General features: G+C 38.4%; 2 protein-coding genes and 2 pseudogenes across 3 annotated transcripts; all 4 read right to left on the bottom strand.

Moving 5' to 3' along the window:
• Positions 1–24,872: 24,872 nt before the first annotated feature.
• On the bottom strand, positions 24,873–26,762 carry TMEM200C (transmembrane protein 200C). The gene has a single exon (XM_054587439.1). It carries the CDS (start codon positions 26,760–26,762, stop codon positions 24,873–24,875), a length of 1,890 nt encoding a protein of 629 aa, XP_054443414.1.
• An 82,572-nt stretch (positions 26,763–109,334) lies between these two features.
• L3MBTL4 (L3MBTL histone methyl-lysine binding protein 4) lies at positions 109,335–448,332 on the bottom strand. 2 transcript variants are annotated; one of them, XM_054587391.1, is made up of 19 exons: positions 448,261–448,332; positions 435,437–435,488; positions 407,541–407,632; positions 385,444–385,548; positions 384,321–384,456; positions 382,400–382,491; positions 380,769–380,923; positions 379,573–379,649; positions 347,629–347,714; positions 345,472–345,582; positions 299,759–299,873; positions 268,174–268,276; positions 214,772–214,945; positions 201,371–201,441; positions 194,862–194,878; positions 176,524–176,533; positions 120,816–120,985; positions 112,336–112,398; positions 109,335–109,487 (listed from the first exon to the last, which is right to left on the bottom strand). In XM_054587391.1, the coding sequence occupies exons 1-19, from the start codon at positions 448,330–448,332 to the stop codon at positions 109,335–109,337; spliced, it is 1,854 nt and encodes a 617-aa protein (XP_054443366.1). The 2 variants fall into 2 exon arrangements, with proteins under 2 accessions (XP_054443366.1, XP_054443365.1); XM_054587390.1 differs by lacking the exons at positions 176,524–176,533; positions 194,862–194,878.
• On the bottom strand, positions 311,422–312,295 carry LOC129081702 (small nuclear ribonucleoprotein-associated protein N-like; annotated as a pseudogene).
• Positions 448,333–528,515: 80,183 nt separating the features above from the next.
• LOC129081735 (calponin-3-like) lies at positions 528,516–529,326 on the bottom strand (annotated as a pseudogene).
• Positions 529,327–576,716: the final 47,390 nt, after the last annotated feature.

Below are 576,716 nucleotides of genomic sequence, written 5' to 3'. Positions count from 1 at the left end.
GCTATAAAAAGTATGAAATCTTACCATTTACAACAGCATGAATAATTCTAGAGGGTATTATGATCAGTGAAATAAGTCAGTCAGAGAAAAAACAAATACTATATTATTTAACTTACATGTGGATCTAAAGACCAAAATTAACAAACAAAATTAAAACAGACTCATAGGCACAGAGAGTGACCTAGTGGTTACCAGAAAGGAGAGAGAGGTTGGGAGACTGGATCAAAGAGTTGAAGGAATTAAGTACAAATTGGTAGTTACAAAATAGTCATGATGTAAATATACTTACAAAAATAGTAATGGTGCATATATTATGCATATGAAGTAAAAGGGGTATAAAGTATAGGGAATATAATCAATAAAATTTCAATAACTGTGTATGGTGGCCAGGTGGGTACTGGAAATATCAGGGGGACACTTTGTAAAGTATATGATTGTCTAACCACCACGCTGTACACCTGAAACTAATACAAAATAGTATTGAAAAAATAAAGTTAACATCTTTCCATTTAACTTGATTTTTAAAAAGGAAAGAACAATATGGTAACACTAAGGAATGGATTTAATATCTTATACCCGCCAAGATAGAATAAAATGTTTATGTTTGATTTTGTTTGCAGCACTTAGAGAAATTATCAAACCTCTGTAACATCAATATCCTTATCTATAAAATGGGAATATTTATAAGACTTTAATACAGGTGTTATGAATGAATATAAAATGAGATTATCAATGTCAAGTACTTCTGCGAAATAAAAGGTTAACAAGACAGCTTACTTCTATTTTGTAGAAAACAAAATTTATCAACAAGCTCTGTAAATACATGAACAAATTGTAGAGTGCAGGTTGTGTGTGTGTGTGTGTGTGTGTGTGTGTGTATTATATGTGTGTGTGCGTGTCTGTGTACTTTCTTTCTTCTGTATAGTTGTCTTCTCATTTTACTTCAATGGCTTTGACCCGCCGAATGAAAATGTTTCCATAAGAACTGTGCAGTGCCCTGGCTGACACCAGAGGGCGCTGACGCCTGTGAGTTTCTTCTGTTGTTAACGCTGAAGGTAATACCCACAGTGAGCTGTCCAGGGGCTGAAGGCAAAAGCCTCAGCACACAGAGAGGAAGAAGAGTAGTTTCCTACCCGCCTTCCCCAAAACAAACAAATACTTGCTCATTAAGAGCTACTGGTGCCAGGATCCCATCCCGCATAATTTTTATCAGACTCCCTGGCGGTGGATCCAGACATTTGCTGTATATATATTTTCCCAGACCATTCTAATGTGCAGCCAGGGACGTGAATTACGGATGCATAAGGTGCTATGAGGACTGGAAGGAGGTGTGCTCGTTGCTCTCATTCCCTCAAATATGTGGCCCAGCTGCCGCTGTAGGCTCACGTCTGTCCCCCATTCACATCAGGAGCCTCATTCCGTCCTTTCCTGGCCCCTCCTCAGTCTTCTTTGGGGGAAGACCTACATTGCCTGGTCTCCTCCATCACATAGTGGAGGGTGGGGAGGCCGTACTCCCCACAGACCACAGTCAATCCTGCTTCCTTCAGATGTTTCACGAAATGAGTTCATTATGAGATGTTCCACGTAATGAGCCTTCCTTATTCCATACTGCACTTCCGTGCCCTGGAAGATAGTCCTGTTAATGATGAAGCAAGCATCTTACCCACAGATTGCTGGGTAGTCAGCCATCACCAACTCCTGTCTCTTCCTGGTGGAGAGCAGTGCCTGGACCTTGGGGTGAGGGGGAACCCTAAAATGTGATTTATTGTGCTCCACAATTTGGGGCAGGCAGGCTGGCTTAGAGAGAGTGACTGCTCAGGAGGCAAGAAGGGGAGAGTAATAAGGTTGAAGATGGAGAGTGAGTGTCACCAGCTCCCGTGGGTTGTTACCCTCTGCCCATCAGGGTAGAAAAGACTGGCTGAGCTTTGCACCTCTTCATTCCCAAAGACCTTCACACTGTATTCTAACTGCCTCGATCTTGGCCTCTAGCTGAGGTTACTCCTGTGTGGGAGTGATTACAGGTGTAATCAATCCCTTCGCTCTCCAAAGACTTGTGAGGAGAATCACAGTCTCTCCTGGATCTTCTAGAGAATGGCGTGTGGAGTACAAAATAAAATAAAATAAAATAAAATAAAATAAAATAAAATAAAATAAAATAAGCCACATAGTTGTTTAACAGGGGTTCTCACATCTACACCGGGGTTTTTCTCCCCTAACCTCTGCTCTTCCCCTCAACATACCTCAATTGCTACTGGCTCAAAGAGTAAGAAGGGAAAGCAGAGCCCAGTGGTAGCTGGAATAGTCTCACTAGTAAAGGTTAACTTCCCCAGAAATCTCTACAGAGTTTCACTGGGTTGTTTTTTTCATTGGAGGAAAAGGATCAATGGGCTTAGATGCTGCACTTTCTAGGACCGCCCCCAGCAGGCCTATTATGGGGACTTGTCATACCATCCGGTGGGGAACACTGAGGAAGGCAAGCGTTATCCACACCAAAATTATCTCTTACCGAGTTGTTTCAGGTGCCTGTGGCTGCATAGCATACCAGCCTGAACCTTAGTCACCTAGAGCAGCAGTCCATTATTTCTCACCATGTTGTCAGGTGGCATGCTGCTGGGACAGCAGAATCAGCAGGGTCTTTCTAACAAATTGATTTTTCATAACAGGCCTCTTCTTGGCAGGAGGGTCTGAGGGCCGCATCCTGAGATGACCTGGTAGATGGTCTCAGGGAGTATGGGCAAAACCCGAAAGGCCTCTTGAGACCCCAGGTCTGGAACCTGAATATTCTTCCTCTGACACAAGTGGGAAAATAGACTCTATCTCTTGATGGAAGATGTGGCAAAACATTTGTGACCATGTTTAATACATCACAGCATTTCTCACCCTGGGAACTAATTGATATTGAGATAATTAATTCTTTGTTTAGTGGGGCAGAGGTTGGGGAGAGGGCGTCCTGTGCATTGCAGGATTTTTAGTAGCATGCCTGGGCTCTACCTACTAGATGCCAGTAGCATACTCACACTCCAGTTGTGGACAACAAAAAAATTCCTACACATTGCCAAATGTCCCTCAAGGGTGACAAAATCATCACCAATAGAGAACCCCTGATCTGCTGCAAGTATCAATTTTATTTTAGGATAGATTTTTTGTTACTTGGTAGCAGCACCTACTTTTTCAGAACAACACTGACTCAGATTTGCTTGCATAAATGAATACCCCATCCTCATTTGGAATAACTTCTCTCGCTGGAACAACAAGTTCACATGCCAATTTGTGAATGCATTTAGTGACCCCACTGCTGAGCAATATGAAGTACATTGTAGCATGTGACACTTGTAAGCATTTGGAAGCAATCAGCTTTGCTGCTTCTCATTTCCTGTGGTTACATGCACTGACCTTTGTCAGGATCTATGGAGCCAGCACTAGCTCATGATGGCCACTTCAAAAGATAAAGGAAAAGAGGTTCCGTGTGTAAATGGGAATGGAAGAGGCACCCTACAATTCACTGGGATCTAAGTTACTTCAATTTCGTTCATACACATAAAAGAAAACTCTACCACCTAAAACATTCCTAAGTCACACAGTTTGGGGACAATATTTGCAGAGCAACATTCCTTGTGGCTGCCCTTTATTATCACAACAGTCATTTCTTCCCAAGCAATTATTAATTTTCAGGTTTTTCTTATACTTCATTGTTCCTTGCCCTCAAATATCAGAGCTGCAGTAATCATTACAAAATAACAGAAAATATTAATATCTCCAAATGCTAGATGCATTTCTAGCTTGAAAATAGCACATATGCCCATGCTACAACAACCCAGGGTTTTTTTCCAGCTCATCAGGGCTGCTTGTGATGATGATAATCTCAGCTGAGAGGTGTCGTTGACACCATTATTTCTTGAAAGAGACAGAAGACCCAGCATCTTGATGTTTAGAAAGCATCCCATTTTGTCATTTTAGTTCTTTGATGTTGCCAGGAATCACTGAACTGTGAGAAGCTGACAGGAAATTTATATTTCACAGAAAATATATTTTTTCTCAATAAAGAAAGAACATAATATTGGGGTAGAACTTTCTGCTTATGGGGCTGGATGCATGCAAAGGCCAATAATGAAAACTGCCATGGAGACTCTGCTAAACTATTTTGTCCCATAACTAAGCCCTTTCACTGCTTACCTTTTAAGATGAAGGACCCCCCCCAAGTTATTTTTATTTGAAAACAGAACTGATTTTTGGGAAGTGGGGCCAGATTGCATGCCAACAGAGTTACAGCATTGCTTTCACAGGTTTGATGACATGCTACCAGATTTTAATTGGAACCTACACATGAAAAAGAGAGACTCTTCTGACTGTCTATAAATAATCACAACACAGTGGAAACGTAGCAACTATAGAAATAGTTACAGCAAATAAGAATTCCTTTGGAAAGCTACAAAGTCATTTTCTTTTCTCTCTTTTCTCTTTACCCCTCATCAGCTCTTCTTGATGGTTCATATCCCTCATTCCTTGTATCCAGAATTATCTCCTAAACTCGGCTTGTAATCCTACCTATGCAGCATTTGTTCCCTTCTGCTTTTCTTCAATACAGGGCTACAGCATAATTGGCCTTGGTTTTCTAAAGTTCTGCTCTACATGATTTAGAACTTCATTTTCAGGAATATATTGGTTTAAGTCCTTACATTCTATGAGAAAAGAGCATCCTCGAGTATTGACATCACCAAACAGATGTTCTTTACCTTCTCTGTCATTGTGTACACTATGCGCATATGTTGTTTACCCCAACTGTAAGCCCTTGAGATCAGGAGCCACATTAGATCTGGCAGTTAAGCCTGGCTCCTTAAAAGCTACACGTGTCTTAAACTATTTGGAGAACCCAGTGACCCCACACCAATGAGAATATACGGAATGAAAATAATTTAATATTTAGATAACCAGGCAGAGCTGGGACACCAGTACCAAGCAAATCCTGGACTTCAGTTTTCAGTTCCTTGCTTTTAGAATGGTTAAAGAGTCTAATGTTTGGCCAGGTGAGGTCATTTCACCAAAACCTGCCCAGTACAGTGCTCAGACCACCAGCCCCCAACACTCAGCCAGGACAGCAGCTGTGTCAGAAAGTAATGAAATATCTGCATGTGAATCTGTTTTCAATGGGTTACTAATTCCAAAACTTCCTGACTGTATAACCCTCCCACTCCTACGGCATAACAAAAATAGAGAATACGTTTAGATGGACACCCAGACAGAGAGAGGCACACTTCCTGGGTAACAAACAACTGACAGCAGCCATTCTGCTTTCTGTTTGCTGGAATAAGCAGTTTCTTGATAAAACAAAACTTCCTAGCAGTGAGCTGGTATGGGGATATTGATTCTGTGCTTGAAGTAATGATATGCCCAAAAGGCTTTTCCAGTTTGTAGTGGAGACCCTAACAAAAGGCACCAAAAAGACAATGAGAGCTGGAAGCTACATCTGCATGATGATAAAAAGAACCCAGAGAGAATCCATTTACTCAGCCATAAGCATTTCAGGATTCATCTATTTTTATTAGGTTGTTTATACTAGAACTTTAACACATAACACTTTTACATGTTTATATGTAAGTATGAATATATGTAACCATACCTATGTAAACTGGAAATCCTATTTAATTTGCCACACATGTTTCAAGATTCATCTATTTTTATTACGTTGTATTTACACTGGAACTTTATCACACAACACTTTCACAGGTGTTTATGTAACTATACTAATGTAAACCAGAAAGTCTATTTAATTCTTATTGAACTGAAGGAGCACAATCATTTTCTAACTTTTAATTGTCTTGATGAAGCCCTGAGTTAGAGAGTCCCTGAAGGTGTTATTGTAAATGTATAACACAGACAGGGAAGACGCTGGTGCCGCGAGTAACAAAGCTGGCTAAGAACAGACTTGACTGAAGGCTCCCAACCAGAACTTCTTTCTGACCTTAAGGCTTATTTGTGCTTTCTCAAAATTCATAATTTAAGCCCTAACCTCCAGGACCTCAGAATGTGGCTGTATTTGGAGATTGGGGCTTTTAAACAATGGTTAAGTTAAAATGAAGCCATTTGGGTGGGCCCTAAACCAATCTGACTAGTATCCTCATGAGCAGAGGGAATTTGGATAGAGGGACACAGGGGGCATGGAGGACATAGGGACAAGATAGTCATCTATAAGCCAAAGAGATGCCTCAGAGGAAACCAAACCTGCCAACACTTTGACCTGGGACCTCCAGCCTCCAGAACTGTGAGGAAAACAAATTCTGTTGTATAAGCCACTGAATTTGCGATATTTTGTTATGGAAGCCCTAGCAAATTAATATACTAGGTATGGTCTAATGTATGTTTGCACACTCAGGCTGATGAATATCAGAAAGAAGAAGGCTATCCACAGGGGTAGTGATGTAGCCATGGTTCTTAACCTTGAATCGAAAAGTCAGATATGACCTAAAGAACCCTGAAATCCCTTTAGCCTCTTGGCCATTCAGGTAAGTCTGGGTTTCCTATAAGTCCCTGATGGGGACAATAAGGAGCGTTGGAATTCAAGCAATTCTGATGACAGTTTCTCTCCCCCTGACTTTTCCCTCCTCTCACCCTCCCTGCCCCCAAGAATGTGTGCCTGTTTAGTTTTGTTTTTGCCCACTCAGAGTGACCTATTTCCTCATCCATGCACATGTTCTTACATGAACCTCCTTGGAACCAAAGGGAAATTCATTTGAAAGGTGACTGACCACACTTAATAGTAGAGTCTGCATAGTGGTTCTCAAACTTGAGCAGGTGCCAAACACATTGATTGCTGGGCCCCACCTCCAGAGTTTCTGATTCAGTACATCTAGGATGGGGTCTAAGAGTTTGCATGTCCAACAAATTCACAGGTTATGTTGTGCCACTGGTCGGGGACCTGTATTTTGAGAGCCATTAATCTAGGGTACTGTAACAAAAGGAAACTGATCATTAGTTCTTATTCTCTGGCTCCAGCCTCAGCTACCTTTGCTCACCACAACAAAAAGAATAGACTATTTTTTAAATGTTTATGTATTTTAAATTAAGATTCTGTTGAGGTAGACCATATCCTAAAATATATCAGGAAAGGGTGCTTTGTTGTGATTAAATTTTCCTCAAGTGAAGTTATGGAGAAGGCTGGCCCTATCCAATATGAAAACATCTAAAATTTCATTTAGTGAGCACTTCCCTTTGAGATAAAAGCTCAAAAGGAAGCTCAAATATACTGTTTGAGTTTTCTTCTTTTCTTTATATATAGGCATAAACTTAAGGGAAATAAAGTGTGTACCTATAAACTAATGATGATAATTACATTTATATAGAGTACCTACTCCACAAAATAGAAGTATTTAACTTATATTGAATTACTGAGACAAAGACAGGGCCAGTAAGGGTCAAATCTTATTATAGTAAAATTGAAGGGACTATTCAAACTATTGCTCTGTAAAAGTTATATAACAGTTGCTAACTCAATGACCATTGACTCTGACTTGGAAGGAATTTTTGTGAAAAACTTAATATATTAGTAAAAAAACTTCATTATAAGAATGAATGGTATTCATTTGTCAAAAATTCCTAACTAAGATCCGTGTCTACATATTGTCTTCACCACTTCTTTGCCCTCCTGACATTGAAATGCCAAAGGCAGTGTAGGTCCAACGGGGAGGGCCACTGACCTCTGCAGTCAGGAACCTCTGAATCTACTTGTGTTAGCAGAAGGTCTTTTCCACAATTGCCAGCTCTAGCTAACAAGCAAAATAAAAAACAAAACAAAATGAGGGGAATGGAAACTGGAGTACTCTTGTTTTGGCTAACCAAAACAAAGAAGCAAAAAAACAAAACAGGCTTAGCATAGCAAGAGTCAGAGCAGCCCCAGGAACTTCAGTGATAAGATTTCAGGCAACTTCTGTTTGCAGCACTGCTGATAACTTCAAGTGACCCAACCTCAAGGGCTCCCCATCTCTGATTCTCCTCCTTCCATATTTTAAATTCATGGCAGAGTATCTGACTGGCCAACCTCAGGGCCAGCATCTACCCCTGGCACAGTTATCTATGGCCAGGGAATGAATGTCATGTGCAGTAAGTGTGGACACCGGGGATCCCCTATTATTAGGGGTGATCCTATGGCGGGAGGAATTGTAAGTCGGGCAGCTATCCCAAGTGGTATTTACTACACTTCTTTTTAATTTTACTCCCCAAGACTCTTGATATAATCTTTGATGAATTACCCATTCCCTTCCACTTTATCGCCCCTCATAAGATTCACTTCTAGAGTCAGCGTCCCATGTTCCAGGGTTAAAACCTTTGTTTTCCCTTATTTAGTCCTAATTGCCAGTCCTAATGCTCAGTACTTATAAGATGGCATCTGAATTAATTTATACTGAGAAGTGAATAAGTCATAGTCTTTTGCTTAATATATTTGTATTTTTTAATTGTGGTAAAATATACATAAAATAAATTCATTTTAACCATTTTTAAGAATCCAGTTCTGTGGCATTCACAATGTTGTGCAACCATCACCGCTATGCATCTTCAGAACTTTTTTATATTCCTCAATTGAAATTCTGTTACCTATTAAACCATAACTTCCTATTACCCCCTCTTCCCAGCCCCTGGTAACCTCTAATCTACTTTCTGTCTGTGTACATTTGACTACTCTATAAGTATAATTCCTCATATAAGTGGAATTACATAGTATTTGTCCTTTTTGTGATTGGCTTATTTTACTTAGCACAATGTCCTCAAGGTCCATCCATGTTTATAACATGGGTCAGAGTTTCCTTTCTTTTTAAAGCCAAATAATATTCCACTCTATGTGTAAACTACATTTTGTTTTTCCATTCATATGTTGATGGAAACTTGGGTTGCTTCCACCTTTTGGTTATTGTGAATAATTCTGCTATAAATGAGGCATATGCTTAGTATATTTTTAAGTGTGTTATGTTCCTAAGTCAAAGAATATAATCTCTAGTCATTTAATTTCAGGACAAATTGAGAAGGTAGGGAAATGAGAGAATGAAACATTACTTTGCTGCCAAATATTACCACCCACCATCTATTCCATCTCTTTGGATTGCGTGTTTTACATAAACTTGTTTCTGTGCTTTTCAACTGGCAAAATGCAAGGTAATACAGCTTACTGTAGTTGAATTTATATTGTAGCACTGCAATTATGGCACAAAGGGAGAAAAGATTCCAATAGATCAAGAGACACAGAAATAATTTCATCTAATAATTTGTAATCTTCATCTGAGAATATATTACACCTTTCTTACTCTGTAATTATTACTCACCTAACTTCTCCTTTCTTACATGTTAACCAAATGCTTTGTATATATTCTTAAAAATTAAAAGGAATTTTTTAAGAAAAAAGTTCAGACTGTACATTGATTCTATTATGTGTTATAATTGATGGCAAAAGGAGATGGTTCTGGCCAATGCTCTAATTGCTGTTGAAAACTTTGAACTATTTCTTCTAATAGAAAAGGTAACAAAACTACCTATGTTCTAAGACAAAAGAGGTCAACTTGGTACAACTCTTAAAATTCAGTTTTTAGTTGGTCTGAAGTAAGGAATATCTTCATGGTCACAAATTAATACTATGTCACCTTTGTAAAACTGGAATTATATTTCTAGAATTCTCTTCTGTGTATGGCTACAAGTTAGTATAGTTTAAAGACCAATGTGTAGAAGGTGGAAGTGAAGCATCTACCATCACTCCTTAAAGATCATTAAAGATATGACCACAGTAGCATTGCAAGAAGTTTCCAGTTCGTTGCATATTTCCTCTACTTCATGTCCAGCTCTTGTTTCCAATTGTTGGCCCCACTGTCCAACAGTGGCTCCAGGCGGCTGGTGACAGACCTACAGATGTAACTAAAGAGAGGCACAACTTCCTTCTCAGCCCCATTTTGGCACCTGGACATGCCTGGTTGCTCACATTGACTGGTTGGCGCCTTCTCTGATCTTCTAACTTACTTCTCACCTGCAGTTTCCTCAACTACTCCCATATTGTGTAAGATCTAAATTCTATATAAATACCTTATTTTATAACTTATACTAGCTCTGCTTCTCTGATGGAACACTGAATGATGATTATTAGCACTGGAAATGGCTCTAGGAGAAATTAACCTAAAGGATGGGAATCTGGAATAGGTTCTCTGACTTGATTAAATTTAATGGAATTAATGACATGTTTCTAGAAGTAAAGGGGGCACTGGTAGTCCACAGCATTCAGTGTCAAAACAGTTACTTAAATTATCGCTTGTAATCACCTGTCATCAATGGACACTAACAGACAAGGCTTTGGGTGATAAAATAACAACTGCCATAAAATATTTTAGTAAAAATGAAGAATGCAGTGATGTTTGTTGGTTGCTTCTAAGTGTGCTAGAGAGTATAAAGAAAGAAAATTGAGCTCAGGACTTTAAGTTTTCAGCTCTTTGAAGAGCTATGATGTGTATGTTCCGAAAGAAACACTTACCGCCTTTAATTGCAGAATTGGGATTTTTAGAAACCAAACTCAAAGTCTAATCTTGCAGGAGGCTAAATTACAATGCAGATTTAGTATAAAATTTTGCAGAGTCTCATAAACATAAACACAAAAACTACCACGACTAAATCATGAAGAAATAGAAGATCTGAATGGACTAATAACTAGTAAAAATATTGAATCAATAATAATAAAAAAACTCCCAAGAAATAAAAGTCCTGGTCCTGATGGCTTCACCAGTGAATTTTAACAAACATTTAAAAGAGAAACAATACCAATTCTTTTAAAACTTTTCCAAATAAAATGAAGAAGAGAGTTCACTTCCTAACTCTTTCTGCGAGACCAGCATCACTCTGATACCAAAGCCAGACAGAGATACTATAAGAAGAGAAAACTACAGACCAACATTCCTTATGAACATTGATGTAAAAAAACCTCAATAAAATATTAGCGAAAGAAATTCAGTAGCATATTAAAAGGATTATAAACAGGGACTAAATGAGATTTATTCAGGTATGTAAGGATGGCTCAACATCAGAAAATCAATTAATGTAATATACCACATCAACAGAATGAAGGAGAAAGCCATATGATAATCTCAATTAAGGCAAAAAAAGCATTTGACAAAATCTAGCATCCTTTCATGATAAAAACACTTAACAAACTATGAACAGAAAGAAACATAATGAAAGCCGTATACGAAAAACCCAGGGTGAACCTCATACTCAATGGTGAAAAACTGTAAAGTGTTTCCCTGTGGCCAGAAACAAGGCGAGGATGCCCACTTTCACCACTTCTAACCAACATAGCACTGGAAGTTCTAGCCAGAGCCATTAGGCAAGAAAACAAAACAAAAGTAATTCAAATCAGAAGACATAAAATAATTTGTTTGCAGATTGTATGATCTTATATATAGAAACCTCTAAAACCTCCATAAAAATTATTAGAATAAATGAATTTAGCAAAGATGCAAAATACAAATTAAACATACAAATATCAGTTGCATTTCAGTACACACAAAAAATGGACAACCTAAAAGGAAATTACAGATACAATTCCATTTATAATAGCATCGAAAAATAGAATAAAATACTTAGGAATTAACAAAAGAAGTGAGAACTTAGAAAATGAGAGCTACAAAACTTTGCTGAAAGGCAGCAATATAGCCCCACTTGAGAGTGCCCTGGAAGAATACTGCTGAAAGGAAATCCTCTTTGGGCAGAGTTTCAAGCAGTACCCGTGGATGTTTATTTTGCCTTGGAGGATGAATGCCCAGCAGTATCGCTCTGCATTTATTAGAGCATATTTGTCAGGACTTAGAAAGAACACACAATTGGAGAATTGGTGACAGGGAGGTCTTGGGAAGGAAGTATTATGGATTGCCCTATTTGAATGAGCAGGGGAGGTAAAGATATCTGTGCCCCATATTAATGCTCACCAAAGAAACACCTTAGGAGAGGAAGATTTTAATAATCAGATAAAGAAGATGGCCCATTTTAAAATTTTAGGCATCCTCTTTCCCTTGCCACCCCATTGTTGTTCAGTTGGCTCATGAACAAAGTGACCATGTCAGCAGAGACAACAGTGAGCCCCCCAAATGGTGGGAGGCTGGTTAAATCGAGCTACTTCACCATGGGAGGGACTGTGCTTCACTTTCACTGGAATAAACACTTACCTTGGATATGGATTTGCCTTTTCTGCTGGAACCACTTTTGCCAAACAGTCTGTGAGCCTTCAGAATGCCTTTTTTTTTTTAACCATTATGGTATTCTATAGTTTTTATTCTGTCAATATAACTAAGTTTACGGCAAATGTAATGTAGCAATGCGCTCATATACCCAAAATTCACCAATTTTAGTCATCTTAACAGATGTCCTGGTAGAAGAACAAAATGGTCTTTTGAAGACTAAGCCACAGCACTGCTGTGTAACAACGCTTTGCAGGGCCAGAGCAATAGTCTCTAGAATGTCGTATGTTCTGAGTCAGCAAACAATGTGTGCTAATGTTTCTCAGATCACCATGATTCACGTGCTCAATAATCAAGGGATGGAAAGGGGAGTACTTCCTCTCATTATTATCCCTGATGACTTACTAGGCTGCAACTTTGGGCTCTGCAGGTGTAAAGATATTATTCTCCCAAGACAAGAATGCTTCCACCAAGGGGCACAGTGTTCTATCCAGCTGGAAGTTGAGCTTGCCATGTGGCCTCTGTAGGCTATTTGTGCCAGTGGACAGACCCACAGGTAAAGAGCTACTGTACACATTGATGTGATTAATCCTGACCGTCATGGGGAAATAGGTTTGCTACTACACAGTGGGGGAAAGAGGTTGTCTGGAATACAGGTGCCTGCTGTCTGATGGTGCTGGTTGGGATTCCCATATCCTCTAATGAAAAATTACAACAACCTGACAGGCAGGCATGCTCTTGGCATAGACCTTACAGAAATGAAGGTTTGGGTCACCACCAGGAAGGAAATCATGGCCAGCCAACGTGTTGGCTGAAGACAAAGGGAATATAAAATATGAAAATTTTTTCTTTCTTTATTCCCCACTCTAGCTTGTCTTTTATCTAAATTAAGATATGTTAATAGTGCTTTATTAACATAACATAACTTAACTTTATTACACCTCAACGTTTAAGCTCCAAGATGACAGAAATGTTGAGTGTGACTTAGCTACAGGAAAAAATGACCATCATTAGAAGGTGAATACACTGAATTTACATTTTCTTTTGGAGAGAGAGTGTTAGTGTGTTTTCCGTTGTGTGAGAGATAGTCATATCACGTTAGGTAGAAGCATGATTTTCCTGTGTCTTTTCTTGGAAGTTGAATATGGTTAAAGGAGTGGATATGGATGCCAAGCTGACAACAGATGGACTCTAGTTTTTTTTTTTTTTAACTGTGTCAACTTAGGGTGGATCTATTTTCTCAGAATATAGTGCCCTATATGATTCTGAGTTAAAGTTGGCCAAAAGTCCAATTTGAAAAAAGAGGAAGCAAAGCAGCAGTGATTACTCTTCAAAGGACAGGTGATGTTGCAGCAGGCAGAGGGAGTACAGCTTGCCCTTGTTCTCCTCCGCCCCACGTCCGGCTCCCTTTTCTGACTGATGACTGTTTGGAAAAGCAGCAGCCCCAGGCCCCCCCCACAGCACCGGTGGGAGGCCTCCCAAGGCGGTAGCACACAGAAGCGGAAGTCTTCAGCTTGTAGTCCCGCTTTCCTGGCTGGACATGCTTGGCTTCTCGGGTTGGTGAGTCCTTCTCTGATACTCCAGATTTCTTCCTGGGCCTTCCCTTTCCCCAGCTCCTCCTACAACTGTGCAAGGTCCCATTGCTGTACTAAATCCCATGTCACATAACTCATAGTGCTTCTCCTTTCTGATTGGACCTAATTTAGATGCTGTAGCAAACCAAATGAAGGAATTTTGTAGAGTGAGTAAATGAGGGAAGTGTGTCTTCTCCAGGAAACCTAGATAATTGCTGATGATTACAGTGTCAGCATTGACTAGTAATAATAATAGCTGGCATTTATTGAGTACCTACTACGTGGCTTTATTCACCTTATATAATTTCACTCCTCACAAAAACCTTCTGAAGTAGAGACAAATACCCTATTTTGCAAGTGAGAATATGTTTAGAGATAGCTCAGAGCTGAAAATGCATGTTCTTAACCACTATGGTATATATGTAAAATGCCTCCACATGTCACAAATTAAATTATTTATTTACTTATTAGCATCCACCACTACAGTGTATTTCAAGGTCTAGGAGTACATCCTTTTAATAGCTTCCTTGTTAATCACTAGGTCTGGAATTAGATTTATGAAAAATGTTTGCTGAATAAATAGACAAATGAAAGGAACAGTGGTAGGAGATGTGGCCGGCATTAGCACTTCTGGTTCAGAGATATTGGCAGTGACTCTTGGAATGGACATTTGTTCACATTTGCAGGATGTGGGCCTAGCTGCATAAGAGTTCAGAAACAATACAGAGTATGCTTATGCTACTGATGGGAATAGTGAAGATAGAAAGTAAGGTTTATTATCTAGGTTATTTCACATTCTGACTGGGGGTGTAGAGAGGGGCTCCGTGAGAGGGCATTCATCTTATAGAAAAAGCATGTAATAGTACCTGGAAACATGGCATTTGTTTTTTACTTTAAGGAGTACATACATCTATTTAACAGCAGGGGGAGCAAGATGCAGGGAAATCTAAAATTTAGGACCAGTAAAAAAAGTGATGCTATCTGAATCATCTAGGGATGAAAGCATGAGAAAGTGTTTTTACACAAAGCAGTCCAAAAATGGGGTGTTGATATATTTTAAATACTGACTCTTCTATTTGAAATGATCTTGAAATTGTTCACTAGAATTGTAGCATTCTAGTGCAAAGTGCAGGAAAGATTTGGCAATGATCAATGCAGGCAGGCATTCAATAAGCATAAAACACGATAGATTTTTTTAACCTAAATTAACTGATTTGTTCTTTGGCAGTGGTAAAATTCCCACCATGTTTATGCTAATTTGATCCAAGCTTGAACCTTTTATTGTGATCTAAGGAAAACTAAAATTGAAGTGAAAAATTAATGATACTATTTAAATAAACTTTTTATGGGCATAATATAGCATAATAAGATAAAATTTGAAATATTTATTGCTATATATTTACCTGTTTTATGAATTTCAAGACAGAATATAGGAAAAATAGGTTAGTTCTATGAAGACTAGAGAAAATCAAGTTCACTTGAAGTGAATGGCAGAGAGTTCTACAAATGATTGTTGATGGTGTTACAAATTGAGAAGAGTCTTTGAATAATCTCCATAGCAAATATTTCCTTAAAATAACCCCAACTGGCATCTGAACAAACATAAGCTCTTTCAAAATTATTCTGACCATCTCTGAATTTTTAAATTAGAATTGAGGGGAAAAACTAGTCTGTATAGTCAAACAGAGCAACTTCCTTGCATAATGAATTATTCCTATTTTATGTTAATTTAATTATGCAAATTTGATCTGGAATCAATTTCAGTGCCTCTAAAGCTGACTTTTGTTTGTTTCATTTCATTTTCAAGGTTGTTTTTTTCCTAGTGTCACTGATCCCACTTGGCAGGGCCTGAAGCTCTGCCACATTCAGGTCCTCACTTACGCTCATAATATTGACTACAGTAGGCATAATGAGGATATAAACTACTGGATATAAAAACAAAAATACAATATAAAAACTGACCATGAATATCTTCACTTGCTTTGTCAGTATAAACATAAGCAAGTTTATTCCTAAGTCTTGGCTATGATAAAATTTTATGATACTGAAATTAAGTTGGTATTTGTTGCTTTTCTTAAGGTTGCAGTCTGTTCCATAAGAACTAAGATCTACTTTGAAGCAAGAGTTTCCTGACTATGCCAAACTTTCTTACTATGCTATTTTTTTTCACAAGCCTCAGACTAAATCAGTAACTGTAAAGATGGCCTTGATTTATGTTTCAGTGGGTTCATTGATGCACGTGTGCACATGCACACTAATCATACCCCTGAGATCTCCAGTCAGTAACTTTTCAACTCAAGATCCCCGGTGTCCTTTCACTTAACACTTCTATCAGCAGTCCTAATTTTCATTTCAACAGCCTGATTCCCAAATTTATCATTCCAGGCTATGATATGGAAATCAACCCCAGTCACTTATATCAGCTTTACTACATCATGGTAAAAATGTTCCAGATTTTAAGAGGCCCTCTGCTCATCTCGACAATCTCCCCCTCTGCCCTTAAGATTGTGTGGAGTGCTTATAAATCAAAAGAGACAATGGCTTGATTATTCATTCTGAGACCCAACTGAGTATCTTATCATTGTCCTAATTTCATGAAGTAAGTATGCTAAAAAGAAATCAGCACAGATCTTCATTGCTGTTGAAGTTGGTCTTCCTAACACGCATGAATGAAATCAGAGAAGACCGAGGCAGGGCTATGGCACTCCTGGGGACTTGTAATTTTCAGTGGATAGAAAAGGCTCTGTGTTCAACCACCAGCTCCAGAGGTTATCTTTCAAAACAGCCTATTAAAATTGGAACTTACAATTTTCTTCCATGTGAGAGCATGGCTAAATAATTATACATTTCAACCATTGTGTAAACCAGTTTAATTAACATTTTTCAGGCATGTCACATTTACAATCACTAAATAATTTTCTAAAATTATCTTGCATTAGAAATTGCCACACATCAACTTGGATTATTTTTACTCATGGTCCTAATCATGCCTGAAATAAGCTTTTTCTTTTCATATCACTTTACTTATTTATTTTACTATAATTTCATACTTCCATTGAAGATGATTCATACTTACTGGCTGGCCAGATGCTCTGTTCAATTTATTTGTAAGTGTTATGTTTAATTGCCATTGACTAAATCAAAGCTGGCATTTTTTAAAGCAGTTCTAGCATTATTAAATTTCCTTTTCATCCACTTTATAACAAAATAAATCTTGGAAAGCATTCATTCCCATATCTCAATTTAGAATATACTGTAAAAGTAAAAGCAAGTTTTTAAGTGGGATTTAAGGAACGAGGAGGTTGCAAACATGCACTTTAATTGTGTTTTGGCTTTTTGGAAGCACATGTTTCAAGAAGATATCATTTAATTTACTCTCTATTTGAGAAGATATTTAAAATTGGGTGTAAACAATTACTATATTATTAGTAAAGTACTAAATTACTTTTGCTCTCCTTTAACGTTTTATCATTGTTATAAATGCATTCATTTTTTTCTAAAGTAGTAATCCTGAGCAAGACCAATAAATCAAGAAATGTTCTCAAGCATGAAGCTAAAATGAAATTAGGAATACAAATGGAAGAAATTATACAATCAAATGCACAAGCACTAAAGTAATATTTTGTGTTCCAAACACCCTGAGATGTGTAGTTAAATATGCAGAAGCATTAGCATTTAGGTCACTAAATTAGTCTTGAATTTTCTTGCTCTATTAAGAATTCCATTTGCTCTCTGACATCATTTACCATGTCATATTACTCATAGCACTTTACCTACTTATATTTTCCAAATTTTAAGCTGCTTATCAACAGATATATCTCTATGAAAGATTTAGCGACTGTGATTTAAAAAAAACTGCAATTGATCATCTGTTGAACTTTATCTGTAACAAAAAGTGCTTTTGCGAAATTATCACTTTTGTGAACTAGAAAAAATAAACACATTTTATATTTTTGCCTTGACTGTCTTTATGCACTAAAACAATTTGAAAGAAATCAAAATGTGAGGAATTCCAAGAAACACTACTACTATTTTTGTACTTTAATAGAGTATTTATATTGAAAAGTAGGTTTTTGGGCCCTTTTAGTTTGCACCGTTGTGTGCAAAGGAAGTGTACCCTGCATGTATACAGTGCCAAACAAGTGTATTAGCTGAATCTGGTTTCAGTGAATATCCTTGAATGACTGGCTATTCAGAAATTAAAAGGCATACTCTTTTGCTGCCAGTCCAAAAAGTATACTTGTACATTTCTCATACATATTTGCAACTAAATAAACTTTCCTATGCTACGAACATGGATGTGAGAAAACAATAGGAACAGGATGCTTTATTAACAAAGGTAAATTATTTTTGCTCAGATATAAATGATGTTACAGATTGATACAGAAATACATTTTGTGTCTTGTAAAAATGCCCTGCATGCTGTAAAAATAGTCCCCAAGTTAATACTGTTTCCAATCCTCATAGCATAGGGATCAACCCATTATCCACCATGCTGGAAACATACAAACAGCATTGTCTGTGGCCGATTTCCTACCTATTTTTATCCCTCATACCACATATAGAGATGAAATGCTTATTTTAAAGCAATATATAATTCAGCAAAAATCATTCTTGCTTGTGAAGTTAGCTCTGTTCCATGTACTGACACTAATCAGTTAAGAGCTGAGGGAGGGAAGGAGGGAGGGGGCAAGGGAAAGTGGTGGGGGGGAGGCAGAGACAAATGTATTTGAAAAAATAAATTAAAATAAAATTTAAAAAAAAAGAAATCCTACTAGTTGAAGTCAGTTATAAAAGGGATAAAATTAAATATTTAATAGTAGGTTATATTGAGTTTTTTAATGCCCAAATCACTATAATCTTAATTTCAAATATGCTTCTATTACTTATAGAAGATATTTTTCTATTGATAGATAGATGATAGCAATTTTTTTTAATTTTTTTGAAATAAATGCTTCACTTTCTCTGAAATCGTATGGGTATTGGGGAAAAGACAAACAGAAGTTATATTATGACAATCTAGCTTATTAAATTGTGTTTCGCCTCTCTGCAGTTGTTTATGCTGGTTTTACTGTTTGACACAGTTTTCCCACCTTTTTTGTGACTAGCTGACATTTTCTTCATTTTTCAAGATTCAGCTGCAGGCTCCATATCATAACTCTCTCATAATCCTTACCCTGCTGAAATTATTGGGTATGTGGAATTATTGGGTATGTGTCAGCAACAATAGTACTGCAAGATCCTGGGGTCTGGAATTGTGTCTTGCCCACACTTTAATCCCTTCCACCTAGCATAGTGCCTACCTGATTCATAACAGGCAGTAAAACTATATTTTGAACTGATCCACATGTGAATTATGTATTTTATCAAAAGGGCAGCAGCTTCACCTAAAAATGTTTACTCATACAAATGAAATCATTTTCTTTTATGTCTGTTTATTAAAAAAATGGAGTAATAAGGTAATTATTCTCTCTCTCTCTCTCTCTCTCTCTCTCTCTCACACACACACACACACACACACACACACACACACTCAGAGCAATGGCCAAAGACCTACACTGAGACAAAGTAATTTTTTGGCCTGTCTTGCTTCAAATGACTTTATATACCAGTTATGACTAATAACTAGTGTATTTTATTCCTTTCAAAGTATAGATATATTTTAAAGATACTTGAGTTTCTCAACATAAAAGCAATTCTTTATAAATTTCCCCATACGATTCTTTTACATTATTTAAACATCATTGGCATTTAGCAATTCCTAGTGAAAGTGGATTTGTGTCAATAATACGTTATGTTGACTTTCTTAAATATGGAAAAATATACAAATTAATGTCCTACCATGAATTTGCTGAAGGGTATTTTCTAAGGAATAAAATTTACTATAATATTTCATTTTATGACACTTGTCTACATACAAATCATCTAGAAAAATGAGTAACCTTATGCTTATTTGTGAAACAAAAAGTTTTCCTAGCACTTCTAGCCTATCTTTTGTCTGTTTTTGAGGAATTTTCTGTTTCTTCCAGCTCTGCATCTGCACCCTGTTTTTCTCCTTTGTGACTGGCCATCCACCCTCTTGCCTTAAGTTGGACTGGGTGATAGGGTGAGGTCAGAAGCAGAGGTAAAGCAGTCCAGGTTACTGAGACAGACATGACAGACACATGCTTTGTGATGTTCCTGGTGAATCTGTGTCAGCTTTTTGAGTCTTCTTATCACAACACCATGACCAGAAAAAGCTTGTTATCTTAGTGATGGATCAACCAAACACTGTTTGCCACCCAGGGCCATACCATGGGCTATCGTTGTTGATGGAGTAAGGGTTGGAAGCCACTTTAAACTTGAATAAATATACTTTCAGATGGTAGAAACCCTATAGTGTTCTGGCTCAAGTGAAGGTTAAATTCTCAGGATGTCAGCCATTTATACTCCTATAGTGGTTCATGCCCATAAAGACCTAGCACCAGACCAGTGCTTTGCTGACATCAGAGAGAAATAGATGAGAAAAAAAAAATCTCAGAATGCTTTTCAGAGTTAGTCATTCAAAAACAGCCTAAATATTCATCCAATGATTTTTAGCCAAAAAAATTTTTTTAATAAATAATAGTCTGGATCTATAGAATATAAGCTCCACAAATATCAATTCTATTCTTTATTTGACTGTGAAATTATTTTTATATTTTGACAAAAATACTTTTCTGATCAAAATATAAATGCATATACTTACTTTGTTCTGATTCTATGTTGTTGGAGGGCTTTTTCTAAGTTCTCTAGCTCAAAAACATTTTCAAAGCTTCACCTTTAAAAAGAATCCAGAATGACTAAACAGAAAACTATTATTTTAAAAACTTGTCTAGACCATTTAAATAAATCAACACATACTTGCTCCTCGCTTAGAATCTTCACGAAGCCTTTCTCCCTGCCCGGCTCCTCTGACAGAAAGAGGCTTTCTGGTGTGACCAGTCTCAGTAAATGGAAACGGAATAATCATGGCCAAATGCAGCCAAGTAAGCCAGCTCGGGCGATCATTCCTTGTTTTACAACATGTGAACGTGGGTCCATAAGGAGCAGGTACCTGGCTCTCATTATTCCATGTCCTATTGGAGGCATTGTAGCAGCCTGAGTTCTCATTTTTTAAGGTCTCTTTTTTCTTTCTAATATACTTAAATTATAAAGACTTTTTAGCATAGTACTTTTATCATTGTTCCTAATAACTGACTAGAAAATTTAGCCTACTAATTACTTTTCTCTATTTTTGCCTTAATAATCAGGGTTAGCATTTACTGAAGGCTTATTTGCACCAGGAATTGTTCTAAGTTAGTTTATTGATTCAGTGAGACAGAAGCTATTACTTATCTGCATTTAACAAATGTGGAAACCAAGTACAATGCTATCTAAGTCATATTTTGAGCCAAAATACTATGTTGCCTTACACATTAGATTTTTAAATGTTAACATTATTCTGTAATAAACAGGAAGGCCATATGTAATGATTTGGTTTAGCAATTGATTCTATTTTAAGTAGAACTAAAAAAATTTTATAACACTCTTTAGGTGCCAAGCCTGCTGCAAACACTCTCTTCAGGTATTAATTCATTTAATCTTTGCTCCAGTCCTGTGAAGTAGGTACTGTTATTATCCCCTTTGTATGGGAAAGGAAATTGAGGCACAGAGAGGTTGAGTAGCTTGCCCACGGTCACCCAGAGAGTATGATAGAACATTGGGGGGGCAGTGAATATGCCAATTATTGCAATTATTTTAACATTGTAGACCTGCCATTGCTGTTTGCCTTTAAAAAAAGTCTTCCATCTTCCTTATGTTTAGCAACCTCAGTTACACGTAACGGGTGACAGTGGGGGATGCCATCACCTCTAAAATCCCTACCAATGATTTGGTACAACAAACCCTGCTAAGTCACACAGGAAAAAAACCTTGTTTATGCCAATCTAAAGACTTAAACTCAAACTCCAGCATTTAAACTGGCTGTACATTCTAACACTTCCTATGCATCTCCAAGAGACTGGTTTCCGGAAAAGTATCTAGCAGTAGAAAAGTATTAGCTAGAAAAATATCTAGCTAAAATGTAGAAAATATTTTGTTTATCTCCGAAAGTGCCAATTTCAGCTCGGCATCTGCCAATAGGTTCAGATTATCTCAATGCTGGAATTCCTGCCTCCCCCATACACCAGCTGTGCAACCCAGGCAAATACTCCATCATTCTGATCTGAGCACCTTTCTCTGTAAAATGGGGATGATAATAATTGAACCTCAGTAGAGTTGCTGTGAGAAGTAACTGAAATAATGTCTGTAAAGCATGTACAACAGGCCTGCAACACAGTAACTAGTGAATAAAAATTTAGCATTATTATTTGAGAATACCTTTTCTCTTAAGAAGGGGAAAGATTATGAACTCCAACTATTCTAATAGTTGTGGAGGATCCCCCCTGGGTTCTGATGAAAGCCAATGTTTGGAAAATTGGGCCTATTGTTTTTATCTTCAGGAGCAAAAAAAAAAATCGACTTAAACTGCTCAATGGTTGACAGATGTGATTCGATACTGAACTATATTAGTTTGCTTACTAATACCAGATGCTTAATATCAGAAGGCCTGTGTTCACTAGATCAATATGAGTTAGAAGTATATATTTAACCTTATTAAATTAACTAGGCAATCAGTATCATTTAGTCAATTGGTTAGACTGGATTTCCTAAAGTCTGTAAGGGATAGGTATTAATCTGCATCCCCCTCTTTGGTTAAAAAGTAGTGGCTTTATTATTTGCTAAATGTCTTACAGTACATTTCCTGAGGACCGGAAACAGCATTTTAGGTCACTAGAACTTGTTTGTCCTTTTAAACAACTCATTGATACAGTATATTAATTACCCAGTAATTTAAACAACTTACCAATATGCCAGGTAATAGAGAAGAAAGCCTAAGGAAATCTGAAGTTTAACTGAGACTTGAAATTTAACACTACCTGGAGGTCTGATTACACTTGCTTGTCACCCTTACCAGTGGAAACTCACTTTTGCTATATAGAAGAGCCAAATAAATCAATCCATAGCTTTAAAGTGAGTTATATTAGCTTAATGCAGATTCAATCTAGGAATAAAGTAGGTCCTTTTACAACTGATTACTGCCTGTTACAATAAACGGTAGTTTATTAAGTATATTCACTTTGCAAAGTTGTATGTGTAAATATGATATATCTGGGACAAAACAAATACCCTGAATTTAGGTAAAGCTTTGAGAAGTGAAGGCAATGATAGAGATTCTATCATCCACCAGAGACCCAGAGGGATTAAGTGATTTGCTTTAGGTTCTGAAGGATAAGTCCAGATTTTGGCAGCGGCTTTCTTGAGCTCAAGTTGAGAGAAGTCCCACTCTTTTACAACATGCATTCAACAACATTTTATGATGATAATTACAATAACCATAATTTATTGGGTACCTACTCTGAGCCAAGTACTCTGTTTGGCTCTGTACTTAAAACTCTTTGTCCTCACCTCATAGCTCTTTGAGGTACGTCTAGTTGTTTCCACTTTACAGATCAAATGACTGAGACTCTGCATTGTGACTTGTTCAAGGCAACCCGCTAGCAAACGCCGAAAGCTAGAGTCTCACTCTTGCATCTGCACTCTTCCCACTGGACCCACTGCTTCATTCATGGGGACCAACATGACTACATCTTTAACTGGATTTTCTTTTGAAATTAGTATTTTAGCCTATTGCAATGATAGCCCTGGCTGCATGCAACTGCAGAACTTGTAACCAAACGGCTGGGAAAAAAATACCATTACCAATATTAGCTCACATTCAAAGAAAAGGGCATCAGAATGGTACATTATTTGTCAACTCTTCTTGAAAATTAACTCACTGACTTTTAATAAAATCAAATGTAAAAAATATTCCAAATTATTAAAATATTATCTCTTAGCTTACCTAGGCCATGGATTCAAGACTATGAACTTGAAATCAAAAAGCAAATATCCAACTCCTAGAAGATGAAAAGGGAATATTAAGCATGGTACTCTGCAAATTAATGCTTTGAGGTAAACTAGAAGTAGTATTGAAAATTACTATTTATTTAATGCTTCATTCTGTTTGAAAGAGAAACTCCCACATGATCAATACTACCTATATTTAAAAATTTAAAAATATACTGGAACATGACTGAGTGAGGATGGCACTGAGCACTTTGGGGACAATAACTACAATCATAGTAGTAGCTTCTTAGCAAAATATTTTAGATTTATTAGCCAAACTATTAAATGTTTAATGTGTGTTAGAAGCATTAGTTCCAAGGAAAAATGAGGCAATATTATGTGTAACTGTTTGGAAACTTTTTTATTAAAAAAGATTTTTAATATTAATGCTATTTTCAATACAGGTGTGATAATACTCAATAAAGTATCTTGTACTTATATAGTGAATTTAGAAATGTAACAGTCCACATAGATGCTGGCCCCTCCCTCTTTATTAGCTACCCTAGTAGCGAAAAGTACATATCCCTTTAAAAAATAAAGAGGTCTTTGGGCAGTTGGATGAGCAGAGTGGGGGCAAGGAAAGAGCTCTTTCCAGACATACTCATGTGTTTGGCTTTGACTTCATTTAATCATGTCAGTTCTGAGAGAACTGAATCGAACGCTTCTATGCTCTGCAAAAGCATAGGAGAAAAAAGCTTGTCATTCACAAGCAGCTATGGACAAAACCAGAGGCAGAGTAGAGGGATTAGGGAAATTAGGGATTCAAAAAAAAAAAAAGTTAAAGTGCACAGTTACTGTCAAAAATATATTATTTTTATCCTAAGAAAATTAAAAGCATTTCATCTAATGAACTAGATTGCTGACCTTTTAATACTTTTGGTTTTCTGGAACATACAATCACCATTGGACATAAAAGACTAGTTTGCTTTGTTTAAAAAAAATTGCTTGGAGTTATCTACAGGAATCTTGCGAACACAACTCAAGGATAACATTCTGAAGCTCTTTGGGTATTGGATGATTTCCTCAGATAAGTCCACAAGGAAAGAGGGAACTGTTCAGTTCACTGATTCAAGTGGGCATATTTTCTCACTCCTTTTCGCCCTATCTCCTTCTTCCCCTAAGTGCCAGTACTTTCCAGCTCTCTGTCCTCTACCCCTAAGGCGTGAGACCGGGAAATCATGAAGAGTTTCTCCTTATTTGTAAACTGCCTCTGCACTGGCTGAGGTGACTGGGCCTTGGGAGGCCCTCGGCTGGGATCTTCCAGGGGGCTCTCTGGACGACTCTGCTCCTCCGCACCCTGGGCGATAGTAGACTCAAAGTCTTGACTTTTACTGTCTACTTCGTCCACAACCGACTCCAAGGAGGTGCCGGCCTCCCGCAGCGGGGTGTAGCCCTTATTACTGCAAGATGGGTCACCGGAGTGGGAGCTCGGCGAACCCAGCCTGGCGGGGGGCGAGCCCTCCAGTCGCAGCGGGGGCGAAGGGGAGGCAGCTTTGGCTGGCAGGTTCGAGTCCAGGTCCACGCTGCGCGAGGAGGGCGGGGGCTCCGGGGACAGCGACGCCCGGTAGTCCGGGAGCCCGCTGGTGCTACGGCGCCTCAGAGCGCTGTACTTGCCGGTCCTGGGCAGCGGGCCGCCCTGCCCCCTGGCGGTGTGCGTTGCCGCCGCGTCCCTGGGCTCCTCTAGCTCTCCGGGCGCCCAGCGCGCGCCACTGAGGTTACCGCGGAGGTCGGTCAAACTCAGGTCGAGCTCAGCCCTCGGGATCTCCTGGGAGCCGCGTTCCCCAGGCAGTCTCCGCCAGCTGCAGCTTGCGCCCTTCGTTTCCACATCCCCGTCGCGGTCCCCTTGCAAGGGTAACAGTGCAAAGGCGCTCAACGAAGAGTCCACGAGGGAGCTGGCGGTGCTCTGGCGCCCCCAGCTCTCAGGTGGGCTGCAGGGTGCCGGGCTGCTGCTGCTGCTGGCGGCCGCGGTGGCGGTGGCAGCAGCGGCCACAGTGGCGGTGGCAGCAGGCCGGCGACGGCCAGGCACGCACGAACGTTCGCGGTAGATGCTGTACACGGCCTCCGCCAGGCTCGGGGGCTCCCGCGGGCTGCGGGGGGATGAGGCCAGGTCTGGCGGAGACACGGAGCCCCTGGCGACGCCGCCGCCCCCGCCCAGCGCTGTGGGGTGGGGCCATGAGCCCCTGGCTAGCATCGCCGCTGCCCCGAAGGCGTCCCCAGTGCCGCTGCAGCTCCCAGGCTTCAGTTCCAGGCCCCGCGACTGCACATAGCTGAGGAATCCGTTAAGTGGTGCTGCCCCGGAGGGCGCCGAGGTGGGCACCGAGGACGAGGAGGCCGCGGCGGCTGCGGCCGCGGCAGCGGCCAGGTCTTTAGCCCGGAGGCTGTGCACGTCGATGACCGTGGAGTAGAGGTCCCGCAGGTTGATGATCTTGGTCTTCTTGTCTCGGTTCTCGTGGAGCACCGCGTTGGCGCAGATGAAGAGGAAGATGCCAATACCCATAATGAGGGGCCCGAAGACCTTGAGCTTGTCAGAGTGCAGGTAGCCGGAGAAGATTCGGAAGAAGAAGCCCACAGACGCAGAGGACGGCGAAGGGGCAGTGGAACGTGCTGGAGGTGTGCTCCTGGGCGCGCCCACGGAACTGGAGTTGACACCCCCCACAGAACCCAGGTGGCCCTGCTTTTTGGGGCCGCTGCTGCTGTTATTACCCGTGGTTGAGACTTGGTGGCCTCTGCTCGCAGGCGGCAGCTGCTTACCCCCCTCCTTATTGGCCCCATTGGCCTTGGGCCAATAGCCGACCACTGCCAAGGCTATGCCCACCAGCAGCACCAGGATCCCGCAAAGGGCGATGAGCCCAGAAATGGAGCATAGCTTCAGCTTGCCTTTCACCACCACCACGTCGTTCTTGCGCCTCTTCTTGGCTTTCCGCTTGCGCTTGGGAACCTGGTTCGGGGGGCGGAGGGGATCCTGTTTTCTGGCGGAAATCCTCAGTAGGCCCCCGGTGGCGATCATGGCGAGTGGGTGGAGTGAGGGACTAATCCCTGGGGCGGAGGCTTGTGCAAAGGGGGCGCCACTTGCTCACTAGCTGCTCCGCCACCTCTTCCGGCTGCAAAGCAGAGGAAGACAATCAGAGGGTATACACTTGACTGTAACGACGTGCTGCGCGCTGCAATTGTCCCGCTCCCCCATCCCTCCACATGTAGTGCCCCCTACCCAAGGTCTTTACCCAACAACGAGAGTGCGGCTTATAGAGACTAGTGGGCGGGGCGGATGGACTAGGGAAGGGAAGCATTGTTGCAAAAATTGATGAGGTGATAAAACACGTTGAGTGAAACTTTCTCGCCCCCGCGCCTCCATTTCACACACACCCTTTAGGTAATATTCCAGCTTGTTTATTTCAAGCCCTCCTGGCTGGCAGCCAACACTGTTCTGGCCATTAGCAGAAACTAAACGTGGGGACTCCAAGTAGTAGTTGAGGACTTCCCAGGCAAAAATTATCCCCTTTGTACTACTGAAAGCAGAAGATTCCCAAGGGAGCTGCCACAGGAGTCTCAATTCTCTACCTTAGCCAAGATTTTGTCAAGGTTCGGCCCAAAGTCACTAAAACAGCCACAAAAGTTATGTTATGAAGACAAAAGGAATTCATTTCATACATATGCTGGCAAGCAGACAGCTTATTTACCTCAGGTAATTAATAGAGATCCCATTGTTGGGAGAACGCCGAAGAACTATGTCAATATTCTCACAATAAGTATCTGCACAAAGTTGTCTTCCACCTATAACTGTTTCTACAGCTAAAGGCAAGCAGAGCCCTCTCCCAGCCTTTCCCTCATCTCTTTTCTGCAACATCTGGACAGCTTCTTGGGGTGGAATATTTAGTTTTAGGTAACTGGTTATGTAACTGAGCTCTTCCTTCTGGCTTCCTCTCCTCCCTCAGAGGAACTCCCTTATAGGTATCATATGCTAGATCTCTTCAGGGAATTTGAGAGCTCCCTAGAATCTCCAAGAGAAAGATTTCTTTCTCCTATGGAAAAATTACGACCTTAAAACAGAAAATTCACCAGTGTGCCATAATAGCTTTTTGACCCCTTTATTAATGGGCCAACACTTTTGAGAATCTCAAAATTCAAATGAGTAGGCAATTAACTAGGTACAGCATAATAATGATGATTTGTAAGATGACATTTCCCCAAGTGAGAACTATTTTCTTTATCTTGAGGTCATTTTTAGGAAGGGAGGGTGACAACAAACAATGAATTATCTTATAGGAAGTTTTGTTGTTTATAATAAAGCCGAGGTTAGATATATGCAGAAGTGTCTTTGTGGATCTCTTTTAGCTTCTGAAAGTCTCAATCCTCTGGATCCCCAGGGTAAAACATTTTTTTCTTCCACTGGTTGTGTTCCCTCCTATAATAGAGATGATAATGTTAGGGGCCTTGTTTAAATTTGAAAAGCTTAGATATCACTCACGAGCCTTTTGGCATTTTATCCTTTATAAAATAATTCATGTTTTAGAATAAATTACCCTTTGAAAATGTGGGATGACTTAGGTAGAATTTTGCTTTTAATTGGTGCCTGGATGAAGAGCTTTGGCCCTGAATTCCCTCCATTATATCAAAATAGGCAAGATAGGCAAGATCTTTTCTCTACCGGAGGAAAAGCAAATGGTAATCAGCTCTTTACAATGTTTGCAAATCAATATCTCCTTGGAATTTGGTTGGTTTTCAGTAAGGAGAAAGACTAGGTAGGTTAGAGAGGTCAGTAGAGAGAATACATCTATGACCCTTTCTAATTTTATTTTAAGGAGCTGCACCAGTAAGAACAGATTGTTAAAAAAAAAAAAAAGAGTAGTTTACTTCATCTTACACCTTCCAAAATAAGCATGTTTATTATATAGTTATAACATAGAGACTGCTGTTTTAAGTGATCCCTAGACTCCAGCATCTTATCTGAAGATCTGTGGTTATTTTAAGAAGGATTTAGGAGCCAGACATTTTAGAAACAAAGCCGGACTCAGTTGGCTGGGTTGCTCTCCCAGACGAGAGAAGGGCTAACATTTTGTTTGGTAACATTGTTAAGGTGCACCAGGATGCGGGGTGTCTTGAGGAGGAAGGCCCCCCGCGATGTATTTCTCCTCAGAAATCAGCGTTGGCTCTGGGTAGAATGTAAGAAAGATTGGAATGAATTTCAACCATCGTTTACAGAAGATCTTTAAAATTAGTTTAATAGCTGGTAATTAACTCCCTAGTTTATTATTTCTTCCGCTCTGTTGAAGGCTGAGCTCCTTTCTCATATACCAAGATCTGACATGAAATACTGACAACAGTCAGATGTCATGGAATACCCACCTTTGAGGCTTTTTTCTCCCCATTCATAATGCAGGAAAACAAACTTAGCAGTCGAGGTTGGCTACCCTAGCAATTTACTGCCTGGTGCTGGTCTTTCCGTGGTTAAGGAATGGAGGAGGGGGGAATGTCTAAAAATACAACTGCTTCCAAGAGAGACATTCAAGTTCTCGGTTCATGATGGATTAAGCCCCACTCTTTGTGAGAAGCTCAGAGCCCACAGGCTGGGAGCAGCCTGCCCTGCCGGGGACTCAGCCCAGGTACTTGACCCCCGTTCCCTCATTGGCAGGACAGCGAGCCCCCGACCTTCTTTTTCTTCTGCTTATTTATGTTGGAGTCACATGAGTGCAGCAGCTGGGAGTCCGCCTCTGGAAAGAAGACAGGCAGGACAGAAGTGAGGGCAATCCTGAACTTGTATTTTCTGGGCAGCGCATCCCATATAGCCAGTCCTCCCAGGAAAATGACTCCCCCGGACGGGTGTTCGGGAGACCCAGGCTCGGGGCATGAGTGATGGGGAAGGGGCAGTTCGGGGGTTGAGAAGAGACAGAATTGCTCAAAATGGCAGCACTAGAAGCAAACAATATCGCTCACTTACCCGAGAAGACTTGGGCAGTTCAGGGCCGGCGATCGGGCGCACAGGCGACACAAAGGAACCATGGAGAAACTTTTTCAGTCCGAGCCAGCCGCGGCGCGCAGGGACAGCGCCTGGGGCCCTGCATCCGCGCACGGCTCAGCAGCCCCGCGGGGGCGAGCGCCCGCCCCAGGTTCGCAGCCCCCTCCGACGCTGTGGCGGGAGCCATTTCCAAGAGTTTCCAAGAAGTGTCAGGTCCTCCGCATTCTGCATCCTGCCTGTAAGCCGCTTTCCCCGCCGCCGCCCCTCTACCCCTGGCGCGTGCCCTCCCGCCTCACTCGCCGGCCGCCCCAGCGCCTCTTTTGTGTGGCTGCGGCGCGCCGGGCTCCGCCGGGTGGAGTTGAGCCCGCGGCTGCTCGAGCGGCTCCGGGCGGCCGGACTGGCGGCTGTTGCTAAGAGACCGGAGCCATGACACAGGGAAATTGCTGCAGGCTGGCAGTCGGTACCCTGCCCGACTCTGTTCATCAGGGGCGCACCCGCCCCCCGCCCCGCCTCCCTGGCGCTCCCCCTTCGCCGGCCTCCCTCCACTCCCTCCCCCCCGTAACATACTTCCTCTGCAGCCCTCCGCACGTCCCTTCGGAAGAACCGCTTGAGGACCTGGAGGCTCGAGGGCAGACCGAGGAGGGGCCCGGGGTCTGGGGATGCGCCTGGGGAGGACAGGACTCAGGGCGCCTCGACCTCGGCCTTCCCCGCCCCTGGGGCGCGCGGAGACTGCTGTCCGTTTTCACTGGGAGCTTTGTTCTTTTTCTTCCAACTACCTGTCTGAGCATCGGACCGGAGAGGGCCCGAAGAAAGGGCCCCCTCTCCTGAGGGTCTCCCCGTCAGCATCCGAGGGGCGCTCTTGGGTGAGAGAGGGGTTAGTGCCCCCCCTTCCTCCCTCCCTTCTTCTCTCTTTTGTTGCTTCTACTCTTGGATACGCCACAGCCTTTGCTGTTGCCCCCCCTCCGCCCCCTATTTGTGTGTTTGCAGTGTGAACGCGCAGCGAACACAGTAAGTTGTCCCCAAGCAAACTCGGGTGCGGAGCGGAGCGGTCCCTGCCCGATTTGGGCGTAGCACGGGACTCGTAGCTCCCTGTCTCCTGTGCTCGCGCTTCAGTGAAGCCGGGCAGTGTGACCGGCCTCCTTGGGACCTCGGCTTTTCCTCTCCGGGTTCGGGCAGCTGGGGCTCGTCGGAGATTAGAATCGGTCTGGCTCTTCCCTGGGTAGCCCCTCCTGCTCCTAACTCTTGCGGTAATCAACAAGCATTAAATGGAAAACTGTAATTCCGCTGGGATCAGGGTGAGAATCAAAGAGGGGAGGCGGGGGTAGGGAGGATGTCCAAACTCCCTACGTCATTTTTAAAAAGCAAGAGGGAGAGAGAGATCCAGTTTCCCGGCTCATCCCTGGCCTCTCAACTGTGAAGTAAAAATGACAAGGAAAAGAGAATTTCAAAGTGGAATTTCCCCATGGAGTTATTGAGAAAGTAGGAAAGATTTCAATTATTTATTGAAGTGAGGCAGCCAGGATTCAGGAAGAAAGCAACAGAAGAGCAGATGAAGGAAGTACCTCTTAACTTTGGGGTCCAGACAGAAATGTTTTGGAGGATGCCTCTCCTATATTCTGAGTGTTGCTGTTTGAGGGGCCACAGAACCCACACAGGAGGGCTTGGTGCCTGTAGTTCCGGTAATAAGGTAGTTCCTCCATGTACATAACAGTCACTTGAGTTTAAAGCCAGAACATACACTTTTCAAAAAGAACAGTAAAAACAAACATTTACAGGTTCAAAAAGATAAACGTGGACAATGATATAGGAGGTGAGGATGGAGAAGGTAGGAAGACAGGAAGGGATGGAGGAGAAATGTTTCCCCAAAGGAACCCCTACACCTGCATGTTGGAAAGGTGGCCTCTGACACCCTTTCCAAGCCAATAATGAATCTGGATGATCAGGGTGTTCAGGACCCCACTCTTCCACTGGTCTATTCCTACTCAAGTGCAGAAGGCAAGAAAACAAGCCATAATGAAGAGAAAGTTTTAAATCCCACATTGGATCCTTTGCTTTCAGAGAAATCACTGCAAAGGAGAAACAACTGGGTCTTGCTGTCATTTTTAAATGTTTGTTTTGGCTCAGAGATTCCAGACCTATTGAATCTCAATAATAATCTGGTGTTTTGTACAAAGACAGGATCTGAGAGCTCATCTCATCGTAGAGCTGGCAGTCAGGGGTTATAGATGGCAACACCTATCTATCCTTTGCGGGCCTCTGCTGAGCTGTAGAAACAGGAACAATATTGCAGAACTTCATTAGGCTTTTAGGTGGATTAAACCATTAATGGCTTCAAATTTCTGCATAAATTACAGCCACCATTTGCACATCTAAAACTCACTGGAAGAATTTGGAGAATTCTTTTCTAGACAAACAGGCTTTGGGACAGAGCTAGTGTTTTCTTATGTTGATGACTACAGTAAGATTTATGGTTTATTAATCAAAGGCTTCGTCCAAACTGAGCTCTTTGGAACTTTGCACTGTTTTATTTAATCGGAGTGTTACTGCCTTGGGTCATTTTCTTTGTTTTTGGCTCAGGATGTCAGAGGATATCAGACAGATCACATCTCTTTCCAGTGGAGTCCTTTATGCCCTCTGTATTAACATAGTATCAACATACATTCCCAGGGCTTTCCAAGTTATACACAGTTAACTTGGATGCTCCTGGCCCTCCTGGAGTTGTTTTCCTTCTAGTTTCACTAGCTGTTCAGTTTAGATGGTTTCTGAGATTATGGGACACCCATTTTCATCCTCCTGAGGCCAATGGGCTAAGGCTACCTAATCATAATGATTCACTAGTATTGGGAGCTCAGCACAGCATTCCAGACATGTTGCAGGAAAGTAATGAAGGCCTTGGGAAAAAAAGGAAGAGGAAAAAGATTAGCTAGGTTAGTTGGATTAAGCTCTGACCGGAAACCTTTCATTTGCTCTTTCTTAAAAACAATCCTTATGTGATTTATCAGTTTCATAATTTATTCACAACCCATTTACTTCCCCTGATCATTTTATCACCTTGTCTGGCTCTCCTGCCTGTGCTCTCAGGGCTGCTCAGGGGGAGACCTGGCCTGCCCTGGGCCCACTCCAGCCCCTCCCCCTCTCCTGGACTTCTGTCAACAGCTCAGCAACTCCACCGCCAGCTCCCCCTCCCCGCCACCACATGCTCTGCTCTCACAGATTATCCAGGCTGCAGAAACAGAGGTGAGTTTGTATAGTAGGTTCTAAAACCAGTTTGTATCCTACACTAAATACTTAATTTAAATAAGTAAATGACTTAAGCTAACCTTCCTTAGTTTCCTGGCTATAATGGGATAATAATACTAATACCTATCTCATAGCATTGGTGAGGAGCAGAGTTTAGCTCATGTAAATTGATGCTTAGCACATGGTATACAGTCATGAATTTAGCTGTTATCCTTGTTAGTTCTAAGATCTTCTCCCAGCCTGCTACTCACACTCTCCTGTTCTTTTCATATTCACCAGGATCTACTCTGGACCGTGTCTGCACTTAATCTCTCTGAAATGAGGTGACAGAGAGGATCAGCTGTTGTGACTGAACTATGCCTGTCCACATGGCATAGGCCCAGTGCCACTCAGGAAAACCCACTCTCTAGGAGATTGAAGGCACTTTTTCCGTTGCTACTTTGCTCATTGTGCAATTAGCCAAGGCCCTTTCATTTCAGTTTGCTGGAAAACTCAGATTTCAAACTCATGTCATTCTCTGGTCAAATTAAAAATTTGCAAAAACACAACCAAAAGGACATTTTTTCAGACTGGAAGTTTGAGGATTCCATAGAAAGGACTATCATGTCTTTTTATAGCATCATTACAGCAGAAAGAGGAAACCATTATCCCAAGGTTGAAAACAGGACACAAAATATCTCACTCCTCCTCTTTATTCCTTCTTTGTATCCTCACCAATAAAAAAAAAACAACAACATGGCAAACAAAAGCAGGACAAAAGAAAACAAAAAACTAAGCACTAGAAGTAACAAATAAAATACTGGAACTTACACTAAAAAATGATTTGTTGTTTATCTGAAATTCAGATTTAACTGGGCATCCTGTCTTTTATTTGAATCCCTAGCACAATGTACCTTGGTAGTCCCACAGTTTTTCATGGCCCCTGTAAAGGGTAAAATAGCCTGATACACAGAAAATAGGAAATGCAGCAGTGGATTGAAGCCTCATTAGAATTCTTTTGGAGCAGAATAGGCCAGAAAAGAACACACTGAGCAGAGCCTGCACAGAGCAATAAACTCAGAAGCCCAAAGATGGCACTTCCATAGCTGAGCCACACTTGGCCTTGGGGTTTTTCATATTAGAGGTTACATAGTATGTGTTTCTGGCCCTTCCCCATGGAACACTGCCATGCCAGGGGGGCAGGTGCTTGCTGCCCCTCCACTCCTTGGGGTGCCACAAATGAACCTTTTAGAGGTAACACTGAGCATCATTTTCAAGATCTTCAGTTTGGAAACTGATGGTAAACTCATACTAGTGTTATGGTCATGATCAAGCCCGTTTCTTGTGTTTCTTGAAAATGCCAAAGAGTTTAAGCCCAAATGCTCCTACCACAGAGGACAGGAAATGATAAAAAGTCTAAAGAGCCTTCCTTAGAACACATCAGAGAGGGCCTTCTACCTCCCGTCCAGGTGATGGCAAGTGACACTGACAGCCTTCACCTCTACCTCCAGTTCCATTTCTTCTTAGTATTACGAATCACCAAGCTCTCAGTTAGGAACCTACCAGGGGTTGTTTTCTCTAATAAGCAGGTTTGTTTTTCTACATTCAGTTTCCCCCTATAGCCTTCATTTTTCTACCATTTTCCGTGTACATGATCAAAGCTAGATTGTGTGCCTTATAATATAAGTGAGGTCTGAGATGAGAAATTAAGGTCTGTTGGAAGGGCTGAAAGCAGATCAAAGGTGAGCTTGGAAAGGGCTTTGCAGAGAAGACTCCATCAAGGGAAGAGCCAAGAAGAGACCCACAGCTAAATTTGCCTTATGTTGCCAACGTATTCTAAATGTCCACACTTCACTCCCTCCTATTATTTCTTTCATTCTACAAGCAGTATAGATGAGTTGTCCTACTGAGAACTAATGGAAACTCACATGTCTGATCTCCTTTCAAAATTAATTGTGATGTGAGCTGCTGTGAGTATACCCAGAAAGGAAGAAAGATCTAGTTTTCAAAAATAAAGAAAAAAAAATTCCAAGATTAGAGTGTGGGTGACAGGTCTCTGATTTATCTAATAGCATTTTCTTAAGCACCTCTTATATGCCTAGTTATTTGATTCCTGCATTTATTCACTCAACAAATACTTATTGAGTATCTTCTATATTATAGTTACCATTCTAGGCACTGGAGATAGAGTGGTGAACAGTATAAACAAAGCCCCTCTCTCCTGGCGGAGGCAGATAATAAGTAAATGAATAAACAAGAAAACTTCAAAACTTAATAAGTGATACCAAGAAATCAAAAGAGGGTGCTGTGGCTGGTCAGAGCAGGCAGCAAAAGAGAATGATTTAGAGCAGGTATTCAAGAAAGGGCTCACCAAGGAGTGGCATGTGCACTGAGAACTAAAACCGGAAAAGGAGCTGACCATTGGAACGTACTCCTGAGGACAGAAAAGAATTAAGGGACATGACCTTATGAGCCTATAATTTAGCTAGATTGATCAAAAAATTATTAGTGACCGATTCAAGGCAGGAGGGTAAATCTCTAAATGCAAGAGGACTTCAGAATGAAATGACCAGTGGGAAGAAAAAAAACTATAGTTGACCGTTGAACAAATAGGGTTAGGGCTGCTGACCAGCCCTAGAGTCAAAATTCTCCTATAACTTAAGCCAGTCCTCCACATACACAGATTCCCAACTGCCAGTTGGTTTACCCTTGAACAACCCAGCTTTGAACTGCAAGGGTCAAGTGAACTAAGCAGGTCAATTGAAAAAAATTTGAGTATAAGTGGAGCTGTATAATTCAAATCTACATTGTTCAAGGGTCAAGTGTTATGGAACACCTCGTGGATGTGGAATAAATTTGGGTAAGTGGAGTAAAGGCATAGAATTGGGCATGTGAGCAGTAATGATGTAGACATAACCTCTCTGATGGGTGTAAGGGGCCCAGGGAGTGGGGGGCCAAGAATGCCCTTGACAGAGATGTCCAGATGCTGAGAATGGAAGGGGGCCTTCAATGTATGGTCTGAGGACCAGCAGCAACTGCATCACCTGGGAGCCTGTTAGTAATGGAGAATCTTAGACTCCATCCCAAAGTTGCTGGACTAGAATCTGTTATTTTAACAAGATGCCCAGATGATTTGTGTGCACATTAAATTTTGAGAACCACACTTCAGTCCAATTCTCTCATTTTAAGGATTAGAGAACAGAATTTACCTGATCCCCATCTTTTGTGCATGCATGCACTAGAGAAAGAGAGAGAAATTTGCTTTTAACTGTTTGTTCTAAACAGTGTACCCAGAGATACATAATATCTGTGGCCAAAATGTGTATCTTACCTAGGGGAGCAGCATAGGTTTTAATTCAAATAGAAGAGGGAAGTTAAAAAACTTGGTTGCTTTTTGCAGGCTTTTGAATATGTCCAGGAAATGAATTTTGGTAGATTAGAGTCTGAATGCAGTTTTCTAAAAGGTCAAATTTCCTTTACCCTTGAAATACTCTTTAGATTCAGACCATTTATAGAGTAACTTGGTCCTTTCTAGCCATGGATACTGAGCAAGTGATTTAAGTGTCTGCATGTAGTTGTACTGTTTAGAAAGCATGATCTATAACTCCTCTCTTTCAAGGTAGTTGTGAGGGAGAAGTGAGGTCATCATCAGTGGCTGCTGGTAGAGTACTTATGTGGAGGAGCTGTTCTCATTGCCCAGCATTTCCACCACCCCAAAAAGTACCCCTAACTGGACATGTAGAAGTAAAGACTGAGCACATGCTGTGTTCCTCAACCCACCATATCACTGTCCCTAAGCCAATTATAATCAGAAATTTTGGAGGCACCACGGCAGCTGTTGCTTGGGGTATAGGCACTGAGGCCTGTCAGCATTATTCAGATGTTGGCAATTGTAATGATGACGGTGAATATTTATAGAGTGCTCATGACGTGCACTGGGCTGCATACTGGTGATGCAAGGTAAGGCAGAGGCTACCTATGAAGTTTGGGTCAACTCCAAAAGACACGGGAGTTTCCCCAAATTGCTTTATAGTTCTGAATGAGTCCCAGCCAGGTGGCAGTAGCTTCCTGATCTCCAGTCCCTCACCTCCTTACCTTCTGACTTTTGACACTTCCCTAGAGCAGTGTTCCGAAGTAGGCTTGGGTTTCCTCAATCTCATTCCATTGTGACCATCAAGTCAGTCTCACAGGGTCCTCCATCCACTATTTGGGAGTTCAGAGGGTTAGGAGCTCAGTGTTTTGGAATCCCCACTGCTGACCTATTTATTATGTAACTATAGAATCTTAATGTTTGGGGCTCAAGATTGCTAGGAGCCAAAGGACTACAAAGAGGAATTAAAGTTCACATTTGAAGGGGACACCACCCACTTATTCTTTAATTACACAGACTTTTAGATGACCCCATAGTAACAACTGTAATACATTTATATTCTTTGATGGTGTAAATAGTCATAGCAAAAGGAAAAACTGCCTCCTCCAAATTACCATCACAAAGCATAGATATGTCTAATACATAAAACCAGAAAATCAGCCCCAGTAGCATATTTTTATCCAACAAAACTCTTTTGATCTTATCAGAACCACAAAAGATAAGTTAAATGATTAAAATATGCTCAATGCAATATTAATATAATTTTTTCCAAAGGGAAAAAACAACATTTTCACATTAAATTTAATTTTGAATTTCTATAAAATCTTACTGAAAAGCAATCTCAGCTGGCTTCTTTATACAGGAGCAGATTGAAATATCATTACATCAGAAAAGCATTACAGATTTTTTTTTCCCATCAAAAAGGACGCCATCATTACTTTTTGACAGGTAAAGTGATTACACAGCTTATTTATAGAGGTGAAATACGGGTATGGCATATTAGAAATTGATAGACATAAAAAGTAGAGATAATGTTTCAAAATATTTCTGGTTTTTATTATTCTTTGAAGCCACTTCTCCAAGGATCAGGGTTTGGCCACGGAAAAAAATCTGTAGGGCTCCGAGTATTTACAGCAAATAGTGTAAGAACTTAATATATTCACCTCACAAAAGTGAAGCTGTGTCACAGTGCCTTCGAATTCCTCCCAATCACTTAGAATGTCTGGCTTCTGATGACATTAATATTAATGAAATGATAGAAAAATTATACTTTCTGGAAATTGGATATCAATCAATGTTACAGCTTCATGTTTTTTTCTTTGCCAAGGAAATGATGTTTTTCCCATTTACAGAAATAAATATATTATGATCAAAACTGAATCCACACCCAAGGGAGAAGAATTAGAAAAAATGGTAATTTGTAGCAGTAACTTGAAGAGTTTCCACATCAGGGTGTATACTTAATGGTTTACTTTAGAAGTGCTAGAAATCAGAGAATATTCTCAGTTTTCCTTTATAAGCAATAAAGGAATTTCCCCAGGCACTGCTAAAGCTGAGGGTACAGGTGAGGGGCACCGGTCTGGTGGGGCAAGCGGTCATACTTCTCAACCGGGAGGAAGTTACAAGGCTCCAGGACTCCATCAATGGAACCAGCTCCCTCATGCTCTGTGCCCATTTCTACTGCCATGTAGAGACATCAAAAAGTCAGCTAGTCATCCTGTCTCTGAGCAAGATGGGTACTAAACCATGTCAAATGATAGTTTTTGTAATCTTTTCCTGGGTGAGGAGGAGACTGAAAATGTCCTATTTATTTAGAGCATATAGAAAGTCAAACTAAATAATTTGATTCCCTTTTTGTTTTTGCAGTCATAAAAATCTCAAGGGCACATTGCATAACTTCTTGGACACAATACATTTTAATGTACCATTGAAATGATTCATAATGTTGAATAGTTGTTATTGAATGATATGATTTGAAGATGACTTTTAAAGATTCCTTCCTGTCTTTTGAACCCTACTATTGTCACTTAAGACTGTGGAAACTGGGGGTAGGTTATTTATGTAATGTTTATTAGAACTCTTTGTTTTGTATTTCTCTTATATAATGAGAAACATTGGTCTACAGAAAATGATAATGTCCGAAAGCATAGAGAAGCTATTGGGCTTGGTTTTATAATCGTTCTAAACTTTGCCCTCACTTGAATTAGTGATTCTTAAACTTCTTCAGGAGATGGGAAGTTTGAAAATCTCAGAGCTCTTCTGGGAACATTTTGAGATACTGAACTTAAAATAAATTCATTTATGGTTTTGGAATGATTCACACACCCATCTAACATTAGATTCTTACAAAGAAATACAGTACGTGTCATATTTAAGGACTACTTATGGAAGAAAACTTTAAAATTATGAACCTTTGTCTAAGGTTTTTCCTATAAATTGGAAAAGAACAATAATTTATTTGAGCCATGAGACATCCTGACCTAGTTATGGAACATCGGTATTCTTCAAGCATATACTTTTTAAAACATGGTCTTAGTTATCATCATAGTTAGGTAGCTAAGAATCTCTGTCTTCGGCCTTTTCCTTCAGAAGCGCACTGCAAACACCTACCTGTTTTCCTGTTCTCTCTCTGCTCTGGCTCCTTTCCCCAATGCTGCTTTTCAGGTTTCTCTAGCTCATTAACAACCTTGTTTCTCTGGACAATCCTCCAGCAGGTATCAGTTGGCACTTTTACCCAGTTGAATCACATTTTTTTCCTAGTGCAGTTTCTTTATCTAAGCAAATCCTTGGCAATCATTTCTCTATTCTTATGGGAGTCTATTTTGACTCACCGTTAGTTAGGTTACTGTTTACTCCCTTCTCCTGATCATTAATGAGCTCACAGATGGTTCAGAGTCGCAGGGGAATTTCTCTCCGGTTATTTGTATCCAAGCCCTCGCTCCCCTCAAAGGGACAGAAACTAAGGGGCCTATTTTGTTTTAGGACAGAAAAGGGGTTCAACCCAATTTGAGTTCATTTTTGAAGAAACATTTCATGAACTGTTTTTCTACATAAATCAGGTAATAAGCTCATGTGAAATTCAAAAATCTCTCTATCATCATTATATGAAAAGTGTTCATGTAATAGATGATCCAACAGTTTTTTGTCATAGTATCTCTGCATGAAGTTGATAATGATGGACTAGTTGTTTGCAAAATTCTGTAGGAGGCTTTCCAGATGGATCCTCCCTTCGCCCCTCCTCCCATTCCGTGTGGGAGGATCAGACTGAGGGTGAGCAGCCCTGTGCTTCTGGAGGGAAGCTCTTCTTTTGCCAGAGTCCCTTCCTCACTGCATGGCCTCTCTGGGCTTTGCTTTCCTTCATCTCAGGGGCCACAGGGATGTCATTTGCTTTTTCCTCTTAGGAGCCACCACCACCATCTCTTCCTTGAGGTTTTTCTCTCCCTAAACTTACTCTCAGAGTGAGATGTCTCTTCTGCCTACCACCTTTGCCACATTCTTCAAACAAATGCACCAACATTTTTCAGATTTTTATGTCAATCATATGGGCCAACAGACTGTAAAATATGTATACTATACCCGAGGAATTTGTAGGGATTACAGGATCTTACAACCAGAAAATATCGTAAATGAGAGTCTCTTTAGATTTATTGAAGGTTATTTATTTCTGAGAGTGTGGCTCACCCATCTTCCCCTCCTGTGCTACAATTAACAATGACTGCACAGATCCATTCTTTGTCATAACCCTTCTTCTCAGCACTGTGGGTATGAAAAGTCAAAGCAGAATCTGAGTGCGTGCTAGTCTCAAAAAGGTGGGTCATTTGCATCTCAGAGACATTGCAGGTTGGAAAGGTGACTCTGGCCTCCACCTGGAGCATCAATTAGTCCATTTCTCATTTTCACTCACTAAATACTGTCACAATTCTACCACTCCATCAGCTATTTTAACATATCAGGCAAATTTTCTTCTCATTCAACTAGAAAGTGAGCTCAATGAGAGTAGCTACGTGGTCTTGTCCACTGCTGCATCCTGAGCCTCTAAGACAGTGACTGGCAAGCATCTATCACGAACCTTCTGTTCTATACAGTGAATAGATTATTGGGCGAAGAGAACTATACAAAAATGAATTAGAAATATTAGACAGAAACCTATTAATCAGAGTCTATACAAGTGGAAGAATATGAAGGAGGTTATAACTCTTGAATAAATGCAAGAACATGCCATTTTTCTGGGTGTAAAGACTCAATCTTGCAAAGATCCCAATTATTCTCTTAGCATAATACAATTCCAACAAAAGTTAGACTTGGGTTTTTCTTTTAATGTATCAACATTATTTTAGGTATCTACTCAAGAAACATCAAAACATGGTTCCAAGTTAAACTTGTACATGGATATTCATAGCAACATTATTCATGATAACTAAAACGTAGAGGCAACTCAAGTACCCATCAATTTGTGAATGGATAACTAAATGCGGTTTATGCATCTAAGGAAATACTACCTAGCAATAAAAAGGAGAGAAATACTGACATGCTAAAAATGGATAATCTCAAAGACACTATTCTCAGTGAAAGAAACAGGATGCAAAAGCTCACATATTAGAATCTATCACTCCATTTAAATGAAAAGTCTAAAAAAACCCAAATATATAGATAGAAATATATTTGTGGTTGTGTAGGGCTGCAAGTGGGATTTAGAAGTGATTGGAAATTGGCAAAGACTTCTTTTTGGAATGGTAGAAATGTTCTAAAATGAGAGTGTGGTGATGGTTGCACAACCCTGTAAATATACTTTAAAAACCACATTGAACTGTACACTTAAAATGGATGAACTTTATACTATGTAAGTTATATATCAATAAAGCAAAATTGATAAGATTTATAAGTAGGAATAGGGAGGTATGAGGAGACTTTTTTTAATTTTGATATTTTGATAATAATATATTTATATTTTTAATCCTCACCCGCAAATATGTCTGTTGATTCAAGAAAGAGAAGAAGGGCTTGGGGAGAGAGAGAGAGAGAGAAACATCGATGTGAAAGAGAAACATTGACTGGTTGCCTCATGCACACACTTTGCCTGGGGATCAACCCACAACCCAGGCAGGTGCCATGACCGGGAATCAAACCCACAACCTTTTGGTATATGGGACAATGCTCCAACAAGCAGCTCCCTGGCCAGTGCTAGCCAAGGCATTTTTGAAACAAACAAAAAAAAGTAGTGATGGAACACTACTTCCTTTGGGAAAAGTTCTAAAAGGAGGGTTTCTGGATTAAAGGGTATACACAAGTAGATAATAACAATAACTTAGTAAATAAGAGCCCATGAGAACTTATTCATAATAAACAAGCAAACAAGCCTGGGTCAAAACTTTTCTCCTTAAACAGGAAGTAACCAAAGTATGTATTTGCTTTTAAAATAAAATGTAAAATGATAAAATGTTGAGAAGGAAACAGAAAAATATCTGTGTGAAAATTTGTTCTTGGTAGTGTTCTTAAATATGCACAATCCACACAAGAAAAAAATCAGTACATTGGAGCTCATCAAAATTAAAAACTTTCTTCTGTGAAAGACTGACCTTGTTAAGAGGATGAAAAGATAAGCCACAGGCTGGGAAAAATACTTGTAAACTACATATCTGACAGAGGACTCATGTCTACAGTATATAAAGAACACTGAAAACTCAATAGTTAAAAAATAAACAAACATTTCAATTAAAAAATGGGCAATAATCAAGACCAGATATTTTACCAAAGAAGATGTATGGATGAAAAATAAGCCCACGAAGAGATGTTAAACATCACTAGCTATTAGAAAAATGTAAATTAAGACTATGATGAGCTATCATTACATTTCTATGAAAACAGCTGAAATTTAAAAAATAAGTGACAATACCAAATGCTTGTGATGAGTAGTTTTATATGTAATAGCCAAAAATAGGAAACAATCAAAATATGCCTGATGAGGTGAATGAAGTAAATGATTGAATTGTGGTACATTTTTACTATGCAATACTTACAGGCATACATTAGAGATACTGCAGGTTTGGTGGCAGACACCATAACAAAACACGTATCACAGTAAAGGGGCTTGTAATCTTTGCTGGTGGAGGGTCTTGCCTTCAGTTTGTAAAAAACACAACACCTATGAAACACAGTAAAGCTAAGCACAATAAAATGAGGCATGCCTGTCCACAATAATAAAAAGAAACAAATTATTCATAGACACAACATTTTGGATGTGTCTCAAGGGCATTAGGCTGAATGGAAAAAAAAAACAACCAATCCTAAAAGGTTCATATTGTAAATTCCATTCATATAACACTCAAAGCCAAAATTATAGATATAGAGAACAGATAAGTGGTTATTATGGGTTACAGATGGTAGTCAGGGTGCAGGATGGTGGGGAGGAAAGAAACTAGGTATAACTATAAAGAAATAAAACATGAGAGATCTTTATGGTCATAGAATAGTTTTTGCAACTTGATTACAATGGTGGTTACAGAAATCTACACATGTGATAAAATGGCACCAAACTCTGCATGCATTGTACCCGTGCCATTTTCCTGATTTTGGTATTGTACTAAAGTTGTATATGATGTAACCACTGAGAAATATTGGGTGAAAGCCTGTACTATGTTTGCAATTTCCTGTGAATCTAAAATTATTTAAAAATTAAAAGTTAAAAAATTGGTAAAGAAGTGTACTGATACAAATATCACATAATAGAGAAAATTATTAAAGTTCTGATTTTAAAAGATAAGTAATTTAAACATGTATAGATGGGTAAATCAATGAAAGAGATTTTAACATATGTCTAAGGTGTCCATGGGGATAATTTTAGTCAGCAGGTTAAGATTTTTTAATAAATCCTGCTAGGTTAGCTATTCAGTTAAAAAAGAAAAAGTTAGGTCCTTGCTTTTCACTATACTCCAGAATGAATTCCAGGTAGATGAAACATTTAAAAGTTAAAAAATAAGACAATAAAAAATTCAAGAAAATGCTAGTGAATATATATTGGATCATGAGATAGTGAAACTCCTTCCAACCAGGAATCAAAGACCAGAGTCTTCGTAAAAAGGTAAAAATTGATAGTTTGTGCTATGTAATTTTTAAAAACATTTTAGTTAATGACTATCAAAATAATTTTAAAAACAAAGCAAAAAAATGAAGAAAAAATTTTAACATGATAAAGAGTTAAAATCTTTAGTACATAAAAATGTTTCCAATACAACACCTAAAAAAGTCTTAATTAGAAATAATGTATAGAGGGAAAAAATAGAAAATTCATAAAATAAGAAATTCAAATATCCGATAGACTAGAAAATGATTAATTCCATGAATAATGAAAGAATAGCAAATGTAAAAACAAAAATTGTATTTTAATACAATTATTCACCTATCAAAATGGCAAAAGAAATAAATTTTTGCAAAAGATAATATTCACTGTTACCCAGAAGTTAGGAAAACATGTTTGCATGTTTTGAAATCTGTGTAATCTTTGATTGAGCAATTCCACTTTTATGACTTTAGCTTACTAGTAATGATAATAATGCAAAAAAAATGCAATAAAAACAATAACAACAGCTCATACATATAGTACTGACTATGTGCCAGGCATTTTTCTAAGCAATATGCATGTATTAACTCATATCATCCTCTCACAACAGTTCAGAGGTGGGTTTGGCAGATAAGAAAGCTGAGGTTCATAGAGGCTCAGTCATTTACTCAGGGTCACACAACAATTATCGGTAAAGCTAGGATTTGAACACAGCAGTCAAACTCCCTAGAACGTGCTGTTAACTACTCAACTACACCCCCTTTCTTCCTATGAAAATTTCATTTCCTCTGAAAATAGAGACATATGCAAAAAAATATGTACATGGGTGTTCATCAATGTTTTCTTTAAAATGGTGAAAACTAAAACAACTTCAATATTAGAAAGTAGAGAATTAGTTAGATAATACAGGAGCTATCCATCATTGTGTGGGAAATCAGCATCCATGAAAATGCAGCTGTCCAGTTAGGGCTGGCAAACTTTTCTGCCAAGGGCAGATAGTAACTATTTCAGACCTTGCTGGCCATGGTCTCCATCAGAGCGCTCGAGTCCTCCGAGAGCGCAGCAGCAGCCACAGACAGGAGGTGAGCAAGGAGTGTGGCTGTGCTTCAGTGACCCTGATTGTGAAAACAGGCTATGGGATGGCTTTCTGCTGCAGGTGATAGTCTGCTGACCTCTGCTGTAGAGTAACTACATTACAATTGTGATATGAACTGTTAATGATACAGTAAGTGAAAAAAGCAGGGTAGAATTTTAAAAATACATGTAAATGTGTATTTAAAGTTCAAATACAAATGACCTTGGAACTTGATAGGGGTGCGCAACAGGTACTGCTGTTTGGCCACTTCAAAGCTGTTGTTAAACTCCTTCTTCCTTGCTGTCTTGACTTTAGAAGTTGGGAAAGCAGGTATCTATCATCCCATTTTTGTAGCATGGAGTGGCTATGTGACCCAGGCTGGCCTGCATGAGTTCAGCAGAAGTCTATGAAAGTGGTTTCTGAGAAAGCTTTCACGTTATTGGTGAGAGGATACTTACAAGTCTGGGGATCATATCCAACTTGCTCAGGACAATCGACACCAAAAAGAGCCTGAGTCCCTGGTGCATCCCCGAGCCAATGCCCCAATGCTGCCCTGCCAATTTCCTGGATGTGAGCAAAAAACAAACTCCTGATGTAATTAAGCCATTATTAGTTGGGTGCATCCAAAAGCATTTCTTAACTCATATAAAATGGAAAGGAAATACTACATTCACATTTGTGCCTTTGATAAGTACTGACTTCTCAGAACTTCAGTTTTCTAAATGGCAGACTAGAATGGAAATTACATCTTTGTTGATGGGACTTTATAGGTAATATTTTTCACTTATTTTCTTTGCATATCTTCTTTTTTGTCCAACATTTCCAAAGTTGCCAGGGATGGTTTTTTGCAATCATAGATATACATATACAGGGTGGGGCAAAAATAGTTGTTCAAATGGAAACTAATACAATAATTAATAAATAATAATATAAGAATAAACTGTTTCACGTTCTCACAATGGTAAACCTACTTTTGCCCCACCCTCTGTGTGTGTGCATCATGAAAGAATTCTTGAACTCACTATAAGAGATGAAATGCTATGCTCTGACTGGTGTGGCTCAGTGGGTTGAGCACCGGCCTGCGAACTGAAAGGTCTCAGGTTCCATTTCTGGTCAAGGCACATGCCTGGGTTGTGGGCCAGGTTCCCAGCTGGGGGCAAGAGAGAGGTGACCAAATGATGTTTCTCTCTTACACATTGATATTTCTCTCCCTCTCTTCCTCCTTCCCTTCCCTCTCTCTAAAAAATAAATAAGTAAATAAAATCATTTAAAAATGTTTTTTAAAAGAAATGAAATGTCAAACCCATTTAGAAATCATAAAATAGTCATAATTATAGAAATGCAGCATCCTAAACCCCAAAGAAAGTTCCTGGAAAACCTATCACACACATTCTGTGTTCAGTATAATGAATAAACTAGTGGGCAAAAGGGAATTATACAAAAATGAATTAGAAATATTAGACAGCATCCCATTAACCAAAGAGCCTATATAAGTAGAAGAATTGGAAGGAGGTTTTAACACTTGAATAAAGGCAGGAATATGCCATTTTTCTGGATGGAAAGATTCAATATTGTAAAGATGCCAATTATTCCCTTTGCATAATTCAATTCCAATAAAAATATGACAGTGTTTTTTCTTATTAACATATCAAACTGGTGGTTTCTGGGGGTTAGAGATAGTGGGGAGTGGGCACAGCTGTGGCAATAAAGGAGCAGCATGAAGGAACCTCTGGCATGGTGGAGTTAAGTGTCTTGATTGTGATAGTAGTTGCATGAGATTACACATGTGATAAAAGTGCATACGGATACACACACAAATAAGTAACATATATAACTAGTGAACTTTCAATAAGCTCTTTAATTGCACTGCTGTTAGTGTAATGTCATAATATACTGAGGCAGGATGTTAACATTGGGGGAAGCAGTGTGAAGGGTTTACAGGATCTCTCTATACATTTCTTTGCAACAAGCAAAAAGGAAAAAGGACTCATGGACATGGACAAAATAGTGGTGACTGTGGATGGGAGAGGGGTATAAGGGTGATAAATGGTAATAGAAAGAATATAATAAAAAATAAACATAACAACGCTTTTTAAAACCTAAAAAAAAGAGAGAGAAATGGTGGCACATGGAACTTTTCATACAGTCAAAGTCCTTTTAGAATTCTGAAGTTAGGAAAGTAGCAAAGCTTACTTATCATGTGTATAGAACTTATTTTTTAAAAAGAAGAAAGTTCTGGCAAAAGCATTTTTCTAGAAGTGTCTCTATCATGACTTGAAAGCAAGTCAGGAAACAAGTTAGGACAAAAACGTCACTTTTTGGTCAATGGTAAATGCTTCGCTTACCTGAAGCTCAGGGTTAGGAAAGTCTTAGATCTATTTACCGCCTCATAGAATTGGCCCCAATAAGTTAACGTCCAAAAGCCTCCTGCATTATTTTCTGGACTAGATTGGGGATTTTGTTGTTGTTGTTTTTTAATTATTGGCTTCATAGTGAAAGAAGATAAAAAAAATAGCATTATATAAGCAATCCAAGTATCAAGCACAACATGAAGTGGAGATTAGAAATAATCAACAGTCTTATCTATTAAGGTAAAAGTCTTTGGGACAATTTTAGATTCACCCCCATATACATTTTATCTTTATTTTTTTAGAAGTATTCTATGGTCCGCTTGATTCTGTGGAGTTTATTACAAGCTTTGCTTTCTTTTCATCATCAATGCCTTTTCCTGTTTCTTTCTGTGCTCCAATGTGAGTTAAAACAAGTTGTCCTTTTTTGACTATGATTTTTAAAGTAGATGTAGAGTGAACATTTGCCTCAGGATATGTTTCCTAAATTCTTCACCTCCTCTGCTCAATCTTGTTTAAAATCACCTTCAATTGATCTACCAACATTGTGTGAGTACTTGGGTGTATATATTTTTCCTTTGCATCTATTGCACTGAAGCTAAGACTTGAATAAGATTCAGGGGGCGGAATACATTGAGTTCCTTGCTTGTCTTAGGCAAAAATTTAAAAGCAGAAGAACAGAGGGCTCTCCTTTAACATCTACAACCTTCTTGGTTTTATTCCATAATTCTAAAACAGAATAGTCAAAATCTCACCTCTTATCCACTTGGGTCTGGCTCTTCATGACTTCCTAGGTATTGTCCAGCTAGTTTAATTAATTAACTGGCATTAATAGGAAACATCTGGAACCACTGCTTCTAGAAGATTTTCCATGGCCTTCCTGGAGACAACATCTCTCCTCCTTCTTTTGACTTCTAATCCCCAAAGTGATTCAGCTGATTTGAATTTCACATGCTGGGTACAGATGTGGTTGGGCTGCTGGGGAACCTATTTGAAAAGTTTGCAGAGGCATACTGGGTCTAAAGACCTATCTGAATTTTTAGCAAAAAATTTATTTAGTATGCCCAAAAGGTGCCAGATGACAATGAAGCAATCTGTTTAGCCACAGGAGAGATATTGCATGAATAATGGGTTCTCTGTACTCTTTTGTGTCAGCATAAACATCATCTTGTCTGTTTGTTAGGACAATAATATCTAATAATAATTCTCAGCATTTGTCAACCACCAAGACCTTCACAAAACTAAGTTTATTGTCAAGAAAACCCTCTCAGTGGGGTTTGATTTGTTATTTCTATTGCACACACAGAGAAATTGAGGCAGCATTTTATAGAGAAAAAGATAAATCAGAATGAGGTAACCAAGAGGAGAGTCTCTATAGTTCTTCCCTCTCAGTTTGTTACAAAAATATTATTTATACATTGTGTGAAATGATTATAGCATCAAGACTACCAATTCAATCAAGAAACAGCAACTATATTATCGCTCTGTTTAGTTTTCTTAGGCCAGAGGTAGCTCTGAGGTAGTGGTTGAAGAAGTGAAAAGGCAGAACATTCATTTCCAATCTCTAGAGCTACCAACTGAGAACTCTCGTTTATCCTTCTGGCCTTGGGTGTGAGTGCTTTCTCCTCACAGATTAGGGCCTTTCCTCAAGAGGTCCTGATTTTCTGCTTTGAAATCTGGGATCTGACATGGGTGCACCATGTTTCTTAAGTGACTTGCCTAAGACCTAAAAGCTTATTGTTAAATAAAAATATATATGCAATAGTCAAGATCAGAACAGAATTAAATTACATAGAGTCTAAAAAACAACTCAAAGGATCAATAAATCCAGGAGCTGGTTTTTTGAAAACAAAATTGAAAAGGCTTTAACTAGACTTAACAAGAAAAAAAAGAGAGAGAGGACCTAAATAAATAATATCAGAAACAAAATAGATGTTAACAAACAATACCACAGAAATACAAAGCATTATAAGACATTACTACGAAAAATTCTATGCCAAGAAATTGGACAATCTGGGTGAAATGGACAAATTTCTAGAAACATACAATATTACAAAACTGGATCAAGAAAAAGCAGAAAGTCTGAATAGACTGATAACAACTAGTGGAATTCACACAGTAATCAAAAAACTCCCAGCACACAAAAGCCCTGGACCAGACAGCTTCACAGGAGAATTTTAGCAAACTTTAAAGAACTAACCCCTATCCTTCTCAAACTATTTCAAAAAATTCAAGAAGAGAGATGACTCCCGAACTCTTTTTATGAGGTTGGTATTATCTTAATTCCAAAACCAGGCAAAGACACAAGAAAGAAAGAAAATTACAGGCCAATATCTCTGATGAATATAGATGTTAAAATCCTCAACAAAATATTGGCAATCCAGATCCAACAGTACATTAAAAAGATCATACACCATGATCAAGTGGGATTCATCCTAGGGAGGCAGGGTTGGTACAATATTCACAAATCAATAAAAGTAATACACCACATAAACAAAAGGAAAGACAAAAATCACATGATCATATCAATAGATGCTGAAAAAGCATTTGATAAAATACAGCACCTATTTATAATAAAAACACACAGCAAAGTCAGAATAGGCGAAACATACCTCAACATAATAAAGGCCATATATGAAAAACCTACAGCCAACATCATACTCAATGGGGAAAAAACTAAAAGCTTTCCCATTAAGACCAGGAAAAGACAAGGCTGTCTGCTTTTAGTACTTTTATTCAACATAGTATTGGAAGTTGTAGCCACAGCAATCAAACAAGAAAAAGAAATAAAAGGCATCCAAATTGAAAAGGAGGAAGTAAAACTGTCATTGTTTGTAGATGACATAACAGAGTACATAAAAAACCCTATAGTCTCCACCGAAAAACTATTCAACCTAATAAGTGAATTTGGCAAAAGAACAGGATACAAAGTAAATATTTAGAAATTAAAGGCATTTTTGTACACCAACAATGAAATATCAGTATCATAAATCAGGAAAAATATCCCTTTTGCTATAGTAACAAGAAAAATAAAGTACCTAGGAATAAACTTAACCAAGGAAGTAAAAGACCTATACTCCTTGGAAGTATAGAACACTGAAGAAAGAAATTAAGGAAGACACAAATAAATGGAAATATATACCATGTTCATGGATTGGAAGAATTAGAATCATTAAAATGTTTATGTTACCCAAAGCCATCTGTTGAATAAACGCAATCCATATTAAAATACCAATACCATGTATTGCAGATTTAGCACAAATATTTCAAAAATGTATATGGAAACAAAAAGACCCCAAATAGTCTCAGCAATTTTGAGAGAGAAGAACAAAGTAGAAGGGCTCACAATACTTGATATCAAACTGTACTACAAGACCACTGTAATCAAACAGTCTAGTATTGGCAAAAGAACAGACACATAGATCAATGGAACAGAATAGAGAGCCCAGAAATAAACCTGAGTCTCTATGATCAATTAATATTTGACAAAGAGGGCAGGAACATAAAATGGAGTGAAAATAGCCTCTTCAATAAATGGTGTTGTGAGATCTGGGCGGGTGCAAAAAAATGAACCTAGACCACCAACTTATACCATACACCAAAATAAACTCAAGATAGATAAAAGACTTAAATATGAGTCCTGACACTGTAAAAGTCCTAGAAGAAAACATAGGCAGTAAAATTTCTCATATCCCATGTAACAATATTTTTGCCAATATATTCCTTAGAGCAAGGGAAATATAGGAAAAAATAAACAAATGGGACTACAGCAAACTAAAAAGTTTCTGCAGGGCCAAAGAAACCATCATCAAAATTAAAAGAGATCCATCTGTATGGGAAAACATATTTGCCAATGATACCTCAGAAAAGGGTTTTTTTTCCCCTCCAAAATATATTAAAAAAAATTCATAGGTCTCAACACCAGGAAGACAATTTAAAAATGGATTGTTCCAGGCAAAGGACATGAACAGACACTTTTCCAAGGAGGATATACAGAAGGCCCAGAGACATATGAAAGGATGCTCAGCATCACTAACCATCAGAGAGCTGCAAATTAAAACCACATTGAGACAGTACTTCACATCTCACACCTGTCAGAATGGCCATCATTAACAAATCAACAAACATGAAGTTCTGGTGAGGTTGTGGAAAAGAGAACCCTAGTACATTGTTGGTCAGAATGCAGACTGGTGCAGCCACTGTGCAAAACAGTATGGAGTTTCCTCAAAAAACTAAAAATGGAACTGCCATTTGATTCAGCAATTCCACTGCAGGGTTCATAACCTAAGAATCCCAAAACACCAATTCAAAAGAACCTATGCACCCCTATGTTCACCGCAGGGTTATTTACAATAGCCAAGTGCTGGAAACAGCCTAAGTGCCCATCAGTAAATGAGTGGATCAAAAATCTGTGGTACATTTACACAATGGAATACTCCACAGCAGGAAGAACTCCTACCTTTCACGACAGGATGGATGGAACTGGAGAATATTATGCTAAGTGAAATAAGCCAGATGATGAAAGAAAAATACCATATTATATCACCTATTAGAAGTACCTAATTAAAAAAACCCTAATTAATGAACACAATAGAATGGAGGCATGGAAACATGGAACAGTCTGACAGTGACCAGAGGGATGGTAGGGGAGTGGAGGGTGATAATGATGGAGAGAATGGGAAGGGACTAGTCAAAGAACATGTATGAATGACCCATGGATACGGCCAGCAGAGTGGGGACTGACTGTGCGAGCAGGGGGTAGACTGGGAGGAAGAGGACAAAGGGGAAAAATTGGGACAACCATAATAGAACAATAAAATATTTGTAAAAACTATAAAGTATAAAACTATAAAGAAAACAAATTCATTAAAATGATGGCAATGGGAAGGTAGGGGTGAAGCTAGGTTTGAGAGACGACTGTTACCATGGTACTAACAGTATGGGAGGAGATAACGCTGGCCCTCAGCATTTACTTAGACCTGTAGTTCTCAAATGTTAGGTGTATCAGACTTACCTAGAGGACTTGCTAACACACAGGATATTGGCCACACCTCCAGACTTTCTAATTGAGTAGGTCCAGAATGGAACCTTATAATTTGCATTTCTAACAATATCCCAGGTCTAGCTGGAGGGCCACATGTGTGTTGCCACCTGTTTTTGTAAGGCCTGAAGCTAATAATAGTTTGTACAGAAGAACCTTTGCAATTGATTCCATGACAGGAAACACTAACTTTGAGTCCCCGTTAAGTGAAATGCTGCCCTAGCAAAAAGAATTATATTCTTCTCATTAGCAGGTCTATATTAAAGAAAATTATACTTCTATAGTTTGAATTTCATCAATATGACTGTAGAATTTTGGTTTCTACCCTTGTTATATACATTTCCACAAAATATCTTCAATCTTGCCTCTTGGCCCAGAAAGCTTAAAATATTTACTCTCTTGCTCTTTACAGAAAACATGTGCAGTCCCCTGGGCTAGTGTATGCTGCTGATCTGGGAATGACTTTGAGAACCAATGCTTTAAACTGTTTTTATGGCACAGCTGGTCCTGGCTTATTATGCATTGTTGAGGGACACACTCCTCAATGTTTATCATTCCACTTTAGGAGAGTAATCTGTGGAGTTGAACAGAATGTGGGAAATGCTTTAGCGTGTGTTTAGAAGTGTAGAGAAAAGAGATTAAAAAATATGGTGGTTAATCCTGAGCAAAAGTTTAAGAGGTGAAATTCATTTTGAATGTTGCTCCATCTCTCTTTATAAGCTTTCGTCCTCATGCCACCTGAAATGCTCAGCACTCTGGGGGTCCTCTGACTGCTCAGTGTCCCCAAGTTCTGCTCTCCACACAGACCCCCCCAACACACCCAAGCCCTACAAGCACCTCCCAAGGTAAGTAGTGGATAAGTAATCTGAGGAGTAAGTCCTCAGAATTTAAAGTCTGTGATTAATTTAAATTTTTATGGTTTGCATACTTGCTTCCTTTGTCATTAAATATTGAATTGTATGTTGCAACTTTTGGAAATTAGTGCACTAAGAAATGATACTTTGTTAAAAATCTTGACTTTTTTTGCCCCCACTCTTGATATTAAAAATTGATGGTGGCAAAGTTTTCCACTGTAGCATGTCTTGAAGGAGTATCAAGTGAATTTGGCCTACTCGTGAAAATTGGCATTTTCTCCAAGGAAAACTTTGTTATCTTGACTCTTTCAACCAATGGATGAGTCAGCTCAGGTCTTTTTCCTGCTTCATCCTTAGGCTCAGACTATAGGAAAACCATGAGGAAAGTAGAGCAATCTAACAACAGGATAAAGATTGATCTTGCCATCACATTTAGTGTGTTCCATGGCAAAAAAATTACTCACCATTTTACCTTTTTCCTTTTTATATTTGCACCACAATTTGGAAACTCCTGACTATTTTGAAAGTTGGAACAGAGAGAAGTCTAGTACCATGGTTGAAAGTTCTAGAGTCAGCAGCCCTAATCTGAGTCTTCACTTTGCTACCAATACAGTAGCAGTTTGGGCACAATGCATGACCTCTCCTCACAACACCTCTTCATATGTGCAATGCTATGAAATTTAACAGCTACTCGGAGGTGATGGTAAGGATTAAAATAATGTAAAGTTAATGTACAGAGTTCATAGGACAGTACCTGGCACATGGCTTGGTGAGGACTCTATAAATTATAGCTTTGGTATAATTTAATATAAAATACTCCATTAACCAGAAGATAATCATTTATTTTTCTGTGCTTCCACTAAACCCATCCTTCCAACCATCCATTTACTTAATAAATATTTTTGAAGACTTATTATAAGCCAAGCAAGCACTCACTTGGATTGGAGGATACAGTGTGAACAAGCCAAATGAAGGCCAGCCCTCTCAAAGCTACATTTTTGTGAATTATGAGCTCACGAAGACAGAGATCCCATCCCTGTATCTTTATCTAGAGCCAAGTGCAGCACTTAACCAAAAACAGGTGTTTTAAAAGTGTTTATTAAAGAAAGAGTAGCTGTGCAATTGATACTCCTGAAAAATTAGAAGTCATCTGTGGTTAGATGTCCTCTCAGCTGTTGTGGGGACAGAGCCACCACTGAGAGCAGTATCTATGAGACACTGCGGGACAGAGATTAGAGCTGCCATCTTCAAAGTTGTTGAGTGGCCTTGCTCTGGCTTCTGTGCCTGGAACTCTCTTCCCAGTGAGCACAGGGGGAAAGCGATGGACTGCTAGCGATGGTGGTCATTCAGACAATGGTCTTCTTATTAATTACAGTATGTAATCCAGTACTTAAGTCCAAGTGGCAACCAAATGTAGCTTGTTTTCCTACACAACTAAATGTTCCTTTCACTGCCATACTATACTGCACAAGCTGATCAGCTATTAGTGAGTTCTGGAGAAGGAAATATAACATTATGCTACTATGCACATTGAGAGGCAGAGGCGCTTTCAGATTATGGAGCAATTAATTAAAGAACCATCATGAAAATGCTCCTGATAATTCACTTCAAGCAGCTACTCACTGTTACTTTATTATTTTGGATAATATTCATGATTATTGTTTAATTTGTTTTTAATATGCATGTACAATTTTATGTAATCCTTTTGTAATTGAGAAGCAGTTAGAGGTCCAGGTGCTCTGAAATACTTCTTTATTGAATTACCCAACTTTTAAAACAATCCTGTTATACAATTAACCCAGATTTTTAACACAGACATATACATTCTGTATTGCATGGAGTATAACTATAAATCTATCTGATTTCAACTTTAAGCTTCACATCAAAAACCATATTGCCATCTCTATATAAGTCTAACTAATACAAATAGGTTCATAGTTCCTACTAAGAAAATTCATTCATCAGCTCATGGAAGTTGAGTGTTGGGACAATTATATAAAAAATAATACAGCTTTGTCCTTGATCTCTAGGCACTTTTAATTTTGTTTGGAAACTAAGATATATAGCATAAAAGGATAACTAGCAGTATAAGGCAATAAACAGTGAGTGTCATCTGATAAAATTAAAAAAATTGCTGTAGAAATCAAGTCACCACAACCAAACAAACAAACTATAGAAAACCATAGGAGACAGTGGCCTCCATGGTCATACTTGGCTGTGAAATCCCTGCCCACTCAATCTTGTCTATTTCATCAAAGTTTTCCTGATTAGATTTACAAACACACCTGTCCACACCACACTACATGTTCAGCAGTTTTTGACCAAAAAAAAAAGTCATGACCCCTGTGTCCCATCCTCCCTATTCACCAGATCTCACACAGAGTGACTTTTTTTTTCCAGGATTAAAAAATGTCCTCAAAGGAAAATGTTTTGCTGATGTGGAAGAGGTGAAACAAAAACAGCAGAAACACTAAAAGGCATCAAATCGACAAGTTCAAAAACTGTTTCGAGCAGTGGAAAAAAGTCTCAATAGGTATATTGCATTAAATAAAGAGTACTTAGAAGGTGACTGAAATTCAAACAGGGAAGAATACATAATTTTTTATAAATAATTCCAGGTTTTTTGGGTCCCCCCCATCTAATCCATGAACGTCCCCTGTCAATTCCACCTTTAGAACATATTCTTGATTGTGTCCCCTTCAGTTCATTTCTATAGGCACCAGTAGTCGTTTTGCAGAAGTGGGGAGATCTAGGCTGGTTATCTAAGTGGTCTTCCTGCTTCCACTCTTGCTCTTGTCTGTCTAATCTCCATACAGCAGCCAGTGTGAGCTTAGAAAAATGTCAGTTGTTCGTATCATTCATCTTCCTGAAACTTTAATGATTTGCTGTTTATCTTCAGATAAAACTAAAACCAACAAGCCATGTTGGACCTGGGTCCTGTTTCCCCTTATCCTTACCCAATCACCCCCTATCCTCCAGCCAAACTGATCTTTCAATCATCATTTCAATGTGCTTGTCTCCTCTCTACCTCAGGATCTTTGCATTTGTTTCCTCTACCTAGAACAGACTGTCTAACTCTTCACATGGCTACCTGCTGATCTTCAGAGCTGAGTAGCTGTCCTGCCTTATAGAGACTCCCTGAAGTCCAACTACTCAGCAGTCCCAGGCCTGTTTATTTATTTCACGGTCCTAATGGCAATCTCCAATTGTATATTTTATTTTTTTTTGCTCACTTGAGTCTGCATCTCCAAACGACACTAAAAGCCTGCTAAAGGCAGAAATCTCGTCTCTCTGGTTCATCTCTATTTCCCCAGCACCCAAATGTGTGAATGAATGAAAGTGTAGTTCTAGATTTGTGTGATTGAATTTTTGTCCTCTTTCAGAGTACATCTGAAGCATCTCTTTATTTAATGACCCAGCTTTCAGAAGAATCTCATTATGCAATTAACACAGATTATGAACACAGGTATACGCATTCTATCTCTGTACCAAATGTGGATATATCAAGGTGCGAGATATATTTGAATGTAGGATGCAGGTACCTCGAGCCAGCTGATTACCTAAAGGAAGAAACACATGCCCAGCAAACAGTTGTCTGCAATGCAGTCAAGGGTGTGCTTCTGGGATCCACTCCAAACAGCACTGTGGCCACTTGTGTGTAGACAAGACTCTCTGAGTGGGTCTCTAAGGGTGTAATAAAGGTAAGAAAGCCCTCCAAATCCCTACATCCTGATTAAAAGTATAGGTGAATTGTAGTCCTGACAGAAAGAGTAAGTGAATCCCTCTATCCTGACTTAAACACAAAAGAATTAAACCTTCTAGTTTCTTTAAGTGGTTTAGATGGTTAGGTTCTTTTGAGCTCTAAGAAAATTGGCATATATATACAGCTACCTGTTTCCATGTCTAACACAATACTAAAAAGACTGATTCACATTTGGCAAGTGTGGTAGGCAGAATAATGCCCTGCCCCAGGATGTTTATATCCTAATCCCTTCCAGAAGCTGTGATTGTTACCTTACAAAGCAGATGTGGTTCAATTAAGGACACTGAGATGGGAGATTAACCTGAATTATTGGAATGGGCTCAATGTTGGCATAAGAGTCCTTAAAAGGGCCAGAGAAGGAGATGTGATAACAAAAGCAGAGTGCACAAGTCAGAGCGAGATTTGGAAATGCTTTGATGCTGATTTTAAAGATGGAAGGAAGTGCCCTAACAGGTGTGTCTCAGTGGGTTGGGCATTGTCCTACAAAGCAAAAGGTCTCAGGTTCGATTCCTGGTCAGGGCACACACCTAGGCTGTGGTTTCAGTGCCTGGTTGGGGTGAATACAAGAGGTAACCGATCGATGTTCCTCTCTCACAATGATGTTTCTTTTCTTCTCTTTCTCCCTCTCTCCCCTTATCTCTAAAAATAAGTGAATATACAGTCTTTAAAAAAAAAGATGGAAGGAAGCTTTTAACCAAGGATACTGGCGTCTTTGAGAAGCCAGGAAAGGCAAGGCAACAGATTATTGTCTAGAGCCTTCAAAAGGAACCACCCTTGCTGCTTTAGGATTTCTGGTCTCCAGAACTATAGGGTAAAAAATTGTGTTTTTCTAAACCACTAAATTTATGGTAATTTGTTTCAGCAACAAGAGGAAACTAATACAGTGAGAGTGGGTGGTTAAAATATATCTCTTCTTAGTTTTCTTTTTCACTTATAAAGGAATGCTAGTGTTCTAAAATCATCTGCATGGTCCTAATAGAGATCATAAAAGTCATAGCACTTTAACTCAAAATAGCTGCCTCATGCCCTCACTTAGACTCTCTCACTCTTTATTCCACACATAATTTTCACATCCTTGTTAACTAGTTATCTTGCTTGCAGTAGATTAAACATAACACATAATGAATTATTGGGGCAAAAATTATGACAGTTACAATATGTGATAATGAATGCCTTGAGTGTGAAAGGAAAGACAGAAAATCCACAAAAAGGTCACATGAGGTCTGCCTCATGCAGACCAATGTGATGGCTCCTGGAGGTATCACTCAGTTACATCACAACATGGGACTGCTTATTTCAGTCAGGACCCTGAAATGTGGAGACAGATTGTCATACCTAGTGGAGAGAAGTGTGCTCTATTTAAGAGAGAGATCCATCAAAATTAGTTGAAATAAAAACAATTTGATGCTTCAAGGTAGGCAGTTATCTGGAAAGATTTATTCTCTAATGATATTGAATAGTGTCATATTTGTGTGAGCATTTACTCCTTTTATAAAGATCACCCTCTGACATGCTTTCTAGAAGATAATAAAGGACTTCTCTGTGGGATTTGATTCCTATATCTTTTCTGGAAAAATGGTGTGAAGTGATAGATGGCCTTTTGATTGAAGTTAGAAAAGGCTTCTTCTGCCTTCTTACCATCCCTCGAGAATAACTGTCTGGTGAAAGAGGAATTCTCAGCAAGCTTCAAAAACTAAATGCTTACAATACAATTAGAGTCAGAGCTGACATTTAAACATTTTTCATTTTTCATTTTTAACCACCCTGTAAGCATTAACTAATTAAGCCTCATCAGGCACTGATGGAAAAACATTACCTCCAATATTCTGCAGATGAAAATAGTTCATGTGATACTTCAGAAAGTTTGCCTAATGATGTAAAGGAGGAAATGTGTCTCCCACTGTGGCTACTGCAATATTTTATTTTAAAAAACGTTTATTCTTCATTTACAGTTGATATCCCATATTATATCAGTTTTACATATACAGCTTAGTGGTTAGACATTTATGTAACTTATGAAGTGATCCCCACCTAATATTGCAATATTTTAAAGCAGTGGTTCTCAAGAGACACTTGGTATCATTGAAAAAGAGCCTATATTTCCATACATATAATCAAAAACATCAAATGGATACTAGTGGTTGCTATGCATGTGGTATCATTCTGGTACACATTTGGAGCCAAGTTTGTGTGGTACACTTATGTGTTGTATATGTCCCCATTCTGCCCTCCTCTCTCCTCAGTTGCACCTGCTATAGGCCATGCCCCATCATTTCTCACCGGGCTTAGGGTAGTGGCTTCCTGGTAGATCTGCTTTCTTCCTACCCCCTACAATCTTTCTCTTCATAGCAGCTGAACAGATCTGGTAAAAACTGAAATCACATCAATGCCAATTCCCTGCTTACACCTCTCCATGACTTCTCCTTGTATTTACATCAAGGCCACAATCTTCACACCTTGGCTTCAAAGCCCTGTGGTGTCTTATGCCTGAGAGCCTCTTGAATACTGACCCTTCCTCATTACACTGAGCCACACTGGCCTCTTTCTTTCCTTTGAACATCCCAGGCCCAGTTTCACCCTGAGACCTTTACACTTGCTATTCCTCTGATCTTCCCATGACAGTTTCTTCATGTCTCAGCTCCGCTGTGAACCCCTCAGAGTGGCCTTTCTTAACAATCCAATCCACAGAGACAGGGTAGCTGATATAACTAACATTGTGAATAACAAAATGCGTATCAATTTGAAAATGTTGCTAAGGGCATAACAGGTTTTGGTCGATTGGAATTTTTTGCCCAATTAATAGTGTCCATAAAAGTGTTTGACCTTAACATTAGATTCTGACATTTGAAGTTGTAAAAAGGATGAATTCTAGTATAAAAGAAAAAATAACCATTAAATTGGAGGCACTTTTTTTTGAAAAAGCTACTTGATACTAAAAGTAATGCCACTTGTATATTCTAAAATAGTTATTAAACCTACATAATTAGAACATTTCTCAAAACTAACTATATATTAACTTTATTTGGGTTTTTTTTAGCTTAATAAGCGTGAGGTTGTTTTTTTTTTAATTCTCTCTCTTTTTTTTTTATTGTTCAAATACATTTGTCTCCATTTTCCTACCAACACTTTCTCCTGCCCCACTCACCCCCACCTCCCACCCTCATTCATTCCCCACTTTAGCTTTGTCCATGGGTCCTTTATACATGTTCCTTGACTTGACCTTTCACTTTCTTTTCCCCTTTACCCCAGTCTCTCTTTCACTCTGGATACTGTTAGCTTTTTTTTTTCTTTCAATGTTGCTGGTTATATTTTTCTTGCTTGTTTGTTTTGTTGACTAGGTTCCACTTGTAGGTGAGATCATATGGTATTTGTCCTTCATCCCCTCGCTTATTTTGCTTAGCATAATGCTCTCAAGTTCCATCCATGTTGTTGCGAAGGGTAATAGCTCTTTCTTTCTTTCTGCTGCATAATATGCCATTGTACATATGTACCATAGTTTTTTGATCCACTTATTTATTGACGGACACTTACATTGCTTCCAGCACTTAGTTATTGTAAATTGTGCCACTGTGAACATTGGGGTGTATAGGTTCTTCAGAATTGGTGTTTTGGGATTCTTAGGGTATAATCCCAGCAGTGGAATTGCTGGGACAAAAAGTAGTTCCAGCCCTACCTGATATGGCTCAGTGGATTGAGCGCCGGCATGTGAACCAAAGGGTCACTGGTTCAATTCCCAGTGTAGGGCACATGCTTGGGTTGCAGGCCAGGTCCCCAGCAGGGGGCAGGCAAAACGCAGCCAACATTGATATTTCTCTTCCTCTCTTCCCCTCTCTAAAATTAAATAAATAAAATCTTTTTTTTTTTTAAAGGCAGTTCCATTTTTAGCTTTTTGAGGAAATTTCAAACTGTTTTCCACAATGGCTGCACCAGACTGCATTCGCCCCAACAATGTACTAGGGTTCCCTTTTCTCCACAACCTTGCTAGCACATGTTTGTTGATTTGTTTATGACGACCATTCTGACCAGTTTGAAGTGCTATATCATTGTGGTTTTAATTTGCATTTCTCTGATAACTAGTGATGATAAGCATCCTTTCATATGTCTCTGGGCCCTGTGTATGTCCTTCCTGGAGGATTGTCTGTTCAGGTCCTTTGTCCATTTTTTAATTGGATGTTTGTCTTCCTGGAGTTGAGTGGTGTGAGTTATTTATATATTTTGGAGATCAAACCCCTGTCCGAGGTATCATTGGCAAATATATTTTCCCATATGGTTAGTTTCCTTTTCATTTTGCAGATGTATTCTTTAGCTGTGCAGAAGCTTCTTATTTAGATGAAGTCTCATTTGTTTTTTCTTTCCTTTATGTCGCTTGCTCTAGGGGACATATTGATGAAAATATTGCTGCATGGAATATCTGACAGTTTCTGGCTCATGTTCTCCTCTAAGACTTGTATGGTATCTCGACTTATATTTAAGTCTTTTATTCATCTTGAGTTTATTTTGAGTATGGTGTAAGTTGGTGGTCAATTTTTTTTTTTTTTTTTGCATGTAGCTGTCCAGCTCTCCCAATACCATTGGGAAGGGGCTATTTTTATTCTATTTTATGCTTCTGCCTTCTTTGTCAAATATTAATTGACCATAGAGACATGGGTATATTTCTGGGCTCTCTAACTTTCCCATTGAGCTATGTGTCTGTTCTTTTGCCAGTACCAGACTGTTTGATTACAGTGGCCTTTTAGTATAGTTTGATAGCAATATTGTGATCCCTTCTAGTTTGTTCTTCTCTCTCAAAATGGCTGAGACTATTTGGGGTCTTTTTGGTGCCATATACATTTTTTAAATATTTGTGCTAGATCTGTGATACATGCCATTGGAATTTAATAGGGATTGCATTGAATATATAAATTGCTTTGTGTAGTATGGATGTTTTGATGATGTTAATTCTTTCAATCCATGAACATGATATAGGCTCCCATTGATTTGTGTTTTCCTTAATTTCTTTCTTCATTGTTGTATACTTAGCTGAGTCTTTTACCTCCTTGGTTAAGTTTATTCCTAGGAAGTTTATTTTTCTTGTAGGTATACCAAATGGGATTTTTTTCCCCTTGTTTTTTGATTCTGATATTTCATTTTTGGTGTACAAAAATGCCTTTGGTTTCTGAATATTGACTTTGTATCCTGCTGTTTTGCCAAATTCACTTATTAGGTTGAGTAGTTTTTCTGTGGTGTCTATAGGGTTTTCTATGTGCACTCTCATGTCATCTCCAAAAAATGACAATTTTACTTACTCTGTTCCCATTTGGATGCCTTTTATTTCTTTTTCTTGTTTGATTGCTGTGGCTAGGACTTCCAATACTATGTTGAATAGAAGTGGTGAAAGCAGACAGCCTTGTCTTTTTCCTGATCCTAGTGGGAAAGCTTTTAGTTTTTGCTCATTGAGTATGATGTTGGCTGTAAATTTTTCATATATAGCCTTTATTATGTTGAGGTAAGCCCCCTTTACTTCTACTTTGCTGAGTGTTTTTATCATAAATAAACTTTGTAAATTTATTTTATCATAAATTCTGCACTTTATCAAATGCTTTTTCAGCACTTGTTGATATGATCATGTGGTTTTTGTCTTTCCTTTTGTTTATATAATATATTATGTTTATTGACTTGCGAATATTGAACCATCCTTGTATCTCTGGGATGAATCCCACTTAATCATGATGGATGATCTTTCTAATGTATTGCTGGAGGCAGTTTGCCAATATTCTGTTGAGGATTTTAGCGTCTATGTTCATCAGCGATATTGGTCTGCAGTTTTCTTTCTTTGTTGTGTCTTTACCTGGTTTTTGGATTAGGATGATGCTGGCCTCAGAAAGAGTTTAGGAGTCTTCCCTCTTCTTAGATTTTTTTTTTTTAATAGTCTGTGAAGGACAGGGGTTAGCTCTTCCTTAAATGTTTTGTAAAATTCTCCTGTGAAACCCTCTGGTCCAGGGTTTTTGTGCTTGGAGTTTTTTGATTGCTGCTTCAATTTCCCCAGCTGTTATCAGTCTGTTCAGGCTTTCTCCTTCTTCATTCAGTGTTGGAAGGTTATATTTTTCTAGAAATTTGTCCATTTCACCCAGGTGTTCAAATTTCTTGGCATATAATTGTTCAAAGTAATTTCTTACAGTCCTTTGTTTTTCTGTGGTATCAGTTAATTAATCCTCTTTCATTTCTAACATTATTTATTTGGGTCCTCTCTTGTTTTTTCTTGATGAGTCTGCATAAAGGCTTGCAGATTTTGTTTATCTCTTCAAAGAACCAGTTTCTGGATTGGTTGATGTTTTGAATTGTTCTTTTAGTTTCTATGCCATTCAATTCTGCTCCAATCTTGATTATTTCCTTCCTGCTACTCTCTCTGGACTTTGTTTGTTGTTGATACTCCAGTTCTTGAAGATGCAGGGTTAGATGGTTTATTTGAAATGTTTCTGTCTTTTTTAGGTAAGCCTGTATTGCTCTGAACTTCCCTCTCAGGACTGCCTTCGCTGTGTCCCATAGGTTTTGGACTGTTGTGTGTTCGTTTTCATTTGTTTCCAGAAACTTCTTTATTTCTTCTTTGATCTCATTATTGACCCATTATTGTTTCATAGCATGTTATTCAAGCTCCATGAGTTTGAATGTTTTTGAGTTTTTTCCTTGATATGGTTTCTAGTTTCAATCCCTTGTGGTCTGAGAAAATGCTTGTTATGATTTCAATTTTCTTGAATTCGTTGAGGTTTGTTTTGTGTCTTATCATGTGGCCCTTGAAAATATTACATGTGTATTCGGAAAGAATGTGCATTTTGTTCCTTTAGGATGAAAGGTTCTTTGCATGTCAGTTAAGTCCATTTGACCTAACGTGTCTTTCAGTTCCACAATATCCTTGTTGATGTTTTGTTTGGAAGATCTATCCAGTGTGACAGTGGGGTGTTAAAATCCCCTACTATCGGTGTGTTGCTGTCTATACCTTTCCTGAAGTCCTCCAAGATTTTCTTTATATATTTGGGTGCTCCTATGTTGAGTACATATAGGTTTACAATGTTTATATCTTCTTGATGAATTCTTCCTTTGAGTATTATGAATTATCCTTCTGGGTCTCTTTTTATGGCCTTTGTTTTGAAATCTACTTTTTCTGATATAAGTATTACTACCCCTGCTTTTTTTCACTGTCTATTTGCTTGGAATATTTTTTTCTATCCCTTTACTTTCGGTCCTTGTAGGTCCTCTGTTCTGAGGTGGGTCTCTTGTAGGCAGTGTATGTGTGAGTCATGTTTTCTTATCTATTCAGCTACCCTATGTCTCTTGATTGGAGCATTTAATTCATTTACATTTAAAGTTATTGATAGGTACTTATTCATTTTTCTCCTTTGTACCTGTGTTCCTCTCTTCCTCTCTCTTTGTTCATCTTCTTAAAGCAGTCCCCTTAGCATATCTTGCAGTGGTGGGTTAATGGAGGTATATTCTTTTAGCCTTCTTTTGTCAGGGAAACTCCTTATTTTGCTTTCCTTTTTAATAGAGAGCCTTGCTGGGTAGAGCAGATGTTTGCTTTTCATTACTTGGAATATTTCTTGCTATTCCCTTATGGACTTGTAGTGTTTCTGTTGAGAAGTCAGCTGGTAGCCATATTGGGGCTCCTTTGAATTTTACCACCTGTTTCTCATTTGCTGCATTTAAGATTCTCTCTTTGTCTTTGATATTTATCCTTTTAATTATGATGTGTCTTGGAGTGGGCCTCATTGGGTTCTTCTTGAATGGGACCCTCTGTACTTTCTGGACTTGTATGACTTTTCTTTCCTCCAATCAGGGAAGTTTTCTGTCATTACTTTCAAACAGGGTTTCTATCCCTTTTACCTCCTCTTCTCCTTCTGACATCTGTATTATAAGGATATTATTACATTTCAGGTTTTCCTGCATTTCCCTGAATGACTCTTCATTCTTTTCTAGTCTTTTTTTCATTTTCTTGCTCTTTCTACGTTGTCCTCCAATTCACTGATTCGATCCTCTGCTTCAGCTAGCCTGCTTTTGAGTCCTTCTACTGTGTTCTTCAATTCAGTCTTTGCATCATTCATTTCCTCTTGCCTCTTGTTGATAGCTTCTATGTACTTTTTCATGCTGATATAGTTTGCAGTATGTCATCATTCTGTGTGAGCTCACTGGGCTCAATGAGCTCATTGAGCTTCCTTATAATCATTGTTTTGAATTCAATATCTGATAGTTTACTTGTCTGTATTTCATTTAGTTCTCTTTCTTGGGATTCTTCCTTTCCCTGCTTCTTAATTGATCTGTCTTGACTTCTTGACTTTGTGGTGTAAACTTCTATGGTGGGAGACCTGTGAGATTCAGTGGTACAATCTCCTTGATCTCTTGAGCTTGCTGCTCTTTTAATGCCTTTTATGCTGTTTATGTTTGCTCTCTGGAAGTAATTGGGTTTTGATTGTTGTTTGGTTGTCCTTTGGTAAGTCCTGCCCTCCAGCTGGCTGACTGACAGTCACTGTGCCCACCATGTCTTGTGTGTTTTGCAGGTGCTCCAGAACAAAATCACAAAGCCCAGGAAACAAACCCACATCTGCAAAAATAACTACCTCCTCGAAATCCAATATCAACAGCATATGAACCAGTATTAATAAGGCTGTCAAGAGATTAGTACTATTAAAAGAAAGGAGAGAAATAAACTATTAGTATAATATCTAATGGTTTAATATGCACAGACTTGATGGACCTGATGAGGACATTAAAAAGCTATGCAGTAAAGAAAATATCAGCAATCACGGAGAAGACCACCATGCATTTTGTCTTGGTAGCCTCTGGTATTTCCTGCTGTTTTTTCTTTCTGGATCTGCCTCCTCTGATGTCCAGTGTTGACCCCATGTGACCTTAGGCAGTCTGTTTGAGACTTCCAGGAATCTACTGTTTGTGGCTGTCTTGTTCAGTTGTTAATCCAGCCACGCTGCACTCAGTAGTCTGCCATAGGCACCACACAGCGGGGCAGAGTCCCTCTTGGGGACGGGGCTATTGTTTCCTCCCACACTGCTGCTGCTGAGGAGAGTGGTCTGCCTGAGCCACATGGTTGCTGCCATATGGGGGATGATGCAGCACAGGGATCCCACTGGCTATTCCCTCAGTTCTCTCCCCAAAGCCTCCTTCCCCAGTCCCTCTTCAGGTGTCTCTAGCCCACTCTGCCCCTGCCTTTGCTGGATCTCAGGGTAAGTGGCTGCAAATAAATATTTATGCGTTGGCCCTTTAAACAGCTTTTTGCATCTCCAGCCACCTGTCTCTGGCAGAGAGCAACCCTGCCATTTTTCGCAGCTGCCTGTTATCTGTGTACTTTTTGGGCTCTGGTGCTATAGGCTGGAGTCCTGTTTATGGTTTAGACCTCAGTCTTCTCAGGGGGATCCAAGTGGCTCCTTAAATATCCCTCTGGCGCTGCTGCCTGCAGGCACCCAACCCACCTTTTCAAGTCTCTACCACCCTCCTTACCAGTCAGGTTGTGTTAAAGCTGATTCTTCTGTCTGTCTGAGGTTATAGAGCTACTCTGTTGCTATTGTTCAGTTGTTTTCCAGGTGATTTCTCCACAATTTAGTTGTAATTCCAGATTGGTCCTGGGAGGAAGTGAGTGTGACTTCTATTCACTCCACCATCTTGTCCCCCTCCATATTAACTTTAATGATGTAAATACATAGTACAGAGTAAGACGTTGATTTAATGGTAGTGCTTTTCTCTTGAAATATGGGAGAACCTGTTTTTTTTGAAGTGCTCAAAGCCACAGGAGACTGCATTTATTCATCCAGACTTAAGAAAGCTTCATGGAAACACAATCAGGACCTATAAAGAAGAGAAAATTATCAGTCTTACTGTAGGCAAATTAACTATTACTGAAATTGTGAAAGAGAATGTAACCTTCTCTAAAACTTCCATTGGGAGAGCAAATAAGTGCATTTGATACATCAATAAAATGTGGGACTGAAGACTTATGCACTGCATAAGTATTTGGTGATCTCTGACAAAAAGTTAAAAAGATGTGGAATGTCAAAAAAAGATTTGAAAAAAACCCAGATGTAGAAATGTACTGTGTAATGGGAAATGACATGTGTTATGTTACTGCATTGTATTTCTAAGGGACTGGGTTCCTGTGACCCAGTAGTGCTATTGTCTGTCCATCACATCAGTACATTTGGGAGCAGGACCTAGAGAGGGCGAACTGCTCTGCAAAGGAAAAGTAGGGAGAAGAATTCAGAGGGTGGTCCAGGAAGCACCCTCTTCCTGGGTGCTTCCTGGACCCAGGGTGTGCGAAAGAGGAGAGGAGGCTGGGTGCTACCTGGGCAGAGGCTCTCTGATAAAACTCCTTGATAGGAGCAGGTAAACAAAGGATGGGCAAAAGGATATTTAAGGTCAGAAATATGTCCTCCGAGATGCAATGTCATTTTAAATACACTGAATATGTGACCTTTCCTCATGATCCTTCCATCTTCAATAAAGCCAGCTTTGTATATAGTGTGTGTGTATGTGTGTGTCTGTTGAGGAAGAAGCTGAATTTCATATCTGTTTAGCAAGGAGGTGAAAAATTGGCCATGATAACAGAAACCTTCCAGGACTCACAGGCTTCTTGGCTGATGCTTCCACAGGGAGTTCGGCCTAATCTGACATAGTTCCCAAGAGTCTAGAAAGCCACTATGACATCGGGTTAGGACCATCCATGGGTTTGTGTGTTGGGAAAAGTAGTGAAGGACTTATTTTAGTGTACTCTAATAATAAAAGTTGTTAATAGTTGGTTTGTAGCTGAGAGTAATATTTAACTGGAAAGTCATAGTTTTTCTCTTATTGTTATATACATCTTTATTTGGAGAATAGGTTTTCAATGCTGCCCACCAATACTGAAAAAGTTCTTGTTATAGTTTACAGAATTCCTACTTGTGCACATGTTCTGGATAATAGAAACATAAATTTAGTTTCACTGAAGAAAATTCCCTAAGGTGTAATAAGATAAGTGTTTAACAAACATTTGAGAAATAACAGTGAGTGCTGAGCAGAGAGGTATTAGTCTTTCAAGACGTTACTGGAATTTTCAGCACTATTCCATCATCAAAGTGATATAAAAGGAATCTATAACAGAAATAAAGTCATATTTTAAATTTGATGCTATTTATTTCACACAGCACACTTTTATAGTTTTTAAAATATAAAACAGTTTTGAAGTAATCTGGTTGAAGATTCTACCTTGGGGCAGCCCCAGAAAATACTGGAATTCAGGTATATGAGAAGTGGGAGAGGGATTCCATCCTGGGTTTTAGTCTGAATTTCTATCCTGAAAGCCATTGTTATTCTTTATGAAATCAGCCTGTTGGCTTCAGGCTTGTACTATCACCAGTTCTCAGTGACTTTATTTCATATACATTTCATGTATTTTAAATGTGTCCTTTGAGCACATTATTATTCTTTTTTTTTACTGGTGTCGAAGGGTCTCTTTTTTTAATTAATTAATTGTTTTTTTCAAATATATTTGTCTCTGCCTACCCCCTACCACTTTCCCTTGCCCCTTCCCTCCCTCCCTTCTTCCCTCCCTCCTTCCCTCCCATTATGAAATGTTATATTAGAATGTCAATCTCCTGATAAAGGAAGTTTTCAGTTTTGTGTCTGAGAAGATATGACTCAGTGACTTGGAAAGAAATTTACTGTACAAACAAACACAGTTATGAAAGAACAGGCTACAATCGTATCTTTTTTCCCCCATGAAGAAACATTCTATTTCCTATCATAAACAATGACAGTAATACGAATATGTATAGCTTTCTGAAAAATAGCAGAAATATGCAGTTAGCAAGTTAGTTTTAAAAGAAGCTTACATGTTTGTTGGAGTTTGAAATGAGTCATCATTACCTGTCAACACTGAAAGTTAGAGAATGCTGTTGTTTTGTTGAAACTGACAATGTAGCTTCTTGGAAAGATAGAGTTTGCAAGGTAGTACATATGTGGTGATGGGTACACTTCTTTAAGAAGGGAGTAAATGGAGACAGTAATCAGACTCCCTGCTGCTCCCCTCTACACTCCCCTCCCTCCTTCATGTCTTTCTCTTCTCCCTAGTTATCTCCATTACTCTAATTACTTGGACACACACACACACACACACACACACACACACACACACACTCCACCCACCCACCCACCCTCTGCATTTACTCAGCTTAGGACATCTCAAGCCAGAGATTCCTTAGAAGTTCTATTTATGTTGAAACTTTGTATAGTACCTATTGAGCCACAGGCTATAAAACATAATAGCATAGGGATGTGAAATGCATTCCCAATGACTTGCCACTCGAGTGGAGCAGGTCAGTGATTTCTCATGGATAGAATTGAATTTGGCTGGGCAACATGTTGCAATGAGTCACACAAACAGCTTGTTCGTGGTTTATAAAGGGTGGCTCTGATGGCTCAAGCCTGGACTTAACACTTCTGCAGGCTTCATCACAGTCACCATCATTACTCAAGATCCTACACTTCTTTCCTTGAAAAGACTTCAGAGTGGATTTAAAAGGGACCACAGCTTATGTGGAAAATGAAGCCTACATGCTTGTTGGAGTTTGAAATGAGTCATTATTATCTATCAACATTGAACATCACGGTATGTTGCTGCTTTTATTAAACCTGGCAGTGCAATAAAAATGAAAAAACAAGTTATTTGCATCACTGGAGTATGGTCACTCTAATTTACATATGTTTTTTAACAAGTTTTCTGCAAATAAATGCTTTTGAACTTCCAATATTGATTAAGCTAATTTGTATTTATGGAAATCTTATTATGTGTCAGATACTGTACTTGATATTTGGTGTACATGGTATTATAAAATGATTGCATTTTTTCTTTAGGACTGATGGGCTACCTTCACTTTAAAGAGGAGAAAACTGCAGCTCAAGGATGCCAAGTAACTAGCCCCAGTCAGACTACTTGTAGATGTCCACACAGGTGGGTTTGCTTTATAATCCAGTCTTTTCCTTATAATTTCCCCCTTGATAAAAGAAGGAATGCTGATGAATAACAGTGGAACAGACAAGATTAATTCACCAGTCAGGGAGTGAAGTAAGGATAATATTTGTTTTAGTGTAGCTAAAGAATTGGTTTAGTATGAAGTAGAAGGTAAGAGAAAATAGTTGCTTCTCCAAATGGAAACATTTTATGAATTTATTTAGTAGTTTTATAAGTGAACTGGGTTGGAGAGTACACAGTGAGGTCTACAAAATTAAAAGTGGAAGTGAAATGCCAACCTGACAGGGATAAACCATGGTAAGATCTCATGAGGTTTCATGTGTAGGTAGAGAAATAAGAAATGAGCTCTAGCGTGGGCATGTGTAAGGCAATCTACTCAGGGAAAGTAATATAAACTTTGCTGGTGACACCTCTTGGTTTCAATACAGAAAAGGGTGTTAGAAATCAATATAAAATATCATAAAATACATAATATTTCATGTTTTAAAAGGATGTTTTTGATCCATTATTTTTTTTTTACCTTCATGAGAAAATAGGGCAAAAAACCAACTGTTAATAACCTCATTTATGGAGAAAATAAAGACCAAGGTTGCTTCAATGACTCCTCAAGAACACTCTGGTAGTAAAATAACCCTAATCAGAAACAGTACCACAGAACCTCAGCCCATACCCTTCCTCCTCCTATGGGTCCTTCTCTAGGGTCATAAAGCCAGTAATATCAGGTTATATCAGGGAGCATTTTCTTATCCTTACCATATTTTAAGGTCAAGAGCTCTGGTTTTGTGTTCTGACATACCTGGATTCTAGTCCATTTTGCTACTCACCAAAATACATGTCACAGAACAGATTACTTAAACTCTTGAGTGTTGATTGCTTCTTGTATAAAATGGAGATACAGACTAGTATCTGCCTGAAGTATTTTAAGAATTAAATACAGTAAGTTATGAAAATGTTTTTTCACAATGCCTGGCACTTAAGTATTTAATGAATGTTCATTGTTATTGTTGCAAATGGACAGGAAGGTACAGTAAATTCATACTCAAAGTCCTAATGTGGTCCAAGAATATAGCAGTGATTGATGGAAAAAAATGAACAGCCACAGCAGGCTTAACATTCAACATAAACCTCCCCCTTGACTAGAAAGGGAACAACAATGCCAAACAATAATTAGACTAGAGACGTGGACCTGCTGATTTCTGGGATTGGAAGACAGCAGGGTCAGAGGCAGTTTGGTACCTGCAGGAGCAGGAAAACTAAAGCTTTCTGCTGGAGGTTGGGCCTGGACCAGGTTTGGCCCTTCAAGCCCGAGGATGAGGCAGTACTAAGCCATCCCTTACAAGAAACTATGAAAAACTTCTACCAACAAAGAGAATTGTAGACCAAGGGAGGGCACGGACACAGTGGGAACACAAAGAGCCTCATGAAACTCCCTGTTGACTGAGAGATTGAGGCTGAGATCACCTCACTGAACAAGAGGGCAGACTAATAATATGAGATCTGACCCTGAGGGTGGGCGCAGGCAGGCGGAGGAGGGCAGCCTCCAAACTTGTGGATGGGGAGTCTGGAACACAGAATGGAACAAACAAACATTTTGAAATGATCCTGCAAATCTATTGGCTTCAAAAGGTTTGTTTTTGTTGTTTTTGTTTTTGTTTTGTTTGTTTTTGGTTTGTAAAACCCACAAAGACATTTGATTTAAAAAAAAAAGAAAAGAAAAAGAAACCCCAAATCAATAATTAACATGAATTAAGTTCGGGAGTTAAAGCAGACTATCAGTCTGAGAAACACATTAACATTAGTCATGTTTAGGATGCACAAAGAGATAAATATGGGAATAGTATTTATTAATAAGAATTTTAAAAATATGAAACAAAATCAGACAGAAATTCAACAAAGTCATGTATCTATAGGATTAAAAATCAATAAAACTTGGCAATAAAAGATGTTTTTAAAATTAAAAACTTAATAAGTTATTTAAACTCAAGCCTGGACACAAAGATAGAATAATGGAGTGGAGGGTAGCTGAGGACAGTAGCCTAGAATGCCAGGAGTTCAGACACATGGTGGATAAACTGAAAGATCTAATGGCTAAAAGCTTTCCAGAATTAAAGACGTGTATCCTCAGACTGAAAGTACTTACCAAATGCTAATAAAGGAAAACAAAAAAAAATATAGAATTTGACATCAGAGCAAAAAATATAGAATATCAGGAACATAAAAAATCATGGACAGGAAGAAAAGACAGTTTATTGGCAAAGACATGGTAATAAGAGAGGCTTCTCTCAATAAATGAACAAACAACAAGTGCTGGTGAGGATGTAGAGAAAAGGGAACCCTCATGCACTGTTGATGAGAATGTAGACTGGTGCAGCCACTGTGGAAAACAGAATGGAGTTACTTCAAAAAATTAAAAATGGAACTGCCCTTTGACACAGTGATTCCACTTCTGGGAATGTATCCAAAGAAACCGAAAACAATGGTTTGAAAGAATATATGCACCCCTATGTTCATTGCAGTGTTATTTACAACAGCCAGGATTTGTAAACAGCGCAAGTGTCCATCAACAGCTGAGTCGATAAAAAAGTTGTGATACATTTACTCAATGGAATGCTGCTCAGCCATTAAAAAAAAAAAAAGAAAGAAAGAAAGAAAATCTTACCTTTTCCCACAGAACAGATGGATCTGGAGATTATTATGCTAAGTGAAATAAGCCAGTCAGAGAAAGAGAACTACCATATGATCTCACTTAAATGTGGAATCTAATGAACAAAATAAATTGATGAACAAATAAACAGAGTCATAGATACATGGAACAGACTGACAGCTGTCAAAGAGGAAGTGGGTTTCATGGGACTGGATAAAAGAAGGTGTAAGGATTAAGCAAAAAATAATAACATATATGTTTTTATACACATATATGTCCTCCCCGAACAAGAATTATCTTCTGGAGGGCAGGCCTCTTTGTAGTACAGGCTTCTGCTTCTAGGTGAGTGTTCTAGGAACCCATCTGTATCAGTGTACCAGCTGGCATTGTTGTGAGAGGCTGTGTTGGGCTTCAGTGAAATTTTTTTGAAGACTTCTTTCAAAGCATTTGTCCATTTCATGTTGGGTGATTTACCAGTGCACTTGCCCACACCATTCTTGGTGTTCAGAAGTTTTTGATGAAAAACAGCATGACCCTCGTGCTTCACCCTCCTTATTCACCCAATTTCTCCCCAAGTGACATTTTTTGTTTCCCCAGATGAAAAAGTCTTCAAAGGGAAATTTTTTGCCATTGTGGAAGACATGAAACAGAAAATGGCAGAAGCACTAAAAGGCATCACCATTGACAAGTTCAAAAATTCTTTTGAGCAGTAGAAAAAGTCTCAGTTGGGGTATTGCATCAAACGTAGAGTTTATTGAAGTTTAAATATGTAAGAATAAATACACAATTTTTTATAAATAAATTCCATGTTGGGGGACCCTCACATGCGCGTTTGTGTATAGATATAGACATTCATACATGTAACACAGAGACACAGACAACAATGTGATGATGGCCAGAGAGAAAGGGGTGTGGGGATAGGTGGAGATGAGCAAAGGGAGGATAAATGGGGATGGAAAGAGGCTTTGCTTTGATCTGTGGGTGCATGATGAATTATGCAGATGGTGTTTCATTGAACTGTACACTTGAAACCTGTATGGTTTTATTAACCAATGTAATCTCAATTTTTAAAAAAATAAAAAAGAAATCACACTCACACACAAAATAAAATAAAAGGAGAGACTTCTAATCGGCAATAGATGCCAGAAAACAGTGGCCTTCGAAGACAGATGGAAGTAATTTTTCAGCCTTATATTTTACACACATCTAGACTATTATTCAAGGTCAAATACAAAATAGAAATATTTAAAAACATAAAGACATAGATCTTCACCAATCATAGACCTTCGCTATTAAAGTTTATATCTTATCAAGAAAAAAGGAAAACTGAAAGAAAATACATGAGATACGAAAAAACAACAATAAATACAGGTATTAATAAAATATGTTAGTAAATAAAATTAACAATAGTTTATACAGATAACTAAATCATAGGGCATATGATTTTAGTCCAGCAAAAAAAAAAGTCCTTCTTAATTATCAAACACACTAAATTTGTAGTTTGGTGTATATGTTATATATTTAAATGTAATTATAAAAATAATATAAATGTAAACGTATCAACTCAGTAGAAGACAGGAGGAAGAAAACAAAAAAGGATGATAAAAGAAAACACAATGTGAGATGTAGATGCTAGTTCAAATATGAGTAATTATAATTATGATAACATCTACCCATTAGTTTAAGACAGAGGCTATTGGAATGAATAAAAATCAAAGTTCAACCATATTCTGCTTTCAAGAGACATATAAAAAACAAAATGATACAGGTAGGTAGAGATTAAAGAAGAAAAAATATACACCAGGCAAATATTTATTAATGAAATTTTAAAAAGATAGTATACTACAGCAGGTATACTACAGCTAGTATAATAGTATACTAAAATTAATACTAGGCTAAATAGAATTTAAGGGAAAATTACTAACAAAAATATAATAGTAAAATATGTAATCAGAAAAAAGGTGTTAAGAATTATGAACTTTTAAATATAAAGATTAGGATTGAAAGAAAGGCATGATTAACATTTATAAAACTATGTCAATGTGCTTTATTTTTATTCAATTCAATAATTTTTATTAAATCTTAGCCAAGCACTTCCTTGAAGTTTTAAAGGTCAAACTTACAAAGAAGTTCTGTTTTGTTGTTGTTTCTCCAGTTCTTGAGGCTGTAGGGTTAGGTCGTGTATTTGAAATGTTTCTATTTTTTTTAGGTAGGCCTCTATTGCTATGAACTTCCCTCTCAGGACTGCCTTCGCTGTGTCCCATAGCTTTTGGACTGTTGTGTGTTCGTTTTCATTTGTTTTCAGAAACTTTTTTATTTCTTCTTTGATCTCATTATTGACCCATTCATTGTTTAATAGCATGTTATTCAGGCTCCATGAGTTTGAATGTTTTTGAGTTTTTTTCCTTGAGGTGGTTTCTAGTTTCAAGTCTTTGTGGTCTGAGAAAATGCTTGTTATGATTTCAATTTTCTTGAATTTGTTGAGGCTTGTTTTTTGTCTTATCATGTGGTCTATATTTGAAACTGTTCCATGTGTATTCAGAAAGAATGTGCATTTTGTTCCTTTAGGATGAAAGGTTCTTTGCATGTCAGTTAAGTCCATTTGACCTAACGTGTCTTTCATTTCCACAATATCCTTGTTGATGTTTTGTTTGGAAGATCTATCCATTGTTGACAGTGAGGTGTTAAAATCCCCTACTATCAGTGTGTTGCTGTCTATATCTTTCTTGAAGTCCTCCAAGATTTTCTCTATATATTTGGGTGCTCCTATGTTGAGTGCATATAGGTTTACAATGTTTATGTCTTCTTGATGGATTCTTCTTTTGAGTATTATGAATTGTCCTTCTGGGTCTCTTTTTATGGCCTTTGTTTTGAAATCCATTTTGTCTGATATAAGTATTACTACTACTGCTTTTTTTCACTGTCCATTTGCTTGGAATATGTTTTTCCATTTCTTTACTTCCAGCCTGTGTAGGTCCTCTGTTCTGAGGTGGATCTCTTGTAGGCAGCGTATGTGTGAGTCATGTTTTCTTATCCATTCAGTTACCCTATGTCTCTTGATTGGAGCATTTAATCCATTTACATTTAAAGTTCTTATTGATAGGTACTTATTCATTTTTCTCCTTTGTATCTGTGTTCCTCTCTTTCTCACTCTTTTTCTTCATCTTTTTAAAGCAGTTCCTTTAGCATACCTCGCAGTTCTGGTTTGGTGGTGGTGTATTCTTTTAGCCTTCTTTTGCCAGGGAAACTCTTTATTTTGCTTTCCTTTTTAATAGAGAGCCTTGCTGGGTAGAGCAGTCTTGGTTGCAGACCTTTGCTTTTCATTACTTGGAATATTTCTTGCCATTACCTTCTGGACTTGCAATGTTTCTGTTGAGAAGTTGGGTGCTAGTTGTATTTGAGCCCAGAGCAAGTAGAAAGAGGGAAATAATCAAGATCAGAGCAGAAATGAATGACATAGAGACTAAAAGAACAATTCAAGGGATCAACCAATCCAGGAGCTGGTTCTTTGAAAAGATAAACAAAACCTGCAAGCCTTTATGCAGACTCATCAAGAAAAAACAGGAGAGGACCCAAAATAAATAATGTCAGAAATAAAAGAGGAGAAATTACAACTGACACTACAGAAATACGAAGGGTTGTAAGAAATTACTATGAACAATTATATGCCAAGAAATATGAAAGCCTGGGTGAAATGGACAAATTTCTAGAAAAATATAACCTTCCAACACTGAATGAAGAAGGAGAAAGCCTGAACAGACTGATCACAGCTGGGGAAATTGAAGCAGTCATCAAAAAACTCCCGGCACATAAAAGCCCTGGACCAGACAGTTTCACAGGAGAATTTTACAGAACATTTAAGGAAGAGCTAACCCCTGTCCTTCACAGACTATTCCAAAAAAATCCAAGAAGAGGGAAGACTCCTAAATTCTTTTTATGAGGCCAGCGTCATCCTAATCCAAAAACCAGGTGAAGACACAACAAAGAAAGAAAACTACAGGCCAATATCACTGATGACCATAGACGTTAAAATCCTCAACAGAATATTGTCAATCTACCATCGAGCAATACATTAAAAAGATCATCCACCATGATCAAGTGGGATTCATCCCAGGGATGCAAAGATACTTCAATATTCACCAATCAATAAACATAATACCTCATACAAACAAAAGGAAAGACAAAAAACACATGATCATATCAATACTGAAAAAGCATTTGATAAACTACAGTACCCATTTATGATAAAAAAAAAAAACTCAGCAAAATGGGAGTAAAGGGGGCTTACCTCAACATAATAAAGACCGTATATGAAAATCCTACAGCCAACAACATACTCAACATGCAAAAACTAAAAGCTTTCCCACTAAGATGGGGAACAAGACAAGATTGTCTGTTTTCACCACTTCTATTCAATATAGTATTGGAAGTCCTAGCCATAGTGATCAAAGAAGAAAATGTAATAAAAGGCACCCAAATCAGAACAGAAGAAGTAAAATTATCATTGTTTGCAGATGACATGATGGTGTGCATAGAAAACCCCTTTTTATTGATTAAACGTTTGTAGAACTTTTTTCCAAAAAACCCCCCAAGAAACCTATTAACCATGTTTTAGATGTGTTACAAATACTTTTCTATTCTATTCCTTGTCCTTTAACATTTTTATATGTATATTACTACATAGGTAAATGTTTAATATAGTCATATTGTCAATATTTACTTTATAGCTTCTGGGGTTGAATATTTTACTTCAGGTTATGAAAAATATTAGTTCTATTTTCTTTTAAAACTCCTTAGATTCTACATATTGAATTTTAACTCACCTGAATATTTCTTGTATAATGTGTGAAATAGGGCTCTATATTTGTTTTATTTCAAGTGATAGTGGTCCATGCACCTTATTTGTTGAATAAACCTTATTTTACCCATTGGTTTGAAATATCAACTTAATCATGTGTTATATTGTTAGACAGATATATGTTTGTCTCTAGAATGCTCATTATATTTCATTGATCTACCTGATTATTTCTGTGCTGGTGTCATGTTGGTTTAATTGCTGAGACTTTATAATGGTTTTAAATTTTTTAAATATTTTATAATTAACTTTGACATTTAAAAAAATAAATAAAATCAATCTGCATTTAAGAAAGAAAGAAAGGGAGAGAGATGGAACTCCTACCATTTGGGATAACATGGATGGAACTGGAGAATATTAAGCTAAGTGAAATAAGCCAGTTGATGAAAGACAAATAGTATATGATCTCACCTATAAGTGGACTCTATTCAACAAAATAAACTAATGAACAAAATGAAGCACAAGCATGGAAACATGGAGCAGACTGAAAGTGACAAGAAGGGAGGAAGAAAGAGGACAATGGTGGGAAGAAGGGGAAGAGACTAGATAAAGAACATGTATGAATGACCCACGGACAAGGACAACAGAGTGGGAATTGACTGTGGGAGTGGGGGGTGGGGATGGGATGGGTGGAGGAGGGTAAAGGGATAAAAATTGAGACAACCGTAATAGAATAAACATGATTTATAAATTAAAAAAAATAAAAAAGAAAACATGCTAAGTGAAAGAAGGCAAACATAAAAGAATAACATATTTAAAAAAACCACAAAAATTCTTAGACTCCACCAAAAAACTATTCAACCATTATTATTCAAATAATAAGTGAATTTGGCAAAACAGCAGGATACAAAGTCAATATTCAGAAATCAAACGCATTTTTGTACACTGACAATGAAATATCAGAATCAGAAATCAGGAAAAAATCCCATTTGCTATAGGAACAAGAAAAATAAAGTACCTTCGAGTGAACTTAACTAAAGAAATAAAAGATCTATACTCAGAAAACTATACAACACTGAAGAAAGAAATTAAGGATAACACAAATAAATGGTTGCATATGTCATGTTCATGGATTGGAAGAATTAACATCATTAAAATATCCATACTACACAAAGCAATTTACAGGTTCAACGCAATCCCTATTAAATTCCAATGGCATGTATCACAGATCTAGCACAAATATTTCAAAAATGTTTATGGAACCGAAAAGACCCCAAATAGTTTCAGCAATTATGAGAAAAAAAAACAAAGTAGAAGGGATCACAATACTTGATATCAAACTATAATCAAAGGCCACTGCAATCAAACAGTCTGGTTCGGGCATAAGAACAAACACATAGATCAATGGGACAAAATAGAGAGCCCAGAAAAAAACCCATGTTTCTATAGTCAATTAATATTTGACAAAGAGGACAGAAGCATAAATTGGAGTAAAAATTGCCTCTTCAACAAATGATGTTGGCAGAGCTGGACAGCAACTTGTAAAACAATGAAAATTGACCACCAACTTACACCATACTCACAATACACTCAAGATGAATAAAAGAGTTAAATATAAGTCAAAACACCATAAAAGTCCTAGAGGACATAAGCAGGAAACTGTCAGATATTCCATGCAGCAATATTTTCACCAACATACCCCCTAGAGCAAACCACATAAAGGAAAGAATAAGCAAATGAGACTTCATCAAAATAAGAATCTTCTGCACAGCTAAAGAAAGCATCAGCAAAATGAAAAAGGAACCAAGTGTATAGGACAACATATTTGCCAATGATACCTCGGACAAGGGTTTGATCTCCAAAATCTATAAAGAACACACCACTCCACTCCAGGAAGACAAATATCCAATTTAAAAAATGGACAAAGGACTTGAACAGACACTTCTCCAAGGAGGACATGCACAGGGCCCAGAGATATATGAAAGGATGCTCATCATCACTAGCTATCAGAGAAATGCAAATGAAAACGACAATGAGATATCATTTCACAGTGGTCAGAATGACCATCATATACAAATCAACAAACAAGTGCTGGTGAGGTTGTGGAGAAAAGTGAACCCTAGTACACTTTTGGTGGGAATGCAGACTGATGCAGCCACTGCGGAAAACAGTTTGGAATTTCCTCAAAAAGCTGAAAATGGAACTGCCTTTTGACCCAGCGATTCCACTGGTGGGATTATACCTTAAGAATCCCAAAACACCAGTTCAGAAGAACCTATACACCCCAATGTTCATAGCAGCATGATTTACAGTAGCCAAGTGCTGGAAGCAATGTAAGTGCCCATCAATTAATAAGTGGATCAAAAAGCTATGGTACATTTACACAATGGAATACTATGCAGCCAAAAGAAAGAAAAGAGCTACTACCCTTCACGACTGCATGGATGGAACTGGAGAGCGTTATGCTAAGCAAAATAAGCGAGGGGAGGAAAGGTAAATACCATATGATCTCACCTATAAGTGGAACCTAGTCAACAAAACAAACAAGTAAGAAAAATATAACCAACAACATTGAAAAAAAAACTGACAGTAACCAGAGGGGAGGAGGGACAGGGGTAACGGGGAAAAGAAAGTGAAGGGTCAAGTCAAGGAATATGTATGAAGGACCCATGGACAAAGCCAAAGTGGGGAAGGATTGAGGGTGGGAGGTGGTGTTGGTGGGGCAGAGGAAAATGGTGGTGGGAAAAAGGAAACAAAGATAGATAGATAGATAGATAGATAGATAATAGATAGGAAGATAGATAAAAAGGAGGAAGTTCTGGTTGGTTTGTTTGTTAGTTTGTTTTTACAGAGAATGTTAAAATTTGGCTGATATCGGCTATTTTGTCCAGAAGAAAAAGTCTGGTTAAAAAAAATGTAGTAGATAAATAAAATATTTTGAACATCCTTGATCCGAAATGTTAGAATTAGAGGGCAGCCAAGCTCCTCTGTAAAGTATCTGTTTCCCTATCAGAGGCAGAAGGGTCATTCTGGATAGTTGTTCTGATAAGAAATTGACATTCCTTATGTTATTCAACCAGCTGTGCATGAAAGTATCTAAGCTGCAGAAGTTCATGATGTGTGACACCGTGGTATTGTTTTTAATGCTCATTAATAATTAATTCAGGGCTCTAAGATTGCGATCTCTCTTCTGAAAAGCTCACCTCTGAAAATCCATGTTCTCAGTCAACTACAGATATTCTGGGATAAGAGTAACAGAGATCATTGGAAATATGAATTAGAATGAGCCTGGAAAACACAGTACTTTCCCTTCGCTCAGCTCAGTTCATGACCTCTTTTGCCTGAAAGAGTAAGAACGTTACTGGGTACTTCACCAGGTTTACACACACAAACCTGGAAGCTTTTTTCTAGCTTTATAGGAATTATTATTGTGTATATCATTAACAAATCAACAAACAACAAGTATCGGTAAGGTTGTGAAGAAAAGGGAACCCTAATGCACTGTTGGTGGGAATGCAGACGGGTGCAGCCACTGTGGAAACAGTATGGAGTTTCCTCAAAAAACTAAAAATGGAACTGCCTTTTGCTCAGCAATTTCATTGCTGGGATTATACCCTAAGAATTCTGAGACACCAATTCAAAAGAACCTATGCATCCCAATGTTCATAGCAGCAAGTGCTGGAAGCAATCTAATTGTTTGTCAGTAAATAAGTGGGTCAAAACACTGTGGTACATTTACACAATGGAATGCTATGCAACAGAAAGAAAGAAGGAGCTCCTACCTTTCACGACAGCATGGATGGACCTGGAGAATGTTATGCTAAGTGAAATAAGCCAGGGGGTGAAAGACAAATGCCATATGATATCACCTGTAAGTGGAACCTAACCAACAAAACAAACAAAGAAGCAAAAACAGAAACAGAGACATGGAAATAAAGAAAAAACTGACATAACCAAAGGGAAGGGGCGATAGGGGTAACGGGGGAAAGAATGGGAAGGGCCAAGGAAGGACCCAGGGGCAAGGACAATGGGGTGCGTATTGTCTTTGGGAGCAGGGTGTTGGACAGGACAGGGTAGAGTGATGGGGGTGGGGGAAACTTGGGACAACTGTGACTGAACAACAATAAAAAAATTTAATTTAATTTAAAGAAAAGAATTATTATTGTGCATAATTCATAGCTCTCAGGTGCTTATAACATTTTGGAGTAGGTATTTTCATTAATTAATTAGAAAAGCATGTGTTGATCAGAATGGATAAGCGCTTTTAGCCAGCCCCATCCACATCTCTTCTCCCTGTGGTAGGTACAGGGACTAGGCTGGGATTAAGGAGGGAATAGCCAGGTGTTGATGATGGAGACCAGGTGTGAGCTAGTGCCTGCTCACACACTTACACCACTTGCAATACACATACCAGGAAAAGATTGCTTTAAACAAACTAAATTGACTTGCTACAAGCTTTTGGTTGTTTTAAGCTTGTTCCTGGTTTTGTGAGTTACTAGAGTCCTGAATGTTGTCACATCTTATTTAGACCCCAGGGGAAACAAGGCACCTAGAGATTCTAATGGAGTGTGAGATGCAAAAGGATTTGGGCCAAGCAGAGGAGAAATCTTCAGGTGATTCATCTAAGTTCAGATGCTAGGGCTTTCTTGTTCTGTGTTTATCCAAATACAATCTCTGCCTTGAAGAATCTACTTGAATAACCCCTAAGGTTTTAACAGTCTGTAATTCTGATGTTCTGGCTCTCCTGGTACACTCACATTAGCCTGGTGGGGTGATGAAATTTGAGAAGTCTTTGCAAATACAACCCCGAAAGAGGGTGTATTTTATTAGCTGTTGATTGCCTTATATCTGTATTCCATATATTTTTTCTCTTTCTGTCATGCTCATGTAACTTTTCTGAGTCTCAGCCTGTTTTTGGAAAAAAAATAACACACAAACCATCACCTTCCTCTGCAGTTTGCAGACTTGCTTTAGAGATGCTTTTGCACATCTCTTTCCAATTCCACATTCAGTTCTATCGTGTTTGTAGACTGAAACCTGCCATGATGAGAGCATTTATGCCATGGAAATTGGCACATGGTAAAGACCAGGGCTTTTTTATCCTGAAGCCAGCTGTTAAAGATTTACCAGCATTCCACTGATCAGAATCCTCTTAGCACACAGTTCATTTCCTGTAAGACAACCTTCCAAAGCCTGAGACAGGGTCCTCTGAGAAAGTGCTCTGCTTGGAAATTTGATGTAAAGTAATGACAATTACTGGAAATGATTTGACTGGAAAGTGATGATACCAATTGCACATAGTGGCTTATAGGCATGTGTGTTTCTTTCAGCACAAGACTGAGTACTAGGCTTTTTCTTTCAAGGTTAATATGAACACAGTTATGCATCTTTTAAAAATAATCTTAACAAAAGTATGTCCTTTTGCTGAAGTTCTTGATTCTCTCATATATAAAATACTGGTTCCTCACCATACCAAATTATAATAATTTTTGTCAGTCAAAGAATAAAGTATTTAATGAGTGTTTATCATATGTAAGACACAGTGATAAACGATATGCTAGATACAGAGAGTCATTGTAGAGCTTGAAATTATTATCTTTAAGAAGTCTATAATTTAGAGAGAGAGGCAAGACATGTACAGAAGCTATATAAGAGAATTTCTGTAACACTATATAATTTGAATGTATCCAGTGTTTTCATCTTAAGGTCAATCTCAGGACATTGTTACAACACACACACACACACACACACACACACACAGACACACACACAGACACACACACAGGACCCTGTTGAAGACTCTTACTAAAGGTTTCTGAGGGTGCCAGAAAACAAAGGCAGGAATTGTATCTTAGATCATAAAGTAAAATTTTCTAAAAATCCCCTTATTTTTGTCTCTCCCCAAATTATTTCTCCCACACAATTCATCTATGTCTTTCCTCCTCCTTTTCCTTCTCTGCCTTTCTTTATCTTCCTCTCTTAGGCCCTGTGGGAATGGTACACTCCCTTTTCTTCAGATTCTTGAGAGTTTGGCAAAACAAAGGTCTTCTGGGAGACCCAACCTCCTTAAAAGGGAAAGGAGAAACAGGTTGTAAACTCATGATTTCGTGTGTTTCTATCACAAATAAAACTATACAGTAAGTATAAGGAATATTTGAAATCGGTGGTAGAGTTGGGAGTTTTAAATTCAGAAGGAATTGGAAAGATGAAAAGATAATTTTAGTGGTGGGAAAACTTTAGGGAAAGAGTAGCAGCCTGTAGGAGACGGGATGTGGACGGACCAGTGGAGTGCTACTCTCACGTGTGCTGTTACCTGGCAAGTCACTGAAATGGCTCCTGGTCACCCAGAGAAGAGAGCAGAGTCCGTGTTCCAGGTGTATGCAGATAGGCATCTCTTCTTTATAGCTTATCATTATGAAAATGACCCTGAGTCCATAACCATTGTTTCTAAGAACCGGTAGATGTTAAGGACATCTCCAAGTTTCTATAGAAGTAGGGTCCTACCTCAGATATTTGGATCCTTAGCAGGGATGTATTTAGTGGAAGAGTTTTTCCAAGTAATTCTAAGATGACAGTGTATTTGGAGAAGGGATAAGCGTCGATTTCCCTTCCTGTGCACAGTGTTACCTGTGAACCTTAATAACCGACAGGAGAGGGGCACCACTTCCAGACTCTTCAGGTCACAAATGTCAGCTGCCATGTTCACTGATAGTTTTTGCATTTTTGTAACAATCAACTAGGGAAATTTTTAGAACAGCTTTTCCTCTTCTTGACAGTGCAGACTCAGATGACAGGTGTAGAAAGGTAATCTGGCAGTAAAGTCTATTGTAGGCAACTTCACATATTCCTGACTTGAGGATCTTTAGCCTCCTCCTCCTCCAGCCTGGCCGATAAGTTCAGAGCTCCACTATTGTGAGTCATTACCAAGACCCATAGCTACTTCTGTGTGCCTCACGCTTTCCTGTCTCTGTGATTACAGAGCTGTCAGCTCAGGACACGGGGAGTCAGGAGTATTAGGGAATTGCAGCATGAGGTTGTTAAATTAACAGAAACCTGATATTCTTCATTTTCAGGCCTGAACATCTATAATAATCTAAATAGCTTCTTTTCTTCTAACAGTCAACTAATAAGTGCTCCCATTCTCTGACAGTATCAAAAAGCACTTGAATCATTCAATGAAATCTCATCAGGGATTCAAGGATGTTCGGCTCATCTGGACTCTCGACAGCTTTTTCCATCATCAGCTGCAGCTCTTTCTGGCCACATGACCCTAACCAAGTTACTTATACCTCCTGGACCTCAGTTTTATTATGTCTTAATTTGTTTAAGGTCACATTCCGTGTCTTCCCAAGCTGTACTGAACATCTAGATTAGTATGTAAGAAATCACTTGGAAACTGGAAATCTTTATACAATATATTAATGAATTTAGATCCTCTTGGCTGATGAAAAAAGAAGATCACAATGAATCACATCCTGGTCCTGAGAGCTGGCTTTGAAGTTCAATTCTCAGATATGTTGTCTAGAAATTATAGGATGGTTAACATGCAAAAAGGTTAAGAGTTTTTTTAAAGAACGTTATTCATTTTACTCTAGTGTCTTATATGTTGCCCCAATTCCAGGTAATTTTGTAGACATGGCAGCATATTTTTATGCTTTCTTTGACATAGATAAATTTTGGGTAACAAACAGTGATAAACCATTCCTGTATTCATAGGTATTTTTTAAAAATGTCTTATTGAAACCATGATCCACAGAGTATACGCATGACCCAGTATAAGAAAGATGACCCCTAAAAAGAAACACATCACGAAATAAAACAAATTTCAAAATAACTTATGCCTGTGGCAACTTTTCTTGTTTCTCTTTCTCAACCATCAATAAGTATTTTGCAATTCCAGCCTGGATGCCTCTTTTTTTCCTGCCCCTTTTCTCCTCATTCTGCACCACACAAGGTTAAGGACAGAGTTGGCAAAGGCAGAGCCCTCCTTAGAGGGTAGGCAGAGAGGGTGAGCCTGGGTGGGAGTGCCAGACTCTTATTAGAAGGTAGAGAGATGCTGAGGACCCTCATACACTCAGACTTTTGACTCATCACAGGTCTAATGATGCAGTGAGGATTCTTACTTGAATCACTTCAGGATTTAGACATGTCTGAGGCTGGAGTCCTGCTGTGGGGAGAACTGCTAAGGGTCTCTGCATGAGGAAAAAAAGAGAACCCTAAAAAAGTAGGCAGGCAGCAAAAGGGAAGAGTTGAACAAGACACATTGATGGAAGTCACCAGGAAGGCTTCAAAGGGGCAGGGTCATTCTGAGTGGCACAGGTTATTTGCCTCTGCACTGCCCTGTGGCCCCGGCCCTTGGACTCATGTGGGAATTCCAAGGACAGCAGGCTACAGTAAAAGAACAGATGAAAATGAAACAGCCGGGAAGTTGGAAGGAGAAGGAAGGATCGGAGCTGGGGCCAGCAGCTCCTGCCAAGACAGGAGATGCCATTTCAACTCAGTAGGAGACACACTATCCACTTCAGACATCAGGGCTTGTGGGGCAGACCTTGCAAGGTACCAGCTGTGGTCAACTGCCTGCACATTTAGCAGGCACTGGAAGCATAACTGATGGTTTTAGGGTCAGTGATGATGGAACCTGGAGTTGGGAAGGAGGAGAGGGCCGATGCCCCAAAATGGCCACAAGAACTCACAAGGGAATGCCCCAGGACAGCTCTTGAGGGCATAGGAGGGGTTGTTGGCCTTCCTATACAGGTAGACTGTAACATCAGTGTGAGTACCTGAAGTGCTCCATTTTTCTCTCAGGCCCACTCTGGGTTAATGACACATAGTTTACCAACATGTTAAAATTTCATTTCTTAAAATAATTAGATAATTTTCCAAGGAAACATAGGTTAGAGGCCGTGGAAAACCATTATGTAATATGTCAGCAGAAATAACCAAGACACGTGACTCTGGTTTAAAGCTTTACTCTTTCTTATTTGTGGCTTTCATGCCCTTATTTGCAAGGTGGGGGATGGATATAGGTGATCCAAGAGATACCTTTCAGCTCTCAGAGCCTTCCTTCCCAAGTCAGCCACACAGATTAGCTGCTTATTAGGTTCAGGGCAGAAGGGTACCTGCAAAGGGCATAATCAAAATGTGAAAATCTGATAAGATGGCATGTGTCGTTGAGGAGCAGGCCAAGAATTTGGAGGGAGGGCATTGGCTTGGAACACTGGGTGAGGCTGACTAGGAAGGGGGAGACAGGTTTTGTGATAAGGGACAGGGGCCCCCAGTGTTCATGTACAGAGTGGTGGATCAGGTGTTGATGGAGGCCTTGAACTTAATGAGGAAGCCAGAGGACATGCTTGGCAGAATTTTGATGTGAGGGGCATGTCCTGTTGCGGCACCACAGCTCGTCTCAGGCACAGTTAATTTTGAAGTGGGACCCAAGGTCCTACACACTGCGTTGGATCTTGAGATGCTGGAGAGCCTGAGGGTACATGCCTGAGTATGCCCATGAGCATAAGAAAATTTATAAAGTATAGAAAATTAGACAGGAAAAAATGTAAATGACCCCACAATCCCATTACTTATGGTTAACACTCATTAACATTTTGCCAAATTCCTTTGTCTTTCCTTATATGAATCTCAACTTATATGAATCTCAGTTGCAGTGTACAATTTTACACTACTTTTTTCTTCCCTTAATATATATGAAAGGAAATATGATTATTTAGCATTTTTAACATAGATTCCTCACAATTCAACATTCGTTGTCTGTTGTACATTTATATTGTTTCTCATATTTTTCTATTATAAATAATTTTTAAACAAACACATTTGTGCAGAAATCAGAAATCCTGTTTCTGATTTATTGGGATAGATTCTTTGAAGGGCGGGCATATTTTAGTAGTTTGTTATGTATTTCTTTTATCCTTTCACTGAATACTGGTGGATGGCAATGCATTCCAGGCTCTGTGGAAATTGAGGAAGAAGGAAGGACTGGCCAAAAGCCTTGGGGAGCTGATATACTCACAGAGCACAGAGAAAGATAAGGACTTATAATATGGCACCCCATGTGCCAAGATGTGGGAAGGTCCTGGTGCTGCCAAGACAAAATAGCCAGCCCTGCTAACACTGCCGCTGGGGGCCAGGAGGATTGCTGAAGGAGAGATGTCCAAGCTGAAGCCCAAGGACAGTAACGATAATCCAGGAACACTGGGCAGTGGGAGGAGGCAGAGCGTTTTGCAGTGGAAATGGGATATACAAAGATTTTTGGAGAGAGTGCAGGTGCATGCAAATTACTGAAAATTACTTAAAGAAGCATGATAAGGCTGAATTATAAGGCGTCAGAGACAGAAGTCAGTCGAAACCAGCAACACCATCTTATGAGACCCTTCTAAGTCATTTGAAGAGCTGGGTCATATTATATTGGGGACAATAAAGAACCATTGAAATGTCTTCAGTGGGAGAGGGAAGTGATCAAATCTGTATTGTGCAAAGGATACTTGGGCTGCCAAGTGGAGAACATATGAAAGATGGGAGGGGTCCGGAAGGAGGGAGGTGAGCTGGGAGACTGTAGGAGTAATCAAGGGAGGAAAAAAAATGTCATTTAAATGAGACAGTGGCAGCAAGAGTGGAAGGGAAAATTCCTAGGTTAAGAGTGGGTGAATTCAACAGGATTCAGTCCCTGATTGGACACAGGGAAGGTGGATGAGTACAGAGCAGATGCGAGCTCCTGACTTTGTCTGACATTCCTGCTGGGTGGGTGGGTGGTGGTGCAGCCAGGCAGAAAGGGGGCCCAGGCTGAGCACTGGGCTGGAGGTGTGCAGAGCACAGGGACTGAGTGTCTTTAGTTTTGCGCATCCTGAATTTGAAGAGGCAATACAAGTAGAAGCAAAGTGAACTCTCATATCTATATGTCTGGAGGAAATATTGGTTGAAGACAACAGATTCAGGAATCATTGATCTACACTGAGAAGGAGTGAGGAGCAGGGCAGTAGTTAGTGATCCAGGACCCCAAACTCTAAAGAAGGCTGAACATAGACAACAAAATAGAGAAAAATTAAATTTACACAAACTCTCGTCAGGGAGGGATATTCTAATAATCAGTTGGGGTGAAGGGGTAAAATCCTCAAGGAACAACAGATAATTAATTATCTTCTTTCTGAAGTGGATATCTGATCAGCTGTAGGGTTTTTGGCTTTTCTGTGTGGGCCATGCAAGCTTTGCCTTTAAATAAATGTTGAGGAATTATTTAGAGAATATTTTGTTTGAAGAGACAACAATTGGTTAGCCTTCCTGCTACAAATGCCTCGAACCCAGCCTACCTTGTAGGTTGATGAGATGGTCCAGAGATATTCTATAGGGTCAAAGTGGTGAGGAGGCTGGATGACACAGGTAGGGGAAGTAGGTGCAAGGGGCCAGCCAGAGAGGTGGAGAGCATGAAGGTATAAAAGTAACCGTCTCCTTATCAGTGCACAATGCAGTTGGTATATCAGCCAAAATGACGACGGACCAGTTTTCGTTGAGTCTCCTCACAAGGAGCTGGCCTGTCGTCTCTGGTAGCACAGATTCTGTGAAATATGGGGGAGGATGCCATACTGCATTATGGGGGTCAGAAAAGAAAGCCAGGCAGTTCAACGTATCTCTCAACAGATTTCCCCCAACGAGGGAGAGAGCCAGGTGTGAACATGCCCAGTTCACTATCGCTGATCTCATGGCCTGTGTATCATTTTGCAAATGTTTCTGAATCAAAATATGGAGTTGCCTTAGTTGACCTTTTGATATTTATCTGATTACTAGAAATATGGAACATTTTCTTCATTGGTTATATGTAATTTTATGGATGCCCTTTGCTCAATATTTTATATCTTATTCATGTGCTGTTATTTATTTTCAAGACATGGTTACATATCATAACCTCTTTGCAGTTATATTTGGAGTAAGTATGTTTTCCAGGGTTAATTTGATTACTGCTTTTAACATACAATACTTTTTTTATTTTTAGGTTATAAAATTCCCAGTAGATTGTTGTGTTTTAACAGAAAAGTAAGCAGCAGAAGTTTGAGCTACATGGCAAGGTGGGGTTACCTAGGGGCCAGCGTGAACACTGCTGGATACTAGGTTTATGAGAACACTACTGAAGATGTCTAGCTGGCTTGGGAAACCAGCTTTCCCCCGGCAGGAAGGAAACCTTGCTGAGATCCCACAGCTGAAAACCATCACAACATTGGCTCCCATACTGCCCCGTACCAAGGGACACAGGCTGGAAGAGGATGAGTGTGCCCTGTTGAAAAGGAAGGGCAGCTCACAGATGGAGTGCAGATAGCACTAGGCTTAGGGGTTCAGATGCCACATAATCTTCAAAGCCACAAGGTCATGCGCCTGCTGCTTGGGCCCACGACTGACAGTCCTTCAAAGATGCTTTTGTGTGTCCTCACCTTTCTGTCTTTAATGTGGTACAGGGGAAACAGCCTGCAGACAAGATGCTCTGCAGTGCAGTTCTCGAAGCCAGGAGTCAAAGGTTCAGTCACAGCTTATTGTGGTGGGAGGGAAACGGATGGTGATGGACATCAGTGCATTTACTACTGAAACATCCTGGGGCACTATCTTTCATGATGGAGGCATCTGAGACATTTCTGCTCACTTAGTCATTCATTTATTTTGAAATGTTCATTGAGCACCAACCCTGTGCAATTTACTGTCGCTGCTCTAGAGCTTGACATGGTTTCATCTGGTAAAGTAGTTGCAGAGACTGTGCTGGGAAGCACCATCAGAGGAGAGGCCCATGGATTGAATTCACACAGGTGTGCAGGACTCCGAAACAAGGCTCGCTGCCAGCACCTGGTCACCTGAAAATGGATGTCATTACTCATAAAGCCAAGCACCATACCTAGTACATACTGAGCACTCAACCAATAGTTGGGTAGCACAGGAATAGACCTGAATATCTTTCCTGAAACAAACCAAATACTGTGCTATTAATCAGTGTGCACTTTGTGATCCCCTCATAGAATGAGGGTTTGGATCATGCCTTCCATACTCTGTCCACCTCGGGGAGACCTTACTTGGGGAGGCTGGGAGTGCAGTGTGATGGGCATATCTTTACGTGGTCATCCTGTGCAAGGCTGACTCACCCGGTGCGGTGCGGTTCCTTAGCAACTACCTGGGTGAGATTATCAGAAAAGAAATTGAAATGCAGAACAAGGGGGAGTGGCAAATTCGGTGATTTTTTTCTGTGTGTGTGTGTGTGTGTGTGTGTGTGTTAGCATCATTTTGTTGCACATGCTGTGTTGCTAGCATAACTGTTAACTAGTGTGGCCTGTGTGCCCAGAGTACTTGGCTTCAAAGCAAATATTTGGGTCCAAATCAAATACTTGCTCTCTGTGAGACCTTGAGCAGGTGAAATAACCTTCCTGGACCAGTTTTCCCATCTGTGAAATGAGGATAGTGAAACTACCTAGTGTGCAGGGTTGCTGTGAGGATTAGGGAATTTGATGAATGAAAAGGGCCACATTTATTATTATTATTATTATTATTATTATTATTATTAAAGTGGCAGTGGTGGCAGCTACCAAATATACTGCTCCTTCCTGAGGTATCTACATGAGAAAGCAGGGGACTCTGTAAAGCTCCAGGAGATCACATCTCTGCTTTCTGGTCTATGCATCAACCCAGCCAGACCTTGCCGGAGAACTCTTTCCCTCCTAGGCAGATGGTGGCTCTCTTCCATGTGTAGACAGGGACTTTGCTATTTTTGTTTTCCTGAAGGGACAGAGGTTGCCCTCACTGCAGTGCAGGTCTAGCTCCAGCTCCAAGAAGAACTGGGGGCCTAGCCAGGGAGCTCTGTGTGCTGGAGTGAAGCAGCTCTGCTGGCTCTCAATTTGCATGAGAAGGGACTTGAGAGGAGAGGAAAGAGGGGAAAGGAAGGGACTCGCAGCTTTCTTCTCCCACCTTTGAGGAGCTGGTCTCACTGACCCATGCAGGTCTGCCTTTTGGCACAATGGTTTGTGTAATTTTGAACGAGTATTTCATAAAGAACAAAGTGACTTTCTCATTTTTTTCACCTGTTATTTCCCTTCCATCCTGCAAGCTGGGAGGTGAGCAGGATGCAGAGAGAAGAGCATTGTTTTCAACCGTCTCAAAAATCCAAAACTGAGAAGGAAAAATAAAAAGGAAAACACAAATTATTGTCCCCTTTGTTTTCTCTTTAAAAATATAAAAGCAACACTGAAACCATGATCCAGATGACACCCCCTGATTTCTTTCTTTACACACAAAACTATTTGAAAAAAAAACCCCTGTTTTCTGGGTTGACATCTTCATGTTTTTCTAATCTCTAGTAGCAGTGAACTTTTGTCATTGCTATATATAGGAAGAGCAGGACCCAGGGGGTTAATCTGCCCAATTCTGCTTTCCCAAGATTGACTGTAAAGTTCTTGGCTCTTTGTCCAGAGTGATAGCTCAGGGTATTGCTGCCCAATAGAATTTTCCGCAACAATGAAAGTGATAATGTGCTGAATACATGGCAGCCACTAGCCATGTGTGGCTACTGAGCACTGAAAGTGTGGCTACTGTGACTGAGGAGCTGAGTTATTTTAATTCAAAGTTAAGTAATTAAGTTTAAACTAATATAAACATGTTTATATTTAGCTAATTAAATTTAAATAGCCACTGCTGGATGTGCTGGAGAGCAATATCATAATAGACTATAAGTGGCATCTACCAATGTTGACTAAATGCATATCATTCACATAAGAGGGAAAAATGAAGAGGCAAAACGTCTAAAAGTCCCAACGAGAAATTTTCTTCTTGAAAAAATATCCAAAATTTATTCTTTCTCAACATTTTAGATGACCATTTGGCTTCATTTTTCTGCTGTGAGAATAGTGGTGCACTTTCCTAAAGAGGAAAGAGGTGAAGAACTCATTAGAACACAAATGTATGTTGTCTCCTAGCATAGGCAATATTCTCACATAGAAGCGCTACCTTCAGGTCCCAAACCTCAGAGTGGGATAAATAATTTATTCTAGGATTCTGAAGTGGTGGCAACAGGGCTTCTTCAGACCTCAGGTGGGTGAGGGTGCCTGGGAGCCCTGAGAGACAGAGCACTGGAGAGCTCATAATGCTGTTGTTCATGGCCAATGAGCCACAGGAAAATGTGTGGATGGCCTAGAGCAGGGTAGCAATGGGAGCAAAGACATCTTTAAAGTCAAGGATAGCAGGTACGTGTAGCACATTGCTGGAGCATTAAGTTCATATAGAGTGTAGTCAGAGAATCCCTGAAACCAACAGGGTCAGGCCCAAGAAAAGTGGGGACAAGGACAAAGGACTCAGACTTGGACTTGGGTCCCAGAAGATCACATGTCTACTGTGGAGGAACTGGCTGTTAATAATCATACTTGAACACCTACTATATGTTGGGGATGTTGCATGCATTATTAATACTACAACACAGATAATATTATTCTCATTTTATGAATGAATAAGCTGAGACTTAGAGTAATTGAAATTTAATATTCTCCTGACTCAGCTGCCTACTCCTCCTCAGGCTTCCTTTTGAAATCTCTCTTTTCTGCCAGGTCTGTAAAGGTTGGAATTCTGGGGTTGCCTTCTCTCATCCTTTACTCACTCAGCACTGTCAGGAAAGTTCAGTTTCCTCTCTAGCCTGAATCTCTCCTAGTCGAGGAATGGAGAATTAACCAGAAGAATGGACAAAGAAGGAACCCACAAACAGTAACATAAACATTTCTCATTTATTAATTAGAAAAGCAGAACAGATAATGATTTGTAGAACTGCTTTTAATTTTACCAAGAAAATAGATGAACCATTAACTGGTCCAATAAAGTAAATGAAATAAAGCATAAAATTAAAATAAGGAAATATTTCTAGGAACTGCTTTACTTAAAACTATGTTTACTCTTCTGAAAACCTAAATAAAAAATAAAAATTTTAGGAAAATATTTATTATGAAATTTCATATCATAAGAGATTAATAACTGAACTGGGGTTACCAGATTTAGCAAATAAAAATATAGGACCCAAGTTAAATTTGAATTTCAGGAACATAAGAATTATCTTAATATGTCCTATGCAATATTTGGAATACTTATACTAAACAAATTACTGGTTGTTTTTCTGGGATTAAAATTTAACTGGATGTTCTGCACTTTATCTGGCAGCTGCACTAAAACAGGTAAATCACCATGGAGAAACATGAAAAACTTGTCAAAGGCAAAACACAGCCCTGTTATGTTGATATTTTCAGGTGAATGATATGAATCTAATTCAAAGCATACTTTAAACTCCACTTCAACTGTTTCAAAGCATAAAAGATTAACAGCTCCTAAATTACTTTTATGAAGTTGCAACGCACTGGAACTAAATCTGATGGTAGTGAAAAACAAACAAACAAACAAATGTGGACATATCTTTTTAGTAATATCCATGACTAAGTCTTAACAGTGAGTGATATTAACGGATATAGAGGAATGGCATTTTTTCTAAAAATTGACAGACTTAATGAAAAAAGTAACTGAAAAAAATTATTAACTGTGACTACCAAGTTTTCTGCATTTTTCCTGTTTTAACATGCTTATTTATATTATGTACATAATTCTTAGCTATAAGTCTTTTAGATAATAGATGTTACTTTCTGGAATCATCTCAAATTAAAAGTCGTTATTTTGAAAGTACTTGTCAATGCAATTAGATAACAGAAAAATGTGAGGCATTAATATGTCAACTAAGGAGTAAAATAGTCATAATAATGTCATTATTATGTATGTATTTTGTAAACAAAAACAATGTATTTGTTTACATAGGAAATGAAAAAAAATCAATGTGGGGGAATTACATTAGCAACAGATGACAATTCAATTAGGTGGACTGATTTCAAAATTAATATGCACATTAAGAAGTATTTCAGTAAACAAAAAGTATTTAGCTGTTAAGTGTAATAGGGAAAACTATCTCACTTATAATAGATGAAAAATAGAACACCTAGGTATATACAAGACCTAAATTTTTTTTAAACTAATACTTTCTTGAAGGACATAAAAATAAAGTGGAATAAATGGAAGGACATCATATTCTTCTTAGAAAGATTCAATCCTGTAAACACATCAGTTTATCATAAATTTATCCATATATCCAATGTCATCCTCATCAAAATAACAAGAGTAATTTTATAACTTGGCAACATATCATTAATGCTATCTGGAAACATAAACATGAGAAAACTATATAGATTCTTGTATATGTCCAACAATTTGGGGGAAGATACACAAGAAACTGTTTACCCTCTTTACCTCTAGATAATGCAAGTGAGGGATAAGGAGTTGAGCCAGTAACTTAGTTTTTATTTCATAAATATTTAAAATTTTTTAGTAGGTGCACATATTGCTTATGTGATTAAAATAGTAGCTGTTTATTTTAAAGGAACATTTCCCATTATGTTAAGCAGTGATTGCTAACCCTCGCTGCTCATTAGAATCACTCAGAAAGCTTTAACAAAACACCAATGCTCAGACTTCACCACCAGGTTCTGATTCAATTGGTCTGGGGTGGGACCTAGGCATCAATTTTTTAAGAAGCTCCCAGTGACCCTTATGTGTAGCCAGGGCTGAGAGCCACTGCTGTAAAGAATTTCATGGTGGTGCTTTTCAAACTTGTGGTCACAATCAAATGGTCATGAAATCCATTGGATGAGTTGGGACCAGTATGCAAAGACATGTATAATTGAACAGAGATGTGTGTATGTGTGTGTGTGTGTGTGTGTGTTTATATGTACTAAGTTGTGATCTAAGGCATATCTTTTTCTGTGGGATGCAATAAAAAAATCAGAAAAACAGAATCTTATATGATTCAAACATTTTAGAACTTCACCGTACTCGTTTCCACAGTGGCTGCACCAATCTGCATTTCCATCAGCAGTGCAAAAGGGCTCTCCTTTCTCCACCTCCTCGCCAGTATTTGTTTGTTGATTTATTGATAATAGCCATTCTGACCAGCGTGAGGCAATATCTCATTGTGGCTTTAATTTGCATTTCTCTGACGATTAGTGACATTGATCATCTTTTCATATGTCTATTGGCCATCTGTACGTCCTCTTCGGAGAAGTGTCTATTAAGGTCCTTTACCCGTTTTTTTAATTGGGTTGTTTGTTTTTTTGATGTTGAGTTCGTATAAGTTCTTTATAAATTTTGGATACTAGCCCCTTTTCAGATGTATCTGCAAATACATTCTCCCATTCCATGAGTTGTCTTTTATTTTTTTGTTGATTTCCTTTGATGTGCGAAAAGTTTTGAGTTTGATGTAGTCCATCTATTCATTTGTTCTTTCATTTCCCTTGCCTGAGGAGATCTATCAGATGAAATATTGCTTTAAGTAATGTCTGAGTTTTTATTGTCTATGTTTTCTTCTAGGATTTTTATAGTTTTGGGGTTAACATGTAAGACTTCAATCTTTTTTTGAATTTATTCTTGTGTGTGGTGTACAATGTGGTCTAGTTTCATTTTTCTACACATACCTGTCCAATTTTCCCAACACCATTTATTGAATAAACTGTCTTTAGCTCATTGTGTACTTGCTTCCTCTGTTAAATATTAATTGACAATAAAGGTGTGGGTTTATTTCTAAGCTGTTTTGTTACATTTATCTATGTGTCTGCTTTTATGCCTGTACCATGCTGTTTTGATTACTACGGCCTTATATTACAGTTTGATATTAGGTAGCATGATTCTTCCAAATTTGTTCTTCTTTCTCATTATTTTTGATTCTATGTGGGGCCTTTTGTGTTACCATTTAAATTTTTGAAATATTTGTCCTCATTTTGTGAAATATGTCATTAGAATCTTGATAGGAATTGTGTTGAATCTACAGGTTGCTATGGGTAGCGTGAACATTTTAATGATGCTAGTACTTCCTATCCATGAACATGGTATGTGATTTCACATATTTGTATCTTGTTCAATTTCTTTCTTCAGTTATTTTTGTAAATTAATTTTTTTCTTCTTCCTTCCCACCCCAACTCCTAATTAAATAATAACTCTGGCTAAAATAAGTCAAGAATACTAGGATGGACATCCAAAAGTCAACATGATAATCAAGGTAGGACCTTCCTCTTTGTTGGCATACTCATCCAAGTGAGGATTGTGGTCAGTTTGGATTAGGCCATACTGTTTATGGGCACATCCATGTTATCACAGATCACATTGTCCTGGGTCCCATGCCAGGACCTAAGATACTCATGAAAGACAGAACTAGGAAGAATTTAGTTTATATGGTTTAGCATTCTTCAAAGCAAGTATACACAATACCCAGATTGAACAGAAGGTCTTCAGAAAAAAAACTTATCAACTCCTTGTACAACCAGTTTTACATAACTGAGCAATATTTTTGATTTAGTCTTATCCCTGGGCAAGGTGCTGTAAGAAATATAAGTAAGTATCTGGGTTGCTTAAACCAAGTAATTCTTACTGGAAGTGAGGGAGGAATTCAGATGGGCAGAAACAAAATGAAATGGGCCAAATAAAAGTCTTCAAACCAAATAGCTAGACACATGGAGCATCAAATATAAGAAATACAATAGAACTAGTCAGGTAACATCCTGTAGCCTGAAACTGGATTCTAGTTTGCCTAACGTCTCTTCATTAGGTGCTTGTTTTGTGCAACAGTTTACAAACTATTAACAAAATAACAGTTACTGGGAATTCTCTTCAGGATACCAGTTTAGTGTGGTCATTCACCCCAGTCATCTCACCTCTGCATGACTCAGTGTCTTTCTGGTTTATTTCCACCTTGTGTCCCACAGATCACATTTTTCCAAAAGTTGACAGGGATGGAGAATGAATATATCCGGCATCATTAACTTTTAGCAGAACTAAGCCACAGGACAGAGTGACAGTAGCTGGCTTCTAAAGTACTCAGAGAAAAGGAGAAGGCTTTCTAGTGAAGCAAACTCTTATGAAGGCACATGGGGGTGAGGATTAGAAAAAAATTAATAGTAGAGACAAAACTTAAAAATTTCAGAGTTGAAAGCCTATGAAAACATCTAAAAGAAGGGAGATTCAGTCCAGAGTAGAGGAGGCTAAGGATTACTTCAGTAGGGGCTTCAAAAATACCGGAAAGATGATTTTATAGGAACAAGAGGCACCAGACCTTTTACATCTTACACTGAAGTTTCAATGATTGTGCTAGATCTGAAAAAGTACATCTCCATTTCTTCTCTATTTATTCAGTAAATATTTATTGAGTGCATCTTCTACACCATCCAGTTGTTAAATATTAAATTCTATTTACCCAGTGTGGGTAAGGCACTGTGCAAGCACTGAGCCTCTGAAGGGGATTGCATAATTGCTTTAACTAGGGATTTTGGAAATGGGATAAAAAAGTGAGTATAATCCTATAACCCAACAATTCAAGTCATGTTCTATTTATCTATTATTTTACTTCCAGATCTTCTTCAAGGTTGAGAAAGCTATGAAGTTGCTTTTGATGATGAGTTTGTGTAATGATTTATTGTCTACAGAAGATGGCAAATGAAAGCAAAATGAATTTGAGGGAACAAATATTTTTTATCAGCTTAATTCTTTTAAAAAATGAAGTACATAACTTTGAGTTTCAGGTCTTTAAATCAGTAAGTTCTTTATTTCCTTATTTTCTTCTGAAGGAGTAGATAATCATCTGCATGGAATATAGATTGAATTGTGAAATAATTTCTGTCAGTCCAAGTCTGCTAAGAGTGAGCACAAGCTTCAAATGACTCTTCAGGTTTCAAACAGCTACCCAGACATGCAAAGTTCATGAACAGCAGCCTGTTCCAAATTCAGATCTTGAAAAACTGTTGTAGACTTTTCAGTGTAAGAGAATTTACCCAGAGCTGAATAAATAAATTAATGAATGAATAAATATCATTTTCACTAAAATTATGCATCCTTTAAGGTTAATCAATTTTCAAATTAATATGCACCAAGTAAAAATTGCCCTTTTCAGACATCTAAAACAGTTGTAACACAGGACCTACTGTAGGTAATTAGTGTTGACTTGCACAAAAGGTCAAGTCTTTCCACCTTTTTATCAGACGTTTCATCAAAATGTTATGTCTTTTAGTTCAGCATGGCACTTGCAAATCACATTATTAACCTTTTGCTGCAAGAATTACTAGATGGATAATTTGGGGGCTTGCAGGATTACTAAGCATAGCAATGTGAAATATATTCATATTTAAAATTCTTATGTATGTATAATAAATATTAAAACAGGACTGAGCTAAAATTAATACGCCTGTATTTAAAGCTTGACAGTTTTGAAAATTATCTGCCTGATGACAATTCTACTGAATCACATCAGACTTACCTCTGATTACTTTGGGTTAATTGCTATTTAAAATCTGGAAGTAAAAAAAAATCCTGAAATTTCTAGGTAACAGATTTTTAAATTGGTAACATCATACTGGTTCTCAGAATAATATCCCCACCTTTGAGCCAGGCAGTGTGCAATGTGTACCAAGAGGCACCTCTGTGGAGAGGATTGTTCTAGATCCCGTGGAGAGATAGGAGACCATATCTGCAGTTTACAATGACAGAGCAATAATGAAGATCTAGAAAGAATCGCAGCAACACCTGCACAGGTATGTGTCATGTTAATCACACTTAAATGCTAGAAGATGACCCCCAATGGTACCACCTGACTGTATTACCTATGAGATCTATAAAAAAGCAAGGTCACATTTCCATTACCTGATAGCCTAGACTTTTGTCCCCTTATCCTTTCCTATTCATCTTCATATTTTTATGCTCATGGTCCATTCTGTCTCCATCCACTTGAGTTTAAGCTCCACAAAAGATATTTTTATTTATTTATCCATGGACACATTCTAAATGTGCATATTACCTGGCACATACAGGGCTCTCAATAAATATTTTTTGAATGAATAGACTTAATGATTTCCACAATGGACAAAGACCAGAAAATTTGCCCTGATGAATTTGCTGATGCATTTGAAGAAAATTTCCAAATCAATATGGATGTGTATCTGTCATATATTTCCTTCTACTCATAGACCCAACTGTCCCAGCCTAAAAGGCATGGAGATAAATATCTCTGAAGTCCCAGGAAAGACAACCTTAGGTTTCAAACTGATAATTACAAGGGCTTGTGAAAAACAAACCTATTCTTTAAAAAAGAAAAAAAAAGACAAAAAAGTAACCTATTTGTTCTGGAGGATAACTTTACAAATTGGTTGAATAGTGAAAGAAAAAAAATCCATCACCAACACCAAGAAACCTGTCTGACTGTGTTTTCCTTTAATAAAGTAGTTTTTGACTAGCTAAACTTTTTTGTTGTTGTTGAAGAGGTCAGGCTAAATGAAATTCGAATTGCTTCTTCTTGGACAGAACAAAACTAAACAAAAATCTTCATTGCCCTCTGAAACAAACTGTCAGAGCAGAACCCAACCTCAGATCATGGAACAATTTATGGAGAAATAACTGGCTCCTCCAAAGCACAGGTCACACATACCTACCTACCCATCCTCAAAACTAGCCGATGAGGCTGCTTGTGCATCTGGGAAAGTAGATCCTATAAGCACACTTTTTACGTCTTTATTTTCAAAACATGAAATAGACATAACAGTAAACAGTAGTTCTTGATATTATTTCCCTACTAAAAGACCTTTGAGACCCCAGCATTTCACAGTAAAATACAGGCAGGCTCTTGTATTTCCAAACAGTCCCCATAGGTATTAATACAATTGCTATCAGCTCCAGTTCAATGATTGTGAAAATCCATTGTGGGAACATCTGGGTTTAACCTGGGATTTCTCAGCATTTTGTGTTCTTCTTGCATCAATTTGCCTTGACATCTAGATTTCTCAAACAAAAGGAACACAATCTAATTTCAAATTGAAGTGAATGGGAAATTGATGGATGTTGCCTTGGAGGCAAAAACCTCACACAACTAGTCTGATCCCATGAAATAGAACTATTTGGAGGAAAAACTCTCAATATTTGAAACAAAATCTCATTTCTGCACCTTTGCTTTCCATTCTTTACTTAATGGTGTTTTTTTTTTTTAAACCCCTCAACGCTTTTGCCTCACTTTTCTTCAACTCTCTGTCATTCCTATGGCCACAGTCAGCAAACAGGGATTAGGGTAGCAAAGATCTGTGCCTCAAAGTTGTGCAGTTCCCAAGGGAGGGACGATGCCTGCTGTCAACGTGCCTCTGCTCTCATCACTCAGGAGCTGAGTCTCCGTGGCTGCTGTGAGGCCCTCTGGACTTCCCTGTGCATCCCAGGAGGGGCATTCCAGTGCCCGGCCATTTGGCACTAGTGGCCAGGCTGTGTTTTACTGATCGCTGGATTCAAAATACATCATCTGCCTGAAAGGAGTTAGGGTTCAAAGACTTGGGAGCAGGCAATTTCACTGAGAAATCAAGTTGTGATTTCCAGTTCACCAGATGGCTCAGTAAGCAAGTTTACTTATTTAATTTGAGTTTTAGTTGACCAGTTTTCCTTGTCTTTGCAGCAGCACATTATGGAGCTCAGCCATCCCAGCTCCCTGCTGCAGCTAGAAACTAAAGGGCAGAGAAAGTCCAAGAAAAATATATTTTTAAAGAAATATTTGTTTCTTTTTAGAAACATTTTAGTATTTATGCTATTACAGTTGTCCCATTTTTTCCCTTTGCTTCCCTCCACCCAGCTTGCCCCCCACTTCCATAGACAATCCCTACCCTGTTGTGCATGTCCATGGGTCCTTCATATATGTATGTTCTTTGACTAATCCCTTCACCTTCTTTCAATCAGCCCCCGCCTCTCCCCTCTTACAGCTGTCAGTCTGTTCCGTGATTCCATGCCTCTGGTTCTGTTTTGCTTATTAGCTTATTTTGTTCATTAGATTCTTTTTATAAATGAGATCATAAGGTATTTGTCTTATATAAACTGGCTTATTTCACTTAACATAATAGTTTCTAGTTCTATCCAAGTGATCATAAAAGGTAGGAATTCCTTCTTTCTTTTTGCTGCGTAGCATTCCACTGTGTAGATGTACCTCACAGTTTTTTTATCCACTCATCTACTGATGGGCAGTTAGACTGTTTCCACATCTTGGCTATTGTAAATAATGCTGCTATGAACATAGGAGTGTATAACTTCTTTTGAATCAGTGTTTCGGGATTCTTCAGGCATATTCCCAAAAGTGGAATCACTGGGTCAAAAGGCAGTTCCATTTTTAGTTTTTTGAGGAAATTCCATACTGTTTTCCACAGTGCCTGCACCAGTCTGCATTCCAACCAACAGTGCACTAGGGTTCCCTTTTCTCTACAACCTTGCCAGCACTTGTTGTTTGTTGGTTTGTTTATGATAGCCACTTTGGCAGGTGTGAAGTGATATCTCATTGTGGTTTTAATTTGCATCTCTCTGTTGGCTAGTGATGTTGAGAATTTTTTCATATGTCTATGGTTCCTCTGTGTGTCCTCCTTGGAAAAGTGTCTGTTCAGGTACTTTGCCCATTTTTTTATTGGATTGTTTGTCTTCCTGGTGTTGAGTCATATAAACTCTTTATATATTTTGGAGGTTAAACCCTTGTCCAATGTGTTGTTGGCAAAAATGTTCTCCCATGCAGTCAGTTCCCCTTTCATTTTGATGATTGTTTCTTTAGCTGTGTAGAAGCTTTTTAATCCTCAAAATATATTAGCAAATCAGATCCAGCAATACATTAAAAAGATCATACATCATGATCAAGTGGTATTTATTCCAAGGATGAAAAGGTGGTACAATATTTGCAAATCAATAAACGTGAAACATGAGTTAAACAAAATGAAGTACAAAAATCACATGATCATATCAATAGATGCAGAAAAAGCATTTGATAAAATCCAGCACCTACTTTTGATAAAAACACTTAGCAAAGTGGGAATAGAGGGGACATACCTCAACATAATAAAGTCCATTTATTAAAAACCTACTGCTAATGTCATATTCAATGGGCAAAAACTAAAAACATTTTCCTTAAGATCAGGAACAAGACAAATGTGTCTGCTTTCACCACTCTTATTCAACATAGTACTACCCACAGCTATCAGACAAGAAGAAGAAATAAAGGGCATCCCAACTGGAAAGGAGGAAGTAAAACTGCCATTATTTACAGGCAACATGATAGTGTACACAGAATACGTATAGGCTCCATAAAAAAACTCAACCTAATAAGAGAATTTGGCAAAGTAACAGGACACAAAGTCAATATTCAGAAATCAATGGCATTTCTGTACACTGACAATGAACTATCAGAAAGAAAAACTAAGAAAAAAAATCCCATTTACTATTGCAACAACAACAAAAAATAAAGTACCTAGGAATAAATTTAACCAAGGAGTTAAAAGACCTGTATTCAGAAAACTATAGGACACTGAAGAAACTGAGTAAGATAAAAATAAATGGAAGGAAGCATATATTGTGTTCATAGATTGGAAGAATTAACATCATTAAAATGTCCATACTACCCAAAGCATTCTATAGATTCAATGTAATTCCTATTAAAATACCAATAGCATATTTCACAGATCTAGAAAAAAATATTTCAAAAATTATATGGAACCAAAAAAGACCCGAATAACCACAGCAATCTTGAGAAAGAAGAACAAAGTTGTAGGTATCACAATACCTGATATTGAACTATACTACAAGGCCACTGTAATCAAAACAGTCTAGTACTGGCATAACAACAGGCACATAGATCAAAGGAACAAAATAGTGAGCCTGGAAATAAAGCCACATCTTTACGGTCAATTGATATTTGACAAAGGAGGCAAGAGCATATAATGGAATAAAGACAGTCTTTTCAATAAATAGTGTTGGGAGAACTAGAGTGTTGTGTGCAAAAAAATGAAACTAGACCACCATCTTACACCATACACCAGAATAAACTCAAAATGGATGAGAGACTTAAATATGTCATGATACCATAAATCCTAGAGGAAAACATATGCAGTACAATTTCAGTTATCTCACATAGCAATATTTTTGCTGATATAGCCTTTAGGGCAAGGGAAATAAAGGAAAAAAATAAACAAATGGGGTTACATTAAATTAAAGCAGTATTTCTTGTGAATACATTATTAATATATTTATTCATAGAAAGAATACATAAGTATTCTGAATATTTAAGGATCTATTAACAGATTTCTTATAAATATTTATAAGGAGATTAAGTATTTAGAAGAATTTATAAGAAGAAATGTTCATGAAGAATATATTCTTGAATATTAAGAATATATTCAGCCCTGGCTGGTGTGGCTCAGTGGATTGAGTGCTGGACTGCAAAGCAAAGGGTCACTGGTTCAATTCCCAGTCAGGGCACATGCTGTAGAGGGGCGCACGAGAGGCAACCACACATTGATGTTTCTCTCCTTCTATTTCTCTCTTCCCCTTTCTCTAAAAATAAATAAATAAAATCTTTTTAAGAAAAAAGAATATATTTAGACTTCTGGTCAAGATGGAGGCAGAGGTAAACATGCTTAGCCTCCATGCACAACTACAACAAAAATTACAACTAGACTGCAAAACAAATATCACCCAGTTTCATCAGAAAATTGAGCTGTATGGAAGTCTGACAACCAAGGATTTAAAGAAGCCACCTTCAGCCAGATGGGTAGGCAGGGCAGAGGGATGCACAGAGGTGTGGAGACGCAGAGTGGCATGGAGAGGAAAAATGGGCAGCCCCACACTCATGAATGTTAGATAAAAATTGGGAGGGATATCTCTGGAGTGAGCGATCCCAGCCCCAGTCCAGACTACTCATCCCAGGATTCCAGCACCAGGAATATTAATCCCCATAACTTCTGGATATAAAAACCACTGGGGGTTGGAGTGGCAGAAGAAACTGTGGGATTCTCAAGAGACTCTTCTTAAAGGGTTCACAAGAGACTAAGGACTCACACAAATCCACCTTCTCTGGGATTCAGTACCAAGCTGGAGGGCACAAGTGGAATACAAGGAGAAGCGGAGAAAGTGAAGTGACTGGAAACAGGGCCAGTGCCAGGAGACAGCTTCCTCCTGGGCAAATTCTAGAGGCCAGGCAGCGGCATTGTCCCCTCTCTGGGCCCTCCTCTGCACAGAGCCACAGAGCGGTGAAAAGGGTTGCAGTGACCAGGCGATTACCTAAGGCTCCATACCACCCAATTTACAGGTGCTTTTCCTATAACAGACCATGTTACTAAGACAGGGAGTCAAAGTATCTCTACCTAATATACAGAAACAAACACGAGGAGGCTGCCAAATTGAGGAGACAAATAAATGTAGCCCAAATGAACTAACAGAACAAAACTCCAGGAAAAGAATGGAATGAAACAGATATAAGCAACTTATCAGATGCAGAGTTCAAAACACTGGTTATCAAGATGCTCAAAGAAATCATTGGACACTGTAATAGCATAAAAAAGACCCAGGTAGAAATGAAGGTTACACTAAGTGAAATAAAGAAAAATATACAGGGAACCAACTATCGAAAGGATGAAGTTGAGAACCAAATCAACAATTTGGAACATAAGGAAGAAAAAAATATTCAATCAGAACTGTAAGAAGAAAAAAGAATTAAAAAAAAATCAAGGATAGAATAAGGAGCCTCTAGGACATCTCCAAACATACCAACATCTGAATCATAGGGGTTCCAGAAGGAGAAGAGGAAAAGCAAGAAACTAAAAACTTATTTGAGAAAATAATGAAAGAAAACTTCCTTAATTTGGTGAAGGAAGTAAACATCTAAGTCCAGGAAGCACAGAGTCCCAAACAAGTTGGAGCCAAAGAGGACCATACCAAGACACATCATAGTTAAAACACCAAAGGTTAAAGATAAAGAGAGAATCTTAAAAGCAGCAAGAGAAAAGCAGATAGTTATCTGCAGAGGAGTTCCCATAAGACTGTCAGCTGATTTCTCAAAAGATACTTTGCAGGCTAGAAGGGACTGGTAAGAAGTACTCAAAGTGATGAAAAGCAAACACCTACAATCTAAACTACTCTATCTGGCAAAGCTATCATTAAGAGTTGAAGGGCAGATAAAGTGATTCCCATACAAGATAAAACTAAAGGAGTTCATCATCACCAAGCCATTATTATATGAAATGTTAAAAAGAACTATATAAGAAAAAGAAGATCAACACTATGAACATTAAAATGGTAATGAATTCACAACTATCAACAACACAACTAAATCTAAAAAAAATTAAACAAACAAGCAGAAAAGAAACAGAATCTTAGATATGGAGATCATTTGGAGAGTTATCAGTGGGAAGGGGGAAGGACGAGAATAGGGGAAAAGGTGCAGGGATTAAGAAGTACAAATCGGTAGGTGCAAAATAGGTGGGGGTCATTAAGAACAGTATAGAAAGTGGAGCAGCCAAATAACATATGCATAACCCATGGACATGATCTAAGGGCAGAGGACGGCAAAGGGGGAAAAGTTGGGACAATTGTAGTAGCATAATAAATAAAATATATTTTTAAAAAGTGTGAGCAAAGACCCTGCAGTGTGAAGAAAGGGATGCATTCCAAAGACGTACTTTTCAGCCATGGGAATTGCAGAGGCAAATTAAATATTCTTTAAAATGATAGGAAGCAAAACATAATGCAATCAAAACTCAATAGTTCAAAAGAAATGAGTAAATGTGGCAAGTTGGTCATTTGCTGTGTGGGTTAGAAATACCTTCTAGGTTAGGCATCCAGGTAGGCCCAGACCTCAGGATTCAAGCCTGGGCCTTGCTGCAAAGCCCAAGTACTCCCCCTAAATTTCCCAGCTTCCAATTCTCGCTTAGCAGATGGAGATTGCATAGACAAAGGTAACCTGACCAAGAAATCGCAGGGATGTTTAAGTGGCAGCACTCAGCAAGGGAAAGATGTCACAGACTGTGGCTCCGAGTTAACAAGGAGTCAGTCTCCTGTGCTGTTGTTCCTGGAATCCGTTCAGGATGTGGGTTATACAAGGTCAACACCTAATCAGAGCGAGAAAATAGATGTGCAGAGCTGATTGAGGGTAGATTTTTCTCAGAATGTCTGTTTGTTGCTGGAAATGAGAGAAATTTATTTTTGCAAAAATCATCTGAAATTAAAGGCATTCAAAGGCTATGGTCTCAGAAGTCCTAAGCTCCCTTAGGATTCTTGCTAATGATCTAGTTTCCACATCATGATGTGTACTTACGATGTGTTGTGCAAATGGTCCTTTGGGGGAACTCTTTCTAATAACCCAGAAGTTTGTATTTCTTGCAGCCCTATTGGCAATTTCCCCTGACTCACTCATATTCCATGGGTGGGAACAGGAAAAGAAGAGGTGAGTGAAAGGCTCAGGCTGGTACCTAAGGGCAGCCGGGGTCTTCACATCACCTGGGGCACTTCTGGATGCTGCCTGACTCCTGGGGGTGGTAGGAGCCCCCCGGAGAGCGAAAGATTTCAACTCATAATATTTCAGCCTTTCTGGAGGGCACAGGGAGAGGGAAGGAAACTGGTTGGAGTGGAAGCTGGGTGTGGGACAGCAGAAGCAGAGAAGTCAAGGCCCCCCAGAGTCTGCCCTGCATGCTCTTGGGCCCCCAACACATAGTCACACAAAGAAAAGGGCCCCTCAGGGTCAGGTTTGATGCAAACTTATATGGTTTGTATGTGGGCGATTCCTGGAAGAATGTTCAAGAAATGGATCTGCTGCTGTTGTTATTTTTCTGCATCTATTTAATGGCTACTATTAGGCGTCAGGCACCTTACATGTGTATGGCAGTTATGATTACATACATGCACGCACTCACAAATAAAATTTAATAATCTCCTTTGGGTAGGAATTTTTTTTTTTTTTACAGAGAAGTTACACTTATTTAGGAAATTGCAGAGCTGAGATTTGGATTTGACTTTGATTCTTTTTCCATTCATTGATGCAACAAGTAACTTATTGTGCCAATTAAGTGCCAAATACTATGCTGAATGCTTGAGTAAGGGATAACAAGACAGCCATAGTTTTTGTCCTCAGACTCTAGAGAGTCTGTCTAGAGTAGTAGGAGAGACAAACAAGTAATAACAATGAAGAGTGAGGGGCAATATGGACCAGGTTCCAGTGAGGTGGCAGCTCAGGTCACACTTTCCTGGATCAAGCTCTTTCTATCTGATCACACTGTCTCCTTGGAACACAATAGTTTAACCCTTATTTAGCTTGGTATTATCTCTCCTGTATTAGATCCTTCTGTTGAAATGACATGTACAATATTAAATATATGAACCCAAATCCCATGTCTTCCAGGGAGCCTCTACAATGAGTTTTGAGTTTGTTTTTTTTTAATTCAATCTCCTGAGTTATTAACAGCTAAATTTACTTCCCTAAGGGAGTATATCCTAAGTACTCAAAAACAGTGACGTCTTCGCTGGCTAAAGCATGCAGCACTACCTTTATTCATCCAAGGCTGAAAAAACCAGCATCCAGGTCATGGCATGGGAACAGGTTATAACAACATATTCATGAGGGCAGAGAGGTGAAGGTTTTATCTGTTTATTATCATTTAAAATATATTAACATTTTAACATAGAGAAGCAATAATTTTAATTGTACACGGTGGTCTACAAAACAGAAACAAAGAAAGCTCCACAGAAACAAAAATTTACATCAACCAATAATATATTAAAATTCCATTTGAGTAAGGATCTAAAGAAATGTAATGTTTGCGACACCTCTTAGAGAAGATTCATTTTTTCAGTGACTTAAAGTCTGAGAAACTCTCCAAGCAGAATCAATTTTCTTAAACTGTTAGATTCTTACTGAAACAAAATGTGTATGGTCAGGTCCGAGTCCCTTTTACCCATTTCCTTCCTCTCCCCATTAAAGAGAAGGCTAGAGCTCCACTTCCATGGGGGCATTTGCAGCTCTCACTATAGGGGTGTGTCAGCAAAGAGGTGCTTGTCTACAGAACTGTGGGACTGGCCCCATGTCACTTAAGTCTCAGATACAGTCACTTACACAAAACAAGTAAGGTCTGATATCAAATCAGAATTGTTAAAAAAAAGAATAGATGGCAAGCTCCTTACATTAGAGACTTTCCATTTTAATGCTGTGTCCCCATAAAGATGCACCTAAGGCCCAGATATACCCTAGCTCCTTGTCACACTTACTCAGATGATTGCAGGACAAACCTGTCCTCCTGAGGCTCCCTCAGGCTGGCAGCTGGGACGGCTCCCGTGCAGGTGGGCATCTGGCCCACTTGCCAGCACCAGTGTCAGGACGAGGGCTCCCTGAGGTCAGTCCCACACACAGCCTGCCCGGCACGGCTGCAGGGGAAGGCCGCGGGAGGGTCTCGCCAGCTCCCGCTACCTGCCCAGGCTGTTCTCAGGCTGCTCCTGGGCACACACCAGGAGACCTCGGGAGCACAACCAAGAAATGGTTAATGGAACAAAAAGAACGAATGAATCATGAAAACATGTGCTTATTAATATTTTTTAAAGAGTCACACTTTCCTGAGTAAAGTACATAAAAATCTCATGAATCTTTTTAAAGCACCAGGCTGCTGTCTCTTAGACTCACTGTACCCAGATGGCAGATCTGAGCCAAGCTCAGTTGTTCGGGTGAAAAAATTTCCAGTGTATTTATGAATTCTATTTTTCTACTATTTTACCACTTGAGAGTTTTATGTTTTCAAAATGGAAAATGGCTTTTTTAATGGTGAGGGAGAATATGGTGTATGTGTTGGCTTCTTTGGTCTGTTTGTGGCAACACAGAGCTGAAAGGACCCCATTGAAGGTAAAGATATTCACAAACCCTACATGTGCCCAGGCTTTGGTGTTGTTGGCCCTGGATCAGCCACCAAAACCCTCTAAACATATGAGCCACCGCCATTTAAAAGGTCCAGATTAAATATGGATATGACCATGGGGACATTAAAATCAAATCAATGTGGGCCAATTTTATTACTGAAAGAACCAGGTTCCAGAGAGGAGGCAGCTCAGGTGGTGCGTTTAGCCCCTGACTTCTTAGCCTGAGAAAGTATCTTCTTCAGTGAAGTCCTGAGAATTCCTGAACATGAGGATAGAATTATAAATCTTCAGTGCTGGGCCCAGTTTGATCTTCATCACCTTGACGATGTCCGCCTGTGTCAGAAGCAGGAAGGCTTTGCCATCAATCTGCTGCATGTAAATATATGAACAGGAATAAAAATAAAAGCCATTTACCCTCTGGTAACTGCTGGGTGTTTAGCTGTGTGACTCAGCCTGAGGCCCCGGCCCCCTGCAGAGCTTGGAGGCAGTGCAGAGCTGTGGCTTTCTTCACAAGCCTGAGTGCGAGCCATCGCTCAACCCTTTCCCCCAGGACTCTGACGCCAAGTTAAAGCAAAAGGTGTTCCCTCTGTTAAATATGAATTCAATGTATACTAACTGCTTCCAGGCTAAACTTCTGTTGTTACATTTTAAATACATTAGCCTGAATTTGTACGCAGAGCTTTAAAAATAGCCCACTTTCATCCACCTAGTAAATCTTCAGTAATTTTTCCCAAGAGAACAATGTGCAATGTGTGCAGTCTAGTGTTATTTATAATAGTGAATTATTGAAAACAACCTAGCATCTCAAAAATAGCAAAAGTAAATAAATTATGGTCTCACCTAGGACGGGATACTAGGCAGTTACTAAAATTCATCTCAATGAATCACTTCCTGATTTGGGGAATTTTTCATGAATTGTTAAGCAGCAAAACATAATATGGTGATATAGAAAGATCTCAGTTTTAATTTGTAAAATTAAATGTGCATGACCACAAGTATACATATACATAGTTAAACTACTTGAAATCTTTGCACCGAATGTTAAGAGAAGTTATCTTTGGTGGAATAGTGGCTGGGATTTTAGTTTCTCCTCTTAACTTTCCTGTATTTTAATTTTTTCTACAATAAGCAGAAATACATAAACCATAAGAGTTTTATTTATTAGCCTTTATACCACACTGCGGTCTGAGACGCAATAGCTCTCCTGAGATGCGCGCCTGGCCAGGGGCCCCTCTGGAGGCTGCTTCTCCACAGCGTCTCGAGGCCCCAGGAGGCCTCAGAGGCGGAGCTCTGGAGGCTGGAGCAGGTCTGACACCCAGGCAACTGTTTACACAGACTGGCTCACAATAAGTCCTGGGTCCAGGACCAAAAAGACAGAATGAAAGGGTTTTCTACAGTACCACCCTTCTATGAGCCTAACTCTGTGGTTCTAACCCTTTTTAATTAACGATACAAACCCTCAGTATTAATGTCTCACTGAAGAAGGAGGGAACAACTGGGGATCCCGGGTGAGGTGTTAAAGTTTTAAGAGTTTTAAAAAGCTTCCTGTGCATGTATGATATATCGCCTGATGAAGGCTCATCCATTTAGAGAATGGAATGTCTTTCCCATGGAGTACAAAGTGTGCTTCCGGCAGCGAAGGAGAGAAGCTCCCTCCTGCCGCAGCCTGGCCTTGGGTCGGCTCCAGCACTGTCAGGCTTTCAGGCAATGTGTATTGGCCAAACTGTCACTGTCCTAAGAATAAGGCAATGATGGCAGTGATGGTGATGGTGCTAACAGTTAACATTTATGGAGCTACACTCTACTCTCTCCTATGTGCTTGATCTTCCTAACAATCCATAAGGTGGGTGAGAAAACACAGTTTCTAAGCCTCGTGACTTGTTTGAGGTCATACAGCTTCTCAGAGATGATACTGAGATTACAGGCAGAGCTTGGTGACCTCTAGAGGAGACCCTCTGGTCTGTATTACTGCTGTTTATTAAGTCCCAGCTCTGAAACAAGAGCTGGGCCAGGTACTATAAACATACTACTCCTAACCCTTAAAGTTTTTCTTACAGAATTCTGTGTTTAAAGAGGGGGGATAAGAGAGATTAAGTGATGTGCCCGTGATGACACTGGTGGTCTTAAGTGACAAACTTGAGTAGTTTGCAAAGACACTTGCAAACATGGCAGGACTGGGGTGTTACTCAATGCAGAGAATGGCCTGTGTGTGTGAGGTTGGGCCACATGTGCCTAAGCTCTGCTGGGCCCAGGCAGAGCCTGGAAAAGCCCCGGTTTCCCTTGGCAGCTATACACGTTGACACCATAGTGACCCTGATGCTCAGTTCCCTGGAAATAGATGGCTTGTGGGCCTCTGAGGGGCCCAAGACCCCAAACTCAGAGTATTTCCCCTGAGCCATGTGTGCCCGGCCTTCAGACAGGGAGAGTGTGTGTTGCTTCCTGAAGTCTCTAGGAATCCAGTTTTCTTGGACCATTCTAGAGCAATGATAGAGGCTCTGGAATCAGATGGCTGTGGGATGGAACCTGACTGCCCTTTCTTTCCAACCTTAGGTTCCTCACTGGTGACCTGCTCTGTAGAGCTGTCAGGACCCAAGGACGATTGTGCAAGGACTGCACAGAGCCTGACACATGGCAAGCTCATGGTGAACAATAATTCTCATTGTTCTCTGCATTATTGTTGGGTAGCTGGTCCAATCTTTTCTGGGGCCCCTAGTGCTATGGCTATTAATTCCAGGACAAATGTTAAGCAGTTTGGTATATTCGCAACTGAGAGGAAGCAGGAAGCAGAAACTTCACAGGAGGATTTTGTGGCTTCTCTGCATTCCCCCGGAAGCAGCCGAAGAGCAGGGACACACAGGATGGCCCCACTTTCACTGCCCACTCCTCTCCGGGGCAGTCACATGGTAGGACTCGTCCCTGCCCCCAGTGTAGCCTAGAGTCACACTGCAGGGGCTTCATGACACCTATGAGTATTAATCAATTAACCTGCTCCAGTAGTCTATTTCCTTAGCGTACTGTGTAAGCCCAGCACAGCAAATACAAGTGAGCCGGAGACAGGGGTTGGCCCTGCTGTGCCCCGTCTACTGCTGGGCTCTTTCCTGCAGGGGCCCTTTTCTCTTGCCTCCCAAACGGCTCTTGTTTATACTTAAGTAAATGGAAACAAAGCCCTTCTGGGCCTGGAAATATAGAAATGAATATATAATTTTACAGTTCTTACCTCTTTCTTGAAGCTCTTGGCCTGCTCGTCACAGCCCAACAGAGACTGTACAAACTCAGCCACCTACAGCGCAAATGAAAACCTGATTTTAAAAAATGCACCAGAAATAATTTCTTTGGTTGTAGTAATTCAACACTGGACTAAAATATACTCCAAATACCTTCAAACACTTGGGATTTAAATTGTAACTATCAAGTCACATTAGCATGCGCCAGCTCAGAAATTAGATCAGCCCCCAGTATCTTTTCTGGCCTCTTATTCCCAGGCCGACCTACATGATGACAATGACAGTCTCCATCTGTGTGGAGTTCTGGCATTCTGGAACCTTCTCTCATCTGATCCTCCCATCCACACTGTGGGTCAGAGCAGAGGGCAGGGGTTGGAGCCTGTGCATGGCACTTGTCACAACTGTCAGGGACAATGAGGATGTGTCCACTCGGTGCCTAGTCAATAACAGGGACTCAAGGAATCTATGCAAAGTGAATTCCCATGTAAATAATCATGGGGCTGAAGCCCAAGAGTTTTAAGAACTTACTCAAGGTTGTGCATGGCCATTAAGTGCCAAAGGTAGTTTTGGAACTCAGGTTTTCTGACGCCTAACCCAGAGTTCTGAAAAATCAGTTTCTTTGGCTCGTTTTCCCAGCCTTGCCTCTTTCTTCCCTCTCTATCCACATGCCCTGAGATCCTTTTAATAAGAGAGGTCAGGCAAAGATCTGGCTACAAGCAAGGAAAGCCACTGAGTGCTCCTGAGTGATGCTGTTGGGGAGCGGATGGAACAAACGGGATGAAATGCAAATGCCCAATAACCAGAATGACGACTGGGTCCTGGCCACTTCTGGCAAAGTCTGGCACTGCTGCCGCAAGGCATGAAGGGCAAGCTAGAAAGCGATGGCAAAGGGATCCTGGGAGGAGGTATTTCTAGGAGGAACTGTCTTGCTGGTTTCTGTTTTTTCTTTGTTTCTGGCTCTTTGCCTCTGGTGTGGACTAAATTGTGTGCACTAGGCCTTCTCTCCTGTGTCTCCCAGGGAAGACCAGGGAGCCCAGGCTGTGCTGCAGCCCAAGAGCCCTGGGAGTACCTGCTCACGGCAGTTGCTCCTGAAGATGTGAATCGCTTTGGGCTCCTTCCTGCACTTTGCAGAAAAGAACAGCACAGGGCTGGCTTGTTTCCACCTTACAGAGTGGCCTGGGCCAATACTCACAGGGTGAACCAAAGGCTTGACACTGGTGTGTGTGCACCCTAGAGCCCTGTCCCCTGTCCCCTCACAGCTATGTTTAGTTTGTCTCACATGAAGATTTCAGAACATCTGTTTAGGGGCAATCAGCACGTTGGTGTCTGCTTCACTCACTTCTGATGTTGCAAGTACATTTTATTATGAGGCTTTTACAATCACCCTAAGATGTGGAATGATGAGAATTAAAAAAAAAAAACAACTAAAAAATCCTTTCAAACCAGTCATTGTGCTGACATACAATGGCATCTTCAAGCCTTAGGGGACTCTAGGAGGTGTGGGCATGCTTCAGTCTGGCCTCCTCTCCCTTACAATTCCCATCCGTTGCACCTGAGACCAGAGCTCTGGCTGTCTATGCACCCGGGAAGCTGGGTCCATTGGTTGAATTAGTGTGGTTTTCTGTTTCCTAGGTGGACTGGAAGCATGGGGCATGTGTTTGGTATTTTCAGGGCACTGAGGGAAGCCCTGGAATACTGAAGGTCAAACTGGAGAGACATGGTCACTGGAGCCGGTGATGGCAGGGTTTATAGTGTTCCTGGGGCTCAGGACACTGAGAGGTGAGTGTAGTCCCCTCATTCCTGAGGCTGCTCTTCTGGCCAAGTGTGATTCTGACCACAGCTACATGTGAGGCTTCTGCTGGGTGCTGGGAAAACTGGGCTAGTGATCAGGTGGAGCATGAACTTCCAATAAGTTTTAGGTTTGATTAGTGGTGGGAGAATAGAGAGAAAATGGCTAGTAAAAGACTTACTAGTCACCATGTGCATGGTCCAATATGCTAAAATGTAGGAGAGAGGCTTAGGCTAGGGGCTTCTAGAAAGGACAGATGGTATCTCAGGTGGGTTCTCAGCAGACACTCCAAAGGGAAGTGGTGGCTGAGGTGGGCACTGCTGGCTGCGTAGTATTTCCACAGGGGGAGATTTAGGGTGGCGGTGCAGAGGAGACCTCAGCACAAAGCCTCATGGGACCAGGGCCCCAAGCAGGATGCCCTGCTTGAGTGTCATCCAAAGTAGACTCTAGTTTGGCTGCAGCTGCTAAGCAGAAGGGCAGAGGCAGGAAAGGCAGGAGAGGAGCGCTGTGGTCTCCAGGAGTGCCAGCAGGACCCAGGGAGCCCTGGAGCCACCCGTGGGTCTCCACCCTGACCATACCTTGGCCACGGCACAGTGAAGTGTGTGGAGAGATGGCCCCTTTAAATCATGCTCCAGAACTTCTGCTCACAGCAAAAAGGTTGTGTGTTGTTTTGATGGTTTGCATCAGTTAAAATGTCCTTTTCTGAGCAAACAAGTGAAAAGAAAGGATCACATTTCATCTTCTTAGTATTAGCCAAGAAATCATTGTCCATGGCAAAGGTAGATTGGATTTTTAATTGGGAATAAATAACGTGTTAAACCCAAGAGTAAACAGACTAGTGCTGCTGAGCAAGGGGGCTCTGAGCCTGGTGTCTGCGGAGCTGCTCACTGTCCCGCCTCCTGCTGTCATTTAGTCTGTCTTCCTCAGACAGCGCGGGCAGTGACATCCAGCTTGCTTTACTGTGTGTCTGAAATTCTGTCCTTTTGGAAAGAGATCCTGATTCTATTCAGTCTGTTTTTCTTTTTCCAAAGTGAAGAACAAGTTCCACGATATCTATTGGGGCAGACTTTTCTGGCAAGAATTTAAAAATATCCAAAGGCCTTGATCGTTATTCAGAGTCATTATTTAGTATTGTTAGACAGTATTTAGTCCCCTAAAAAGAAATTATGCTTTAAGAGAAAGCCCATTTTGCTACAAACTTTCTAAATGTACAGTGATGAGCTTTAACATACCATAGAGTGGTATCAGAGTTTCGCTCTCATTCTTTCAAGCTTGTGGTAAACATGGAGAACTGTTCCAACAGATGCAAGCAACCTCTGTGAAAGAGGAAACTACCATCCATTTGTTCCCATCCAAGGTGGCTGTGAGGACCTGTCTGCTTTTCTGAAGTAACGTAGCGCTGTTGGAGTCTGGGGGCAGGCGACCTTGGCCTTGGCTTCAGGAAGCATGCCTGGTGTGGCGGCAGGTGTGCAGTGGTTCCCTGAGGTCCTGAGAGCACAGTGTCCCACAGTTAAAGCCCGAGCTTTGTTTTGGAAGGGCTCTGAGTAAGTTAATTCTAGGAATGACACAGCAGTTTGGGAAAGACTAAGAAAGATGACACTGTGCGGGCTCTTAGATGAGCCCATCACTTTACCCAACTTACTTCCCCCAGCGACCTACTTTTCCTGGCATCCTTTTGGAGCTCAGCAGGTCTTGTTTTCTTCAGTGGGGATGTTGCTCCCCTAAATCTTTCCAAAAAGCTGGTGTTTTCTATTTTGCAGAGCCTGTAGCTGTGTGCCTGATCATACTGGCTCAAAGTCCACCAGGGACCACGTTTCCAGCCTGGGTCTCATTTTTTAACAGCAGAGTTTGTTATTTGCTTTTTTTTTTTTTTGAGGGCTCAATGGTATAAGGCTGCTATGCTTAGTTAGCAATACTCTGAATTTTTCAAAACACTTCCTCCTGTGTAAGGATTGCTTTTAATGTGGCCGCCATCTTTTAAAGTTAATGGATATTTAGGGAACACTTATTTGAGCCTGGTGTGATTTATATGTGCTGCTTTAAACAGTATTTATGAAAATAAGAAATACAAGTTCTCATATGTGAACCCAACATACCTGAGTCACACTCATGGCTGTAATGTGCACATAACACTTCACATCCGGCCCTCCTGTTCCCCTGGACACCTGGCAGGAGGGTACTGCATAAAATTAACTCCCCACTCACTCACTCACTCACTCACTCACAGATTTGTCACCTATTCTGGGCAAGATACTTGGCTACAAAAATGTAAAAAGATACAAAGATATTTTAGTCCCTACTCTTAAAAACCTATACTGTTCTATAGAATATTCCCATGACTCAGTAAGAAATACACTTCATACTGACCATGATTTGGATATGTGCACACACACACCCACTTCTAATAAAGGTTTCACAAAGCAATAACCTTTCCTACAATTGTGCGCTTTCATGTAGGCCTATCTTTCACTTTAGAACCGCTAAATTGACTTTAAACTCCACCTGTGCTTTGACAAACACTGCTCTAGTAGAAACAGGCACAGTGACAGAGGAGTTCAAAGCCAACTCCCATGCTCTGGAAAATGTCAGAAGACCCCGCCTAGGCTGGGTTCTCTTCACAGGTGACAGAGAGCAGAGCGGAGGTCTTCCTCCCGGGCCAGGAAGGCTTACAAAAGGGAAAGTTCTTGCGCTGCTCCCTCTTCTATCATGGACAGCCACTCACCTCAGGTCCCTCTGACTGGGCCTCCACACAAAGACACGCATGTCCACTTTCAACAGGCCCTGTTCCAGTCTGCTGTGGTTTCTCTCCAATAGCAATGGAGCACAAAAAATCTCCTCCAAATGCGCCCACTGGCCCTGAACTGACTTTTCAAATCCTCACTACCTGCATGCCATTTTTAATGTGGTGTATGTAGCAGTTGTACACTCAGTTGCTGGTACTCTCTGGAATGCCCCCTAAGTGAACTCCACTTGAGGACTGCTTTGTTTTCAAAGATACACATAGGACCATCACAAAGCTCACACTATAAACCCATCAAAGATTCTTCTGGAGAACCTAGTTTGTTGCCAGGAAATGTGCTACAGAGTGTGAGGATAGTGAAAGAAATTTAGGATGCAGTCCATGCCCTCAAGAGCCTTTGGTTAGAGAGATACTGAGACTAAGTTACATAAGTTAGAAAGCTGCCCAGACAGTTTTCTCTGGAATGCATCCCCGAGGGAGGCCATGGTGGAGGAAGCATCAGGAGCAGGGGCACTTTATGAAGACAGACTCTGTGATGGTTGCTTTATTTTTAATCTAGAAAATCTCTAAGGGCTCTTCCAGAGATAAGGCTGGGATTCCATGTGTACCCATTACAGAGAGTGCAGGAAAGGCCATCTCAGCGCCCTCATAATCCCTGATGGCATCTCTGGTCTTCCCCACGGTGAGTCTCTTCCATTTGAGACCTCTTTTTTTAACCTAGTGAGACTTGCCCTTGGACCATCTACTTCCCTTTAATCACCCTTTAATCTCTCACTTCTGTTCAGTGCTAGACTTGAAACGTCAGATTAGAGGCCCCCTGCAAATTCCCTATTTACTGCTTCATGTTCCTGAAACAGTTGTTCTGATTCTTTTTGGATGAGGCCTGCACCACGCCCCACAACCTCAAAAGTGGGTAATAATTTTATTATTTTTGGCCCTCTTCTTAATGGAAAAAAATTACACATGTTTTACACATTTTTTCCAAGTCCTCTGAAGCCCAATGCCACAGCCCCAGCCAGGAGCCCCTGACTCCAGTCTGGCATCCATCCTGTTGCACTGAGCACGCACAACTGCCTCCCCTTGACACCTGTCTTTCATGACTCCCCCCATTTCTCCTCAAAGTGCCCCTTTTCAAGATGCTTCCCCTGTGCATCCACCTTGGTCCCGCTGACCTCCATCCTTGCAGCTCTCCCTGGACAATCACCTCCTTGGCGAGCACTCACTGTCATCTTGTATTTCTGCCCCTGGAAGAGTTGCTCCATACCCACTGGTGTAATCTCTGTGCGTTGTTGATTTTGACTTTAAAATGTCTGCTTGATTTGGGTGGTTCTTCTCATGGCTGCGTCCAGTCCAGGTCCCGATTATTCCACACCAGGAACGTGGTGGTGACTTCTGGCTGTCTCTCTTTTCTTGGTCTCTTCTCATTCTTACTCTTTTTGCAGATCTTTGCCATTCTCATCTTCCTGAAGCACCATCTTCACAAAGTGACTCTCTGCATAAGAACCTGCGATAGCTCAGAATTGCCCACCGACTAACACACCCCAGAGCCTGGCCTCAAGTGCTGCCCATCTTCCCCAGCCCAGGTCACTGTTCTCTGGACCGAGGTCTGCAGTGTGCACACATTGTGGGTAACACATGAGCTCTGGACCTCGTTCTCACTACATTATCTTAAGAAGTTACTTAGTCTCTGGTGCCTCAATTTCCCAATCTGTAAAATGGGCAAAATGACCATTTGCCTTGTTATCATTATATTAATACTGTTTGCTATTATCATCAATGTTAGTAAAGGGTGTGTTGTGTGTTGGCCATCCTTGCATATGTCATACCTCTCCCACGCAACCTCCTGTTGTTCACTTCTTTTTGGAATGGGGACTGAAATGGATTCCCTTCATTCTCCTGCTTAGATATATCCCACTTTTGGTTTCAAAATCCAGCTCACGACCCTTGTCATTCAACATCATTCAATACACATTCACTGTGTTATTTACTAAGTGCCAGGTACAGCAAGAGGTTCTCAAGATACATGCCCAGTGAGTGAAATAAGGTTTCTCCCTCATCTGGTCAGGGGTCAGTCAAGTGTGTGCAGAGGCAGTGGCAGAAGACTCAGATGAAATGGGAGCACCGAGAGGACGTGTGACCCAGCCCAGAGGCTTCTGCAGAAGTGAGCAGAGCTGATGGCTGCCAGTTGACAGGGTGGGAGGGGTGTTTGAGGCCATGGTAGCAATTGTGCAAGGAAGAGAACAACACGTGGGGCTGAGGAGGAGCAAGGTTCTGTAGTCCAGAGTGGGAGGTCCAGGTGAGGCGGGGTAGAAGGTCAGACTGAAAATGCAGGTGAGGAAAGCTCATACCAGGCTCAGTGATATGCTCAGGATGTTGTTGGGGAGCCTAGGACTGTTACAAGTTGGGTGGAGACACAGTTGGAATTCTCCCTTCTCTAGTACATTCACTGATTCTCAGGACGTAGCTGCTCTGTACATACATGTAGGGATGGATCCAGGTGGCTTCCCTCCCACAACATCTTTCTGAGCAGGACAGAGATGGGCCAGGAGCACAGCCACTTTCAGTCTTTAAAAAGGTAAAACTCAGATGAATGGCTTGAAAGGCAGGAACAAGTAACTTGCCATTGTGTTCTGTCAAACTCCCCATTATGTTCAGTGTTGTCTCAAGGGCAAAACCATACATGATTTGATTATAGACACAATAGGTTTTAATTCAATCAGCTTGGTCATGAAGCTGATGCATGCTTTGTAAACTGGTAAAAATTCATTAATGGGGGTAGAGGGCCAGACTCTGTGTACTCTTGAAGGAGCAGGATCACAGGTAGTCATTTCCCCAAACACGAGCCAGCTCTGGGTGTATTCAGGTCTACTCTCTGATACCAGGACCATCGCAGCCCTCGAGCAGGAGGGTGGGCAGGCAGGGTGTGCAGGGAGAAAGGTGTCAGTTCCTCTGCTCCATGTGGAAAAACGCTGGGCAGGGATGCTGGGGCAGGGGCACCCACCAGGCAGATTCTGTGAGGTGCCTGGGAGAAAGAGGAGGGAGCAGGGCCCACTCCAAACCTTGATCTCCGGGTGGCCTTCACCCCCTGCTGCTTGTCCAAGGCTGGAGAGGAAGCCTTAATTAAACCAAGATTAAGTTAGGTTGACTGCAGTAAGTGCTCAATGAACATTTTGTGATTAACTTAACTCCATCTCTAATCTTGTTCTTAGAGTACCCCAGGGTTTTCCTTCATTTAAAAAAATTCACTAAGACCTGACTAGGGACAATACCTTTATCAAAAGGAATGTCAGTCAAAGACCTCTTCCTTTAAGGATAATTGCTTTTAAATATGAAGCATTTCTATAGCACTACAGTAAGCAATGGGACTTACCTGATCTTTATTAAAAACCAATATTGGAGGACATGTTTATAGTAAAATTGAATTCATTTTTCTGTCTGGTACAGTATCTTGGGCAATGTTGTGATCTACTTTCCTTTAGAATCTGTGACTTCAGATGGACTAATGGGTGGCACAGAGCTGCTCAGTGTGAAACCACAGGATTCTCAGGGCTCTGTGGGCGCCAGCAAAGGGAGTCCCTCAGGGCACAGAGCATCCTGGGGGTGGGCGCTCTCCCAGGGAAGATGCCTCTTACGACAGGAGATATCAGGACACAGGCTGAGATGCTTGTACATTTGGGCCTCCTCAAATCCCATCTGCAGCAAGAGGCTGGAGGCTTGGCCCCTCTGCCTGAATGAGACCAAGGCTGTGTCCATGGGGCACAGAGAGGGTACAGGTTGGGAAGAGGAGGGCAAACATGCATCAGGCCTTCCAAATTTCCCCCAAATCATCCCTGTCTTCTCCCTTAAATGTGGCTCTTAAATTTGATACACTGAATTCAGTGCTTAAGAGAAATTCTCAGCATCTGGGCACGTCCATCCCATGGCCCCAGAGCAGGCATACTCACCTCATCCACTGTCCATCGGGTCACCTCGTCTGCCTGGATGTCAGCCACTCCTGGCAGCAGCTTGCGGTGCTGCTCCCTGCTGAGCGGGAGGTCCCGGGGAGGATGGGTAGCCATGGATGCCATAAAGATCGACTCTTGTAGCGCCTGTTGTGTCTGCTCGGCTGCGCATTCTAGGAGGGGAAGGGGTTGGGAAGCACAGACGTATGAATTAGTGAGCAGCATCTAGGTCAGCCTCTCATTACAGAAGTCCAGAGCCAGGTTAGGTAAATGCAGACACAGTGGAACTCCTAGTCTTCTAGTCACACAGCATCATTGCCAGGGGTCCCCAGCGTAGCCAACACCACCGTTGTGTTTCAAAACAATGGTCATGAAAAACAGTTGTTAGATAAGGCTCTGAAAACTATGGCTAACAGGCAGGTTCGCATAATCTCTATGACACACTATTTGGTGCCAACGAAGGGCTAGCCTGTCCCAGCCACTGGGTCCTCTCTACATAAATCAGGAGTCAGAGGAAGCATCAGGCTTTGCTGAGGTAACCATTAAGCGAGTGGGCACAGAGACATGTGCACACATGCATAGAACGTTTTCTTCCTGGAAGGCACTTTGCATATCTCTAAAGAAGGAATGAGCCCATGTCCACATCTGGCTTCCTAGGTCCCCCAGGGGACACTGAACATGGAATGAAACATAGGGTACCCTTGAGAACCTGGGTAGCAGCTGCTGCTGTAGCTCCCAGCCAGCCAGGATGACCTCACCGGGACTTATGGAAAGAAGCCACAGCTTTGCAACTATCCTTGCACCAGGCACTCTTAAAAGGGTGCTCTTTTTGGAGCAAAAGCTCTGAAAGCCACGGTTCAGTCTATGGCATGAAGAACAACAAATGGCTGCTGGCTTCTGCTTGCCCAGGATTGGCTGCTATCTATCATCAAGGAGTAAGACTTCCTTTTGCCTCCTACCCTTCTCCCCAGCCTTTCTGAACTAGTTTTCCAACTTCAGGGTTGTTTCTACTCTTATGTTATACCCAATATTTTAGGTGGAGCCATGAATCTCAATAACCTTAAATTTTGCACAAATGGGTAAGGAGCAAAAAACATTATAGCAATTTCATAGAAAACTCATGCCTTTACAATATTTTTAAAGATATTTTCAATATACATTAGCAAAATAAAGTTGTTGGTATTTTAAAAGACTTTGAAAAGAAAGGCTACAAAATGAAATGTTTTAAGCCCTCTGAAAGCCTACCTTTCCTAATGCAAATGGCAGGTTAAGCAAGCAGTTGCCACATGGTTTAAAGTCTATTATGATAATTTGTGTTTTACTAACCTGAGTCAGAAGAGCTATTATGCAAATATTTCCATCTCAAATTAACAGTTTTTAGCAGGTGAGGCTAACCTGCACTTTGCACGGTACCTGATAGTAACCAGAGAGGGTCTAAACTGTGAAGGAGCCTGTCCACCCCCGCCCCAGCTGCTAGGCACAGATGTCCTGCATATTTACCAACGCTTGCTGTCTACATAAATAAAAAAGACAGCACAATTGCGGCCTCCTCTCAAACTCTTATGCTCCAGTTGCAAGCAGCAGCAAATGTGTTTCTAAATGCTGACTGTCCAACACTGACCTTTTTAGTATGTAAATAGGTTATCGCCCTCCGTGTAGTTCAGCCAACAGAATAAGGCTGCAGGTTCTGAAGGGAACTTCACATCTTCTTCAAAGCCAGCATGTTTACAAATGTGAATGTTCTTTAATGAAGTTGTCAGGTGGGACAAGGAGCATGTACAAAACAAGCCCTGAAAACCCAGGGTGGGAGGGTCACAGAGCAAGTCGGCAATCACAGGCACACAGAATCACTGAGGGCTTTGCTGGGAAACTGAGGGTTAAAGCTATGTACTCTTAGGGATTAAGACCTGAGCTAAAGCCAGGCTTTATTCTGGAAAAGAATCACTGCATCAATCAATCAGTAGTTTTTGCTGAAATAACATAGACTTAAAAGAAAAAAAATCACATATGTATCTCTAACCCATTCCCTTTGTAAATCAATTATGTATAGTGTCCAAAATATATAGGACTCCGAAAAGACACAGTTAATGGATCTGTGTTTTGGGGATAGAGAATATCAAGTGATGATAATCAGATTCCTATAATTCACAAATAAGTGCTGAAGGTGTGTGAAAAAGCCATTGTGCTCCCAAGCAATGAAATTTTCCACACCATAATTTTGGAAGCAAATTGCCTTGGCTGCTGAGGCATCCACTTGGAAATAAGCCTGAGGTGTGGTTGCCAGCACTTAACAGCACTGAGGTGCCTGAGCCCACTGCTGCTCCCAGTTCTGTGCTCTGGAAGCCTGGGGAATTCAGTCAGTACAAGTTGCAAGATGACCTTAGGGGGTTAGAACCCCCTAAAGTTGGGGGTTCTAGCTTTATACTACCTAGCTAGATCTGTCTTCTAAAGCTTTTGAATTCTGTCAATTGTGTCCTTATTAAATCAAACAATCTTTTAAAATGGAGGTGAAACCTAGGGTTCTCAAAGGATAAAGAGAACTTAGTGGGGAACAGGCCCTTTATGCCATGGGCAGCGGGGAAATATCTCAACCACCGGCCAGGCTGCAGACACCCAACCTGGTGTCAAGTTCTCTGTATCCGTTTACCTGCCACCTCAGGCTTTGGGGAATGCTTGCCAGTACTACTTACACGCTAAACATGAAAATCATTTTTATTACCATCAATTTTACTGTATCAAACCTTATACCATGAGATGGGAAGGGAAGCCTGAAATTTGAGGTTTCCTGCTCAGAAAGACCTGCTCCTGGCACCGCACTCCAGGGCCTCCTTGACTCCTGGAATCCTGAGTTAGGTTAGCGAGAGAGCCCCTGAGAGGGGAGTTTGGATAAGCAGTCTGCCATCTCTAAGGCAGGCCCGGAGGTGGCAATGCCCGCCAGCAGAACTGGCGGGAGGGGGAAAGAGACTGTGCAGCAGGGCTTACTGAGTGTGGTCCCAGCACACCGTGACCACTCAAATGGTAGATGCTACTCTAAATTCAACTGTAAGCTCCTAGAGGTCAGGATTGGTATTCTATGAAGGGAATTTGCATAATTAGAAATGAGTACAATGCAAGTCTAATTTTCCAATAGTAACAAAAGAGAATGCACCTTGGACAATGTTTCACAGTGCCTTCTTTGTATACTCTACTAGGTCTAATTTCTCCCAAAGCTGATGGTTTAGGGGTGAAATCTTCAGGTCTAGCTGAAAGAATGCTAGGACAGGCTTGCCTCAGAGGACTGTGCCACCAGAGGAAGGGGGAGGTCCACACCAGCTTGCTTGGTTGTGAATCCTGGTCCCTACACAGTTGCTGAGTGACCTCGGGTGAGATACTTAACTTGTATGTATCAAGGTTTTTCATCTTTAAAATGGGGTAATAATAATACTATACCTCAGTGAGTTGGGATTAGAACAGCTCCTCATCCATTATAAGTGTTCAGTCCATGTGAGATATTACATTACTGTTAAAAGCTATTGCAAATTATGACAATAGTGAATATGAGGACATATAACAGTTCCAAAGCTAGTGTGCCTAGAGTGGCCTCACATCTATGAAAGCTGAAATTCAGACAGAAACTCAGATTCTTCAGGGAAGTGTTCAGATATCACACTCAAGTGGTCCAGGAATGGCCGTGCTGTGGTCCACAAGATCATTTGCAGAAGCCCCAGTGGAAGGAAACGAGAGTGAGAACCCACAGTGTGCTGCCAACGCAAGGTGGCCCACTGCTTTCCCAGGCAAACGGGCGCTAGCGTGAGGCACCCACGAAACGCGGTTAAAACTCACTTAGCCTACCAGCTTTGAAATTCTGCAGCTCTTGACAGACTTTTAAAATATGGGATAATTTGCATTATTTTAAAATATGTGCATAAAAATTAGACTTTTGAAATTATCCACTTAAAATTTTACATATATTTTGATCAAATGTGAATACACTGATTTTAATTTTTATGAAGCCAGCACAGCTCATGTCCTATTAGATCTCACTAAATAGTTGGTAATACATTAAAGAACATAAGACTTTGATGAAGGGGTATACTGTCCCCAGAAACCACTCTCATGAAATCAGAAGGGTATTATTCTACTTTGGGGCACTTTAAGTAAGTAAGAGTCTTCTAGGCTAGAAAATGATGTCTACCCTGAACAGAGCACAGAAAGGTTTTTTTTTGGTTTTGTTTTGTTTTTTTTTTAACTGGGTGGCTTCTGTATTTTCTCCACTGGGCCCAGAATCCTAGCCTAGTATCCACCCAACACAGTTGGGGGATATGGGATACTTCTCTGATATGCTGCCTCATTGTAGCAATGATTCCTACCTAGTTCTCCTAAAAGTCAGACAAGGAAACTCAGCCTGCAGAAACAGTCCTCCCATTGGAGGTTTTAACATTTTAATTAATCAAAATGCCTTTTGCCCCAGAAAATGAAATGCATGTATAGTCCTGGCTTTGTCTCTAACACCAGTGGAGAGTGACAATACATGACTCTACCCGGACACTTCAAATGACTTTACCCATCCAGATAACAGATACGTGTAATACCTGTCACCTAAGTGATTTGCCATTTGTAGAATAGTTTGTTGGAAGAATTCTTTAGCTACATTTTTTTCTCTTATTGGGTATTTCTTTAGGCTCTTATGTCTTTTAAAAAAATATAATGAAGTGTTTAATGATTCCAGTCAAGGTGCTTGGAGATTTGGAGCCCTCTCAAGTTTCTGAGGCCAGGATCTTCAGCTCTGTGTCTAGTTCCAGGATTCAAGGAGGCCCCAGACTGTGGTGCCAGGAGACTTGGCCACAGGTCTGAGCCCATTCAGCGGCACTCAGAGAGGAGCAAATACATAGTTCCAGCTCCAAATATGTTGTCATTCCCTTTCTTGCAGAGGCAGTAACTTGCTGGAGTCCAGTTGACTCCCTGATATCAGTCTCAATGGTAAGACTGACCATTGCTTCTCTGCTTCTGCTCTTGAACATGGAACAGCCCAGCCAGGTGCAGACCACCTTCTCCAGATCCATGGGGACAGCCAGTCTGGGCCAACTGTGGGTGGCATGTGACTCAAGGTCTGCCTTTCAGGTGAAATGACTAAACAGATGGTGTACGGACCTGTCTGCTTCCTGATTCTACAGACTTAAAAAAAAATATCCAGCAACTAGAGGTCTGTAATTCACCTGGAAATAAATGAAAGTAGGTCTCTGATTTCCTCTCCGCCCCTTTCACTTGTCCTTTCTACTCCTGTACCACAAATCCTTTAAGGACATGTTTTTTTAAAGTATGGCTGTTGCTTAACAAAAATTCGCACAGCAAAACTAAAGCAAGCGAGTCATAAATGGGAACTAGAGATTTCATGACTGGTATTGAAGTTATTTTTAATCCCACTAAAAATGGAGACCCATTTCACAAGTAACATTCCTTTCAATGAAAGGGGTAACAAGTCTACCTGTTCTCAGCTCCAAAAATAAAGAAGGAAAAAAAAATTGCAGTAAGTCCTGATATCCAGTTATGTGATTTTTCTCACTGTACAGTCCCTGAGACAGTCACTGACTGACTTTCATCACTTTACCCATCACTTGCTGGGAAGTTACTCTGTTGTAGGTGCTGTGATCCAGTAGTGACTTCTGCTGGAGAAGCAAGGAAACGTTCAGACCAGGCTCTGCACTTGGCAAGGTTTTTTCTTCCCATGATCATCTGTTTTCAGGGTTGCCGTACTTAGTATTGTTGGAGTGTCATTTCTGTACTGCAACATCTTCTCTGGATTTTGATGGGTTTGAACTTGGTCTATTCTTATTTTCAATTTTTTTACCCCCTTAGTTGCTCAAAACAGAAGTAAAAGACAGTGAGTAGTGCAAACATGATCAGAAGACACCTTTCTATGACTCCATGGGAATGTCCTGCACATTCATTTAATTTAGGGCCAGCTCTCAGCACACTGCTAGTTCTTACATGCTAAGTCACACTATACCAAAACACATGGGGTGATTAGTTTGCTGTACTATGTCCTGTGTTCTCATAGCCTATTGCTTACTTTTTTTATATCCTCAGGTGAGGATATTTTTCTTTTTCATTGCTTTTAGAGAGAGAGGAAGGGAGAGAGAGGGGAAGAGAGAAACATCGATTGGCTGCCCTCTAGTATGTTTCATGGCCGGAAATTGAACTCATGATCTTTTGGTGCACAGGGGAAATGCTCCAACCAATGGAGCCATGCTGGCCAGGGCTCATAGATGTATTGTTTGGGATTCATATTTTATCTTTAGAGTGCTTTATGATTGTAGCTATTAATCATCCCTCATCACAAGACTGTTTCTGATTTTATACAAATGTGGATGATGAAGCAGAAAAAAGGCAGATTTTCTAGGAACTTCCCAGGGGGCTCGCAAGAGGATCACAAGTAGAATGAAGAACACTGAATATTCTAGATCTGTATACTGTCCAACACAGTAGCCATCAGCAACACATAGCTATGGAGCACTTGCAATGTGAATAGTGCAAATTAAGATGTGCTATAAATGTAAAATATGCCCTGGATTTTGATGGCTTGGTTAAAAAATGTAAAATGTTTCAATATTTTTTAAATTTGAATTATATGTTGAAATGATATGTTGGATATATTTGATTACATGAAATATCATTACAATTAATTTTACCTGTTTGTTTTTTATCATTTTAAATATTTCATACTCCATATGTGGTTGGTGACCTATTTCTATTGGGCAGTGTGGTCTGGAAGAGTGCTGGGCGCATGCCCTCTCTCAAGATCTGCCCTTGGTGTAGGGACGGGTGGGGTGGTTGGGTGGGGCTAACATGACTCTCGTTGAAGTAATGATGTGGCTCCGGTGGCACAGCCCCGCAACTTTAAGAGTGGGAGAAGACAGGAAGACCTTAGACCATGGACGGTCCATCGTGGTGGGCAAGTCCAGCTGGGGACAGGCTACTTGAGCTCTTGTTTCAGCTCCACAGTTCATTGGCCGAGAGGGCCAAGCAGTCTATTTGGCATACAGTTAATGTTCCATAAATGTCTGTGGAGTGAATGAACTGACTGACTGACTGACCGAATGTAACAGGAGAGTAGAAACTGTCTTTGATTTCTACAAACACAAAGAATGACTTTGAAAATTAGTTTGGGAACCATTCAGATTTAGAGCCACTTTCTCTGAAAGTGTCACTTCACACCCTCAAATCACTAAATCCTAGAGGGGTTTGTGACAACTCAGCTGTTTTCTTTCTTCACCAGGACTAGAGGACCAGGGAACGGAGTTAGGGAACAAGAAATTTGAAGTTTCTAGACTCCCTGTTGCCATTTTTCAAGCAGTCCTCTTTAATCATCAAGGAAAAGCCCAGCCTCCCTTGAGGTCCCGCCTTCCAGTCTTCACAGTGCATTTCCCCTTCTCAGGTACGGCCCTTCCTCCCCAGCCATGCACGCTCCCTCATTCAGCAAAGAAGGAATGACCCAGCTCATGGCTCCTGTGAACTCCAGGCTTTCCTTCCCTCCGGGTGATGTGTCTGCCACAGCTGTGGGTGCCTTTCCCTTTGGTTCTCCTCCTGCCTGCTGCTCACGGCTTTGTGTTTGAAGATCGAGAAGCCTCGCTCCTCATGGGCAGCATCTGGTCCCACAGTCTGCTGCTGGTCTTCTTGCCAGAGGAGCCTCTACTCACAGTTCCTACCCCCCTGCTAGAAACCAGACCGTTCCATTCCTACCCCTTCACGCCACTGTCCCCGCCCCCAGGAACACAGGCCTGCTCCTCTCTCTTTCAGGCTGCTTCCATCTCCCCTGCTCTCAGGGTGCTTCTCCACCTGCTCTGTGCCTGCTGGCTCATGGGACACAGCTTTCCTGGCTTTCCTCGCCTTGCTGCCTCCACTGAGTCCTTGATTTGACACTCAAGAGGCAGATATCCCCTGGTTTCATTTTAACAAAAATGCAGAATAATCTATATTAACTTTTGACATATTACTCATTCAATAAGACCGAATGTAGAATGTATTTTAATGTCTAAAGGGTAAACTTTTACTTTAATATCTGCTTACACAGCTTGAGACATCATTAATTAACTTTTGATTGAATACTAGAAACAACCACTCAGCATGTAATTTTTATCCTCCTCACAACAGTTTCTTCACTTGTAAAAGTGAAACCATAATTGAAGGCTAGACTCAACTTGACCAAGAACTGGAGTAGCTCTTCTCAAAGTGGGCGCTCCCTCCCTGGTTACTTCCTATCCTGACTCTTCATATGCATTAGAGGAAGACAAGCCAGGTTTGGATTGAAGTTCACAAAGAGAAAGGCCCTGCCATCCTTATCTATGTACCAATGATACAAATAAAAACACTACTGTGCATGAAGAAATAGTTTAATCATATGTTAATTCCAGCATTTGGGTGGTGGTACGGGATTGAAAGGAGCAATACATCTTTGAGCAAATGGATTTGGAAGCAAAGCCCTTGGAGTTGAGGGCAGTGTGTGGGCACCCAGTGCAGCCGGTGTAGAAGCCTGGGCAGTTCTACATGCTGGCTCTTAACTAGCTCAGCCATTAATGTAGAAGTTGGGAGGGGCAAGTGAACAAGTTATAAACCTTAAAATCTTACACAGCCTACCTCTGGGGAGCAGACACCATATTCTGTTTATCTTTGAACCCCTCACTCCCCACATAGCACCTGGTACACAAGAGGTGCTCAACAGCTGCTGGCTTACAAGTAACAGGGCAGGTATAAATCATGGAAGGGGGCAGAGGAATGTATCCCTTCTGACTGATGGAAGGCCTGAGGCTCCCCGCTATGCACGTGCCATAAGTGAACACCTCTCTGTACTTCACCTCCTTGTTCTCTACACTGCCCTGTTACCAACCACTGGGCACGCTCTTTGAGCCAGGAGTCTGTGGGTGCTCAATCTGATCAGAGAACCCCAAGACTCCACGGTTTCCTAGGCCCAGTGCGAGGCACAACCAGCCCAGGAGCACTCAATTACAGTGACAAGAGCTGCATCACACGGACACACGCAGCTGCCAGTACCCCAGGGGGCTTCAGAGAGCTCCACAGTGGTGGGCTGGGAACCAAGGGGACAATCATTTGCTAGGCGTCTCTTACTGTTTATAGTACCTACTCCACATGACCTCAGGAGAGGTGGTGCTATCAGCCCTCTTTTCCACATAATGCAGTGGTTTCAGAGACACTAAGTGACTTGGCAAAAGTCACTCAGGCAAGGGGAAGGGCTGGAGGCCGACCCCACAGGCCACCACACGGAGGGCATTCCTTTCCTCTGGTCCTTCGGGGGTGGCGGTGGGGCGGTCTTTTCCATCTCTGCTTTTGCACTTCTGTCTAAAGGGTTAGTGGCAGAATGACACATGGAGGTCGATGTTGTGTGACTCTTAATCACTCCAGCAAAGTCAGAGCTGCCTCTTCCTTAATAAGGAAAGCCTCCGCATTGCAATCTATGACCGCTCTATCGCCGGACAGGTCTTCGGAAGTATTGTCAGATATACCTCAAAATAAACCTGCTTCCAGGGATTCTACCTGGGGCCCATGTAGACCTGATCAAAGAAGCACTTCAAGCTCTGAAAAGAAAAGGGACCCTGCGCACAGCCCAAGTGGGCCAGCAGGGCCTGGGGACAGAGTGCTGCTGCTCATCCCTTCTTGTCTCTGGCACTGAAAGCTGCCTCCTTCCTGGCATGGAGCTCGGCAAAGATGCTGGCTCTGAGGCACTGCCTAGGGCTCTCCTCTAATGGAGGTGCTGATGTGTTCACAGAGTTAGAGAGATCAGCCTGCACCGTGGGGCACCCTGAGGTACAAGAGACTGATCTACGTGTCCTGGGAGCCAACTCGTTTTCACAGACTTGTGCGCCCCATCTGATCCAGAGGAGCTGTTCCCATTTGAATGTGGTCCCGGGGGGACTGTTCTGGCACAGGACAGCCCTGAAGGTCCCGTGAGTCCTACTCTGGGAGAGGCAGGACCTGGTGGGAGCTAGGCTGCCCCTCATGAATTAAAACTGAGCGCCCCGTTAGGTGCTTATCACATTGTTTACTGTGGTCCCTTCTTTTGTTAAAAATACTAAATTACACCAACACTCAAGAAAACTGACTCGATCTGGAGCTAAATAAAACATGCAATGATGCCTCTTTGTTACATCAATTCAAGTCTTGTCAGAAACTGGGTTCTAAGCCCACAAAACTTACTCTGTTCAGTCATCTGTTTTCTCCCCCAGCACAAACACCGCTAGGTGCCAATATGCACAAATAATGTGTATGGCCTTTTCCAGCTTATAGCATTAAAGAAAATAGAAAGCTTTTACTATTCTGAGGGTATATGTGTGTATGTGTTTAAAAAAGTAGAAAGGAAAAAAAATACTCCATACTTTTAAATGGCAGGGACAAGTACCTGGAGCAAATTAAAAACAAATTACTAAGCAGAGAGATAACGAAAGAATCAGCTCAGCCATTACACTATGGTTTCAACCTTCTTTTGGAAATCGGGAGTCTGGCTGATAGAAATAACTCTCACCTTAGCAAGACCTGTGTAGCCCTCTTCCTACGCAGGCCTACTCACTCCCTCTGCACCTTGGTCCTCTCTGCCACCCAGCCCTTTTCACACTTTTTGACACACTCCTTGATAGCCTGCCCTGAGCAATCTATTCTCTTCATTTAGCATGTGGGTTCTCTGCATAGTACAGAGCTGACTTCCCAGATCCTCTAAGCTTCGGATGCAGTCAGAGGTTGTTTCTTGAAGATACATATTAGCAAGGAGCCAAAAACATTGAATTAGTCTGAAGCAGGATCTCTGTTGCCTGAAATTCAATTAGAATTCTGAGTGGAGGCATGGAACTAGAGGGACCACAGACAGAGCCGCCCAGGAACCCGGCTGCATAAGCATGGAAAACGTCCAGCAGACAGCTCATGAGGATGCTTTTTGGAAATACAGACTGAAAAATAGGTGTGTGCAATTTTCAAAACTAACCAGAATAAATTAAAGCTCAGAAAAATTAAGTTTATGAATGTATCATATTTACAGTGTACATTTGATTCAAATGCTAATTTCACACATTCATGATACCTTGCAAAAATGACAGTTCAATTTCCATTTTTAATGAGCGCAAGAGATTGGATCAAGCTGTCAGACTTATCACACACATGCATAGAGGGGTAGGAATGGGGTGGTATATGAGATAGTATGATTTATCCTAGAATTAATTGACTATTGTTTCCCATTTATGTGAATATATCAAAAGATGCAGAATTTGGAAATTATATTTTTTATGAGTATTAGTATATGTAACTACTAAATAATTATTTCCAGGTAACTTGTAAGTAACCACTTCAAACCTACCATACCAGAAATGCAAGTAACAATCAAGGGGCACCCGAGGAAACAAGCTGAAGGCTGCATCGCCTTAGCAGAGACAATTTCCTGGGGTCTTTTACTTCTGCACAGAGATAATAATATGGAAAATTGATGGTATTTTGTTATGGGGGCCTCAATGTTCTCACATCAGAAGGAAACACACTCTGTTGTAAATTGAGGCCTTTATTTCCAACAGGAAGGGGACACCTTACTTATAATGGTATTGTAAGCCTCTTTCTCAAGTAAATGGTATTTGTATATAAACCTTGTTTTACACCTCTGTTGAAAATAACCACACTTGGAATCAGTACTCTTCTCTAAAAGCCTACTTTCCACCTGAAGATATTCTGGAAGTAGTGTCACTGAAGTGAGGTTGTGTTTTAAGGATTGAATGTTTAAAGACTTTGCAGTCATGAGATAACTGGATCACTGTTTATCAATGAGAGAAGTAAGGAGGTAATATTGCTACTTCGAACAACAACAAAACCCTGTTAATGATTAAGCCCTGATTATCAGCTATAAAAGGCAACCTGCTAATGTTTGTGCGTTTCTGTGAGTGGGTGGGGATTTAAAAATAACAGTGTTAGAGAAGAAGAGAATTGAAATGAAGCAGTGTTTGGAGAAGACGGCCTCAGGTAAGCTGTCACCACATTCTCAAAATCCTGTTTGTTTTAAGAGGTAATATTTAGAAACATTCTGCAGAGTTTCTAATAAACCATGTGAAGGAGAAAACATGGAGAACAAGATTGAACGGTGACAGAATACAATGGCAGTAATGGAAAGTGTGCCTGAAATAAATGAGAAACAGCTAGTGTCCGAGGCCAGATGACCCGCCTATTTTCCCAGTAATCTGTGCAGTTTCAGGGAATGAGACTGCCCTCATTTTCCAGTCTTCCTTAGGGCTGATAACCTCATACTGAATATTTCCAATTACACAGTGAGGCTGCATTGTGCCAACTTTTCTTCTAACCTGAAAATAAATAAGCTGAAATATTTTTAAGGCCATGTAAATTTATTAGAACATACTAGTGTAATTCTTTGGGGGAATGCAAAGAGAACTGATTATAGCTACATTCCCGAAGTACAATGGCTTTGCTGGATCCATTATTTAGCTACACCTGATTATAGAACACTCCCCACCAGACCTATTGTTATAACTTTTATATACCACTTAAAAATGGTTTCTCTTCAGTCATTTTCACAGCTTCCTCTTTTTAGTGGTTTCCACTGTTATGTAAAATAGAAGATGATGAGAGATGAATACAACTCCAAAGAAAATGTTACACATAATTATGCAACTGCAACAATACAAGAAATTCTTGATATTACTGAATATTTGGAAAAAAAAATGCTTTCCACAATATTTCAGAGGAAATTTCACTTCAGATTTTGAGCAGAAAAGAGAGACTTCTGAGTAGCCCTTTTACCTCTCATCTTAATTTATTATTCTATCAAAGGTAGCTATTGCTGCTTATGTTCCTATTTCTTTTTTTTGTTAAAAAACAAATTGACATACTAAAATAATTTGCTTTCAGAGTGAGTCTGAACTTTGTTTTTGAATTATTTTTGGACTTTGGCTTTCCTGAATCATGGCTAACAATCTAGGTATCTTGAGAAGAATTTTTCTCAGAGGACAAAATTGTAGGTATACATTACTGGTCAAAATCACATTGGTCAATTCCAGGTAGTGAAAAAGAAAACTGGTGGTTGAGCCTCAAAAACTGATTCCTTAATGACTAGGAAAACATTCTCAATTTTTCTTTTCTGGGAGCTTCAGATAACAGTACTTTGGGAGGGAGGAACAATTTAATGAAAGCTTTTACCTGCTGGCTGAAACTAAGCAGTCTATTTATAAACTGCTCTGAAATTTAAGTAAAAAACTCTTACCTACTAAAAGTTCAAATGAGACAGCAAGACAAACGAGTGCAGACACAAAGGGCTGGAACAGAAGTTCATAATGGAGTGAACCAAAGGCATTAATGTAAAAGACGATACTAGGGGAATCAGTGGGAATCCAGAAGATGGATCTTAGTTAAGGCTTACCTGAAACAGCCCTGGAGGAAGACAACACTGTAGGTGAAGAATGCATTACTAACTACTGGGTAAACTCTGCTCCTTCCATTCCGTTTAGTACTAAAGTTCAGCCCTCCTTCCTTTTGCCTTCCAAGCTGAGCCCATCCAACGAGTTTCAGCACTTACAATGTGCCAGGCACCATTTGAGCATTTTAGGTGAAGGAAATGAAAGAGAAAGTGAGAGAGGGAGACAAGGAGAGAGGGAGAAAAGGGGGAAAAGGGAAGGGGGGAGGGGGAGAGAGAGAGAGAGGAAAAAAAAGAGAGAGAGAATGAATTGAATTTGCCTAAGAAAGCTCATAGAAAGTGGCCAGGACTTACATTAGGCTTTCTGGTCTGTGCTCTTGACCACTACATTATGCTGCCTTCATTAAGGAACTTACAGGTATTTAAGTTATAAAGAATATTGTCAACACATAGGCAAAACATAGTCTGGATATGAAAGTTTAGGAAGATAACATGCTGACAGAGGTATTTCCCTACCTAGGAGGTAGGAGTCAGGCCTTGAGGTATGGTATCCATGGGGTGGAATTCAGAGGACATGAGACTAGGACGCAGAACAGGGAGAGCAAGTTATGGAGTAAAGGTTTGGGGCAAGAGGACGCTACAGGTGCACGCCAGGAGACAGGCTAATTCAGTGGACAGATGTGTAGTAGGGTCTGAGGGATGGATGGGGAGGGTCACAGAGGGACATAGTGTATGAGTGACTCTGAGGGTGCATCGCTGGGCCCAACCAGAACCAAGGGGTGCAATAATGTAGTCTTGGTTTAGGTATGCAATTAAGAGTGACCCGATCAATCCACAAAGACTGTACAGGTGAGGCAGCTAGGTCACCTGGGAATAAAAGAAGGTGCTGAGAGAGGCTGAAAGAGAGGCATGCCATTACTGGCCCATAGTCTTCTCCACTCAGACTACGGACCAGTAAATATATACCAATTAGGATACCTTTTACCTGTAAAGGCTTTTCTAGGTTGAGAAGTGCAGTTCACATCCTATGGTACTTGAGCTGCACAACAATCTTGTGAGATACTATTGTTCCCAATACGCCAGTTGCCTAGAAATTGTCAGATTTGTCAAGTCAAAGAGTACCTGACATCCGTCTCACTGCCTGTTCCATTAACTTAACACTGTTTTCTCACCTCTATGAGGTGTCCATGTCAGTGTTCACATGCAATGTCATCACATGAGGTAACATTGACTAAACCTAAAGGGAGGTTTCATCTCCCTGCCTTGCCTCTGGTAGCTAAGTTTTTTTCCCTTGCTTAAACTTAAATGTGTGCCCTTAAGAAAGATTTCAAAATAGGCATTGTTAAATTCTGCTAAAAGCAGAACAAAAAGCTCTATGCCAGAGAGCCTATCCTATACTGGGAAATGCCTGAGTGCGCTTTTGGCTGTTGTGACTCGCAATGGAGCATGGAGAGTACCTTGGACTTGGGCAACAGGCCTGGATCCAGATTCGGACTCCACTGCGCATTCACTATGTAAACTTCATCTAGATGTCAAACTTTTCAGAACCTCAGTTTATCAACTGGAAAATGGAGTTAGTAAACACAAGTTTGTTAAGGGAATTAATCACTTGTATGGGATAGCACTGTATAAATATTAGGAATTATCCGCCTCCCCCCTTTTTTTCCTACCTTCCCTCCCAAGCCAGAAAGTAGGGAGCTCCCAAATGAATGACCGAGAAGGTGTTTCCTCCTGTAAGTGGGCAGGTTGGACTGTCTGTTTATGACGCCTCTGAGATCTTGTGCTTTGCTGAGGCCTACAAGTCGGCTGTCAGGCTCCTGGTCATCACCCCTCGAGTCAGCCCTTACAGGGGAGCTGCCTCAGTGCTTCTAAAAGGCTCAGGATGGGGAAGGGTCTCAGTGGCCCTCATGTTGCTCCCTTCCTTCAGTCTTTCTTGACTTCCCTGGGGGAGAGAAAGGCTGCTATGAAGTGAGAAGCGGAATGAAGGGGGTCGGGAGAGCACTCTAAAATGGGTTTATTTCTCAAAAAGTAGAGTGAAAGTTAGGCCTTAACAAACTCACATTAATTTTAACACTTCACTGCCCTCCTTCATTTAAGCCCTGACTGTAGGTAAACCCCAGGAGTGTGGATATGTAATCAGAAATACTGTGTTACGGATTAGCAGTAAGTGAACATACTAACTAGAGGCAAGCTATATTTTAGGTCTTGCTATTTATGTCCATCTTTAGCATCGAACCAGAAGTGAAATCCCAAACCTCATCCTGGACATTGCTTCCAAATCCATCTTCCTGTCTACCTTTAATGGTGATTATAATAAATAACATTATTTCATGTATGTTTCTCAACATCTCCCTCACTCAGATTGCCTTTTGGTAAAATTTCACCCAACACAACAGAAATTACTAAAAGTAGATTAGTAGACAGGTGAGAAATAGCCAAGTAAACTGATAAACTAGGTCATTTAAATGTAATTATGCCAATATTTTCTCTGGCAAGAGATTGCCTGTTGGATTTGCATTCAGTTTCACTTTAGGACTTAATTCCTTGTTTAAAAAAAAAAACAAAACAAAACAGAAAATTTTCCATTAGCTGTATTTTACTTAGACCCAGATCCAAAGCCTAGCCAAGGCCTATTACAATATATAATTAACCATAATTACAGTAAAATATTAAACCACTGTAAGCTATTAGAAATAATGAAATTTCCTGCATAAAGTCATTACATGAATTATTCTGGTGATTGTCAGACCCCTAATCATCTGAATCTGCCCGAAACAGCAGAGATTTCACTTGCCAGAACACTGTAGTGCAGCGATTTTTCAATCAGTGCACCAAAGAATTTTTAAAACATGCAATACCTGACTAGTCAGGGACACTGACCTTTTTTCCCTTAGACTGTCAAATAAAAAAATGACAACAGCCAACAAAATAATAGCTGTCCAGTGTGAATGAATTAAAAGTACACCTATTTTTTTGGTCAGATAGGCAAAAATACAATTTTTGATGTGCCAGAGAGTTTTAGTAATTAATTTATGTGAGCCATGAGATGAAAGCGGTTGAAGATCACTGCTATAGCACATCAGCAAATCTGTGCGCCTGGGATGGGGAGTGGGTCCCATCGAAGCTGTGGCATTGGAGGAAGTTACCTTCTCATGATGTGCTTGCAGTAACAATTCTGTGTATAAACAGCTGAATTCCAACAGTAATAAACATTATTCTAAAGTAATTAAAGTATAAATAGAATTTTAGTATGTGTGATAATAAACAAGGCAATGAAAGCAATTCTACAATTGTTAGAAGAACTTTGTATAATGTATTCACAGTGCTTGCTGGTGTCTTCCAAATTTTTGTTTCTGTAATTGGGAATGTAAATTATATTTAGCTCAAAACAGTGTTTGAATTTAAATCTTTACAAAAACAATCTAGTTTCTATAAAACATTTTAAAGCACTCTTGTTTATAGTACTCCTTTTTCTATAGATGGGAAAGGTAAATTTAGCCCACTGCACAAAACTATCATACATCTTGAATCACCAAAGTCCAGAGTAATGAGGCTTCAATATAAATCCTGTCAATTTATGTATGTATGCAATATGCATAAATACATGTATAGGGGTAGGCAAAAGTAGGTTTACAGATGTGAATATGGGAAACAGAGCTTGTTATTGTATTATTAATCATTATTGTATTATTTTCCATAGGCACAACTGTAAACCTACTTTTACCATATATACATATACATATACATATTCACACAAATATATACCCCCTTTGGCATGTTTTCCTTTTTTTTCTTTTCAAGTAATGTAGACGGTCTAGATCAGTGGTTGTTAAGTCAGCTTAGCATCATCTGTGGAGATTTTAGAATCTGGTGATACTCATGCCAATTAAGTCAGCATTTCTGGGAGCTGCAGATGAGAAGTGGGCACTGGTACTTTTACAAGCTCCTGTCAGCAGGATTGAAATTGCTAGCCTGGGGTCTTCTCTCTGTTCTCATGACAGGCATGTTCCCTTCTCTCCTCCCAATGGTGCTGCTTCTCTACAAAGACCGTGCCAGTAACTATAAAGGGGCAAACTCCATGAGGCAGCTCCTAGCATGTCGAACCCCACTGTCTTTAGGGGCCAGGCAGGGCCAGAAAAGGGCCAGCAAGATGGGTAGGGCTGTGATAAACTGGAAATGAAAATTAGAAAAAAATTAATAGTAGAGATAAAACTTGAAAATTTCAGAGTTAAAAACCTATGGAAACAGACTAAAAGAAGGGAGATTTAATCCAGCGTAGAGACTAGGGGATGACTTAAGTAAGTGCTTCAAAAATATAGCAAAGATGATTTTACAGAAACAGGAGGCACCAGACATTTTACATCTTACACTGAAGTTTCAATGATTGTGCTAGGTCTGAAAAAATACATTTTCATTTCTTCTCTATGTATTCAATGAATATTTATCGAGTGTTTCTTCTACACCATGCAGGTGTTAAATATTAAATTCTGTTTACCCAGTGTGGGTAAGGCACTGTGTAAGCACTGAACAGGATAGGACATTTTATAAGACATAATCTTCCTCTACAAGGGACTACGTTGAATGAGTCCCTGGAGCAGATTGTATAGTTGCTTTTACTAGGGATTTTTGGAAATGCGATAATAAAGATGAGTGTAACTACATGACCCAACAATTCAAGTCACTTACAAGAGAGGCTGTCCAATTTGTTGGCGTATAATTGTTTGTAGTATTCCTTTATGATCCTTTGTATTTCTGTGGTGTTGGTTGTAACTTCTCATTCATTTATGATTTTATTTGCCCCTCCCCCTTTTTTTCCTTGATGACTCTGGCTAATGGTTTATAATTTATCTTTTCACAGAACCACCTCTTAGTTTCATGAATCTTTTCTATTTTTTAATCTCTATTTCATTTATTTCTCCTCTGATATTTATTATTTTCTTCCTTTTGCTAACTTTGGACTTTGCTTCTTTTTCTAGTTCCTTTAGGTCCAAATTTAGATAGTTTATTTAAGTTTTTTTTTTTCCTTGAGGTAGGCCTGACTTGTTACAAACTTTCTCTTAGACCTGCCTTTGCTGTGTTTCATTTGGAAAGTTGTGTTTCCATCATCATTTGTCACATGATATTTTTTGATTTCCTGTTTGATTTCTTCATTGTCCCATTGTTTTCCAGTAGCATGTTGTTTATCCTCTGCATGTTTGTGTGTTTTTTGTTTGTTTTCTTCTTGCAATTGATTTCTAGCTTTATATTGTATGGTTGGAAAAGATTATTGATATAATTTCAGTCTTCTTCAATTTATTGAGACTTGTGTTGTGACCTAAAATGTGATATATCCTGAAGAATATTCCATGTGCACTGGAAAAGAATGTGTATTATGCTGTTTTTGTATGACATGTTCTGTTTAGTTCTATTAAGTTCATCTGATTTAATGTGACATTTAACACTAATGTTTCCTTGTTAATTATCTGTCTGTGTAATCTATCCTTTAATGTAAGGGAGGTGTAAAAATTTCCTACTGTTATTGTATTACTGCCAATCTCTCCCTTTATGTCTTAATATTTATGTATTTAAGTGCTCTCATGTTGGGTGCATAGATGTTTACAAGTGCTATATCCTCTTGTTGGATTGATCGTTGTATCATTATGCAATATCTTTCTTTGTCTTTTTTAACAGTTAATGCTTTAAAGTCTATGTTGTCTGACATAATTATTGCTACTCCAGCTTTCTTTTCATTTCCATTTGTGTATCTTTTTGTCCCTTCACTTTCAGTCTATATATGTCTTTAAATCTGAAGTGACTGTCTTATAGACAACATACGTCTTTTTTTAATCCATTCAGCCGCCCTCTCTTTTTTTAAGTATATTTTATTGATTATGCTATTACAGTTGTCCCATTTTTTCTCCCCTTTATTCCCCTCCACCCTCCACCCCCTCTACCACCAACATTCCCCCCACTTTTAGTTCATGTCCATAGGTCGCACATGTAACTTCTTTGGCTTCTCCATTTCCTATACTATTTTTAACCTCTCCCTATCTATTTTGTACCAACCAATTACACTTCTTATTCCCTCTACCTTTTCCCCCATCCTCCCCCCTCTACCTCCCCTCCGATCTCCATTTCTGTAATTCTGTTCTTGTTCTAGTTGTTTGCTTAGGTTTTTTTTTTTTTTTTTAGGTTCAGCTCTTAATAGTTGTGAATTTGTTGTCATTTTACTGTTAATAGTTTTGATCTTTTTCTTAGATAAGTCCTTTTAACATTTCATATAATAAGGGCTTGGTGATGATGAACTCCTTTAACTTGACCTTATCTGGGAAGCACTTTATCTGCCCTTCCATTCTAAATGAGAGCTCTGCTGCATAAAGTGATCTTGGATGTGGGTCCTTGTCTGTCATGACTTTGAATACTTCTTTCCAGCTCCTCTTGTCTGTCAGGTTTATTTTGAGAAATCAGCTAATAGTTTCATGGGAACCCCTTTGTAGGTAACTGTCTCCTCTTGCTGCTTTTAAGATTCTCTCTTTATCTTTAATCTTGGGTAATGTCATTATGATGTGACTTAGTGTGTGTTTCCTTGGGTCCAACTTCTTTGGGACTCTCTGGCACCCTGGATCTCTTGGAAGTCTATTTCCTTCACCTGATTGGGGAAGTTCTCCTTCATTATTTTCTCAAATATATTTTCAATTTCTTGCTCTTCCTCTTCTACTTCTGGCACTCCTCTGATTAGGAGGTTGGAATATTTAAAGTTGTCCCAGAAGTTCCTAAGTCTCTCCTCATTTTTTTTTTGAATTCTTGTTTCTTCATTCTGTCCTGGTTGAATGTTTATTTCTTCCTTCTGCTCCAAATTGTTGATTTGAGTCCCAGTTTCCTTCCCTTCACTGTTGGTTCCCTGTGTATTTTTCTTTTCTTCACTTTGCATAGCCTTCATTTTTTCCTCTGTTTTGCGACCATACTCAGTCATTTTTCGTGAGCATTCTGATTACCAGTGTTTTGAACTCTGCATCTGATGGGTTGTCTATCTCTTCATCACTTAGTTGTACTTTTTTCCTGGAGCTTTGATCTGTTCTTTCATTTGGGCCATATTTCTTTGTCCCAGTGCTCCTGTTACATTGTAAGGGGCAGAACCTTAGGTATTCAACAGGGGGAGGCAACCTATGTCACTGTGTTGTGGTGCTGTACATTGGGGAGGGGGCAGAGAGGGAACAATGCCACTTGCTTGGCTCCCAGCTGGCTTTCAATCACTTCCCCTGCTGCCCACAAGCAAAATTGGGCCTTGCCGGTGCTTACTCCAGGGTGGGTGGTTTGTGTATGTTCTACAACCCTGTGGGTCTCTCTAATGAACTCTTCTGTGAGGCTGGGAGTTTCTCCTGCTGCTGCAACCCCCTCAGATTTTTATATGCGGAGGTTTTAAGGCTCTTTTTTTTCCCTCATGCTAGGCTGCATGGTCTGTCTCGCTCCCAAGTGGTTCCTCCCCGTTTATCCACATGCAAATGTGTGACTGCTCAGTCTGCCATCTGCTGCCTTGCCTCGCATCTTCTCTTCCCCGGTTGCCCCTTTCTGTCCCTCCTACCAGTCTGGATGAATGTTTCTTCTTTAGCTCCTTAGTTTCCAGACTTCCATACAGTTCCACTTTCTAGCAGTTATGGTTGTTTTTTGCTTTTAAATTTGTTGTTGTCCTTCTTTTGGTTGTGCGAGGAGGCAATGTATCTACTTATGCCTCCATCTTGGCCAGAAGTCTATTAGTTTTTCTTCTCTTTCTCTTTTGATAGCAACATTGAGTCCATTTACATTTAAAATAATTATTGATAGGTATGTACTTATTGCTATTTTGTTCATTGTTTTCTAATTATTTTCATAGTTTTCTGTTCCTTTTTTTTCTCTTGCTCTTTTCCTTGTAATTTGCTGACTTTCTTTAGTGTTATGTTTGGGTTCCTTTCTCTTTATATTTTGTGTATTTTGGCTTGTAGTTACCATGAAATTCACATATAACAACCTTTATACAAAGCAGTCCATTTTAAATTGATGGTAACTTAAGTCAAATGCATTCTAAAAGAAATTCATTTTTTAAAATTGTTGTTCAATTTCAGTTGTCCCCATCCCCCCCATTACTCTCCTCTACCCTACCCACGCTCACCTCCCACATTCAATCCTCACCCTCAAAAGCAATTCATTTTTATACCTTCACTGATATTTTGTTTTTGACATCATATTTTACATCTTTTGTGTATGTTTGTGCATATGCCTTCGCTGCTTATTGTGGACTTACAAGGGGGCCCCCAAACACCTGGAATTTATTTATAAAAAATCGTGTATTTAATTCTTACATGTTTAAACTTCAGTCACCTTCAAAGTACTCTCCATTTGATGCAATACACCTATTGAAACATATTTTTCACTGCCCCAAAAACAGTTTTTGAACTCATCAATTTTGGTGTCTTTTAGTGCTTCTGCCATTTTTTGTTTCATGTCTTCCACATCAGCAAAATGTTTCCCTTTGAGGACTTTTTTCATCCAGGGAAACAAAAAAGTCATTTGGGGCAAGATTGGGTAAATAGGAGGGTGGGGCATAGGGGTCATGATGTTTTTAGTCAAAAACTGCTGCACACTCTGTGTGGTGTGGCCAGGAGTTCTTGTAAATCACCCATCATGAAATGGATAAATGCATTGAAAGAGTCTTCAAAAAAATTAACAGAAGCTGAACACAGTCTCTTACAACAATGCCAGCTGGTACAGATGGATTCCTAGAACACTCACCTAATGAGAGTAACCTGTACTACAGGGGGCCCACCATCCAGAAGATAATTCTGGTTTTTTTGGGGGGGGTCCCACCATAGATGATTTTACTACTTTTGTCTTTTAACTTTTCTACTAGCTTTATAAATAATTGATTTGAGTTTTTTCTTTCATGTATTTTGTTTTTTTATAGTTGTAGCATTTTTTTCCTTTTAGAGAAGTCCCTTTAATATTTCTTATAATGCCAATTTAGTGGTGATGATCTCCTTTAGCTTTTGCTTGCCTCAGGATCTCTGTCTCTCCTTCAATTCTGAATGATAGCCTTGCCTGATAGATTATTATTTGTTGTAGATTTAACCTGTTCATCACTTTGAGTATATTACACCACTCCCTACTCTTCTATAAAGTTTCTGCTGAATAGCTGTTCTTCTATCGCTTATTTTAAGATTCTCTGTTTACTGTAACTTTTGACATTTGAATTATGATGTTTCATGGTGTGGGGTCTCTTTGGGTTCACAGTGTTTGGGACTCTCTGTACTACCCTGACTTGAATGTGTTTCCTTCATCTACTTAGGAAAGTTTTAGCCATTATTTCTTCAAATACACTTTCTGTCCCTTTTTCTCTTTCTCTTTCTGGGACTCCTATAATACAAATGCTAACATGTTATTGTCCCCAAAGCCCTTTAAATTATTCTCATTTTTAAAATTCTTTTTTTTTTTTGATGCTCCAATCGAATGCTTTCCACTACCATGTCTTCCAGATTGCTGATCTGTTCTGTATTGTCTGATCTGATATTGATTCCTTCTACTGTATTTTTTTTTTTTACATTTTCTCTCTGTTGTTCTCACTGTTTTCATCCATTCTTCTCCCAAATTTGGTGAGCATCTTTATGACCATTATTTTTAACTATTTCATAGAATGCTTATCTCCATTTTTAGTTATTTTTCTAGGATTTTGTGTTATTCTTTCTTTTGAAACATATTCCATTGTATCATCATTTTGCCTAACTCCCTGTGTTTGTTTCTATGTATTAGGTAAATCAGCTATGCTTCCCAGTTTTGAAAGTGTGGTCTTATGTAGATAGTGTCTGTGGGGCCCAGTGACTCAGTCCCCCTGGTGTTCTGACCCAGGTGCTCCAGAGGCTTCTCTTGTTTGGACTGAGTGTTCCCTGCTGTTGTGGATGAGTTTTAATTGCTGTGGGAGTGCTGGTGAGTGGGGTTGGTTCCCAGGCTGACTGTCTTGGAGACGCAGCTGTAACTGTGGATGTGCTCAGGGTTAGGGCCGGTGAGATCCACTTTGGAGAGGCACCACTCCTGGCCAAGGCAGCCCACTGGGTATGGTGAGGTGAGGGCCACTTTAGAAGGATGCTGGGAAGGGTGGGACCTCTGGGGAACACAGGGGCAAGGCAAACGGTGTTAGCAAGGTCAATGGAAAGTGTCAGCTATGGCACCTGCTAGCATCAGGCCAACTAGGTAGAAGAAGAATAAAAAAAAAAAAGTGGTTCCTCATAGCAGTTCCATGCCTGGAAAAAGTTCCAGCACACCTCCAGCACTCACCCTAAAATTAATGAATGTACTTCCTTCACATATGACCCAGGAGCTTTGTACACTGCTGTTTCTTTGCTGCGGCTCAGAGCAAGTTAGCTTGTGTGTGAGCCCTTTATGAGTAGAGTCTAGGTTTCCTACAGTTTTTCAGCTCTTCTGGATGCAAGCCTTGCTGGCTTTCAAAGCCAAATGTTATGGTGGCTCCTCTACCTGGTGCATGTCACTTGGGCAGAGGAACCCACTATAAGTCTTGGACACCCTCTTTGATCCTCAGGGAGAACCTCTGGGGTTTTGATATCCTTCCTGCCTATAAGATACCACACTTAGAGTGTATGTCCTGACTGGACCACATCTCTGCCACTCCTGGTCATTTCAATGTGACTTTTTCTTTAAATCCTTAGTTGTAGAAAATCTGTTTTGCTAGTCTTTGAGTCATTCTCAGTAATAGTTCTATATGTAGTTTTAGTTTTGTGTGCCCATGGGAGGAGATGAGATGAGGATCTTCATCCTTTACCATTTTGACTCCCTCTCCTTTCTCTGTGAGTCTTCGACCAGAGCTTCTCATGCTCTTCTGTGCAGTGCAGGTCATGGGGACATCTTGTAGATGCAGAATGGATGGTGGGCGGGGGGTGGGTGTTGAGATTCTATAGCTATGACAAGCTCTCAGATGATGCTCATACAATTGATCTAAGAACTATACTTTGAGAAGCAAAGGCTTAAATCACATAAGCTAGCCATAATCACATGACTTATAAAACAATAAGATTAGTTGTTTCCTGAGGGCAGAACTCTGATTTTTTTTCACTATGCCTAATGCATATCAGGAGCTCAATAAATACTTGCTGAATGACTCAGTGATCAATTTGATAGTTCCTAATACAGGGCAAGCAAAGTGCTGGGCTGATGCTGCTGGAGGTTTCAGGTGCAGGGGTGAGGAGGGGTAGGATGAGGAGACAGGGCAAGTAAAGATCTTATAGTCCAGTTGGGGGAAAAATACAACCATCCAGACAGGTGGACTTGAAGCCAGTTTCTAACATGGGCGCCATCAGAGACAGCACCCGAAAGACAAATGGAAGCCCAGGGGTGGAGCTTCTGGATGTGAACCAGAGGGGTTTGGGTTTTATCCTTTTGGCTATGGGAAAGCAGGAAAAGCTTTTAAAATGGGAAGTAAGAGGATCAAATAAGGATTTTAAGAAGAATATTTTGATAGTGATTCTTGATGGAGGGTTGCTAGGAAGAGACCCTTAGGTTAGAAATTAATTTCACTATGGTAAAAAGATTAGTAGTCCTGCTGGCTGCTGTGCCATCAATTTTCCATTCCAGCTACAGAAAACAAATCTAAAATGGCAGCTGCTTTGTAACTCTGCTCTTGGTTAAGTACCTGTTTACAGATTCCAGAGAATCTTTTGCTCAAAGAAAACTATGTCTCTACAAGAAATAAAACTGAAGAAAACAATAGTACAAAGAGAAGGCAATGCTTGGCTGCTATTAATTCACATGAGAGACTTCAGGATACACAGCAACCATCTCATAGAAAGAATGTATCTTACCTTCAGTAAAACTGAGCAAACTTCACCTGCAAGCAAATGAAATTTGGTCACAAAACCAGAATTAACTGTTTACCTATGAGGAAGGACTGCTATTAAGAAAATAAACATGTCCTACTTCCTACATCCTGTCAGTATTAATTTTGTTTATGTGCCTAGACAGTAATTTATTGCATTTATTAAATAAAAATGAGCTCAGGTAGAGCTATAAACAATATAAGCCAGGGACCTTGCCTTTAGGAGGACAGAGACTGTTCACAGAACCATGGGGCTTTGGAGGTAGAAGGAGCTAATAGACCATTTGCTCTGCCCCAGCTCATTTCACTTTAATGAAGGACTGTAACACTGCAATTTTTTTTTGTTTGCATTAAGTACCCCCTCCTGTTTTTCCACAACAATGAATACTTCTAACATAACAATTATTTTATTTTGCTTCCAGCATATTGTTGTGGAAAGAGCAGGCACAGTTTTCATGAGTGAGAGAGACCTGGGTTCTAGTTCCAGCTATTCCACAGCCGAGCTGTGTGACCTTGGGCATGTTAATAACTTTTATGAACCCCACATTTCTTTCACTACAAAATGTCTTTCTCTGGTAGCAAAGACAGTATTCAGCTCCACCTAGAGAGCTGAGTCCTGAAAATCCAGTGGATACTTTAAAAATTCCTATTAGTCTCTAGTATGCTTCACTTTTTTTTTGTTTTTTTGTGCAATGAATGAAGACAGACTACCTTTCTCTTCCAGTGTCTACTGATGATACCTTTTAGATGATAGCAGCAATAAAGGGTGATTATGAAGTTTAAAATGAAATACATGTATAAAATACATAGTACCTAGGATTGAATAATATATTATCTCTCCATAATTTACTCATATATGTCCCTGCTTCTCTGACTTCGTGTCACACCTCTGTACACCTCATCTCATGTTCTAGCCACAGAAGTCCTTCTTTCGATCCCTTAAATATGTCTTGCTGTCTTTCCTCTTGGACTTTCCGCACCCTTCTCTTTCCTTGGCTGACTCTTAGGAGATCAGATGCAAAGGAACTTCCACAGACAGGTCCTATCTGATTCCCAAATATAATTTAGATTCTTCTCCACCCTGGACATTACTTTCATTCTCTCTGATAGCACATTTTCCTTTTTATTCTCATACTCTATACTTAAATATATATATGTTTGTCTGTTTTTCCCTACTACTTGCTGTACACCAAGTGCTTGGCCCAGTGCCCTGCACACAGTAGGAGCTTAATAAATTCATGTTAAATGAGTGGATGGATATTAATTTTTTTTAGGGCAGAGTCTCTTATTTAGTCCCCAAGATGTATAGAACTTTTTGGTTAACAGACACTTAAAAGTTCTGTTGGCCAGCTTTAAATTACTTTCCACAAACCACACTATTTGTCATTTCATATTCATATCTTTTGTGTACACTAGAGCTGCACATTCTTTTTACCTGTTTACTTATAGTCTCATACTTATAGTACTATAACTAGAGTGGGGAGAGAGGAAGATCACAGAGGTAAAACAAAGAAACATTCACAGCCAGCAGTGTCAAGGATTGTTTTAACAAATTTAAAATAGCAAAGAATTATAAAAATGCCCTTTTCTTAGCTAGCCCACCTTTAAAATTTGTCATAAAATTTTAATATATCAGCTTTAGTCACATTAGAATTTTTGGGAACTACTTCTGTACTGGAGTCCTACTTATCTGTAAAATATTGTCATCTGAAAAATTCACCACTGGCTCTCGCAGTCTGGGGTGGAACCGGCCACCCTGAAAGAGGGGAAGGTGGGCATCCTTAGCTAGCTTTTCTCCATAGAACTGGAGGGGCACTTTCTCACACTTCTATTTCTTTTCTTCCTCTTATCCAGTGACCCCTGGGATCTAGACTCTTATCAACAAGGCATTCATTCATCCAAAACTATGCCAGGTACTCGGAAGACAAAAACAAACAAGACTAATTTTTCACCCTCGAAATTAATGGTCCAACAGGCAAATCAGAGTGAAAAGAATTAGTTGTGACAAAAGAAGAAATGCAATGACTTTGTCAAGGATGGGACAAAGAAGGAATGATGGTGAGCCATGGGAAGAGATGCTCAAGTTGGGTCTTAAGGCCAACGCAAGTTATCCAGGTGGAAGGGGCTTGGGGCCTTCCAGGCAGAAGAACAACAGGTGCTCCATTAAGGAGATATGGAACTGCATGGTGTATTTAAGGAGCCACTGTAAGTTGGTATGATGAAAGCAAACTCTGCTGTGAGGGAAGACATGAGACATGAGGCTGGAGAGCAAGGTTTGTGCAGACCACAAGCCCCACTAAGGAACATTAAGCATTGTGAACATTTCCCCAAAGCTCTTGGGAAGCTGTGGTAGAATTTTATGCATGGAGAACTCTTTCTGATTTAGGTTCTGGAAGGATCACTGGGAGGGGGGCAGTGTATGGGTTGATGGACTGTGAAGCAGAGCAGATGAGCATTTTTAGGTAGTCCGCTCTGTCTCAAAGTTCTGAGAAGGGGCTCCGGGGGCCTCGGGGCCTTGTCCTCTTTACTGCACTTCACATCAAAGTTGTCTTAGGGCATTTGTGATGTGTAAGGAAGACCGTATGACACCCATCTGTTTCACATACTGCATCATCTCCATATAATCCTTTCACTAGAGACTTCTAGATCTCCAAGCAATGCTTTCTAAAGAAATACCCTTGCCTTTTCAAATGGAATGAACATTCTAGGTAAATCCAGGGACAGCTTCAGCACAGGAGAAAGAGGCCGGGAGCACCACATGTTCAGATATCACAGAGCCCATGGCAAGTTTCTGTGAATTGAACTAACAAGAGTTTAGGACATTCCACTGCATTTGAAAGGGAATATATGCACTGTCACAGGTAGGGAGTCAGCTTCTGATATTTCACTCTTTATTTCCAGACTTTTATTTTCATACTTTCCCCCCATAGTTTAATGATATACTATCCTGGATAAGTTATTTTACAGCATGTTGATGTTTGTGTTTTTTCGACTTTCAGTTTTCTAAAGATTAGGCATAATCAGAGCTGTGAATTTACACCAAATGAGCGTCATCATTTGTAGTTCACCGAAGAAAATGATTCCACCAAGAGACCCTTTGAACAAAAATTTTATAAAATTATGCATTATAATAATAGTTATATAATTCTTTTGGTTATTTTAAACTCTGCAGTAAAAATAATTAAAAAGTGGAATTGTGATTATAGCCATTATTTTCTACAAGGACACTATATGAATATACTGCTTTCCCCAATAGTATTATTCACATAGCACAAAATCAGAATTTGCAACAACTCAGAACACTTATATATGTTTCTAACTAAATAAAATTTTTACTGAATATTTCAAAATACCTTTTTGCAGTAAGTTATAGATTTTACCTCTTAGTAAAGTTAAGTGAATGACTGACTGACTGAATGAATGAATGAATGAATGAGTCAACAGCTGTAAAACCCATGGACCTGAATTAGCAGAGCTTTTCAGCGCCTGTAGCACTGAGAATGCTGGGAATCATCAGGCCCCAGCTCTCTGGGGTCATGTCTCTTCCTCTTCCAGGAACATTTCCCACCATCTTCCTCCCTCCCTGGTCCACAGCAAATCTTCCCCCGAGTTTGAGGTACCAATGGGAATCCCCTGCCCCAGCTTCCTTTGTCATGGAAGTCCTCTCCAGGCTGGGGCCTGGCCACCTGTCTTTTTCTCCAGCACTAGCTGTGATCTGCATGGAATTTGAGCCTGTGTCCATCTGGTTTAGCACAAAGGAGACACTCAAAAAAGATCTCTAGAGTCTCTCAGACACCTTAGAGAACATTTTTCTTATTTACATTTAACAAACAGTTACAGGGCACTTACCATGTACCTGTCACTTATTGTTCTGAGCTTAAAATTCTTCTAAATATCAATTCCTCAAAATGATCAGCCCCATTATAGGGGAGAAAACAGGCTGAGAAGGGTTAAGTAATTTGCCCAAGGTTACAAAGTTAGTGAGTGGGAGGAGCAAGATCTGGAGCCAGTGGTGTGGACACAGACTTGGTGTGGGCACCAACTCGGCTGTGATGGCCTCTTGGACCATGGGTTTCTCTTGACGCAGGAGCGGATCTCCAGTGGGCCGCCTCTAGCAATAGCATCACCCCCACGAGGTAAATTGCTCTGCCAATTTACGTTGCAAGCTGGGCCTTCTTTCGGCTGAAGTAAAATGTGTCCTTACACTTCTGTCCATTAGCCCCAGTTCTGCTCTTGGGAATTGCCTTGAAATAGTCCATTTTCTTTTCCACGTATAAAATCATGATCTTATTGTACATTTAGATGTCACATCTTTCTATGCCTTTACAAACAGTCTACAACTCAGGTTTTTTTCCGCTAAGCTGAGATAAGCCTCCCTTCCATCATCCTGATTTAGTGAAACCGTTGTTATTAGAAGAGGCTGCATTGAAATATGTGGTTTTTCAAAAATATATTTAAGGCTAATTTTCAAAATGGTAGGGAAATAGGTACATGGGGAACACCAGCCAGAACAATGGTTGCATCCAGGAGGCTACGGGTTTGAGGCACGGCTCTGGCAGTCAGCATCTGTGCTTCCCACAGGGTAACCACGTCATGCAGGGACGTGCAAGGTGAAGATGCAACCTAGGACCTCTCAAACAAAACAGTAGCAGGCCTCCTGCATTTGATTAAATCCAACATCTCACTATTGTGTGTTCCACCAGGCTCCAGCTTTACTGCCATGTGGAGTAAATGCTGAAGGCCAAATCTGAGATTTGATTTTTAAAATATTCAGTATATTACAGAGAGGCTATTTTTGAAAAGTTATTTACAGGATGGCTTTTCTTATTTATGAAAATAAGAAAAATAGAAACTCAGTATTCAGCCAATGTGAAGATAAAGGAAATAATATTCTTATATAACCTAGATGTATATCTATCTTTGCTTTTTTAACTTTTACTGAAGTTTGAATAATCATCTCACCTCTGGCATTTCAGGCACACCCTCACACACCCATAGACAGAGCTGGGCAGAGGGGCTGAAGGAAAATGCAAAAGACAGATTTTGATGCTTTAAGAACAAGTGCAGCAAAATGAAAGCAGAGGCTGAGGCTGTGGTTGTGCAGAGGACAGGAAGGGATAGGGCGTCCACTGATCCTGTTTATTCTAAGCAATGCTGTTTCAGTTATTTCGAATTCCTATTAAAGGAGAGATTCTTGTGTTTCAAACAGGTCTGGGCTAAAACACCATGGGAAACACAGATGGGACGTGGAAGAGGAACCCAGAAAGGACGTTGGACGAACTTGCCGCTGCAGCTTTCTCAGGCACAAGCTGGGGTCTGGGCTGCATGCACGTGCTCTCTGTTTCATCATCCTGAAAAAGGAGGCCAGGGAAGAGTATTCTGCAGGAAAGGGCTGACCCTGACTGTGTCCATTAGCTGTGGATTAACACAGGCGGAGCTTACGAAGCACACTGAAGATGCTAATAGCCAAGCATTTCAAAGCTAATGATTAACAGTCTGGAAGGCTTCAGAAAGCACACTGGGAACTTCAGAGTGTTGAGGAGTGAAGACCATGGGTAACAGGACTACCTTATAAGGAGTTGGACTCAGGCATTATTTTAGATATTAAATTCATGAATCTTAGATGTATAAAAGGAAGTAAAGCTAAAATCACCAACTGCATAAACAGCTCATAATATTTTATTTTCCCTCTTGACCAAAACTCATTTCAATGTTGGGTATTAGGGGATTTAGAAGATAGGGAGGAAAACTAACTTAGGTGGGATATATTTTAGAAATACAAGAATCACAAAGACTTTTTTCCCTAGTTATGTATTCCTTTCATAAATTAAAATAGAGAAATGTATCCCTCCCCACAAAATAAAGATAAAGGAAACTAAAACCAAAGAAACAAAACAGCAAAAGAAAGACAAAGGTGTGTTTCTTGCTCAGTTGGCTACCCTGGCCCCAAATCTCTGCTCTGGTTAACTCCTCTGCTCTAAACTCCTCTTACCCAATCAGTGGCCATGTTGGGTTGCATCCCAAACGATCTGTACTGTCAAATAAAAACCAAAAAGAGATTTTATTCAAAAGGATTATTTATTAAGGGGGAAGATGGGTATGGTGATAGGGTGAAGCTCTGATCACAATATCAGCAAGCTCTTGAAGGCTAGGAGAAAAGGGCTTTTCCTTTATAGAGAAGAGTACAGAAGGCTAGAAAAAATGGAGTGTGGAGAGGTAGGATGAAGGGCCACAAGGTCTATTTGCAGCTCAGTTCACTTCCTCGGAGGGCCCTTCTGCAGGGGCTGACTGCAGGCTCAGGCTGAGGGCGAACCACAGTCAAGAGGCCTGGGGGATGAAGAGAAACTTCACCAAAGGTTGGTTCACAAGCCTCTTGTTTCCAGTTCATCTAATCAATTATGAGACAATCATGGGGATTTGGAGGGTCTGGGTCTGGCCTTGAAATAGGCGAGCAAGGAGGAACCACAAGTGTTCTCTAAGTCATACGGCAAAGGGTGGTGCTTCGCAGGAAGTGGTTTCCCAGGACATGAACTATGGGAGAGTTCTTAGCCTTCACTGTTTTCCAGGAGCACAGGGCTTAGGTGAAAGCCCTATTGCCAGTCTCTGTCCTCCTCTCTGTCCTCACTGTCAGCACCCTGCCTGGCCTTGTGTGGCCTGCAATGGCCTCTGCCTTTCAGGCCCTTCTATTTCTAAATTTCCTCCAACCTCCTTTCAGCGTTTTACTATGGCATGAATCTAACAATGTCACTCTCCCCCAAATCAAAGCAACAATAAACAAACAATGAGCTGAATTAGAATTATTCCCAAGCTCTCTCCCATTGAGTTCCAAACCCTTGACTCTCGCAGCCCCATCAACTACCTCACCGTGACTTTCTCTCTCTCCAGGAGACTCTCTTCTCTTATTTATATTTGTTGACATATTATCCACTATCTAGAACCCAGCTCAAGTGCTATTTGCTCCTGCAAATTTCTTTGATTCTCACAGAGAGTGCATCCTTTTCCCTCTTCCAGAATTCTTAGTCTAAACCTGTGAAAGCAGCACCCAACCCATGTTACCCTGTGTCTGTAATAACTTTGCACCTCAAAGACCTCATTAAAAGACAAGTTCTCTTTCTGTATGTGCCCTATGATCTTAATAGAAGGTATGGCATTTAATGAAATGTGATGAATAAAATGAAAGAAAATAAAGAAAGGTTTTATTATAGTCTGATTAGCATATTTAAAACATGCTAATCAGTAAGGAATATGGCCATGAGCATTTCCCTTATCCTCCTAGAATCATACAAAAACAACAAAGAAAAACAAATAAAACACCACAAATTCCATTTTCAATGAACCTAGGAGGTAGATATATTCCCTAGATTCTAATACACCTGTAAGAAGGACAGAAGCAACTGTGACTGGGCAGAAGTCGGAGGGAGGAAGTGAGGAAAAGAAGGACCCAGTGGTGGCGGAGCTCTGTAAGAATGCAACTTCAGAATGCAAACATGTTTCTTGCTTCCAAAAATGGGTTCAGAAACTTGGGTGAGCAGGGCTAGTGGAAGAGCGCTCCTGGACTCAGTTTGTTTCAGAGCGAGAGGAGTCAGAGTTACTGAAAGGATAATTCAGTTGAGCCATATCTGCAGGAAGCATTTTGTCTAAGTGTCAGGCAAGAGGGAGAAAACCTTTAGTGTGCTCTGGTGAAATTCCCATCTTTCTGGAGGCGTGTGCAAAAATCCAAACCATCAATAATGAATGATCTAAGAAACAAACACCAACAAAGAAAAAAGAAAAAGAATTCATATGCAGTTGTGCAAAAATGCCATGAGAAAAACGTGGAAGAGATGAGCAGAATCTATTATAAAAAGGCATCCAGAAAATATGTTGTCACTGAGGGCATAACAAGCATGATCAGATGTATTGACATGCAGTTAGAAACACAAAACAAAGCCTAGCGAAGGAACTAGTTCTATGAATGAAGAACACAATGTAGAAATTGAGTAATTCAAGGAAGACATAGCAAGACAACAAGAGGAGAGGGAGAACTCAAGAAAAAAGTGAAAGAAAAAAAATAAAACCATAAAACCATCACAGGAATGAAGATGACACTGGAAGGAGCAGAAAGGGAAAACAAGCTTTGTAAAATACAGAGCAAGGAATATAAAAGATAAAAAATGAGAAATGGAGGCAAAATGAAGTTGAAATTAAAAAATATTTTTAAAAAAGACTAGAGACGCAGATCCAGCAAATGTATAACTAGCATTTCTGAGGAAAAAATCAAAACAATGAAATGAAACAAATATTTAAATAATGATAAATACAATCCTTTCCTGAACATTTTTAATTTATATGATTGAATATACTTGAATCTATATATTGAAAGGTTATACCATGTACCACATGAGGTAAATTAAAATTCAATAATGAGATATATCTTAGTAAATTTATTAGAGTTTAAAGAGAAATACTCATTTGGGCAGCCAGGCATGCCTCAGATATCTCCTCAAATCCTTCCAAAAGAGATTACAGTAGTTATGTCAAGGAAGATGGTGGACAGGAAGTGCCAGGAATCCACTTCCTCATCTATACAGCAATTGCACTGATAGATTCTGTCTGATGTAACTATTTTGGATATCTGTACTCTATTTTAATCCTTGCATCTTCCAGGAGAAGGCTTCGTGGTAAATCAGTTGAGTTTGGTCATTTTTTTGGCTCTTACCATGACAATAGCTACCCATTCTCCACCCACTAGCCCTATGGTAGGCAGCTCTGCTTACATTCTTAGAGTGGCTTGGGTGTAATTTAGAGAAGGTAGGTACCTTAGAAGGTAGGTAATAAGGACCTTGTCCTTCAAGTGTCAGGAAGCTGCGATCTCATCACTATTTGCTGCTTCTGAATGTGGAGGTGCAGGAACAGAGGCCACTTCTGCTATTGCAAGCCCCCACTGGCTGAAGTGGCTTCCAAGTATTAAAGGGAGTACCTTAAATTTTTTCTCCTTCAATTTTCCCCTTTTCCATTTGGGAGCCAGGAATTTAAGGATTAGGGCATGCTAGAACAACTGCATATAAGGGAGAATTTAGAAAGTTGCGGCACAGAGAAACATGCAGGCTCAGAAGAGGCTTGAGAAGACCTTAAGTTTATACCTAAGGCTGATCCCCAGTACAGAAACACCACCTCGCAACAACTAAAACCAACAATAAAAACCAAACAGCAAATCTGTTGAAAGGGGAAAATCTGATTAATAGAGATACCATATTATAGGATTCAAATGTCCAAGTTTCAATAGCAAAAAAATTGCAAGGTATACAAAAAAATAGGAACGTATGATTCATTAAACACACAATAAAAATAAATAGAAACTGCCCTTACAAAAGACCAGATGGCAGACTTACTAGCAAAGACTTTAAAATGACTCTTAAAAATGCTCAAAGAGATAAAGAAAAATGTACACAAAGCCAAGAAAAGGATGTATGAACAAACTGAAATATCAATAAAGAGATAGAAATACAAAGAAGGAAGTAAAAATTCTTTAGCTGAAAAGTATAATAATTGAAATGAAAAATTCACTAGAATAATTAAAAAACATCTTGAGTAGGCAAAAGAGTTAGTAAACTTGAAGATAAGACAATTGAAATTATTAAGTGTGAGAAACAGGAAGACAAAGGATTGAAGTGAGCAAAGTCTAAGGGACCTGTATGATGCATCAAGTAGACCAACATATGCATTGTGGGGGAATTAAGACAGTAGGAAAGTGAAAGAGAGGAAGAAAAGGGCAGAGATATTATTGAGAGAAACAATGGCTGAAAGATTCCCAAATTTTAGGAAAGACATGGATCTACAAATCCAAGAAGCCCAATGAACTGCAAGTAGAGACCCACAATGAGATACATTACAATAAAACTACTGAAAGCCAAAAACAAAGAGAGAATCTTAAAAGAACCAGGACAAAAGTAACTCATTATGTACAAAGGCTCTTCAAGGAGATTATTGGAAGATATCTTAGCAGAAGCCTTGCAGGCCAGAAGGCAGAGGTATGATGTATTTAAAGAGCTGAAAGAAAAAACTCAACTGATTCTATATCCAGCATAATAGTATTTCAGAAATTAGGGAGAAATTAAGATAATGTCAGATAAATAAGAGCTGAAGGGATACACACTAGACCAGTCCTACAAAAATTGCTAAAAAGAGTCTATAAAGTTGAAATGAAAACAAATGCTAGACAGTAACTCAAAGGCATACAAAAATATAAAGTTCTCTGGTAAAAATAAACACAAATATGAAAACAAATATAACAGTAATTTTGGTTTATAACTCTACCTTTTATATTCTATATGATTTTAAAAACCAATGTATAAAAGAACAATTATTAGCCCATGTTTTTGGACAGAGAATACAGGAAGATATAACGTGATATCGATAACTAAAAGATTGTGAAGATGAAGCTGTGTAGGAGCAGAGTTTTATATGCTGTGGAAGTTAGGATATTATAAATACAAATTAGAGTGTTATAACTTTAGGATGTTAAACACAGTACCCATGGTAACTAAAAAAGCTATAGCATGTACACATAAGGAAATGAAAAGCAAATTAAAACATTTTAAAACAAAAAGTCAACTGAACACAAAAGAAGACAATAATGCAGGAAGCAAGGGTCCAAGGCCCTATAAGGTATAAAACAAATAGCAAATGGCAGAAGTCCCTCATTATCAGTAATTACTTTAAATGTAAATGGACAAAGTTCTCTAATCAAAAGACAAATGATGAGAACGAATAAAAACATGATTCAACTATATACTGTCTACAAGAGACTCATTTTTGATCCAAAGACACAAATAGGTTGAAAGTGAAAAGGTGGGAAAAGATATTCTATGCAAATAGTAACCAAAGAAAGCGTGTAGTAGCTATACTACTACCAGACAAAAGAGACTTTATATCAAAGAAGTTTACACGAGAAAAATAAGAATGCCACATTAATAAAAAGTTAAATACAGCAAGAAGATATAACAAAATAAACATTTATACACCTAAAAAAGGACCCTCAAAATATACAAAACAAAAATTGACAGAATTAAGGGGATCAATAGACAGTTCTAAAACATTAGTAACAGTTGAAGACCTCAATGCCAATCTTTCAATAATGGATAGAATAACCAGATAAAAAGATCAGTAAGGAAAGAACTTGAATAACATGATAGACCAACTAGATAAAACAGAGATATACAGAACACTGTACCCAACAACAGAATATACATTTTCTCAAGTGCACATGGCGTATTTTCCAAGATAGACCATATATTAGGCCATAAATAGTCTCAACAGACTTTAAAAGACAGCCATCATACAAAGTATATCTGCTGACTATAACAGTATGAAATTCTAAATCAATAACAGCAGGAAAACTGGAAAATTAACAAGTCTGTGGAAATTGAATAATCATGCTCAAAAGCAATCAAGGAGTCCAAGAGAAAATCACGAAGGAAGTTTTAAAATATCTGGAAACAAGTTTAAATGAAAACAGAATATACCAAAACTTATGGGATACGGTGAAAGCAGTGTTAAAAAGGTTTTATAGCTGTAAATGTCTGCATTAAAAAACGAAGAAAAAACTGAAATCAACAATGACTTTACAACTTAAGGAACTAGAAAAAGAACAGCAAACTAAACTCAAAGCAAGGAGAAGAAAGGGAAATAATGAAGATTAGAATGGAGATAAAATAGAGAAGAGAAAAACAACAGAGAAAGTCAATGAAACAAACAGGTGTTTTTTCACAAGATTAACTAAAATCAAAAGTGAAAGTGGAAAAACTACTATCAACTCTATAAGATTAAAAAGAATTATAAGCAAGCACTATGAATAACTGTATGCCCACAAATAGGAAAACAAAGAAAAGTACAAAAGTTCTTAGAAACACAAGAACTGATTCATGACTGAATCATGAAGAAATAGAAAATCTGAATAGGCCTATAACTGATAAGGAGATTAAATCAGTAATCAAAAGCCCTCGACAAAGAAAAATCCTGGACCAGATGGCTTCACTGGTAAATTCCATCAAACACTAAAGGAACTCGCATGAATTCTTCTCAAACCTTGTCCAAAAATTTAAAAGGAGGTAATACTTCCCAATTCATAGGAAGGCATCTAAATTGGAAGGAAAGTAGTAAAATTACCTCTGTCCACAGAGGACATGAATTTATGTGTGGAAAAACCAAAAGAAATCCTAAATTGCCCACCAATAGGTAAATGGATAAACAAAAGGCAGTCTATACATACAATATAATATTATTTAGCCTTAAAATGAAATTCTGATACATCCTACAACATGAATGAATCTTGAAGACATTATGCTAAGTAAAATAAGCCAGACACAAAAGTTAAATATTGTATGATTCCATTTACTTGAGATACTTAATCAAATACAGAGAGACAGAAAGTAAAACCATTTACCTGAGGGCTGGCAGAGAGTGAAGGGGTGTTATTATTTAATGAGTACAGGGTTTCAGACTGGGATAATGAAGAAGTTCTGAAGATGGTCATACAACAATGTGAATATATTTAATCCCACTGAACTGCATACTTAAAAATGGCTAAATAGTAAATGCTATAACATGTATATAATACCACAATAAATTTTTTAAACGCTAGAAGACAGCAGACCCAAATCTGTAACACACTCAAGGAAAGTATGTTATGTCTGACTCAATTGTCCTTCAAACATATAGGCTATCGAGAGTTTTGAGCATGCAAAAACTCAGGGAACATGTTCCCTACTAGTCCTTCTTAAAAATGTCACTAGAACAGGAAAAGTACAAAAAAAGGACTGGTGTTGAGCTGTGAATATGTTTAACTTCAGATCTAAAAGAGAATAAGGGGGATGGAATGGTTTTACAATTCATGCTGGACAATGGAGAGTATTGGAAAAGGAAGGGGAAATAAGGTAAGAGGTGGAATAAGTTCTTTGATTGCTAGATATATTGAAAACTGTACATCAATGGATATCACTTAAAGACCACAAATTAAGTAATGAAGTACACACATGTTTAACACTATAAAGATAAATATCAGTTAAGATAATATTATTGACTAAAATCTTGTGTGAAGGGGAGAAGGAATAAACATTAATGTTTTCTTGTTTAGAGTTGGAAACAAGTAGTTGCTGTCCTTTCAAGTGTAAGCTAAAAATTTTATATAAATTTAAAATTACAAGTGACCATTTACAAAATAAATCCTGTTAAATTTTGAAAGAATCACATATGAAAATGTCAGAGCAGCCAGATAATTTATAAAAGACTTTTAAAAGATAATAGAAAATAAGCAATGCTGGAGGGAGGGAAATAATCACAGAAACAGAATTTATTTATAAAAAACTACTTATGTTTGATTCTTTAAATACATTTAAAAAGCAAATTAAATGGATAATTAACTGGGAAAATATAATTTCCCCAAACTGCTCCCAGACAAAACAGGAAATTTAAACAGATGTGATTTCTTCATAGAAAAAAGAGACAACGGTGTTGAAATCTGCCCTCACTCCACAGTTCCACAAGTCCTTCAGGTCGCTGAACTGTGAACTTAAAAAGGTCCTTCCAGGTAGTTTCACAGAGGACTCCTACCAAATGATTAAGGAGAGAAAAAAAAAAATCCAGAGCTATTTAAAACTACTTCAGAGCACAGGAAAAGAGGAAAACTTCCAAATTCATTTTATGAAGTAGTTATAATAATGATACCCAAATCTGATAAGGACTGTATGCACATACACATCAAAGAAAACTAGACTATTCTTTCTTATTGATATCAAAGTCAAAATCCTAAATGAATTATTAGCATGCAAAATTATATATGATGGTAATATGAGGTTTATTCCAAGAATACAATAACAATTTAGAAACAGAAAATTTATCCATATCAAAAAGTCTAAAAAGAAAAACACATAACCATCTCTATGAGTTTTAAAAGGAATCTATTGAAATTCAATAATTATTATTGATAAAAACAGTAAAGAAACTGATGGTGTAGTTTAACTTGATAAAATATCTCTATTTTAGTCTAAAAATTATATTCATACTTATCAAGAAAGCACTAAGAGTAATTTTGAACAAATCTGTGGACAAGAAGGATGCCCACAATCATCAATATTATTCATTATGGGCATCCATGTCCTGCTGGGGCTCACTCCGGTACATTTAGACAAGATAATGAGAGATGTAAGCTTGAAAAGGAGAAGTTAAAACCATCATTACTATAGATGGTGTAATTGTTAACCTAGAAAACCATGAGAATCAAGTGACAAATTCCAACAAACAATAAGAAAATTTAGTAAATTTTAATTTACAAAATTAAAATACTTATGTCAAAAGCCCTCATATACACAGATTATCACCAGTTAGAAGATATAAAGGAAAAGCCCATTTACAAACATGTGTAAGACTTATATGAAGAAAAATATCAAACCCTACTGAGGAGCACGAAAGAAGATTCCAGCAAATTTAAAAAATTCAACACATTCCTGGAGATGCAGAATCAACATCATAAAGGTCTCACTTCTAAGTTACTCTTACGCATTTTAGATCTCAGTAAAACTACCAACAAATTGACTCTGAGGTTTATATGGAAAACAAAACAAACAAGAACAGTGATGAAGTATGACTAACATACCATATAGTAAAACATATCATAAAAGTTCAATAGTTAAAATGATGTGGCACAGGTACACTAAACAGGCAGACTGATGGAACAGAATAGGAAGTATATAAACAGAGAAAATATTTACAAAAATTTAGTGCATGCTAAGGTGGCATCTCAGATTAGTAAAATGATGCCAACAGTGTTGAATCAACTGGGTAGCCCTCTGAATCAAAACCAAGTAAAATAAAATAAAGTTAATTCAGGAGCTGACAGGAGACATTGGGATAAGGAATAAATTGCAAAGGAAAACAAGATTTAATGTAAAAAAAATAAAAACCCATTAAAATACTAGAAGAAAACATAGCAGGGTCTGCTCATGGAATGGGAAAAACCTTCTTAACTATGTTATAAAATTCAAAATAGAGCAAAACAATTGATAAAGAAGAGCCAGGCAAACCAAAACCAACCAACCAAATAACCACAACATCCATAAGCAAAGTCAAAAGCCAAAATACAAAACGGGAACAAATATTTGCAACTTATATCATGGATAAAAGGCTAATTCCTTAATACATAAAGATAGATAGCTCTCTGAGACAGGCAAGAAAAAGACTAATGTTATCAACAGCAAAATTGACAAAGTTCACAGAAAGGAAAACACAAAACCCTTAAACTATGAAAAGCTGCTCAAACTAGATCATAATAAAAATGCAAATTAAATTTATAATAAGGTAGAATTTTTCATTTATTATGCTGGCAAACAAATCTAAATATTTGATAACAAACTTTACTGGTATTGGCAAAAGGCATTCCCCAAAAGGCATATTTTTATGTTGGGCAATTTGTTATTAAAGTGACAAATGTATATTCCCTTTCATTCAGGCATACCAGTTTTGTGAATTTATCCCATAGACATACTAGTGCATGGGCAAAATGACATATGTGCATGGTTATGCATGACAACATTGTTTGCATAACCACACGAGACTGGAGATGTTCTAAATGTCCACAATAGAGCGCTGGTTATGTAACGGTGCATGATTCAAAGGAACTCTACTACACAGCGGTAAAACGGCTCTCTAAGTACCTACAAGAGGCTCCCTCTATACAAATCGGAAACACTCCCAGAGTTTATTATTATATGAAAAAAAAATCCCAGTGAGAACCATAGTATGGCATACTACTTATTGCATTAAAACAGGAAGTGGGAATAAGAAAATATATATTTTCTTGCATATGTATAAAAATACTCTAGAGGGATACAGATGAGAGTAGTAATAGTGGGTATCTGGGTGAGGAACAGTAGTGTGTAGATGCAGTGGGTGGGAGACTTTTCACTGTGTACCCTTGTATGCATATACATGCTACCTATTCAAAAATAAAATTAAAAAGGCAGAAAAGCTACCATAATAAAGTCTTGTGTCTTGCTTTACTATAAGATCTGTAAAATATAGTTCTTTTCTTGTCTTATTTTTTTAATTTAGGAAGAAAAGAACCCATAAAGGAACACTATCCTTTTCTGGCAGCAGGTAAAGTAACATGAGGATCGGTCTTTGCAGCATGAGAATGGGAATACTTTCCTATCAGGTGTCCTGGGGACACTGCTCCTCTATGTAATCATGTGTCCCCTCTTCCTCCCAGGAAGGCTGTGGTTTCTGGTGTATTGGGGCAGGGGACATCTCTGGACCAGAAGGGTCCATTTCTGTCTGTCTAGACATGTCAGATAATGAAAGGATACAAAGTAGGGCAAATTTCCATCCAAGGATTTGGATTTTGTATAAATTCCAAAACTAGGTACTTTTTGTTACAATTTGGCCTTTCTCTTTTGTCAATGTGTTTATAAAACCTGAAGTTTACTAACTCTCAGGACCAGGCACCAGAAAGTCCGTGTATTCTCTGACTGACAGAAACCATTCAGACAAATGAGAGCCTCTCCTATTTCTGCAGACCTCCCTTACGAATCTATTTCAGGGTTTAACATCTCTCAGGGGGCTGGAAATTGCTTCTTGTACAGCGATAAACATTAATGATTGTTGTCAGCACAAGTCCTAGGGCAGGGATGACACACTGGGATGACATACAGGTATGGCAGGAACGGGAACCTGAGACAGGCTGGGAGAGATTCTCTGGTTACATCACCAGGCAGCCAGGGCTTGGAGGTCGAGGGCAACTGAGAAGTGGGGGTGGCAGAGCAAGTTCAGGGGTTGAAGCCTTCGGCTGTCAGCAGCAGAGCGTGCTTTAGAGGAGCAACAAGCCCAGGACGAGGCCAGACTCCAATTCCCGTGAGGAAGAAGATGGACTGCGTGAAGAACTGGTGGAGTCAGGGCCAAAGGGAGCTCCCCAGGAGCCTCCGATTTTTCCTGTATCCATCAGACCTCTCTAATTCACCACATTATAACTCTTGTGTTTCCAAAGTACACAGACAAGCCAAGGTTCTAGAAGCCAATTAAGTACAAGTATGCAAGGATTCTTAGCACATCCTCCATCTTCAATGTTTAAATTTATTTAATTTACTTCTATTGTTAACTAAAAATAAGAATAAAGTTGCCTACCATCTCTTATATGACTCAGCCATGGGCCTAAGAATCGTATTTTAGTTAGTTTCTTATTCAGAATTTTAAAAATGCACTTCAGCTCTCCATTTCAGTCCTTGTTTTTGGCTCTTCAGAATCTGTGCTTGCCTTCTCTGTCCTCATGTTCTCTGTGTCTCTTTTCAATTCTAGTTATGACTAGCTATTCAACAAGTTTTTAAAGATATTAAATAGAAATTAATACATTTCTGATTAAGAAGCCTCTACTCTCTCTTTTTTTAGAAGACAAGCATTGAAACTTAAAAGCCAGAACATGGAATAAGATGTGCTAATGAAAATGTCACCAAGTGAGAGTTTAGATTTTAAAATGTTGCTAATCTAATAAGAAATACAGGATGAATGTAGAGCATCGAGCAGCTTCAATATAATCTCCTTTATGCCTTTCAAATGTCCTCCAAATTTCACATTAAATAATCCTTTGTGATTCATTTTGATTAGTGATGACTCAAATCATTAAAAAAAAAAATCAAACCCAAATGAGTCTAATTGGAGAGCAACCTCTCTGAAGCCAGCGAAAATGGTGCCTCCAGTCAACATGGAGTCAACGCTGTGCTGTTTCTCTAGTAAGACTGATCTGATTTCAATCTTTGTTTCTTCAATTTTTATCAGTGTTGGCCTAGATTTCCAAAGCTGAGCTAAATATTCTTTTACCCCTTTAACCCATCAGTCTCCTTTTATTAATATAATATAATACAATATATAACATAACATAATGTAGTATTTTTTCCCTGAATAATTGTTTTTTTTAAGTCAAATGGAAGTAAATGGAAAATTTTTCATCACAAAAGGAAACAGGATCTTCTCTTTAGATTTATATCAAATAGGACCTCATGACCAGTCCAAATTCAATAAAAATTAGTCTGGGGTGAGGTGCTAAAGCAGGAAGACCATTTCTCTAATGCTCCATCACTTTAGAATCTCATTTGTCAAGTGACTAGTGACTCCTCCCAGAAGGCAGAATGAAGGAATATTTCTGAAAACTTGCTAATGTTTTAAGTGAGGAAATCAGGCTGGTTAATTACTTTGCTAAGTACCAGCATGGGAAGGGCTTACAATTATGCAGACTCTGCTGTTGTTACTGTTGCTGACAGAATAATTTATCAAGTTATGCTGTCTCATTGAGGGATCTAAAAAGCACATTGCCAGTAAGAAATGATTTCTAAAGAAGATTTAATTACTACTACATGTGTTTTTAATGTTGGCTGAAAATATTCAGGAAGACAAGCTAAAGTGGCATGTGACAAGTCCTCATTTAGTCCGTCAACCATAAATGCATATTTGGAAAGATATAAAAAATAGAAAAGATTAAGATGCACAAGTAGATTCTCTTGTCATTTCAAAATAATTGCCATATTTTCTGGTGAGGTCAAAGTTTCTGCAGAATGATCAGAATAATACCTGACAAAGATAGTTCTTACAGATTTCAAATGAAGATTAAGAGGGGACAGGTGACAAGTCAGTGTGTAAAAATGTTGATCTGGTTGTATTCTGACTGATCCACATCTGAATTGTTCTTTAATCCATTCCTATATTTCCTGGTCACCAAGACTTTTTAACTTCCTGCTTAATTTATTCAAAATGAACAACTCTCTACCCCTTCTCCTATGGCCAATATTTCTTTACCCTTGTGAAGGCGGCAGTGTATCAACCCCCTGCCACACTCCATGATCTTCAGTGAGCAAGTGCCCATCAGTTAGTGGTGCACTGGCTCAATTTAAATACAGGAGCTTTTGGAAATGCAATTGATCTCTTGGGAACAAAGAGGCCAAACTATTTCCCTATGTTCATAATTCCTTACAATACCACAAATACATAGTAAAAAATAAAAGAACTTTTGACTGAAGAAAAGTTGTTAAAGAGATTTTTTTTTTTTAAAGTAAAGGGAAGACCATTGCTCCCTGTGTAAACAATGGTCTGGGCTGCCTTTCCAATTCTCATTATTGGTAAACTTTGTTTCTGGATAAAAACTTCCTTTTTCATCCTTTGGCCTGAAGAACATTAAAATCAAGTTTTCCTTTAAAAACAGAAATTTGAAAGCTGGACATTGTAAGTGCTGGCTAGTTCAGGTACCTGCACCGCAGTGCGGTATAACTGACATCTGTAAACTGGATACAGATTAGAGGGAAGGCAGAAACATGATGTTAGGATCATAAAATAATAAAAATGAAGAGTTGAGGAATAGCTATCCTGAAGAGCTGTCTGTAAGGGACACAGCAAGGGCACTGGGAAATTTAAAGTTATATTTATTTCCCTGTCAATGAAATGAAGACCAGGGAGGAGAAAGGAAAACAAGGCAAATTGTCAGAAAGGCAATATAAAATAATTGCAGGTTTCAAGCCCCTGGCATAGGAGATACGTTTTGAAAAGATACACAAGCATCTGATTATGAAGCCAGTTTTTGCCAGAAATCAGCAGGAGTAATGATTTTTCTCTTGATTAGTGGCAATAACATGAAAATATTTTGCAAATGAGCAAACACTAAAAGCCCTTGCATTTTGTCACCTTAAACTCTGTGAAAGTCCATGAGAATATGTGCACCTTGTTAACCATGCTGCATTCCATTCTCCAGATAGGCTCATTACTCCTGTCCCATCTCTAATCCATTCTCCCAGCACTGGATTCCCTCCCCTCCCCTCCCCTCTCATCTTCTGTTCCATGGGCAACCAGAGATCTTCATTGCTGCATAGTCCACCAGGGCCTGATGGACTGGAGTGATCAAGTGGATCGCTCATACACATATTCATTCTTCTAAGGGGAACCAAATTGGCAAACCTTGAGCAGCCACTACCCATAGGGCCCCTGCAGGTTCAATCCAGATGCTAGGAGCAATGTCCTAGTTTGGACTGACTTTCAATGAGTACCTGGAGGCAGGCACTGGCAGGCAAACACCTGCTCACTGGCAATAGGAGGCAGCTTTTTAAAGTCAAGCGGAAATTCATTTGCTCCTTTTCTGTGCCAGCTTTTTCTCTTTTTAAAAGCTTCTTACACTGTCTTGTTCATCTACTTTTTCAGCTGTAATTGGCTGAAATACAAGTCTTGTGCTAACTCAGAATAAAATGTTTAAAACCTTCAAGTTACATACTTCGTATCCTTCCTTATTCCATGATGATGAGGACCTTTGTTCTTCTTTTGATCTTTAACTTTCGAAGAAACTGGTGGATTCCTGCTCAGGGTCTGGCGCCGTCTTTTCACTCTGCTGTGCCTCTCCCAGCTTAAGCCCCGCCCTTGCCAGTAAACACCTACTGGTCCTCTCTGTGTCCTAACCCCTTCCTGACCTGGTCAAATGGGGAGTCCTTGCCATGTGCTGCAGAAGTACCACATGAGCCCTCCCTTCATACCTCTTCCCACAATTGTAATTTTATACTATTTTCCATGTGTTTGATTAGTCTTCCTCTCCCACTTTAAGTCCATGAGGCAAACACAGTTTCCTTTTTTTGTCTACTGCTCAATTCCTAGTATCTAGCACATAGGAGACACATAAACTGAATGAATAAAAGATTAATTTTATATTATATATATAATTTTTATGATATACTTTCTTAACCATATTCTCCCTTTCCAAGACTTTCCTGGTAGAGAAGTACTTCCTCTCTCTGTTTTCTAACAGCTGGCCTGAGGGCAGGCAGCCTGGCGATGTGGTCTGTGCACCAGGGTGAAGAGACTTTCTTTTAGTCGCAGGTGGCAAATCCCATGTGTCCTAAAGCCACAGACTTCTTTATTCTGGGCCTCCACTTTCTCTTTAGTAAATGAAGCTTAGTATTTTCTGCTCCTTTTGCCTCATATGGGACTATTGACTCACATGAGACTGCTAGTGTGACAAAATTGATTTTTAAAAGTGCTGTATAAAAATATGGTTACATAAGTGTAATGCATTTTTTAAAACAAAACACTTTGTGGCACTTACATCACCTTTTATAATTTCACGTACTTTTACTGGATTCCCCTGAATGTGTTTCTTCCTCTTTTTTGTGTGTTTCTTCCTCTTTAAAGGAGACATATTTACACAGAAGATACCTTCTCAATAAACAAATTATCCATCCAACCATCCATCCTCCAGGAAGACTGTCAGTGAACACAAAGTGACACAAGCAACTATAATACAAGAGAAGTAGAGGCTGCCATGGTAGCTGAAAAGGGTGCCGTGGTCAGACCATGAAGTCAGAGAAGGCCACCAGGCAAGTAAAGTCAAAGCTGAGATCTAAATCTAGATTAGTTAGGAATGAGCAGGTGAGGGGTGTGCATGCATGTGACAGCAGAGAGGGTGGTGGGCAGGCGGTGGACAGCAGTAAAGGTAGAGGATGAGGAGGGGAGGGGAGGGGAGAGACATCTAACAACAGCGGGCCTGTTGTGACCAGAGTACAGAGCAGGGGAAGGAGAGCAAAGGGCGCGGCAAGAAGGGAGAGGGAGAGGCTAGTAGCAAAAAGATGATGAAGGATTTTGTTAAGACAACTTAACTTTATCCTAAAAGCAGTGAGGAAACTTTGAAGAACTGCAAGTAGAAACATGACATGATTACATTTGACTTTCAAAAATACGACTTTCGTTTGCAGTGTAAAGAATGGATTGGGGAGGGAGGTAATGGTGGAAACAGGATGAACAATAGGTGGCCCTTGCAGTAATCAGGCTTGGATTCAGGGAGTCACGGTGGGAATGCAGCGAAGCGGACGGATGTAAGAATCAACAGGACTCAGAAACAATAGGATGATATTGATAAAAGAGAAAAACCTCTGCTATTCTTCTGGCTTCAATTTGGAGAAGGGGATCCCATCCACTGACAGAGAGCCTGTAAGAAGAGGGCTCTGTGGGGAGAAGTGATGATGTGGAGGCAGGTGGAGACATACAAACGGAGCATCCAGCAAGCAGCTGAATTTCCGGGTCTGGAGAGAGATGTGGGTTGGAGATACCTACATCTCCAATCAGGTAGATTTCAAAAGTGTTCAACACATAGATTGCTAACTGAAGCCATGGAGTATATGATATTCTCCAGAGGGGATGTGTAAAAAAAGAAGTGAGGTCCCATGAAAGGAGAAGGCCCTGAGCAAACTCAAATGCTAATGGGAGGCAGAGGAAGATGAATCTGTAAGGAGGTTCAAGAAGGGGGTGGTGGTGGTGATATAGGAGGGGAGCCAGGAAAACATGGTGCTGGTGAAGCTTTCAAAGAAGGAGGGGGGTTATCAATAATGTCAAGTGCTGCCCAGAGTTAAGATCTAAAGAAAGATGCTTTTCTGAACACTGTGCCACAAAACATGGAACTTGGATTTCCCTATCTCCAAAGAGATGGGGCAGGGTCACCCTCATGCCCTCCTTTATGTGGTAACCTCTCAGAGTCTTCCTGGACTTCTCCAGCCAGAAGTGACCACCACCTCCAAGTACAGGGTGGGGCAAAAGTAGTTTTAGAGTTGTTCATATAGAAAATAATACAATATTAACAAATAATAATAATACAAGAATAAGTTCTGTTTCATGTACTCACAACTGTAAACCTACTTTTGCTGCACCCTATATTTATTGAGACACTACTGTGTACATTGAAAATTGGGAATTAGAAAACACATAAAGTGCAGTCCTTGAGAAGGGAGAGTATTCACATACAAATAAGTCATAACTATACCGAGCGCAGTCCACACCGGGTGCCCAATGACTGTTACAGGGGTGCTCCTCCGGGGCAGTCAGGGGAGGCCTCACTGAGAGGAGGGTTTGCCAGGTCTTGAGGGGCATGGCTTAGATGAATAGAGTGAATATTCTGGTTGTGTTAACACTGGATGCAATGGTGTGGAAATGGGATTAAGCATAGCTAATCCAGAGAGCAAGGAACAGAGTTAGAGAAGAGGACTCTTGTAGGGGAGCAACAGGGGAGGGGACATGGCTGGAGCATTTGAAGGTCCAGGTAGAGGTGGTTCTTTGAAAGAGAAAGAGCTGGAATTTTAGACTTCACGACACAGATAATGGAGGCCAACTATAATGGTTACTCCCTGGCCACCATTCAACTCTTACCTGTGTGTTTATGATCTTAATTTCTTTTAAAGAAATTAACAGGTAGGGGACTTGTTTTTTTAACCTTTGATTGTTCCACAGGGACTTGTTCAGTGCCACTAACTTAAGTGTTTTTTGTATGGATGGAATTTTGAAGATAATTTTATGGCCAATGAAGGCACATAGCTCAGCCTAGAACCAGTGCGCTAACGCCCACTGTCCTCTGGGCACAGAGCCATAGCACTTGGGTTTGTCATTGGGCAGTGGGCTGTGGCTGAGGGCTCTCCCCGTCTCAGGAGCAGCTACCTTTGTGTATGTCACTAGAGGTGGGCTTCTTGTACTTTCAACATTCAACAACTATTTGTTGAATATTTACTAGGGACAGGAACAGTATGAGATGATAGGGAAAATGGTGGCTATGAATGAGAGTTTCTGCCTGCAAGCTACTTTAGGGTGTAGTGGGAGTCATCAACAAGTAAATGAGTAATTTTACTATGATGTGCTAAGGCATGCCCTTGCTCAAAGAGTTAAGGTTTAGAAAAAAAAATTGAGAGCAAAGATTCTGATTAGCAATGCTAAAGAGAGACCCCTGCAAAGATCCCAGCCAAGTTGCCTAAAGCTATGCAAGTTAATTAATAATTTAACCTTACGTCAAGGACCCCAAATTAACTACATTCAACTTGTTGCCATTCTTAAAGTGATATGAAAGTGGATGATAGATTTCACAATTTCATCATGTTATCTCTTAGAATTAAAGTACTCAGATAATTAGATCACCAACAACATAGGACACAGCTTTTTCCCCAAGAAAATGTAATACCTGAATACTACCTAAAGCTTTTGCTCAGAATTGTATTTCATAGCACATGTCTTCAAATGCATTCCTACTGTTGCACAGCCAGCCACAGATTTTATGCTTTTAAAATATCCCTAAATATATGAGGCTGGAGAGGTTAAAGTCCAGGAAAGAGGAACTTATTATATACAATTATGCAGCACTGAAATTGTGGATGAATAAAGGTGGACCCAGTGCTAGTGAATTACTTTATGCATGAAGGCACAAGTGCAAATAATTCCCTGGGATTGTATTAAAAGGAGTTTTCTAGAATAAAGACTGCTCCTTTGGTTCTTAATAGTTTATTATAGTTTAATGGAGGCAAATGATAAATTATATATTAGGCCATTCAGCAAGTTTTCTCATGTAGATCCTGGCTGAAGTTATAATTTTAGTCACATTCAAGAAATAGATTTTTTTCCCAATTTATTTTCAGGTATATCCACTCAAGAAACATTGAATAAACACATTTAAATTAATTTAAATTCTAAAACAGCCACTTATCTACTGAGCCCTTACTAGTTGCCACATTGTGTATGTCATTTAAATCCACCATTTAATCTTCCCTACAGTTTTGTGAAGTTAGTTATTATTATTTTCACTTTTCTAGAGAAAGAAACTTAAGTTCAGAGAAGATAGGTAATTTACCCAAGATGAAAAGGCTAATTAGTGGCAGAGTTGAGTCCAAAGGTGAAACATCTTATACTGGCTCCTTTCAGGTTTTAAAGACCAATTCAAGTCTTCCAGACAAAGTTATAGTCTTTTCCTTTTTTGTGCTAATTTGGATGGTGTATAGTTTCTATTACTGTAGCTATCATATGGTATTTATTTATAAGCTTTTCCTTTTGATAAGATGATGAATTCCTTGAAGGCAAAACGTAAATCTTTGTCCACTTATACAATCCCAGGGAGCAGCATTCATTCACTCATTCTTGAATGCCTACTGTATGCTACACACTAAATTAGAACATAGATTTAGGAATGAAGGGGCCATTTTAGGGGAGATATGGATAGTTAAACAAGCAATTACAATGAGAGCACAGAGCTGTCTGGAAAAAGTCCAGCCATTGTTAATATAACAAGAATTGCTTGTGGAACATTGATGTAACCTGGTAGCCAAGGAGAATGGACTGGAATGTGCATGCATGAACAATGATGACTTCACTGTACTAGGGTGGTAGATGCCATTGAGTAAGTATGTGTACCATGTGGCCACAGCATTCAAAATGACTGAGTAGAACAATGAATCTGTATCAAATTTTGCATTAAGCTTGAATGTTCCTCCACAGAAACTATTTGGATGACTCAGAAGGCCGTAGCTATGGGCAACTGGTTATTGGCAACTTCATCACGACAATGACCCACTGTGTATCATGTTTTATGAAGAATTTTTTGGTAAAACATCAAATCACCCAGGTGATTCAGCCCTGCTACAGTCTAGATTTGGCACCTTATGACCTCTGGGTTTTCCCAAAACTATAATTACCTTTGAGAGGGAAGAAAGTTTGCACCATCGATGAGATTCAGGAAAATACAATGGAGCATCTTATAGTGACTGAGAGAACCATGTGAGGTCCCAAGGTGCCTACTTTGAAGGGGACAGAGGCATCACTGTCTTATGTACAATGTTTCGTGTATCTTGTATCTTCTTCCATAAATGTCTCTATTTTGCATATTGTATGTCTGGATACATTCTGGACAGACCTAATATAATAATAATGCTATGAAAAAAGAGGTACAGGAATTATAGGGGTTATGAGATTAAAATGTTGGCTCCCTACTTTACTGGGGTGAAGGATGGAGAGAAGGTAGACCAGATAAGACACAGTCTTGAAGTCAAGGCGAGAAACTCCGGTGGCTGGACTAGGGTAGTGGCAGCATAGATGGAGAGAAGACTTTGGATGCAGAACTAATAGGTTTGGTTTCTAATTAGATATAGGTAGTTAATGAAAGAGAGGAGCCAAAGATGATCCTAGGTTTCTGGCCTGGGTTAGTTGGGTAGACAGTGGAGTCATTTTCTGATTTAAGCTTGAAAAACAAGATAATGAATTTAGTCATGGACTAGCTTCATTCTGGAGTGGATTTGGTCATTAAGCAGAGAGAGGTCAAGATTGGGATATGAGCTGGAAATAAAACTTTGGAAGTCATTACCTATAAGACTGCATGACATTTCTCAGAGACTGGAGAAAAGAGCAGAGAACCTGGGAAAGCAGGCAAGGCCAGAGAGAAGAAAATCAGGAGAGGGACATGTTGAGGGAACCAGAGCAGAAATTTCCAAGAATGTGGGAATGGTCTCACAGAGCCAAGTACATTTCCAGAGTCAAGTGAGTGAAGCCCTGAAAATGTTCAAAGACTTTAGAATGAGAAGATCAGTGTTCACCTGGAGGTCAGTGTCAAGGCCATGGCCACAGTGAAAGCCAGCCTGCTGTGGGCTGAGGACCAGTGGGAGGAGCTCATTTGTGGCAAAGATACAACCTGAACCCAAGTCTCCTACTGAAACCTAGAGTATGATGAAACTTCAGTTTTATCTTTCTCAATTTCCACATAGCTCAGGGAGATGCTGCCTACAGGTATAATTGCAGGGTAGAACGATGCTTGATGAACAAATTTAGAAAGGGATAATGGAAAAATGGACTAAGGGAGACAAAAACTAGGATCACGAGTCACTTATTTTCAAAGGCGCAATATGTTGGAAAGCACAATACCTTACGTGCAGTTCTCTTTTGTTACCTGTAACAGGAGCTGCTCTCCAGTGGAGAGATGCTGCCTTTCATGGCACTCCCTGCACTGAAGTGACTAAAAAGCAGTATTCAAACTATTTCTGAGGTGCGAACAAAGGGGAAACATTGTTCTTTGGGGTATCTGTAAAGCTTTGTTCAATACAGACAAATGGGGGTAATTTGAGAAGCAAAGCTATACCATGGAGCTCAGGTTTTGTGGCCTTCTGTGAGTGTTCTTTTCACACACCTTTGCTGACTCTCACTCGCAGCCCCTCCTCTCGCGGTTCTCTTGGCACTTTCTATCTGACACTGCACTCTTTTTCTGTCCAATCCTTTCCTATCTCCTGTCCCTCCTTTCACAAAGATTTACTGAGCACCTAGTAAGAGCCCTATTGTGGGATGGTGGTTTTACTACTGAATCAAGACCAGTTGGTGGTCATTTACTGCCAGGTGTCCTTCTGTCACCCTCTCCATAAATCCCAAATATCGGTCCATGTCTTAGATGTAGCTTCTGAACTCCTGAGCCAATTTCTGATAGATGTTTTCTCTCCGATTTTTGGTAGGAAATCTAAAATCCAGCATGTCCCAAGCTAGCCTTTTTATTTCCACCATGAAATCTATTTCTCATTTAATACTTCCTACCTTTGGTGAATAATATCACCATATACCTGGCTGCAAGAGTCCTCAACGTCACATGTAACTATTTCCTTGCCCCCATATTAAACTGGCAACTCAATCCCTTCAAGTCATCCCCTATATTATTTAGGGGTCTGCTCTCTAATTTCTTCTACCTGTCCTGCTTCAAAGTTGCACTTCCTCTTGAATGGACCATAGAAAAGCCTCCAATCATGTGCCGTTGTTTCTGGTCTTGCCCCCACCCATAAACCCTCCACAATGCTTTCAATCTCCTTGTTCAAAAACACAAATCTGATTATGCCTCTCCTGGACAAGTTATAAACTCCCAGTGATTCCTGACTGTCAACAGGTTATAGTTGATGCTCTTTAGCATTGCTTTTAAAAGGTTTTTAAAAAACTACCATTACAACCTCATCATCCACCATGTGCCTGGTACTCTGGTACTTGTATGGATTATCACATCTAATCCCAGCAATGTCTCTATAAGATAGGTACTATAATTTTGTGTTGTTTTGTAAAAGTTAACAAACAAGGAGATTGAGTGATTTGGTTTAGGGTCAACAGACTACAGTGAGCCAGTAGTCAAGCCCAGAGTTTGTATATTTAACAACTGAAGGCAGCTGCTCATAGCAGTGGCTTCTGAGACATCTGCTTGGTTTGACTCTTCCCACCCTCACTTCTGGCCTGGTGACTGTGTCTAACTATCTGAATCCCCTTAGGCCTCCAGTTACTCTCTGACCAAACCAGATCATGTGGGATATTGTAGGTATTCAGAGAGATTACAGATGTGAAGGCCTTAGGATGGCATGTCTGGTAGGCGATCAAGGCTCGATGCAGGTAGGGTCACTCCCTGGACTCCGGTCCTGCTGCTTCCCGGACTGCCAGTGAAGGTGTGGCTATACTAAGAGTTTAAAAGCAATCATTTATGTGGCTAGCCATACTGACTTCTGTGGGAGAGAATACACTGGAACAATTGCTGTTTTTAGCTTTGGGATGATAATAATAACTGGGAAAGATGATTAAAGTGGAAAATGGTCTTTGCATCTGAGTGCAGTGATTCAAGATGTGCAGAAAGATAAAAGAAAGCTCTATTTTTTAGAGTCTTGAAGCCTCAAATGGAAAAGATAGTAAAAATCTACAGAAAGTGAGTCAACTCCTCTTTCCCTTTGATGAAATGGAGAAAATTCCAGTGAAAAATGTAGATATAAATGGCTGATATCCTAAGAAATAATTTAGCTTTCTAAAAAATGAGGAAGTAAATTAATGGGGATTATATAATTCAATATGCTACAAGCATTTATTAAGTACCACTTTTTGCCAACCACTATGAAGGACATTGTGGGAAACACTTAAAAATGGGGGGGTGGAGATGCTGCCATCTACTACAATTGCTTGGATGAAATATTTAAAGTAATTTTAACTGAAAACCATTTTCATATAAGATGATAATAACAATAAATTGTTTGCTGAGTGCTCAACCTTCACAGATCATCTCACCTGGTCGTAAATCCCACTCGGGAGTAAGATCATCCCTTGTGAACTGGTAGAAACTGAGACTCAGACAATTTAAGAAACTTGCCCAACTGGCAGATATAAGATTTGAACCCAAAGTGCGTTCCATTCTTACACAACACCAATGCAAATACACAACTACTAAACTTTTTAGAAGTCTGCTATTCTCATGTTAAAAATTTACCAGGGTGGTTTATTTGCATCCTATTTCCTACATTGGAAAAAGCCATATTAAGCTTAAAAAGAAATTTACTTCCACTTTTCGCAATAAATATATCCCTAAAATGTTGTCCATAAATTAACATTTTCTTAATAGAGTGCTATTTTTCTGTTTCTATATACCATAGATTTTTCAGAGATTAACTCTCAACTTATTGTTTATATAAAATTGATAATTATTATTACTTGGCAATAAATTCCTAATTTTTTATTTGACAGTGCTCTTCCAAATCCCCTGATTAATTTATTTTGAAGTCTGGATAGTCATCAATTGGAACACCTTAAAATGGGGCACATCATGCATTATTAACATAAAATTAATCACAGCGCAGTCAGGGGATGCCTAAGTTTCCCTTTCCTATCATCTCACAACCAAGGACTGAGGAGCTTGCAATTTCCAAGTATTTTTATATCACAAATACAGCATTTACATTTACATAAATGGATTTTCAGGGCACAAAATACAAAATGAATGTGGCATTGTTATTTCCAAATATATTCCAGGATCCTGCCTTGCTAAATTATAGTCACTAAAGTCCACAGAGACAAAATAACCCAAACCGCCGACCTTTTCCCCTGTAAGGTCCATTGGCTGAAAGATGCCATTACATAAATAGCACTTCTGCTAATTAATTAGTGCTGGCCATAGTGGTTTTTACTAAACTAAGAAATGAAACCAAATAGTGCAATTTGCATTTTTTGTTCTTACTCTAGTTAAAATTAAAAAGGCCAGGATAAACTCAGCTGAAGAATGCTGCTTGCAATTTGTTTTTTTCTGATTATTTAAATTACTTGGTATTTTGAAAACAACCCTCATATTCAGTTTGGTTGTTGGTTTTACATGATAGGGTAGCTAATTAAAACTACTGCACATTGTGGCACATTCCAGTATACAGTTTATGATCGTGAAAAGGTCACATACTTGAAAATAAAGTTCAGTATGCCTCCCCCATTTAGCCAAATAATCAGAGAGAGTGTTTAAAAATAATTCCTATTCCTCTTCTCCAAGCAGCTTCTTTCCTTGTCTCTGCTTACTCATGATTACCCATCAATAGCACCTCTCTCTCTCAGGGGGATCATATGGACGGGATCTCTCCAAACGCCTCAGCAATGTTACAATTTTGTGGAGGTCATCAGAAAACAAAACTTCTGGTTTGACTCGGACAAAAACACAAAATAAAATACTGGAAAAACAACATTCCAGAACTAAATTACCTAGTTTAGCATCACTGGATATATGCAGCATTGATTTTCCAGGTAAATGTGAAAAAACTAATCCACTTAAAGCACTGCTCCTTAGTTAAGAAAAGAATAGTGTAGCTTTGCATCTCCTTGGAGGGGTCTCTAAATTCAGACCCGGCATTCACTGGGCCTCACGCCCCCTCCCCACAGCCCTCACCCACCTAACCCAAGCTGCATCTGGTCTTTTCAAAATAAATCATAACTTCAAGATGAACCTAAATCTTTTCATGCTTTCAATGCCTGATTAACCGATTTGAGTGTACGTATATTCTAGCTTTTCCCATTTTTAAAAACATCCACTCCATTTTACTCTTCAACACCTTTACTAAATGTAGTTTTATACTGCTCATATGAACTTTCAAGGACTTCTCCATATTTTGAAGTGTTGGTGGATATTTTGCCTCTCATCTATCTGGTGTCTGGTAGGATAACTGTTGGTTACCCAGTATCACTTCAATTACGTCAGCTGCAGATAAGCACAAACTCAGCAAATTCGCAGACTCATCATGTGTTACTGACTTCTTTTACAAGCTTTCCCTTCTATTGACTTTTCTACAACAGACTTCTTTCTACTCTTAGAAAGGCATGTTTCGAAAATAGGACATCATTTAAAAAGTACAGCCAGAACAAGGGACAAATACTAGTGTGCTAGATTAAAGACTTGCTATGAATAACTTAAAGGAAATCTTGGTCAGTGCACCCTTGGACAATTATTTCAATTAAGGTTTATTTTCCTTAATTAAAATATTTTGTAAGCCCTCACAATGCTTTTCAATGCCAGTGTCTTATCCCTAGAAACTTTATTTGTATTGATATTCTTTAGCATTCCCAATTTGCAATGAGTTTAGCAAGAGGCAAGAGTTAATCTTTATCAACTTTCTATGAAAGTAGTAGGCAAATTGCAGGGAGTCAGTCTGATGGACTTATAATAAACTAAAGGCAGCAGCTAATTAAAAACACGTGGCTACGGGTTCCTATCCCAGCTGCTCGTTCAGTCTGCTGAAGGACCATGATGGGAGAGGTCATGAAAACCTACCCAGTTTCCTCATCTAAAATACCATATTGGGATCGAAATAACCACAGTGAGTAGTGAGTAGCAACACAAAGAACTGTTTAGTGAGGCCTCATAATAATGTCTATGGAGTATGATTACAAATATAAGGGGTTGAATATCTAATATTAACATTTAATATTACCTGAATATTTATTAATGTTCACATCCAAACTTTGAGATTACCAAAGCAGAGACGCTAAATGATTTGCAAAAGGTTGCACAACAAACTGATTTCTGAGCTAAGATTAAACCCATAACTTCTTGCATTAATTTTCCTCACCCTATGTTAAATTTAATTACAATAAAAGTAAAATCATCAACACTTTCTCAACCAGAATCCTGACTGCCTTGCATGTGCCCCAGTGAGTCATGTCCATGCTGGTAAGATGAAGGAACATCACATTATTGGAAGCTGCTCTGGATGAAGTTATAGGAGAAAGGAAATGATTTGGTTCTTTACGAGATGACCAATTTTCAGATAATGAAAGCACAGTGAAACATGCTCAGTATTACAGTAATGCTCCATATATTTTAAACTGGGGAATTTTAACATTCTGCAATTTAAGCATTTTTTTCTAAGTGTTAAACAGAATTTAGAGGAAATCCAACAAAAGTTTAAATCACTAAAGCTGTGACTACCTTCTATCCCAATATTCTTTAGTGTTATACAAATGTGAGAAATAAACTATTATAATTTCTGCAAGTAAGAGACTAATGAAACAAAATGAAAATAAAAGGTCAAATTAAGTGAAAGCAGTAACGGGGTTCCTGATGGTCATATAGGCAAAACAGTTCTGCAGTCTCAAGAAATCCCTGTGACCACTATGAAAAACCTCATGCGACCCAAGTTCCAAGCCCAGCTGTTTTCTACTTCATGATCCCCCCACCCTCATGGGAGTAGAATGATCATTAAGCATTATTTTAATTTCTGTGTCAAAGAGGCTTTTGCGAACTGATCCACCTGCTGTCAAGAAGCACAATGGAATGATGAATAGTGTTTTTGTGTTTTTGAGACGATAAATCCCTTCTGTCAGCACATTTCAGATAGGCAGAGAATATACAGGAAATTTTACTTTTCTAGGCCTCTCTAACTTTTAAGCCACTTACAAGTTGCTTGGGGGATCATCCTTTGTCTCTAGAGAGATTCACAGAGACCAGAGCATCTCATTTGTACAGTGGATAAATTAACTGGGATAGAGTTACCACACTCCACACGGAAATCTGTGCAGGGTGCTTTCCTTGGAGGTGTAATGCAAGATCAGAAACTTGATTTCTACAAATCCCAGGTTAAACTGGTTTGATATATAGTAAGTTCCTATTTTGCTTGCAATATGCCAATGGATAATTGGTAGAACATAGACCTGTAACTCCAGCCCTTGCAACTGTAGAGCCAACTGCAGCCTCTGCGAAGATAGGCTTGAAGGATTCTGGTTTAGAAAACTTTGTTCTGTGTCTCTGCATAATGAAATTTGAGATCATGTAGGGGAAGCTTAATCATAAATGTTGGGGAATGCATGGTTCTCTAGAGATCCAAGGGTGACACTCACTCCTTCCCCACCTCTCTCCCAGTATCTCAGATGAGGACAGCACAAAAGTTTAATTAGTGCACCAAAGTGCTAGTTTTATACAGAACAGGGAGATAAAAGTATGAGTAGACTCCTAAAGAGTGGTTGGCTCTGAGAAAAAAGAAGTTGATAGGAGAACTTGGAAAAAGCCTAAGGGACTGAAGTAACTCATGCATCCACAGGTGGGAGAAATAGTATTTTGGAAGAAGTTAGGACAAGTAGGTAAGGAAGGAGTTGCAGCCTGGATTGACTAATATAGTAGGGTATCTAAGGTCACCTGTGATGAAAACACTGAAGGAAAAAGAAAAACATTCTTTTGCTTTTAAAAATACTCTACTCCACTCACATTTTATCTTCACACATATTGTCTATTGACTTTTTTCTCCCCCTTCTGAGTATTTGTGCTAAAACAAAGCCTTCACTTTTGGGTCCCCCCCTCATTTAAACCTGTTCAAACTAAGAACAGGTAAGAAGAAGGTGTCCTAGATCCTTTCATCTGGATTTTCTTTTTCGATTTGCAGTGTTGCAGAATCTCTTACTTGACTGATGTTTTTAAGTTTGCCTTCAAGTTTATTAATACATTCCACACACACACACACACATGCACGCATGCACATACAGTCCTCTCCAGTCCTGTATTCTGGGCTCTGGGACTCTAATAAGTGGCATTTGACAAGTGTGGTTGGCCCAAAGTCAATTGATGCTGGATAAGCTTCTGCCTTTATAGTAAATGGTCAAGTATTTCTGAGACTGAAATTCAGTGCTTGGCTGACGAATGGATTTGTGTCAACAGATAGAACCGGAATTAATAGGAGATTATGTCACTGCTGATTGAAATACTCAACAATGAAAATTACCTAATAAATTACATAGTTAAGTAATAATAATAATAATAATAATGACAATAATAATGTAGTGTTCATTGGCTTATTCCAATATGATTGTTAGATATGTTGGGATATCAAGGAGAAATTAATTAGATACTTTTAACAGAATCATAATCATATATTAAACTTTTCATTCTTTCTCTTTTAAATTGTATGAGAAACACATGTATAGTGGAAAAACACAAGAAATTTGAGAAACGCCAGAAGGATACAGAAAAAAAATTACAAATACTTAGAATCTCTCTTCTCAGAAATAAAACCTGCAAGATACTTTGGGTTATAGTTCAGACTTTTTCCTCTGTAAATAATACAATAAACATTTAAAAAATTCAACACAATAGATCACATTAAAGATTTCCTCTAACCCAGTGGTTCTCAACCAGGGCAATTTTGTCCTCCTCCTCCCAGGGACATTGGGAAATGTCCAGAGCCATTTTTGGTTGTTACAAATTAGGGGCTGGAGAGGAGAAGGTGAGCTACCGGCACCTCTTAAGTAGAAGCCAGGGATCCTGCTAAATGTCCTGCAATGTACACAACAGCCCCCAACAAAGAGAATTATCTGGCCCAAAACGTCAATAGTGCTGTATTGAGGAGAAACTGCGCTCTAATCCAATACAGAACTAAAAATCTTACTAATTAGAATCTACTCCATGCTGTAATTACTGAACAGCTGCCGGGAGTGTGTATATTCAAAGATAACTAGGACACTGGCTCTGGCATAATGAGGACAACACTCCAACCAACTGAACGACCCTGCCAGGGCTGGGACCCTGGCCCTTATCTGTGGGTTACAGATAAGCAAATAAACCTAAATGAAGGGACGTTTTACTTACATCTTTTTTGAGGCAAGGAGTCCTTTGAATGGCCTGAGTCACTCAGTGCCTGAAACTTGCATTTTATAGTTTATGAAAGGAACTAAATGAGTACTAGTCTGAAAGAGAGAGCCACCCAGGACAGCACCCAAGACATCCTGTTGTAGGACCAGCTCAACCTTTATTCTGGCTCTCCCACAGCTCACCTGCTGGCTCTCAACTCGCAGGTATAGAGTTGCAGGTGAAAAGATTGAGTCAACATAATAATGCTGTTAAACATCACAACATTTCTATAAAATTCAAAATGTCTTTGTGCCTTGACTCCTAGAATTAAAAAATATAATAACAACAACAAAACTTGTGTTCTGCCTAGAAAAATGTGTCAAAAAAACCTGTAGCTTCTGACACTTTTTAGGGATTCCCAGTCAGGAGTCAGGTATTGTGCTATTTTACACCCATAGCTTTATTCAGTTCTCACAACCACAGAATGACCTCATGGCCAATCCCAATTTTCAGCTGAGCAAACTGAGGTTTGCGGTGGGGGTGAAATAGCTTGACCCACACATGTGGTCATAAACGGCAGAAAGTGGAGGCCACTGCCATCAAGGCAGGTCAGCCTGCACTGTGGGGCCATCCGTCCTGCTGGTGCAGTATGCGGGACCTGTGTCTTCTGACCCCAGGGGAGAAGGACAGCTCTCCAGCCACGAGCTAACAAGCTTCTATGACTTTTGGGACCATACCCATCACACCTGTCATACCATTTTTTATAAATTACTCTCAACGAGTGAGCTCCTGGGCTGCATGGGAATCTTCAAATGATTCATTTCCCTAATTGCTCTCTTCTTTCTTCATTTCCCTTCTCTTTCTGCTTAGATTTTGTAGACATTTTTTTTATGTCTTGCAAATACTTCACATTTCTTTTTTTCTCCTTGGTACCTGCTTTTTCTGTGCCTGCAAAGACATCATACAGGGTAGACTGGTTTCTCTGAAAATTCATAACCACCAAGCTTAAGGAGGCCTTTGGCACTGCCCAACAGCCCACAAAACTCATTGGTTCACTTGCTATTCCACTTTCTGTGCACAATGTTTCAAACCTCCAGTGCCTTAATTCCTCCCATTTAGGTTTCCCCAACCATCACCTGTCCCTGAACTTTCCCATCAGATGACCTGACCGCCCACTTTACAGAAAAAATAGAAGCCACAAACTGGAATGTCTCAGCCTTCCCAAAACAGCCTGTTTACAGAAGCTGTCTCTCCTCCCACCCGAGGCTAACCCCTTCTTCTTGAGCCTTCTTGGATACTGTGACTTCAATGATCCCTGGTTTCCTGCAAACTCAATTTGCTTCACCAGGATTCTTCTACTGGCTCTGGAACACTCTCAAGTTCTTCTCATTTAAAAAAGACAAACACACATACAACAACTTCAAAGATGTCTCGTCTGCCACCAGCCCATCTCCCTCCTGAGCTTCTCAGCTAACCTGCCTGAATAAGTAGCCTCACTCGCTGTCTTCATGTCCATCCCTCCCGCTCACTCCTCACTCCCTTGAATCTCACTTTGACTCTACCAGTTTTCACTCGTGCCCTCAAGGAATCAACACCATTCGATCCAAGATAATTGATTTTAATTCCCACATATATTTTTCAGGCTTTATCTTTCTTAACACCTCAGCATATTCAGTGCTGGGACCCTTCCTTCCTTCTTAACATAATTTTTTCTCTAGGCGCTTATGATACACTGTCCCTGCCTCTCCTCACACCTTCCTGAGCAGACTTTTCTTCCTCTACCTCTTTAAGACTCATCCCCTCTGAACCAGCTGTTGAGTGCTGGAGTTCCTCAAGACTTGGTTCCAGGCCTTCCTGGAACGCCCTTTGTTCTCTGCATCCCCTCCCTAAGTGACTACATCCAGATCCAGGAGTTCAATTACCACCTCTTATGCACACTACTCACAAAGGTGAACCTTCAGCCCAAACTTCACCTCTGAGCCCTTAGACCCATATACCTGCTACTTGACATTTCCTCTTCGCTTTCTCAAAGGCCTCTCAAAACTCCACATTTTAAAACATAATATTTTCACTTCTGCCTCTTCTGTCCTCAAATCCCAAATTTGATCCTTATTAAGTTTCCTAATTTTAGTGAAAGGCACTACTAGCTCTTCAGTTGCCCAAGTCCCCAAGCTGTCACTTTCTTTAAAGATTTTATTTACTTATTTTTAGAGAGAAGGGATGGGAGGGAGTAAAGGAGAGAAACATCAATGTGAGAGAGAAGCATCGATGGGCTGCCTCTCACACGCCCCCAGCTGGGGCCCTGGCCCACAACCCAGGCGTGCTCCCAGACTGGGAATTGAACCAGCAAACTTTTCATTTCACAGGACTGTGCTCAATCCACTGAGTCACACCAGCCAGGGCCCAAGCTGTCCTTAATACCCAGCCTCTCATTCCCAGTATCCAAGGCCTGTGGATGTTTACCTCTTGAACACATCTCAAATACATTCTCTTCTTCTCTTCCATACCACTATGCAACTCTGAGCCATTATCATCTCCACCTGGAAATTTCAATAGTTTTCCAACTGATCAACTTGTATCTACTCTGCCCAGTTCTCCATAACCCACTCTCCTTGCTTTAAACTCATCAATGGCTTGGCACTGTGTTCAGAACAAAGACCAGACTCCTCTAGGCTCAACTCAAACCACACTGTCCTCACAAACATCTACTCTCTCCGCTCAAGCTATACTGACTCTCTGTTAGTTGCTGATACTATTGTTCTACCCGCCCAAGGGTTTTGTGCATCTGCCCTCTGCTGCATCGCTTTCTACTCACCTCTTAAGTCTTAGCTCAAATATCCCTTCTTCAGTAACTTCATTTACTCAATTACTTCAAATATTCTTATAATAAATAAAAACTTCATGTAATTCTTCTTGACAGCACTTGTCACAGGTACAAGCTGATGTTTTTTAAATATGATCATTTGATTAATCTGTCTTCCCAGCTAGCATGTAGTATAATATTCAATGAAGGTAGGAACTGTTTCTTGTTTGGGTAAATAAGGTACTCCAATGTTTAACACAGTGTTAAGCAGTAGACTATCTAAACAATTTTTATTTTATTTTTATGTTCACCTGAGGACATTTTCTTTTCATTGGTTTTACAGAGAGAGGAGGGGGAAGAGAGAGAGAAGGGGAGAAACATCGATCAGCTGCCTCCTGTATATGCCCCAACAGGGGAGGAGTTTGAACCTACAACCCAGGCATGCGCCCTGACCAGGAACTGCATCCACACCTTTTGGTTTATGGGACGATGCTCCAGCCAACTAAGCCACACTGGCCAAGGCTAATGCTTGTGCTCTTAACAATAACACAAATAGAGATCTAAATTTTTTAGTTAAATCAAAGAACAGTGACTGCTTTTATCTCATTTCCAATAACCAGGATTTTCCAGAGCTTGTTAACTAACAACTTGCTTCTGTATTTCTTTCCTTTGATGTAGTCACAGGTTGGTTGACTATTTCAAACTCACAGTGGTGGACACACAGTAATTACTCCATGAAATGATTGTTGAACGCCCGATCTTAGAGTAAAATGATCCTTTATTAGATTAATTATTTTTTTTTCAATGACAGTAATTTACTGCTCTCAAATAAAAGTTGGATGTTTTCTCAAGAGCACTAGTAAGGGATAACTGCTTTTCTTTTCAGGCGATGCTTGGAATAGGGAAGGTTTTGAATGTGTTTGGAAAATAAGTGCTCTGATGACTGCTTTAGGAAAAATTTCTGTAAGAATGTAGTAAAAGAACATTAATATTGACATATGACACAAGTTCTCTAAAGCAGAGTGAGAACACTTTGCTAGTTCAATACATTTGATGCAAATACACACATCTTTCACTTGAGTCTATGTTCATGCCCTGACCACAAATAAATGTGGCGGGGAGCTGGCCAATCCATCTCTCATTTTGCCCCTAATTGGCAGTCAGGAAGGTGTTTCTCATGAAGGTTTAACACAGGTTGGAGTCCACAGTCTCTGCTGCCAAACTGCTTATCAGGACATTACTCCACCGTGTGCCTTCATGGGGAATGGCCAAGCATTAGTACTGGGGTTAGTTAGCCATTTACTAGCTGTGTGGCCCTGGGGAGGTTATTTATACTCTGTGTACTGAATTTTCTTCACAATTGTAAAAAATAATAAAACTTAGAGTGTTTTAAGGAATAAGTGAGAGAAGTACCTGCTGGAGCCTGGCACAAAGTGATCATTCCTCTCTTTCACCCAATCTTCTTTCCATTTTTAAGTGGCTCATCAGAAGAGAAACTGCCCCCAAAAATCACAGAGTTGGCTTTACTTCCAATTGCCTAAATGTTTTGTTTTCTTTTTTTGCACTTTGCCTTGACAACATCTCTCCCTGAGTTGAACTTACATCTCCCAAAAGACTTAATAAGGGCCTTAAAAAGCCCCTGGAACACCTGCTGGCCCAGAACAGATCTAGCTGACAGCCACACTGCTGCTTGGTAAGCTGTGCATCTTTCCTTTATCCATTATTCTGACTATTCCTTGAAAAAGGTGAGAGGAAAATCAACAATAGAAACTTTTCAACTTGTATCAGAAAGTATCAGAAAAGGAATTTTGCACAATAACCCTAACTGGTAATTGCACAGAACACCCATGCAATTCTATGTTCTGTATTTGTTAATAGAATATTTTTAATCAGTCAAGACATTAGCTAGCAAAACACTGGCAAAAAAACATAGGTAAGAGTTCAGGAACATAGTAAATACAGTATTTTGAATACTAAAAATAATTATCCCCAGCACTCATGCCATTTAATTTGGTAAAATAAATTATTAAGAGACCACACTTTAAATGTTCATTACAGCCCTGGCCAGGTGGCTTGGCTGGTTGGAGCATCATCCTGTACAGCAAAAAGGTGTGTGTTCCATGCCCAGTCAGGGTGCATACCTAGGTTGCAGGTTCAATCCCTGGTTGGGGTGCACACAGGGGGCCACCAATGGATGTTTTTTCTTTCACATCAATGTTTCTCTCTCATATCAATGTCTCTCTCTCTCTTTTAAAAATTAATAAACATATCCTTGGGTGAGGGTTAAAAAAAGATCATTACAAAATGCCTACGCAGGACATTATTTAATAAACACTATAGAAAGTGACATGATATTTGGAGATCAAAACAAGCACTCAAAGTTAATTATCTGCATTGTTTTCCTCATGATAAAGAGCTTTGCATAATCTAACTTCTCACTAAATCTTATTTCCCCCACATGGTTCCCCACAGTATGTCAGAGAAATTCTTTAAAAACATACAAAATCCTAGTTAATCTAGTCTTAGGCTTTTCCTCTAGGTAGAAACTGTAAACACTAGTTAGTCTCTCCACTCTGAAAAGCAATTAACCTTGTCATCTTCAAAATGATAAAAATATTAATATCACTGTGCAATTTTCACAATTTAAAAGTTCCTCAATTACTTTTAAATGGTGATATTCTCTATTATTAACATTTATGAACATTACTTTCTAAAGTACCTGATTTTAAGCAACTCAACAAAATGAATGCCTAATATTTTCCAAAATGCAAATACAGTCTGACTCCAGTGTGCACAATAGCTCTCAGACATGTTATTTGAATAAGAGCCACGTTGTCCCCCAGTAGTTCCATGGGCTGCTGCTGGGAAGTGTACAACTTCTGGTTTTTAATGGATTTTTTATTTCTCTTTGTGCAATGGGTTTGAAATGAGCTCTGGAGAGAGGGAGAGAAAGTAAAGGGAAGACTTTTTTTTCTCCCCGTAGGTGATCTGCTCATAAAAGGGGAAAATTTAAAAGCAAATTTTGTTGTGGAACATGTATTGATTTGCTTGTAAATTCTCAATATGCTACATATTAACGAATCATGGTCATGTGATTTCAACACAGCTGGTAACCTATTTGGTCTCCGTCTACCCTGTGATACTTATTTTCCTCCTGTCTCAGATCTCAGGGGGAAGCAGATGGGAAAGGTGGTGATGGCAGCTGCTTCGGGCTCAGGGTCTGTCTGTGAGACCCCCGATTTTGATTTGGCCACTCTCTCTCGCCTACCACATTAACAAAAATGTCCTTTGTGGAACTCCTGTGCTCTTATTCTTGCTGCATCTTCAATATATACCAGTCAACGGAATGCACAGTACCAACCTAGTTTGGTTGTCAGTACAGAATTCTGATTAAAATCTTACTGGCCCTTGAGCAATGAGATGCCATTGAGGCCGTCACAGTCCGCATTATATCTGTAGGAACCGTGTAGAAATTATGGTGTATTTTCTTGGTAGGGAGGATTTAGTGGATGAATGTAGCCATTTCTTGAAAATTTCAGTCATGGGCTGAATTTATTCTTCAACTTTAATGGAGACACTGCCACTTGTCTTGGGAGCAGTGCACCGTCCTGTACAGTGTCCCCCACTTATCCAGGTTTCAATTTCTGCAGTTTCAGTTACTCCAGGTCCACGTCAGTCCAAAAACATTACATGAACTGCTTAATATTTTATCCAGTTTGGCATGCAATATTATTGGCATTCAATAATAACTGCAGGAATAAACAACTTGTAAGTTTTAAACTGCATGCCATTCTGAGTAGTATAGTGAAATCTCACACCATCCCGCTCTGCTCTTCCCAGGGTGGGACTCATCCCATTGTGCAGCATCTCCATGCTGGGTACACTCCCCAGCCATTAGTCACTTAGTAGCCATCTCAGTTATCAGATCAACTGTCTTGGTATCACAGTGCTTGTGTTCAGGTAACCCTTATTTTACTTAATAATGACCCTAAAGGGAAAGAGTAGTGATGATGGCAATTTGGATGTGCTAAAGAGAGGCTATAAAGTGCTTTCTTTGCATGAAAAGGAGAATATAGTATAATAAGATAATTTTGAAAGGGAGACCACATTCCTATAACTTTGTTGCAGTATACTGTTATAATTCTATTTTAATATTAGTTAAGTATATTAATTAGTTAATATTAGATTAGTTTATCTCTTACTGTGCCTAATTTATAAATTAAACTTCATCATAGGTTGGTATAGATAGGAAAAAGCAGTGTAATTAGGGTTTGGTACTACCTGCAGTTTCAGGTATCAACTAGAGGTCTTGGAAAGTATCCCCTGCAGGTAAGAGGGGACTGCTGTATTTTGCTGGGAGTCTGAAGGACTCAGTACCTGTGCTAGCGAAAAGTGTCCAGAGTGGTGCCACACAATGACTTTCAATATATTACATTAAAAATTCCTGGCTTTGCAGGATAAGTGTTGATAGTGTGGACAATTAAAAGTGAGAGTTGTGGCTGTGGCAGCAGATATCGCAGAAATACCAGAGGGTCTTGCAATATTTCCAATCAGTTAGCTACTCTGTCTCATTAGACACTGATGGTATGTATTTGGCCACTGAGCTCGGTGCTTAATTGCGAATGGGCTTCCCTCCTGGCTTCTCAAATGCCATACTGTTCAATTATAAAATGTCTATTTTGGAGTTCTTTGGAAAGAAATTGGAGATAGTTCCAAGGCTTACTAAGAACTTAGAGACTAACACTTAGCAATGACTAAAAGATCTCTTTAAGTCAATTGCATAAACATTTTCCGTTGATGTTTTGTTTTAAAAATTATGAATATAAATAGATATTGAAAGTATGTTCTAGGTTGGAAATTCCTAGTAAGTGGCACTATCACATCAATCAATAGAATTTAAAATGATGTTAAACAATGGCTCAGAAGTTTAGGAAGTCTGTGGAGTGCTTTCTGAATCACAAAGCAATAAAATATGTTCAGCATATTTTCAGGGTCAAATTAATTGCAATATATAGAATATGGCAGTTGACATATAGCTAACTTTCAATTAATCAACATATCAGGTGACAATATGAATTATGCCTGCACCTTGCCAGATGATGGTCACAGTGAGTTCTCCATTTCTGATGGAGAACAATAGGGCTTACTGCCTGTTATATGCCTCTTGTGGAACAATAAACATCCATTTCCACACATTTAAGCAAATAGCAAAAAAAAAAAAAAAAAAAAGGAAAGTAAAATATCCTTGTTTGACCTTTGTAGCTGAAAGGCCAGTGAGTTACAAAAGTCATATGTATTTTTTCACATCTAACCTTCTGAGGTAAAAGAGAATCTCAATTTAAGTTTTCCAAATAGCTGGTTCTTTTCTTACTTTGCTAATAGTGGACAATTTTCTGTTTCAAGATTCATTGAGTAAGTAGGCTAATGGACATAAAGAATTCTGACATTGTTAGTTTTTAGAGAAAGAACAACTCGACAAGCTGGAGAATGTACTGCAATGGCCAGAAACTGGGCTGTGCGGATTCAGTGTCACGGCAGATGGCACACTCGATGGCTGGGCACACGTTAAAATTCACAGAATTCCAATAAAAAGTCTGTCCATTTATTCTCACCACAACAAATTTAATGTTTGGAAGAACAAGTACAGTGTTTGAGCATGTGATTATTATCCTGTGCTTGTTAATTATGTCTCCCTATTTTTAAACGGTATAAGGGGATTTCTTACATGTTTCCAGTTAGTATTAGCTCTTTAAAATACACCATGCTGAGATAGTTAAGATGATCTACAATGTATTTATGTATATTAGTAAAAAAACTGCTTGTGTAGCTGAAATATAAATTTGATAAGGCAATAAACACTCCATAGAGAAAGGCAAGGAACATGGTTCTGGAAATCCTACAAAATTCATTCAGTACTGAATGTCTGCTGCAGAATTGGCACAAGGCCAGGCCCAGAGGGTTCAAATATAAGCAAAGATTCCCAGTGTATGAGAAGTTCAAAGTCTAGCGGGCACATAAATGACATGTGCAATAAGGGCAGATAAGAGCTCAGTATTATGCAAGAAGTGACTGAGGGAGGAATCATAGCATGCAAATGCCAATGCAAAGTCAGACCGACTGGGCCCACCTCATTCTGTCCTTCACACACTTCTTGCCTGTCTGAAGGGGAGGGGAAATGGCAAAGGCACTGCCTCATTTCTGATGCTCCTCTTAAAGTCCCTGCTCTCTGCTGACCTTGGAGACAAAGGCTCTCAGTGCCGTCCTATGTTTGCCCATTCTTAGTGACATCTTTTCCACTAAAGATTCTCAAAACTCCATCTTTACAGCATCATGTATCTTAAAGTGAGAAGTAATGGGCTGAGACACTTGACTCAGACAGCATCTTCAGGATTTTTTTGGCAAACAGACTGTCTCACACATCACTGTTGCTCCAGCTCCCCCCCAGTAGGAAACAACTAGGTGGCCCAGGGTGCGGGCTCTCACTCATCTGTGAAATGGGGTACCCACAACACCAGATTAGGATTATTATATCTGATAATCCCAGCAAATGATTTAGCATACCCAGTGCTCATATTGTTAGCTAGTGGAACACTTAGCAAACACTCATCTTTTTTCCCCTTCCCCTCTCCCCCTGCCCCTCCCCTCACCCTTCAGATTTGGGCCCCTGCGTCACTTCCTTAGGGGAGCCCTTGCCAGCCTTCTGGCCTCCAATGCTGTCCTTCCCTGGCACTTATCTCAGCTGCAGCCTTCCCTGGGTTTACGTCAAGTCACTCTCACTAGACTGTGGGCTCCAGGACAACTGCACTTGTTCACTGGCGCCTCCCGGAGGCCTGCAATAAAGCTGGGTGTGTACAAGCAATGTGCTCAATGACCAAATGAACAAACAATGATTCTGGCACCACAGAAATGGTCCTGTGGAAATGCCTCAAGCCCCTGCATGGTTAGCAGGGCAGCCCCAAGTGGGAGGGCTTCAGCATCTCTCCCTCCCAGTACCTCAGTTTTTATCTGGTTACTTCTGTGTTGCCTCTCCCATCATCGCTCCACTGGAAGACATTAAAATGTAGTTTAAGAACTACTTGTTTTCAAAATTCTTTCCAAGGACTTATGTATTTTACCTCAGAAATCTGTGAGACAGTAGGATTAGATACTCCCAGGTTATATGTCTGTTATTGAAGGAGCAACTCAAATTGCACATCTCTCTTATTTTCTGTGAACAGTTACATGTACCATTTTAAATACTGCAACTTCTCTAAGGAATTTGCTAGAGGTAAAGACGCTTTGACCTTTGGCGGCATGAAGCCCCCCAAAAAAATTTCTAATATTTTGGCATTCATTCAAAGATTAATTTCCATTGATTGGTGACATCCGGTAATATCTTGTTTGTTTCACCCATACCTTTCAAATTATTAAACTTCAGTGTTTCTAGGTACTGCATAAAGATGTAGGATTCTAAGCAGCTCCAACCATGTTGCCATGAGCAGTAAGACCACTACTTGAGCAGGGATACTTCGAAGTAAGGTTTCTCTGATAGTGTGTTCAAGATGCAGAATTTGGTGGGGGGAGTGCTTTAGAAAGGTTTTTCAGGAAATGTGCTTAATTTTAAAGATAAACAGTGAACAACACTCAAGGATTATTTTGAAAACTTATTCCTCAATCTCTATGTTCACAGAGGCAAAAACAAACAAACTAAACAAAACAAAGTTGATATAAACCTAATGAAGAAATAGTGCCACTTCAATCTACCCAAATGCAGCCTATCATCTGGCAGATGCTGCAGGGAAGTGTTGCCCAATGCCACAGAGGAGTGACTGTACCCAGACTCTCAGACACTCGGGGAAGGACCTTCCCACTATAGTTTATACTGTATGTGTGAAATACAGATGACTAAACTTTTATTCTCAGCCTCTTCTCTACATACAGCAACTCTGGTTTTTTTAAACATCCCAACACAAACTGTGAAAGTAATTGCTTTTGCAAGTGGCCACAAGGAGATTATCTGAAAGTGCGCTTACTGACGAGGCTGAAAACACCTCCGTATTACAGGATAGCAGTAATTTCTTCTATTCTTGTAGTAAAGCATGGTTCTGGGTAGATATGTTCACATTTCTTTAAAATAAAAAGGATCTGGGCTGTAAAATTCATTAACGGTAAGACAGAAATTCTGTCATCTCCAAGGAGAAATTTCTGGCCCAGTAGAGAGGCATTCTTCTAAAGAAAAGAAAGACTGTCATCAAACAGAAAAAGAATGTCAGAGACTCTGAAACAGCTTTTGGTTTCGGGTGTCAATGCCAATCTATTCAACACAAAGCAAAATTACCAAAGAATTACCAAATTTCTGCAGAAGTTTGCATTTATGTTTAAATGAGAACTCAGCAATGGTCAGAGGAAAAGAAGACACACAGATCCTAGAGCACACCCACCAGCCTGGGGGCCCAGCTGGGCTGAGGTGCCCCACACAGTCAGGAGGTTACAACAAGGTGTTATTAATCCACCTCAGAATTTACAGAAAAATGTTTGAGTATTGATCCTACCCTCACATATGTGCTTTATTTTTAATGTCCTTTCATATTAATTCTTTCTCTGGAGCCACTCAGCTACCCCTTTGAGAGGTACAGACACGGTCTCCCTCTCACAGTCCGAATGGCTGAGCCCTGTAAGGCAGCAAGTTTGTGGCTGGGCTTAAAGTCAGGTCTCCCAGGTCTCCTTGCAATGGTATCTTTAACTAAACCACCCTGGGGGTGAGGTCTGTGAGCGTGTCATAACAAAATGGTGTTATAAAGGAAAAGAGCTTTGAATTTGCAAGGGAAATCTAAGCTGTATGTCTAAGCTATGACAGCTGTGTGACCTTGGAAAAGTCATCTATTCTGCAGCTAAACTCAGAAAAATAGTAACCACAACCCTTTGAAGAGAAGCTGGGCCAATAAACATGACGTGACTTTATAGTATGGGAAGTGCTAGATGAATACGTTATCATCATCATAGGGAGCATATTCATAAAACAGGTATTTGATATTATTGCTAAAAAAATTTTTTTTAAAGTGTCCTTTTCAAAATTACCAAATCAAAACTAGGCAAAGTATATGAATGAAAATCCATTACCACCAGGGAAAAATATTTTAAAGCCTCATCTTTACTAATGGCAAATAAAAAGTTGCCATGAGAGTAGCTACATATAAAATAATGCAGAAGTCTCATCTTTTTGGTTGTTTAGTTTCTAGTTTCCTTAAATACTTGTTATTTTATTATTTACTTCCACATACTTATTTTGATTTTCTGCATATCAAGACCACCTGGCAGTCAAAATCTGAAGGAAAATGGCATCATCTAAAATTATTTTAAAAAGGAAAATAAATCATTGAAGAAACGCGCAAGAAACCAGTGAATGAGGGAGAACCACATAAATAATAGAAGAAACTGTTGTCTTTGCTAATAAATAGAATCTACAACATAAATGATACTCAGTGTATCCCCACAAGACAATGGTAACTATGACAACAAGAACAGATAGAATGCACTTGGAGTCACTCTACCAAACACCTAATTAATATACTAAATATATCTCATATATATTTTCATATGATACTAAATTATTTTATGCTCCTTATTTATGTAAAATTACTCACTTTAATAGCTACTCAAAATTTTAATTTATAAAGAGATGAAAATTCCTTGTGTCTCCCAACTTATGTAATAAATCAACATAACTTGAAAAAAAAACAGCCCATGTACCAGGATAAGCAACAACTCTTTATTTTCTACTTCTCAGTAATGATTTTCATGTCCAAAGAATTTTAGTTCAGAAATCTAACAGGGATGACTGTCCAATGATATAACTAAGAATTATTTACATATATTTAAGACATCAAATCCTGATTCTTTATTTAGACATATGATGTTTGATATTGCTATTTAAAATTCTTATCTCTCTGCAATAATGGAATGTCAAAATAGCATTGCTGTCTAGGAAGAGAAACCCAGGACAATCTTTGGCTAAAGGCCTTTTAAGAGAACAAATTCCACTGCCTCATTCCCTCAGTTACTCCAGCACTTGGAGCCTTCTCTTCTACCTACCTGATTCCTGTATCCTTTAGAACAACCTCTGAGCTCTTCTGTATTGACTTTATCCTTTTGGAGTATAAATCCTCAGTTTAGAAAACTTTTTTCTCATAAAACAGGCATGTTCTCTCCAGGGAGACTGTACATTAGGGCTGTTTTTTTCCCAAGTCTTTGGTACCTATCATTAAGGCAAAAATGTGTCTCACACCATTGAACTGTTGGAGAAGAACAGGGGCTTTCTCTCTTTGACCATGGATGCATTTTAGAGGTAAAGGCTCTCTGCTGAAGTCTGAGGTATTTCCCCTTAGCATTGAAATTGGAGCACATAGAAGAGAGGCCTCACAATACCCTGGGGGAAATGAGTAAAGGAGAGAAATGCTTTATTTTCGGGGTGTCCACTCCACCTGCATACACCCACACAATTCTTACCTGTTCATAGACTCTAAGAAGGGAAGTGTTCACATCCCTCAGCTCTGACCCTGGGAAGAAGGTGAAGTGATTAGAATTCCCTGTAACATTCCCTGGGATGATGAACCTAGAATCTAAGACTCTAGGAATCCCCTTTTGGTCCCCGAGAAAGAATACTGTGCAGCATGGGAACCCAAAGCTGTAATTCTATTCCAGCAAAAAGATCTGTTCCTCTGCTTGTCACTAGGTTGTCCACTCTTCTGCAACTCTGAACAGTAAACAAGTAGAGGACTCTCAGCTTGGCACCTGGTGCCTGAACACTATCCCATGATAATATTTAAGGGACCAACTATGCACAGGGGCTGGAGTGATATAACCAGAGACGGTGTCAGTGTAGAGAAGACAATGTGTCAGAGGCAGCTTCCAGTTCAAGAGTTATTTTTGGAACACTCTGAGGAAGCGAATGGCATGGCTGCCCACATTGCACCACGCTTGGTGCTGCGGAGCTTAGTTTTCAGAGGTGTCAGTCCCTCAAGCCTTAACTAAAAAATAAGGATCTACTCATTAAAGCAGATTTATTTTTATTCCAGCTTTTTTATTCTTGCATTATTACTTTTCTCCACAATTGAATTTTTAAAATATTTTTCCAATAATGCTTATAATTCTCCAAAACCTATAAACCATGCCTTGATTCCAGCAAAACAACTGGCATTCTCATTTTCATGTTCTTCTGGAACTTGACAGAAAAAAAAGTTTACATGAAAAGAAGGGTGAAGGCAATTTTTGGAAAGATAATATGGAATAAATTAAAAACCAAGTGAAAGAAGCTCAAGATATCCTAGAAAGGAAGTGGGAGGCATCCAGACCCCTCCACTCACTCCCAAGAATCTTCCTCTTGCTCAGAGCCTTACGGGGTGCACGATGACAGCTCCCATGGGCCTGAGAGTAGGTGTTTCAGAGAATCTCAGCACCCCCAAAGTCTATAACTCAACATCCCTAATCTCAGCTGGCCTCTCATTTGGGATACAGTTCTCTGTTACTTATTTTTTAAGCAAAATAAAGCTAACTCTCCTTTTTGATGAGAAATGTTCATTACATTCTACTCTGTCTCGAAAACTCTTACTATTAATATTTTATTTGATACCTAAAGAAAATAGCAGAGTGCCTGCATGAGGGTATTACAAGAATAGATGCAGTCGCATAAGAACCAGCACATCATTTACTTTGTCTTATAGCACTACAGATGTTATTGTAAGTGTTGAAATTTTTCTGGACTGTAATTGAGAAAATTCATTATATACTCTCATTATGCCATCAGTCTCCTTTTGCTTAATTGTTAGGATATTCCCCTTCAGTTAATTGTGGGTGCGAAGCTCCTGCCCTTAGAATCATCTTTTAGCCCAGTACAAATAATTTCCTTCCTCTTCCCAAGAACTCCAGCTTCTCCCCGTCCCTCTATCAGGCCCACATTACCACATCACTACATCAAATACTGCTAAGTCATTACAAAGATTCTGTTTTTTAATAAAACATTAATGTTTTAATTTTTAGGGAAGTTTTAGGTTTAAAGAAAAATTGAGCACATAGTATGAATGGATTCATTCTTTGTGTTACACAGTTCTAGGGGTTCTGACAAGTGCACAATGTTTGTAGGTTGTCAGAGGCTTCAGTTTCCTCTAGTGTGATTTAAAAAAAAAATATTTTAAATTGATTTTGAGAGAGAGAGGGAGAGAGACATCGATTTGTTGTTCCACTTATTTATGCACTCTTTGGTTGATTCTTGTATGTGCCCTGACTGGGTCAAACCTGCAAGCTTAGGGTATTGGAATGACACTAACCAACCGAGCTACACAACAAGGGCTCCTCTAGTGTACTTTCCCTTTCCCTGGTTGTCTTTGGGCTTCCTAATGAAAGTTTTTTGAAACTCCTTCTTAAATAGAATCTGTGGCTCTGTGTCCAGGTATTGGTGGGAGGAAGTGTTCAAGAGTCTTATGATTAAAACAAGTTTGTTTTTTACTGGACTTGAGTCCCTGGGCTGTGGCCTTCAGAAGAGTGTCTTGGCCTTCTTCTTCCTTCCCTAATGCGACAACTATGATTAGAGAGAACTAAAGTTGTCTAACTGCCTTTCCGCTGGGACACCCGCCACTGGTAAAGTGGTTTCCCGTGAGGGCAGGACCTCAGGGCTCTGATGTATCTAAGAAGAGTGGTTCGGTTCAACTTTTTTCCTGTTGTGAGGATGGGAGTGATGACTTACAGACTCTTTACATGTCAGAATCAAAACCAACAATCTGCTTTTTAACTGTGATGATTCCTATGCATAAATAATGTCATTTCTTGCTTCGGTTCCCTGTAAGAGCAAGTCCTTTGGGAATGAACCCCGACAAGGCCCTTAAAATTCATTATACATATAGGTCATAACATAAGTAAGTAATTTTTCTAAATAATAAACTATATAGTGTGACCACTGATAATTTTCTGTTTCTCTCTATCCTTCACCATGTAAACTAAAAATGGTAAAATGTATTTTCATTAAATTTAAAGACCATGTTAGTGATAATCTCTACCCTAATGAAGAAATCGTGTAGCAGGCATGAGATTCACTGCTGGGGACCAACAGGTGCTTCCAAAGGCTGGGCTGCCATGGCCTGTGGGGCTGCAACTGGGGCCATGGCCTGTGTGAAGAGGCATTGCCACAGAGTAAGCCAGATGCCTTGGACGGACAAAGCACGAATTTCAAACATGGGTCTCTCCCTCACCCCTCAACCCCCTCCCTAACGCCAAAAAAAAGGTATCAATTTTCTACTAAGCTCCTCTCATAGGCAGCTCTGTGTAGCATGTTTCAGGGTGAGCAGTAACAATTTACTAATTCAGCCGTGATTAAAGATCTTTAAGCACCCATAGAAACAATTTTTGTGATATACTATAAAACCGAAAGCACGAACTCCCAACACAGACTTGCATCATACTTCTATTAATTAAAAATTCCTGGTAATTATGTACAGAGGCTTCCCAGGGGTCTTTTAATATATGTATAAAACTAGTGAGTTTTGTAACTCTCCTTCCACAGAGAACTAAGTGAAATAAAAAGATGTCTAAGACTGGTGTCTTTTAAACTTACAAAGAAGGCACGTAAGTTTTGGCTTTTTGATATATTGCTCAAACCACCTTGTCTTCATTCTTTGGTTTCCCAGTTGTGGTTTTTCTTCTTCCTATGAGTTTGACGATATTTATCTGCTTGCTCTTATTTTCCTCAGTCTCTCCTGACTCTAACTTTCTGATGGTATCTCAGCACTTACTTTCCTCCACTGGATTCAGGCACCCACAGCTCTAGATATGATGAAATATAGAGAACTCCTTCCTATCAATAAGAAAACGATAGCCTAAAAGACAGGTGGTAAAGATACTTCACAAGAGAAGATATTCAAATAGCAATGAACATGAAAATGTGTTCAAGCTCATTAGGCCTCAGGAAAATGCAAAATTAAAACCATGAGTAAATACTGTAAACCCAAAAGAATGGCTAAAACTAAAGAGATAGAGAAAAACTAACTACTGGCAAGGATGTAGAATACTTGCAATTTCCAAACCATGTGGGAGAAATGTACTGTTACTACTGCTTTGTAAAAATGGTCAACACTAGATCCTGAAGTTGAACTTACGCAAACCCACTTCCTTAGTAATTCCACTCTTAGGTATATACCCTACAGAAATTCATACACACATCTGCCAAATCACATACTAGAATGTTCCTAGTAGCACCACTGATAAGAAGACAAAAGTGCAAGCAACGTACTTTCAAATGGATAAACTGTGATACCGTCTTAAAATTCAGTAATATGCAATAATGAAAATAAGAAAACCATGATTTGGATGGATCTCACAAAAGATGTTAGCAAAATAAGTCAGCCATAAAAGGGTACATACTGTACGATGCCATTTAAAAAACACTTAGAGCAGGGGCAGAGTAACTGACAGCAACCAAAGTCAGGAGAACGGCTATCCTGGCAGGAGCTGGGTATTGTACGGCAGAAGCTGGGCTCCCGCTCAGCCTCCATTTCAGGACCCAAGTGGTGATTAAGTGGGCGTGGCTACAATTTTTACTTAAAAAGAAAAAGACAAGAAGTTAGCAATGTATGTGCACGGATATACTATATCAGCAAAATAAGGAAATAGAAAGAATAGAACAGAAAGAAAGAAGAAGAATATAGAAAAATAAAGTGAGTTGTAGATCATCAAATAAAACATGATTCTGTACTGGTAGCAAAAACAAAAAGGTGGATTATTATATCCAAAATCAATCTATATGAAGCATTTATTAATAAGGTTTATCTCTTGCATTTTTTGCTTTATAAAATTTTTGTATTTTTAAGGAAGGGAGCATTAGTTACATATTTGAGTCCAAAAATAACCAATAGTAAAAAAGAAACAGTTTTCTAGTTTAACATTCCACAATTCCAAAGGTGTCCCCTGGGGCGACCTGATGTGTGGCCCTCACAGCAGTATTGTCTGGGGTACCAAGTAGCTCGGGTTCAAGGATTCTCTCAGGGGGCAGAAGGACAGATCGCTTAGGTGAACAGGTCCTTTTTACATAATGTAAATGCACTTTCATTAGCCTCACTCATCTTATGTTCAAAGGGAATTCTGTGCAGGTCTCTACGGAACACTCAGGTAAAAACCTGAAAAGCCACTGTGCAGACGCCCAGCTCAAGCCCAGAGAAGGGATGTGTGGTACCACCGAAAATGTCAACTATATGTTCATACATTATTTACTTAACAAAAAGTACAAAGGATAATTATCATCTGCCATGTCTTAGGTGTGGCACTCAATAAGCTTGCTAGAAAACCTTTAGTAAGACAAATTCCAACTTACCGTACATCTGCCAATTTCACTACTAAACAGCCTTTTAGATAATCATGTTTTTCTCAACCAATTTATACTTTAAAACTTTTTATTATATCTGAATAAAATGACTTAGACAATAAAGATATTCCCAAGTAAAAACAGAAAACACACCCAAGATATGAAAACCATAAGCTGCCTGTGTTTCAAAGCCAAAGAACACCCCTGCAGATATGCATAGCCTAGGGACAAAGATAACAGCGTGGTGAAGGCCAGGGGGTGGGCCTGAGTGGAGGAGGGGATGGGGATAAATGGGGGATATCTGTAAAATTGTCAACAATTTTAAGAAAAAGAAGTACAAACTGGTAGTCACAGAATAGTCATGGGTATATAAAGTACAGCATAAGGAATATAGTCAATATTACTGTAATAACTATGTATATTGTCAGATGGGTACTAGATTTATTGGGGTGATCTCTTAGTAAGTGTTATAAATGTCTAATCACTGAACTGAAAAAAAAAATTATAAAAAGAAGTTGAAGGTATACTATTTTCCCTCATAGGGAAAACAAAGAACAGATTTTAGCCTATTTTTCTTAAACAAACAAACAAAAAAAACTAACGAATTAAGGTGTTTATTCAAATCTACAGACAGACCAAAAATCAGACAAATAGCAAAGGTGAAAAATTTAGAAATTATGCTCAGATTTATAGACTTGCAAAAAATAAAAGGAAAATATTAAATAATCACCCAATATCACAGCAGTAACATATTTATTCTCCTTATTTTGTCTCATCCAGGTTAGAACTACAGAAAATGAGCTTAATTATAGCAATGATGATCATTAATCCAATAGAAGGAAGAACCTGTTTGGGTGACAAAAGGCTAGCATAGAAAGCAGGTACTAATCCTATCAATTTTCATGGACTAGAATGGATCCCTGAAGGCATTTTCTCAACAAGAGAGTGCTGGACCCACAGATATGGGCCCCGGCCACAAGCCGCTCTCTGCTCAGGCAGGGTGCTTCAACGCGTGCCCCTGTGTCTTGACCGCCCCGTCTGTGAACAAAGACCTTCACTGTGAGGAACTCAAAATGTTTACGCGACAGCGCACAGTATATGCATGAATAAATACACGCATATGGTTATAATCTTTTTACAAATCATGCAGAAAGGAAGAAGTGCATACTAAATAAGTTAGCGATTTCATCTCTCGCATGTTGCAAATGCATTTTGCTAGTGATATTTTCTATTTATACAAAGGTGATCCTCATTACTACTTTTACTACATGAATGATAAAATTGTATATCTGTTTTAACAGGAACATATAAATAATTACTCTGTGGAGATATTTTCAAAAGTGTTAAAATATGAGTTAATATACTGCCTCTTCTTTAGGACTCTACATATCATTCCAAAACATGCTGTTCATGGAATGAAGGTTTGGTAAAATGGATTAGAACATTTGTATGAAGCAGTTTCTGAGATGTCAGTTATTTATTTTATTTAAAGCGCTGTTCAGACCAGTTACATCACACAGAAATTCTTCCAGTTAGGGAGAAATGTGTAGATGCACAAGGAAACCAAAGTAACTTAACTGCCCTCCATTTTCTGAGGAAGGCTCCTCCTCCTTTTGTGGCTGAGTTCTTCCAACTGCAAGCTGAGCTTGGGTACTGTCTAAAATGGACAGATTAGCTTTGCTCAGAGAAGCCACTGCCCTTTTGTTCAATGACTGCCAAGCACACTCCTTTTCTCTTAAGAAATGTAGAGTAGGTAATTGCATTGGAGATGAAGTGCAGTGCTACCAAATTGGGCTAATTTGTTGCACTTTTGGCCAAGTCAGCAGAAAACTCACTAATTTTCTTTTTAGAAGATAAACAGATCTCCTATGGTGTTTTGGGAGATAAAAACATACAGAAATACATAATGATACTAATTACTAATTACCTATGTTGTAATCTGACCAAATAAAAATTATTTCACCGAATTGACACAACCCAGGGAAAATTTATTCCTTAGCTTGCTACAATATAACCTCAAATTACAGATGAAATTTTGTCTATATGGAGCCTTAATTGGAAAGAATAATAATTAAATGAAAATATGTAGTTCTTTTTCCTGTACTCTAATAATCTCTCAGCTTTTAATAATTAAACCTTTTTCCAGTAACTTTCTTGTGTGCCTTTCTAATGAGGTACATTTCCCAGTCCCCCAACTTATAAAAGCACAAGACACTCTGGTTTCCCTCTGTCCTCTGAAGATGGCAGAAAAAGATTCTACCACTGAGACTTTTACTTCCATAGGTTTACTTCCATAGGTTTAGATTTGTCCTGTCACGAGTGAGTGCCACAGATATTAGAGTCCAGTTCTTTCACTTTAAACAAGAGAAAATTAAGGTTTAGTGCATTAAGGGACAGAATTTATTTGTAGCGTTGGGACTAGAACACACGTCTCTTGACTTCTAAGTAGATCCTTCCAACTTTCTCTACTGGAACGGTAAAACCAACCAAACAAACAAGTAAGACGTCTTTTCAACAAAAAGTATAGCCTGTGTTTTTGCTAGTGTTTTTTGTTTTTACCTCTGAAGAGTTTATCCCAGTCAAAATCTTCTTTTTCTTTGATTTTCAAACACTTTGCCTGCTGTACAAGTCTGGACAAAGAACAGAAATAAAATCTAGATTCATTATCCTGTGAAGGAGGAATAAATCATGACAGCAGCACACATTTAAATAGAAACCACAGGGAAAACAACAGTGAATTAGCAGGTATTTTGCTGCACAGAACCTTCTTAAAATTTTTCAATTTAATATTTAAAAAATACACTTCTGTTCAGAAATTCTAACTTTGAAATCCAAACCTTAAAAGCAACTCCACCATCTCTTATTGCCAAATGTTTCTAAAACTCTCTGGGGAATAATCTCTTCAGATTCTGTGGAGGAGCAATTAGGGACAGTAGATGGGTAAATAATTGCTACTGATGATTTTAGTGCTTATTTTAATCAGAATATTATATACATTGTGCCCAAACAACCGTATAAAGTAGCTTAGTTACATTACTGAATGTCAGAGAATTAATTAACTTTTAAATGTTTCAGTATGCATTAAGTGCTAAGTTTGTATGCCTCATGAAACTTTATAAAAACTTGAGGCTCGTAGTTTGTAGTGAATGTGGTAGTTTCTGAGATGAAACTTTTCCAGTGTTGCCAATTACCTAATAATTAATTTTGGGCAGACAGAACTTGAGACAGTTGATTAATTTATCTGTAATATTTATGATTTAATGAAAATTATAATACCTTGCTTTGCAAATGTATTTTGTGATGGTACTTGCACAGCAACTCATTTTATCTTCATGGATAAGTCTTTTGAGTTTGTCATCCAAGTACTTTTTCAATTTCTGATCTAGGTGAGGAATCTGATTCAGTTACTAAAACCTTACATAGAAAGGGAAGTGGCTTATGCAAGACTTGAATTAATTTTACTTATATGTTCTATACACATGTTATGTCATGGTAGAAACACATTCAATTTATCACATTTTCTTTAACAATGAAGACTTTTTTCATGGAAAAAAAAAACCCCCAAGAAACAGAGGAAAAAATTTCTACTGAAATCCCATTTTTGGACCTTAAAAGTAGGGCCTACATAGCTACTGTGGAGAATACTAATGCCGGATTGTTAATCACCTGCGGTGCAAGGCAGACACCAGTACACCTCGTGCAGGACAACTGGGCTCCATGTCTTAGCACCTGTGTCCTAAGTGTGTGACCCAGGGTGCATATTTAAATTCAAAAGGTGTCAGATTCCCACTTTGCAAAATGGAGACAGTACTTACCTTACAGGGTTTGCTCTGAACAATTAATGAAACAGTGCATTATAAAATAGTCTACCAACTCTTATGCATCATGGGCATGTGTAAAATGTGTGTGGAATATTTTCATTAATTCAGTATATATCATGTATAATTTTCATTATATTCTCTATATATCATCAGGAATATATATCCTCTTCAGGCTGGATTTACATTCTTGTAGAAAAGAATATAAACTAGATAAAGAGGGCTTAAACTTCAGCAGTGAGCATCTGGCAGCGAGAGCTGGTCAATATGGAATGCTGGAAGTACGACATATGTACAGAGTATTAATTTTGCAAAATTAAGCTGGAAAAATATATTAACTGTGTGTACACTTTTTTGAAAAACCTTGGGAATTTCCCCCCAAGTTTAAAAAATTTATAACACTGAGTTGATCTTCAAATAACCTTAAAGTACCCCTCTGCAATATATGCTGATGAAGATCTTGGTTCTAACTTACAAGATTAAAAAAACAGAAGCTAGCATGCCTCACATAATTTTGATGGGTATTTTAAAAAGCAATGTAAAAATAAATCAAATAAACTTATTGAGCAGCTTTTTATGAACATGCCAGGTACTGCAATTAATCACAAATATGTTTGGGTATAGTTCTTGCTTTCAAAATTATTACATCACTAGGGAGATACACCAAGCCAAACCCTGTAAACAGTTCAGATTCAGTTCCATTTCCTGAGTGAGGTAGGTACCTTTCAAGGACTTCCAGACTCTTGATTTCATTTAACCTCATTTCATTTAAAAACTCTACAAGGTAGATATAAGACCTTTGTTACTAATAAAGAAATTGAGACTCAGAGATATGAAACCATTTCCCATCTTGGACACACAGTGAGTTGATGGTGGAGTTGGAACATAAACTCAAACCTTCAAACTTCAAATCTAGGTTTCCTTCTAGTATACACATCATCTTCCATCAACATAGGGTTTACTAAGCATTTACAGAAAGCTCTGAGGAGATGCCACAAGCAGAGCACAAGAAAAGGAGAGATAATAATAATAATAATGCTCCTGGCAGCTGGAAGGACATTGGTGTTGCTTCGCACTGGGTTTTGTCGGGTTATCTGCAGAGGGCTCAGAATGTCTGGTCCTGAAAGAATGGGGATGTGGATGACTGATGGGTTTGTAAAGATCTAGAGAATTAGGTTGGAATAGAACAAGCATAAACAAAATGGGAGGGAGAAGAGTTCTGGGGACAGGAATAAGCTAATCAGCTTACTTGGATGAAGCATCTGTGCTGTATAAGGAAAGAAAAGATCAAAAGTGAGGCTGAAAGAATAAGCTGGAACCAAGTTGTGGAGAGCCTTGCATGCTGTTCTCAAGGGTTTGGGCTTTATCTTTTTTGAGGGGGAAGAGAAGGGGGTGCTTTATCTTCATGGCAATGAAAAAAGGCACTGAGGTATTGCATCTTGAAAGAGCCAATTGCATATAGTCAGGTGAAATATTTGGAAATAATTGGGTTAGTAAGGTGCCAAAGATTCATATTTGTTTGCATTTTAGCTAAGGAGGTAATACCACTGAAATTTGCAGGCATAACTATTTTACCAATAATCTTGAAGCCTGGCTCATATCTTTTACATAGTTATCAGAGTTCCAGGCACTCCAAACAATCTTCAAAATCTGTTATTAATAGTATTGCTGTTGCTGCAGCAAGTGTCAAGCTACTCATCTGTCTGTCTCTCCTGGGTCACTCTATAGAGGAGTGTATATGACTTATACATGACTTATACATGATGGCTGCTCCTGTTGGTGAGACCTTCCACTGCCATCCAATAATCTCGGCAATTCATTATTTTTCCTCTTCCTTCTCCTTAGGGTTTTGCTACTTTCTGTTGAAAAAAATAAAAAAGGGACTGCATGTTCTCTGAGCCTCTTTCTATGCTTCCACTTCTTTTAGCATGACAAATTAGTGGCTACCATTTCTGTATTCAGTAAATGCTAGCTTCTAAATATGTAGGAGGTAATATGAATCTTATGTTTATTTGTTGAAAACGACAGAAAGAGTAAGTAGCCTGCCCACAGTCACATACTAAACAGAAAAATCAAAGTAGAAGAGCCAGAATTTAAATTTAACTCAGATCAGTCTAAATGTAACTAAATACCATCTAGATCAGGAGTTGGGAAACTACAGCCCACAAATCAAATCCTGTCCATTGCCTGTTTTTCTAAGTGAAGTTTTACTAGAACACAGCCATGTTTATTTGTTTACTTACTGTCTATGACAGCTTTCACACTACAGTTAAGCTGAGTAACTCTAGCAGAGATCTTATTGCTGACAGAGTCTAACATACTTACTATCTGGCCCTTTACAGAAAAAGTTTGCTGACCCCTGTTTTAGAAGTGAAGGACAAGGTCCCTAGGGCCAAAATACCCATACCACATATGACTATTTCACATTGCTATCTTTTCCCAAAAATGCCTTCCTAACTGTATTTAGTTACAATAGGGCTTGAAAGGCAAATATTGGGCTCTGACTACCTATTTTTATTAGATAAATTGTCCAAGTCCAAAGAACATTTCTTTGAACCTTTCCTACATGCAGCCAAGATGGTGCCTGCTACCCAGGGACTGATAATGCAGCAGGGGGCACAGCTGTGAGCGCTGCCAACTTTCACACAAAGTAGACTGCGGAAAGGGCTACAAAACAGAAATGGAGAAATTGCTATGGGATCACAAAGTAGGAAGGGATTTTCTGCTTAAAGGTTGGAGAGGTTAGAAAAAGCTTTGGGGAGGAGGTGGCTTTGAACTAAATCTCAAAACAAATTTTACTAAGGGAAGTATAGAGAGGGACATGGCAAAGGCACAGGCATGTGGGGGGTAGGGGGTGAGAAGAATTAGTAATGTGCCGTGGTGAATGCTGGATGTGCAGGCTGGGGGTAAATTATGAGGACTGCAAAGGTTTCCTATGGACACACATACAGGGTGGGACAAAAGTAGGTCTACAGTTGTCCGTATGGAAAATAATACAAAAATTAATAAATAATAATACAAGAATAAACTATGTTTCACATACTCACAACTATAAATCAACTTTGCCCCACCCTATATGCATGCTTGTGGGTAAATATATTTGTATATGTGAATTTATTTCTAGTAAAACAAAATAGACCAAGGACCTATAAGACTCTATCAATCAATCTAAAGAAGGAGTCATCCAATATGTTTAGTTTATAAATTAAAAGTAATTAAACTTCTAAAAATATTTCATTATAAAGTATCAGTGAATAATACACATATGAAAATGTTTACTGCAGCATTATTTATAAGAGGAAAAATACCAGAAGCAACCTGAATACCTGTCAATAGGGAAATGAGTGAAATAATGTATGTCCACACCATGGAATACGATAAACTTATTAAAAATAATGCACTAAATCCACTTGTGTTGTATGGAAAATTATACATGACATATTGTTAAAAAAATAAAACATATTTTTAGCTAATGTCTTTTATTGTCAGACATTCTCTGAGCCAGCAAACAACAATTTCACATGGCTGTTCATCAGCGATAAGGCAAATTTCTTTTTTCTTTATGGATACTTAGTTGTCCATGTCTTTACAACATCTCTATATAAAAATAAAAGTCCAAGACCAGATTATTTTCCTTCTGGTCAAAAATGTTGATTTATTTACAGGTGCCTTCTTCAGTCTACCATTAAAAATTTGGGATAAGATTCGTGTGTATTTTATTGAAGCCTCAGAATTTAAGGTCAGGATCCTTTAAATATTTGTTGCTGTGTTAACCTTTCAGGAATGCAGCATCTTTTCCAATATTTAACATGGTTATACCACAATCTACCCAGAGTGATACAAGTTAACTTTCAAAGAAACATTAACAAAAATTAATGTAATTTTTTAAAAGAGTGAATACAAAATTACTCTACCCAGCAGAGCTATCATTTAGAATGGACAGCAGATAAAGTGCTTCCCAGGCAAGGTAAAGTTAAAGGAGTTCATCATCACCAAGCCCTTATTATATGAAATGTTAAAGGGACTTATCTAAGAAAAAGAAGATCAAAACATTGAACAGTAAAATGACAACAAACTCACAACTATCAACAACTGAACCTAAAAAAAAAAGACAGAAACAAATTAAGCAAATAACTAGAACAGAAACAGAAACACAGAAATGGAGATCATATGAAGGGTTATCAGTGGGGAGGGGGTAAGGGGAGAAGGGGAAAAGAGGCACAGGGAATAAGAAGCATAATTTGTAGATACAAATTAGACAGGGGAAGGTTAAGAATAGTATAGGGCAAAGGGGAAGAGCTGAGGGAGGGAAGGAGGGAGGGGGCAAGGGAAAGTGGTGGGGGGTTGGCAGAGACAAATGTATTTGAAAAAAATAAATTAAAATTAAATTAAAAAAATAAAATAAAATGAAAGAAAGAAAGAAGGAAAGAACCCCTGCATTTTGAGACAACATGGATGGAACTGGAGAATATTATGCTAAGTGAAATAAGCCAGTCGGTGAAAGACAGACACCATATGATCTCACCTAGAAGTGGAAACTATTCAACAAAATAAACTAACAAACAAAATAAACCATAGGCAAGAATACATGGAGCAGACTGAAAGTGACCAGAGGGGATGGGGAAGGAGGACAGTGGTGGAAAGAAGGAGAAGGAACTAAACAAAGAACATGTAGCAATGACCCATGGACAACAGAGTGGCAACTGACTGTGGGAGAGCGGGGTGGGGTGAGATGGTTGGAGGAGGACAAATGGGAAAAAATTGAGACAACTGTAATAGAATAAACATGATTTAAAAATAAAATTTTTAAAAATAAGGAAAAAAAAGAATAGTATAGGAAATGGAGAAGCCAAAGAACCTATATGTATGACACATGGATATGAACTAAGGGTATGGAATGCTGATGGGAGGGGGGATGCAGGGTGGAGGGGAGAAAAGGGGGGGGAAAAGGGGAGAAAAAAATGGGACAATAGTAAAAAGCATAATCAATAAAATATACTTTTAAAAAAGCTAAGGAAATCTGAAAAAAAACTGAATGTGTATCTGCATGTCTGTATATATAAATATACACAGAAAAAGCGTAGAAGACAACATGACAATCCATTCATACCTGTAACCTTAGGATGCAGCATCAGAGTTAAGAAGTAGGGAGTGAGAATTTATTATTTTTTTAAAAAACTTCTCTATTACCTGAATTACTGAAGTGGGAATTTTGTTATGTTCTTATAAGTTTCAAGCTGTGTTGTTTGATAGGAAAAGGTCTGGGTATTATTCTTTTAATTTTTAATTTTTCTACTTATATTAATCTATATTTTCTAATTTTTCTGTAATACACAAGCATTGCTTTACTTATGGAAAAAAAATGTTAAATGTCCTAAGTGTACTATTTACAATGAATGGGAAATACTTATTTTAAAGCTAGGTTAAGTATGTAGATGAGAAAAAAATACCTGCTAGTGCCTGGGCTACAAATTTTTGTTTTGCTGGGGTGCAAGAACACCAGTATTTCCCTTATGCAAAGAACCATGAACATTTTTAGCACACACTGTTCTACAGCATAGATGGGATTTAATTACTAAGAGCCTGGGCCAAGGCAGGATTCCAGAAATCCAGAGATTCACAATAAATTATAAAATGCCTTAAGAGAATCAGTTCAGAAAAATGTTTTTAAAGGCCCTTTAAAGTCATACACTGGTTATTTGATAACACTTCAGCATTCGTTTAGGAAACACAGACTATAAAGGAAGCGCCAGAGGAAGCAAGGCAAGCGGACGCCAGGGAGGGCCAAGTCCTTTCATCTCATCAGTTTCTGTCTGTGCTCCTCAGCTGATTTTGACACAGCTCATTTCATCTTCAATTTGTAAAATATACAACAGAACACAAACCCCCTTTTCTTTCCTCATGGCTTGGATCTGCTTGTGGTCCCTAGGATTTTAAGACAGGTAATGGCTGAAAGCGCTCTGAGCTTTACCCTGGTACTTCTTTCATGGCACCGCTCCAAATCTGTGATTTTCTCTTCATTTACTGTTTACTTCTGTTTCACTCCTCCATCTTGTCTACCTGAAAATATACTCCCTGCAAGGATGGGGCTGTTTTGGTCACCTTCATATCCCCAGCACTTAACAGAGCATTTGGCCACTGTAGAAGCACCATACATATTTGCTGAGTGAATAAATGTTAATGCAATGAGTAAATCAAAATGCCCACTGCCAAGTCTGCAGTGACTAGAGTCATCTTGCTTGAGTAGAAATCCTTGTCCTGCCACTCCCTAGCTTGTGTTGATTTTCTTACCACTATGTGAAAGCTTAATAAGGACAAGGATTTTAGTCTGTTTTTTTCATTGCCTGCATCACTGGTGCTTGGAATAGTACCTTTATAAATGTTTGTTCAATGGATGAATGTTGAATGAATTAATATGTCCAGTTTTAGGACCTGGCTATGGCCAGGATCCTGAGTTCAGCAAGGTAAGTGTCATTCAGGTACTCACATGCCATAAACCAACCTGTTCTGGCTGAATCTTAGTCTTGGGTTAGAGGAGGTATGAAATAATGAGCAGAACAAGGACCTGCAAATCAGAGGGCTTGACATGTTGCAATTAATAACAGTGTCAATAGAGAAATAAACTCTTTGGCTTTGATGTCCTTATTTCTATGCTGAAAAAGTTGGGTTAGATAATCTTTTAAGTCCTTCCCCATTGTTAAGCTCCAGGATTATCATACCTGGTGAAGAGTTCCTCAAGGCCACCTGGAAGTGTGGCATGGGAGGCAACTTGTCTGGGTGGCCCACAGGTTTCCTGTCCAGCCACAATCCCCTACAGGTCCAGAAGGAGCCTGAGTGTCTTGGTGGTTTGATGACTGCTCAACTGATTAAGGGTCTAATATAGTTCCAGATGCTGAGTAATATTCAGATAAATAAATGTTTAAAATTCTATCTTTGGTGCAAAGATGTGTGGTATACATACACAACTAGAACTGGTCCAATTATAAGACTTTAAAATCAATGATTTTTATAAAAATGAAAAAAATATGGGACTACCATTTCCATCATCTCTACTATGTGTCAGGACCAATTATATAGCTATAACTCTCTCTATCTTGTCTCTATATACCTAGTCAAAATCTAAGCCTCATATTTTATCTTCACTTTACAGGTGAAGAATTGAGATGCAAAGAGGAAAACTAATGTATATATCTGAATAAGTCAACTTAGATTTACTAAGACCTAAAATAGAAAAACTAATAAAAAAACAAAAACATAATGAAAACTTGTTCTTACCCTTGAGCAGCCTCCAATCTTTTTGAGAAAACAAGGCAAACGCAAAACAAGTATTAAAAAGGCACATACTGACACACGAACATAAGCTACTATTGTGTGTATTAGACCAAGGGCAAAACAGAATACTAAGAACAAGGAATTGGATTATCTTTTATTTGATCCACATCCCAGGGTCTAACATAGTCCCTGGTGCATAGTGATTGCTCAAAATCTACTTAATTTTCTGAGTGCCTACTAAGTGTGTGGCATTATACCAAGCATTGTAAATAGAGATATGTAAAACAACCTCTAATGTCAAGAAGCTCCTGTGTGTTGGAACTGCTATAGAAAACCTCAAGGCAGAGATGAGCTTGGGAGAAGGGACAACACACAGGCAGGAATATATGAGGTAAGAAGAATGGAAACAGAGGCACGGGCACAGGAATAAACAATATTATGGATGACGACAGGGGGTGAGTGAGACACTGGGTAGACTTTGTCTCCCAAAGCAGAGAATTTATGTGGCAAGGAGTGAGAGAGAAGGCTGATGGATTAAAGAACATCTACTTAATAACTTGGAAAGTTAATATGTGAAACAACCAACTAGCACTATTTTAATCTGAGAATGGACCTCATAGAAGATATTTATGTTGCAGTTAATTTGAGTACTGGAAATAAACTAGTTGGCTCATGGCAGTGCAATTTATTATGAAGATCATTAAGGAACTATTCCACTACAAGCCATTCTCTCTGATTACCATAACTTTCCCCAGCTGTCTTCATCATCAATATGGGCCCTAGGGAAGTGCATACAATTTATATTATGGCAGGCATTAGGAAAAACAAAGTGAGCTTTATTAGGCATTTTCTTAGATTTTCTTAATAGTAATATTGAATATGACAGTTATTTAACTAATGGTGGTTCTACCAATTGTGTGAATTAGAATATATTAAACACTGCTTTAGGGAGGTAAAAGATGTTATTAAAGAATATTTAGGTGGGTTGGAAATGCCAGAAAAAAAGGTCCTACTCTGGCCTGGAGAAGGCAGCTAGAATAACAGATATTCAGTGATACAGGGAGATGGGAGGAGTCATATTCAAAGTAATTTCCTTTATGATAAAACTGTGAAATGAATATAATTTTATTCCCTCATTGCAGATAGAAGTCTTTATTATATTACAATGAAATGTGTTCAAGGTGAAAGATTTTGTGTTTTATATAAATAATATAAATAAGAATAAACGGTTCAGGGAAAACATAGTAAAGATTCTTCCCCTTCAGTAGCTCTCTTTTCAAAAAATAAGGAATAAATGCATTATGGGATGACTCTGAGAATCCTAGACAGATGTAGAAAGCAGTCTACATACAAATCCAGCCAGGCAATTGCAAAGTCTTAAACTGTCATTCTTTTTCTAGCCTAATGTAGTTGCAAGATTTGGAGTAAGGCAGTTCTGGATTCTAATCCCAGCTTTTCTGCCGTTTATCTGTGTGATCTTGGACACTTTGCCTAACATCTCTAATGATAAGATGCTGAATTTATAAAATAAGACTTAGAATAATTAACCATATATATGGTCGTTGTGATGATAAAATAAACAGGATGATGTATGTAAATTGTTTAGCACAATGCTTTGTAGCCCAAAGTGTGTGATATTAATAATATTTAATTATTATTGTTGACATTTTTGGTGTTACTATTATTAGTTTATTGAACTGGTAATACTCTGAATTTAATCAAAAGACTTATGTTTAGGTCCCAGATCAGCTGCTAGTAAAGATCTCTACTTTCTTACCTATAAATGGCAATACTATAATGATGATAACTTCTGTTTTGCCTAAATTACAGATTATGGGAGCACTAAAGATAATGTATGTGCAAACTATAAACTGTTAAACGAATTAAAAGCTTTTTCCCCTTCTAGAGTACATACCCAGATGAAAGACACCCATGTACAAGGTCACATGCCTCTATTTAATTCACTATGAATATAGTAATACTCTTAGTACAAGGGAAAAGGAATATCTATATAGTTTTTCAGTAATGATGACCTACTGTGAATCTGCTTCTTCAAGACTGTATTAATATGTAATCTTACTGCTATGAAGGTTAATTTTGTAAACATCTAGTAGTATATAATTCACTCAAGTTTAAAACTTGACCCTCGGCTAATAAATTGTGAACATTAAAAGGCTATTTCTACTACAAAATAATGGAGACTAAATATTTACTTATAACTCCTGCTCCAAAGATTAACATGAGAACAAATTTGCTTTTTAAAAATAAACACAAAGCCAGGATACAGTTAAGGAAAAGAAAAAATTCCTTAAACTCTTGGGCAGCATCTAATTGATTTTGGAAGAATGTCAGTAGTTAATTTTATATTTTGCACATGTATTGCAAGAAGTCTGGAGATTGTAAGATGACAGGTTTTGCTTGTATAAGAAATTACAGATGGCCTGTCCAGAGCTTAGTGATGAACGGATAGATTAGAGGCCAGTGGAAATTATAACTCAAATTTTCACTAATTTAGCCACAATGCTTATGATTGGACATGAACCAAGTAAAAATTATTTCTTCTTCTCGTGTAGAACAGATGGAATTTAAATATTCTTCTCCACCTGTATCTGACATCTTGTGATTTTAAGAGTAAAGATTTGGGTTAGATGAAAGGCAGCCTCAGGAAATTACTGTAAGTAAACTATGAGGAGGGTAAAAATATACTTGATCAACTCATACTTAGACTACATATTATTCCTTGTTGATGTCCTTGTTCTCTTTGTACCTCCCACTGGCATCTAGACCACAGATAGGATGTCATGGAGATGAAGGTAGAGTCAAAGTGGGCACTACTGCCAAGACTAATTATCCAAACATTGTTATGATGATTGATTAAAAATATAAGTGGACAGAGATTGGTGTGCAGTGATGGCTTTGGTCTTGAGATTTGAGAGCAAAACAGGCTTAAGAATTCAAGATGTATACCGTGACTCCCCACCCCCGCCCAGCTGCTTGCACAGTTCTGGGCATACAAGAAATAGGATTTGACTGAATAGGATCAAGTGTGGCTTTTTGCTCAATTATCAACTAACCTTCTCTACATTTTCTTTCTATCTTTAGTAATTATACTTATCTGATATATTTCAGTGCAAAGCTCCTTTAAAATGATAAAGCCTATAATGATATATTGAAAAGAGCAAATTCCTAAAAGGAATTCAAGACACGGGAAGTAATATATCTGTGCTGAAAAGAAAGGTTTAGCTGACCTCTAAGAGAATACAACAGTGTAATCATTGTTTAGAGCAGTTCAAAGATCTGCTTAGTCTCTACGACTTTTGACACTGAGCATAAATATCTAAAATATTTATAAGAGAAACTGAGTTTTTATTTTTTTTTAAAAATAACAGAATAAAACAGCAAGGATAAGGGTACGTGGATGTATGAAAATAAACATTGTTCCTTGGAAAACAGTTTTAAAAAGAAAAAACATCTCCCGCAACTAGGAAATGGAAAGGATGTTCAAGCTGTTCAACTATTTAGAGTTGTACACAGTGTGGGTGTAAAGCGCAGCAAAGAACAACTAGACCCTGTGAAGTTTCAACAAGAGTAGTGGGTGTATAAATAAACAATTAAATTGCGAGATACAACTACAGAAATAGAGGCATGCATATCCATAGGAAATAGGTCATACAATGGAGGAGAGCTAATCTGTACAGTTGTGTGCACAACATATCAAAATAAAAAATAAGCTATTTAACAAAAATGAAATGCCACCCAAAAGCTGTATGTCACCCAAAAAACAACATTTGCATGAAAAAAAGAACAAAATCCATAGTCCAGGATGTAAAATCCATGTGAAAATGTACCCTCCCAATGAACAGATCTCCCTTGGGAATTAAGGAGCACCTTTACTGGGACTGAAGGTGTAAAAGGGCAGAAAGTCGTTCCAATGCAAACTCTGCTCCCACAGAGAGGCATACAGGTCTTCCCTTTCATACCTGCCAAATGAAAAAAGGGCAAGGCTTTGGAGTTTTAGGAGAAACAGCAGCCCTCAAGCAGCAGCTGTTAACACTGGCAGACAAAGGGTCTAATGTCCTTCGAGGGCTAGAACAGGACTGCCTTTTGCCTGCAGACAGGTAAAAAACACCCGCTTCTTGCTTCTCTGTCTAGACTCTCTTGGCTCCATCTCTGTACAGTCTCCAATTATTTACTCTAACATTTTTCTGTGTTTATTATTCACAGCATAGAGAATTGAGCTCTTTTAGAGAAAAGATGTTATTTAGAGTATTTACTCATTTAGGTTAAAAATACCAAATAAGTTTGCATTGGCAGCTCTTTAGAAAATGATTATATGTAAATAAAAATTAGATTCTGATACTTAAAATGTAAATTTACATTTAGGAACAAAAGGATGACATGTTATCAAAAAATCAAAATGAAACTACTCAGAGTCAGAAGAAATTGTATCTGAGGTACATTTGGATTAAAGGTGACAAAGACAAGTTATCAGATAAGAGGAAATCCTGATATGTCTGGATACAAATACTTGTCCATGTTCCACAAGAATTATTTCTATGAAATAATTCCAAAGAATAAAGAAGTTGTCAAGTTAAAAGGGAATCTTACATAATTTTCTAAGTGAGATATGCTTTCTATTGCTTATGTGTAATATACACATTTACATAAAGAAAAATTCAAATTTTTGATGAATAAAAATATTTTTAAATGATGATCAAGGTTTAAATGAATTCTATGAGCTAGTGAACATAATACCTAGAAATAAAAAAAAGTTTCAAAAACTATAGCAAATTATTAGTATTAACAAATTTGTTCTTTTACTATTCTGCATGGTTTATTTTCTGGTTCATATTTTCAAAAAGTTTCTTACCTGGGCTGACTGTTTGCCTGGTCATGTTTTCCACTGAAGTTCAAAGTACAGAGATTTTTCAATTTTAAATGTGAAGAGTCTGATTCCAAATTTTCCTGTGTTTGTTCTCTCAAACGATCATGGAGCATTGCCTCCTTTTTCAAGTTCATGTCAGAATACGGGCAGCCAAAAGCACTGGTTTGTAATAAAATGAGAACGCAGTCGTCAGTTTATAGTGATAAATCAGTGATCCACTGTCATTGGAACAGATCTACATCCAGTATTTTAAAACTAAGTCGACATTCTTCTTTCACTGAACACACTCAAGTAAGTTTCTTTTCACATTGTCCTGTGAGAAAAATTTCAGGTTCTAGATACTGGTCAGAAGAGTCATCAGAATATATGGTTTTTACAATTTTGGAAACTTAAAAATCTAAGAATAACATAAAGATGTGCTTTCAATGGAGCAATGTAAATATTATATAAATATGACTCAATGTTTCCTCCAATATTTATGTCCTGAGTTGACTATTTATATCACAAATATTATGGGTAACTAAAATATTTACCAGTATCAGAGAATATTACGCTTTTGTTTCTTAACATTCCATATCCAGAAATACGGTATCTGGATGCAGCTTAATCCTCCTGAAACTCGTTAGGAAATCTGGGGTCTGAGTGGGAAGGGAGAGCTGCAGTGAAAGGGGACAGGCTAGTCAGGGCTGAGCCCTGAATCTTGGATGAGGCTGGAGCCTAACTGCAGGCTTGGGCAGAAGGATCGGCCTGGACAAATGATCTGGTTCTTTCTACAGGCTGATCGATTGTCCCTGTTAGCTTTCTGTGCATACGTCCCTGTCTCCAAAGAGGACCCAAACCTCTGCTGCTGTCAGGAATGGGGCAGCCTCTGCGAGTAAAAGCACAGATGTAACAGGTCACCTGCACACAACCCTGGATAAAATATTTCCTGCTAGAGCTTCAGTTTCTCCCCAGTAAAATGAAATTGAATCCAACTCATAAAGGTAGTTGTGACCATAAATATCTCCCTCCTCCCGCCCCCCCCCCCACACATCATTACCTGGTAGCTGCTGTCATTATCATAGTGTTATCATCTACATCTAGGAAAGCCCACAGGCAAATGCTTTAATATTTAGGCAGTTGGTTCTTCTTTAGGAATTTATTTTCTACTTACTGTAAATTTGCTGATACATGATGTATAATAAACTCTTTCTGAATATGTGAAAGTTTTCTTCTGTTACTTTAAGGTTATGATAAAATTAGGGACCAATGCAGTTTTTCAGCTATTTTAAAGTACACTGAATTTTTCAGGGAGGGCCTCTAATCAATCTAGTCTCAGAGGAAAGGTAATACTAACCTATATCTGGAATTTGAGACGGGCTGGTAGGATAACACCAGCCTGGCCCAACATGTCCAATGGTGACATCATGGTTCATCTGCTAGCACTGGACAAAGGTGCCCCTTTACATGCATTTTCTATAATTTGTAATAATCAGCATTGATTAGTGTATTCATTTATTTATTCATTAACTGAGCATCTGCTATATGCAAGGCACTTTAGAGAATACATAGTTAGTGAAGTTAAGACCTATATACCAATAAATATAATAACAAAAAAGCTACCCCTATTGAGTGTATACCATAGGTCTATTACAATTCAAGGTGATTTATATATATTATTTCTAATATTTTTTACTAAATACCCAAATATGGTATTCATGTTATTTATTTTACAGGTGCAAAAACAGGCTCACACAGGATAAGCAACTTTCCTAAAGATGCCTAGCACTTTCTTGGGAAGCCCCAAAATTGATCACTTAATTATTAGCACCAATCAGGTAGGTAGAAGTGGGACAAGGTTTTTTAACACCACCAAAAAAAAAAAAAAAAAAAAAGAACACAAAGGAAACTGTGGCATATTTCTTGTAGAAAGAGAAGCCAAGACAGGTATTTACAGGGTAAAACAAGTACTGGGTTTGCCGTGGTTCATGGCCAGGGGGACATGTGTCTGCATGTGCTGGTCCTTTGTGAGGAATGGAGATGTGAAGAGTACTATTTCCAATAACAACAAGTAGAAGTGATCTGTTTAAGATGTAGGATATGAGACTTTAGGGAGATTTTAGAAAGAACTTTCTGCAGACAAAACTTGAAATGGTAACCTAAGGGAGACTGGGAGACGTTTATTTCAAGCACAGCTGAGCAATCATTAAGATATTATTACTCAGAAGTTTTGCTCCCTGTGTAACATATACTCTCAACCTGAGATTCTTTTTAATGATCATTACTGTGAATTTTCTTAATTTCACATCATCACCCCGACATGATTTGTGCTGCATGGCATTCATGCTACCTCTTCCTAACGCTAGTTTGTTCAGCATTGTGGACAGCTACCATAGACCCCTTTGCTCAGTACTTGCTTCAGTTGAAAGAAATTTTATTTCCCTTGATCTTTATTAATAAATCAGCCCCTTCAGTCATTTAATCATTTGCCTATTTCCTAATTTCATGCTAGCCCCTCTTTGTTACTTGGGTACTAAGGTACAAAAACTAGACGGAACTCCCTGAGCATCACTAGAATGGAATATTTCCTGACTCTGTGAGGCAAGTTGTGTGAGAACATATCTCCAGATTATATAATCAGAATAAGATGTAAAGTTCAAAAGAATATATTAAATAACAAGAACATACTTTTCAGAAGAAATGCTGGAGAAGAACTTGAAAGAAGATAGTGATGGGAGATAAAAGAATATGGAAAAGAAGTTGTGATGAAGAAGCTTTCAAATATAATTGCATACTTTCAGCCTGGGTCTGCTGTGGACAAGCATCTGTATGGCAACACTGTGCTGACTTGCATTCTTTGCAGAGAAGCAGTTGTGATAAAGAGAGCATGGCAAACTCTGGCCTGACTTCATGAAAATGCAGACCTTTATTCTTGTGTATGTGCACGTGCCCACACATGGAAGAGCATGCGTGGTTCTGCATAGATCTATACACCTAGAGAAAAAAACCCAACTGAAGAGATATTCCAAGGTGTGATAAAATCATTTGAAACTTATTTTCATTTATTTAGTCAAATATTGGGTAAAACGGTTCTGAAGAAATAGTCTCTTTAGAAAGTTGTTGACATAAACTGAAATTTCTATGACATAAAGCTCTGTTGATAAAGGTAAAATGTCAGTTTCCCTCAATTCCCAATAGAGAAGGAAATTGTGTATTCAAATTTTACTCATTATAGATGGAGATAAGTAAGTGTAAATACTTCAGGTTAAAGTCTTGAGTAGCAATGTTTTGGGGGAGACATGGTTCTTTTGACTGAGCAGACCATTTCTTTCTCTCTCTCTCTCTCTCTCTCTCTCTCCCTAATTCAGTTTGTCTGTAGTTTTCAGGGAAAGAAGAAAGAGACAGCAGGAACTATTAGGTTGACCCGTATGAAACTGCAGTTTTAAAAAGTCAGACAGTCAAATATTGGGAAATTCATATGGTTAAAATGAATGATTTATTTAAAAATGTCAGGCCTCAAGATCATCAATAGCAAAGCAGATTAATAGAGGGCAAATGCTAAATAAGCAAAAAGCTGCTAAACAGTTGCAAACTTTTAAATGAGATTCTTTGACAGATTTAAAACTGAGATCCTAATAGTTCTCTTCATAAATAGGAGGAAACATAAAATGACTACAGTTAAAAATATTGGTTTTGCTTTTCAGAATATTTAAGTATAACTTTTAACATTTGAGGACAAACAAAAAAAGTAAAAGCAAATTGTATTTTTCCCCGAAAAAGCTGCACTCCTGTACTCTTCTGAAAAGCAGCGTTCCCAACTGATGCTCCACATTTGAGTTGTAATAAGGTTGGGATTGGAGAGAGCTGTATGAACAGGTGATGCTGAATCCTCGCTTTTTATGTCGGGCCAAGCCTCTGATTCTCCTTTCTTCCTTTCAGGGCAGGTGTACCTGATTGCACAGGTTGGTGCAGTTTCCCCATATTCCCAGGGCTGATCCTGACCTGAGGCTAGAGGTAAGTTGCTAAGTCCACTTGTTCATTCTAAAGTCCTAAGGTTCAATCCTGAAGCAGCAGCCAGTTCTGGTACCTATGGTCATGCCTTGCTCATGAGACCTACTCAGCCTCATTGTCTCTGGGTCTTCCAGCTTGGCATCTGCCTTGATTCTTGTTCCTAAATGCCTTGTTTGCTGCCATGACTAGAATTTAGGGCCCACTCTGTTAGGATGGAAGCCCTGTGTTCCTACTATGTTTTTGCCAGCCCCTTCCCATAACAAGACTGCTGGCTCCTAATCCCAACCTAGGAAGCAAGGGTCTACTTCCCACATATAATCCGGCCAGTCTGCCATGCGCTTACACCCTGGATTATTCGCTAATATGCTTTGCCCACTAATTGGGATGCCCTCCTTCTTCTTGGATCCTTCTAATCTAGCCAAACCCCTTGGACACCAGATTCTGCACATGCAACTATATTATCATCTTGTATCAGTTACGTGTTCATTTTCTCATACCCAAGCAGCAAATCTGGTTCCTGCTTCTCTCTAACTACCCTGCTCTACTGGAAATAGCGGGCCATGTCTGTCAAATTGTAGGAGATGAACAGTGTGGACTGAGACGTTATAACTAAGCCGTCACAACATACCTTAATGGTAGCTTCCCAATCAGTTTGCAGCTACACCCCCAGGGTGGCCAGGAGGGGCCTGGGGCACCAGAGTCCCAGGCTCGTCCTTCTGGTCTGAGCAGGCCCCTCAGGCTCTAAATCCCTTCTTGTTCCCAAGTTCTAATTATCATTTTCTCTCTGTGACATGACTTTAAAAGGTTAGGAAGCATTACAAATTTAAGCAAAAGGGCAAAGATGAAATAGCCCCTAGAGTGCTGTACATCAAAGCATAAATAAAAAATAAAACAGAGGTCAGCAGTATTTCAGGGAGAGTGCAAGTTGTTGACAACCTTTCTCCTCATCCTGAAAAGTGAAGTCACCCACAATAGGCAAGTGACTTCCAGGAGGGGACTTTACCCAGGAATATGTCCTCATGTAGCCCAGGAATTAGGAATATAGTTAGACTCCGAGTTCTTCTCTGATGTAACTAACTCACCTCTTGATGCAAGCTATTGTATTGTATATTTTAGTCTCAATTATTTTTTACTAGCAAATTGTATTCTTTTCCTTTTAAATGACATAGAAGACTCATATCTTAGCTGTGAGGTTAGATTCTAAAAATCTCTTCATCTTTCTTCAAAGCACTAAGAAGAAAGGATTTCCTTCTTTTTAAAGGCTAAGTACTATCCTATTGTATATATATGCCACATTTTCTATCGATTCATTCATTCATGGACATTTAGGTTGTTTCCATATTGTGAATATGATATTGTGAATATGATATTGATATTGTAAATAATGTTGTAATGAGCATTGAAGTGCAGGTATCTCTTTGAGATCTTGATTTCATTTCCTTTGGTTATATACCTACAGTGGACTGCTGGGTCATATGGTAATTCTTTTTTAATATTTGAGGCCCCAACACTCTTTTCCATAGTGGCTGTACCATTTTGCATTCCCACCGACAGTGCACAAAGGTTCACTTTTCTCCATACCTTCACCAAACCTTATCTTTTTTTTTTTTAATGATAGCCATCCTAGTATGTGTGAGGTAGCATCTCATGGTTTTAATTTGTACTTCCCTGATGATTAGTGATGTTGAGCACCTTTTCACATACCTGTTGGTATTCTTTTGCCCATTTTAAAATTGGGTTATTTGTTTCTTGCTATTGAGTTGTATGAGTTCTTTAATATTTTTGATATGAATCCTTTATCAGATACATGGTTTGCATATATTTTCTCCCATTTAGTAGGCTGTCTTTTCATTTTGTTTCCTTTGTTGTGCAGAAGCTTTTTAGTTTGATGTAGTTCCACTTACTTTTTTTTGCTTTTGTTCTCTTTGTTTTTAGTGTCACATCAAAAAAAAAAAAATCATTGCCAAGACAAATGTCAAGGAGCTTTTCTCTTTAATTTATTTTGAGTTGACTTTTGTGTATGTTGTAAGATAAGAGTCCAGTTTCATTATGCATACAGATATCCTCTTTTCACAGTGTCATTTATTGAAGAGACTGTCTTTTCCCCATTGTGTATTCTTGGCACCCTTGCCAAAGATCTATTAAGTGTATGTTTAAGGGTTTATTTCTGGGCTCTATTCTGAACATTGGTCTATGGGTTTTTTGTGCTGATGGCATATTGTTTTGATAATTCCACCTTTGTAGTATAATTTGAAATCAGGAGGTATGATACTTACAATTTTGTTACCCATGCCCAAGATTGTTTATCCATAACAAGTTATTGTAGCTATAGTAATTTTTAAACATTTTTCTTTTAAAGTGATTGATGCACCACCATTACAATATTAAAGTATTCAGAATTTGAATATATACTTTCCTTTACCAGTGAATTTTATACTTTCATATGTTGTCATGTTGCTAATAATGCCAACACCAAGAAGACACAGGTGCTCCAGTTTTTATCTCACAAATACTGCAAAGCAGCCATAATAAAAATGCTTCAATAAGCAATTTGTTAACATTGTGAAACAAATGAAAAATGGAAACAACAATCATCCTAAGGTGTACAAGGAGAAAGAAAACTTGGGAAATGCACCACTGTGTTGTTACTCAGGCCTTGAGGTCACTAGCTGGTCTGCCTCCTCTTCTCCAACTTTCAGAGCCTTCATATATTTATTAGTGGGAGTAATAGAGAAAAATGTTTTTACTCCATTGTTCTGGAAGTAGAAGTCTCTAACTATCCTTTTAATGTTATAAAACTTTACAGAAGCCTCCTCCTGGGCAAGAAACCTTTGTTTACTTCTTTTTTTAAAGGAAGAATTTTTTTTTAAAGCACCTAGGGAATCCTGAAGCAGCAAGAGAAGCTTTTGACAGGTCAAACTGAGTTTTGGTTCTCCTTCTACCACCAACCCTCACCCTCTGCAGATCATGACTTCCCCATGTGTAACATGATGAATAGCATTCTGCTCACTGTGTCAAGGTAAGGGTTTCATGGAATGAAGAACGCTAGTTTAATACCTGGCCTATGTGCAATCAATAAAGGTTATTTCTTTCCAACCCTAATTTATCCCTCTATAATTCATATTGCTGTTAGTTACAGGAATTCAATTTTCACATTGCAGATGCATTTTAGAAAAAGGAGTCACTAATTCTTACCTTCCCTCTATTTGTTATAAATGTATGCTCTTAGACACAAGCTGAAATTCCTTCGCATGGCATTCAAAGACCCCCTTACTCTGACCAAGGCCACCTCCATAGTCACTACTAACAACATCTAAGCTCTGGTCACATCAGAATAATCAACACTCCTTAGATTTAAAATACACTTTCCGAATTCTATGAATATGTATCATACTGTTATTTGTATATATCCATCTTCTATACTATAGATTTCTCAAAATTAGAGACCATATTGTTCATTTCAGTGTGAACTGAGTAAAATGGGGCTACCTTGTATCTCAGCCCCTCAGTGGCATATCAGTTTCTAAAGAAATAAGTCATGTATCATAAGTGTACTTTATCCATTTATGTATGTCACTCGGATTGAGGCCAAGCAGGATTTCAGGCATAAAACCCAGAAAAAAAGATTTGAATATCTCACTATTTTAATCAATGTCCCCAAACTTAGCCCGGTGAGTTCCTCTCTTTTCAGTCCCCCTAGTTAGCTATTCCAGATCAAATCCTTCCCCCTAGAAGCTGCCTCTATCCTTACAGACAAGTTAGTTTAGGCTTTCTATGCTTTCTGCCATCTTTACACATTGTCCATATGAAATAGCAAAGGCCCAACTGCAGAGGAGGAGAACCAGCCCCTTCCTGGAGAAGATTTAGCCCCTTCACTTATAGGTGAGGTCATATGGTATTTAGCCCACAATTTGTCCTACTAGGTTCCTGATGTGGTTTTCAAAATATTCTTAAGTTTGAAACTGATAAAGACTATAATACATGCCAAGAATATGGACCCTGTTGGTGTACAAAGAAATAGAAAATAATTAAATGCAACTTCCATTTATTTCTGTTTCATTGGAGATATGAATTTAGTCATTTCATTAATATCTGTTCTAATACCAAAAGTCAAGTCAGCATACGACTTTACTTGGTATGCATTACGAGGTATCTCTTAATTGAGTGTGTACCAAATGTTATCTAAATTGTTTTGTTATAGATAATATTTTCAGTAAACTAGTCAGGGAAGAAAAAAAATGCATCAAGAGTAAAAGTTAAAGTTTGTGTGGTATGCGTCTATGTGTGTACTGTTTCCTCTAAGGTATTTTAGTCATGATTACTAGAAACTTCCAAGGTATAAATTATTTTGAAAAAATGTGATAGTACATTAAGTAGCACACTAGTGGCCTTTACAATTTTATGCTGAAACCAGATTGGTATACTAAGTAAGTAATTTGTGTAATCCATACATGGAGAAGATCTGATTAATAGAATTTGCAGCTTATAAATTTCTAATAGAATTATTATCTACATAGTTAACACTAAGCAGTATTTTAAACAAAGAAATTAGTATGCTATATTACTTCTATTTATTTATTGTTGTTTGGTTACATTTGTTTTGCCTTCTTCCTCATTGCTCAGCCCCTGCCCCATCCCCCCACTCCCACGGTCAATCCATCCTCATTGTCTGTGCCCATGAGTCCTCTATTCCTCTTCCTTTGCTTGCCCCTTCCCCTTCTTTCCCTTGTTATCCCCATCCCCCTTCCCTCTGGTCACTGTCAGTCTGTAATTTCCAAGTCTCTGGTTCTATTTAGCTCATTTGTTTATTTTGTAAGTTAGGTTTCACTTATAGGTGAGGTCATATGGTATTTGTCTTTCACCCCCTGGCTTATTTCACTTAGCATAATGCTCTCCAGTTCCATCCATGCTGTCAAGAAGGTTAGGAGCTCCTTCTTTCTTTCTGCTGTGGAGTATTTCATTGTGTAAATGTACCACAATTTTTTGATGCACTCATTTACTGCCGGGCACTTAGGCTGCACTAGGGTTCTTTTTTCTCCACAATCTTATGTGTCTTAGAGTAGGTCTCTTTGAATTCATCTTGATTGGGACCCTCTTGAATGGGTTTTCCCCTCTCCAAGTTAGGGAAGTTTTCTGTCATTAATTTTTCAGACAGGCTTTCTATGCCATGCTCCTTTTCTTCTCCTTCACGTATTCCTGTGGTGTGAATGTTGTTACATTTCACGTTGTCCTGAAGTTTCCTTAAGCTATCCTTATATTTTTTTAGTCTTTTTTCATTTTGTGGCTCTACCTGGATATTTCTTTCTACCTTGTCTTCCAGGTCACTGATTTGGTCCTCTGCTTCATCCAGCCTGCTTGTAATTCCTTCTAGTGTATTTTTTATTTCAGATATTGTATTCTTCATTTCTTCCTGGTTCTTGTTTATAGTTTCTACTTCCTTTTCAACAGTGTTGTAGTTCCCACTCAGTTCCTTGTAGTTGTCACTGAGTTCCTTAAGCATCTTTATAACAATTTTTTTGAATTCTATATCTGATAGATTGCTTGCCTCAATTTCATTTAGCTTTTTCTGGAGATCCTTCCATTCCTTTTGATTGGGGGTTCTTTCCTTGTCTCCCCATTTTAGGTGACTCTTTTGTTTGTTTCTGCATCTCTGAGTGCTCTGCTTTGCCTGCCTGTCTTCGTGCGGTAGACTTCTATGGTGGCGGTTCTGTGGGACTGCGTGGTACAGTCTCTTTGATCTCCCTGTCTGGATGTTCTAGGGTTGCCCTTCCATTTGTGTGGCCTCTCTTGTTGTACTTGGGCTTTACTTGTTAGTGGGTTTAGTTGTTTGTTGATGGGTTCTCCCCTCCAGCAGGTTTATGGGTAGTCACAACTCCTACATTGTCTTGCATCCTGAGCTTTTTGCTTCCTTCGATTTCTGGAGGTTGTGGGTATGTCACTCTCAGATCCTGGCTTCAATTATGAACCTTTAACTTTGAGAATTTTCTTTTCAGAGGGTTTTCAGAAACCACCTGGAGTTGCACTGGGTCTGGCTTGGATACTGGACTGTGTCTAGGGAAGGACTGGCTCCGACTTGGAAACTGAACTGATCTGGGGGAAAATCTGGGTCCAACTTGGGTTCTGGACTTAATATGCCACATTATTAATTCAATCAAAACACAATTACAGTAATATGTCATAGACAACTTTATAGCTTAAATTGGCAAGTGCATTTTCATTTGGAATATTCTACTTTAAAATACATTTAATTCTGCAAAGGTCTTTAAAATATAATTCTCCCTTTTTATAAATATGCATTGTTTTAAAACAAAATTTCACTCAGAAGTGAAAGCATTATTCAGGGCAGTTGTCCAAAGGCACCTGGAGAATAATCCAGGTCAAAAGCTCCAGGTATGCTCTGGTCAAATGGCTGGGTTGGTTGGAGTATTATGGGTTCGATCCTCAGTCAGTGCACATACCCAGATTGTGGGTTCAATCTCCAGATAGGGCACACAACCAGGTTTCAGATTCAATCATCCATCAGAGTGCATATGGGAAACAACCAATCAATGTTTCTCTTTCATATTAATGTCTCTCTCTCCCCCCTCTCCTTTCCATTCCTTTCTCTCTAAAATCAATTAAAAAAATATCCTCAAGTAGGATAAAAATTTTTTTTAAAAAGTGCTTCAAACACAGTTTTTAAAAATTATCAAAAATATTTAAGGTATGTGAGGTCTGTCCAGAAATATATATTTTTCATATATAGCCATGTAATATGAAAAATAAATACATTTATGGAAGAAGATACAATATACAAGAAACATTGTACATAGGGAAATGCCTTGGTCCCCTTCAAAGTAGGCACCTTGGGGACCTCACACTGTTCTCTCAGTTGCCATCAGCTGCCCCATCGTATTTTCCAATATCTCATTGACAGTCTGAAATCTCTTCCCTTTCAACAGTGATTTTAGTTTTGGGGAAAGCCAGAAGTCTCGGGGTGCCAAATCTGGGCTGGGGGTGGGTTGTTGAGTCATCTGGGTGATTTGATGTTTCACCAAAAAATCTGCATGAGACATGGTGCATGAGTAGGCATGTTGTTGTGCTGAAGCTGCCAATCACCAGTTGCCCACAGCTGGCCTTCAGAATCATCCAAATAGTTTCTGTGGAGGAGTGTTCAAGCTTAATGCAAAATTTGATGCAGATTCATTGTTATACTCTCTCAGTTATTTTGAATGTGATGGTCACACATTACGCATACTAACTCAATGGTGTCTACTGCCCCTACTGACTAGCACAGTGAAGTCACCGTTGTTCATGCATGTGCATTCCGGTCCACTCTTCTTGGCTTCCAGACTACATCGATGTCTCACAAACCATTCTCGTTATATTAACAATGGCTGGACTTTTCCCAGAAAGGCCTTGTTATTTGGCTACAGATCATAATGAAATAAATCCATCTTTTGGATGGCTTTAAGTTCAATATATTTAATTTAAATAAAATTGCAAAAAACATTTTAAAGATTTTATTTCATTTTTTTATTATTTACTTTTAGGGAAGAGAGGGAAAAAAAGGGAGAGAAACATCAATGTAGGGTTGCACTTTGTGTGGCCCCTGCTGGGGACCTGGCCTGCAACCCAGGCATGTGCCCTACACTGGGAATCAAACCATTGACCCTTTGGTTCGCAGGCCAGTGCTCAACCCACTGAGCCACAACAGCTAGGGCTAAAATTGCAAAAATTTATCTGGATATGCATGAAGTTTAGATATGGATATATTAATATATTCCCATAAACATCTAACCCTTGTGTTAAATGCTAATGTTGACCCAATGTCAACACAGCATTTAAAAAATCTTGTTTCTTAAAGTGATAAATTCACAGTCAACCTAACAAACCTATGAGCTAAGATTAGGGATACAGATTCTGTGATACAAAAAGGAAAACCAAAGCAGCACAGGTCAGAGAGTAAAGCATCCCTCAGCTGCCTGAGCTAAGTAGTCCCAAACACTAAAAGGTAAAAGATGATTTATGGAAGTTCTACTGTCCCTTCCTCCTCACCAAATGATGTGCTAGGGAGTCTTTTGGAATACTACAAAAGCATACATTTTGATCTGCATTTAAGAGGAGGTCTTTTATCATTTTACAGTCTGCAAATAAAAACTCATCTGCAGGCACAAATATGTACAGGCAGACTTCCTATTAAAGAAGTTGATTGCTACTTCTCTTCTTTCTAAATTACTTAACACATCAAAGGCTGTCTCCTGTAATTTAGTGTGTATAAAGCAAGATTGTTCTAATTAGAAACAAGAACCACTGAAAGGAATCCTTCATTATATCTTGAAGGAAGCTGATTAAAAACAGTTATTTTTTTATTTTTTAAATTTTTTTTAAATAAAAACCCTGAGATATTAAATATTGGGGGCATCAGGGTAAAACTGTGGATAAAAGGAATGTTTATTTCTTTTCAGAAAATATGATCAGATCTATTTTTTTCTTTATCATAAGCTATTCTAATATATTATTCAAATCATTAGTTTTGACTAATTGTTATTGAGAATCAACACATAATATATTTTATAAAAGATGTCTAGGCTCATCTAAAATATACACATGAATGTCTTTATTCTGCTGGAAATTACTTTATTTTAAAAATTAAAGAGATCTTTAGTTAGGACTTCTGGTCAAGATGGCAGCATAGGCAGACATGGTTCGCCTCTTCGTACAACCACATCAAAATTACATCTAAAATATAGAACTATCACTCTGGAACATCAGAAATTGAGCTGAATGGAAGTCTGACAACTACAAAATTGAGCTGAATGGAAGTCTGACAACTACAAAATTAAAGAAGCCACATCCACCCAGACTGGTAGGAAGGGTGCAGATGCAGAATGGGCTGTTCCCATGCCCATGTGGATAAAAATTTTGGAGGGATATCTTGGGAGTGAAGAGTCGCAGACCCACACCAGGCTCCCCAACCCAGGATTCCAGTGCCAGGAAGATAAGTCTCCATATCTCCTGGCTGTAAAAACCAGCAGGGACTGAATCAGTAGAAGAAATGCTGGAGCCCCAAGCAGTTCCTCTTAAAGAACACAAAGAGGGACTCACCTACTCAGACTCACTCCCTCTGAGTTGCAGCGCCAGGGTAGCAGCTTGAAAGGCTCCAGTGGCACTCTGGGAGATACTAAGGAGTTGGAATCAAGATGAGGTGAGGCCCCTGTCCCTTTGCTAAATCCTCCCCCGACAGAGCTGGTAAACTGGTGACATATCTGAGGCTCCATCAACCTGGCTAACACTGTTTGACCAGCCTTGGAGATCCCTAGAGGTTCTGCCCCACCCAACTTACAAGCCCACCCAAACTGCTTTTCGATAAGAATGCCTGGTCTTGGCTCGCAAATCCTATCAAACAAACAAGAGCTAGCTTCAGTGAGTCCTAGTGGCAGCCAGATTACGTTCACAGCATGGCTTCACCTGGGAATCTCCAAGCCCAGCACAAGAAACAGCCATCTCAAGATTGCTTTAGGGCTCAGGCAGGGTACCCTGGGCAAAACACAGGTTTGGGCTGCACCACCCCAGAAACCCCAGGGCCAGTGCACCCAGTGGAGAGCTACAGACCATGTCAGAGCACCACCACCCTGCCCCTGCAAAGCTATTCCTCCACAGAGAGTAGAGGATGGTAGTCAGTGGTCACAGGTTTGCAGCTGACTGGCCTGAGTAAATCCCACCCATTGCCCTGCCAACAGCAATCAAAGCTCAACTACAAGAGAAGGATGTACTCAGCCCACATGAAGGGCACACCTCAAGTACCCAGCTTGGGTGATAGGGGAGGCTGTGCCACTGGAACCTACAGGACACCTACTGCATTAGGCCTCACTGCCAAGACACAGAGTCAAAGCAGTTCTACCTAACACATAGAAACAAACACAGGGAGGCTGCCAAAATGAGGAGACAAAGAAATATGGCCCATATGAAAGAACAGGTCAAAACTCCAGAAAAATAGTTAATGAAATGGAGATAAGCAATCTATCAGATGTAGAGTTCAAAACACTGGTTTTAAGGACACTTCAGGAACTTAGTAGGGCCTCAACAGCATAAGAAATAAGAAACAAAGGATACACTAATTGAAATAAAGAACAATTTACGGGGAAACAAGAGTAGAGTGGTTGAAGCCAAGAATCAAGTACATGATTTGGAACATAAGGAAGCAAAAAACAACCAGTCAGAACAAGAAGAAAAAAGAATCCAAAAAAATGAGAATAGTGTAAACAGCCTCTGGGACAACTTCAAGAGGTCTAACATTCACATCATAGGGGTTCCAGAAGGAGAAGAGAAAGAGCAAGAAATTCAAATCCATTTGAAAAAATAGTGAAAGAAAACTTCCCTAATTTGATGAAGGAAGTAGACATGCAAGTCCAGGAAATACAGAGAGTCCCAATTATGATGGATGCAAAGAGGCCCACACCAATATACATCATAATTAAAAGGCCAAAGGTTAAAGATAAAGAGCCTCTAAAAAGCAGCTAGAGAAAAGTAGTTACGAGATGGTTGCCAGATGGGAGCATGGAGGGGAAGAATGGGTGAAGAAGTAAGGCGATTAAGAAGTATAAATAGGTAGTTACAGAATAGCCATGGGGGTGTGAAGTACAATATGGGAAATGGAACAATGGGTCACTGTTCATGACCCATGGATTTGAACAATGGTGGGGGATTTCCTGAGGGAGTTGGGGGTGCTGGGTGGGTAAAGGGAGAAAAATCAGGACAACTATATTAGCATAATCAATAAAATATAATAAAAAAAACACAAAAATTAAAGAGAGATGCCATCACAACACAATTTGATTAGTCTAATATTCATAACAACATCATTATCAGGTTATACTTCAATAGTTTTTACTCTGCTGTATACCCTGATTTAAGCCCTCTTTATGTTAAATCACTGAGTTCTCACAATGTCCTTATGAAATAGGTACTATTACAATTTGCATTTTACAGATGAAGGGACTGAGGAGCAGAGAGGCTAAGTAAGTCAATCAGGGTCACACAGCTAAGTTGTAGAGATGGAATTGAAACCCAGATAGCCTGATGTCGGGATCTAGGCTTTTAAGTACTATGCTAAACTGCCTCTGGGATTAGATTTTTCTTTGAATACATTAGAGAAAATAAAAATGATGAAACACCTGGAATAGTACCTCACATATGCTAGGTGCTATGCTAAATGCAAACTGATGATACTGGTATATTTATTTAATCTCTTTGGCATTGTTGATTACATTGAGAGAGGAACAAGCAGTGAAATTAGAATACTTTGAGAGAATTTAAGCTGTTTAATGTTTTTCAATTTCATCCTGAAATTTACTGAGTTGCTACAAGCTAGAACACGTGGTAAAGAAGGAATTCTCTGGAAACAAAGGCACATTCTCTGCATGGAATAAAATGTAATGTGAAGAACTGGCCATCTGGATATTTTTTTTTTTTATTGGGACAAGCTGTAATTTATAAAAAATTGTGAGAAAAAACAAGAAAATAGAGAAGAGACAGTCTTGATTTTCTGCCAGAAAAAAGATTTCAAAGCTCCATCCTAGCATGTTTTTAAATGAGAATTTAAATATTTCATACCCACATATCTACACACTAAGGTTACATGAACACGGACAAATGTACCATTTCACCTAATGCAGCTACACAAGCATCCAAGTAGCATCCTGTTTTAGGGGAAGCCAGGAGTAGGAGATAAACCCTACTGCCTTTTAATTCCATCCACAAATATTTATAGAATGTGACTATGCATACACTATCCTAGGCGCCATGGAACTCAAAGTATATCAAAGATCCTATACCTCAATGGTCTTTAAAGTCAAAGGTTAAAAAACCAAACAACTTAAAGATGTAAAAGGCAAAATCAGTGTATGTTGTGGTTAGTTGTTATTATATATGTTTAATAATGATACAATCATAACAATTGGAATGCTTATTAAACATTTAACATGTAACCAGGCATTATGATAAGTGCATGACACATTATATGCATTATTTCTTCAAATAAATAAAATCTGGGAAGGGAAAATTTTCAGAAAACTTTTTTTTTGCTGTTGCTATTATTGTTTCTTAAATTAGGACCATAGAGGGCACAGGGGCAGGTTCTTGAAATAAGATTGGCCTCAATCAGTCCCAGGGTGGGCGCAGAGATACAAGATTACAGGAGGAGGCCACACATTTGGGAGTAGGACTGTGGGCAACACATGTTCATGATTGGGGGAGGGAGGATCCAAATGCCTGGCTAAGAATTTAGACTAATCAGAGATGCAGTATGTAAAAAGGTCTGGAAGGTCATTCCAGGAGCTCTGGCCAAGACGACTGCCCTGAGGAACGGCACGGGCATGATCTGGACAGTAGGCCTGAGGGTCTGGGTATGAGCAGCAGGAAAAGAAGAGAAAGTTCCCACACACATATCATAGAAGAGTCGTCAGTGGGACTTGGGAACTTATTATATTTGGGAATCGTTCAGGAAAATGCTGAAATGTAAGTCTGTAAGTTTGGCAAGAAACATGGGTAAGGCAGAGATGCTGATATAAGGGGTAAGATACTGTACTTTGTTTCTACCGTTGTCATCTGCAGGACTGACAGTACGATTCTGGACTCATTCTGCAGGTGAGCAGAGGGAGACACCTCTCAGAGTGAGAAGTTGAACAGGAAGATGCCTTTAAGGGTGCTGCCAGCAGACCCCTGCGGCTGAAGCTGAGGTTGGATGCATTCTACAAGCCTCAGCCTGCACACAGACCGCCTGCTGTTTACATTTCGTGCATCTGTTAATGTTTGGAATTCTCAATGTTGTGTGGAAATCTCCAAAGGTTTTGCCTGTACTGCTCACTTCACCTTGTTTACTTTGTCCAGGTGACAAATTCTTTTGAGTCACTGGATTAACCACTGAGCCCCTCTCCCAATACTCTCATGACATGATAAAGGGAAGGATATGATGTGACAGGCTTCCCACTCTCTACATCACTCCTTGGACACTGGCAGACACTCAGCCCACCTGCAGTGCCACTGCTATGCCAGGTACAACAGGAATACCATGTGTGGCAGTCTCTGGCCTCTAGTTGTAACAGGAGGGGGAAATATTTCATAAGAGGTTAAAAAGGTACAAGGTTGTATGCTTTCGTGCTCAAGAGCACTCTTCACACAAGAAAGACATCACTGGTACGGCATGGGGGACACTCCAGAGAGGAGGTAGAACTTGGGCGTGGCACTGAGGGTAACCAATATTCAAAAAGGTAGAAAAGTTTCTTTGTCTTTAATTTTATCAATTACCATTTTTAAAAACTTGTTTGTCCAAAGATGGTTTCAACAGAAATGTTCCAGTTATACGTTTTTTTTTTTGTTTTTATTTATTTATTTATTTATTTTTTTTATTAATTTATTTACTTTTTAAATACATTTGTCTCTGCCTTCCCCCACCTCTTTCCCTTGCCCCCTCCCACCTTCCCTCCCTCAGCTCTTCCCCTTTGGTTTTGTCCATGAGTCCTTGCTATATGTTCCTTGACTTTCCCCTTCCCTTCCCTTTCCCTGCCCCCCCTTCCCTCTTGTCTCTGTTGATTTCTTTTCCTTTCAGTGTTGCTGGCCATATTTGCCTTGCTTCTTTGCATTGTTGGTTAGGTTCCGCTTATAGGTGAGATCATATGGTATTTGTCTTTCGCCCCCTGGCTTATTTCGCTTAGCATGATGCTCTCCAGTTCCATCCATGCTGTTGCGAAGTTTAGTACTTCTTTTTTCTTTCTGCTACGTAGTATTCCATTGTGTATATGTACCATAATTTTTTGATCCAATCATCTACTGATGGGCATTTAGGTTGCTTCCAACACTTGGCTATTGTAAATTGTGCTGCTATGAACATTGGGGTGCATAGGTTCTTTTGTATTGGCGTTTTGGTGTTCTCAGGGTATAGTCCCAGCAGGGGAATCGCTGGATCAAAAGGCAGTTCCATTTTCAGCTTTCTGAGGAAATTCCACACTGCTTTCCGTAGTGGCTGCACCAGTCTGCATTCCCACCAACAGTGGACTAGAGTTCCCTTTTCTCCACAGCCTCGCCAGCACCTGTTGTTTGTGGATCTGTTTATGATGGCCATTCTGACCGGTGTGAGGTGGTACCTCATGGTGGTTTTGATCTGCATTTCTCTAATGGCTAGTGATGCAGAGCATCCTTTCAAATGCCTCTGGGCCCTCTGTATCTCCTCCTTAGAAAAGCATCTGCCCAGGTCCTTTGCCCATTTTTGGATTGGATCGTTTGTCTTCTTGGAGTAAAGTCGAGTGAGTTCTTTGTATATCTTGGAGATCAAACCTCTATCTGATGTATCATTAGCAAATATATTTTCCCAAATGGTTGGCTCCCTTTTCATTTTGCTGATGTTTTCTTTAGCCGTGCAGAAGCTTCTTATTTTGATGAGGTCCCACTTGTTTATTCTTTCCTTTATGTCCCTTGCTTTAGGAGACATATCAGTGAAAAAATTGCTGCGTGGGATATCTGAGAGTTTCCTGCCAATGTTCTCCTCTAGGACTTTGATGGTGTTGCGACTTATATTTAAGTCTTTTATCCATCTTGAGTTTATTTTTGTGTATGGTGTCAGCTGATGATCCAATTTCAATTTTTTGCATGTAGCCATCCAGCTCTCCCAACACCATTTGTTGAAGAGGCTGTTATTGCTCCATTTTATGCTTCTGCCCCCTTTGTCAAATATTAGATGTCCATAGAGACCTGGGCTTATTTCTGGGCTTTCTATTCTGTTCCACTGGTCTATGGGTTTGTTCTTGTGCCAGTACCAGATTGTTTTGAGTATAGTGGCTTTGTAGTAGAGTTTGATGTCCGGTATTGTGATCCCTCCTACTTTGTGTTTCTTTCTCAAAATTGCTGCAGCTATTCGAGGTCGTTTATGGTTCCATATAAATTTTTGAAATGTCTGTTCTATTTCTGTGAAATACGTCATTGGTATCTTAATAGGGATTGCGTTGAATCTATAAATTGCTTTTGGTAGTATGGACATTTTAAGGATATTAATTCTTCCAATCCATGAGCACGGTATATGCTTCCATTTATTTGTGTCTTCCTTAATTTCTTTTTTCAATGTTGTATAGTTTTCTGCATACAGGTCTTTTGTGTCTTTGGTTAAATTTATCCCTAGGTACTTTATCTTTTTTCGTGCTATATCGAATGGTATATTTTTTCTGATTTCTTCTTCTTCTATTGCATTGCTGGTGTACAAAAACGCCTTTGATTTCTGAATGTTGACTTTGTATCCTGCTGTTTTGCCAAATTCACTTATTAGGTGGAGGAGTTTTTTGGTAGAGTCTACAGGGTTCTCTATGTACACTATCATGTCATCTGCAAACAATGATAGTTTTACTTCCTCCTTTCCTATTTGGATGCCTTTTATCTCTTTCTCTTGTCTGACCGCTGTGGCTAGGACTTCCAATACGATGTTGAAAAGAAGCGGTGAGAGCGGACATCCTTGGCGTGTTCCCGATCTTAGTGGGAAAGCTTTCAGTTTTTGCCCGTTGAGTATGATATTGGCTGTAGGTTTTTCATATATGGCCTTTATTACGTTGAGGAATGCCCCATTGATTCCCATTTTGCTGAGTGTTTTGATCATAAATGGGTGCTGTACCTTGTCAAATGCTTTTTCTGCATCTATCGAGATGATCATGTGGTTTTTGTCTTTTCTTTGATTTATGTGGTGTATCACGTTTACTGATTTGCGTATATTGAACCATCCCTGCATCCCTGGGATGAATCCCACTTGATCGTGATGGATAATCTTTTGAATGTATTGCTGGATGCGGTTTGCCAATATTTTGTTGAGGATTTTAGCATCTATGTTCATCAGCGAAATTGGCCTGTAGTTTTCTTTCTTTGTAGGGTCTTTATCTAGTTTTGGGATCAGGGTGATGCTGGCCTCATAGAAGGAGTCTGGCAGTCTTCCCTCCTCTTGGATTTTTTGGAATAGTCTGAGAAGGACAGGGGTTAGCTCTTCCTTAAATGTTCTATAAAATTCTCCTGGGAAACCGTCTGGCCCTGGACTTTTGTGTGCTGGGAGTTTCTTGATTACTGCTTCAATTTCCCCAACTGTTATCGGTCTGTTCAAGCTTTCTGTTTCTTCCTCCTTCAGTGTTGGAAGATTTTACTTTTCTAAAAATTTGTCCATTTCATCCAGATTTTCAAATTTCTTGGCATATAATTGTTCATAATAGTTTCTGATGATCATTTGTATTTCTGTGGTATCAGTTGTTATTTCTCCTCTTTCATTTCTGATATTATTAATTTGGGTCCTCTCCCTTTTATTCTTGATGAGTCTGCTTAAAGGTTTGTCCACTTTATGAATCTTTTCAAAGAACCAGCTTCTGGATTGGTTGATCCTCTGAATTGTTCTTTTTGTCTCTATGTCATTCAGTTCTGCTCTAATCTTGACTATTTCCTTCCTTCTACTTGCTCTAGGATTTATTTGTTGTTGTTTCTCCAGTTCTTCAAGTTGTAGTGTTAGGTCTTTTATTTGAAATGTTTCTATCTTTTTAAGGTAAGCCTGTATTGCTATGAACTTCCCTCTCAGGACCGCCTTTGCTGTGTCCCATAGGTTTTGGACAGTTGTCTGTTCATTTTCATTTGTTTCCAGAAATTTTTTGATTTCTTCTCTTATCTCATTATTGACCCATTCATTGTTTAAAAGTGTACTGTTCAGTCTCCATGAGTTTCCAAGTTTTTGAAGTTTCTCTTTGAGTTTGATTTCGAGTTTCAAGGCCTTGTGGTCTGAGAAAAAGTTTGGTATTATTTCAATTTTCCTGAATTTACTGAGGCTTGCTTTGTGTCCTATCATGTGGTCTATCTTTGAAAAACTGCCATGAGCATTTGAAAAGAATGTGTATTTTTCTTCTTTGGGATGTAAGATTCTATATATGTCAGTTAAGTCTCTTTGATTCAGTGTTTCATTCAGCTCCACGATATGTTTATTAATGTTTTGTTTGGAAGATCTGTCCATTTTGGACAGTGGGGTGTTGAAATCCCCTACTATCAGTGTGTTGCTATCTATATCTTTTTTTGAAGTCATCCAACAATTTCCTTATAAACTTGGGGGCTCCTATATTGGGAGCATATAAGTTTACAATATTGATGTCTTCTTGATAGATTCTTCCTTTAAGTATGATAAAGTGCCCCTCTGGGTCTCTCTTTATGGCCTTTGCTTTGAAATCGACTTTGTCTGATACAAGTATGGCAACGCCAGCCTTTTTCTCATGCCCATTTGCTTGGAATATTATTTTCCATCCCTTTACTTTCAATCTGTGTAGGTCTTTTGCTCTGAGGTGGGTCTCTTGTAGGCAGCATATGTGTGGGTCATGTTTTCTTATCCACTCAGCTACCCTGTGTCTTTTGATTGGGGCATTTAGTCCATTCACATTGAGAGATATTACTGATAGAAACTTACTCATCTTTTCTCTTTGTACTTGTGTTCCTCTCCGTCTCATTCTTTTCCTTCATCTGCTTAAACCAGTCCCCTTAGCATATCTTGGAGTGCTGGTTTGGTAGAGATGTATTCTTTTAGCTTACTTTTGTCTGGGAAACTCCGTATTTCTCCTTCTATTTTAATGGAGAGCCTAGCTGGGTAGAGCAGCCTTGGCTGTAGGCCCTTGCTTTTCATGGCTTGGAATATTTGTTGCCATTCCCTTCTGGCTTGGAGTGTTTCTGTTGAGAAGTCAGCTCCTAGGCGTATCGGGGCCCCCTTGTATGTTACTTTCTCCTTCTCCCTTGCTGCCTTGAGGATTCTCTCTTTGTCTTTGACATTTGCCATTTTAATGATGATGTGTCTTGGAGTGGACCTCCTTGGGTCCTTCTTGAGTGGGGTCCTCTGTGCCTCCTGGATCCATGAGAGCCTTTCTCTCCTCAAATTAGGGAAATTTTCCATCATTACTTTTTCGAGGAGGTTCTCTATCCCTTGCTCCTCTTCTTCTCCTTCTGGTATCCCTATTATACGGATATTATTGCGTTTCAGGTTGTCCTGCATTTCCCTAAATGCTTCTTCATTCTTTTTGAGCCGTTTTTCCATTTCTTGCTCTTTCTGGGAGCTTTTTTCTACCTTATCCTCCATCTCACTGATTCGATCCTCAGCTTCATCCAGCCTGCTTTGGATTCCTTCTACTGTGTTCTTCAATTCAGAAATGGTATTCTTCATATCCTCTTGTGTCTTCTTGATAGTTTCTATGTCCTTTTCCAGGCTGATATAGTTTGCTGTAAGATCCTGATAGTTTCTCTGCAGTTTCTCATAGTTCTCTTTGAGCTGGCTGAGCTCATTGAGCTTCCTTAGAACCATTGTTTTAAATTCCATATCTGATAGTTCCCTTGCCTCTATTTCATTGAGCTCTCTCTGTGGGGAGTCCCCTTTTCCACTCATTTGGGGAGAACTTCTTTTTCTTCCCATTTTTGTGAGAGTCTGTTAAGTATTTTTGTCCTTTACTTTTCTTTCTGGGCTTGCCTCTGATGATGTCAGTTGTTGACCCTATAGGGCCTTGGGTTGTTTGTTTGAGCCTTTCAGGAGTCTAATGCCTGTGTCTGACTCCTGCTTGGAACAGCTCTGTGACCCCTTCGGTCAGGGCTGGGCTATTTTTTGGGATCTCTCTGCGCTCTCACGAGAGCTCCTTGAGCGCGTTCCCAGCGCGGCAGGGTCCCCCACCTGCCTGGGCTCGCATGTGTTTGCCCCAGACCAGAGGGCTTATTCGCGACCTCCCATGCTCATCTGACCTCCCTGGCACGCGAGCTTCGCGGCACTGGTCAGTTTAGAGTCTTCTATTGTGTGTTTTCCCCGCTTTTGGCTCTTTGGGTGCGTTGCTTGCCCTCGCCAAATGGGGACTATGGAATTGGGAGGAAATCAGCTCTCCGGTTAATCCTGTTTCTGGTCTCTCCTCCAGGGACTCTGGGCAGCTCTACTTATTTTGTGGGCCGCTCTGCAATCGCGGCGGGCGGGTCAATTTACGCCTGCCCTTGCCCCTCTGTGCAATCCCTCGCAGGCCGTATGGGTGCCAGTCTGTGTGAGGCCTTGCCGGCAGGTGCAAGCGTTTGCCAGCCCGGGTGGGTCACACACACGCTCGCCAACCCTCGCCAGTCACTCGGCGCAAGTGTGCGCGCCTGCTCTGGGTGTTTTGGGGGTGTCTATGTTTGCTTTTCGGCTTTTGGCTCTTTGGGGGTGTGGCCTCTTCCCGCGCAATGGAGACTTCGGCAAGGAGAAGGAGTCAGGACTCCCCGGTTCCTCCTCCCGTTCTTTCCCCAATGCCTCCGTTTCTAGTCTCCCCTCAGGGGCCTCTGGGCAGTTCTGTGACCCCTTCGGCTGAGGATCCAACCCCTGTGCGGACTGCGTTTCAATCGCAGGCAATCTGGTTCATGCGCGCCCCGCTTCTGCCTCTTTGGGGTCGCGCCTTTCCAGCCCACAATGGAGACTACCGAACGGGGAGGGAGTCGGGACTCCCCGGTTCCTCCTCCCGTTCTTTCCCCAACGCCACTGTCTCCAGTCTCTCCTCAAGGCTCTCCCAGACAGTCTGCACTCAGCCCCGCAGGTCACAGGCGCACAAGCTGTGTGCGGAGCGCACAAAAGGCAGGTTAATTGATTCCCTTATGCCTGAGCGAGATGGTAGCTGCAGAGTGGGAAGTGCGTTATCACCCGGGCTCCACCGGCCGCAGAGTCAGTTCTCTTCACAAAGTTTTCCTCACCAGTCTTTTCCCAGGCACCAGCCCACCCTGCTGCCGCCTGTACCCAGCGATCAAGGAGGGTGGCTGCCGCTGCAACTTTTGCGTTTGCCCTTTAAATGTCTTTTTGCATCCCCAGCCACTTGTCTCTGGCAGAGAGTGCCCCTAAGCTTTTTGGGGTTGCGTTTTGTCTGTATTTTCTCGGCTTTAGCGGCTGTAGTTTAGGGGTTCCTGTTTATGATTCAGACCCCGTTCTTCCCGGGGGGACGCTAACTGGCTGTTTCAATGTCCCTCTGGTGCCAGTGCCCGTGCGCACCCAGCCCACCCTCTCGAGCCTCCACCGCAATTCTCACCCGTTGGGATGTGTGAGAGTCGAATCCGCTGTCCGCGGCACCAAGGCTCCTCTCCCACTATCGCTCCACTGCTTTCCAGGTGATTACTCCATTATTTAGTTGCAATTCCAGTTTGGTTTTGAGAGGAGGTCAGTGTGACTCCCTTTCACTCCTCCGCCATCTTTTTTTTTTTTCCAGTTATACGTTTTTTGTTGACAAGTCTACCTAGATAACCTGGTGTTTTGAGCTCTCTAGATGTGTTAGTTTTGCAATCTAAGAAAGACGAAGTTGAAGCTAGGTCTAATTTGCAGGAGCATAGATTATTCAGGTCCATAAATTGCTCTCGGTGTGATTTATAGAACTGCATTTCACAGCTAGAGTTACTAACCAGGAGTCCATCCTTGAAAATTAATTGAAGCTGAGTCAGTCTCAGGGCAGATGGGCTTTTCCAGACCGTGGGAGCATGGCCATGCTGGCTGCTTCCCTTCCCTACCTCTGAGCCTTCTGAGGAGCACATCCCCTCCTTTTTTGTGGCATATTGAGGTTTTCAAGGGACTCAGTCTGTGCCCATGTGTATTCTGGAGATACCTGAAGGAAAGATACTTAATGGAGGTAAGTCAGGATTTCTTTGCAGTCTACAACATGACATCTTCTTCTCAATAGTATTATACATTGGCTTCTCTCTGATAAATGGTCAATTTCTTTGTAGATTAGTGATAGGCCACTTTTTAAAGTGACACTTGATAGAATAGGAAATTAACCTATTACTCATACCCTGGAAGTGATTGTTCTTTGTAACAGTTTCTTTGGGACTTCAAAGTACTCTACTAACTCACTTTGTTAGATTTAAAAATTTGTTTAAATCTCTATTGACTCATTAAATTTTATTGGTTTGACAGTGAAATCCTTGTAGGAGAGTTCTGATTTTTTACAGCCTTCATCACCGTGCTTTCTACTTACACTTCTGCAAGGTTTACTTGTTTAGACCATGAAAATTTTCAGGAATTTCACTAGTTTAGGAAATAAACAAAGTTTTGCTTGTCCTCATTTTAGCTTTGAAACTATATACTAGAGTTTGTATTTTGAAGAAAAATTATAAAAGTTATGTATAGTTTGTAAAGCATAAAATTTGTAGCATAGAATGCTAGTGAAAGGAAAAAGGCCCCTATATTCCCAACTGCAAACCATCAATATTTTCCTGTATTTCCTTATGGTTTTGTTTTTTATACCACCAGTGCAGGCCTTATGTAAGTGTGTCCATGTATGTAGATGGGTTTAGTCATTGTCATCATACCTGAACTTCTTGCTTTTAAGATAATTACAAAATTTCAGCACCAACAGCAGCCCCGTGGGCAACGTGGCTGCTGCCAGGCCGACCCCCCCTGCCTGGCCCCATGCTCAGATGCACTCTTGCCTCTCTCCGTCTTTTCTCAATGATTCATAAATATTATTTCACAGCCTGTTTTGGGTCAAAATTCTTCTGGGAATCTGTTAAGTATCATGGATTCCCTCACTGACACAAAATGTGGCATATACTATCCCTGATGTCACAGCCCCCTGGAAGCCCAGGAAATGCCTGGGCCAGGGAGTCTCAATACACAGAAGGCTTCCAACAAGTACAGTTTTCCTTACCTTTCCATTTTCTTTTAAAATGAGAAAGATTCTCATTACTTTTTATACTTACTTGGGGTCTCTTTCTAATATATTCTTTTTCCATTAAAAGAGAGAGAGAGAAGAAAAGCAGTGGGCTAGTGTGCTTTGTTGGTACTGAGTCACATGTCACCCCATAGCACCATCACTAACAAAATCTGTATTTGGTACAAGTCCGTGGTGGACATGGACCATGTGGGTATTCACTAAGAGTGAATGCAGGGTGACCTGTTAGGCACTGGGATGCAGGGCCAAGAACATACTGCCATGAGTATTTACTACCAGACAGAAGAGATGATTTGAAATTAATGTGGTGAAGGATAATTGTTCAGTATTCACTGCGTCCTTTGTGGCCTGGGAAGAGCATCTCTGCTTTCAATGAAAAAACCAACCCCATTTATGTCCAAGACCTCTACCGAGTTTCAAAATTTAATCTGGTGATAAAACAAATAAATGCTGCAGTTAAAGAGATGACTGAAATGTTGTATCAGCACACTCATATGAGGCAGTTCTTCCATACATACCTTTGTCTGCTTTTGTACCTTTTTCTCTCTCCTGTGTGTGTGTGTGCGCGCGCGCATGCATTTGGTGTGTGTGTGTACATGCATGTATGTAAGAGAGAGGGGACGAGAGTGAGAGAGGGAGAGAAAAAAAGGAGAAGGAGGAGACGGGGTTGACGATAGCAATGTAGATGCTTCACTATTCCATCTGTGGTTACTAGTTTGAAGAATAATAAAAGGACAGAAGTGAGATAAATGCAGTGTTGTTGCAGTAAGTCTTTAGTAAAGAACTACAGAGGCATAGAATAATGTGTCAATAGAATGAGAAGAGGAAATGCTGGAAAGATGTATTCTTATTTTCTAATTTTCTGTGTTTGTTCATGTTAATCTTCAGGTGATCTCAGACTTCCAGGTTAATGTCCTCTTTCTCCCTTCAGCCCTCACCTCCTCTCTCTTCCTTCCTCCTCGCCCTTCCCTGGCATTGAACAACAGCCAGACCCAAGAGTTGTGCTTGCCACTTGCAAGGGAAAGAAAGAAACTAAGAAGAGAATACTCACCTGGCAGGGGAGATACCATGATTGTGAAGAAACTAAGAAGAGAAGCAGGCAGAAGAGGAAAAGCAGAAAAAAGTAAGAATGGATGGAGATGGAGAAGTAGAAAAGGAAAAAAGAGAGAGCCTTGCAAAAAGGAGGGAAAGGATGTGAAAATTCAAATGGTAACGGTTTCTTTCAGGGTTGAAGAAAATGTTCTAAAATTGATTGTAGTGATATTTGCACAACTCTGCTTTTACTGAAAACCATGGATGAATTGCACGGTATGTGATTTCCAGTTCAATGAAGCTGCTATTGTTTAAAAAAGTGAATTCAGATTTTAAAAAGTAATACATTAATGTTTTAAAGCACACTAGCCTCCAGGTCAGCTTTATGCATAGCAGTGCAGCTCTGCTAAGAGCCCCCTTTAGGCCACAGAAGTTCTTGCACATTGAGGTCTGGGCAGATGGCCTTTTACTGTCACTAGAAATGAAGAATGTGTAAGATGAGACGGAAAATGCAAAGGAGATAGAGGATACAAGAAACAGCCGGCTGTGAGGGTCAACTGATTCCATTTCTCTAGTGTTTGAACTAATAATGAGCATCAGTCCTTTTCTTCTGAGTTCCTAAACACATTTTTAATTAGGGGAAAATTGACGGTCACCTAATAAAAGATGCCCACTTGTTTAACAACGTTTAAACTCCAATTTCCTAACTAGTGCATGCACACACACATATATACACATACATAATCATCAGTATGGAGACTCATGTCACTGTAATAACAATCACGTTTTGTCTCAAAAATAATAAAATAAAATTAAACCTTTTTTTAAAAAAAAACTGATTCTAATATTAAAATCCTTGAAAACTGAGGATCTCCTCTTTCCACTGTAGCTGATATACCTGCAACTAAAAGTCTCTCTCCCTTTTTCTGTTTTGGGAACTTCACATTTACTAAACTCAGGAGAATGAATGACCATGTCTTCAGAAGGTACTTAGATTGGGTCCATCACACTCGAGAGCCTGGAAGTAAAGTACACAGATGGTGTGTGCATTCTGTGGTTGCACAGAAGCCTCTCCCTGCTACGTCCTCTGTCTCAGCTTTGTTTCACGTAGAGGGAGCTGGTGAATAACTCATCTCCCTATATGTAAAAAACATCCTTTTGAAGTCTCTATGGCATATAGATTTATTTTATTTTGACATAATAAATGTTTATTGTTGTTTTAAGCCAGCAAACTTTGGGGTAATTTGTTAGACAGTAATGAATAACTGATATAACCTCCTAAACTGATGTTCTAATTTTCTTTCCTTTTAAAAATTTACTTACTTATTTATTATTAAATTTATTGGTGTGACATTGGTAATAAAACTATGTAGGTTTCAGGTATACAATTCTATAATACATCATTTGTATATTGTATTGTGCATTTACCAAAAACATACAATGGGGTAAAGATATTCTATTCAATAAATGGTGTTGGGAAAATAAAACAGATAACATGCAAAAAAATGAAACTAAACCACCTTCTCACACCATACACAAGGATAAATTCAACATGGATTAAAGACCAAAATGTTAGACTCAAAACCATAAAAATCCTAGAAGAAAACAAATGCAGTAAAATCTCAGACATTTCTCATGGCAATATTTTTTTCTGATATGTCACCTCAGGCAAGGGAAACAAAAAATAAACAAATGGGACATCAAACTAAAAAGCCTTTGCAGAGCAAAGGAAACCAACAAAATGAAAAGACAACCCATTCATATTCACAGATGCATCTGACAAGGGGTTATTTTCCAAAATATATAAAAAACTTATACAACTCAACACCAAAAATACAAATAATCCAATTAAAAAATGGGCAGAGGCCCTGAAAAGACACTTCTCCAAAGAGGACACACAGATGGCCCATAGACATGAAAGGATGTCAATATCACTAATCATCAGAGAGATGCAAATTAATACCACAATGAGATATAGCCTCACACCTGTCAGAATGGCTACATCAATAAGTCAATCAACAAGTGTTAGCAGGATGTGGAGAAAAGGGAACTCTCCTGCATTGCTGGTGGGAAAGCAGACTGGTGCAGCCACTGTGGAAAGTCAAAAAAATTTAAAATGGAACTGCCTAATAACCCAGTGTTTCTACTCCTGGGAATAGATCTGAAGAAACCCGAAACACTAATTTGAGAGAATATATTCACCTATATGTTCATAGCAGCTGTTTACAATAGCCAAACTGGGGAAGCAGCCAAAGTGCCCCCCAGTAAATGAGTGGATAAAAGAGGAGTGGTACCGTTACACAACGGACTACTACTCAGCTGTAAAAAAAAAAAAAAAAGAAAATCTTATTTTTTGCGACAGCAAGGATGACCTGACGAGCATTATGCTAATTGAAATAAGCCAGTCAGAGAAGGATAAGTATCATGTGATTTCAATTATGTGTAAAATCTAGCGAACAACAGAAACGAACAAAGTACAGATTCATTGATACAGAGAACAAACTGACAGCTGTAAGAGGGGAGGAGGTTGGGAGCTGGGTGAGAAAGGTGAAGGGACTAAACAAAGGACAAAAAGAAAGATTCACTGACACAAATAACAGTACGGTGATTGCCAGAGGGAAGGAGGGATGGGGGAAGGGAGAAGAGGGAAAAGGGGGGGATAAATTGTAGTGGAAGAAGCCATATAGATTTCCAAATTAAATTGAGAAATTTTTTTCCCTGAATCTTGAGCAGTACTTAAAATACAATAAAATGTAAGTTATATTAAAAATATGGCAGGTATGTACTTTCTTTATTTGGAAACTTAAAGAAAAATATAATGTCTAGGATGTGATAGACATATTTACAGAAAAACGATAGTTTGAGGAAAGAACGTCTGTTCTCAATCAAATTCAAATTTAAATTAATGAGAAGTAATCTTTAAGATGCATGACTAACAAAATAGCTCCTTTTTAAATTTTAGTTCATTTAGAAGTAATCAATTTATGTAGCAAATTAGGAGGAGAAATTGTCTACGATGTCTGAGAATGCACATGGTAAGTGATGAGCTTTTCCATAAATGTTAATGACCTGTACTTGGTTAACTCCCTAGTACATCAGAAGAACAGAGCCCAAATCATCTGTCTTTCATATTTAATTCAATTTGTTTGCATACTCCATGTTTCACTCCCAAAAAGCAAATTCAAGAAAAATAAAATTATGAGAAAACTTAGAATTGGATATACTGATAATGAAACAAAGGATATGGATGGGAGTTTGGGATAAATGAAAATTACTCTCTTCTGTTTTGTTCATGTCTAAGAATTATCTGATTAGTATTGAAGGCTAACATTCATACACGGAAATGGAAATTGCTTCTTCTGTTTTCAGAAACAGTGAGAGAAGACAACAAAGACAAAAAAAAAAGAAAGCATATTCAAAAGAGTTCAAAAAGCTATATTGTATAACCACAAGAAATAATAAAGCTGTGTTGCATTTAAAATAAAACTATGTGATTGGAGGGATGTGTGGGAAAGAGCAAATGAGAAACAAGGAGTTTTAATTTGTATTAACATAACACTTCACTTTCAAATAAGTATTTAATACTGGTTCTGGTAGGTTCCTTGGCATCCTCTAATTGTAACTTTTTTAATTTGGTAATTTTAATTTAATTTTAATATTGCCTCTTTGGTAGACAATAGGAATGTAAAAGGATCTCTCAAATACATTCATTGATTCATTTGTTTCGAAGGCACTAAACCATTGCCTTTCTCTGCTCTACTCCTAGGCAATTTTCTCTCATGTCCTACTAATGGTGGAAAACTCAAAGACTGCTTGAGTTCACTGTCATACTTATTTTTTCAATAACTGGATATTTATAGCCTGGATAAGGATAAATATGAAACAAGGTGTTTAAATTGCTGCAATGTACACTTAAGCCAAGTATGGAGGGTTCTGCCATCTAGAATACCTTTACATCAACTCTGCAATATCCATAGTGTACCTGCTTAGAGAGTAGACCCAAATTCACATGAAAATGCCTCCTTTTCTTTCTCCCCGCCTTCCTTCCAAAAATATTCACTGAACACTTACCATGTGCCAGAAACTGTTTTAGGCATTGGAGATAACCGCAGGGAACAATAATACCACACACACACACATAAATATGTATTTCCAGTGATGGTAAATAAAGCAGGGGAAGAAAGACGATGTTCACGATGCTCATGTGCTGGGATGTGTCCTCACTAAGGAAACTTCAAAGGAGGGGACAGAACAAGCCAGGCCTTCCCTCTGCCAGAAACACCCTTTCCCTCCCTTCTTCTCCACACAGTGCATTTGGCTGAGTCCACTCCCTTTACAACGTGGACATCACTTTCTCTGGGAAGCTCTCTGCAACTGCTCCACTGCAAATTAATCTCTGTCTCCACGGGAACCCTAGGTACTTAACTGCATTGAATCTAAGATACTCATTATTTTCTATTTTGTATTAAATCATCTGTACTTATATATTTCATGTATTTTCAACCTTATTAGACAATAAGCTCCTTGAGAATCTATACATCCTCTTACCACTTTTTGTGGCTTCCGTTATAGTCCTTGGACACAGTGATATTTCAACCAATGTTTCTGGAATAAATAATTAGTCAATGCTATAGACTGAATGTTTGCGTCCCCCCCCCCCCGATATGTTGAAATCCTAATGTCCCTCATGATGGTATTGGGAGGTGCTTTGGTCATAAGAGTAGAGTCCGCATGAATGAGATTAATCCTCTCATAAAAGACACCTCACAGAGCTTCCCTGTCCCTCCCACTGTGCGAGGACACAATGAGAAGGCACTGGCTAGGAAACAGGGAGAGGGCCTTCACCAGAACACGACCATGCTGGCTCCTTGGTCACAGGCCTTCCAGCCTCCAGAGCTGTGAGAAATAAATTTCTATTATTTATAAACTACCCAGTCTATAGTATTTTGTTATAACAGCCTGAACAGACTAAGACAGTCAGGAATATCATTGAAACAAAATTGCATTTTGAAAATTTCATCTCTCTTTGCTCAATAAGTGTTTGCTGCTTGATTTACTCAGAAAAATTTCTTCTGGTATTAACTTCTTTATAGTGTAATTCCTAATTTAAAAAACTCTGAAAGCTATCTTATTACTTTCCATCACGTGTGTGCCAAGCACCTGGCTGGAATACAGGGTCTGGTGAAGACCAACACAAATGTCCACCTTCAGGAATGCTGCCCATTGCTAGAGAAAGACAGGTCAATGGACTTGCAAGGGTGTCACGGGCACACTGGGCGGAGGGCGGGGCAGAGGGGAGTATACAATGCTTTGGAAGCAAATGTAAGGTCACACACATCAGAGAGGGGAGACCACAGAAATCTTCTAAGAGTGACATCAAAGTTGTTACAATGAGTGGGGCTCACCCAGCTGTAGCGTATTTGGGGATAGGGATTGCAAAAGGATTTCCAGCAGTAGAAGGAGTGTGTTCAGACACTGTAAGGCCAGAATCGGTACATGGCTGGAGTGCAGATGAGCCTTATAAGCCATGTTAATGTATTTGCGAGGAATGGGAGCCAATGAGTGGTGCTTTGGAGAGGTGAGATGGTTAGCTTCACATTTGGGAAAGATCAGTCTGACTGCATAGAGGGAAACTGGGGTGCTCCAACCAGGAAGGCGCTGAATGATTCAGTGAGAAAGGACTGCATCAACTACAGTAGCAGTGAAAATGGAAACACACGGACACACTGAGACCAAACAGGAAGCGAAATCTATTGATGAGATTGGATGATTGACTAAGTATCAGGAGAGAGGGGAATGAGTTAAAAATTATTTCTCACATTGTAAGTTGGGTAACTGGATAAATGATCATGCCACTCACTAAAATTTTGATGGTGATAGTGAGTTCAGCTTTGAATATGACAAGACTGAGGAGCCAAGCAACCAGAAGTTGACACTCATTGGGCAGTTGGACATTTGGGCCTCAGGTCAGGAGTGACTTAGGCTGGAAGTATCTCCTGGAAGCCAGGAGCACTGAGGTGTTGTTGAAGTCGTGGTAACACACAAATCCACGAAATGACCAGGAGAGTTCACCGAGTAAGCAGGACAAACGTGGTTTTCACCCTCTGTGCACTTAGAACCACTTGGAGAACTTTAAAGCAACCCAGATATCTGGGTCTACCTTGTTCAGTAAAGTCAGAATCTCTGGGAGATGGGGCCCAGGCATCAGTGTTTGTACAAAGTTTCCCTGATGATTCTGTCCACAGCCAGAGATAAGAGTGTCCGTGAAGTGGAGTGAGGAAAGAGGAAGCCCTGGGAAGGACCCTGAGGAAGGACATTTTAGGGAGGCAACTAAGAAGCAGAAAAAAAGGAAGACTAGGAGGAAGAGAAAGAAAAGAGGAAGGAATGTCATGGAAACTAGGCAAAGAGAGGTTGGCAATAATTTAAAGCAGTGAAATGGGAGAGAAATAGACAGCAAATGTGATGCAGGAAAGCAGAGCCTGTGAGAATTTAGAAATGACCACAGGGTTCAGCAACAAGGAGGTAGCAGGTGACGGAGGCACTGTTGGCCAGAAGCCACATGATGGCACCAAGGAGTGCTGAAGGGGCGGGCAAAGGGGCACAGCATGCCCTGGAAGGTTTGGGATGAAGGCCAGGGGAAACACATCATGCTACAGGATGTCTCAAGTGAGGGGCAGAGGGGGGATAGGAAAAAAGTTATAGGGGGGCTTCAGTTCAAAAAAGATTTTTTTAAAAATATAAGACCTTAAGGCATGTTTAAAATTTTATTATGCTTTGTTGAATATAGCCTATATATAAAGTCAAAAATACATACATGTATTCTGTTTAAAACACAATTATAAAGCAAATGTCTGCAGATCTAACCTCATGGCCAAGAAAGAAAATACTGCCAACATCACAAAAGTCTCCAGTGTGCCCTGTCCCATCCCACCTTCCCACTATCATGTCTTTGTTTTTATTATAGTTCTACTAGTTGTGCATGTGTCCCTTATAGAGTAGTGCTTGGTTTTGCCAGTTGCAGAACCTGATATAATTTGTATCATGCTCTATGTGTTTTGGTGTTGCTTCTTCACTTAACATGATGTTTGTGAGATTCTTGTATGTTATTGTGTCTGACTGTAGTTTTTTCATTTTCTCTGCTGTATTTTTCCTTCATACAGATATTCTAAAAGGATTCTTAGGTCTTGATGGGAAGTTGCATTTAGAAAGGAAAAGACTGATTTATAGAAGATGGGTAAACAAGGGTCAGGGTGGGGTTCAGAGATTGGCAGTGAGCAGGAGAAGGACTCTTTTGTTCTGTGGGAGGGAAAGAATTATGACCAGATGGTTATTATTTTTTCAGTGAAGTAGGAGCTTTCTTCTTGGATAAGAGAGCAGAAAAAGTGGAGTAGAGAAGGGACGGAACATAAAAATTGTATAAAATATCATTTCGGCACTTCTCAAAGAGTGCTGAGCCTGGGCAGGAGCTTGCAGGACCTGAATTGGGGTAAAGGGCAAGGAGGACACACCACCTGGGTACAGAATTTCTTCTGCAGCCACAGGCGTCCTCAGTTTAACATCAGTGGAGGGAGATGGTACTTAGTGTAATGATGAGGTCAAAGAATCTATATTCAAACTCTGGCTCTGCCACTGACTGGTAAAATGGCTAATCCTCCCAAATCAACCACAGCTTCTTCATCTATCAAATGGAGATACTATCTATTACATAACATTTGTTGTGATAATTACATACAGCATCATATGTCAAAATCTTGGAACACAGCAGAAACCCAAGGTTGAAGCATCATTAAAAAAGTTTCTCAATGGATTATTAACAATGAGACTACAATGGCATCTTAGAAAAGGTGTATTTTCTGGACTAGCGAGAGCATGCTAAGTATAGTCATAGAAAGAATGTCTAATACTCTGTATTAGTAACATGAGAAAAAAAAGCTAGTCTTTACATTTACTGTATCAGATGTGCTTGTAAAGAATATCAATCAGCCACCAACATCGGCATCTAAGAAAAAGATAGGGGTGCATGGACTCGGGCCTGAATTCAAGGTGAAACATAGGTGCTCTCAACCTCCTCTCTCGGAGGCTACGAAGGCCCATGCTAGGAAAGGTGTAGGGATACAGTGGGAGAGGCTGTGGTCACTTCATCAGCCTCATTGGTCACCCTTCATCGCCCTTTATTACCAAGCAACTCCAAGCTCCGGGTATTTAAAATTTAGTGCAATCACACAGACGACTGCACGCACACACGCACGCACACCTGTCCCGTATTCTAGCTACTCTCTCTCACTGGAATGTCCCTCTTTTCTCCCTTTGCTGGGTTAAACCTTCCTCATCCCACTGCATTTGGGGATGATGCCACCTTTTCTAGGAAACTTCTTAAAACTCTTAGACTGGCTCAAGAGCTCTCAGATGACCGCTCATGCACAGCTTGCCCCACATAACATTCTCACACCATTTAATTAGTATTATAAGCATTTTCATCTCTTCCCCTAGACTGTCAGCTTCTAGAAACAGGAATAGATCTTATACCTAGCAAAATGCTGGGCATATAAAATGAATTCAGTGAATGCTTGTTCATGAATGTCTGAAAACTGTTTGAGAAAAGAAAGGCAATATAAGCCACCCCAGGTGAAGTCAACATACTTTTGTTAAAGACAAATGGTTCTTTTAACCGAAGATGTAAATGCAAAATTTTAACTATTTTTAAGCCGTAAATTTCTAGTGTTTTTCTTTGAAGCTCCTAGCTATTCCATTCAGAAGAAACCCTAAGACACACAAAAATTTCATTGGCCACTTATGTGACCTTGTTTTTAAATAGTGTTAAATAGCACCAGAAATAGTTGATTAAACGAACACCTAATGATTCATTCTTTTAGTGGCTTTCCATTTATTTTCATGTATTATAGAAGAGAAGAAACTTCATTTGGGGCAAATGTTCACATCAAGGTACAGTTTCAAACTTAAAGTTATGTCTAGTATCTCCTAATGAACCCAGTACCGCTGGCTTTGTTACCCGTACAGCACTCTTCTCTTCAAAGCACCCCCTTTCCGAGGCTGATCTGTACCTGTAATGGACTGGTACACAGCCAGCCTACCCCGGAATGTCCACCAGTCATTAACAATATTAATTACATAAAGTCACAGGTTTCCTTTACCACCAGCTGCTTGCTTGCTTTTTATAAATATGACAGAGAGTGACACTGTGCTGACAGTCTTAGCACTTATATCTGTGAACAAATATTAGGACCTGTTTGGAGCTCCTGTCAAAAGGAACCATGGCTGCTGAAACTGCAGGGCCATGGACGCGCTGCCCCTATGCTGGTGGCACAGAAGCAGTGCGTGCAGCTGCAGTCTCCTCATGCTCAGGATGTAACACCAGTTTGCTGATCAACAAAACATAGTTCTTCATTCTTTTGAAAAGCATTTTTTCATGTTTGTGAATTATCAGCAAGGAATTCTTAGATAAACATACGGGTGGCAGAGATGAGAGGAGGAGACCGGGCGTCAAGCTCCTGTGCCCGCAGTGTACTGCTCAGGAAATACTCAAAGTTGTGGTATAAGTTATTTTATTCTTTTTAAGATTTTATTATCTATTTTTCAGCCTAAACAGCACAAAGCCTTGCCAAACACCACTTGACAGAAGACTGCATACCTCCTTCATGTGTGGGGGAGATGTATATGTCTCAGGCTTAATTCTAGGATAAAAGAATAGTTTTCCATGAAATACAGATTTTACCTGAAGGAATTTGAGGTCAGCTTTAATCATTCTGATACGCCGCTCTATAAGCCTACTGTCTCATAGAAGGAAAAGTTATTTCATTATCCACACAAAATTAAGTATATAAAGGAAGCAAAAACAGACCAACAGCTGGAAAATGTACTCCAGAACACAAGGCTGAAAAGCAAAGTTCCTAATTCCTAATGCAGGGAAATTTCATCATTTTACTGTTCTGTTTGCTCATTTTTAATCCGTGATAGAGATGTGCAAAGCAGATTAAAAACTAAGATGAGTACCACGGGCTGTGAAACGCCATCAGGCGTAAAATAGCACAGGTCCAAGCCCTGGCCCAGTGGCTCAGTTGGTTAGAGCTTTGTCCTGTACACCAGAAAGCTGCGGGTTCAATTCCTGGTCCCAGTGCATACAGGAGGCAACCGATTGGTATTTCTCTCTCTCTCTCTCTCTCTCTCTCTCTCTCTCTCGCTCTCATCAACAGAAACATATCTTCAGGTGAGGAGTAAAAAAATAGCACAGGTGCACATGTGACTCTCAGGCCTTAGTAAGGTTAAGCCTCGGAAACTAGTCAACTGCCCCCTGAGCTGGTCAAAATACCCAAGGTCACAGGTGTGGTCATTCGTAGCCTTTGCACTAGATAGTTTGTGGGCTTCCTCCTGGCTTATAGTGTCATGTCAGACTGCTGCTGGGTCTACACACAGAAAGGGTCAAATTGTGAGCGATGTTACCTAGGAAGGCTACTTCAACATCCTTGTAATTTTTGGCAAATATTTTTTTATTGAAGTAGACCTTACACACAGAATGCAGATTATAAATTGCTGTCCCAAAATGAACACACTCTTGTCACAAGCACCACATCAAGAAACAAGAGTATTACCCCAGAAACATCTCTAATCCTTCTCTTCTAGTCCCTCCCACACGGGTTACCACATAACCCTTTTTTACATAATAGTAAATTTTGCCTGTTTTTGCACCTTACATTAATATACCTTACACTGATGAAATCATTCAGTATTTACTATTTGTGTTTGGCTCAAACGTTTTGGTCAGTGCTACATTTGTGAGCTTCATCCGCTGTTGTATGTAACATCTTTCTCCTTGCTGTATAGCATCCATTCTATGAATATGACACAACTTTTCCCTTCACTGTTGATGGGTATTTGGGTAGATTCAGGTTTGGGCTATTATAAATGATGCCGCTATGAAAAATTCTGGTACATGTCTTTTGGTGAACATACATATACATGTATGTTGGACATTTAACTTGGAATGAAAATGCTATACCTTTCTAAATTAATTTAGGTATGTACTACAACATTGCTGCTTATGACATTGTATAGAAGACTTCTAAGACCAAAATACATTTATTACATTCAGAAGTACTGGTTCTCCATTCATGCTGGAAACTTCTACAGCATGTATTATTATAACTAAGTCAATGCCATTCTGTCTAGTTTAGTAATCAGAATAATCATTTAAAATACAAGGCACCACTTTATTTACTTAGCATTATTTCTCTGGAAGTTCTAATGCAATTCTAGTTCACCCTCAACTGTACCCACTGTTACCACTGAGGAATTTGGAAAATTTAGTAATAACAGCTAGTTCTTATAAATAGACAACACACTTCTTCCATCTGGCTCCACATTAAGACAGGCAAATAAACATTAAATATGACATATGTGGGTACTGATTACAATGGCAAAAGTTGGAATCTGATGCTTCATTGTATCTTCACAATGAGAATAATTGAGACCAAGAGATAATTAAAATCATACCTAAATTAATATTTTCATAACTAAAGCTTTTATTTCAGATTTCTGATTTGTAAGTTTTTTTATTTTTATTTTTTTGTTTCACCCATTCCTCTACCTCCCCCCGCTGCTAGCCACCATCAGCTTGTTCTCTGTATTTATGGATCTGTTTCTGTTTTGTTTTTTTTAGATTCCAAATATAAGTAAAATCATATAGTTTTGTCTTTCTCTGACTTATTTCACTTGGCATGGTTTCTTAGTTTCTTATTGACAGTTCATGTTTTATAAGAAGTACTTTAACAGCTCTCAGGTCTAACAGGTTTGTATGTAGTTTAATACCAATTTCCTTTTCTGACACATGTATCTGCAGTAGGAGAAAGAGTACCAGACAAGTCATTAGAAGACATTTAGTTTAAAATCAGTCACTTATTAACTGTGCCACGATGACAAGTCATAACTTATCCAAGACTTACTTTTTTGATTCATAAAGATTTTAAAATTGACAATGTAGGATAGCTTTGTGTATTAAGATAATGCATATGAAACATTATGTAAGTCGTTAAATAACACAAAGATACAGCATATTGTGATTGTTATTATTATCTTGTACCACAAACTCTTTTCAAATAAAAAACATCATTAAAATTTTGCATCAAATTTAGTCTACCCTATTGTTTGCCTGCAAGTAATTTCTGAAAATAATCATGCATCACTTAATGATGGGGATATATTCTGAGAAATGTGTCATTAGGCTATTTCTTTGTTGTGCAAATATCATAAAGTGTACTACACAAACCTAGATGATATAGCCTAATACGTGGTACAGGCTATACCTGATATGTGGTATAGCCTATGGCTCCTAGGCTACAAGCCCGCACAGCATGTCACTGTAGAGAACAATATGAGATATAATCAAGCATAAGAGGGAATGATGCAATTAAAAAACAGGGTACACATGAGATGAACGCAGCTGCTGCCAGCATAGCGTGACACACTGCTTTAAAGCAACCTTACAGTTTTATAGGTAGAAAGAATACACTCTAATATAATGATAAAAAGTTTAGTATAGTAAATACATAAATCAGTAACATAATTGTTTATCATTATCAAGTACTATATACTATACATAATTGTATATGCCATGCTTTTATACATCTGGGGGCACAGTAGGTTTGTTTATACAAGCATGGAGTAATGCATTGTGCTATGATGTTACAACTGCTATGATGTCACTTGGCACTAGGAGTTTTTCAGCTCCATTATAACCCACTGTGACTACCATCATATATGTGGTCCCTTGCTGACCAAAACATTGTTAAGTGACATATGACTGTAAGTTGTCTATCAACATTATCCTTATTCACAGAAGGCAGACTGACCCTGGCTACATTATCTGCTTGGATTTTAGCCATCACCTTTTAATAATGATGTTTATTTAAAAATATTAAAAACAGAGTCTCCAAAATGATGATGTATTTAGCTTAATTTGTAAATAAGGCAAAAACTAAAAAGAGTGACAAACTTTCTAGGTTTAGGAATGTTAACCTCTTGGAAAAAAAATAATCCATTTTAATTCACATTACTGAGTTTCCTGTGCATCCAGATTCGTTAAGACAAATTCTTCAGCAGTATGAGTAACTCCAGAAAAATCACAGCAAGTTAATTATGGAATTATATTTTTTCCCTGCCTCTAGCAGGAGGAATTGTTCCTCTGAATTCTTGAGGTATTTTTAGGAAAGGGGTTATTCCAACACAGTTCCTTTTTCCAGCAACAGTTTTTCAGTTATAGGCCTTACCTTTGAAATACAGATCTTGAACTTAAGGCATTTACACTTTAATACAGTGAAATTTGCCAGGCAGTATATTGTAGAGCTTAAGAAAATTATGTATCCCTTAGAGTAAATAATATCATAGATATTGTTTCTAAAAAGGAAATGATAAATCACCTAGACTAATTATTTGTTTACTAGATGAAAAATGAGGCCTAGAGATGATGTAAACTAACTCTTGTCCAATTGCCTGAAATTATAAAGATTATTTTTAAGTTCCTTTTAATTAAGGGCTAAGCCCATTTGAAACTTTTTATTTTGGACAAAAATAAGTAAAGAAATGATAGTTTCCATTGTAGGAATGTTTATGTGTTGGGATCAGCTAAGACTTTTATATCTAGAATGTCTCTTATGGTACCTGCTTAGCAGTAAATGGTGATGGTAAGAAACAAGAAAGGTCAGGAAAGCTTGCAAGGAAGTGAGATTCTGGGGAAGAATCTCAGGGGAGGCACAGGAGATCCAACCAACCATTTAGAACACACATTCAAGCAATTCCCTGGTACCTAGAGGGAAAGGATGTGAAACTGAAAATGATGAGAGAAAAGATGAGAGGCATTAGGGATAGATGCCCAGGACCCAAAGTCATCAATAAAAACTTTGAAGAAAAGAGTTAAAAGACTTAGAACAAAACTTTAAAAAGTAGTTAAAGAAAAAAAATGATCTGAAGTGGAGAACTCTGGCTTAAAAAACTGAGGAATGGCATTACAGGTAAAGTAATGAAAAGAAAACTGTATCTAGACACATGCAGGGAAATTTTAAATTTCATATGCATATATAAAGATTTAAGGGTATCCTATAAAAACCTTGATAAAAGGAGGGCAGGCTACCTCTGAAGGACCATCATTTGGGTTGACATTGGACTTTGCCAACATCACAATAAAAACTACTGAGACAGGATAGTAAGAAGCTAGAAAAATTTCTTTGCAAGTGGAATAAGGAAACAGACAGATAGCTGAACAAAATGGCCGAGCAATTTACAGCCAGATACAGAAGGTCACCTTCGTAGTGACAACATCTAGGCTTCAGTTGTACTTCAGCTCCAGGCCCAGGAAAGCAGCAAGACCTGGTGGGCGACACCAGAACCAACTGCTGTGACTAAAGACCTCCTACCCCGTCAACGCCCAGTCAGCGGAGACCAGGTTCCTGAAAGGGCACACCTGGGAAACTGATGAATATTCTACTGAAACTCTCCTCTGCGACCTCCCCTAAGATTCCTGACTGCAAGGGAGATAAAAGCCTCAAAACAAAGGACCCAAAACACCTCTCCCCATGGGGAGCAACCTGAGTCATTGCCTTTCTCTTCTTTCACCACAGGCAGGAGTCTCCTAAACTCTAAGGCAATGGGCACCTGGCAGCTCATCCCAGGTTAATCCCCTGAACTTGTCCTCAAGGCCCCCTTTTCTCTAAGATTCCAGTGAGCTAAGGCAGCCTCGCCTGGGCTTTTCTGTTGCTTCTTCTATGCTAAGTCCTTCCTTATTTCACTGTTCCCAGCTTTAACAAACGTAACCTCATAGTCACCTGGACTCATGTTGTGAAATCTTTCCTACACGAAGTTAAGAGCCCACGCGCTACGACCTGGCCCTGCGCAGGCCTCTCAGGGGTGGGCCCCTGTCCAGTAAGGCTAGGAGAGAATATGAAGTAACATGGATGAAACTCTAAGGAAAAAAAAAGGTCTCAGCTTAAAACATCTATCTCCTGTCAAATTCCTCAAAGGTGAGATACAGTCTCTGATATACAAAAGATTTTAAATATAATATGCAGGCATAGACAAATTAAACCAAATCTGGAAACAGCTGTTCCAGAATGAGGAATAAAAGATACTAAATTAAGAAATGAGAAAACTGGGGCTGGAAAGGACTGAGGTTACCACTAGAACCAGTAAAATATATACAAATAAATGTTAATTGTTTTAAATAAGATTGCAAAATTGTTTGCCCACTTTTTTTCTTTCCAAGAGTAGTTGATCTCTATTGCTTAAAAATTGGAAAGAAAAAAATACTAAAGTATATAACCTCAAATTCAATTAACACAAGTAGTATATAACTTCAAATTCAATTAACACAAGTATGTTGGATGGGGTGGGGGTGGGAGGGATCCTTTAGCATTTCAAGTTTCACAAAAGAAAGCCAAAGATTAATGTTCTTCTAATGGCTCTGATAATTAATTAAACGTAGGTTTAGAAATGCATTTAGAAAAACTTTAGAATAACCATTAGAATAATTAAAAGCCTTCCTTTTTACCTAGAAGTTACCAACTAACAAAAAATTCTGAAAAGAAGAAAGGTAGAGAAAAAGGAAGGTCTCCTTCCTTGCCTACCACCCTCATAAAAGAAAAAAAGTTTAAGGCACAAAACAAGTTGGTATATGTACAATTTACATAATAATTACAATAATAACAATTGTAAATAGAAACAATAATTACAATTAATAATTACAATGATTAATAATTGCAAATAGGACAAACTCTGTTATTAACAGGAAAGACTATTAGATGAGAATTTATTTTAAAGACATCTACCAGCATGATTTTCTCAAAAAGCATACCTAAATAAAGTAGCATGAAAGGCCAAAAAAATGGAATAGGCAAATATTTTAGGAACACTACAAAAGAAAATCTGTGAGACAATGCAATATCAAGGAAAAATTAGAACAGTCATTTTTAACTAACAGAGAATCCATAACACACAAGTACAATGGGCATGAAACTTATCAACCAAATAATATTTCATTAATGTATCTGAAAAATTACAACACAAGGAACTATTTGTTATTTTATTGAAAACAAATAACAAAAAATTGTATGTCCTGTCTGAGTCTAGTCATGGAAAAATAATAAATATGAAAAAAGCCTGAAAAATGAAAAAGATTTAAAGCATGTTACTTTGTAGTTGGAGTACAAGTGGTTTTTATTTATTTTTGAACATTTCAAATATTATCCAAAATTTTATTATTGACCATGGACTAATTTTGGAATAAAGTAGTATTTTTAAAATAATGTATGTGGTGATATTTTTACGTTTTAACGGAATGGGTTTTTCTTCATTTGTGGTGGTGGGAACTCACTTTAGATGTAGTATGGCTCCAGCAGCAAAGGCTTCTGGAAAATGTTGGACTCTTAGCTCTCTTGGCTTGGCTGACTACCCCGGAAACCAAACCACCAAACCAGGAATGCTGTCCAAACAAAAACGCCACACCTCCAGGAAGGAGGTTAACAATGTATAGTGTGACAACTGCTTGATGTTCTCTGTTAACTCCGGAATGCACTGGTCTTTCTGGTGATCTAAAGTGACTACTTACTGTATAGTTTACTACTGACCCCCTTTAAAAAGGACCTCTGTCCTGGGAGCAGGAGGATTTATTCCCAGCCACCACCGCGGGGAGGAGCTGCTTTGCCCATGTATGTATGTTTCTCCTATTAAAGCTCTTATGAATTTAAATAAGGTATTATGTGTCAGTTCCTCAGAACTGATTCTGAATTTAGACTTTTGGGGCTTTCTCCCATCATTTTACTTTGATTTGGTTTTTAAGGTGATTTAAAATTATGATATATCATTTTGACCTTCCGTTAATTGCTAAAAACTGTTCTCATACAAAAATAAACCAAAGCCACATCTCCTTTCATTACCATAAGTTACAGCTTCTACAGTCTTGGCAATTCTTGTAATTTGGAATTTTGTACTTAGAAAAATCCTTAGAAAGTGTCAGAGAACATAGTATCTTTGGAAATGAACATTTTAGTCACTATAAAACTAAGCATTCCATATGCAATCTTCTTTAAAGGTAGGGGAACAAAACCCCCAGAGAATTCTCACATAATTATTTCCCAGTTCAGTAGGAGCAGACATATACATTGACATTCAAGAATTTTATAATAATGAGTAGAAGTGATTTGAAGACTCACGACTGATCTTTTTTACTTCATCAAAGCTTTTACTAAATTGGGTAATTAATCATGACACTTTGAGAATTAAAAGTGTTATCTAAAGTCAGATACTTTTTCCTTTTAAATATTAAAGTAAAAATAAGCCTGCAAAGTTTATTTTTAAATTTCCACCCAGTTCAATTTCACTATGTGGTAACATAATGTCAAAGAAAATGACAGGCCAAGTGACAAAGGAATCAGGTAAATGTGAACACATGTCATTATGGAACTCTCTTGGCATGATAAAAATTTTAACTGAAGATGACAATAAATTAAGAAATACTGTGAATATAAAATGAAAACCATGTCTTTGAGAATTCTTTGAAAATAGTATTCCAATCAACCATTATAAAATTTACAAAGCCAAATTAAATAAAAAGTCATTATACAAAATCTTTTATATGTATATCAAGAAGAAGGTGTTATTATGATGAAGTAGAAGAACTACAGAGAGTTAGACATAAAATCATATACTGTTAGCTGAATTATTGTTTGGAGAGGTAAACAAAGTTTTAAAAATAGAAAGTGTAGCAGGCGGGGAATGTGAATTTATCCTTTTTCCTTGATAATAGCTCCTTTCTCTTAATGCTAAAAAAAAATAGATGAATGAATGAAAGGGTATAAATGCATAAAGGCAAAGCACAAGAGAAGAAATGAAATAATTCAACACAGTTTTGAAACTGGAAACTGAACAAACTGAGAGCAGAATCTGAGAGAAAGGATGCCATAAAGACATACCAGGAAAAATCTGGAAGATAGTCTCTGCTGAAAGGAGCTCACCTAGGAGAAGAGGCCTGACTGGGGGCTCCTTGGCGCTGGCCAGGCTCCTGCCTGAACACAGTCCGTGAAGCTCATCAGTGGGTGGGCCCCACCATGCCAGGTTCCTGGTAGCTCACTCTCAAGAGTAACCATGGAGAAAGGCTGCCAGGATTGGAGAAATGCCTGTTATATGATAAAAACAAGTTGACCAACCTAACCAAAACAAAAACAAATAAACAACCAAAAAAACTAACAAAAACACAAGTGCCTGGAAAAAAAGTCAATACAGGCAATACAGGAAAACAATAGCCTCAAACATTGTCAGAGTTAAGAAAAGACACAGAATCCATCAAATAAGAATAAGGATGCAATAAAAAACAAATCAGAGAATAAAGATTCATTCTCAGAAACTGAAAAAATGTCATAGAACAATTAAAATCTTCCATCAAAGGACTGGAAGACAAAGCTGAGGAAATATTCCATAGAAGAGAACAAAAGATAAGGAGGTTAAGGCTGGGAGAGAAAATCCAAGCATCAATACAAAAAAGCAAATGGAGCAAATAGAAAAGAGGGCATATAGAATAAATACTATAGAAACATTTCCCAGAAATAAAAGTCGTGCATTTTCACATTAAACCAATGAATGAATAAGGCTCATTTCAGAACACAAGGGATAGAGAGAAAGTCCTAAAAATATCGGGGGTGGGGGGGCGGGTGTGATATTCTTGAAGTGAGGAGGAGGAAGAACAACCTTTTTTGCAAGCTGAAATTTGAAATGCCTTATATATTCTGATGAAAAAGGTTTCCAACTGGAATTATATACACAGCTAAACAACAGTGGTTGAGGAGAGATAAAAATGTCTTTTAGCTATACATACATACATACATACATACATACATACATACTTCCCACAAATCCTATCCCAAAAAGGTAGGAGAAAATGAACCAGTGAAAAGAAGACTCAGAATCTAAGAAACAAAGGATCTAACAGAAGGGAGATAAAGGGAATTTCAGGAGGCAGGTAAGTCCCAAGAAGACAGCTGTTTATCAGTCCTGCAAAGAACCCAATTCATATTATGGAAGTGGGGGACGAAGATGGAAGGCCCCAGAATGGTCGCCTGCTTGGGTAGGTGTTGATTAATTAACTGCAAGATATGTCCGACTGCAGCTGAGAAGGGCCTTAGAGGTGAGAGGTAAGTAAGCAGGAGTCTGAGCCTGCCCCAGAGCAGGGCTGAGATGGGTGAGAGGTCAGATGGAGGAGTTTGGGTTCCAAGGTCACACTGTGATGCAACCAGGGAGTGTTTTTCTCAAAACCTGTCCAAGAAGCAGGAGGTGGAAATGTTATCCTTGAAAAGGAAAGGCTGCTTCTAAGAATGACAGGAGATAGGTCTGTGAGGTCAAGAGCCCAAAGGAGTTTCACAGGCCTCCATTAAAAGGAAAGTCAATGACTTAAAACAAACCATTACATGTAAAGTCAAAGCAATAGAACAAGAAACCCAAGAGGCTTCACCTCTAATTCCTTCAATAAGGAGAGCCCCAATTCTCAGGATGCTGCATGGTCTTGCCAAGATTATTTCTCAACTGATTGGTACATATTCTTCATTATTGTATATTGTTTTGTTCAAAAAACAATTCTTGAAAACTCTCACTCATTTACTGTTTTTCTGTGCTCCAATTCATTCAACTTTTAGTTTGATTCTTCTTTACTTTTTTTACTCATTTAAATAATTTTTATAACTTTTCCAGTGGAATATTTCTTTCTTTCTTTCTTGTTGTGTGGGATATAAATTTACCTCTGAACACACAAACAGTGATATAACAATTATATTTTTATTGTTTTCATTGTACTTAATTTAGATTTCCTGAGATTGAGGTTTGGGTTCTCCTTTTATCTTATGATTGCTTAAGTGATATTTCTAAGTCTTTTTGCATGTCTTCTAGGTAATTGAGGTTTTTTTCCCCTCAACATTTCTTGTTTTATTGCATTTGGTCACAGAAGGATCTGAACTGGTTTGGTTTTCAGAGTTTATTAAGCTGTCTATGGCTTAATAGTTGATTTTTGGAAAGTGCTTTTAAGGAAGTTTATTCTGTTTTCAGCTTGATATATATCTTTCAATGAACCTTCCTTTTTTTAATATCATATTATTCAGATACTGTATTTCCATATTTCTTTTTGCCTATTTAATCTATCATAGTCTGAATAGACAAGTTAAAACCTCTAAATACTATTCTGTTTCTCCTATATTCCCTGCACTTATGCATTCAGTAATATATTATAGTATATAGTGAATAAAGACTTATGCCTGTTTTAATCTCATTGTGAAATTTAACCTTTTTTATATTGTAAAGCCTGTCCATTCACAGATGAGAAAACTGATGCTAAGAATAGTGTGGTAATTTGCCCTGTATTTCATAGTAAGTGCTAGGTCTGCAGGTCCAATTCTGAAACCTTGAACATTAAAAGACCAACACACGCTATATATGACACATACAAGCACATAAGCACACACACACATGTTGGAGAGCAGATGTGAAACCTGAAATAATTTCCATTGTTATTTTTAACCTGGCAAAATGACTCCAGATAAATCATGAGTTGTGCTGGAAGCTTCCACAAAGGGCACCCAAAGCATCTTAGATTTATCTGACACCCTCACTGCTCAGCAGCAGATGCTCCTTTCCTGTTTGTGTTTTTTTTTAATTTTATTTTTAGAGAAAGAGAGGGGAAAAGAAAGGGAAAGAAACATCAATGTGTGGTTGCCTCTCACATGCCCTCAACTGGGGACCTGCCCACAACCCAGACATCTGCCTGACTGGGAATTTAACAAATGACCCTTTGGTTCACACAGGGCGCTCAATCCACTGAGCCACACCAGCCAGGCCTGTTTGTGTTCTTTAGGGTGTGGTACTAGCAATGCCTGTCCTGCAACCCGCACAGGATCCCCCGGCCAGAGATCCTTACATTGTAACAAGACGTGGCACTCTGTGTAAAGAGTTATTAGTTCCCAAATAAATCACCTTTGTATGTTTTATGACACATACATAAAACATAGAGGTCAGTCAAGTCTTCCAGTGTCTATGTGTCACTCAGGAAGAAACAGTATGTCTAATGCGGGAACCTGACTTAAAAGTAGATTTACATCCTGTAGTCTCAATATTGTCATTTTTAAATATTTCTGTGTTAACACATATAGCTACTTCATTTTATTCTATGTAAATTCATTCAAATAAAATGTAAATTGTGTTGTAATTGCATGTCAAAAGCTCTGTTTCCATAGATAGCAACTGATGAAATTTCTTTCCAATAATGGTTTGTACAGATTCTACACAAAATCCAAACAGCTTTAAATATTATAGTTAACCCCTTAACTATTTCAATGAAAACTAAAAAAACAAAAACAAAAACTTGTCTGAAATCCATTTAGAGAAGGACACCAAAGAATCTACCCGATTTCTTAAAGTGATATATTATGTTCAAACACCTTCAGAGGCATCTTGATGTCACTCTTCTCATCAGCTGTACAAAACAAGATGCTGGCAATTTATTTTAAGAAGATTGTTTGCTTCACTTTAAAACACCAAAACTTCAATATCAAACATAGAAGTTTTGACATAAATGTTAAGACAAGATTCACTACTTGCAAACATTCCATTGCCTGGAAGTATTTTATAGAAAAGCCACTGAAATATCCACCTTTCTTAAAGTATAGCTATACTTCCAAGTGTTCCCCGAGGCTTTGGAAGCAGAAGTCAATTTAGTTGTTCTATATAAGCCTTAGTGAAACTGGAGGGGGAGTTCCTAGTTTCATTGTTTTCTTCTTTTTTTAAATCTAACAATATCTGCCTAAGAATCTTCTAGGCTAGAGACTGTAAAAAGCATCTTGCAGAATGACCACTCTTTGGTAAAGATACAAATTTAGGACAAGAGAGAAAAAATAGACTTTCATTTTGGAATATGCAAGTTTTATTAATTTAAATGCTCCAGGAAACTCAAGGTAGAGATGATGTAGGATTCTAGGAGAATACAGTAATATTTTAAAATTCTCTCTGACATATAAGAAGTGAAATATATGAAAACCTTGGGTGTGTTATAGCAGCTATAGTTAGGTAGGGGTGTGTGTGTATATGTCTGTTTGTGTAACATTCTCAACTGATACTGCCAAAGAACAGTATTTTTCGCTTTTTAGAGATATGTAGTGGCACTGATACTGGCACAAGAACAGACCCATAGACCAGTGGAACAGAATAGAAAGCCCATAAATAAGCCTAGGTCTATATGGGCAACTAATATTTGACAAAGGGGGCAGGAGCACAAAGTGGAGTAATAATAGCCTCTTCAACAAATGCTGTTGGGAGAGCTGGACAGCTACATGCAAAAAATTGAAATTGATCATCAGCTGACACCATACACAAAAATAAACTCAAGATGGATAAAAGACTTAAATATAAGTTGCAACACCATAAAAGTCCTAGAGGAGAACATTGGCAGGAAACTCTCAGATATCCCACGCAGCAATTTTTTCACCGATATGTCTCCTAAAGCAAGGGACATAAAGGAAAGAATAAATAAGTGGGACCTCATAAAAATAAGAAGCTTCTGCACGGCGAAAGAAAACATCAGCAAAATGAAAAGGGATCCAACCATATGGGAAAATATATTTGCTAATGATACATCAGGTAGAGGTTTGATCTCCAAAATACATGAAGAACTCACACAATTCCACTCCAAGAAGACAAATGACCCAATCAAAAAATGGGCAAAGGACCTGGGCAGACGCTTTTCCAAGGAGGAGATACAGAGGGCCCAGAGACATTCAAAAGGATGCTCGGCATCACTAGCCATCAGAGAAATGCAGATCAAAACCACCATGAGATACCACCTCACACTGGTCAGAATGGCCATCATAAACAGAGCAACAAACAACAGGTGCTGGCAAGGCTGTGGAGAAAAGGGAACACTAGTACACTGTTGGTGGGAATGCAGACTGGTGCAGCCATTATAGAAAACAGTGTGGAATTTCCTCAAAAACCTGAAAATGGAACTGCCTCTTGATCCAGTGATTCCCCTGCTGGGACTATACCCTAAGAATCCCAAAACGCCAATTCAAAAGAACCTATGCACCCCAATGTTCATAGTAGCACAATTTACAATAGCCAAGTGCTGGAAGCAGCCTAAATGCCCATCAGTAGATGATTGGATCAAAAAATTATGGTACATTTACACAATAGAATACTATGCAGCAGAAAGAAAAAAAGAACTACTACACTTTACGACAGCATGGAGAGAGCATTATGCTAAGCGAAATAAGCCAGGGGGCGAAAGACAAATACCATATGATCTCACCTGTAAGCAGAACCTATCCAACAAAACAAAGATGCAAGGAAAATAAGACCAGCAACACTAAAAGAAAAAAGAAAACAACAGAGACAATAGGAAAGGAGGGAGGCATGGGCAGGGTAAAAGGAAGGGAAGGGGCAAGTCAAGGAACATACAGCAAGGACTCATGGACAAAACCAAAGCGGGGAAGGATTGAGGGAGGGAGAAGGGGGCAGGGGAAAGTGGTGAGGGGAAGGCGGAGACAAATGTATTTGAAAAAATTAATTAATTAATTAATTAAAATGTTTGTTAACCTATTTTTAAAAAAAAGACTTGTTTTATGTCCTAACATGCAGTATACCCTAGAGAATGTTCCATGTGCACTAAAAAATATGTATATTATTGTGCTTTGGGTAAAATATCAATTAAATCCATCTAATCTAAAAAATAAAATAAAATAGAAATAACATAAAAAAACCACAGAGTTTGTGATATCAAAACCATTTTGCCCATTTAATTATAAGAGGATTTAAATAAATTCTTAAATTATATACATAATTACATAAGTAAATGAACTAACTTGTAAGTGGTATTCAGCATCTGATGACCTAGAGTGAATTAAGAACAGAATGGTGGCTTTAAAAAGAAATTAAAGTATTCACTTAAAATGGGTATAGTCAGCCAATGAGTAACTCTAGCACCAAAAAGCTAGACTTAATCAAGAGACCTGTCACTGAAAATGATGAAAGCAAGAGAGAGGGATGCACAGCACCTCCTACACACAGCTAACCCTGGACTGCCTGACTTCCACCTTCCTGCAATTTCCATACAGTCAACATCAACTCCACCAAGAAGTCTGTCCTCATTTCTTCAACACAAAATAGTGTTCAATAAAAGTTATCTATCTGCTTTTCTTTGCATAGGTAAGTTGAATTTATTTACCTGATGATTTAAATGCCTTAAAAGTTCTATATGAAAATGCAAGTTTAAGGAACATCTATTTGTCTAATTTTGGGTTTTTGTTTTTTTTTTCATTCTAGAGAAATGGTAACTGCAGGCACTCTTTGCTTTTTGTTTTGCTTTTCTGAGATCATGGAATTGTTAAGCTTTTGAAGATGTTTCTCTTACTTATAGGAGCCCTGCTCTATCATAACAAAAGCTAGGCCAGGAGAAGAGCCATGATCCAATTACAGAGTTCTCACCTTGGGCAGCCCTGTGAATTGCAAGGTCTGGAAATAGAAAGCCTTGTGCCTTCTTGTTCCCTTAAAATGTCCCATTCTTCTATCACATGGGTTTAGTATTTCATTTTTTTCTAAGCGTCATAGAATGCCTTTCTTTACACTATCCTGTTTTTACATTCTAATTTCTTCAGAACTTTTGAGGTCAACCATTAAAGGTCACTTGGTTGAAAAAAATTGTGTCAGATATTCTCAATGTTATTCATAATTAGATACTACAGGTACGAACAGTTAAACTTCATACAGGATGAGAAAAGCTCAGGGAAGCTGCTGGAACAAAGTGGAACATGCCCATTGTGACTTTGTTCACAATATTTTCAGAATCCAAGTAGGGAAAGGAGAATGAACAACACACATAAGAGCAGTGTGGAAGGCAAGCCAGCTCTGATGAAGTGGGAGAAGAGGCCTCGCGTGAGCTACGTGGGTACTTGTTACTTCAGCCCAATGCTACGGGACGGTAGACTCCAGAGTGTGCTAATGAACATGACAACTGCAAGATTATGGTCCGACTAACTCTGAGTATAAGGATTCCTGTTCTGAAGGGGCAGCAGAATGGTCAGTTATTTTATCTGGAAAAAATGTGCACTCAGAAATGTACTGTAAGAAGGCAGAACATGGTAAGCTACCTTTTAGGTCTGCCTTTAAGGAAGTTTTCTGCTGTCCAGTATGGCAACCACTAGCCACAGGAGGTTATTGAGCAGCTGAAATATGGTAAGTGAGGAACTAAAGTTTTAATTTTATTTAATTTTAGTTACTGTTTAATTTAAATGGACACATGTGACTAGTAACTGCCATACTGGACTCTGCAGTTCTGGATTTTAAAACAAAATAAAACAAAGATACACACACAATACAAGTCTGAGGAGTACTATTTGTAGCCACATACCCCTAGGGGTCTGGAAAGTGGTTCCATTAAGTCCAATAAGGTGATCCCTAATATAGATGGCCCTCCCAATGATGCAATTGCTCCCGCTTTCTCTCTTTCTCGTCCTCCACATGCCCTTTACTCTCTTTTCCCCCTTCCCTCATAAACACTGCAATACCTCCACCAGGTCCAGCCCTACTCTCATCCACAACTCCTACACATTTGCACAAGTAACCAAGGTATCTGTATGTCTTCGGTTTCTTTTTGTGAATACAGTATTATATTCTTCTCCTTTAAGTGTTAATATTTATACTATATTTACACAGGTAACATTCATGTGTGCTATTTGGAAGTGCTTACCACTATTTCATACAATAATATATGTTTTGATTTGTTTAGCATTGTTTCAAGCATAGGTTTCCAGAACTGCAACCACCTGAAAAAACTAGAATTTCTGTTTGTATCTCTTTTATTGAAACAAGTATTTTCTTGCTTCACATAGTATATGATTTATTCTTTTTTATTTATACTTTCCTATGATTTTTTTCTAAAAAATTGGTTTGTTGCACAAGTTGGATGTCAATTCTGTTCAGTTTTAATTGATATGTTCTGCAGCTAGACCATCAATATAAATAATTCATCTAACCATTATTTTACCAATTGACCAGGACAGAAAAAGTTTATATACTGGGACAGTAAGAGCTTATATACATTTATTTGTACTTATTTTTCATTACAAGTACTATCCTTCCCATACTGTTATCAAATATTTAAAGCACAGGTATATTTTGCAACATAACTTCACATTTACTATTTTCTATTCTATCCAACAATTATCTCATCTCCAAATAAATAAGAAAGAGAGGAAAAGAAATAGGGACAAGGTGAAAACAAGAGGGGAAAAGGCAAGAGGTTCTGGAATTTCTCTAAAGAAAGCAAGACTCAGCAGCTGTGTGGAGAAAATTCAGGTCTGGGGTGGGACCTAGAGTGGCAAGCGTATCCTAAGGAGGGTGCGCGTAAGAAACGGTTGGAGAGCAGAGGTGCTGGGAAGTGACGTGGGTCTGGGCAAGGCCTGAGTCCAAAAAGGCTCCAGGAAGGCAGAGGCGGGCAGGCAGTGGGAAATGTCAGGGAAAAACTTCAGGAACAGAGAAGGCAGTATGATAAGGAGATTCCTGGCTCCAGGTGAGTCATTTATGATGCTCCCTACAGCTGCTAATCTGAATAATGTTTTCACTTGTCTCTGAAATAATTTAAAGAAGAAAAAATTTTACCTGTGATGTCCTGAATACCTTGGACCACGGATATGGCCTATTCCTCGGCACCCTGGAGTAGGACAAACAGCTTGACCTGGAATGGTTTTCACTTCATTTGCTCCTTTAGGAAGTAAAAGAACATAACCTTGAAAACACCCTTAGTAAAGAACTGGAAAGACTAAAATATGTAAATGATATTCATTGAGACTTTACAAATTAAAAACAAATTATTACCAAAAATACTTACTGTATACTTGTGATGTTTTACAATATGATTTAGCAGGAAATATCATTGCTATAATAGATAACACTTACAGCAACTAATGTAAGAAGCAAATTAAATTGGCACTGAAGAAATTTTTTAAAAAATAGGTATGAGAAGATTCACTTAATCTCTTTCAGAGAATAATATTGGCAAAAGCAAGACAGCCATGAGTTAAGAATGTGAGGGGGTGAAGTCTGGTTTGCTGTTCTCTGTACACTCCCACTCAGCCACCACAAGGCTGCCCCGAATGCTGAACAGGAAGTGGGCTAGTGGAGGGGCATGCCAAAGACAGAAAACACGGCGCTACCTGAGCTTCCTCAATCAGCTTGCTGAAGATAAAACTGCCTGACCCACACCACATCGCACACACACCACACCACTCTATACTGTAATACTGTACTACATATAACCGCTTCAGGCCAGAAATGCATTCTGTGAAGCACAGGAGGCAATCCATGTCTAAAGGATTTCAGGATTTAATCCCCCTTGCTCTGTTATGTGATTTTTCTCAGTCTGCTCTCCCTCACTTTTCCCTCTCCCCAACATATATATGAGCTCCTAGAATGTTCTATCCCATACTGTCATACCATCTGGGCCTTATTTCCCTGACAACCCCACACTTTCCTTCTCTCCTCAGCTCTCATGCTCCCATTTCCTGTGCAAGCTCCCTATTTCCTCATCCTCATTTCAATATTTTCTCCATTATCTAGCTTTAACTTTCTTTATCTAGCTGTTAGTCGAAGACAGTGCATTCTGCAGCTTTCTTCAGGAAAAAATGTTCATTTTCTCACACTCCATGTGTCTCAGAATTGGCAGGAAAGTCAGTGCCCTCTTTTCTTCTCAGCACCTCTTATATACATTTCTTTCATATCTTTTAAAACTCCTGTCCTTCTGAGGCTGACGCCGGTGGCTCCCTCACTGGCCCTCTCATTGCTAGCACCCGTCTGCCTCTGTCAGGTCACTCTGAACAGACCGCAGCCCCCACTCCCTGTGTTCCACTCTGTTGCCGCTCCAGCAATCACCCAAAGCACCCTCAGTACCCACGCAGTCATACTGTCCAGTGTGCCGCCCTCACAGATCGTTAACCAACTCACTTCCGTGGTTCCTTCCCTGAATCCATCTGGACACACACACAAAGAAAACCCTCTGGTCTTGTCATTGCCAACATGACACTGCTTCTAAAATCACTAAGCAACTAGCCATCTGACTACAAAATCTTGTCCTTCTGGATTTCTTGCTCAGGTATCTCACCCAACTCCTGAAGATGTTTTCAACATCACTGGAATTCTCAGTCCCCTAATATCCCTTCTTCTCTCACCATCAGTCATCAGTCTCCCCTTCCCTCACTTAAAGCCTATCGACCAGTCTTAGGGTCTATCAACCAGTACTTGACCCTCTATTTCAAATAAATTCTCTTTCCTCTCTGACCTTTTATCAAAAGTGGCTGTGGCAAAAACAAATCCAACCATGGAACAAACATGCTATGCTCCTGCTCTGTGTTTTGTGTAGCTAAATTTTTCTAGGAAAAAATTACACAACAGTGCAGATTGTTACCCAAACTACTTACTGTCTTCAATATCACCTGAGCTTCTCTACACTTTCCCAAACGTTCCACCAACTTCCACCACTTGGCTCTGAGTAGCTGAGCTTTGCCTGCTACTTCATTAAGAAAACAGGAGCTTGCTCACCCGTGCACTGCCATTTCCCTCCTTCCTTCCATCACTATGCAAGGGCGAGTTCTCCCCTCTCAAAGCGAACCCCTCACCATTGATGTTTGGGTCTTAGCCACCTCATTCTCCAGCATCTTCAGACAATCAAATATTCTGATTACTCCTGGACTTTTGAATCCTTTCTACCAACAGTAAAACATATTTCAGTTTTCCCCATTATAAAAACAAAAAAAGGCAAAACAGAAAACAAAAGCTTAACACTCCACTTGGAACCTACATTTCCCTTTACTGCTGTTCACTCTTTTCCCTTTCATAGCCAAACTTCTCAAAGAAGTTATCTGTATTTCCTCGCATCTCACTTCTCAAACCACATCAATCTACCTTCTGAGATCAGTAAAGACCTTATGCATTAAGCCCAACATGTACTGCTCAGTATGCATCACACTCAATGTCTTGGTGCTACTTAACACTATCTCCTTTTTGAATTGTTATTGTCCACCAGCTTTGGTGACATCACACTCTGATAATTTTCCTCTGTCAGCTCTTCCTCCTCTACTTAACATTAAAATGTCAGAGAGTCCACATTTTGTTCTTGGGCTGTCCATTTCAATATTCCATCTACCAGCTGGGTGTAGCAGATGCACACAGGCTATAGCCCAGACATTATTTATGTTCCAGACCCAGTACTTCCAACTCCATACAGTCAACTCCAATACATGTCCCCTGGATCTCTTCAAGGCTTTTCAGACTCAACATGAAGTCATCATCTTGTCTCCCAACCTTCTTTTCCTCTAGTGTTGCTCATCCTAATAAATCACATCATACTTCATTCCAGAAACCAGAAAGTAATCCTTTACCTCTCCTCCCTTTCTTTTCACTCTGCATCAACTTCCAATCAATTCTCAATCTCTTAAATATTTCTCTAACCTGCTAATTTATCTTTATCGCTACTCATTCTCCCTCTTCCAACCAGAATGATATTTTCCAAACACAAATCTAACCATATCACTTCCCTCTTTGCACTTTGCAATAACTTCTCATTGTTGTTTAAACTAAGCCAAAATCCTCAGCCTAGACGACCTGATCTGACTCTTACACACCTCTTCAGATATATCTCACTTGATTTCCCTCCATTTTAAATAGTCTGCATCCAAACTGGTCTTTTCTTGTTCCTTGAACCTACCAGGTTCCTCCACAACATAGGGCATTTGCATATTGGGATGAGCTTCCTATTTCTAGGCCTAGATAACTACTATTTCTCTTTCAGGTCACGGCTTATACTTCACTTCCTCAGGCTACCTTTGAAGAGTACGTTCCTGTTTTATATAACATTTACCCAACTGCAAATTAAATGATTATTTATTTAATGTTTATCTCTCTTATTAGATTACAAGCTGCAAGCCAGTTAGTTTTTTATTATTGTGTCACTGGTATCTTGTCTGACACGTAGTTGGTGTTCAAGAAATTCTTACGGAGTAAACAGATGGGTATTCTACAGTTCTTACCTCAAAATGGTCTTGGTTAAGAAAAGAGTCTTACATAAAAACCAGAAATTTGAATTGCAGTGTATTTACATTGCACAAAAATACTGACTGAAGCTGGGTCTCATTGTGTGGTGACATTAGAATAAATATTTATACTTCAAATACATTTTTATTCAATTTACAGGAAAATAAGAAAGTGTGTCTTACATACTGATGCTCTAACAACCTCACAAAACACCTTGAGGGATCAACAGAAAGAAATAAGAACGGCCCAATTCAAAGGTATCTTTTGGAAACAGCTTTAAAAAGAAAACAATTTTTAAATAAATACAGGGGACTGATGTTTAAAAATTATAAACAAGCCTCTAATTAAGAAGTATTCTTAGGTTAGTCAGTAAATAAAAAGATCTATGAGGAAAAAAAAGGATATAAAGATACTTTTTTCAAACTGTACCTCACAATACACTACCAAGACCATCATCACAAAATCCTGGGATATTAAACCCTAAACAAACTGACAAACAAATACTTTCCATTAGCCAGCCCAGATGTCTATGTGGACAATATTCTGGTAAACACTCAATGAATGCTACTTAGATTTTTTTTTTCAGGATTACTTTAATGTGCTTGATTAAATTAAAGTCTAAAGTGGCCTTTTAAATATTTATCCAGAGCCCTGCTGGGTATCATAATTCTCTCCTTGTTATATCTGTAAGGAGAGGTATGACCTCAACTATTGAGAGAATGATTACATTAAGAATTTTAGCATGGTACAAAATGAAAGAGCCAAAAAGAACATGCAATAAAAATGCAGAGACTCTAACAATTTCCTTGGTAAATTCTGTATGATGTTTGCTGCATTAACTCAATGGTGAATAAGACAGAGAGCCATCCATCTGTGGGGAAAAGTCACTTGTAAAGTCTACGGTCCTTCATATTAGTGCCTCTAGAATATAGGGAATCTAAGATAAAACTAATTTCTGCCATAGGTCCCCAGAAAATAACTGCATTTTCACTAAGAATATCATACTTGTAACTTGGATATTGATGGAATTAGGTCTCTAGAAAAACGGTTCTCAGCTTGAAATCACCTCTTCAGAGAGAACGTCCCTGACCATATTACCCTTTCCTACCTTCTTTTAACCATTTTATTGGAAATTATTTTTCTAGTTTATCTGTGTGTCACCTATTTCCCTTCACCAATTTGTTTACATTGTATCCCTAGCACCTACTGCAGCAGCAACTGGCACCTAAGAGATATGAAATAATTATGTTTTAAGAATAAATAAAGAATCATAAAGATAACAACAACTAACACCTTTAGGCGTTATTTTGATATATCCTGATCAGAATGCTGTAAGATAAACACTATTTTATTTTCATTTCAGAGCTTAGCGTGTCTAAAATCAGTCTGGTTTTCTATTTCTAAATATTACGAACTACTTGCTATGTCAAGCAGCGTGAATAACTTCTAATTTATCCCAAGTCTTCTATAACAATTTTACTTAAGCAAGAGTTAAACTAATTGCAGAGTTCTTAGTGCAAGACAACAAGGAAATGGAAAATATCCTTGTAAACAGAAATTATCCGAGTAATGAGCAATGCTTCATACTGACATGACACTGTAGTAAAATGTCCTCGTGGATCCCTCTCCACACAGAACTACGTAGTGGCCAAAAGCAGCCAGGGCAGACACTGCAGTTGCCCACCCAATGTCCCTCCCTTCTTGTTGACTGCACCCTGGTTTGGTTTAGGGCAGCCGCGTGCCTTACCAGAAATGTTGGCGTTCACAGCCTCTCTCACATCCAGACATGGTCATTTAACATTGTCCTGGACAGTAAGACCTTGGGGAAAGGCAATGGTTTTCTTTCCTAATGAAAGGACAAAGATGATACTGGTGCTGCTTTGCCCATTTCTTCCTTCTCTGACCTTTGCAGAACGCAGATGTAAGAGTTCATGAGGTGAAAGGCACAGGTACAAAAGCAGAAGTGTTGAAGAAGGCAGAAAGTGAAGGAAGACTGAGCCTGGATCCAAGACATGCCAGGGGGACCTACCACATCAGTGTCTGTCATGGAGGAAAAGTAACCCTCTTTCTGATTAAGCCATTGTAAACAGACTTTGCGTAACTTGGAGAAAAAAAAATCCCTAGGATAATTCAACAGTATTATTTCCTTTCTTTTTTTTTGTGAAATCAAGTAACTGTTCTTGATTTCAAACTAAAATTGCATGTAGGTAGCAGACCTATTGTAATGTAAAGATGATGTGAGATATCAAGGCAAATCAAGAAATAAAAGAGACTGCATCCCTTTCTAGGAAATTAGAAAGAGAACGGTCCTTTATTTCAAAGTAACCAAAACTGGCAACCATAAGTGATGTGAATAGAAAGCTTTATTATCCTACCCAGAATGTGTTGGAAGTTGAGATCAACTCCTTCCTTCTGAGTAGAGAGCAGTTTCCTCTTAGAATTGTTATTTTATTTGGTATAGAGCCGACCTAGAGCAGAATGAGAATACTGAAACTGATTGAGGCAAATTAAGATATATGTATGTGAGCTCCAGATGGACGTTGTCCATCATCAGAAAATAAGGATCAGGCAGCAGCATACTCATCCTTATTTCAACACTATTTACCCACTGCTGAAAAAGCATTCAGTTCAACCTGATTCTTTTATAAAGAAATGACATTAGCATTGGGTGATAATATCCACTAGAGGATATAACAGATAAATGGAACAGATTTAAATGTCACTGATAACAGACAAGTTAAAATACTTCATTTATTATTATTATTGACATAAAAATAATCACTGAGAGCTATTCACTCATTTAAAGAGATATTAAGTGCCTGTTACATGTCAGACAGTATTCTAGGTGCTAGGGTGAGCAAGGAGGCCAAGAGGGAGCAGCTGGGGAGTAAGAGGAAAGCTAGGAGAATGCATCCTTCAGAGCAGAGGCAAGTGGAGACAGGGAGTCAGTACCATGGGTGTGGCCATGTGCAGGGCCGGGGTGGCCAGAACAGGAACATTTTCGTTGAATAGACATGAACAGACCCAACTGAAATTCAAGGGAGAATGGCAGAGGAAAGAGGGAAAACTGAGAGTACACACAATTTTAAGGAGTTTTTATATAAAAAAAGATGGTAAAAAAAGAGTCAGTTTGTGGTCAAACAAATATTTTTATTATTGTTTTTGTTTGAGTGATGATGGGAATGTTTTAGTAGAAGAAAACTTTGATGATGTAGAGAGAGAGGGGAGCCACAAAGGGATAGGCTGGTGGCCAGTGAAGACTGACTGCTGACAGAGAGGGGGCTCTCACCAGACTCAGTGGCAGGGGAGGCAAGGCGTACGTGTACAGAGGAGGGTGTGCTGGGAGATCAGTGTGAGGGGGACCAACTTCCCCCCTGAGAGTTTTTATTTTCTCAGAAAAATAGTAAGATCATCAGCTGAAACTAAGAATGGAGCAAGGGGGTGCAAAAATATTAAATCTAGAAATTAAAAATTAATAAACTATTCATATATGCACATGTTCTCATTTCAAATAATAAAGCTTTCACTATCTTTTTTTAGATTGGAAACTTTTAGATTAGTATCCTGTTTTCTTTTCTATCCCTTACCCAAGAAATTTACACTATAGTTTGCTAAGAAGATTTAATGAAATAATTACTGTTGAATATTGGAGAACGCAAATAATAAGCCTATCTTTCAAATTAAAATTATAGGTTACTCATACTAGTTCTCCCTCTCCTAATAAAATTAGGGACAATAAATACCCATTGTGATATAACAATGAGTTTCTAAAAAATAAGAAGAAAATAGTGTAACTAAACACCATGTTACTTGTTCGAGGTTTCAGGCTGTCAGATTTCATGATATATAAATAAAAGAGAACAGTAATTTTCTGAAATGGAAATGCAGAAGAATTTTTAAAAGGTTACTAAAAATGTGAATGTTATACTTAGTTGATGACACAGAAAAACCATTAAAATAAAACAGTGGCAATATTACAGAGGAAGATGAATTAGCCATCTATATACCTTACACAGGAAAACATTTAGAAATGTGCTAGAACTCTGCCACACAGAAACAATGTCATGGTAAGAAGAGAGTGCAAAAGCAATGGACAGTTTTCTAAAAGTCCTTTCCACAGATCTGACAGAGCTTCTGAGCAGTGATGATAACAAGTGAAACATGGTATATTGGGCTTTGCTCAGTATTTAAAAAAAGACAGCAGAGCAGCTGGCAAAGATTTTCTTAGCAAATATGATAAAATGTATTTATCATATGTTGAACTTTAAATAGAGAAAGAATAATATGATGGGTAATTGGATAATTACACAAGGATCCCAGAAAAAAAGGATCCTGTGCGTAACATGGGTACACTGTCAGGGAGACCACAGGTTTGCTTCAAAATGGAATGATTTGACCTGAGGTATCTGGATGGTCATCTTAGATCTGGTTGCATAAGCCTCTGTAAGGATTAGGGACAAGACAGTGAGGAATGTGTGGATGGTGTTAACTGATATATGGCTGTAATGACATTAAAGCAGAATGGAAGAAATACAGATTTAGAGATACCTCTCATTTAAACGTGTCACACTAGCATTTTAAAGTAAGGAATTTATACCATCAATTATACCAAAACTATTTAAATACACAAAACTAGACTCTTTTTATATTACTAAATAGCATAGGCTTTCATATACTGCCAAACCTGTTTGGTAACCCAGTTTTTAAACTTTGAAACAAATCAGGAAAACGACACTCTTGAGTTATGGCAGGAAAAAACTGGGAGAGGTCCACATAGATAATGTAGAAGCACAGAATTTTAAGAGTTAAAAAAAAACTTTAGGGATTATTAGCTCACAAAAAAATATTTTTTTTATTTACATGTAACTAAACTAAATAGAACTGAACCTACATCTTACTGTTGACTTTATTGTGAGTGGACCTATTTCATTCTTTTCATCATTTTAAAGAAAGAAAGAAAAAAAGAACTACTAAACTTCACGACAGCATGGATGGAACTGGAAAGCATTATGCTAAGCGAAATAAGCCAGGGGGCGAAAGACAAATACCCTATGATCTCACCTATAAGCAGAACCTAACCAACAATACAAAGATGCAAGGAAAATAAGACCAGCAACACTGAAAGGAAAAGAAACCAACAGAGACAAGAGGGAAGGAGGGAGCGGAGGCAGGGAAAAGGAAGGGAAGGGGAAAGTCAAGGAACATATAGCAAGGACTCATGGACAAAACCAAAGGGGAAGAGTTGAGGGAGGACGGGAGGGAGGGAGGGGGCAAGGGAAAGTGGTGGGGGGGAGGCAGAGACAAACGTATTTGAAAAAATAAATTAATTAATTAAAAAAAAAGAAAACTAAGAAAAAAAATAAAATGAAAAAAAAACAAAAACAAAAAACCCACATGATACTAAATAGAAGTGAAAACAATGGCAACTAAGGCCTTTCTTATTCCTAGGATTTTTCTTATTCATATTAAGGAAGATAAGGGACAGGCCTAATACTGAAAGTATATTACGGTCACTCATGAATTGCTTTTGAGGTTCCCCAATCCTTGAACTGATTTTTTGTTATAATTTCCATTTTCATTGACAGTGTCATTTAATTTGCTGACTAAAAAAATCAAATTGGTTGTTGACAGAAATGTCATCTGTTCTCATTACAAAATAGATATAAATATAAAAATTATTTAAAAGAATTAAACACACTCTATAATCAAGATTCCAAAGTGGAATGGATGACTATAACATCTTTCCAATAACCTGCAAATTACATGTAAAGCAGAAATTATGACGTTCATAATCCCTCTTCAAATTAGTCTTGATCTAATATAGCCACATTAAGAATTTTCATTACCAATAAGCTTTCAGCCATTCTTAATAGAAAATGTTGAGAGTTGCTTGAGAAGCTCATGTATATATGTATGTATATGCATGTACATACATATGGGTGTGTACAGTGTGGGGCAAATGTAGGTTTATAGTTGTAAGTACATGGAACACAGAGTTTATTCTTGTATAATTATTTATTAATTATTGTATTATTTTCCATATAAACTGTAAACCTACTTTTGCCTTACCCTATACATAAAATTAATAATTACATTTCTCCCCGTCACTTGTACTGTAAACCTAACTCTACAATTAATGGCATTCCATATTCATTGGCGTGTGAACAGTTTTGTCAGAATTGCAATGTTTCTATTAGGAAGAAAATCATCCTCCACCCTGATGTCTATAACAAGCGCTCGGATGATATGAAAGGAGCAGCTCACCTTCTCTCCCCAACCTGACCACTAGTTTCTTCACTGATGGCTTTGAATTAGTCTGGATTATAGATTTTACAGAGAAGAACAAACCCTTACTGAGTGTGTCAGTGCTGCCCTAGAGGGAGCTCCATACAAGGAGATACCACAGACTAGACCTAAATGCTGTCTAATCAAAACAGCAAATAACAATGTTTACGTTCATTACAAATATAAAGGTACTTCATTCAGAGGAAGCTGCCATCACAGAGTCTGACCATCCAAATTCTAACTTTTCTATGGCTGTGCGACAGCAAGGGTAGCATGGACCCCAGAGGCTGCCATTTCAGTCCAATCTAAAGCTTCAGGACAACAACAGACCAGGCTCCACAGGCCAGAGGCCAGGCACACAGCAGGATCAGGAGGGCCTGTGAGCCTACTAGAGGAAGGAGAGAGATCCCGTGACTGGCATGCAAGGCAGGAAGGATTCAAAGGTCTTTAAGTATATAAATTTTCAGGTCCCACACAATCAGAATTCTGGAGGTGACCTTGTGAATCTTATTTCTTAATTGTTCCCCTTCCAGGTTGGGAACCAGTGATCTAGTCCATCACTTACTTTTGCAAATTAGGAAATAAAGTTTTGGGAGGGTAAATAATCTGTCAGATCATGTACCATATTTCAGTGGTTAGGACAAGAGCTCAAGGTTCCTAACTTGCAGATCTGTGTCTGCTATGCTGCCCATTAAGCAATTGCTGTAACAGGAAATGTTTATATACACAAACTTTCTTAATCAACTAATATTCCTACCTCTAAAAGATAACAAGGGTAGCCATGAGTGTCAATGTAGTCAAATATACACAATGAACAGAATAGCTGGATGCTCCACCACACTACTGAGCAATGGACATGGTAAGGGATATGCACAGGTAGTCAAAGAACACCACTTCGCTCCTCAGCCCTCGTGTGCACCTCTCAATGGGAGCAGATCCCTGAGCTTGAAATGGTCCTAGTATTTAAAACGTGACATGGTTTTCATATAGCATGACCCTCACCCTGCTAATAACTTCACCCAATGCTGAACATGTGTCGAAACTTTAGTTCAATGATGTTGGATAACCTCCTGTGCTGGGCTTACTGAGATACAGTTTTCAGAGACTGTGACTAAACATATTTTTTTCCTTACTTGCTGAATTTAGAAGCTAACCCTAGAACAAAATATTACTCTACTGTTGCTCAGTTCCCTGGCTGCCCTGCATTGTATAAAATTTGATTAGAGATATTACGTAAAAAGATTCCTCTCCTATTTTAATGACTTCCATTACAAAATAAGTCCATTGATATGAAAAAAGAATGATGACTGCAAAGGAAATGATGGAGGATGTTTTTGCAACCTAAAATATATAAGCTGCACATTACAAAATAAAAACTCACTTTTCTTCCAATGCCATATTGTTTATTTACTTATTTTTATAATTTTTAAAAAAATTTTTGATTAGAGAGAGAAACATCAACATGTGACTCCACCCATTTATGCAAAGACTGGTTGCTTCTTGCACATGCTCTGACTGGACATCAAACCACAACCTTGGCATATTGTGACAATGCGCTAACCAAATGAGCTACCTAGCTAGTGCAGTATCATGCTGTTTTCATTATTATTGCTTTGTAGCCTAATTTGAAGTCAGGAAAGATGGATGGATCTTGAGAATATCATGCTAAGTAAAATAAGTCAGATGTAAAAAGAACCAAATGACTTTTCACTCACATGCACGATATAAAACAGAAAGCATTAATAAACAAACAAGACAAACAAACAATACCTCATAAGCACAGGTAACAGTATGGTGGTTACCAGAGGGAAAAGGTGGTAAGGGGGGTTGTAAAGAGTAAAGGTCATAAAATATATGGTAACAGAGGGAGACTTGACTTTGAATATTAAATACACAGTGCAATATACAGATGATGTGTTACAGAATTGTATATTTTAAACTTACATAATTTTATTTACCAACATCACCAAAAAGAGTAAAACTTACAAAAATTGTATTCCTTTTACTCTGTTTTACAATTCCTTAGGCCATAAAATCTTCCAATGGTCAAGGAAATAGTCAAGCAAAGAAGCACTCTTCTGGTTAAAATGGCAGCATAGGTAAACACAGCTCACTTCCTTGCACAACCACATCAAAATTATGATTAAACTACAGAACCACCATTACTCAGAACCATCAGAAATCAAGTTGAATGGAAGTCTGATGATTATGGAATTAAAGAAACCCTGTACATCCAGACTGGTAGGAGGGGCAGAGATATGGAACAGGCTGGTCCCACATCCACATGTGGTGGATAAAAACTTGGGAGGGATGTCTCAGGAGCAAGGAATCCCAGACCACACCAGGCCCTCCTAACCCAGGGTTCCAGTGCCAGGAAGATAAGTCCCCATAACTTCTGGCTGCAAAAACAGCAGGGATTGAATTGGTGGAAGAAACGCTAGAGTTCAAAGCCATTCCTCTTAAAGAACCCACACAGAGCCTTACTAAAACTCACTCACTCTGAGATCCAGGACCAGGATAGCATCTTGAAAGGCCCCAGTGGCATACCATGAGGAACTGAAGTGTCTGGAATCAAGGTGAGAGTTGGGGGAGCTTTCTCACAGACAAAAAGGCAGGAAGAGGCCATTGTTCCTTTCCTGAACCCTCCCATCATAGAACCACAGCCGGTGGGCACCATCTCTGAGACTCCATCAACCTGGCTAACACTGTTAGGCCTGCCCTGGAGATCCCCTAAGCCTCCGGCACACCCAAGCTGTTCACAGTGACTTTTCCATATGAATGGCTGGTCTTGGCTCATGCTTCACAACTTCTGAAGTTCTCTTAAACAAGTAACAGCCTGCTTCAGTGAGTCCCCAGCCCCCATACCTCTTGCTAAGAGGCCCCAGGCCTGGCCCTAGTAGCAACCAGCCTACATGCACAGCTTGGCTTTGCCTGGGAATCTCCAAGTCCAGCACAAGTAGCAGCCATCTCAGATTACTTTTATAGCTCAGGCAGGGTGGCCCAAGGCAGAACACAGGTCGGGGCTGACCTTGGTCAGCACCACCTAGGAAATCCCAGCTACAGACTATGTCAGAGAACCATCACCCTGCCCCTGAATAGCTGATCCTCCACAGAGAGCAGAGGTTGGTGGTCAGCCACTCCTTGAAGCTGACCGGCCTCCTATTGACCTGCCAACAGCAATCAAGGCTCAACTACAACAAGAGGGTATACTTGGCCCATATGAAGGGCACACCTTGTGTACCGGACACTGCTTGGGTGACAGGGAAGGCTGTGCCACTGGACCCTACAGGGCACCTACTACATTAGGCCACACTACCAAGACAGGGAATCATAGCAGCTCTACCTAATATATAGAAACAAACATGGGGGGCTGCCAAAATGAGGAGACAAAGAAACATGGCCCAAATGAAAGAATAGATCAAAACTCCAAATAAACAACTAAACAAAAATAAAGATAAGCAATCTATCAGATTCAGAGTTCAAAACACTAATTATAAGGAAGCTCAAGCACCTTAGTAGGGCCTCAACAGCATTTAAAAAACCCAGTCAGAAACGAAGGATACACTAACTGAAATAAAGAACAATTTACAGGGAAACAACAGTAGAGTGGATTAACCAAGAATCAAATCAATGATCTGGAACATAAGGAAGCAAATAACAACCAATCAGAACAAAAAGAAAAAGAATCCAAAAAAAAAAATGCGGACAGTGTAAGCAGCCTCTGGAACAACTTCAAGAGGCACAATATTTGCATCATAGGGGTGGCAGAAACAAAAGAGAAAGGACAAGAAATTGGAAATCTATTTGAAAAAGTAATGAAAGAAAATTTCTCTTATTTGGTGAAGGAAATAGACATGCAAGTCCAGGAAGCACAGAGAGTTCCAAACAAGATGGATGCAAATAGGCCCACTTCAAAACATCATAATTAAAATGCCAAAGGTTAAAGATAAAGAGGGACTCAAAAGCAGAAAGAGAAAAACAGTTAGCTACCTACAGAGGAGTTCTCATGAGACTGTCAGCTGATTTCTAAAAAGAAACTTTGCAGGTGAGAAGGAATTTGCAAGAAATATTCAAAGTCATGAAAAGTGGGGACCTATAGCCAAGATTGCTCTACCCAGCAAAGATATCACTTAGTATCAAAGGGCAGATAAAGAGCTTTGCAGACAAGAAAAAACTAAAGTTCATCATCACCAAACCATTATTATATGAAATGTTAAAGGGACTTATTTTAAAAAAGGAGATCAAAACTAGGAACAGTAAAATGGTAATAAATATATATCAATAGTTGAATCTAAAAAACAAACTAAGCAAACAAGAGGAACAGAGACCGAATCATGGATGTGGAGGGTGTTTTGATGGTTGCTAGATGGGAGTGGGGATGGGAAGAATGGGTGAAGAGGTGAAGGGATTAAGAATACAAATAGGTAGTTACAGAATAGCCATGGGGATGGAAAGTATAGTATAGGAAGTAGAGTAGCCAAAGAACTTACAGGCATGACACATGGACATGAACAATGGTGTAAAGGATTGCCTGAGGGAATGGGGGGCCCGGGTGGAGGCTGGGCAAAGGGAAATATTGGGACAACCATAATAGCATAATCAATAAAATGTAGTTAAAAAAGGAGCACTAAGCAAAATGTAGAATTATTCAAGGGAAATAATATCTTGAAGGAGAGGCTCAGTAATGCAGAAGGTATGCATTACTGGGATGTAGTGTCAGTGTGGTATGCTATCAGTACCATGTTCTCATTCTTAATGGCTTTCAACTATTTGATTATAGAAATAACATTATACAAAGACAGTATTAGTGCAGGGACAATACAAATAGTTAGGAGTATTCCAAAGAATGCTCCACGGTGGGTGAGATTCAGCACAAGACAGTCCAGCATCCATTCAGACATAGTAGGGAGAGGCTACTGGCTGGCCAAAGTAGCTCTAACTTTGTGTCTGCGGTCCCTTGGGTGAGGAGCTCTTAAATGAATCAATCAGGTAAGCAAGTCATGAAGGAAAGATCTATGGTCACCAGGGCTGGATGTACAGGTGCAGGGAGCTGTGAGCCCGGTTTGATGATGATGAACTCCTTTAGTTTTTTCTTGTCCACAAAGCTCTTTATCTGCCCTTTGATACTAAATGACATCTTTGCTGGGTAGAGCAATCTTGGCTATAGGTCCCCACTTTTCATTATAATCACTGTAATGTTATATACTTAAAGGGAAACTTACTGCTTTGCTAAAGGAAAAAATTCTAAGTTTTACTTTTTGGTTTGAAATAACCAAAGCATGTATAAAAAGTAACATATAAGCAAAAAAGTCTTAGTTCCCAAATACACTATAAAATTTTCAGTTCTGTAAATTTCTCATTCACAGTGTTCACTGAATTTTGGGTTTGTGTATATTTTCAACTTGTTGATTTTTGGTTGCTTAAATGTAGAATAAAATGGAAAAAAACCCAGTAATCTAGAGACAGCTTCTTTTATAATGCAAATATATGTTTATTCTGTTGATTCTATCTTCATTCTGGGGAGTCACCTAAGGATATAGCTACTTGTAAAATAAAATAGGCAATTATTTTCTAATCTTTCTAAAATCATGGAAAACAGATGAACAAAATATCTCTAAGATACTAATATAACTAAGCTAGTCTTTAAAGTACAACCAGAGTGTCCTTCTCAAAATTTCATCCCCACTCTGATCCCCAACTTTGAAATGACATGTTAGTGTGAGTAGGAGAGAGAATCTTGGGATGGGAATTTCGATCTCTTCACACCAAATCCTGGTGCCATGGCAGCTGGACTATCTTGTGGAGCCTGCATGACCTCCACCAAGGTCCTCCATGGACCCTGTTCACAGGGCCTCTCATCCTCCAAGTTTAATCACCATGGTCACCAACTGCAGAAAGTCCCACAGGGACTTTCCAAGTCCTAGCATAGTGCTCAGTATACTCCAGATACTAAGTAATTCTTTTTTCAATGACAACAGCAACACTACCCTCTGAGATAGTAAGACCCTTCCTTTCAGGCCCTCAGTGGATCACTCAAGGTTTCTATGAATCAGGCCCTGCACACAACTGTAGGGGCAGGAGTGTGGTAATTGTAGCTCATCCTGTTCCTCTTCCCTTGAAGGTGTTACAGTCTTCTGAATAAGGTGAAAACTCAAGAGAAATTCCAAAAGGTCTCCTACCCAACCCAGGATTTCTGCTGGATGTCCCTATGGCCACATGACTCATTAACTGGGACAGAATAAGAACCTGTTTCAGCTTGTTGTCCCACTCGTGCCTCAGTCCATGGCTTTTAGAAGTTAGTATGTATTTGTTTTAAATGTCTGTAACTTTGCACAGAGCTGTGTCTTGTTTAGATACAAACTACCAGTGTCTGCACTTGGAAGGATAAGACCTACACTACCTCTCCACTGAACAACAGCAAACAAAGTCATCTAGTTATGATGGAAAAATAATACGTAAAATTGTTCTGAGCTGCCACTATGATCTCAAAACTAAGTTTTAGAACAAAGTAAATAAATTCTGTTTTCTCACCTCCAAAAAGAAGAGCATACAGGATAAGCACTTCAACAAGAACCATTTAAAATAGATTAATATCATTAAGACTCTAAGTACATTTTGAAATGTATTATTTTTCCTTGATAAGTATATCATGTAAATCTGTAATTAGGGACTTCTAAAATAGCTAACTTTCTTTTTAAACACAATGTGCTGTAATTGTCTATTAAGTCAATGAGTACTTAGGGACTCTTAAAACTGCTGATTGCTTGCTTGCTGTATTCTGGAAGAACAAGTCCTAAAGATTCTTTATGAAATTGTTTTTAAAATAAAGTAAAATTGAAAATGTGCTGTTACCTGGCTAAGTTAACAATCTTCATTTTTTTTCCTCAGGATGACATCTATCCAACATCATATTTATTATTCCACACCTAGGCTGTAATTGCTTCAAGTCTTATTTTATAATATAACTCTGATGGAATAAAACTTTTCTAATTCCACGTACCCCAAATGTTCTTTAAAGAGGGCTTTATTAATTAATAATCTCTTAATGTAGACAAATTTTATCTCGCTTAACTAGATAAACAATGTATCAGGCCATATGGTATATTTACAAGTCATTTTCTTTGTGTAATGAAACAAATGGGTTAAAAATTCACTGTATCTTTTATCAAGTTATGTTCTATTTTGCTTGTTTGTATTTAACAGTGAAATAAATTAGCCATGTTCTCAAGGTCTTTAATTATAAAGGCTATGCAAATTATTATACTTTGTATTACTCTTCTACTAATATATAGTTTAACTTCACAGTAATGCTTCATTTAATTTACTTTGTAATCAAGCATCACAATTACTTCCGAATCCAAATAAAAAAGAAGTTAAAGAAAGAACGATGACAAAATTATTTAGACATGAAATCCAGGTAAAAACTTTCCTTTATCTGCCTTTTGACTTTTTATTTATGAAAGTTTCCTTTGTTGGTAATGAGGAGTGTCTGGCCTATGTCTTAACTACTAGTCTTGACTAAGCTAATTCTGTAGCTATAACTCAAGAATTCCCTCCATAAAGATTGCAGGTGAGAGCCCAGTGCAAAGAGATGCATGTTTTGGCATAAGCGATTAACCAACTCTTAGATAGAGAAAGGAACATACAAAGAATATTGGAAGCCAAATACTGGAGAAATGATGACAGATACAACTCTCATTGATGCTCAGTCATGGAGCTTATAATCTCATGAGGACTATGGACAAAAAGCAAGGAAAAAGACAATTAAAATAATTACATATTGTGATATCCACTATGGAGAAAAGGAATTTGTGAAATGGAAATAATAGTGGTGGCTGCTTTTTAAATAATGTGACCAGAGAAGGCCTTTCTCAGAAGAAACCACTTGAGATGGTGAGAAAGAATCCTCTATTACACAACCATGTAGACTATTCTGGACAGAGAAGATAACATATGCAAAGACCCCGGGTAGAAAGAATTTGCATTCAAGAAATTGAAAGGAGAGAGTGAAGCAGGTGTGAGGTGAAATAAAGGCATGCAGTCCAGAGGTGTGCGTACTCGCATTCTTCCTCTCTTTTTGCATTACCCTCCTTCAGGATGACATAAAAGTCAGAGGAGTATTTATTTTTGAATAGGGAGTCTCCAAATCAGGCTGGGGCAAGGAGCAGCTATTTGCTTCCTTTGGTATACTAAGGTGTGGCTATACATCTCTAAGAAAAGATCCCGCAGGGCAGGAGGTGATGATATAGCAATGGCCAATGGCCAAGTTAATGAGCCTAAGGCACAACTTGCATGGGACCCAGAAAGGACCAGAAGTTCTTCTGTGCCTCACTAAGAGGCACAGGGCCTCTGAAAGGCCTAGTAAGTAAGCAGAAGCCTGAGGTCAAGATACAAAAGCCTCTTAAAGAGAGATTTGGGGACTAGAGCAAACAGCCAGGACCAGCCAACTTGGGAACTATCTTCAGTATGAATCAAGAGGACTCCTCCCAGGCTCAGTAAGGATTCCTCTGTATGGAAAGATGAGGTTCAGTCAGTCTTTTCCATAAAATAGCTGTGCACCTTGTTAGTTGCTGATTATCACAAATGATGTGCAGTTACTTCAGACTCCAGGCACACAGCTGTGCTGCAATGTTACCTATTTTTATTTTTTGCCACCCTCTTCTCATGATGCCTCATACAACTCTGCTGTTGCTGCAGAAAAGACAGTGCCACCTCTTTTTGGAAGCCATGACATAGCACTTCCACAGACTTCTCCAAGGCTCGAACCTCACATCAGCTGGGTCACCCACTTTCCCATCTAAAGAGGGGTGACAGAGAGGGGACCCTTACATGGTTATAGAAGTATGTACACACTGTAGGGTTCATGCAAATCAGGAAGTACATCCTGACTAGGGCCTGAGATCCACCTTTGTGGGTCTAGCAAGCTGGGCAAACACTGTCTCCGTGCCTCGGAATAAGAGGTTGGACCCGATGAGCTCAGAGGATTCTGTTGGTTTTAAGTTCAACAACCACATCTTTGGTGACTCCCAAGGATAAAGCATTTTTTCTAGTTTGGCTCGGACTTTTCGAGAATATGAATGAAATGTTCTCTCCTACATCTACCTATTTTTATTCCTAAGCCGAGAGAGCAGTTTACTTCTCAAGTTGGTGATGCCCAGAATCCATGGCACAAATGGTGAGGCCAGCCTCCTCAGATGGAAGGGCCACCTTCCTGGGGACACTATCCCTTGGGGGCTGAGCAGCCCACTGTGTCACTCCACACCCCCACCAGCTCTAGTCATTTCATATTGGTTCCTTGTCCTTTCAGAAAAAACACTTGACACATACTTGGAGAGAAAAGTCTATTAGTTATCAAGTGTCACATTCAAATCTGCATTCAATTGAAAAACAGTTTTCTGGCTTTGTTTCGCTTTGTCTCCAGCTAAAGCTCCCTTATTAGAGGCATTGGGACCTGTCATATTTTTATTTTATTATTTCTATTCCCAACTGAAAACATTAACAAAACATTTCCATGTTGTCAAATATTTTATCATTTTTAACTATAATTTCTAAAAGTGTGCTTAAAATGGGGGTTGAAGGAGCACATAGGGTGAAATAAATATAGACAAATTACATTTAAAAATGTAGGAAGTTAGGAAAACAACACAAATTGGACAAATATTCACTGAGAGTCTATTCTGTGTGGAGGACCCAACCTGTGCCATCAGCTGAAGGAAGGAAGGAGTGGGCCAGCAGCAAGGTGAGGCCCCTGTCAGCATGGGACAGGTACTGTAGCAAGGAGAAGGGATGAGAAGGGAAATAAATAAGCTTATCATATCATGTGAGCCTCTGAGAACTGCCATTAAGAAGCACAAAGGCAGATAAAGAGCTAAAGAAGGACTGGGCTGTTGTCTGTAAACGCCTTCCACAGAGACTTCAACTCCGGGAGGGACCCTGTGAACAAGCCTCAGGAGCGCCTGGTGGCCCCAAGCTCCAAGTCCAGGGAATAGCAGAAGCAGGCGTGGAAGCCTGCTGGTGTGCTGGAGCTAGCGCCAGGCCAGTGCTGCCAGCCCTGAGTGAGCAAGGACAAAAGTGCAGGGCCCTGCTGGGGATTTCCAGGGGCCAGACTGCAGAGGGCCTCCGGGTGAGAAGGAGGACTGTGGAACAAACTCTGTTAGGAAGCCACTGGACAGTTCTGGGCACAAGACTGGCAAAAAAAAAAAAAAAAGTAACTCTAACAAAACAAAGAAAAGAGGACAAAGTACTATAGGATGATGAGGATAAAGAGAAAATTTATCTCCCCAAGGACAACAAAGTTTTGAAGACATGACTCTTGACTGCAAATGACTTCATCTTCTAGGTCCAAATGCTAAAAGGATTAGGTACAGGAAGACATACCCTACCAGGAGGTAGAGGGATCCTCAGTCTAGACTAGAAAGGCAAAAGGAGACCTGAGGAAAGTAGCACAGCCTAAAATAGGAACAAAGTAATGGTAAATTGTGCTTAAGAGAGAAGGTTTCTATTAGAACCAGTTACATCTGTTTTATTTGACAACTAGGAAGCTATTGAACAATTCTGTGAGAATAATTTTATTTCACTGGTGCTATATTTACAATTATGATATTGTTATTAATAATAAGTACTATATCCCCATCCTGGCACAGAATTCCTAAATTCTTTCAATTTCCTGTGATGAGGAAATTGAAAGTAAGTGTCTTTTGTTATGTTACTGAGATGATGACTTTTGGAAAGCTCCTAAGGATGAGGGTTAGTTGTCTGTGGAGCCAACCATTTAATTACAGGGTTGGAGCCTTAAGTCTGACCTCTAGACCTCCAGGGAGGGAGGAGGAGCTGGAGACTGAGTTCAATATCCAGTGGGCAATGATTTAATCAACCACACTATGTAATAAAGCCTCCATAAAAACCCAAAAGGACAGGGTTTGTAGAGCTACTAGATTAGTGAATCAGAACATATCCATCCATGTGCCACTATGCAGGGTTCCAAAATTCATGAAGACAAAACCTGCTTTGTTCAGGTCCTCACCCTATATATCTCTTCATAACTAGGTTCCTGAGTTCTGTGAGCCGCTCAAGCAAATTAATTTAACCCAAGGAGGGGGTCATGGAAACCAATGATTTATAGTCAGTTTTTCACAAGCAAAGGTAACAACTTGGACTTGTGTTTGACATCTGAAGTGGGAGAGTCCTGTGGGACTGAGTGCTTAACCTGTGGAATTTGATGCTATCTTCAGGTAGATAGTGTCAGAATGGAGCTGAGTTGTGGGACATCCAGGTCATATTAGAGAACTGCTTGGTGTGAGAAAAAAACCCACACATCAAAATTGGGTACAGAATAGCCACAATATACACAGGTTTTTGTTTTTTTTTAAGAACAGCATAGTTCTTTAGTACTTAGTTTAACAGGATTTATAGGGCCTGCTTATGTTAAGCCTAAGTCATTAATTCTAAATGTTTTGACCTGTCCTAAATGTTATTCAATATTTGCTCAGAGATCAGCAACCCTTTAATGGATAGTTCGATTATAACAAGTGCCTATGAAAAAGCCATACTGGTTGTGTAAGTCTTAGGAAATAAAGTCAACTCCCAATTTTCTGAACCAATGAAGAGAAACAGTGGCATGGGAAGCAAATGTTCCTGCGCTCTTCACCCCTGCCCTACTATTTACTGAAGGGCCACTGTGCCCCACATAACCAAAATCAGACATTAAAGTATTTAATCTCACAAGCTTCCAAGTCCCAGGGGTAAAGTAACTTGCCCAAAGGCACAGAGTCGGAGCAGAATAGAAATTTAAATCCAAGGTTTTCTAACTCCGAAGTTGATCATATTCTCAAGCTTGGTTAATTTCCAGAGTAAGAGATATTGGACATCCTACTGCCCAATGGAGTAGGTAATATGTGGGCAGATAATTAACAGTAAAAAAAAAATGAGCTCCACTTAAAGAAATTTAACATCAAATGTGACTGGGATTATAGTTTTCAAATGATATGACTAAAAAGATTGCTGAAAAGGAATCAAGTAGATGACCATGGTAGGCATGGTTTTTTTGGTTCTGATTTTTCATATCTTTTTAAGGACATTCATGGACTACAAAACATGAGAGAAAGATCTTGACAATTTAATAGTGCTGCATCTTAGGTATTTAATTTTGATTCTAACTGTACAAAAAGTCCACTGTGAAGTACTATACACTACAAAAAACAGACAAACTGTGTCCTCATGGCATGAGAAAAGGAAAGTTTCATCTGGCTGTTGGGATACAGGGCAATCTGCAGGTGAGCATCCATGGCTGGGAGTGGCAGCTACAAGGAAACTGGCATCACCTGGCAATACAAACCGGTGCTCGATGCAGCTGAATGCGAACATTCAAGTTTCATGTTCCAGAGGCCCTCACAATCACCAGTTACTGTTTCAAGAACTTCTATATTAGGCCTTAGTGATTGAGTATTATAAATTATTGCATATTATGATTACAGAGTAAATGAGGTAAGATTTGGGTTTTACACAGACTATTATAAGGAACAAACGAGAAAAACAGTCACGAATGAACCTGTTACAACAGTCAGTTCTAGACTTTCAACCGTTATTTTGTTGCAGTACCTAGACCAACCATTGGTGTTTACTTTGCAGTGGGAAAAGAATTCAGTGACAAATCAGTGAGTTTTGGAGCAGAATTGTGTGTGTTATGTGTGTGATTTGGCGTATTTTTGCTTTAACAAAGGGGCACAAATGATATATATTGAGCCATAAAATAGCATGTCTTAAAGTCTAGGTATTTAAACATATAAATAATTATAAACCATAGAGTTAACTGAATAATCTATAATAAACCATATTAATAATGACTAATCCAAAAAAGTTTATAACAAAAAACAAGCACAGCAGTAACAGAATATCATAACCAAGTGAAGACAGCCAATTACAAGTGATCTTCCTCCCAAACTACAGGGATTCCAATCACCTGAGTGTGAGTACACAAAACAGGAATGAGGTAATATTGCCAACACATGGAAGTCAAATTTCAGAACGTATTGAATATTTTGAAAACTCAGATTTTAATTTTAGCACAATTTCAAATTTTGGAATCCTTAATAATTTACACAGCTTTATATAAAAATGAAAAATTATAGAATGTTATGCAATTTCCTGATAGCAGCTAACACTAATTGAGCACATACTATGGGTCAGGTGGTTTTTAAAGTGTTATACATATATTTACCCCATTTCATTATTATAAATATATGAGCTAGACATGTTAATATTACCTGTTTTATAGATGAGGAAATAGACACAGCTCAGCAAGCAGAAAAACTAACATGCAAATCTAAGCATTTTGACTCCACATTACACACTTTTAATGATTAGGCTATATTGCCTCCTAGAACTTGAATTTTTAGATACATTCCGGGCTCTTTGGAAAGATCCGTACAATCATTTCTAAATATGATGAGAGTGCAAATAGTGTGATGGTGTTAGGAGGAGCGGAGGTCAAAGGCAGATTGTGGAGAAACTGAGAGACTCAGCTGACATAATAACTGGTTATAGTAGAGAGAAAAAGATGGCGGAGGAGTGAAAGGGAGTCACGCTGACCTCCTCCCAAAACCAAACTGGAATTGCAACTAAATAATGGAGTAATCACCTGGAAAGCAGTGGAGCGATAGTGGGAGAGGAGCCTTGGTGCCGCGGACAGCGGATTCGACTCTCACACATCCCAACGGGTGAGAATTGCGGTGGAGGCTCGAGAGGGTGGGCTGGGTGCGCACGGGCACTGGCACCAGAGGGACATTGAAACGGCCAGTTAGCGTCCCCCCCGGGAAGAATGGGGTCTGAATCATAAACAGGAACCCCTAAACTACAGCCGCTAAAGCCGAGAAAATACAGACAAAACGCAACCCCAAAAAGCTTAGGGGCGCTCTCTGCCAGAGACAAGTGGCTGGGGATGCAAAAAGACATTTAAAGGGCAAACGCAAAAGTTGCAGCGGCAGCCACCCTCCTTGATCGCTGGGTACAGGCGGCAGCAGGGTGGGCTGGTGCCTGGGAAAAGACTGGTGAGGAAAACTTTGTGAAGAGAACTGACTCTGCGGCCGGTGGAGCCCGGGTGATGACGCACTTCCCACTCTGCAGCTACCATCTCGCTCAGGCATAAGGGAATCAATTAACCTGCCTTTTGTGCGCTCCGCACACAGCTTGTGCCCGTGTGACCTGCGGGGCTGAGTGCGGACTGTCTGGGAGAGCCTTGAGGAGAGACTGGAGACAGTGGCGTTGGGGAAAGAACGGGAGGAGGAACCGGGGAGTCCCGACTCCCTCCCCGTTCGGTAGTCTCCATTGTGGGCTGGAAAGGCGTGACCCCAAAGAGGCAGAAGCGGGGCGCGCATGAACCAGACTGCCTGCGATTGAAACGCAGTCCGCACAGGGGTTGGATCCTCAGCCGAAGGGGTCACAGAACAGCCCAGAGGCCCCTGAGGGGAGACTAGAAACGGAGGCATTGGGGAAAGAACGGGAGGAGGAACCGGGGAGTCCTGACTCCTTCTCCTTGCCGAAGTCTCCATTGCGCGGGAAGAGGCCACACCCCCAAAGAGCCAAAAGCCGAAAAGCAAACATAGACACCCCCAAAACACCCAGAGCAAGCGCGCACACTTGCGCCGAGTGACTGGCGAGGGTTGGCGAGCGTGTGTGTGACCCACGCGGGCTGGCAAATGCTTGCACCTGCCGGCAAGGCCTCACACAGACTGGCACCGATACGGCCTGCGAGGGAGTGTACAGAGGGGCAAGGGCAGGCGTAAATTGACCTACCCGCCGCGATTGCGGAGCGGTCCACAAAATAAGTAGAGCTGCCCAGAGTCCCTGGAGGAGAGACCAGAAACAGGATTAACCGGAGAGCTGATTTCCTCCCATTTCCGTAGTCCCCATTTGGCGAGGGCAAGCAACGCACCCAAAGAGCCAAAAGCGGGGAAAACACACAATAGAAGACTCTAACTGACCAGTGCCGCGAAGCTCGCGTGCCAGGGAGGTCAGATGAGCACCGGAGGTCGCGAATAAGCCCCCTGGTCTGGGGCAAACACATGCGAGCCCAGGCAGGTGGGGGACCCTGCCGCGCTGGGAACGCGCTCAAGGAGCTCTCGTGAGAGCGCAGAGAGATCCCAAAAAATAGCCCAGCCCTGACCGAAGGGGTCACAGAGCTGTTCCAAGCAGGAGTCAGACACAGGCATTAGACTCCTGAAAGGCTCAAACAAACAACCCAAGGCCCTATAGGGTCAACAACTGACATCATCAGAGGCAAGCCCAGAAAGAAAAGTACAGGACAAAAATACTTAACAGACTCTCACAAAAATGGGAAGAAAAAGAAGTTCCCCCCAAATGAGTGGAAAAGGGGACTCCCCACAGAGAGAGCTCAATGAAATAGAGGCAAGGGAACTATCAGATATGGAATTTAAAACAATGGTTCTAAGGAAGCTCAATGAGCTCAGCCAGCTCAAAGAGAACTAGGAGAAACTGCAGAGAAACTATCAGGATCTTACAGCAAACTATATCAGCCTGGAAAAGGACATAGAAACTATCAAGAGGACACAAGAGGATATGAAGAATACCATTTCTGAATTGAAGAACACAGTAGAAGGAATCCAAAGCAGGCTGGATGAAGCTGAGGATCGAATCAGTGAGATGGAGGATAAGGTAGAAAAAAGCTCCCAGAAAGAGCAAGAAATGGAAAAACGGCTCAAAAAGAATGAAGAAGCATTTAGGGAAATGCAGGACAACCTGAAACGCAATAATATCTGTATAATAGGGATACCAGAAGGAGAAGAAGAGGAGCAAGGGATAGAGAACCTCCTCGAAAAAGTAATGATGGAAAATTTCCCTAATTTGAGGAGAGAAAGGCTCTCATGGATCCAGGAGGCACAGAGGACCCCACTCAAGAAGGACCCAAGGAGGTCCACTCCAAGACACATCATCATTAAAATGGCAAATGTCAAAGACAAAGAGAGAATCCTCAAGGCAGCAAGGGAGAAGGAGAAAGTAACATACAAGGGGGCCCCGATACGCCTAGGAGCTGACTTCTCAACAGAAACACTCCAAGCCAGAAGGGAATGGCAACAAATATTCCAAGCCATGAAAAGCAAGGGCCTACAGCCAAGGCTGCTCTACCCAGCTAGGCTCTCCATTAAAATAGAAGGAGAAATACGGAGTTTCCCAGACAAAAAAAAACTAAAAGAATACATCTCTACCAAACGAGCACTCCAAGATATGCTAAGGGGACTGGTTTAAGCAGATGAAGGAAAAGAATGAGAGAGAGAGGAACACAAGTACAAAGAGAAAAGATGAGTAAGTTTCTATCAGTAATATCTCTCAATGTGAATGGACTAAATGCACCAATCAAAAGACACAGGGTAGCTGAATGGATAAGAAAACATGACCCACACATATGCTGCCTACAAGAGACCAACCTCAGAGCAAAAGACCTACACAGATTGAAAGTAAAGGGATGGAAAATAATATTCCAAGCAAATGGACATGAAAAAAAGGCTGGCGTTGCCATACTTGTATCAGACAAAGTCGATTTCAAAGCAAAGGCCATAAAGAGAGACCCAGAGGGGCACCTTATCATACTTAAAGGAAGAATCTATCAAGAAGACATCAACATTGTAAACTTATATGCTCCCAATATAGGAGCCCCCAAGTTTATAAGGAAATTGTTGGATGACTTCAAAAAAGATATAGATAGCAACACACTGATAGTAGGGGATTTCAACACCCCACTGTCCAAAATGGACAGATCTTCCAAACAAAACATTAATAAACATATTGTGGCGCTGAATGAAACACTGAATCAAAGAGACTTAACTGACATATATAGAATCTTACATCCCAAAGAAGAAAAATACACATTCTTTTCAAATGCTCACGGCAGTTTTTCAAAGATAGACCACATGATAGGACACAAAGCAAGCCTCAGTAAATTCAGGAAAATTGAAATAATACCAAACTTTTTCTCAGACCACAAGGCCTTGAAACTCGAAATCAAACTCAAAGAGAAACTTCAAAAACTTGGAAACTCATGGAGACTGAACAGTACACTTTTAAACAATGAATGGGTCAATAATGAGATAAGAGAAGAAATAAAAAAATTTCTGGAAACAAATGAAAATGAACAGACAACTGTCCAAAACCTATGGGACACAGCAAAGGCGGTCCTGAGAGGGAAGTTCATAGCAATACAGGCTTACCTTAAAAAGATAGAAACATTTCAAATAGAAGACCTAACACTACAACTTGAAGAACTGGAGAAACAACAACAAATAAATCCCAGAGCAAGTAGAAGGAAGGAAATAGTCAAGATTAGAGCAGAACTGAATGACATAGAGACAAAAAGAACAATTCAGAGGATCAACCAATCCGGTTCTTTGAAAAGATTCATAAAGTGGACAAACCTTTGAGCAGACTCATCAAGAAAAAAAGGGAGAGGACCCAAATTAATAATATCAGAAATGAAAGAGGAGAAATAACAACTGATACCACAGAAATACAAATGATCATCAGAAACTATTATGAACAATTATATGCCAAGAAATTTGAAAATCTGGATGAAATGGACAAATTTTTAGAAAAGTAAAATCTTCCAACACTGAAGGAGGAAGAAACAGAAAGCTTGAACAGACCGATAACAGTTGGGGAAATTGAAGCAGTAATCAAGAAACTCCCAGCACACAAAAGTCCAGGGCCAGACGGTTTCCCAGAAGAATTTTACAAAACATTTAAGGAAGAGCTAACCCCTGTCCTTCTCAGACTATTCCAAAAAATCCAAGAGGAGGGAAGACTGCCAGACTCCTTCTATGAGGCCAGCATCACCCTGATCCCAAAACCAGATAAAGACCCTACAAAGAAAGAAAACTACAGGCCAATTTCGCTGATGAACATAGATGCTAAAATCCTCAACAAAATATTGGCAAACCGCATCCAGCAATACATTCAAAAGATTATCCATCACGATCAAGTGGGATTCATCCCAGGGATGCAGGGATGGTTCAATATACGCAAATCAGTAAACGTGATACACCACATAAATCAAAGAAAAGACAAAAACCACATGATCATCTCGATAGATGCAGAAAAAGCATTTGACAAGGTACAGCACCCATTTATGATCAAAACACTCAGCAAAATGGGAATCAATGGGGCATTCCTCAACATAATAAAGGCCATATATGAAAAACCTACAGCCAATATCATACTCAACGGGCAAAAACTGAAAGCTTTCCCACTAAGATCGGGAACACGACAAGGATGTCCGCTCTCACCGCTTCTTTTCAACATCGTATTGGAAGTCCTAGCCACAGCGGTCAGACAAGAGAAAGAGATAAAAGGCATCCAAATAGGAAAGGAGGAAGTAAAACTATCATTGTTTGCAGATGACATGATAGTGTACATAGAGAACCCTGTAGACTCTACCAAAAAACTCCTCAACCTAATAAGTGAATTTGGCAAAACAGCAGGATACAAAGTCAACATTCAGAAATCAAAGGCGTTTTTGTACACCAGCAATGCAATAGAAGAAGAAGAAATCAGGAAAAATATACCATTCGATATAGCACGAAAAAAGATAAAGTACCTAGGGATAAATTTAACCAAAGACACAAAAGACCTGTATGCAGAAAACTATACAACATTGAAAAAAGAAATTAAGGAAGACACAAATAAATGGAAGCATACACCGTGTACATGGATTGGAAGAATTAATATCCTTAAAATGTCCATACTACCCAAAGCAATTTATAGATTCAATGCAATCCCTATTAAGATACCAATGACGTATTTCACAGAAATAGAACAGACATTTCAAAAATTTATATGGAACCATAAACGACCTCGAATAGCCGCAGCAATTTTAAGAAAGAAACACAAAGTAGGAGGGATCACAATACCGGACATCAAACTCTACTACAAAGCCACTATACTCAAAACAATCTGGTACTGGCACAAGAACAGACCCATAGACCAGTGGAACAGAATAGAAAGCCCAGAAATAAGCCCAGGTCTCTATGGACATCTAATATTTGACAAAGGGGGCAGAAGCATAAAATGGGGCCATAACAGCCTCTTCAACAAATGGTGTTGGGAGAGCTGGATGGCTACATGCAAAAAATTGAAATTGGATCATCAGCTTACACCATACACAAAAATAAAGTCAAGATGGATAAAAGACTTAAATATAAGTCGCAACACCATCAAAGTCCTAGAGGAGCACATTGGCAGGAAACTCTCAGATATCCCACGCAGCAATTTTTTCACTGATATGTCTCCTAAAGCAAGGGACATAAAGGAAAGAAGAAACAAGTGGGACCTCATCAAAATAAGAAGCTTCTGCACGGCTAAAGAAAACATCAGCAAAATGAAAAGGGAGCCAACCCTATGGGAAAATATATTTGCTAATGATACATCAGATAGAGGTTTGATCTCCAAGATATACAAAGAACTCACTCGACTCCACTCCAAGAAGACAAACGATCCAATCCAAAAATGGGCAAAGGACCTGGGCAGATGCTTTTCTAAGGAGGAGATACAGAGGGCCCAGAGGCATTTGAAAGGATGCTCTGCATCACTAGCCATTAGAGAAATGCAGATCAAAACCACCATGAGGTACCACCTCACACCGGTCAGAATGGCCATCATAAACAGATCCACAAACAACAGGTGCTGGCGAGGCTGTGGAGAAAAGGGAACTCTAGTCCACTGTTGGTGGGAATGCAGACTGGTGCAGCCACTGCGGAAAGCAGTGTGGAATTTCCTCAGAAAGCTGAAAATGGAACTGCCTTTTGATCCAGCGATTCCCCTGCTGGGACTATACCCTGAGAACACCAAAACGCCAATACAAAAGAACCTATGCACCCCAATGTTCATAGCAGCACAATTTACAATAGCCAAGTGTTGGAAGCAACCTAAATGCCCATCAGTAGATGATTGGATCAAAAAATTATGGTACATATACACAATGGAATACTACGCAGCAGAAAGAAAAAAAGAAGTACTAAACTTCGCAACAGCATGGATGGAACTGGAGAGCATCATGCTAAGCAAAATAAGCCAGGGGGCGAAAGACAAATACCATATGATCTCACCTATAAGCGGAACCTAACCAACAATGCAAAGAAGCAAGGCAAATATGAACAGCAACACTGAAAGGAAAAGAAATCAACAGAGACAAGAGGGAAGGGGGGCAGGGAAAGGGAAGGGAAGGGGAAAGTCAAGGAACATATAGCAAGGACTCATGGACAAAACCAAAGGGGAAGAGCTGAGGGAGGGAAGGTGGGAGGGGGCAAGGGAAAGAGGGGGGGGAAGGCAGAGACAAATGTATTTAAAAAGTAAATAAATTAATTAAAAAAAAGAAGAAGAAAAAAAAATAAATAAAAGCTATAATGTAAAAAAAGTAAAAAAAAAATAAATAAATAACTGGTTATATGTGTGAGGTGAGGAAGGGGTAAGGAGGGAGCAGAGTCCAGAATAACTCTGAATACATAGGAGCTTTGGAAGCAAGGAGGAACAACAATAGAAAAGAAAGTTTTGGGGTTGGGATGATGTTCAGGTTTGGGATAAACATCCCATAGGCTTCAGGATGCTTATGAAACATTCAGATCAAGGAATCAGTTAAGCAGCTTGACAAAGGAGCAGGTAAGGGGTGGGGCAGAGTGATGAGAACAGTCCCTATACCTGAAATGATTCATCCCTACCTCTGTTTAAATCATTCCTACTTGAGAAAGTTACTGGGATGAGAGACTGAGGTGTGTATGTGGTATTGGGGATGGTTAACAAAGTAAGAACCATTTCCCTAGCATGCTGGGGTGTGAGATCTGGGAAAATAAAAAGTAGAATCAAAAAAACCACAAAGCAAAAATGCTTATACTTTTCTCCCAAAACAATACAGGGCATGGTGTCCCCATGCGCTACACTCTCGGTGTACAGACCTCAGGCTTGATAATGCACTGCAGGTTACATAAGACCTGTACCTTACTGTCTTTGTAGTTTTTAAAGAATCTAGAGAAGTCTAAAAATGCTTGTCATTTTTTCAGGCATCCTTCCCATTTATACAAGAAGTTAAGGAATTCTTTCAAAGAGGCCCTTTTAGATTTAGATTGGGGCTAGCTCAATGTAAGATATCTTCATTAACAGAGTAACTTGCTAGTTTTATCCAGAGAAGCCAAAGGGAGGGCAACAGAAGTAGTGAAGGAACAAAACAAACAAGAATGGACAGTGACTGCACATGTGTCTAAAACTAGTTAGTAGTCACGAGCCTATTCTGATCAGAAGAATCCTTCAGATGAAAGAATAAAATATTTTGGTTTGAGGTTCATTATAATTTAGAGTGGTTAATTTCCTCCTTAACTTTCAGTAGCTTGAAAGACAGAAATAATAAAGACAGAAATAATAAACATACCAATATAATAAAGGGTTTTATAAAATTTTTACAACTATTTTTTAATTGCTGAAATTTAAAGTATTTGTTTTTTCTAAAAAATTTTAAAATCTATTCTATAGAAAATTAAAATGGAATGTTTAAAAAACTAAAACATACCTTAGCTAAAAATGGCCATATTAGATGGATTTAGGCCTGGCTTTGTTTTCCAAACTAAAATGTAGAAAATGAAGATTCTTCTACACAACACTATCAAAATAATTTCTTAATGATTATAACTTTTCACTTATATGAAACATGCCCTTTGGGGCTTAATTGAGAGTAATAGGCTTTCAGTGTAGCTGTAGTGATGATTAATCAACTTACCTATCTGATATTTAGCTTTCAGATACTTATAATGACATGAAGAAACAGCAATAAGGTAGGAATTCAGGCTAAGTATTTGAAAATCAACAGCAAAGGCAAAATACTCACGATATGGCACTTCCAGAGGATGCCCTGTTACATCACACCATCCAATTGGGTGAATGTCAGGGCTGTCTGCGTCCATCCAATAGTCATATTTGTGGTCCCAGCCATCAAAATGAACCTGTTGAATAATTAGTACTTAATAATTAGTTTCAGTATCCCTGTATCAAAGTATTGGAAAACAGATCTCCAAAACTTTGAATGAAATTTTATTAGTCACATATTATAGCTGAAACAATATTTAAAATGCGCTATCCTTCTACTTTAGTTGCCAACGTCTGTTGTACCTTTTTTTCTAAGAATTTAAAGAAGTTGGTAAACAAACAAAATTGTTCAGAATTGATTAGAATTTGAAGAGATAAGACCAATCAATTCTCCCAACTGAGAAATGCTGTAAAGATATTCCCTGTCCTGGTAGCCACCACAAGAACCATGTCAGCATCATCAATGAAAGTCACCATTTGACATAAGTACAAGCCTTATACAGATAGGGAATGAATAAATTAGAATAAAAGGAAGCAATACAATTCAAAATCTTAAAAAATAACGGGAGAGTCATTGGAACAACAGAGATAAAGAGAGCAGACAAAATGTACTACTAAGGTAGATGAATAATAGTTATCTTAACAGCTATTAAGTATAAGCTTTCAGAAAACCTGAGGAAGAGGTACGACCCAGGACCAGCATCCTACTGGTTATCACTGTTTTGCATCTTACCTACAAAATACATACAACACACATGCAACACACATGGCACATATATACAAACAGGTCTGAGAATAATTAAAATAAAGTCCAATTTCTGAAATAAAAACCAAATACTTAGTTTTGAAACTTATTAAATTCCATGTTTGAGAAGCTTTATATTGAATAAGAATATTTATATGTGCAAAGAATAAAAATTATAATGTGTCATTATTTTATAACTATTCTCATAGTTTCTATCAATTAAATGGAGAATGTATCCTGTTCAATGCAAAAAATCTCAAAGCTTTTGGAAAACCATATTTTAAATAAAAAGAGAAAGATGCCTAGCATTATAATAAACCAACTAAAATATAAATTTATTTTTCAGGGCACAAGACTAGGAAAAAAAAAAAAGAAAGAAAAATTGTGTGTATTAAGTCCCAAATGAGTCCCACTATTTTTCTCAAGATCCCTCTTTCTAAGCAAGTTGTTCTCAATGTCATTCCCAGACCAACATCAGCATCACATGGGAATGTGGCAGAAATTCAGATTCTTGGGCTGCAACTCAATCCTGCTGAACCAGAATTCTAAAGGGTGGGGCCTAACAATCTGTGCGTTAACAAGTCTTACAGATGAACACGATCTATGCAAAAGTTTGAGGATGAATGATCTTAGAAATAACTTTCAAAAGAATATTTCTACCAGATTTAGGATTCTAGACATGACAGAGTGCCCTGTCATAGTAATAACTATAAAACTGGATGAAATACATGAAGTGACCGTTTTTAAACTTTATGCAATAAGCAGCACAGAATTGTCATCCCGAAGTACACCCAGCTGAGTCAGGACATCAGTGTGGAAACAATTTCCTGATGACAGCACAAGGAGGAGAAACACTAACAAAGCAGTTATATTGTGCTGAGGAGACAGAGATTGCTGGTCAGAGCTGATAAAGCAGCTGGAAAATGGAGGACAAAGTTATAGAGAAGATAGAGAAGAGTAGATAGACTTCTACTACCTAGAAGTCTATGGGGGTTATTCATAAGACCTAGGTCAAAGGCTGGACAATGCATGTGCAAGGTAAACCTTGGTGAAGCCAAGGAGATAGCAGTTGACACAGAGCCGCGAGTAAAACAAAGATAGTAGAGGTCACACTTCACTGGGAGAACAGAGAGACCAGAGTGTAAAGATTTCAATAATATCCTGAAAATTTGACTGGGAAACCAAAAAGGTGGTGCTTTTGGAGTAAGAACGATGCCACTATAAAAGCTACTTTAGACCAGCCCTAAAGGCTTTAAAAAGGCTAAAATTAAGCTTCAAGAAGATTTAGAAGAATCTCCAATAACTCACTGTCTGATAAAACAAACTCTCCCCTTTTTAATGGAAGACAAATACTCTCAACTGTGTATACTATGTCATTCATAATGTCCAATACAGAATAATTTATTAGGTATGCAAGTAAGCAGGTGAATGTGAGCCATGGTTAACTTTTAAAAATGCAGTCAAACCCATCAACTGTTGTACAGCTTGTAGGAGTTCAGCATGTGAACTTTACAAGCAGAACTTCAATTATCCATGTGTGAAAGTACAGACTCTGTCACTTTTAGATAGATCCTTGAGATATGACTTGAAATGACTGAGTGTAGTATCCTCGTGCAGCATCTAATTTGTTGGCTCTTCCCCACCTTTGAGCAGGGAAATATACAGAGACAGGTAGCATGAAAACAGAGAGAGACATGTACAAGTTGAACTGCATGCTGAGAGGCATCCACTGTCAAAATGTGATACATATTTAAAATTTTATAGTTTTTAAAGTTTTTAAAAAAATAAAATTTTATTTATGCAAAATAAAAGTTTAAAAGTTCTAATATTCTAAATACCATTCTTTATCTTATATTGTGATATATCCATTCAATGAAAGGTTTTCTTGGCCATGAAAATCATAAATCTTTATGAAAAACATATAAGGAGAAGGGTCAGCAACTCAACACAATTTTATCCAGTGAAAAGATTTAAAGAGGATATTGGATTTTGGCTTATTATTATACTATATTAAACAATATAATTACAAAAAATTTAAAGTGCAGTCAATAGAAAGAGACCCTGAGATGACCCAGATGTCATAATCAGCAGGCAATGACTTTAAAGTAGCTATTAAAATATGTTCAAGGACTTAAAAAGAAAAATGGTCTTAATGAGTGAACACATAGCGAATCTCAGCAGGAACATGGAAACTATGAAAGACAAACAAAGTGCTACAACTTAAAAGTAAAATGTCTGAAATAAAAAAAAAAAATTCTGGGTAGGCTCAACAACAGATTGAAGATGGCAGGGAAATGGGTCAGTGAACTTAAAAACAGATTCATAGAAATTATTAAGTGAAAGTGTACACAATAAAAATTTTTAAAATAAGCACAACCTCAGGAAGTTGTAAGCTAGTATCAACTGGTCTAATATACATGTATTTGGAGTCCAAAAGGAGGGGATAAAGGGAGAATGAAACAGGAATAGTGGTTAAAGAAATTCAATTTTTGTTATAATCAAAAACTTGTATTCTTCAAATTATCATTAATTAAAAAGGAAAAAAGCAAGCTACAGACATCTGTAAAGAATTTATCTAACACAATCTTGACCAAAAAACTCAATAAATTATGGGGAAAAGATTCATAGAGTCTTTGAAAACAGAAGATACATGAATGGTCAATAAGCAAATTATCAATAAGCAAATTCAATATCCTTTTGAGTTTGCAGCTCAATTATTTATATTTCAAAAGCAAGCAAGCACCCTCTAAGCACAAACAAGTCAGATCGCATGCTCTGTGTCAAGGAGTAAGACCTTTCTATTTCAGGTACCGAGCCTGCACTCCTACTGAGAATCCTACTGTAAAACTGAGTCTAAACTAAAAAGTGAAAAGACAACATCTTTAAAAAATATTTTTGAAAGCTGATAAAATGTTTTTATGTACTCTATTCAAAATTTTACCTTATTTTCATTAAGAAATGTTAAATTATCCTTTCCAAGGCTGAATGTAATCACTGACAATGAAAGCATGGAAATTAAAAATACTCTCTCTTAATCAACAATGAGATAGATGCTCCCCTCCCCGACAAAGGCAGTCTAAACTTGGAATATATAATGAAAATCTGTATCCAGATAATCTTTATGAAAGATATTTTCCTATCTTTGAATTTTCATATCTCTGGAGTGAAAATCTAATTTTAAGAATTCTAACCAGATGGTCAAATTAATGGAGGAGATTGGCATTTTAAGAATATCTACAGTCTTTTTTTAAAAGCAAAGAATCATTTTGAAAACCAAATCATCTCCAGCACTGTATTTCATAATATTTATATTTTTTTCACATATTTTGGTTTGAATAAAGCTGCATAAGCATATAGGTCCTTCTTACTCAGATTTTGATAAACTAGAAGACAAAGGTCAGACAGCTGAATCAACTACTCTCGCAAGTTCATACCCTCAAGAGGACAGTGATGCTTTGTGATAGTACTAACATCATATGCATGAGTGTTTAATGACTGGGAAAATAACTTGGACATTTAAGAACTAGATCAGCAAATAAAAGCCAAGGACACACTCCTTCCTTAGCATAAACCCAAAGCTGTCAATCCTTTAGACTGACTCCTTGCTTTGTTTGTCTTTTCATTTACTGCTCATTGCCCACACAGGAACTTTCCCTTGAGCTTTGCTACTTTGCCTCTTTGCCTCAGTCATTGTTGCTGCCTCCATGATTCTCAGCACTGTGGCTTACATAGTCAACCCTGAAAAACCACAGGGTGAATGAGATGCATGATGGTAATCATTGATCCTTGCTGTTCCTGTGGGCAGTTGGAAAATAAGCAGTTATCTATCTAGGAACACTGGAGCTAAATTTAATGCTCAATACCAACAATTTTATTAGCTTAAGTTATTATTAGATTTGTTTGCTCCTCTTATATAGTTTTTAAAATTTTAATTTCCATTTTAACAGGCTTATTGTATATATGTATTATACTGTCACAGGTCTCTAATCTATTTTAAAGGCTCATGGTAAAAGCATTATGAGCATATAAATGATGTTAACTTAGTTAGAGAGTTGACTGTACCTGAGCTCTTCTAGCTTTAAATGAATACATTTTCAGTTAACTAAACTTAGCCTTAAATTTTATTCTAAAAAGATGAACCAAGCCTTTATGTATTATCCCAATACCACTTACTCATAAACACTGGTGCTAATAAGACTACAGTAAATCTTACATTCTACGATGCAGGCTCTACTGTGGGATGGTGTGGTGGAGATGCAGGAATAGTGCCGGAGCCAGACATCTGTTCCACTGCAGGTCATGCCTTCACAAAACACCACCACAGTTCAAGTGCAAGTACCGGGTATAGCAGGGGGTTCATTTTTATTGTGTTTTTAACATTCCAGGCATAGATGTAAAATATATGTATTCTCGTTTAATGCCACAATATGTTGTTTTCATAGATGATAAAAGTAACTTTTTAAGAGGTTTGCCGAGATCATACAACCAGTAAATGTCAAAACCAGACTTAAGCTGAAAACAGTTTCCTGAGAAAGCCATACAAAAATATAGATTGTAAGGTTATCTGGGACTACTATACCTACAAATCTAATGTAACAGAGGTAAATCACATTTTTAAATATAAAGAGACATTTTCATAATGACAATAAAATAACATAATACAGGGCTGCAGTCCAGAACTACCTATACTTTTTCATATTAAAAATTAATTCCACACTGAGCCAATCTGTTTACATGTCTATCCAGGCAAGAATAGAGGAGGAAAGAACATAAAATAAAGAATTTATGTCAGAAGAGTTTATATACTTTTAAATTTTACTTTAATATGCTATCTCCATTTTACATATGAAAGTACAGAAATACATAAGGATTAAGAATGTGCAGCCATTTCCAAATCATCATGATTTGAAGACTGACACTTTCTTCCAGGTCATTAGTCGCTGGCCCCTTTTAGTGGTTTTGGAACTGACCTGGAGGCCCTCACGTTCTGTCCCATTGCTTCCACACCCGATCTTGGCAAATCATCTCCATTCCCTTTGCCCTGCTAACCTCCCCACAAACCCATCTGCTCTTTCAATGAATACAATTGTGTCTACCTTCCTTCTAGTCCACTCTTGTGGTAAGTATTTTAGGAAAAAATCTTTTAACCTCTAAATTGGAAAATTCGTAACATTCTCTATAGCGATTTTAAAATTCTTTTCACTTTTCAAGGTCACTGTCCAAATTAATCGTATTTTTTGAGCAATTTTTTCAAGACTTAGTAACTAAAATACCAGCCATAAACCAGCCATCCCCTGCTGCCAGAAGAACTCTAATTCATTGGCAGCGGTGGTGGGGGCAGGGTCAGAAATAATGCCTGGAAAGTGCATTTTTAAACACACATCCTAAGATTATTCTTTTGAAGGTGGTTTTTTGGGTAAAACTTTTGAAATGTTTCTTTAGAATACTGCCATGGCAATAAGGTCGTTTACTGAACTTGCCAACAAACTCGCAGTTTTATCTAAAGCAATCAAGAATAACCTAATTTTTTAAAAGTCATAGCTCTTTTTTAATTTTGAATGACAATGAGCCCAGGAGAAACCTGGTTGAAGGCTTAATGCAGAGGACATTTGACTCCAAATGTTTCCATTTGTGATAAATATGTCTGTCTGCATAAGTTTCCAATTCTCTGTTTCTGTAGTTATTGGTACAACAAATACAATTAGTTTTTCCCGTAAGATTCCCACAAGAAATATAAATTTCACATTTCTAACAGAATGCCCAGGGCTTTACTTCTTGTTAAGAAATCCTTAAATATTTCATCAGAATTAGACATAATCCAAGCAGTATCTGGGGCTCCACAGCCAAATGTCTGTGGGTAATATCTTAGGAAGAAAAACCTTCTTCATAAGCAGTGTGAGGACAAAAATCTCAAAATCAGTTTATAGTTATAACTAACATAAATATCTTCATAATCTCTGCTGTAAGATTTAGAGAATGTTAGACATAGAAGCGGCACATACTACACATTCATTATTAATATGAATGGTTATCTACCTGGCCGCTGCTCTTCCTCTCCCATTCAGAACACCAGCCCTTGCGGTGGACATTGTTTCAACATGTGCTCTCTATTTATCCTCACATTCTGAATTTCCACTTTGGATTCTTCATCAAGCCATCAAGGTTCTTCTACTAAATCATACATGATTTACACTCATTATTGACAAACCACCAGCTCTGAAGAACTTGAGCTTCTTACAGTAATCAAAGACAGGATTTCACATGAGACATGTGAAAAAGAAAAAAAAGGCTGATTGTATCTTGAGAGACCACATAGTGTATTGTCCAAATGGGACACTATTGAGAATAAGAGAGCACTATTAATGATTACACAATTCCAACAGGCATAATCCAGGACTATCCCAGGTAATCCAGGAGATATGATTACTAGTAGTAGTTTATGGGTGATTTCTGTGAATAAATAATTTCCAGAAAACTAATGGCAAAGGGAAAATATTACACAAATTCCATTATAATATGAAAAAAACCACACCAGTTAGCCCAAAGTTCCAAATTTTGACTTATAGAAGTATATTGTGCAGACATTATATAGAAACATTGAAAAACACAATAACAATATGATGTAGTGCATGAATAATGATTTATATAACTATGTAACATGTAACTACATGGGTGGTATCAGCAAAACAGAAATGTATATATAAACACATATATAGGTACACTTACAAACTGAATGCATCATTACCACTATTTCTAAAATTTATGAAGCTATGATTAGGTTATATATTTCTCCTATCCATTCTTATAATTAACCTTATTAGTACATCAATTTTATAAATAAAAAGTCCTAAATTAATCATATAATTGACTGAGAGCTTTTATCATGAATAAGTGTTGAATTCTGTCAATTTTTTTTTTCTGCATCTGTTGAACAATCATGTGTTTTTTCTTTTTTTTAGCCTGTTAATGTGATGAGTTACATTAATTGATTTTCAATTGTTAAACTAGAGTTGTATACCTTGGATAAGTCCTATTGGTCGTGGTGTGTAGTATTTTTATACATTGTTGGATTTGATGTGCTTATATTTTGTTGAGGATTTCTGCATGTATGTTCATGGCAGATATTGGTCTGTAATTTTCTTGTAATGTCTGTGTGATTTTGGTATTAGAGTTAATGATGGACTCATAGAATGAGCCAGAGTATTCCCTTTCCTTATGTCCTCTGAAAAAGACTGTAGAGAATTGGTATAATTTCTTTCTTAAATGTTTGGTAGAACTAATCAGTAAACTCATCTGGGCCTGGTACTTTCTGGTTTTGGAAGTAATTAACTGTTGACTCAATTATTTAATAGATATATAGGCCTATTCAAATTGTCTCTCTCTTCCTGCGTGAGTTTTGGCGGATTATGTGTCTCCCTACACCTCACTATCACATTAGTAAAGAGCTATTTACAGCAGTTCCTTTTACCCAGTAAATCATAGTGGATTTATCCAATTTGAAGGCACAGAGTTGTTTATATTATTCCTTTATTATCCTTTTAATGTCCATGGGTTCTATAATGATATCCCCTCTTCCATTTCTGATATTAGTAATTTTTCTCCTCTTTCTTTCTTAGACTGGTGAGAGGGTTATCAATTTTATTGATCTTTTCAAAGAAACAGGTTTTGGTGTCCTCGATTTCTACTGATATCCTGTTTTCAATTTCACTAACTTCTATTCTAATTTTTATTATTTTTTTCTTATGCTTACTATTTTGGATTTAATTTGCTTTTTTTTTTCTAGTCTCCTAAGGTATAAGCTTTGATTAACTGACTTTAGATCTTTTTTCCTAATACATGCATCCAAAGCTATAAATTTCCCTTTAAGTACTGCTTTTGCTGCATCCCACAATTTTGATAAGCTGTATTTTTATTTGCATTAGGTCCAAATATTTAAAAAATTTCTCTTTTGATTTCTTTTTTGAACCATGTGTTATTTATGTTATTTAGTATTCATGGATTTGGGGGTTTTCCAGTTATCTTTGTTTTTAATTTCTAGTTCAAGTGCATTGTGATCTGAGAGCACACACTGTATGATTTCTAGTCTTTTCAACTTTTTAAATGTGTTTAATGGCCCAGATTATGATCTCATAATGGTGAATGTTCCATGTAAGTTTGAGAAGACTGTGTATTCTGCTGTTGTTGGATGAAATCCAGCTGATTGATGGTTTAGTTGAGTTCAACCATACCCTTGCTGATTTTCTGTCAGATCTATCCATTTTTAGAGGGAGGTGTTGAGATCTCCAATTATCACAGTGATTAATCTATTTATTCTTGCAGTTCTATCACTTTTTGTCTCACGTATTTTGATGCTTTGTTGATAGATGCATACAAATTAGAAATTATCAGCTCTGTTTGTAATTAATATAGGTAAGCTATTCTGATTTCTTTTGATTAGTGTTAGCATAGTCCATATACTTATTTTTGATCCTTAAATGCATTTATATTTAAAATAGGTTTCTTGTAGGCAACATATAGTTGGGTAATGTTTTATGATACAGGTTTAGTCTCTGTCTTTTAATTGTGCATTTAGACCACTGACATCCAAAGTGATTATTGAAATAATTGGATTGATAGCTACCATATTCATTATTATTTTCTATTTTCTGTCCTTTTTTTTCTCTGTGCCTCTTTTAGTCTCCCGCTTTTTTTATACTTTTGTGGTTTTAAATGAGTACTTTATATGATTCCATTTTCTTTTCTTTCTTAGCATATGAATTATACTTTTGTTTTTTACTTTATTTTACTGATTTAACTAGAATTTACAACATACACTTAAAACTAATCCAAGTCCACTTTCAAATAATACTATACCACTTCATGGGTAATATGAGTACCTTATAATAAGAAAATAATATTGATCTCTTCCTCTTGTCTCTGGTATCATTGCTGCCACTCATTTAATTTTTATATAAGCATATCTAAATATACAAAATATATTACATTATTGCTGTTATTCTGAACAAACTATAATTTGTTAGAGCAATTAAAAATAAGAAAAAATACAAGTTTTTATTTCATTTTCACTTATTCCATCTTCAATGTTCTTCCTTTATGTAAAGTTCTAATTATAGCATTTACTTTCTCTCTGAAAAATTTAATATTTCTTGCTAAGTCTACTGGCAACAAATTCTTTCAATTTCTGTTTGTCTGAGTAAGTCTTCATTTCTCTTTTATTTATAAGGACAGTTTTGCATGCTACAGAATTCCAGGTCGGTGGTCTTATTCTCTTAACTCTGTAATTACTTCACTCCACTCTTCTTGTTTGTATAATATCTGAAGAGAAGTTGTATATAATTCTTATCTTGGCTCCTCTACTATAAGGTGGTTCCCCACCCCATGGCCCGGGTTTCTTTCCAGACTTTTCCTTATCTTTGATTGTCTGCAGTTTGAAAATGACATGCCTAGTTGTATTTTTTTCTCATTTGTTTGTTTTTTAATTTATCCTGCTTGATGTTCTCTGTGCTTCCTGGATCTATGAAATGGTAATCAACATTAATTTAGGGAAATACTCAGTCCTTACTGTTTCAAATAGAGCTTCTGTTCCTTGCCCTCTTCTCCTTCTGGTATTTACATTATGCACATGTTATACCTTTTATAGTCATTCCGCTGTCCATGGGTATTCTATTTTTTTCCCTGTCTTTGCTCTCTTCATTTTTTTGTTTTTGGAGGTTTCTATTGCAATATCCTCTACCTCAGAGATTCTGTCCTCAGCAATATCAAGTCTACTAATAAGCTCATCAAAACCATTCTTCATTGCTGTTACCTTGTTTGTTTAATCTTTAGCATTTCTTTTTGGTTCTTTCTTAGGATTTCCTCTCTCTGCTTTTCTTTGCCATTTTTTCTTGCATGCTATATCCATTAGGATCCTTAGCATATTAGCCATAACTATTCTAAATTTCTAATCTGATACTTCTAACATTTCTGCCATGTCTGGTTCTTATGCTTGTTTTGTCTCTTCAAAAGTGTTTTCTGCCCTTTCGTATGCATTATAACTTTTCTTCTTGATAGCCAGCTATGATGTACTGGGTAAAAGGTTACAAGGAGCTGCTATAAAAGCCCTTTACTAATGTGGTAGTGAGGTGTAGGGGAGGGGACACAGTCTGTAGTCTAGTGATTGTGTCTCTGTCTTTAGTGAGCCTGGGCCTCTGAACTGAATTTCACAAACGTTATCTCCTCCCTTGAGATGGCTAGAGGTGGCTAGAGTTAGGTATTTCCCTTTCCTCAAGTCAGTCAGGCTCTGATAAAACCCCCAGACTGGTGTGCTGTTTCCTCCTGACAGTGAATTTGTTAAGAAGAAGGCAGTGCTCTAGTATGTTTCAAAATAGTTTCTTTTCCCTTCTTCTTGCCAGATATATGAGAGGATTTTCCCTGATATTTGCTGTTGTTGAGCTCACTTTGGGATCTAAGAAGAGATGTCAATTTTTCAGTCTGTTCAGCTTTTTACTTGTTAGGAAAAGAATGTCAACTTCCAAGCTCCTTCCATGTTGAACTGGAAACTAAAAGTCTCTTCTAATTTTTTGTTACCAGAACTGGATAATATCTGGAGCACAGAATGCTATTTGTTGGACAAATGAATAAGCAAATTAATGAACTCAAATATGCCCATTCAAATTAAGTGAACATTATCAAACAAATATATCTACCCATTTAAGTTTAACCAAAACCTACCGATTTACCCACTTATTGTACAAATTTATCTTATGAACTACCAACTTTTTTTCCTTCCAAGTATTATGATATGGAAACATGTGAAAATCCCTGTAATTCTTTTTTTAAATCTATGCATTTTTTTGTGTGTGAATATTAATGCTGCAAAGAGGGGACAGAAGCTCACAAACACTCTACATAGTTTCACAAAGTGCACTGAAGGAAAAGAGTGACTAAGGACCAATAGCGTCCTAGGGTTTGGGTGGATGCATTCCTGGGGGAGAGGCTTTTGATTCCTGCTCGAGGGGGGTCTCATTCCTGGATGAGGCATGCCTATTGGTGTCCCTCACGCAGCGGGAAGCCCAATGGATGGTCTCATACCAGTGGAAGAGCCTAATGCCTGGAGGAGGGGTTGCTGGGCCCCCAGGTGTGAGCAGAGTCCCCTGACTTGGTGGGTTCTAAGTTGGGGCTCCAGCAGTGCTGACAGTGGCCACTACAGTGGCAGCTCTGACAGTACCTCATCCCTGTGGAGTCATGACCTGCTGGGAAGATCCCCCTAACCCTTGGACTAAGTCTGCTAATCCCGCAGGAGCCCGTAGAACTGGAACATCAGCTGGTACTCTTCTGCCCAAGGCCTGCCAACCTCAGGGCCTCCTGCAGCTCTCACAAATGCGACACAAGCAATGCCAGTATTTTTGGGGGGATGACCCTCCTCAGTCATGAAAACTAAGTTCTCACCATACAGCAACACTAGACCCAAACCCTAGTCTCTTCATGCTCTGGCTGCTTCACATTCTTTGGCTTGATCTTCCTGAACTCATCACAATCACAGAGGATCAAGTTATTATGCCTGTCAAAAGCCTTGAAAGTGCCAATGAAGATCTGACCAGGGAGGATCTAGGGCAGGTTCAAATCTTACAGTTGAGCATCTCAAGATGCTCAGGGAGGCTGTACTCCTACCTTTGACCTGGACTTCTACCTTAGTACATGCTGTTACATAGTCCTTCTCAAATGTAAATGGTCCATTTCTTGGCCTCTAGGCTTCGCCTCTCCCTTCTAGGTGCCATTCCAGGCAGGCACCAAATGTATGAGTCCAGCTGCCCCTGCACAAACCCCTGGCCTCATCGCGTTCCGCGCTCCAATGCAGCACTGCAGGAAGGGAGCGCCACAAGGTGGAGGCTCAGCAAAAACCTGAACTTCTCTTAAACCATTCTTTTTCTTTTAGAATGTAAAAGTCGACATATGTTCCTCTTGATTATAATAACTAATGTGTTGTGAGTAAATAAAAATATTGATATAACTAAAATTGAGATCTATCTGTACTGAGAAGATGAATGAGGTGTAGAATGTGTATATGGGGAAGGGGCTGTGGGAGCAAAAAGAGCTCAATACACGTAGTGAGAATCCCACAGAGAAGTCAAGAAGTTGAACAAGTCCATGTTTATATTCACAGGGATAAATGCAATAGCAATTAACTAAAATAAATGAAAGCAGTTGCCTCTACAGAAGAGAAATCTGGTAGAGGAGGTCTTAGGATAAGTGTCCTAAAACAAAACTTTTTCACTTTGTATTCAATAAAAGTATAACTTTGATAAAAATAAGGAACACTGGAAAAAGAGCAGGGTTTTGATTCCATTTTATTTTTCTTCAAAGGCGAATATAATGGATTCTATACTGATCATATTAAGTTTGAAGTGACTCAAGTGAAAATATCTCACAGACAAATGAAAATAAGTTCCTGGATCTTGGCTGAGAAAGATAAGGCACAGACTTAGGAGTCATAAACACAGAGGTAGCAAGTGAAGCTGTGGGAATACATGTACTGATAAAGAAACAAAGTGAGAAATGGATAGAAAAATAAGTAGTGTTAGGTAGAATATTCTCCTCTACTTTCCTCTAGATCCACATTGTGCCAAGGTAACTGACCTCCATGGGTGGCATCAACGGCCTTTGCCCTCAGGTTTATGGATGAGTATTGGCCAATGAGAAGCATCAGCAGAGTTAGAGAAGACAGGTGGAAAGTGAGGTGGGGTGCTCATTTCCAGGTCTCTTTCCTGCCAGAGAGCAGGTTGGCAGTGGCTATTTGGCAGTTCCCTACCTAAGGCCATGCCCCTGCCCTGGAGCCTCTCCTGTAGCTCGCATTCTCTCCAGGTGCCCAGTCCCACTCCTCACTGGTTTCTCCCAACCCTGCCCAAGATGCCATAAATAGTCCTCTCCTAAGGTGTGTACAAAGTGCCACCTTTTTCCAGCAGGACCCAGACTGATATATGTTTACCAATTAAGCCTGAAGAACTTTAATACAAAGTTGGCAGAGGAATAAGAAGCAATAGAGAACCCTTAAGACAACAAAATAGAGAATCAAGACAGAATGGTAAAGAAGCCAAGGGAGGGTTCTTTCAATGTGGGAGATGCGGACCCAGAAAAGACACAAGGGGAGCTTAAAAGGTCCATAATTAACCACAGCAACTGTGGCAAGGTGAAAGAATCTTGACTGGCTCATTATGAAGAGTAAATAGGTGGCAAGAAGGGAAACAAATGTATAACACACTTTTAATAATTCTGGTAGCAATGGGAAGAATAGTAGTGGAGCTTCCTCAGGAAGGACATGGTTAAGAGTGCAGAAACTTCATAACAGATTAATGGGAAGATTGCAGAGAACGACTGAGGATGGGAGTAAAGAAATATGGTAGAAATGGGATAACAAGTAAAACCATCTCAGAAATGAGAAGCTGCAACTTTCTCTGAGGCATGGAAGACAAATTCAGTGTGGCAAAGTGGGAGGAATGAGAAGTTGAGGGATTAACACAAGGTGGGTTCTAATTTCTCAGGCAAATGAGAGGCAAGGCTATCCGCTGAAATAGAGGGTGATATAAGATCAGAAAGGCTACCTGGGAGAGCAAGTTATAAATTGGCAGAAGCATTATTGTTTCAGCTGATTTTTTTATCTTATAGTGGCTAAAGATCTGAAGAATGGAAAAGATCATATAGACACTGCACTTAGGAAGTTACAAGTCCTCACAGGCGTGTTACCTAAGGGATGCACTTTCAGTGTACTCTGGACAGAGCGCCCCAAGGGAGACCTGGAGAGTTGGTAAGGGTAGGGTGGGGGGCACTGAGGTCTAGGTGAAGCTGCAGTGCAAGAAGTAATAGGGAAAGCTAAATAGATAGAAAGCTCTGTTGAGAAACTGTGCATAATTCAAGAGGAAATCTTAAATAGAGAACTGTTATTTGTGATGCCATGGGCCAAAATGAAGTGATGGGGTCATGGGGGCAGGAAATGGATGATGCTCAAGATCTTGGCATCAATAGTCTTTGGCTTCTCTGCTCCAACCTGGGTTACCAATGACATGGGTGAAAACAGAGTCCATTTAGAAAATTTACACTACCATCTATTCATACTCAGAGTAAATGCTTATCAGATGTAGATGCTTATTTTTAGCAAACGATACTTAGCATTGTTTATAAGGGTTTTTTTAGTGTCTTTGAAAAAACATCTCATATTTCACTCCAACATTACTCAATTCAAATGCTTTTATCTAAAAAGTCAAATTATGAGGGGAAGATGACAGCCAAGTAGGTGGAAGCTGAGCCCACTTGCTTGTACCCCCAGCACAGATTTTTGGCTGATCTTCCGACAAGTGACCTGAACAACCAATGGAATCTCAGATGAAATGAATTTTTTGAAGTCAAGAAATACAGAGAATGCTTTGCACCATCCAGTAAGAGATTTTGTAAGTTAAGAGGGAAATGCCCTGTGTGAGCTGCCTGCAGCAGAGGAGAGATCAGACAGAAAATGCAGCTTAGTGGCTCCCTCCTCTCTGGGGGCGGGGTCAGGGGCTGGTCCCACTTAGTGAAACCAACAACCCTAATCAAGAGAGACTTGGAAGGATACACAACGTCTGGGAGACTTAGGCTACTCACATACACACACAGCAAGCAGCACGTCCATAGCTGCAGCACCAACCAGGAGAGTTCCAGAAAGAAACTCTATCTCCTAAAACTGCTGGAGGCACTGGGAGGCTGTGGACACCCCTGACAGAGAGATTTTGTGCTTTTTGGGGAGGTGGAGTGCGTGGAGAACCAGCCCAGGGCTCAGTGCGGCAGCGTGGGTGCCACATAGAGAATCTTTTAAAAGTGAACTGAAGCCAAGACTGCGCAGGGACCCTGTGCTCACAAGTGCGTGCTCAACGGCTCTGCTAACAAAGAAACCAGAGTGAAAGTGCCCTTTGTTCCCACTGAGTCCAGCTGTGCAGCAAGAACAGTGAGTGGCACGATGAAGGTATTGTGGAGCCTGACCCAGCATGGCTGGCGAACAAGGGGCTGTGTGCAGAGTGGAGACTTCAGGTCTGAGTCTCCTGTGAGAGCAGCTGGCTGGGGACTAGAAGGCCAGGAGCTGAATGCCTGGGATTTCTTGTAGCCAGGCAGGTCCCCTCATGGGCAGGCATGCCCAAACCCTATCTGTAGGACTGCAGGCTCTGCAGGTCAATGAGGCCAGGTTGAGTAGCCCCCTGCTGAGTGCATAAATGCAGGGCAAAAAAAGACAAGTTCTGAAAGGGCCCTTTCGGAACTTCTGTCATACACAACAAACTATGCTGGTTCCTCGGGCCCTGATCCACTGAAAACAGTGCAGAGATTAAAAGTAGGTGCAACAAGAGGTGTTCAGGGTCCTGCCCAGCTTCAACTCTTATACAGAGCTGCCATCAGCACCAAGGAGGAAAGAGCTGAACCGTTTACACAGATTGGCCCCTCACAGGAAAGGGATAGTTAATTCATCAGAAAGTATACATTAGCCCTGACTGGTGTGGCTCAGTGGACTGAGTGCCAGCCTGCAAACCAAAGGGTTGCCGGTTCAACTCCTGGTCAGGGCACATACCTGGGTTGTGGACCAGTTCCCTAGTGGGGGGCATGCAAGAGGCAACCACACATTGATGTTTTTCTCCCTCTCTTTCTCCCTCCCTTCTCTCCCTAAAAGTAAATAAAATCTTTTTTAAAAAAGTATACATTATTGTAAATAATCTGGAACAAGCCAAGACATGTGGTAGGGTACAGGAGGGTGGGGAAACACTCCCACCATCCTGAAGACTGAACAGCGTCCCCTGGAGGTGACCCAGGGATTCCACCTTCCCAACTGCATCAGAGGCCCCCTCAGGAGGCAGATGGAGGTGATGCTGGAACTAGATGGAAGTGCTCTCAGAACTAGATGAACCACTCCTGGGCCTCATGTAGAAGGAGAGCCAGCAGGGCAGAACAGTAAGAACCAGCCAAGCCTGAAGAAGACAGCCACAGACTGTGGATCACTTGTAGCTCCGAACAGGCTGCCTACGGCTAGACTGGGACACCATCTGACATCACCAAGGGCTGATCCAGAAAGAAAATACAGTGGCAAACCCTGGACTCTGCTGAAATGAATTCCATCACAGTCTTCTTTACGGTTTGCATTATTTCTTCTCCAGCATAGTTTTTAACATTTTTTCTTTGTCTTCAATTTTGTTCATATTATTTCACTATTCTTTATTTTAGTTTATTTCAGATCTCATATTTTACTCCTCCTTCCTCTTACATCATTTTGCCTTCCTCCTTCCTCCTCTTATTTTTGTTTTAAATTTTATTTTTTCCCTTTCTACGCCTTTTTTCTATTCTGCATTTTTACTACTTCTCCTGCCTCCAGCCTCTCAAAACCATTTTTCTTGTCATTAGTCATCTCACATTCTTTTCCCCTTTTTTATAATATCCTTATTCTCGCTCCACCTTTATTATTCTTTGCTCATTGGTGGTTGATATGATGGTTGTTGTTGCATTTCAATTTTATTCCTAGATGTTCACTATTATTGTATTTCAAATCTCAAATTTTACTGTTCCTTTCTCCTACTCCATTTTGTCTTCCTCCTGTTATTTTTTTTCTCATTTTAAATTTTATTTTTTCCCTTCCTTAGCCTGGTTTTCATGCCTAACTTTTATTATTTCTTCTCCCTCTATCCTCTCAAAATCACTTTTCTTTCTTTTTGACATCTCACAATCTTTTCTTTCTTTTTTCCTTCTTATTCCCTCTCCACCTTTATTAATCATTGCTCATTTGTCATTGACATTGTTGTGGTGGATGTTTTTCTTCAAATTTGTTCCTACTTTTTCACTTTAAAAAATATTTTTAGACCTCATATTACACTCTTCCCTTTTTTATTCCATTTTGCCTTCTTCCCTCCCGTTTTTATTTATGTTTTAAATTTCCTTTCTGTCTTTGCCTTATTTCTATTCCCTGCTGTTATTATTTATCCTCCCTCAAGTTTCTCAAAATCATTTTTCTTTCCATTAATTTTCATATTGATTTTTCCTTTCCTATATTGATTTTTCATATTGATTTTTCCTTTCCTATAGTAGTCTTAATCTCTTTCCACCTTTATTAATACTTGTCATTTGTTGTTCATAGTGTGGTTGTGGTTGGGGGTTATTTTGGTGGGTGTGGGTTTTGTTTCCTGGGTTTTTTTTTGTTTTTGCTTTTGTTTTTGTACTGGTAGCACCTGAATAACAGCATATATGACATGGTGGGCAGTGTAACTCTCAGTCAGCCAGCTGGAGGGAAGAACCCACCAAAGGATGACCCAACAACAACCCAAACCCAATTATAACAAGAGGGCCCACATAAATGGCATAAAGGGCATCCCAAGAGCATCCCCCTTAGGAGATCAAGGACACTGAGCCCCTAGGCTCGACAAGTCTCCAACCACAGAAGGCCACCCCACAAAAACAGGGAGTCAAAGCAGTTCAATCTAATTCACAGAAACAAACAAAAAAGTCACCTAAAATGGGGAGACAAAGAAACAACCCCCAATCGAAAGGAAAGGAGGAATCCCCAGAAAAAGTTTCAAATGGAATTGAGGAAAGCAAGCTATCAAACATAGAGTTCAAAATAATGGTTATAAGGATGCTCAAGGAGCTCAATGAGAACTATAAGGAATTCCTGGGAGCTATAAGAAACACAGCAGGAATCACAACAGCAGGAAAAAGGACATAAGAACTATGAATAAGAGCCAGGGGGAAATGAAACATAGATTTTCTGAAATGAGAATACACTGAAAGGAATTAAAAGCAAACTAGATGAGACAGAGGATCAAATCAGCAAGTTGGAAGGCAAGGTAGAAAAAAAACCCAGAGAGAGAAACAAAACAAAACAAAACAAAAAAGACTCAAAAAGAACACAGTTTAAGGGAACTTCAGGACAATATGAAACATAATAATATTTGCACCACAGGGATATCAGAAGGAGAAGAAAAGTAGCAAGGCGTATAAAACCTGATTCAAAGGTAATGACAGAATATTTCCCTAACTTGGTGACAGAAAAAAAATCACACAAGTCCAGGAAGCACAGAGGGTCCCAATCAAGATGAACCCAGAGGCACACTCCAAGACACATCATAATTAAAATGGAAATTTTAAAGACAAAGAGAAAATCTTAAAGACAGCAAGGAAGAAACAGCTAGTAACATACAGGAGAGCTCCAATAAGGCTAGCAGCTGATTTCTCAATAGAAACACCAAAATCCAGAAGGGAATAGCAAGAAATATTCCAAGTAATGAAAAGTGAAAGCCTGCAACCAAGACTAGTCTACTCAACAAGGCTCTCATTGAAAATGAAAGGTGAAATAAGGAGCATCCCAGACCAAAAAAAAAAAAGAAGGCTAAAAGATACATCTCCACCAAGCTAACATTGCAAGAGATGCTAAAGGGACTGCTTTAAGAAGATGAAGAAAAAGAGAGAGAGAGAAGAACACAGGTACAAAAGGAAAAATGACAATGAATAAGTGTCTATCAATAATAACTTTAAACGTAAATCAATTAAATGCTCCAATGTAAATACATAGGGTAGCTGAATGGATAAGAAAACATAATCTTCATATGTGCTGTCTATAGGAGACCTACCACAAAACAAAAGATCTACACAGGCTGAAAGTGAAGGGATGGAAAAAAATATTCCAAGCAAATGGATGTGAAAAAGAAAAGGTGGAGTAGCAATACTTGTATCAGACAATACAAGTAAAATAGACTTCAAAACAAAGGCCATAACAAGAGTCAAAGAACGTTACTACAAAATACTGAAGGGACTGGTCCAAAAAGAAGGATATAGCCATTATAAATATAAATATGACCCAACATAAGAGCGCCTAAATATTTAAGGAAAATCCGGAAGGACTTCAAGAAAGGGATCAAGAGCAACACAGCCATTGTAAGGGATTTTAACATTGCACTGTCAACAATGGATAGATTTTCCAAACAATCATCAAGGATATTGTGGCATTGAGCGACATTCTATATCAAATGGATAATTGATATATACAGAACATTTCGCCCCAAAGAAGCAAAATATACATTCTTTTAAATGCACATGAAACATTTTTAAAGATAGGTCACATGGTAGGACACAAAATAGGCCTCAACAAATTCAAGAAAACTGAAATCATATCAAGCATCTTCTTCAATCACAAGGGCTTGAAACTAGATACCAACCTCAAGGAAAAAGCTCAAGAACATTCAAATACATGGAAATCGAATAACGTGTTATTAAATAATTAATGGGTTAACAGTGAGATCAAGGAAGAAATCAAAAAGTGTCTGGAAACAAATGAAAATCAACACACAACCCAAAACCCAGGGGACACAACGAAGGCAGTCCTGAGAGGGAAGTTCATAGCAATGAAGGCCTACCTATAGAAGACAGAAAAAATCTCAAATAAATAACTTAACCCTACATTTACAAGAACTAGAGGAACAACAACAAACAAAGCCCAGAACAAGTAGAAGAAAGGAAATAATCAAGATCAGAGCAGAATTAAATGACATAGAGACTAAAATAAAAATACAAAGGATCAATGACTCTAGGAGCTGGTTCTTTGAAAAGATAAACAAAATTGACAAACCTTTAAACAGACTCATCAAGAAAAGAGAGAGAGGACCCAAATAAATAAAATCAGAAGCAAAAGAGATATTACAACCAATAGCACAGAAATACAAAGCAATATAAGAAAATACTACGAACAACTACATGCCAAGAGATTGGGCACCCTGAGTGAAATGAATAAATTTCTACAAACATAATTTCCCAAAACTGAATTAAGAAGAAGCAGAAAGCCTGAACAGACCAATAACAACTAGTGAAATTAAAGCAGTAATCAAAAAATTCCAGACATACAAAAGCCTTGAACAGGATGGCTTCACATGTAAATTTTATCAAACATTTAAAGAAGAACTAACTCCTATCTTTCTCAAACTATTCCAAAAAGTCAAGAAGAGGAAAAACTCCAATTTTTTTTTTATGAGGCCAATATTATCCTAATTCCAAAAAGGTAAAGACACAACAAAGGAAAAAAAAAGTACAGGCCAATATCTCTGATGAACACAGAGGCTAAGATCCTCAACAAAATGTTGGTAATTCAGATCCAGCAATACATTAAAAAGATTATACACTATCATCAAGTAGGATTCATCCTGGGGATGCAAGGATGGTACAATATTTGCAAATCAATAAATGTAATAAACCACATAAACAAAATGAAGGAAAAAAGTAACATGATCACATCAATAAATGCTGATAAAACATTTGATAAAATCCAGAACCCATTTATGATAAAAACACTCAACAAAGTGGGAATAGAGGGAGCATACCACAACATAATAAAGTCTATGTACAAGAAACCTACTGCCAACTTAAAGGACAAAAACTGAAAGCTTTCTCCTTAAGATCAGGAACAAGCCAAGGGTGTCCATTTTCAACACTTCTATTCAACACAGTACTGAAAGGTATAGCCACAGTGGTCAGACAAGAAAAAGAAGTAAGAGGTATCCAAATTAGAGAGGAAAAAGTAAAACTGTTATTGTTCACAGAAAACATGACAGTGTACATAGAAAACCCTACAGTCTCCACCAAAAAACTACTCAGCCAACTAAGTGAATTTGGCAAGATAGTGGGATACCAAGTCAATATTCAAAAATAGATGGCAATTTTGTACACTAACAATGAAACATCAGAAACAGAAACTACAAGAAAAATCCCATGTACTATAGCAACAAGAAAAATAAAGTCTCTAGGAATAAACTTACTCAGGAGGTAAAAGACCTTTACTTGGAAAACTACAGAACACTGAAGAAAGATACTGAGGAAGATACAAACAAATGGAAACATATACTGGGTTCATGGATTAGAAAATTAACATCATTAAAATGTCCATACTACCCAAAATAATCTATAGGTTCAACACAATTCCTATTAAAATACCAATGGCATATTTCACACATCTAGAACAAATATTTCAAAAATGTATATGGTACCAAATATGATCCCAAATAGCCTCAGCAATCTTAAGAAAGGAGAACAAAGTAGGAGGGATCACAATACCTGATATCAAACTATACTGTAAGGCAACTATAATCAAAAGTCTAGTACTGGCATAAGAACAAACACATAGATCAATGGAAGAGTATAGAGAGGCCAGAAATAAACCCATGTCTTTATGGTCAATTAATATTTGACAAAGGGGGAATGAGCATACAATAGAGTAAAAATAGCCTCTTCAATAAATAGTGTTGGGATAACTTGACCAGTACATGCAAAAAAATGAAACTAGACCATGAACATACCCCATACACGAGAATGAGAAAGACTTAAATATAAGTCATGACACTATAAAAGTCCTAGAGGAAAACATAGGCAGTAAAATTTTGGATATTCCATGTAGCAATATTTTTGCCAATATATCTCATTGGGCAAGGGAAATAATGGAAAAAATAAACAAATGGGACTACATCAAATTAAAAAGCTTCTGCATGAGTAAAGAAACCATCATTAAAATGAAAAAGGAACTGACCATATGGGAGAACACATTTGCCAATGATACACTGGATAAGGGTTTAATCTCAAAAATATATAAAGAATTCATCCAACTCAACAACAGGAAGGCAAACAATCCAATTACAAAATGGGCAAAGGACCTAAATAGACACTGCTCCAAGGAGGACATATAGATGACCCATAGACATATGAAAAAATGCTCAACATCACTAGCCTTTAGAAAGATGCAAATTAAAACTACAATGAGTTATTACCTCACACCAATTAAAAGGACCATCATTAATAAATTAACAAACAACAAGTGCCAGTGAGGATGTGAAGAAAAGGGAATCCTAGTGCATGGTTGGTGGGAATGCAGACTGGTGTAGCCACTGTAGAAAAGAGTATAGAATTTCTTCAAAAAACTAAAAATGGAACTGCCTTTTGCCCAAGTGATTCTGCTTCTGGGAATGTACCCTAAGAATCCAGAATAACCAATTCAAAAGAACTTACGCACTTCTATGTTCATAGCAGTGCTATTTACAATAGCCAAGTGCTAGAAACAGCCTAAATGCCCATTAGCATGTAGATCAGTAGATAAGTGGATCAAATAACTGTGTTACATTTACACAATGGAATGCTACCCAGCAGAAAGAAAGAAAGAACACCTACCTTTTGCAACAGCATGGATGAATTGGAGAGCATTATGCTAAGTTAAATATGCCAGTCAGTGAAAGGCAAATACCGTATGATCTCACCTATAAGAGGAATCTAACGAACAAAATAAACTAACGAGCAAAATAGAACCAGTGGCATAGAAATAAAGAACAAACTGACAGTGACCAGAGAGGAGGGGGAAAGAAAGGAAGGGGCTAGTCAAAGAACATGTAGGAATGACCCATGGACTTGGGCAAAGGTGTAGGGGTTGCCTGTGGGAGTCAGGGTTAGGCTGGGGAAGGAGGGCAAAGGGGGAAAAACTGGGACAACTGTAATAGAATAACAATAAAAATTTAAAAAAATAAAAAGTCAAATTATAAAAGATGAAGATCTTGGCTCTATTTCAATAATACCGAATGTTTAGTAGATTTCATTTACATATATTTTCAAGTCCTATAAGGTCATTAAAATAAAATAAAATATATTACTTCTAAAGAACAAGGAGCTGGAGCTCAAAACTGTGTTATGAATTTAAAATTCTGTACAAATTGCTCATGTTTACATGTACCCTTTGAAACAGGAAATCATCCAGTTGCCTGTAGGAGCCTTCTCTGTTCATGTCTAACTGAGTATTTATCTCGACCAGAACAACGCGTTCTTAAAATGAATGAATTTCTCAAGAAAATAAATAATGTCCAAGCCAATGAATAATTTTCAGGCAACAGAGGAGAATGAATATTTGTAATTAACATGGTTTCCCATGCTTTCCTACATTTTTGTCCATAATTCAGTATCAGAAGCCTAAATTATTTCTGGTGAAATAATTGGTATAGAAAAAAAAATTATTCACAACCTCTTTCCCTCTAAACCCTGGCATGCCATGTCAGTTACACATAATGTAAATTAAAAGCATAATACAAACATCTAATCATCTATAGCTAGTCCTCTACTTTATTTTAGATAAAAGCTAAAACATATTATTAAATTATTGTTCAGTCACAAACTATTTCCAATATTTCAGCACAGATGTTCCTAACTATTTATACCTATCCATTTATTCCTTTCGTTTCTCCCATTTTTCCACCTTGAAAGCCCAGGGCTTAGCATTTGCAATCAGCAGCTACTGGCCCTCACACAGATCATACACCAGTCACACTAACCTCCACACAGTTCATACTCAAAGGTATTAACAACTAATTATATTTTAAATTACATGAATAATTATGTACCAATATATTATAATTATATATACTTTTATATGTACCATACAATGTTTATATAATGTATATGATAATAATATCAAAAGTTTAGTTATTTATTAATTAATAATTTAAAACTGCAGTAGGTATGTTAGGGAGTTCTGCTCCCGGCAAGGATGTTGAACAGTAGGAGAGGTCAATTAGAAGTATTACAACTAGAAAGTATCAAGAAACTAACTTCTACAAAACTATAAAAACGTAAGTTTTTTAATCAATTGTGGATGCAAAGAAGTGTAAATGATCTAAATACCAGATAAGGCAGAGCCCCTTCCTAAGTGAACAGAGTTCATCAAAAGCCTCATGGAGAAACAGAGGATCAAACCTGACATAGGTGACAGTTTTGGCTGGAGGAGAAGGCAGCCAGTGGAGCTGTCAGAAGCGCACGGGCTGGCTGGACGGACCGGAATCTGGAGGAACCCCAGACCTGGAGCTGATTCCCTTGGGCTTGAGTGTTGCTGAATGCCCAGGGGCCCAGGGGCCCAGGAGGCTCGCGGAGGCCTGGAAACCAGAGAGATCTCCTGCAATCTACTGATCCTAGATCACTAGAAAGAAGGCCATTTTTTGAGTGTCCTGTTTATCAATACATTTGAAACCAGAGACGAACTAAAACTAAACCTGCAGCCTGTTCCAAACCCAGTTCAATTCCTAACCAAATCGAAGTCATCAGTCCCTGTGTTGGCTTCCTAGGTCTACCATAACAAATAACCACAACATTGGTGGCTTAAAACAACAGGGGTTTCTTCTCTCATAGTTCTGGAGGCTGGAAATCTGGAATCAAAGTTTTGGCAAGGTTTTGGCAAAACTTTTGGCAAAGTTTTGTACTCCCTCTGAGAGCTCTAGGAGAAAATCATCTCTTGCCTCTTCCAGTGTCCTGTGGCTGCAAGTGTTCCTCGGCTGGGGGCTGCATCATTCCACTGTCTTCTTATAAAGACACTTCTCTCTCTTATAAGGACACTTGTAATCAGATTTAAGGCCCATGCAGACAATCTTCAATGACCTCATCTCAAGTTCTTTAACATAATTATATCTGCAAATACCCTTTTCCTAAATAACATCACAATCACAGGTTCTTGAGGCTGGGGGGTGGATATATCATTTTGAGGGCTACCATTCAACCCACTAAAGTCCTTCAGACTAGTTGCCTAACAGAACAAGAGGCATGGACTCTCTGGAGAAAAATAATATCTATATTAGGCTCTACAGTACTTTATACACAACATCCAGCACATATAAAAACTTATAAGATATGTAAAGAAACAGGATAATGTGACTTGTAATCTAAAAAAAATACAGCCAATAGAAGCAAACTAACAGATGACACAGGTGCTGAAATTAGCATTCAAGGACATTAATTATTTTAATTATGTTAAATGAAATAGAAAAAAGGTAAGCAAATGGAGGGCAAGATGAAATTCAACAGAAAAGTATACTATTTCAAAAGAAAATGAATATCCAAGAATTTAAAATTTCATATCTAAAATTAAGAATTCACTGGTGCAATTTAGAAGCAGAATGAAAAGAGCAGTAGAAAAAAACGAGATATGAAAGACAGATCAATAGCAATTATTTGAATTTGAGCACAAAAAGAATAAAAATGAAACAGATTTTGAGAGATTTGGGAATCTGCCTGTATAACATATGAGTAACTATTATCCCAGAAAATGAGCAAAATCAATATTTGAAGAGGTAATAGTTGAGATTTTTCCAAAATTTATGATGAACATTAACCCACATATTCAAGAAACTGAATCAATTCCAAACATGAAAAATACTAAGAAAGTACTTGTATCTTAAGCATAGAGCAAAAAATACACATCAAGTCAAACTGAAAATGAAAGTGAAAGATCTATAGATTATCAGATTCAATGGGCAAGTGTCAACTCTATCTGTTTTTATATCAAAGAAGTCTGACACAAGAGAGTACAGAGTGTATGAGTTCATTTATGAGAAGCAAAAGAACAGGAGAAATTAACCTTGGTAAAATAGATGTCAAAATAATGGTTACCTCTGGAGAGGTATGGAAGAGGGTAGTGTTATTGATGGAGAGGCGCTTAATAGAAAAATTTTGAGTGATCTAAATACTCTCTATTTTGACCTGGACAGAGTCCTTAAGAGAGAGAAGGGATTGCTAGATATATAAAAATTTAGTGAGCTGTACACTTAAGATGTGTACATTTTATTCTTAATAAATTATCCTTTAGTTATAAAAAAGAAAACTGGAATGGGTCCACAAATATTTACTCCATTGTTGCATGCTTACTAGTCTGATACTAAGATTCAGAATTGATAGAGCTCTAAAAAAATCATTCATTTATTTATGCAACACATCAATACTAACAGAGTGCTTGCTACATTCCTAGGACTATTTTAGGTACTAGGAATATATCAGCAAACAAAAGAGAGAGAGAAATCCCTTTCCTTTGAAGTTTACATTCTACTAGGGATAATCAGGTACCATCAAATACATGAATTTTTTAGCAGGTTAAAAGGCAGTAACAGCTGGAAAAATAGAGGAAAGTTAAGGGGATCAGGAGTGTGTCAGGTCGAGAGTTATTACAATTTTAAATAAAGTGATGCAGGAAGACTTAAAAGAGTTAAAAGCATTAGAGATTGGGATATATCAGGAAGAATATTACAGAGAGAACAGCCAGTGCAAAGATCTTTAGGCAGCAACCTGTCAGAAGTCTGGTTTGCTGGAGCAGGGTGAGCAAGACAGAAATTAGAAGGGTTTCAGTCAGAGAGGTAACATCACTGCCACATCGGACATGGTATTATGAACTTTAGCTTTTACTCTTGGGAGAAACAGAGAGGCACTAGAGGGTTTTGTGCAGAGTAGTAACATACCTGACCCGTGTTTTACAAGAATCAGACTGACTGCTGGATTGAGACCACTGGGGCAGGTGGGAGGTGGGTAGCCTGAAAGCTGGAAAACCACTTAAGAGGCTAGTGCAATAATCTTGGTGAGAGATGGCAGAGATGATAGTGGCCTGGTCTAGAATATTAGTCAAAATGTTAAAAAAATAAAGCCTAATTCCATGTACATTTCAAAGATAAAGCCAGACTGTTTGCTGTCAGACTTGAATATTAATTATTATAGGAAGAGAGGAGTCCATGGTAATGCCATGTTTTTGACTTGAGCAATGGGAAGAACAGAATGATCATTGCCTGAGATGGAGAAGACAGTGAGTAGAGAGTTAGAGAAGATTGGGTATTCAACTTTGGGACATGTCAAGTCTGAACTATCTACTAGATATCAAGCAGAGGTGTCAGGTAGTTTGATATAGAAGTCTGGAGTTCATCAGTATGCAGATGACCTGTAAAGTGAAGACATTTGATGAAATTATGAAAGAAGTAAATATAATTGAAGAAGAGGTCAAATGACAAGCCCTTATGTGCACCCATGTTAAGAGTTTGGTAAGATAAGAAGGAATAAAATAAAAGGAGTCTGAGAAAGAACTGACAATGAGTAAGTAGAAAAACTAAGAGAATGCAGTGCCCTAGAAGCCAGGTAAAAACAATGTTAACAGAAGTATACACAACTCTTTCAAAGAGGCTTCCTTTCAATGGAATTGAATGAAGAATAGAAGGAAATGATGTTTTAAAAATGAAAGAAATACTACCACATTTGTTTGTTGATGGAAATTCTCTTGTGGAAAGAGAAAAATGGACAATAAAAGAAAGACAGTTAAGTTGCTGACATGTGGTTAAGGAAGCAGGAGGAGGTGAGAAAAGAAACAAGGAAGAGAGTTGCCTTTGATGGGAACATGGAAAATTCATCTATAACTACAGGGAGACAAGTGGGATATATGGGGAAAGAAGCAGATGGTTGGGTATATATGGTGTTGCACATGTATGGAAGACGATTCTGATTGCTTCCATTTTCTAGGTGGAATAGAAAGTAATAAACATCATCAGCTGAAAATAAGGATGTGGCAAAAGGAGTGGGAAACTTTAGGATAGGGAAAGAGATATGAAGTAGTTATCTGGGAGAATGAGAGAGTCAACAGGTTGGGGAAACAATGATGTCTAGTCAGCATTAGGGTTCAGGTAACATGTGAGTTTGTACAGGAAGTCTAGGTGGCAGATCATAATTCTCCAGCCATGTTTAGGCTTCATGAGGCAAGTATAGAGTAACAGAGAGTTAGATTTTCCCAAGGCTGTGATTTTGACAAGAAAGTAAGATGAATAGGAGAACAAGGAAGTGTAAAGCACATGCAATGACCTGATATCCATCATCTATAGAATTAATGCTGTGGAAAAAGGGGGAAAAATAAGAAGATGAGAGAGAGCGAAAAAGTGGTAGGATCAATAAATTACAGGTCCCGAGGGAGATGAAAAAGTGATAGGGTATTCGGTGGTAAGTAGTAACATTTAAGGGAATTACCTACAAAGAAAGCAAGACAGATCAGAGAGCTGGATGCAAAAAAAAACAAAAAACAAAAAACCTGCAATTATGAAAGGGTTACATTATTGTCATTAACAATATTTATTATAATTACTTAAAATATATTACAATAATTATACTAATTATTGTCATTAACAATATCATGCTAAAGCATGGACTAAAGCATGACAATGGGGCCCAGTGACTGAGGTAGGGTGGAGGACAAGATAATCCAAAGGAAGACGTTGAGGAGCTGAGAAGACAGTATTAGAAGGATCATCTATGGGTGTATTGAAACCACCAAGAATAAAGACTGAAGTAGTGTTGGTGAGAGTGGCCATAAACCTGCAGCGAAATAACCAAGGAGTGAGGTGGCATTGGTAGGTGACTGTAACTATGAAAAATAGTAATGAACAGTTTGATGGCATGAGATTCAAAGCTGGAGGTAAAGGGAGAAGGTCTGGAAATGACAATGAGCAAAGAGCACAATCAGATCCCGCAGGGCCCCCAGATGAAGAGAGCTGCAGAAGGAGCCAGATTTTGTCGAAAGCAGAAAAGTGAACTGAATGTTTAGAAAAAGAGATTCCAGAGGGCACAGGGCAATGACTGGGGACTAGGAGTGGGGAAGAGTTGAGAAGTAACCAGGGAGTCTGGGTCTGTTAATCAAGGTGCCATAAACAGGCATGAAGAGAGCAGTTGCACCCTGGCCAGGTAGCTCAATTGGTTGGAGCACTGGCCCACACACCAGAAGGTTATGGGTTTGATCCCCAGATGTCTGGTCAGGGCACACACTTAGGTCACAGGTATGATCTCCAGTCAGAGTATGCACAGAAAGTAACCCAACAATGGTTTTCTCTCTCACATCAACATCTCTCCCTCCCCTCCCCTCCCCTTCCCTTCCTTTCCCTCTCTCCAATAAACATATCCTCACATATGTACTTAAAAAAAAGAAAGTGTAGCAATGGCATGGCTTGAGGGGTTGGTGAGGAATGAGTACCAGGACTCCTTTTTGACTTCCTGGATAAAGCTGAGGTTTAGAGGGGAGACTGCTCATACTCAGCATAGAGACCACTCTTGAATGTACCTAAATACTCTACTCTTTCATAGTAGAAAATCATTGTACAACCCCTAACTCCTGCCATGTGGCCAAAAGTGCACCAGGAAATAACAAGGACAAATGGGTCCTCCAACCCTAGCAGACATGCCGTAAAGCCCTGCTGGAGTTTGTGGTGTTCACTCAAGTGTTTTGTGGGATGAAGGAAGGAAGAGGTGTACATATTAAATACCCCTCAGTCAAGCTTTCCAAAATTAAGTTTAGGAAAGGAAAAGAAATCTGAGCCTATTTAAACCCTTTATACTGGAAGAATTCAAAGAAATTCTGCAGTTTAAGAATTTTAGATACTGGTCAGTAAGTGTTAAATTCCCAATATAAAGTGATAAGCTTCATGCTTTAGTAAAATTCAGTAGTGCACTTATGTGCTTTGCCATAGAAATAAGTAAATATTCCATAATTCACCTAAGGAGACTGACTCAATGAGGGAACCTGAATGAGTCTGCTCTCCTGAAGGGGTGAGTGATCATCACAACAGCCCACCTGCCTCTGAAACTGGCTAAAAGTCAGACATATTTGGAACAAATGTCACATATAGGCTGCTAAATGCTATCATCATAGTCATCTTTGTCATCTCTTTTAAACATATTTTTTCAGTAAAGTGAAAACTATGGCACCATACTTATTACCAATTTAAAAGCAAAGACAGAAACAGAAGGGGATGGTGGTGGAGTAGGTGGAAGCTACACTCACTTCCTCTCAGGACCAAACTGGAATTACAACTAAATTATAGAACAATCATCCTGAATAACCAACTGAGGACTAGTTGGAGAGAAGCCTTATAACCAAAGATGTATAGGAAAAGTCACACTGGGACTGTGTCACCCCAATAAACTTAATTTAAAAAATCAAACAAAAATCGAGAGAGAGGGAGAGAGGAAAAAAAAGAAAGAAGAGAAGAGAAGAAAGGAGAGGAGGGGAGGGGTGGGGAGGGGAGGGGAAGAAGACAGACACAGAGGAGAAGACCATGTGAAGATGGAGTCAGAGACTGGAGTGATGCAACCTCAGTAAATTCCTGGAGCTACCAGAAGCTGGATGAGGCAAGGAAGGATTCTCCCCTGGAGACCTGGAAAGGAGTATAGACCTGATAACACATTGTCTTTGAACTTCTGACCTCCAAGGCAGTAGGAGAATAAATTTCTATTGTTTTAGGCTAATAAATACATGCACAGTGAGAAGTGGCCCATTTAACAAATTATAGCCCATGTGCCATGCAGCCTATACTTCACAACTATTGCAGCAAAACTGAAACTTCTAGCAGAGAGGTCTCTATTTCCCAACTCTATGTGCTGTGGTCCTTAGCTTGGAACTGCAAGTCACTGACAGTGCCTAAGAACCACTAAGGACAGAGATCCCCAGCATCTCCTCCTTCCTGGGGTAAGGACATGAAATGTACAGTGAAGACACAGTGGACACTGGTGATTGAGACACTGACAGAGAAGCCCCAATCTCCATTCCGCACTGAAGAGCCCTGCCTGTGTAAACGGGGTAGAGCAGAGTCCTCACTGCGTAGACGCTGCTCCCCACAGTGCAGGGCAGTAGAAACACCTGGGTCCTTGCAAAACACATGGAAGCCAAGTTCTGCCTCTTGCTAGACAAGTGACCTTGAGTGTGGCACTTACACAGCCTGAACTTCAATGTCCTCACCTACAGAACAGAAATAATGATACCAAACTTGCCTAAGTGCAAGGTTTCCTAACAATTACTTGTAATATACGAAAGTGCCTAATGCAGAGTAGACATCAATAAGTAGGGTCATGGATGATGATATTGTTATGTAACAATGAAAAAAAAAGAGAAATATTTGGAATTGACAGTGAGAGTAGGGTGAGAACAATACAATTCATCAGGAGACCATGGTCTGTGGTTCTAGTTGATCAGCAATCACTGTCTGTTGTGGCGCTGACGGCAAACCCACCTGAGCTGCACTAGGAGATCCCGGCTATCAGTGGTGTGTGGCCCAAGGAAGGGAGGAAGGTTCTCACCTGGCCTCTGAATTCCCCTTCACCTGGGTGTGTGGAAGCCCTCAGTACCTGTACATTCTGGATATGGAGCAATATCTCACCTCCTGCAGGCGGCTGTGTAATTGCTTGGTAAAGCTAAGAGCTAATTAATGTGTCGAGGTTTTCTATGAAGTGTGGGAGCTACCTGTGGCTAGGAGTAGCTACGCTCTATCAGGTGACTCCATTTTGAGTGCATACACACTGGGATAAATCAGTCTCTTACAAGTCTCAGACTATCTGAGGAACATAAACATAAATGTATGCAAACAGCAAACTCAGAAAAGACTCTCCAAAATGTTTGCAGTTAAAAGTGGCAGACACTTTTATTATGAAAACATTATTTTAGGGATAAAATATTTTGTTGCTGGGGGGAACATTCTTAAAATTCCACACAATCTCTGCTCCTGCTCAGTTTAATTTCTGCAGATGCCTATTGCTTATCTGATTGGCCTTATTAGCTAGTAGATAAAGCCTAGTTTTTCAGTGCTAGAAAAATAAAACGGGATTTTAAATCTCGTTGCAAACCAACCCTGACAATGTAATAATATATTTTGGTGGACATGAATGGTCAGCAGATGAGAAGCAGAGTTGGCAGGCTTCCACTCCCCAGGGGCCTGCTCCTTGGTCTTCCGTATCACACGCCCCACTCACCCCACACACGCGGTCCCTCATTCCCTCTCCCTGGCTTGCACACGGTCCTCCTATCTCCATCCCACACTCACACAGGAACTAGCTACGGTACCTAGTGCACAGGCGATGTCCATATCACTGCTGACTTCACTGATGCCTATGTCTCCCACAAGTGCAAGAAATGCCCTAATTAGTCTCTAACCTAGAGTGCCTCTTAAATAAAACATTGGAATTTTAACTTGACTTTGAATACACATAATCCTGAAAGAAGGCGAAGGGATTAGCCAAAGAACATACATCTACACCCACAGACACAGACAACTGTGGGGTGGTGGCCAGAGGGAAGAGCAGGGGGGGCCTGGGTGGAGGTGGGCAAAGGAGAAAAAATGGGGCATCTGTAATAATGTCAATAAAAAATGAAGTTAAAAAATTGAGTCTTAGGTTCAAATCCTAAATAGATTAATCATTAGAAAAGTCAAATCATTTAAAAAAAAAATTTGCTCCTACTGAGCAATCTATATCCAAAAGAAAATGGTCAAAGCCTTTTAAGTATAATCTTTTCCAGGTGAAAAATGCTTAAAGAGAAGGTAAGAGACTAGACTTAAACGCAAAGTCTGAGTTTTTTGAGCATCTGTCAGTCTCAATAGTCTCGACAATAAGCCCAAGTTAGGGTTAGGCTACGGGTTAGAGTTGGGGTTAAGATTAAAACACACAAAAATAATAATAATAAGCCCAAGTTTGTCCCAATGGGATGAAGAAATGGCTCTCATTTCAGAACTTTATCTCCGAGATTTAGAGACTGACAGAGATGATGCCTAATAATAGGGTAAGTGGTACTATAGTGATTGTACAGTATTTTATCTGACCAGTGAGCTGCTCTCCTTTGGGGTTCCAGATTTCTACACCTACAGTCAGTAAGACTCGGCCCAATTCCAAATCTCCCCCAGAGGGAAGAGTGGGCCACTCAGAGGACTATAAATCCTGGCCAATATGATGGGTCTAGAGGCTGGCCCTTGACCCCATCAGAACCCTCCCACGACTTTTTTTGACCTTGCTGATTAAACCGTAGGGAAGACTATTGCCATGGGGGTTACTGTGCTAAGATGATGTGAGAACAGAACTGCTGGTGGGTTTGCCACATCTCACTGGAGATGGTCCATTTTCAGGAGGAAAGGTTAATACCCACACTGCAAAGGAGAGGTGGGAGACAAAGACAGAGAAATTTCTGGAGAAAGATACAGAGAAATAAGATCTGAAGGAAAAGGGAGTGAGGAAGCAGGAGGAAGACTGACAATGTGGTTCGAGACCCTGGATTCAGTGATGCTGTCACCAGTTCTACATCAGTCCTCCCACGTAAGTGAGCCAATAATCCTGCCCGCCTGCCCTGCTTTTTTACCTGTGCTAGGTTAGCCCTGGATTTCTCTCACTTGCAACAGAGGAACCTTCATATATACTCTAAAGAGTATATATGAAGGCTTAAAAGCAATCCCTTCAAAATTAAAAGTTCCTCCCAAAGGCAAGGCCACACAGGGCCCTGACTAACTTACAGAAAATGCTAGAAAATTAGGCCTCCAAACATCTGTTAAGAGTGAACTTTGGTACAGAAAGTCCTAGTACTTAAACCACTCTTATATCACTTAAAAGGGATATTAATAAGGCATGTCTCTCAGTCTCAAGTGGCTGACACTGGTCTTTCTCAGGTGTCTCTGCTTATGCAGCTACAGCCTGCAAGGGCCTCCGCTGTCCTCTTGTGTCAGTGATCTAGGCCTCCACTTAAAGTTATTCCCAGATCCAAATTTCTGCAGGTATGACTTCATCCGCTGTCACTGCCACCCTCCAAAGCACTGGAAGGAAGGGAGACAACACTTCTGTGCTGATGAGCATGCATCTGGATTATCTATTACCAAGCGCAGGTCAGGCAAGCTCAAGGCTAGGGTGAAATCACCCTATTTCCCCTTCTCTACTCACCTCTTTCCAGTGCCTCTTAATTCAGCCTTTTCTTTAATCACCTCTTTTTCTTGATGCAACTATGACCTCTCAAGCTAATATAAATACCGCCTTCATCTTTCTTCAGTCTGTCTTTGCTGGTATTTTATTACTGATTAAAAATCATACTATTCATTGTAGACACATCTTCACAATGAAAATGTGAGGCACACAACTTGGGCATAACATAATCCCTACACCAAAACTCACCTCGGGGCTGCAGCCGCTCACATTTAACACTAATAAAGCAGCTATCTTAACTACATTGGTCTATTTCATTTCCCCGCCTGGCAATTTAAGTTATTCTCTGTTTATAGACTTCTGATATTTATAAGGGAAAGATAATATACTATTTCAAAACCCAGAAATTCTGCACTACTCCCAATACGAGAGAGGCCCCCAAAATGGAATTATCTTCTGGAGGGCAGGCCCCTTGTGGTATAGGCTTCCCCCACCAGGGGAGAGGTCTAGGAACCCATCTGCATCAGTGCACCAGTTGGCAGTGTTGTGAGAGGCGCTGTTGGGCTTCAATGAATTTTCTTTTTGAAGACTACTTCAACGCGTTTGCCCATTTCATGATGGGTGATTTATGAGCACACCTCCCCACACTGCATTGCGTGTTCAGCAGTTTTTGACCAAAAAACTGCATGACCCCCATGCTCCACCTTTCCTACCCATGTGATCTTGCCCCTAGCAACTTTTTTTTGTTTCCCCAAATGACAAAAAGTCCTCAAAGTGGGATGTTTTGCTGATGTGGAAGAGGTGAAACAAAAAAACAGCAGAAGCACTAAAAGGCATCGAAATCAACAAGTTCAAAAACTGCTTTGAGCAGGGGAAAAAATTCTCGATAGGTATATGGCATGAAATGAAGAATACTCTGCAGGTGACTGAAGTCTGAACATGTAAGAATACACAGTTTTATATAAATAAATTCCATTTTTAGGGTCCTCCCTCATATACTTCATTTATTCTAATCTTTATTGAAATTTCAAGTCTAACAGTCTTTTGCCTAATTTCTGCTTCTTGTTTCATAGTCTGACCACTGGTTGTATAATATTTTTAAAGAAATGAATAACCATGGGTCTAAGAATATTAGTTTCTGTTGTATTCTTTTCTTATGTTTTCCTTGGTCTTTTTCTCTCTTGGGTCCCACCTGCTTTGAACTTCAGCAAACTCAATGACGCTCCAAAAAAAACTCATGTTGGACACCAAATTAGGGAGAATACATTTCAAGAAGTTAATTAGTAGGCTTAATTTTCTTACAACAGTATCATAAGTAGGAGGGCTCCCCAGAGAACCACCTAGATCTTGCTAATCCTGATGTCTGCTGAATTCAGAGGTAAAAGAAGCCATTTGTGCCTGACTCAGTGTCGAGGGCAGCAAACCTAATGCCCTTCTCTACTCATGTGAAGAAGGATATTAAAAAGTGGGGCATACACAGGACAAGCAGGCCACTTCTCCCTAGTCGTAAACAAGCATTCACTGTTCATGTTTGAGAACAAAATTAGGGGCGGGGGGGCTTTTGTTAGAAAGCAGATTCTGATTCAGCAGGTCTGGGGTGAGTCCTGAAATTCTGCACGTCTCCCAGGTGACAATGAATCTGCATTCTCCTGCTCTACAAACCCCTCACCTGTACTAAATGCCATGCCCAGTCTGCCCTGAGCCAGGATGTGGAATCTTCTCCAAATACTCTGAGCTGTGACTGTTTCCAGCTGTGCCTGGATGCCTCTCAGGTCATCAACCTGTTCACTGGGGCCATCGTACTGCCTAGCCTACACCTCTGGACCCCATCCTCAGTTCAACCTTGATTTTTCTCCCACTTGATCCTAAAACTCTGAAACACAAATCCATCCTGTACAGGATCTACACAACTACACAACCCTTCTTTTTTCTTATCACTAGGCCCCTTTGGGGATGATGGAAGGCAATCCCTATGAATCTGGCCTATTCCTGTTGTTTCCACAGCCCAGAGCTGGTTCTTTCAAGGAAGCAAGGACACACATAGTCCACGTGGAGTCCTGGAGCAGGAGGTGCAGCAAATAAGCCTGTAAGAAGTAGTATTAGAAAAAGAAGATCTGTAGCAACTGCTTAAGCTGCAGACCCCAAACTGCTGTTCCTTGTTTCCCACAGCTAAGCCCTGCTATCTCCTACAAAAAGGCAACTTCCCAAGAGTCCTCTGCATACAGGTCCAAATACAGACCATGTATAGATCACCTGTCCAAGGGGCTTTCAATTTAAATCAAAGATAAGTAGATAGATAAATAGATAAATACATACACAGATCCAAACATACATGATGTATATACACATAATAAAACATTAAATTTGAAGTCTCTTTTGTCTCTACATAGTAGTAAATAAAGGCATTTGGTGTTTGGAAATGAAAAAAAAACAAGGCATGTTGTATACTTTTTCTAACAGAAGAAAAACTGTTCTTCTTCAGAAGCCATCTGCCCCTTAGCATCCTTGCTCACAAAGCTCATTGTACTTGAAATGAATGTTTACAGCATTTGATGGTTTGTGTCATACATTATATGTTGAACTGTAATTCAACCTATCTCCCCAATTAGATTGTGAGTTCCAAGTCTTAACTCATCCTAGAGTTTGCAGCTGTCGGAATGGTCTCTTCTACCTTAGCCATGCTCAGTAAATAGAAGCTGTTCATTACATAGTAGGTCTCCCCTCTTCTGCCTCTTTTTAATAAGTATTTTAACTTTATCTAATATTACTGTAATAGGCAGAATAATGGTTCCCAAAGATGCCCACATCTTAATCCTTGAAACCTGGGAAAATTTTACCTTATATGGTAAGAGGCATTTTGCAGCTGTGATTAAGTCAATGAACTTGAGACTGGCGAGAATATCCTGGATTACCTGGTGGGTCCAAGGAAATTACAATGGTCATTATTAGTGGGAGGCAGCAATGTCAGAGGGAGGTTTGAAGGTGCTACACTGAAGGGTTTGAATATAGTGAGAGGGGCCATGCCTCAAGGAATAAAGGCAGCCTCTAGAAGGTGGAAAAGGCTAGGAAATGAATTCTCCAGAGCTTCCAAAAGGAACACAGCCCTGCTAATACCTTAATTTTAGCCCAGTTGACACTTCTGACCCAAAGAACTGTAACATAAGAAATCTGTGTTCTTTTAAGCCACTAAATTTGCAGTAATTTGTTATAACAGCAAAAAGAAACTACTACAACTACATTTTGGAAATAAATTAATCTGGTGTAAAAATCTACTCATTCCCTTCTCGTAGAAGAATCTCCATTCCCTGAGCTTATCACCCTTTCTTATATCCAGGAAATTACATAGATTTTTGGAACAAAGAGGGTAAATGTATTCATAGTCTTGCCTAGACAGTTTATTCTTGGGTGTTTTCATTCATTTATTTTTGATAGATATTCTTCCACTGGTAAAAATAGAGTGCCTATAAAGCAGGATGTGAGAAAAAGAGATGGTGTTCAGCATAATTAGCTAAGTATCAGTATTAGTAAGAGCATTTGGAATGTCAAAACTGCAGCTGGTCAGAAATAGTACACTTCTGTTCAGGGAAACAGCAGAGAATATGCATGTCTCTCCAAAGCTAAGAAAAATCCAACAGACTGTCTTGTTAGCTTTGAAGTAAGACAGTGAGTGCATACTGCACTATCTGCTTGATGGTCTGGGAAACCAGAGGCTTCCTTATCACAGCAAGCAAGGGCCTCATACTTTTTGAGTAAACATAAAGCTTTGAATGAAGTGACAAGAGTAAAGAGATCAGATCCTTAATCAAAAGTCCATTAACCATTGAAACACAGATATATTCTAGTATTTGTATACACATGTATGTGCATTTTATAGCACAGTACTCTGTAGCATTGCTCAGACACTCAAAGAAATACACAACCTTAAAATTAGTTAAGAACAACTAATGCTGCAACAGTGTCATCTTTTATTTAAGAAGTTTCTACACAGATAGTGTTCACATGGAAAACTGTGAAATGTTCTATTTCTAGTCTATCTAGCCCATGACTAAGCCGATGCCTCTAGCCAAATAATCACATGTCAGAATCTCATTAGATCACACAAGTCAGACTGGTAAGAGGAGGGCTGGGCGAGGATCACCTAGGGAGTGCCAGCAGTGGCTCCAGACTAGGGTATCTGATTCATTGCCAAGGCAGCTCTTCACTGCTGTAATGATGGACATGTGATTCTGTTCTGGATATGCTGACTTTAAAAAAAATAGAAAAGGTAACTCTCCACTTAAAGTTCTTGGAGAATGCAACCCAAAGTCAGAGAAGCCTACTCTGTGAAAGATTATCACCTCAGGGCTTGACTACAGTCACACTGAAAATCAAGCAAATGGATACTAATCAATTAATACTGGGAAAAATATATTTATTTTAATTCTAGAAGCTGTTGATTACATGGTAGCTCTCATCTCTTCTATCCCTTTTTACTAAATATATAAAACAAAACTGAAAATTAAATATAAATGTGGCTTGGTTCAAAAATAAAATATTTTTTTAAAAAAGGCAAGGACAAAAACTACTTCCACTAAAAGGTGACAATTTAATAAGTTCATCTCATAGTCTAATTAGTATAATGTATCTATGAAGATAGGAGTTGGCAAATTATAGCCTACAGGCCAAATAGGACCCTGCGACCTGCTTTGGGCCATCACACAAACTAAAAATGGTTTCTATTTTTAAATGGTTGGAAAAAAATAAAAATAAGAGTATTTCATGACACATGGAAATTATATCAAATTCACATTTCAGTGCCCACAAATAAAGTTTTATAGGAACACAGACACAGTTATCTCTTTAGATATTGTTTATGACTGCTTTTGGGTTTAACCACGGAGCTGACCAGTTGTGGCAGAGACCACATGGCTCACCAAGAGTGAAATATTTACTCTCTGCCCCTTTACAGAAAAAGATGTTGCCCTGTGGGTTGAGAGCTCAGGCTGAAGAACCAGGCCACCTGGTTCAACCAGTTGTGAGCTGTATGGACAAGGTGTTTAAACTGTTTGCACCTGTCTCCTCGCCTATATCTGCTGTATAGAGTTGCTGTGTGGATTAAGAGAGTAAGAAAATGCAAAGCACATAAGACAGCAGCATGGGGCAACATATTCAAATTAGACATCATTAATATTATTATTATTGTTGTTTGTTGTTACTGTAATTAGACTAATCTATCCTTACCAGGAAGAGTATTCTACCATTTTTTTAATAAAAATCATGACTGACACTAATTCATACTTCCACCTACTCTAAAAACTATCTTTCCATTAATTGGTCATAATATTTTTTTAAATTGTTTCAGTCTCCTTCCCACATGAACATAGTCATCAATCACTGTGGCACTGTAACATCCATTATTTAGAGGTTTAGCTCAAAAGACAGTCATTTTTAATATTAGTATCTTGTCCTTACCTCATATTTCAAAACCATTTTCAAAAATGCATCCTGAACTTATGTAGGTAAACACAGTACTCAAATCCTCCAACAACCATACCAAAGTTACAACTATAGAACAACCATCATTCAGAACCACTTGAAATCTAGTTGAATGCTAGACCTACAACTAGGGATTTAAAGAAGCCACATCAACACTGGTAAGAGGGGTGGGGACATAGAATGGACTGGTCTCACAGCCACATGTGGCAGATAAAAATCAAGAGGGATATCTCGACTGTAGAGAACCCCCCTGAGGAACGGGTTTCAGCTCCATACCAGGCCCACCCTGGTTCTGGGTTCTAGGGAAGAGAAGTCCCTAAAATTGCTGGCTGTAAAAACCAGCAGAGATTGAGGCTGAGTGGGAAGGAGGGCTTCTGAAGATCCAGGTAGTTCTTCTTCAAGGGCCTGTGCATGGACTTACATAGACTCTCTCCCTGTGAGATCCATCACCAGCGCAGCAGCTTGATAGGAACCAGGAACATATGGGGAGGAACTGAACTGTCTGACACCAGAGTAAGAGCTGGAGGGGAGAACCTCCTGCAAAACAAATGTGATGAAGGAGACAACTATTCCTTTTCTGAGACCCGCCCTTCACAGAGCTGCCAGGCAGGTGCCATATCTGAGGCTCCGTCAACCTGTATCAAACTGTTCATCACACCCTGGTGATTTTCTGAGACCCTACCCTACCCAAAGTATGTGCTCACCCAAGCCCTTTCCAGTGGCTTTTCTATACGAATGGCCTATCTTGCCTCATGCTTCAGACTTTTCTAACATCTCTGAAACAAGAAGCTCCTGTCCTCTGCATACCCCATACCTCTTGCTAAATTGCCCTAGGCCCAGCACTAGGGGCAGCAGGCCTTGGTTCACCTTTGGCCTCTCCTGGGCACCTCCAAGTCCACCATAAGCTTCTTCTGGATGGCTCCAGGAAGAGCACAGAGCCAGTGCACCCACTGGACAGCTTCAGATCATGCCAGATTACAACCCTACCACCTCCAGAAGTGACACATTCAAGGGGAATACTTGGTGAGCACCAAAGCCCCAGTGAAGCAAGTCCTGCAATAGGGTTGACTGCTGCAGAGCCAATCCACTATTTTAGTCACAGGTGGCCCTCACAGCCGACCAGTCTGAGTATCAATCCCTTCCAGTGATGCCAACAGAAATCAAGGCTCAACTGCAACAGGAGGGTGTACACAGCTCACACAGGGACACAGCTGGAGCACCCAGCTCAGGTAACTAGGGAAGCTGCACCACTGGGCCCTATAGGCCACGTACTACACAAGGCCAATCAACCAAATCTGGGAGATGCAACATCTCTACCTAATACATAGAAACATAGGGAAGCAGCCAAAATAAGGAGACAAAGAAACAGGTCCCAAATGAATGAAAAGGAGAAATCTCCAGAAAAAGAACTAAATGAAACAGAGGCAAGCAAAATACCAGATACAGAATTCAAAACAATGGTTATGAGGATGTTCAAGAAATTTAATGAGAACTTCAAGGAACTTAGTGAGAACTTCAACAGCATAAAAAAGCACATAGAAAACATAAATAAGAAATGAAAGATACGCTAATAAATGAAGAATGATTTACAGGGAGTCAACAGTGAAGTAGATAAAGCCAAGAATTAAATCAGTGATTTGTAACATAAAGAAGAAAAAAATAACCAATTAGAATAGCCACAAAAAAAGGGCCCCCCAAATGAAGATAGTGTAGGGAGTCTCTGGGACAATTTCAAGGCTACCAACATTTGCATCATGGGGGTGGTGGAAGGAGAAGAGAGAAAAGCAAGAAATTGAAAACCTATTTGAAAAGATAATGAAAGAAAAATTCCCTAACCCAGTGAAGGAAATAGGCATAAAAGTCCAGGAAGTACAGAGTCCCTAACAAGCTTAACCCAAAGAGGCCCACACCAAGACATATCATAATTAAAATTCAAAGGTGTACACAGCCCACAAAGGGTTTAGCAAAGGGTTAAAAATACACAGAGAATCTTAAAAGCAGCAAGAGAAAAGCAGTTACCTACAAGGGAGCTCCCATATGAATGTCAGCTGATTTCTCCACAGAAACTTTATTGTCCAGAAGGTAGTTGTAAGAAATATTCAAAGTGATGAAAAGCAACTATCTACAAACAAGATTATGCTATCCAACAAAGCTATCATTTAGAATCAAAGGACATATAAAGAGCTTTCCAGACAAGAAAAATCTAGAGGAGTTCATCACCACCAAACAGTATTACATGAAATGTTACAGTCTCTTCTTTAAGAAGAAGAAAAAGAAAAAATCAAAAATATGAACAATAAAGTGGCAATAAATACATATCTATTAACAACTGAACCTAAAAAACAAAATAAGTAAACAAGCAGAACAGAAATAGACTCATAGATAAAGAGAACATTTTGATGGTTGCCAGTTGGGAGGGAGGTTGGGGGGATGGGTGAAAAAGGTGAAGAGATTAAGAAGTACAAATTGACAGCTACAGAATAATCATGGTGGTATGAAGTACAGCATAAGGAATATAGTCAATAATATTTCAATAACTATGTATGGCATTAGATGGGTACTAGATATATTGGGGTGGTCACTTAGTAAGTTATATAATGTCTAATCACTGGGGCATAATATAATACTGTATGTCACCTGTAATTGAAAAATAAAAAATAATTTAAAAAATGCATCCTGGGTTAGAGACAGTGACCAGTAAGATGATATATTCCAGATTCTCCTCCCTTTTTGACAGATAATTAAACTAGGACTAAACAGGTCAAGTGATTTGCTCTAAGCACAACACCCTGTGCTTCCACCAACTCGTATTTGGACGTGCTTTGCTCTACTTCACCAGCTGGTTATTCAAACAGAAGCTTTAAATTTCTTAGTCTGACCTAAAATTCCAAATAGTATTTAGTCATACAATTAGACAACTTATCATGACAATTTCTCTTGGCCATGATGCTCTTATTTCATTTAGAAATGCCAAAATACATCTAGTTAATGCATTAAATATAAAAAGACTTGTTAAAGAGACTCAATTTATTAATGATATAGTAGAACTTCCTAATGCATCTATTTGGACTTCATTTATAATTTATTTCACAGCTTAGCTGCAGTTCCCACAAGGCAAATATTTATCAAATATTACTGTTTTAAGTCCTCCTCTATATTTATTTGTAGAGGAATACGTTTTTTTCCAAATAAAAGCTAAACTTTCTAAAAGCATTCATCCACCTATTGTAATTTAATGTACATTTGCTGATAAGGTGACAGTAATGGGTTTCCAGATATAACAAAGTACACTGTGCAACCAAACAAAAGAATAAGTAGATTGACTCTGCTCTCATCAAACACTGCCATGCCGCTCAATCACATATGCTCACATTAGCATTGTCCAGGAGAATTCCAATCAAACTCTTGGCTTTGTTCACCAAGGAGTGTGGGCTTGTTCCTTCTCCATCTACTGAAGGTGTGTGGTTTCATGAGGCCCTTTCAGTAACACAGAAAACAAAGGTACCCAAGGAGAGCAGAACAGGACATCTGCACTAACTAATAACAGCAGTTACTACTGAGGAGCCTAGAAAGAGTCAGGCACAGTTTCAGGTATTTAACATGCATCACTTCACTAAGTATTGACAAGTTTATGAGGTAGGTATTATTAATCTTATCACTTTACAGATAAGGAAAGTTCAAATAAGTTAAGTAACCACCAAGTTAACATCATAGTTAAATAAGAGCCAGAGCTGGAATTCAAAGCCATATCATTTTATCCTATGGCACTTTCCAGTACATTATGTTGAATTAGATTTCCAATGGAAGAGTAATTGGGAAAGGAAATTAAAAATGAGGGAAGGTACTTTTTGACCAACACAATTATTTCACACATTCAAATAACAGAGGGTGCCAAAATGCATTCAATGCCATTCACACCTTCATTCACTCTTTCACATGTATATTAAGCATCTATTATGTGCCAGTGACAAAAATTATCTTTGAAAGATGCTAATTTTTTAAAAGAGAAAATTAAGGAATATGACCAACATATTAAAAGAGGGAGAGGAATGTACTGGACAAAGAGGAGATCAGAAAAGCATCAGTTGCTTTCTCAATAGCCTCATCCACTACCTTCATGCTCCTTAAATAAGACTTCAGAGGAAAAACCTGACACTCATTTTCATTGCCCTTTTTCTGTTGGGAAAACTGATGTATGGACTTTTAAGCCATACTGCTAAATCTTCTCTATAGTTTCTTCTATTCAGAGAATTGCTTGCCCCACAGACAATCTTTTCTCCTCTTCTTCATGGGGCAGAACAAGCGCTTGCCCAACTGCAGGCCTGACTAGGGAAGGGTGGAGAGTGGAGAGTCCAAGGCAGGATCTCCCAGGAATGAGCTGCGAGAGGTCAGGAACTGCTTGTGAGACCTCGAGTGTTCCATAAGCCCTAAGGCATTTATGTTCATTCAAGACTGATAATTCTGAAAGACTGAATGGTATGTGGAAGCAATTCATTTCACATTTTATGAAGCACTGTTTCACAGGGTAGAGAGTGTCATTTGCATAAATACATCTTAATTATGCCCTGAAATCCTAGAGGGATTTCCATTATGCCCAAACCACAGAGGTAAATCCTGTCAGAGGTACAAGATACTTTTCAACTCTTTTTTCTTCTAATAAAGAACAAAACTATTTTTTAAAAAAGAAAAAGAATAAGGAGAATATACATGGACTGTATCTTTGGAAGGATCAGCTATATTCTTAGAGATGTAAAAAGATCAATGCTGAGATGGTATGTAAGAAATATAATAAATTCACTTTAAGAGCTGAAGTTTTTTTAATGATATTTTAAGGTGGTATGCTAATCCAATATAATCACACAACAAGCTAGCAACAAACATTGCACACTATAGTATGCATCTTACGAATTCACAAGAAAACAGTTTGTCAATTAAAATTCTAAATAAGATTTGATGTACTATTAAGATTGAGCTATTCCAATAAATGCAATAATTTCAGAATAAAAGTTAAACAAGAGTTCAGAGAAAAAAACCTGATGCTAATTTTAATGACGAAATATTAATGGCTTTATAATGTAATTTCGATATCCAAAAGTTATTCCCACAATAGTTGCTATCAGAGTAAACATTAAAAGCCACAAATAAATAAAATTTAAGCAATATTTTTAAAATTAAATTTAAAATAAAGCATTAGTAACAACTATGTGAAATAAAATACCTATAATATATTATTCCTGACGAGTGTTTTAGCAATTACTGTTTTCATTTGTCGGAAGAATAAAGGACATGGCCAATTTCCACTCCTGATAATCTATGGTCAAGCCAAATACTCATATCTAAATTTTACTAAAATATATGTACTGATTACTCTCTATGACATTACTTAAAAATTGTTTTCCAAGTAGGCATATAGCAAGTATGATTCCTTTTAAAGTTATTTATTTATAGTGCCTATTCAAATTAATTGACTTCAATCTTTTTATTTTTATGAAATAAAATTGTGCTAGGGTAGGAAATAATTTTTGAGTTGGGATATGCTGTAGAAGATCTACTGAATTCCACAGTGCTTTCTAGCTCTCTGTATAAAAAGCTTTCATTTTAGGAAAATTTTATTTTGAAGATGTATGTATTTTTATAAAAATAGATGTTACAAAAGGAGAGTATAGAAATCTAACTGTTAATCATACCTTCAAAATCTAACCTTTTGTTTTAGCTACAGTGACTAAAAGTTATTTATTTATTTTTGCTCTGACAAAGAATAATAGAAAACAAAGACTTAATAGTTCTTGATAAACTGTTAAATGTTCTTACAGAATCTAAACATCAAAACTAAACAGGAGTGTATTAGAATCCCTCTTAAAGTCAGTGTGTCTAATCTATAGACACCTCAGCTGGAAATCTCTCTCCTCAAAGACACTTAACTAGAAATGAAGTCAGTTGAAGTTTTATTGTTCAACTATGCCAAGAAACCGAGGCCTCTGTAGCCAGCAAGTAATAACGCAATAATCTAAAATGCGTACCTTTATTCTTTGGTCATCCACTTCTATAATCGTAGCAACACGAATTAACCTGGGGTTTCGTTTATCCACAACTTCAAGTTTCATATTCGGCAGAAAACCATGAGGCAACCGCTGCAACATTACAAGTGCAGCAAGTCATACACATGTCAACAATTCTAATTAATTTTTTTCTAAAATATTATTGTGTTCTAGTTTTATGTTCAGAACTTTAGTATAAGTGGAATTTATTCTTCAGAGCACATAGGACTTTATGCCTATTATTTTATCCAGTTTCATAAAAGCCTGTGAGAAGAGAAAGAATTTTTTGTCATTTTCAAGACATTTAAAAGACAAAGATAGGTTAAATCATAAATTCATTAATGATCACATCAAGGTTCTAAAAGGATCTTATTACAGTTTATCTATTGGATTAGATTTTTTTCTGAAATTAACCTTATAAATTAAGAAATTGTTGATTATTTTCATGGCCCAGTTTTGGAGTGTATGACCCAGGAGGCAAAATTATTTAATATAGAAAGGATAAACATTATCCTTTATAAATCAAATTTTGAAATTAGATTTAAAAAACTTCATAATTTCAACTGTAAAACTATTATAAAATTATACCAAAATGTAATTTAAAGCCATAACCTATACTTTTGTTACTTTATATGTAACATAAGCATGTTAAATTGTATTAACTTAAAGTTTCTTCCAAGACTTAAAATGCCAGGAATCAGAAGTCTATAATCAGGCAATAACAAAGAAAATGAAGTCAGAAAATTATACCAGGATTTATACCAAAACTAAGGAAATTTAACAAAATCAAAGTCAAAAGACATTTCTGACAATATTTATGGGTTGGCAAAAAGTTTCACTTGAATGCTACTACACAGAAGAATGTTAAATTGACATTATTGAAAATGAAAGTGTATTGAACTCCTGAAGTCTAGAAATGGCAATAGGAAAATAAAACCCTCATAATACATAAGTAATAAACAGTTAAATCTTTCTCCAATATCTGGTTTGTTTCTCTCCAGCTTTTGTGGAAGCCTACTTTCTTTCTAAAATGCATCATTAAATCTACTAAATGGAGTATATGAACTATAAACTAGGCCTCTGATCCCAGAAAATCTTTCTGTTCTCCTGAAGGTCACTGTCCTGACAACAAAGGTGTTGTTTCATACTGCAGACGCCAAAGCTTGAAGTGAATCCATAATAACCCTAGAGTCAGAAAGTTGCCTTTTTAGCTAAATTTTTTCATTATTTTACTTTCTCATAAGTTTCCCTTTGGAAAAGTAAGAGAGGGAGAGGCTACAAGCAATTGGTATTTTTGCTAACTGAATTTTTTGAATTCTTAAAACCCTTTTTAACACTTCAGAACTTCTAGCCTTCTTAATTTAATTATATCTCTTCCCCCCCAAATGCAACCTATTACAATTGATTTTTTGAAAAATGAAATAGCATTTTGTTTTAAATCCCCTTTTATCACTAGAAAACTTTCAGCAAGTAAAATCATATGTAGAAGTTCACTATATAAAATTCTGCTTAAAGACGAGTTGCAGAGCCTGTAGCACACCATTCATTGGATCTGAAAGGGAAAAAAGTTTGAAAACCACTGTTGTAGAAAAGAAATACTTCTAACCACACTATCAACACCCTTTTTTTTTTTTTACAAAGTAATTTATACTTGGGTCAATCCTGAAATAAACAAACACAAATTTGAACTTAAAAAATTAGTATTCTGACAAATGCTAAAAGAAATGTTACCCACTAAATGGATAAAACTGTAACACACAGCTACTAACAAGTCCCCTATTTTATTATAGCATCATTGACATTCAAACAATCCCCAAGACTATGAAAGTTGTGGACTCAGAGAACCAGAAATGAACGACTCATTCATCAGAGACTGATTAGGCGCTTTCAATAGGATTAAGTATGGGACTCCTCTGTTTTTCAAGGAAGTAAATCATCACCTACATTTATGTCTAGGAACAATAAATAGTAAATGAGTCACCTCCTTTCTATTCTTAAATAAAAGCAAGGCAAATTGGTTATGAAAATAACACATGAATTTAAAAAGAAAAAACTAGAATAATTTAAAACTGCCAAATAAAGGCGTGATTCAACATGGACATTATTTAAAGTTGAGCATGTATATAGATGCAAACTTACCATTTTAAATACTTTGGCAGGAACTGCACTAGTTTGAGTAGCATCCAGATACTCTGTCCAGGAAAAATTTTCTGGATCAGGATAACCTGAGAAATACATATAAATATCAAAAGATTATTTATTGATATTTTGATTCCCATATACTATAAGACATCTGGTAACAAAATCACCTACTCTTAATTGGATGCTCACTATTTAATAGCCCCCATGCTAAGAACTTCACATGTATTACTTAGCTGAAGACTATGATAACCTCAGAGAGGGCTGTTTTGCCCCACTATGGCACAAGAGCACTCATTCACTGGTTCTTTCATTCACTCAGCAAGGCTAAGCAGGTTGGCCAAGGTCAAATGGAGATGTGAGTACCTGGCAGAGCCAGCTCATGCCCAAAATCACAGTCTGATGTCGAACAATGAACTGAAAAGCTAATCCTTTCAATAATTCTGCATCTACTAGGGTTTTATTCTCATATTTAAATCTTTGTAATTCTAATATCACAGGTTTGCTATTATTACTGCAATTTAAAACATATAATATATATTGGTATAACAAACCATGAAGCACTCTCTTTCAAAAAAATTTCCATCTAATTGGGTTTCCTAATTCTCTGTGATCGTGTTATTTTATTCCTAATTACATTTGCCAGAGGACTGTGTACATTGTTGTGCTTTTTGTTTTTCCTTTCAAAGAATAAGTAGTTAGATTTATTCATCAGCTCTATTGTTTTCTTTTGTCTTTTCTAATTATCTCATTTGCTACTTTTACCCTTACTCCTTTCTTCCTCATATTTCCCTTAAATTTGTTTTATATTTACTTTGTCAAATTGAATGGTAAAAATGTTTTTTTTTAAAATAATAGAAGCATTAAAGCCTATGAACTTATCATCATTGTCCCTGAATGTAGACTTAGACCTCTAGACAAACTTTTACAAAATATTTTTCTTTTACTTTCTAAAATCAATTATAATCTTTGTCATCTTGATTTACTTATTGACCAAGTATTTATTTAGGAGATATCCCAGATGGTTAATTTTTGTGGTTGTTTAAAATATTAAAAATATTATCTAGTTTATCCCATCATAGTTTCAAAATGTCACACTGGTTGTACAATCCCTGTTTGGGAGACTTTAGAATTTCTTTTTGGTGTAATATAAGATCAATAATTTTCAAAAAATTTTTAAGTATATACATACACATACATCTGTATTTTAAGGTATAAATATGCATAATTCAATCTAAGTAGCTACATTATTTAAAAGTCTCTATTTTTTTTAAAGATTTTATTTATTTATTTTTAATGAGAGGGAAAGGGAAGGAGAAAGAGAGGGAGAGAAACATCAATGTGTGTTTGCGTCTTGTGCACCCCTTACTTGGAACCTGGCCCACAACCCAGGCATGTGCCTGACTGGGAATCAAACCGGTGGCCCTTTGGTTTGCAGGCCAGCACTCAATCCACTGAGCCACAGCAGCCAGGGCAAAAATCTGTTTATTTTGTTTTGAAGGAAAAGCCTGAAACAGTATATTAAAATCTCTAAAATAATTTTTCTATACTGTTCTTCAGTACTTTTGATAATTATTTCTTCATATTTGAACTTTTGCTAAAATAAAACGTTATGAAAAATATACAGACCAAGTAGATAGCTTGAAAATATCTCACAAAATTAGCATACCTGTGTAACCAGAACCCAGGACACATGCTCCCCACAGTGCTATCACAGCCCCACTTTCCTCAAAGAGAAAATCCAATGATGGCTTCTAACCTCCCATGTTAGTTCTGTTTGTTCTATTTTTTTATCCTTTGTAAAAATGGAATCATACAACACGTGCTCATGGGTTTTGTTCTGGCTGTGAGGTTTGTATAGACCACTGAGTACAGAATATTTGCTTTTCACAATTTATTTCTCTATTCTATTGGTGATGGTCATTTGAGTAGTTTCAATTTGGGCGCTATTATGGAAAGTGTTGCTATCAACATTCCAGTACATTCTTTTTGGTGAACAGAAGTATACATTTTTGTTGCCATGCATCCAGGAGTAAAACTGCTGGATCATGGGGTATTTTGCTTCATGTTTTGATGTTATATTATTTAGCATATAAAAGTATATGTAATGTTCACTATTAATTGCACTTCATATTTAATATAGACAAAATTTCCCTTTGGAGATATAAATTACTTTTTGCCTCAAATTCTTATTAAAAATTAAATTGTATGCCATCTTATTATTTTCTGCTTATGTGTACCTGATAAATTTTGCCCTTTTTTTCACTTATATCTTATTTTGTTCTAGGTGTATTTATGTTAACACCACTTAAATGGATTTTAAAAATCATTTGCATTTACTTTCCCAACTGATTTCTTTTATCTAACTTCTGTAAACATTTTTTTAAGCTGGGTTTTTTAGAAAGCTCTTTTAGAGTTTCTTTTGCTCTTTGTCTTTTTTTATATGAGTCATGTTATATACCTTATGTCTCAATATTTATTTCTGTACTTGCATTTACTTTTATAGCTCATATTTTTTTTTTTAAATGCCCAATCTCATTCATTGTATTTTGGATTTTCACATTTCTGAACAGGTTCTAAATGTGCTCATACCTTGCCCCGTCAGTGTTGAGGTCCCCTCCTTCCTGCCCCAAGTTTCTCGCTCAGGAGTCTGACCAGCAAATTCAGTGGAATGGGGCGGGGGGAAAGAAACAGTGTGGTGCACTAATGAATGGATACAAAGTGAATAAAAGAAGAAGCAATTAGTCCTGATCTGGCCCCTTGAAGACAACTGGCATGCTGCTGAGAGGAATTTTCCTTTTCCCTATTTTTGTAATTAGTAAATGAAAATACAAGCTTGTGGCTGTTTTATTTATTTATTTTTTAAGATTTTATTTATTTAAAGAGAGCATGAAGGAGGGAGAAAGAGAAGGAGAAAAACATCGATGTGAGAAAGAAGTATCAATCAGTTGCCTGTAGTATAAACTCCAACCTGGGACCAAACTCGCAACCCAGGCATGTGCCCTGATTGGAAATCCAACTGGTGACTATTCACTTTGCGCAACAACGCCCAACCATAGGGTCAGGAGCAATAATTGCCTCTATTTGATCTCCAGAAATTAGTTTTGTATGCATGAATAAGGGAAGGTATGTATTATGTATATATTCCTTGTTCAATGAACCCAAAGAAAAGGAAAATGTTTTATAGCCTTGGGAAGCTTGCAAAGCCACCTACTCCCACTGTCTCTCTCCTAACCCTAGCCCTGAGTTCCACTAGGCTCAGGGTGTCCAAAGTAGGGTAACAGAGGAAAGGCAGGGAACAGACCCATTCACAGAGCTGTGTGGCAATACCATGACAGATACTTAAATTCCAAGAGTTTACATTCCTATTTAAAACAAAAAGGAAATCCCTGGCCAGTGTGGTTCACTGGTTGGAATGTCATCCAACAATCAAAGGGTTACGGGTTCAATTCCCAGGGCACATGCCGAGATTTCAGGTTCATCCCTGATCCGTGGGTGGGTGGTGTCTATGAGGACAACTGATCGATTCATGGATGTTTTTCTCTCTCCCTTCTTGCTCTCTAAAAAAGCAAATGAAAATGTCCTCAGGTGAGGATTAAGAAAAAGGAAATATATGAGACGAACCCATAAAACAACAATAGCCTTTACCCTCTTCACTTGTCTCAAAGAAAGGCAACCTCCAATGGCTTCCATTTATTGGTAAGCAATATCTCGAGTACTCCATTTACACTGTCATTTATTCTTCACATCTGCCTGTGAGGTACACCTTTTTATCCTCATTTTATAAGTGATGTTCAGAGACCTTCAGCAGCTTGCAAAGTGTTACACAGTTGGGAAATGGGAAAAAACAGCATTTGAATAATTATATCTGACTCCATCATCTACATTCTTAATAACTGCCTCCCCCTAGAACTATAACCTACAGCATCATGATCCAAAGTGATCTATCCTTTTGGTCACAAGACTGAGTTTGTGCGCCCCCTGGAGGGAAGGGTGTAGTATTGCGAGGTAACAGGGTGGGAACAAAGACTGCTCCACTAGAGACCATACTACATAGGGTGGGGCAAAAGTAGGTTTATTGTTGTTCATATGGAAAATAATATAACAATTAATAAATAATACAAGAACAAACTCTTGTTTTGTGTACTCACAACTGTAACTTACTTTTGTCCCGCTCTGTAGGTGTAAGCTTATTTATTCATGTCCTACCTTATTCCACACTACTTAAGAGTTTAAAAGTTCAGAGATGGACAGTATCTGAAGAAAAATGAAGTTCAAGCTGTGGCTGTGGGCATAGGTGGCTGAACCAAACAAGGGAAAAGGATCAATGAACCACAAAGCAGGGCATCATACAGGCAGCCCCACACTTCCCCATGGTGCCAGCAGTTCTCTGGGATAAGAGGAAGATCTGGGTGACAGCATCTTCAATTCATGTTAGAGATTAACTAGAAGGCAAAAAGATTACAGCAAGAGAAGGGACGAGGTGTGGTGGAATAGAAGAGTGTGTGCCCTCAGGGAGGTGAAACCTAACCAAATGAGAATGGTTTTAAGAAAAGCAGTGGGACTACTTGGGGATATGGCAAAAGGTGCTATGTCCTCTATGGGCTGAGGTAAGTAGCAGCCTCAAGAGGTGCAACAGAAGATGCCCTGTGTGAAAAAACTGGGATAGGTGAAAGCCAATTCCAGGGCTTGGAGTTGAAGGGACTTATTTTTTTTTTAAAGTCCTTAAACAGAATATAAATATGGGACAGTGCAAAAAAGAGAGAAACTTAAGGTCAAACCAAGTTAAATACAAGTGAAAAAAATACCTAAATCATGTCATTCCAATGGATTCCTGTATTACTCAGGAAAAAAGCAAGTCCTTATAATGACCTGTAGACCTCTACATAACATGGCTCATTACTGCCCTGATTTCATCTCCCTTTCACTCTACTCCTCTAAGGAGAAAACAGCAGACTTGTTCACTCCTCAAGTTCTTACATATGCTGTTCCTTTACCATGAAAGATCTGTCCATGGATTGCCCAGACTCCCCACTTCACCCCCTTTAAATTGTTGCGCAAATGTCACATTCTCGGTAAGTTCTTCGTTGAACTCCCTGGACCATATAGGACCTTCTGCCTCCCCCCTTCCCAAATATATATACGTGCACTTTCTAAATTCATTATCTGCCTTATTTTTCTCCATAGCACTTACCACCTAATGTATTATATATTTTACATATTTGCTATCTTCTTCTACTAGACTATAAGCTGCCTTATAATAGAAATGTGTCTGTTCACTTCATTGCTATTTCCTCTGAGACTAGTACCTAACATATTGCCACTCAATAAATATTTGGTAAATATTTGTTGAAAGAAGAAAATGTATTTTCTAAGAGGTATGCTTTTAGCATTGCAACGGCCAAGAGTGAAGGAGGTATGAGCCAAACTGACATTGGTCTAGTCTCAAGATATTGAATGGAACTCTGACACAAAGTTGTTCACCTGCTGGTACTGGTGGTCTCAGAGGTATCATTAGAACAAGATTATGTTCCTCTAACAATATTTGCTAAGGTTCCAAACAGCACTGAAGACTGGATTGTGACGAGAGAAGGCAATCTGATTTGTGGCATCTGTGCAAGGAAACTATGATACTCAACTGCTTGTTCCATATAAGAAAGGACAACTTAAGTGTTAGATTGGTTACAGACTCTTCTCATGAAAGCATCCTCCATTATTTCTCCTGCAGAAACAATAATGTAAGCAGGAACATAATTTTGCCACTGTAACGTTCTTTCTAAAGATTTCGGATCATGAATAAATAGCTCAAGTCCTTAAGTTCCTGACATCCTGGTCTGTGTAATCCACCCATGGAATGTAGAAAAGCATGACCATAACTATACCAATGGCCAATCCAAGAACCAAAAACCATAGGTATCCTAGGACAAGCAATTTTTAAGTACTGGAGTACAGTCCCGTTTAATAACCAGCAATAAAAGGAGTCTGATGAGAGTCCTACTGAAAAAAAAGTTCAATCAGAATAGACAGAATATTGATCATAAACACACATGCTATATGGACTTAAAAAGATACTTCATCTAACTCATTTTATTGATGAGGAAAGTTAAGACATGGCATTTTAAGTGACTTGCCCAAGGCAAGATAACTAATAATTAAGTCAAAACTAAAGCCCAGGTCTTGTAACTTGCTAATTGACAGAAATTCAAGACCTCTAAAGAGCAGCTACAATGTTCAGTGAGTGCTCTGTAGGCTGCCAGCCCCTATGACCAAAAGAAAGCATCAGGAGAGAAATGAGGGCCATAGGACTACTACTGGTGAAGATCTGATTAGTTTTTGCCATTATTTTAGATGAGCCTGGATTTTCTAATTGCTGTTTTGGGAGCTCTGTCAAGACAGAGCAGTCACTCATCTAAAACTGCAGGTTTTCAGATGCTGGAAACTGAGGAAAATTACCATGCACAGTGTGTTGCACCTAATTCCGTAGATCTTGCCCACAGAGGTGCTCTTTATGAAAATGATCTTAGCATCAAGTTATCACTAATTATCCTATGTTAGATGGTGGTATACTATGGAGTACAAGACAGAAGAAATACAAGACATGAGGACAACCAGTTATTTCAATCACTGTTAAGCCTAATTCATTTCCATCCAATTTTATTCTCAGGAAAACATGCTGGAGCTGACCTCATATTTATGGTATCTTAGATGCCATTTAAGTTCTGGACTCAAATTCAGCTCATCACAGTTTAAGTTAAAATATCTTTTTTTGGCAAAGTAATACAAGCCAGACTCCTTAATATTCATAACAGGATGTCATATTCGTTACTTGATCATCAATCAGGTCAGGAAGCACATGGAGAACTCTTTGATCTAAAGTATGGACTATCAGTACCTTAGGAACTTGTCAAAGAGCTCATTTTGTAATTGATTTTTTTGCTCAAAATATGGCTGAAATAAAGAATATTCAGAATAGACTAAAGAAATAGTCTCTTCTTTGTTTGGTGAAATCACCAAAAAACAACCAATCTGTGCTATATTGGCTGAGCTCTGGGCAGAATTGTCTTAGAAAAGGCCATGGCACCTCCCCTTCCTGATATACTCAATGCTTGGTAACCAGTAGACATTCGCATTCTTTATCTTTCTATGAATACTTAATGTAGGAAAAAAACCAGATTTTTTTGCTTCTTATTTTCTCTCAATGTCACTAACTGCATAACATTCCACTGAGTAATTTTTATGACTAACTTAATGATCCTCATATGTTATGTCTTTTTTTGTTCTTTGTTATATCCTCAGCTCCTAGCTGTGCCTTACACTTAGCAGACTCTTAATTAATATCTGTCCAATTAATTAATAATTTATAATTTTTTTGAACTCCTACCTTGCCTACGTGAACAAAATTTCTCTATAGGAAATAACACAATGACATTTAAAATATAGTAATTTTTTGTGTGTCTAAAAAAACTTAATAGTTAATGCTATAATTAAATAAAATATTTATTTATACTATAAATTTTGCTAATTTAATTTTAGCTTTGCAAGGAAATTATTAAGTGAAGTTAAATTATTAAAACATTAATTTGCTAAACTATTTCTGTATGCTCATCAAACATCAAAAATATTTGATAACTATGTCCAGCCAATTGATAATTCTAGAGTATCTATAGAAACCAATTATTGTTATTCCTACAAAATACATTTCATTAACTCCCAAAATATCAATTATTATAGCTTTATCCTGTGAAAATAAATTTGTGTTTGGTACTCATTCACAAATCTAATGCTAGCTTTCCAATTTAAAAATGTAGAAATGAGCACATATATTTAGCTCTGTTTCCTTCTAAATGCCTCCAAAATATCAATACAGGCATTTTAAAGTAATTGTTTATTAACAGAGAAAATGCTGAATTAATTTTGATACAAAACATTATGGAGTGTTACTTAGCCTTTATAAAGAAAGAACTATACCAAATGAATTAAAAGAGATTTGCTGGGACATAATTGAGCAAGACAAAAGATGGAAAAATATGTACATAATATAATCCCATTTTTATAGCACATAGATTTAAAAAGGACATGAACATATAGGTATATGAGTATGTATGTGTGCATGTATATGCAATTGTATGGGAATTAGCAAAATATGTATAGCATATAATGTTTAATGGCTCAAAACATTTTCCTTTCTTTCTTGGGCAAATAGCTGAGCTGCATTTCCTAGACTCCTATGCCATGAAATGCAGTTATGTAACTGAGTTCTGGCTAATGCTTGGGGGCAGAAATGATGTAATACAATCATTTGTTATTACAAATAACAAATGAGCTTGAGTTTGGTCCCTAAAGCTTTCTCATGTGCAATCAGCAGCTCTTTTCCCAGTCTCAGACTTAATTGAAAGATTCCTAAGGACCTGGAAGAGAGCTAGTCCCAGAATAACTGCATCAAACAGAACTAACCCCTATCAACTATGACTGTCCTATGACAGGAGTAAAAAATTGATTCCTACTATGTTAAGGCACTAAATTTTTGGAGTGGTTTGATATACTAGTTAGTGCATGGTAATTAATATTTGATAGAATTCACGAGTGACGTCATCAGGTCCAAAGATTTTCTGTTGTAAGATTTTTAATTACTAATTCACTCTTTATATATGAATTATTTTATTTGAAATTTTTAAAAAGAAATTGACTTATTGCATCTTTTTATGTACTAGAACTTGTGGATAAAATGCAAGGAAAATAAACACAGTCCATGCTAACACCATATTCACATACAATTTTGCCTATATTTTAAGAAATCTGGTCTTATTTCATTTTAATTTTTATTTTTTACCTCTGAACTTTGTAATATTGTTGTTGGAAGAAAAAGTTATGGAAGTTAATATGGAAATATTTATCAAATGCTTAAAATTTTTTCTATACTCTCTAATCCAATAATTTCACTTACAACTGATACAGAAAGATCTGATCAGCTCACTGGGGAGGAGGAGGGAGGGACCATAGGAGAAGGTCGCCTGAGGCAATGACAAACTTCCTAGATTGGGATTGGCTGAGAAGCTGAACACCTCTGAAGCACATGGAATTATGGGCCAGAAGATTTAAAATAAAAGCAAGGCAGAGACTGGCTCTTCGGCTCTCTTCATCGAGGAGGTCTGGATGATTGTGCTGCAGCTGCTTGCATTTCCCAAAGGACAGTATTTTGGATGGGAGAAGAAACTCCAGGTGCAGCCTAGAGTAGAAGGTGGCAGGGTTATTCTTCTTTGGGTGTTCTAGAGGGGGACAGGCTCTGAGACAGAAGCCTGCCAGTCTTCCAAAAATGTGTAGCTTCTGTATCTTACGTTGTTTTAGTTTATAAACTAATCCTACAGAAGATAATGTCTATGTCAAGTCTATACTTAAAAAGAAAAGAAGATAATTAAAAAATAACAGGGGGAATGATAGAAGAACTCAGGAGTTAAAGAGTTTAGCCTTAATTAGTAGGCTTAAATGATTAAAGCTGTAACTAAATAGTTAGAGAATTCAACCTTAATTGATAGGCTTAAGTGACTAATGCATGTGGAAAGCTATTATTCGAAAAATATAGCTTTTGAATAGACTCCTTTCCTTTTTCACCAAACCTCTGCCTCCAGAATTTTGCCTAGAGGGTGGCACTGGGCAGCAGGCCCCCCACTTGCTGGCCAGTAACACCACAAAGAAACAACAAACATACGTAACTATTTCTTTAAAAGAACATATTTCATTATTATTTAAAAACTGGAAAAAGTTTCCAATACAAAGGGAAAATTTAAATAAATGGTGTTGTATTCATAATATAAATAAGTATGTTGTCATTGACAGGTTCTCAAAGAATATTTAAAGAAAATTATATTTTCAAGTAAAAGTGAGGGAAAGGCCAAAAAAGCTGAATGAACAATAAAATCACAATTCCCATTTTTTAAAATATATGTTTAATCCTCACCCAAGAATATGTTCATTGATTTTAGAGAGAGAGGAAAGAGAGAGGGAGATAGAGAAACATATATCGGTTGCCTCCCATATGCATCCCAACCAAGGATTGAACCTGCAACCTAGGTATGTTCCCAGACAGGGAAATTGAACCCACAACCTTTGGGTGTACGAGACAACACTCCAACTAACTTAGCTTCCTGGCAAGGGCAAAGATCACAATTCTAATTTTTAAATATATATATATGGTCAAGTAAAAAGACAATTGGAAAAATAACTAAGAGAATAATAATAGTAAGTTCTATCTAATGATGGGATTAATATTTTAATTTATTCAGTATAAAATTTCATATTTTACACATTTCCTAGTTTTGTAATAAAAATATATAATTAATTTTTATTTTAAAGAAGTTTAATTATAAGAAGTCTACTGTTTCACTTTGTTGGTGATTATGTATAAGTATTCAAAGGTAAAACGAACTTTGATTCATAAAGAGTAGAATTAAGTTGACTGAGCACTCCACAGCAAAAGGGAACACTGTCCTTTCACAGTGCGACTATGAAATGTGTTGGGAATTCACTCTGTGGGAGATGCCTTAGGGAAATGGTGCTGTAATTTGCAATCAAGTTAAAGAACAAGAGAAAGGATAATGATATCTTGTGCTGCAGAGACAGGATCACTTTCTGATGGAATCACAGTAATATCCTGTAGGGACTATGTTAGTAGAATATCTGTCTGAGCCACAGACACATAACATAAAACAATATTGCACACTGTATCAAACGGCCACAGAAAATTGTCCCACACTTAGCAAAATGCAACTTTAATTTGTTTTCTCACTTTGAGTGGCTTTTTGCTATCACATTAAAATGAATTTACTGTAGAACATGGTATTTACAAGAAAAGAGAGGCTTACAAGGTCAAGAACCAAATTATTTCCCTCAATTCATAGAGTCTGCCAGACGACAACAAACTCTGAATAAAGAGCTTGTACATGTCTTCTTATTCAGTAATTAGCCAAATCAAGGAAGGAGCAATCCCAAAGTATCTTGCCTCTTCCTAGCCCCATTCCTACAGTCCTGGTGAAGGCCTGTAATCCTATTTTCACATATCAGGAATCTCCCTGCCTAAAGGTCTTTCACCCTACCTTTCTAAGCCAGCCTACTACTGCCAAAAACATGCTTCCTAAACATGGTGACAGCAGAGATTTCATTATACATTCTTCATTCTCATTTTTAAATATCTTTCATAAAATGACCTCAATCTACCCACCCTACTAATTCCTTATTAATAGTCCAAAACATAAGTGAAGCCCATTGTAGACTCCTGACCTCCAGAACTATAAAATAATACATTCATGTAGTTTTAAGCCACTAAATTTATGGTAATTTGTTACAGAGCAGTATACCACGATATAATTTTCTCCACGAAACACTTCTTGCCTTCTCTGGCCAGGTATTACCTCTTTACTTAATCTCCTTGGTATCATCTCTAACAGTTATTTATAAACTCACCAAATAGTCCCTTGCATATTTTCAGCTCCCTGAGCTCAAGAAAGGCTTCCCATCAACCTTTCTATGTCATCCTCCCCTACCAAGGTTCTACATAATGATAGAAGCAGATTATAAGACAATGAAAAAAATGAAAAAGCAAAGAATTCACAACTCTATACCACTATAAGTTAAAAAACTGAGTAAATAAATCACAGAGGAGTATAAATCAACTAATAGAAGGAAAAATGAAATTAGGAAATCACCATTTGGCAAACACCATATTAATAACTAATTCATCTAATGAGTATCAATACATGCTAAAAACTAGTGGGTGAAACTTTAATGAAGAATAAAATATTTACACGATTTCAAATTAACTCTCCAGGAAACAGGTATTAATTACAAAAGGGAAAGAGCAATTTTACAGTGGAGAAACTTGGCAACACCACTTTAATCAAGGGACCAAAGTTAACATTAGCAGGAAAAAAACAGCCTAAAATCATGCACAACCAAGAGGCATGCAATGAGAACACAGCATTGCTCCCAGGACACTCCTCTTCAGGTGCATAGTCCACATCTACTCCTGAGGAAACATCAGAAAAAACAAAAAACAAGCCTATACTCTTCAAAAGTGTCAAGTTCATAAAAATCAAAGGAAGACTGAAGAACTATTGCAGATTGAAGGAGATACTAAAGGAATGTGATGGGTAAACACTGTATGTGATCTTGGATTAAATCTGTCTATTTTTCTGTGTGCTTACATGTCTTTTCATAGAGAATACTACTAGGTGACTGGCAAAACTTTCATTTTGATAACTTAATCTCAAATGGTTTGCTAGGGAGGAGTTTTTGTTTTATTTTTGCTATTATGACTTCCGAATCTTTAAAATTATTTCAAATTTTAAGTAAAGTAAAAACATTTACCCTGTCACAGCCTGAGCCTAATGTCCTAAGTCACTTCTCGCCTCCTAGCCTTTTCTCCCCATCCCTACCCTGCAGCCCAGCAAATCAGTCAAAACACCCATAATTCTTATGTCTGCCAGGAGCTTCCTGCCATCTTGCTTTTCTGTATACTGTCCATTCTACCTAATATTCTCTATCACCCACATCAGTTAAAATATTGCATATCCTTCAAAGACTACTGCAAACACTGCTTCCAACATCAAGATGTCCATATGTGAAGTTGGAGTTTATCTCTCTCTCTCCTGTTCCCAGTACTCTATTGAAAGTTTCCTTCCATCACAATCAGAAAACAGGACTTCAAGCAGCATGGCGAGGAGGAAAGGGCAAAGGATTTCTTGAAGTCAACTAGCAGGGCCTGCCACCAAACCCCCAACACACCACACAGTTCTTCAACTATGAAATTGAAATAACTGACAAAAACTTCACAAAGTTGCCATTAAAGCAGGTAAATTTGTCAAGTCATACAGGTCATTCAAGAAAAATGAGGTACAAAAATAAAATTCCACTTTACACTCCGTATGATAGCTATAAACAAAAACACAAACAAGAAGTATTAGCAAAGATATAGAGAAATTGGAAACCTCCCACATTATTGCTGGTGGGGATGTCAAACGGTGCACCTCCTGTGGAAAAGAGTCTGACAACTGCTCAGTAAGTTAAATGTAGAATTATTATATGATCCAGCAATTCCATTTCTAAGTTTATATCCTAGAGAAGTGAAAACTCAGTCACTCAAGTAACACTTGTACACAAAGGTTCATAGCAACACTACTCAAAACAGCCAAAAAATGTAAACAATCCAAATGCCCATTAACTGACAAAAAAAGAAAATTGTGGCTTACCTATATAAATATTATTTGAAATTAAAAAGAATGTGTTGATACATGCTACAACATGGACGAACTTTAAAATCATTATGCTAAGCAAAAGCCAGACACAAAAAACCACATATTATAGGATTCTATATACATGAAATATTCAAAACAGGCAAATCTATAAAGACAGAAAGTAGATTAATGGTTGTCAAAGGCTGGAGGAATGGAGAGTTGGGGGATAATAACTAAATGGTTCAGGGTTTCTTCTGAGGGGTGAGGGAGACATTCTAAAATTGATAGTGTTGATGGTTACACAACTCTGTAAATGCATTTAAAAAACACCTGAATTGTACACTATAAATGGATGAATTGTATAGTATGTGAATTATATCTCAAAAAAAATTTACAAAAAAATAACTATTGTAGATTCCTTCCTTCAGGAAAAGCATCACGTTTTATTCTGTTTGGTTCTCCCCTTCTATAAACATGGAAGTCACTACAGAGATGTTTACTAAGTTGAATGCGAGGTTTGTGCAGGCTGTGCTTCAACCGTGAATAGCAATCTGCATTTGGAGAGGCACTCTCTACAGGACTGTCATCCTTCCTAGGGCATGTGGCCCTGCTACGAGTCAGATGAACCCTGACAGAGATCATGGCTCTTCCGGGCCTCCTGTCTACCTGCTCAGGTTGAGGGGGAGGCTTGTGGGGACAACGGTCTTATCATCAATTACAGAATATGTTTTCACACATAAAGGACTGTTGATAAAACAATTTTTAAAACATTGTGTTAACTGATAAACAAGTCACTCATTCCAAGCAATACTGTAATATTAAGTAATAGAAATTTCATATACATACAAATCAATATGAATTACTTTTAAAATAGCAATACCATTCATAAAAACTGAAACAGCAAAATATGTAACCTTCAGCTAATGAATATTTAATATTTTAACATACAGACCTAATTTTTAACTTTAAAGAGCTTTGCAATATACCTCCTAAAACCATGCTCCTGGAGATTTTAGGCAAAGGGATCAGATTTACTTATATGTGTACGGGATCATTATTAACTAGACATTGCCTACCGATCAGAAATGAAAACCAAGATCTCACTATAAGGACCGATGCTTCTGGAGAAAAGTGTCTCTTCTTCAAATTCTAAGATTTATGTGATAAGGATTTTCTTTATGTCTGCCTAATACGTTTTTGTCATTTTGCAACTTCAGCTAAAATTCCAGTAGATTGATTCTGAAAGAGTAGAAACCCCTGCCATGTTTTTTAGTCCTCTCTAAAAAGATACTGAATAGAATATGTAACACCTTGGATTAAATTTACATCAGTGAAAAGCACCTTTGCATTTTATAATTTACATGTTTTAAGAACTGGACTTTTTTGCTGTTTATCTCTGAAGAGGCTCTCTTATGTGGAATCTATGAGAATCCACAGCTGTCACACCAGAGACAGCTATACAGATTAACACATGCTGTTCTACTTTCAAGAGCCTTAAGTGTTCTCAGAACTATAACGACACATCTACACACTTACACACAGCATGATGAATAGAGCAAATATATTTTTTCTGATAACAATGCAATTACAACCATAAAATAAAATGCAATGTAAAAATCCATAGGCATAAATGTTGTTTTATATATATTAAAGTATATATACATATATAAAAGTGTGTGTGTGTATATATATATAATATCCAGCCATGTACTATGAAAAATAGAGATTTTTTTTGTTTTTTTAAATTTTTTAATTTATTTACTTTTTAAATACATTTGTCTCTGCCTCCCCCCCACCACTTTCCCTTGCCCCCTCCCTCCTTCCCTCCCTCAGCTCTTCCCCTTTGGTTTTGTCCATGAGTCCTTGCTATATGTTCCTTGACTTTCCCCTTCCCTTCCTTTCCCTGCCCCCCCCTTCCCTCTTGTCTCTGTTGATTTCTTTTCCTTTCAGTGTTGCTGGTCATATTTTCCTTGCATCTTTGCATTGTTGGTTAGGTTCTGCTTATAGGTGAGATCATATGGTATTTGTCTTTCGCCCCCTGACTTATTTCGCTTAGCATATTGCTCTCCAGTTCCATCCATGCTGTCGCGAAGTTTAGTAGTTCTTTTTTTCTTTCTGCTGCGTAGTATTCCATTGTGTATATGTACCATAATTTTTTGATCCAATCATCTGCTGATGCTTTTCTAAGGAGGAGATACAGAGGGCCCAGAGGCATTTGAAAGGATGCTCAGCATCACTAGCCATCAGAGAAATGCAGATCAAAAGCACCATGAGGTATCACCTCACACCGGTCAGAATGGCCATCATAAACAGATCCACAAACAACAGGTGCTGGCGAGGCTGTGGAGAAAAGGGAACCCTAGTACACTGTTGGTGGGAATGCAGACTGGTGCAGCCACTGTGGAAAGCAGTATGGAATTTCCTCAGAAAGCTGAAAATGGAACTGCCTTTTGATCCAGGGATTCCCCTGCTGGGACTATACCCTGAGAACACCAAAACGCCAATACAAAAGAACCTATGCACCCCAATGTTCATAGCAGCACAATTTACAATAGCCAAGTGTTGAAAAATAGAGATATTTATTGAAGAAGATACAAGATACAAGAAACACTGTACACAGGACAATGATTAACCTATCCTCTTCAAAGCGGGCACCTTGGGACCTCACACAGTTCTCCCAAACACCATCAGATGCCCCATCATATTTTCCTGAATCTCATCAACAGTCTAAAGTATCTTCCCTTTCAAAGGTTATTTTAGTTTTGGGAAAAGCCAGAAGTCACAGGGCACCAAATCTGGGCTGTAATGGGGTTGAGTCACTTGGGTGATTTGATGTTTCACCAAAAAACTCTGCACGAGATGTGATGCATGAGTAGGAGCATTGTCATGATGAAGCTGCCAATAAGCTGTTGCCCATAACTGTGGCCTTCTGAATCATCCAAATAGTTTCTGCACAGGAATGTTCAGCCTTAACACAAAATTTGATGCAGATCCGATTATCTATTCACTCAGTCATTTTGAATACGACAGCCACGCAGTACACATGCTCATTCAACAGTGTCTACTGCCCCCACTGACTAGTACAGTGAAGTCTTCATTGTTCATGCATGTACATTCCAGTCCACTCTCCTTGGCTACCCAGTTACATCGATGTCGTGCAAACCATTTTCAATATATTAACAATGGCTGGACTCTTTCTAGACAGACCTTATATATATCATAAAGCAGTCCTGGCTACAGACTTGTAATAGGGGAGAGAGCTGGCTCGTTTCCCTTGAAAATATCGTGTTTAGATTCTCATTTGTAAACTACCTGTGTAAAAAGCATTGTATTATCCTGCCTCAGAGACCCTTCTATATCTATGACTTCACATCTTTTCCTTCTTTTGCAGTTAGGAGGAACCTACTGTCTTTGGTGCACTCATATTTTTATACAAACATATAGAACAAAATGATCATAACTTGTCACAAGCTTTAAGCAATTTTGTTTATTGCTAAGATTTGCTTTCACCCAATTTTTTCTCACAATTCCTTTGCTTAAATTTTCATTACATTCCCCTCTCTCTTTCACACCCTGATTAAGTGGCTGATCTACTTGTATTTTCATTTTACATATTACCATGTCAAATGGAAGTATCATGGGGTTCAATGAAGGCCATCAGGAAGGGTCAACCCCCACCAATGCCATAATAGGAAACTCCTTCATGACACAGTTGAGGCCCTCATAAAGACAAGAAATCATACTGTAGATGTATATTTTAAATAACTAAAATTTTGACATGGTGTTCCTACTTTTTCTCCTTAGCACTCAAAGCAGCCTTAGATACTCTACAAAAATAAAAAAAAATTTAAAAGAGTAAATGAGATTATGGATACAGACACAAAATTTCTCAACAACACATTAATAAACCAAGTCTAGCAACATGTTAGAAATACGTGTGTGTGTGCATGCACACACACACAGACTTATGAGATTTCTCCCAGAAACACAAGATCATTTCAGCATGCTACAGCAATCAACATCATAACACAATATTAACAGAATAAAGAACAATAACTTGATAATAAAGCAAACTGGGAATAAAAGGGAACTTCCTCAGTATCAAAAAAGCATCTTAAAAACCCCACAGCAAACACTGTACTTAATGTGGTAAGACAGCATTCCTCTAAAGGATCAGGAACAAGAAAAAAAATGTTGTTTGTTGTCACTACTATTCAACAGTGCACTGAAAAGTCTAGCCAGAGGAGTTAGGGGAAAAGGAAAAAGCAACTAGAATGAAAAGGAAGAAGTAAAAGAATCTCTACTTGCCAATGACAAATTTTGCATATAGAAAATACGAAGGAATACACACACACACAAACACACACACACACACAATTAGAGCTAATAAATGAATTCAGCAAAATTCAAAATATAAGGTCAATGCATAAAAATAAACTATATCTACTAACAAAAAACAACCCAAAGATAAAATTAAGTAAATTTCATTTATAATTGCATAAGAATAATACACCAGAAAAAGACACAAGAAAATTACAGACTAATATACCTTATGAACAGACACAAAACTCAACAAAATAGTAGCAAACTAAACCCAACAGCACATTAAAAGGATTATGCACCATGAAAGAAAGGGAAAAAAAACTCCCACATGATATGTCAATAGATGTAAAAGAAAAACACACAGAACAAAAGTCAACAACTTTTCATGATGAACATCTTTTCACTCAGAAAAACAGCCATAGAAGGAAACATTCTTAACATGATACAGGGGGTTTATTTAAAACACACACACACACACACACACACACACACACACACACACACACACAAAAACCAAACCCCATAGCTAACATCCATACTCAATGTTGAGAGACTCTAGTGTTTCCACTCTAAGACGGGAAAAGAGACAAGGATACCAGCTTTCACTAGGGCTTTTCAACATTCCTAGACAGAAAAAGATGGCTTAAAACAAAATTAAAGGCCTTCAGATTGAAAATTTGAATCTATTCTCTTTTGACAGACTGCCCAATTTTGTATAAGAAAATCCCATAAAATCCACACACAAAAAATTTATTAGAGTTAATAAATGATTTCAGTAAAGTTTCAGGGTACAAAATAAGTTGTGTTTCTCTATGCCAGAAATAAATATTTCCAGAAAGAAAGAAATCAAACAATTCCATTCACAATAGTATCCAAAAGAATAAAATACCTAGGAGTTTTTTAACAAATTTTAACAAAGGAGTTTAAAAACTTGTACACTGAAAACTAAAAAACATTGATAACAGAAGTTAAAGAAGACATTAAAAAGTATAAAAACATCCAGTGTTCATGAACTGGGAAACATAATATTGTTATGCTGGCAATACTCCCTAAAGCAATCTACGGATTCAGTGCAACCCTTATCAAAATCTCAATAGTCATTTCTCCGGAAATGGAAAAGCCAATCCTCAAATTCATATGAAACTGCAAGAAGCCACAACTAGCCAAAATAGTCTTGAGAAAGAAAAAACAAAGTAGAAAAATTCAACTCCCTGATTTCAAAACTAACTACAAAGCTATAGTAATCAAAACTGACTGCTTTGTGCAATAACATAAGAAAAGAAAGGATAGGTATACTGATTGGGAAGGAAGAAATGAAACTTTGTAACTTTGTTCACAGATGACATGATTGTGTAGAATATCCAACAGAACTGACAAAAAAAGAAAAATCCTAGAGCTAATAAGCAATTATAACAAAGTTGCAGGTTACAAGGTTAATATGTAAAAGTCAATCACTTTCCTATATGCCAGCAATGAACAGTGAAATTTGAAATTAAAAACACAAAATCATTTGTCAAAGAATATAAATATAATATGTAACAAAATATGTATAAGAGAAAGTATGTATGAGAAATTATGAAAACTCTGCTAAAATAAATCAGACAACTGAATAAATGGAGAGATAGTCTATGTTCACAGAAAGGAAAACTAAACATTGTCAAGATGACAGTTATTCCCAACTTGACCTACAGATTCAATGCAAGCCCAACCAAAATCCCAGCAAGTTATTTGGTAGATATTGACAAAATGATTCCCAAGTTTATGTGGAGAGGCAAAAGACTCAGAACAGCCAACACAATATTGAAGAACAACAAAGTTGGAAGACTGACATCACCCAAGTTTAAAAATCACTATACAGCTACAGTAAACAAGGTATGCAGTATTAGTGAAAGAATAGACAAATAGATTGATGCAACAAAATAGAGAGCCTAGAAATATACCCATATAAATTCAGTCAACTGATTTAACAGTGCAGCAAAGAATTAGACAGTGGAGAAAAGGTAATCTCCACAAAATAGTTCTGGAACAACCAGATCTACACATGCAAAATAATAAATCTATACACAGACTATATACCTCTCACAAAAATTAGCTCAAAATGGATTAGAGATCTAAAATGTAAGATGCAAAAACCTTCTTGAAGATATAAGATAAAAACTAGATAATGTTGGGTTTGGTGGTAACTTTTTAATATGACAAGAAAAACATGATTCATGAAAGATGGACTTCATTAAAATTTAAAATTTCTGCTCTGTTGAAGACATTGTCAAGAGAATGAAAAGACAAGGCACAGACTGGGAAAAATATTTGCAAAAGAAATATAATAAAGGTTTTATTCAAAATACACAAAAACACTCTTAAAATTCAACAATAATATTAACAACCTAATTAAAAAATAGGCCAAAGATCTTAACAGACACCTCACCAAAGAAGAGTGACAGGTGTCAAATAAACATGTGGAAAGACGCTTCACATTATATGTCATCAGAGAAATGCAAATTAAAGCAACAATGAGATACCACTGCACACTTGTTACAATGTCAAAAATCCAAACCACTGACAATACCAAATGATGGTAAGATATGGAGCAAAAAAAAGTCTCATTCACTGCTGGTAAGAATATAAAGTGGTACAGCATTTTAAAAGACAGTTTGGCAGTTTCTAACAAAACTAAACAAACTCTTACCATATAGTCCAGCATTCATGTTTCTTGGTATTTATCCAAAGGAGTTGAAAATTTATGTCCATACAAAAATTTGCATATGGATGTTTATAGCAGCTTTATTCATAATTACTAAAACTTGGAAACAACCAAAATGCCTTTCAGTATGGGAATGGATACATAATGTGTGGTTCATGCAAACAATGAAATATTATTCAGCACTAAAAATAAATGAGGTATCAAGGCATGAGAAAACATGGAGAGAAACCTTAAGTACATTATTACTAAATAAAAGAAGCCAATTTTAAAAAGCTACATAAGTATGATTCCAACTATATGACATTTTGGAAAAAGCAAAACTGTGAAGACAGCAAAAAGATTAGTGGTTGCCAGGGTTTGGGGGTAGAAGAGATGACTAGGCAGAGCATAAAGAGTTTTTGAGGAGTGAAAATACTCTGTATGATGCCATAATGATGGATACACAATATTACACACTTGTCCAAAATGTTGGGAATCATCCTGCCTGGTTTCAGGGACTGTAGCCTCACCAACAGGCGAGAGGGCCCCAAGGCTGGAGCTGAGCAAGGAGACCTCGGGGAAATAGGCCACTGCGGAGACAAAATCTGTCCCCCTGGCAAGGGCACAGCCCCTGCCTTCCTCACATCACTCTGTTTGGCCCCGGATGATGTATAGTTAGTCAGTGACGGGTAAGAACCCTCGATGGCAGGGGCAACCTAAGACAGGCACAGTCACATAGCGGGCCATCGGGGAAGGACTTGGGGGACACAGAGAAGGGGAAAAAGACCCTCACCTCTCAGCTTGATGTGGCCGGAGTCCTCATTCTATCTGAAAGAAGCCTCCTTATCTCTTGGCGGCTCTGCCTTGCCTGCCTCAGGCTTGAAACAATACAAAGGCAGGTACAGCCCTAAACTGCATCAGGTGGTCCCCAGGGACAATTAGGCCTGGAAAAGGAATTCATTAAATCCTTTGAAATGTACTTTGCTAAGAATGCCCTCGGGTTAATGAGAACTGATGTTTGGGGTTGAGCATAAGATGTAATCAGTTTCACAGGTTTTAGGGCTGAGTGGGCACCACCCTGTCTACCATACCCTGACCTGAAGCAAATATGTGTGTTCCTTCAGTTGTTATCTATGATCTCTATTTGTTTTCTGTAAACATAGCCTTTTAACATTGGTTGATGAACTTTACACCCCTACTGTATACCCCTGCGCATATGGTTCTCAATAAAAGCCATTGCAAGAGAAGGGCTCAGGGGCCTTCTCCACTAAAGGAAAGTGCCACCCCTTCTCCTGGCAGACCGAGAAAAGTATCTGGGACGACTTATTTTATTTCCCCATCCATGAAAACCCGGAGTGTACTCTGTAGGACAGAGTCCACCCTCCACCTCACCAAAACCATTGAATGACAACACCAAGAGTGAACCCTAAGTAAACTATCTACTTTTGGATGATAATGATGTATTAATGTAGGTTCATTAATTGTAACAAATGTACCACCACAGTGGGAGATGTTGATAATAAAGGAGGCTATGCATGTCTGGTGACAGACAAGGGGTATATGAGATATCTCTTTACTTTCCTCTCCATTTTGCTGTGAACTTTAAATTTTTCCAAAAAAAAATAAAGTTTTTTTAAAAAAGTGTGGTATTGGCATAATGACAGGCATAAAATACAATCAAGAATCTAGAAATAAAACTAAACATCTATGACCAATTGATTTTCAACAAGAACATTTGATGGGGAAAGAATATTCTCTTTAAAAAATGGTTCTGGGAAAATTGGATAAAGTTGAATCTCTCACTCACTTCATATACAAAATTTAAATAAAAATGGACCAACCTCAAATATAAGAGGGCAGAACTACAAAAACCACAGGAAAAAAAAAGAACACAAAGAAATAAATCATCACCGCCTCAAATTTGGTAGTAGATTCTTAGATTCAACACCAAAGTACAACCAACAAGAGAAAAAATACATAAAATGGACTTCATCAAAGTTACAGCTATTATACAGTAAAGACATTGTCAAAAATGTCCAAGTATAATCTATAGGAGGATTTCCAGTCAAGATGGTAGAATAAACACTGTGCTGGCCTCCTCCCACAAGCACATCAAAATTGCAACTAAAGAACAATAGTCATTGAGAACCACCTGAAGTCTATGTGAATAGATGTCCTATAACTAAGGAACCTTGGTTTTCAAACTTAGTTCATTCCAGAAGGCTGTTCAAGAAGTGATTTGTTCAAAAATTGAATCACGCCTGAGAGACAGATGACTGATCATATGTGTATCAGCATGAAAGGGTTGTTGGGTTGAGAACCAAAGTTTTGTTCAACAACCAAGATGGTTTTTCCATGAACAACTTGGCCGAGAACCAGCTTGTTTGAGACAGGAGATATGTGTACACAAGAAGCCATGTTGAGACTGGTAGTGGGGTCAGAGATACAGAATGGCTGGTCTCACCCCCATGGTAATGGATAAAAAGAGGGAGAGATACCTTGGCTGCAGAGGTCCCTGTTGAGGCTCCCCAGCCTAAGGTTCACATGCCAGGAAGAAAAGTCACCATTATTTCTGGCTGTGAAAACTAGAGGGAATTGTGACTGAGTGAAAAAAAGGGGCTGCTGGAGTGGCAGGTGTTTAAACAAGGACTTACTTGCTAAGAAACTCACTCACTCCCTCTGAACTCCAGCACTGGAGCAGCAGCAAGAAAAGCACCAGGGACATATGAAGAGACACTGAATTGTTTGGCTTCAAGGAGAGGGCTAGAAGGGTAGCTTTCTCCCCGAAAAAAGTTCTGGCAGAAGCCATAGTTACTTTGTTTAGCCCTCTTCCTTGTTGTAGAACAGGCAGGCACCAAGTCTGAATCTATTAACCTGGCTAACACTGTTCATCCCACCTTGAAGATTTCCTGAGACCCTTCCTCACCCAATTTGCAGGCCCACCCAAACACATTCCAGTGGCTCTTCCATACAGCCTGTCTTGGCTGGTGCTATGAACTTTCCTAATATCTCTCAAAGGTTCACAAACCTCAAACAAGTAGACTTGGTATATGTACCCCTTACCTCTTGCTAAGCAGCCCCAAGCCTAACACTAGGGACGGCCAGCCTCAGTTCACACATTAGCCTCTACCAGGTATCTACAAGCCCAGCAAAAGTGGCAAGCATCTGCAGATCAGTTTTACATTTTTATATATTTATAAATAAAATCTATAAAAAAGAAAGACACAGACTGAAAGTAGAGGGAGAGACAAAGATATTTCATGCAAATAGAAAAGAAAAAAAATTGGGGTAGCAATACTTATATCAGACAAAATAGACTTTAAAATGAAGACTATAACAACAGACAAAGAAGGACCCATGAATTCCATCTCTGTGTATTTATCCAAAGAAACCCAAAACACTAATTTGAAAAGACATGTGTGCATCCCTAAGTTCACTGCAGCATTGTTTACAACAGTCAAGATATGGAAGCAACTTAAGTGTCCATTGATAAATGAATGGATAAAGAGATGATACATATATACTACGGAGTATTATCAGCCATAAAAAGAATGAAATCTTGCCATCTGCAACAACATGGGTAGACCTAGAGGATATTATGCTAAGTGAAATGGGTCAGAGAAAGACAGCTACCATGTGATTTTGCCTATATGTGGAATATAAAAAAATAAGTAAGTAAACATTACTTAAAAAACAGAAACAAATTCATTGACATAGAAAACAATTTTGATTGCTGCCAGATGGAAAGGGGTTTGGGAAGATGGGTGAAAAAGTGGAAGGGATTAAGATGTGCAAATTGTCAGGTATAAAAACAGTCACAGGAACACAAGGAAATATAGTCAATAATATTTTAATAACTCTGTATAGTGTCAGATGGGTAGTAGACTTATCAGGGTGATCACTTGTTATATAAATGTCTAATCACTATGTTAGACAACTGAAACTAATAAAATATTTCATGTCAACTGTAATAGAAAAATAAACAATTAAAAACAAACAAATACATAAAAACAAAAAAAATACAACCTAAAGAATGGGAGAAAACATTTGCAAATCATTTAAACAATGTAGGTTTAATAGAATGTATTTTTAAAATCTTATAATAATAATAAAGAATAGTAAATGAATATAATACTTACATAATAATGTTTAAATAATAAATGAACAATAAAAATACTACCCAATTTAAAAAATGGGCAAAGGATTTCAATAGATAATTCTTGAAAGAAGATGTACAAATGGCCAATAATCACATGAAAAGATGTTTAACATTATTGGTCTTTAGAGAAAAGCAAATCAAAAACAGAGATATTGCTTCACACCCAGTACGATGATTTTAATCAAGAAAAGAGAAAATCACAAGTGTTGACAAGGATATTAAGAAATAGGACTCATCATACCTTGCTAGTGGAAATGTAAAATGGCATAGGTACTTCAAAAAATAGTTTTTTAGTTCCTCAAAATATTAAACATAGAATATCATATGACCCAGCAATTTTACTCTTGGGTTTGTGCCCAAGAGAAATAAAGACATATGTCCACAAAGAAAATTGTACTTGAATGTTTATAGTGACATTAGTCATAGTACCAAAAACACAAACAAATTAAATTCTCATCAACAGATGAATGGATAAACAAACTGTAGAATATATACATAGAATGGAATATTATTCAGCCATAAAAAGGAATAAACTACTGGTATATGCTACAATTTGGATAAGCATTGAAAATATTAAAGTAAATGAAAGTAGACATTAAAGTTCATGCATTATATGATTCTTTTTATGTAATATATTCACAATAGGCAAATCCATTAAAAGTAGATTAGAGGATACCAGAAAATGAGGATAGGCAGGGAGTGAAGAGTGTTTGCTTAATAAGTACAGAATGCTTTTATGGGGTGATGAAAAAATATTTGAAACCACAGAGATAGCTGGCAGGTGTATAATATTTGAATGCATTTCCACTGAATTGACACTCTAAAATGGTTGATCGTATGTTATATAAATTTCACCTCAATTTGAAAATAGAATAGACTACTTAGGATTAAATTTAATGAAATGCAAGACTTGAAGACTGAAAACTAGAAGATATCGCTGAAAGAAAATTAAATACCTAAATAAATGGGAACACATCCTGTATTCATAGACTAGATTTATAATTTTTCAGATGGTAGTACTCTCCAAACTGATCTTTGATTCAGTGCAATCTCTATCAAAGTCCCACTTGGCTTTGGGGGCAGAAATTGACAAGTTAATTCTAAAATGTATATGGAAATGAGAGGGACTCCAGATAGTCAAAACAATCAAGAAAAGAAAAAACAGAGTTGGGGGACTCACACTTTCCATTTTCAGTATTTCCTACAAGGCTATAGCAGTCAAGATTGTACAGTAATGGTATAAGAACAGATATACAGACCTATGGAATACAATTGAGAATTTAGAAAAATGTTCATGCACTTACAGTCAACTGACTTGTGATAAATTGTACAAAACCAGTCAATGAGGAAGAAAGGTTTTGTGCATTATGTCCTTGTGACCTTCAATTAGATACCAAAAGTACAAAAGAAAAAAAAAAGATAAGTTGAGCTTTATGAAAATTAAAAAATTTTGTGCTTTGAAACAAACTTTCAAGAAAGTGAAATGACAGCAGGGTCTAATATCCATACAAAGAACTTCTACAACTCAATAATAAAGACAAATAATACAGCCAAAAAATGGGCAAATGATTCGATAGATATTTCTTGAAAGAAGATACACAAATGGGCAATAATCCCACATGGAAATTGCTCAACATCATTAATCATTAGAAACATATAAATCAAAACCATAATGAGATATCAGTTCACACTCTGTGGGATGGGTGTAATTAAAAGGACAGACAATAACATGTGAGTAAGGATGCAGAGAAATTTGAATTCTCATACACTGCTAGTGGGAATGTAAAATTTGTAGCTACTTTCGAATATAGTTTGCCAATTCCTCAAACATAGCTACTTTATGACTGGCTATTCTAGCATTATATCCACGAGAAATAAAAACTTATGTTCACTCAAAAAACTGTACATAAAAGTTCATAGCAGCATTATTCATAAGAGTCAAAAGACGAAAACAAACCAAATGCCCTTTAACTAATAAATGCATAAACAAAATATAATACAACGCATACAATGGAATATTATATGTAAATAAAAAGGAATGAAGTACTGATACATGAACCCTGAAAAACATTATGCTAAGAGAAAGAAGCCAGACTGTGATTCCATTCACATGAAGTGTCCAGAATAGTCAAATCCAATCTACATAAAGTAAATTAGTGATTGCCTAGGTCTGAGAGAGGGAAGAGAATTAGTGACTGCTACTGAGTATTGAGGAGTTATTCTTTTGGGGGTGATGAAAATCTCTGGCAATAGACAGAGGTGATGGTTGTACAACCCTGTGAATATACTAATAACCACTGAATTTACACTAAACAATTTATATTAAATGTACACTAAAATGGTGAAAATTATAGTAGATGAATTATATCTCAATAGAAAAAAAATAGATGAGGAATTTACTACAGAGGAACAAAGAACTTACATGAAGTAGGGCTGGGGAGGCCATATCTTAGTGTATAAAAACACTCTAGTAAATGGAATATTAACAAGTATGTGAGGTTTAGAGGAAGGTTAATTATAAGATTCTAATTTAAACATTGTATGTCAGGGCAAAATCTCCTCAGAATTTTAAGAACTCTTAGAGAAGATAATTTGATCCTGCAGTGAAGACTTTCCATCACTAAATTAGTCTCTGGTTAAAGCCATCACTCAGATTTCAGCATGGTAACAATACTTAAATAAGCAATTCATTCTACAGTAAAGACCATAAACCTGGATTGAATTCTGTTGTTACTTTGTTGACCTTACAAACTATATAGTCTCCTATTCACACCCAATCAGGTCCTTACTCTTCAGACTCACCTGAGGCGTAGGAGGTTTGTTCTCCTCAGCCCTTGGTGTATATTAACAATGGAAGGATTCTGGACCTTTAATTCTTAATGTGCTGCACAGATCATTCCTAGACTCACACAGCACCAGGGCACATGGACTTAAACACTGAAGTCTAGTAAGAACAAGCTGCAAGCATCATAGAAGTTATTTCTGCAGAGGACAATGGAAGGCTGGGTGCTGTATCTCCAGACAACCCAATTAAAACCACATATCCTGAAATTTAACAAACATTTCATCTCATCTTTAAAAATATTGTTTAACCTTTTGCCAGTTTTATAGAAAAACAAAACAAACAGCTCTAAAGCTATCTGTTCATCGAAATCAGAGTTTGAGAAGACACTATCTGTTTTATAAAACCTTTCAAGACTAATTAAATATTTTTGAATAGGTTGTAGGTTCTGTTTGTTTTGTTTTGTGTGACATCACTGTCTTTAATTCTTCAACTTTTTTCACTAAATTCAAGAAATTGATGATAAATCCTAATATTTACTTGTATATAAGGGGAAGAAAGATTTAAAAACAGAAAAATTCCAGAATCATTAAAATTAAAAGGTAAGCATCTGTTCCATTCTAGAATGGCATATTCCTTACTCTACACTTCCTTCTGTACCTTGTTTTATTAAAAGAAAAGAAGTTTCTCCAACACTTGCTTTAAAAATGCTAAGATTATATAGGCACTATAACTATTTCATTTTAAAACTAAAAACAAAGATGCCTCTTGGGAATATCATGCTGAGCAAAGAGGGTCAGACAGAGGGGGTCAGGGGCCATATGATTTCACTCATATATGGGATATAAAACTGGAAGCAACAGATGAACAAGCAAGACAGACAAATGGAAAATCATGGACACAGAGAGCAGTGTAGTGGTTACCAGAGGGAAGGGGGTGGGTACCAAAAGGTAAAGGAGGTCAAGTATATGGTAATGGAAAAAGATTTGACTTAGGGTGGTGAACACACACTGCAATATAAAGATAATATACTTTGGAATTGCACATGTGAAACCTATATAATTTAATTAACCAGTGGCATCCCTAAAAATTTAATATAAGAATGATGGATTCGATACAACAAATCTCTGGAGAATATTTCTTATATTTCTGTAATGAGAAAAAAATTTAAGTAGAAAGAGTCCCTACTGTAGCATTAGCTGAGTCATTTAGCTGGCTCGGTGGAGGTGTCTGGAAAGCCTGGAGACTCAGCATTAACTCTCACTTCTTAGATTTCTAGATTTCTTATATTCAACTCTAAAGCTAAATACAGAGAGAATTAAGATGGTGGAGGAGTGAATGGAAGTCACACTGACCTTCTCCGAGGACCAACCTGGAATTACAATTATTGTGGAGAAGTCAACTGGAACAAACAACTGAACAATAGCGAGACAGATGTATAACCTCAGACAGACAGAAGAATCAGCTTTAGCACAACCTAACTGGTAAAGAGTGTGGTAGAGACTCGAGAAGTTGGGTGGGGCACCCACAGGCGGCAGCACCAGAAGGATATTGAAATGGCCAATTGGATCCCCCTCAGAAGAGCGAGGTCTAAACCATGAATGGGGATCTCTAGCCTACAGCACCAGAGCCCAAAAAGTACACAGATAACAACCAACTGAGAAAAGCGGCAGGGTTGCTCTCTTCCAGAGACAGGTGGCTGGAGACACAAAGAGCCTTTTAAAAGGCCAACACATAAATTTTTACTAGAAGCCACTTACCCTGGTCTCCCACAAAGGCTGGGGCAGAATGGGCTAGAGAGTCCTGAGGAGAGAACGGGGAAGGAGGCTTTGGAGAGAGAACTGAGAGAGTAGCCGGCAGGATCCTGGTGCTGACTCCTCCCCCACATGGAAGCAGCCATCTGGCTCAGGCAGATCACTCTCTTGAGTGGCAGCAGTGTGAAAGGACCCAATAATCCTGCCCCCAGGAGGAAATCTGCCCTGCTTTGTGGTGTCTAAGCTGGCCTGCTGAGTGCAGAGTGACTAGATTAACAACTGAAGGAGACAGCCACAGAGAGTAGACTCCTGGAAGTCTCGAACAGACTGCCTAAGGTGAGACAGTGTCAACATCTGACATCATCAGAGGCAGATCCAGAAAGAAAAAACAGCAGTCTCCTACCATAGAAGTTCACACCACAAAGTCAGGAAATCAAGACAGATCAATTTAAGAAGCAGAAGCAAAAAAGAAGAGTCTCACAAATAATGGAAAGACAAAGAAACAACCCTCAGTTGAAGGGAAAGGAGGAATTCTCAGAAAGAGAACTAAATGAAATAGATGCAAGTAAACTATGAGATACTGAGTTCCAAACAATGGTTCTAAGGAAGCTCTATGAGCTCAGTGATCTCAGAGAGAATTACAAAAAACTACAGCGAAACTAAGAGGAACTTACTGCAAACTATATCAGCATGAAGAAGGACATAGAAAATATCGATAAGAGGCAAGAGGAAATGAAGAATACCATTTCTGAATTGAAGAACACAGTGGAAGGAATCAAAAGCAGGCTAGATGAAGCCAAGGATCGAATCAGCAAGCTGGAGGACAAGGTATAAAAAAGCTCCCAGAAAGAGCAAGAAAATGAAAAAACACTCAAAAAGAATGAACAGGCTTTGAGGAAAATGCACGACGACCTGAAATGTAATAATATCCGTATAATAGGGATACCAGAAGGAGAAGAGGAGCAAGGGACAGAGAACCTCTTTCAAAAAGTAATGATGGAAAACTTTCCTAACTAGAAGAGAGAAAAAGTCACACAGTCCAGGAAGCACAGAGGGTCCCATTCAAGGGGAATCCAATGAGACCCCCTCCAAGACACATCATCATTAAAATGGCAAATATCAAAGACCAACAGAGAATCCTAAAGCAAGCAAGGGAGAAAGAGGAAGTAACATATGAGAAGAGAGCACCGGTAAGGCTTGCAGCTGACTCCTCAAAAAAAACACTGCAAACCAGAAGGGAGTGGCAAGAAACATTCCAAGTCGTGAAAAGCAAAGGCCTGCAACCAAGACTGCTCCGCCCAGCAACACTCTCAATTAAAATGGAAGGAGAAATATGGAGTTTCCCAGACAAAAGAAGGTGAAAAGAATACACCTCCACCAAACCAGCATCACAAGATATGCTGAAGGGACTGCTTTAAGAAGATGATGAATACCCAATTCCTTTCACAGTCACCAATTGACTTGATACTACCAATATCTGTAATACCTATTAATCTGATTGGGACTATGATGTGGTATTTTAATTGTTACTTCATTTTTTGTTGAAATTAAACCTGTTTTTGTATATTTCTGGCCTACTATTATTTTTAAAAAGCTTTAAATGACTTTTTGGTATTCTTTATCCATTTTTTTGATTAAATGTTTGTAGAATTTCCCCCACCTAAACAAAAAGAAACCCTATTAACCCTTTTTTAGATGTGTTGGAAATACTTTCCTATTCTATTACTTCTTCTTGAACTTTTTTTATATGTAGATTACTGTATAGTCTTAAATGTTTAATATGGTCATATTGTCAATATTTTACTTTATAGCTTCTGATTTGAATATTTTACTTCAGGATATGAAAAATATTAGTTTGTATTTTCTCCTAAAACTCCTTAGATTTTACATATTGATTTTTAACTCAACTGAATATTTTTTGTATAATGTGTGAAATAGGGCTCTATATTTGTTTTATTTCAAGTAATCGTGGTCCATGTACCTTATTTGTTGAATAAGCCTTATTTTCCTCATTGATTTGAAATATCAATTTAATAACATATTACACTGCTAGACAAATATGTACATTTGTTTCTAGAATATTCATTTTATTTCACTGATCTACTTGATTATTTCTGTGCTGGTGTCATGTTGCTTTAATTGCTGAGACTTTATAATGGATTTAAATTTTTTAATATTTTATAATGGAGTTTGGCATTTAAAAAATAAATAAATAAAATCAATCTGCATTTTAATAAAAAGAAAAAAAGGAGGAACTCCTACCTTTTGCGACAACATGGGTTGAACTGGAGAATACTATGCTAAGTGAAACAAGCCAGTTGGTGAAAGACAAGTACCGTATGATCTCACCTATAAGTGGGATCTATTCAATAAAATAAACTAAGGAACAAAATGAACCACAGGCATGGAAATGTGGAGCAGACTGAAAGTGCCCAGAGGGAATGGGGAAAGAGGACAATGATGGAAAGAAGGGGAAGGGACTAGACAAAGAGCATGTATGAATGACTCATGGACATGGACAACAGAGTGGGAATTGACTGTGGAAGCAGGGAGCAGGGTGGGATGGGTAGAGGAGGGCAAAGGGACAAAAATTGAGACAACTGTGATAGAAGAAACATGATTTAAAAATAAAGTGAAAAAAGGGAAATCTGAAAAACAAAATAAAGCTAAGTACATTTACTAATCTATGATTCAAGTAATAAATTAACGTAAGTTAAAAGATAAATTATGTAACTAGAGATAGCTTGTTTTAAATGTGGTTCCATAGCAATGGTACTCCTTTCATCAGATAAAAAAAATTTAGCAACTTTGTTTTCATGACTGCCTAATTTGTCTTTATAAACAGTCTATTTTCATTATGGGGAGGGATGTGCAGATTTTAGACATGTGGATTACTTGGTGGTCAACAGAACTTTGCACACTTTGTAATGAAATGTGGTTTATATAAATGAAAACATGCATGGCCATTGCCACTCACACAGAATGACTTCAAAGAACACCCAGCCAGCCAGTCTGCTCACCTTGGGGAGTTATCAGAGTTTTTCCATTCTCCTGACACCATCCAACTGGCTGGATATAAGGACTATTTACATCACACCTGCAAGAACAGCATTCCATTTAGATCCCATATTAGTCAAGGCCAGAGAAACAGTCAGAGTAATGAGCATTCTGAATATTAAGAGATACCATGGAAAATATTATTTCATAGCCAAAATGTTATTTTATAGATAAGAGAATTAGAAGTAATTTTTAGTACTATATTTTGTAAGCTGAGTGAACAAACTTCTCTTTTACATAACCTTCTTGAAATTTAAAAGTATAAAATAAAAAGTTTTTGTCTAAGACCTGAACTGCCAGTAATATTCCCAAAGAGTGAACATTTTCATCATCCTCTTCTACCACGTCTTGCTAGCAGCAAGGAAAAATATTAATAGGGCAGTCCAAATTTTAATAGGACAGACCAATCAGACCCTATATGACTACACATTTCCTCCATCTCCTTTTCAAAGAATTCAAATGATTCTACTTAAGACACATACAACAATTGATCTTTTCTCTGCTTCTCAGTTCAAAGAAGAAAACAGGGCACCCTTCATGCACATGAAGAACCACAGCGTCAGGCAGGGACTTGTTGGTTATTCAGGACATGCTATGAAGAAATGCTACCAAAATTATTTGTGCCATCCCCTTACGTATTTCAGGTTTTTGCTGAGAAAACCCTTTTAGCTCACAGAATGTTAATTCAATGGCATTGTAGCATGCATTTTCTCTCCCCTCTCCCCCTGCCATGCCCCGCTTCAGGGTTTCAAATAATTCACTCCATTCTTCCTGAATCTTCCCTTTTAAAAACATGACAGGGTGAGTTCAACATTTTTTCAGGGGGAAAAAATACTGCAAGTTCTTAAGTCCTCATCACACAAAAAACAAAAACAAAAACAAAACAAAAAAAACGCTTCCCTTACAAACTAGACAAAACACAGTGAAGTGCCCTGAACTGGTCATATTATTTCAGATGAGTTTTCATTAGGTAACCACTCATAGAATAAAGAAAATGTTTCCTGGACTCTTTAATGAGAGAAGGTTGTGAAAAGTCAGCCACTAAATTCTTGTTGTTCATACCTTTAAGAACAGAAGAACAGCAATAGTACTAAAATGAAAACAAATTCTTAACACCGAACATGAACATACAAAAATAAAACGCACAATGGTGTCTCACCAGTAATCGTAACTATCATCCCAATTGTCAAAGTGCACTAGTAAGCGATCTTCAACAATATCTGCTATGGTTGCCACACACACCAATGAAGGGTTCTTCCTGTCGACGGCCTCCAGCTTCATTCCAACCTGAAATTCTTTAGGCACTGGCTCATTCTAACACAGCACCAGAAAGAAGAGGCACAAAAAGAAACAGGACACCAAACAAGACTGAGCCACTGTCCAAACTTCTATGATGTTTAGCATCAGAAAAGTCTGTCGCGACTTATAATCCCCAATGAAGCCAGCAAATGCCAGTAAAACTATTCCCACACACTGTTGGGAAGTTTACATTCAGGACAAAGATGGAGAAATGAGCTTTTACATCGTGCTTTTCTCTTTTTGTGCAGGTAGGCTTTGTCTTCCTTATCATCGTCACTTTCTCTCTTCTTCAGTTCTTAGAGTAATTAGTATTAATTTTAAATTATGATGTTTACTGAATACAGTAGTATCAAATAATTTCCTCTGCTCCCCATAGGTTTTTGAAGAGTTTCCAAATGCCACTACTTTGGAAAAGTAATAAAGATATGCTTTTTAGCACCAAAATTACTTTCATCAGATCTAAAAATAGTGCCTTTTTCAATATTTAAAAAACACATGCACTAATCCACAAATAAAATTAAAGCTGAAAAAAATTCAAATTTCTTTATTATATGCACATGATTTTCATATTAAAAAATACTGAGGGCTATGATTTACAGTAATATTACTATGACAAAACCCCACTTTAAAAAAGCTGTAATTAGCCACTCCTGGGATTTACAAAGTATACATAAAATATCTGGGAACTAGGAGAGATTTTCTTTTCTCTACTTCTTTACTATCTATATTGAACCCAGATTTTTTGTTTTTCTTTAAGACACTACATTTTTCAAAGCAATTTTACACTTATTTCCTTAATACAATTCTATGAACCACATTGAGAAACTGTATAACACTGATTTCAAGATCAGGACACTGAAGCCTAGAAGAGTTGGCTGAGTGTCCTACACAGGGACACAGCCCACAAGTGACAAGGCTGATGTTTGACTGTCTGACCCTAGGCTTCCCCAACCCTTTCCATGATGTGTGGCCTCACTGCTGGGCCCATGGACACAAAGGAGGCCAACACTGTGATTTAGCTTCATTCTCTCCTTAAGACTTGTTAGGTTTCTGGGGACATAGATGGTATAAATGTGTTCTACCCAAATTCTCATATACCCCTTGAATCTGTATGAACTATCACCCTCATTACCATTACACATAAATCCAACTAGGCTGGGTACATTAAAGTCTACCTGGGGTATTTACTCATCTCAAACTAAGTTTATATCACTAGCTCTGAAAGTACAAAGGAAAAAAAACATTCCTAAAAGGCATTCTAAATTTTAGCAGGCTTTAAATACAGATTTTTCAACTCTACCTAATAAAAGCATTTAATTATATGTTTAAAGGGGAAAAATATGCCTATAAAATACTAGCATATTTAGTGAGAAAAGACAACCAGAAGCTAATAATTTTTAAAAGATTAAAATACAACAGAATATATAGTATATTTTTAAAAATTTAAGCTCAAGGAAAAATCTAATTTATATTGATGCAGAAAATACTTACAGAATTTCTGTTCCTGAATAATTTCTTGGGAGCATTTTGCAATTTGTAGGCCTTCAAATAATTCATCCAAACAAATTTATCTTTTCTATAACCTAAAAAAGTATGGGTTATTCAAGATAACCACAAAATGTAACCATGTGCATATTAAATATATAATTCTTATTCAGTCTTCTTCCGTAAATTAAATGTCCTTTAGCAGGCCACAAAAGATTTGAATTAAAATCTCTAGTTTCTTTCAATGTTTTCTAATGTATGAACTTCAAGGCTGTTGAGTGTGATTTCCCATCATGCATATCATTCCCTAAAAAGTTTTAAAGTTCATTAAGCTATGGAATTTGTACCCTGGTGACTTAATGGGTGTCTCATATCCCATTGGGACCTTCCAAAATGAGCAAAGGAAGGAGACTAAAGCTCCTGAGTTTGTCATCACTCCTAAAGAAGCCATATCACAAATACCATCAGAGGTCCTGATGGTGCAACAATCCAGGTACCAGATGTTCGGCGAAAATTAAAGAAATACCTTCACTATCCAAAGACCATTTGGCAGCTCCAGTTTTCTGATCCATAGCTTTAAGGTTTCCCATCAAAAAATGCATTATCATGCTATCTATGTGCCCTAAAAGTGGCTCACACGGTGCTGGCTCAATTAGAACTGGTTCAATAAATATTTTCTATGTCAGTGTTATCTTAGTATTTAGAGTAAAAGTCCAACTCCTTGCACGGCCTTCAAGCCATGGTTGCATCTCTAATTTCATCTCCTATCTTCTCACCTTCGCTTCTTTTGTAGCCACATTCATTCCTTGTGATTACTCAACTACACCAAGCACACCCTGGCTCCAGCACATTTACTCTTGCTTTTCTGACAAGTACTTTTACCCAGGAAGCCACACTGCTTTCTCTCTCGTTTCACCCATGAATCTGTCAGACATCACCTTCTCAGGCTTTCTTCTCCATGCTAAGTCAAAGAGTATCCCTGTGATTCTCTCAGTACTCTTACCTTGTCACTGCCTGACACTGACTCTTTATCTTTGTTCATTATTCTTCTCTCCTCTAGGATAAAAGCCCAATGAAGATAGAGATGCTTTATTTTGTTCAGTACTATATCCTGAGTGCCTGCACAAAGTAAGGGCTCCATCAATACCTACCAGATGAATGAACCTGTGGCTTGTTACCAGCTTCCATGAAATCCAGCAATCTTAAAGGACTCTACCATTAGTCTCAGGGACAGATTCCAAAGCTGACTACTACGAAAAAATGACTCTATACTAACTCGAGAGGTCTGTATAACTCCAGGCCATCAAATGGTTTAACATCCAAGCAGGAGATCTTATACAGAACTTCACTCTGCAAAGAAATGGTCCCATTGACATTTCAACTGGTCAAATCCTCCCATCGCTAGCACACAGAAAATAAAAAGAGTTTCAGTCACATCTGCCAGTCCCACATTCCTCTAGCACATAACAGAGGACAAGGATGAGATTTTTACTTCCCATTTAAACAGTGAAATTTTTTTTTCCTATTTCCCTGTTCTCCGCAAGTTCTGTCAGAAACAAATGACAGTGAATCAAGCTTCCTCACTGCATGGTATCAATGATTGAGATATTTCATTTCAATCATGATTTAAACATTAGTTTCTTCATTTCTTATAAGGTTTAATAAACTTTATGTAAAATGAAATACTCTCATAAGATTTTACTTCTGCCTTAGTGCCTTATCAGAATATCCAACTCAAACAATCATTGATGATTTTCTTTTAAAAACATTTATTTCTAAGAATGGTATCCTTACAGACTTATTCTTTTTTTGAAGATCAAACTTTCATTTTGGAAATTAAATCACACCAGGCCCTCAATATTATGTCATAAAAATGCTGTGAAAATAAAACAAAATAACAACTCACTCTCTTTTCATCCCGGCTTACCCTTAGGGATGTGTAGTTCATGTTTGGTCTTTTCACACCACCCTATTGGATGAATGTCAGGGGAACCAGCGTTGGTCCAAAAATCATAGCAGCTTAAATAACCATCAAAATGAAGCCTTAGACGGTAACCACACACCTGCAAAACAGAATGTTTCCAATTGTTCATTGCATCATATATTAGAAGTATACAAAAAAATTAACAAAATGTTCATATATTCTGTCAGTGCCATCAATGTACATGAAGCAATCCTTCCATCTACTTATAGATGACATCTAAATAAGACAAAATGCTGACAAAATACACTGGATTTTTTTTCTGCAAAAATAATTACCCTTTTCCTCAGCCTAGGAAACTGAGGCCAATTTACATATTTGTTAGTCAGTGAGTTTATTAATTAACTCAAATCTGTCAAATATGCCTTTCAGAAATCCCACCTAGCTAAAGTACAAAGCAAAACCCAAATAGGCATGGCCTTATTTCAACTCTTATATATAAAGCCAGCATACTCAATAAAGGAAATAAAACAGTATGATAAATATGTCCTCTAGACATGCTATATAAGTTCAATAACCATAACCAATCAGAGAATTAAGTGAACAGTGTTTTCTATGTTTGGTGTTATTAAAAATATACAGGTTTCTTATCAATTTAATAATATAAGGTGTTTAGTAAATATCACGTTTTATACGCCATTTACTTTCATCAATGAGTCTTCACACTATATAATTTTCACAAAGTGCATGTATTTGTGTAAATATATAATTCATATGCATGGATTTTTCATATGCATTTCTCATTAGTTCAGCTCAAACTTCAATAATTATATCTCCTTTAACAGACAAAAACAACATTGTGGGAGTCCCCGATTGTAATCAACCTCAGGTGAAAATTATTTACCAATTAAATCAAGAGTACCTGCTAGCGATGAAGAATTTATTAAAAAGATAATTTCAGAAGAAAAAAATCATTAAGAAACATATTTCACTCATCATTGACTAAAATAAACCTATAATGTACTAGAACTCGTTTAGAACAGAAAGCATTCAATTCATTATTCTCTAGAAAATTCTCTTCTGTCACTTGACTCTGCAATTAGTTCAAGACGATAACATCAACTCTTACCTCAGCTACAGAAAGCACACAAAATACAGCTGGATGTCGGGGGTCAATGCCTTCTAATCTCATTCCAACCTGAAAACCATTTTCATACTCTGGAAAGGATTGGTCCTACAAAATTTCATGATATAACATTAGCCACTGAAATACATTCACAATTTAATACTAAAATACTTGGTGTGGCTATACATAAAATCAAGAACTAACTGCACTAGTTTGAAAGTTCAGTAATATAGGTAAAGATATTGGATTGGATGAAAAGTTCATTTAGTATTTTTTTTAATAAAATAAAAGGCACATTTTTTATTTTCACAGATAAGTTCATTGATATGGATATTTTGAGTAAGTCAGCTATCTCCCACACGGTAGAACATTGTTCTCAATGTCTCGATTCGATTGCTCTCAACTTCAACAGGTCCACCCAACCATGGAGCATTGTCCAGCAAGAGATCTCCAGAAGGAAACTTTGTAAACCACTTTGGACAAATTCAATCAGTCACAGCACCTTCTCCACCCACTGCACAAATCTTTTTGAGCATTTCAACTGTATTTTTACCTTTCTTGAAATAATAAAGCATAATATGCAGAAAATGTTGCATATTTTCTTCCATCAATATTAAAAAGGCTACACAAAAATTCACCAATTTTGATTTTTTTTAAATTCATGCTGATTGACAGCTGTCACAATAAAACCTAACAAAATTGTTTTGAATGAAGTTAAAGACAATTAAATGCTACTACAGCCATCTTACGGGGGAAAAAACAAACTTTTTGGCCAACCCAACAGAAGGATGTTCTTATATATTTGACCCTGAAAAATTTTCATGTGCTTTGTTTGAAGTAGTTCATCTACAAAATTCTATGTCCTGTGAACTCCACATTTATTTCTTTTGCTCGTCTTTTATTAATAATTTGAAGGAGCTCTTTCTGTATTCTTGAAACAATCCTCTGTTGATTATAATGATTACCTATTCCCAGTCTGCGTCTTGGCTCTTCACTTTGTCTATGATGACCTTGTTGTAGAGAATTATTCTAAATTTTAATGTAGTAAAATATATCAATTATTTCCTATACAGTTTGTACATCTAGCCTATGAAATCCCCTGCAAACCTGAAGTTACAGGTATTTTCCTAGTGCTCTTTTAAACTTTTATTCTTCATATTTAAATCTAAAATGCAACCAGAACTGACTTTTTCTATGATGTGAGGTAGGAATGTATTTTTTCATATGGAAAAACAAGTACTGAACAAAATTTTTTTAAATAATCCACTATTCACAAAGTTACCCATTATACATATCTGTGGACCTATTTTTGGCCCTTTTATTCTGTTCACTGGCTAATTTGCTTACACTCTATCCGGATAGCAATCTTCACCATATTGAGTTTTATAATTCAGCAACATTTTCCCTCTCCATTTAATCAAATCATTTTTATCTGTCGAAAGTGTTTTTTTTAATTTTCACATAGACAACAAAAATGCTTTGTCATGCTTATTTCTGTGTACCTTTTAATCCTTATTGCTATTTTAAATGAAATCTAATTAATAGCAGACTTTCTAACTTGTTCTCATTTCATTATTATTTAGTTTAATACTGGTCTTATTTCCCACAGCCCTGCTGAACTACTATTAGTTTTGAGCAGTTTCAAGCAGATTCAGCAGTACTAGTCAATTTATTCTTAATTGCAAATAAACTTATAAGTATACTAATGGAAAATGATGACTAAAATCTAGTTCAAGAGCTGCTTTTTATTCACTAATGGTATTATTATTTATTAATGCTTAACATATTAATGCCTATTTTTAAAGTGAAATTTATTCTTTTGAGAAACTTTTCATCTGAAAATGTCAAACGTAAAGTTGCAAGAACAAAACAGTAAAGAGAATACTTATAGCCTTTGCCTGTATTAACATTCCACCTCATTTGCTGTATCATTTCCATTTGCTCCCTTGCTCTCATGTCTGTGTTTACACAAAAACAGATATATACATATGCATGTGCATATAAATCTACATATGATTTTTTCTGAATCATTCGAGAGCTCTTTGCCCCTAAATACTAAATATTTTACCGTAATAGCAGTGTATTCTTTCTAAGAATAAAAATATTCTCTTACATAAAAGTAGTTATTTATCAGCCTCTGTAAATTTAACATTTACACAACACTTTTAACTAATTTTCCATTCATATTCCAATTTTTCTGCTCTACCCAACAATGAACCGTACAACACTTTCCCATCCAGAATAAGATTCAGTCTAGGGTCAAATATTAAATTTTGTTGACATGTCTCTTTAGTCTTCCTTAATCTGGACCATTTTCCATAGCATTTCTTTAACTTTCATAATATTGAAATTTTTAAAGAACATACTCTTGCCCCTACTCTATTTTATTAAAATAGACAGTTCCCCATTTTGGATTTGTCTGATGTTTTCCCATAATAAGATTCAGGTTATGCATTCTTTTGCTAATATACTACATGGGTGATGATGTGTCTTTCTCATGATTTGATATCTGCAGCCACATGATGTTCATGTGTCCCCTCATTGGTGATCTTAATTTTGATCGCACAACTAGAGTGTTGTCCAGTGTTGTTCAATTCCTTCACCATACAGTTGCATACAGATCAAACTTATACAATCATATATAAATATGTACACATGTACATATATCTATGGATATATATTTTTATAAATCACAAATTCAAACATTCAACTAATTCCAATCCATCCCAAAGGGCTTATTCTGCCTTTTTCCATTCATATATGTATTTTCCCTCTAACAAGGTCAACACATTTACTCATGTGCTAACTCCTATAGTATGTCTATTTTAGGTTCAGAATTGTTTTACCCACACTACTACAATAAATAAATATACCTAAAAAAAGAGTTTAGGATTTGTTTGGAATTTTCCCTCCCTGCTCTTCTGCCATCCACAAATTAGGTATATAGGTATATAGTGTATATGTCTGTATATGTGCATGTGTGTGTGTGTGTGTGTGTGTGTGTGTGTGTGTGTGTGTATATATATATATATATATATGTCTGTCCAGCAGGTACCCAGACATGTAATATGAAAAACACAGGCATTTTTTGAAGAAGATACAAGAAATATTGTACATAGGACAAATCACCTCAGTCCCCTTCAAAGTAAGCACCTTAGGACCTCACCCAGTTCTCCCAATCACCATCAACTGCCCCATCATATATTCTTGAACCTCATCAACAGTCTAAAATCTTTTCCCTTTCAAAGGAGATTTTAGTCTTGGGAAAAGCCAGAAGTCACAGAGTGCCAAATCTGGGCCGTAGGGATGCTGGGTCACCTTGGAGATTTGATGTTTTGCTAAAAAAACTATGCAAGAGATGTGATTTATGAGCATGTCCATTGTCATGATAAAGCTGCCAATCACCAGTCACCCATAGCTGTGGCCTTCTGAATCATCTGAATAGTTTCTGCAGAGGAATGTTCAAGCTTTATGCAAAATCTGATGCAGATTCATTGCTTTACTTACTCAGTCATTTTGAATGCTATGGCCATACAGTACACATGCTCACTCAAAGATGCCTACCACCTGCACTGACTAGTACAGTAAAGTCGTCATTGTTCACACATATGCATTCCAGTCCACTCTCCTTAGCTGCCAGGTTACATCAATATCACCATTCCAGCCCATTCTTATTAACAATGGCTGGAATTTCTATGGACAGGCCTTGGTATATTTGGATTCATTCTTGTTTTTGTTTCTTCAGTGCAGTTATGGTATTCATTTCAAATACTATTGAGTTAATTTGCTTCAACTTCTTTCAGTTCCTAGTGATTTATTTTTATATTTTAATATGCAGAATGTTAACATGTTTCCAAAAGTTAAAGCTATATGAAAAGATACTCAAAGAACTTTTTCTCCTTCCCACGTCCTCCCCATTCCACCTCTTGTGCATAACCAACCTTGCTGTTTTCTGGTTTATCCTTCTTGGGTTTCTATATGTAAAAATAAGTAGCTATTTTTTTCCTTCACTTTCCCTTCCTTCTTAGAAAAAGTAGCATAGTATACACACTGTTGTCTTCCTAATGTCTTCCTAATGTCAGGTCATAACGATTGTCTACAGTCTTTTTTATAACAGCATTGTACTTCACTTTGGGTGGGTTCCATAGTTTATTCACCCTTCTTCTACAATACTTGGGTACATGCCTTTTTTGTAAGAATACAAAATTGTTTTAAAATATTTATGAATTGTCTTGTAAAATGTCATTAAAATTTTTCTTATATTCACAGATCATCTTAGAAGCTTCCAAGGGAAAAACTTAAAAGATAACAAAACCCAAAAATGAAATCTCAAGAATGAATGATTATTCAGGAATATTTTATTTCTACCAAAATAAATGTCATGTGTGTGTTTAATTCTCCCAGCCTTCTTCTCACATCTAATCTCTTTTCTAGCAGATTGTATTTAACAAGTATTGTGTGACTACTTCATGTTCATTGTTTGGAAATTTCTGTTAACTTTAAAAGCACCTCACACATATACATATACTTACACACAACAATGATAAGAAGGCAAAAGGAAAGAAGAGGCCTCAGGGGGAGTATATTAATAATGCTGAAAGAAAGTTTAAGAAGCTGTAGAAACTGAAAGAACATTTTTAATGTTTCAACAAAACTGATGCAAAATCAGAACCATAATGGGCAGACAATACCTTCTTATCACATATGAATGATAAATTCAAAACACTGGCAACAATTCATAGTTGGGAATCAGAATGATCAACATTACCTTGTCAACATTTCAAAATGGTTTCTCAATTGAACATTTGGGAGCCTTAAATAATGTCTCAAGGAACACTATGTGGCTAAAATGGCCACACCATTCTTTGAGAGTTTCTTTTTTTTTTCTTTTTTCTTTTTATTGTTGTTCAAGTACAGTTGTCTCCATTTTCCTGACACCATTTTCCCCCACCCCACCCACCCCCACCTCCCACCTGCAATCCTTCCCCCCTTTGGCTTTGACCATGGGTCCTTTATACATGTTCCTTGATGACCCTTCCCTTACTTTCCTCTATTATCCTCCTCCCCCCTCCCTTCTGGTTACTGTCAGTTTGTTCTTTATTTCAATGTCTCCAGTTATATTTTGCTTGCTTGTTTGTTCTGTTGACTAGGTACCTCACTTAAAGGTGAGATCATAGAGTATTTTTCTGTCACCCCTTGGCTTATTTCACCTAGCATAATGCTCTCTAGTTCCATCCATGCTGTCACGAAGAGTAGTAGCTCTTTCTTTCTTTCTGCTGCATAGTATTCCATTGTGTAAATATACCATAGTTTTTTGATCCAAAGCAGCAGCCTGAGGGGAAACAGTAGCCCCAACCCCAGGAGGAATTCTGCCCTGCTCTTTGAGAGTCTCATATAAAAAAAATGTATTTTTAATATGAAAGGCAACATTGAATGAGAATTATCACTGCCTTTCATCCCTTTTCTGTTGAACGTTTTATTCAGAGGAGATTTAATGATTTTACCTTTCTAAAAATTTTATAGTTTATGAATATAATTGATAGTTCTGCTAATGAAATTAAATTATATGATGAAAAAAAGGGAACTGAAATCACACACTTAAAGCAAACAATAAGCCCATTAAATTTAGTCATTAAAAAATCATAAGGTTTAGAGATCTGAATAAAACTTTTCAGATAAAGTTGAGCCCAGAGAGGTGGAGAGACTTTCTAGAGGTTACACAACCAGTTTGGCAGCAGAGCATAACCAAGAATCCAAGTTCTGAAAGTCTGACAACCATTTGTTCCATATAAGGAGACAGATAGATGAGGCAACAAAACAAGCAAAACGAAACATGGCTCAAGGACATGGAAGGCCTCAAGGACATGTCCAAGAAAGTGCCATGTGTTCTCAAGTACAGAAGCTAAGGTGTTCTGTTTTGTCATTTTTTTCCCAAAAAAAGTTGCAAAATAGTGCTTTATAGTACAAAATTGATAAATATGTCACTAACAATGGAGAAGATTATTCAAAATTGCATATCTCAGAGAAAAAGCAGGTACAAGTCACATATTATTGTCTAAAAATGAGTCAGAGCATAAGGAAAAAAATATAAAAACAAAGCACCATGCCAGGAGAAAACAGATAGGCTATTGGCAAAATTCCTTTATGAAACCCAGTGCATAAGGGCACTCGTTATCAGGAAGTGTGTGCCAGGAGACCTTTGCGCCATGGGTGCATGAAGTCACAAATGTACAGCATGAACATCTCTTGGACATTTGACAGACAGATATGAAAAATTCTGGACAATATTTTACTCCATTCTTCACTGAGAACCCATTCTAAGAGCAGAAAAATTATGCTTGTAATAATTATTTCTGAGCCACTGTAAAGACCTTAGAAGGCTGGCAGCCATCAGCACCAGCAGAGCATCAGCTAGATATGTGTGTTACAGAAGAATGCCAATATACTACATGGAAGATTCTACCTGAATGCCCATAGACATTCTATTTTATTCATAGGCAAGAGTTAGTAGTCAACAATAGCTTCCTCATCTTGATTAATATTGAAATAAGTAGAAGAATTTGGGCATGCAATGGAATCACAACCACCGAGGCACGTATTTTTAGCATGCTATGAATGCAAAAGGCTGGGCAAGGACCATGGGCCTCTGGTTTCCAAACGTCAATGTGAAGGCAGTCAAAGGGAAAGATGCTCATAAGAATTGGATATGCAGATGTTAAAAACAAAATTTGTTTTAACACCAAAAACCACTGCCATGAGTTCAGTGGCCTTCTTAGTGGTTTATCTCAGCGACATCTTTCAAATCTCAAATAGTCTCGATGTGTGTCTCCAGGGCTGAAATGTCACAATTTCTATCAGGTCAATTTATGTAGGTCAATTGTGCTTGACCACAGAGAATTTAACTCTTTGTCAACATGTGATTTTCTTTACTCATTAAAAAAAAAAAAAAAAAAAAAAAAACCATCATGTTATTGGTAGCCTAAAACTAATTCAATTACTGCGCAAAGGAACATGAAGAAACATTTTCCTGAGACAAATACAATCAAAGAGAAAGTTACAAATGCATTTGCAGCTCTCTCTAAAGTATACAGAATTAGCCTGCCCAGTTTTGAGCATTATGATATTTTTCTTGACTTAGCAATCGATGAAACAAAAAAAGACTCAGTTTATCTTTGATCTGAATATCCAGGATGATCCAGATCTATCTACAGGACCACCAAACATTTACTATCATAGCTAACAACATATAATAATTAGATGTAATTTTCTTAGTAAACAGAAATGAAGAATAAGGAATGAGAAGAACGGGTTATTGTGTCTAAGTTATCCTTTATAAAGATGTCTTTTATCAAACAAACATTTATGAAGCACTTAACTCTGAGCCAGATCCTGTTCTAAGCACTAAGTTGATACTGTTCTAAGTGTCACCTCATTAAAGCATCATAAAAACTCCAAGAAATAGGTGTCATTACGCACATAATACAGATTATGAAACTGGGGCACAAGTGGTTATGCAATGTGCCTGAGCTCACAGTGAGTCTGGCTTTAGCATATGGGTTATTACTCTGGTACATTATTATGAAAAGTTAGGAGTAACACTATGCCACTCACTAACTAAAAACTTTGTGATTTTTAATCTTTTATTGTATAATGTTTAGAGTGAATTTTTTAAATATCTCAAATCGCTGCTCTGAGTATTGGTGGTTCATAAATGATCCACAGTTGCCACAGTTATGTGGTGACCATAAAAGATCCACAGTTGCCAAAAGTTTGAAAACAGTGGCACAGAGAATGCCATATCCCCGTATGTGGGAATTTAATATAAAATAAAGGTGGTATTTTAAGTCAGAAAAGTAAAGATAAATAGCATTAGGACATATGACTATCCACTTGGAGAGGAAATTTGAATTGTATTTCCATCACAGCAGCATTCATAAAAGCAACTTTAGGTAGAGAGAAGACAGACAATACAATGTAGCTATTAAAAAGCAAGAAACAGACCTGGATCTGCTTAGGTGACATTATAGCCATGACATACCAATAAATATAAAATGAGTGTTAGATCAGTGAAACACAACTATTTATATGACCATTACTCATATATCTACATAAACATTTATACAGATCTGGAACTACACATGTCAAATTATTTTGAGTGGTTCACCTAGCAAGAGGAATCTGCAGAGACAAAGCTTTTAATTTTTAAATCCTTCTGTCTTGCTTAAATTTTTAAATGGCATTATATTTTCAAAAAATAGACCACAGAGAATTTAACTCTTTGTCAACATGTGATTTTCTTTACTCAATATATTAAAAAAACAACAACAACAACAAAAAACCATCATGTTATTGATGGTTATTGATGTGACCTCAGAAGAGGTCACAAATGTTTCCACTACATAGCTTGTCAGTAAAAACCTAGAATTTAAATCCAAACTCTGGTCTGTGTGCTTCACTGCAAATGTGTATTACACAATGTTCAGTAGCCTGGACCAGTGATAATGAGGACCTCAATCAATGCAGAGCAAGAAGAGCTGGGATGGAGGGGAGAGACTGGACTCAATAGCTACTTAGGAGGTAAAAGGGACAGTAACTGCTGACTGGCTGGATACCAAAGATGAAGAAAGCGCAGAGTTTAAAATGACACCTCGGTTTCAGGCTTGGAAAAAATCTCCAAATTTTACATAATGTCATCATTTTAGTTTTATAATGTTATCAATATCTAGGGATAATTTCAAGGACTTTATGGAGAGCTCATTAACAAGTATAATTTTGATCTACTTTTAAATTCCAACTTTCTGATGCATTACTATAGCTTCAGTGCTCTCCCAGGTCTCTTGCCATGGATCTGTCATCATAAACGTCTATTCACTGCAAGATCCTGGCAATCTAAACTATGAGAGGTTATGAAACTCCTTCCTCGCTTTTCCCTCAAGAAGCTTTACGATTTTCACCTGAGCTAACAGTGGACTATATCAAGAACGTATTAGAACCTCTCCTGGCTTTCTCACCTTGTAATCACAAAGACAATGGAGAACTTGAATAATACACATACACACACACACACATATGTATGTACATATATATGTATATTCACACACAGCACATATCACTCAAATATATACACATTTTTCTCTATTTCTGTTTAAACTACACCTTACTGTACATGTTTTTAATGGTGATAAAGGGGTGGGATCCCTGATTTCTTCAAGTGTTATGGAAACCTCCTGAATTTTATACAAAATTTGCATGCAAACACTTCTCTGAAGAGATTAACAATACTTTCCATTAGATATTCAAAGGGGCCTAAGACCTAAAAAACATTAAGAGCCACAAGGCCATTCTTTCAAGGATCTGTTATCAGTCAATCCACTGACTAAATAACATAGGTAGGAGACTTCCATAAGCAGAACACAACAGTTTACTGCAGCTGTTCACCATGGATATACAGGCCAGGCAGCAAGACATGTCTAAATTCTGCTTTTTCCAAGTGACAACTATTTTTGCCATTTACTTGTTAAGCTAATGGGGAGAAATCATCATCTCATAATTATACATAACGTCCTGCAAAGCTTCAGTTAAGATGGCAGTGAAAGATGGCTGATTTTTAAACTCTTATTTTAGAGAGTACTTCCTTGTTATTTTGAACACTTTTCACATATTAATTCTGAATCCCAAACTGCTATCAAGATTACACAAAGGAGCATTCTACAAAGAGAGAACAGAGAATTCATGGCATAACAAAATTATACTTTAGCAAGTTAGTGAACGTAATTCCTACTGTTGTTTTAAAATCTAATCTACTACAATCTTAGATTTAAAAATTCTCACTTCCCCAGAACCTATTGACCTACTGATACTAAGAATTTGGCTCAGATATAGATTGATAATAGATAGATATATAGATAGATATAAACAGACTGATATAGATATGTATACAGATAGAGATATAGATGATATAGATATAGATATAGATATAGATATAGATATAGATATAGATATAGATATAGATATCTCCAGTCACCCTAACCACTAACTGCATTATAGTCTCAGAAACAAAATGCAGCGCATACCAGAGTGGGTGAAACACTGTTCAATTTAGGCAGCTTTACACCAACAAAGATCTTCATGAACAAAGAGAAAGAACTCACACGGTATTAAGTAAAGAACTGCATAGACAGAACTTTTAAAAATAACTTCAAAAGTTGTCTGATGAATCACTGGCCATCACTGAGTGGATTCCACAAATCCTCTGAGTCTAGCATCTAGAACAATAAACCCATAACGTTTTTCCCCTGAAGGACTAAACTCTCTCAGGGAAAAAAGACAAGGATGCTCCTAATACAAATTTATTTTAACTAAAGAAGAAAATCTATAGAAACTGTCTCTCCTTGATTCTGAACTCCACTCTTTTCATCCTCTAATATCTCTTCCTCTGAGCAGCTGGCAGTGCAGATAAGCAGCCCTGCTCTGGCTGCCCAGCTCCACCACTTCAATCTGCTGAACCATTTCACAGCTCCCCTGGCTCTCTGAGTCACACCATTTCAGAGAAGTGGATTCTAAGAATAGGGAAAATATCTATGCCACGAAATCAGGATGTATCTTCAGTTTTGTCCCAGAACGTAGAGCTTTAGGGAATGTGAGAAATAAACATGAATGGGAATTCGCTCTGTTCTTCAGGGTCCCAGCAATTAATCAGCTTATGACTTCATGTTGTAAGGCTACATTCTAGTTTTAAAACACACGTTCTTCTCTGCCCTCGATATGACTTGTGATTTAAACCTCAGACAAACATCTACGTCTAATACACATGGTACTCTTTTTTATATTTTTTCTGGAAAAACTGTTAAAACAATGAAGTCATCTTAAAACTGGAGGCAACAACATACATACAGAAGACAAAAACAAACAAGTAAACAAACAAGCAAACACTCCAGGCAAATAAAGAGAGAATACAGGCCCTGGCCAGGTGGCTCAGCTCATTGGAGTGTCGTTGCATACCCCAAAATGTTGTGGGTTCCATCCCCGCATGGAAGGTAACTGATCAATGTTCTCTCACACTTTCCTCTCTCTTCCTTCTCTCTTCCTCTCTCTTCAAAATCAGTAAGCATATCCTCAGGTTAGGACTTAAAAAAGAGAGAGAGAGAATATAGACTGAGGCTATATTTGATTCTAAGCATATCAGATTTATTATATAATGAGGGATTTCATTAAAGTTTATACAACCACTAAAAAAGCTATGCGTGATGATCATGTGGCTCACAATTAATATTTAAAGTATTGTCTAAGGACCTATGTTAAAACTAAGAGAGTGTTCTCAGTGATTATGAAGTAATTTGGAAGCATGTTCAAAACACAAATAACTTGACATCTGACTGAACTGTTTTGGCTGGAAAGGCTCTAGGTACCTCACACAGTTTTACAGGAGTTTATAATAAACATGAATTTTCATAGCAGCATTTTTGTGCACCTGCAGTGATTAGTAAAAATCCAGACTTTATCAAAAACTAAAAACACATACACAGGTTTTCCAAATTCTATTTAAAGTACTAGTATATAGAGAAAAATTAGATTTTTAAAATTAAAATTCAGGTCTGGATGCAAAAGTTACATTTAGGAAGAAAATGAGCTATTCCTTTTGTTTTGATTTCAAATAAGGAAGATTGAGAGAGTAAGAGTGTGTTCAAATAGGGCTCTCTTCCATCTTGGTCAATTAGGAGGTTAAGTCAAAAAGGTGTCTGTTCCCAGGTACTCCCAGCCACTTGCAGAAATAATACTCCTCCATCACCCTATAAATGGCTGGAATTTCCTTATCTGGACACAAAGTAACTCTTTCCAAAATCATAATAGATTATAATAGATTTAAATGGGGAAAGAGAGAGTAAGATACAAGAACATGGAGTAAAGAATGTCCAAGATTAAGATGTCACTGAAAGGAGTAGGGGAGGAAAAGTGGAAACACCAAAGTCTATATAATATTTTTACCAAAATGAGGAAATATTTCTGTTTTCATCATGAAGAAAGTCAGTACGTTATCAACTGTGAAGGCAGGTGGAATAAGAATATAATGAGAGAATATAAAGGTTTGAAACACCAAAATCTGCCAACATTAAGATATCAGATGAAACTCAAATATGATGGGTGGTTTACATACAGGGCACTCAACATGAAGTACAGAAGAACACAAAAGCGAGGTCAAAATGCCCCCAGCTGGTAGGCCATGCTCGATGTAGGCCAGGCAGGAGTGCTTCTGTGGTCAAACCAAGTAAGTCCGGACAAAAGGAAAGTTTAGGAGATCAGGCCCCAGCTAGTTTTCTGAATGAATCCTACCAAGAAGGGCAGAGAGAAGGTTCTGGGGAGGACAAAAAAATTAGGATCTGAAAAAAGAGTAACTTTTACGATTGCGTCCATTTAATAAAGTGAACTGTGTCAGACATTATAGTATGCCAAACACTTTATATACATTACATGCCGTCCACAGTCCCTGAGAAGTGAGTGATATCATCTGCCATTTTCAGTTAAATTAAGGGTCAGAAAAGTGCATCATAGAGTCCTTCTCCTCTAAAATGAGGGGAAAGGTGCTGGAAGGATTTAGTGAGGCAGCACATGTAAAAGCCCCAAGCAAATACTAGGTGCTGAAAAATGCACCTCTCCCAGAGAACCATAAGGCAGTAAGAAATTGCACCTACAGGTAATCACACAGAATGGCATGAAAATTAACTGTCAACAATGTTAAATACAAAAAATGATAAACAGAACGATAATTTTAAAAGATCATTATGGCAACAGCATCCAGGAAAGGTTAAAGGTAGGGCCAGCCTGGACAGAGAGAGACCGTTTAAGAAAATTTTGCTACAATTTATATGAAAAAAAAAAAAGGCCAGGGCTTATTCCTAAATTAAGGCAGCAATGGTAAGGACAGACAGTAGGAACTGAGGAATTAAGAGGTAAAACTTGAGCAAAGTAGACTGTCAAATATATACACGGGACAAAGAGAGAGGAAATACAAAAACTGGCCACCAGGGGACTTCTATAGAGAGCCATTCCCAGGGACAAGGAGCCCAAGAAGCCAAACCATGGAAGGAGGCTGAGCAGATGAGTCCTGTTTGGATTCACTCAGCATTAAGAACTATGTGACATCCAGGTGAGGAGAAGACCAAGCGAAAAACCCAGGTTAGCAACACCATGGTGTCTGATTGGAATGGAAGTTAAGGAGGCAGATGAGATAGCCAGGGAGCCATGCAGAAAAGGGCCTAAGATTAAATCATGGAAGATGAAAAGGACTTTCAGAAGAGCCTGGCACGGAGTGGCTATGTATAAGCAAAATCAGCGGCTAACAGTGGACAGAGCTCTGGGGCAGAGGAAGTATAAGATAAGGCCTAACATGTGTCTGGCTTTGAAATCCTAGAGATCACTTTCATTGGTGCCGTTTAAGGTAATGGTGGGAGTAAAGACCAGGTAACAGGAGGAAAAGGTTAGAAAATACAAGAAAAGAGAAAATGTAGTGTAAAATTTCAGTAAGCTGGACTGAACTCAGGAGACGAATTAGATAGGAAAATGCAGAATAAAGGAGCAGTATTTTTTTTCTCAAGGATGGAATAGACAAGTATATTTGCACTGTAAAGGGAACGGCTCAGAAGAGAAGCACAATTAACTTACAAGCAGGACCTGAGGAAACTGATGGACTGAGATCTATGGAAAAGCAGAAATGGGAACAATTCAGAACACTACTTCCAGTATAACAGGGAAGGAGGTGAGAGTGAGTGAGGTCTGCAGGAGGAAGTGGAAGAGGGTCTGGCTTTATCGATCAAAGGAGTGACAAAAGTGAATGACTACCTTCTGCTAGGAGTGAAAGGAATGGGCTAAGAGAACTGCCCTCCTAGGAAACAGTGAACATGCATCTTGGCAATCCAGGACAGTCAGGCACTGCCCAGCTTAGCAGAAACTATGGGTTTGCAGGGTCACGAATTGCAAGGCCTTGTGGTCTTCTCTAGCAGTGCTTGGCAGTTTCAGGACAGAAGGTTAAAGGTAAACATGATTCATCCAGAGCCAAGACTGAGGCTGGCATATATTAGAAAAAGATGACAGGAGAATAGGGGAGTTGAAGATCCTGGCAAGAGAATGGCTGAAAGGAGGGAAACGGGGGTCCTAGACAGACTAGGGACAGATGTGAAATCAGAAGGGAGGAAAAAATTTCAACAACTACAAGTCTTAATTAAAAGAAAAATTGATACTATGAAATGACAGTAGACAAGATGATGAAATTTTAAGTTCAACATTGCAAGCGGGGCTATAGAACAGAAGGATTGAATTGAAAAGGAAGTTCAGGTCCCTGGGTGGAGGCACTCAAGGCACTGGAGTCAGGCGGACTGTTATGTGGGCCACAGAACACCTGACTCACTAGTGCCTAGTGCCTAATGCCTAGTGCCTGGTGCCTAGCAACTAAAGGACAGTCCAAGGATGAGAACATGACTGGAGACATGAGACGGTTGGCAGGGAAGAAGGGAAGCACAAAAAGGGTAGTGGTGTGAGAAGACACACACACACACACACACACACACACACACACACACACGAAGTAACAAAAATGAAACAGTAGGGATGAGATGGCGTAAACCTCAAAGGAGAATACTGGGAGGAAGACATCCCATGAGAAGTCACTTGAGCCAGGGGCAGGGCCAGACCAGGACCACCAATGGAAAAGGGACAGTACTTGTGGGTGAGCAGAACAGGGGCTCCCAAAGATGTACAGGTCCTGATCCTGGAGCCCATGAATATTGCATCTCGTGGGTGAGAAGTCCACATCCTTATCCCTGAAACTGAGCATTGTATCTCACATGGCAAAAAGCCCATGTCCTGATCCCTGGGCCTGTGAATATTGTATCTCAAATTGCAAAGACAGTTTTGCAGATGTGATTAAGAGAAAAATCTTGAGATGGGAGATTATCCTGGAACATCCAGGTGTATCCAGTGTCACCATAAGGTCCTTACAAAAGGGAGGCAAAAGGATCAAAAACTGAGATATGACAATAAAAACTGAGGTTGAAGTGATGTGGGCCCACAGGCCAAAGAATGCAGATGGCCCCTAGAAACTAGACAAGGTGAAGAAAGAGACTCTGCCCTAGAACTGGCAGAAGGAATGTAGCCTTGCCGACCCATTTGGAATTTCTGACTTTCTGAACTTTAATAATAAATTTGTGTGGCTTTCAGGCACTAAGTTTGTGGCAATTGCTTAGAGCAGCAAAAGGAAATTAATGCAACACCTCAACTACATGGAATCCAAATTAAAACTATATTACTAAACAATAAAAGATCTATGAAGAAATCCAAGAAAGTTTCAACTTCTCTGATAGCTTTTCTCCTGAAACACCAAATTATTTTAAAAATGTAGAAGTGTCCCAGCTTTGCAGGGGCCAAAGCACATGTTTAGCTAATTAATCTACTCTGTAATCCAACACTGGCTGGGTACAGAGGAACATCTGCCAGGGCTAAAAAGCAGAGCCTTCTGGACTAGTAACTAAGGACAACAGGGATGTGCAGATGGGGGGAACTCACTACCACCAGAACAGACAGTTCAGAGCTAGGGCAAGCTGTGCTCCCTCTGCCAGGGGCCTGACAATGCTGCAGGTGTGATTCATCCCAGAGTGCTGGGGCAGGTACACAAGGAGATCTGGGTCTGCAGAAGTCCCGGGAACACTAGGGGTGAATGTCCAGTCTTCATGAAACTCCTCTACTGTTCCCTATTTTCCTGCCAATGTGAGTTAGGCAGATGGTGGCTGCTTGGCAAGTCCATGTTGCTGTGTCAGAAAGGGCAGGCTGGGACAGGTCCATCAGGTACATGAAAGGGGTGGATATTAAGGGGCACATGGAACCTGGAACCATGAGACTTAGAGAGCAAGAAGAGACACAGGGACCTTTGAAAATGGATAAAAATTGAAATATCAAGTGGAGGCAACAACAAGCAAGAGTCAAGGCATGGATGGTCCCGACAAACAGAAGAAGCTCTGTGTTGATGCCCATCTACAGAGGGGCTAGACTCAGGCCATTGATTTCAGGCTGACATATTTGGACGATGTCATAGGCAATAGGGTGAAAAGAATGCCTTAGGAAATTACGTGTATGGTCAGATGATGGGCAGGGAGAGATAAGAAGAAAAACATTTTAATACCAATTTCAAATAGAAAGAAAATAATTTCAAAGATTAAACAAATCCACATAAGCACATTTCACTTGTATGAAAAGAAAATGTTTTTAAATTTTCTGTCAACAGAAGGTATATATATCCTTCTATATTCATTATCCCAAGTGGTAATAAATAGTAGTATAAATAAAAGGGCTCTCCTTAAAAAAAATACAGAAGAGAATCAAGATGACAGAGGAGGGAATGGAAATCACACTGACCTCCTCCCAGGACCAACCTGGAATTACAATTAAATTGTGGAGTAATCAACTGGAACAAACAACTGAACAATAGTGAGAGAGGAGATGTATAACCTCAGACAGACAGAAGAATCAGCTTTAGCACAACTGAACTGGTAAGGAGTGCGGTAGAGATTTGAGAAGGCAGGCAGGGCACCCACAGGCAGGGGCACCAGAAGGTTATTGAAACAGCCAGTTGGATCCCCCTGAGAAGAGCGGGGTCTAAACCATGAGTGGGATCTCCAGCCTACAGCACCAGAGCCCAAAAAGTGCACAGATAACAGCCAGCTCTGAAAAGCAGCAGGGTTGCTCTCTGCCAGGACAGGCAGTTGGAGACACAAAGAGTCTTTTAAAGAGCCAACACATAAATTTTTATTTGCAGTCACATATGCTGGTCTCCAGCAAAGGTAGGGGCAGAGTGGGCTAGAGACTCCAGAGGAGAGACTTGGGAAGAAGGCTTTAGGGAGAGAAGAGAGAATAGCTGATGGGATCCCCATGCTAACTCCTCCCCCATATAAAAGCAGCCATTTGGCTCAGGCAGACCACTCCCCTGAGTGGCAGCAGTGTGAGAGAAACCAATAACCCTGCCCCCAGGAGGGACTCTGCCCCACTTGGTGACTAGACTAAGCCTGACTGCTGAGTGCTGAGTGACTAGATTAACAGCTAAAGGAGAGAGCCGCAGACAGTAGATTCCTGGAAGACTTGAACAGACTGACTAAAGTCAGACAGGGTCAATACCTGACATCATCAGAGGCAGATCTAGAAAGAAAAAACAGCAGTCTCCTACCACAGAAGTTCACACCACAAAGTCAGGAAATCAAGACAGATCAATTTAAGAAGCAGAAGCAAAAAAGAAGAGTCTCACAAATAATGGAAAGACAAAGAAACACCCCCCACTCAAAGGGAAAGGAGGAATTCCCAGAAAGAGAACTAAATGAAATTGAGGCAAGTAAACTATCAGATACTGAGTTCAAATCAATGGTTATAAGGAAGCTTAATGAGCTCAGTGAGCTCAGAGAGAATTCAAAGAACTACTGGGGAGCTAAAAGGAGCTTACTGCAAACCATATCAGCACGAAGAAGGACATAGAAACTATCAATAAGAGACAAGAGGAAATGAAGAATACCATTTCTGAATTGAAGAACACAGTGGAAGGAATCAAAAGCAGGCTAGATGAAGCCAAGGATCGAATCAGCAAGCTGGAGGACAAGGTATAAAAAAGCTCCCAGAAAGAGCGAGAAAATGAAGAAACACTCAAAAAGAGTGAACAGGCATTGAGGAAAATACAGGATGACCTGAAACGTAATAATATCCATATAATAGGGATACCAGAAGGAGAAGAGGAGCAAGGGACAGAGAACCTCTTTCAAAAAGTAATGATGGAAAACTTCCCTAACTGGAGGAGAAAAAAAGTCACACAGTCCAGGAAGCACAGAGGGTCCCATTCAAGGGGAATCCAATGAGACCCTCTCCAAGACACATCATCATTAAAATGGCAAATATCAAAGACCAACAGAGAATCCTAAAGCAAGCAAGAGAGAAAGAGGAAGTAACATATAAGAGAGCCCCGGTAAGGCTAGCAGCTGACTCCTCAACAGAAACACTACAAGCCAGAAGGGAATGGCAAGAAATATTCCAAGTCATGAAAAGCAAAGGCCTGCAACCAAGACTACTCTACTCAGCAAGGCTCTCAATTAAAATGGAAGGAGAAATATGGAGTTTCCCAGACAAAAGAAGGCTGAAAGAATACACCTCCACCAAACCAGCACTGCAAAACATGCTAAAGGAACTGCTTTAAGAAGATGAAGAAAACAAGTCTATGAATACTCAGTTCCTTTCACAGTCGCCAATACTTGATATTACCAATATCTGTAATACCTATTAATCTGATTGGGACTATGATGTGGTATTTTAATTGTACCTTCATTATTTGTTGAAACTAAACCTATTTTTGTATATTTTTTGCCTACTTCCATTATTTTTAAAAAGCTTTAAATAACTTTGGTATTCTTTATCCATTTGTTGATTAAATGTTTGTAGAATTTTTTCCCTAAAAAAACCTCAAAACCTATTAATCATTTTTTAGATGTGTTCCAAATATTTTCCTATTCTATTACTTCTGCTTTAACTTTTTTTATATGTAGATTACTGGATAGTCTTAAATATTTACTGTGGTCACATTGTCAATATTTTACTTTATAGCTTCTGGGTTTGAATATATTACTTTAGGGTAAGAAATATATTAGTTTGTATTTTCTCCTAAAACTCCTTAGATTTTACATACTGATTTTTAAACTCAACTGAATATTTTTTGTATCATGTGTGAAATTGGGCTCAATATTTGTTTTACTTCAAGTAATAGTGGTCCATGTACCTCATTTGTTGAATAAGCCTTATTTTCCCCATTGATTTGAAATATCAATTTAATAACATACTACATTGTTAGACAGATATATATGTTTGTTTCTAGAATATTCATTTTATTTCATTTATCTACTTGATTATTTTTGTGCTGGTGTCATGTTTTAATTGCTCATATTTTATAATGGATTTAAATTTTTTAATTTTTTATAATGGATTTTGACATTTAAAAAATAAATAAAATCAATCTGCATTTGAAAAGAAAAGGAGAAAGAAAGGAGGAACACCTACCTTTTGCAACAACATGGATGGAACTGGAGAATATTATGCTAAGGAAATAAGCCAGTTGATGAAAGACAAGTACCATATGATCTCACCTATAAGTGGGACCTATTCAATAAAATAAACTAAGGAACAAAATAAACCACAGGCATGGAAATGTGGAGCAGACTGAAAGTGCCCGGAGGGGATGGGGAAGGAGGACCATGGTGGAAAAAAGGAAAAGGGACTAGACTAAGAGCATGTATGAATGACTCATGGACACAGACAATAGAGTAGAAATTGACTGTGGGAGTTGGGGGCAGGGTGGGATTGGTGGCGGAGGGCAAAGGGGGAAACACTGAGACAACCATAATAGAACAAACATGATTTAAAAATAAAAAAAAAAACACACATTTTCTTGTTAGAAGTGGTATCTGATTTACATGATGAAGTTGATCATGTGGGCATGTGTGTATCTGGGTGTCATCTTCTAAATCTTGAATATTAATGAGGAAATTATAGATCAAAAGTAAAGCAATACTTTAATGTCTTTCGATAGTTTTCCATTTGGGATATGCAAACTATTTTAAGTGTTATTTTCAACATTTTGGTGTCAAAAGATGAAGAATTACATCTCAGCTGACTGATATGAACACCATATTATAATATTTACACAATGAAAATGAACATTAATAGTTAAGAGCATGCTGTCAATACAAAATTGAGTTCAGTCTTAGCTCCTTGCTTTTGGATCCTATTGAAACCTTTCAATTTTAAACCATGCTTTCCTCATCTTTGAATATAAACACTGAGTTAAATTAACACAGTACTTGAACACAAACACCTTCTTAGATCATCAGGACAAACTAGACCTAATAATCGGTGCCTTCATTCTTCTCATTCGGGGTTGGATGAGGTCCCCTCTCAGCATGGAATACCTATTAAACCCATTACTTGTATATTCCACTGAGTATTAACATTCTATCTCATATTGTTATCATGGTTTATAGGCATATCTCATATCCCCACAGAGATGGTAAGATTTTGAGAAACCATGTCATAAATTCCTTAGTGTTTTTGTCTACATCTTACATGATGCTTTGCACACAGAAAGCATTAAAAATCTTGAGTAGCTGGACTGTTAAATTATGAGTAAGGAGAAAGGCACTCCAAAATGTCAGACATGTCTGCTTTCTCATGTACTAACACTGTCACCTTCAGAGTTGACTGAGTTCAAAAGCATGAGAAAATCATATTTTAAGTAAAATTACTAGCCAAGGAATCATCAAAGACTGCACCCCCTCCTCACCACTCATCTCCACTCCATGAACAGTCTTGCAGACTCTGTTTATACCCTCCAAAGAGAGCCCACTCCTATCTTTACATGTTCAAAGACTGTCCTCTCACTTAGCACTTCTCAGTACACTTGTCAGATCTATATAAAGTCAAGGGAGAAAAGTGATATGACCCCCAGCTAATTAATACATAGCACCCAATATTGCAATAAATATTTATTTCAGGAACAAATATTCCACATTTGCCCCTTGGTGGTTTTTCAGATAACATCAGATCACAGGAGACACTCTGGGGGAGAAATTCTCTAGTCTGCAGGTGTTCTTATACTAGTTGATGAACCTTGAAGGATTTTGAAGGAGAAACTCTAAAAAATAATGTTAACACACTGACTAGCTGAGATACCTTTTAAGGACCTTCAGAGGTTTCACAGAGGTCATTCAACATTGACTGATTATGTGAGCTCACTGAACAGAGCAGACACTATGAGGAAACACGAAAGAAAAGAAAGAAGAGATCCCTTACCTATGGAACTCACATACTTTTAATGGAAAAACACACCCTAAGTCTCATCAAGTGACAGCAAAGTGGAGTAGCAGGGACCTGACTCAAGCAGGAATTGCACAGTTCTTAAAACTGTCTACCACAGTGGACTTCTATGCTGCACACAGAAGCCCTGAGGAGGTTCTCAAGCTAGAGATTTCCAGGCTCCACCCCTGAGGTTCCTGTGTAGTAGGTGTCAGGAATACCTACACATCTATGTTTTCCAAAGTTCCACACCTTAAGTATCTGATGTGAAGAATGGGTTTAGAACAAATAAGAGGATACTTAGTATTTCTTAAATGTGGGTGCCAGCACTTGGTTTCTCTTTCCCTGTTTGCATCATCTCTTCTTATTCTATTGCCATGTCCAGGATTACAATAATTAACCCTTTCACATAAAAAAAAGTACTAGATGTAACTCAACAGATATCATGAAAAGTCAAGCAAATAAAAGTATCAGCTACTTAAAATGCAATATAATGAGGCAAATATGATGTAATATTTAAGTACAAATTGGCCCTGAAATACTGAAAACACGAACTGAGAAAAATAGGGCACCAGAAGGTTTGGCATGTGGGTAAAAATGATCCCCTGAAGTTGCATGCCCCTGGTGCCAGTAGTCAGTTGGTCAAGCAAGTTCACAGAGGCTGCTCTGGGCACCTTTACAGTCAGGTAAGATATGATTTAGGGGTCTCGCCACATCTTTACAGTCAGGTAAAACATGATTTAGGGGTCTCACTTGTTGCCTGACCCACGACCTCCATGCAACATATCAAAACAGATTCCTCAAGCCTGATCCTTGAGGGGACATAATGCAAGTAATATCAGCTAATAAAAAGGAAGACTAACACTTTTTGAGTGTTTACCTTGTACATGTTGCATCCTATGTCCTGTACATGTACAATTTCTTTAATCCGCCAACAACCCAAGGAGGTAGATATGGTACTTTCCCTACTTTATAGTTGAGGAAACTGAGGAACAGAGGCACTGAATGACTTGCCCAAGGACATGGAGCTGGAAGGTAAGAGGACTGGATTTCAAACCCCGAAGTCCAGCTTCAGAGCACACATTCTGAAACATTAAGTCTTTGATTAGCTTTGTTTTGTCATTTTCTAGCAACTACAAATCAAATAAGTTGGTGCACTCTCTAGGCAAAGAATTTAATATTACTTAATTTTTCCAAGTATTGATTCCTTGCAAAAACATAAGACCTTCAGTAGTCACCTGAGAAAACAATTCAATGGGTGCTGCTAGAGCATTCTGTTCTTTCAAGTACTGGTCCCAAGACCACGTGTCCTGTGGAGTTGCTGAAGGGACTGGGGGAAAAAGAAAAAACACAATGAGTTTTCTTGAAACAATTAGTGACAGAAAATAATAAAATTTAATTGAAGATAAATCAAGGAGCAGGTGAATTAAACTGTTGATCAGAAGACCCAGCAACTAGTAAGAGCCTTCTCTCTTACCCTCTGTGAGCACTGAGTAAAATCATCTATCTACTCCATATTCAGCTTGTCCTATTTTAGGACAGGCTTGTGAATATATAACACCCTCAAGAAGACTGTTGGTGAACATTTAAACAGGTACCCTCTTATTCCTTTCAGAGAAGAGTGAACACAGAACACAGAACAGGTTCTCTAGAGGATGATTAGGTTAATTTTAAGGTGAATGACTTGAAAATTTTTTTTATAATCTCCTTTCACTTTACCTCTTTTTGGTGCGAATGTCAATCAGTACAACCTAACAGAGGGTACTGTGGAATATATGTCAAAGGCCTTAAAAAATATTCATATACTTGGAAACAGCAATTCTTCTAGGAATTCGTTTTAATACAATTATAGTGGATATGCCCAAGGGACAAAAACAAGGATTTTTATCTTAGAACTCTTTATAATAATGAAACATTGGAAACAAACTAAAGATTCACTAAGAGGGAGTTAATTAAGTGCATTGTATGGAAAAGTCATTTTAATAATTGGCCATAAAATTACATTGTAGTATATTGTTTATTGGCAGAGGCAGGCTATATTAATAGTACACAACTAAGTGAATAAAAGCAGTTTATAAAATAAAATGATCCTTTTTTGTAAAATATGGAATGGAAATAAAAAGATTAAAATTCTATAAATAAAAACCTTAAATGAAGTCATCTTTAGGTGTCAGGATTATAAAAAAATTTTCCCAATATTCTTTGTACTTTGTTTTTCTGCTTTTCAAATTTTCTAGATAAATACCTAAACTTTGTAATTCAGTAAAACATCTTTAAATAAGAAAAATCTGGCAAAAAGAATTAATAATTGTTTTAAATTTATATTCTATATCCTAGTAATTCCTCTCCTAGAATTATTACATGCTAAGAAAGTAGTCATGATAAAACTTAATAGTAAAAATTTACATAACATTATTACAGCAAAAATGCAAAATAAAATTAATATGGGAGAAAGGTTATAAATTATGGAAAGTATGTGTATATATGATTATGAAGTTATCAAAATCCATATTTTTAAATAAAATAACTTGAGAATTTTCTGGGATAAGTAAAAAGATCAAGGCAAGGACACAAAACATTATATATAGTATAATATTAAGTTTTAAAATACAAGTTATATATATTAAAACATTCACTTATTCAACATACTTATAAAGCACCTTCATTGTGCAAGGTATGCTTATATGTGTGTCCACACAGGCAAACACAGATGCATAGAAAAGCAACTGGAGCCCTGGCTGGGTAGTTCAGTTGGTTAGAGTCATCCCAATACACCAAGGTTGTGGGTTCAATTCCCAGTCAGGGCACATACAAGAATCAACCAACAAATGCATAAATAAGCAGAACAACAAACTGATCTCTCTCTCTCTCTCTCTCTCTCTCTCTCTCTCTCTCTCTCTCACACACACACACACACACACACAAATCAATAAATAAAAATAAAACTAAAGCAATTGGAAAGAAACAGCAAAATATTTAACAATGGCTATATGTGGGCGTTGAGATTACTGTAAATATTCTTTCCTTGTTATTATGTAGTTTTGAAATTCTCTACAAGTATTATTAACCCCCTCTTCCATACACAATCACACACTCAAACATGTACACACATCCTTGGAGAACACTGATCAAATTTTTTACCATTTATCTTTCTGCAAAATGTTCTCAGAGAAGGTAGAGATGGTCAGAACTGCATTAGCATTGGTGGTGACAGAAGGTAAGATACACCTCTAAGTCAAACATTTGAAATCTCTCAGGACAATAAAGCAAAATGATGGACTAACAAACATAAAAACCCACCAAGTTGTGCACGAAAAATTAACATTTTTTCATTTTAATCATTTAAAAATCATTCTCTGACCTCCTCTTAATGTGTCAAAAAGTATGCTTCCTACTGGAATAAAAATATAACCCAGTCCCTAGGCTATTAGATACAAAATAAATAAATAATATACATCATTTTTCCTTTGTTATCCATACATATCATTGACAAAAAAAGAGAATATGTTATGCTCAGGTAATACAGAAAAAACAATATCAATTTATAGTTTTAAAACAGACACAACAAAGCATCCACATTAATGTAACATTTACTACTACTACTATTTATCAATCACAACACACCAACTTGTTATTGCTAAGCAGTACATTTACTAAAGCATGATAATTTTTAAAGCATTTTAATTATCGAACACAGTTAAGAAAATTGTAGATTTTCCTTGCTTTATTTGAAAACAGTGAGATATCATAGTGTGACTTCCACAGAGCTCAGCCTGTTGGCCCATTATACCACTTAAATATTTGCTGCTATTTCTACAACACATGAGATATTTTACTTTCCCAAATAGAGAAAGCAATTTGATAAACTCTGAAGATGATCTAGTAAGATTATTCAACATCCCTATTTTTACATAAACATTTTACTACATTACGATTATATGCTTTACAAAAACATAACAGCAGTGTTGGCTCTAAAGCAAATATAGATATCTCATTTTCTACAACAGCTGTAGAAAAAAGATTGTGTATGGTTTCTCAATTTAATATTTTCAATTGTCATATATTTTCATTTCACCAAAAGTAAATCATATCTAAGAACTTTCATGATCACAGAAGTATGCGATGAGCCTTTTAAAATTTATCTGGATAAGAAAACACATCAAACAATAATGACTTTCAATGTATTAAATATTTTTGAAAGCAAGAAAACTACTCAGCAATATAGTGCTTGTAAATGAGATGAGGGAATACAAGTTTGCCTGCACCTGGAGCCTGTAGACACCCCTTCCCCTTGTCACTGATTCTATTCTGTCAGCACGTTTGTCTCTTTTCAGCTTGTTTCATTCTTTTTCACGAGGATTACATTAGCTGCAATGAACCAGTTTGGTTGCTTAGAATGAGAATGTAAGGTCATGAAAACAAGGGATTTTGGTCTCACTTATCACCATTGTCCCTGGAACTATAATCATCTCTGGCCATAAATATCCACTTAATGAACTACAGGGATGGCAGGCAGGCAGAGGGTGGTACTTCTGACTTTAAAAATGAATTCAAATATATTTATTTGCCTAACTCATTTCTCAATTTCCCTGAGGGAAGAAACCACTTATGAGACAGCACTGCTTCAGGTACCAAATTTACTTTATTTTTTATGCAGTTATCTCAGACATACTACAGATATGACCTTTGTTTTACAGAATATTGGATATACCTATAGCTTTGTTAATCCTAAATTCCTCTTCTTTTCACTATACACACTGGTTACAGAAAAGTGTTCCAATTATTACTCTACTGCCAAACACTAACATTAAAATGTATTTGATTGTATATTATCCATCACTTAATATACATCAATTATATGCCAGGTACCAAAGCAGGTGGTTGGCTAGTGTGTCCGTGTCTGTGTTGTGTGTGTGCGCGCACACGTCTATGTGCAATGTATATGTTCTGTTTATTCCTTACAACATTGTTTTTATAACCTTACTTAATAATTTTAAGGGACTGAGGCTTTCAGAGGTCATACCTCAAGAAAAGTCTGGATTTAAACATTTCTAGCCCATGCACACCAACTATATAACACTGCCTCACTTTAGTATATATAGCCAGGATGTAGCAGAAATATCTACTAAATTAGTAACTTGGACATTTAAAAGTATCATTAAATCAAGTCTGCAGGGAAACTAATAAGCTCCCTCACTGATGGCGGCTTTGTAACCTTGACTAAAACTTTTGAAAGTTACATCGATGATACATATTTATAGCCCAAAAATAACGTGTTAATACTGATCGATCTATTCATTCCAACTTTAACATTATATTCTAAAAAAATGCATAAGTTATAAATGCTGCCTTTACAATAGCACAAAGTTTTGAAAAAAAATCTAAATAGCCAACTACAGAGGCCAAATAAATTATGGTTATGAAGATCACACAATATGACTTTTGTAAATACTAAAAGGTAAGCACAGTTAAAGCACAGTTTATATAGACTTCAGCACATTAGAAAGCACATGTTCACATATGAATAAAAGCCATTAAAAAACAAAGAAATGAAAATATCTTGGTGAAGATGAGATTTGTCAAGCAATGCAAGACAAAGGATGGCAGATTTGGCCAGTCAGGAACCCAGCCTTTTTTTATATTCAATTGGCTACTTCCATAGACAGAAAAAAGCAAAAGCAGCTAAAGAAGCCAGCTCCTTGTGTCCCTTACACAAAACGACTGAGACAAAAGGGACCAGATACTGCAATGTGCATGTTCAGCTACCCTGCTCCTGAGGATTTTCAAGCTGCAGCTATGCTGTTTTATAGTCTGCAACTGAGTCCTAAGGGAGTGGTGGGTCAGGGGGTGAAGCAAAATGCCTCACTCTCATAAGAGGCCCAGAAGCCATGAGAAAACTGTCTCAGGGTGACCTCCCAGGGAGGCCTGTAGGCAAATGAAAAATAACCTGCAGTAGCTCCTGAGGAGCCTCCCAAGTTATCATGTTCCAGAAGAACCAAGAGCATTCTATCAAGATTCACACCACCCGCAGGTAAGCGCTGTCTATCGAGTCTGTTTGGTTATGTGCAACATTACCAGGACACCATGGTAGAGCCATTCTCCTGCGGAAGTAGATACGTTTGGCTCTTAAAAAATACAAATGCAACACTTCCCCTGTGGGAATAGGCAGGGCCATCTCTTTCTGTCTTTGAGCAGTATGAGGCAGGGTATGTGTGTTTCCTTTTCTCTAAAAGCAAGAAAGAGGCCCTCAGCTGATTTGCAGGCCTGAGGTGTCTCCTTTACTTAGCCTCAGTCAAATTTGCAGAGAGCAGAAATTGCAACTTCTTTCACAAAAAGTAGCAATTTGTGCCTGATGAAATGACAAGATGATACATTTACACTTTACCACTCACTGAATTTTGCTTTATTCTTCTACACACACCTTGAGATTTGTTGGTCTATTCATCAGCTTACCAATAGCAAAGGCTAGAAACTGAAAGCAAAAGAATCCAGAAGAAAATGTGTCCAAGACAGCACAAGTAATATGTCAATGAAGCAAGATGGTAGAAGCCAAGTTCACTGACCGAAGCAACATTATGAGACAATAACGAATCACCTCTAAGCGCGTAGCTTCTTGTTATGCTGTTGTTACTACGAGAAGTTCATGTCACCATGGACATGGCACATTGTGCAGTAAGCTTTTGGAAAAAAACAAACAAACAAACAAACAAACAACAAAAAAACATGGCCATGAACCAGCATCCTCCACTGGCCATAATTATTTTTCTTGTCTACAACCCCAGATATAGGCCTACAGAAACTATCAACAAAGGGAGGTAGATAAAGGGAATTGCAGTGGACCCAGCCAAAGATGCTACCAGGCCCATTCACAGTGGGAGTCAACTATAGAATTGTCCCAAGCTGTGCAGTGTAAAGAGAAAGAATTTAATCGTAGACTTCGCAGTGCAGTAGCAGGGTCAATTACTGAGAAAAACAAATCTACCAGTGTGGGAAAGCAAAGAAGCTAAGCAAAACATAAGCCAAGAAAAGGCAGGTTCCATGCTTGGCTGGCCTGAAGGCAGCATTGACTAATTTTCTTAAGGGTGTGCACATATGGTATTACTTTATGAATGTATAGCCGCACTTCCCTTAGCTGGGCTATGTTTTTACAGAGAGCAGAACACTGAGATACACAGAGATAGCTCTTGAAAGTATTCATTTTACAAAGCACTCACGAGATCTAAGGGGACTGCACAGCAACATCACCCCTGTAAAAGGAGCTCACACATTAAGTATGACATATCCCAGACCAGATACCCCTTAATCTTGAAGGATTTTTTTTTTAGATTATGTAATCCACAATTTTATCCTACTTTATCATTTCAAATCTGTAGTTCTGAATAACAGAGTTTACCTAACTGAATAAAAAAAACCCTTTACTTTGTATTTCAATTCTTTATGTGAATACTGTTTCATATGCATGCACTAGCATTTTTGTTTTCAATCCTTCTTATAAAAATCTAAAACATAAAAAGCATAGCATGCTGTTTAAATATGTAAAGAGATCTAGTTGTTCTCTAGTCCTATAATTTTTTTCAAACCTTAAATTTCTATCTAACATGACCTCATTTTTACTTACTAAGATATCCTGTGAGAACCCTGGTATTAGAAGCCCCAGAGTGGAACTGCTCTGTCCACTTCACCCTCTGCCCACTCAGCCATGACCTGTCGCCCTCAGAGAGCACAGATTAAAAAATCGCTGTAGATCAATGCCTCACTTTGGCAATAAGAACATTCAGTTCTAGGAAACTGCACAATATTTATTAGTAATTTCCTGAACTAAAATTAAAAATGGCAATAGGTAAAGAATGAATAAATTATCATTCTTAAGGATAGAACCATGTAATCTCATGTCTCAGAGCAATAAGTTTCTTTTTTTGTCCAAACTTTCATTGTATTTTTTTTCCATTACCATGTAGTCCCCTATACCCTCCCCCACCGCACACAATCCCCACACTATTATCCATGTCCATGAGTCCTTTTTCCTTTTAAGCAATACCTTTCTAATTCAATAGCTGTAAAACAACCCTTCACACCAATACTTCCACTTCATTTCAAAAGTTACACTGCATATGGCTCCTTCAGGTAACATCTTAGAATGTGAGAGAATCAATTGTTGGTAGCAACTAACGAATTTTACAACTTTCTGGTATAAATAATGCTTTCTTTTGTGGTACCAACTAGAAATGATACAATTTTCCTAATGTTAACAATTTATCACTCCTGGGTAATAGCCCCCTGAAGCTGTAGCTCCCTAAATATAACTCACTTCCACACTCACATTTTAATAACTCTGCCACATCACTATAGCAAGGACTTCTCCTAAAACATTTTTCATTTGCACATTCAGGCTGCTTCTCATTTCAGTACAACTGAACTTAAAAATCATGACTGCTCATCTTCCTTAGCAAAGCAGGTACTTACTGAGTGTTGGGAGACAGAGAATTGCACTCTTGTCCTCATATGGCATTTATTCTAAGGGAGAGACACACAGTGCAGACAAATGCCACCTCCCCACCTAACATATGGCAGGACTCAATGTTTTGGTGAATAAACAAGCAGGCAAAGAGTTCTAATACGCACCAGTTAAAAAACCCAAACAATGTGCCTGGGAACAAATGAAGAAGGATTAATTCTGAACAGAGAAAGCTTCCTGGAGGCCCCTGCTTTTTTAGACAAACAAATTTAGCAAGCAATGCAGGGAGGAGCAATAGGAGCAGAGCAAGAGAGACTGGAAAGGGAAGAACTCCTGCCAAGTCCAGTCTTATCCAGTAAGCGTTCACATAGAGCTTGCAGAGGTAACCGGACAGAAGGCTGAATTGCTGGATTAGGAGAAGGCAAAATAAGATCATGAAGGGTCTTGAAAGTCTGCCTGAGGAGTCTGATCTTTATTCTGGTAATATAGAAAAGCATTAGGGACTTCTGAGTTCCAAATTATATCATCAGAATTTACTAATCAGTCATAGGTAAGAATGAAACCGATGTGAGAGATGAAGACTAAAGACTGAAAATGATAACACAACCATCTTGGCAAGAGATAATGTGCGTGTTCTCTAAAGAAAGGTAGGAACAAAATTGAGAGACAATGCAGAAAATCAATAGACTTTGGAAAAAAAAAATGCTTACAGGGGTGGGGTGGTCTTCAGGTTCAATCCTGGTAACCAGAAAGAGATGAGCAAATTAAGGGAAGTAACATAGAACGACACAGACGAGATGGAATTATTTTCAGAGGTGATGAATTTTAAGTATCTGGAATAATCTGGGTACACACACACACACACACACACACACACACACACACCCCAAAAGGTAATTCCAATTTTTTCAGAAAGAGGCAACAAAGGAGAAATACTGAGGAAGAACCAAAGACAGAACATGAATGTCCACAATGGAGGTTAGTAAAGGAGCTGGGGAAGAAGCATGAGGAATAATCAGGGTTGGAATGTACCCCAAGGAAGTGTACAGACAGGAAGCCAAGGGGCAAGGGTTTCCCAGGGGCTGGAGAATCAGCATAATCAAGTATTGAAGAAGGCCGAGTAAGAAGAGAAAGACGGGAGAAGAAGCTATGGGATTTGATAGCTAGGGTGCCATTGTGACCTCGCAGAGAGAGTTCAGTGGAAGGGTGAATTATGAAAAGGAAGAATTGAGAAAGCAGCAAGTGTGGACCTCACTTCGAGAAATTTATAAATGAAGAGGCAGAGACAAGTAACAGGAGGGCTTGAGAGGAAAAAACACAGTCAAGGAAAAATAATTCTTTCTTTTCATTTTTTTTCTTTTTTTAAAAGAAATACAGAAAGAGAAAATTTTGGTTCATCAACTAAGGGAAATGAACATAGAGAAGTGAGGCTCTTAGAGAATGGGGGAGAAAAGGAGAACAGAGAGAATGTTTTAAGGACACAGGTAGAGGAAGGATCCTGAGATGAAAGGACAAGTGATGAATGAGATTAAAAACAGTGGACTTTTAGAGAGCTAGGGAAGAAGACAGAACACATTACACTGGGTGCCCTTGATCTCCTTCATGATGCAGGAGGCTATCTGCTAAGCACCAAGCAAAGGGACAAAGCCAGCCCCGTTTGCAATTGTGGCACCATTTGCCTAGTAGGCCTGAGACCGTGTTAAACATGGTTGCCATTTTACTCTTCTGAGCTTATGTCCCCAGGACTAGAGGTCACTGGAAAGCAAGAGCAGAACTAAAGGCTCCCTACAGCCACAGGCAGAAGATAACATTGGAACAAACAGCCCAGGGGCCACGCTAACCCAATTATAATCTAATAAAAGCTCAAAGTCCCCACACCTCCAGGCTGGTGTATCTCTCCACACTGAGCCCCTCACCTTTCTTGGAGAGTGAATAAAAACTTTATTCTGTACACTTTCTTCTCTCTGTGAATTCTTTCACAGCTTGAGACACCGACCACCCTAACACCAAGGTTAGAGTGGTTTTATTGGAAGTACTAGGAAAGAGAGAGATATGGAAATTCAACTAGGACTGAAAAAAGGAATACTAAGCAGTCCTGAGAGCCCCCCTCAGATAAGCTGAGACTCTGCAGAGGGGCAACTGGCACCAAGGGACTTTCTCCATCAGTTCTTGGCAGTCTGAGAATGGGGGCAGATGGGGAAGTTTGCAGACAGCTGGGAACTGATGAGGAGATGGCCAAGTGGATGAGAGACGCTAAGCCAGGAAAACATAAAATAAAATGTTCAAAGGGCCCTAACTAGCTTCGGAGGCATCTGAAAACAACTGGCAGAGAACAAGAAACAATGAAAGAGCTAAAATACAAGATAATGATACTTTTTAAAAGCTTCCAAAGAATTGCAGAAATGAAGGGAATTGAGGGTTATGTGGGTATGATCAAGAGGATGACTTCAGAATTCCAAATATGGTGAATCAAGTTTATTCCATACAACATCTATGTCTGGCACTATGCTCAGATGTTGCAGGGAGTTGACAGAAGAACAATACAGGGAAATAACATTGGAAATCTGGGTTCAGCAGAGAAGAAAGGTGCGTGTAAGTAAGTTATTCGAATATGGCGGTTTCCAAGTGTAGTCTTCTCTCCTAGGAACTTGTTAGAAATGCAAATTTTGGAGGACCTACCCCAGGCTTACTGATTCAGATACTCTGAGGGTGGGACCTGCAATCTCGTCTCACAGGCCTTCCAGGTGACTCTAATGCAGCTGGTGTTTAAAAACCACTGCCCCAGAGTGAGGGCTGGATTCCTGCTGCAGAGAAGTCCAACCTTGTGATGAGAACAAGTTTCACAGCATGTGCCTATGGCATTGTGTACCGGAAATGGTCGTCTTCAGAAGTGACAAGCTCAAACAGCCAAGAGAAAATGGTGACAGAGGAATCATGTACTGCAAGACAGAGAAAACCAATGTGAGCAAGGGGCTCATTGACTCAACAAACAGGGTCTTCTATGACACAGACCCTATGTTAGGTAGTAATGATTCATGAAAACATAGAGATACTTTTGCTCTTTAGCAGCTTGCCCCTGAGTGGGGAAGCAGATAACTATTATGCAACAAGAAGAATCCAACTGCACAGACATGAGCTAAGGGCTATGAGAACAAAGTAGAACAATCAACATTGTCTTGAGGACACTTCATTCAGTTTTCATTTTATTCAACAAATATTAATTGAATGCATACTGTGTACTAGGAGCTTATAATACAACATAAAAAACCCAAAAATCCATATCTTTATCCACCATAAATTCTGTGCAAAGACAGATAATAAACAAGATAAAAAACTAAAGTGCACAGCATGTCAGATGGCAGTAAGTGTTACAGAGAAAATAAAGCCGAGAAATGGGTTAGGTGATATGAGCAGGAGAGGAACTGTAATTTTTATATATGTTGATTTTCCATCACAAAAAAATGGAGGCAAGAAAACAAATATGTTTGAAGCACCGAGAGCCACAAAACTGTCAAGTAAAATATTATGCACGGAAGGTAAACATACTCCAAAAAAATGAGTCAAATAACAAAATTTTTAGACTTAATAAAAACTGATTTTAATATGTTTATCATTTCTTCTATAGAATACAGCTTCTACTCTTGACTGAGTATATCCTCACACCCAGACGGTTCCTTCAGTCTCCCAAAAATACTCTTGTGAAACCTTTTATTCTTTTAAACATTTACGTCTTTACGCTTTTTAGAATTTCTTTCTATATAGATAGGCAGTTTGGCAAGCATAAGCTATTAAATAATCCATGCTTTTTCCACCTGAATTTATTTGCCACCCTTCTTATATGTTATATTCTCACATCTCTTTCTGTTTTGCTTTGTTTTTTATTCTATTCCACAGAATCTTGGGCTATTACTACACAACCAGAAGTTGGGGATTTCAGTATAAAATGTCTTTATCTAATTTAAACTAAAACCAGTTGGGGTTCTATTTTGGGACTGAATTAAATACTAATTTGAGGAGAATTAATATTTTTATGGTATATTTTTTCATTCATTCAGATATTCACATGTACCAATAAGATTTTCTAGTTGTGTTTATATGACATACTTCACTTTTCTTACTCAATTTATTATAAATATTTTATACTTTATTGCTTTTACAGATGCAATATTGTTGTTTTCTATTTCTAAGTGCTAATGACTGACATAAAGAAAATTAAGCTAATGACTTTTTATATTTATCCTCTATCAAACCACCTCAACATTCTTGTATTAATTCTAGTAGCTTATAATTCGATTTTTCTGGGGTTTCTAAGCATAAAATCATATCATATCTCAATTGAGATCAGTTCAGATGGACAAATGTGGAACAGAAGAATGAAGATAAGAAGAAATTCATAAATAGATGAAGGGGTCACTTTAACAAGAGGGCTGAATGATGATCAGGATTCCTGAGTGGGCCTACTTCTGTCACTAGAAGAGAGGAAAGAACTAAAGAATCTCAAAAAAAAAATCTGAACATTGAAATATTCAGGTGATGGTGAAGGTTATAGTAAAGAGCACATTTATATGCAGATTTCCCAATGTTATCTGATTTGCTCCTTGATGCAGGGCAAGCAGGTCTAGGAAAATAATTTTCATCACTGAGGTTCCTTAAAGAAGAACCCCATAATTATGGGTAGATATTAAAATACTCTCCTTTGAATTCCACCCTGTTAAGTCATCGAATTAACACCCATTTATATAAGATGGCTATATTCTCTTTAGAAAGTGATTAAAACATATTGCCCTTGACCTTTATCCTAGAGAGAGCTAATGAAATCTGTTAAATATAATATAGCTCCAGTTGATATTGCTACTTTTATTAACTTAATTAGTTCTATGAAAATTTAAACTTTTCTATATTCACGATATCCCTGCCAGGCTGTAATTAATGGACATACTTAAAATATTATTCAAGATTGTTTTTTCTCCCGACACTGAAAGTTTTTAAAATAAATTCTTTTCCAAATCATATCTTAATCTCATAACTTTCTACCCTTTCAAAGCAGTAAGCATTCTCAGTGAATGTAAATTTAAAATTCATGAAGGAAGACTGAGTTTCAGTTCACCAGCAGACCATTTTGGGCACTGAAAAACAGTTTTATTAGTTGAAAGATAAATTAGCACTGTTTAGAGGAAAGTTTTAATATAAAAACATCTAGAATAGTTTTATAAAATTACACTCCTAGAAAAGTACATTCAAAGCTATCAGTAAAGGTTCCAATAATCCCCTCCGGCATCTACAGAGTTCTTTAGATCTCTTTTACAATAAGAGACCCCCTCAGTGCTGACTTGAATTATAATGTTGTATAAATGCAAGAAGAAATTGTAATAACTGGAGACCTAATGACTAACAAACCCTAAACTATGTGTGAAAGAAGCTCAATAATGGCACTGTTCCCTCAGCAACAGGTACAAAATAATTCCCATCTCCTGCAAGAAAGTGCAAAGCGACTCTGCAAGATAGAACCTGTGGTCCGCAGAGTAATAGCCTCCCAAAGATGCCCATATCCTAATCCTTAGAGACTGTGATTATGTTACATCATATGGCAAGAGAGATTTTGCAGATGTGATGTATTAAAATCCTTGAGATGGGGAAGTTATCTTGGATTATTCAGGAGGGTCCAATGTAATCACAGGGGTCCTTAAAAGTAGAGAAGCTTTCCCAGCTATGATCAGAAGATGTGACTCTAACAGAAGGGTCAGAGAAATGCTACCTTACAGGCTTTGGAGATGGAGGAAGGGGCTGTGAGCTAAGGAGTAAAAGATTCTCCTAGAAGCTAGAAAAGACAAGGAAACAGATAGTCCCCTAGAGCCTCAAGGAGGAATGCAGTCCTGCCCACATGCTGCCTTTAGCCCAGTGCAACCCATGTCAGATGTCTAACCTACAGAACTGTAAGATAATATATTTATGCTGTTGGAGTTGTAAAGTGGTGACCATAGGAAACTAATACGCAACTAACATAGAGTATATCAGAAATAATAAGTAATGATATTTAGTAAACTTCAAATTTACTCCCATAAAGTTTCTAAACACCCAATAACTGTGAAAATGAACAAAAAAAAATCATATTTCATTTGCCTAAAAAAATAAATTAGCTAAGGACAATAGTTATCACACAGTAGGCACTGTATTCTCTCTGATTTAAACTGAGGTTTAAACTGAGGTACTGTATTCTCTCTGATTTAAACTGAGATTCTGATTAAAACTGATTTAAACTGTAGATGAAACAAATTATAAAAACAATCAAGAGAACGTATCATAGCTAATATTTTCCTGTGTCTTTAAGCTGATGTTCAGGGAATTAATTTCTAATAGCACGTGTAGGGAGCACCAAAAACCTTTCACTACCTTAGCATTTTTTATACAGAAAGCTTACAATGTTAATACTCCAAAACAATTTTAAATATAGTCACAAAGCTTCAAGGCTGGGAGGCATCTAATAAATCAGCTAATCATTTTAAAGATGAAAGAAGTGATTTCCCCAAGGTTTAGTTTCGGCATAAATTTCTTATTTCATGGGCCCATTACCCTGATAAGCCATAAATGTATACTAATTTAAATAACTGGTTTCAATTCCCAAGCATCCTTTCTATGTCATCCTTTCTGATGATTTTAAAAATCATCAATAAAATACAGCTTCTGTATCAAATTAAATCCTGAAAAACTGAATTCAGATTTGCTATTATAAAAAATTAATTATGACAACTACCTGAGAAAAATAATTTCTCCTAGGATCTGAAGCACTGTGAAGACAACTGCAGATAATTAAAAGTTCCAAAAAAGGAAGGAGCAATGCATGGCTTGTATTTGGTAGAATACTTTTCAACATACAGTAAAATTAACATAGCGCTGTCATAAACTTCTAAAATCTGGCTTTATATAATTTCTAGCTAATTTGCAGGAAAAAAATTTTTCTACTTGAAAATCTGTCACATAGATAAGATTCATTCTAAGTACCAACTTCACACAGAATGCTGTACCAGATCCTGGGGCATGTAAAGAACAGCACATCGTGCCTGCCCCCAAGGTGTCTGCTCACCCAGGGCTCCTACCATGGTTCTGAGAACTCCACCGTGGTTCTGGGCTGGCTTCTCTTCCTCTCCCCACCTGAGAGGTTACCGTCAGCCTCTGATAATCGCTCCGTTAGAGAGGTCTTTCTGTACTCACAGGCTCATCTGTGACCCATACACTTGATAACCGCCAAATCCAAACCTGCTCCTCAGACTCCTCTCACCAGCTTCTGACCCAGACCCTTCAAGAGTTCCACAGGCCCTCAATCTGCACATGGAAACCTAGCACTATCCCTCAAATGTGGTACATTTGTTCCTTAAAGTTAGTGAATGGTACCCATATGAGATCCCTTTCCCAGCCCCTGTAGTCGGTCATTTACTAGATCTTGTGGCTCCTAAGTCCTATATTTTTGGAATCTCTCTCTTCCTCTCAGCCACGCCCAGCTCTGTAGTAGATAAGCAGACCTATCTCATCAGTTCTTGGTAGAATACTGATCTCTGAGTTTGTCTTCTGCCTGCACCCTCTCCCCCACCCTACTCCAGCGATATCCCTGGAGTTTTCTCTTCACAAGACAGGCTTTATAACTCTCCTGCCCAAAGCTTCAAAGTCTCTTTAGAAACTATGGAACAATGTCTGACCACCTTAGCACAGCAAACAAGGTGCTTTTCCATTGACCCATACCAGTTCTCATCCTCATCAACCGCATTCTCTCTTCACTTACTCAACAAATACTATATGCTAGGCCCTATGATCACACAGTGGACAAAAAGAGACATGACACCTCACTCACAAGCTTTAAGATCTACTGGGGAAAAAAATCAAATAATCCAAAATATAATTATAAATTATATTAAGTAATTTCATAGAACATAGCACCTTGAGAGCATAGAACAGACAGTTCAGCCTAGCCTGGGAGATCAGAGAAAGCTTTCCTAACAGCGAGGGGGAACATTCCAGACAGGAACCGCAGCAGGTACAGGTATCTTGCAGCAAGACCTTGAATAAAACCTGCGCTGTCAGAGCACAAGAGATGAATGACCACACGGCTGGAGATGAGGCTGAGAAGACAAGAAGGGGCCAGATTCTGCAGGTTTCAGAGGTCTGGGTAAGGATTTGCTCATATACTATCCTACAGTTAATAGGAAGCATTTGAAAGGTTTTAAGCAAAGGAAAAATACAGATATCAACAGAAGCAGGCTTGTGTTTTGAAAACAATAATGTGGCTGCATTGTGGAGACTGTATTAGGTAATCCTCAAGAGTAGGTCTTGGACACTAGCTGGGCACATCCAGGTGAGGGATGACAGAGATGACAGCCTGGACTCAAATGGTAGCAGGAAAGATGAAAAGAGTAGAAGGACTGGAAAAACAGTCCAGAAGCAGAAGCAACAGCACTGATGACAGACTGCCCAAGGTATGTGAAAAAAATAAGGAGGACACCCAAGTCTTAACTTGGGCATATAATGGGTGGGCCAGTTGCCAAAGTAGGGAAGTCTTCATATTTCAAGGACCACCGGGTCTGAGCTTTTCTAAGATGAGAATGACTTTAAATCAAATATAAGATCTTTTATGCCTAAATAATTAATACATTTCTCAAGCCTTCCAAACATTTGTATATTTTTATAAATCTATATACCTTTTAAATCTTTTCAAATTACTAAAGACAAAACCCATCCCACTATCATTTTCTCATACTCTTCATTTTCATCAAAACAGTCACAAAATACTGACAATAATCTTTTATTTTCATTTAAAGTGCTTGTCCAAAAAATTATGTTCTATAAGTAGCTATATCCCAAAGAGGTGTTTCGGGAAAGGTTGTCAAAAATATATTGTGCCACTTTCAGTTATATAAGGAAAGAGCAACCAAATGACTTTTTAAAGGTTTAACTCCATATCTGTCTGTTCCTCAAAGAAAAATAAGTTTTCCTAAAGTAGGATAAAAACACTTTTTAAAAAATGCTTCACTCAGTGTTAACTTACTTTAGAGTAAGTAATTTTACAACAGTTCTTTAGGAATCTCTTAAGTAAAATATGACAGCCCATACCAAAAAGTCCCTAAAAATTATTAAAAACTAATACATGCATTCCCTGCTTAAATTGTTCAAGAAAAATACCATTTGTTGAGTATCTACCAAGAGCCAAATAAATCATAAATATTTTCTTGTTTAATCCTGACAATTTTAAGAAGAGATTGTAAAAATGAATCAAGGAAAGCCTCGTTCAAAATGAACTCCAGAGCCATGAAGAAAGGCTCTCATGCACACACCACCCGTCGTGACTTACTTTACATATTCCAGCAAGAAGCAGCTTACTTTACATACCTATACAGGAAGAAGGAATATTTTCTCTTTGTCCCCCAACAACTCAGCCAATGAGAAACTGTCAACACCTGAAACTTTCCTCCAATAAACTCTTGTTCAAAACCACCCCACCATCATCCTCCCTTCCTCTATAAAAGCACAGTCTCCCCATTATTCTCCAGGCTTGCCCGTAGTTCACCATAGTTTGCTGGTCCCAAATTGCAATTCTTCTACTATTGCCAAATAAACTCAATTTTTCAGGTTAAACCGCTTATCTTTCTGTTTTAAAAGTGGACAAGATATTACCAAACACCACCATTTCACAGGAAAGGAAGTTGAGGTTTATTGAAGTCACACAGCCAGTAGAATGGCAAAACCAAAGTTCAAACGAAGCCTGATTCTAAGAGCATACTCTATACTTCTTTTCAAATATCAAAAGAAGTCATTATTCAGAAAGAATAACTAAAAGTTTGGACTTCTAAAAGATAAAGTTTACCCTGGGCTCAAGACAAAACCATGGCCCAATACCCAAGGCCCAGGCTATCTATCTATATCTACCTGCCCACTTGCACCTGGCCTAAACAGTAGGAAAGTTTCTATGTACTGCACTATTATGTCCTCATTGTAAAGTAGATGCTGTGTTAGAGGAAAGTTTCTTCTTAAACATAGGATTCAATTATGCATCTGGAAGTCAGTAGAAAAATAAGATTCTGATAATGAACATGCCACGTGAATTTCTATTCTATAACGTGAGCTACCATGCAAATGCAGCTTTGTCCTTAAGCACTGAAACAACAAATAACTTTAGCAAAGTAGCAAGAATACGTCTTTCTGGCTTTTGAGGGAAATCCACAGGCATTCTCTGGAGGCTCCAATATCAGACCTACATTTGTCCTGGACATCCAGACTCAAAACGCAACTGTCATACTTTTCCCTGTTCTTCACAACTTTGGACTTTATGTCAAAAATGCAATGGAGGAAAGTCAGGATTAGGGCCTGGGAGAACACTGGGGGTTCACAATTGAATGCAGGTTTGAAGTGGACAGTAAAATGAGGAAAGTACTCATACAGAAAGGTGGGCCTGCCAGATGACTATTAATGGAATTACCTGGTGTATAGAAGCCTCAACCATTCATTATCCACTTACACACACTTCTCACCTTTAAAGGAGGAAGAGACAGCTGGGAGACATAAGCCAGACCTCATACTCACACCTCACCACCCAGACGTTTTTCTTTTTTTCTGCTTCAGGAACTCCTGATTTTCTTCTGTTCTCCTATTCAAGAATAGATCCTGGTCTTCTTCCTCACCCTCCTGCCCTACCCTTTACCTTCTCAACAACTCTGTTCAAAAATCATGTAGGGCAGAACAAGGTAGGCATCCACATGGGAGCCTGGGGGACTGGTCTAAAGAAAACATCAACGCATGGGGGTGGGGAAGTTTAGCACAGTGTATCACAATGCAGCAGGGTGAGGGAAGTGTCTCCACAGGTGGCAGAATGGCAAAGAGCAGAGAATGGATAAATCCAAAACAAGGTGTTGAGGGCATCTACCTTGGGGAGTGAATCGAAGCCCAAATGGGGCCAGGAGAGCACCTCCTGGATGGGCAGCCCGGTGCAGAGTATAAAAGCATAGTTTTAGGGTGAGGAAAGCATCCGCTATGGAGAGGTGGCCTGGTGTGGAATGCCAGAGCAAACAAGCTTGAGGATGGCATCCAGGAAGACACCGCCCAGAATAGTGGAACCTGAGTGGGACGAGTCAGCAGCAACAATGAGAGAATGATTTTATACAGGGGAATTAAGCAAATAAACCAATTCAGGATTACAGGAGCAACTTTTCTTACTGTCAAAGACTGAGATTCAAATATATCAACAGGAGAACCTAGAGTAAATCTGTGGGATCAGGTTGGAATTGGAGGTATCACTGTGAATTCATGATTTGAAAATATAGAGATTGATATATGAGGTCTGTCCATAAGGTATCCAGACACGTAGTATGAAAAAATTAAGACATTTATTAAAGAAGATACAAAATACAAGAAATATTGTATACAGGACAATGACGTCTCAGCCCCCTTCAAAGCAGGCACCTTGGGACCTCACACAGTCCTCCCAATCGCCATCAGCTGTGACAGTCCAAAATCTCTTCCCTCTCAAAGGTGATTTTAGTTTTGGGAAAAGCCAGAAGGTACAGGGTGCCAAATCTGGGCTGTGGCGGGGCTGAGTCACCTGGGTGATTTGATGTCTAGACAAAAAACTCTGCAAGAGATGTGATGCAAGAGCAGGTGTGTGGCCATGATGAAGCTGCCAATCAGCAGTTGCCCATAACTGAGGCCTTAGGAATCATCTGAATAGTTTTCTAAAGAGGAATGTTCAAGCTTAACGCACAATTTGATGCAGTTTCATTGTTCTGCTTGCTCAGTCATTTTGAGTGCCATGGCTACACAGTGCACATGCTCATGCAATGGCATCCGTCTACTGCCCCCACTGACTAGTACAGTGAAGCTGTCATTGTTCAAACATGCACATTCCAGTCCACTCCCCTCGGCTGCCAGGTTACATCAATGTCGCATAAAATATTCTCATTATATTAACAATGGCTGGACTTTTTCCAGACAGACCTCATATATACGCACAGTGTGGGGCAAAAGTAGGTTTACAGTTGTTCATATGGAAAATAATATAATTAATAAATAATAATACAATAAACTGTTTTACATACTCACTACCGTAAACCTACTTTTGCCCCAACCTGTACATGTATGTATATACTTACATATATATACAGATATAAAGCATGTGTGTGTGTAATTACACACTGTATGAATTTGTATATTTGTAGACACCTGTATATGAATGTACAGTTATTCATTAGCTCTGTCCACTGACAGGACCTAGAAGCAATGGCAACCTAATAGCAATGAACACACTTAACCCCCAAAATGAAAAAGAACCAGAGCTCTTTGGAGAAATTACTAATTCAAGGTCTGGGTCAGGGAGAGTACAAGCTGAGCCTAAAACATCTTATGTCAGGAAATACATTAGTGCTCAAAGAATAAGAGAGAAATACCAAAAAGACACCAAAATCAACTTAATGGTGGGCTCCTACTGGTCAAACTATAGAATCAATTTAAGCACCAAAATAATGACAGAAGTGGATTAAAATCTAATGAATAAAACAAGAGTAATAACTCCATGCAGACAGAGCGAGAGAGAGACAGGACAGTTTGATGAAAAACAATATATTTATAGCTTATAATTACCTCTTTCTAAAACATTTATTAATTTCAAAAAATTGTAACTTTACAGTGGATAAACTTGGCAGACAGCACTTTAATCAAGAGATCAAAGTTATAATCAGAAGTGGAACTAATCAAAATCAAGTGCTATCTGATAGGATGCCACAAGAAGAAAAAAAAATCACTTCTGTAATATTTCCCTAAAGATGCATAACCAGAATCTAATCATGATGAAATATCAGACAAACCCAAAAGGAAGGACATTTACAAATTAACTGGCTTGGAATATTTGAAGTCTCAAGTTTATGCAAGTCCTCATAAGGCTGAGAAACTGGTCCAAACTGAGAAGACTGGACAGGACAGGACAACTAAATGTAACTCACACGTGTTCTCAACTGGATCCTTACTCTATAAAGGGCATCACTGGGATCATGGTGAAACCTGAACGGGGCCCGAAGCTTGGGTGGCAGTAATATATGAATGTTAAATTTCCTTCTTTGAATGGTTGTGCCATAGCTGTAAAGCCCATGCTACTGTCTCCAGAAAATACATACTAAAGTCTTTGTGGGTGATAAAGCATCAGGTTGGAAATTTACCCTCTATTTCAGGAAAAAAAAATATCTTAGTACTGTACTTAAACTTTTCCATAAATTTCATATAGTTTCAAATTTCTTTAAATGTGTTTTTAAAAAGAATACTTTCAATCTATAGTACTAAGAGAGCACAGGGAAACGAAGCAGCCATTAAAAATAGTCATCAGCAAATAAGCTCATAGTTCAAATAAAACATTTCACATGAAACAGTTTAAATTCAAACCACTGAAATGCCCCCTAAATAGCAGCTTTAATCTCGGTAGCAAAAGGTGATTATCATAAATACCAAATATGCTTTAAAAGAGCAAAGCATGTTAAGTGGAAAGAATCCTTTGGTTCAACCTCAAAACGCAACAAGTCTCTGGTTTTAGTAACAAACTAAAGCAGAAGGTGTTGAGGAACACCTGCAGGGGTGGGGGCGGGTGTTGCACAGGGCTGGAGGCGGGGACGGGGCGGGACGGGGCGAGGAGCGAGGAGCGAGGAGCGAGGGGTGGCGGGGCAGCCAGTCCTTCCTTGGAAATCTGGTGGCTCTCACAGTGTGAAGTCTTCACAGAAGTCTCCACTGAACTTACGTGCTGCTTAGTGACAGTTTCTTCTGCAAAATCAATCTAAAAATCAGGGTACTCAGTTCCCTTTTCAGAGTTCAGTCCTCTTATTATCCACCAGGGACCTCTAATGACAGATGCAGTAGGATTTAGTGCTGCCTTCAGACGGGCCCCACTGCAGGACGGTTTGAGAGCATAAACAATCTGAAGACTTCTCAGCCAGTTCTTTAATGAGGCAAAATTTTAATAAGGTGTCCATTTTCATAATAAAGAATTCAACATGGCCATAAAAGTGGTCTTTATAAAATAGGATATATGAATACAGGTTCATGCCCATAGGGGAACTCACTGAGATGCCTTATGGCTCCAGAAGCAAAGGCTTCTGGGAAATGTTGGACTATTGACTCTCTGCAGCCTCAGGCTTGGCCAACTACCTAGAAAACTGTAATGCCACCTGAAGATAAATGTTATGCCCCCAGGAAGGAGGTTAATGAGTGTATATGAGTGTATAGAGTGTGGTAACTGACAGTTGTTATCTGTTACCTTAGGGATGCATTGGTCTTTCTGATGGTCCACAGTGACTATATACCACATGATTTTACTATTACCTTCCTATAAAAAACAGACCCTGTCCAGGGAGCAGGAGGATTTATTCCCAGCCAGCCACCACAGGGAGCAGCTGCCTTGCCCACGTATGTAAGTTTCTCCTATTAAAGCTCTTATGAATTTGAATAAGGCTACATGTCAGTTCTTCAGAATTGATCCTGAATTTAGACTGCTGGGGATTTCCCCCAACATGTGCAATCTTTGTGCTTTACACAGTTTTATTCACTGATAATCATCTACTGACTGGCTCCAGGGAGAAAACAAATGTGTTCCTTTTCTTTATGAGAGTATACAGGGTCCAGCACAAATAACACTCCTTTTTTATTACAAAATCTTTTATTACAAAATCATAAGTGTATAATTCTGTAACATAACAATATCACACTCAAGCATACCATATGAGATTTTAGATGAAATGTTCACATTAAATCTATAAATTATTACATCCATATTCTTACCCTAACAACCACACTCAAGCAGGCATTACTTCTGTTGGACCCTGTATATTCTATTCACTCCAGTACAAATTCACCCAGTAGTGACAGAATACCATAGGCGAGGTTTGGAAACTAAATTGATTAAATTCAAAAATTACCTTTATAAATCAGTATCAATAGCAAAGAAATTATTTGAAAGTATATACTGTAAAGTATTTGTTACAGTGGTATTTTTATTAAAGTGCATGTAGATGCTTCAGTTATTGAAACTGCCCCACAAATTGTCCATTTCTTAGAAAGAAAGCACCTGTTTATCCTCAGTGAAAGTTTCATGGCTCAATGAAAATGTAATTCTTTAGGTTCAAAGGATCCAAATGACTAAATAGTTAACTGTGAGTTAATGATAGTAAACCCCATCTATAATAATAAGAACTGACTAAAATAAATTTGGTTTTCCCTTTTCTGATGTTGATATCCATTCTTAGGTCATGAATTACACCTTGGTAGAAATGAACAAGTCTCTCACAAAGTTTAAGAAATGCAGGCGTTAGTTCTGCTGACATACAATTTATTTTGCAAGAAAGTACTTCTGTCATTATAACCAGGAAATAAGCTATTTACTCTAAAAAATAAAAAAAGAAAAAGAAAAAGAAGACTACAGGGATAATTCTCAAGAGGCCATCTGTGTCTTTTAGAATCACTTGATAAGCAATATTCCCCAGCACAGAAACTACTCCCTGAAAGTAAGTTAAGCACTTTTAAAGCTGTTAATTCTTCTTTAGACCATTTATCTAATTAATGCTTCAGAGGTTTAGTAAATTACTACTCCAGTATACTATACAATAGAACCTAACTGAATTTTTAAATACCAAGTGTCCGATGATATGCTGAGAAGAAAAAAATGGAATAGGAAGAAAAATACTACAAAATAAGGAAAAGTACAGAAGATAATAAGGTTCTCAAGGAGCCAACAACTTGGATAAGGTCAGAAGAAGAACCCTCCAGGCAGAAGAAACAATCTTTCAAACCAAAAGGTCTATATGGTTCTGTTTGCCTAGAGCAAAATGAGGGAAAAGGGGAGGCAGGTGGCAGGGTACAGGCAAGGGCCAGTCGGTGAGAGGCCTCTAATGATATTCTAGAGAAAAGATAGGAGGCACTCAACTAAAAGAAATTCAGATGAATTTTAGCTGGGGAAGAGCGAGTATAAAAAGACTGAACAATTAAAAAGTGACCAGTGACAGCTCTAAGTTGGGAGACATTATTTGAGAGATATCAAGAAGGATGTGTACAGTTGATAATTGTTTGGCTAGGTTTGGGGGTAAATTAGAGAGAAATCTAGGATGTCTCCAGGGTTCTAAATTGATTGACTTACAGAGTGAGGGACTGAACAATAGGGAACAAAGAAGTGTTCAGTTTTAATGACTAAGTGAAATTAAAGAGTAAGAAAAATAAGAGCATGAATGCTTCCATTGATTTGGGAGTACACTTACTCTCTTCAATCAACAGAATGTTAGTAACTATCAGTGAAGCACTGGTGAGCTAAGCAAGAATAGTTTCAGGGGAATGGCTGACTACAGACCCCAGCTGGTGAGGACAGGATGAGGAGATGGCAAGTGAGGAAATCCTGTAGCTCTCAGGAAATATGGAAGCTACTGGTGACTTCTGACCAGAAGAGAACAAGATAAGAGACTACATGGGTAAAGAAATATATGCAATGATAATGCAAAGTAATATTCTGGGCTGAGTCTTGGTACAGAAAAAGGGCAATGGCAGAAAAACTAGTGAAATTCGAATAAAGACTGCAGTTTAGTGAATATTGATGTACCAAAGTTAATTTCTTAGTTCTGACAAAAGTCCTATTGTTATAAAAGATATTAACCTTAGGAAAAACTGGGTGAAGGGTAAATAGAACTACCACTGTACTATGTTTGCAACTTTTCTCTAAATCTAAAATTATTCCAAAATAAAAGTTTACTTACAAAAAAATACTAGAAACAAACATCCCAACAATACCCTCCATTCCACAATATTCAGAATTTTCTAAATTTATTTTTAAAAACTTGTCTGACTATAATACAATTACATACTACTTGTAAAAAATACTTGGAAAATATAAATACAGACTTTTTATCTCACAACTTAGAGATAACAATAACATCTTTCTTTCTATTAATAGGTGATTTTTTTTCAACCAACATTAAGAGACTAATCCCCTGGGTTCTCTTTTCCCCTTGATATTGAGCATAAGCTTCCCTTTCTTAAAGTTCTTCAAAAGCACTTAAGTGACTACATAGTCATCTACACACTATTTTACAGCAATGTTTCAGTTATTCCAAATTTGTTGGACATTTAGATTACTTTCAACTTGTCTCCATTTATAAATAGTACCATGAGTGCCATATGCATAAACTGAATGCTCATGCTTATTTCATTAAAAGAAATTCCAAAAAGTGGAATTCCTGAGTTGAAGCAAATGCTAATTTCACACTTCTGACAAATGCTATCAATATGTCCTCCAAAACAACAGACTCACCTGCACTCCCTGTCCTACTGACAGCCAGTCCTCCCCATCCTACCCACCAGGGATAGTGACATTTTTTAAATTGTTGTTATTTGGTAGGTTAAAAAATGTTCATCATTACTTTTAAATTCGTATGACTTTGTTTCCTAATTAGACTAAATATACTTAATACATTTATTTTTAGTCACTTTTATTTCCTCTCCCATGAATTACCTGCTCACACCCTTTGCCTGTTTTTGCACTGAGATCCTAGGGTATTTGATTATTTTTTCTTATTCCTTTATATATTATGGGCCTTCTGTCATTTGTAGTTGTGGCAAATACATGCTAGATTGTTTGCCATTTCCATTTTAATTTTATTATAATTATCATAATGTTTTCTGTTATATAGAGTTTATTTACAACAAACTCTGTACAACTAACTCTGTTAGTTTGGATGTGTATACATCTCATTTTCCTTTATAATTTCTTCCACTGTTTTTATGTTTAAAAAATCTCACTGCCCTAACACTCAATCAAACAAATATTAGCTTTAGTGAAAAAGAATACTTCATATTTAGATGGAGAAAAGCCAGATCACTGGTCCAGTTGAAGAAATAAGTTGTTTTTATTTTGGAGACTTCGAAGCAGAGGTCTGGGATTACCTAGTGATTGACAATACCAGTTCTACAAATTTAAACAAACATAATTATTAACAAATAATACTGAGACAAGCCTTCTCTTAGGAGTATCTATGACAGTTGTTAATTATTTTTAATTACCAGCTTAGCTCAAAGAGATTCCAAAAGAAACAAAAAGGATTAATCTCAGGGCATGGCTATACCAAAAAAAAAAAAAAAAAATCTAGTTCAGGCAGACCCTAAAGAAACAAAGGCTATATTAGACAGCATTAATATTTTAATTAGTAGTTGTTACTTTCCCCATAGTATTTGTAAGCAAGGTTCCAGTTTGTTTGTTTTTTCCCCTTTGCCTTAATAGCTACAAATAAGGGAGAATGTTAAAGTAGAAAGTATAAAAGAAAATAGAAAGCGCATAGACTTTTAGAACTTGTTAAATAGGGGTTCAAATCCTGGATCCACCACAACCTAGTAAACTTTACCTTAAATAAATCAAATGGACTCTCAAGGCTTCATCATCTTTAACATAGGGGTTAATGTTAGAGACAAAGAGATTGATCACTCAATAAATTATTTTGTAAAGATTTCCAAAGAAATAGCTTACTTGTTATAAAACCACTACCAAGACTTGAGTGTTTTTCAGTATAATTTTCTGTTCACACATAAATATATGTGTACATAGTTTTTATTTTTCTTTTGTTATTATTTTGAAGACATAAGATAAATAACTAAATCTCTTGCCTTGCAAGTAGCCTACAGAAAAGATTAAACTATTTCCAGGAACTAGAGAAAGAAAAATATCAATTTTAATACCAGGATAATAGGCAATTTAAGGGAATAGTTCTCCATGCCACTAAAAGTGGTTAAAATATAAGTCACCTCAAAAGACCCTTCAATAATTCTATTTGCATTTCAACTAACAGTTTGTAACATCTCTATATACAAACCAAATCTCATCCTTCTAAACAATGAGCTATCTATGTTCTACAGCTGGGAAAACAGCAACAACAACATCAGATTTGGAGAATAATAAACCACAGGGTGAAACCTTTGAGAATGAACCACAAACTATAAAACAATGTAACAAAGGAAGAACACACAACAGCAAAAAAATTGCTCCTCATTAAAACTAAGATAAAGATGTAGTTGGCTATAATGAAACTACAAAAACTTTAATTACTAAATAATCTTAGTTTTGGAGACTGAACATTTTTTTTTAATCCTTAACCAAGGATGTGTTTGTTGATTTTAGAGAGGAAGGAAAGGAGAGAGACACACACATCGATGTGAAAGAAAAACATCGATCAGTTGCCTCCTGTACCCACCCCAACCGAGAATCAAACTTGCAACCTTTTGGTGTATGCGACGGCACTCCAACAAACTGCTCCGACAAACTGCTCCAACAAACTGAGCCCCTCAGCCAGGGCTAAGCAGTTTTAAATGGCTGGCCTAACTCTGCCTTTCCTTTTGCAGAATCAATGCTTCAACCATGATTCTTGGTTGAAGACAATTTACATTACTGTGAATATATACCTGCAAGGAAGAAACAACAACATAATAAATCACAACTTCTCCCTAAGAAGAAAATAAATGTTTTAAAAACACCTGCTGTTAGGGTCAGGTACGGTCCAAATTTATTTCTGGAATTCCAGGGTTGCATAACTGAAGTATATTTCAATGGAGCGGAACATCAAGTTACATAATTATCAAATTACCATATTCTATTTTGCTTTTTTAGCAAAGAATGTGATCAGACTGCTGTTACAGCAAGAGGAAAAAAAAAGAAATTTAAAGCAGCATAGTTTTCTTATAGTAGATTTTTATTTTAAAAATCACTTAGGTAGACAGCCACAAATTTTCAATATTGTATCCCAAGGCTAAGCAATAAAAAATGATCTTTAAAAACATAAATTCTTTTTTCTCATTTTATTCAAGGTATTTTTAGTTTTGTCCAGTATTAAAAAAAGAAAACCTTACTCAACAATACTTAAGGTACTTTAAAAGATCATTAAAGAAAAATGATCAAATTTATGTGCTTTCTTCCTATGGAGAATTGCATGAATGTTGGATATTCAACTACATTTTACAAAAAGTTTAATAACAGTTGTCTGCTTGTACAGCAATAATCACAAAATATATGGAATATATATTTCGGAGAAATAGCATCTGCACTTTTTATTTAAATTTAAAGCACCAGAGAATTAGTTGACTATTCAAAAGCTGTATTAATAACCACAATAAGGGATATTCATCTTAGAGCAAATGTAAAATCTCCTCTAAAACATACCTTCAATAAAAAGGTACAAATGCTATCATTAGAACAGTAAACCAATATGGGAAAACCTTAAGTGAAGAATTATAAATAAAATTAGTAGGATTTCCTATTTTCTTGCTCACAGGGAAAGTTTACAAATCAAAAGTTGTTTTACTTAAAGCTTTTATGAGCTTCAAACTTTTTCTTCATGTATATATAGGATGGGGCAAAATTAGGTTTATAGTTGTTCATATGGAAAATAATACAATAGTAAATAAATAATAACAAATGAATAAACTCTGTTTGGCATATCACAACTACTTTTACCCCACCCTAAATTTGAAAATCTTAGATGACTCTGATAAAGTCTACAGAAGAGTATGTAGCACACTGTTGATAAGTACTATTATTATAGACTTAAATGAATAAAACTAAAACAACTACAGCTATCTAATAAAAGCTTCATTTAAAAGTTGTTCATTATGAACTAAACTGTAGAGGGAGGTGGTAATTACCGTGACTCAAAGGAGCTGCCCCATCCCTGGGCTCTTCTTCTTCAGCTTGCTCCTAGAACACAGAAAATGGGGTTTAGACCGCATTTTTGGATAATTGTTTGGAACACTGAAAACGAACTTTCCTGTCTGCAGGAAGCCAAGCCATGAAAAGCACTGTAATGAAGGGGACAATATGTCAGCAACCAGTGCCTGCCAGGTGGGTGTCCAAACCCCAGGAGGGGCACACCACAATCCATCCAGACACGGGAGGAATCCTTTATTACTGTTATAGGAGAAAAATATGTTTTCCTTCTCTCCCTCTAAGTTCTTCTGGCTCGACTAATAATCAAATTGATATGAGACAGACTAATAGGAAGAAATGACCAAATTTATTACGTATGTACATATAGGGATGCTGTAAAATATGAGACCCAAGGACAGAAAGGGCAATTAAGGTTTATATACCATCTTTGGATAAGGAGAAAAGGGTAGAGGGATTGTGGTTTGGAACCTGAAAGGCAGGAAGGCAATTCAAATGGAGACAGAACCATAAATGTTCAGTAAATAAATGTTTCCTGGGCCATCTCTAACAATGACCATAGAGAAGACTTTGTTCAAAGGGGCATTCCTAGGTTCCTCCCTATCTATCACACCAATTCATATTAAATCATAGTTGCATGTGATAATAGCTTCCTTTCCGAGGTAGGCCCTCTGTCTAAATTTTGGGGGGCAGTTAAGGGGAAAGTCAAAGGCTTTTCCTGACTCTTTTGTTTCTTGAAAATAACTAGGTATGTTTTGGGGTGGACAACTCTGTTATCCGTTGCTGTCTTAATCCTTTGTTGGCTAAAATACAAGAGAAGGTAAGATTCACTGACAGTTAATATTGACAAGAGCACTTTCCTAACAGGATCCCTGGGTCTGACAGTCACGCAAGAGACAGGCTAACAGAAGAGGCACATCCCACAAAGGAGCTAAGTCTTCCTTCCTACCTTTGCTTTCAGCATACCAGGCCCTACTACAGTTTATAAGGCTCAGTTAAGATAACATTATGTAATTTCAGCCAAACTGACCTTCACAGAATGGCCGAATGACTTCAAAGATTCCTGGGAAGAAAGCATACAGACCAAACATGAAAGACAACACAAGCAACCAACAAGAAGACAGCAGAGCTTCTCTCCATGGAGCAAGCAACTCATCAGTCTTGAAGGAAAGTTGACCATTTAGCAATGACTAGGGGAATCACTTCTATTCTGGAAGATACTCACAGTAGCAAAGAGCATTTGTTAATGTATATCCAGACAGGTGTTTTATTTACATAATTTTGTGGCCACAAACAATGTATGACCCCTTACAAAAACTCAAAATAATTGTACACTTAAAAATTGGGGAACAGTTTCCCATTTTAGAAATCTTCCAAATGAAGGGTTTACTGGGCTTTGAACTCACTTTTGGAAATATAAATGTGCAATACTTTTGATTAGTTCCCAGGAAAATTGATCGTCATCACAGAAGGGGAAAATTCAGCAGCTGAAGTATACAAAAACCTTTGTATTATTGATGGACAACACTGAAAAATGAGTATCATAATTTAATAATGGTGGCCAACAACCATCTCCTCAATTTATCCCTCTATATCTTTGCAACAGGTCTTTTAAGCTATGACTGGGGTGAATGACTTGTCCCAGTTTGCTCAGGACCGATGCGGTCACAGTACTGCAGCCCCACACCTGGAGGACCCCTCAATTCTAGAAAAGCCAGGATGGTCCATCATCTTGGTTATGACATTAAAAAAACAGACTTCAGACAATGGGAACAAAAAGCTTGAACCAGGCTTTCAAAAAAGAATCAGGATTTCAAAAAGGAATCATGCATATTATTATTGTTTTGGTGAGAGCAAACTCATCTTTAATAAAATAAATACTATTAATTTCATTTTTATATTATACTTTTTAGTTTCTTTTTTAGTCCACCACTTTAAGGTGCAAAGTAAGTCATATGATTTTTAAATAGACAAATAAGCCACATATGTCAAAATAAAATAATAGTTTCTTTATTGATGGGTACAGCAACCAACAAGTTGGAAAATGACTGCATCAGGCTGTCATTTGCCTATATAGCCACATCTGAGTGTGACAGACTCCTTGAGATGCCTTAGCTTGCTGTCTTTCTGTACATATAATTTATTTTAGTTTTTGAGTTCATACAGTTCGCAGTAAAAATGTACACCTGTATATAGAAATAAATAATACTGAAAACTTTCCTACCTGTCCTCCCTCATCTGGCCAACTCAAAATACCTCTACCAACTAATCACCATTATTAGATTCTAATATATCCTTGCAAAATTTCCTGTATAAATATACAAAGAAACACACACACACACACACACACACACACACACACACACACACGTATATTTTGCTCTGGTACACAAAAGGCATCACATCATGATACTGTTTTCTACTTCTCTTTTCACTTAACAAAATACCTCAGAGATCATTATATTATAAAGAGCATTCTTGTTGGGGTTTGTTTTTTTTTCATACTTGTGCAGCATTATCCTGATTGGATATTTCATGATATATTTAGCTGGCTCCATATTTATGAATGTTTAGGTTGGTTTCTATCTTTTTTCCAATCATATAAAGCTGCAGTGAAAAGTCAGCACATATGTTGTTGGCATACATGCAAGGATATCTATGGAATGGCTTCTCAGAAGTAGAGACCCGCTTTTTCCTGCTGAGAAGTACCACCAAGTTGGGCTCCACAGGAGCTGCTCTACTAAACAGTCGCCTCAAACCGCGGTCTGTTTTCCCCTTGCCTGGTCGAAAGGGTGTGTTATCAAATCTTTGGATTTTTGCCAAGATGGCAAGTGAAAAACGGTATCTCACTATAGTTTTTATACTTGTTTCACAATGAGGAAGTTGAAAATTACTTTGTATATTTAAAAGCCATTTGTATTTCCTTTTCTGTGAAATAGCTCTTTACATATTTCGTCCATTTTTCGTTGAAATGATTATTCATCTTTTGTTCTTAATAAATCAGAGAGATTATTCCTTTCTCTACAATATGAGATGCATTACTTATTTTTTCCAGTATATCATTTCCCTCTTTCATTTTTCTTATGGTATTTTTTTATATGCAGAGATTTTTGTTGTTTGTTTCTTTTAAGAAATGAGACTATAACACTCTTCCTTTATGGCTTCTAGATTTAAGTAACAGAAAATCCTTCCTAATTCCTAGATTATAAAACTTCTCCTTTGTTTATGCCTATTACACTTATAACTTATTTCTTACATTTAAATATTCGAAAATCTGAATTTGTACTAGGACATGCTGTGAGATAAAGTCACAACATTTCTGCCAAGGTGACCATTCAGTTGTCTCAAGGCCACTTATTGAATAGTCCTTCTTCTCTCCATCAGCTTAGGATATGTGTATTGTACTTTAAACTCCATAAGCATTTCCTCATTCTTCTGGCTTGTCTCTTTATTTGTTTAGTTCTTCTATCCAGTACCAGTGTCTTTACTTCTCTGTGAGCCTCAGTTTCCTAACCTTTGTCTGGGAGATAATCATAACTTCTTTACTGGATCATTTTAAGAATCAGAGATCCACATGCAAAACCTTATTACAGCACATGTCACACGGTAAACCCTCAATGGCAGGTATTAGTTATTTTGCCAAATTTCAAATTGCTGAGAAGATATCCTGCCTTAAATATTAAGTTAGCCTGCCTATTTGTGCTTACTGCCTGAAGAAATATATCTCAAATGAACAAAATGTCTCATGAAGAAAGAATTCTGAGAGAAAAAAGTCAAGATCGTAAAACCTGAACTGAACTAATTACCTATTTAAAAAAAATATTAAATGTAAACTCTGCTGGGTTTTAAGGGTAAACATCAAATACAGTTTCTGATATTTGTGCACTGACTAGCCATCATTTGACAGGAGTTTACCATATGCTGAATAGGTGATTGAGGACCACAGAAAGACTGGGTTTACTCTGCTGCTCCCTGCTTTTTAGCACATTCTCACCCCCGACTGTGGTAACAGCGCACTTCCTGTTCTCCCTGCACTGTTCCCGGCTCACTTTTGCCTTCCTGCCTCAGTGCCTCTCCCTGGGCACAACCATCACTGCTGCTCTTCTGAGGCTCCATCCCACCCACCGCCTGTGTCGGTCACTGCCTCTACACCGCCCAGTCCACTGTCAGTTTCACCAACATGACAACCAGTGGATCTATAACTCCATCAAGTTTCAAATGCGCAGACCCAAAGTCCCAGGGCAAAGTTTCATCTGGATGCCCTACAAGCTCCTGAAACTAAAAAATTCCAAAATGAATTCATCATTTTATACTTGAAGCCTCTTCTTAGCCCCTTTTTTCAAAGTGCCCTGAACTCACTCTGCAGCCTCTTTCACCCACACTTTCTCCTCCACCAGCTTAATCCCCTTTTGGTGGACAGGATTCTCAGATGACCCCCAAGGAACCATGCCCTTGTAGAACCTCCTCCCCTGAGTGGGGGTGAACCCTGTTACTTGCCTCTAGGCCTTAGAGTACGGCAATGGGAATGGCACAGTCACTCCCTTGGTTGCATTACCGTATATGACTCCACCTCAACTGACTGGAACAAGAGGGTCTCCTGCTGGCCTTGAACAAGTGGACTCCCATGTTGTGAGAGGGCCACATGGAGAGGAAATACAGAGCCTCTTGGAGCCAAGAGTGGCCCCACCTCGACAGCTAGAGAGAAAGCAGAAATCTCAATCCTAAAACTGCAAGGAACAGAAATCTGCCAACAACGACATGATCTTGGAAGAGGGCACTGAGCTCCAAGAGTAACTCAGTCAAGCTAATACTTTGATTTTACCCTTTGAGGCCCTGAACAGAAAATCCATATAAGCCATGTGTGGACATCTAACCTACAAAAAATATGAGATAAAAATAAATGAGTGTTCGAGGTCAGTAAGTTTGTAGTAATTTGTTATGCATCAATACAAAACTAATACACACTTATTTATCCTTTAGGAGTCAGCTCAGAAAGCTTACTTTAATCCTACTTCCTTCTCTCCCCCCACGCTAAATTGAGTAACCTTCTGAAGCCTGGAAATATCCTATACAAACCTCTATTATTGGGTCTATCACATTGCACCACCATTATGTTTTACTGGTCTGGCCTGCTCTGATGAGCTTACTGAAGGCAATGTCTTAATCTTTTATCTGCAAAACTACAGCCTAAAGCCTGCCTAGCTCAACAAATATCTGCTGAATGAAGGCACGAATGCAAGGTTCAAGACTAGTATGTCCTGCCTGGCAGATTTCACATTCAAAGTTATCATAGATATCTTTGTGCAATTAATAAGGTCATGTTCTGGTAAAAAAACTATAACCCAGTGCTTCTCAAACTTCAGCATACATATGAACTACCTGGGAATCTTGTTAAAAGGCAGAACTTGATTCCATAGATCTGGAGAGGGGCCTGAGATTAAGAGTTTCCAACAAGCCCCCGGGTGATGATTCTGCTCAAGGTCTGTGAGCCACACAGTGAGCTGCTCGGCTGCCATTACCAGGCAGGGGAGAGGGTATGGGAAAGCAATAACCCGATCCTATCCCCTTCTCTTCTGCGGCAGGCAACATGACGAACTGAATCAGATCTAATTTTCTATGATAGCTCTTTACCCCATTCAATACACAGGAAATTTACATAATTCAAAACAACGCAAGTCTTTTCTTATAAAGGTTCTACTGCAGAAAAACTGAAATGGTTACAAGAAATAGTATTCAAGAGTTGATTATGTGAGCACAACAGCTACTGAAGCATTTGTATAATCACTGTATCATTCAAATATAAAAGGAAATATATAATATGCTGTCTGTCACTCAGTTAGTGGACTAGGGTGTTTGGTTCACACTTCTTTATTTGCTATTGAAATTCTGCCTAGATAGAAGAAATATACTCCTCACAAAAATAAATTACCTCTCACTTCAGAGTTAAATTACCCAACCTCTTTATGCACATATTTTTTTAGATGTATCAAGGTTATAGATATAAACACCAAAGATCATAATTTTATATTTCAAAATAAATTTACATTTCCCTTATTATCTGACTTAATTTTTGAACAATTTTGCAAATAAGAAAGAATTTTATATCATACAGTATTGCAGAAAAAAATGCTGAATTTGGAGTAGGGTAACCTAAGGCCAAATCCCAACCCCACCCATAATGTGCTATGTATTCTCTGGATCTGTTGAATAAATGACACATGTTCTCTGGACCTGATTTCTCTTGTCTGTAAAATAAAGGGATTGTAGTAAATGTTCTCCAAAGCTCCTACTAGCCTTTAACACTCTTTCCTTCTGTCGGAATTAATCAATCACTTCATAAATGTAATAAATCAACATTGCTATTAACAAATAGATAACTTTTTTAAAATGCAAAAGAAAAAATGAGAAGTTTACCTAATTCTCCCAGACAGAACACATAAGGAAATCTATGTGAATTGAGAAAAATAAAACCATTACTATGATTTCTCAGGTTTTGAACTTTAGTTCTGAAAACTGAAAATAAAGTTTTAGGGGGGGAGTGGAAACAGTGTCCTAAAAAAAATAAGAGATAATGATTTGAGGAACATAAAATAAGTCTCTGCAATGGTACGTTTCCATTTGTCAATTTTATATCCATCATTTTGAAAGAGAGGATTATGAGATAGGAAAAATCACTAGAATGGCCCTGGAGGCATCATATACTTTTACTACAAGTTACAGTGACGTTTTCTAATTAATCAGTGTCTACATTTTACTGACTATGAATTCCAATCAAGGAAGCAAAACACGGGATTTTCACCACTGATTTGTGTTTGGCAGTCTGAAGTCATTGCCTTGGAACTGTCAGATAGTGTTCCCTTCCTTTCCTGCACCGTCAGACAGAATCTCTGGGGCGATGAAACACTTTGGGGCACCCTGCTGCTCCTCTCACACAAGAACAGAGGGGTGATATCTACTGGTTTCATGAACTATAGAAAATGCTGCAATTCTATTTAATAACTCCAGTAATAAATTACTATGTAAATTTCACCTGCTGTTTTAAGTCCGCTTTTCAAATTCTCTTCTGGTGTGATCCAATGTGGGGTATATACTGAAGATAAATGAAACTAACCTTTCAGATGAAAATCAGGAAAGGATTACTTTCCATTGCCCTACTAGAATTCAAATGCAGACAGAGAGAAGGAAATGCTCTCATTTTGTTCAAACACTCAATAACACAGCTAATCTCTAAATGAAATATCTCTACAGTATTTGTATTAACCATGTTTTTTATAATTTTCTATATTTTATTATGCTCTAACATTTGGGGGGCTTTAGGACAGAGGAGAGATTGTTTCTCTCAGAGAGAGCTAATTCCTAGAGATAGCAAACAACTTGCCTGCATTTTATGTCTTTGATATGCCAGTCAACCAATCCTGAGTCCATATCCCACTGGCCTTTTTGTCAGGCTCTGACAGTCTGGGACACCATCCTCCTGCCCTAAATCACCCCAAAGCCAGATATTAGACAAGCAGAGACGGCCCCTATAGCTAAAGACCAAGGAATCTATCTGACCCAGACCATCCTACACCTGTTTGGCTTGCTTACCCTGCCTTGTCCATTCTTTCCTCCCTTTAAAAAATACCATAAAGGTTTTTTACCTACATTTTTCCCTCACTCCTGCCTCCTGACCAACTTTGATCCTTCCCCAAATGGTCCTCCATGGTGTGATGTGCCCTCTCCTCTTGGGAAATGTGAGCTACAAACTCTTTTTTTCAATGGCAGTCATCGCTTGATCTCTTAGCCTCACCATACCTGAATAAAATAAAGTAAAATAAAAATCCCAGGTATATTTTAAAATGGTAGTTCCTAAGACTTACACACACACACACACACACACACACACACAAAGGGAAAAATATCTAAAATAGCTTTCTAAACATCTTTCTATTATTCTTCCATATATAAATGAATTTAATTGGCTGATGCAAACTATTGTCAGTCATGTGTAGGGCAACAAAATGATAAAAACAATTTAGAACTACTGAAAATAAGAAACTAAAAAAGAAAAAAGAAAAAAACTAAAACAATCCCACCCTAAACATTTTCTCAATATCTATTTAAGGATATTACAAAATAGATTTCATTACACTATGTTCAAGTTAAAAGTAACCATCCATCTTGTCAGTATATCAAGTACAGGTGCCAGATATCAAGTATAACTTCCTCTGCACTGCCTTCAAGACCCTCTAAGCCTGACCACCCAGACTATCTTATAGTGTAATCTTACTATCTCTTATGTACCGTAGGTCACATTTTTTGAAATGGAGAGGCCCTTAAAGATATTCTAACCTAAGACTCTTGCTCTACAAACAAAGAAGCTGAGCCCCAGTCTGGTGAAGGACTTGTCCTTGGTCAGAGAACTGATTATCACCAGAGCCAAAGACTAAAATCCAAATATTCTGACCCCCCAGCCCAACACTCATTTTACAAAACTGCCAAGAGCAACATCTGCTCAAGTCATTACAATCTCATCCTACATAACATATGTCGTTTTTGCTTTCAACCCCATACCTCTGCTCTTGCTGCTCCTTGGCCCAGATGATCCCTGCTATACCCTTCAACTTTCTCACCTCTCAAGTTTAGTTGCCGAGAGAGAGCACCTGGCTGTTACAATGCAAATAAGTCATATTCTCTCATATAACAATTTGCCATATTAGATTTAAGAGACATTTATAACAACCAAATTAACTATGCATAAATATTTTACTTATTAAATAAATAAAAGCATCTTACTTACCTTTTATCCTTCAGGTCAGACACAAGCCCCCAATGATCCCACCTTTTTCTGAAGGTTGAATGTGCCTTAGAGCACTAATGTGCTTCAAGTACTTAGATAACTTACTCTAGATAAGTTACTCCTCTTTCATTCAGCAATACTAAGACCCTTTAGACAATATGTACGTCTTGTACCTCCATTTCTCAAAATTCATAATTCACTAATTAGATATAGATTCATAGATTTTAAGGAATTCAGAGGGAGAGGAAGAATGGTTGCTAAAATTTTTTCAATATCAGATATTTATATACACAGAGACCAAATACTCTATACTTGTAGAGTCAAATAATTTTTTTTTAATTTGGGAAAGTTGCATTTTGAGAAATTTGAAATTTTATAGCCTACATATTCTTTTTATGCTCAGAACACCCATCTACACAGCAAATATCCATGGAATCACCTTGGGGGGCAAAAAAACCAGAAAGCTTAGTTTCCTCCTTATAACATCCCAGTCAATTCTAAAGGTGGTGGGTGGAAAAGGTGAGCAAATGGCACCAAAAATGACACTTGTGCTTGTGTTGGATGCTGTGAAAAAGCATATGTTAAGAAATCTAACAAGAGCAGGGAAACATCTGACTTCAAGATTGTGCCAGTGCTATGAAGACCTGCACAGTAAATGGAAGTTCATCCACTCAGTAGATTTTAGAAAACAAAGATGTCATAAGTTTTAAGGTAAAGAGACACTTTCACAGATGCTGTCACAGAAAGTATAAATTGGGATGATTTCTTTAAAGGATGATATAAAAGGCTTATCAAAATTTTAAATGCACATATTCTTTAGCACAATTCTACTGGTAAGATTTTATCTATGAACCAACTACAAAAATATGCCAAGATATATGAAAGAGCACTGTTTGTAACATTGTGTGTAACAACAACCATAAAAATCATGTAAACGTTTACGGTAGGACATTCTTTAAATAAATTATGATACATTCATAGAATGAAAGATGTGCACCACTGAAAATAATGACAAGAACTGAAACTCCAAGATATACATCCTTGAGTGCATAAAAGCAAGACGCAGAACAAGAAATAGAGTGTGAACTCACCTGGATACGCGTATACATATATGAATATGTGCATAAAGGGTTCGGAGGTTTTTTTAGCTTTCTTTTTTGTTTTTGATTCCCATGTAAGTATACAAGAAAATATAGACAGTAGTTACACCTTGAGGAAAAGACTGGAAGTTTAGTATGCGTGTTAGTAGAGACAAATAATTTACATTTTTATTTTAACATCTGTCTGCACTATTTGATTTTTTAACTATGTGCCTATACTTTGAAAGATATAATAAAGATTTTTGAAATTTTATGAAGAAATAGAAAATATTAGTCTAGGAAGACATCATTGATGCACATTAAGATCAGCATGTGAAAATCATTTAATATCCAAGATATTAAATTACTGTCTCAAAAGCAGATGTTTAGAATGCATCCAACTGTTCATTAGTTTGATGTTTTATTTAATCTGCCATACTATTTTGCTTGGTTGACTGAAAATGTCACTTATAAAATCACAAGGGTAACACAGAAAGTAAAGGATGTTACTGACATTTCAATCAAAATTCAAATATGATTATTGTGATAGACCTCAAACAGGACTGAACCCCTTTCTCTCCCATGCAGCCACAGAAGTGAACCTGTTTATTGGATTAACTATTAAATTTACTTAATGAAAATGGACACCGCAACTGGCAATCGCCTCAAACTGACAGTGCAATGAAGAATTCATCCTAAATGTACATCTTTTCAATTATCTCATGTGGACATCCTCTAAATCATATGTTCCAAACACCTCAAAACTCAAATTAGTAATATGGTCTTTAAAATGTCATTTTCTTACTAATGATCAAAGAAGCCCATTTGCGTGCAGATGTCATTAACACCAAGAATATCATTCAATAGATAGTTTTAGGAATCCAGCTATGCAAAGCACCACGCTGAAACAGCACCTGTATAAGCGTTGAACAGTTCTGGAGTTCAACAAGAGAAAATCCCAAGTGGGATGGAAATAATTATAAAAGCATCAGCATTGAATCAGAAACCAAGTTGAGCTGTAAGAGACAACTGGGATTTGTGCCAATACAAAAGAGACAGAAGGTTAAATATTCATGTTGTAAGGCAAAATAACTGAAGTGCTGAGAAGGGGTGGTAATAATTTAAAGAGAAATGATACTAACAAAAAGAAGAAAATACTTTGGAAAGAAGAGGCAGTCTCAAATATTTAAAAAAATTAATAAATATACAGCAGCCATTATCACTTAAAACTACAGCACTATTAGTAGGTAAGATGTGTCTAGCTATTTCCCTAGGACACTGTTGCTCAAATATGAGCAGGTATCAGAATGACCTGGAGGGCTTGGTAAACTGTAACTTGCTGAGCCCCACCCCCACAATATCTGACTCACTCAGTCTGGAGTGAGACCCAAAGATTTGCATTTCTAACATACCCCCAGGTGATGCTGATGCTGCTGGTCTGAAGAACACAGCTGGAGAATCACTATCTAAAAATAACTTGGAACACATCAAATATTCTTGTCTCTTCAGAGGGTATGACACAGCAAACCAAAAGTACTGAAAAGGGTGACATCCTCACAAATCTGAGACAGGCACAGGCCTTCCCAAGTGTGGTCCAAGCAACTTCTCAGATAGTAAGTAAGCTCTCCAGGATACATTTAGAGCACTAAACTCTCATGGAACTAGTCTATGAGATCAAATCAATGTGGACCTGAAGGGGAAATGAACCTCAGCCCCACATTAGCCACCCTACCTCCCAGTGAGGCTGATCCTAGGGGCAAAAATACAGCTCCATCGCTTGACACAGACCTATATTAACATCTTAAAACCAAACATAGATCACATCATCACTTGACATGTCTCATTTAATGTGTGGAGTTCAACAAACCACATCTAACCTGGCAATGAACCAAAGAATTTATAACACTGTGTCACTTCACCAACTGTAATGTAAGAATGCATAATCAAAATCCACATGAAGTCCCCCACACCCACACCCAAATAAATGACAGCCCATGACACAATGAGAAGGCTCTAATGGTCCACTAATCCCAACATAGTCACCACAGAGTTCTCTTGCTCACTTCTGCCCACCTTGAAATATATAGGAACACAAAAAGCTGTCATAAGGAAACAGCAGAGCCAACTAAAGACGTGATGCACACTATACCCTCTAGCTGTAGAGATGCCCCTGTGAGGTGTTTTTTGATACGATTATCATTTAAACTCTAGACTGAATAAAGCAGGTTACCCTCCACAATGTGGATAGGCGTCATCCAATGAATTAAAGGCCATAAGAGAAAAAAGGACTGATTTCACCTGAGGAAGAGGGAATGCTGCCTCCAGACTGCCTCTGGAATCAAGACTGCAACATCAACTCTTTTCTGGGTTTCTACCCTGCCTACCTGCCCGGTAGATGTCAGACTGGCCAGCCTGCACAATTTCATGAGTCAATTCTTGGAAATAAATATCAATCTCTCTCTCCATACACACACACACACACACACACACACACACACACACAGATATCAATCTCTCTCTCCATTCTCTCTCTCTCTCTCTCTCTCTCTCTCTCTCTCTCTCTCTCTCTCTCTCATCATTATCAAGTAGGGACAGAAACTGTAAATAGCAAATGTGACAGGACTGCCAACTACTCCTACTAGTTCTGTTTCTCTGGAGAACCCTGATAAACACAACCTTCTGTAGTTCACAATCTCTTTCCCTTACTTGATTATAATCAATGACTTCCAGCTTTCTAAAACAAAAGGTCTCCTTTCACTCTGAAAATACACCAGACTATAATCATACTTATATTCTGTACCACTATACATAAAACTCAACCAGAACGAATCTATTTCGAGTGATTGACAAAACACCTCCACTGTGGTTACACTAACTATACAATTACCATGTGAATTTCCACACTGAGCACAAACTAGGAGGAAGGGTCCAGGAACTGACATCTTACCAAGCATCCATCCTGATTCAGATGCTCTTTGGAATCCATATTAAGCTTCCTTTTCCTGTTGGGCTGTTTCATTGCCACTTTAGCACTCCTTAGCAGTGTTTTTCTGCAAAATAGTGCCATATAAAAAGTTCAGAGGTTTTTGTTCTTTTAAAAGTACATAAACAAACCAAAAAAAACCATGCGTTCAATTATACTTCTTATAATTGATTGCCATAAATACCCCAATAAATGAGTTGACATAAAAATTTCACTGTTGATTGTGTAGCCCCTAGTGTAATATTAAATTAATGGGGAAAAGAAATTAGTTTTCTTCCCCATCTAGAATTTATATCACAAAGAAAATAGGTATTATTTCTTTTGGTCTTACCTATCGTGGAATTTTTGCTTTTTTTCTTAGTTGATCTAACCAATTAGGATTCTCTGCAATACGTCTGTACAGACACTGTACTCACATGGTCTGGTTGCCCTCAAGTGTCAAAGCAAAGGTAACCTTGGTAAGAAGTCTTAGTCATACAAGGCATAGCCCAGCAATCTGAAGAGAAAAAATAAAATTTTTTTACCAATCCAATTTATCATGACCAGTTTGCAGTACATTAATAAACAGTAGTAGACAGTCTTTGAAAAATTACTTGGAAATTATTTTCTGGAAGAAAATTATTTGAAAAATTATTCTGGTAGAGGAGACTAACCATTTGGAGAACCAGCCACTAGTACTATACAAGTATCATTCGAATTATAATTCAAAAAGTCATTCACTTTGAATAATTTTAACTACAACTGACATGTAATTATTAAAAAGTTTAATAGACCTAAATCATTAATAGTCCTAAATATTTTAGAATCATATACCCAACTACTTCCTTGATATTTCCACCTGAAGAAATGACCCTAAATACTACAAACAATATATTCAAAACTGAGCTCATCATTTCCCCCTCACTGCCTCCCAATTCTACTCTTCCTGGTTGCACTAATGACGTTATTGGCCACTCATATGCCCACATCTGCCCCTTACAGTTGTTCATACTGTGCACTACACAAGAGCATCAAGCTAAGGGGCAAATGGAAACTGAAATCCATCCTGGGCTCTGCACACATGTCATTTCCCTTGCTAGAGGATTATTATATCTGCCAGGAAGAAAATGCATCTTTTTCTAATTCAAACAAAGTCACTTTGGGGGCCAGTGGAGGCCTCACTTTGCCTGAACCAGAGACCCAGGAGTTAACATCATTTCACCCCTTTACATCACACTCTACACTCTGTCACCAGGTTCCGCTGATTTTTCATCTACTAAACATTGTTTGAATTCATCTTCTCCCTCTATTTCATCAACGCCCTGGTCACCTCCAATCATGCTCCAGTCAAGTCAATCCAAGAGTCTTGCAGAAACTTTGGAAAACCTACATGCTTGCTGCTCCTCAGACCCACACTTTTGCTGGTCCCTCAACTTTGCAATACTTTCCCTACTACTCACCCAGCCCTTTTTCAACCTCTCTCTTCTTACTCATCCTCTATGACTCAACTAAGAGACTTCATATCCTTGAGAAAAGCTTTCCTTATTTACCTTCTGCTCCCAATGGACCAAGTATATCTTACTTAAAATTCATTATCTATACTCATCTTTGTCACAGCATTAAACACTTTATACTGTATTTTTATTTTGTAGATATATATCTCCCCTTATGACAAAAATTGTGAACTACTGAGCCTTATTCTTCATTGTCTAGATCAGCCATTATCAACCAGTGTGCTGTGGCCACAAGAATTTTTAAAACAGGCAATACCTGACTGTTTATAGTCAGGGGTACTGATGACCTCTTTTCCCTTAGGCTGTCAAATAAAAAACTAACAACATCCAAAACAACAATAGCCATCTGGTGGGAATGAATCAATATTATACCTATTTTTTGTCAGATCAGCAAAAAATATATTTTTGGTATGCCACAAAATTTTAGTAATTAGTTTATGTGTGCCATGGGAGGAAGAAGGTTGAAAACAGCTGGTCTAGATACTACTTGGCTCAGAGCAGACTCAATGTGTTTGTTCCAACTGCTTGAGCATGTCTCTGAATTACAGGAGAAGCCTCAAATACCTGAAGTACAATGAATATTAGTTTTTGATCCACACATTACTCCTTTTAGAGTGCTTTATGACTAGAGTGAGCCTGTCTCAAATTTAACTCATTTCTCTTTCTCTTTCTTTTTTTCCACTTTTTTTTAATTTATTTTTTCAAATACATTTGTCTCCGCCTTCCCCCCACTACTTTCCCTGCCCCCCACCCCCTCTCCCTCCCTCAGTCTTTCCCCACTTTGGCTTTGTCCATGAGTCCTGGCTATATGTTCCTTGACTTTCCCCTTCCCTTCCTTTTCCCCGCCCCCCCTCCCTCCTTCCCTCTTGTCTCTGTTGATTTCTTTTCCTTTCAGTGTTGCTGGTCTTATTTTCCTTGCATCTTTGTATTGTTGGTTAGGTTCCACTTATAGGTGAGATCAAATGGAACTGCCTTTTGATCCAGCGATTCCCCTGCTGGGACTATACCCTAAGAACACCAAAACACCAATACAAAAGAACCTATGCACCCCAATGTTTATAGCAGCACAATTTACAATAGCCAAGTGTTGGAAGCAACCTAAATGCCCATCAGTAGATGATTGTATCAAAAAATTATGGTACATATACACAATGGAATACTATGCAGCAGAAAGAAAAAAAGAACTACTAAACTTCGCGACAGCATGGATGGAACTGGAGAGCATTATGCTAAGTGAAATAAGCCAGGGGGCGAAAGACAAATACCATATGATCTCTTTCTCTTTCATAAAAAAAAAAAAAAAACGCTTCCTCATATCCATTTGCTTCTAGTCGCATATTTTTGTTCTTACAACAGGTACTTACCTACTAAATTCAATAACATCACAGTCATTTTGTAGCACGTAAATACAATTTATCATGCCTAACTGCCAGTAATACTCTGAATATCTATGCAAATTAACAGCTTAGATTTGATGTGTTTAGCAACATATGACTGCACAAGACATAAGCACTGCCAAGGCTGGCTTGCATTTCACAATTAGTGTTACCCCAGGGCTTGTCGAAGTTCGATGTAAAAGAGTTAAAAAAATTTTGCAATCTAAAGTGTAGCCAATAAGATAAACAAATGTGACAAACTTTTAGCCAGACATACAAAAAAGAAGATAAAATTTAAATTACTAAAATCAGAATGAGAGGTTACATAAGTAATGATCTTACATAAATCAAAAGTATTCTAAGGAAAAAATATGTTGAACTTCCTCATCTATTTAAATCATCTAGAGCTAATAGTAAATTCAACTCACAGTCAGTTCTGGCCTTTTCTTTCAACGTCACTAACAAATTTTTGCTTATAATGTATTATAATCTTATGAGGTCCATCAACGACCAAAATGTTGGTATATGATGCATGATTATATGTAAAAAAATCCCAAGGAATAAACTAAAAAACGATTAGAACTATAAGTGAGTTTACGAAGATTTAGAATACAAGTTTAATATATAAAAATTAATTGTATTTCTACACACAAGCAAATAAGCCAAGAATAAATTTTTAAAATTCCATTTATAATAGGGTCAAAAAATAAACATAAATTTAACAAAAGAGTACAAGACTTGTAAACTGAAAACTACAAAATGTTGTAAAAAGATATTAATGAAGAAAATAAATAGAAGATATTCCTGTTCACAGGTACAAAAACTTATTTTAAAAATGGTAATATTCCCTAAATTGATCTCAGATTCAACACAAGTGCTGTGAAAATCCCAGCTGGCTTTTTTGCAGAAATTTAAAAGTTGGTCCTAAAATTCACATGAAAATGCAAGAAACCAGAATAGGCAAAGCAATGAAAGAAAGGAAGAAGAAAAGAAGAAAGGAAGAAAGAAAAGAAAGAGAGAGAGAGAGAGAGAGGGAAGGAGGGAGGGAAGGGATTCATACTTCCTGATTTCAAAACTTCCTACAAAGATATAGTAATCAAGACAATATGTTACTGGCATAAGGATGTACACACAAACCAAATGAACAGACTGATGTTTATTCAGATGCAAAAGAATAAAGTTGAACTCCTACCTCACACCAATTTTACAATATTAATTCAAAATGGACCATAGACTTACACGTAAGAGCTAAAACTACAAAACTCTTAAAAGAAAATATAGGAGAAAACCTTTGTGCCCTTAGGATAGGTAATGATTTCTTGTATATAACCCCAATGTACTAACAACAAAAGAAAAATAGGTAAAGTGAACTAAAACAAAATTAAAACCTTCTGTGCTAGGAATGAAACTACCAAGTAAGTGAAAGGACTATTTACAGAATTGGAGGGGATATTTACAAAAGACCTATATTCAAAATAAAAAAGAACTCTTACAACTCAATAATAAAAAGACAACCCCCAAAAAATAGGCAAAGGACTTGAACAGACATTTCCCCCAACATGACATACAAATGGCCAATAAACACATGAAAAGATCTCAACATCATTAATCATTAAGAAATGGAAATTTTAAAAAAACACAAAATACCACTTCACATCCATTAGAATAGCTATAATCAAAAATACAGAGTAACAAGAATGTGGAGAAATTGGACCCCTCACACATTGCTGGCACACTATAAAATGGTTCTGCCATTTTGGAAAAGAGTTTGGCAGTTCCTCAAAATATTAAACAAAATGAACCAGGAATTCCACTCCTAGGCATACACCCAAGAGAAATGAAAACATATGTCTACAGAAAAATTTGTACACAAATATTCATAGCACATTATTTATATCCACCAAAAAGTGAAAGCAACTCAAAGTCCATCAACTGATGAATGAATAAACAAATGTGTGTGTGTATGGAAAACTACTTAGAAATAAAAAGAAATAATGCTCCAATACGTAGATGAACCTTGAAAACATTATAAGTAAAAGATGCCAATCACAGAAGACCACATATTATATAATTCCATTTACATGTTATGTCCAGATTAAGCACATCTAGAGATAGAAAGTAGATAATTGGTTCCTTAGGGCTGGAAGGAGAGCAAATGGAAGTGACTATTAATGAGTACTGAGTGTCCTTTAAAGAAGACAAAATGTTCTAAAATTAGAATGCAATGACAGTTATACAACTCAGTAAATAACTTCAAAAAGCATTGAATTGTATATTTTAGACATGTGAATCATATGGCACCCAATTTATATCTCAATAAAACTATATTTAAAGAAAGTCACTGATACCAAGAAAAAAAAAACTGAAGAACTGACTGAGACTAGAATAGTCAAAAAGATTACAAATAAATTGGCAAATGTCACTAAAGAGAACATGGAACAAAAAAAGTTAACTTTTTAAAAAAGAGACAAAAGACATAAATTGGCCCAGTATTGTGAGGATGACAATAATTCTGAAATTAACTTTTAAGTCTATGAAATTCCAATCAATATCCTAAAACTGTCTCATTAAGATATAGCTATTAGGGCAGTGTGATACTTGTACAGAGATCGGCTAATAGACTAGCGAAACAGCTGAGAAAGCCCTGAAATAGAAAGGTATATATGAAAACTTCATTATCACAGGGGGCAGAATGTCAACTGTGGGCTTTTCATATATGGCCTCTATTATACTGACGTACTTTCCCTCTACTTCTAGTTTACTGAGTGTTTTAATCATAAAATGGTTTTGAATTCCATCCAATGCTTTTTCTGCATTTATTGAGAAGATTATGTGATTTTTAGCTTTTACTCTATTAATGTAGTGTAACACATTAATTGATTTTGTATATTTAACCACCCTTTTATACCAGCGATAAATCCCATTTGGTCACGGTGTATAATCTTGTTAATGTGCTGTTTTTATTTTGCTGAAGATTTCCCCATCTATAGTCATCTGGAATACTGGCCTAAAGTTTTCATTTCTTGTGGCATTTTCATTTGGCTTTGGTACTGGGGTAATGTGACCTCTTAAAATGAGTTTGCAAGTATTCTCCTCTCAGTTTTTTGGAAGAGTTTGAGAAGAAATGGCATTAATTCTTATTTAAGTGTTTGGTAGAATTCACCAATGAAGCCATCTGGTATTGGGCTTTATTATTGGGAATATTTTTTATTACAGAAACAATCTCCATAGTAGTTATAGGTCTGTTCAGATTTTCTGTGTCTTCATGATTTAGTCTTGATAGGTTGTATATTTCCAGGAATTTATCCATTTCTTCTAGGTTATATATTTTGTTAATTGTTAATTGATGTCAATTGTTTGTGGTAGTCTTTTACGATGCTTTTTATTTCTGTGACATCAGTTGTATTGTTTCCTCTCTCATTATGATTTTACTTATTTGAATTTTCTCTGCTCCTTAATTAGGTTAGCTAAGGGTGTGTCAATTATATTATTTATATTTTATCATTTCAAAAATCAACTCTTAGTTTTGTTTTGGTTTTCCTATGATTTTTCTATTTTCTATTTTGTTTATTTATTCCCTAACCTTTCTTATTTTCTTCCTTCTGCTGACTTTGGTCTTAGAGTTTGTTCTTCTTTTTCTAGATACTTGAGATATAAATTTTGCTTGTTTATTTGAATTTTTTCTTCATTTTAATGTAGGTATTTATAACAATAAATAAACTTCCATCTTAGAACTGTTTTTGTTGTATCCAATATGTTCTGGTATGTTGTATTTTCATTTGTCTTATTTTCTATTTTCCTTTTTGATTTCCCCTTTCATCCAATGGTTGTTTAAGAATGTGTTATTTAATTTTCACATATTTTTAAATTTTCTAGTTTCCTTATGCTCCTGATTTCTCCTTGCATTCCACTGTGATTAATAAAGATACTTGGTATGATATTTTTTAATTTGTTAAGACTTGTCTTATGACCTATAATTTGACCTTTCCTGCAGAATATTCCATGCACTTGAGGAGAATGTGCATTCTGCTATTTAGTGGAATGTTCTTCATGTCTCTATTAGGTCCATTTGGTTTATAGTGTTCAAATCCTCTGTATCCTTATTGCCTTTCTGCTTGGATCTTATACACATTATTGAAATTTGGGTACTAAAATATCCTACCACTGCTGTTATTGTTGTCTATTTTTTCATCAAGTTCTATCAATGTTTGTTTTATATATTTAAGTGCTCTAATGTTAGGTACATACATATTTATAATCAATCCTGGTTACATATGTATATCAATCCTGGTAGATTGACCCTTTTGTCATTCTTTGTCTCTTTCATCATTCCCTGTCTCTCATGACAGCTTTCAAATTAAAATCTATTTCATCTAAGTATAGCCACACTGCTCTCTCTTGTTTACCATTTACATGAAATATCTTTTGCTATCTGTTCACTTTCCTCAGTAAGAATTCTTGACTCTCCTGTAACAGAATGAGACATTTTCACTCTTTCCATGGCTCCATTTGAACCATATGCATTTGACTTGGTCTTGGCCTATGACTTGTTTTGGCCAGTGGTAGATGCAATGTGAGCTGAGACTTGAAATGTGTTTGTGCAGTTAGTCTTGACCCCACTGTACTGCAACTATCCACCATTAAAGGAATATGCCTTAGTTAACCTTAGCGCCTTCAGAGTGGGCCCCAGAATGAACCAAAGTATAGCCTACCTGAGCATTATTCACAGCCTACAACCAAGCCCAGCATACTAACAGCCTGAAGCCTTTTAAAACCATACAGGTAAGTCCTGACCAGTGTGGCTCAGTTGGTTGGGAGTTATCCTGTAAACCAAAACATCACTGGTTCAATTCCTGGTCAGGGCACATGCCTGGGTTGTTAGTTCAGTCCCTAGTCAGGGCACATGCAAGAGGCAACTAACAGATGTTTCCCTGTCATATCAATGATTCTCTTCTTCTCTTTCTCCCTCCCTTCCCTTCTCTCCTGAACCAATAAAAGTAAAAAAAAAATTAAAAACCATCCAGACAGGTCAGCCTAGATCAGCTCAATCACAAATCACCTAAAGATTTATTAATGTGTAAATAAATAAATGTGTTGTTTTAAAATGCTGAGTTTTGGGATGGCTTGTGATATGATATTTTAATAGCAATGGTTGTCAGAGATAAAAATCCTTACATAGAGAAAAAAGAACAAACTATGAATAAGTATTTCACACAGAAATTTTTGAAAAGTTGCTCAACCTTGTTAATAATGAAGGAAATAAAGAATAAAATCACAATGAGATACCAATTCATGGCCAATAAAGTAGCAAAAATTAAGAACTCTGATAATACTAGATGTTGGCAACTTTGAGGAGTAATGGGAACTCCCATACTCTGCTAGCAGAAGATAAACTGGTACAACCACTGGAGAACAACAGTTTGGCATAAATATGAAAGTTGAAGATGGTCCAGCAAATCCTATCACCCCAGGACTCCAGCAATTACACTCTATTAGGAAATGAGCTTGTATTAATTGGAGGAAAAATAGAAAATAACCAAATACAGATCTACAGGTACTTGAAAAAAATAACTTGTATTGTATTCACAAAGTATAGCATTACATAGTGAACATGAATTAACTGCAACTAAATGTGCAAGAATACAAATATAAGCAACAATGTTGAATGGATAAAGCAAACCAGAAGACTGTACACTAGATTTTTAAAACACAAAACCAAGCAAAATCACAATATGTACCTTAGATGTATATTCTTACAGATCAAATTATTTTGAAGAAGCAAGAAAATGATCAGCATATAATTCAGCATTGTGCTCACTTTGGCAATACCTACATTAAAACAGCATAGCAGCTGGAGAGAAAAATTAACAGTATCATGTTTTCTTTCTTCAGTTGGATGTTGGCTTCATAGGTTTATATTTTTTTCTATTATGCTTCATGACTGGCAAACATAACATGTTGTTTTGTATATATAAAATATTATAGGATTGTTAAGTCACTTGAAATGGTGCATCCTAGTCACCCGATATAAAAGAAAAGCTGACAGAGGTAAAAGAATGGACATAGTACTTTCTCTGTTAACTGAACAGTCTATTTTTCCTGTGTCTAAATCCTTTTCTCATCAAGACTTGCTGCTTTTATTTTACACTTGGAAAAAAATATCTCACTAGCCCCTTTCTGAGTACATACTATGAATGTGCAGTTAGCAAGAGGCAAATAGGCCAAGAGTGTGTGTTGCTCCTAAGCACGTTCATTAGACCACAGTATTATCAAGGAAGGACAAGGCTGTGACTGAACCAGGATCATTAGCCTCCTCCATGCTGTTTGACAGACATACAGCATTAGCTGAACCCTAGCATCTCTAGCCCCACGGAAGTGAAATCTGAGCAGGGACAGAATACGGGGATGCAATCGCAAGAAGGGAAACTGACTGGTTCTCTTAAGCAAAAAGGCATTTGCTGGAAGATTATCCAGGACTCAGATACTTAACATCTACGGCAAGATCAGGCAGAAAATAAGAAATGCATATTAAAAATAAGTATCCTCTTACACCCAGGAATGTGACTGACAAAGGTGTCTTATCAGTGTTTGACAGAATGAAGCAGCAATGACCCTCACACATTGCTAAACATAAATTGCTATAACTACTCATTGGATCCAGTTATTTCTAAATTTCCAGAAAACTCTTTAACACACGTGCAAAGGGGTATGCTTACTGTGGACATAGTAGTTGTTTCAAGAATAGAAAAGTAACCTGAAATAAAAAAAGATTCAATTCTAGACTCTGTTAAATACTATGCAAAAGAATCTTTCTTCCAAGAATGTTAAATTAGTAGAAATCTGGAGCTTCAAAGGCCACCAAGTAAGAGAGAGCTTCACTGAGACCCAAGTCAACACAGAAGAAGGCGACCAAGTGCTGAGAGTGACAAGCTCCTAGATCCAGCCATATCTCATCCAACACATACTAGGACTTCTTAGTTTAATGAGCTAATAACGGACCTTTACTACTTAATACTGTTTGAGTTGGATTTCCGTCATCTGCAACTAAAAGAGTCTAGACTAAAAAAACCTCTAGAAGCAAGAAAGCAGCAGGGGCAGCAGCTACAGCGAGAAGACAGCTGCTCTCTAAACTGTTCCACAATTCAGAACACTGAGAAAGATTTGGATTGTAATCCCAACACTATATTAACTCATTAATCGTATCATACTCTGTAATTTCAAACTGGATTTTATTTTTCTTACATGAGTCCTTAGTATTTTATTTTTAATTGAATTTATTGAGGTTACATTTGTTAATAAAATTACATAGGTTTAAGGGGTACAATTCCATAATACATAATCTGTATATTGTATCATGAGTTCACCACCTTAAATTGTGTCTCTTTCCAGCACCATTTATTCCCCCTTTACCCTCTCCTACCTACCCCCACTCCCATTTCCCTCTGGTAATAACGATACTGTTGTCTAAGAGGTTGTTTGTTTGTTTGTTTGTTTGTTAATTCCCTTCACCTTTTTCACCCAGCCCCACTAACCCTTCTCCTCCTATAGCTGTCAGTCTATTCTCTGTATCTATGAGTCTGTTTCTATTTTGTTTCGTTTATTTTGTTCATTAGATCCCACATATGAGTGAAATCATATTGTATTTATTTTTCTTTCTCTAACTGGCTTATTTCACTTAGGATAACATCTCTAGGTCCATCCACGCTGTCACGAAATGTAAGATTTCCTTCTTTTTTATGGCTGAGTAGTATTTCATGATGTAAATGTACCATCACTTTTCTATTAACTCATCTATTGATGGGAATTTGGGCTGCTTCCAAATCTTGGCTACTGTAAATAACACTGCCATGACCATTGGGGTGCATACATTTTTTTGAATTAGTGTTTTGGATTTCTTCAGCTAAATTCCCAGAAGTGGATTCACTGGGTTATAAAACACTTCCATTTGTAATTTTTTGAGGTAACTCCATACTGCTTTCCACAGTGGCTGTACCAATCTGCATCTCCACCAACAATGCACAAAGGTTCCCTTTTCTCCACATTCTCACTAACACTTGTTTGTGAATTTATTGATCATAGCCATTCTGACACATGTGAGACTGTATCTCATTGTGGTTTTAATTTGCATCTCTCTGATGATTACTGATGTTGAGCATCATTTCATACGTCTATGGGCCATCTGCATGTCCTCTTTGAAGAAGTATCTATTCAGGACCTCTGCCCATTTTTTAATTGGATTGTTTGGTTTTTTGGTGCTGAGTTTTATAAGTTCTTTATAAGTTTTGGATATTAACCCCTTATCAGATGTATCACCGGCAAGTATGTCCTCCCATTCAGTGGGCTGTCTTTTCATTTTGTTGATAATTTCCTTTGCTGTGCAACAGCTTTTTAGTTTGATGTAGTCCCATTTGTCTAATTATTTTGTTTCCCTTGCCCAAGAAAGTATAACAGGAAACATACTGCTACAAGAAATGTCCCAGATTTTTGTCTGTTTTCTTCTAGAATTTTTATGGTTTTGAGTCTAACATTTAAGTCTTTGATCCATTTTGAGTTTTTTCTTGTGTATGGTGTAAAAAGGTAGTCTAGTTTCATTTTCTTGCACACATCTGTTTAATTTTCCCAGCACCATTTTCAATCTGGATTTTAAAATGTCTTAGCACTCTTCCAATCATCTTTAAAATTATAAATTTATGAAAAAATTCAAAACAAAGTGATTCTGAATTATTTGAAATTTAAGAAAATATATAGCATTTAGAATTTTAGGGAAATTAAGAGATGACCCAAAAAAAAGTTTCAGTTAAAGCTTCAAAAGAGTAGGAATCAATACTAATGATAATAAATGGGTTTTGAAAAGTGTAGAGGCAACAATAGGTGAGATTTTGGTGCAAACAAAACACCCAATTGCCTATGAATAAGAGGTCAGAATATAGGGGGAGGAAAAGGGTCAGGTGGGGAGAGACACTCACATATATGTTTCTATAACTCGGACAAGAGACTACAAAAACTTCCCAGGCAAATCAATGGAAACAAGTCATCCTTTTTCAGTCACTCACTTTCAGAGTCTCTTGTGCCTCTTAATGTTCCTAATCACTCAATAACGTTAAAATGATCTTTCCTATACCCCTAAATATCAAATCTCAAATATTAATGTGAAGCACTGCACTAAACTCATCCTTTCCATTATGTCTGCCAGAAGACATGTACACCTGTAGCCAGAAATACACAACACATCATGTATACAGCAGGCAGATATTAAGTGGCCATAGTGCATGCTAATGTACGCCATATTTGATTGCTAACAAAATACATTCTGTACAGTTTAATATATCTGAAATCAAGATGGTCTTGCAATGCTGCCAGCCAGGTAGCAATCTTTATGTAATTATCACTGCCTGCCCATGCACAGACCTGACTGTGCCTCCTGGCAGCTGGATAGAACAACTGTAACCCTCTGATGCTTTAGTCAACAAACCATTTGCAGGTTATGTGAAGATGGAATAGGAGACCTAGTTGTACAATAAACCATTTGATGGTACCATCAAAATGTGTAGAATGTATGCTAAGAGCTTGGAAAGAAATACCAGAGACAATATTGAAACATTACTTTGAGGCACAATTCCTCATTAACTCTCCTGAGGACACACAGGGAGATATTGCGTGGGAAAACACAGACAATGATGAGTGAGACAAAAATAATTCAATGGAACTAGACTCCAAAGGTGATTAAGTTTCAGGAAGTCTATCCAGCTATTAAGTTAAAGTTTTATTTGAGTATGTATGTTATAAATAATTAAAATATGTTTAAAATATAGATTTTAGTATAGAAGAGTGATTTCAATAAAATATAAATCCTTAGTGATAATAAATTATGATATAATTGTTTATTTCTTTTCCTTTCAGTGTTGCTGGTCTTATTTTCCTTGTGTCTTTGTATTGTTGGTTAGGTTCCTCTTATAGGTGAGATCATATGGTATTTGTCTTTCGCCCCCTGGCTTATTTCACTTAGCATAATGCTCTCCAGTTCCATCCATGCTGTCGCGAAGTTTAGTAGTTCTTTTTTTCTTTCTGATGCGTAGTATTCCATTGTGTATATGTACCATCACTTTTTTATCCAGTCATCTACTGATGGGCATTTAGGTTGCTTCCAACACTTGGCTATTGTAAATTGTGCTGCTATGAACATCGGGGTGCATAGGTTCTTTTGTATTGGTGTTTTGGTGTTCTTAGGGTATAGTCCCAGCAGGGGAATCACTGGATCAAAAAGCAATTCCATTTTCAGCTTTTCGAGGAAATTCCACACTGCTTTCCACAGTGGCTGCACCAGTCTGCATTCCCACCAACAGTGGACTAGGGTTCCCTTTTCTCCACAGCCTCGCCAGCACCTGTTGTTTGTGGATCTGTTTATGATGGCCATACTGACTGGTGTGAGGTGGTACCTCATGGTGCTTTTGATCTGCATTTCTCTGATGGCTAGTGATGCTGAGCATCCTTTAAAATGCCTCTGGGCCCTCTGTATCTCCTCCTTGGAAAAGTGTCTGCCCAGGTCCTTTGCCCATTTTTTGATTGGATCGTTTGTCTTCTTGGAGTGGAGTCGAGTGAGTTCTTTATATATCTTGGAGATCAAACCTCTATCTGATGTATCATTAGCGAATATGTTTTCCCATATGGTTGGCTCCCTTTTCATTTTGCTGATGTTTTCTTTTGCTGTGCAGAAGCTTCTTATTTGGATGAGGTCCCATTTGTTTATTCTTTCCTTTATGTCCCTTGCTTTAGGAGACATATCAGTGAAAAACTTGCTGCATGGGATATCTGAGAGTTTCCTGCCAATGTTCTCCTCTAGGACTTTGATGGTGTGGTGACTTATATTTAAGTCTTTTATCCATCTTGAGTTTATTTTTGTGTATGGTGTCAGCTGATGATCCAATTCCAATTTTTTGCATGTAGCCGTCCAGCTCTCCCAACACCATTTGTTGAAGAGGCTGTTATTGCTCCATTTTATGCTTCTGCCCCCTTTGTCAAATATTAGATGCCCATAGAGACGTGGGCTTATTTCTGGGCTTTCTATTCTGTTCCACTGGTCTGTGGGTCTGTTCTTGTGCCAGTACCAGATTTTTTTGAGTGTAGTGGCTTTGTAGTAGAGTTTGATGTCCGGTATTGTGATCCCTCCTACTTTGTGTTTCTTTCTCAAAATTGCTGCAGCTATTCGGGGTCGTTTATGGTTCCATATAAATTTTTGAAATGTCTGTTCTATTTCTGTGAAATATGTCATTGGTATCTCAATAGGGATTGCGTTGAATCTATAAATTGCTTTGGGTAGTATGGACATTTTGATGATATTAATTCTTCCAATCCATGAGCACGGTATATGCTTCCATTTGTTTGTGTCTTCCTTAATTTCTTTTTTCAATGTTGTATAGTTTTCTGCATACAGGTCTTTTGTGTCTTTGGTTAAATTTATCCCTAGGTACTTTATTTTTCTTCTTGCTATATCGAATGGTATTTTTCTCTGATTTCTTCTTCTTCTATTGCATTGCTGGTGTACAAAAATGCCTTTGATTTCTGAATGTTGACTTTGTATCCTGCTGTTTTGCCAAATTCATTTATTAGGTTGAGGAGTTTTTTGGTAGAGTCTACAGGGTTCTCTATGTACACTATCATGTCACCTGCAAACAATGATAGCTTTACTTCCTCCTTTCCTATTTAGATGCCTTTTATCTCTTTCTCTTGTCTGACCGCTGTGGCTAGGACTTCCAATACGATGTTGAAAAGAAGCGGTGAGAGCGGATATCCTTGTCGTGTTCCCGATCTTAGTGGCAAAGCTTTCAGTTTTTGCCCGTTGAGTATGATATTGGCTGTAGGTTTTTCATATATAGCCTTTATTACGTTGAGGAATGCCCCATTGATTCCCATTTTGCTGAGTGTTTTGATCATAAATGGGTGCTGTACCTTATCGAATGCTTTTTCTGCATCTATCGAGATGATCATGTGGTTTTTGTCTTTTCTTTTATTTATGTGATGTATCACGTTTACTGATTTGCATATATTGAACCATCCCTGCATGCCTGGGATGAATCCCACTTGATCGTGGTGGATAATCTTTTTAATGTATTGCTGGATGCGGTACATTAAGAAATTACATAATATTTCTTATGTAATGCGGTACATTACATAAGAAATCAACAGAGACAAGAGGGAAGGGGGGGCAGGGACAAGGAAGGGAAGGGGAAAGTCAAGGAACATATAGCAAGGACTCATGGACAAAACCAAAGGAGAAGAGCTGAGGGAGGGACGGAGGGAGGGGGCAAGGGAAAGTGGAGGGGGGTTGGCAGAGACAAATGTATTTGAAAAAATAAATTAAAATAAAATTTAAAAAAGAAATAAAGAGAAAGTAATTTAAATCAAAAAAATTGTTTAATTGACATTGCTTATTCTCACTCTGACTCTTCAAAGAATCGAGCAGATTACAGTCAACGGTATCTTAGATTGGATGAAATGGGATAGCTTTCTATAGAGAAGTCATGCACAGGAAATACACCTTCTAGTTGTGGAAGTTATAGTTTGTTCTAAGGTATGAATATTTACTTGGGATTACCAAAGAGATAGGAGCTGATTTCTTTAAAATATTGCTCATGTAATTTTAACTCTCTATTGACATGTCTTTGAATCTTTACTCTGCCAAATCTGTGCCTGAGGTTAAATAGGATCATTTCATTTATTTCTGAAATGCCCCTTTTATATATGATCAAAATCACTGAAATGAAAATAGAACCCCACAAACATAAAAAAGCATGTAGTAATACCTCTCCTAAAGCAATGTTTCACCTTTGTCTCTCCAAAATCTCTCCTCCTCAGGTATCAAGGCGCTCAGAAATCAATCACCCTTTTAGAGAAAAAAAGTAATATGCTCCCACAGCACATTAATGAAATGGGTAGTAAGAGTTTCATGACTGCTCCAAAATCAATAGAAGTTTATGAATTAAAAATAATGCATGTTTCTTTAATGTTATACCTTAAAGATCCCTATCAAATCTGAGTTAGTATTCCAAAAGCCGTATGTAGTCATTTTAATACCTCATATATGCCTCACTTATTAAATCAAACTCAGATGTTAAAGGCTTAAATTTAAATCATAGGTCAGATCTATGATGTCACATGCTTCTAAAAGTCATTCAATTTTGCAAATAAACATTTATTGAGAACATTGGAGTAGAATGAAATGCTTTATGATAGACCAATGCTTCCTTGAACAACATAAAGAAAAGCTAAACAAAATACAAAACTGACAAAAGTATCAAAGAGATATAAACATAAAGAGAACAGGAAGGTCTAGGATTAATAACAAAAAAAGAAACCCTCTGAGAGGTTAGTTGTTGATTTGCATCAACATTTTCCTGGTTGTATCTGCACACGCGAATGACCAACATGAGGCTTATGTCATCTTGTAGGGCTACTGGGCCAACACTGGAGTCTTGCAGATCCTCAAACACATTACTCATTTCACTCTGATATGCAGCAAAGTTAAAAGTAAAAAAGCTAAACCATAAGCATCTGAAAACAACATGAGAGTTTTCTAAATTCTCACAATTCTGTGAAAACAAAGATCAGAATTAAAAATTCAAGAAGGAGAAGGGTGAACATAATAGACTCTCAGTTAAAGTCCTGGAGGTATATGCCTAAGGAGCATGGACCTATCAGAGACAGACTAAGATTTATGGAAATTAAGACGAAACTTCAACTCAGCCAGATTCAGGTTATTAACCCCCAATTTTTCTGCCTTGCAAAGGAGAGAGTAAACTCTCCCTGGAGCAAGATAAAATTGATTTATAACATTTAGAGCCTCTACAACGTTTTAAACACACTCCCAACCAAAAATTACTAAGCATGAAGACTCATATATAGCAAGCAGGCTGATAGCTTGAGGGGAGGAGTTAGAGGTGATGAGATCAAGCCAGAAAGAAAAAGGACTCAGGGACACTGACAACAGTGTGTTGATTATGGAAAGGAGGGGTCAGTAAAGGTAGAAGAGGGTTTAAGGGGGATAAATGGTAATGAAAAAAGTACAATAAAAATGTCAAAAAATTACTATGCATGATAAGAGATAAGAAATTTGACCAAAAAAACCCACAATAGGTAGCAAGGTATTGGAGCTAATAGCCAAGGATTTTTAAATAATTAAGATTAATATGTTCAAAAAAATTAAGGAAAATATGTGAAAATACATGAAAAGATAGAATATGTCACCAAATATTTGGAATATTTAAAGAACCAAGTGGAAACTCTAGAACTGTACAATACAGTACATGACGCTCACTGACAGATGGGTTTACAAGGAACGACACTGCCAAAATCTGGATGACAAGTCAACAGAAAACATCTAAACTGAGGCACAGACAGAAAGAACGGAAAACACAGAAAAGGGGCATAAAAGATATGTAGCACACAGTGAAAAGATGTAAAATGTAACTGAGGTCAAAAAAAGGAAAAGAGTGAGAAAACTAGTGAAAAACAATGTTTGAAGAGAAAATTGCCAAAAATTTTCTGAAATGAGAACTGCTATACACAACAGAGGATAAAAGGACCACATCAGACTGGTACAAGTGTCAGATACACACACACACACACACACACACACACACACACACACACACAGCATCCCCAGTGACACACAATAGGAAGGGATCTCACCTCACTAGTCAAAATATCTCCTGTGACCTTCTAGAAAAACTAAGTGAATAAAATCATAGTTTATCCATGAACTAAACTAAAACATGATATAACATATAACTTACTGTAAGTACAATTTAATGCAGCATGTTTTTAAACATACACATTCCGTTTCATAAACTTTTCATGTATTTCACCTCCAATAAACATACACTTGAAAAATTATGATGGAAAATATACTGACTGGCTGCAACTGATATAATTCACAGCACAATACAAATAAACAAAACTGACTGTTCATGAGGTAGTTTGAAAGCCTCAGCTTTGAAAAGACCATGATTAAAGCCAAAAAAATTTTTGTTTTCAAGTCACGTATGTATTCTACTCATTATTTTCAATAAGCATTCTTACAGAATTCTGATATTATGCACGACAAGGCAAGAATTCCTCTATGGACTTAAGCAGATGTGATGAAGTAAAGGTACCAAAATATGAGTGAGGTGAATTTTTTTAATGAATTCTGTCAGGAACACTCCAAGCAAGTTTCTCAAAATATTTTTAATAAATAAACTATTCAGTTGAAATGTTTTCAATAGCACCAGATAAGGCAAAGATATTGGTGAGGGGTTTTCTTTAAGCCTGAAAGCCAAAGGACTAGATAATGGTAACCTCCTTCCATTTTATCCACGGAGACCCTGAGAACTCAAGTAAAACAAGGTTATTCCAAAGAAACTTACCAAAATAAATAATCCAGCTAGAAACACTACCTGCATGTAAAAGTTCTGGAAAATGGAAAACTGTAGTTACAAAAATTATCATTTAATTATGCTAAAGAACATCGACTTGGCTTCAATAAACTAATCTCAATGACTTAAAATCTATTAATAATATGCAAGTCAACCTCCTGCATTATTAAAACTCTATTAACTTACAACTAAACAGTGAGCTATTTAAAGATAAACTTTATAATTTTCCATGTATAATGCATACCCACATTTAGTGTGCCTTATAAACAGGATTATTATATGATTATACCCATGGTATGTAATCATTATACCCAGGTATAATGGGCATTCTTATTTTTCCCTCAAAAATTTGGGCTACAAAGTGTGCACTATACATGGCAGAATACTATATCCCCAAATTTATAAAGATTAAAACAGTGAGATCTTACTCTAAGACTATGTGCCTGCAAAGCAATTCACCAGTATTTGTCTGATTCATCCCCAACAGGGTTAGCCACTCCCATTTTCATGGGACCACAATCAAAGGCCACATGAGTCAGCAGCAGGGCTGGGACCTCTGGGACTCCTCCACTGTTCTGTCCCTGAATCACAGCCCTCAAAAAACCTTGAACTTCCATTCTTTTCACCTCACCTTCATGCTATCTGCTCCAGAATCTCTTTCCAGTTACTAATAAAAGCCACATGAGTCACCTGGACTTTCTGTGCCTACACATTTTAAATGAAAACAGGTCTGTGCTTGCAAGATGACATCTATACTTGGGAAGCAGAGGACAACGCCCCCACATTCATAAGGAAGTCACAGGCCAATCTCAGAGAGGAGATGGGAATTAACACAGTAAAGAGCAGATTTCTTCCAAACCTTATATATACTACAATTTAAATATCTGTAGGCACAACCTTCTCACATATGGTTTTTTCTAATTTTCTAGTTCAATTTAAACGTATTTGACTTTTGCTGTACCTCCTTTAAAGCACTGATATAAAAATTAGTTCCCACTTAAAACTTCATTTTTGCCTGCTTAAGTCTATCCCAAAAATTAAGAAACCCTATTTATCTTAAACAGAAATGGTGATGACAGGCTGGAGTCTTTGACACTACTTTATATTTTGCTACTTTCTCACCAATGTTTAGAACATTATATCATAGTCCTAAGAGTTTGTTGAGTCAAACTTCGTAAGAGAAAATTTAGAAATAAGTAAAAGCACTGAACAAAAAATCTTGAGCAGTTAAATAACTAGCACATCCTTTCCATTCTGCAGCTCACTTAATTTTGGTATCTTTTCTATTATACCATCCAACTCCATCATCCTTAACCAATGATCAAAATTACAGGTAGTGAAGATTTGAGAGGAGAAAAAAAAAGAGATTGCTCTTCTTCTTAATATGAATGCAGGAGTCCTCCAAATGCTGATTACCTGACTTTAAATTCCTTATCGAAATGCCTACCTACACATCAGCAACCATGAAAACTTCCTTCAACTACTGGGCCCCACTTATCACAATCAGGACTTCTGAAAAAGTCATTACAGAAAAGTCAAACCACATGCATAAAGGACAGAGACTGGCAGGATTTTCTGGTCACTAATAGATAAGTCAGTTGTCTCACCATTACAGATTATGTAAAATGCATAAACTGTTAGACAACCATCAAAACAGGATTACTTATACATCCATCCATTAAAAGCTTTATCTTTAGGCTGACTTCATTTAGTGCTCCAAAGTTCAGAACATAATCTTATTATCTCATTGTCCTCTTGATGTTCATGTGAAGACACAAAACTGCAGCTACTAAAAAATTCCCTTACCTAATCCATGGACAGGTAAAGATAAAGCAGGGCACACTAAACAAAAGTTAAAGTCTCTTTCACAGTCCCACCTACCTTTCCCTTCTATCAAGGTAGAGAAACTAATCTGACTATAAATGATGAAGCTTTAAGCTCTGTGAATTAATGATTTCATTTATAAAATAAATGGGTTAAACTACCCAAGATGATCTTTGAGACCTCTTCCAGGTCTAAATTACGCTTTTGTAAGTCTGTTTGCGACAATGTCTTAAATCTTCCAACTCAGCCAATTGTGTAAAAGAAGGTCTACATGCTGACAATATTCCAGAAGTAGAATCCCAGCTCAAGAAATGGTTTGCTTCGATATGTGTTACCAAAAGCAGTCCTGTGAAGAGGAAAAAGTGCTAGATGCAGAATCAGAAGCCCCATTCAAGTCCTAGCTCTATCACTTACTCATAATCATCTTCCGCAAGGCAATGAAACCCTCGAAATTTTAATCTTGTTTCCTACAAAATGAAAATGATTCTTTACCACAATCATAGAATAAGGTAAGAATTAAGTGAGATATAAGTAATGGAATCATAACCTGCTATTTCTAAGACTTGTTAAAATTATTAAGTACTTTCTAATTGAAAAGAATTTTAATAAATGCTTTACAGTCATTATGTAATCTTCAGGGTCCCTATTTTACAGATGGGGAACTAAATGTCAAGTAATTTGCCCATAATTACATAGCTAGTAAAGCGCAGAGCCAGGAATCAAACTAAATTATCTCCAAAAGCTCAAGCTCTTACCCCTTATACTATGACCTTAGAGTTCATAAAATGAGAAACCCTAAACAGTAAATCTCTTCTTGATTAGTTTTAACAAAGTAAAAGTAGTGATATCTGGAATTTTTAAAAAAAGTTTTAATTTCAATCCAAATTTTCTTAGCCTTAATTTAAAATAGATTCTTTTTCCCCAGAGTGCCTATTAAGTGAATTTGTATTTGAGGGAAACACAGTTTATGACATACTGACCCAAGTCAATCCTTCATACTTTGCATAGAGAGAAACTGAAGTTCAAACAAATCAGACAAGGTCACATACACAGCTGAGCAGATTCAGGCCTGGAACCCTGCACCCACGGCCACTGCCAGGGCTCCTGCGCCATGCCCAGCTGCCTAGTTACAAGAACCTGCTAAAAAGGTAAGGCATTTTTAATGTTACCACATAGGCAAAGCAGATTCCTCCAAAACCAACAAAGTTTTAGAACAAAGTACCAGAAGAAGATTTACTCAAACAGGAAAAAAGCTGTAGCAAAAGTCAAAGTTTTGTGGATAAGGAAGTAACCAACTCCAACATCATACCAGTTACTCTAATCTCCTCTCTCCATAGGCCTGTTTTCTTCAAGGCCTTATAACCTTATAAGATCTTAACCTGGGTCAAGCTTCAAAAAGCCTTTCTGTAATATAAGCTCACAATTTCCATACTTGACTTTTCAAATACTCAAACTGTAACAGGCAGTTAGACAGACATGAGCAGAGCACAGACAATGGGCCAGGAACAGAAGGTCACCAGGGCAGAAATCCACAGGGGCCTAAAAATGGGCAAAACTGGGGAAGCAAGGACCTCACCCCCAGGGTGACCTTTCCTCCCCTAGCATATCGCTGGTCATGTGATTTGGACCCCTAACTTTTCCTGCCAAAGATAACATCTAGGCCTCAGTTGTATTTCAGCTCCAGGCCCAGAAAAGCAGCAAAAACAGACAAGTGACACCATGGCTGCTTCAGAACCAGCTACATTCACTAATGACCCCTGCCCTGGCCTCAACCAATCAGCAGAGACCAGGCCCCTGACAGAGCACCCACCACTGGAAAACTGATGAATATTCTGCTGAAACCAGCCCTTGAGACCTCCCCTAAGATTCCTGCCTGTAAGAGAGAAATAAAAACCCTCAGGACAAAAAAATCCAGGGCACACTCTCCCTCTGGGGATGATGTCCATGCCATTCTGTTCGCCACTTCCTCCCTCACAGGCATGCACCTATTAAATTCTAAGGGACCCCACGAGATTTGTAACCTGAGGAGCAAAGGGCAGCGGCAGCTCATCCTGGGCTAACCCGCTGAACCAAGACCCCCTTTTCTCTGACTTCCCAGTGAGCCAAAGCAGTCCAGCCTGGGCTCTCCCGCTCCTTCTTCTGTGCTAGGTCCTTCCTTGTTTCACTGTCCTGAGTGTGCTTTTGCTGCAACCAATCAACTCCTGCTTCTCTTTGCTGCACTTTGTCCCTTGACAGAATTTTTTCCTTCAAGAAGACAAAACCAAGATCTTATTATCTCGCGAGTTAACAAAACAGCCCTTGTTTCACAGAAAGTAGATAAGAGGACCGTCCCCAGAAAAGTCAAGGGGCAAAGGGGGAGAAAGGGATACACTGTAGTGCACTCCTGGTGGTTCCCGCTCTCCTCTAGGAGAGTCTTTGTGCAAAAGTACATGAGATGGAATTATATTAACCTGAAGGGGTTAAATTGCAATTATCATTTCTAGGGTGTCATATATTCAATTTGACAGTCCTGATAGTAATTCAGGTTATGAAAATGCCTTTGCAAAATAAAAGCATTTTGGTCTTTCTGCATTTACTGATAAAAATTTAACATTTCCATTTTGTGCCAATTAGCTTCATAGCCCAGTCCTACAACAAAAAGAGCTTATTTAATCCGTCATTTAAGACATTCTGAAATTGTTTAAAGTATAAAAATGTGTAATTTCCTCAATTCTCAGGTCAACATGTAATGATAAAGCATAACCTCAAAAAATTCCTTAGTACATTCCTGAGAAATTATTGAAATAAATTTTCACTAAACTTTTTTTTATTTCATTTGTATGTATATAACCCTTCAAAAAGAGAGGGTTAAGCCATGATATATTTGGGGGGAAAAAAGAAATTACTTTTACAAAGCAATCTAAGTAAATTTTTCTAGAGAATTCTAAGGGTAATTTTACAATGAATCAATTTTAATCTTGGAAAACATTTCCAGAGAGTAGGAGAGAATGAGACTCCTACACTGTGCTGAACACCACGAGATGACCAAAGGAGACACCTATTTTAAAAACAGAGCTTGAGAGTGTTTCACACATTCCTAGTTCAATCACAGAGGCTGGGCCTTCTTGGCATCCTATGCTCCATGTTCATCCACACCTGGGGCAAACAGAAGGCAGTAAACACAATGGCTTAAAGGGGTGTGTGTAGGGACTGGGAAATCGTGGTCTTTCTCTGTGTTTCCTAATTACTTAAATATTAGTTGATAATTCACAACCACCACATGACACAATAACAATTTGGCAAGAAAAAGGTGTTTCTCTGTCTCATAAATACAATACTTAACATAGAAATAGAACTATCTAAGAAGAATCTCAAGAAAGCCAGATGAGACATTTAGTCAGTTATTCCTTTATTCTAGAGGTTTTGACTGTTCTAGGATCTTTTATAGCAAACATTCAAAAACTTTACATAAGCCAATAAATTTTGAAAGGGATTGTATCATTTTAATGTTATAAAGAGGTAAACTGAGAAATTCAAGATTAGAATAAAAGAATAACAATAGGCTATGAGATAGTGGTTAAATAATACCTTAATTGTGTATATGTGTGTATGGTTAAACTGTTCCACATAGATGAGCTGATTTGATGCTCTCAAGAGTGATACGGAGTAGGCAGATAGGGAAATGATGATGATTGCAACAATACCAGTAGTAGTAAAAAATCAGTAAAAAATACCAGTAGCAGCAGCAGCAATTGCAACAACCTTAGTTGATTTTTTAACTATGTCCTGCAATACGCAAAGCAAATGACCCCTATAAGGACAGTGAAATTCACATCCCCATTAAGAGAAATGCTCAGGGCCACTGTAGCTCAAAACAGCAGAGCAAAGATTCAAACGCAGATTTTCTCACACTAAATTCCAATACAAATTGTAATGACAGTCTGCTAGACATTCCTCTCATCATTCTCTTTTTTGAAATTGTCCCCTCCCCTCCACCCCACCATCCATATTTTTATACTGTGAGTTGCCCTTATGTGCACCCCATGATATTAGCCCTTGGTGACAGCTGATGGATCCAGGGTGGCCTCTGGACACAAGATAGAAAAATCAGATTCCTCCCTAAAAATGTGTAACAGGATGTAAGGCAGGTCAGATTAATCTTTCTCTGGGTAGGTGGATTATAACATGTAGACTGGGAATTATCAGCAAAATCTATTTTCATAATGTGAAAATGGAGAAAACCAGATGTAGTAAGAAGGGAAAATGAAGGAGATACATAAAAGGATACATAAATAGGGTGCTTAGCAGTAAACCAATACCATATCCTGTTTCTTAGACAGGTGGCAATCCTGTACCTGGATTTCATGAACACCTCAGGAGCCTTCTAGGATACCTTAAGCTAACTCTACCTTAAGCTCATACCTTAAGCTAACTCTAACTGTGTCCCTTTTTCAAGTAAACAAAGGTCCTAAGTAGTAGAAAATAAACTCTATGAACAGGTACCAAATCCTGTACTAGGAGACCTCACAGACACTGTCTTTGTAGTTTGTCTACTCAAGTACCCTTCTCTCCTTCTGTAGCAATGCCTCTCTCTGTTGGAAAACAATTCCTACTATCTTTTTGGCCATGTGGTTCCAGTGAGGGATGCTCTCCAATCCCTGGCTGTGCTTCGTTAATATAATCTACAGATTCTACAACTTCCTTGTGTATTATCATCATGACTTTTTTTTAAATGGGGCTCAGAGAAAGTCAGTATCTTGCCCCAAATCACAATACTAGTAAATAATACTACCAAGATTTGAACCCAAGTATCTCTGATTTTAAAAATCTGTACTTATATTAATACCTCTTTTCCTCCCTTGTGACCTATAACATCTTAGTTTCTATTCAATGAACAATATTTACTGACAACTTTCTGTACATTGTATTGCAACGTAATAAAAAAAGAAAAGCAATAAAATGGAAAACGAATGCAATTTTTGATTAGAAATGTTAGTGACAATGGGGCCCGGGGTGTGGCGGGGGTCGGTAAACAAAGCAGGATGAAGCAGAAGCCGCAGACCGGCAGGTTTGGAACACCCGGCTGGTACACAGAAGATGGCTTGACCTAGAAACAGCCAATAAGATAATGATACGACCGACCTTCCCCATCATCAAACCCAAGAATACCCAGTCAGGACCTGGCAAGACTACTGCCCCCCCTAATGTGGTTTAAAAGCTTTGTACCCAACTGCCTAGGTGGGAACTGGTCGCAATGTGACTACTCTCCCTCCCTCAATCTTGAGAGACTCCCTCTTCCCTCTGATAAACCCTTTCGCTTTGCTATTGGTTCGCTGAGTTCTTGTGGATCCGCAGGGGCTCCCGTCTCACAGGTCACAATTTCCAAGTTAATTCTGGATTTTGGGGGGTAGGCAAGAAGGGGAAGGCATGTGGGGATGTGTGTTTCATGTACTGATTTCCGGTGAAAGCACTCATCTACTGTGAACTACAACAGAGTAATCTCTGTTCTAAAAAAAAAAAAAAAAAATCACTTTCCCCATGATTCCTGTGACAATAAAATGGTATTTTTCTATGAAATCTAACAGATAATGATAGAAAAAAAATCAAGGACAGTTAAATGCTACACAGGCATTTTTTTCCCTAGTGAAGAAATAAATAAATTTAAAGAGAAAAATCACCCAATATGATCACATTTTTCAGCTGGTAAACTGTGGGTGTTAACAATAAGTGGATTTCAGACTTTAACCTTGCAAGCCTTTCCTCAAACAAACTCTTATATGAAAACCCAAGTATAAAGCATCTAACAGCCAACCCTGTCCTTTCAGTAGCTATGCTTCCCACTCATACAGTTGCCCCTGAGTACATCCAGGAACCCCTGCATCTTCTCAGACTACCTACTAACTGCAATATAATTAAAGTTGACAATTAGAAAAAGTATACTCAAGTACATGTATTACAAAGAAAACTGAACACATTATGTGAAATGCTACAAAAAAGGTGGTTTTTACTGTCTAGCACAACCATTAAGCTACTTTTGAAAACCCAGATGTAACAATAAAAATAGTAACAGCCAACTTGCTGTTAGGGTATAAACACTTGATGAATGCTTACTATATGCCAGGCCTTCAAATACTTCACATGAGTTATCTTACTAAGACCTCGCCATAATTCTAGGTAGCAGGTACCCTTACTACTTCCATATTCTTGATGAACACATTGATACTTAACATAGATTAAGGCACCTGCCCAGGGTTACCAACCCAGTGGGTGGAGGAGCCTCATAGTGAACCCAGGCAGCCTCAGTCTAGAGTTCCCACACCCTAACCAATACTGAATCATATTGCAAAACACAGACACTCAGTTTGAATTTCAAAAGTAACATGTGTTTAATCCACATAACAAACAGCAATAAACCCTACCCCAGGAAGTGCAGATGACTTCTCATTATCCCCACACTCCCTCAAACTCTAATATTTGAATGCAGAAAGAAAGGGGAGAGAGAAAGGGAGAGAGAGAATGAGGGAGGAAAAGAGGGAGGGAGCGGGGCAGAATGAAAGGAGATCTTTCAAACATTACAGCAATATCTTCAAACAGTGATTCTTGAAGTATGGACTGAGGATCCTGGGGTTCTCAAGGACACTTTCAGTAAGTCCTCCTTTTTCCACCCTTGTCATCTATGTGTAGCAGTATTTTCTTCATATACTCCAACCAGCACAACACATTGCAGCAGACTGAATGCAGAAGCAGATATGAGAATTTAGCTGTCTTCTATTAAGATAGACATTTAAAGAAGTTTCCAAAAATGTAAAACAATGCCATTGAATATCTTAATTCTAAAATAGTTATTTTCATAAAATATTATTTATGTTAATAAGCTTATTGTTTTTAAAGAAACTAATATTTAAATTTTTTCAATTTTAACTTCTAAAGCAATAAATATTGATACATAAAACATACAATAATAAAAGTGTTTTTGGAACTGCAATATTTTCAAAGTATAATAGGGTCCTGAGACCAAAAAGTTTAAGAACTCCCATGTTAAAATATACTAATTAATTCTTTATTTTTACAAGGGACAGAAAGTTCACAATTCAAAACTAAAAGCTTTATCAACCTGGCAGGGTAGCTCAGTTGTTAAAATACCTTTTTTAAAACTATTTTACTGATTATGCTATTACAGCTGTCCCATTTTTTTTCTCTCCTTCATTCCCATCCAGCCTGCACACCCTCTCCAATCAGCATCCCACCCCCTTAGTTCATGTCCATGGGTCATATATATCAGTTCTTTGGCTTCTCCATTTCCTATACTGTTCTTAACCTTCCCCTGTATAATTTTTACCTACCAATTATGTTTCTTATTCCCTGTACCTTTTCCTCCCTTCTCCTCACTTTGCCCCCTCCCCCTCCAAGTGATTTCCATTTCTGTGATTCTGTTCCTGTTCTAGTTGTTTGCTTAGTTTTTGTTTTCTTTAATGTTCAGTTGTTGATCGTTGTGAGTTTGTTGTCATTTTACTGTTCATAGTTTTGATCTTCTTTTTTTTAGATAAGTTCCTTTAACATTTCATATATTAAGGGCTTGGTGATTTTGAACTCTTTTAGTGATGATGAACTTGACCTTATGTGGGAAGCACTTTATCTGCCCTTCCATTCTAAATGAGAGCTTTGCTGCATGGAATAATCTTGGATGTAGGCCCTTGTCTTTCATGACTCTGAATACGTCTTTCCAGCCCCTTCTTGCCTGCAAGGCTCCTTTTGAGAAATCAGCTGATAGTCTTATGGGAACTCCTTTGTAGGTAACTGACTCCTTTTCTCTTGCTGCTTTTAAGATTCTCTCCTTATCTTTAATCTTGGGTAATGTAATTATGATGTTCCTTGGTGTGTGCTTCCTTGGGTCCCACTTCTTTGGTACTCTCTGAGCTTCCTGGATCTCCTGGAAGTCTGTTTCCTTCTCCAGATTGGGGAAGTTCTCTTTCATTCTTTTTTCAAATAAGTTTCCAATTTCTTGCTCTTCCTCTTCTCCTTCTGGCTCCCCTATGATTTGGATGTTGGAACATTTAAAGTTATCCCAGAGGTTCCTAAGTCTCTCCTCATTTTTTTAAATTCTTGTTTCTTCATTCTGTTCTGGTTGAATGTTGGTTTCTTCCTTCTCCTCCAGATTGTTGATTTGAATCCCAGTTTCCTTCCCTTCACTGTTGGTTCCCTGTGTATTTTTCTTTATTTCACTTTACATAGCCTTCACTTTTCTGCAACCAAACTCAATCATTTCTGTGAGCATCCTGATTTCCAGTGTTTTGAACTCTGCATCTGGTAGTTTGGCTATCTCTTCATTGCTTAGTTCTTTTTTCAGAGTTTTGATCTGTTCTTTCATTTGGGCCATATTTTTTGTCTCCGTACTCCTGTTACGATGGAAGGGGCAGAGCCTTAGGAATTGGCCAGGGTGGTGACCCACGTTACTGCCTTTTGTCTGTATGTGAGGGAGGGGTGAGAGAGGGAACAATGCTGCTTGCTCAGCTCCCAGCTGGCTTTCAGTCACTTCCCCCACTTGCCACAAGCAAAGTGGGCCCTTCTGGTGCTGATTCCCAGGGGGGTGGTTTGTGTCCTTTCTAGGACCCTGTGGGTCTCTCCAATGAACACTCTCAATGAACCAGAGGCTGGGAGTTTCTCCCGCTGCTGCATCCCCCACACGTTTTTAGAACCAGAGTTTTTGAGGCTTTCTTTTCCCACACTTGAACCCTCAGTTGCACGGTCTCTCTCGCCCCCCAAATTGTTCCTCCCAGTTTATCTGCACACAAATGTGAGACTGCCAGCCACTGCCTGGCCTGCCCAGTCCTCCAGTCACCATCTTGCCACGTGTCCTCTCTGCCTGGGCTGCCTATCTCCACCCCTCCTACCAGTCTAGATGAATATTTCTTCCTTAACTCCTTGGTTGTCAGACTTCCATACAGTTCAATTTTCTGGCAGTTCTGCTTATCTTTTGTTTTTAAATTTGTTGCTGTCATTCTTTTGCTTGTCTGAGGAGGCAAAATGTATCTACATACACCTCCATCTTGGCCAGAAGTCTAGGGCATTGTCCTGATACACCATGGTTGTGAGTTTGATCCCTGGTCAGGGTACATACAAGAACCAACCAATGAATATCAATAAGTGGAATAACAAATAGACATTTCTCTCTCTCTCTCTCATCCCTCCCTTCCTCTCTCTCTCTCTAAAATCAACCAATAAATGAATTTTTTAAGAACTAAAAGTGTCAGTGTAATTCCTAAGTAGAATGTAAGAGTCACTGGGAACTTTTTTTTTAAACGAACTACTTCATGATGAAGCATGCTGCTAAACTTCAAAACTGAAAAAATTAGATGACCCCATAAATTTACACTTCAATTTACACATGTTTACTCAAAAGAGTACTTTTATCAAATGCAATCAAAAGAATATATTTCTGTATGTGGCTAATCATATTTAAAGTTAATTATGGTTAATTAATTTTTTCTAAAACATTTTCTATCATATATACTAAAAAGTTTTTTCTATCATATATACTTTCTACATAATGCATAATATCTTCAAAACTGTAATCTCAGACTTTAGTTGCTAAGTCTTTACCATCTAAGCAATTCAGTTTGATGGCTAATATTTACAAACAAAACTTAAAGCATGTTTCAAAAGTAGTTATATAAAAGTCACTGTCAACTTCCATACCAATAAAAAAAAGGCTATTAACCAAGTGTGAGGACAGTTGTTTGTTATTTTAATATATTTTGGCAAGAAAAATCATAAGTATTAATGTGAATTTTCAAATTATATAAAATGTTAATTCATGCTGCTGTTACTAAGATACACTTATATGTAATCTAAACTTAAGTTTGAATATTTATAATTACAAAAATGCATTTATAATTACTATCGTCATTACCAAAAATTTCTATCAAAGACTAAGGTGATCATATCATGATGTAAAGGATTTATGAATGTTTTATGCAACAGACATGCTTCCTTTCAGACAAAAAGTTTTCTAAAAACTACAATATTTATAAAGACAAAATATATAAACATGATGTTTTAAATAGGTTAAAAAGAGAGATAACACACCCAAAGAAACAAAGAGGTCAAAGGAATACACTGTCCAAAGGACTGTCTAAAAAATAAAGATATACGTTATAAAGTCAAAAAGAAATATAAGTTAATAATAAATGCACATTAATATTATTTAGGCTAATTTAGAATGGCTCTAAATTATTGTCTGTGTCCTCTTTGGAAGAAGAAAGAAGGGGGGGATTTGTTCTACCATTACCTTCCTATTTGAAAATAGACCTTTCAGCCATTTAAACAAATTGTTCAGACTTCTCTTACAAAGACAAGGCAGCAACAATGGTTTGAGTCATCAGATCCCTCATTTCAGATAAAGAAAACAATGTCCACAGAGCAAGGAAACCTTGTGAGTCAAGGGAAGAACTATCTCCTAATATAAATTGGCTCCTCAGCCCCTTCTCTCTTCTGCAAAAATGTCAACTATTAAAATGTTACTTGAAATGCTGCATTGTTTGTGAATGAAAAGATCTTTATATTACCACTAGTTCTTCAAAGAACATCAGATTTTTCCCTAGTCACTTTTTTTTATAATCACTAGGCTAAATTAACTGAATCAAGATGACTCTCCCATATTAAATGGGCGCTGTTGGTGAGCATGCTTTGGAAAAGTCACAGAGCTGTGGTCAACTGCACGTCAGGGGTACACGGCCAGTGGGGCTTGTGCTGTCAAGATGGCCAGTGGGAAGGGAAGTGGTAGCCAACTTTTGTGAATTCAATAATATACGTGCTGGGCTAGACTGAGGAAAATAACTTCCAACCTTTAGTTTCCACAGTCTTTTCTTTCTCTAAATGTATAACTTAATAATTATATATAAATTTCCCAAACTTAAAAACCTAAAAATTTCTCTATATAAAACAGACAAGCAATTTAATATATATTTTCTGACAAAGTATTAACATGAAATTTCCTGTCCACAGATGATCAGTACATTCCTCACTATACAGCTCTGAAATACATGGAATATTCCCCCCCAACCAAAATGTAGATAGAGGATACAGATAACTGTTCCACTATCAGGGAATTATTTATATCTAAACAAAGGTATCAGAGTGTGGTAAGTGTCTGTTTTAAGGTCATCTTCCAAAATCTGAAAGTGTTTATGTAATAGGGTGCAAAGCAGTGGTCCCCAGAAAACACCAGAGCATATCCCCCACAACCCTTGATTGGGGGAAAAGAAAAACAGATGACATGACAGATACTTTGCATAACAATAGCAAGTTAATAGCTGTGCCTTTCCTAAAGGGAAGGGGGCTGCCACCCAGGTCAAATTGTATACAAACTGTGTACATGACTGGGAGAATGCTCAGGGACTCATGACATAGTGGGGCGGGGCGGGGGGGCAGTGGGATGGAGTTTATATAGTGCCTGCGTGAGGGGCAGGGGGCAAATACCCACCCTCGATGTCCATGTGTTGCAACTAAAGATGGCAGAGGAAAGAAGATAAAGGAGATTAGAGAACTGACAAAAATGACATACACTAACTTATCGTAGAAGGAGCCAGATAGGATGTCATGCAGGAAGTTCTGGGCCAAGCCTTTAAAATGAGGGTGGGATGAAAGAGAAGGGGGCCCTCCACGTGGTCTGGTATATAAGGGGGAGGCCACAGATTTTGGAGTAAGAGCATGAAATCTGGAGTAAAAAAGAGAAGGCCTGCTGGGAAGCCTGCCTGGAGAAGACAACAGCAGAGCCAATGGAGCTACACAGAGACCCACCAAGCCAAGCATGGATTCTTCAGAGATGCTTGGAGCTGAGCTGTGACTGGAAATGCTAAGTTGTAGGCTTCTGCTTCTCTGAAGGACATAGAGAAGTCATTTCTTGGGACTGTGCCTCTCAAGGTGTGACCCAGTGTAACATGGCACATGCTTTCCTGAAACACTACATGGACTCTGAGGACAGCACACCCCAGATCTTGAAGGAGAGAGCTGATTCGAGGATGGGCACATTCCAGAGAGGGAGGTCTGTTTGTGTGACCGGCTGATGGACAGATAAGGAGATGGGGAACTTCTGGGCATGTTGGCTTGTAGCCTTTTGGGAAGCAAGGGAAGTGCTGGGTCTCAGGGGAGAAGAGGGTTCCAAGCAGGAGTGCTCTCAGCCCCTCCGAGGTTGAAACTCTGTTAATAAAAACCTGTTTCCTTTAACAGTAATTGTTGGGTCATATGGCAAGGTGCCACGTAGCCAAGTCCTGGTTTGCTCAGTTACATTCACAGTATCACTGAATTCTTAAGACAGAAGAGTTAATGTTTTTAAATAATAATATTATCTGGGAACAGCTGTTTCAGAATAAAAGAAGTGCACAAAATAGAGACTGAGGAAGATTTATTAATCTTTCTATATAAAGCATATAGCTAGTAAGTTCATGATGCAAAAAAGAACTGACATTCGTAAGTTCTAAATATCTCCATTAATACTGCAAAGCTGTAAATACAACTTTAAATCGGTGTCTCATTTCATATGTCCCCAAAACAAATAAAGAAAAGCTTGTTGAATAAACTAAGCTGTGACATTAATATTTTACTAAATACAGGTGTTTGTTTCTTTCCCATAGATAGAGGGAAGCCATCAAAATGCTAAATTTTCTCTCATAGGTTGCCTGCTTTTTTCTAAAATATTCAAGACTGGAAACTATGGCTTTTAATGAAAATTTATGAATTAATTTTATCTCTTCAACCACAGGAAGATCTCATTTTACTCTAGCCAAAGAAACCACTATCTATGGATTACAAAGATCTCTGCTTTACAACAAGAAGAAACAGCAGCAACTGGTAGTGAGGTAGCTAACGAAACTCCCAAACAAGACAGAACTCTGGGCCATAGGACCAGAAGGCAAAGTGGGGAGGGAGGCTCCCCCAACAGGGGTTAATATCCAGAACACAGGTTCTTCGCCTTGGTTCTATAGAGGGCCTACTGAAGGCTCAAATTCCATCCCTTTTGAGTAGTCAGAAAACTTATTCCCCATATATGTACACAGAACACTCCTCAATTTCCAAAAAACTATAGAATAGTGTTCTAATTTCAAATTTACCTAGATATAATCTCCAGGAAGGCTAAAGAAACAAGCACAAAGACACCTGCTGTCATTACTGACTTAGCTTAATTCAAATTAACTATCTTGTCTAGGAGATCTAAGATACTTGACAAATGTGCCCTTCCTGGAAAATGAGTAGCATCCTGTTGAGAAGAGCCTTCCCACCAAGTATAGGAGATTGCAGGATTAACTGTCGTGGTGCTGCCTTGTCCAGGGCTCATCCAGGACTCTCTTCGTCCTAGCCCCACAGAGGATGTTTCTTCACTTGGCATCTCCCCCTCTCATATAAACAAATATGCTGAGCATTCTCTAGAAAGTTAAGAGACAGGACAGGCAGCTGATGGCCACTTATCACAGCCCTTTACCAAGTAACTGTAGCATCTTACTTTGTGCGTGTTCAGCAGAAATCTTCAAAAGCTACCAAGCCTGAGGGCAGAATTTTCTTAGATAAAACACTTTGAGGAGAAGTCTACCGCCAGATTTCCACCGCATTCCCAGATTTCCCATTGCTACTAGAGAGGCACATCATAACCAATGTTTATGGCCACAAAAGGTTATGATTTGCCTTTTGAGTTGCCACGAGCTTTAGTCACAAAATATAGATGTAGCATTACCTAATTTAGTCCTCATCACAACCCCATGGAGTAGATTTTGGTACCATATTCCCATTTTATAAAGAAATGGAGGCTCCACAGGTTACACAATCAGAGACACAGCTAATTGATTAATAAGTGGTGGAACTGGAATTCTAATCCAAGTTCTGAGAGGAATGTACAAGAAAGATTTTGTTGGAAAAACTTGACTTGAACTGCCCACAGATGCCATGTGAGCTCATAGGAGAATCACATGAAGAAGAGTAAACACACAGGCCTGAGGACCAGAGGTCTACCTCCATCAAAGGCGAAGTAGAGTTATTTCCCTTTCTGCCTTCTAAGCTCTCCTCAGTCACCCACGCCCACTAATTATCACTTCATGGTGCTCTTTCATGAGTAAGAGTGAAGCAGTCTTGGTTACTTATTTTTACCTGATATCAACAACATTAAAATGCATGTGGTGTAAATATGGGAGAGAAAACACCTATCCATTTCTTTTGAAGCCATAGCCCATATACTCCCATCCCAAGCATTTCCCTGAAGAAGGAAAGGCAAAATAACTTCATTATCCATTCTTTATTGTGTGATGACCATCCGCCAAAAACCCATCTAAGCAGTTTACTCATTTGACTTCAAAACAGACCTGAGGTATAGATATTATTATCCCTGTTTTACAGAAGAGAAAATTGAGGCACAGAGTTTAAGTAACTTCCCAAAAATCACACAAAAGTAGGATGTCACATGATCCCCGACTTTCAAAGCTTACAACCCAATTATGGAAACAGGATTAATTCACTTAAAACAACTGGCAAACAAAACTGCCTAATCAAAAGTTCAATACATGATATGGGAAAGCCCTATAGTAGTCCAAAGCGGAGAAGGCAAGTGAGTTTCTGACTCCACAGAGATGCTTCAGGAGGAGTGGGGCTACAGTTTAGCAAAAGCAGTGCTTGTCAACAGGGGTGATTATGTCCTCTGCGGGGCTGGAGGTTGGGAGTGGAGGGTATTCGCATCTAGTCGCTAGAGACTTGGATTCTGCTAAACATCTTAAAGAGCACAGGGTAACCCTTACAACAAAGAACTATCTGGCCCCAGAATGTTAATAACTCTGAGGTTAAGACACCGTAAGCTAGAGGAATGAAAAGTATTTAAAGAAGGTCATTCCAGAGAATGAAATGAAATAAGCAGTGCTCAGACACCACAGACAAGAGCTCAGACACATAGGAGGTGGTTTATTATGGGTAATAAGAGGAAATACTGTTGCTTAGGAAGGTTTCATGAAGGGCTCTGAAAACCAAGCAGAGGGAATACAGCTGGATTTTGCTGGAAATGAGGATACATAAATAGATTTGTGAAGACACTCACAGGATGACAACCAAGAGTTAGGGAGTCCTAGAGCCTGGCTAGGAGATTTATTACAAGTGTAACAAAAAGTACCTGGTGGAAAAGAGAGAAAGTAGCAAAATACATTATAAAGAAAGAATGGACCTGCTTCACTACTAGATGCAGGTGTGAATGAAGGAATAAGGTCACGTTTTTATTCTGTCTACTTTCTTACTTATGCACCCCATCATCGTGGCCAGGACAGTGCTTAGCAGAGAACATGCATACATTTCTGATGCATGAATCATCAACCCAGTGGATTCAAATCGTACAGGAAGGTTAGGTTCTAATGTCCTCATGTAAAGGAAAAAATTATACACAGTCAAAATGAGACTTAGAAAATGGCAAACTGTCTCTAAATGAGCTCAACAAAGCCTTTTCCAGTACCTTTTCCAGCAGAGGGAGACACTACTGGTTCTTTGCTGAAGGCCAGACGAAATAGCTGGCCTGTGTTTGGCAAGGGGTGCTGCGAGAAAACCACACATGGTATTCAGCACAGTGTGACAGGCATGGAGGCCTGCAGGGACTGAGCTCAAGTGGAGAGCTGCAGACTTCCATCTCCTGTCCCAGGTTCCAGTGGAGAAGGAGGATGTAGTATCGAACCCACTATTGGCCAAAAGACATGAAGGTACCTAAGTTAAATCTACATATTATACAAACGGTCTGTGTACTGGAGAGAAGAGAGAGGAAGCTGGATAAAGGGAGATAGGAGGTGGCTTCTGACAGAACCTCTCCCATAGGCCAACCACTGACTCTCCCTAATTGAGTCATGTTTGGGTTAAAACATTGCCCCCCAACAAAACATACTCTTAAGATATGTGACTGTAGACCAGCCCTTTTTCATTAACATTTCATCAGCATGAAGCTGCTTATCATTTTTCATTTGCCAAATACGAATAAAGCACTTTCTGTGCACACAGCATTGAGGGGGTTGCACATGAGCAGAAGCAAGACCCAGACACACCAAGGAGTGTGCTGTCTAGTTGATTTACTAACTTAGACCAGGGATCAACAACCTTGTTCTTTACAAGGCCAGGCAGTAAATATTTAGGCTTTGGGGGTCATACAGTCATTATTGCAGCTACTTAACTCTGCTGTTGCAGTGGGAAAGGAGCCATAGACACCATGTAAACGATGAGCATGGCTGTGTTCCAACACAAATATTTACAAAAACAGACAGTGGGACGGACTTGACCAGTTTCCCAACCCCTGGCTTACACCATTTCTGTTAATTGACTAAACAGAATATAAATGAAAATTAGCAAAAGCTCAAGGGCAGAGTTCTGAAAATGCACACGAAAAGTACACTGTGATGAGGAGAGCACCACGCCAGCTGCCTTGTGCATCAGACCCTGCAGGAGCCTCTTGGGGATATGAGGACCCTCAGAGGCCAGGGCCGCTTAGCCTCGAGTCCAAAAAATGCAAACGAAAAAAACAAAAAGCACTCTACAATCCTAAGGAAAGCTAACCCTGCCTGTCAAATAATCATCAGAAATTTCACGAAAACCCTTACTCCAGGAGATTTTGTCATCCAAAACTGGTCCTCCCCACAAGTAGCGGGTCACTGACTTGATTAGGCAGGAGCCACCGGTGCTTGGTAAGGGTAATTAGAGCACTTTCCTAAGTCGGCTATAAATTCCTATGTCACTTAACTAAGATTAATAGATGCCAACCCACAATAAAGCAGAAAGCCTAATTATTTGATCTTCCAAAACCTTGTCTTCCAAAAGAAACACAGGAGGGAACACAAAAGGAACACTGTAAGAAAATATCTTTTTTTAAATGCCTGGCTCCATCTTTCAAGAAACTTATAATATTCACATTAAATAAGCCCTTCTGAATCCCATGAGCTTCTTCCCCATAGTGTTTCTTCACCTTCTACTTTGATGTAATAAACAAAAGTCTAAAGCCATAAAGACAATACATTTTATAACGAAACTGTTGGAAGAAACAGTCCTCCTGCATTTTTTTTTTTTTTTTTTTTGGTGTGCCAAGACTGCCCTGACCCCCTTTCACCTAGGCCATTTCTTAGGGTTGTTTAGTCAGCTGGTAACCTTGACAGATGAATTAACCTCTCTCCCTTTCTCTCTACCTTCTTCCCCCGCCCCTGACACCCCAGCAAGACTAGATTTACTTACTGTTTGCTATAGAAGTGGCAGATGCCTCTCAGTGTGTAACTCAGCTGTGATGTAAGCACACTGTGTACACAGCTTCCATCTGGGCCATATCAAGTTGCCCCTGAGGAGCTTGAGGGGCACGGGAAACGGACATAAATATGCTGATGCTCGTGCTGCCTTCTGTGCCAAAAATCATAAACCCCTTTGTCTCAGGCCCAGGAGTCTCCTGTCTTCTGTCGGCATCCATGAAACAGTAATAGGCAAACTTAATAGTTTGTAACGAAGGTAAAATCAAATCCTAGAACCAACAATAATTCTCTTCAATATTAAATAATAGTTCTCAATTATTTTCTTTTCCTTTTTTAAATATTAATTCTCTGGCAAGCTTTCTTAAACTAAGGGTGATCAAAACTCCAGGTTTGCACCTGGTTTGCACAAGATAGTCCAGTTTACATCTGCTGACCTACTATTTTTCTCATCCTGTAAGGTAAGGTCACCCTTTCACCCTCAAAGGGTTTTGACTTCCATATTAATTAAAATTATTACCCTCTTAAAACTCAATTGAGATATATATATCTCTCTCTCGCAAATATATAAATTACCTCAATTTCCTGTTTGTGATCATTTTCCTTTAAAAAAAGGGAACATGGTCTGACAAATTCTTTCACTTAAAACACCTTTTACCATAGGCAACATAGTCAACAATATTACAATAACTTTAATAGTGTCAAATAAGTACTAGGTTTATCAGGGTAATCATTTTTTAAGTTATATAAATGTCTAATCACTATGTTGTAAACCTGAAACTAATATAATATTGCATGTCAACTGTAATTATTTTTTTTTAATTTTTAATAAAAACATAAGTACCAAACAAAATTACCTTTTATCCCAAGAATTGATATTTGGCGACTAATGGAGAGTCCTAAATTCAGTGTCCTCCTGACACAAGATGACAATGAATGCTCATTAAGTGCTTTACTGTTGCAAAGCACACTCTGACATGCACTACTTTTCCTTTTAGGAAGCCATCTAAAACTGCAAATGATATATAAGTCATACACAGCTGACACTTAAATAGCACAGGTTTGAACTGCATGGGTCCTTTTATACATCAGCCCTCCGTATCCCCAGGTTTCACATCCATGGATTCAACCAAATGATATTCTTGATCCACAGGTGGGAATCCATGAAGGCAGAGGGCCAAGTGGAAACATTGGTCTACATCATTTTATGCAAGGGACTTGAGCATCCACAGATTTTGGTATCTGCATCAAACCAATCCCCTGTAGGTACTGAGGGACAAATGTAGTTAAGTTTTTGGGAAGTCAAAGCTATTTATACTTGGATTTTCAACTGTGCAGAAGTTGGCACTCCTAAACCCCATGTTGTTAAAGGGTCAACTGTATATTAGGTTGTATTTTATGTTGTTATTTAAACATAAGTCCCTACACATACAATATTCTGGGTGGAAAATTTCTCCAAAAAAAACCACTGAATAATGAAGTCCACCATGAGGATGTGACTGTCTAGATTCTGGGAAGCTACCCAGTTTCCACTCGGCCACCCCATCCATGCTGGAAATTCGACAGCTTGTCTCGTGTGCAGCAAAGAAACAACCAAAACCGAGTAATCCTTTATCAGACCTTCCCCAAAGGCTTCAGCTTTTGTTTCAGCTTTAAACATCTTTCTGCATGCTCTCCAACAGGTTTAATGGAATAATGTCCCTTCCATTCACTACTTACATAGAAACACTGGCAGTTACTCTATTCAGTGTCCCTGATAGTGGTTCCCCTCTTGGTTTTGCACTTCAGGGTCAGCAGCCAAGCCCAGTTCTCCACCAAACCCCCACCGCTATCTCACCTGCACATCCCCTACACACAGAGAGAGATCTTGGAGATTTGACAAAACAAAGAGTTCTCTACCCAAAACTACGGTGATCCCTGCCATACAGAAGGGAGCCGATGCAGTGTCAGCAAAGCAGGCACTCAGTTAAGCAGAGCAGCCACTGCACAAAATTTGCTGTTAAGTCCGTATAGGATAATTCCAGAGATAATAAAAGAGAATTACTGTGCAGGCCTGTTATAAACTGATTCAGATCTGCCTAAATGGCAAGGGAATTAATAAAAAGAAAGGCATCCCACTCTACCCTATCTAAAGACTAAAATGTTTTTTAAATAAAATAAACTTGAGAGTAACACCAAGAGTAAAAACTGTTCATTTTTACCTAAGAGACAGACAAACCTAAACTACTGTTTTTTCTTTTTTTGTCTTTTTTTTAATTTTTATTTTAAATCACATTTATTCTATTACAGTTGTCTCAATTTTCCCCCCTTCCCCTCTTCCACCCATCCCACCCTGCCCCCCTACTCCCACAGTCAATTCCCACTCTGTTGTCCATGCCCATGGGTCTTTCACGCATGTTCTTTATCTAGTTCCTCCTCCTTCTTTCCACCATTGTCCTCCTTCCCTATACACTCTGGGCACTTTCAGCCTGCTCCATGTTTCCTTGCCTGTAGTTTACTTTGTTCATTAGTTTATTTTGTTGAATAGATTCCACTTATAGGTAAGATCATATGGTATATGCTTTCACCAACTGGCTTATTTCACTTAGCTTAATATTCTCTAGTTCCATCCATGTTGTTGCAAAAGGTAGGAGTTCTTCTTTCTTTTTTTTTTTTATTGCAGATTGATTTTATTTATTTTTTAAATGTCAAGACCCATTATAAAATATTAAAAAATTTAAATCTATTATAAAGTCTCAGCATGAGACTTTAAAACAACATGACACCAGCACAGAAATAATCAAGTAGATCATTGAAATAAAATGAGTATTCTAGAAACAAACGTATATATCTAACAATGTAATATATGATTAAATTGATATTTCAAATCAGTGGGGGAAATAAGACTTATTCAACAAATAAGGTGCATGGACCACTCTTACTTGAAATAAAACAAATATAGAGCCCTATTTCACACATGATACAAAAAATATTCAGTTGAGTTAAAAATCAATATGTAAAGTCTAAGGAGTTTTAGGAGAAAATACAAACTGATATTTTTCTTACTCTGAAGTAAAATATTCAAATTCAGAAGCTATAAAATATTGACAATATGACTATATTAAACATTTAAGACTATATAGTAATAATACATATAAAAAAAGTTAAAGGACAAGTAATAGAATAGGAAAGTATTTGCAACACATGTAAAAAAGAGTTAATAGTTGTTTTTTTTTTAGGGAAAAACTTCTACAAACATTTAATCAAAAAATGGATAAAGAATACCAAAAAGTCATTTCAAGCTTTTTAAAAATAATAGAAATAGGCAAGAAATACACAAAAACGAGTTTAGTTTCAACATATAATAAACTAACAATTAAAATAACACATCATTGTCACAATCAGATTAATAAGTATTAAAAATATTGGTAATAACAAGTATTGGTGACTGTGAAAGGAACTGGGTATTTATAAACTCTTTTTCTTATCTTTTTAAAGCAGTCCCTTCAGCATATCTTTCAATATTGGTTTGGTGGAGGTGTATTCTTTCAGCCCCTTTTTGTCTGGGAAACTCCTTATTTCACCTTCCATTTCAATTGAGAGCCTTGCTGGGTAGAGCAGTCTTTGTTGCAGGCCTTTGCTTTTCACAGCCTGGACTACTTCCTGCCATCTCCTTCTGGCTTGTAGTGTTTCTGTTGAGAAGTCAGCTGCTAGCCATATCAGGGGCTCCTTTATATGTTACTTCCTCTTCTCCTTTACTGCCATTAGGGTTCTCTGTTGGTTTTTGATACTTGGCATTTTAATGATGATGTGTCTTGGAGTGGGCCTCATTGGGTTCCCCTTGAATGGGACCCTTTGTGCCTCCTGGACTTGTGTGACTTTTTCTCTCCTCCAATTAGGGAAGTTTTCCATCATTACTTTTTGAAAGAGGTTCTCTGTCCCTTGCTCCTCCTCTTCTCCTTCTGGTATCCCTATTATATAGATATTATTACATTTCAGGTCGTCCTGTATTTTCCTCAATGCCTGTTCACTCTTTTTGAGTGTTTTTTCATTTTCTTGCTCTTTCTGGGAGCTTTTTTATACCTTGTCCTCCAGCTTGCTGATTCGATCCTCGGCTTCATCTAGCCTGCTTTTGATTCCTTCCACTGTGTTCTTCAATTCAGAAATGGTATTCTTCATTTCCTCTTGTCTCTTATTGATAGTTTCTATGTCCTTCTTCGTGCTGATATAGTTTGCAGTAAGCTCCTTTTAGTTCCCCAGTAGTTCTTTTAATTCTCTCTGAGCTTACTGAGCTCATTAAGCTTTCTTATAACCATTGTTTTGAACTATCTTATAGTTTACTTGCCTCAATTTCATTTAGTTCTCTTTCTGGGGATTCCACCTTTCCCTTTGACTGGGGGGTGTTTCTTTATCTTCCCATTATTTGTGAGACTCTTCTTTTTTGCTTCTGCTTCTTAAATTGATCTGTCTTGATTTCCTGACTTTGTGGTGTGAACTTCTAGGTAGGCGACCACAGTTTTTTTTCTTTCTGGATCTGCCTCTGATAATGTCAGATGTTGACCCTGTCTGACTTCAGGGAGTCTGTTCAAGTCTTCCAGGAATATACTGTCTGTGGCTGTCTCCTTCAGCTGTTAATCTAGTCACTCTGCACTCAGTAATCAGGCTTTAGCACCACTGGGCCAGGGCAAAGTCCCTCCTAGGGGTGGGGTTATTGGGTCCTCTCATGCTGTTGCTGCTCAGGGGAGTGATCTGCCTGAGCAAGATGGCTGCTGCTGCATGGGGGATAAGTCAGCACCTGGATCCTGTCAGCTACTCTCTCAGTTTTCTCCCCAAAGTCCCCTTCCCCAGTCTCTCCTCAGGTGTCTCTAGCCCCCTCTACCTCCACATTTGCTGGAGACCAGGGTAAATGGCTGCAAATAAAAACGTATGCGTTGGCCATTTAAAAGGCTCTTTGCGTCTCCAGCTGCCTGTCTCTGGCAGACAGCACCCTGCCACTTTTTGCAGCTGGTTGTAGGCTTGAGATCCCTGCCTATGGTTTCAACCCCACTCTTCTCAGGGGAATCCAACTGGCCATTTCAATATCCTTCTGGTGCTCCCACCCATGGGCTCCCCACCTGCCTTCTTGAGTCTTTACCACACTCCTTACCAGTTTGGTTGTGCTAAAGCTGATTCTTCTGTCTGTCCAAGGTTATAAGACTCCTCTCACTATTGTTCAGTTGTTTGCTCCAGGTGATTTCTCCACAGTTAAGTTGTAATTCCAGATTGGTCCTGAGAGGAAGTCAGTGCAACTTCCATTCACTCCTCTGCCATCTTGATTTTTTTCCTATTGTTTTCTTTAAAGGCTGGTTCTCCAAAATCCATAGCAGAAACAAAACTATGTTTTTTTAAAGAGGATTTTTAAAAAATTATGCTATTTTTTTTCTTTTCCACATGTATCAGTGGTCTTGTAAGGAATGAAAGTAGACTAAAACCCTATCCGTCACCTACATTTATCCCATGAACACACACACACAATCAGCTGCATACCCCTACTTTCACATGCCTCCTACCTCACCTTCCCCAACGGCCAACTCTGGAACTAGCGTCTCTGGGTTCAAATCCAGCTCTGCCACCTAAGAACTGTGTGACTTGGGCAAGTTACTCATCTTCTGTGCCCAAGTTCCTGTACATATAAAATACTAATAATAATAGCTCCTACCACACAGAGTTGTCATGAGAATTAAGTGCGTTAATATTGGTAAAGTGAATGGAACACAGGCTGGCACACAGGTTTTGTAGCCCTGAAAACACTATATCCCCTTTTACATAAAGGGCAGGGTTGATGCTTGCTTCATTTACAAAGTCACATTCTTGCAGGGGTAATACCTAATACAGTGTCAACAAATATGGGTGGGGAACACGGATACAAAAACTGAAGAAAGGGAAAAACCAATCATCTCTTCCATTACATTTAAAATTCCAAACATCTTATTAAACTCAAATGGCCAGTGTGGTAAACTATGTACTGGGTGATATCCCCATCATTAAGTGGTACTTCCTTTCCACAGCCAGTCACAGCCACTCACCATACATCCACTCATCTGCCTGCCTCTGCCATGCCACTTCCTTCCCATAATAAAGGTGGATGGTTTCCCACTTACATCATCACCCACACTTCCTACTGTCACTGCTCTCAACACCACCTCTTCTATTGCCAGTATTTATTTCTGATACTAACACATAAGAAAAAATAAAATTTCTAAAGGAGCATGAAAGCTATGGAAAAATATTCAGAAGCAAGGCTTTCAATGAATTTCATGTTTAAATGAAATTCATTTCAGACACAATTCAAAAAAGCTTTCATATTCTGAAGACATTCCCAATAATATGAAAAAAATGCTGTTTTCCAAAAAAATTTCTGCTTTAGTGTGTTTGGGAAATCTGAGCTTCTACTGTATTACACATCATATTTGATCCAATGAATTAATTTAGATACCCATACAGGAAACTCAAATACTGACTCACTGGCACTTCTCACTGGTAGCCACCTAGATTACGTCATTAACCCCAATCATCACTGTAACTCTAGCCTTTCTGCCGTCTATCTACATCCTCTGTCCATATGTGACCCTAAAATGCCCTTATGAACTCATCTCGGCCATGCTGATCACCCTTCAGTGGCTCCCGTTGTCCTAAGGTAGAGCCCAGACTCACCTGATAGCCCTACACTGCTCACCGACCTCTCATCCTACCCAGATCATGCTATAAACTTACCGTCCTCTCTTCTCACCTCCTACCTGGAACATCCTTCCCCCTTCCATTTTCCCTTAAGGTCTCAGCTTAAAGGTCATTTCCTAGGGTGTCTCCAGGGGGAGGGTTACTTGCTACAGGCTTTCATGGATATCATTTTCCTTAACAGGGCACTTACCACATTGCATCACTATTTTTTACCTCTCTTTCTTAATAGACTATAAGCTCCAAGAGGGCTTCTTTATAGTTGTCACTCCAGCATCTAGAATAATGCCTGGCAGAGAGGTAGTAGGCAGTAAATATTAGTTTAATGGACGGCATGATGATGGCTTAACCACAACAGTTAAAACGAAGAAATAGAAAAAAATGCAAATAGAATATGGTAGAATCAAGTAGTCTGGTCACAGAACAGAATGTGGGCAATGGTTAAAAAAAAAAAAAGTGTGCAATGTCAAATTTTCAACTCAGGTAACAAACTGAACAGTGTCATTTACCAAGAAATAGGCAGAGGGCAAACTCTGGAGATGAGGTAATTAGTTTAGTTTTAGACATGTTGAATTTGAGGCGCCCCAAATTCACACCTGTCTGAGAGGCTTTGGCTAAAAACACGCCATTTGCCTGCTCAAGACGTGAACAGCTTCCCAATGCACTTAAATAAACTCCAAGTTAATCACTGTGTCCTACATAACCTGCAAGGTCTAGCCCTCTCTTAACTCTCCAACCTTATTTTCTACCATCTGTTTTCACATTGTCCACCTCCCTCTGGCCACAGTGGACCTCACTGTCCCTGAGAACTGACAAGCAAGGCGCTCCTTAGTATCTTCGCACTGCACTCACTGTGCCCTGTGCCTGGAATACTTTGCCTAGATCCTCACATGGCTTCCTGCTTCTCGTCACACAGGTCTCATTTCAGATACCACCTCTTCAAGGAGGCCCTCCCTGTTAATCACAATAGTTATCCAAAGCACCCCTCTCTGCCTGGGTCTGTTCTAGTTTTCATCACTAAATATTTGAAAAACTTACTTTGTTTGCTTGCTTGTTGTGATTACCTATCTTGTCTACAGGATACATTGTTTACATTGTAAACTCTACAAAGTCAGGCCCCTCACCCTGTTCTCCAGCATTGCCCCCAGCACTCAGAACACCATCTGGCCTTTGCTAATAGTTCAACAAGTTCATTGAATGAATACCCATCCTAATGAGTATTAGTGAATCCTAATGAGAATAAGTGAATAGATGAATTAAGATAGCAAAATGGGCTTTGCCCTCCTCTTGCCTTAGCACTGGAATGATTGTGAAAGTATAAAAGGTAATACAAAGTGTCAACTATACAGGGAAACTAGTAATGCTGACTAGTTAGCTCACAAGTTCCAGGAAGAATTCTAATTAAAAAAATAATTAAAAAATTTTTTTTAAAAAAAACCTCTTGAGAGGAGCAACAACGGGGAAAGAAGAGAGGTAACGAATTTCTCTTCCTCCACAGGCCTCCTGCCTCCACAAACCTGGCTGACCACGAGGAGCACCATGCTTATTTTGTTCTGTTTACTCATATACTCAAGTATTCCTTCCTTCCTTTATTGAATAAGTGAAATATTCACCTGGTTCAAAGGTTGAAACAATATAAATAGGTTCATATGGAGAAACCTCATTCCTCTCCTGTCCCTATCCACTCCATTGTCCATACCACCTACATATACCCTTTACTGGGAAGTGCCCTATGTTTTTTGCTTTGATAAGTCTATTATACAACTTGTACTCACATTTCATACACTGGCTGCTATAACTGTGGAATAAAAACCTTCAAGTTAGACTTTAGAATCAGGTATATTTTTAAAGATATTACCAAATTGCCTCCATACAGTATGCCATTTTATCCTTAGGAAATATTCAGAATAAAAACTACCAGACCCAACTCTAAGCCTATCAGGTCAGAGACTCAGGTCAGAGGAACGAGAACTGGCTTTAAAAAAATACAGACGGTTCTCGATGGCACTGTGACAGTCAGTCATATTTGAGAACTGTTTCCCTCCCACAGAGAGGAGTGGTCTTCACCAATCAAAGGGAGGAAACCACTGCTGCCCCACTGTGCAGGACATGTTTATCAGGGTAGCTGGAGCCCTTGCCTATGACCTCCAGATCACAATTTCTCTTCTTAAACATATAATAATACTTAAAAGGTGATTATATACACCCAAATACATACATACATGTGTTTATGAATATACACACACATATATATGTGTATATATACATGTTTATATATATAGTCTGTCCAGAAAAAGTCCAACCATTGTTAATATAACAAGAATAGTTTGCACAACATCAATGTAACCTGGCAGCCAAGGAGAGTGGACAGGAATGCACATGAGTGAACAATGATGACTTCACTGTACTACTAGTCAGTGGGGGTAGTAGACACCATTGAGTGAGCACATATACTCTGTGGTCATCGCATTCTAAGTGACTAAGCAAGTAAAGCTATGATTCTTCATCAAATTTTGTGTTAATCTTGAATATTCCTCTTTAGAAACTATTCAGATGATTCAGAAGGCCACAACTATGAGCAACTGGTGACTGGCAGCTTCATCACAACAATGTGCCCACTCACGCATCACATCTCGTGCAGAGTGTTTTGGCAAAACATCAAATCACCCAGGTGACTCAGCCCACTACTGCCCAGATTTGGTGCCCTGTGACTCCTGGCCTTTCACATAACTAAAATCACCTTTGAAAGGAATGAGATTTCAGACTGTCGAGATTCAGGAAAATAAATAGGCCAGCTGATGGCAATTGGGAGAACTGTATGAGGTCCCAAGTTGCCTACTTTGAAGGGGACTGAGGCATCATTGTCCTTTATACAATGTTTCTTGTATCTTGTATCTCCTTCAATAAATGTCTCTATTTTTCATAGCACATGGCTGGATACTTTCTGGACAGTTTTTTATTTTTTTTTTTATTTTTTTATTTTTTTAAATACACTCACACACACAATGCATTTACATGGAATTGGACTCTCTCTGAAAAGAAATATACAAAATGGTAGCCAGAGTGAAGGGAGACTTACTTCCCCTTTAAATTGTGTACCATATGCATATATTACTATCTATTGAAAAATCAATGAAGTTATAAAATTCTTGCTTTTGCAATGAATCTGGGACATCATGCCCAACTATGCTGTGGTCATTTTAAATTATGTCCACAAAACATTCCTCACATCAAGAGGTGGAATCTAATTCCACGCCCCATGAATACAAGCCAGACTTAATGACTCATTTTTACCCAAAAGAATGTGGCAGATGTGATGCCATGCGCCTTCTTAGTCAGGATCATAAAGGATGGAGTCCACCTGGCTTGCTTCCTCCCTGTGATGGCCCCTTCCAGGGAAAGCCAGCCACCACGCTGTGAGGATACCCAGCAGACTGTGCACATGTGGAGGGACCAAGAGGAATGCACTGTTTAAAAGAAAAGAAACTAGTAGCAACATACCTTAAGACAGGGAGAGAGTGGGTAAGAGCTCTGACAGAGCCTCAGCCTTGGGAAGGAGGAAGTAGAAAGGAGAAAGTAAGAAACACACAGACATAGAGATTTTGATGTACAAGGGAAGGAAGTTGGTAAGTTCAAAGCAAAAAAAATCCTACTTTTTCTGTGGAGTTAAGAGTACGATCAAAGCTGAAAAGAAAAGATAAAGATTCCCAACAGTCACTAAAAAACATAAGCAAGAGAGATGGCTGGGTTACCATGCAGAAGTACCATCTTTAACAAAGTTATAGAGTTCATCTCTTTAAAATTACTTACTACCACTGCCTTCATTCAAAGTAAGAGTGATTAAATCACTTTTAGCTATCCAGGAAAATATTTCAGAGCTTTAAATTATTAGTTCACAGTTCTTACAAATGTTAAAGCTTAATTTTTAGTTATTATATAAATTCTTTCTCCTTTTGAAGGAAAGAATGACTGTCCAGCATTATTTTCGGAAAACTCTTTCCTATTCCTAAATCTTTCTCCAAAAGACCAGATGAATTCCATTCCCACGTGGTCCATTTGCCAGTCCTTTAATTTCTAATATTATCTTCAAGAAATTACCAAAAGCTCACCTTCCTTACATCAATTAGAGTTTGAACCTGTCTCTAAATTTGAGCCAATGCCACGAGTCAAGGCTTAAGTATCACACATAATTCATCTCAATGATCACTTAACAAGTACCTGGCATGCCAAAACACAAGAACAAGCACTAAGGGAATAGAAGGATTTCCTAAAGGCTCTTTCAATCCAGGAGGAGAGATAAGTCATGTATATAAATAACTGTAATACAAGACAGATGGTAATAAACAGAACTACGAATAGCACACTAGGCACACAAAGAAGAAAGTGCTTAAGTGCAACTTGGGAATTGAAGGTTTCATTGAAGAAACTGCATTTGAGTTGAGCTGAAGAAAGGGAAAGGTTTGAACAAGTTGGAAAAAAGCAAGAAACACTTGAGAAAATGTAAACATTGTGAATAAAGGCATACTAAGAAGGGGAGCATAATGCCTTAGCACAGATGGCATGTAATAAATGTCTGAGATGCTATAACTGACCAGAAACAGTTTTGTTTAACTAGAGTCAAAAACCAAAGGCCAAGAACAGTATCACAATGGTCATTAATTTATTCAACAGGTATTTCATTGAGCACTTACAATGTGCCAGGCACTGTTCAGGGCACTACATATGTAACAGTAAACAAAATATAGTCCATCTTCATGGAGCTTACATTCTATTCAGGGAGTAAACCATAAACAGACAAATAGAAAATCTATATGTCAGGTAGTGATATGAGTTAAGGTCAGTGACGTCTCTCTAATAAAGTAGAATTTGAACCCAAATATGAAGGAACGAGAGAGCAAAAAATTGACACATCTATGTGAGTTGTGTCCCCTGCAAAAATAGTACAACAGCTCTGTGATGGTTGCTTATTAACCTGCTCGAACAATAGCAAGAAAGCCAATGTGGTAGAACATAGTAAGAAAGGGGGAGAAGGTAGAAAATGGGACCAAGGAAGTGGTGAAGAACCAGATCATGAGAGACACTGTACATCATAGAAAGACTTGCATTTTATTATGAATAAAATGTGAACGGGATTAAAAGGTTTTAACAGAGAAAAGACCTTAAGGTATCCTATGGAGGGAAGGGCATAAACAAGGTGGCCAATTAAAGAACTGCAGCAGTGGTCTAGATGGGAAGACAGTGGCTTGGGTATAGGCAGTAGCAATATAAATCATAAGAAAGGGCCAGATTCAGGATATATTTCAAAGGTAGAATCACCGAGGTCTGGATTATGGAGAAAGAGAAAAGAGGTTTTGGCCTGAGCATACTTAAGAGAAAATAAGGCTAGAAATAAAGCTTGGAACTGACCATAGATCATCTACCAAATTAAAGTCCTGGGAGTCACAATGTGGCAGTGAGACATGAGATGCCCACCTAAGAGAACTTGGGCAAATCATGTCATCTCACTAGGTACCATCCCCTTGTCTACAAAACAAAGCAAACTAGGAAACTGTGCTTCTCACACTAGGAAACCCATATACTCAAGCCATAGTATAATCTTAGAAAACTTCCCAGAAAAGTAATTGTATTAACAGAGTCAGAGAGTGATTTTTTACCAGTTATATTTATTAAAACTGGTATATGATGGAGTAGAATAGAAAACATTGCCTGAGTATCTACAAAAAAATTTTCGAGTTTATGGGAAAAGAAGTATATTTCTTCTCAACTGGCATTTGGTGCACTTTGATGGAAGAGTTTGAGAAGTCCTGGTTTAAATTGTATCTCTGGGCCCTTCTGCTTTAATATTCTGTGTCTTAAACATGTTTTACTAGTTTTCAATGTTTCAAGTCTTCTAGGGGAAAAACACAGAAGATGTAGCTGTGGTTAGAGAATAAAATATATTCTTAACACCTTTCACAATGTTCAAGTGTAACTGAGAAAAGGTAGAATGTAGAAATGGGGGAAGATAGGAGAAAAAGGGGGGGTTCCAAATATCATAGTCTAGAAAATTGGGGAGCCAAGACATACTTGTCAACAAAAGTTGACAAGATGAGAAATAATTATACTGAAAGAAAGAGAAGTAGAAGAGGTAGTATAAATTAGAATAATTCTCATCCTTCCCACCTTGAATGTCAACAGAGAGTATATGAAAACTGATAAAATAATATACAGTAGGTATAGACACATTATCTATAGTTATGGAGGCACAGAACAGCAAATCAAATAGCAAAAAAAATAGACAAAGAATGCTTAAATTCATGAGACTCAAGGTAAAGTACATTGAAATAATAATTAGATATCCTTTTACACCCATGATATTGGTAAGAAATTTAAAAGGGCTCTGACTAGAGACATGGGGGTGGGGAAGGTACCTTCTTATTTGAGACTGGATATGGATGTTATTTCAGGAAGCAATCTGAGATTTGTGAAATCAAAATGACAGAGTAGAAAATCCCAGTCCCCTTCCCTCCACAAACAACAATTAGCTATCCAGGAACTTCAATAGCTCTGGGGGATCTCCAAGGTCCACCTCAGGAGCTTCATCAACACAACGGAGCAAAAACGTAAGAATAACCACACAAAAAGGGTAGGAAAAAGTTTCATGTTGCCCGCCTCATCCCCTCTCTCAGGCCAGCACTGCTCAACACCAAGAGGGAACTCCCAAGCCCAACAGAGTTTCCCTGCTGAGGAAAAGGAAAAGAGGTGAGCAACCAGCTTCCCCAGTCTATTGGGACACTGCCACAAAGGAACTGCTTTGGTTTCACCCCATCCAGATGCTGGCGTAACTAAGACATCTGGACACAGCTAGGAAAAAGGGAGGGCAGGGGTCACCAGTATCAGCCACGTGGTGGGAAAAACTGTGTCCTCAGTGTCCTGCTCTGCAGACAATACCAGCAGCCTTCACTGCCGAGGACCTCAACAGCCCCCACCAACACTGTGGACCCCCACACCTTTTGTCACTGAGGATACACGGACGCTGGCAAACTGCACTGCAGAGGACCTCAGCAGATTTTGCCGCTGAGAAAACCAACAGCCAGCACAGCTGCCACAAAACCCCTACAAGTTTTGCTGCTAAGGACCCCACAGATTTTTGTGTTCAGACACCAGTTGCATGAAGTACTCCCCACCACCCATCTTTAGCCTCCCCAGCTGTGCTGCCACAGACACCCCAGGTCTAGGATTCATAGAGACAGCCAGCCCCAGCTTCTGTGGTTTTGCCACAGCCAGCGTGCTTGCCCACAGCTAGCCTCTGAAAACACAGGATGGCAGGCTAGTAGCCCAGGCCCTCACAGCTACTCGTGCACCGCCCAAGTAATGTCACCGGCTTTCATCAGATGCATGCACCTGCAGCTGAATCCTGCAGGCATGCACCTCTCCGCACCAAGCACAGACTCCTGTCACACGCCTAACCTGTACAGCTGTAGGAGTGCACACTGACAGCCGAGGCCCACCAGAGCAGTACATGGGCCCATATCTGGCCCAAACTCCTGTCAATGGCCTGCATCATCACCCATGCCTGCAGCCAGCACCTGCAGCTCTGTATCTGCACCTGCTGGTCCGGACTCCTGTCACAGGCTTATGCTGCACAGCACAGAAGCAACTAGCCCACAAAGCCACACACCTGCAATTGCTGGCCCCAGCTGCTGTCACCAGCCAATACTGTAGGTGTGGCCATGACACTCCTGTAGCCACAGGAGTGCACATCAATTGCCCAGGACCTGGAGCTGCTCAAGTTCCCAAAGCTGGCCTTGACTCACATCACCGGCTGACATCACCATACAGGACCACATCTAGTCTGTGCAACATACTGCTGGCCCAAACTCCCTTAACTGACCTCTATCACCATGCACACACCTGCGGCAAGCCAGTTTGCACAAAGGCAAACTGACAGCCCAGGACTACGCAGCTTCTTGCACATCCACAACTGATGCCAGCCCCTGCCATTGGTCCCAGACTTGCCATTATGCGTGTTCCTGCAGCCAGCCCTTACTACCACACAGGCACCCGCAGGCAGACTCCACTGCAAGTTATGTGTGCACCACTGGCTCCAGCCACCCCCACTACCTGTTCCTGTCCCTCACCATTAGAACTGGAAGCACCATCTAAGAACTTCAACATCCACTGCAGCCAACATGTAATCTATACAGCTCTCACCACCAAGGATCACACAGTTGTCAAAATTATGAACACCAGTTACCTGAATAAATGAGACACCATGCCTCTCCCAGCAGACCTGAAGCCACCACATGCCCCCACACACACTGACTGTACCACTAGACCCAGGACCAGATATACTCCAGCACACTCCCATCCGCAGATGAAGATCTTTCCCTACCAAAGTTAGTCTATAAAGTCTGGAAGAGATAATTGATTCCTCAAATGCACAGACACCTACACAAAGCTACAGAAATCAGAAAGAATCAAGAAAACATGATACCACCGAAGAAACATTGAATAATATAATAACTAAACTAAAAGATTCAGAGCTTGAATAGAAAACTTAATTAAGCAGAAGAGATAATCGGAATTCTCAAGTAAAAGTCATTCAAAATGATCAAGTCAAGAAAGAAAAAAAAGAAAAGTGATGAAGAAAGACTATGAAACTAACAGAACACCACCAGTAAAACAATATTTGAATGATGAGAACCCCAGAAGCAGACAAAAAGAGAAAGGGGCAGAAAAGTTTATTTAAAGAAATAATGGCTGAAAACTCCCAAAATCTAAGAAATGCTATGGACATCCAGATACATGAAGCTCAAAGATTCTTAGGCAGACTTAAGCCAAAGAATACTTGATCAAGATACATTATAATATAACTGTGAAAATAAAAGGCAAAGAGAAAACCTTGAAAGCAGCAAGGGAAAAGAAGCTCATCGCACACAAGGGAACATACATAATGTTGTCAGCAGATAGCACAGAAGAAATCTTGCAGGCTAGGAGAGAATGGGATATGTTCAAAATACTACAACAACAACAAAAAACCCTGCCAACGAAGAAGTTACCCAGCAAAGCTCTCCTTCACAACTGAAGGCAAGATAAAGTTTTCCAAACAAATACTGAAGTACTTCATTACTACTACAACTGCCTTGCCAAAAAAAAAAATGCTAAAGGAAGTTTTTAGCTGAAAAAGAAGAGGATATTAAACAGTAACATGAAATCATGTAAAAACATAAAACTTACTGGTAAAGATAAATACATAGTGAAATTCAGAATATGCTGATACTGTACAGGTGGTGTGTCAAACACTTATAACTAGTATAAGTGTTAAAATACAAGCAAATTAAAAATAGTTATAGCTACAATAATTTGTTCATGTATATACAATATAAAAAGATAAAAATTGTGCCACTAAAAACATAAAATATTGGAGAAGATAGAAGTTAAACTTTTGTATATGAACAAAGTCAAGTTTTTATCAGCTTAATACAGACTTTTGTAAAGTATGGGATGTTTTCTATAAACCTCATGGTAACCACAAAGCAAGAACCTGTAATAGATACACAATAAATAAAGAGAAGTAAATCAAGGCATAACACTATAGAAAATCATCACATTATAAAGAAAGATAGCAAGAAAGGAACAAAGTATATACAAAACAACCAGAGAATAATTAACAAAATGGCAATAGTATATACCTACCTATCAATAATTATTTTAAAAGAAAATTAACTAGATTCTCCGGTCAAAAGACAAAGTGAATGAATGGGGGTAGGGGGTACAACGCCCAATTACTGGCTGCCTACAAGAGACTCACTTCAGTTTTAGGGACATACATGCTGAGGGTGAAATGATAAAAATTATATCCCATGTAACTGGAAACCAAAAGAGACCAGAGATAACTATACTTAAACAAAGTATACTTTAAGTCAAAAACAATAATAAGAAACAAAGAAAGTCATTATATAATGATAGAGTGGTCAATTCACCATGAGAAAAATAACAATAAATATATACATACACCAACATGAGAGCACCTAAATATATATGATGGGAGCCCCCCAAAAAAACGGAATGATCTTCTGGAGTACAGGCCCCTTGTAGTACAGGCTCCCCCAGCTAGGTGAGTGTTCTAAGAACCCATTTGTATCAGTGTACCAGCTGGTGGTGTTGTGAGAGGCTGTGTTCAGTTTCAGTAAATTTTTTTAAGACTCTTTCAGAGGGTTTGCTCATTTCATGATGGGTGATTCGTGAGCACACCTGCCCCTACCACACTGAGTGTTCAGCTATTTTTAACCACAAAAGGCCTGACCCCCTTCCCGCACCTAATCTCAGCCTGAGCAACTTTTTTTTGTTTCCCTGGATGCAAAAAAACTCCTCAAAGAGAAACGTTTTGTCAATGTGTAAGAGGTGAAACAAAAAACAGCAGAAAAACGGAAAGGCATCAAAACTGACCAGCTCAAAAACTGTTTTGAACAGTAGGAAAAAATGTCTCAATGGGTGTATTGAATGAAATGGAGAGTACTTTGAAGGCGACTAAAGTGAACTGAACAACATACTCCTGAATGGCCAATGAGTCGAAGAAGATATCAAAAGGGAAATAAAAAAAAAATCTTGAGAAAAAACAACAATGGCAACACAACGTACTGAAAGTTATGGGCTATAGTAAAAGCAGTTCTAAGAAAAAAATTATAGCAATTAATGGCTACATTAACAGAAAAAAATCTCCAATAAACAACCCAACTTTACACCTCAAGGAACTAGAAAAAGAACAAAGTAAGCCCAAAGTGAGCACAAGGAAGGAAATAACAAACATCAAAGGAGAAATAAAACAGAGACTACAAACACAATAAAAAGGATCAATGAAACTGATCCATGAAACTATGAGTTGATTTTATAAAAGACAAAGTTACAAAACCTTAACTAAGCAAAAAAGGAAGACTCAAATCGATAAAATCAGAAATGAAAGAGACACTATAACTGATACCACAGAAATACAAAGAATCATTAGATACTACTAGGAAAAATTATGTGCCAACAAATTTGATGCCATAGAATAAATAAATTCCTAGAAGTATCGACCAATAAGAAATAAACTCCTAGAAACCTATCAAAACTAAATTACGAAGAAATAGAAAAATTGAACAGACTGATAACTAGTAAGAATGTTGAATCGGTAATCAAAAATTTCCTATCAAAAAGTCCAGGACCAGATAACCTCACTTGTGAACTCTACTGTACATTTAAAGACTTAATACCAATGCTTCATCAATGCTTTCAAAAAAATTGGAGAAGAGCTCTCCAAACTCATTTGATCAGGTTGGTATTCCCCTGATAAGAAAGCCAGGCAAGGGCACTACAAGAAAAGAAAATTACAGGCCAATATCCTTGTTAAACATAAATGCAAAAATCCTCAAAAAAATACTAGCAAATCAAACTCAACAGCACATTAAAAAGATTGTACACCATGATCACGTGGGATTTATCCCTAGAACACATGGATGATTAAACATAAATCAATAGATGTGATACACCCCAGTAATAAAATAAAGGATAATATCATATGAGCATCTAGGATGCAGAAAAAATAAGGGACAAATTTCAAAGTTTTTTCACAATGAAATCTCTAAACAAATTAGGTACTTAAGAAACATACCTCCAGCCCTGATCGGTGTGGTTCAGTTGGTTGGGTGTCCTCCCACAAAGTGGAGGGTCACTGGTTTGATTCCAGGTCAGGGCACGTGCCTGGGTTGAGGTTCGAGTCCCTGTTCAGAACACGTACAAGAGGCAACTGATAGATGTTCCTCTCTCATGTTGATGTTTCTCTCCCTCCCTTTCTCCCTTCTTCCCCTCTGTCTAAAAACAAATAAATAGAATTTTTAAAAAAGAAATGTACCTCCAAATTACAAAAGTCATATATGACATGCCCATAGCTAACATCATACTCAATGATGAAAAGCTGGAAGGTTTTCATCTAAGATCGGGAATAAGACTAGGGTGCCTGCTATTGTCACTTCCATTCATCATAGTACTGGATGTCCTAGCCAGAGTAATTAGGCAAAAACAGTAAAAAATATCCAAATCAAAAAGAAGCAAAATTATCCGTTTGCAGATGACATTATCTTATATGTAGAAAACCAAGACACCACCAAAAAACTGTTAAAACAAATAAATTAATTAATATTGCAATTACAAAATCAACATACAAAAATCAGCTGCATTTTTAACACTAACAATGAGCTATCCAGAAAAAAACAGTAAGAAAACAGTTCCATTTACAATAGCAGCAAAAAGAATAAAATACTTAGGAATAAATTTAACCAAGAAAGTGAAAACTCTGTATATTGTGTGTGTGTGTGTGTGTGTGTGTGTGTATGTGTGTGTGTGTATGAAAGATATCAATGAAGGCACAAATAAATGGAAAGATAGGCCATGTTTGTAGATTGGAAGAAGTAATATTGTTAAAATGGCCATTCTACCCAAAGCAATCTACAAATTCAATGCAATCTCTACCAAAATTCTAATGGCATTTTTCACAGAAATAGAAAAATTCTAGAATTCATATGAAACCACAAAAGACCCCAAATAGCTAAAACAATCTTGAGCAAGAAGAACAAAGCTGGAGGCATCATACTTCCTGAGGTCAAATTATAATACAAAGCTATTATAATAAAAACCATATGGCACCAGCATAAAAACATGTACATAGACCAATGGAACAAATATAAGATCCAGAAACAAGCCCATGAATATATAGTCAATTAATTTTCAAAAAAGGCAACAGTAATATACAATGTGGAAAAGACAGTCCTTTCAATAAAAGATGTTGGGGAAACTGGATATCCACATGCAAAAGAATAATATTAAATCATTATCGTACACCATATACCAAAAAAAACGCTCAAAATGGATAAAAGACTTGAATGTAAGACCTGAAACTTTAAATTCCTAGAAGATAATATAGGATAAAAGGTCCTTTACATTGGTCTTCTCATTGATTTTTTGGATGTGAAACCAAAAGCACATGCAACAAAAGTAAAATAAACAAGTGAAAATTCACCAAACTGAAATGTTTCTGCACAGCAAAGAAAACAATAAAATGAAAAAGCAACCAAAAGAAAGATAGAAAATATTTAGAAGCCTTTTCGGTAAGGTGGTAATATCAAATCAACACATTATACATGTTAAACTTGCACAATGTTATATGTCAATTATATTTCAATAGTGCTCAAAGGAAAGAAAAAACAAACTGTACAAAAACTCACACAATTCAACTCAACAGCAAAAAAATTAAAATGAGTAAAGGACCTGAAGAGACCCTTTTCCAAAGAGGGTATATGAATAGTTGATAGGTATGTGAAAAGATACTCAATATCACTAATCATCAGAGAAATGCAAATCAAAACTACAACGAGATATCATCACCTCAGTTAATGCTCAGCTTGGCAAGGATGTTGACAAAAGGGAACCCTTGTGCACACTGATGGGAATGTAAAGTGGTGTAGCCTTTATGGAAAACAGCATGGAGGTTCCAAAAAAAATTAAAAATTGGACTACCATATGATCCAGCAATCCTACTTCTGGGTGTATAACCAAAGGAAATAAAATCACTATCCCAAAGAGGAGTTTGTACTCCCATTTTCACTGCAACATCATTCACAGTAGTTAAGGTATGGAAACAACCTAAGTGTCCATCAACAGATGAAGGGATAAAGAAAACGAGGCGTGCACACACAGGAATGTTATTCATCCTCATAAAATAAAGAAATCTTACCACTTGTAGGAATGAATCGGAGGACATTATGCTAAGCAAAATAAGCCAGACACAGAAAGATAACTATCATATGATGTCTTATTTGTGGAATCTTAAAAAAAGAAAAGGAAGTCAAATTCAAAGTAACAGAGAGGAAATGGTGATTACCAGAGGTTGGGAGATGGAGGAAAAGAAGAGATATTGATCAAAAGGTACAAACATGTGGTTATAAGACGAGTAAGTTCTGAAAACCTAATGTATAGCTGGGTGACTGTGATTAATAATAATGTATTATATACTTGAAATTCATAAGAGAGTAAATATCAAGTATTCTCACCACACACACACACACACACACACACACACACACACACACAGAGGAAACCATGGGAGGTAATGGATGTATTAGTTTGATTTCGGTAGTCATTTCACAATGCATACATGTACCAAAACTTTATGTTGCCAAACAAATACATACATTTTTTATCAAAAATAAATATATTTTTTTAAAAAAGCAGTCTGAAGACACCTATTGATATAAAGCTACATATATCCATTAGCCCAAGAATCTACTCCTGGGAATCTATGTCCCAAAAGTAAAAGGACCAGTGTGCAGAACAAACAAATTAAGGATGGTTACTCTGGCATTATTTGAGAAGAAAAAAATGAAAACAGTTAATGCTCAGCAATGTGGGAATGGCTGAACAAAGTAAGTTCACAGATGTTTAGTGCAATATTTTTTGAATACAAATTTCAGGAAAGAAAAAAGTGGATACCTAACAATATGGAAATTTCAAAATAAAATACGGTACTTGATGACATCCTGAGTCTTCCCTGATAGACCACTCAGCCCAGAGATGCAGCAGCACAGTGAGGTCCGGGCGTCGGCCCTCCTCAACAGGGAAGGAGAGAAAAAGGGGAGAAAAAGCACTAAAACAGAAAAGGCGTTGCCTCTAGGGAATAAGAAAACTGAGGATAGGGAGAGCTGGGCATGGAACTATTGTTTATTATCAAACTTTTTCAGGTTCTCCATTTGCTATAAGATCTACGTATCACTTTGATAAAAAATAAAAACTATTTAAAATAAAACTTCTATGGAGCCTACCAGACATCATATTTATTTTTGCTGGATCAATGGCCCAAATATAATCATACATTATATACCTTAGTTTTTTAGATCTGCAACCTATTTTTCTGCCCACTTTCTCATGTCAGTTTTCCATGACACTAGTGGAGTAGAAAGGTAGATAACTTATCCTAACTGGAAATTAGTAAGAGGCAAAGATGAGCCCAGCTCACCTGACTGCTGCCAGGTTCAATGACTCTACTCCATCCCACCTCATCTTCATAGGGGTACACTGGGAGCGGAGCAGGAAAAAAGTAAAAGCATTCAATTACCATTACAACTAATGTGAATGACAGACACTAACATTTTTGAATACTTGCCATGAGCAGATCCTGTCCTAAGAGCTTGACCCATACTAACCGGTGTTACTCTCACAGCAACCACCGGCCCCACCCAAGGCCTTCTCCATCCCAGATGGCAACTCTCCCGTGTGCCAGAAACCGTGGGGCCATGACGGACTCCTCTTTCAACCATATCCAGGCAATCAGGAAATTCCCTTGTCTCTACCTTCACAATACATCCAGAATACAGCCACTCCTCACCACTTATATGGCCGTAGTCGGAGCTAAATCATCTTCTACACAGTTTATAATAGCCTCCCTAGCAGGTGGTCCCAAGCCCCAGTTCTCCACTCTACGGCCGCATCATGGTCTTGAAACAAAGTTGATCCATGTCAACCCTCTGCCCACACCCTGGCAGGGCTTCCCATGTCAGCGTAAACCCAAAGTTCTCACAGTGGCGCGTTGTCTCCTCCCTCATTGCCTCTCTCTCTTCTCCACCCTCATTGCCTACTGTCCTCTCTGCCCCTAACAGTCTCCATACTGTCCTTCCAGCATGCCCTGCACCCTGAGCCTTAGGGCCACTCTTGTAGCTACCTGCTCCCTCTCTCCGGAACTCCTTCCCAGGTATCATCCCCTTTGCTGGAATCTCACCTCATGAAGGCCTGTATGTGACCACCTAGCACTCCCAAGTACTTCTTATCCTGCATTATTTGTTCTCTTTTTCATAACATTTGTCACCTTCTAGAATATTCAATGTTACCTATTTAGGATTTGCATCACTTGTTGACTGTCTCTGCCTTACATACATGCAGATTTCTTTCCCTAATGTCTGCTCCATTATTTTATAAAATATTACATGAGACCGTTACTTCCAGGATCATCTCTGATACTGATGAATGAGTATTATTCATAAACCAATAGCCTCATTTCTTCCATCATATTATGCTACAGTAGCTGACCATTTGTATTATTTCTATTTATCATATTCTGCTTTCCATATGTTTCACCAAATATTTTTCCTGAGTTCTTATGACAAAGATGACCAAAATATTTGTCCCACCCTTATAACATATAAAGAGGTAAAAGGGAAACTGTATGTGCAAAAAGGTAACTTCAGTCTAGAGTCAGGGAAATTTCTCCTTTATTTTAAAAAGTACATTATTAATAAAGTGATAGGTCTAACACAAAACTTGTGACAAGTGTACCTAAATACCCCATGTATTGTTCTCAGGACAGAAAATATGCACTGCAATATGTTTTGTGTATTAATTTTAATCACAGTTCTCAAAAAATACTATTGGTAGTAGCAGCATTTGAAAAGCTGACATAACTTTCACTTTTAGAGGAATAAAATCATAATTAAACACCATATAAATCCTTTTTGTTCCAGAACAGCTAAATACATTACCACATCACATGGGTATTCTATATTATTTTTCTTTTGATTATTTTTATAACCTAACCCCCAGGGATATCATCTACAACAAAGGAGGAAAGAGCACAGGACTATAAAACTCTTTCTTTCCCAGGGTCTCATAATTAGCATGGAGCAAGATTAAGACTTGAACCCAAGTACTTCTAATACTAACACTGGCATATCCACAATGCATATTAATCAATGTTTTCTTCTTGCTTGGGGAACAAAAATCCAACCCATATGAATTAAGAAACAAGAATGTATTTTTGACCTTACTATATGAAAATGGCTCACATTCTGAAACTGAGTTACTAATATTTAAGAAATTAGTCATGAGAAAGTGTCTCCAAAATGAAAATTTGAACAGAGTACCTTTTTTTAATATCATTTACATTTGTAAACAGTTACTCTGCAGCCACATGGGTAACACAAAGCTTTAAGAAGCCCATCACACAGACCAGTTTGGCCAGCTACAAGCCTCCAGAGGAACGCTACACTGAGTGATGCTGAATGCTGGGGACCTGGAACTTCACAATGTCGCCCTGAGTGCAAGGTGCTACCCGGAGGGGGTGTGGTGTAACCCCTTCTGCAGCCTGGACACCCAGATTCCTATCTACCCCTACCCACTTGGTGGGCCCTTGGTGGCACCTCTCACTCCACTCAGAGGAGTTCAAATTGCTCTGCACAATATGGTTAAAGGGTGTGGGTTTTGTGAGCATGTTGCAGCCAACTAACAAAAAAAAGCACCCTGGGACCCACCACCAGGTGAAAACCACGCCTGTGACTGACAGGCAAAGGCAGTCATCTTCTCAAAGAAAACAATGGGTTTCTCAGAATGTATTTACTTATCTTTTGGACAGTGTGTAACTAAATACATTGCCCATTTGGGGCAATATTGAAGCACATAAGCGTAACAACAGATAATCAGTTTCTGACAGTTACTGAACAATAATTATCTACGGACTATGTTCTAAAGGTTTTATGCTTAGCCCTGGCCGTGTGGCTCGGTTGGGGACGTTGTCCCATACACCAAAAGGTTGCAGGTTAAATCCTCGGTTGGGGCATGTATAGGAGGCAGCCAATCAATGTTTCTCCCCACAACCCCACCTTTCCCTCTCCCTCTAAAATCAATAAAAAACATAGCCTTGGGTGAGGATTAAAAAATAAATACATAGAAAATTAAAAATAAAGATTGCATGCTTAGAAAGTAATTTGATCTTCATAACAACCCTCTGCCACCCCCATCTTACAGCTGAGGAAGCTCAGCATGTTAAATAAGTTGCCTATGTTCACACAGCTATAAAATGCTAAGCAAGGAGTCAAAGCCAACTGGGGTATTTTTTAACATTTACTAAAAGATGTAAACATTTTTAAGTATGAAAATAGATATTTAGGAATTCTGAGAAACTAAACAAAAACTGCTGATAAAGAATGAGCAAAAATACCAAATAGACTAAAATGAAACTCAGATGAATGAAGACACCAAAGACAGCAAGGAAAGAAGTGGAGTGGGAGGCAGGCCTAATCGAGAAGGACCAAGGCCCCAAGACCAATCGACACAGAAGGCCAAGGTTAGGTTATAAACCTGGGACCTCAAGACCAATCGACACAGAAGGCCAAAACCCCAAGACCAATCGACACAGAAGGCCAAAACCCAGAGCAGCTTCACCTCTCTGAGCGCCACAGTGCAGAATACTGGGGACAAACATTAAAGACAGCAAACACACATTATTTTATTTTAAGAACTACTACGACTTAAAAGCAAAAGTGCAAGCTGAGGAAACTAGGTGCCCCTTTTTCTCAATATCTACATGTAACTGGGGTTTTTTTTTTTCAAGTTGTTTATTAAAAAAAATCAAAGTACTAGAACAACAGGACATGACATTTTTATTTCAAGTAACACCCATAGAGCCCCAAATTGAAAGATCCATATCAAGATAATTTATATGAAACACTGATATCACAGCGTGATATCACAAAAATCACTTTTTAAATTATACCAAAACTTTTCATATCTGAGAAGTTTCATCATAGTTTCCTTTCTTCATCTGTGTCTGTTCTCTAAAGCCTGCCACCTATCCTTTCTTGGAACAAAAAATCCATTGTTCTAAAGTGATTTCCTCCTACATTTTTGTTGTTAGGGTGATCTTAAGAGGAGGTTATATATGATAGCTAGTTTCATTTTTCTCTGTTCTCAGAAAATAAAAAGCTGGCAACTCCCTAGAAGCTCACATATAGTTTTATTGGTATATAAAACAGTCTCAACTCTAGGAACCTATGCTTCAGATACTAAATGTTATAAGTTCATAAGACAAAAAAGGAAGAGATGGCTCTGCAATGGAAAGGGCTGAGAATGGTTTAGATGCTACAGTGTTGAGTGGAAGTAGAGTGCTGGATATATTTCCTTTTTTGCAGGTGGGGCAACCACTATCTGATATCCTGCAACCAGGTGCTGAATGAAGTAGAGCTCCCTACTCTCAGGGTCAGGACTACTGGGGCACCATGTCAGGCTTAGAGCCTCGTCACAGAGCTGAACGATCACATCGTTCACGATCGTCACGATCAATCCCCTATACATGACATAGGCACAGAAAAGCCAAGGTGCTCGGAGCTTGCTGAAACAGCCCTTTCTCTCCCCAGCTTCCTTGCCTCCCTGCTCTTGGTGCATATGCCCGAAGTCTCGGACTGGCAATCTGGACCCAGTTTAGTCCTGCAGATGTTTTGAATGTGCCTCACACTATTTAAAACCCAGGAAATCACACACACATTTTAAATAATTGGATTTCTGACTTCAGTAGGGGGAAAAGCAAACAAATATACAAAGTAGACCTGGCAACAAAGGACTCAAATTCCTGAAGGCACCAATCCACAGGCCCTGCAGGTGTGCGCTGTGCATCACAAGTCCAGGACTCCCACTCATCCCAAACCCAGGCCACGTCACCCACTCAAGTTACCTGCTCAGGGCCCCAGAAGACACTGCTTAAAGTTTGTCCTGAGCAACTCTGGAGAGCACCCCAATGTTTGTTCAGCATCCCTAAAATCACCAATAACTTTCTGCACATGGTTTGGAACATACATTTCAATTACAGTTTAGTGCTGAATCTTTACCTCAAACTGGTTTCTAATATATTTTTTCTATTTTATTTTTTTAGTTTTTAATTATGTTTTATTGATTTTGCTATTACAGTTGCCCTCACGTTTCCTTCTTTGCCCCCCCTCACTGAGCAGCCCCCATGCCTTTGGGCAATGCCCACACCATTTTTCATGTCTATGAGTCATGCATATAAGTTCCTTGGTTATTCCATTTCCTATACTGTACTTTACATCCCCATGGCTGTTCTGTAGCTATGTACTTGTACTTCTTAAACCCCTCACCTCTTCACCGATACCCCCACACCCACTCCCATCTTGCAACAATCAAAACGATCTCCATATCCATGATTCTGTCTCTGTTCTACTTGTTAGCTTAGTTTGTTTTCTGGATTCAATTGTTGATAAATATGTGTTTATTGCCATTTTATTGTTCACAGTTTTTATTTCCTTCTTTTTCTTAAAGAGGTCCCTTTAACATTTCATATAATAATGGTTTGGTGATGCTGAACTCCTTTAATTTTTTCTTGTCAGGGAAGCTCTTTCTCTGCCCTTTGATTCTAAATGAGAGCTTTCCTGGGTAGAGAAATCCTATCTATGGGTCCACACTTTTCTTTATTTTTTAAATTTTTTTTCTGTTTATTTTTTCTTCCCTTTTTTACATTTGTCTCCATTTTCCCGCCACCACTTTCCCCTGCCCCACCCACTCCCACCTGCCACCCTCAATCTTTCCCCACTTTGGCTTCATCCATGGATCCTTTATACATATTTCTTCACTTGACCCTTCGCCTTCTTTTCCACATTACCTGCCATTCCACCTCCCCTCTGGTTACTGTTGGTTTGTTTTTTTCTTTCAATGCTGCTAGTTATATTTTTCTTGGTTTTTTTTTTGTTGTTGTTGATTAGATTCCACCTGTAGGTGAGATCATATGGTATTTGTCTTTCACCCCCTGGCTTATTTCACTTAGCATGAAGCTCTCCAGTTATATCCATGGTGTTGTGAAGAGTAGTAGCTCTTTTTTTCTTTCTGCTGCATAGAATTCCATTGTGTAAATGTACCATAGGTTATCGATCCACTCTTTTACTGATGGGGACTTAGGTTGCTTCCAGCACTTCGCTATTGTAAATTGTGCTCCTATGAACATTGGGGTGCATAGGCTCTTCTGAAATGGTGTTACAGGATTCTTAAGGTATAGTCCCAGGAGTGGAATCACTGGGTGAAAAGGCAGTTCCATTTTTAGCTTTTGAGGAAATTCCAAACTGTTTTCCACAGTGGCTACACCAGTCTGCATTCCCACCAACAGTGGACTAGGGTTCCCTTTTCTCCACAACCTCTCCGGCACTTCTTGTTTCTTGATTTGTTTATGATGGGCATTCTGACCAGTGTGAAGTGGTACCTTATTGTGGTTTTAATTTGCATTCATCTTACAGTTAGTGATGCTGAGCATCCTTTCATGTCTTGGGGCCCTGTGTACGTCCACCTTCAAGAGGTATCTGTTCAGGTCCTTTGCCCATTTTTTATTTGGATTGCTTGTCTTCCTGGAGTGGAGTCATCTGAGTTCTTTATATATTTTGGAGATCAAACCCTTGTCCAAGGTATCATTGGCAAACATATTTTCACATACGGTTGGTTCCCTTTTCATTTTGCTGATGCTTTCTTTACTCATGCAAAAGCCCCTTATTCTGATGAAGTCCCATTTGTTAATTCTTTCCTTTACATCCCTTGCTCTAGGGAACATATTGGTGAAAATATTGCTGTGTGGATATCTTGAGACTTTCTTGCCTATGTTCTCCTCTAGGACGTTTAGGGTGTCTCAACTTATATTTAAGTCTTTTATCCATCTTGAGTTTATTATTGTGTATGGTGTAATTTGGTGGTCGAGTTTCTTTTTTTTGCATGTGGCTGTCCAGCTCTCCGAACACCATTTGTTGAAGAGACTATTTTTACTCCATTTTATGCTTCTGCCCACTTTGTCAAATATTAATTGACCATAGAGACATGGGTTTCTTTCTGGGCTCTCTAATCTGTTCCACTGGTCTATGTGTCTGTTCTTATGCCAGCACCAGACTGTTTTGATTACAGTGGCCTTATAATATAGTTTGATGTCAGGTATTGTGATCCCTCCTACTTTGTTCTTCTCTCTCAAAATTGCTGCAGCTATTCAGGGTTCTTTAGGGTTCCATATAAATTTTTGAAATGTTTGTTCCAAATCTGTGAAACACATCATTGGTATTTTAATAGGGATTGCACTGAATCTATAAATTGCTTTGGGTAGTATGGACATTTTAATGATGTTAATTCGTCCAAATGATGAACACAGTATATGCTTCCATTTATTTGTGTCTCTCTTAATTTCTTTCTTCAGTGTTCTGTACTTCCAAGAAGTACAGATCTTTTACCTCCTTGGTTAGGTTTATTCCTAGGTACTTTATTTTTCTTGTTGCTATAGCAAATGGGATTTTTTTTCCTGATTTCTGATTCTGATATTTCATTGTTGGTGTACAAAAATGCCTTCAATTTCTGAATATGGACTTTGTATCCCACTGTTTTGCCAAATTCACTAACTAGGTCAAGTAGTTCTTTGGTGGAGTCTATGGGGTTTGCTGTGTAAACTATCATGTCATGTGCAAACAATGACAGTTTTTCTTCCTCCATTCCAATTTGGATGCCTTTTACTTCTTTTTCTTGTCTGATCGTTGTTGCTAGGACTTCCAATACTATGTTGAATAGCAGTGGTAAAAGCGAACAACCTTTACTTGTTTGCAATCTTAGTGGCAAAGCTTTTGGTTTTTGTCCATTGAGTATGACATTGGCTGTAGGTTTTTCTTATATGGCCTTTATTATGTTGAGCTATGCCTCCTTTACTCCAATTTTGCTGAGTGTTTTTATCATAACTGGATGCTGTACCTTACCAAATGCTTTTTCCGCATCTATTGATATGATCCTGTAATTTTTGTCTTTCCTTGTGTTTATATAATGTATTACATTTATTGATTTGTGAACATTGAACCATCCTTGCATCCCTGAGATGAATCCCGCTTGTTCATGGTCAACGTTTTTAATGTATTGCTGGATGAGATTTCCCAATATTTTGTTAAGGATTTTAGTGTTTATGTTCATCAGTGATATTGGCCTGTAGTTTTCTTTCCAGGTTTTGTATTTATCTGTTTTTGGGATTAGGATGATGCTGGCCTCATAAAAAGAGTTTGGGAGTCTCCCCTCTCCTTGGATATTTTGGAATAGTCTAAGAAGGACAGGGGTTAGCTCTTCTTTAAATGTTTTGTAAAATTCTCCTGTGACACCATCTGGTCCAGGGCTTTTGTTTGCCAGGAGTTTTTTGATTACTCCTTCAATTTCATCAGCTGTTATCAGTCTATTCGGGCTTTCTGCCTCTTCTTCATTCAGTATTGAAAGGTTATATTTTTCTAGAAATTTGTCCATTTCACCCAGGTTTTCAAATTTCTTGGCATATAATTGTTCATAGTAATTTCTTACAATCTTTTGTATTTCTGTGGTATCAGATGTAATTTCTTTCCTTTATGATATTATTTATTTGGGTCCTCTCCCTTTTTTTCTTGATGAGTCTCCTTAAAGGACTGTCGATTTTGTTTATCTTTTCAAAGAACCAGATCCTGGATTTGTTGATTCTTTCAATTTTTCTTTTAATCTCTTTATCATTCAGTTCTGCTCTGCTCTTATTTCCTTCCTTCTACTCTCTCTGGGCTTTGTTGTTGTTTCTCCAGTTCTTGAAGATGCAGGGTTAGGTTGTTTATTTCAAATGATTCTCTTTTTTTGGCAGGCCTCTATTGCTATGAACTTCCCTCTCAGGACTGCCTTCGCTGTGTCCCATAGGTTTTAGACTGCTCTGTGTTCGTTTTCATTTGTTTCCAGAAACTTTTTGATTTCTTCTTTGATCTCATTATTAACCCAGTCATTGTTTAATAGTATGCTATTCAGTCTCCATGAGTTTGAATGTTTTCGAGTTTTTTCCTTGAGGTTTGTTTCTTGTTTCAAGCCCTTGTGGTCCACGAAAATGCTTGTTATGATTTCAATTTTCTTGAATCTGTTGAGGCTTGTTTTCTCTCCTATCTTGTAGTCTATTTTTGAAAATATTCCACGTGTTTTTGAAAAGAATATGTATTTTGCTCCATTGGGATGATATATATATATACATATATATATCATTAAGTCCATTTGATCTAATATGTTGTTCAGTTCCACAATATCCTTGTTGATATTCTGTTTGAAAGATCTATCTATTGGCAATAGTGGGGTGTTAAAATCCCCTACTATCAATCAATGTGTTGCTGTCTATATCATTCTTGAAGTCTTCCAAGATTTTCCTTATATATTTAGGTGCACCTATGTTGGGTGCACATAGGTTTACAATGTTTATGTCTTCTTGATGGATTTTTCCTTTGAGTTTTATTAAGTGTTTTCTGGGCCTCTTTTTATGACCTTTGTTTTGAAACCTATCTTGTCTGATATAAGTATTACTACCCCTGCTTTTTCTCACTGTCCATTTCCTTGGAATATTTATTTCCATACCTTCACTTTCAGTCTGTGTTCCAGTTTGGTGGAAGTGTATTCTTTCAACCTTCTTTTGTCTAGGAAACTCCTTATTTCACCTTCCATTTTAATTGAGAGCATTGCTGGGTAGAGCAGTCTCGGTTGCAGGCCTTTGCTTTTCATGACTTGGAATGTTTCTACATTCCCTTCTGGCTTATAGTGTTTCTGTTGAGAAGTCAGCTGCTAGCCATATTGGGGGCTCCCTTGTATGTTATTTCCTCTTTCTCCTTTGCTGCCTTTAAGATTCTCAGTTTGCCTTTGATATTTGCCATATTAATGATGATGTGTCTTGAAGTGGTCCTCGCTAAGTTCCTCTTGAATGGGACCCTCTCTGTTTCCTGGACTTGTATGACTTTTTCTCTCCTCAAATTAGAGAAGTTTTCCATCATTACTTTTTCAAACAGGTTCTCTATTCCTTCCCCCTCTTCTCCCTCTGGCATCCCTAATATACAGATATTATGATGTTTCAGATTGTCCTCTATTTCCCTCAACACTTCTTCATTCTTTTTGAGTCTTTTTTCATTTTCTTGCTCTTTCTGGGAGCTTTTTTCTACCTTATCCTCCAGCTCGCTGATTTGATCCTCGGCTTCATCTAGCCTGCTTTTGATTCCTTCTACTATGTTCTTCAATTCAGAAATTGTATTCTTCCCTCTTGCCTCTTGTTGATAGCTTCTCTGTCCTTTTTCATGCTGATATAGTTTGCAGTAAGTTCCATGTAGTTTTCCTGTAGTTTCTGGTCATTCTCTCAGCTCATTGAGCTCATTGAGTTTCCTTAGAACCATTGTTTTGAACTCAATATCTGATAGTTTACTTGGCTCTATTTATTTATTTCTCTTTCTGGGGATTCCTCCTTTCCTTTCGATTGCAGGGTGTTTTTCTGTCTTCCTATTATTTGTGAGACTCTTCTCTTTTGCTTCTGCTTCTTAAATTAATCTGTCTTGACTTCCTGATTTTGTCGTGTGAACTTCTATGGTAGGAGACCTGTGAGATTCAGTGATGCAGCCTCCTTGATCTCCTGAACTTGCTGCTCTTTGAATGCCTTTTATGCCATTAATGTTGGCTCTCACTGTTTTTTCTTTTTGGATCTGCCTCTAATGATGTCAGATGGTGATCCCTTCTGACCTTAGGCAGTTGTTCAAGACTTCCAGGAATCGAATGACTGTGGCTATTTCCTTCAGTTATTAATCTAGGTACTCTGCAATCAGCAGGCAGGCTTATGCACCTCAGGGCCAGGGTAGAGTCCCTACTGAGGACACAGCTATTGTTTCCTCTCACACTGCTGATGCTCAGGGGAGTGGTCTGCCTGAGCCAGATGGCTGCTGCCATATGGGGATAAGTGAGCACCGGGATCCTGCCAGCTACTCTCAGTTCTCTCCCCAAAGCCCCCACCCCCAGTCTCTCCTCAGGGGTCTCCAGCCTGCTCTGTCCCTGCCTTTACCAAAGCCCAGGGTAAATGGCTACAAATACAAATTTATGCATTGGCCCTTTAAACGGCTCTTTGCATCCCCAGTTGCCCATCTCTGGCAGAGAGCAACCCTGATGCTTTTCGCAACTGGCTATTATCTGTGTACATTTTGGGCTCTGGTGCTGTCGGCTGGGGATCCCCCATTATGGTTTAGACCCCACTCTTCTCAGGGGGATCTAACTGGCCATTTAAACATCCTTCTTATTCTGCTGCCTGTGGGCACCCAGCCAGCCTTCCTGAGTCTCCACAACACTCCTTACCAGTTAGGTTGCACTAAAGCTGATTTTTCTGTCTGTCTGAGGTTACAAGGCTTCTATCTCGCTATTGTTCAGTTGTTTGTTCCAGGTGATTTCTCCACAATTTATTTGTAATTCCAGATTGGTCCTGGGAGGAGGTGTGACTTCCACTCAATCCTCTGCCATCTTACCCCTCCCGCTTTTCATGACTTTCCACTTTTTTTAATTTGTTTTTAATCTAGCTAGATCTAAATAAGGCCACATGAAACCTCTTTATATTTTAATTACAATTAGTCAAACTTTTTGAAAGAAAAAGGAAACAGTGCCACCTAACTGTATAAGTGGCTTTGTTTTTAGGGGATTTTTTTTCTCCATAGTAATTGTCAGTCATAACCATTTATTTCCAATTAATTTTCATCTCAACTGACTGAATATAATTTAGCAAAGAAAGCTCAGCAGTTGCTATCTTCTCAAAAGCTGGCAAAATGTCGTTTCACTATTTTTATATTGTAGAAAATAACATACTCAAACTCTTTTAAGTAAGAGAGCTAATAGGGAATTGACAAAGTAAATTTTATTCTGCTAATCTTAACATCTTCACATAAATATTCTGTGTATGATATACTGAAATATTTACAGTATTCATCATTTTGGTTCCCTCATAAAACCATTTCTTCTATTACAGAAAATCTGACCTACAAAACACAATGTTTTTATTTGATTAAAGGTTTTTAAATAAAAACAACGCCAGATCTCATAAACACTCTGGCTAGGGGTTAATGCCCACTAATACCTGTGACCTTGAGAAATCACTGTGTAGCAATATCAGCACACGGTTTAAAAAGTAATAACTGGGTAGGTAGATATATTTTGTTTCCTTGCACAACCAAAAGTAGGACAACAACAAATTTAAAAACAAAAAATAACCAGAATTGCCATAAAATCAAACTGTATGAAAGTCTGACAACGAAGGAGCTAAAGAAGAAACATTCATTCAGACTGGTAGGAGGGGTGGAGATGGGAAGCCAGGACACAGAGGACGCATGGCAAGGTGGCAGCTGGAAGACCAGGCGGTCCCGACAGTCCCACATTTGCATGTGGACAAACTGAGAGGAACAACGCGGGGCGAGACAGACCACACAACCCAGGGTTCCAGTGCAGGGAAAGAAAGCCTCAGAACTGCTAGAGGTAAAAGTCTGTGGGGGATACAGCAGTGGGAGAAACTTCTAGCCTCACAGGAGAGTTCTCTGGAGAGACCCACATGGTCCTAGAACCTACACAAACCCACCTACCTGGGAATTAGCACCAGAAGGGCTCAATTTGCTTGTGGGCAGCAGGGGAAGTGATTGAGAGCTGGCTGGGAGCCCAGCAAGTGGCTTGGTTCCCTCCAGGACCCCTCCCCCACAAACAGCTACAACACAGTGATGTGCATTGCCCCGCCCTAGAGAATATCTAAGGCTCCTCCCCTTCTAATGGAACAGGTGCAGTGAGACAAAGAAATATGGCCCAAGTGAAAGAACAGATCAAAGCTCCAAAAATAGAACTAAGTGATGAACAGAGAGCCAACTTATCAGATGCACAGTTCAAAACACTGGTAATCAGCATGCTCACAGAAATGGTTGAGTATGGTCACAAAATGGAGGGAAAAGAGAAGGCTATGCAAAGTGAAATAAAGCAATATATACAGGGAGCCAACAGTGAAGGGAAGGTAAGTGGGACTCAGACCAACGATTTGGAGCAGAAGGAAGAGATAAACATTCAACCAAAACAGAATGAAGAAGCAAGAATTCAAAAAAATGAGGAGAGGTTTACAACCCTCTGGGACAACTTTAAATGTTTCAACATCCAAATCATAGGGGTGCCAAAAGGAGAGGAAGAAGAGCAAGAAATTGAAAGCTTAATTGATAAAGGAGAAATTCCCCAATGTAGCAAAAGATATAGACTTCCAGGAAGTCCAGGAAGCTCAGAGAGTCCCAAAGAAGTTGACCCAAGGAAGCACACACCAAGGCACATCATAATTACATTACCCAAGATTAAAGATAAGGAGAGAATCTTAAAAGTAGCAAAAGAAAAGGAGACAGTTACTACAAAGGAGTACCCATAAGACTATCAGCTGATTTCTCAAAAGAAACCTTGCAGGCAAGAGGGGGCTAGAAAGAAGTATTCAAAGTCATGAAAGACAAGGGCCTACATCCAAGATTACTCTATTCAGCAAAGCTCTCATTTAGAATGGAAGGGCAGATACAGTGCTTCCCAGATGAGGTCAAGTTAAAGGAGTTCATCATCACCAAGCCCTTATTATATGAAATGTTAAAGGGACTTGCCTAAGAAAATAATGAAGATCAGAAACTATGAACAGTAAAATGATAACAAATGCACAACTATCAACACCTGAACCTAAAAAAAAAAAAAAAAAAAAACTAAGCAAACAACTAGAACAGGAACAGAAATGGAGATAGGGAGGGAGGTTGGGGGAAAAGGTACAGAGAATAAGAAGTGTAAATAGTAGGTACAAAATAGACAGGGGAAAATTAAGAATAGTATAAGAAATGGAGAAGCCAAAGAACTTTTATGTATGACCCATGGACACGAACTAAGGGCGGGGAGGAATGCTGGTGGGACAGGGGATGCAGAGCACATGGGAATAAAGGGAAGAAAAAAAATGGGACAGCTGTAATACCATAATCAATAAAATATATAAATAATAATAAAAATAAGTAAAAGCAATGAAAAAATACCCTTGGGTGATGATAAAAAATAAATAATAAAACAGTACTTTGAGGAACTTTGTATTCTTGTTGCTTCTTACATCATATTCAAGCCTTAGGAACATACTGGAATCCAATCCCATCCCCATTCTCATCCCAAATCTCAAAATTTACTCAGAGCAACAGCTGAACCTGGCAAGAAGAGAGCCTATGAGATGTATATAAAGTACAAATGAACAGAAAAAAATCGTTTTCATACAAGGACTCACATGTTATAGCCAATCTATATATGGGTAAACCCTATATACTAAAACTAATTTTCTCTCTCAATTTCTATTTTAAATCTTAAAAAATGGAATAGGGGCCCTGGCTGGTGTGGCTCAGTGGATTGAGTGCTGGTCTGCATATCAAAGGGTCACTGCTGGTTTGATTCCCAGTCAGGACACATGCATGGGTTGTGGGCCAGGCCCCCATTAGGGGGTGTAAAAGAGGCAATCACACATTGATGTTTCCCTCTTTCTCCCTCTCTGTAAAAATAAATAAATAGAATCTTTTGAAAAAATGGAATGGAAAAAATGGAAAAGGTGAGAATCTCACTTGACATTCATAAATATGAAAAACCTGTTTATGCTCATCTAAATCTTGAGCATAACTCCACTTTATATATAATCAAAAAGTATTTAGTATCTTTCCCAGGATGCACCTGCGTGTAAATGAAGAAAGGTCTTACTTTGTTTTGTGTGACACTTTAGCAAATATTGTTCACATTTCAGAACACTGTCATTGAGCAGAACACTACTCGAAGAGCCCCCGTCTGCGACACAAGCCAACTGTGTCAGCATTCGTATTGGTTACTTTCACTTATAGGTGAATATACATATAGGTACAAGCATCCACTTACTTCATTTTATTTTCTAGACTAATCATGTCCAAACACTTTTAAATACCTATCATTTTATTACAAACTGCCTTCCATTTATTTCTCCATTTTATTATATATGGGCACTATACTGACTTTTTCTAAAGTGTGTATAGGTATTTCAAAATACTAAGGTGGATGTTCCAAATACGTTATCGAAGTGTTGATAAAGTTGAAACCCCTGATCTATAACATTCATGAACATTCTTTCATTTTGGTTCTTCCTACAAACAAGTGAAAAAGAAATAGGGGTGATAGATATACCCCAGACCATTCATTTAAACTTTTATTTTATGCCTGGCAGGGGGTGGGAGTAAGTCCAGACTCTGGAAATAAAAACAAATTTAAAAACTCCACTTTCTGTCCCCTCTTTAAAAGATTTCCTTGTTTTTAGTCCCAGAAGAAAGTTCATCATTGCTTGTAGGAAAGTGTGACCCTGAGGAGGAACATAAAAGAGACCTGTGCATTTATTTAATTATAGGAAACTTCATTATGGAAATTTTGAAGTAGATTAGATAAAAATCGGAATAACTTAAAGAACATGAGTGAATTAAATCATCTTTTAAAATAATTTATAAACTAGTTTTTTTTACTTTCAGTCTTGACTGACATTTTTAGTAATTTAGCCCGAGGAAAAGTTGGGGAACTTCTTCAATGCTCATGCTGAAGGGCCTATGTATTCTGGAGAATTTATCTTCAGTTGAGATACAACACTCAGTGAGAACATTCAAAGAGGCGCACAGAGATTTTTCAATTTTCAAAAAGTGAACTTATCTATCTTCTTTTGTGCCATATGCTAACAGCGGCCACAAAAACAATACAGATATAACATAACCCTGAGGGCATCACTCATCCCTACGAGGGACTGATTAAGACCTTGGCTGTTTCTTCATCTGTGACACATGGTCTCTGGAGGGAGTGCTATATGATCAAGATGACAAAGGTGAGAGCTGGCATAAAGGTAACTTCACCCTGCTACTGTGCAACCTTCCACACCCAGCTTCTCAGGTGCCATCTGTGGAGCAGAACAATAATGCTTGTCAATTAGGGACTTGACAGAGGTAGTCTCACTCTCAATTAACTTTTAGAAAGCATGGCCATTCTCTTGTCAGCACAGGCACTGATATTTTACATATCTCTCTTACAGAGTCCGAGGGCCCACGCACTAGCATGTCTATTTCCTCCCAGCTTTATTTCCTGGGCAAAAAGGACGGAGTGCCCAGTGCCAATGCCTGGCACACAATAGGTATTCAAAAACTCTGCTGAAGGAATATATACAAGAATAAGCCAGTGCATCTTTTCTAATGTGCTACTAAGAAGGCTTAAATTCGAATCTGCATCCCTGGTCGTGACTGTCCTCAGTGTTTGTTTGGCTCCTCATCTCCCACAGCCTAGCACATCCTTGGCCAAAGTAGACAATAAATAAAATGCATATGAAATACATAAATGTAGTCTTACTTAGCAGATATTACTGGCTTCATAATTCCCAACTGTGCAAGCACAGAGAGAACTAATTATTACTCTGGAATAAAACTCGTCAAGCTATTTAACACAACTATACTACCAAACTTGGCTATGAAAACAAAGGCAAACATGCTATAATAGAAAAATGCCTGAACTAGCGTTTAGGAAGCTCAAGTCACAGTTCCAAATCTGTCATTACTCGGATGGATAAACGTAGACAACTTAGGTATTTCACTGGGCTTTCATTTTGGCAACTCTGCAAATAAGGGGTCTGGATGAGAAATATAAGTGACAAGATTTTTTTATCCTCACTATCAGTAGAAATTTAAGAGGTAGGTAAATAGCATAAAGCCATAATAAGATAGAACTCAAAACCAAATAATTTTTATGTATTTTTCTTATCAATGCATTTAAATATCAATTACTTTACAATCTGTTTTAGCTTTCAAAGTGTTATTAATAATTTATATCTTTGTCACAGCCTAACAGTAGAGGCACCTGTATTTGGCTAGTCATGTAAAGAGAGAATAAACAGAGACCACTTACTATATTAAGAATTATATTTTTAAAAAACGAAAGAAAAATGAGTTGAGAATTGATCAGAAGTTCCTTCAAGTTAGATAGGCTGTGTTTCATTCATATTCTGACATGATGACTTTGACCTTGGTCACATTGCTTAATACAACTGGACTTCTGATTTGTCATCTCTAAAACGGGATGAATTAGCTAAGGGGCTCTCAACAGGGGCAGGGAGTGGGGAGGAACTTTGTCCTCTTTGCCCCCTCCTTAGTGGAAATTTGGAAATATGTAGAAACATTTTTCGTTGTCACAATTAAGAAAGGCGAGGTGCTACATATATCTAGTGGGTAGAGGCCAGGGATGCTGCAACTATACATCTTACAATGCATAGAACAACCCCTTAGAACAAAAAAATCATCTAATAGTAGAGCTTGAGAAAAAAGGAATTAGATTGTTTCCAAACTCCCTAAATTTAAAAAAAAAAAAGTGTTGACTCCAGGTTGTTAAATGTAGGACAGCAGAAGCTTCTCCATAAGCTATAATCGGCCTATGACAAAGTTACAGCTACTCTGAGCTAAAAGTTCTAGAAACTTGAAAGACAACTAATTTGAACATGCCAGTTCTAAAGACTGACAATGATATTCTCCTTGCCTTCACAATAGAACAAAGTAGCCATAAAGATTACAAATATTCGACTGCAGTAAAAGGATGGACATCGACATTCACACAAAACACAGTTAACTGCATCAGCTGGAAGTGAAGAGCTTCCGTACTGTATATATAGGATCCATCCAGAGGACAGGTACAAATTAACAGCTGCTAATTTACATAGGATGCAGAATTCAGCAACATGACTTACACAGTTATCTTTCTAAAAAGTATCAAATATCTGTGGCATTCATTAACAAAACAAATGAAATATATCCATGGCCCTATACAGAACTCTGTATCAAACTGGAAATTACCAGTAAGTGTAGGATTTTTCCAAGTACATTTAGCAAAAGGATGATCCCCTATGCTGGCCACGACTACCCAGATTCTTGGTATGTTAGCATTAACAGTTCCTATTCTAAGCTCAACTGTATGTGTTAAGATGTCTGAAAAATGTCCACATATCTTCTGGGAATAAAATTACAGCAAACTATTAGTTTTAAAAGAGAAAATGAAAAAAATATTTGTTCTAGCCCTCCTTAGAAACTGAGTATATAAAATACAGATTTTATACATTCTAATAATTCACTTTAGATATCTTTTTGATATCTTAGACCAGTATTAAAGAGTGCAATGACAGGGAATTAAAAGATATTCTTTGTCATAAAACAAAAAGAGAAGAACTTTTATATTTCCTTTGATATGTGACCATAATAATAATAAATTAGTACCTAAAAAGTCAGTGCTCAAATCCAAAGCCTTAGGTGGTTACTTACAGAATCCCAAACTGTTAGGGATTTTGTGGAATTTCTTTCCTATATTAGTCTGTCACTAATTGCCTCAAAATCATTCCACCGTTCCGGGTGTCTAACAACATGTCAAGCAATTGTTAGGCTTTGAGAAGACGTGATGAACAAGCCTTTACTAAACCCCAAAAGTTCCCTGGGGAACACAGAAAAGTAAGGATCTATGCTTCAGAGTGAAATAGCAAACACCAGCACACCATGGTAGGAAAGTACATGGGGTAAGGGGAATGCAGTTTTAGGGACACTTAGAAACTTCCTGGAGGAGGAAAATTCACCAGAAAGGCAGATACAACTGTTCAAAAGCCCATTAGTGAGAGAAGACACTGTACCCCGCAAATCATACAAAATCACATATCCATCAGTAACACAAACTCTGACAATTAGAAAAAAGATATATTAAAAATAGGAATATATGAAAAAATTCCACAGAAACATGAATGAAAGCTTTAAAAAAGTCTAGGTAATACCCAAATTTTGAGAACTCTACCTCCCTACGCAAGTATGTGCCTTACAGAGCGACAGGGCTTGGACCAGCTCCCTGCTCCTCATTCCCAGATTTAATCAAATCAGCCTTAATTAGGCAGGAACCAGCACAAGAAGAAGCTGGTATGTTTGCTGGTATTCTCCATCATGATAAATAAGAAAGGCATTGATGAGGAGGAAAAAGAACAACCTGATTGAAAGGAAAGTACCTTCAGCTAATCATGGAGCTGACCCCACAAGTCTCAGGCTGTGAAATGGCAGCCCACAAACTGCATCTCATCAGCAAACATGCTCTCTTTACCTTAGCAGTGTCCCAAAGAGTTAGAGCCAGTATTTTTAAATAGGGTGGTTTCACATTTTAAAAATGCAGATTTCTATCTTGAGTTGTTGTTGTTGTTGTTTTAAATGACCAGCTGCTTTATTAGTCCATGTAAGATCCCTAGTCTGCCAGTCTTCGTCATTCCCTGCTGTCTCCACTGTGGGGAATCCTCCTCTCACTGTCCCTGTACTTAAAGAACTGGTTATAGTAGACAAGTACCTCTGCTAGGCTTTCAAAGGTGAGAAAATGGAAGCAAAATCAAGAGGATTCTGTGTTTCCTTCTACCTGCCCTTTGGATATCCACACTGGTGACCCTGGATTTAGGTCATAACTCCATTTGCCTAACAGCACCAAGTCAGTGTACAATGCATGGCTAGATCTAAGAAACCAAAGGCAAGGGCAGAATAGTTGCTTATCTTATGAACTAAGCCTTGGACTGGCATCAGTGCTAACCTGGATCCATTTATGCAAGCCTTAGTCATATTTATAGTCTGCTCCTTGGTTTCAATTTAGAAATAAATTACAATAGCAATGGCTAAAAGCAGTTTTTTAAATGTCACTTAAAATAGTCCCATTTTTAAGTTCAATGTACTCAAAAGAAGGAACCACGAAGAATAAGTAATGGCTCGTAATTGTCATGCCAGGGACTTTTGAGAGACTTGGAGAGTCTCCCAGTGTTAGGATTGGTGTTGGGATGCCACATTGTAAGGAAATTAAGTAATAAATGGTCCATGTGGTACATCCGCAATTTTAGACCTTCCTGGTCAGGACTGAAAATGCTACAAAGTTGCTAGATAGTAGGCTCTAAAACAACATGCAGTTAGACACATTGTCCATTTGCAGACAGACTAGAGGTTCATATGCAAGATGGTCATTAAATCTGGTGTGAGCGAAGCAGCCACAGAAAAGGGAAAGAAACTTTAATACTAAACTCCAGAAACGTGTGTAGAACAGTGCTCTGTGCTTGACACTATGACAACACCAAGTTGTTTCCCTAAAGATACCTACATCCTGTATGTCTTATACTGGGCAAATGGTCAAAGCAAAGTTACTAAACCTGCTTCTTCCCAGGCTTGCCCATTTATGAAAATTCACCCCGTGTCTTGTACTAAAGATCCAGACTGTAATCTCAGATTCTTTTCTTTCTTGTACCCTCCAACCCATCGGTAACTTTGTAAATTCTACCTCTAAAATACTCCTGAAGTCCCTCCACTTCTATCCATCTCCTTACCCACCTCCCTGGCCCAAACACCAGGACTCCCACTTGAATCCCTGCAATGGCATCGTAACTGGTCTTGCCACCTACAAAATAGTCTGTAGATGGCAGCCAGAGTGGGCCTCTCCCAATATAAAGCAGATCATGTCACACCCCTGCTCAGACTCTGCAAAGCCTTCCTGTGGCAAGAAAAATAGAACGTACAGTCCTCAACATGGTTTTCCTGGGGCTTCATGTGCAGACCCTGACTAGCCCTCCAACCAATGCACCATCCAGTCCATGCCCTCCTGCCTCGCAGGCCTTCTCTCCCTCCTTCCAACGCACGAAGAGCACCTGCAGTGCCTTGCACACATGCTTCTCTCTGAAGCTATTCATCCTCAGAGGGGGCCTTTTCTGACCCACAAACCAGTATTAGGCACACCTGTTGGTTTTTCTCATACATACTTAAAGTTTGTTCCTAGCAACTATTTCAGCAACTGTTAATATCTGTCCCCCTCATTAGACTATATGCTCCATGAAGGTAGGGGTTATGTCTGTATTCATCACCCCTATATACACAGCATACAAGTGGCACAAAGTGGACACTCAGCAAATGATGTCTCACCCCCTACTTAGGTTTTCTCATTTTGGGGGTTTTTTGTTGTTTGTTTGTTTGTTTGCACAGAGATCATGACTTTATTGAAAAATTATCATACAATACTGTAGAAACATTGACATGTAAATTTCTAAAATACTGCATCTTCAATTTAGTTGGTAGACACCACCTTTAGCTATAAGCATGAAAGCATGAGTTTAGTCTCCCACGTAGAAACCAGACACTAAGCTGTAAATTAAGAAAAGACAGGGGTGGGGACGGAAACTTCCTACAGAAGTTTCAGTAGAAAATTGTAAAAATGCACAGATCTGTAATAAAGAATTGGCTGTACAAGAGTACTCCCCTTTCAGAGTATTCTTTTTTACTTCATATGTAAGTTATTGGTTATGCTGTAGGATTTAACTGTTACAGCAGGAAAAGGCAACTATTTAGGGAAGAAGCAAAAAAAAATGGAAAAAGGAATGTACTGGAAGCACTATTTCTTTTAGGTATAATAAGGATAACAGTGTTTTAGGAATGCAAGATAAAAATTACTCAAAGTTAGCTTGGTTCTCACTGAATAAAAATAGTCTGAGTCCTGAGCTCTCTGGGACTAATAATCAATGCCTAGCTTCCCGTATTAGTAATCGCCATGGTACTCCTCTGGGTATTCTGCCTGATAACAACTATAACTGATTTGTGACACATGTTTCTGCTCCGAGGTTTCCGTTGTGAATGACAGCACAATATTTAGGATCATATATTGTACTTGCCACCAGAGCCCATACACACTCATTCCTTTCCGGGAAGCAACTTTATTGGTACCCATCTGTACAGAAATTGTCAAGTTTTCCACTGGTTGTAAGGTAAGCTTCTGGTCGTAGATGTCTCTTCTGGTACCTGGCACTAACATCCCTGCCTGGCTGGCCCCTTTGTTGGTATCCATCTGCAGACTAATCGTAGTCCGCTCAAAAGGTTTGTCAGTTTGGATTTTGGGATGATAAAAGTGCCTTCCAGTCCCATAGATGGTCATACCTGCCTAGCTGGCATATCTGTTGGTTCATATCTGCAAACCAAAGACACTTTGGCCAGCTTTTTATTTTCCTTCTTTGAAAACTATGTTTGTTTTTCTGCACACTTCACTCCAGTGTCAATGGTGACATGGAATCCTTTTGTTTTAGCCAGACTGGCTAGAGCCACCAGCATAACCTGAACATGGGTCATGTTTCCATTCTCAAAAAGATTATTCGCTTTGAATATGTCACGGGGCTTCATACCATAAACCTGAATAGCTTTAATAAAGTTGCCAACATTCTCCAACTGAGGTCAGTTTAACAAGGACTCATTGACCTTCTCCACCAAGCCTGGCTGTAGCTTCCTTATGAATTCACGATGCCATCTTTCAAGCCCAGCTGAGAGCTGGTGCCAGTGCCCATACCTGTCACCTCTTCTACGCAGCTGCAGAGATCTTCTGCATGATGCTGACACCTGGAAGCAATCTTGCAGCCTCCCACACCTGTCAGTCTAACCTCTACCTGCTACCACTGAGGGAGCAGTCCCCATTTAGGTTCTTTAGGGCAACAATGATTTAATCTAAAAAGGTACCATTATCTTAAAAGCTGACATAAGAGCTTACACACGAAAACACTCTGAATACAAATGCCATACTGTGCATCTGTCCTTCTAGTAAATTATTGCACACACTGCTGCTCTATCTCCCACATCTCCCACCTGACACTTTCCAAACAACTTATTTTCAATTATTAATTGTGGCAGCAACAACACTTTCATCATTTAAAATCCATCTTAATGATGTGATATATAAGCATTCTCCACAATATCCAGTTTCGTTAACAGAATGCTTCACACATGAGCTGAAATCAACACACAGGTTCAGCAGGTGATGCATATAATGTTATATGTGGTGCCATCCTCCCCAGAAGGCACACACAGGCCAGAGGAGCCGTGACAACTCTGACGGGCTCTGAGGAAAGGTTTTATTTTTCCATTGCTACTGTGAAAGTTGTATTTGCAAAATGGAGATAAATTCTTCTAAGGCACTATTCTAAAAAAAAAAAAAATAGTGCAAATGTTTAAATAAAAGATACCACATGTATGAATTAATTGAAGAGCTTCAGTTCTCCCAAGTGTCTTCTAATTCATTGTTTTTGCTTTATTCTACATACATAATATCTATATTTTTAATACTTGATATAAGGGCCACTTTGAAGTACATGAACAATCTGTTTTTGTTTTTTTTTTAATGGCCCCAAATAGTTTTCTTCACTTGGACATATGTTCTCATAATAAATTATCCTCAAAATATGTTTATCAATGCTACATGTCGGAATGCTTTCTAAACTACAAAACTCTATTCAAATGAAAAGGGACATCTATATACTTAAAAGAGAAAGGAAAACACTACCAACAGTTCACACCGAAGCCTTACAACTGAGATCACTCTTTCCAGCCAAGTTCAACTACATGTTCTCAGTTGTGATTTTCATCATCAACTGACCAGACCTCATGGGAATCCCCCCTACGGTCCTCCACCAACTTCCCTGTTACTGTGACACCTGATTTTTCTTTCCCATCTGACCACTTCTTAGCTTCCCTCACAGACTCCTCCACTGGGTATACCCCACCCCCCCAGTCATGAAACTGCTCTTTCTCTCTGCTAATATATGTACTCTGCCTCGGGCTTTTTATTGTCACCTCTGTACCAGCTGAATATTTTCTGCCTGGCTTTTTCGTGGCCCAACATCTGAGTTATTCTCTACAAATTTGCCATGTCAGTGTCTCCTATAACTCAATAGTCTAAAAACTGAACGTAATCTGCTCCTTGCTGCTCCCAGCCCAACAACCTGGCTCTCCTGTTAACTTCCCATTTCAAGAGCAGCAGCATTCTTTTTAAATTAAAATAACTGAAACAATTAACTTTTACCTAATGATTTTCAAAGTCTTTTCAGCTCTAGAGAAAGGGAACCGAAACCACACGTGAAGAAATGGTTGGAGTAAAGGAGCAGAGAGGCAGGCACTCCCTGCTTCCTAGGTCAGACTGTGAGTGGTGCTGCCTCTACAGTCTTCCTCCCAGTGACTTTCGGGTCACCCTTTTCTTCACAGTAAGAACTCCAGGACTTCCCATGTGCAAATCTTCCTTAAGAATCAGACTGATTTTCCTGACAGCTGCTTTTATCACCCACGCCTCTACTCAGCAGCTGCCCGCTCACACACGGATCCAGTCCCACAAGTACCCTTCGAGTACATTCTTAACCACATGTCAGGTACCATGGCAGGCAGAGAACAATTATCATTTAAGTTAAACTCTGACCACAGTGCAAAACGTTCTGAATAAAAAGAGAACTAAGGACTTGTTCTATCCCTTGATAAACATATTTGTTCCTTAAAGACAGAAACTAAATTATGAAAAATACATAAAACTTTTTATAATGACCATAGTTAATAGTGACTATAGTTAATAATACTCCATTGCATATTTGAAAGTTGCTAGGAGAGAAGATGTTAAAAACTGTCATCACAAGAAAAAAATTTTGTAACTATGTGTGGTGATGGATGTTAACCAAATTTACTAAGGTAATTATTTTTCAAAATGCATCAATTCTTATGTTGTACACATGAAACGAATATAAAGTAATATGTCAATTAAGCCTCAATATAAATAAATAAACAAACCAATAAGCAGAAAATGGCCAAATTTAAGGTCTAGGCCATTTTTAAAAAAAGCTGGTTTTATATATACATTTAAAGTGAACCAGAAAAAGTAGAAGCCAAAGGAAAGAACACTGGTCTAAGAACCAAAGAAGCCTTCAAAGAGAAGGAGTTACACTGAATCATGAAGAACAGAGTATTACGTTTTCTAGTCAGGGAGGATCAGGGGCTGCTGGGGAGAGCATGTATACTCAAAGTGCCCAGTACGGAATACGGGCACTCCATGTAATCTTAGTTGTAAACAAATCATAATCACCCCTCTTTTGATGCATGAAACACCTTTCTACCTCCCAGTCCCTCACTCTCCTCTTCCTTCTCCCTGTCAATCTATACAATATCCATTTCTCAAGACTCAGCCCAAGGCCCAATATGGAGTCCTTTACTGATCACTTCAGACCCCCAAAAAAACCCTATCCTTGCTAAAGCCTCTGGCCACTGTCTGTTTCACACAACTGGCATTTATCTTGGATTGTTTTAGTCTCAAATCTTATTTGTTCCTGGTCATATTTTTTTCACAAGTGGTTTGGCTCACATGTTTTATCTCCCCAACACTTTCAGTGGTTTGTCATATGAAATGAACATATGTAGTAGATGGTTTACTGCATAAATGACAACTGAAATTTTAAGAAAAATAAAAATGAATTAGAAGAGTAATTTAGGAGACAAATCACACAGTTACTACAATGAAATATATAGACAGTAAAGCTCACCTAAGATTCTTATGAACTTAGAAATATGCTAATTTCTCTTTAAAATGAAAGGTAAGGTAGTTCCTTAACTTTCCTTAATTCTGTCTTCACCAGATCAGCTTCCCATTAATGCCCTTTCTTAGAAGACAGACTGCAAGCTTACTGCAGAGGTGGACCAAGCTTTAAACTTCTTTTGACCCCAATGTCATCCAGCAAAGTGCTAAGTGACAGTTCCACAGTCAAGGACTACTTAAAATACAAACTCATCAATGTGCTTCACAACCTCAGGGCATAATTGATAGCAGTTTTAAGTTTATCTTCCTTCCTACTCAACAATTATACAGCAGCTGGGTATTGCTGATTCCAATCAATTTATAGCTCCAAAAATCTCATCTTGTGAAGAATTAAACACAAAGTCTTTGTATTATCAAGCATCTAAAACAAACTCCAGCCGGCACCACCAGTTAACCTTTTTTGAGTTAAGTGGACTAGAAAACACCAGAAGACCCCAGTACACTTCCTTCAGCTAAGGACTGACTCTGGAGCCTGCCACAAGCATCTCCTAGAACAGTTCCACCAGTGGGATCCAGTGGGGTCACTGACAAGGGCAAGTACAGACCACATAGACCTGAAGTGAGAGTGAGTAGTCCTCGTCCACTCACTCTCCATGAAAAGAGCCCTCAAGGGCAGGCTGGGGTGACCAGGCCTCGCCTGCTTATCACACGCTGTAGTCTCAGCAGTAACAAAGACCAATCCTTCATTTTATTTAGTTTCCACTTCGGGCCATGGACAGACTAAGGATGTCCCTCTAAGTGGATACAGGCATATATAAGATAAAGCACACTCTGTGGACTTAAATCAACACTACGGGATGTAAAAGGGAGGGAATAAAACCCACCGAAGTTCCCCGACTTCGTGAAAAACGCTTACACCAATTCCGCCGGTAACTGCGGCTCTGGCCCAGGTATTCCCGGCTCCGCTCGCCCCGACCTCGGCCCACCTCGGTGTAGGAGGCGAGGGAGACTTGGGCCAGGGCGTCCGCCTAGCAGTCTGAGGCGGAGCCGGAGGGGGTGAGGGACGCGGACGAGCGAGCTCGAACCATCACTGGCCCGACGCCCGCCCTGCGCTCACTTTCAAGGTTAGGGCAGAACTTAGGAAGCAGAACGGGGAGGAAAGCAGTGTGTGGTGCTGAAGCGTTCGCGGGGGTCACGGCCGGAGCCCAAACCCTGGCACACACGGCGGTTGGTGGAGAAGAAAAAGCGGAAAGACGGGTGGGACGTCAGCCCCGAGAGGAAACAAAAGCCGAATGCCCACCGCGGGGCGCCCACTGGCCGGCTCACTTGGGACCCCCGAAGAGTCACGTCCCCGCCCCTCGTCCCGCTAGGCCGGCTCCTCCGTACCCAGGGGGCGGCGCCCGGCACCCCGGCCCGTCCCCGGGAAGGGCGGAGGAGCTGTGCGGCAGCCGCGTCCGTCCAAAGTGGGAGACAAGTGGGGCAGCGCCTCGTGCGGGGAGTCCGGCGCGTGCCCGGCAGGGAAACAGAAAGGAAGAGCAGGGACAGGGCGGGGACAACTAGTAACCGCCACCAACCCCCTGGCCGGGTCCCGTGGCGGGCGACGCGCACGCCCCTCGGCCTGGCGCGGGGCGCGGGGCCCGGGGCCAGCCCTGGCGACGGCGGCCGTGGTCGTTCACACGATCTCCCGACCTAACCAGTCGGGCAGCGGAGTCCTCCTTACCCCGAGCAGAGCTGAGCCGTCCGCAGAGCCGACTCCGCGAAAGGCGACAGGCGGGGACCTCGAGCTGAAGCACCAAGGTTGGGCTGGCTCTGGCTGTGGCGCCGCTAGTCCGGCAGGGCCCGCGGGAGGGGAGCGAGGGTGCACGCGCGGGGTGGGGGCGCGGAGCCTCCCCCTGCCCGCCCCGCGCGCATGCTCCCGCCGCACCTGCCTCACTTGGATTCCGCTCCCCAGGGAACCGAGTGGACCCGGGGCCCACCGGAGTCAGGACTCCCACGTGGGAGGGAGATGACTGCGGCTTTATTTTTAAGTGCCTTTTTCTCTTTATTCCCCGAGGACTCCCTCAAATCTTGGCTACTTCCTGCCTGACCCCTCCCCCCTACAGCAACGCTGTCCCAGGGCACTCAACCCTGCTTCATGCTTCTTCTTAGGGGTCACCTTCCAGTGTTGTTCTCTCTCCTCTGGATTCCTCTGTCCTACTGATCCTTACGATTTTGCAACCTCCCCTCTATGGCCTTTTCCCGCTCTTGACTTTGCTACACTCATTTACAGGGATATCATTTCAAAGTAAAAGATTACTCTTTTCAAGTGAGAGAACAAATGTTTACCTACCCAGTTCTAGCTGCTTCGGATTGAGCAGGTAACAGGAGAAACTGAGCTCCTGCCCTCAGGTAACTTACAGTCGTTACTGATGAACTTTAGACTTTTACAGGGAATTGTCGAGATTTAAAGAGGAACTTATTGAATCATTTATTTTTCATTTATAATTAAAAGTATATGGTAATGGAAGACTGTAGTTTGTGACTTTTAAATAGAATTTTCTTCAAGGAAATTGCCTTGTATATAAACTCCAATACACAAATAATAGCTGGTAGATTCAAAACAAGTACTAGTTTGTTGCTTCCAACAAGAAATTCAATAATTTAACATGATTAACAATAATAATACCCAAAATGGTCTTTTTTGCTTGGTGGTTGACTACAATAAACCAAGAACTAAAGCTTTGTTTTTCAGATGAGACTTGTTCGTTGGTTGTGTGGACCTTGAGAAATAAGATACCAGAAGATACCTACAAAAATGGGTTCCCAGTGGCTAACCGGGCTCAAATTTATAAAAATAAATAAGTAACAGAACCTAGCAGCCGTTTCTATACAGGCACCTTTCATGGAAACCGTACTTCAAAGAGAAGTCTACACTGAACTGCCTGCCAGCACTGTGTTTCTGCCGTCTGCGGTACCCCTTACAACCGAGTTCCAAAAATCGTAGGTCAACTGCCAGGACTGAGGCTTTCTGAACCCAATGTGAGCTGCACAGCTGTATCCCCATCATCTTCTTCACTCACCAGAGTGACTCCATTCTGACCAATCAGGATAGTGCCTTTTGGACCAATCAAACTTCCAGGATTTGGAATCCTCATTTGCATGAGAACAGCCAATCAGAGACCAGGGACAGGAACTTCTGTCTATATAAGTCAGTGCCCCTCCGGCTTTAGGAGCACACTTTCACTTTCCACCAAAGTCGGGGGACTGAGCTTCCAAGGCTGAGCTGAAACATGAAGGTATCTTGCCAGAGCAGAGTGCTGGCCAGAGCAGAGCATTGTAATTCTGTGAACACAGCCCTTCAGGGTACCACCTATAGGTACTTAGTTCCCTGAAAACTGCATGAAATTAGAGTAGGACTCAGCAGGTAGAGGAGAAGTGCCCTTCTCTGATATTTACATGAGCACATATAGCCATGTTTTGGTGGTGGTGGTGGTGAAAGACAAGTGCTTCAATTACTGCAGAGTAACCCAATCCTACCCAGTGGTGTTTGTTTACCTTTAAAGACTAAGTCTTAGCGACATGAATGTCAAAATGTCTGCAGCAGAGAAAGAGTTAAGGGCACTTCTGATTCCACCTGCCCCTTGGAAAAAACATTATTAATATTTTACAAAATCAAAGAAAGCAAGATTGAAATTCAAATAGAGTGAATTTATTTTACCTTGTCTTCACTTTTTGGGGGGGGACATAATTATCATTATAATGTGATATATGAATATATTTGGCTTACCTTTATGAAAACAAACACTATTTTCATGGGTTAGATTAAAATAAAGCAAAGGATGCACAAATAAAACTGGTGACACAGGCCGAGACCCTCATCCAGGGTTACTTAAATGTAAATGCATGGGTGCATAGTGTTGACAACAAAATATGAATATATTCAAAGAAGCTGATGTCAGTTTTAAACTACACTGTTATTCAAGTTATATAGAAATATAAGCAGGTATGCATTGGTACAATAATTGCAGAATTTTTTTAAGCTGTTGCAGGAAATCCTTTTTATTTGAACAGCAGCAGATTAAAATGACAAAGTCATGTTGTTGATTATTGTAATGTTAACCAATGTTCCATTATGAAATAATGGGTTTACATTAATGGTTACTAGGTATTTATTTTTGTAATGCAATTGAATCTGACAAATTCTAACTAGGAAAGTTAATGTTGAGCCGAGAGATAAGGATGGTTCATCATTGAGATAGGTAGCCCTGGTGGCATAGTAAATACAGGAGAACCCCTTTCTGGAGGTCATCAAAAACAGAGTCAATAAGTAGTTCTATGCTTTCCAGTTCTATAAGGTATCCATGTCCATCTATTCACTTACATGTAGATTTTCTCAGTTGACTTTTGCAGTTCAATTGTCCTGCATGGTCCAAACCTGCACTGTTCAAGGGTTAACTGGCAACCAGGAATCTGAGTGTTTAAAAGGCCAGCATAAGCGGCAATGAAACCTGCCTATTTGCTAAGATAGTGATTGGCTTTACATAAGGAACACACATTTTTTAAATTGCTGAATTTATTTACTTTTCTTCTGGTTGAATGTTTTTGTTTTTTATGTTTCATATATGTCATTTTATATGTATACGCTATTTTTTCTAAGTAGAATTAAATTACATTCCTTTATTATTTGATCAATAATAAGATTGGCTTTTAACACAGATGGGTTTTTAAGACTCGAAATTGTTTTCTAGCTTATGCTTAGGACGATTTGTGAGAGTTAAGAACAGAGGAAATTCCTTTACACACTTCAGAGTGATTAAAGAAAAGCTACCTTAACAGCATTCTCAGCTTGCCTCATAAGCAGATTGTCCATTGCAGCTAAAATTATTTTACTGGTCACTGTTTATCTTCAACAAGTTTACTATCAAGTTTGTTTTCATATTAATGCCAGTATTAATAATTTTACCCACACCACACTGTATTTTCCGGTACACTTTATATTAGATGGTCAACTATTCAATATTAAACTTTCTTTAATGGCTTTAAATATAAATTATTGCATAGTTCTACTTATATGTAAATATTAGTTCAGAAAGATGTACTGTAAATAATATTGCAGAATTAAAACTAATTTTAAATAAATGATACCAAAAAGCTTCATAAACAAGATAATGTGCACATTACGCTATTCTGAATTAATGACTTAAAATATGTATAGAAATCTATTTTTACACTTACACTTTTGTTTTTAGTAGAATAAAGCTATCATAAAGAGTCATTAAAATGCTGTTTTCAGGTACACTCCCTACAGTTGGCCCTCAGACAATGCAGGTTTGAACTGCATTGGTTCACTTACATGCGATTTTCTCAGTTGACTTTTGCAATTTAATTGACCTGCATGGTCCAAGCCTACACTGTTCAAGGGTCACGTGGAGGTTAGGAATCCAAGTGTTTGAAAGGCCAACTTAAGTTATACTGAGATTTTTGACAGGGACGGTGGTCAACTTCCCTAAGCCTCACATTGTTCAAGGGTCAATTGTATTTCTGATGATGCTTAAAGTCTGTATTAACTGAACATTATAAGAATCCTCACATCAATAGGCAAACTTACTTCCCACTATAACCACTACTAAATAATAAGATTTGGAGAAGAGTATGAAAACAGAAGGAAAATGATCAATCTCTTTAATTTTATTTTCATAGGTATTGATGGCCCAACCATATTGCCTCCAAGATGAGAGAGCTAGAAAAAGAAAAATGGAATCTTCAGAAGTAGGCAATTCATATTTTCTTGACTAGCAATATGTCCAGAATGACTGGGTAGCTAGACATGCATTTTTTTCTTTATTTTTTAAAATTTTATGTTTTTAATATATATTTTATTGATTATGCTATTACAGTTGTCCCCCTTTTTTTTCCCCTTTATTCCCCTCCATGCGGCACTGCCCCTCACTCCAGCATTCCCACCCCATTTAGTTCATGTCCATGGATCGTACATGTAAGTTCTTTGGCTTCTCCATTTCCTGTACTGTTATTAAGCTCCCCCTGCCTATTTTGTACCTACTAATTATGCTGCTTATTCTCTGTCCTTTTCACCCATTCTTCCCCCTCTTTCTCCCCTTTGATCTCCATTTCTGTGATTCTTTTCCTATTCTAGTTGTTTGCTTAATTTTTCTTTTTGTTTTTAGGTTCAGCTGTTGATAGTTCTGAGTTAGTTGTCATTTTACTGTTCATAGTTTTGATCTTCTTCTTTTTCTTAGATAAGTCCCTTTAACATTTCATATAATAAGGGCTTGGTGACTATAAACTCCTTTAACTTGACCTTATCTGGGAAGCACTTTATCTTCCCTTCCATTCTAAATGAGAACTTTGCTGCATAGAGTAATCTTGGATGTAGGCCCTTGTCTTTCATGAATTGTCTTGAATACGTCTTTCCAGCCCCTTCTTGCCTGCAAGGCTCCTTTTGAGAAATCAGCTGATAGTCTTATAGGAACCCCTTTGTAGGTAACTGACTCCTCTTCTTTTGCTGCTTTTAAGACTCTCTCCTTATCTTTAATCTTGGGTAATGTAATTATGATGTGCCTTGGTGTGTGCTTCCTTGGGTCCAACTTCTTTGGGACTCCCTGAGTTTCCTGAATCTCCTGGAAGTCTATATCCTTTGCCATATTAGGAAAGTTCTCCTTTATCATTTTTTGAAATAAGCTTTCAATTTCTTGCTCTTCCTCTTCTCCTTCTGGCACCCCTATGATTCAACTGTTGAACATTTAAAGTGGTCCCAGAGGTTCCTCAGCCTCTCATTTTTTTTGAATTCCTGTTTCTTCTGTTCTGGTTGAATGTTTATCTATTCCTTCTGCTCCCAATCATTGATTTGAGTCTGGTTTCCTTCCCTTTATTGTTGGTTCCCTGTATATTTTTCTTTATTTCATTTTGCATAGCCTTCATTTTTCCCTCCATTTTATGCATACTCAACCATTTCTGTAAGCATGATGATTACCAGTGTTTTCAACTGTGCATCTGATAAGTTGGCTATCTATTTATCACTTAGTTCTATTTTTTGAGCTTTGATCCCTACTTTCATTTGGGCCATATTTCTTTGTCTAAAAGCCGCTTTGTCTAAAAAGAGAACTCTCCTGTGAGGCTGGGAGTTTCTTCCACCACTGCCACCCCCACAGGTTTTTATCTCCAGTGATTTTGAGGCTTTCTTTCCCCACACTGGAACCCTGGATTGCACAGTGTGTCTCGCCCCCCAGCTGTTCCTCCCGGTTTATCCACACACAAATGTGGGACCGCAGAGTCTGCCAGCCACTGCCTCACCCACAGGTCCTCCAGCCTCTGCCTTGCCACACGTCCTCTCCGCCCTGGCTGCCTGTCTCCACCCCTCCTCCCAGTCTGGATGGATGTTTCTTCTTTAGCTCCTTGGTTGTCAGACTTTCATACAGTTCGATTTTCTGGCAGTACTTGTTATTTTTTTGTTTTTAAATTTGTTGTTGTCCTTCTTTTGGTTGGGCAGGTAGTCAGTGTGTCTACCTAGGCCTCCATCTTGGCCAGAAGTCCCTAGGCATGCAGTCTCTAAAATATAGCAACAGTATAATATGTAGAACATGTGCTAGATGTCAGGAAAGGTGGTGATTATTCCTACTTCTGCCTTTGACCCATCATGGAAGGAACCAGGTGGTTCCACAGGATAGCACTCACATTAGAGATCAGTAACTTTAGAGTCTACCTCTAGTTCTCAGCATTGTAGGCCCAGAATCTTGGTATTCTTATTGCTACCAGATGTGATCAGGCTAAAGTAACCAGCCAGAAACAAGAATGTTAATTATACTGACAGACATAAATGCCGCAAATATCATGTTTTCTGGTTAGCACATTCCCACCTCTTATAGACTACAAAGGAAGACGAATTATGTTAAAAGATTGCAAAGTGACTGTGAAATCAGGACAGGAAGAATTGGTTCCTCTTAATGTGTAGTGTCCACAAGTAACAGCTGTCTGATAGAGTTACCCTCATAAAAGGATATCTTCAGCCAAGAGACCCCAAAGGCTATGTCAACTGGGTATGTTACCATACGATTTACTAAGGTCCTATTTCCCTTTGCAATCCAGTCCTTGGGCTATTCCCTGGTCACTTTGACTGAATTTGGGCATTTAAAAAAAAAACCCATCAAGAATATACTTACAATCTTTTGGGGAGGGCTGCTTCTACAGAATAATAAACTATGTATGTATGTATTTATTTATTTATTTAAGGCTCGCTCACAGATGGCTTTTCATTTACTTTTTCTTGACCCAGTCTCAAAAATCTAAAAGTACCTAACTATTGACTGTTATGTGCCTAACTTCAAACCTGTTTGAATTATTTTCATTTTAGATTTAATATCCCTATTTTATTAAACCTTTAATCAAAGTTAAAAGATCAGTTTTTTTATTTAGTATATTATCTTAAAATCGAATATTCAATTAAAAAGAGCCTACTTATATGCACTTCAGGGGGTTTTTTTCATTTTAATACACAAAATACAAATTCTTACAAAATTAATTTCTAATTTTAGAAATATGATTTGATCTAAAACTACTAACGTGATATTTGCATGAAAAGGTAAATCATCATCTTCACAGGAAAAGAAATTGCATATTTCTTTAGATTTTTCAATTATCAAGTGTACAGGGTACACACACACACACACACACACTTGAATGGAGCAAAGTTCATCAACATAGTCTAGTTGAGCCAACAACATAAAAAATAAGAGTAAGGAAGTTGTTCCTAAGAAGTTTTTAAACCTTATGTTTTAACACTAAACTTCTGAGCTCCTCATGATCTCCTTGAAAAGCTCCTCATCAATAGTTCTGTTACCATCCTTACTCCAACTGAAAAGGAAAAAAAAAAAAAGTCTTTGTAAGTGTGGTAGATTAATTAAATGAATGGCCTCAATTAGTCGCCTCTTTAGCCATACCCTTGCAATGTAACTTGGCACTGTCCCAATCATGAGGTACAGCTGATTTCCCCACTTCTTAACCCAGGAATGCCTTGTGACTTGCTTTGGCCAATGGAAGGGAAAGAAGTGACAATGTGCCAGGCTTAGACCTCAGTGGCCTTTGCACTCTTATTTCTGTCATGGGTCTATGTGATCTCCCTGAGAATAAGCTTGCCTGCCGGAGAATGGAACACAAGCCAGTTGTTCCATTTGAGTCCCTAGATGTGTGAAAGAGCGCATAATGTCCAGACAACCTGCGAGCTGGCCACAGAAGCATGAATGAATGTGCCCAGCAAAATCAGCTGAGCCCAGATCAGCAGAACCATCCAGCCAACCTTTATACTCAGGAGAAATGATAAATGATTATGGTGTTAAATCTCCAAGTGTTGTAGTGTTTTTTTAATGCAGCAATAGCTATGTGATACAAAAGGTTTATTATAACATTAATGTTATTTCTTTTCTCTTGGAGAAAATCAGTAACTAGCTAGGTGTTCTTTTTGTCTAAAACTTCAATGTTGTACCATTTCTGATTTCAGGAAAAATCATAGGAAGCAAAAGCAGCTGTTTCTGTTTTGTACAAATGTGGGGCAGTATATAGAATCACAGCTCTCCCTTATATAGCCATCCTCTCCTCGGCACTAATACTCTCCCCTCGGTTTACACAAATAGTCGTGTTTCATCCTGAGTGATAACACAGACGCCTTCCTTTGACATTTCTTCCCTCTTACGCAGCCTTATTCCTCTTCTTCCCTTAATTACCCAACTCTTATAAAAATCCATCCATAATGTATACTTGGGCTTTAACTCCCATAATATGTAATATAACTATACTTGGAAATTGCCCCCAGTGCTCCATTTAAACAGTTCTCATAAATGGCCCTTGGCTTGATCAATTTTTCTTCATCATCTTTTGAAGATACTAAACCTGATATCCTTCAAATTCTAGTCCTTGGCCTTGGTCAGGGATAAAACCCCTGTAAGGTCACTTAGAAAAAGGGCAGCTTCACCAGGCAGAATGAGGGGTCCTTTCAAACTCAAAGTCTAGAAGCACAGCCTGTCCTCACAAGGTACTGAGACCTATGACTCCAGGCCCTCCTGTCTCTCAGGTCCTTCCTGTTCTCTGTTGGAGCACTGCCTTTTGCTGCCAAGGCAGATATACATGGCCAGTTCTAGGCACATGCCATCCTGGTCCAACCTCATATCCCTTCCAGTTCAAGCACCTAATAGACTGATTGCTTTGCCAAATTCCAATTTGTCATTCCTGGAACAGAAGATGAATTGGCCCTGTTTGACTGTTGTGTCTTAACCCAGAAGTGGGCAGGGGCACATATTCAAAATGTTATTCCTATTTTATGGACAGATATCCCCAAAGCTGTCTCCCTCAAAACCTCCTGAAAAATTTTCATGGCTGTTCTTAGCCTAGAGTTCCGAGTCTAAATGTTACCCTAAATCTTTCAAGGACACCATGCTTCACCTCATACAACACGACCTGCTCCATGTCCCAATCCATCGTGTGAACAAGATACTCTTTGTTCTCAGAACGGCTGCAAGTTTTATCAATTGGCCTATAGGAGCACTCTTCTATCAAGGTCTTTTTTTGAATATTTAAATACAACATATCTTGGAGGATTCAACACTAATTTAATATCTTCCCTGGAGAATTTATTAATTTTGTTGCTTTACCTTTTTTATTTAAAGAAAGGATACAATATTACTGTTTTATAAAGGTTTTATTTACTTATTTTTAGAGCTGGGGAAGGGAAAGAGAGAGGGAGAGAAACATCAATATGTGGTTGCCTCTTGTGTGCCCCACACTGGGGACCTGGCCCACAACCCAGGCTTGTGCCTTGACTGGGAATTAAACCATCAACTCATTGAGCCACACCAGCCATGGCTACTTTTCTCTTCTACATAACCATAGCATTTTTCATTGTGTTTATATATTTACATTACATTTATATTAATTTTTACTATAATGACTGACTAGATTTTAAGGTTTGTCCAGAAGGTATCCAGCCATGTACTATGAAAAATAAAGACATTTATTGAAAAAGATACAAGAGTCTACAGCCATACCACCCTGAATGTACCTGATCTTTGAAGAAGCTACAAGAAACATCATACTTAGGACAATGACTCATTAGTCCCCTTCAAAGTAGGCATCTTGGGACCCAACACAGTTCTCCCAATCGCCATCACCTGCGATCTCAGCCTTTTCAGCCTCAGGAAAACTGCATTTTCCTGAATCTCACTGAGGGCCTGAAATCCTTCCCTTTCAAAGGCAATTTTAGTTTTGGGAAAAGGAAGAAGTTGCAGGGCACCAAATCTGGACTGTAGGGGGGCTGATTCTCCTGGGTGATTTGATGTTTCACCAAAAAACTCTGCAAGAGGTGTGATGCCTAAGCAAGGGTGTTGTGTGATGAAGCTGCCAATCACCAGTTGCCCATAGCAGTGGCCTTCTGAATCATCCAAATAGTTTCTACAGAGGGATGTTCAAGCTTAATGCAAAATTTGATGCAGATTTGTTGCTCTACTCCCTCAGTCATTTTGAATGTGACAGCCACACAGTACACACACTTACTCAATGGCATCTACTGCCCCGACTAACTAGTAGAGTGAAGTCATCATTGTTCATGTATTCACATTCCAACACACTCTCCTTGGATGCCAGGTTATATCAATGTCATGCAACCATTCTTGCTATATTAAAATGGCTGGACTTTTTCTGGAAAGACCTTATATGTGTATATATACACACATATATATATACATATGTATACCTGATAACTGTGGTTTTCTGAAGAGAAGGATACATATCTTCAAAGTTATATTTAAATTTTTAATTATCTGTTACATTTTGCTTTCAGTGTTTGTGCTTTTAAAAAAATAGTTTCAAGAAAAATGCAGGATATTGCAATTAATGACCATGTATCCACCAATCAGAAGGAATGTTTATAAATGCTTTATAGATGCCATTTCTAAAATTATATTTTATTTATTATGCTATTACTGGTGTCCTGATTTTTTCTCCCTTGGCCCCCACTCCACCCAGCACCCCCGACTCCCTCAAACTATATACCCACCATTGTTCATGTCCATGGGTCATGCATGTAAGTTCTTTGACTACTCCATTTCCTATACTGTACTTTACATCCCCACGGCTATTCTGTAACTACCTATTTGTACTTCTTAATCTCCTCACCTCTTTACCCATTCCCCACTCCCCCACACTTCCTTTCTCCCACAGAGCCTGTTCTAAACAGGGTTTGATGATGTAGCAACCATCAAAACGCTCTCCATATCCATGATTCTTTCTCTGTTCTTCTTGTTTGCTTAGTTTTATAGATTCAATTGTCAATAGGTTTGTATTTTTTTGCCATTTTATTATTCATAGTTTTGACATTTTTCTTAAAAAGTCCCTTTAATATTTCATATAATAATGGTTTGGTGATGCTAAACTCCTTTAGTTTTTTCTTGTCTGCAAAGCTCTTTACCTTCCCTTTGATTCCAAGTGATATCTTTGCTGGGTAGAGCAATCATGGCTGTAGGTATCTGCTTTTCCTAACTTTTACTATTTCTTGCCAATCCATTGCAGCCTGCAAAGTTTCTTTTGAAATATCAGCTGATAGTCTTATGGGGACTCCCCTATAGGTAGCTAACTTTTCTCTTGCTGCTTTTAAGATTCTCTCTTTATCTTTAGTCTTTGGCATTTTACTTATGATGTATCTTGGAGTGGGCCTCTTTGGACCCATCTTGTTTGGGGCTCTCTATACTTCATGGACTTGCATGTCTATTTCTTTCACCAAATTAGGGAAGTTTCCTTTCATTATTTTTTCAAATATATTTCCAATATCTTGCTCTTTCTCTTCTCCTTCTGGCATCCCTGTAATGAGAATGTTGGATCTCTTGAAGTTGTCCCAGATGCTGCTTATACTATCCTTATTATTTTGGATTCTTTTTTCTTCTTGTTGTTCTGATTGGTTGTTTTTTGCTTCCTTATGTTCTGTATAAATGATTTGATTCTCAGCTTCATCCACTCTACTGTCTTTTCCTTATAAATTGTTCTTTATTTCAGTTAGTGTATTCTTCACTTCTGACTGGATATTTTTTATGCTGCTGAGATCCTGACAAAGTTCCTTGAGCATCCTTACAAAGTGTTTTGAACTCTGCTTCTGATAGATTGCTTACCTCCATTTCATTTAGCTCTTTCTCTGGAGTTTTGATCTGTTCTTCCATTTGGGCCATGTTTCTTTGTCTCTTCATTTTGGCAGCTTCCCTGTTTTTGTTTCTATGTATTACATAGAGCTGCTTGACTCCATGTCTTAGCCTAATGTAGTAGGTGTCCTGTAGGGTCCAGTAGCACAGCGCCCCCTCTCACTCAAGCTGGTTACTCAAGGTGCATCCTTCATATGGGCTGAGTACACCCTCCTCTTGTAGTTGAGCCTTGGTTGCTGTTGGCAGATCAATGGGAGGGATTTACACAAGCCTGTCAGCTGCAAGGATTGGCCATGACCACTGACTACCAACCTCCACCCTCCATGGAGGATCAGCTGTACAGGGGTAGAATGGTGGTGCTCCAACATGGTCTGTAGCTGTCCACTGGGTACACTGGCCCTGGAGTTTCCCAGGGTGCAGGCCAAAGTCAACCCTGACATGTGTTTTGCCCAGGGCCACCCTGCCTGAGCTATAAAGCAATCTCAGTAGGCTGCTATTTGTGCTTGGCTTGTAGATTCCCAAGTGAAGTCAAGCCGTATATCTAGGCTGGCTGCTGCTGGTGCTGGCCCTGGGGCTCACAGAGGCCAACTGTTGCTTGTTTGATAGGATTTAGGAAGTTGTGAAACATGAGCAAAGACCAGCCATTCATAAGGAAAAGCAGCTTGGATGGGCCTGTAAATTGGGTGGAGCAGAGTCTCTGGGGATCTCCAAGGTGGGTCGAACAAGTTAGGCAGGTTGATGGAGTCTCAGACATGGCACCAATTTGCAAACTCTGTGGGGGGAGGGTTTAGAAAAGTGACAATGGCCTCTGCTCTCTTTGATGCCAGACACTTCAATTTTCCCCTGTATATCACTGGTGTGTTTCAAGCTGTTACCCCACTGCTGGAGCTCAGAGAGAGTGAGCTGGAGTAGGTGAGTTGTGTGTGGGTTCTTTAAGAGGAACTGTTTGGGGCTACACAAGTTTCTTCCACTGATTCAATCCCTGCTGATTTTTGCAGCTAGAAATTGTAGGGACTTATCTTCCTGGCACTGGAACCCTGGGCTGGGAGGCCTGGTGTGGTGCTGGGACTCATCACTCCCAAGATATCCCTGCTGAAAACTTATCCACCACACGTGAGTAAGGGACCAGCCCATTCTGAGCCTGTGCCCCTCCTTCCAGTCTGGACAGATGTGATTTGTTTAATTCTGTAGCTGTCAGACTTCCATTCAACTCTATTTCTACAAATTCTGAGTGATGCTTGTTCTATATTTTAGTTGTAATTTTGATGCAGTTTTACATAGAGGCGAGCCATATCTGCTTATACTGCCATCTTGACCGGAAATCCCTAGCTGCCATTTTCTAAGAAACAAAATATTACATATAATGTTGAATTCCTTTATTACCTCTCTCTGCCTCCTTTCTCAGAGGCAACCATTATAATGAATTTGGTACATGTCCTTTTACTATAAATTGTTATCTTTCTGATTTCTGAACTTTATATCTTTTAAAGAAATCCTCTCTTTGCCCAAGATTATAAAGTAAAATGTTATTTTAAAATATTTTTTAGTCTTAGTGTTTTAATTAGGACCTCTAGCACTGTTGAATAGTATGGGATTTTGAACAGCCTTATTTTACTCCTGACTTTAATGGGATGAAGTTACTGTGTTTACTCTAGGCTCTTATACAAATACTTTTTCAGGTTCAAGAGGTTTCATTACCTTTTGTTTCTAAGTGTTTTTGTTTGTTTTTTACATGAATAAATTTGCTTGTTATCAGATACCCATTTGACTTCTATTGAAATAGTCACTCTTCTCCCTTTCATAATGACTTTTTTTTCATAGATTTTATTCCTGTATTTCTAGGAGGATCTTAAACATCTTTAAAGTAATTTTGATGATGTTTTCTTATTTGTATTTCATTGCTGGTAAATTCCTCTTCCAATTTTGATTGTTTGACTATTTTTCTCAGTGTTAATTATCCTCAGAGTCTTTGAGCAGAGATCTGTTTCTTCCACTCCCTCTCTCCTCTGCCCTCCTCTTTGGCCTTCACCTGGCCCTCACCTTCTTGTTCAGATTCAGGTCTTTTCTTGGCAGCCACTGCCTTGCATTCTGGTATTGTGGGTACTGCAGACATAGTCACCAAGACAGTGAGGAACTTGGCCCAGATCCTATACCTTCCTCTTTCTGGCTGCACTGCAGGAATGCAGCAAAAATAGCAGTTTTCCAGCTCCTTTAGGGCTAGGAGATAGCATCCAAACCCTAGATTTAGATAGAGAATCTGGCCCCAGTTTCCCATCATGTATAAAATGCTTTGACAGAAATGGAAATGCCATTTATCTCTGATATTCCAGGACCTAGAAACTCCTAGTATTAGCCTGTGCATTCCACTTGTATTTGTGTTTCTAGAACATGGAAATGACTGCCTTATCATTTTAATTTGTTTTAGTGGCTTCCTTTGGATCAGGATGGGTACTTCAAAGATAAACTCAGTGACTTCCAAGTTTGCATTTCTAACGTTTTAAATTAAATTTATTGGGGTGATATTGGTTAATAAGACTATATAGGTTTCACTTGTACATTTTTATGATACATGATTTGTATAATGCATTTTGTGTCCACCACCCAAAGTCAAATCATCTGTCACCATATTTTGACCCTCTACCATTTACTACTCCTCCCACTCCCCTTCCCTATGGTAACCACAATACTATTGTCTTTGTCTATGGGTCTTGCACAGTTCTTTGTACATAATAAGTACTCCAGACAAGTATCTGGAATTCAAAGTACTTCATCATGTTCAAGGGGAAGTTCAGTGAATGGTCATCGGAAATACACTGTGGAGGAAATTCATTCATCAGTCCAGGCTTAATCTGGATGAGCTTTAAGTATTTCTGTGTTGAGCATTCCAAGACTTCATCCCTGTATACACAAATAGAGTAGCTCTGAAGAGAGGTAGATACATTCAAATAATTGCCAGGATAGATAATAACTAAGAGCTCAATGAATACTTGAGGATGAGAAGATGAGATAAGAATAGTGCTATTGCCCTGGCTAGTGTGGTTCAGTGGATTGAGTGCCAGCCTGTGAACCGAAGGGTCACCATTCGATTCCCAGTCAGGGCACATGCCTGGGTTGTGGGCCTGGTCCCCAGTGCGGGGTGTGTGAGAGGCAACCACACATTGATGTTTCCCTCCCTCTCTTCTCCTTCCCTTCCCCTCTCTCTAAAAATAAATAAAATCTTTAAAAAAATAAAGAAAGAAATAATAGTGCTATTTAATATTTCTTATGTATGTTTTCATTATATCTTCAGATTTTTCTTTCTCTGTCGACCTCCACTAATCATTGTTATGGTGAAATGTCTGTAAGTAATTAGCCTGTTTGTCTGGGGTTGTAATCTTTAATCACCATTTCATCTCCCAAGCTAAATTAACTTGACCTCTTTTCCTCCTCTTATTTCCTTTTCTTTTAGTTCTTGTTTCTGTTTAGGGCCAACTCTTTGGACTTGTTATGTAGAATGACCCAGAGGCTAATAAATGGAGATTATCAACATGCAGCTTGATAATCTCCATCTTCCAAAAATAAAATCTGATTGTCTTTTTTATCTTAAATTATCTTACCTGAGGTTCCAAGTCAACACATAAATTTTGATACTGGTTTCTATTATAGAGTTCCAATCCATAGGCCAATCTTTTCCTCTCATCTTTCTTCCACAGGCTCTAATTTCAACCTGGAAATGAACTACCACCAAAATAAATAAATAGCAAACATGAGTCAAAAGGTGGGACTCCTACTTTATCAGTAACAATGTTAATAATCAAAATAAATTTTTGATGAGTGCAGGTACCAATAAGCCAGAGTACCATGCATTGATTTGTGTTAAGTGCTTCACTGTTTACCCAATGTAGATAAGGTCATATGGTCTACTTATATTTTACTATATTTACTATATTCCAATAGCATTTTCAAATGTTTTGTGAACTAATCTTCTTCATAGAGGTTTTGGTCAAAATTTATCCAGGTGTTTCTTTTCCATCATAGTTACATTCCATTTTAAGCCCTGAGGGAAATTTTTAAATAGCAAATTACAGTTGTACAATATTAGCTTTTTGCCACGGTCTCTTTACTACTTTCTTTCTAAGTATTTCACTCAGTCTTAATATCATCTGTCACCACATTGAGTTATTAGCATCATTTTTCTTATTTTATAAATGGAAAAATAATTATTATTTTACTTCTTTCTGTGATTTATTTCTGTGATTTTCCTTTATCTTTACAATGCTATTAATTAGGTTTCACAGATTTCTGACAATCAGACCGTAAGAGAATATCCTATCTTAAATAACTATATATCTGATAGCAAAATATTTAGTGTTTTTTTTTGTAGATCAGCAAATAAACTTATGAAGCTTATTTGAAACTTCATGAAAAAAAATTATGAAGCTAAAGTTGATACTATATATTATTTTTAATCAAACATAAGTTTAATCTTTGGAAGATGATTACAAAACTATGTAAAATTATTTTTCATAATAATAAGCATAAATGTCCTATACCTTGGAAAAGATTTACTGATTTCACTTTTTTTAAAATAAAGTTTAAGTGTAAAAGTCTTATGAGCAAAACAAACATTAACTTTTCACCCTTCTTTCATGACGAATATTCGCATTCAAACCATCCCACTCAGAGTGTACTGTTGAGCTCCACTTCAAAACCTGTGTTTGTTCCCTCCCCCTGCCCCAGGAGTAGGCAATGATGTCATGAAAGTATACAAAGATACAGGGGTGTCTTCCTGGAACATCAGTTTTTCTCTAGCTTTGGCAGGAAGGAGAATAAAATTATCCAGCTTATGACTTAAAACATTATTTTTATATTAAATTAAACATGGATATATTATGAAGTAGAGGCAAAATGTGCCTGTATTTTTAAGATTAAACAAGAGACTTAAAAAATAATTTAGTTCTTCTGGAAAAATTATTCCCATTTTCTCTATCCCAAAGAGCCAATTTTATATTTCTAGTATTATCTTTTTGTTAAGATTTTACCTCCTTCATAATTTCATTTATGCATTCATTTATCATAAAAGATTTTTAGCAAAGGTACTAAGCTAGAATGTTTGGGGATTACTTGTTCCTTTGATTCATGTGTATCTTGATCCACATGGAAGACTAACCTTGGCTATCGCATAGAATGACCTATGGAGTTCTACATGAAATACAGTTTGTAGCTCAGAGTCAATATTATACAAATGGATTTTTCGGTAGGTATATTCTTTACAAAATAAGAAACTAATCAACAGCTACTACCATTATAAAATTTTAACATGGTTCAGATTGGGCATATCTATTAAGATGAAAAATATTTCCCATGCTGCACTTGCTTAGAAGATAAACAATGTCAGAAAAGACAGGTGCTTTCTAATCATTCCACATGGGCACAGACATTTCTGTTTATTCCTAAAATCATTATGCTGCTGATAAAATCCCCGTGGCCTTGCTTTATTAATGAAATCAGGTCAACTTATGTAATTTTAAAGGAAAGAATAAGAATCTAATAAATCCAACTCAACTTATTATGTTCCTCCAAATTCTCTTTTATCTTAGTCAAATATTTTTTTTTCATAGTGGAAATCATGAAATCAGGAAATGGTGTGTTCTGCTCTTTCAAATTAATTTTAACGTATATTTCCATGTGTCAGCATGGTTTTCACAGTTGACATTTTTATAGCTCTGCTATATAAAATTAATTTTATTTCATATTTTCATGCATCAGGATGAACCACATAGTTGACATTTTTATAGTTCTGCAATGATCTTCTTTTATAATATGACTTCTTTTGCTTAGCTATCTCCTATTATTAGACATTTGGATTTTCTGTTGTATTTTTTTTCAAGCATAAAAAACATTACTATAAATGTTTCTAAGTAAATAACTTTTAATATGCTTCTTTCCTTGGAGAATATTCTATAACTAGGGTTGCTTACCAAGTCATATCTAATAGTTTCATAGTTCATCATGTTCTTTTTCCCAGAAAAACTAAAACAATTGAAAATGTGACCAGGAAAACTAAAAGTTTATGTTTTTTAAGCATTTAAAGTGTATGTCATTCTAAGATACAACAGATCCAAAAAATGATATTTTATAATTTGTTTATTTAGTAAATAAGTTCATTATGGTATATTGATGTTACTAAATTTTGTATATATTAAATAATGATAGAGATATGCATTAATCAGTGTGATGATTTCTTATTTGTAGTTCCCTATCATTGAATGCTCGATTCATTCCTCTAACCAATTATCAAGTGGAATTTGAGTGTTACCTGTTATAAATGTCTCAGTTATTTTAGAAAGCAAGCTTTGAAAAGAAATTATCAAGTGTATCAAGCACTCAGAAATGTATTAAAAATATATAGAAACAACACATAGGGGAGAAATATAATACAATTGATGTAGCTGAAGCCCCTGTGTAACCATCCTCAACTGAAGCCACTTTCCTCCCTGCCTGGAGCTATCACTTCAAATGTGGTGTTTACTATAACTGTGCACATTTTTATACCAGTCCTGTATGTGTATGCAAACATAAAATGTGCATGGTATGTTTTGCATGTTTTAAAACTTTAGATGGTGTTTGCATATATCATGCTTTAATTTTGCTTTGCTTAATGTTAAGATATGCTACTTAAATTTCATTCACTTTAAGACATGTAAATCTAGTGTATTTTATTAGTATATTATTCCAAATTATTTAGTTTTATCTGATTGAAGATTTCAATTTCTATTTTTCTTAGATTACAAACCATAACTCAATGAAAATTTTCTTGCATTTTTTTCATACATGTATGTTTATATGTCTATACAAGGTCTGCCTGGAAAAAGTCTAGCCATTGTTAATATAACGAGAATCGTTAGTGCCATATAGATGCCACCTGGCACCCAAGGAGAGTGGCCTGGATTGCTCATGTGTGAACAATGATGACTTCACTGTACTAATCAGTGGGGGCAGTAGACACAGTGAGCACCTATACTGTGTGGCTGTTGCATTCAAAATGCTGAACAAGTAGAGCAACAAATCTGCATCAAATTTTGTGTTAAGTTTGAACATTCCTGCTCAAAAACTATTTGGATGATTCAGAAGGCCACAGCTATGGGCAACTGGTGATTGGTAGCATCATCATGACAATGCACCCGTTCATGAGTCACATCTCATGCAGAGCTTTTTGGTGAAACATCACATCACCCAGGTGACTCTGCCCCCCTACAGCCCAGATTTGGCACGCTATGACTTCTGGCTTTTTCCAAAACTAAATCACCTTTGAAAGGGAAGAGATGTCAGACTGTCGATGATATTCAGGAAAATATGACTGGGCAGCTGATGGTGACTGGGAGAATTGTGCGAGGTCGCAAGGTGCCTATTCTGAAGGGGCCTGAGGTGCCATTGCCTTATGTACAATGTTTCATGTATCTTGTATCTTCTTCAATAAATGTCTTTATTTTTCATAGTACATGGCTGAACAGACCTCGTATATACATTCATACACACATACTATGTATATACCTACAATTTAGATGTATATACCTAGAAGTGACATGGTCTTCTAGGTATATACTAGAAGAAAAAAAGTGACTTTTTATTCCCCAAGTGATCTGAAAATAGTTATGTTTTATCACCAATCTGTGAATTTTAATTTTTACAATTGCAAGGGACGTTGAACATCTTTCTGTCATTTGTCAGAACACTTCCTTTCTCACTAGTTTGCTATTTCTGCCATCTGTCTGACTTCTATATATATGATTATTCTTTCAAACTCTTTCTTCTGGTTCACTGGTGAAGTACTCTTTCACAAAACTTTAGCCTTATTATACGCCTGATATTTGATAGGATTAGCCCCCCTTTTTTTCTTCAAAAGTTTAATGTCAATTCTTGGCTCTTTGCAGTATGTGTGTGTGTGTGTGTGTGTGTGTGTGTGTGTGTATGTGTGTGTGTGTGAGAGAGAGAGAGAGAGAGAGAGAGAATACACACACATATTTTAGAATAAGTCTATCAAGTTCTAAAATAATGTATTTATTCATGCATCAGTTAACCACATTTCCAATTTTGAGTTCTTACAATGTCTTGGAAATTTGGGGAATAGCACATATCCTATAGCTGGTGGTTGGCATGGTTGAGTTCCCAGCTGCCGGGCTGTGTCTATTCTCCCACCTGTCTAGGCCCTTAGCTTGCTAAAATTCACAAATTGAGAAGGAGGGCAGCAACCCTTTTCTTCAGCCTCCTTTTGGAATGTGGAAACCCCACCCCAGCTTGCTCTGGTCCCACTGCCTGTGAGGACTCTTCAACCCTTCTCCTTCTCAAACTGGACTCTTTGGCTACCACCTACTCATTCCAGACCTGGGAAAATTTAGTGATTGTCTTCATTCCTACTCATTGAGTTTCTCTTAAAAGTTTTGATGCACTGAAGGATTATATTTGCTTATGAACCTGGATTTTCCTTGGGTATCTTTTTTCTTTTTTTAAAATATATTTATTCTTAACCATTTGTTGCTAAGCATTCGAAACTAAGGGAGTATTTCAAAGCATGAACTCAGTGAAGGACAAACTGTTTTAATTCTAATATAAAAATATGAATTTACTTCTTATTTTGTTACATTTTACTTTATAATTTAATTTATCCAACAGGTTTATTCATCTTTGATGTTAAGCTCTGTTTTTCAATACTCATGTTTATACCCATCTCAGAACCTAAGTTAACAATAACTGAATTTTTGTCTGTTTTTTTGAGGATTTAGTTGTATTTTAGAGTGTGTGTCCATGTGTATGCATTTTAATAAAGAGAAAGTTCTAGTGTTCATGTGACCTTTGGAATGTTACTTTATTTCTCTATATTTCAGTTTCCTTTCCATAAAACATGTATTATAATATTTGAGTTAATGTATGCAAATGAGTGGTAGATACCTTATAATTTCTATGTATTTGTTGTTGCTAACTATTAATTTTCTTAATTTAGTCTTTTTAGTATAGTATTTGTTCTTATATAACTCTTTTTTATTCTTATATTTCTTTTCCCAAGAAGACTTAATTTTTTAAAGCAAAATCTTATGATCAAGTTGAAAAAATTTTAAAGAATCAAATAAGAATCTCTTATTCTCTAGCTTTATGTCCCTTGTAAAGAGGAATGCAGTTTTGTTGAACATGTGTATTCTCATCTTTTTAACTATTTTTTGGAGTTTACATATCTATATTTATATCACAATAATGATAGGTACAATTTATTAGACTCTATGTATAGACACTGTACTAGGGTTATATAGGAAACTCTATATTATTCAGATAATAAAACTTCTATGTCCATTAGGATTAAGTTTAACTGTGAGGGCAAAAAAATCCAAAAGAACAGTGGTCTAAACAAGACAGAAATTAATGTCTTTTATATGTAAATGAAGACCAGAGTGGCCTGTCCAAGCTTTAATGATGGCTCTTGAATTATTAGGGATGAGGCTTCTCCAATGCCTTTAGTCTGCCATCCTTAACACATGGTTTCTATCTCATGGTTCAAGGGGGATGTTTGGGGTAGGAGCCAGCCATCACTTCCAAGTCCTTATTAGGAAATTATTTAATAACTGATGGCTTTATAAATTATGACCCAAATAGTTAATGGTATTTCCTGCCTAAGCACCAAGTTCATTGAAACACATCAATAGATGGTATTGCACTTTGATTGTGTACTTAAACAAAGAGAACATTCCTTTAATTCCTACTACATTGCCTCATGTACGTTGCCTCATCTCATCTTTACAGTAGCCCTTTCAGGTAGAGATTATTATCCCCATTTTACAGACAAAAAAGTAGAATTTAAGAGATCCATAGATCAAAAAACTCTCATGTGGTTAATACAAGATTCAAGTGAGTTCTTGTGAGTCAAGACGAGAGTACTTGAACTTTTAAAATGTATTATTATATAGGAGTTACCTCATAAACAATAGGAAGAAGTCTTTGATAAAAACTTGGAAACAGGGGAATTAATTTGAAATAATTTTTAAAATACCACAGGTGATTATTTATATATGTTTACTAACTAAACTGATGACATAGGCATGTATATTTACTTAATGTGCTGAACTGCTTTTGCATAAAATTCATATGTTGAAGTCCTAACCCCCAGTACCTCAGAATGTGACAGTGTTTGAAGATAGGACCTTTAAAGAGATAATTTAAGTAAAATAAGTTCACGTGGGTGGGCCCTAATCCAATATGACTGTTGTCCTTATAAAAGGAGTAGTTTAGGAAACAAATGCACAGACCAACTGGAAACCGTGTGAGGACCCAATCAGCCAATCTGCAGTTTGCAAGCCAAGGACAGGGTCCTCAGGAGAAACCAACTGTTCTCTACCTGTTTTATATTTCTTGAGTTACATTATCTGATGGACTTTCAGCCTCCAGAACTGTGACAAAGTAAATTTTTATTATTTAAGCCACTCAGTCAGTAGTATTTTGTTATAGCAGCACAGGCAAACTCATACATTACTTTTCATTAAAGTATCAATCCCGCTGCAAGAGGTCAGTAAATTCTCTTTGCCTAGGGACCAGCTCTTGTCTTTCTGGAACTCCAAGTCTTCTGTAGATGGTTTTAAGAAAACTACCCCTAAGAAATTTAGGAGGAGAATAAACATTCATAAAATGCCTATTCCGTGCTAGATACTAATGACTTGCCATTTAATAGGAATTTACTATATTTCATACACCCAGCTAAGTGCTTTACATGAATTACTGCATTAAATCCTTCATGTAAATCTGTGAGCTGCCCAAGGTCCCTCAGCTAGAAAGTGATGGAACCAGATTTGAAGCAAGGCAGTCTGACTGCACAGTCCCTACGCTATGCTGCCCCTCCCCGCCTCTGCTCTTTTTAGGAGGGCCCCATGGAGTCTCACTGGTTGAGTGTAGGGCTCTTTCACTTCTGCCTCCTCCTCTGCGGCAGAATCCAACATCCTCACAGTGTGTGCTTTTACAGTGGCTGCCTTCCTGGCCCTCTTCAATGTTCCTTCCCTGTTCCTTCTTTCATGAAGATTTTCCTTCACCTGCTGGGCAGGGGTAAAGGAGCTTTGCTACTTTTAAAAAGATGCATTTTGCATTCAAACTTTTGTTTCCTTGATAGGAAACATCCTTTGTGGCATCTGAAATCCTTGAACTCTCTTCTCTCCTGGTCCATGTGGGTTACTGTTACTCAAAATTGACAGTCTTTTGGAAGCATCATTACCATCTCAGAAACCTTACTATCCATCACCACCCCTGGCTCCTTATAGCATCTTCTCTATTCATACATTTGAACAGAATCCTCCTTCCCTATTATTTTTCTTGCAAGTTAATTTATGTTCCCCAAATTACATTATTTACTGTGTTAACAGTTCTTCCAAAAATAATAATACTGTAATACATGGTCTACTCAGTGTTCAGAGCTGCATCACTGATTATTTCTGAAAGTGGATGAAAACATCAAATAGCCCATCTAGTTTTCTTTTATATATTGGAAAAATGACTCAATTTTGTCTTAGTATAAACTTTGTTTTTAAAAATATCATTAAATGCTGATCATATCTTTTATATCTTACATGGTTTTGGAATGCGTCTCAGAAGGGCTGTGAACTCCATTTTTCTGAGGAATTTTATGTCAGTAGGACAATATGTAGCTGGCAAAGCATGCTAAAAAATTGGATTCTGTCCCTATTTAAAATTTTTCACTCCCACTACTATTTTGGTAGATATATTCAGACAAAACTTAAACAACATTTCCTCATAAATAATATTCTAAATCTAGTATGAGAGACAACATAGTGTACTTTAAAAACAAAAGTTTAGCCTAGGGAAACAGAAGATTTTGATTTCTTAATGACATTGAGCAAGGCATTTAAATTCTCTGACCCTCAATTTATCCTATAAAATTATAAAATAAAATTTTAAAAGCTTTTCTAACTCTACACTTGATTTGGTATAAATGAAAATAAAATTTTAAAAGAAATGCTAATAAATTATATGCATTTTGAAGAATGAAATATACATTAGTACAGGAAGAAAATAAAGATTACTTATTAATCATTTTTACTGGTTGCTCTACTGCATTATAAAGTGTACATTTTAAGAGAGGTAAATGGTAACTTTCCTTTTGTGAAAATATTCATTTTAACATACACACTTAATAACTAATCATTAATCATATGTTTTGTCTCCTAAATGTATCCCTCAATAATGTGAAAGTAGGCACATTGTAATGACTAACATTTCTAAATGTGCAAATATGCTTTCTCTTGTACCCAGCAAGCTAACAGAGTATGATGTGGACATTGGGAAGAACAAAGGCTCTTGTTAACAATAAAAATATTGTAAAAGAAGAAAATCTATTTCTGCTAGAAGAGAGAACTGGGAATATACCATATGAAAATAAAGACATATGTGGCAGCATAACATTTGATGTATTAGCTCCCCTTGGAGTACCTGTTCTGTTCTTCTGCATTCCTGTTCTTCTCTTCCCAGGACCTCCTTTTTTCACTGCTGGGTGGAGGTCTAAGAAACATCAAAATTCTTGGTGTTTAGGAGGTGGAAGATAGACAAAATGTTTGGTCTAGGTTTAAGCTGACAGCTCACTGGAAGAGCAGTTTTTGTGCCTGGTGGAGAGGAGCGCTCCTGATACTGGCTGCGTGGTGTTTCTGAGAAGGGAGCCCTGTGACCCCCGGCCCCGCCCACCACCGCCCCTCCCCCCACCCCCACCACTGAAGCTGGTTTTGTTCCAGAAAGTGTGTGCACTGGGTGGGCCCAATGGGAGAATCCCCAGAAAATTTGGAGAGCTCAAGGTAAGATGACTTGTAAGGCTCAGGAAATTTACTAAAATCAGCCAGATGTGAGATTCTCCCTTCATTCTGCAGCAGCTGTAAAGCAGCGGTGGCAGGTCTAAGCTAAGACAAGCATGAGACAAATCCCACTGAAGGGCATGGGGAAGATTCTAAAGCTTCCCATCAACCCCCAAAAGGGAATGTATGACATAAGGGGAGACTGAAGCACCCAAAAGAACCTGGGGTCAGGTGGAAGACGACTGCGCCTCTGGGACCCTGGCTTCCACAATGGGGCTGCAGACCACAATGCAGGTGTCAACCGTGGTAGGCGCCAATGGGAGGAATAGCCCAGGGGGCCTCAGGATGTGTGGGTGATGGCTCAGCAGACGCCAGCAGAAGACAGGATAGGCTGAGTAGAGCAAAGGCCTCGTGCTGCCCGCTCCTGCAGTCCCATCACCACCGCCCAGCTCTGTGACTCCCAGCCAGCCTCAAATGGAATACCCCTCAGGAAGAAGGCAAAATCACAAGCTAGAGGTTAAATCTGAAATACCAGAGAAATAACCACAGTTTCTGTCTTAGGCAGAATGATGCCTAGAAATGTAGGTTAAGTATCATTATTAGAAAAATAAACATGTACATACCTGCAAGTGTGGAATGTAAACATTGTACACAATGTACAAAGAAACTATATGTTGTCTACACAGCTCTCAAGCCAAAATTTTAGAATTTGGCTGACTATCTTAAGACAGACTTTTGTCCAATGGGGACAACATTCATGATATAAGGAACAACTTTTTTGGAATTCTTCCAGAACTCTGAACAGCAAGATAGTCATTTCTCTTTAATTATAAACTGATAAATTATACTTTAAAAATTATGATGTATTAGTTTACTAGGGCTGCTGTAACAAAGTAGCACAGACTAGGTGGCCTAAGCAACAGAAATATATCATCTCAGATCTGGAGGCTAGAAATCTGAGATCAAGGTACCAGCAGCTGGGATGGTTCCACCTGAGGGCTTTCGGGGAAGAACCTGTTCCAGGCCTCTCTCCTTGGCCTGCAGATGGGCATCTTCTTCCTGTGTCTCTTCACATTCTCCTTTTTATTAAGACACCAGTCATATTGGATAAGGGCCCACCTATTGACCTCACCCTAACTTAACTATGGCTTCAAGGACCCTATTTTAAATGAGGCCACATTCTGAGATACTCAGGTTTAGAACTTCAATACATGAATTTAAAGAGGCACAATTCAACCCATAACAAAGATGATCCAGTGGGTGATAATTAGGCTATCAAAAAAAGGGGCTGTTTTATTTCCATGATTTCTGTTACTGTATGTATTCCATAAGATGCACCAAAATTAATATCACAGAAAAGAATAGAAAGTGGTATGCGTTTCTGGCCTAATTCAATTTAATTGGGAAGCATATGATTTTTAATTTAATTCGCCTTGAAAGTAAAATAATATAAAGGTATTTGTGTGTATTCTGGTGACTCTAACATACTATTAATATTAGTTACACCATTATTTTGTCTACTACTAAAAAAGAAAGAACCCTGACATGCTAGGCAGTTTCACTTTCCTGGAAAAATCTTCCCAAGTGTTTGCAGAGCTTAGCCTTGCCCACCATCCCATGATGGAAAATAGCTCCTTCCTCCACACTTCCCATATGATATATAGCATGTTTGTTTATGTATTGGTCACTCTCTTTCTCTCTCCTACTAGAACGTAGGTTACAGATGAGCAAGGACTTGGTCTATTTTCCTCACCAGCCCTGGAAGCAGACCTGACACATAGTAGGTATTCAATAATTATTTTCAAAAATTTTAAATAAATTTTATAAATTTTGTATCTTCTGTAGAAGTACATGTATGTATGTGTATGTATAGGAATGAGCAAAGTAGGTTTACAGTTCATATGGAAAATAATATAATAATCAATAAGTAATAAGAATAAACTGTATTTTGTGCCCTCAAAACTATTAATCTACTTTTGCCCGCTCTGTATATACATTTATTATGTACATGCACATTGTATTATGTACACTATGAATTTTATTATGTACATAAATCAGTATTTATGTTTATATGGTTTTCCATTTAGATAGAATTATTATTTCTCTTTGAGAAATTCAAATTGAACTAAATTGCCAAAATGATCATATTTCTTTGCTCACTTGCTATTAGCCCTATCTGTAAAGGACAGTAAATTTCAATGATTAAACCAGATACAAACTGTTCTTTCTCCCCTACTCCATTGCCCTTGAGATACACCACCATCCACTATTCCTGCGAGAGACAAGAGATTAGATATTCCTGTGCATTTCAAGCCACAACCCAGCCCCACCTAATCACCTATCTTCACGCCTGCCTTTGGCCCTCAGGCTGTGTTTTCCAGAGCTAGTTTCTTCTTCAATATCTGAAACAGCCTTAGTCTCTGCAGAAATGGATGGGAGGAGGGGACATGTCATGTGATTTGCCCTGGCTTGCTCTCTTGAGGATGCTCCATATGGCATCACTGCTAATTTTAAGAAAAGTTTAAAAGAAATGTAAAGAAAAAGCCCCATTCATGATTTCAATGGGAGATTGACACCACCGTTACTGAATACATAATGATAATAACTCACACTGTTACGACATGCTTACCACAGTCCTGGCACTGTACTAAGTGTTAACATGGATCCTCTCATCACTCCTCCAAGCCATCCTCTAGCAGGCTGGACAATGGCCACTTAAACAGATCAAGTTCTGATGCCCGGAACCTGTGTTACCTTACTTTGGAAAGGGATTCTTTGCAAGTGTGATTAAGCATCTTGAGGAAGGGAGATTATCCTGGATTATCAGGGTGGGCTCTAAATGCCATCACAGCAGTCCTAACAAGAGGGAGACAGGGATATTTGATGACAGGCAGAAGAGGTTGGGGTAATGTGACTGTGGAGGCAGGGAAGGAAGTGCCAGTAGCCACCATAACTGGAAGAGGCAGGGAATGGATCCTTCCCGAAGCCTCTGGAGGGAGTGTGGCTCTACCAACACCTTCATTTCAAAACAGTGATAGTAATTTCAGATTTCCAGCATCCAGAACCTTGAGAAAATATATTCCTGTTATTTAAGCCACCAAGTTTATTGTAATTTGTTACAACAGCCATAGAAACTAATGTTAAATAATTCTGTAGTCCTGTGAAGTGATGACTAACAGATCTTCATTTTAAAAGGATAACTGGCCCACAGAATGGGAGATACTTGCAATTCATATATTTAATAAATTATTAGTATACAGAATGCACATATAATTCATACAACTCAACCACAACAATAAAACAACCCGATTAATAAATGGGCAAAGGAGTTAAATAGACATTTCGCTGAAGAAAATATACAAATGACCAAAATCCATGTGAAAAGATATTCAATATAATTAATTATTAGGAAAATGCAAAACAACACCACAATGAAATATCACTTCAGACCAATTAAGATGGCTATCATTTAAAAAAAACAGAAAACACTAAATGTTGGCAAGAATGTGGAGAAATTAAAATCCTGTAGATTATTGGTAAGACTGTAAAATGATGCAGTGACTGTGGAAACCAGTATGGCTTTTCCTTAAAAAATTAAAAATAGAATTACTATCTGATCCAGTAATTTTACTTCTTGGTATGTACACAAGAGAACTGAAAGCAGAGTCTCCAAAAAATATTTGTATATCCATGTTCATAGTAGCCCATGGAAGCAACCGACAGATGAGTAGGTAAGCAGGATGCGGTATATGCAATGGAATATTATGCAGATTGAAGAAGAAAAATATTCTGACACATGCTGCAGCATGAATGAACCTTGAAGATATTATTCTAAGTAAAGTAAGCCAGTCACAAAAGGACAAATGCAGTAAGTCCTCACTTAACATCATCAAATAAGTTCTTGGAATTAAAGCAAAACAACATATGAAGAAACCAATTTTACCATAAGCTAATTGATAAAAGCAAGAGTTAAGTTCCTAAGACATCTCATCAATGTTACACGAAAACAACATTGAACAGAACAACATTATTAAGAGCCCTGGCTGGGTAGCTCATTTAATTAGAGCATTGTTCTAATACATCAAGGTTGTGGGTTCCATCCTTGGCTGGGCACATACAGGAGTCAACAAATAAATGCATAAATAAGTGGAACAACAAATTGATGCTTCTCTCTCTTTCTCTCTCTCTCTCTCCTTACCTCTCTCTTTTTAAAAATTCAATAAATGAAAATTTTTTAAAATTGTAAATTTCAGTTTTAAAAATAACAACAGTATTCAAGGATCTGCTGTACTAAACAATTCCACTTAAGTAAACTACTTAAAGTGGTCAAATTCAAAGAGACATGAAGTAAAATGGTGGTTACCAGGGGCAGGAGGAGTGGAGAATGGGGACCTGTTTAATAGACACAGAGTTGTTTCTGTTTGGGAGAAGAAGAAAAGTTCTGAAGCTGGATGGTGGTGATGGTTGCGCAACAATATGAATGTACCTATTACCACTGAACTGTACACATAAAATTATAAATGTTATACTACATATATTTACCACAATTTTTTTAAAAAAGGATGCCTGGGCAGAGAGAGCTTCAGTAAGTCTTTACACAGTTAATAAATTATAGAACTAAAATTTAAAACCTCGTTTTCTGGTTTTAGAATCTATGTTCATAATTTCTAGGTTGCAATTTTGAGCCCGATCATAAGGAAAATTTTTATCCTTTAAATTTCACTTCTGAACAATACTGACTAGTGGAATTTCAGAACTGTCAGTGAAATTCTCCTCCTTTAAATATTGGTAAGAATCAAAGGCAATCTTCCAGCCACCTAACAATTAAGGAAACAAAGCAATGAGACTTAGTTTTCATGGTTTCATAAGTTCATTCAGAAGACATTTTTACAACATGACCGAGTCACACTTAATCCTTATTATGAAACACAACATAAAATTGAAAAAAGTAGAGCTGATTTGGGAATATCTAACTCAGTGGTTTTATCCTTTTGGAAGCAGGATTTAAGAATGTTTTAAAAACCATTAGCTAGTTCCTCAAATAAATGCTTGCCTGTATATGCACAACACAATTTGCATTTGATGTTAAGAGGGCCACAGAGCCCCCAGGCCCTCCTGGTTTGAATCTCCTTTAGGCCCATGAACACCATGGCAAGGAACTTTGGTCTTCTGGTTCTGCACATAAAGGGATGCTTTCAACAAAATATGAATCTACAAAACAAGATATTTTTTTGAAAGCTATGACCCAACACACAGAGTGGCTGTATTATGTTAGAAAGGGCACTCGATTTAGAACAAAACAGTTTTAAAATGAGGTTCAACTCTATGGCTTTTACACTGACCACCTACCCTGGATTTTATGCCTAAAAAAGTAATATATGACAAAGTTTTTGTGAATTGTAAAGCATAGTACAATCTTGGTAGTATATTTAACTACGTTCTAGTTTCAATACAAGAAGAGATATAAACATATTCTGCTTTTGAGAAACCATGGAACAAATTAACTGTCTGTTTAAGGTAATGTGAACAATTCAGTCCAATAAATATACATGTATTATATATTTCAAAAATATATTTTTTCTGAATTAGGTACATATTTGATATAAAATAAGTGTTTTGAATTTGAATTAAACAGGAAATTAAACCAGTGTTCCACTGCACTTTTGATTTGTTGTTTTATTGGCAATCCTACATATTAAAAATACATTAAAATTTATGAGTGACTCTGACATACCTTAATTCATCCTCTGATACATGTAGAGTTTTATTTTCCTTGTAAACACTCATACAAATACACATCAACTCACAAACATTTACTGGCTTGTAAAATATTAGTAAGGCTAGGAGTCACCAAAAGTCAAAAATAGGCCCCAGTTTCAATTATTTTCAAAGGAAAGTATTCAAAAAGATACTTTCAGAAAGAAAGAATCCACAGATAAATCCAGTAGCTTGATAATCAAATTTATTGTTTATTAATGGCTATAAATTATTATATTAAGTATAATAAATATAATAGGTACGATATTCTGGGGCTAAATAATAAGTATATAAAATCTGGGGCTAAAAAGTTACAAGTACATATTTTGCATCTTTCAGCCTATTGTGTATAGATTATTATATGTAATATAAACTTATACATCAAAACAATTTAAATCTCCAAGATGGCTTTTATTTTTAGGAAATATGTATAATAAGCATCTATTACCTTATTTGTATTTTTTAGAAATTGTAAGGATTTACTAGCAAACCCAATTTATAGAAAGATAACAATGATTTCACTATGTTGATAGGACCATGTCTAGAACACTGCTGCATTTATATAAGGAAGTCAACAAATACAGCTGAATAAGTGAATAAGTTCTATTTACCTGGAGGTAGGATAGAAAAATGGTTAAGAATCTGGATTCTGGAGTCAAATAGCTTGGGTAGAAATTTCATCTCTGCTATTAGTTGTGTGAACTTGAGCAAACTAACATATGTCTTAATTTTCCTCTTTGTAGAGTGGTGCTGATAATACCTGACCCTCTAAAACATGGAGCTGTTCTTCCTGAAGATATTTCTCTCCCTATGGCCTCACTGCCTTCCTGTGGGGTAGGGATCATAGATCCCCTCTGCTCCTTGGATCCCATACACTTTTAGGGGTCTTGCTGCCTTTAGCAGTGTTCTCTTCAGAAACTACTGATCTTCTTCAATCTCTTTCTTATCCTCAAGTCTAAGGAAATCACTTACTAGTTTCAGGAGTATCTGCTTTAACTAATTACAGTTGAGCCTTGAACAATGCGGATGCTTAGGGGTGCCAACCCCACACACAGTAAAAACTCTGTGTATAACTTTTAACGCCCTAAAACTTAACTACCATGGAAGAAAAGGGGCCACATGTGAAACCTGACAAACTCAGAGGAGGCATGCACGGGAGCCTTACAGTCTCAGAGAAAGAAAGTAACCATATAGGATGGTATGAGATTATAACTTTCTAACTAAAAGCAGTTAATGGCAGGTAGTGATGTCCTAGGCTAGCATTTTTCCCTAACAAAGGTCAGTCTTTACCTTATCTGAGCCTGTCTATTGTCTTTTTGTATCTACAATAACATACCTTTGGAATATCAAATTTCCTTTTTCTGGACTCTCCCCTTCACACAAAGCACAGGCACTGCACAAGGGGGTGACCACAAATCCCCTCATTGTTATTGTTATCACATTACTAACTACCTGTACCCACCTGTGCAAGTGTCTATTATTTTACTTTTTATCCAATCCCAGAGATTCCACCCCCTTCATGTTGCTTCCTGCCACCTCCCTTATCCATCACTGGTGGATTTTTGTAATCCCCTTGTACCACTTCTTCTGATTGTAATGTATAAAATAAGGTCCAGCAATTCTCTGGAGCATTTCTCAATCTGTTGAGATTTTGCTCCCCAGCAATTTTCATCAGTTTAGTTCAAATAAACTTCATTAAAAAATCCTCTACAGGTTTGAATGTTTCTTACATTGACATTTCCTTGGCCTAGTCAGCAGGATTCCAAAGAAGCCCACCCAGGACCACCCCATGGACCTGGCCCCCATGCTAAGATCCAGCAAGGGGAGCATGACCCCCACTAGCTCCTCGTTTTGCAAAGGGTGCACTTGGGTGAGTTTCAATTAGAATTCCAGACCTCCCTGTTTTCAGGTATGAGGCCCTGACTTTATCTGAGCTGTCTTTTTAAGTCCTCGAGGTGGAAGAAAAGTTTAAGAGTTAAGAGAGAACCCAGGGGAAGATGGGACTGGAGGAAAAATGGGTGGCTGGTTCTTTAACTTCGGTTTTTCAGTTGGAAATGCAGTCTGAGAGTCTGCACAAAGAACTTTTGGGGGATAAATGAAAGCCTGAACTTTTTCAGCTCCAAAGACAAGGGGTACTTCCTCCCTTCAGCCCAAATTTTGGGTATTCTTAGTGACTAAGAATCTTTGTGGAGGTGTCAGGAGACATCACCCATGGTGTGCAGGAGCACCATAGGGAATTCCAACTCAACTGTAATTAAACAATTGACTCACATGGGGATGCACATATAAAGGTTGGTCACCTAGTGCTTCCAGTCCTCAACAGCCGTATTGGATAGCCAGGGAGAGAAACTGAGGCACATAAGAGGGTCGATGTGACTTGAGGGGTGAGAGCGTTGTGGAGCTCAATTCATAAGCAGTATACTTTTAACCACTACACAAAAAAAACCCTAGAAGTTTGTTCAGACTCTACAGATCCAAAAATAAAACTAAAATTGACACGCGAAATTGTGCCTCCAGGACGGAAACTCCCAGACCCCAGGCCTCATTAATATTCCTGGTAGGAAGCATTGACTTGCTACATTATAGGAATGCGAAGGTTTAACTAGAAATGATATCAACTTAAAATGACCAAAATGCAGTTTTCTTTCAGTACCTAATTAATTTTTTACATGCAAAATTAGAAAAATGCCTACTCTAAAATTAAATGGAATGAATGGGAAGCATATCTTGACTTGAAAATTAGAATCTTCTGGAGGAAGCACAGATAAATTCTTTTAAAAATAAGTTAATAAAAAATTTTAGAGACCGTCTCTCAGCTAAAGAAGGCTTATGAAGCTAATAAATGCCAACACCCCATTCCTCACCCCATTATCTTTGTAAGATAAACAGGAGTGTTTCTGAGCTACAACTCTGAAACCAAAGTCTTCCTTCGAAATGCAAATACCTGGTCTCCAAGAACTCTTACCTGGACTATCTTTTAAAATACAAATTTTTGGAAGACAAATCTTATCAAAAGGATTGAAAAAAAAATCTTAGCCATATCTGAGCAAATCAATTTAACTTATTTTAGCTATTGGTGAATTTGATAAAAATCATTGAATATCTAGATATTTTGAAATAGCATTAAATACTGAGACATTGATTGCTGGGCAAGTCTTGGGGTTGCCTGCTTTTATTGAACAGAGGCTGTGGAGTGCATTAGGAACTGTTAATGAGTGTTTTATTAATAAATGTCTTTGTCAGAGTTGTGTTTCTTGAAAAAAAATGTGTTTGCCACTAGAGGAGCCTATGTTTCTAAAGGTTATAAAATGTGTTCATAAAAGTCAATTTAGGGAACTTTGGCTGTTTACTTTTGGTTATCATTAGAAACTGAGGTTTCTAAAAGTTAAGTTAAAAATTCAAATTAAGTTGGAAAGAAATTGTATGGTTTTGTAATAGAAGGCATGAGATAAAAATATTTTTGAGGGAAAAGGAAGAAAGTGAGTTCTAAAGATGGCTATTTCTGAATGGATAAGTTTTGTGAAAATATAAAAGTTGTATTTTGTAGAAGGTTGTGAAGATTGTAGAAGTTTATGAAAGTTTTAAGTTTGTAACCTTAAGCGGCTAAAGTAGTTCTTGCCTTCTCTAAAAAAGAATTAGTAATTCAGCTTATGTATATGGTCCTGATCCATATGGTTTTGATGTAATATGTGTTCATCTGTGTATTATGTGTAGTGCGTTGTTTTTTGTTTGTTTTTTCCCTGCCTCTGGATGGCAATACTAGGATGTAATATTTATTGGCCTAACAGAATTAAATACTTAAATAAATTAAGTAGGATCCTGGGGTCTAGACAAAGTATTTAATATTAACACTGGTGTAAGTTTAAGTATTTTAGAGCTATTACTATAAAATATACATTTGTTTTACCAGGAACCACAAAAAAGTTTTATATTATACTTTTTTGGTTAAGCGTATTTGACAGAACTTTCAGTTTAAATTTTAAGAGACTTTTTTAACCAAGAAATAATTTTCTCGGTTAACTTTGAGTCATTCCAATGGGCCCTGGACCAGTTCAAGGATTTATTCTCTCCTTGTAAATGAACAGTTTTTAAAATAATTAGGCTTATTTAAGATGCTTGAAGTTACATGGGGAGCTTCGCCAAAATAATAACAATAATAAAAACTCCGTTCTATTTGTATACCTCTTTGCTTTCACCTGGGAAGATTACAAATTTACTTGGACAGTAATGCCCCAGGTATTTATAGGAAAGTCCCCCCCCTCCATTGTCCTAGATACTAAAAGCTGATTTAAATAATGTTAAATTTCCTAGAGATTCCACTCTAATCCAATATGTGCATGATTTATTTTATGGTGTAGGAAATCACTGCACTCCCAAAAGGGTAAGCTCTGATTCTGTTTACCTGAGATAAAATACTTTGGTTATCTGCTATGTGAAGATGGACTACTAATTAACCCTGAAAACCTCAGAGGAATCCTATCTTTTCTTCTTCCCCAAAACAAGAAAGCAGCTTAGAGGATTCCTGGGTTTGACTGGATATTGTTGCAGTTGGATTCCAAATTTTTATTAATGGCCCAGCCTCTATATGTCTTATTAAAATCAAAATGACCTGACCACCTTCTTGTTCCTAGGAATGGTTTATAAGAAACTCCTTGATAATACTGGCCTAATTTAGTTTACAGATGGATCTTTGGAAGACAAACAGGATTGTTACTGAGCTGGATATGCACTAACTTCCCTGGTGGGCATAATTGAAATTTCTTATTTACCTGAATAATTTTTGCCCAACAAACCTAATTAATTTTTTAACCTGAACTTATCAATAGGCCAAAGATCAAATAGCCAATATTTACACGTATTAGTGGGTAATAGCTATGCCTTTGGTGTAGCTCACACCTTTAGAATGTTGTTGAAATAGCAAGTCTTAATTTTCTCAGGGCAACCCATAAAGAATAGAGAGTAGGTTGCAAAATTATTAGATGTCATACAGAAATTGAAACAATGAGCAATTATCAAAATTCCAGGGCTTGCTAAAGCTGATGCTGCAGCTAGACTGGCAGCATTAAACAGCCAAATTATCCAGACCTGAGAATGCTCCTTGCTTTCTACTAAATCAATAAAAGGCTCTTTCAGTTCCTATGGACAGCTGCAGAAGAAAAGAGAATATGACAACAAAAGGGGGAATCTTTGTCCCAGGCAAACAAATATAGCTTGGACTAAATCAGAAACCAATCTTACCTATAGGAGCTTAATTACCAATACTGTACTTTAATATATACATGAGCTAAAATTAGAGTCCTTAAAGATGATTTCATGGAATAAACAATATTACTGGAAATCTTCTCTTACTGTAGCTCATAATGTGCACAGCAAATGTTTTGTCTGCCCAAAATATAGCCCAGGAAAATCATTCCATGGGTGCCAAGAACATTTTTCACTTCCTTTAGATCCATTTAAGATATGATAATTGAATTTTATCCAAATGCCACTGTTACCGAACAGCACTTGGGATTCTGCTGCCCGCTGCCGCCCTCTAGGCAAAAATTCCAGAGGCAGGTTTGGTGATAAAGGAAAGGAGTCTTTATTCAAAAGCAATTACTTAAGTCTATCAAGTCACAGCTCTAATCACTTAAGCCTATCAATTAAAGCTAAACTCTTAACACTTGAGTTCTCCTAGCTTTTCCCTGTTTTTAGTTATCTTGTTTATAGGGTTAGTTTACAAACTAAAAACAACATAATATACAAAAACTACACAATTTTGGAAAAATGGCAGGCTTCTGCCTCAGAGCCTGTTTTCCCTAGAATGCCCAAAGAATGAATCTGCCACCCTCTGCTATGCCAGCCAATCCTAGGCTGTGCCCGGAATTCCTTCCCATACAAAATATGGTCCATTGGGAAATACAGGCAGCTCTAGCATGATCATCCAGGCATCCTCCAGGAAGAAGAGCCTGAGAGCGAGCCTGAGAGGGAACTAGCCCAGGAGCCAGGGAGCTCTCCCTGCACCAGAGCCAGCCCTTTTTTTATTTCCACTGGCTCTGGAAATCCTGTCCTAGAATGCCCACAACTGCCAAGGCAAACTCCTCCTATGGCCCCTCCCTACTTCTCCCCTGTGATTTGAGTTATTTAATCAGATCTCTCTGTATCACCACCATCTCAAGAATACCAAAAAAAAAAAGTATTAGTTATGAGTTTGTATGGGTTGGGGCATTCATCCCCTTGCAGGAGAGCAACAGCTTTAATGATAGGTAAATTATTTAAAATACATGTACTTAATTAATTCTCCATTGGGGGAATTCCCTCTGAGCTAGTGACTGAAGAACTCATTTTATTAGACAAACGATGCAATCCATTTGTGACATTTGGCCTTTTCTACAGTATTTTCATTGTGCCTATCATCCCCAGTTCCCTGGATTGGTAAAACATACAACTGATACAATTCAAACTCAATTACGTAAATTTTAAGAAGCTTTTAATCTCCCTTGGCCAAAAGCCCTCCTTATAGTACTCCTTAACCTGAGATGTATTGTAAACGTAGCCTTTCTCCTTATGAAACAGTCACCGGCTGCCCTATGAATCTAGCTGAAGGGATGTGAGTCAACTTTACTAAAAGGAGAGGTTCTGCGTTATTATCAAGGCCTCATTAACCAGCTTATAAGGACTAATAAATTAGTAAATATTTCCAGTGTGCTCCCAGAAGATGAAGATTTCAACTACAACTCACAACCAGGAGATATTTGTCTACTGGAAAAGACATTAATTAAAGACTCTCTCCCCATTGTTGGAAAGGACCTTATCAGGGGCCTAGTTGCAAATAGACATCTGCCCCTGACTCTGACACTTGCCTCCACCTACAGTGGAGATCAAAGACTTCCAAGGATGAGAAGCCACCGGCCCCAGAGATAGACAGCTCTCCCAAAACATGGGCTAGGCCTGTACACCTACAAATTAATGTTAGACTTTGTTTGTTTGATTGTCTTTACTTGTCTGCTAATAATAATAATTAATAATAATAGTAATAAAAAATACTTGTTCTTTAGACTTTTCTCAAACCTTGTGTATACAGCCCAACTGTTAATTGCTAAAGGTATATAAGATTACTTTTTTTATTATCAATAATACCCTTTTTATGGTTTCTGTTCTGAAATTTAAAAGAAATGTTAGTGCAAAAGGAAGGAAAGAGATGTGTGTATTTTCAGGAAAAGTTAAAAGGAGTTTTCCCCTAACCCAATAATAACTATCAACTATATTAATTCAGATAAAAGGTGAAAATGACTATAAAAACATGGCCATCTATAACTGCTGCTGAGACACAGGAAATTGATTATAGAGCTCTTTCTTCCTGGCCTCCTGGCCTCTGAAGTTTTTTGGATGGTGATTATAATTTAAAACATTGTATTCTTACAGCCTTGGCCCTGATTAAAACTTAAGGTTAAGCTTCCAACTGCACAACTATTGGAAATCAAATTAATAACAGCACCAGAGTGCTTCCAATGAGAAGTAAATGGGCCGCAATAAATAGAAATCTAGCTCATGGTAAGATTATGAAAACTAAAAAGGTATATGGTGTGCCCTCAAACTATAAGTGAATGCTATACCAGATGCAAAATACAGAAAAGCAACACAACCTGGACTACGATAACTCATAGGTTAGAAATAATTCAGAGTGTTTTTCTTAGTAAAGTCCCATAGGTTCTGACTGCCTCCCATTTGCCTGCCTATCAATTCGGAGAAAAAAAAAAAAAAACGTGGCTTAGCCTTTTATCTAAGGTTACGGTCTTGCTCCATCCCCAATGATCCATTGTTCAACAAGGCAAAGGCTGACACTGAGACATCCTAGGAATGAGCCCTCCTAAAACCATGGAACCTCTTTATCCAACCAAGAGGTTGGTTATCAATTAATCCTTTGGATTGATTTATGACCAAAAGGGGGCCATGTGGAAGAAAAGCGGCCATGTGCGAAACTGACAAGCTAAGGAGAGGCCTGCACAGTAGCCTGATAGACTCAGAGACAGAAAGTAACCACATAGGATGGTATGAGATTATAACTTTCTAACTAAAAACAGTTCACGGCAGGTAGTCACTCCTAGCCTGGTATTTCTCCCTGCCAAAGGTCAGTCTTTACCTTATCTGAGCCTATCTGTTGTCTTTTTGCATCTAAAATAACATACCTTTGGAATGTCAAATTTCCTTTTCCTGGACTCCCCCCTTCTCACAAAGCACAGGCATCGCACCAGGGGAGGCCACATATATCCCCTCATTGTTATTGTTATGTTAATTGTTGACTACTAACTATACTGCACTCACCTACGTAAAAATGCCTATCATTTTACTTTTTATCCAATCCCAGAGGGTCCCCACCCCCTTTCCACTTTGCTTTCTCCCACCTCCCTAATCCATCACCAATGGATTTCTTATAATCTCCAATGTCTCTCCTGATTGTAATGTATTAAGTAAGGTGCTGGAGCATTTCTCAATCTGTTGAGATTTTGACTCTTGACATTTGTTGTCAGTTTGGGTCAAATAAACTCATTAATTCTCTACAGGTTTGAATGTTGCTTATACTGACCCTACTAACAAACTACCATTAGTAGTTACCAAAAGCCTTACCAATAATATGAATACATATTTTGTATGTTATATGTAATATATACTGTATTCTTACAATAAAGTAAGCTAGAAAAAGCAAATGTTATTAAGAAAATCATAAAGAAGAGTAAATACATTTTCATATTTATTGAAAAAAATTTGTATATAAGTAGACCCATGAAGCTCTAACCCCTGGTGTTCAAGGGTCCAATGTACTTCCTCTACCCTACTGAATCTTTATACTTCGAGGGTTTGTGTTTTTGTTTTACAAAAGCAGCCAGCTTTGGAAACTTTTGCGTTTTCTTCCCGGCCCTGACTCCTCTGAGGCCATGAGCAGAGCTGGGCTTCCAGCTTGGCTGAACAAACAGAAGGGGAATATGGAGGTCAAGGAAGGAGGAGGATGCCATCGAGACATCTAGTTAAACAGTTTTCTATTTATTAGGAGATGATTGGATTTTTTTAAATCCACCTGCTCCATTAGACTGTAAATTCCATGAAGGTAGAACCCACATCCGTTTCCCCTTGTCATTGTAACCAGGCAGCTTGCACAGTAACTGGCAAATGAGAGATACTCAATAAAGGTTAAGAGAGTAAATTAACTGCTAGAGCTGCACAGAGAACACTGTAAACCACCCATTTATTCAAATCTTTGACAGAATGACACTTTAACCATCTGGAATTTGTGCTCTCTCTCTAAATCCTATGAATTCCCCTATGTCCCTTTGCAGATTTTCCAATGGTTCTCTCTTAACTGTCAGTACGCATTATCACAGATCTTATCTAACTCTTCTAGTTAAAGATGTCTATTTCTTTTTCTAGAAAAGGCTAATCACTAGCCAAAAACCTTCCCTACTGATAGCTCTTTGTATACTTGAAAACGCTCAAGTCATTCCTCTTCCGACTTTTCCATAGATTGAATATTTCAAACTCTAAATAATTTTTTCCCCACAAACCCAAATCTTTATTACTTTAAATGTGTCTGTTATTTTTTTCTGGTTTAGTTCAATTTCTTCACATTACTTCCTTACTGTAGAGTCCAGAAGTGAAAACAGCATCATTATTGTCTGGCTGCATGACCTTTGCTCTGCATTCTTTCCATAAACCATACTAGTAGGTACTTACTAGCAGGTAGCACAGAGATTGCCGGGGGCCTGAATAAGGGACTAGCGCCTAGAAAAACTGAGATCACATTTAAAGTCCGGCTCTGATACTTCCACTGGTATGAACTTAAGCAAGCAACTTGATGATACGCAGTAGTCATAGTGCTGACTTCAGTGGGGTGTTGGGGGTAAATGAGTTAATGCATTTAGAACAGTGAGTGGCCCAAAGTACAAGGTCAACAAATGTTACTAATTATTTCTGCTGTTGTTGTTGTCATTATAAGTACTATAACCTTCCAGTAACAGTGTATTCAAAATTTTTCTTAAATATAGTAAGTCATAGGAAGGCTGTGATGGGGAGAAAACAAAGAGGTTGGTAGGAAAAGGGCACAAAGGTGAGTGGAGACCTTAAAGATTCTTGCCTACTTTGTTAACTGAGTCTAGACTTTTATCACCAAGTCTAGCATGGTATTGGTTCATATTAGATGTTCCATACATATTCATTTGATTGGATTAATCTAATTTACCCTCTCACAATTTATACAACCTCATTCTCAGCAAGCAACCTTCTTTTTTTCCTTTTTATTGAACTTATTGGGGTGACACTGGTTAACAAAATTGTACAAGTTTCAGGAGCACAATTCCAAACACATCATCTGTGTACTGTGTTGTGTGTTTACCACCCCAAGTCAAGTCTCCTTTCTTAACAATTTACCCTCCCCACAGCCTCCTCCACCTCTACCACCCCTTCTAACTGGCAATCAACACATTAATGTCTGTGCTGTGCAGCACATGAGTTTTCTCTCTTTTTTTCCTCTTCTTTTTTCTCGTCCCCTGGCAACTTTCCATTTAATGCAAGTTTTCTTACTTGCTATGTGAGTAAAGGAGATGTAATGGACACATCTGAGTTTCTGTATTATTTATCAAATTGTTACAAAATTACAGAATCATGGGTTGAAATGAAAATTAGCTCTGGCTGGTGTGGCTCAGTGGATTGAGCGCCAGCCTGCGAGTCAAAGGGTTGTCAATTTGATTCTCAGTCGAGGCACATGCCTGTGTTGTGGACCAGGTTCCCAGTAGGGGGCGCTCAGGAGGCAATCACACATTGATGTTTCTCTCTCTCCCTCCCTTCCCCTCTATAAAAATAAATAAAAGTTTTAGAAAAAAGAAAATTAAACAAGATAAACTTCTTAGTATTTTGTATATGTTCGATAACGTTCGATACGTTCGTTAACGTTCAATAACGTTATACGAAACATGGCATTCCACAGGAAATGAACTTAGGCTGAGAGCGTAGGTCTCCAAAGAGTATAGTAAGGAATACTTTATATATCCCTTAGCTACAACTGATGGTAGTATTGAACAGATAATTGCAGGAGTCCATGGAAAATTCCAACTTTGGAAAAGTGGTTTGTTCCTCCCTCCCTCCTTTTTTCCCCTTCTTCCTTCCTTATTTTAGCAAGCAAGCTGCTTTTAACCAATTAAATGACCCCAGAAGAAACTAATTTTCTCCCTTGGAGGGACTATGTCAGAGAAAGCTTCCTGGCGCTTCTCCGTAGGGCAGCATTTTCTAAGCAAATGTCGGAAACTCTAGAACTATTGCTAGAAGAATGCTATCTCACAGTCTGTCTGCGGGGGCTACACATGCTGCAGAGGCTGCGGGCCACCAGGCCCCGGGTACATGCCCATGCGTGCTGAGGACGCAGTGCTCCAAAGTTAAATCTTCAGAAGCTGCGTCCTGCTAGACCACGACTGGTCACTACGCCGAACGCCGCAGGCAGCAGAAAGAACCCAAAACTGATCATGGACAAGTCGAACGGCAAGGTTCTGTCGTTCCGTGTCGCTCTCCCCTTGGGCTCTGCTCCAGCAGACTGTGGCAGACAGTTTTTTGCCCGAGATCGGATTTCGCAGCGCCTGACCCCTGTGGGGGAGAGCGCAGCTTCCTGTCTCGCTCAGGTCTCTTTTGGCCGCTGTGAATCAGATGGTTCTTGCCGCAACACCAGTACTATGTCCTTCGTTTATGCTGTTTCCTTCTTATGTTGACTTTAGTTTGGGGTCCTGTAAAATTCCACTTGTTTAACATGCCGCTTACATCCACACAGATGTGAACGTCTTACAGTGACAAGTGCAACACTACATCTTAAGCTCTTTCATGACTAAAATCTTCTCAAGAATGTAGGGAAAGTTCAGTTTAGAAAGTGCTTAAATATTGGCACATCACATCAATAGATTGAATTATTAAAAATAATAATGAAATAGATACTGAAAAAGGATCAAACACTGGTGTTTAACCAACACCAGTACCTGTTCCTAATAAATCCATGGTTGGAAATGGGAATGTGAGGACGCTTTCTTTCAATAATGAAGACTATGTAGTTAATTGTACTTAAGGGTAGCTACTAGAAACAGTCCCAGAACAAAATAAAGGAGCCCAATATTATGATTACTATTAATATTTTAGACAGTTTTTGTCCATAACAAGAGGCATGAAACAAAATTTAGATGCACAGATGTGGAAAGGAAAAAAAAATTATTACACCTTTTATATGGTATAATTTCAAGCCTAAAAGTAGCAAAACAATGAACTGAAAAATTATGAGAATTTTAAAAATTCAGTGAAGTGATTACATCCAAAGTGAATACACTAAAATTAATAGTGCCATATACATAAACATCAACAATGACTGGTTTTTAAGAAATTGTAATTTTAAAAAGTTTCCATTTATAATAGAAACTGACTAGACAGCATGCCTGAGTACGCGGCCTTCACAAAAATTGTTGTGTCCTAACGTGGAGCATTAGAGAGGTTAGAGTAAATGAAACAAAATAAGTGAGGATGGGGTTCCTGGGCACTGCAGCGGCCTGGGAGCCAAGACACAGAATCCCCGTGCTCTCCCCAGTGGTGGTGAAGCCCCTCAAACTGGCCAGGCAAGCTTCCCCCAGGGGGTTAGCAATCTCGGGGTCCTCTGATTGGGACTTCGGTCA

This window comes from Pteronotus mesoamericanus, unplaced genomic scaffold (assembly GCF_021234165.1).
Source record: "Pteronotus mesoamericanus isolate MK-2021 breed Mesoamerican mustached bat unplaced genomic scaffold, CSHL_Meso_final scaffold_118, whole genome shotgun sequence".
Taxonomy (NCBI): domain Eukaryota; kingdom Metazoa; phylum Chordata; class Mammalia; order Chiroptera; family Mormoopidae; genus Pteronotus; species Pteronotus mesoamericanus.
This window is presented reverse-complemented; position numbering and strand designations above follow the sequence as displayed.

What these genes read in the sequence shown, in the direction of transcription:
- TMEM200C (XM_054587439.1), bottom strand. Translation starts at nt 26,762, where the DNA reads ATGATCGCCACCGGGGGCCTACTGAGGATTTCCGCCAGAAAACAGGAT.
- L3MBTL4 (XM_054587391.1), bottom strand. Translation starts at nt 448,332, where the DNA reads ATGAAACAGCCCAACAGGAAAAGGAAGCTTAATATGGATTCCAAAGAG. An exon ending in TGAATCAGGATGGATGCTTG is followed by an intron (nt 435,489 to 448,260) that starts GTAAGATGTCAG and finishes TCTGTGTTCTAG; the next exon opens with GAGCAAGCTGAAGAAGAAGA. An exon ending in GGCAGCTCCTTTGAGTCACG is followed by an intron (nt 407,633 to 435,436) that starts GTAATTACCACC and finishes TTTTTCCCCCAG; the next exon opens with TCCCTTCAGCAACTCCACAG.